Genomic DNA, 576716 nt, shown 5'->3' on the forward strand with positions numbered 1-576716 from the left:
AAGTGGATTTGCTATCAGGCTATTCAATACATAACCAACATAATGCTTCCTTGTGTGTCCCTCTAGGGCCATAAGCTCACACGCTTGAGAAAACCAGGCCTAAACAGAGAAAAACATCATCTGTAGTTTTTACGGAAATGTAAATTATTAACCACATAATTCTACTGGGAGTAGTACTCGTACTTCTTCAGAATTAAAAGCAGGAAGACTGCTAAAGTTTTGCTGAGTTATTTCTGGCCAGAAACACAACATTTTGAAGGTTGTAAGATCAATGTGTGTTGTGGGAAACTCCTGCCTAAAGGTTGTAGCTGTGATTCTTTTTCAGTGACATCCATACACTCCTGGCAGGATATGGCAGTGGCCAGCAGGCAGGGTAGCCCCTTCTTCTGCCCTTCCGCTCAGAGGTAGAGCATAAGATCAAAGGGGTATTTTAGCCAATTATGGTTAACGATTAGGTAACCTCTATCCTATCTGTTTCTCTCATAACATACTATGTAATCATGCTAAGTCAATAAAAAAAGCCCTCAGGGCGTTGCCAGTAGGCTCCGCTGGCTCGGACATCCACTGTCAACTCCTTTGTTCTCTCTCTCCAAGGCAATTAGCCTTTCTTTTGTTCCGTGATCACCACGTTTGGTGCCTGAACAGGGACATCGCCTGAGACAATCAAAGCAGCTCACCTTGCTTGGCATGGGCTCCAGACATATCCTCATATCCTTTTTTGGATCCCGGTGAGTATTAGTACAAGATGGGAAACACTCTCACACCTCTTCAAATTCAACGTAAAAAGGATCTGATTTACTTGCTCCATAAAGAAGGCCATCATGGTGTATCTGCCTTGGTAGAGGATTTATTGACATATATAGATACTCAGTGTCCGTGGTATCCAGAAGAGGGCAGCCTTAATCTTTCAGATTGGAATAAAATTGGGAATAAAATGCACAAAAACCCTGTTGCTCCAGTTAAAATCCTCCATACATGGCATCTTTGCTGGGATGTGATTTCAAAGATTGTGAACCCTTTGTTAACCCAGTCCTTAGCTAACCTTCCAACAGCCCCTCAGATTTTGCCACCCTCTAAGCCACCAGATTTCCATGAAAACAGAAACAACCCTCCTTCCTATGAAGCTCTTCCAATGGCTCCTTCTCCCCTTTCTCCTCCCCCCTCTTTCTCCCCCTCCTCGTTCAGCAGTGCAGCAAATGTTATATGATGACATGGGCCAAGGAAGCCTGGAGGATGTTGCTGCTGCTCTCTCCCTTACGTCTGTTTGTCCTGTGGTTCATAAGAATCAGGAACAGCATGTCCACAAAATTATTCCCCTTGCCACATTTAAAGAGCTGAAAAAAAGTGTAGCTGAAAACAGACTCCATATCAGTTTTACTCTTGGGCTGGTTGATGGGCTACAAGAAACTGGAAATCTTATTCCAGCTCACTGGAAAGTTTTGGTTAAAGCAATGCTCATTCCTGCTCAATAGGTATTGTTTATGCAAGAGTGGAAAGATGCCACTGCTATTCTAGCCACAAAACAATATTGCAGATATGCTAAATGGAGATTGATTCTTTGTCACCATTGCACAGCAGATTACCATCCCTAACAGGGGATTGGCACAAGTGGCTGAAGGCAGCCTGGTTAAAAATCCCAGACAAAGGTACCCCTTTAGGGTCTTTTGCTAACCTCCGACAAGGTCCTACAGAGGACTATATGTCTTTCATTAACAAATCGCAAAGAGTGATTGAGCGGTAGGTGGAGAATACTGAGGCTGCTGATATTTTGATGAAACAGCTGGCATTTGAAAATGCTAACATGGATTGCAAAATGGCCCTTAAGGCTATTTACAACAAACCTGACACTGACATTGCTGCCATATTAAAATTGTGTCAGAATATCGGGACAGAAATTCACAAGACACAGCTTTTGGCCACAGCCATGGCTGCCCCACCCAAGATTGTAAATTTATTTATTTATTTATTTATTTATTTATTTATTTATTTATTTATTTATTTATTTATTTATTTATTTTTTTATTTATTTATTGCCACCATCACCCTCAGGGCTAGCATTAATAATATTTTAAATTTCATTCAGTCCATTTTCTCTCCAAAACTTCATTGTTTCTTCCCTCTGTGTATACCCCTTCCCTCTTTGAAATACATATTCCAAAAATACACTCCATATATTCTTAAAATCATTATTTTTGATAGGCCTCTTCTTATTTTCATATCACATGTCAATTTATCATTAATTGCCATATCCCATAGTTCTCTATACCATTCCTCTAAATTGAGTTGGTTATCATTTTTCCAGTTTCTTGCAAAAATTAACCTTGCTGCTGTAATCATTATTACTATTAATTCTTTATTTTCTTTCAACAATTGATTTTTCTTAACCAAATTCAATAAAGCCAATGATGGGGATATTTGAATAATCTAGTTATTTCCCTTATTTCTTCAAAAATTTACTTCCATTTTTGCTTTCTTATTTCACATAACCACTACATATGTATATACGTCCCCTTCTCTTTTTTACACCTCCAGCATAGAGATGATACATTTTTGTTTATTATACAGTGGTGCCTCACATAGCGAGGTTAATCCGTTCTGGATTAACCTTCGCTATAGCGAAACATTGCTGAACGGATCAAAAAACCCCATTGGAACGCATTAAACATCGTTTAATTTGTTCCAAATGGGCCGAAAACTCACAGTTCAGCGATGCTTCCTATGGCCGGCAGCCATTTTTGCACCCTCATTAAGCAAGGGGAGGGCGCGAAAACGCTGCGCGCAGTCATTTCGGGGCTTCCGGCGGCCATTTTGTCCGCCTAACAGCTGATCGTCGGGGCTTCGTTTTGCGAAGATCGGTAAGCGAAATGCTTGCCGATCTTCACAAAGCGAGTTTCGCGCTATCTGAACAACATTGAGCGATCGCATTAGCGATCCCAAAAAAGGGATCGCTATGCGATTTCGTCGTTGTACGGTGCGCTCGTTAAGCGAGGCACCACTGTATTTAGTTTTACTGCCTTTAGATACCACCTCCATATTACCTTATAACAATTTTCTTTTATTTACAGACATGTTCTTCATAATTCTTTGAGCCTACATTTTATCCCAGTCTTCTCCTATTACTTCTTTATCCAAATCATATTGCCACTGTGTTTTTAATCTTTGTGTATCCTGTTTGGTCTGAATTAATAATTTATATATTTGACTTACAGTTCCCTTTGTCTTTTCCTCTAATTTTGATCTTTTTTCAATAATCTCTTCAACTTTTGTCATTTTTCTACTTTCCCTTCCTTAGTATTCCCTGTTCACCTTTCTATTTGAATCATATCAAACCAAGAAATCCCCTCTACTCTCAAAATCTCTTTTATATTTCCTTTATTTCTCATCTTCTCCATCCAATCTTTTATCCTATTTATCCCTTTATTTTTTAATATATTCTTAAAAGGGGTTTAAAAAAGATTTTCTGGAAAATTCTTTAAATCCACCACCTGGGATAAAGGAGAGATTGGTGGGTTCAATACACCTCTAAACATTTTCCAATTTTCCAACATATTTTTAAGGAAAGGGTTAGTAATCTTTTTAATCTCTTCTCCATTTTTTTCTTTAAACAATATACTTTCAGTTGTTTCTTCCTTACGCTGCATTTCTATTTCTGTCCAAATTCAATTTTTATTACCTTCAATAATATCTGGGATATGTCTGAGCTGATTTGCTCTATAATATAATTTTAAATTGGGTAATCCAAGACCTCACTTTTTGTGTTACATACCATAATTTCTTATTACTCCTCACTCATTTATTTCCATTGCAATAACAATTTATCATTATCTGCCATTCTTTCAGTTGTTTTTCTGTAATCTTTATAGGAAGCATCCAAAATATAAAATTTAATTTAGAAATAATTTTCATTTTGCATAATGCCACTCTACCAAACCAAGAATTCTTTAATTTCTGATAATCATTTATCCTTCCAGTTATCTCTTTTTTCAATCTATCCAGATTTATTTTAATTATATCCTGTAAGTTCCAAGTAATATTAATCCCTAAATATTTAATAACATTCCCCATTCTACCTTCAAATATTGTTTTCATTCTTCTTTTCTCCTCATCCGAGTGGTTTAACAATAAACATTCTGACTTTCCCCAATTTACTTTTAATCCTATTATACCCTCAAATTCCTCCAAATGTAATTTAACCCCTTCTGTTGTTTCTACTCACTCCTTACATTCTGCTTATTCCCTTTTCCATTTGACCAAACTCTGGGAGGCAGTGGAAGACAGGAGGGCCTGGCGTGCTCTGGTCCATGGGGTCATGAAGAGCCAGACATGATTTAACAACAACAAAAATTCCATTTTCTGTCTGAGGTCGGGATCTTTTGAAAAAGATTGATGCAAAATCGCAGACAATTTTATACAGTAATATAGGCCTCTATGCAATCTGACACAGCCTTGCCATTAACGTGGCTCCCTGGACCACCTGTCTAGGTTGATCAATGGCCACTGTGTAAAGAAAAGCCCCATGCAGTGGAGGCCTTAGTTAAGGAGCAATTAGATCAAGGACATGTAGAGTATTCCACCAGTCCATGGAATACCCCCATTTTCATCATCAAAAAGAAATCTGGGAAGTGGCATTTGCTACACGACCTTTGGGAAGTTAACAAGCGCATTCAACCTATGGGCCCTTTACAATGTGGCTTACCTAACCCAAATCTGATACCCCAACACTATCAGCTAATGGTATTAGATCTCAAGGACTGTTTTTTCACCACTCCTTTGGCACCACAAGACAGGGACAAATTTGCCTTTACAGTCCCTGTGTACAGCAATTCCCAACCTACTCAAAGATATCAGTGCAAAGTCTTGCCTCAGGAAATGTTGAATTCTCTGACTTTATGTCAACATTTTCTGGATCTAGCCCTTCAGCAATTTCTCTTGGAACATCCTGAATTGCTTGTATACCATTACATGGACAACATTTTGGTGGCTGGGCAGTCACTCCGCACTAATATCTCTGATTCTCTAGCTAACTGCTTAGAGAAAAAAGGCCTTCACATAGCTCCAGAAAAGATACAAACCACACCTCCATTTCTTTACCTAGGGCACAAACTGTTGCAAACTACATCTTCTCCATTCTTACCAGAACTAAAAACTCCCATCTCAATTTACATTAGTGCAGTTGCAACAGTTCCTCGGGCATTTAAACTGGGCTCGTCCATTTTTGTGCCTTCCTATTCATGAATTGCAGCCTTTGTTTAACACACTCCGGGGATATCAGTCTCCTGCTGACTCCATACCCATCACCAAGGCTATGAAACATGCCATACATCAAATTAATGCAGCCTTGCAATGTACTATGGTCAACCGCATTCCTTCTCTTGATCCCTTGCAGCTGGTTACGTTGAACACTCCACAATTGTCTACTGGGTTGTTGTATAGCCCAAAGTCTGACAAGGCCATTTCTGTAGCAGAATGGCTTTATTTATCTAACACTCCTCCCTGAAATATTTACTCCACTCTAAATGTGATTACAGACTTTGTAATCAAAGGATGCCATCGCACCAAACAACTCACAGGTTGGGATCTTCTCTGTTGATACTTACCTATTTCCAGAGCTGACCATGATCACTTAATGTCTACGTCAATAACTTATCAAATTTCTTTTGCAGACTATGTTGGCAACATACATTTTAATCCACCTAAAGACCCTCGCTTAACATTCATTCAGCAAGTACCCCTTTGCTTTTCCTCTCCTTTCATTGCTACACCTCTCCCTGTTTTTACTGATGATGTGCCTACTAGAGATATAATTGTTACATACAGCACTGATGTTACCTGTCTGTCATGGGTTTGGAGGGAAAGTTCCATCCTATGGGGAGTGGAAGGCGGGACATCAGGAGGAGGGGCTGTACTGTATATATATGTGGAGCGTGTGTGGAGAAGAAAAGAGAAGCTGGAGGAAAAGCTGAGAGAAGAAGCTTGAGTGGGAGTCTGTGTGTCAGACAGGGTACTACTGTGTGTCAGTCAGTACCAACCTGATAGGTTCAGGGTCTGTGCTTCAAGTTAAGTGTTCTGTGTGAACCAAACTGTGTGTATGTATGAGTGAGACTAAGCCACGTTACTGTATCTTATTCACCTGATCATTTTATTTTCCCTGTGTGTTGTTTTAAATAAACCTTATTCTTTTATTTGTTGAAAATCCATCCCTGGTCTGTGTGACTTCTTATAGGGAATGGTTGGTGGCAGCTTAGTGAAACTGTGGCATATCCCAGTAGGTCTGGGTTTGTCACATTGATTGGTGTCCAGCGTGTGGGATACGACTGGTCCAGTTGTCCAGTGGTACAGCAAAGCCTTGGCAAGTGTGCCCAGAGCAAGGGGGGTCTAGTCAGGGACAATCTGAGGGCGCGTAGGTAATCTTCTAGGTGTACCTCACGGGGAGGTGCGCTAGTGGAAGAACGTGCCAACTGGGGACTAGATTAGGGAGCTCTGAGGCAGCCTGTTTTGGCGGGAAAAAAGCTGAGGCAAAACTGTGTAGTAGCAGTGATCTAGCCTGCCTGCTGAGAGGCCTAGCAGAGGGGGGTAGACTCTGGCTCGCAACTGTTGCAAGTCAGTGCTGAAGAACAGCAGTAATCTATAGAAAGCTGGTTCTGAGGCAAAAGAAAAAAAAAGTGGTCGCTTTATTTTGAGGCTTGACTTTTGAAAGCAGCCTGTGCTGGGGGGGGGGATTATGCCCTTGACTCGAAGCCAAATGGCAGAAATGGGTGAAGTGAGGGAACCCCAGGTGGACCAAGGTTCTGAGGATGAATTTGGCTCAGTGCAGGATGAGAGCACGGGAGAACAGAACCCAGAACTCAGGAAAATGCTCATAGCCCAACAGCATGAACTGAGGATGAGACGATTGGAAATGGAAAAGGAAGAGAAACAGGAAAGGGAAAGGGAGAGGCAAAGACAATTTGAATTGGAATTGCAGAGAGAGAAAATGGCGTTTGAGTTAAGAAAATTGGAACTGATGAATCAGAACAATAATAACAATAGGGATTCTGAGGGAGGCCAATTGTCTAAAGCTGACCTGAAGAAATTCCCTGTGTACCACAAGGGAGATTGTCCTGAGGTGTTCTTTTCCCTAGTGGAAAGAGCGTTTGTGGACTTCTCAGTAAGGGAAACTGAGAAGATGACCATCATGCGATCTTTAATCAGTGGCAGCCTTGCAGAAGTCTATGCAGAGATGCCAGAGGAACTGATGAAAGATTTTGCAGAGTTTAAAAAACTGGTGTTTGCCAGACATGGGATAAATGCGGAACAGCTGAGGCAAAGATTCAGGTCAATCACCAAGAAACCAGAGCAGACTTTTACCCAAGTGGGGGCCCAATTGGTGAGGCTGCTAGAGAAATGGCTATCTCAGGAGGGGACAGAGACCTTTCAGCAGCTCAAAGACTTGATAGCGCTGGAACAGTTCTATTCAGTCCTGCATGGGGAACTGAAATTCCAGGTGAGGGAAAGGAAACCGAAATCTGTGGCAGAAGCAGCCGAGATCGCAGATTTTATTTCCCAAATAAGAAAGCCCTTAGGTGAGGGGAAATCTGTAGGTAAACCCAAAGAAACCTACAGCAAGTACTCTCAGGGACCAGGGAAAAGCCAGCAAGGGGGAGGGGCCCATGGTGAAGGGAAGCCCTCAGACATGAAACCAAGACCTCAGATTTTGGAGGGAAAACCAAAACAAGATGAGAAAGACTCAAAATATAGCAGAAAATGTTATTTCTGTCAGGGAAAGGGCCATCTAATCTCAGAGTGTGAGAAATTAAAGCAGCTAAAAGGAATTGTGCCTCAGGATTCGAGTGGAACCAAGCCAAAAGCTGTGTTCTGTGTCCAGAAAGAGCAAAGCTCCTTGTCACTGAGGGAGCCTGTTGCCATGGCTACTCAATCTGGAACAGTTACATCTGCTGATCAGGCTGAGGAAAATGGTCCTCTTGTGGAGGTCAAGCGCTGCTTGCTCGTGAGAACAGATTCTCAGTTGTTTGAAACCGCAGGGGTGGACGTAGGAATACTTGACCATCAGTATAGGGGGCTGAGGGACACTTGTTCCCAGGTGACCCTGTGCCATCCAGATATTATTCCTAGGGAGTATGTAATCCCAAATGAGAGCATAAAGGTGGCAGGGATTGAGGGGCAGGTGATCTCACTGCCAGTAGCGGAGGTACCTGTGAACTTTCAAGGCTGGAGGGGAGTTTGGCGGCTAGCGATTTCATCGACTCTGCCAGCAGCCGTGCTCGTGGGAAATGACCTGGCTGAACATGTGAAACGGGTGCTAGTGATTACACGTTCACAAGCCACCACGGGGACAGTTCAGGGGGGTACTGATGAGCCAGAGACGGAAGCAGAGGGGAGTTCAGAAGCTGTGGTGGAAACCTTAACCACAGACAGCCGATTTGGCCAAGAGCAAAAGGCAGACACCACTCTCCAAAAGTGTTTTGAACAGGTGACTGACGCCCAGCTAACACCTGAAACCCCAGTGAGATTTCTAGAGAAAAAGGGGATTTTGTATAGAGAGACCCTGAGGAATATCTCAAAAGGGGGAGATGGGATCCGAAGTCAGCTAGTGGTACCTGAAAAGTATCGCCCCATGATCTTACAAAGGGGGCACTCTGACATGTTTGCTGCACACTTAGGGGTGAACAAAACACAGCAGAGAATCACACAGAATTTTTACTGGCCTGACATAGGGAAGCAGATCAAAGAGTTCTGTAAACAATGCGATGTGTGTCAAAGGCAGGGGAACAGCCGCGACAGGACCAAAGCAAAGTTGTGCCCTTTGCCTGTGATTGACACACCGTTCAAATGCATAGGGGTGGATATTGTGGGACCTTTGCCCAAGGCCACAAAGAGGGGGAACAGGTTCATTCTCACCATTGTGGACCATGCCACGAGGTACCCTGAAGCCATTCCCTTGACTAACATTGAAACTAACACAGTGGCAGATGCCTTGGTGGGGTATATGTCCAGGATGGGATTTGCCTCAGAAATAATCACAGATTTGGGCACATCGTTCACATCGAAGCTCATGAAACGGTTGTGGCAAATCTGTGGAATTAAACACAAGGAAACCACTGCCTATCACCCTGAAAGTAATGGGTTAACTGAGAAGTTCAATGGGACTCTAATGCGCATGATTAGGGCTTACTTGGCAGAGAATCCAAACAATTGGGACCAGAAGCTGCAATCCCTTTTGTTTGCTTATCGATCAGTGCCACAAGCCAGTACCGGGTTCAGTCCGTTTGAACTTTTATTTGGGAGAAGGGTGAAAGGGCCCCTTGATTTGATCAAACAAAATTGGGAGCAGATCACCCAGGATGACCCACAAGACGTTGTGACATACATAGACACCTTGCTGAATGACCTAAAGAGAAACCTAGAGCTAGCAGCAGAGACCCTGCAAGCTCAAAAGGTCAGAAAGAAAGCTTGGGATGACCAGGAAGGCAGGGAGAGGCACTTTAATCCAGGGGAGGAAGTGCTTTGGCCTAGGCTCTGCAAAGAGAACAAACTGCAGCTGGGTAGCCCAGAAATAAAATACTTGGGTCACATAGTAGGGGGAGGAGTGATCAAACCCCTAGAGGCCAAGATAGAAGCAGTTCGTGATTGGCCTAGACCCAACACCAAGAAAAAGGTCAAATCATTTCTTGGGTTGGTGGGCTACTACAGAAAGTTCATCCCGAGGTTTAGCGAGATTGCGGCTCCGCTGACCGATCTGACGAGGAAGAAGGCTGATGACCGCATCCCGTGGGCCAGCGACTGTGAGGAGGCGTTCCGGAGGTTGAAGGAGGCGCTCATCAACTATCCAGTGCTGCGTGCTCCAGACTTCGACCGGGAGTTCATCATCTACACCGATGCGTCTAACAGCGGGGTAGGAGCAGTTCTTTGCCAGGAGGATGAGAATGGTAACCAGCATCCAGTGTCCTACCTGAGTAGGAAACTCCAGAAAGGTGAGAGACATTTGGCAACTGTGGAGAAGGAGTGCCTGGCCATAGTCTACGTGATCCAGAAGGCCAAGCCTTACATCTGGGGAAGACATTTTATTCTGTGCACTGACCATTCACCACTGCAATGGTTAAAGACAATGAAAACCCACAATAGTAAACTTATGAGGTGGGCTTTAAATCTGCAAGACTATGACTTTGAAGTGAAGGTGGTCAGAGGGTCAGTGAACTGTGTTGCTGACGCCTTGTCAAGAAGACCTGAAGAATGAAGACGGCGAAAGAAACATGGACTATGTATATATTTTGATGACAAAAAGTCAAATGTGTCTGTTTATTAAACATGTTGGTTTGTATGAATAACGGTAACTTGATGTATTGTTAATGGTAAATGTTTAAATGCCTAATAGAGTGTAAGTATAAGTAAGTATTGTATGGTATTGTATAACTGTTTTTGTATGTTTTAACCAGGTTGTTTTTTGGAGAAAAGCACGTTAGCTTTCCCCCTACAAAACAACTTATAAAGAGGGGAGGTGTTACATACAGCACTGATGTTACCTGTCTGTCATGGTTTTGGAGGGAAAGTTCCATCCTATGGGGAGTGGAAGGCGGGACATCAGGAGGAGGGGCTGTACTGTATATATATGTGGAGCGTGTGTGGAGAAGAAAAGAGAAGCTCGAGGAAAAGCTGAGAGAAGAAGCTTGAGTGGGAGTCTGTGTGTCAGACAGGGTACTACTGTGTGTCAGTCAGTACCAACCTGATAGGTTCAGGTGTCTGTATGGTTAGCCAGAACTGATAGGTTCAGGGTCTGTGCTTCAAGTTAAGTGTTCTGTGTGAACCAAACTGTGTGTATGTATGAGTGAGACTAAGCCACGTTACTGTATCTTATTCACCTGATCATTTTATTTTCCCTGTGTGTTGTTTTAAATAAACCTTATTCTTTTATTTGTTGAAAATCCATCCCTGGTCTGTGTGACTTCTTATAGGGAATGGTTGGTGGCAGCTTAGTGAAACTGTGGCATATCCCAGTAGGTCTGGGTTTGTCACAATAATCACCTTTCAGCAAGCTTCCGGAACCTGGAAAACCTTCTTTACTTCTACTCAGACCTCTGTCCAGTGCACAGAACTTGTTGCTGTCATCCTTTCCAATGTTTCAAGATCAACCTTTAAATCTCATTGTCGACACTCAATATGTATTTGACCTCTCACTCATCTGTCACATGCCTATCTTTCTCCTGCTCTTGACTTTTCCTTACTTTCCCTGTTTTTGACTTTAAAGAACCTCCTCGCTATCAGATCACAACTTTTTTTGCAGCTCACATCCGATCTCATACTGGATTTCAAGATGCTATCTCAGAGGGAAATCATCGTGCAGACTCTGCTCTTCGTTCTTTGTGTCCCTTCTTTTCCAATCCTATTGACAGCCATTCCTTTTTTCATCAGAGTGCTAAACAACTCCATAAGCAATTTTCTATTCCGCTTTCTCAAGCTCGAGACATTGTCTCCTCCTGCTCTTCCTGTTCCATGTCTCCTATTTCCTTTCCTTTTGATGCTGTTAATCTACGAGGAACAGCTGCCAATCAGATCTGGCAAATGGATGTCACTCATATCCCCACTCTTGCTCCTCTTTCTTATGTTCATCTAACTATTGATACTTATTCAGGATACATCTGGGCTACCTCTCTTTGTGGCAAGACCTCTCACCATGTCATGCAACATTGTTTAGGTACATTTACAATTATGAGCCAGCCGAAAGCCTTAAAAACAGACAATGGCCCTGCCTATACCTCTCACGCCTTTACCACTTTCTGCAAAGAATGAGACATTCGACTTTCCCATGGTATTCCTTATAACTGCACAGCACAGGCTATTGTAGAACGAGCACACTGCTCTTTTAAATTTCTCCTTTCAAAACAAACAAAAAACTGAGGGATTAAGCCCCAAGATGTTCCAGATGTCATATCAAGAGCATTATTCACATTAAATCATTTAACTGTACCTGCAGGTCAGCATAAGTTGTCGTAAAGAAATCCCCATGGAATGGCTGCAAGTGACTTATAAGCAACCTCTTGACCCTCAATGGGAGGGTCCAGCCCCTTTACGAACATGGGGCCACGGTTATGCTGCTGTGCTTACTCCCACAGGTCCCTTGTGGATCCCAACTCAGTGTGTGAGGCCGTATCATGGGAAGAATGAGTTGGCATCGCAAGCTGCAGAACCCCATTCTGGAGTTCAATCCAGCGATGGCTCCAGAGTGGGACCAGATGACTGTGTGTTGCCGAAAGTGCCCGGCCTGACCTGAAGGCACTCAGCCCAACATTACGTGGGGGATGTTAAAGATGCTGAATGTTGATGCAAAAAGAACTCTAAGTCAGCAGCAGATCCCAGAAACTCCTGAAACCTTTCTAGCACTCATTATCTTGCAGCTGAATGCCAACTCCGTGATGCTGTTGTGTTCTGTTCTCATTTATGGAATTATTCTCCTCATACTTCTTATAAGTTCCTGTTGCTTTATTCAATGTATACCAACCTTCTTTTCCATTACAGCTACCTGTTTCAAAGCTTCGCCTTCTGGCCTTCGCTGAAAAGACTTATATGTAGTTCGCAAATATATGAAAGAATATGTGCCTTTGCTTTACAAACAAAAAAGGGGGAAATGTGGAAACTCCTGCCTAAAGGTTGTAGCTGTGGTTCTGTTTCAGTGGCGTGTATATACTCCTGGCAGGATACGGCAGTGGCCAGCAGGCAGGGTAGCCTCTTCTTCTGCCCTTCTACTTAGAGGTAGAGCATAAGATCAAAGGTTTATTTTAGCCAATTATGGTTAACAATTAGGTAACCTCTATCCTATCTGTTTGTCTAATAACATACTATGTAATCATACATACTATGCTATGTATAAAAAGAGCCCTCAGGGCGTTGCCAGTAGGCTCCGCTGGCTTGGACATCCACTGTCAACTCCTTTGTTCTCTCTCTCCAAGGCAATTAGCCTTTCCTTTGTTCCGTGATCACCACAGTGTATCTTCTCTTATCCATAGAAAATTATAATAATCGTGTGCCCTTAAGTCAGTTCTGATTAATGACAGCCTTTTTCAGGGTTCTCTAAGTATCACGTACTTAGAAGTAGTTTACTAGTCTTGTTTTCTGAGGGTGCCCTGGGACTGTGCAGCTTGCCTGAGGCTACACAGGTTGGCTCTTCTGGAGATGTATGGAAAGGAATTTAATTCCCAACCTCTGGCTCCACAACCAGATACCTAACTCAATGAGCCATCTACCCACAGGGAAGGGGATCTGATTCTGAGGAGAGTTTAAAATAAAGTTGCAGTGACAGATTGAGACATAAACCCCTACTTAGGTGTCCACATTTCAAAAAAAAACTGGGTGAGCACCTGTAACTTAATGGTACTAGTTAATACATCTTCCTTTCTTTCTACCTTTTATTTTGAAATTCTCAGATTGTAGGTCAGAAGATCTTAACAAAGAGATTATAGCCTTCCATGGGGAGACAGACCTGTAGCAGCATAAGACAGGACAATTTTTTAGAATCATTAAAAGCACAAGGCAAAAACCATATGAAGTTAGTCAAAGGCCATGCCAGCTGGCAGATTCTGGGAGCTGCTAGTACAACCAGTAACTTTTCCAAGTTCTGAGGTAAATTTATATTCACTCAAACTACCATCCAATTTGTTTAGCATTGTCTATTTTAGACCAGCTCTCCGTGAGATCTCAAGCAGAAGTCTCACTTTAAGATGCTGTTAAGTAAGAGTGTCATAAACTACAACAAGGGCTTTTCCATGTTTTCTGCCCAAGCAAATTAAGTTCAGTATTTCTAATATGTCAGTGGACCTGGTCTTAATATCTTGTTTTACTAATTTTGCTGGATTTTTGCTCAATCACTATCCTGTATATGTTACTTTCATCAGATTCTCACAATATGCATTACCACATTTGTTATTGTACAGTGTTTAATATTCTGAGCCACTCTGGAAGTTATTGTTCAACTGAGGAATGTCATGGAAATACGCTGATAAATGTTTTCTGATCCCATTCAATGTGTGGTTCATGATCAGGTATGAGACCCCTAAATGATGAATAAAGCCCTAATGCTGCTTTCAGTTTCTCCCAGGTTTTCCTCATTAACACTATTACTATTTGACTGGTTACAGGAAGTTGTAATGTCACCGTTGACCTCATGATCCTTGATTTGATGTGACCAGCCAAGCAATTCATCCAGGAAGAAGCTGCTGAAGAAGACGGTGATCCCAAAAAAGTTACGGGGGAAAGTGTGTACTCAGACCAGGAAAAGGGTTTTCATAAAATATTTGTATCCGGTAGAAATTGCTACTTTCAGCTTGAATACTGGAGCTGGAAAAAAATTGAATCAACTCTTCATCCCCCCCCCCCTTTGCTAGAGGCGATACCAAATCTTCTAAATCAGTTTTTGATACTTTCAAAAGGTAAAGCAAAGCAAAAAGCGTGCTGCTTATATACCGCCCCATAGTGGTTCAAGCACTCTCTGGACGGTTTACAAGTTAATTATGCAGGCTACACATTGCCCCTCCCCCCCAGCGGGCTGGGTACTCATTTTACCGACCTTGGAAGGATAGACGGCTGAGTCAACCTTGAGCCGGCTACCTGGAATTGAACCCCAGGTCATGAGCACAGTTTTGGCTGCAGTACAGCTGTTTAACCACTGCGCCACCAGGCTTTTGTTCTTGTTCATCTGTATATTGTAAAATGCTATTTTTTTAACTTACCCACATCCACATTTTTCATAATAAAAACCTTTATATAAGCAATCACAAGAGGGATGTCTCAGCTATCTGAGACAGAAACAAACTTTAATGGTCCCTGGGGGTTTAAGTCAATTTTTCATTGCTGTATTGGTACTGTTATTGGATCATCTGGAAATATAAAAACAGAATAGAATCCAGAAAACATGAAGTCTAGTCCATAAGGTCAACTACTCATTCAAAACAATAGTATTAAAATGAACATTAAAACCTTTACATCAATTTGATTTCAGTGGGATTCAGATCTTTTGAAAAATCAGTGCTGGGTGCAAAACATGAGGAGATCCCAAGTGATATCTCTGGAGCATCCCTGCACATCTTTTGGGGGGCAGGGTGTTTATTAAATCAATGTCCTCTGCTACCCATTTGTTACCTACTTGACTATATGTTCTAAAGTTTTATTTCTGCAAGCCACCACCAGTGTGGCCAATAGTGATGGGTTTGGGGAGTTCTAGCCTGGCAGGCCAAAAGCTCTTCATTGGCACACAGAGACCAGAAACATCTATGGTTGCTAGCTGGCCATCTCTGGGCTACAGAATCTTCAAAATGGGCCACTGGCTTACTTGCATGAAGGTCCCTTCTGGTCTGCAGAAGACCTATCCTGGAATGGATTGATTCCTTTCTCTGCCCTGTCCAGACAGGAGGAGTGAACTTAACAATCATGCTCCACAAACTCCTCCCAACATTCCTTCCTCATCCTAGACAAAGAAAGGAGTTTAGCAAGAAAGTTAGTGGAAGGTGCCGATGAATGAAGGCAATGATGAACTCAACCACCGGTTGGGAGGATCTGGATGTCTCCTTCTCCGCAGACCAGAAAGGACTTCCACAAAGGTAAGCCAATATCCTATTCTCAGTCTGTGAGAAGGAAGCATCCAGGAATGGGACCCACCCAAGCAAGTTATAGGACTATTAGGAGGCAGGCAGCTGACTCTTCAATCAAAAGCTATTTGTTGAAGGGTATGTCTCCCAAAGGCAGAGGCTGGTGATGCATATTTGTCAATCTTTAAGAGTCTTATGAATGTGGAAGGGTGAGCCCGTGTAGCCACACTGCAAACCTTTTCCAATGGCAAGAAGGTTGCAGAAGTAGCTACCACCACCCTTGTGGAATGGGCAGTGATGTGATCAGGCTTAGGGAGGTGAGAGACCTCATATGCTAGAAATATGCAACCCTTAATCCACTTGGTGAAAACAGAAGGGGAGACCTTTCTTCTCAAAGAGGTAGGAAAGAAAATGAAGATGCATCCTGAAGCAGGTAGTTCTTTAAATATAAATCTTGACCTCCCTTTCTAACATCAAGTCTATGTCACTCCTTTTCCAAGGAGTGACTGAAAGAAGGAGGTACAATCTCCTGAGACCTATGAAAGAAGGGTCAATTATAGTGTCAGGAGTAATGAAGCATAAGTGTTTATCAATAGAAAAAGGACTGAGATCAGAAAATTTACAAGCTGAAGTAATAGCAACAAGCAACAACCTTGAGGGAAAGAAGCTGAAGAGAGACAAAACATAAGGATTCAGGGGATGGGTTAGTGAGGGCCTTATAAACTTCATGGAAAGCTGTGTATAACAGGTGGTCAAATTATGCATGCTGCTAAAAAAATTATTCAGGTGTGGGTGAGCTGATAGTGGCTTCCTATCTTCTCTTTTTAAAAGATGAGAGAGAGATAATGCTTGTGTGCATAGGTACTATTCAGGCCATCCTGGAGGAATTCTAATACTGTACAGTAATTCTGTGCTACCTGTTGTAGAATGGGAACAGTGCTTCCTATGATACCAGTGGAGGAATATCTGCCAAGTAGCTTTCAGCCCACAGCTCCCTACACAGATGCATAGGAAATGCAACGGATCTGCAGTACCAGGTATAAATAAATACTGGACAGAGGGGTGAAATTATGTTCAGAAGTTATTTCATATTTATCAGATTTATGCCCTGTGAGCCAGTTTAGCAAGGGATGCTGCTGATTTACCCACTGAAAGGGCAGATCCATGATGTCCTCAATGCAAGTAATGCATTAAAGATGACTTGAGTTTACTTTTCAAATGCTGAAACTCTCCCCAGTCTTTGAGACATCTTAGCCTTTCCCTACTTACGAGAGCAAAACTACATGATTTAAAAAAACAAAAACAGATTCCTCAGCATTCAGTCTCGGAGTATTCTCACGATCAATAATAAACCTGCCTAGCAGAGAGCGCCTCACCCCTTTTCAAAATGATTTGACTCAGGAACCCCGTAAGTGATCTTGCGATCAGCTTCCTTCCGATCAGTGATCAGCTTCCTCCTCCCTCTCCGACTGACTGCTGACAGCCTCCGACTTTAGGAATTCGTTTAGGAGCCGTTCATTCATCCCTCTTCTGTTTCTAGAACGCAATAGCCCGTGGCTGATGTTCTCCTGCCACATGGCGGTGCTTCGTGTGCCAGCTCTTTGGTGGTGCTTTCTACAGGCTGCGTACCAAAGAAGAAGCAAAGCACCAGACCTTGACAACGATGCCTTTTCTTGCAGGGCGCAGTATTTCAGATGCCGAGAGAGAGAGATCTTGATGACGTTTCTATCCCTTCTCAGTCATGAGAAGGGCCGTCCCCCAAAAGGTTTCGCGGCCAGAGGCGCCGACATCACCCTCTTCCCTCCCACATCAAGGTTCACAGTATCCAAAGCCTGGTGACTTTATTTAGGAAGCCGAGGTGTTATTTCAAAAGAAATAAAATTAAAAATCGCACAGGCTTTCTCCCAGGCAGTTAGAAAGCAAAACACTTTAATGGTAAATTAAATCATCAGGCATTTGCTTTCCTTCCGAGGCGCGCAAAATCTGTGCCTACGGTGGTCTTTTCGCCTAACGAGAGGGCATGCTCATTAGCTGCGCTACAGGAGTTCGGTTTCGTTTACATCGGAAAGACGTCGAAGGCAAGCAAGTAAACAAAAAAGGCGAAGGAAATGCGAGGGGGGCCCCTTCCACCCCGCGGTATAATTAGCGCGCAATTATTTACTTCGCATACCCGGGCAAAGGTTACAACTGTGGAGCATCTTTTCCCTCTTCCGTCCCTCACCCCGATTTCTACATTGCGCAAGCGCTGAACTCCCGCGATGTCCGTCCCCCCCCTTTCTTCGGCGATTTCGTATTTCGTCTTGGTTCGGCGCCCCCCCCACGCCCCATTTTGTCCCCAACCCGTTTCTTCTTTCCTTTCCTCAAACGCAGGGTCGATTCTCGCACCAGCCCCGCTTTGGTCGAGCCGCCAACCTCGGATTAGCCGCTTGGGAAGAAACTCTCCGGCCCCAATTCCAAGCTGCTAAAGCCTCTAGATAAAACCCAGTGTGGTGTAGTGGATAATGCGAGAGAGACCAGGGTTCGAATCCTCCGTTCAGCCATGAAAACTCACTGGGGGACTGGAACGGGTGAAACCACTCCCGAAATACCTCAGTTATCTTGAGAGCCCTGTTTGCGTCGCTCTAACACGGTTCCGATTTGACAGCCTTCAATCATCTGAAACTGAGGAGCTGGTTTAGAGTATACTGTACTTCGGTTTAAGGGGCCCTCTAGAGCAGCCGCGCGCTTTCCTTCCATCGTGGCCTTTTGCATAGCACTTGTTCTTTTTCAAAAATACACGTCACATTTCCCTGTTATTTATTTATTTATTGATGCAGGCATGGCGGAGCAATGAGGCAGCCGACGGTGGCAAGAGTGCGTTTCCATTGCCGACGGGGGGGGGGGGGGGCTGGGATGGTGCAAGCGCGCATGTGAAAGAGAGTGCGCGTCTCTCCGAAATACGATGTGGGGATGAGGCGCCCAAGAACCCGCCTTCGGTCCTTTTGGGGAGAAAGGCGGGATACAAATATCTTTTTAGTAAATTAATTGCGTGTGGCGTAAGGTTTAACTGGGGGGGGGGACATGAGGGGAATGGCTTGCTCTTTTCATCCGCTGAGGAGGAAATGCGGAGAGAAACGGGTCCTTGTCAGCGGGGGTGGGGTGACGCGCGGAGGAGACCTGAGGGATTTCGCGCCCTTTTCTCCCCCTCCCCCGTCTCCAGTCGCGTCTTCTGAGGCGGCCTTCACCCTAAGGAGGGAAAGGGAGGGAGCCCCCGATTCGCCTCCTTTCCGCGCCAAGGCGAGCCGCTTCCCTGGTGTGGCTGAGGGGAGCCGGGGACACGGGAAGGGCGCCGGCGAAGCCAACTCGGACGAAATAGGAAAAAATAATATTAATCGAAATAACCAGCACTAGGCATCCAGCGCCTATACCCTCGGCGTGGGCCCCCCGTAGCGGTGTGTCAGGACTGGGGCTGTTCCCTGCCTCCGAAGGAGGGGGAAAGGGAATCCCTCTTTCTTGGGTCTCTAAAACTACGGCGGTGTTGGCAAACTTAAGCCGGAAAAAAGCAGGGGCTCTCTTCCACACCGCGGGCGCCTCCCCCCGCCTGAATCCCCCGCCGCTTCAAGGACGAGCTCGCCAAGACAGGCCTTCGCGCTCCACACAGAAAGGGCTCTCTGGCAAAGAGTCGAGGCAGGGGAATGGCAGCGGCTGCGGCACGTCCCGTCTTCAGGGGGAGGTTAGGGTCCTCTTTCCTGAATGGATGCTTCTTGTCGCCGCCGCTTGACACCGGGCGAGGAAGCGCTGCACGTGGGCTCGGAACCGGGCAGACGCGTGTCCCCCTCGCTCGAAGAACCCAGGCGCGCTCGCGTGGTGCGTCACCCTCCGTGCCAGGGCCGGCGAGACACCTAGAGAGGCACGATCGGGCAGGACGTGGCCAGAGGCAGAGCAGCGAGCATTCGCCCCGCCACTTCCAGAAGCCCTCCAGGACAGACGGAGGTCTCAGAGGTCCAAGCATGCACGCGGGCAGTTCCGCGTGCCCATGCGGTGTGTGTGGGGGAACTGCATAAGGGGGGGGGGCGCAACAAGACAGCGATAAATGCCACCTCCGGCGCCACGCAACTCGCGCGCACACCCCGCTCCCCTCGACACACGCAGCCATTGCCCAGGCGTGCCGACCGCGCGCAACTTTTCCCCTGCCCGCCCGCGCGCCTGGCTGGGTATCCGAGGCAAATAGCGCTGCCCGGGGCCGTTCTGCCTCGGCTTGGCCCCAGCAAACGGGGCAATGGCGGCGGCGGCAAAACGAAATGCACTCGATCCCAAGAAGGTATGCAAGCTGCCCCCTCCCCGGAGACCCAGGGCCACCCCTTCCGCGGCCGATCTAGCCGGTTCTCGCTATGGATCCGGCGGCGCGGGGGAAGAACGGAGGGTTACCTGGCGAGGAGAAGCCGTTGCCGGCTAGCACCCATTTCCTTGCCCTCTTCCCCCCCCCACAGTCCCCCATCTTCTCGAAAGGGTGCTTCCTTCCTCTTCTGCCTGCGGGATGATCCGCTTCGTCTCGCCAGGGTGGGACGGGGACTGCTGCCGCTGCTGCTTTTCAGCCCTCCCCCTTACCGCGGAGAGCGAGAGCTTGGCCGGAGCATCAGCGTCCTTTCCGCTCTTCCTCCCTCCCCCCCCCCACGGCCCCTCCACCCAGACGCCGTTGCCTCCGCCGCCACCTCCCTCCTCCTCCGCCTCCTCCCTTTGCTTCCCAATCCATCCCATCCCATCCCCTCCCTCCCTCGCTGCGCCCTGCATCCCGCTCGTCCAATCAGGGCCGGCGCTGCCTGCGCCACGTGACTCCGGAGGGCTGAAGGGACCTGCTGCTTTCCCAACGCCAGAGGGATGCAGGCGGCAGAGTAGGAGAGGAGGCAGCGGCGGCGGCGGCTTGGCTGCGGAGCGCCTGGACTCGCTTTCCAGCAAGCCAACCCAGCCCGACCCCTTATGGCAGCGGCTGCTCCAGCTTCCTGGTTCTCTCCACCTCCTCCTCTTTCTTCCTCCTCCTCCTCCTCCTCCTGCCCCTCCTCGGCCATCCCTGCTCCTGCCGCTCCCCGGGCTGGGCCAGGCGGCCCCTGGATCGTCTCGCTGCTCAAACTCCCAGGATCCGCGCCCCCCGCCGCAGCGCCATGCCAGGACCTGGGTGCTTCCTCTTAGGCGGCTGCTGGCTGGGGCCCCCGGGATGCTAAGCCGGCCAGCCCCTGCCGCTCGCCACCCGCCTCCTCCGCCCGAGCCCTGATCCGCCTCGAGGAGTTGTCCCTCTCGCCGCCGCCGCCGCCGCCGCCGCCGCTGCTGCAGAGTTTGAGTTGAGAAGTCATGGTGTTGTGGGAAGCCTCCCCACCTCGGCAGTGCAGCAGCGGCAGCGGCAGCTGGACCCTGGGCGATTGCTTTTGCTGGTTGCTCCTGACCGTGATGTTCCTCATCCTCGCCCGACCGGTGAAACTTGCAGCTTTCCCTACCTCCTTAAGTGACTGCCAAACGCCGACCGGTTGGAATTGCTCCGGTAAGCTTCCGCCAGCCCAGCCCAGCCCAGCCGATCTGCTGCTGCTGCTGGGGAAGGATCGGTGCCGCCGGCAGGGTCCAGCCAGCCGTGTCTAAACGGAGGCGCTTCGGAAGAAGAGAAAGAGAGAGAAAAGAGAGCCGGGGAGAGGTGGGGTGGGGTCCAGCCATCTCTGGAGAAGTGCTCACCTCTCCAAGGGAAAAGGCCAGGGTGCGCTGCAGGCGCAGGGACGGCGCGGGAGAAGTCTGCGTCGCTTCCTCGGTCCTTTCGCGGCCCTTCCTCGCCCCGTTTCAGTTGCTCCTGCTCGCGATGGGCTTTAGACGGTGATCTCTGTCGGTTGGCGTAGTCTGCTTTGGGGTGCTAGGGATCAGGGAATTGGCCGAAGGGCACATCTTTATGGCTGCGGTGATGCTCTAATAAACTATGAAAAGTTAAGAGCCGGAGGAGAGGGAGACAAGAGAAGGCGATCGATCACGTTGGGACTGTCGGAGATGTGCTGATATCTTTCAAGAAAGCTGGGTCTCCTTTCCAAGAAGCAGCAAGTTTGGCAACCGGGAAAGCTGAGCCCCCAGCCACACCTCTCCCCTAATACACAGATCTTTCTTTTCTTAAAAAGCTACTCAGTTGTCTGAATGTCCTCTCTTCCTTGCTGGCTTGCCTTAACTTTTGGAAACCTTATTCTTTTGGAGAGAACTCAGATTGAAGTGTTTATTCCCAAAACTCAATCTGAGTGTGGATTCGGGAGGGGAGGGGGGGGGAGAGAGATTCTCTTCTTCCCCATAAGCTCTTCTTCCTTCTTCTCCTTCTTTGGGAGGTTGTTATTAAACAGGCTTCCTTTATTTATCCGGGCAGTTTCAGCTCCGTTTGAAATGGGTTGCCAGATGCCATCTGAGTGAAATGTACTAATTGAATAAAGAAGAGGCTGTAGGGAGTTATTGCCTCTCTCCATCACTTGCCTTTTCCTAGGACCAGCCTCGTCCTCAGTAGGTTAATTGCAGTTTTGTATCAGCTGTGTTTACCAGTTGTACAGGGCTTCCCCCCACAGTCGTGCTTTGCCAGTGCTTGTGGGAGTAGCTTTTCTTCCAAACCAACATCCCCACGTCTCTTAATTAAAGAAACACTTGAGGGTGTATATCTATCTATCTATCCGTTGAAAGATTTCCAAATGCACTTGCAGGGTTTTTTTTTTTTTTTTTTTGGTGCAGCTTGTGTTTCACATGAATCACACTGTCTTTAACTCTTTAAGAGACTCTTAGATGGTATACTTCTCCATGCGGAATGTAGGGGGGGATATGCCCTTATTATAGATCAAAGCCTGCAGATTCCTCACATGTATGGTTTGTGTGTGGCTATTTTAATTAGTCAAATCTGAATGCAAATCAGTGGGGAATCCATTACGTCCTCATCTCCCAAATCTCACTAGCCTTTGCAGCAAATATAGTATTTAGCCCAGCTCTATCTCTCTCCTGGATGTTAAAACTGTTCCAGAAAGATGTATAAAAAGAGTGCCATGCCTTTTAACACAGGTATCGCTATCGCAATAGGTGAGTTGTTAGGTGTAAAAAGTCACTTTTACTCTATGTGTGATGCTTTCCTTCCTGAGATATATCCAAGAACACAAGCATCTTAATAAACTGATATCCTGATGGGTTTGGATCCCAAAGATGGCTGTTTTGCTTCATACAGTGCTGCTTCCGACCTTACTTCACTCTCTCAGAACAGGATGGCAACTAGCTGAGGTTTAAAATTTGAGCTGGCATCTGTGAGGTGAATTTTCAGCCAGATCTCTTAGCCTGCCTGTCAAAACTGGAAGGAAGGAGCCAGTTTCTTTCTGCAGCTCTGTGAAGAACCTGGCACCCCCTCCTATTAACCTGGAGGTGATCAATCTTCATTGGAATCAGACAGCCTATCACAAAAAGCACACCACCGGTTTATCTTTGTTATTAGGGTTTTTTTTTCCCCCTGTTATATCGTGGCCCAGAGAAATTCCCACTCCCCCACCACATTTGGTGAGAAGATGTAGCCAGAAGGGAACAGAGGGGAAATGGTATTTTCTGACAATCCTACGCTTGATTTTGAAGAAATTGAACCTACTTTTATGGGTGTGTGCGTGGAGAAGAGGCAGCTAGAGTCACAAGGACTGCAAACTCCTTGGAAAACATGGGCAAGAAGAAGACAAAGTGGGAATGAGAGACAACATACGTAGATTGCATGCTGTTTTTTCTACAAGGTTAGGTGTCTGCCACGTACATTAGAAAGCAATTGCTCTGCATAATTTCTCTTGCCAGACCAATGCTGACAGACATTTCTCTCTCTCTCTCTCTCTCTCTCTCTCTCTCTCTTTCTTTATGTTTGAGGTTACGATGACAGAGAAAATGATCTCTTTCTCTGTGACACCAATACCTGTAAATTTGATGGGGAGTGCTTAAGGATCGGAGACACCGTGACTTGCGTCTGTCAGTTCAAGGTAAGAAGATTGATCTCTCCTTCCTTAATTCGCTAATGAGAATACAAATCAGGGATCTCCTTTTACAACCCATCACTGGGCAATTTATTTCTGTGCATGCAGAGAAGTCAGAGTGAAAACCTGGCAGCGAAATCTAAAGAGCTGGCAAGACAGCCAACTGGTGTCAAGAAGATAGAAGATGCTCTGGGAAAATGTAGATGCTGTTCTTCCAAGTGCCTCTTTGAGGTCTGCGGCTTCAAGCGATGCACGCTTGGCTTAGTGGCTGCATGGCCTTTTAAAAATCAGAATTTCTGCTCCTTTTGACATTCACCCAGTTCCATAGGTCCTGCTTCCTATATTCAAGAGGTCACTGGTATCACTGCAGGAAGGTTGGTTTCTTACAGATTGCTTTTCTCTGTTGAAGACAGATTGAGACAGTGGTTTGTTGTTTATGAGATAATCTTGCTTCCTTCCTAGGAGGGCATTCCCAGCTCAAGACCAATCCCAATCCATGTCTGAATACAGTATGACCTCTGTTAATTTTAAGGGTGGAACCTACATTATCTATAACGAAGCCTCCAGAAATCTTAACAAGGCTTGGAATCACTAAAAGGAACATGTCAAAATGCTTTGGTTTAATTGACTTGAGGATGATGCTGTGTATATATTTGGAGGTAAACATGACTTGGAGCAACATTCCAACATTATTTTGAATCCTTAAGCCCTTAAAATAACTCACACCCACAAGCTCAACTAAATAAGAAGTAGCTTCTGCTGGAGGCAATGGAATTTATATCCAAGTAACGGTTAGAGTTTGAGATGCTAAGGGAATATTAACAGAGGAGAAATCATGTCACGGTGACTCAACATACTAGTTAAGAATTTATTTTCTTGTAGTAAGGAATGCAATTTTAGTTTGCTTAGGTATTCAGAAAATGTTCTTGCATATTTCGATGTGTATTGCATCTGTATTAGAAGGAGCTGGGCACTTTCCAGTACTGTAGGTCCACTATGGTAAACATGTAGGCTAATTTTATGGTTTGGCTCATTATATGAGAACCATCTCCCATTCATTACTGTTATTGTAACTCAAAGAAACATTATAGCATTTAGCATAATAAGTATTCCTTTAAGAATGTATGACAGTTTATGGACAGTGTTCAATCAGTCTTTAAATTAGGGATCAAGATTATATAAACTTTATTTATTTATTTCATTTATATCCCGCCTATCTGGTCAAATGTGACCTTCTTACTGAACCTCATTCTGCCTGATCCATTGCATGAATGCACACATGCATGAACAGACAGGTATACTGAAATGTCACCATATGCAACATTTTTTTGTCCAAAGTTGAGGGAACATAGTAGACCGCATTTGTCTAACCAGAAAATCTGAGTTACTCGGAAGCTTCTTCTCCCAGAGAGACTGATTTAATACCCTGTTCTTGTATCCTTGTGTCAGAGGTAAAAGCAGCAACTTCAGTGCCATCAGCAAGGAAATTAAAGCAGGCCCAGAATGCTCTTACTTTCTTCTGCTTGCTTCCAGCTTGGCTTCCCAATTAGTTTAAAGTTAGGGAACATAGGAGGACGGAACAGAGACTTTTTATAGCAGAGAAATTGTTCCTCAAAGAATAAGAGTAGTTGGCACGAATAAAAAGACTATTTTACCTTACATTCTAGGGATCCAAAAACAAGAGATCTAAAAATATACTAAGTTTAAAAAAAGAACCTCAGTAGTAACAAATTAGCTCAATGCAAATGCAAAATGCCTTGGCATCATGGCACAGAATCAAGTGAATATTTCTGAAATTCAAGATATCTGTTGTATCCGAATACTATGCTTGTTTTCTAACAACAACAACAAGTGCCATATCCTCTGCCTTGGAGTCATTCCCTCCCAAACTGGAGAAGTTACTGGTTTGGACAACAGCTTTCAGAATTCTTCACCCAGCAGGGCCACTGTCAACGTTGGTTGTGGTACTTGGGAAGGGGCAGCCCTAAAGCATTAACCTTCTCTGTCTCTGCTTAATCCTGGAGGGAGATGCTGCCCATGGTTAGCCACCAGTTAAGCAAAAACAAAAGTATTCCAGGGTGGGCTTTCTAGGTGGCATGGAACAGCCGGTTTGTGCCCATTAAAACCATAGAGTGACCGGCAGGAACCTATTGGTTGAGGGTTGGAGTGGTTGCTGCTAAGAGGGGCAGGACAAGCTGCTTTTAAGAGGCACTACTGGAGGGGTGGGTTCTGCGGTCAGCAACTCTACAGCTAAACATTGTCATGAGCAGGGGTTTTTTGGGGGGATGCGTGTCGGGAAGAATAGGATAATGACAGGAAGCACTGTTAGTGCATGTGTTTGTGCTCATGCATATATGTTTGTGCTTTTGTGCACACACACACACACACAAACACACACACAAAAGCACACATATATGAATGATGAAGATCCAGTGTACTTTTGTAAAGGATTCAGGTACCCATCAGACAAAACTGGCCTCTGTAAATGTCACAATAGGTGCATCTGCAGTACGGAACCTGGGAAATGGACTTTTAAAAAGTATAGTTCCCAGAATTTCCTAAAAGGTAGCCCAGTGGCTAGGAGGTTCTGCTTTTGTAGTCCAAAACAGGACCACATTTCTGAGCTCTGCAGAATGCATCTGGAGTGCCCACAAAGGTGAAATCAGTTCTGCACAACCTGTGACCAACAAGATGGATCTGGCACCATTGCCTGCAAGATCTCAACACCTCCATGCTCCCTACCCTTGCATCCCAAAGAGGTACCAACATCTCAGGGGTTTTGCTGAGCCCTTCATGGTCCGACAGACATGCATTGCAGGGGCATCCACCTTGGCAGATACAACAAATGTGCTGATCTATTCTCCCCCCCCCCACTGGGGCCAGGATCAGCACCCATTACTCCAGCCTAGTTGCCAGCCTTCACCAGTGATGTCTCCCCCAACCCCCACTGTAAGGATGGAAAACATTGGGCCCAAGACTTTTAGTAGGGTCAGGCTACTGGTTCTCACTGCCATTTAAAACTCCCACGGTAATATTTTCATTTCCCATACTGCCATTCTACTTTGTCAGTGCAGCTTTACTCAAGAGTATTGTGGAGAGGTTCAATGGTAGATAGAGCCCACTTCCATGCTTTTGGTACTTGGAGCACTACGGCCATTGATGTAAGAAAAGGACTTCTGGGTAGTACTTTGCCTGCCCCCCCCCCCAATCTGAAACTGACCATGTCCCCCTTGCAGTGCAGTGATTTTCAGCACATGCCAAGGCACATGCTTTGAATGTGGCCCTTCCGATGTTGTTAGATCACAGCTCCCATCAACTCCAGCCCATGCCCTCCCTAGTGAGGAATGATGGGAGCTGCAGTCCAACAATATATGGAAGGCTTGATTTTTGGAAACGTGGAGCTGAAGGAGAGCCTGTGGATACGCTGGACTACCATAAGGACAAACAAGTAGGTCTTAGATCAAATTAAGCCTGGACTATCTCTGGAATGCAAAAATGTTGATACTAAAGCAGTGCTACTTTGAGTATACTGTATCATGATAAAACAGGATTCTCTGGAAAGGACAATAGTGCTGGGAAAGGTGGAAGGCAGCAGGAAAAGAGGAAGACCAAATACGAGAAGGAAGCCACAGGATTTTTAGAAGAGCTAACAGGCCAGGTGAAGAGGGGACATTCTGAAGATCGTTCATTCATAGGATCACCACAAGTTGAAAGTGACTTGACAGGACATAATAACAATAATGAGCTAGTTGCTCACATTTCTCTCCCAATAACCTCTGTAGCCTTGCATGCCTGTTTAGAAGAACACGGGGCTTAGATGCACAGGTCCATGCAGAGTACATACAGATTCGCCCAAACTCTGCATAGGCCAGATAAAACAAGGGAGAAATTTTCAGCCCATGTGAAGTGAGAAGCAGTCCGCATCACAAGCTGAAATACAGAACCATTGCCTCCTTTCTTTCTATTGAATCAAGTCACACAATCATTGTGACAGAGATTTAGACCTTTCAATGTTCTTCAGCTATTAACTTCCATCATCCCTGGCTGTGGCTGGTAAGGACTGATGAAGTCCAACAACATCTCAGTGGCCACTTGTACCTTCCCTGATATTATGATAACAAGGTTACCAACTGGTTAGAAGAAAATGGTTCAGATCTGTGTTGGCAACATGGGACCTGCAAGGGGGGAAAAAAACGCTCAAAGCTTCTTACAGCATGCAGATAGTCAGTATTCTTTGTTAATGCTTGCAGATTAAGCTGTTCCCAAAAAGTGAGGAGTAAGGGTTAATTGTTCTTGTTGTTGTATAGTCGTTAAGTCATGTCCGACTCTTCGTGACCCCATGGACTAGAGCATGCCAGGCCCTCCTGTCTTCCAATGCCTCCCGGAGTTTGGTCAAAGTCATGTTGGTAGCTTCGATAACACTGTCCATCTGTTTCACGAATCAGTTGTTCCATATCCAGTTGCTTCCTGTCCCACATATACTGCAGATTTCTCAGGAGACAGATAAGATGGTCAGACACACATTTCTTTCAGAACTTGCCATAGTTTGTTTGAACTCCAAGGCCAAACATACCTGTTGTTCCTTTTATCTCTTGACTCCCTACTTTAGCATTCCAGTCCCCTATAATGACAAGAACATCTTTCTTTGGTGTCAGTTCTAGAAGGTGTTGTAAGTCTTCATAAAATTGGTCAATTTCAGCCTCTTCGGCATCACTGGTTGGTGCATAAACCTGGATTACTGTGGTGTTGAAAGGTCTGCCTTTCATATTGAAATCATTCTATCATTTTTGAGATTGTATCCCAGTACAGCTTTTCCCACTATGAGGGCTATTCCATTTCTTCTACAGGCTTCTTGCCCACAAAAGTAGATATGATAATCATCTGAATTGAATTCTCCCATTCCCGTCCATTTTAGTTCACTGACGCCCAGGATGTCAATGTTTATTCTTGCCATCTCCTGTTTGACCACCTCCAGCTTCCCAAGGTTCATAGATCTTACATTCCACGTTCCTATGCAGTATTTTTCTTTGCAGCATCGGACTTTCCTTTCACTTCCAGGCACGTCCACAGCTGAGCGTCCTTTCGGCTTTGGCCCAACCACTTCATTAGCTCTGGAGCTACTTGTGCTTGTCCTCCGCTCTTCCTCAGTAGCATGTTGGATGCCTTCTGACCTGAGGGGCCCATCTTCCAGCCTCATATCTTTTAGCCTTTTGTTTCTGTTCATTGAGTTTTCTTGGCAAAGATACTGGAGTGGCTTGCCAATGCCTGCTCCAGGTGGAACGCGTTTAGTCAGAACTCTCCACTATGACCTGTCCATCTTGGGTGTCCCTGCACAGCATAGCCCATAGCTTCTCTGAATTACTCAAGCCACGACAAGGCAGCAATCCATGAAGGGGTAAGGGTTAATGGAAAAATTAAAAAACAAACGGTTTGGAATATAAACATTGGCTTCTCTATGGGCGATCTTTGCAAAACGGGTGTTTTCAAGACTGAAACTTCACAAGACAATGATTCTAACAGCTGATTGGTGCTTCACAAAATGGCTTCCCTATGGGCGATTTTCGCTGGACAACTATTTTCCCCATTGGAACGCATTAAACGGGTTTCAATGCATTCCAATGGGGAAATGCTTTTCACTGGACGATGTTTTCACAAGACAATGATTTCAATGGAACAGATTAACATTGTCTAGTGAGGCACCACTGTATTTCAGTTTTGGGTTTGGCAGTCCTCTAAGTGGAGGATGCCTTCAGATGGAGAGTTGTCCTCCCTAAGAAAGACACATGATTATCCTTCTTTTTTCTCTTGTTTCAACAGTGAGGCCCTCTCTTCTTCAAAATTAACAGTTAACTTTATAAGGTGTAATTATTTAGGCAGTTTGCAACTGGCCCCGAATTTGCAATTTGAATATTTTATTTATTTTTATTTATTTATTTGTGTTGATGCTGCCACTGCTGGCTGTTTGGCATTGCCAGATTCATACACTGACCTTAGCAGCCATCCATCACAATAAGTGCATAACCTCTTTTATCCTTGGTATGTAATCTGACAGCCAGAAAAATTACAGAAGTTAATGTCTAGTGAAGGATCTGTGACTCCAGTTCAAGCCATAGCATCAGATGGTTTCAAGGGTAGACAACCAGGATTTTTTTTAAGCACCATATTTTAGGCTTCTTACAACTAGGGCAGGGAAATAAGGTCCTATTGGTCCTTCACAGCTGGCTGGATAGCTCAGTGCTTTAAGTATCTGGTTGTGGAGCCAGAGGCTCGGAGTTCAATTCCCCACGGTGTGTCCTGGGAGAAGAGCCAGCCTACGTGGCCTTGGGCAAGTTGCACAATCCCAGGATGCCCCCAGAATAAGGAAATGGCTAACCACTGATTGATTGATTGATTGATTGATTGATTGATTGATTGATTGATTGATTGATTGATTGATTGATTGATTGATTGATTGGATTTTTACCCCACCCCTCTAGACAACGTCTACTCGGGGCAGCTTATATACTTCTGTATATCCTCTACCTGGAAAACGCTGAAGAGGGTCACTGTAAATCAGAATTAACTTGACAACACATGATTGATGGATGATTGATTGGTCCTCCACAGTTTTGGAATCTGCACACTGGAAACATGTTAGTAGGACTTCTGATGAATCATATTCATAGAGCTGAATGAAGGTGAAACTAGATGATTTGTTGGTTATAGGTGTTGCAGAGGTGCTGCTCCCTGTGATGGATGACAACTTTTTGGCATAGAACGTGATCTTCCTTGTCCATGCATCTTGCATTTAGTGTGTTTTCTGTTGTAACTAATCTCAGGAAGGTAAATAAAGGCCTTAATTTGTGAGTCTGAATCCTGAGGCAATCCCTGTAAATGTGGGAGGGAAAGTGGGTTGATCACATCTCCCTTGATTCTAGTTTGATCCTAATACATGTGTTAGTTTAGATCAGATTGAAAATTGTTTTTATTTATAACCCATCAGGTTATATTTTTTGGAATTTTGAGTCCCCTTTTTTATAATATATCCACCCGTGTACATATGAATTTCTCCTACAAATATATCTCACGAAGGGAACTCCAGTTGATGACAGTTTTTGTCACAGAAGCATCACTCGTAGTCAACATGCTGCAAGACCATTATGTTGCAATGAATGTTCGTAGCTCCTTCCCTGAGGACCTCCCCAGTAACTTTAAAGAAAAAGTACAGAGTGTGGCTTTATACAAGTTTGGCCACAAGAGGTCTGATAAAATCTGAGCCTACATCGGGGCAGCCAAATTCATTTTGCTACCTGAAGTGAATACAAGTTGGTACAGAAGTTCTTTCTACCAACATCTCCATGTCACTCGCTATTGCCCGAGGCATCTGCTCCATTGCCCAACTCCGTGGCAGACCTGGCCCTGGCCCGGCATACTATCTAGAGCAGAGGCCCCCAACCTCAGCGGACCGGCTGAGCTTCTGAGGAAGGTGGGGCGCCCCTGCGGAGTGCGTACGGGCACGCTCTCTCTCGGGTGCATGTGCAAAGTAGCAGGGGAGTACTCCAGCGCCGGCATGAGCACTCCCCCCTTTGCGCATGCACGGGAGCGCCTGCACACGCACCCACCCACCCCTTTGCACAGGCGCGCGGGTGCATGCATGAAGGGGTGGGGGAGCGCTCACGCCAGCGCTGGCACGCACCCATGTGCGCAAAGCAACTGTGGGGAGGGGAGTGCGTGCACGGTGTTGGAGGTCTGTCTCCGTGGCCCGGTTCAGCTCAGGTCACAGACCATCACAGGGGTTGAAAACCAGGGGTTGAAAACCTCTGATCTAGAGGGGGTTGACAGAAGTAGCTAAGTCTAAAGTAGGTGGGTTGGGAGTAACTGTAATTGAAAATGATATTTAGCTTTATGATGTATATTTTAGTTTTATTTCAAGTGTTGTTATACTGTATACCCTTAGGAAGAGGCAGGGGAAATGGAAGTAAGTGAGTAAATAGAATTGCTTTTTTGAATGTTCCCTCAAGTAAATGTTGGAGGCTTTGGGTGCAGCAGGGAAAGAACAGGCAACGCCTGAAGCAGCGTTTCCTCTGCATGTAGAAAGGCACTTCTTGCCTGTAAAGCCTACAGAGAGAGGGCATAATCAACACAAGTAAAAAGCAAAGCAAAACAAACAAAACCCTATTGATTCAAGAGGCAAATTCAGATCAGACTGCTTGACGAGCTCTAAATGCTTGAACAAGTTCCGATCCCTTCCAGGAGGGGCCTTTATCCCATGAAACTCATTTTTACTATTCGGTAATTCTGCAAACAGATAGACCACCAGACACCCACTGAGTCCTTACGGTAAGGGAGTTGACTATCTCTACAGAGCACTCATTACACATCTGCTTCAAGAAGAACAGACGCTAACTGCTACTTCTGTCAGAGAACAGTCCTCTCTGCTCATCAGAGCATTAATTCTTGGTAATGTTTCCTTCCTTTCAGACCTTGCCATCGATAGAATGGTTTCTGGATTCTAAAGCAGGCTTCTTGCATGTCAGAAGTAAAGTGAAGATCAGTTATAAGTAAGTTAGGCCTGCAGAATCCCACCAGCTGCTATCTAGAATAGGTGACAAGACTTGGTTGTGTACATTCCTCTGTCATGAATAGGTGGCCCTTAATAATGGCTGTTTTTATTGAGCTCGTCCTAGATAGGTGTTGGCTGGATGACTCAGTGTTTTAGGTATCTGCCAGTGGAGCCAGAGGTTGGAAGTTCGATTTCCCCCACAGTGTGCCTCCTGGGAGAAGAGCCAGCCTGGGTGGCCTTGGGCAAGCTGCAGAGTCCCAGGGCACCCCCAGAAGAAGGGAATGGAAAACCACTTCTATATAGTAAAACCCTGGAAAGGGTCGCCGTAAGTCAGAATCAACTCAAATATTATTATTACTAGGACAGGCACATGGCTGATAGTTGCTGATACGTATGTTTCAACAAAGAATAAATGTGTAGTAAAAGGGAAACAGGGCTGCCATATCTCAGAATTTTTAAATCCTTCTCTTCTTTCGACCTCAGCACCCAGCCTTTGCCCCTAGTTAGCCTAGCGAATGATAATTCTGGCTGGAAGATTTCTAGAAGTGGTTGCCCAGGAAAGTAACCCTTTCAAGCTCTGCTCGCAAAAGATTCCTATACCTACTGTAGGTAAGTGTTTGGGGCTGGAGCCCAGTGTATCTGTATCTGTATGCCTGACGATGGAACGTACTGTTCTGATTTGTCCAAGAGCAGAGCCCCCAGTAAAAGCTGCGTGTGAGAGCTATGCAGTGTGTCTGAGAGAAAATGGCTTGGCCCTTTTCTTCTATCAGGCAGTTCTCCTGCAAGCCAAATTCTGGTGATAACAGTGATTTTCAAGTTCATTTTCATTCCTGAATCCAAACCCCACTATATATTTATAGGGATGATGTGAAATGAAATTAGGGGAAATCAGTGCAGGAGGCCATGAAGCAAGAGGGCTTCTATTTTCGTTGATCCAGTATGTGATGTGAGCATCTTGCATTTGTTAAAATAACTGATGGCCAATAAGATTGGATTTCAAGCATCATTTGAGCTGTTTACTATTTCTTATGGCTTTACAGCACGGCATGGAAAATTTCAGCTATAACAACGACAATTTCATCAGCATTTGGCATTTTCCTTCCTCCTGTCTCTCTTGCTTGAATCATCAAGATTTTTTTTTTAAAAAAAATCAGCTATGAGGAATCAACCTAGACTTTTAAATTTGAGCTATAGGCCTTTTGTGTTTGAAATTAAGCTCCATACAATTCCCATTAGTTCACGATAACATTTATGTGCACAGATCAGACACTTGATTGCGGATGAGAAAAACACAAATAAGCAGAGACCCTGATTCCAGTGAGAATGGGAGGGAGCTGTTTTCAATTCTGTAAGATTATTTGAGAGTTGCTCTGGCAGAATTTTGTGATATGAATTCTTTCAGAATTCTGGATATTTTAAGAGTAGTGCTGAGTTTCCTTGAGGTAGTGTCTTCCCAGTCAAAATTAGGATTACAAAATGCCCTGTACCTTCTATGTGCTTCAGTAGCTTAGTTCTCATTCTATGCTGCAAAGCTCAACACATTCTCTCTCTCTCTTTCTCTCTGTGTGTGTGTGTGTGTGTGTTTAAACAGGAATTATACATTTCTAAAATATTATCAAATTCAATTTTAAGTGGCCAGTGTAATGCAAATATACCCCTCTCCTAACCATTTTCCCTCATTACAACCCATATTATGGTGGTAGAAGTCTTGGCATGTGGGACTTGTTGTTTTTATTTCCCATAATTCCCATGGGAATGCATTGTATTAATACATAGTATCTTTACCTGGCAAATTATGGAAATAAAAATGGAACCCACTAGCTGCTTGGTTTTTCCTCTGCCTTCCGAAAAATACCTGAAATGTCGCCATCCCCACTCCTTTGGACAGCTGCAAATTATGTGGGAAAATAATAAAGAACATTTGAGGTCATCTCCAAGCATTACAGTGTGACTCTTTCATGAAGACCATATAAACGCCACCACCTTCTATGCTGCTGTGGGTCCATGATTCTTTGTTTGTTGTGTACCCTGGTTGCTTGCAAAATGGCTTCTACAGCAGATTGTTCTGTTTCTCACCATCTGAGAATATGTCTGATAGTACCTTTGTCCTTCCCAAGGTAGAGGCATTCATACTCATGAAGAGCGTGTTTGATGGCTGAACTATAGGGGTGTATCTTTTCACCTAAAATGGTGGCATTATAGATGAGGAGGAGATACTGTAGGATTTGTTCCCTGTCACATTGAACCAAGGAGCATTTAGGTCTTAACTGACACCAGGGGATATTCTTGGGGAACTTGCATTTGACTGCACTGACAGGTAGTTGTGAGAGGCTGCCTTTCACTTACAAACAGTAGTACATTCTTGATAAATTGTGCCACTTCCTATTTGAATAAAGAATAGGAAGCCAGTGCATTTTTTTTTGATGTGTCTCTGATCAAGATTTGGTCCTGCATGCTTGAAGGCATATCGGATCCCTACAGACTGTGCTAATTGTGTTGGCAAATTCTGCCAATTTGCCCTCCAGCTCTGCTGGAACCTTTGCTTAGACTCTGGATGAAGTCTGGCACCTCATTTTTCAGATATATATTTAGTTTTGCAGTGTGTCCATCAAATTGGGATGCAGACAAAATCCCAACAGGTTCTTAAATCTTCTGGGAGAATGGGATGCACATTGGATTTTCAGATTATTCAAAGGAGTATAGGTTAAGGTGCAGTAAGACTCTCACTGAGGTGCCTCAAACAAGTTTACAGTGGTGCCTCGCATAGCAATGATAATCTGTGCAGCAAAAATCACTGCAAAGAGATTTCATCGCTAGGCGAAAATAAAAAGCCCATAGGAATGCATTTAAACCCCTTCAATGCGTTCCTATGGGCTTAAAACTCACCTTAAAGCGAAAATCCTCCATACGGCAGCCATTTTCGCTGCCCAGTAAGCGAGGAATCCATCCCAGAACACAGTGGGCGGCCATTTTTTCCAGTGGCCATTTTGGAACCGCCGATCAGCTGTAGAAAAAACATTGCTATGCGGAAATCGGTAACCAAAACAGGGTACCGATCATCGCAAAGCAATTTTTTCCTGTAGGGAACATCACAATGCGATTGCAAAAGCGATTGCAAAATCTTCTTCGCTAAGTGGTTTTGTCGTTAAACGGGGTGCCCGTTAAGCAAGGCACCACTGTACTTGTTTGGTTTGTATCCCTAAGTCCCCTAGGATGATCCCTGGCTACGCTGGCTTGGGTCTTCTGAGAATGTTAGTCCAAAATGTAAATTTCCCATCTCTTCTTCTCACTGAGATCAGGAACAGTCACAAAATATCCAAGAAATATAGTGTCATGTGGTTTCCTTTCTACCTTGTTTTCAATCCACACTTGGCAGTGCTGTGGCTCACTAGGAGTCACACTTTGTCTGGACCTGAACTGAGTATTTCTTTTTTCCAGGCAGTTCCTCTGAATCCTTTATTTTCTACCAGTTCCAAAATGTCACCACTAAATGTATTTGATTTAGATTCCACCTTTCCTCCAACCATCTCGAAGCAGTGAAGGCAGCTCTTTCCCCCAACTCCCCACACATTGTGTTCTCACTACAGTTCTGTAAGATAAAGTGGGCTCAGAATGAATGGCCCAAGGTCAGCCAGTGAGCTTCATGGCCATGTCTGGTTTTGAACTTGGGCCTCCTCAGTCTACAACACACTACACTCCTATTCAGCCTGCTGGTTGACACTGTGAATATACCTAGAGAGGAGGACCTAGCTCCACTGCTTAATTGTGGCATTCATCATGGTTTTGGTACTGGGTCTAAAAAGGAAATGGATCCTGACACAGTATAGGTTCTACATATAAGCAAGAAGCCAATTTTTCCAGGATTCTTGCATATGTGTAGAGGCTGTATATGAGCAAAGGCATCTCCTCTTCAGAACCAACCTTGAAACCATGAAGAATGCAGTAAGAAAAGAGCTGGTCTTAGTTCCATCCTTCTCTAAGTGTGTTTCCAATGACAGGAAGTAGAGCACCTAAATACAGTGGGATCTCTACTTAAGAACTTAATCCGTATTGGAAGGTGGTTCTCAAATTGAAAAGTTCTTATGTTGAATCTGCATTTCCCATAGGAATGCATTGAAAACCATTTAATCCGTATCTGCTCTTTTCCGTCCATAGAAACTACAGTGGAACCTCTACTTAAGAACTTAATCCATTTTGGAATGGTGTTCTTAAGTTGAAATGTTCTTAAGTTGAAGCAAAATTTCCCATAGGAATGGACTGAAAACCAATTAATCCGTTCTGGCTGTTTTTTTGTTATGTAGAGGTGCGTTCGTACATTGAGGCATTAGTTCCCATAGGAACTAATGCAAAGCTGGTTAATACGTACTCTACCACTAGGGGGAGAATTTTTTTTTAACCTAAGATGACCTACGGTTAAAAAAAGAGCAGGAAAGGTTTTTTTTTTCCTGTTCTTATCTTGGATTTCTGTTCTCAAGTAGAAGCAAAATTTAGCAAATGGAGCTGTTCTTAAGTTGGATTGTTCTTAAGTAGAGACGTTCTTAAGTAGAGACCCCACTGTAGATCTTAACTCTAGGTTATGGGGCTTTATTGGACCTCTTCCCACCACCCTGTCCCCCAACCTCCAGAGCCTTTTCAAAAATTCCTGTTGTCCTCCTATTACAAAAAGTGCCCATGGGCGGAAGATGTACAAACCTTGCTCCTCAGCAGAATTGGAATCCCATCAGACCATTTCTGCTGGGAAACAAGCCACGTTTTCTCCACTCATTGATTCGAGAAAGGCGCACTGTGATTTTTGCACTGGTGATGGTGGAAGCATGAATGAGGACTTAAGCTGGGATATTCTGGGAGCTATAATCCAAATAAACTAAAACAAAATATATTTTTTTCTGAGCTTTGCTGTGAATTACCTGTTGCTCATCTCTGCTCTAAAGCACGTTGGTGTATACAAACAGATATAGGGTTGGCTCATGGAGCACTATTGGCTTGGCCAAAAGAGACTTCAGAGGCTTTGAGGCAAGTTTCATAGATGTGAATATTGGAGGAGTGCTTGTGAAAATCCAAACAGGTGCCCATGGTGTGAATCATATAGTAGGCAATGTGACTTGTGGGAAACGTTTTATATCTTCGCCACATATAAAGGTTGCTGTGCTCCAGTAGTTTTCCAGGTTTTATCCCTCTGTGGAACCAATCAAGATAATCTTTCTGACTGTCTACATGTTAATCAGCATACTGTTCATTCCCATTTGAAGCATGTTTGAAGTTTGCCATCTTCGCAGATTTCAATTTCGTCTGGTGCATGCGTCATGTGCATTAGCATATCATGAGACATCTCAATATAGAAGAGCTAATTGGCAGGGTGACTTCCTTCTCAGTTTTACTAGGTTTTAAACAGAGGTGATCATTTGTAAATAATAATCTTGATCATTACATTTGTTCTAATTAAACAATGAGGCATATCAGGAGTACAGTAATCATGAGATAATCACATCCCTGGCATAATTATCAGGTACAGGGCACAGCCAAGTATTTCTAATGCCGCAGAGTGTGATTATCTTGTGATAACGACACCCTGTAGGTTGCCTGATTTTCATTACAAATGGAATTATTTTTATTGAAATGAACAAGGGGTGGCAGTGGGGGCAGCTGTCCTTTTCTTCTGAGGGAGGTAGCAAAGACGGATGGTTGTACAATTCTTAGCAGGAGGTTCAGGTGGGCTGATAGTGTGTGGATTAATCGCTGACTGCAGGTGCACTGTTGTTCTCATCCACGAGGCCGAGCCATGATATGAATAGCTACAGCCTTAATCTGGCTGTCTTTGTGCAGAGTTCTTTTTTAAAAGAAGAAGAATATGATGATGATCATATCAGCTGTATTGAATGGCAGTACCAGGGATGAGAACAGCTGGGGTGAAATACCTTTGAGGAATTCCAACTTTTTGTGAGCATGGATTATTGGTGCAGTCATTTGCCATCTGTAATATCCATGCCCCTTGTGTTTTTAAGAAGCACACGATCCTTCAGGCTTCCAAGTTCAACCTCAAAATCTACAGGCTTCAGTTCTTTGTCTGTAAAGGGTCCGTCCAGACCATCAGGTCATACCTTGTGTGGAATCAGCAATGCACCCCCTACAGTGTTTCCTAGACAAAACTACCGGTGTGTGTAAATTTGTAAGGGGTGTATCTGAGCACCATGAGATGTAGTCAGGGGTGTAGTGGGGAGATGAAGTAATTTGAATGAGCCGAGGTCATTCATTTCATAATGTGGTGAGTGACACCAAAATGAAAATATAATGTTTGTTGATTCAACGTGATGTTATGGGATTGAGGGCATGGCGTGTTTTCTGCCAACTATTTTCCAGTATACATTATTTTTAAAAAAATTGAAGAACCCATCCAGAATCCCTGCAGAATAATCCTAATCATTTCTGTGGAGAAATTTTTCTACGTATTACATTTCAGCCCATGACTTTCACTTTCAGAATACTGCCATGTATAATTTAACAGTGCCTTGGAAACAGACTAATGATGTGATCTTAGGCATGTCTGCTGTGATTCAGTAGAACATACTCCCAGGAAAATGTGAGTCAGATGGCACCTTGTTGTTGTTTAGTTGTTAAGTCGTGTCCAACTCTTTGCGACCCCATGGACCAGAGCACGCCAGGCCCTCCTGTCTTCCACTGCCTCCCGGAGTTTGGTCAAATTAATGTCGGTAGCTTGTATGACACTGTCCATCCATCTCGTCCTCTGTCATCCCCTTCTCCTCTTGCCTTCACACTTCCCAACATTAGGGTCTTCTCCAGGGAGTCTTCTCATGAGATGGCCAAAGTATTGAAGCCTCAGCTTCAGGATCTGTCCTTCCAGTGAACACTCAGGTTTGATTTCCTTTAGAATGGATAGGTTGTTCTCCTTGCACCACAATTCAAAAGCATCAATTCTTTGGCGGTCAACTTTCTTTATGGTCCAGCTCTCACTTCCATACATCGCTACTGGAAAAACCATAGCTTTGACTATGCGGACCTTTGTCGGCAAGGTGATGTGTCTGGTTTTTAACATGCTCTCTAGGTTTGTCATCGCTTTCCTCCCAAGAAACAGGCGTCTTTTGATTTTGTGGCTGCTGTCACCATCTGCAGTGATCATGGAGCCCAAGAAAGTCAAATCTGTCACTGCCCCCAGTTAAATAAGCAGGGACACAATATACAGCCTTGTCGTACTCCTTTCCCAATTTTGAACCAGTCAGTTGTTCCATATCCAGTTCTAACTGTTGCTTCCTGTCCCATATATAGATTTCTCAGGAGATACATAAGGTGGTCAGGAACTTCCATGTCTTTAAGAACTTGTCATAGTTTGTTGTGGTCAACACAGTCAAAGGCTTTTGCGTAGCCAATGAAGCAGAAGTAGATGTTTTTCTGGAACTCTCTGATTTTCTCCATAATCCAGCTCATGTTAGCAATTTGGTCTCTAGTTCCTCTGCCCCTTCAAAATCCAGCTTGTACTTCTGGGAGTTCTCGGTCCACATACTGCAGAACCCTACCTTGCAGGATTTTGAGCATAACCTTGCTAGCGTGTGAAATGAATGCAATTGTACGGTAGTTGGAGCATTCTTCGGCACTGCCCTTCTTTGGGATTGGGATGTAGAGTGATCTTTTCCAATCCTCTGGCCACTGCTGAGTTTTCCAAACTTGGTGGCATATTGAGTGTACAACCTTAACAGCATCATCTTTTAAGATTTTAAATAGTTCAACTGGAATGCCATTACCTCCACTGGTCTTGTTGTTAGCCATACTTTCTAAGGCCCACTTGACTTCAACCTCTTCTGGATGTCTTCTGCTTCTGTGAGGTCCCTACTATTTTGTCCTTTATCGTGTCCATCTTGTGGAGTCGCCTGTTGTGTTGTTGGAAAAGAGTGTTTGTGATGACCAGCTTGTTCTCTTGACAAAACGCTATTAGCCTTTGCCCTGCTTCATTTGGAACTCCAAGGCCAAACTTACCTGTTCTTCCTTTTATCTCTTGACTCCCTGTTTTAGCATTTGAGTCCCCTAGAATGAGAAGAACATCTTTATTTCCTGTCAGTTCTAGAAGGTGCTGTAAGTCTTCATAGAATTGGTCAATTTCAGCCTCTTCCGCATCAGTGGTTGGTGCATAAACTTGGATTACTGTGATGCTGAAAGTTCTGCCTTTCGTATTGAAATCATTGTATTATTTTTGAGATTGTATCCCATTACAGCTTTTCCCACTCTTTTGTTGAGGGCTACTCCATTTCTTCTTTGGGGTTCTTGCCCACAACAGTAGATATAATTGTGTAAATTGAATTCACCCATTCCCGTCCATTTTAGTTCACTGAAACCAAGATGTCAGTGTTTATTCTTGCCATCTCATGTTTGACCACACCCAGCTTCCCAAGGTTCATAGATCTTACATTCCAGGTTCCTATGCAGTATTTTTCTTTGCAGCATTGGACTTTCCTTTCACTTCCAGCATGTTGGATGCCTTCCGACCTGAGGGGCTCATCTTCCAGCGTCATATCTTTTAGCCTTTTGTTTCTGTCCATGGAGTTTTCTTGGCAAAGATACTGGAGTGGCCTGCCAGTTCCTGTTCCAGGTGGATCGCATTTTGTCAGAACTCTTCACTATGATCTATCCATCTTGGGTGTCCCCGCACGGCATAGCCCATAGCTTCTCTGAATTACTCAAGCCTCTCTGCCACGACAAGGCAGCAATCTGTGAAGGGGAGATGGCACCTTAAAACTCCCTAAATCTTTAAAACTCAGACCACCAGCTTGAAGATGCAGCCCTTGGAAGCTCAAGGCAAAAAACATTCATTCATTTCCAAGGTGGTTTATATGGCTTTTTTTGTTCTGCTGGAACAGGCTAGCTCAACTGCTGCCTCTGAATATTCTTGAAGATAAACCTCTGTGTAAGGGGAAAAGTATACAGTATATCTGAAAGCAACTACTCATTTCAATATGGAAGACCTGTTTCCCCCCTTTTAACACCAGCCTCACATATTCTACTTCCACATCTTTCTACCACATATCATTTCTGCATCGTCAACAACTCCTACTGTTTGGGTTCATTGTGCAGAGCTACGTTGCTTCCTATGTAAATACAGCTACATGAATGTAAACTTTCAGTAACAAAACTGACTTCATCCAAACTTTGCTTAGCTTTATTAGCCTTTGTTTACCTTAGTAAGTTGTGGGTCTGAGAAAGTAGTTCAGAAACCGTGTTGTAATCCCAAATCAACTAAATATGAAGTAAATCCTTCCAGAAAGACATTTCCATCTCTTTATTTGAAACTTTTTCCAGGAGTCTCACAATCAGCATTTCCCTCAGAAAAGTTCTGTGCTGTTCTTCTCGCTCTTATTCCTCTTTTTCTTGGAGTGCCCCCCCCATCCTATCTCCGAAAAGCCTTTTGAAGATACCATGGAGATGGATTCCTCCTCCCCCAGATGAATAGTATTTCTGTGTCAAGTTTTCAGAGTCCATGGCACCTTAAAACTTAGCAAATGTATTATAGCTAGCAGCTTTTAATCTTTGTGTACGAGAGAGTATTTTGCTTTTTCCATCCCTCCATCGATTCCTATGGCTCTCTTGGTTTCTATGTACTATTTTCAGACAGTTGTATGATAAAGACCTAAGCTGTCTGTAGTCAGGTTAAACTTTCTCAAAACTGCAGCATTTACCCAGGAGTTGGGATGGAATAGAACATTTTACCTCAGAAATTTTGGGACTTGTCGGACTGTCCATGGCTTCACATTTTGATGAACCACACCAAATGGTGGTAGCAAGTTGTTTTCTTGTAGAACAGTTGAATTGGAAAATTAAAGTTCCGACTTCTCCAAGACTGGACACATAAAAAATAAATAAGAATTTGGGAATGTAGAAATCCCATGGTACAAGGAGCAATACCCCATCAAGACATCCTAGGAAAATCCCAAGAAAATCAGGACTATTGGAAGGGGATGGCAATGGGACTATTACTCCATTTGCTACCTTCTTTCCTTGGCATTCATAAGGCAGAAATTAATGTCCAAATCAGGCCAAAATCTAATGAATGTCCTAGATGTGGTACTTGTCCCGAAGAAGCAAGAGTTTCCTCAGCATTTTATGATGTGGTCCATCTGCATGGTACCTCTAAGTCCAGGGGAGTGGCAGAAAGAACATACAGTTTATGGGCCAGATAAGCCCTACTTCACATCTCTGTGGTCTCCACCATCTGTTCCTGCTGCAAGAGCAAAGTTCTGCAGTGACTTTTCAAAAGAAGGTGTGTGAGAGTCCATAGCTCCTTTTCATGCCAAACTGTACTCTCAGAAGTGACAATTGGCTTGTGCACACTACCCATGTATCTTGTTTTCTTTTTAGAAGGGAATGGCAAGGGCTTTTGCTGCTGCCATACTTCTGTAATATGCTGGTGTAACTGCAAATTCAGCAGCATGCTGACAACAGAAGGTGGCCACTGTGGATTCAGGAGGCCTAAAATGGTCCCCCTGCCTTTGGGAATTGCCCACCTGTGCTTTTCTTTGTGGTGCCAAAGATTATCTTCAGCAGAGTTCAGAGGGAAATGTGGTAGATAGAGGTCTGTATTCCATGAAAGCTCATTCCATAATAAAATAATTAGACTTCAGTCTGCCACAGGACTCTATGTTATAACAGAAACAAAAACAAGAATATATTTTTGGATGCAGATTGCATGCATTTCTTTTTGGATATGCCTGCTTAACCAATGTTTAACCTTTCACTAGCAACAATCTGTTACTGAGTCTTATCAGCTATATAATCAAAGTTACTGCAAAACATCATGATACAAGAATTTAGCTAACCTTTCCCTGTGCATTTAAATAATATTGCCAGAGTTTGGTATGTACTTGTTCCATGTGCTTACAAGTGCCCTGCTATCAAGCAGTAGGGGGTTCCCCTCAAAGCTTTGTGATTGAGCAATCTGACTTGTAAATGAAGCTTGTATTTACCTCCTGATGACCAATCCTAAAACAAAGCATTCTGATTTGCCAAATATAGAGGTGAGAAAGTGTATGTAAAGACACACACTTTTATTTTACTAATAAAGGAAGCTTTGCTTCTAAATATAGAGCTGACTCTCTCATGTACAGTAGTTTGATCCCCAGACTCCAGTTGTGTAACAAGCATAAAGTAAGACATACAAGTGCATTAAAGCTTTCTGTACTGAAGACAAACAGTTCTTCAGTGTCTTTTAGGAATTCTGAAGTAGTGGACTACAAGCAGCGACACCATGGGAGAAACGATGACACAGAGTAGCTTCCTTTTCTTGAGAGTGGTAGACACAGCTGCCCTTTTGAAATATGGTCACTCTGTTGGTGGCAGCCATTTTTGATGTCTCAGTGTGGGTGTATGTGTGGGCGCTTGTGTGGGTGCAAACACACACACACACACACACACACACACACATGCTTGAGTGAAGCTAATTCACAGTTTAATTTCATTCTTGTGCAAATATTTACCGTATGAACTCTATGCTTCACATAGATCCTTTCCTGGGTTTAGTAACAGTGCTTTGGTTTCTTGCTTTCTTTTGCTCATTAGTGTAACAGCGACTACGTGCCTGTGTGCGGCTCCAATGGGGATACCTACCAAAATGAATGCTACTTGAGACAGGCCGCCTGCAAACAGCAAAGTGAAATACTTGTGGCGTCAGAAGGATCCTGTGCCACTGGTAGGTACAGCAGACTTCATGTTGTATATTGTCTAGAGCAAAATCCAAGATGCTCTCTTCCTCCCTCCCTCCCTCTATGTATCTGTGTCTGTCTGCATTCTGTTGCTGCCAAATCCATTGCAAATCAACAGTGGAAAGTTTGGTGCTTCTTTAGTGACCATTGCTAGAGCATGTTGTTGCTGGTGGCGGCTTAGCAGAATCTTTTATAATCTGGGGAATGCTTGTGGTATGTTAAAATCTTGGTCTTAACTATTGGTCTTTTATTCATAATTAAAAGCGGCAGAATCCTGCATATCTAGCTGTGCGGGTGAGTGCCCCTAATAGAGTATGCAGTTCTTACTCTTGTATCTAGCCAGATGGATAAGGAAGAAGGATAATTAATTTGGGAGTATTCACATGCACACGCGCACATACACAGCCGAATAAATAAAAATTATTGGTTGTGATTTGAAGTGGACTAAGGGAGACAATAGAACAAATTGCCTGTTCTTCTAGTACACAAGCTGTTTTTTTTTAAAAAAAAATACAGCTCCTAGTGTCCCACAGTTGGCATGGCCACTAATACTGAGTTATAGACCTGACATAAGTTATACAATAGTCTTATGGGGGACTATAGGACAAAGAGCAGATGTTGTAAGTCAGTGTATCAATGTATGTACTATGCTAAATAACATGCCTGAAACGGTTGAGAATATGGTTGGGTTCTATAAGTGTCTTCTTCCCTAGCCCTGTTAAGGACAGCATGCATCTGTGCCTTAGGTTGCACTTACATGTCCTGTTAGATGACTTGAGCTCTTACCGTTTTGTGGCGTGCCAGTGTGCATGGTGTCTGGAGAGAGATTGGGAAGGAGGGAGGGGTGAAAAATAGTAACCTTAGTGTTCATTTCCCTTACAAGGGGAAAACATAGATATATCTGCATGAAGGAAGATAATCTCATTTGTAATAATAGCAGCACAGAGTTGCCAGACAAGTCTTTCTGTAGTTCGTGATGGTATTAGAGTAGTAATGTATCCCACTCTTCAGGGGAGAGTATTCTACTGTATTCGGAATGGTGTTGGAGAAGAGTCTTCTATTTGAAGGCATTCTCTGCCCATTCAGTTTTAAAATAAGCCCATTCAGTTTTAAAATAAGCTATAACAAGGGAAAGTAGAAGCTTTGAAGTTGGCCATCCATGCTTATCAGCTCCTGGGCTGTAGACTGACTGGTAAACTGGTCACAATCTTTCACATTATGGTGAGCCATATTGTATTTCTGCATAAAGTAATTATTTCTTAACTTGCATGCCTACATATACATACACACACCTGTTATGCAAATACTAGTCATCTTTTCTTCCTTTGGGAGATGCCTATGTGAATCTTCTAGAAAATAGCTTTTTTTTTAAAAAAAAAAGCACGTCCCATTTAGTCATCTAAAAGCAAACACAATTGTTTTAAAATCTTAGTTTGCTGACTGAGTCACTGGGTTGCTGAAAGCGCAAACCACAACTTGCAGTTGGACAGAACAGTGGCATGAACGTTTTAGATGAAGATTTAAAAAGAAAATCAGAATGATGATGGAAGTTTGCAAACTGAGTTGGATTAACTGGATCTGACTGTGGATAAATTGAACACTGAAAGTCAGAATCCCAAACAGAATGCCAGTGTTGTATTTTGCAAGATCTCCTTTTGCTGTCTTTAACCACTTGTGACACTGCAGAGAACATTTGTGAACTGAACCTCTGCAGAAACAAAGCTTTGATCCATGAAGCTTGTCTTCTTTCCTTTACTTTCCTTAAAGTGTGTGCGTGCGTGTTTGTGTGAGTGCAGGGTTTTTTGTTTTTGTTTTGTTTTTAAGTTTAAAAAACACACTTTTTCAGATGAGATGTCCTTTTACGCACCCTTAAAATTCATTTTCAAGTTTAGCTGCAGGGCTTCTTAACAAAGTGCCTGTGCTAACTAGTCATTTGTGCATACAATATTAAACTGTTCTTTGCCCAGAATTTTTGGTATTATGAGTTTTAATAATATCCCTTTAACAGGAACAACTTTGAGGATTTTTGTATCTTTCCTTGGTAATTCAGTCCCTCTCTTCTTGCATTTTCAAAGTTCCTTAGCAAGAGATGCCAAAATTAACACCTCTTAAGTTCCAGGTCTGTGTTCCAAACTAGGTGGCCATGTGTCCTTTCCCCACAGAAGACTGTCCTCTGTTTGAAAGGCTGCCAGGAAACAACCCATCTTTTTTTGGAAAAGCATTTCCAAAGGGTCTATCCAGTCCAAGTCCAATTTAAAGATAAAACGCCATGAAAAAAGGAGAAGTCCAATTTGCCCATCAGTTCCTAAAGCCCTCTGTAAGTGAGCAGTTTAGTTCAAAGGTTGGGCATCTTACTTTTTTGGACTACAACTCCCAGAATTCCTCAGCCACTGAGGCCACATGGGCTAGGGAATTCTGGGAAGTGTAGTCCAAAAAAAGTAAAAGTTCTGGTGCTCTGGTTTAGACCTCTGGCAGGAATGATCTGGCCCTTGCCAGTAGCAGTGTTAGCCTAAGATGCTTCAGGCAAGGCACCTTTCATCTCTCAGTGACTTTACTCTCTCCCTGCCATCATCCCCTGCTGCCGCTGTTGCTCCTTGTCTTCTTCCGGACTTCCTCCTTTTTCTATTATTTGTTAGCTTGGCAGGCAGAAAGACAGTGGACAAGAAGGCAGTGATCTCTTGTGTTGCTCTGTCTCCTCACCTCTGTTGTCAGCCCCAGAGCAAGGCATAGGTGAACAAGGAGGCTGCAATGGTGAAGCTACCCAAAGATTGCCGTGAGTGGCCCCTGCTTGCCGTTTATACCTTTGGCAAACGTATGACCGTGTCTGCATTTGTCACAGGCCCTACCCGATATCCTGCTGGGCAGAATTTAAGAGTTTGTCCTTAGTTTTCCAAGATGGAAACTTTTAAGGAATATAAGGGAAGAAGTGAATGGTTAAGCTTGAGCAGTAGCATGTTGATGGTCACACAGGTGGCTGACAAGCCCAATACAAGCTTGGCAGAGACATAAACCGTGGGGGCAAGGTACCCCGTATTTTTCGCTCCATAAGATGCACCTCTCCATAAATTTTTAGGCGAAGAAAACAGGAAAAAATAATCTGGGAATTTCGCTCCATAAGACGCATACACTTTTTCCCCAATGTTTTTTTTGGGGGGGAAAAAGTGCGTCTTATGGTGTGAAAAATACGGTAGTTAGTTGGTCCTGTGCTTGTTGGTCTGTTGAGAAGTTACATTTTTGCTTTCTTACTTCTGTCTTCCTTTGTGCATCTTCAATTCCTTCTCTTTCAAATTGTTTAGGATCATTTTTCCCCAGGCACTCTGGTTTTAAGTGAGAGAAAGAGAAGGTAAAGCAGTTAGATGGCTGGGGGGCCGGGTAGCTCTTCCTCCTTTTAACTCTGGTCTCATCCATCATTGGTATATTAACATTGCCTAGACTCAGGACATCTGCCAAAATATAAGGGAGTCAATATGCTTTTCTGGGTCTCCAGATGAGGAGGCAAATTACAAGCAGGTCTGGTGGAAGATGGAATTAGATTGTAAGGAGTGAGATAGCTTTAAGTCCTGAGCACCCTTCTCCATCCATTCTCCATTGGTACCTGGACTAAACGGTTCCATGTCAAGCTCTTTATATGTATGTTGCTCATGCATAAGGTAGGCACAGAAAAAACCTGTAAGGAAGGGAAAGGAACTGGGGAGAAAGCTGGTGGATGCATGCATTTGGTCTCATTGTAACATTTTGGAGCACTGCAGGGAGAGAGCCCTAGCATTATAACTTGTGAATCTTGCTTGTAATTCTTCAGAGGAAGGGGTGATATGCCAGCAGGGCTTTCAGATCAGAAGCATCACATTTTCTGAAATTTCAGGGACAAAACTTGCAGACCCACCAAAAAACTCACCAAGTTGAACATAGTTTGCTAGCAATGTATTGTGGCCAGCAGATGTCCAATCACCACCCTGGTCCCCCCCCGGTCCCCAAAAGAGGTGGCAAAATGGCCTTTGAGTGGTTCACACAAGGGCTAGAGGTCTGCTTTAAAAACACTTTCTAAGCGGTGACCCTTGACAAGATGTATCTAGGAACAAGACTACACTAATCCAGCTCAGAAGTATTTTGGCCAAAAATGTTTCATGCCCTCTAGTGGCCATCAGATTTTAATGACAACATGTTTTGTGCTGGAGGAGAGCATGAGAATACTTGATTCCACCCCACCCCCCTGCACAAGAATTAGCGCTTCACACCTTAAAGGGTGTAAGGTGCATCTCTGAGCAAAAACAATAGAGTTTGGAAGCCCCAGGTAGTATAATGGCTGTATTTAGGGCTCGGGTGGCTTGCCTATGTGGCCTTCAGGCTACACATTGTCCATGCCTGTGTTGTAGCCTCAGTAGATGGGGCGTGGCATTAGTAAAGCCTGATTTCATCATGGTCATAGAAATGATGTGGCCATGAATCCTGCTCAGTGCAGGATCTACTAGATCCAGAAAAATGGCGATCCTATACATGCTGGAGAATTTTTATATACAGAGCTATGGGTAGCTACTGGCCGTGACACCTATCTTCACCTTGTTTCTGAATATTTTTTATTTATTTATTTATTTATTTATTTATTTATTTATTTATTTATTTATTTATTTATTTATTTATTTATTTATTTATTTATAGATCGCCCATCTAGCCAATCAGTACTCGGGGTGCTGTACAACAAAAATATGAATTATATAATTGCTATAGACAGTAAAAAGTAGCGCAAACAAAAAAAAACCCAAGGAGGACTGGCAGCAATTCCCGTAACAGATATCTGTTGCTGGAATAAAGTTCTCAGCCAGACCTTGGAGTTGAGGTCTGGCTGAGAAAAGTGGGGGAAATGCCCCTTGTTACCCCCTCCTGCTTCCAGAACAAAGATTTTTTTAAAAAAAATGTTTATAAGGGTGTGCAGCCCATCTGTGCTGTCCAAGCAACCCTATTTAACCTGTTTCAGCCCTCCCCGAAACAGCTAGTGTAGATCAAGCCCTACGTTTCCATAGCACAGCAGGGATTTGAACCCAAGTCACCTGAGCCCTAATCTGGGGACACGCTCCACTGTATTACACCGGCATTTGCATCAGATGGTACATTTAGACAGCTTTGCAGTGCATTTGGAGTATGGGACTGTATGGACTGGAGTGCCTTCGTATACGTATTTTTAATCTCTGTGAATCTCCTTGGTGGTCTGATTTTGGATGTGTAAACAAATGGTGGATTAAAATGTATCACAAGAGTTCCGTTGATGAAACAGTCTAGAGATTTAGAACCTGGCTGTCTTCACTGCTGCAGTGGAACATGGGGGTGGAAGTCTCAAGAATGTGCCGTGTCCGCCTTATAAAGCTTACCTCATGACTGGGGTAAAAAGAAGAGGGCAGCCCAGCAAATATTGTATTTTGAATGTTGTTGTGAGGTGAGACCATGCTGCCACTCCGAGTGCTGTAAAATAGAAAATTAGAAGTAGCAGCACCCTCCGCATCTTGATGTGTCTTAAAAGGTACATTTCAGCAACAGAAAGGGAGTTTGCATGAAATATTAAAGATAGATCTCTATAATTTACACAGGAATGAACATCAAAAGCAGAGTTTGTGAAAATCCATTTAACTAAGCAGGATGTACTATACATGCATGTACTATACAGACTATACTGATGGATACGTATTGATTTCCCTCCCTCTTCCTCTTTTACAGATGCAGGCTCTGGATCTGGGGATGGAGGTAGGAATGCTTACATTTATAATCTTCTCTCTGCTCCTCTACAAAAGAGATGCACTCATATACTAGACTTGTTGAAATCCCCTGTCAGATTACAGTGACTTGGCTAAATCATTCTGTTGTTAAACACACCCTGCCCCCTCGTATTGTTACTTATTAAGAGTTTTCTTCATAAAGTGACAGCTTGCCTGTGGGTCAAACTGCAGTTGTGTGATTTTTAAAAGAATTTTGTTTTCTAGAGAAATTTGGAAAGTTGTTTTTACTCCTGAAAGGATTTGGTATTATTCATGAATCAACCAGGACTCTATCTCCATCTGCTGTTACAAACACTCTTCTGTCTTTAGTGACTTGTTTAGTTTCTTATTCCATTCTGCATGAATCTGTAATGATTTGTGGGGGGGGGGGGGAATCCAGCCAACAGGTCTGTCTCAATGATTTGTGGGCATGAGTTGGAATTCACACTGAAGGTAAAGATGAAAGATGGATGCTTTTCTGGCGGCAATACCAGGCGTATTCATTTTGTGGCATTTGCAAGTTGGTTGGTTCTTTTCGGCTTTTCTGTACGCAATAAGCACACTCCATCCCAAAGTAAGCGCTTAAAGGCTGCTGTCTTAGGTCTGGTTATACAGGAGTAGACCTATCAGATGCATGAAGATTATTTTCTGAGTAGACTTGTACAGGATCAGGCTGTATATCCCATTCTTTCCAACAGAAATGCATCAGTCTTTCACTGAAATGCATGAGGTTCATGTGGAATTCCTATAGAAATGTATGGGACTTAAAAGTGTTCTTCTTAGGTTGATTGTACCCAGAGTGTTTGCATTCGCTTTGTAACAGCACAGTAGTACTTGATTGATGCCATTCTAGCAGATGGTATGCTTAGTATTCAAGAAAGCAGAGCTTTTACCCCGTCTCTAGCTGCTGTTTAAATGATACTGTTCCTCACCGTTGAGTGGGCCAGGCCACTATTCATTCTTTTAGAGCTATTTTTATAAGTGATATACATATCAGATTCGCAGTGCGTTCTCCCCGATAATTTTTGACATGGAATGCAGTGTGAAGAGCTATGGGTGTGTCCAGTTAAGACCTTGCCATTTAGATCTGAAAGTTAATCAGATGAATTTTGTATTAGATAAATAAGTGCAGTGTATTCTGTTTCATGGAGACAATATTACATCCGGTGTTAATGTGTTAATTTTAATCTGTTATTTCTGGTTCAGTTGTACGTAAGTGCAGCTTGAGCCAGCTGCAGGATTCCACCACCTGCATTTTAGGCATAGGTACTATCTTGGAACCTAGGACAAATTTGCTTACTACCAGGTCAGATCATTGGTCCATCTAACTCGGTATGGTCTACACTCACTGACCAGCTGTGACTCCTCAGGATATTTGTCGGGAAAAGGGTATCTTTTCCCAGCCCTGATTTGAGTACCAGGAGAAGAGCCACCCTATGTATCTTTGGGTAAGCTACACAATCCCAGTGCACCACCAGAAGAAAGGACTGGGAAACCACTTTTGTATACCTAGAAAACTCTGGAACAAGTTGCCATATGCCAGAAAGGACTTAATGGGCATGTAAAAAATTAAATCTGGATATTGATTGAGTCTGGGCTATCTGCCCACATAGCATGTGCTCTCTCTCTCTCTCGCTCTCTCTCTCTCTTTACTTATCAGTCTATATGCTCCCTTTCTCCCCATAGGGAACTCAAGGTGGCTAAACATCATTCAATTACAGTTAAAACACCATAATGTACAACATTAAAAACAAGTCAAATACACAACAATAGTAAAAACCATAATTAAAAAAAACTTTTAAAAACATTTTTGAAATCCCTAAGCAGCATTCCTAAGATTCTCACTTACCACTTTGCAGAAGCTTGGGGAAAGCTGATTTTGAGATTATATGTGTGTCCTTTGAGCAGGGAAACTAGGGTGAGTGTAAGGTACGTAGAACACAATCCAGTCTGTAACAGGGGACTCTTGTCTGTATGTAGCCTATGCCAGATTCAGTCTTTGCTTTGTCTGGGGAAAGTAAAAGTTGCCTCTCTTATGTCTCCAGTTAAGTAATCAAGCTAGTGCAAACTAACATCAAGATGGAAGCAGACATCAGGCATGGCCATGGGATATAGATCAAAATGCAGTGATTTTGTGAAAAGGGGCTGGATGGCTCCTCAGAGAGACATGAACATCTCCAGCACAAAGAACAGATTAGCACCTATTAGAGTTAGGAAATGAAACACTTTCTCATATACGGTCTGTAAAACTGAACTTCAGTCTAGCTATAACCTTCCTACTAACTATTGTCCTTGTGTCACTCTGCTAAGCCAGCTGGTGGATCTTCACTGTTTCTACAGTACTGGATGGAGCTAAACAGATGGATCATCTTATAGATCAAGCTGGTGCTTGGATAGAGCTAGCACTGCTTTACCAAAGCTATAAAATGCTCGACTCATTGCTTATTTAAGATGTTCGTTGGAAGCTGTCGGTTTAATACAATCAAATTTACTTTGGTAAAGCATATGTATTATGGGTCAGACTGTGGGATCTGTTTGTCTTGGTATCTTATCTGTTCCAGTGCTGGTATTAAGTCAAACATGGAAGTAATCCATTAGAAATAGGGAATAAATTCCCTTTTTCAGTAACAAAAATATATCTTAAGTTACATTATGATTATACTGTAATATGAAAAAAAACTTCAATTAACAAGGTGTGGTGATGATACACTTGATCTTAACCAAAAGGCAGAGAAGCAATAGTGGCTGTAAGTTTTTATATACATACATACATATTTACAGGTGTACAGCTTCATTAAATGGTAGAAAAGGAATACCACATGAATCAAACACTGATTTGTGCTCTGCCACATTCAGAGATTTTAAAAACTGGAAGTTTCCATTTTAGTTACTTATGGAAAATAAAAGTGTTATTTTAAATTTTAACTTTTTAAAAATTATAAGTTTAGAAATTATAATGCTAACCAAATAATATGTCTGGGCTTTGGAACAGTAACTAAATATTTACTTTTAAAAGTAACTTGATGAGCTCTGGATATTTAACACAAGTAGTTATAAATCCAGTCGTTTGTTTCTAATAGTTAGAAATTTAAACTAGGATACATAGTTCATTAGATGTCCAGGCATGTTGTACCGTGCTTTGTCCAGTATTTCCATGGTTTAATTTTTGGATGTTGTGAAAAATCATTTCCCTTTCTATCGAATTAGTGATTATTGGTATTGACCAGATGGCCTGTTTGGTTTTCCGTGTCAATTAGCAGTGTCTGTTGAAAATCAGACTTTCTACTATGAAATTGTACAGCAAAGAGTTTTATTTTGAGGACGGTCAGATGTTTTCTTTGCTTGGAATTCCATCTACTGTACCTTACAGATATTCCACTACACACTTGCATGCATGAACGCACATACAATTTGGCATCTTTCTGGAATTTCATCCAGAAAATGTAGATCTAACCTCAGACTTTATACCTTAAAGTGGGACACAGTGGTGTTATTCCTTATGCGCAGTGCAAACACTTGCAAATTGCTTTTTGTTTAAGAGGGATACAGGATGTTGCAACTCCCCTGAAGGCACAAACTTTTGTGAGAAGAGCAAATGGAATTTGGTATGGTAGACACAGAGTCTTGTGAGATTGCCACGTGGGAGTATGTCAGCTTGCCATGAAAGCATGTTGTCTTGAGAACATGGCCTGCTGATTTATTTAAACTTACATAAACAGAGATAGGCAGAATGTTCTGGGGATTTTACAAAGGGACTCTGCACATTTGAACCTGATGTTTCAGGGTGGAATGGATTTCAGCTTGCAGTCTTTGAGAAGACTTTTCTGCTGGATCAGATTGCTTTATCTGGGTTGGGTTGACTTTTTATACATGTGCTTAATAGTGTAGCTTCCCTGTATGAACCACTCTGAATATCACTTTTTCCCCCTTTTCTCAAAGGTTATGTGTTGCTGATGACACAGAGTAGGAATTATGATGATGTAGACATTACTGTTGTTTACTGAGGATGTTGCATACTGACTGTCCCTACATAGAAAATCAAATTGGTCAAAATGCCTCCCACCACTATCACTGTTCTATACTGTAACAGTATTCTATTCTTTTCCTCTGCATTGTTCACACCCTTAGATTTCAGACTGAGCAAGAGGGTTCCTCAGTTTTCCCCCCATTCATCATCTTTTGGTTTAGTTACAAAACTTTTCCATGTGTATGCATTTATAGTTTTGTTTTTATTTTTCATGCAGATTCTTCCAGGGCTTCCAAAGGAAACGAATGACTTGGAGCAGTATCCAATATTTTGGGAGTGGGGTGCAGGTGGGGGGGGGTCTGGTGACTCAGCCTCATTATCCAAATAGCCTCATTCATCCCAACTGTCTGGCAGGCATTAAAAAAAGATCGTCAGATAAACAGGACAGTTATTAACATAGGGTTGCTCTGACATAAGGTACATGGGAGACAAATAATGCAATTTGGTATAACTGGGAGATCCGGATAACTGAATTATTGATGGGAGGGGAGCGTGTCGCTGTGCCAGAATACAACACACTTGGCATCTTTCCCCTTCTTTGATAGGCTCCAGGACAAAAATACATTCCAAAGAAAAGCAACAATAATACATTAAGACCAAAGATTGCCAGGAGATGGAGAGGCAACATCTGCTCGTGTCTGTATCCTGTCTGCTAGCGTGTTGTAGCCAAGGTAGCCAGGCTGGCTTTGTTTGTCAGAGGAAGAAAGAGAAGTCCTCGTGCACTGAGGCAAACCCAGGAATTCCTTTTTTCCCCACCAGAGTTTTCCTCCTTTTGCTTTCTGATACTGGCTGAGAATCGGAACGATGCTGGCAATAACTGAGGAGTGCTGTCAAAAAGGGTGTGCTTCTCTTCTGTCTTCAGTCATGAGGGAGCACATTTTTTGGGGGGGGGATATGGCTCTGTCTAATCTTTCTCTTGCAGCTAGTTTTCTCCTCATGAAACGTGCATCCAAAGCTGGGGTGGGCACGCTCTGAAGATCCAAGGGACAAGGATGTGTTCCAGGACACATCAGGCCCACAGAACAAACCTGGAAGTGGCCAGAAGTCCACATCTAATTTTGTGAACCCAACTCTTTTGTGGTGGACGAGAAACAAGGCCTGGTGGATTTGATGGAGTCCATGAATGTGTGGGGCCCACAAAAGGTCTATGGGGGCATTGCCTGCAGTTTGTATACCAGAGTACTATAGCACATAATAAGTACATCCTGTCAAGTCAATTCCAACTCATGGCGATGTTTGCCATGGTCTCTTAAGCCTAAAATATTCAGAAGTGGGTTTCCCTTCCCTTCTTCTGGAGGATGCCCTGGGATTGTGCAGCTTGTCCAAGGCTACACAGGGGGTGGATCTTCTTCCAGAAGGCAGAGATGGGAATTGAACATGCTCCCTCCCACTGAGCCATCCATCCAGCCCACAGAACTTCCACTCCGGATTTAAGAAATGACAGATATGGATGATTGGGGGGGGGAGAGAGAGGAGGAATGGTTTCCTTCATTTCTACCTGCTGCTTGCCCTGCTGGACAATGAGAGTTAGGCAGTCCACCCTTCAAAGTAGCACCCTGTCGTCCTTGAGAATGGAATGGTAGGCCAGGACTGGAGGATGGTGCCTAGTCTCTGTGCAGCCCATCTTCTAGTCTCCCATTTGCCCACCCAGTTCTTTGTAATTCTGTACTTTCACCAGGAGAGAAACAGAGAGATTGAGGAACACACACACACACACACACACACACACACACACACACACACACACACACACACACACACACACACACACACACATACACACACACACACACACACACACACACACACACACACACACACAAAAGCAAGGGAAGATCCTGTTTATATTGGCTTCTGCCGGAATCATTGCATAAAGTGGCAGCTAAAATTAATGCATTAAGACAATACAGGAAATGAAGGCTAACTTATCAATATTGTTCCTTAAAATATAGTGGGAACAAAGCCGGCCATTCTCCCTAGATAATGAATGCCAAGCTCAAAGAGCACAGCAACTAAAAGCATGATTTCCAAACAATTTCAGATGAAAAGCACTGGCTGATAAAAGACAAGTAGAACAGGACCTCAGGGACTGACTAGGCAGCTTGTAGGAAAGTAGATCTATGCAGTAGGCAGGATCAAGTCATTCCATCCCCTTTTAAGGTCTACAAAGCTGCCCGGCTTGTATATAAAAATCCATGATTGAATAGACAACCAGTGCAGTTCCAGGTGCAGGAGCACATTAATGTGCCAAAAGGGGTAGGGAAAAAAATAATCCTTGTCATTTAAAACACTCTCACAGCTTCCTCCTCTAGCAGGTAGAAAGCTATGTAATAAAAAAACATAATTTTTGATGCCATTAAAGCAAGTGCTGGGCGGGGGGGGGGGGAGCACAAAATGATGGAGGGAGCAGGATGCTTTCTTTGGCCTTTTTTAGAGGAGTTCACCAGTGGAGTTATGATCCAGTCTGGGCACTAATAAATTTGTCAGCAATATTAAAACATCAGACTGGAGCCTGAAAATACAGTGTAATCAAATTGGGCTTCCCTGAACAGTTTTTTTTAAAAATGGCCAATCCCCTGCACCAGTTCGGATGCAAAAATTGAGAGGGTTGGATTTGAAGGGCTCACTTGTGAGGAGACAAAGCAAAATGAAAGGCAAGAACAGACCAGCAATCAGAGAAGTTCAGTTTTGATGCTATGGCCTTTTTGTGGATTTTACCTATGATTTCTGTTTCCTATCAAGTTCTTTTTTCATTGTGGCTTCCAACCAAGTTGCAACACTTTAGCAGGTTGTAGTTTTATATATATATATATATAATTTTCATTTTAAATGCATTCTTCCACAACCTGCATCTTTGCACATTTTACCTATTGTATGGCTTTTCCTGCATGAACTAAAGCATTTTATGCACATTTTTCAGTCACTTAAACTTTTAGACATTCACCTTTAGAAGTGTGCACCGTATTATGCACATATTCTTCCCCAAGGACACTCAGTAAGCTTCACAGATGTGCAGACACCCTAGGTGAAGTGCCGTTCTCCTTGGAAGGGATCTCAGAAATGTGGGGGGAAAAAGTGAATTCTGCCAAGACTGTTGCTTATGATGAAATTCATTTCCATCCATAATGCAGAAGGAGTTATGTGGATCCGCAAACTGGGCTGTAATGTTGAGGGAAAGGAGGAATTAGTGTTCATATCCCTGCTCAGCCATGAAGCCCATCAGTGTCCTTTGGGAAAGTCCTTTCTTCTCAGTCCACTGAATGCATAGTATTATTTGTGCTATAAACCAGTGGGTCTCCAACTGGTGTCCCTAGTTTTTCTTGGACTGCAATTCCCCAAAAGCTTTCACCACTTGCTGTGCTGGCCAGGATTTCTGGGCGTTGCAGTCCAAAAATAACTGGTAACCCAAGTTTGTGAACCCCCCACTATAAATGGATCACACAAGGGAGGTATCCAGTGGTATGACTCTGCTGGTACAAAGCTTCAGCTGCTTTTGCAAAGCCATTTTCATCTTTATGTGAGTTTTGGCAGGCAGTCCTTTGGGTCTGCTCATGCACGCAGTCACACAAGCAGGCACACAAGCTGTTGTTACTATTATGTCAGTTCCCTTGTAGTTTCTAATGGTGTTAGTTCTCCTGCTATCATTTGCACAACCATGAGCAGAACACTTCCAACTTTTACACCTTTTACACCTTTTCCCATTGCATTTTTAGTGCTAGAAATGACTGGTAGATTTTTGTTTGTTTGTTTCGTCACAGATGCCAAAGTAAGTTGACTAGCATAAGATGCATTGCCCTTGACTTTGGGCAGGAGATTCTGGGCCGTAGCTGTTCTGCTTGGGCATCAAAACAGTTTGGACTCGTTTCATAGGAAGCTTTCGAAACGGACCTGTCTGCTAGCTGCACCCCTGAAGAGAGGTATTTCTTCCCTTAAAACAGTCATACTTTGATGGAGGGGAAAGGAAGACAATGCTGGACTGTCCTTTGATAAGTAGACCCTATGTCATAACAGTGCTAACTCTTGACCCTTAGGGTGCCAAGCTCTACTCTTTTTCTGTTTCTGGAGATAACAGTAGACCAAATGACGGGACTAATGAATGAGCAGCAAAAGAAATGGGAGAAATTGTTCCTCGCTCTGAGGAACTTTGTTTAAAGCTCTGAATGGTTTCCCTGGGGTCAGGTTTCTGCTTCTGGATGACAGATGAGCAAATGCTTTGACTTGGCATTTTCAGAGCTAATTTCAATGGGGAATCATTGCTGTTGCCTAAATCTTATTTCCGCTGGACGTGGTGGTTATAATTGGACTGGTGTGGCTGGTGAGAGCTGAACTCCCTAGAAGTCGTGTAGATGCAGGGAATGAAGATCAGGGTGCTATCTTTGATAACAGCAACATGCCTCCATGTGCACCAAGAGTACCCAGATATTCTTCCCAAGCCAAATGATAGACTTTGGCATCTAATCCATGGCATTTTAAAGCAGGGAGAGAGAATTTATCCCTCCCTGACACTGGCGTTACTGTGTAATAGATGCTTCTTTTCATTTTGGAGAATTTGTTGTGTTTTATTAATGGAGGGGAAATGTGAATTACAAAATCCAGTTAGTTCCTGGGGCACATTGAAGGCAAGATTGGAGGCAATCAACTGTTGCCTTAAAAATGGCAAGAAGTGGAGAAAACGTTCAGATACCGTGCTGTCATCTGAGGGGCAGTGGAACTCTGTGAGGAATTCCCATGAGAGGTGTGATCACATGGGGATATAGATCATACTTTAGATTACTTGTACAACTATTTTCCCCAATGATCACATGACGAGCAGGGAAATGTGCTCCAGCCTGGCCCCAGTCCATTCCCAAGGTGGGGCTTTTTGATCCAACAATAGGGGTTCTACTCTTGGGGGGGGATGGGCTGATTCCCCAGCAGACAGAAGGATTGCTTCGGAGGAGTTTACATTTTCCATTAAGCAACCCTAGCTGATGTGTTCAGATGTGCACTACTGCAGCCATCTCATTGCACCATCAGTCTTAGATGGGAGCTGTAAGAAGCATGTCCCCTCTTCAGCTTTGCTTTCATTCTCCATTGTGTTGTATTGTATCAGAGTTGGGGGCAAACTTAGAAATAGTTGTTAGTTACTGGACTACAGCTCCCATCATCCCCCAAGGTAGTTGTTACAGATAGACAGATTTAATCCATTTTGGTTATGTTTCTAGGAAGAGCACATATTTTGTACAGCTAATGACTCTTCAAAGAAACTACCCTCAAACACACACACCCCAAACACTGCTGACTCCATCTTTCATCACAGCAGGGATAGTTTTCAAGAATGCTCTGTTCTTGTCAAAATCCATTTCCTCCACTGCTGCAAGGGTTGCATCTTAGTTCAGAAGGAGAAGGGGAGCTGAGTGAAAAAAACAGATTACTGTATTTTTTGCACCATAAGACTCACTTTTTTCCCACAAAACAGGGGGGTGGAAAGTCTGTGCATCTTATAGAGCGAAGAAAACAGATTATATTTTCCTGTTTTCTTCTCCTAAAAAATCGGTGCGTCTTATGGAAAGGTGCGTCTTATAGAGCGAAAAATACGGTATATTGTAGTTCCTGGTATCAGAAAGTCCTGGGGATTCTACCCTGAAAAACCTGGCTCTCCTACTCCTCTGATTGCAACAGTGTTAAAAGCGGATGCAAATAGGATGCAAAGGCCCCAGGGATTTTCAGTGGGGCTACAGGCAGCCCCATTGAATCCACGCAGCTTACTTATGTGTAGACTTGCATAGACCCATTGGATCAGTGAATCTCTTCTAGCTGGGACTAACAGTTGCAGCCAGTGCTAAAAGTTATAATTTAAAAACACAACAAAAATAAATTAAATTGTTGAATTTAAAAAGCACAGTCATTTTAAATATATATATATATATATATACACATGAGGAGAAGACCCACTTTTTTCAGCAGTTATACAGCTATTGAAAGCTGTTAAAAAAAAAGAACAGCCTTTACAGACAGATGGAAAGACAACAAGGGAGAAGCCCAGTCTTGGGTGAGAAGTTCCAGAGTTTGGAGCAGCAAGATGTAGTTAGAAGCGTTTGGGGTGCAGGGGAATTGTTCTGAGTTTCCATCCTGCTTTACCTATTTCTTTTCCAAAATGGAATTTGTATCCATTTCTTCTTTTTAATTATGCCGTAGGTACACAACAGACTGCCATCCTGTGGCTTAGTGTAGAAAGTCACAACTAGAGTAGGGCCATGGAATTGGTGGAGATTGAGTGAGTCAACTTCTCCATGAATTCCATTGATTCCACACAGCTACTCTAGCTGTGACTTACTGTGGTAAGCAACAAGAATCCAGCCATTGTGAAATTGTATGACTTTAACCCTGAAAGACCCTTTTCATTCAGCTCTTGAAAAAGAGAGGTAGTGTTTTATCCGTGCATTTTTAAACATAGACTTACTTTCTGGACAGTAACAAGGTATCCTGTGAATAGAGAGCTGAATGAGTATACAGCACTTTAAATAGAAAGATGTGCAGTTAATTAAAGCAGAGGTCTGGCCTCTGTTTTTCTTAGATCCTGCCCTCTGTTGTACCAAGCAGCAGGAATTAACCCTGCCCTGAGGTTGAGTATTCGGGTGCTGTGACGGCACTGCATTGCTGTTACTCATATCTGTTCCATATTTTCCCCTACCTTTACTCTTTAGAAAAGAATGGAAAAACACATAAACTGCTGTCTTGACCCAAATACAGTGGTACCTGCCTTGATGCTATTTCGGGGTGAATAAATGTTAAATTCAGCAAGGCTGTTTTCTTTTCTGCTCCTAAAGAAGATAAATAAAAATATTTTTTTGCTTTATTGCATGCTTGATTGATAGGCAGGGCTACCAAGAGCACAATGAACATTGCTGTAAACACCTTCTGAGCAATAGCACTTGAGCCAAAATGCTCAATAAAAGCCCAAGCGTATGTTGATTTGAATGGAGCTGTGTATAAATGTCTTCCTAACAGATAATGGCTTCACAACTGACGTGAAAATAATGGGAAAGGACTAATGCAGTGAAGGGACACAATTTTATTTAAGGGTTCTTTGCCTCCCCACAATTTTGAAGAGAGCGGCTATTGTAAACCACGGGGTGATCTGTCACAGGTCCATGGAAGGCTAATGATTCCTGGATGTAGCATTGCATCCGGCATTTGACAGATGAAAATAGGGAGACTTAAATATTTGTAAAAATGTATTGTTGTGCTAAGGATCACTGCCTCAGGTCTTCCTTCCAACTCTCTCACCCCCCCCCGACTTCACCCCCATAACAAATGGCATTCAATCATCCCAAGACTATGTGTTAGCTGCATTTGCTACATTCTGTGTTAGCCACATTTGTGACATGCCAGACTGTGTGTTAAATCAGCCGTATGTAAAACTTAAGCATAATAGAGAATTCAGGGTCCGATTGATACAGAATGCCTGAAACAACACTTACCATTTGGGTTAGGCACACTGGAGAATTTCAGCTGGTTCATATTTTTAAGTGAAGTGACCTAATTTGAACAACCTGAACTAATGCATAGATCAAAATACAGTGATCTTTCAAAGTCCACATTTTTCAAAGTTTTGTGAAGCAGCTCTTGTCTTCAGAATGAAGTCCAGAAGTGCCTGTTTTGTTAAGATGCTATAGCCATGTATGTTGGGGAAAGATATGTAGAGACATGTCTATAATGGAGGGAAATGTGCGCACAGTCAGTATATTGGGTAAGTTATACCGTATTTTTTTGCTCCATAAGATGTACTTCCCCCCCCCCAAAAAAGTGGGGGGAAGTCTGTGAGTCTTATGGAGCAAAGGCCGCGATTTTGCCCCCACTGGCCCCGTGGGGGGGCGGAGCATCGCAAGAGTCCAAGTGAGCCTTCCAGGACCCTTGCGACGGTCCCCCACCTCACCCCCATGGGGCCAGCGGGGGTGAAATCGTGACCTTTCAGGTGGGGGTAGCGTCGCAAGGGTCCTGGAAGGCTCACTCAGACCCTTGCGACGCTCCCCCCACGGGGCCAGTTTCCAGGTGGGGGGAGCATTGCAAAGGTCTGAGTGAGCCTTCCAGGACCCTTGTGACGCTCCCCCCACCCCCATGGAGCCAGCACAGGCAAAATCTCCACCTTCTGGGACTCTTTTGAGGCTCTGACCCCCGGGGGGAGGGTGAGTCTCTAAAGGGTCCTGGAACACACGCTAGGACCCTTTGGAGGCTCACCCTGCCCCCCCGCAGGCCCAGAGGGGGCAAAATCGCCACCTTCTGGGACACTTTTGAGGCTTGGGAAGCTTCAGAAGAGTCCCAGAAGGTGGCGATTTCACCCCCTCTGGCCTCCGGAGGGGGCTGGGTGAGCCTCCAAAGGGTCCTAGGGTGTGTTCCATAAGACGGACGGACATCTCCATAAGTCTCACCAATTTTTAGGAGAAGAAAACATTATTATTTTTCCTGTTTTCTTCTCCTAAAAATTTTATGCGTGTTATGGAGAGGTGCGTCTTATGGAGCGAAAAATATGGTAATGTATATGGAAATCGGTGTGAATTAATAATGCAAAATAAGGTGGAAATTTAACTGCACAAATGTATACCTCAATACATGTGGCCACTTGTGGCAATATACTATTGCATTCTACTCCACTGATATGGAATAGAAATGCACTGATTTATACGTCCTTAATCTGGATAGGCAATTAAAGAGATGATGAAATAGGAGTTGGTACATACTAGTAGTTTGTATCATATGTAGCCTGCATACTTAAATTGTAAACCACTCAGAGAATGTTTTAAGCATTATGGGGTGGTATATAAACAGCACGCCTTTTGTGTCCATGTTCATACATTCACATGCATGTGTATTAAAGTCAAGATGAGCCTCATAATGGCTATGTTCTTAACAAATTTGTAGATTCACATTGTTCTTCTCCAACACTATGTTTAATTTTTAAAATATAACCTAAGGCAGAAATGAATAGATTCTTCCCTTCACATCCTGGACTTTAAGTGCTTAGCTCTTAAAGTCTGGGTTTGAATCCATATGCATTCAGCTATGTTTATGGTGCTAAATTCTGTTGCCATGTTTGCTTGACTGTTTCCACGAAAAGGTAGCCCTCAAGGTGGTTTACAAACTTTTTAAAAGGATAAAAACGCAAAATCACATTTGACTAAGAAGAATAAATAAGAAAAACGTATCATCTAGCCCCATGATAAAACCATTAAAATCTCTTAAAATTTCTCTGGTAAGCTCTTCATTTTTAATATATCCATGGGAAGAGGTAACAGCATGCTTCTTTCCATGCTGGGAGCAGCTTTTCCTATTGAATTAGGCCAGTGCAGATGGTCAAGAATTTCATTCCATTCATTTATGAGTAGAACTGGCAAAAATATTTTTCATGAAATGGATGGAAAGGATTGAGAGGAATTTTTTTAACTGATCATGGAAAAGGGAAAGTGACATTTGCCTATTTCTGCTGTAAATATATAGAGAGGCTTGGAGAGTTTTCTCTTTGCAAATTGTGATAAGAATGTACCTTGCTCTGCACCTGGTGTACTGATTGGCAGATTGTGACTGACATATGCTCTGGTTTTCCCATTTCCCATTAGCTAGTTTAATACTAATGCATTCCTTTCAAAACAATTACTCAATACAGCTTTAGTCTCAAAATCTGCATTGAAATGCACCTTGAAAATTCCTTTTTAAATAGTTTAAATGCGTATTTCAGTGCAGTTTTTGTGCACAGATGGTGGGGAGGGGGAAGGAGTATTGTGGATTAATATGGGATCAAAACATAGACCAGAGATTGACTGATTGCCCCTCCCTATAAATATAAAATGTTCTGGTTCATTTACGGGCATCCCATAAGTGCATATCTTTCTGTAGCCCTGGGGAGGCATAGTTGCCTAGGGTTTTGCTAAGGAAGCTTGCACTGCTCTCCTTAGGACTTCATTGTTAGGCTGTTTTTAACACTCAGATCAATAGCGTTCTGATTTTCTGTGCCCTTTTCTTAAAATACTTTCTCAATGTATAGGATTCCTTTCCCTCTGTGAAAAACCCCAGAGTTCTAAAAGTATTAGTAAAACGAGACTAGTCAAAAATTCTTTTTAAAAGTTCCTATGTTCTTTCAGGGATGACTTGTATTCTCCTGTACAATGTTTGAACAAATTCTTAAAGGTTGCTCTACAAAATATAGATGTGATTGGCCTTTTCTCCCGTGAAAATTCCAAAAGAGCTATCTGTGTCAGGGAACTGTTGACTTCAGAGTAGTTTATTGATGTATCCAGTTATTTAATGCATTAGGTAGGCAACCAATGCCAGATAAATTTTTAAGCTAGGACATTAGCCATTTGTTGAGATCTACTGTTGTTGATGGGTATCTTGTTGAATTCAATGTCTTGTTGAAATACAGATTTTGAAGAAGACATGAAATACATATTGAGATGATTAGCTGAATATGAAAGAGCCTAGAATAAAGGATGGTACAAGGTGGAGGTCCCATTTTCAGACCCATAGAGATTTTGGCAAATCTTCTACGAATTCTATGAGGGCACATGTTTTTACATTTAATTTTTAAGACTAAGCAGGGTTCTTCGGATTCCATCATACGCTGCCCACAACACTGGAAGAGAAATTATTTAAATTGGGCTTGTCACGAAGTGCTGTTCTGGCAATGGGACATACAAAAGCAAAATAAGAATTACACCAGTGTATTACAGATAATGAGCTACAACATCATGTAAGTGCAGCTACTTTCTTTTCTGAATATAGAAACGTAGATCAGTCTTTTTCACCTGCAAGCCGTCTGAATATTTTAACCATCCCAAAATGTAGGAAAGCATTTACACTAGCAAAGTTTAATGTTTTACCAATCAATTCTATTGAAAGGCAGATACAAGAATGTTCTTTATGCTGCACACTTATGCCCTTGTGTAGCTGGTGTGGTGGAGATGGCAGGGCATGTACTGTTGTATTGTTGCTTTTATAGTGGTTTCCTTAACATTTTTATTCATCCAATCTTGCAAAGCATTCCTGAAAGAGATGAAACCAGTACCCATTGGTAACTATTACAATTGCCACCTTTTACACCAGTGGCATTAGTGTGCCAGCAAAAAAATGATACCATAATTTTCTTTTAATAATGATAATCTTATGAAGTTTCTATTTCTAAGAGTTCATCATACACAATGTCTATTTAATTTCCATTTGGTAATTCCCATTGTTGTGTAGTTTTGTTACTGGTTTTTGTCTGATCTCTTGATCAGAATAAAGGAATTGAATTGAAATTGGCCACAACAAAAAGTCTGTCCTTTTTTTTCTGCAGTGTGCTGGAAACCACTGACTGGTTCTCCTGCTAGAACCGCTTTACTGGCTACCAGTCTTGTTTCTGGGCCCATTTCAAAGTGATGACTATGAGCTATAAACTCCTACACGGTTTGGGTCCGGGCTGTTTGAAAGACTGTATATCCGTATATGAGCCTTCTAGCCTTCTCAGATCATAAGATCTTTAGAGGATTCCCTTCTCTCAATCTTGTCTCTTCCACTGGTGTATGTATGAATGCAAATCTTTTCTCTGGTTAGTCCCAGGTTGTGATCAAACTCCCTGGTGAAACTAGGTTGGGCCCTCTGTTTTATCTTCCTGGCAACAGGTGAAGACTATTTGTTTAGACAAAGCTTTAACTAATAGGAACACTTTTTCATCCTGTGTGCTGGCCATTGTTTTTATTTGATGTGTTTTAAGGGGTTTTTTAAAATAATTTTAACAAGTTGTTTTAATACTTCTCTTTAATGCCTTTTTAGTGCCACAATAACATGGTTGACTTTGGATACTAAGCTTCTGGACATGAGGGAGTTCTATCTGCTGCTTGACCTTGAACAGCACAGTATCTTGGCTGAGCCTTGGTCACATCTTCCTGTGCTTTTTTCCTCAGGAGGGAAGTCTAGCAAGGGAGGGGAAACAGACCAGGACCCGCCAGCCATAGTCATATGACTATAGGTGCCTGTACGTGAACACCGCAGCCATGTCGGTAGGGCCAGCTGATCCATTATTTCAGCTTTACCAAAATCTCCTGTCCTGTCTTGTTCTCTTCCGCTGGGACCTTCCAATGCCAAGGCTGCCTTGGGGTCAGAAGCACATGGGCACATTATACTGTTGCACTCTAGAGGAAAATAACAGACTGAGATATGCTCTCCTATTCCAATAGAAAACGTAATCAAAATAGGAGAAAGCTTTGCTCGTTTATCTTGGAAGTCATGACATAGCACTATCTGCTGCTCTAATCCTTTTACGCAAATGGTAGAGAGGTATGACTGATGTGCTGTTGTTTTGACCAGATCAGCAACAACTTTTTTTCTTCTTCCCTTTTCCTTTCTCAAGAATGAATTGCTGAGCATGAAAACATTCTCCTACCGCCATCTTTGCGTGAATCTGCTGACCCCTCAATTAGCTCCTCAGATCTGCCAACATTTAAGCACTTGGAATCTGACTGAAACCAAAAAGCCATGTCTTGTGCAAATCTCCCTAAGGGCTGGAGGCCCTGGTGCTTTGGCGGGGTGCATGCATGAACACACGTGGGGCATCCGTATGATTTGCAGAACAAAGTATAACTCAGCTGCAGTCTGAAAATCCAGGAAGAAAGAATGCAGTTTGTCTTTGAAGTTGGTCCAGTGGTAGATTTTTATATGTAGGCACTCGTATTGGTGGTCCCTAAGAAGAGTTTAAAAATGCAGGAGCTCTTTTGATCTCTATTAATGAACCATTCCTAGCAGTTTTCGCCTTTCCTTGAAGAACTTATTTTGCAAAGTTAATGCATCTTAATTTGTCCATGAAGAACCACCTCAAAATCACAACAGTTACAGCAGCAATAGCTCACAACATCCTACAGACCGAAATCCTTGGAACTGCTTGGAAATATCAAGAGCATAAGAAGAAACCTTCTGGATCAGACCAAAGGATTCCCAAGTCCAGCATTTTGTTCCACAGTGGCCGGCCAGATGACTATAGGAAGCTCACAAGCAGGACATAAGGGCAACAGCACCCTCCTACTTGTGTGTCCCAGCTGAGTAATATACAGTTGGCATGACTAGTAATAGTCATTCATCGGTTCACCCCCATGAATTTGTCTGCTCCAACTGTAAAGATGTTCAGGTTGGTGGCCCTCACTACCTCTTGGTGTAGTGAATTCCATAGCATGACTGTGGCCAAACTCCTGTTTGTGGTATGTGCCGTTGCTCTTTTCCTCATGCTTGTGCAACAAGTGTATTCCCTACTCACTTACGCAAGTGGAAACCCTTCTAGAAACAAGAGGGTTATCTTTGGCTGATGCAACTGCAAACTGGAGATTTGCACTGAGCATTACATGTGCAGAAGCATTACACTCCTACTTAGTAGTGTTCTCCCCGTGCATGTAATTGTTAAGACAAAGCTCAGTTAACCTTTACACAATTGCAAAACATTCTGGATTTGACTGGAGAAAGAGCAACAGACCCACAGAGAGGTGGGGAGGAGAGGAGCACAAAGACCGCACATGGGGGAAGGCATATGCCTCACCATCTCTTGTGGTAAAACAGATCTATAAACACCTTGGCAAATGTTCTTTTGCAACAGAACTTCTCTCTCAAATTAATCTGTTGCACGAGGCTGCTGCAATTTGGATCTCAGCAGCAAGAATAAATTAAGCCAGAAAAGGGAGCTGTGGGGGAGGGGGGGGAAGCAGTCTAGACAGAAACAGCCATTTGCCAGAGACAGCCATCAGAGACTTGGTGTAAGGTTGGGCTCGTGACTAGCCAAATTAATTCTTTTTCCCCCTACAATGCCTTTTCCTTATTGGTGTGTGTGTGTGTGTGTGTGTGTGTGTGTGTGTGTGTGTGTGTGTGTGTGTGTGTGTGTGTGTGTGTGTGTGAGAGAGAGAGAGAGAGAGAGAGAGAGAGAGAGAGAGAGAGCCTCCCTTTCCATTATACAGGAGCCTGCTGGACCCGCTGTTATGTTTTACTTCAGGACTGGACAGCAATTCGGATTACATTTTTCTCCTCAGACAGACAGACAAAGCTTTTTCACAGAGCGTGGGGAAAGTTTCTTTTGGGGGGAGCTGCAGCTTCTATCCAGTGGGTGTGTTAGCTGAAGGATTCTGGGAATTACAGTACAGCAGAAAAACAGAAATATCCTCAAACAGTGCTCGATCTGTTCCCCATCCATTAGGATCCAGTTACCTTTGTACACATGTCATGTGATCTGACTAAGATACCAGTTGATGGGTCTGCCATGGCAATGCAGAAATTGGGAAAGTTGCCTTTTATCTTGAGAGAAGCTTCACTTTTCACAAAGAGTAAACAAACAAACAAACAAACTCTGTTGTGTCTGTTGCCCATCCCTCTGCATCTGCTGCCCAAGCCGTCGGCTTCCCTAAGCCAGGCTCAAACCCTTTGCAATTTCGAATTTCCTAGACTGCCTTGTGGGGAATTCTGGATTCTTTCCTTCAAAACCTGCACCTCCACGGAACTGTTGCTCTAATCCCAGATTCACCACACAGTTTACCTGCAATGTAACGGAGGATTTGCCTGCAGTGCCAAGAGCTCCAGAGACTGCTCTTCAGTTAATGGAGTGTAGGTGGCAGTGTCAAAAGAGAGAGGAGGAAATGGGAGGATAAAATGCAAGTTAACCTGAAAGGACTTGGAAAGGCTGAGTTCTGCTGTGGATTGAATTCGCTTCAACAATAAGATTGATTCCTAATATGTGGGACTCAAGGGAGCAGGAGAAGCTCATCTTTTGGGGGTGGGGGAGGGCTGGGCCTAACAGTGTCTATTGTGAAAAGTCTGGATTAAAACTCCTTCCATTTAAGATTCTGGCTGTAATGTGTCAGGCCGTCCCAAAGCTTTTGCAGCTGGAATAGTAATAGCATTTTGTAAAACAATGCTTTTTTTTCATGTCAGGCAAGGAGTATCTTAGATGGAAAGCAGAAGAGGCTCCACAAGAGAGCCATTCTCCTTTCTCTGGAAAGAAGGCAACGGATTTGAGAAGGGCAGATCTGCCAATTTCATTTCTCTTTCATTAGAATTTGTCTAAACCTTGGGTTCTTTTCATGCCAAATGCAAACAGATTTGGAGATTTGAGCAAGTTCATCCAAAACAATGGAACCCAAATTCTCCCCTATCCTCACCAGCCAAATTCAGGGTAGACACAGTTTGTTCCTAGTGTAGGAGGGATCATATTACATCAAATAACATCAACTATGGGTCCTGATGGCAATTTTAATTGTATTTTAATCATTTTATCTTTTATTGTATTTTAATTGAATTTTAATTGTTGTAAGCCACCCAGAGACCTTTGGGTAGAGTGGGCGGCATATAAGTCAAATAAATAAATAAATAAATAAATAAATAAATAAATAAATAAATAAATAAATAAAAACAAGAGACTTCTTGTTGGGGAAAAAGGATCTGGCAACCCTAACATAACAGGTGGGGGGTTGACAAGTCTTTGGATCTGCATCCCAAGTCCAAGTCTGAGTCTTTGGTACCAATATCCATGTCTCAAGCCCCAAGTCCCTGTTAAAAACAAGCTTTTTTTTCTCAGAAAAAAAGGGAAAGGTGGTTGGGTTTCGAGTTATGAGTCAAGTCTTGCATCCTTTAAAAAAAAAAGAGTCGAGACTTAGTTGAGACACCAGTGCAACTTGAGTCCTACTCACCAGTGAGTCCCAAGTCCCCATCCCTGCGAACAGAGGTGATCTCCCAGAGAGACTAGTCCAATTTTTTTTGCTGCTGTGTTCTCCAAACCTTCGGCTTGGACTGATGAATCTGTCAGTGCCATTTCCTCCCATAGTCCGTTGTTTCCAGTTCTCAAGTTCTCTTCATATGCCTAGAACTGGGGATTTGGGCAAATTCTTAGAAAGAAGCAAGCTGAAATGAAATTCACGTTGGCGCCTAAAACAGATCATTTGTAAAATGAGAAGGGAATGCCAAAACCTTCCCTTGGTTGCACATCTTAGTTTCCTTGCCACAGAGCAATTATATAGAGACAACGGCTCTTCTTTCAATACCGGGTCTTGCATATAAACCTCACCCCTCCTGATCAGGTTTATCCGCAAGTTCAGAGAACAGCTTCAAATGTCTTCCTTGTTGGCATTCCTTAGTTCAGGCAAAGTTCTTGCACAGACTCATTGGCTCTGAAATTCTGCCTCTCCCCACCTCACGCCATCCCGCTTTAACCCAACCAGTACATGACATTAACAAAAATGTACATCACAATGAATGGAGGCAGTTTAAAAATTGGCTTTGATGCAGCATCTGCTTAGAAAGGCCTTAGGGATATGAGACAGAGGCAAACTGCTTACTGTGTGAGAAATCGGCCGGGCACCGTGCAATATTGCTGTGGTGTTAGAAGTCAGGGAAGCGCCAGAGCCTGGATGTGAATCAAATTGTTGTGCTGGTAATTAGAAAACAATAAGGCTACATGCAATTGAACCAAGAAGTATTAAAAGTTGGGCGGTAATTCTCTGGAATGCTGACTGGAAAAGAAATAAACGGAAGGAAGGAAACAGGAATGCATTGTTATCTCTCCTTATTACAGAGGTCTGCTTAAGTGCCTGCGTGTCACTTAGGTCCACTTAACCTTTTTTGGAAGCACAGAATATTGAAGAAAAGCATAGTGGTACACAGTGTTAGGTACAGTGATGTGTCTGTTTCAAGCAGCAGATTTGGTGTGTCATTTAAAAAAAAAAAAAAGCAGCACAATGTTAATTATTATGTCTGTATTCACTGCCAAGATTGGGGAAGGTTGTCTTATGGACCAAATCACTTGCTTGGGTTTGGGGGACTGGGCGTGTTGACTTGGTTGGCGAAGGGCTGTCATTGACTGTTCTAACTCTGGCAGGAAATAGGTTTTCTTGGGCCAGCCCTGGTTTTGCTGCTTCATTTTTCCTTTTTTGGGACAAAGAATGTAAGGAGATACGTGCCACCTTATGTACTGGTCTGTTACCCCAGTTATAGTGCTCGAATATGCCACCTGGAGTGTTGCTTTGAATCTATGCTTTGTGACCTGCCCTGCAAGACTGTTCTCTTCGTTGCTCTTGAGTGGGGTTACTTGAAGCATTTTTGGCAAATGGGCTGGAAATTGGGGTGTTAAAAAAAGCAAACAGAAAACTTTTTTTCCTGGAGGTGCCCAAGCATCCCTGGATTTTAGTGAGGGGAATTTAACAGCTGTTCTCTGTTTTGTTTGTTTGTTTTGGCCATGGCCATAAAAGCAACATGAAAGAAATATATGCCATATCAGGGCTGTATAAGTCACATAATGAACCTTATAAGGTAATGTGTGAAGATTTGTTTCCAATCTGTGACCCCTTTCAAATGTGCCAGGGCCCCCTGGGGGGGTATATGGACCCTATTGAGAATGGTTAACTAGATCACATGTGAAATAACCTGACAATGCCCCCCTTTGACTGTCCAGCCTGATCAACCAACCTCTAGGTCAGTGGTTCCCAAATATATTGGACTCACAGTGTCCAATATATTTAGCAGTGGCAGAGGTCACAGAGAAGGAGGAGAGGCAAGAGCAGGAAGCAAAGAAACCCAAAGGAGCCCGAACAGGAGCCAGAAGAGCAGCAGCAGCAGCACCATTGCTGGCTCAGCCAAAAAAAAAACAAAAAAAAAAAAAACCAGGGAGTTATGGGATGCCAAGAGAGCACTATGGCCCACATGTTGGGAATCCTTGTTCTGGGTGGAAGGCTACAGATCTCTTTTTGCAGTTTCACCATCTGTTAGCAGTGAGGGAACAGCAGTCTAGTTGGGAAAGGGACCAAAGCTGAAAAGTCTAGCCTCCCCATCTTGCTTCTAATTGCAGGAGGAAAACATCTAGCTAGTGAGATTGGTGGGAGAAGAGTAGACATAAGCACCTCCCCTGTGACACAGGTGGACGTTGGAGGAGGAGCAGGGATGAGGGGGTGTATGCATGTGTTGTGTGAATAGATGGATGTGCGCACATAACCCTGCCCAGCCGAACACTAGCTATGTCACCACAAGCCCACCCCATTCATATCGTCCTCAGAAGGGTTACCCTAACACACACACACACCTCAAAAGGTTTGCCTACCACATATCAAAATGAAATGGGAATCAAAGCGCTGTCAAAGTTCAGAAAACAATTGGCTTTGGTTGACAAAATGAGTATTGAAAGTCAACTGTATGTTTTTTCCATTTTTGGGTTGACTTTTTGAGTCATTTGTTTCCCACTTAAATCTGTCCTTCACCCTTGCTCTGGGGGGGAGTTCAAAGCTTTTTAGTCATTTTAGTTCTCATTGTGTCCTTGCTGTGCTTCTGCATTGGCTGAAGTGGGAAGAAAGGAAACTTAACAAATGTATGCCAAGCCAACATCGGTTATTATTAATAATGTCGCTGGAGAGCTGGAAGTTATTGCTTTGCTGGATAGGGGAGTGTTTTTGGGAAGATATGGGCTAAAATCAGTAGTACTAGACAACTGTATTTTGGTTTTTCAGGGCCAATGCTTTTTCCCTCCCACAATGGAGGTTCATCAAAGATATTTGCTTCCACAATCAGGAAGAATATGTCTGCTTTCCAGTAAGCCATGACTTTAAATGTTGTTCATTCACATAAATGCATAAAAATCAATCTTGCACATGTATAGCACAATTTCTGTTGTAGCACACAAAAACAAAAAAGGTCATGATTTACATCTCTAGTTATGTCCAATTTGGCTTCAAATGAATTAGTCAATGTTATAAACACTACACTCATCTCATTCAGCCATTCCATGCTATAGATAACTGAAATACATAACAGTTACTCTCTCACTTTTTCTTTTTCCTTTCTCTTCAAATATATGTTCTTAGAACAGGCAAATCCAAGAGCATTCTGAAATCCAAAGGAAAAAAGCTCAGATGATTTAAAACCTGAGTAAGTTGTTGGCAGTCGTGATGAGACAAAAATCCAAAAGGGAATTCCAACTTAGGGAGAGAGGGGGTAACATCTTAGAGAGTAACAAGTGGTACTTATATTTTTAATGAATACTAGTTATGCAAGGGTAGAGGAAAAAATTATAAATACACACTATTATTTAAATATTCTGATTCTCTGATGTAGGAATCACACAGTACCTTAGAAAAAGACCTTTAAGTTGAGCAAATAATAGTAAACACCATCCATAGGATACTGATGAAACTAAAATAATAAATTACATAGAACAGAGAAATCTGAATAGGCAGACTTCTGCCTCTGTATCTTCTCACTATCCTGAAAAGTGGGGGGGGGGGGGCTGTAACTGCCCTCAGAGGTTGCTCATAATGTTCATCCAAAAGCCATGTGCCCATGGATCCTGGTTTATCAAGGAAACCTTCTGTGTGGAGGTGTTCTCTTTGTCCATTGATGTCAAAACCATGGCATTACAACAAGAACAGGCAGTATATTTTTCCGGGGGTAAACCTATTTACCCCCGAACCAGTCTTTGGTTGCAGCTATGTTTAGAGGGACGTTGATGACAAGGATGACATCCCTCTTAATTAAAAAACACTCCACTACCCCATTCTGCTTGCCTTCTAAGCCAGTCCTTCCTCTTTACTGGACCAAGTGGTGGGCGGTCTGTTGGGTTTTCTGATGGGAATCCTTGTACGCATTGTGTATGTAGATTGTTCTAGGAAAGCTTTGTAGGTCAGATACCTCCTTAGCGTATTCTCTCAGCCCCCAATAGGTGCCTTAATTCTCCAGTGCCATGTTCATTTGCCAGTCCTTATCTCTTTCACAGCACCAATAACATACCTTTGAAGAGAGCTGAAAAAAAAAAGGAGTGGAAGTTTTGAGAATCATTCATAGAATAAGCGGAAGTGTTTATGTGATTATCCCGGTCTCCTCCAATGTGAAAGGACACAGAGCCATGAGAATCTAGGTGCACTGCAGACGATATGTTTTAAAATAATTAGAGAGAAAATACCATGTGGTGTGTGTGTGTGTGTGTTCTTGTTCTCTGCTCGCACTCTCTAGATCAGTCTCAGGGACAAACACTTTTTCCCTGGGTTTTCATTTATTACAAAGCTTGCAGAATGTGACCTAAGATGACAGCGAGACCAAAAAAAAATGAAAGCATGTCCAAGCATATGAACAACAAGCACTGTGACGTTTAGTTTCAGCTCAGTCCTTTTGAAAGCAGGCTCGTGGTCCCTGTGGGTTGATCTTTTTATACCCCTCCCTCTTCTATGTTTCTCTGTTTTCTCACAGTTTAAGCCATGAATTATCTATGGGCATGGGACAAGGTAGCCAATCTGTAACCCCTAAATCACTGGATCAGAGACAAATTTCTGCCAAAGGGACCTTTGCACCTTATTCCATTCCTTTCGAGAGGATAATTTGTAGGCGCCCAATGTTGTCCTTTGTCATAATAAGGCCCAATCGGCAAACCTATGTGGCAGGGCATTCTGGTACCAAATATGTGGCTCATTTTGCGGCAACTAATATTAGAAGCAGAAAGTGTTGCTGTCGAACTCGTAAAAACAAGAACTACACACACACAATACATGCAGAATGAAAATGACTAGAATTTACATGGTAAACATGATTTTGAGAGCTTACATAGCTAACCCTTTTAAGCTTCCTTTGTGATTAATGGCTTCCAGTTTATTTTAGAATCAATTTGGAAATTGTTCACCCTAAATAACCTCAGGGGTTAATACTTTTTTGAAGGAATGTGGAGAGAAAGGTGATAAGCCAGTCGCTCAGGATAATCATAAATATGATTCATAACCTGTTGTTAAATATATAATGACAGGACCATACAATTCAGAGATTTTATCCTTCTGCCCTTTTCATGTTGAATGCTGAATGTAGAAATGTGCAGAATTTTGCCCCAGTTTGGGTCTACTGTTCTTCTCTTGTGTTGTTTCTGCCCTGCATTGTTCTTTTTCTATCTCTTGGCTACTTACATTGGAATTGCTCGTTAATTCCAGAAATGATTCCCATGCAACCGAGGAAGTGGATTGTGATCCATAGAATCTTATGTGAAAATAAATTTGTTAGCCTTAAAGATGTTATAAGACTATTCCTCATCCTCCTCTTCTTCCTCTTTTCTTTCTCTTCCTCCGCCTCCTAGTTTTTAAATATATTTTAATAATACTAAGAACAGAAAAAGGAAAGCAGAAGATAGCAGGAAAAGCACACAATCAAAATAGATATACTGTACAATAGCAAAATCTAGTTATAAAAATATGTGCATCAGCTTCTCTGAAAGAGTTATTTCGGTTTTCAAATGCCTAGAAATATATTCATATAAAATCATCTACATGGTTTTCCCTCCTCAAGAGAGCCTGTCCCGGAATATGACCAGAGCAAATGTTTAGATGACTGGCAGAGGAGTGGCAGTGCCAGAAATCAGATAATTTACTCAGATGTTTGTTAAAATGTTGTGGCGTCCAGTATATCCTAAATGTAATTTTTTTACTGACTAAATCACAGTACAGCTTTTAAAATCAATAGTATGAGATTTGCAATATGAATACATGTCAATATAACAATAATAGCTGGGACCAGGTGTTCCAGCTCCAGATTTGCGGCTTGGGGTGGAGAATGCTTTGTTTTGTTTTTGAAATAGTATTCTTCCTATTCAGAATTGCCTGTCTTGAAATTTCACAAGATTATGAAAGTAAAGAGTGGAATGTGTGAACCGCACATTCAGAAAGAAGAAAAATTGAGATAAAAGCACTCGTACCCCTCTTGCACTCTAAATACATTCTTCTTGCTCTCCACGGCACTCAAAATATGCGTACAGTATTTCAGTGTGTACTCTTGTTCACACACATGAATTAAAATAAAGGGAAAAAAATGTGAAGAAGCAGAATGCTGTGGCCAAAAAGTAGAAATAAAATCATAGTGATATTTAGAGAACGTAGTCTGATATAATGACAAATAGCTGGTGAACTGGAGTTTTTCCAGGACCAGAAGCTAGTCATTTGAAATGAAAAGAATTAGGGGAGAAATTCAGAAGGAGAGAATTTCATAAGCAGGCCTAGTTAAATATGTGGTAAGGATGGTGTTTGCTGTTAGAGTACAAATGTAGTTTTATTTTAGGAATGAAGCTCTTGGACATGAGCCTTGGATTTCCAGCAAATTAATTCCTTTTGTCGAGAGGGTGAGGCATGGCTCTGGATCACTTCCGCTATTGGTTTCAATTTTTTGCGTACATGACATTTGATTTCATCATAGAATAAGGTCAGAGAACCTACATAATTCTTGATGCGGCAAACATTTTGTCTGTCAAATGTAACAGACTGGTGTGTAGACGTAGGTCTTTTTCCCCTACTCAGGTTTTCAGACAATATATGTCAACTGTAAGGGAGCTGGTGAGGTGAAACTAGATAAGCATAAGACCTAATCAAATAGAAGTAAGTGTCAACAGCAATTGAAGTATGTGTCAACAGCAGAATGATTCCCCCGGGATTTGTTACATTTCATTTTATTAATATCAGAAGAGCCACCTTCTCTTTTCCCAAGAATTTTAATATTCTCAGGTTACACTACTGCAATTGATGGGAATTGTTTCCATCTGTAGAACTTATGATTTCATATACGCATACCAGTGGTGCCTCATATAACGAGCGCCCCGTTTAACGACGAATCTGCATAGCGATGCAGATTGTGCGATCGCAGAAGCGACCGCATTGTGATGTTTCCTATGGGGAAATATCGCTTTGTGATGTTTCCCCATAGTCCCCATTTCCCCCCAGCTGACCGGCGGGCGCTCTGAAACCAGCGCCGCCCAGCTGGGGGGAGGAGGCTTCGGCGCGACCGCTCCAAAGCAAGCGCCGCCCAGCTGGGGGGAAAAGGTTTCGGCGCGACTGCTGTGGAGGCTTCCCCGGCGGCTGCTCCGAAGCCAGCGCCACCCAGCTGGGGGCAGAAGGCTTCAGTGCGACTGCGGTGGAGGCTTCCCCGGTGGCCGCTCCAAAGCCAGTGCCGCCCAGCTGGGGGCAAATGGCCGCCCGCATCATTTTCGCGCCCTGCCCTCGCTTACCAAGGTGGCGAAAATGGCGGCCGGATGGGGGATTCTCCACTTACCAATGAGTTTTTCCCCAATAGGAACGCATTAAATGGACTTTAATGCGTTCCTATGGGTTTTTCCCCCCTGCATAGCAAAGAATCCAGATAGCGACGTTAATCCTGGAACGGATTAATGTCGCTATGCGGGGCACTACTTATCTCCATACTCTCCTTCATGCTGACATCACATGTTACTCGTAAAAAGAGCTCTGCATTTTTCACAGTGTAAATGCAAATCATAATCCTACATTGTGCATGTTACATGGTTTCATCAGAGCCTCACATACATACCTGTGAGTTTACATGGCTGAGTGGGGATTTGAACCCAACTCTCCTGTGTCTTAATATGATATTCTATCCTACACCACACTGGATTTAATATATTTCTATATTGCATGCATGGTATTTGCCACAGTGGGTTTCACTGTGCATCATGCACCCTATACAAAAGTTTAGATTTAATTGTAAATGATGATATAATGCTTATCTGATCCATGGGTAAAAGTGCACACAATCTTGTGGAATCTTCAGGATTGCTGGGAGGGGAGAGTTAATGCTCCATTTTAGTATCTTTCAAAATAGATAAAACAATTTGCAATGACAGAATATGTAAATTAACAAGTAGGCTTCAAGAAAATGAATTAGAATTATCCAGACTAGTTACAAAGGTTTCCTTTGATAATGTGTAGAACAGAATATGTATGCCACCCCTGAATCTGTTAATATCCAATAATATTTACAAATCTGCTGCCTTTTTCAGATATATCTCTCTAACTGCAAATATTTAAGTGTTTTAGTTGGAAGGAGGAAATCAGGTACTGACTGTATTCCAATTGTTATTTTTCAAAAGGCTGTGAGGCATGGTGTGTCCTAGGAATGGGAACAATAGACTTCATCGAATTCAGCAAAACTCCACAAAAGTAGCCACTTCTCACCTCCATGACTCACAACTCACTGCAAAAAAAGTATATTGCCTTGAGAATCTGTAGATATGCAAGGCTTATAATGTATAGTATTTCAGAGAAATAAAATATATATAAAATTCTACAGGCCTACAATGGAGGCAGGTTACTTGAATACAATTGTACAGATGCACAGAAGCATTCTTTAGTCAGTGGGAAAAATGTATAAATAATTGTGCAGCTTAGGCCCTGGTGACACAAGGGAAATGTTCTCTAGTTTTTCCGATGCTTTCCATACCTCTGTTGTACTGATTCATGGTCACATGGTATGTATACTTGGGTGAATGTCGCAGCAACTTTTTGCAGTACCAATTTATTTCCATCTGTTTTAATCATTCTGGATGGCTACAACATAGTACTGATTTATTTTCTCTTTTGCTTCAAAGGCCAATTCAGCCTCTTAATTTATACGTGTTTTTTTTAAATGAGCTTCTCTTTCCCACCTGGACTGTCCATTTCTCTCTGCTTCCTCCTGATGCCCAGTTTTTGGAGTTTCTGTCAGGCCCACCAGGGAGTGAGGGGTGAGGGCAGATGGCCGACTAGGAATGCCCAGAGTGCCCCCTCATATTATTATGCATATGAAAATATCTCTGTCCTTTTACCCGAACTGAGGAATCTGTGGCTCTCCCAATGCTGTTGGTTTCTAATTCTCATCAGCCCTAGCTATCCTAGCCAATGGTGAAGCAAGATGGGAATGGATCTGTGAAGATTCTCAGTCATCCAAGTGAGGTTATCTGGAGGTTGAGTCATGGCAACTGGACTGCTTTCTTATTAGGTTCAAACGTTTCACTACTCATCCAAGTTGCTTATTCAGGAGAGTTGCTAGGAGACCCTTGATGTATGCTCCACATTGGTTTCACTTCCCACCAGGAGGAAGTGAACTCTCCTGAGACTGAAGAAGCTACTTGGGTGAGTGGTGAAACGTTTCAAGGTTTCCATAACTCAACTTCCAGACAAGATGGAAATGGTGCACCATCAGCCTCTGGAGAGGCAACGGTCTCCCACCTCTTCAGACTGTTGTTGTTCATTTTCTAGAAAGGTCTCTCAATCATAGAATCATAGAATCCTTGAGTTAGAAGAGACCTATAAGGCACCATGTCCAACTGCCTGTTGCCTAAATTTCTCTTAAATGCCTCCAGTGTTGGAGCACTCACCGTCTTTAAAGGTAATTCCATTGCCTTACTGATCTAACAATTAGGAAGTTTTCCCTGATACTCAACTGAAATTTGGCTTCCTGTAACTTGAGCCCATTGTTGTGCATCTTGCACTCGGATTATTGAGGACCGATCCTGACCCTGGTATGTATGACAGCCTTTCAAATATTTGAAAAGTACCTTACAGGATTTGGACACTATACTTCTGTTAAGGCATCCTAAAATAGCATTTGCCTTTTTTTGCAGCCACATCACACTGGTGGTTTATATTCAGCTTGGGATCTACAGCCATTCCATGATCCTTCTCTCTTTTAGTATTACTGAACCAAGTATCCCTCATCTTATAATGTTGCACCATTAAATATAACTGTTAGGGAAACAATGGAAGAACAATGATCTTAATGACTGTGTAGTACTTCCCTGATTGCTTTTGTAATCAAGCACAATTGCATACATTTTAACAGAATATGAAATGCATGCAGTGAAGCATTCTAGAATGGTGGATTTCATGTTTTTGAGACAATGGCCCCTGACGACACTGTTAAACAAAACCTTCAATCCATAGTGGCAGAGTACTCTTATTCCAGAAACAAAAACAATTAACACTTCATAAATATTCTTAGGAACTGTTTGGGAGTAGTGTGATTCACATAATTGCTGACAAAGACATGTTCATTAAGAAAAGCACATTATTGGTAAAGATACCCTCATTGTGCCTTGGTATCATGATAAGCCATGGGAGAAAAGCCAGCATGTGCGACCCTGGACAAGCTGCACAGATGCCTTCAGAACAAGGGAATTGTAAACCACTTTTGAGCACTCACTCTCTACCTGGAAAACACTGAAAAGTGTCGCCATAAGTTAGAATTGACTTGACAGCACATGGTTATTGTTATAGAAGGATGTGAGAGGAGCAGGACTTTGGAAAGCAGAAGTTTGAAGTATTTTATCACCTCTGCAAATCTGAAGTGTTGAGCACTTGGGCATGTCTTCACAGTTCTTCCCTTTTAAGAAGAAAGTTTTGCACCTTTGGTGTTGATTAACATTACGCTGATTTGCTAACAAGGCAATGCAAAATCTGTTATAAAAGAACACATTAGCTTTGTGGATCTGGCAGAAATTATACTGATAATAAATATGAATATGCATCAGAAGTAGCCTAGGAGAAGTTCCCTATATAATTGCTCAGTTGACTTATCCAGAAAATCAAAACAGCATTTACAGGACAAGAAAATAAGGGATGACATCGTAGTTCACATACACAGAGGCACACATGCTTCCCAAAAGGAGGTTAGAGGGAACTCTTACTCAAATTATTTTTCCAGCAAGACTCTCAGAAAATTACAATTGATTTGAGTCTTGGACCAGAGATATTGGTGGATGTGAGCTGTGGTACTTGTGGAACTAGATGCCAAAGAATTTTTTAGTAGTGACAGTGCTTTTGTCTGCTTCCCCTCTCATAGTCCCCCACCAGTCCCCTCTGAATTTAGCTGAAATCCTCACTGTAGTTCAGAAAGTGCATATTCTACAAACATCCTTCTCCATGAATTATGCTTGCATAAGATTGATAATATCACCTGGGACCGATAGATTGTGATAATTACAGAGTTCCTGCTTTGATCCTGGGTTTTACCCAATTCCTTTGTAGTCAGTCTCATGAGTTCGGCAAGCCCTGGAAGCAGGAACTCTTTAATCAGTGGCAATCATGTTCCCTCCAGTGACATTATTTGGCAGGGGGAGACTGCTGATAATTAAAGAGTTCCTGCATCCATGAGCAAAGCAGGGATTTTAAAATTATCAGCAGTTTCCGCCTGCCACTGGGGTCATTACTCTTACACAGGCATAATTTGCAAAACAGTATTTTGGCAAGTTCATTGTTGTGAGCTATCTCTTTGTAATGCAAAATTATGTGGGATGGCTTTGTTTTGAATGAGTTATTAGACCCATTAGATTTACCGAATATCTGTTCCAGTACAACAGGCTGTAACAGATTTCTTGATATGGATCAATATAGTTCCTACATTTAGGGAATTTCCTTAGGACTTTTTGTATGAGACTCGTCATGATTCAAATTCCCAAATCAGCCCTTTATGAAATTCTGTGACAATACTGAAGAGGACTGATACAAAGTGTAATCTGTTTAAGTCCACTGTGGATTCAGCTGAAAGCAGATTCCTGAACGGACCTTTAAGATGTATTAAAGAAAAGAAAAAACAATATCCCTTGTTGTCACCACCTGTTTCATCCTGCTTCTGGGAAGAAGTTTTCTTTTAAAAAAAAAAAGATAAATGACATCAAGAATGCCTTATTAGTGTCTGAAACAATTGCATTTCCTCTGCACCTCCAGTGTTCTGAAGTGGCTTTCTTCCTAAGCCATTTCACAATATTGGAAATTCCAGACCAAATACGGTTGTTTGAGGTGTGTGTGCCATTTGGATCAGAGGGTCACACCAAATGACATACTGGAGTTCTCTGTGACCTCGAGCAACCCTATTTAGAGTAACCCAGCCCACTCCAATTGAGCCCGTACATAGAATCCCTTACTCAGGTCTTGAAGATCTCCAAAGGATGTGCAAAATAATGTGACTGGATAAAAGAGAAAGAAAGTATAGATAGCATGATATAAAAAGTTGGGGAAATTACAGTGGTGCCTCGCACAACGATTGCTTCATACAACGATGAATTCACACAGCGATGGGTTTTTTTGAGGAATTTCCCCCATCGTTTAACGATGTTCTCTATGGGGGAATTTCACTTAACGATGTCCCTTTTTGCTCATTTAAAAGTGTCTTAAAATGTTTGAAACCTGTTTTGAATGCTTGGATTCCATAGTGCACCTTGTGAAACATGTGCAAACTTAATTTGGTTTTTTTCTGAGTCTTCATTAACTTTTGGTGATTTTTTTATTTTCCCCATTTAAATCAATTGGATGGACAGTTCAATGCATTTAAATAAGGAAAACAAAAAATCACCAAAAATTAAGGACGACTCAGAACAACACCAAATTAAGTTTGCATAGGGTTCAGGAGGTTCAATGCATTCCAATGAAAGAAAATTCAAAAAATCACCAAAAATTAAGGACGACTCAGAACAACAACAAATTAAGTTTGCATAGGGTTCAGGAGGTGGGCTAACGATTACAAGCATTTAAAACCTGTTCCAAACATTGTAAGACACTTTTAAATGAGCAAAAACGGACTTCACAAAGCCATTGAAATGTATTGAGTCGGCTTCAATACATTCCAGTGGAGGAAACATTGTGTCACTCAACGATGTTTCCTATGGGTTTTTTCACTTAAAGACGGCAATCCGTTCCAATTGGAACGGATTAACCGGTTTTCAATGCATTCCTATGGGAAATGGTGTTTCACAGAACGATGTTTCACACAACGTTGATTTTTTTGGAACCAATTAACATCGTTGTGTGAGACACCACTGTATATGGATGTTAGCAAATTAATCTGTGCAGGGTTTCCCCCTCTTAAGAACATCCACATCATATTTAAAATATAACTACTTGGAATTTATTATTTGGAAATCTGTCTTCTTACACTGTAGTTGTAGCTAATTTAGTTTAAAGGTTGATTTTAATTGCCAAATTGATAGTTTACTAGGTTTCATGAGTGAATTCCGACTCAACTGAATCGGGGAAAAGGTAGAAAATATTTAGTTCATTTATTGTCTGCCAAGCTGCACACAACTGCCATTTGTTTCCAGAACTGGGAAAAATATAGTCTAGTCCAAACATATTGCTGTTAATATTTAAATTTTAGTCTGCAACCGAGGGCAAGATTTCATAAATCTGCAGAATCAGAACAATACCTTTTGAGCCCCACATTGCTCATTTGATGGAAGGAACAGGAGAAGAGGAGTAATAATAATGTTGTGAAGACATACGTATGTTGATAGAAGGAGGTTTGTGTTCTGTCTCTTCGTGCAACTGCAATGCATCATTTCCACATTTTCAGAAATCCCATGTGCTTCCTCTGCAGGGTTAGATTTCAGAGTAACCTATACTAGAGCTGTTCAACTGGTGGATTGTGACCAACATCTATCAGTTCAATTATGTGTCTATGCCATAACTTTCCTCGTGACGTTTTATAGTATAAACACATAGACAAGCACACGGGGGGGGGGGGGGGAGATGTTTAAACTATATGCAATTCTGCCCTAAATGTATCTTTTTCCATATTTCACCCAAATTAGACAGAGTCTGGGAAAATTACTTTTTCTACAACTCCCAGAAATCCCCCAATATTGGCAAGCTCCTATAATCCTCCAGCCATCATGATCACTGTGGTGGTGGTGGGGAGCTATCATCCAAAAAAGGAACATTCCCAGCATCCGCCCATGGATGACCACCTCTCCTTAACCCAGGAGCCTTGGGGCACAGTGGTTAAATTGCAGTACTGCACTCAAGACTCTGTTCATGACCTCAATTCAATCCCAGAAGATTCCAAAAACTGGCAGAGGGTTGACTCAGCCTCCCACCGTTATGAGGTTGGTAAATTGAGGGGGAAGGTGGGTAGCTTGCATAATTAAATTGTAACCTTCCCAGAGAGAGCTTTAAGCGCTAGGATGCAGTATATCACAGGACACTTTTAACCTGAGATTTTAATCTCCATATTCCAGAAGTAGAAAAGTGAAAGTGAAAGTGAGAGAGAATGTTTTCACATGAGCTGGTTCAAATGGCATTCTTCCTCCTAGGGAGTTACACTCAGATTCTGAGAGCAGGGCCGGAATGGCAAGCCATTTTGGTGGCTCAACACCAAAGCCAGCTAAACCGTTTCCAGGACCCTTTGGAGAAAGCCATGCCAGTTAAAACTGTTATAAAGACAAAATGATTGTGCGCTATGTGTATAGTCAAGGAAGGAAGGCAGAAAATGAGTAAATAAATGAATGAAAATGGAAAGGAGATGTACAATAAAAATTTAGAAGCAGAGACGGTAAAAGATTTTGTTTATTCTGAATTTATATGTGAATTTCTGGACCTAGTGTATGGGTCAGGACACAATTCTCCCTTCTTTTTCTTTACTTCTTTGACTTTTGCAACATAGTTATCCACTCAAAAGATGCAACAAAAAGAAAAAAATGGAAACAAGGTTTTTTTAAAGGGGTCATTATAAATAATACATATTTTCATGCAATTTTATATTTTTTTTAAATCACAGATTGGTAGGAAAACAGAAGCTGATACAGTTATGAATGAGAACTCCTGAAGCTTGTAAATAGTCCAGTCCAAACATCCCATATAAGAACTAGACCACGTGTTCCATACCAATTGTGAAAAAGTTGTATTCAGATGACAGTTACAGACCTAACAAGAGTGTGTTCTTTCTGTCTCTGCATCTCTCACCCTTTCTTTTTGTACTTTTCTGCTGCATTAGGACTGCTAGGTAGTTCAGTGGTTTAGGCTCAGAGGCTGGGAGTTCCATTTTACCCTCTGTGCTGCCTTGGCAGGGGGTGGAGTTGATGGTCCATCCACAGTGTCCCTTCCAACTCTGCAATTCAAAGATTGTTATTTGTTTTTAAAACTTCAGTCTTCATCTTGTAATAATAAAGTAAAGCTTCTGGGCTACACAGTTCTGCCTTGTTTCGCCTTCTAAAAACCACTCATCCCTGAATCACTTCACATTTTTGCAGCTGCAAGACGTTTCTCCTTTGGTGTAGAGATGAGATGTGCTTTCATTTTCCTACAGCTACTTGTGCCTTGCACGGAGGTTTCTTCTCAGCATTAAAGTAACAGTGTTCATGGCAGTTGTATTGAAGAACTCCATGTTGACCAAGAGTGTTGCAAAGATGGCCTTGGGCCGAATTGGAGACGGCATACGTCTTACAGTGGGGAAAACCAGGCAGGGAGTTAAGGTCATCAGGAGAGGCCTTTCTCTCCATCCCACCACCTTCACAGGCACGCTTGGTGGGGACCAACTTACCCTCTTAATTTTCAGCCCCACTGGGTGGGTCTCCGCCTCTCTCTGTCTCTCTCTTGCATCTGCCCCCCACCCAGTGCACTGGGTTCCATCATGACCGGAACCTTACGTGATCGCTGCATAGAGGGAAGTGGAGTCATGCAACCTTGTTGGCAGCAAAGGACAGGACCTTCTCTGTTGCTGTTCCCAAAATTTCATACTCCTTCCCACGGAAAAGCCAGACTGGGCCTATCTTTGCTGTCCTTCCGCAAGCAGAGAAAGACCTTCAAACAGGCTTTTCTTTAGTGACTGGCAGTCTAAGAGAGTTTTTTAAATAGATGTTTTGCATTTTTGTTGCATTTAAATTTGTTTTAGTAAGGCTTTTACCTAACTTTTCTAATACAGTGTTCATTTACTTCTTTTTTAATCTTTGGATAATTTACTCTCTTTAGCTCTTTACACTGTGTTTTTAATGCTAAAAACTGCCTTGGATCCTTTTTTAGGAGAAAGGTGGGGAGGAACTACTTTAAATAACAAACAAACAAACCATAAGAGTGAGTGATGAAATTTCTACAATTTCAGATTTCTAGGCAAAAACAATCCTTTCAGGAAATTGGGCTGACTGCTTAGGGTTTGGAGGTTTCTTTTAACAAAATTGTTGTTTGTTATGCATTTCAATAGCCACAGTTAAAACAATCCATATTTTCCCTGCACTCATATTTCTTCCCACTTTGCTATATGATCCCAGCCAATCAAAGATCACAGAGGGAATGTGTGACATCATACAAATGCTCAATGATTGATTGCATGTTGGTGCCAAGTTAAAACATGCCTGTTCATCAGAGTCTTTGGGGTTTAAGGATCTCAGCTTCTGTAGGTGGTAGAGTTCTTTGTAATGCAAGTAAGTTTTAATTGCTTGGATTGGTTTATATGTTTCAAATTGTTTTAAATAATTGTATCTGTTTAAAACTGTTTCAGTTGTTTAATTATGTTGTTATTATTGTAACCCACTCTCTGATCTTGCAATATAAAATTGACTATAAATAAAATAAAACAAAGCTAATTCTGAACAATGGCAGTGGTTCTTGGATCAGTAATGCCCTCACTCTGGATGAGCCAAACTTACACCCTCTCTAGCAGTCAGTCTGTGAATGATGGCAAAATGAGAGGACGATTTTGCTGCTGCTATCAACTAAATTCTGTGTGGGAAGTTGCTAGTGTACAAGACAGCTAAGACAGAGATAGTAGTATATCCCCTAAGGTCTGCCAATACAATACTGAGGGATGAAAGTAGTTATCATCTCCCAGGTAGCATATGCAAAATGCAAGCTTTTGTATCTACCGTCAGAAGTAACTGCATTAATGGACCTGATTTTCCAGCATCATGCATAGATTTAAAATTTAATCACAGTTCCCTATCTTTTTGGTAAGAGCTCTGATAAATCTCAGAGAGACTGCCCAGAGGAGATAGCGCTCACATCTGACTGTCATCTCTTATAATCACAGAGCAGTATTTATGGTCAATATGGAAGCGAAGGTAGAGAGCTCCAACTGTATTAAAGCACAGACACATGAATGCAAACTTTTTTTTGCCTGGTGACATATATAGCCACGTGAAAAAGAAAATACATCATCTTTGAATTCTATGGTTTTACTTATCAGGTCATAATAAAAATCATCTGGTCCTTAGCAAGTCTGAAAATTAGTTAAATCCAACCTCAGATGCACAACAACACATGGCAGATGTATTACATCATGCCATGATTTATTTTACAAAAATAAACCAAAATGGAGAAGCCATGTGTGAAAAAGTAAGTACACCTTGTGATTCAATAGCTGGTAGAATCACCTTCAGCAGCAATAACTTGAAGTTACTGTTTTCTGTATGACTTTAACAGTCTCTCACATCGTTGTGGAGGAATTTTGGCCCTCTCTTCTTTACATCATTGCTTCAGTTCATTTAAGTTTGTGGGCATTTGTTTATGCACAGCTCTCTTAAGGTCCCACCACAACATCTAACTTAGGTTGAGGTCAGGACTTTGACTGGGCTGTTGCAACATCTGGATTCTTTTCTCTCTTTTTTTAGCCATTTTGTTCTAGATGTGCTGGTGTGCTTGGAATCATTGTCCTGTTGCATGACCCAGTTTCATCCAAGCTTTATCTATCAGACAGATGGCCTCACATTTGACTCTAAAATACTTTGGTATACAGAGGAGTTAATGGTCAACTCCATGACTACAAGGTACCGAGATCCTGCAACTGCAAAACAAGCCCAAATCATCACCCCTCCACCACCATGCTTGACATGAGAGATTTGTGCTGATCTGCTGTGTTTGGTTTTTGCTAAATGTGGGGCTGTGCATTATGATCAAACATCTCCACTTTGGTCTCGTCTGGCCAAAGGACATTGTTCCAGAAGTCTTGTGGTTTGTCCAGATGCAACTTGGTAAACCTAAGTCATGTTGCAATGTTCTGTTCTGTTTTTTTTTTTTTTTTGTTTTTAGAGAGAAGAGGCTTTCTCCTGGCACCCCTTCCAAACAAAGCATAGTTGTTCAGCCTTTTTCTAATTGTATTGTCATGAACCTTAGCATTTAACATGCCAACTGGGGCCTGTAGAGTCCGAGATGTAACTCTTGGGTCTTTTGCAGTTTCTCTGTGGATTGCATGGTCTGACCTTGGGATGAATTTGCTTGGATGTCCACTCCTGGGAAGTTTGGCAACTGTTTTGAATGTTTTCCACTGTGAATAATCTTCACTGTTGAATGATGGACTTTAAATTGTGTGGACATGGCCTTATAAACCTTCCCAGATGGATGGGCAGCAACAATCACTTCTCTATGATAATTGCTGATGTGTTTCGTCCTTGGTATTGTGTTAACACACACCTGAATGCTCTAGACCAACAACTGCTAGAACCTCAGCTTTTATAGAGGTAGTCATACTTGCTGATGGTTAACAGCAGCTGGCTTCTTAGCCTCTTAATTCCTATTGAAGCAGTAAGGGTGTACTTACTTTTTCACACATGGCTTCCCCTTTTTGACAATATTTTTGTAAAATAAATCATGACACAATATAATATGTTTGCCATGTGTTGTTGTTCATCTGAGGTTATATTTACCAAATTTTCAGACCTGCTAAGGACTAGATGATTTTTATTATGTCCTGATACATAAAACCATAGAATTCAAAGAGAGTGTGCTTTCTTTTTCACATGACTGTATATCTCCTCTTATTCTTATGAAGGCTATATTCAATACAGTCATAATTCTTCAGTTGAAAATATATCTATAATTCATTGACAGCTAGCACAGCAGATATGATATCTGTCCATGAGCAATGAAGATCCTGCCTGGCCTTCCTCAGAGGTGATTAATAACTGAACTATCCAATATTTGGTCTGTAAACAGAACGAGGCTTCAGTGGAAGGAAAATAGTTTGTGGATGGATGCATCTTTCCATGCAGAGTTTTTAAAAATATCAGTATTGAAAGTTCTTGAGTATGTCTCTAGCTGTATTCCGCAAACATAGGTGTCCTTCTCATCTGGAGGACCACTAAGGTTTTGGAGCTTGTATCCAAAAATAGGATATATTCTTCCTAGCCAAACGGTTAGTACATTTTGCATTGTCTCTGCAAGAGCTTGGGAAGTTTACTTTTCTGGATGACAACTTTCAGAATTTTTCACCTTGAAAGAATTTGGGAGTTGTGATCCTAAATATCAGCTTTTCAAACTTGGTTTCATCATGTGATCTTTTCCACACTCTTAGCCTTGAAGATCATATCCTAACCAGCCATTCTTATTCTAGATGTTCCTGCAGTAGCTGTTTATTTGTTCACCTAATGGTTAAATTACTTACTTTGAGCCAAGATGTACTGAATCTATCTATCTATCTATCTATCTATCTATCTATCTATCTATCTATCTATCTATCTATCTATCTATCTATCTATCTATCTATCTATCTATCTATCTATCTATCTATCTATCTATCTATCTATTTGGCTTCTGTACTGCCCAGTTAGTGTAAAGCACTATTCTGGGTGGTTAACAATCAATAAGGTCAAACAGTAACAATAAATCAAACAATATAATGTTGATAAAATACGATTTAAATCAGTCAGATGTATCGTACTTCTAAGGGGATGTTTGTAGGATTCTGGTCTTCAGATTCCCAAAGAACCTCTCAGGAAAACTGATCTCAGGCCAAGCTTGACTATCTTTGGGAATGTTACTGTTCCTTTTGTTTTTTTTTTTCCCCTTGAAAGGAGGCAAAGTAAAATATGGGCTTGGAAACAGCAATTAACAGCTTTACTTGAATGCAGAAAATCAAAGACTTGAACAGGTATGATGCCTTCATAGGTCATCATAATATTCTGTAACTCGCTTCTCGTTGATGTCTTGCATTAGATCAGTCTGAGGGCAAATTGCTTTCCTAATTAGACTGCTATCTTCTTGAATTGCTTAAAAGTTTAAAGTATAAGAAAAGTTTCTTTCTCTCTCCTGCCCTCCCATTTTCTTCCATTGAGAACTCATTATCTTTTCATTCTCTTTGAAGGAACAATCTGCAACTTGAAAGGTTGTACAATTTTCTATCATTAGAACTTGATCCAAGAAAGCTACCATGGTTTATCTATATTTCTATTAACTTTTGGATCAACATGGGAGCAACCACTGCTCACCCTCCACATGTTTGATCTTTCTGCTCTCATTTTCAGCTCCACCCACCCACCCAACATAACTTTCTGGGGTATCATACATTCTCTCCTATCATTAATTCAGAACCAGAAGGTTTCCTCTAACCAGTCTTCCCTGTATCATCATCATTTTGTGTTAAACCTATCTTTGAAATGCCGTTCTAAGCTCACTGGCTTGGATCCACTTGTTCTGGTAAAACAGCTGATTTCCTCCACCATTGCCTACCCTGGCTACAACACTAAATAATTCTTGGATTATCCTTGAACCTCTGGAAGCAGAGGAGTCTTTGGGAAAGGGAATTGGCAAGCCCACTTGGCATAATGAGGTGCACCTTCCAGTTGTACTGTGGATCTTCGAATTTTGGGGCAAATGAATGTCTACTACTAGCACATTGCACAATCTGTGCATGTATATTGAATATGACATGCAGGGAATATAAATTTTCTTTGTTAAGTTACAGTGAGTTGTGTGAGTTAAGTAAATAATAATAATACAATTAATAATGCATCTGGATGTGATTTGGTACCATTGAAAACAAATTCTGCTTGCCAACGGCAAGATGCTTTTCTGTCCCTAATCACATTTACCCACTGCAGCCTCCTCTATGTCCTCTCCAGCTGCTCTGGAAAATTTGTGACCTTGAAGTGCTTTCAGCTATTGAATACAACCATTCATATTTCTAAGCTTTAGGATTGGGAAACATCTGGCTTGCAGACCAGATATGCCTTCCACATCCTCTCCAACTGATGGTCCCTGCTCCCCAAATGACCCTTGCTCTTCAATTAGGTTTTCAAAAATCTCCCATTAACTACCGAAGAAGGGTTTTACACATGTAACAACAACAGATATAAGTGTATTAGCTTAACGAAGAGAGGACTGAGGGGAGACATGATAGCAGCCTTCCAATATTTGAAGGGTTGCCACGGGGAAGAGGGCATTGATTTATTCTCCATTGTGCCTGAGGGTAGGACAAGAGCCAATGGGTGGAAACCCATCAGAGGGAGATCCAACCTGGAAATAAGGAGGAATTTCCTGACGATGCGAACCATTAAGCAATGAAACAGCTTGCCTCCCCATGTTGTGGGTGCCCCCATCACTGGAGGTTTGGCCACACATTAGCACTGAAACAAACTTTGATTTCTTTGGGACTTGGAAGCTTTGAGCAGAGAAGTACCTAACCACATTTTTTCCCCTTATGCTGTTCAGAGCACATCTCTTATCACAGCAATGTCTGCTTGAAAGTCTTTAGGCATCCCTACCCCATTTAAAATTAGCATTTTTCAGCTGATAAGCACCTATGAGGGGGGCAGAAGAAGGAGTAAGGGAGGGACTGTAGTAATGCTGATGTTAAACCCGCTGCCAGCCTTTCTTTCATTAGAGGTGAACTTGTACTATAAATGAAATGTATGACGAGAGAAACCATAATTACAGTGCCACATTAATGTGCCTTAACTATGGTGAAGTTGACATTAAATATACATTATCAGCATTATGAGGTTCTTTCGGATTTTTATTAGCAAAAGTGAGGAGGAGTTATTTCTGTGAGATCATGAGTTACAAAGCTCTAGATTATGTGTGAGGCCTTTTATTGGTCTTTTTTTTTTTTGCAGCACCCCCCCCCCCAAAAAAAAACCCCAACAAGACACACTCCAGGAATATTTTAACATTCAGTCCCTTGTGAAACAGGGAGCCTGTGACAAGCAAATTCAAAACAGTGTTTTCCTGCAAGAGCTTATCTGAGAGAAAGCCCCATTGAACTCAATAAGATTTACCTCCCAGTAGACCTGTACAATCTTGGTGGGGATGTGTATTTGAGGCAGAGTGAGAGCAAGAAATGTGACAATTGATCCACAAGCTAGAATTGGCAAAATTATCAGTTTGTCTGTCATGATTTCCCCATCAGAAAATCCTGGATTTTAAAGGAGAGGATAAGTCCTCCCACAGTCTTTTTTATTGTTGTTATTCAGTCCCCTTTGGAAGTTGTAGTTCAAAAAAGCTACCTTTATAAATTCTACATCTGTTGCAGAGTGTTGAATTTCTGGTAAAATGTTGTTTTTGCTACACAGTAGAAGGACCAGAGGTCCACAGAAAGAATAGCTTCAGATTCTTCAGAGTCCACCCCTTTCTCATTAACTGATACTTGAAGTCTCAGTAACTCACTATGGGACATTTGTAGCAGAAAGAAATTACAGACTTTTATACAGACTGCTTTCTTTTTTGCATACGTACTAGCAATCAGCTGAACAGATCAGCAGCAACAAACAACTGCCACCAACCAACAAAAGAGGGGAATAGAATTCTCAGCAGACTTGGACTTTCAAATCTTGGAAGGAACAACTGGATCGTACTGGATAGATAGGCAGTCACCCTAGCCTAGAAAAGACCTTTCCATCACTTAAACCAGTGGTCCCCAACCTTGGGCCTCCAGATGTTCTTGGACTACAACTCCCAGAAGCCTTCACCACCACCTCTGCTGGCCAGGATTTCTGGGAGTTAAAGTCCAAGAACATCTGGAGGCCCAAGGTTGGGGACCACTGACTTAAACCACAGCATGTTAGGTTGGAAATAAAACTGGAACAATATCTGCATACATCCTAGAAAGAACGGGTGCTTTTCAGGAGGAAAATACAAGAGGGTGAAAAGGTTGAAAATGGTCATGAGGGGCCAGACATACTTTTGTACTGTAAAATCATGAAGTGGCAACATTTGATTTAAACTCTGCTTTCATCAAAACACCCTCAGGCAAGATTATTAGAAACAAATACACTGTAGTCTTAAATGCCGGAAACATTTATTTTTCTGGAGAACTGTGATGTGAATTATCCCAGCCAATTAGGGAGGGCATGCTGAATATAATGATATCCTACCCTCCAGAGCTCGTTTTTAAGGGCTCTGAGATAAATCTCCATTAGCAGCATCCATTGGGCTGATGGACAGACTCTCTTGGATTAGTGGCCTGATGGATGCATACGCTTTCTGGCTCAGCAGTATTAGTTTGGATCCAGACTAAGGGCATGGTCACACTGTTGGATTAAATCAGGAGATGGCTCAATTTTTTGAGAAATTGCTATAGCATCACGTGGTTTTGTGTCAGTGTGTGCGTTCTCAAGAAAATTAGCTTTCTCCAACTGCCAGGAACTGCATAGCAATAGATTAATGCAGCGCTAAAACAGAAATGGATTTGGGGGGGGGGGGAAGGAAAAGTTTTGAACTGCAGGGTACCCTGCAGTCCAAAACCTGTTCTACTTGACACCCATTTCAGCAACCCCCACAGACACGCACAGACACTATTTACTCCAACACGAACAATCACACATGCCAAAACAAGTCCAAAACAATCCACAACCATGTACACAATCAGAATTGATTTAAAATAAACAACCCCCTCATAGGTATTTTTTTTAAATCCTCTTTCCATCCCCAAACACTATGCTTAGCTGTATTTCGTTGTGACATGCCCTTTGCGTGTCCCCAGATTATTTCTCTAATCTAAGGCCCGCGCCATGTTCCCTTTCACGCTGCCACCAGTTGATCTCTGTCAACAATATTTATTTAGACAGATTGAGGTCCATACTGCGTGTAAATTTTAACAAAACAGGTTTATTGGATACAATTCACATAAACAGTTTCCTAAAAGACTTTAAAATATTCAGTAGATTTGCAGTAACTTATTCCACATTTAACTCTCTCTAAGTTCCACACTCTCAACTGCCTCCCTTAACTCTTCACTGACTAACTCTCCTCTCTGACTCTCTAACTGACTTTGTACTTCAGACTCCCCTGACTATCTAACTACTCTTATCTGTATGCAAATACCCTCATACATATGCAAAGACAGGGTGATCCTTGCATTCTTGTGCATGTAGTTGGATATTTTTAAATCGATCTGAAGCATGGTAAACCCAATGCAAAAAACAGGAGTAATACAACATGTAGTCAAGAGAAATACACAAATTAAGACAGCCTTGTGAAACATATGCACTGAACACAGGAAAAATATCAATTGTTTTCCTATCCTCTAAACAGTTTGTTAATTATTTTTTTAAAAAAAATTAAATGCTTTTTTTTATTCATGTGAAATGAGAAAAGCGTGGAATGAGAAAAGCGATTTAAGTACATGGGGAAGTGAACGTATGCACTTTATCTCAGACTATGAAAATGGTTCTATTTGTTTGTAGTGTCCTTCAGACATCATTTCTAGAGTAGGATGCATTGGCTGTGACAGGGCCAGCCCAACCGCTTGACAGAGTGAAGCACCTTAGACAAGTGGTGGATTCTGCGAGATGATGGAAAGCAACACCTGATAGTCCTGTGGCCCTGTGCTTGCCTAAACTAGCATGCTGCCTACCAATAACAACAATCTTAGAGCTGCAGTGCTGGAAGGGACTCTATGGATCTTTGAGTCCAGTCCCTGTCAAGGAGGCCCAGTGGGGAATAGAACTCCCTACCTCTTTCTACATGTTCAGATGTGTAAACCATTGAGGTATCCAACAGTTCTTTAATAATCTTAGACCTGCAGAGCTGGAAGGGACCCGGTGGATCATTGAGTCCAGCCCCTGTCAAGGAGGCGCAATAGGGGAATCAAACTCCCAACTTCTGGCCCCGCAGCCAGACACCTAAACCATTGAGCTATTCAGGTGGTAGAGGACACTGTTCTACTCCCATTGTTGAAGTCCCTCCTGGCCTTTGAACATGGAATTAAGGGTGAAGTTGCTCACTTTTCCAAATCAGGCAGTAACATCTCTTTGATTGTTCCTTATGGAAATATTGGATCCTTGGGCATGGCTGAAACACGGTTTCTTATGCTGTGCTCTTTAGACGTGGCCTGGCCACCCATCTTAGTGACGAGGAAGACAGATCAATCTACTGCTGGCTGCCAAAAACAAAAGTTTGCTGTCTTTATCCTGACTCCTTGATTTGTTCCTTGCAGTTTCATACCCGGACCAAGAGCACATCTGGACATTACAAACACTGATTGTGTGTTGCAGGAGCCTTTCCCATCTCCTGCGATTTGCAAATTAGGTTATTTTGTTTTGTGATTGGTTTTCAGGTCATAAGCACCTCTTCTTTTCTGACTGTGATTTCCCAGACATGACAGATTGCCTCAGTCATATCTGTTGAACCTCCACATGGCTGCAGAACCAGTGGTGGCTTACCTGTCATGCATCGTTGATCCTTAGATGCTCGTGGTTTGGAGAACAAGATGAGGAGGAGGGGAAGTGAGAAACAGCAGCATTGGAGGAGGGGGGAATATATATCTCTACACCGTTACTAGCTTTTTCTTCTCAGTTAGGTGAGGACAAAGGGGTGGAAGTAGATCTCTAAACATTTCTCCTGTCTGAAGGATGCATGCCGCTCCCAGAGGAAATGTACATAATAGCTTTGTGTTTATTTCATGTACTGCATGAAATAACCTTATGTGCTTTATTAGAAATCTGTACCCTGACAGAAGATGAGGATATTGTGGAGTAGAGTTGCTATCACCACCACTTAGGAGCAGGTTTGAGGTAATTTAAATGCCATTATGTGGGCTGAGCTCCTTGATGTATTGGTCAAGCCAAATATAGCAGCTCCCATTTGTCAGACTGCAACTGAAAAGCCTAGTAGGCTTGAAAGGTTGATTTAGTACTAATCAGCCGATATGTACAGTTTGTATCAAGTCTGTCATTGCAAGGACACTGCTGTGAGGTAAAAAGCAGTCGATCTGAGAGCACACTCACATTGGGGAGGCTGGCAGAACTCCATATAAAAAGCTGCAGTTACACCCTACTCTTCATGGAGGTCTTGTAAAACATTTATCTATTGAACCGGAGGGTAGCTGTTGTTGCTAGTGTGATGCAAAGAAATTATTCTTTACAGTGATGGGGGGGGGAGGGAGAGAAAGAGCAGTTTCAAGATAAAATTTAGCTATCATCTATTGATTTTAAAGGATTCACATCCAAGCAGATAGATTTAGGATATGATTCTCAGTATGTAAGAAAGGGTACACAGGCTCTTGGACTAAGCAGAATATAAGGCTTGGATCCTTGCCAATTCATTAGACAGAGCAGAAATCTGTGCTCATTCCCTCATGCCTAGTCATTGGCAGCCACTGCGAGTGATGCCTGCCTGGTCTGAATGGGTCGTCTGAGATGTAACTGCACAGAGAGTGTTGGGAGCCCAGTAGTTCTGCACAGACAGTAAGCATCGTGGGGCTCCTCCCATGCAAGGGAGGAGATCAGGGCCTTGCCCGCTAGCCTCACACTTCTTGTTCATCAAGCATGGTGTGTGTGTGTGTGTGTGTGTGTGTGTGTGTGTGTGTGTAGATCTATGGAAGATCTATCTATCAAACGAAAACTAACAAAAAAAAAACCCCACAAGAAACAGAAGTGGCAAATGTCCAGACATTTACTGTTTGTTCTTGCTTTTCTTAATGGCCCTTAACAATTTATGGCATCTGTAGGAACAAACTGGGGCCCCCCAATCCCACTGAAATCAATTATCCATGCCATATTACATAGAGGTTTTTCATCCAAATATTCACATCAGCCTGCTCCTGATTATCTTTTACATTCAGATCATATCAGTTGGACAATACTCGTTGCATTCAAATCAAGCTTAAGTTTGTGTTAGTTATTTACTTTGTCATGTATTTTAATTTGCCTGTATAAACCACTAGTTATTTTATTATGTGTATTTTTTTTTCCTTCCAGAGAGGTAAATATGTGACATTATTAGCCTCACATATCAAAATAACCTGACTAGCCTTGAGTGCTCTACCCCTTGAATACGAGACATTTGCTGTCTCTGCTCTTCAGGCAGCAAACTATATTGGGAGGGTCCTCCTTCTGCACGAAAAGCATGTAGAAGGGACACTGTTTGTCAGAAAGTGTAACAAATTAGCAGAACAAAAATATCAGAACTGGAGAAAGGGAAAAGGTCATTTGCCCTGATACATCCCTCTGTTGCCCAAAGATCTAATTACCTCTAGAATTACCTCAGTGACTTTCCGTCAAAGTCTGTCACTCTTAGATTATCCCACATACCTTACCATGTCAGTTTAAGGAGCTTTCTAAAGATTTCACACACAAACACTTATTCCAATAATTAAAAATAAATAACGCCTGCAGCTCTGATCTTCATCCTTTCACCAATGCTTCTGTTGTGGAGGAGGGACACATTTTAAGAGCCATCCCTACCTTCCTTTGTTTTCACATTACAGTGGTGCCTCACTTTATGATTGCCCTGCATTACAACGAATCCGCTTTACGATGATCTTTTTAGACCAAAACAATGGTCTAAATGGGGGAATTTTGCTTTGCGATGATCGGTTCCCTGCTTCGGGAACCGATTCTTTGCAAAACGATGTTTTTCTAAGAGCTGATCGGTGGTTTCAAAATGGCCACCGGGTAATTAAAATGGCTCCCCGCTGTGTTTAGGGATGGATTCCTCGCTATACAGGCAGCGAAAATGGCCACTGGACGGTGAGTTTTTACCCCATCGGAACACATTGAACTGGTTTCAATGTGTTTCAATGGGAATTTTTATTTCGCTTTACGATGTTTTCACTTAACGACGATTTTCCTGGAACGGATTATCGTCATTAAGCGAGACACCACTGTATCTCTTATTTAGTTGGAGGGCCCACGGGCAAACTTTCTCTTTGATTTTGTCTTTTCGTACAGGTTAGGTTATTTTACAGTCCAAATCTATGCATGTCTTCTCGAGGCTAAATCCATCCAGTGGAGCTTCTTCTTAGGCGGATAGGATTGCAGGCTTAAGGAATTTTCAGAATCCAAAGTACAACCTGCACTGACTATAGTGGGACATATTTATGTGTGCATAGATAGGATTGGATTGTGAAGCAATGATCCACATAAGTAAATGGCAAAATTGCTAACAATAGCAATATGGAGTATTAGTAGTATAGTGGTGCGTCGACTTATGGCCACAGTCTGTTCCAGAAGATGGTTGTAAGTCGAATCAGCATTTCCCCTTGAAATGCATTGAAACCCGATTAATCCGTTCTGGCTGTTTTTGGTTGTATGTAGAGGCGCCAGTTGCAAGTCGAAGCATTCATTTCCATAGGAACTAATGCAGAAGCAGTTAATCCATCCTCTACCACTAGTGGGAGAATTTTTCTTCTTTTAACCTAAGATGACTTAGGTTAATAAAAGGGCAGGAAAGGAGGGAGGGAGGGAACAATGGGGGAAAAGAGGAAAGAAAGAAAGTCATCACTGGGGTACACAGACCCCTTAGACAAAGGTTTGTGCTGTTAAGCACAAAAAGAGAGAAGACAGAGAGAGAGAGAGAGAGAGAAGACAATGAGGTGGAGAGTTTGGAGTCTAAAATACCTTTTAAACAAAACACCTTTTAAACCAAACACCTTTTAAACCAAACACCATTTAAACCAAACCAAACACCTTTTAAACAAAACACATTTTAAACCCACCCACCAACACCTTTTAAAACAAAAAAGAGATCACTTAGCTTTCAGTGTCTTCTGAAGGATATCACAGTGACTTCTGGCTGGAGGACAGGCAGGTGGGTGCTGAGATGGTCATCACTGCGAGGTAGAGCTCCCCTCCTTCGGGTCATCTCCTCCAAGGGTTCCCTGTTGCTCCCTCTTGGCTGCAGACTCCATCCTGGTGAAAAATTTGTCCAATTTTGACTGCTTCATCCTGCGCTGCAGAACCTTTCTGAAATGGCTGACCACGTTGTCATTCAGCATGTCCATAACTCTTCCTGTCACAATCCTGTTTCGGTGGTGCTTCTCAAAGTAGTCCTAGCACTCATTCCATTTCTTGCAGATGGATCATATCTCCTCACTGCTAACCTGCCCTGCCTCTTCCTCTTCCTCAGTGGAAAGCTCCTCCACAAGAGCCTTCTGCTGCTCGGTTTGCAGTTCTGCAAGTTCTTCTGTGGTTAATTCCTCTTCGTGGTCTTCAACCAGCTCCTTCACATCCTCTTCGTTGACATCCAGACCCATGTCTTCACCCGTGGAGATGATGTCTCTCAACATCTGTGAATCAATTCCCTCAGTGCCATTGTCTGTGGCACAATCTGGCCACAGTTTCCTCCAGGCTGAGTTCAAGGTCCGAGTTGTGACATCTTGCCAGGCCTTGGCCTGTCCTGTGGAGGGAAGGAAAAACACTATTATCAATAGTAGATTTCTCAACTTGGAAAATATCCTCCAGTTAAAAAGAAGTAATGGATGCACCTTCATTATTTATTTATTTGCCTTTGAAGGAAATCTATTTTTGTCAAAAAAAATACATATTATTTTCGTTCTTAAGTCAAATAATCATCCTTTCACATTTGTTTTCTCGTATGATAGCTCTCACAGAGACTTTGGGCCAGATGCAGCTGTCAGGTCCAATTAGAAAAGATCTATTTAAATCAATGGGGCTTGTGTACGCATTGACTTACGAAAGCCCCATTGATTCCATGGATCTGCTCTAGCTAAGGATTAACAATCAGTTGTATTATTTTGCCGTTCTTCCTGAACTTGTCTTTGCAGTTTGAGGAGCTGAGATTACTCTGGGATTTCCAATAAACTCTATAATGAAGCAGCAGCCTGTCCCTTGTAGTGGAGTTGATGGGTTGGGGCACCTGTGGTTTACTGGCATCCCAAGAGCCAGCAGTGGCTACTCATGCTTAAATGTGGAAATGCGCACAAGAGACGGATCAGTGTGGAAAATCTGCTCTCACTCCTGATTACCTTCTTGGTTATTTTGGGGTGGGTGGGTAGAGCTGTTTCTTTTTGATCGAGTGATTTCCATCTACACAGCTTACAATAAATCAGAGAACGACAGAAAACAATTGCCAGGATGGCCCCGTCTTTGCTGTCCTTACACAAACAGGCAAAGACTTTCCTCTTCAGACAAGTTGTCCCTTAACTGCAAGAGCCTCATGGCACAGTGGTTAAACATCAGTACTGTAGTCAACACTCTGCTCACTACCTGAATTCAGTCCTGGGCTGAGAGAGAGAAAGAGAGAGAGAGAGAGGCAGACAGGCAGGAACAGGATTCTAGAAGCAAGTTAATCCTGAGTTGTGTATTCATACAATCAATGCTAAACATCCTGCTTTCCATTTTACTCAGTCCTGATTGTTCTTTCCTATGCATTGCGACCGACCACTGAACTGTGCTTTTCCTGAGCCATGGATGTTCCACTGTGAAACCCTAAGCATTGCCCATGCCTAAACGTCCTGAAATACTCATAATAACAAGCAAGAGATTGGTTGCTGATCTTTTCATAAACATGCTTTTAATCAACACCACCTTTCCCTCCTCTCCTCGTTGCATGAGATTTCACAGAGGACTTTCTCTGATGTTGCCAAGCTCCTTAAAAGATTGCACACTTCTCAGACGGTGAAATGGTGCCGTGGGTGAATGCTGTATCAACGATTTCACCCTGAAGGACAGTGGTCGTGGGTCAAAATGCAAACTGTGGCAGCTTGCACAGAGGTAGAGCACAAGGCTGGGCCATGTTATCATAAGGCTGAGTGCACTTTGCTGTTCCAGGCACTCTGCCTATGTTCTCTCAAAGGAACAGAGGAAACTACCTTGTACTGGGTCAGGCCATTGATCCATTTGGCTCAGGAGTATCAACGCTGACTAGCAGGGATTCTTCAGGATTTCAGTCAGAAGGCCTTTGAAGCCCTAGCAAGAGATGCTAGGGATAGAACCAGGGATCCTCCATCTACATAAAGGAGAGGGAGTGTAGTTTGGTACATCTTCCACCAAACTACACTCCTTCTCCTTAAGAGGCTGCCATGCTGTTGGCCAATCTTATAATAATAACTATACAAGCTGCCAAGTTACTTCCAATTTATGGTGACCCTTTCTAAGGTTTCTTAAGTACTCAGAGGAGGTTTCCCCTTCTCTTCTTCTGGGAGCACCCTGGGACTGTGCATGCTGCCCAAGGCTACACTTCTCTGGAGAGGCACAGTGAAGAATCAAACTCCCAACTACTGGCTCCACAGCTAGTTAACCAGTTTACATAGTTACACAGCTAGCTGTGGGCCCTTAAAGCTTAATCTTATATGCAGTGGTTGGAAGTGGATCTCTGCCCCCCTGAGAGTCTTCTAAACTGGAGATGACGGTGATTGAACTTAGAGCCTTCTTTATTCAGAACAGATGTTCTGCCACTGAGCCTGCACCCTTCCACTGCCTCCCTCCCGGCAGAAATTCCCCTCGTTCTGCAACCTTTCCAACCAATTTGTAAAATAGACAATGTAGTGTTATAGTTTTCAAAAAGAGAATCTTTAGAACCCACTGTGTACCCCAGCATTTACTTTGGATTACAATGACAAAAAAAAAAAATACATCATGGCCTTTGTTCCTTGGCTAGTGGCAGAGACCATCTCTAACCCAAATTGCAGGTGGAGATGAGCTGGGACTAAATAGCAGTGGCTTGCCCAGCTAAGGCTAGAGATTGGAAAACTGACTGCTGGTACTTTAGCTCCTGGGAGTTGTAGTTCTGGGTTAAAAAATTCAGGAGCTGTAGTTCAAGCTCTCTCACAAACTGAGGAAATAAGAGAGAGAGAGAGAGAGAGAGAGAGAGAGAGAGAGAGAGAGAGAGATGGGTGTGCGGCTACAGACTGAGGCACCCAAGGTGAAAGAAAAACGAGGGAGTAGAAAAGGCTGCTGAAAGAGGGAAGTAATTGGGAAGGTGCCTTTGAGGAGAGTGTGGTTCCTCACGCATGTCCCGTTGGCAATAGCACACAAAGGCAATCACTATACAAAACAGCATTGATACGATTTCTGTCAAGAGAAGCTTGACTGCATTCTCAGGTTAAGGGCAGGAGGTACATCCATTAAGTGCTGAGCCAAGAGAAGCTGGTTGGGGTGGCAGTGAATGGAGAGGAGAACGTGGCCAAAGGGGTTCAGCTGAGGGTGCTAAGAAGGTAGGGGAGGACAGAAACACATATTCCTCCAGTTTCTTTTTCTTTCTTTCTTTTTCTTTCTTTTTCTTTCTTTTTCTTTATTTTTTCTTTTCTTTTCTTTTTCCATAACCTCCTCTTGTTTCTTTTTCTTTTTATCTTCATGGAACTCCTTTTGCTTTCTCAAGCCCTCTGTGCATTCCTCGTGATGTAGGCTTTAATGCATGTGGCATTTTTTCTACCTTCCACTGTCTGCTTCTGGCACCTCATAATGGAGTAGCTGGTATCGTTGAATGTCACAACCTTTTTCACTCCAGGTTAATCTTAACCTCCATAGCTGATGAGCAAAGAATACAACATTTTGGTATCAGAGAGAAGCACAGTTCTTTGCACTTTAATGCCGGCTTAGTTAATTTATACTCCCTGAACAAATGTGCCAAGTTATTTTTTTAATAGGGTCTTGATTTTGCCATCACAACCTGCATGCAAAAATCTGAATATTAGGAAGTATGTATCAAATTGTGTATATTAATGAAAAGAAAATACAAAATATATTACAATAGGGAAAGTGCTTGCAAAATGTGTATATTTGCTAAAACTGCATATGGAAATGCAGGAGGAAAATGTGTGCAAAAATGCACATATATTTTCATGCAGGCAAAAATCATAAACCGATCCAGAAGCAGGATGCAGCAAGTTTAAGGCTGAAAAATGGAAGGAAGGAAGGAGGGAAGGAAGGAAGGAAGGAAGGAAGGAAGGAAGGAAGGAAGGAAGGAAGGAAGGAAGGAAGGAAGGAAGGAAGGAAGGAAGGAAGGAAGGAAGGAAGGAAGGAAGGAAGGAAGGAAGGAAGGGGAATTGAACAAACTCGACCTTGGTGGATTCATTCATCCGTCCCCAAAATGTGTGACAATTGAATATGAGTTTTGGAGCAAGCACTGGGATAGCAAATTGTGAAGGAGATTGAAGGTAAAAAGTATCTAGAAGCAAAGAGCCATAATAGCTGCTGTAGCTAGTATTGACACACCATTTCCTGACCTTCAGACATTCATCCAGCTTTCTTTTGCTTTCTGAGCCTTTACTGATGGGAGCCTAGCACAGTCTACAGGTACTCTCTGCACTCATGAAAGAGCTAGATCCTTGGTTTCAAAAACAAATAAGCTAAGCATTTCAGAATACTGACTACAACAGAGTTTGAACATAGGACTGCGGGAGGAAGTCTTTGATTACCAAAAATAGCCACCGCTGCATGACCTTACCAGCAGAGGGAAATTTTTGGTAATTAAAGACTTCTGCCTTTCATTCTGTGTCTCCCACAACTTTCATGCAATTTGTAGTGGACAAAGCCACAGGCAAGAAGGGGAAATCTCCAATTATGGAAAATCTCCCAAAGCCAGTGACATTTGTAACTTAATACAAGATGATTTCTGCCTATGAATGTATGGAATTCAAATATCCCAGTACGTATGTCAGTGAGCTGCATGTGCACAGGAATTATGTGAAGGAGTACAGCATTTCAGGTAATGTCTCTCCAGATTAAAACTCCCTGCATATAGGAAAGTAGCATATCAAGGAGAAGGGTCTTCAGGCGAGCCTTCTCCCTGGTCATGTTACTTTTTTTATGTGTAGGGTATTTCCCTGAAAAGGAGACCAGATGAAATCCCCTGCCTGCATCATGAAAGCCCTGTAGTCCCAGACAGGTTCTATCACCTGGCATATCAGGAGGTGTAGATGAGTCAGCGAAGAGGAACACAGCTATGGCTACCTTTGTAGGAACCGTCCGGTGTTTCAGTTTGGAAAATTAAAAACAGGAAGGAAGTAGGAAATGTGAAAGGAACATCTCATCTGGCCTGTATAAAATCCTGTGGGAGCGAGTTGTCATTGTTTTGCTTTTTCTCTCGGCCGTAGGCAATTGTCCAGAGAGCTGATTGTGAAATAATAAAATGCTGGAGGATGAAAGGAAGGAAGGGGGATGATATACGGATGACTTAGCTCATCTCTCTTGGTTATATGCATCTTGCTCTTGCAGGATCGTATTGCTCTCAAAATGGAAATCACATGCTTCTGCCTGTTTTAGACCTGATTTTGTAAATGTTTTCACTGAGTACAGAGCTCCTTTTATTCTCCTCACAAGAACTCAACCCTCTCTGCTGCATCAGAGGGGAAAAAAATGCTTTCCCCCCCATCTGCAATGGAGATGATATGTAGAATTGAAAGCTGCAGCCTTAGTGCAGGGCTACTTGCTTTGATCCCTCCATAGTGGTGAGTAGAAGACCTGCTCTTATGGCAAAGTACCAAGGCAACCACACTTCAGCTTTGACAGAGCTCAGAAATTGTCCTTGTGTAAAGGGATTTAATGGATTTCTTTAATGCACCTGCGGTGTTCGACCGCAGCGCTCACAGGAATGGTGTTTGCCTGTTTTTGCTGTTGTTTCTTTTCCTTCTCATCGTTGACCAGACTGTGAATGAGTGGCTTTTAAACACTGCAGTCAAAGGCTGAATACTGCCCCGGTGTCTCACTGGGGCCATGAACATACACGCCAAGCCAGGCATCGAGAGGATTGTAGATAGCAGTAGCGGTGGTGCCAGCTGATATTTTGTTAGCACATTGTTCCCTGGATTAGCAGTGGTGATGCCTGAGTAGGAAAAGGAGGGGAAAAAAAATAAAAGGTTGTCTTAGAGACTGAAAGGAAGGTGGAATGCTAAAAACACAAGGATGTTCCTAGTGAGAGATAAACAGCACTATGTGAGGAGCTGTTTTGTCTTGTGTTTCCCCCAAAAGTTTCAGATTTGCTGGGTTGTATTTGTGAACACTAAGTAATTCAGGGCTGTCTCCACATAAAAGCTTGTGGGGCTTAATTTTCTTAGGGAGATTCCAGCTACTTTTATCATCCATATCTTGAATGTTCTGCCTTTATTTTTATTTTTTAAATATGTCTTTTCAGTAGGACCCCCATATCCACAGCAGATTGGTTCCAACTTTCCCAGGCACATTCTGAAAACCATGGCTAATAGTGAACTCTATGTATAGCAAGGTAAAAGGAAAAAAAAAAAACCAGAAAAAAATATTTCCACATGCTTTTCCAGAAGTGGCCATTAGAGGATCTTCATAGCACAGTCTCTGGCTCTCTCTAGTGGCCACTTCTGGTAATACACATGAAAACAGTTTTTTCTGGATTTTATTTTTCTTTTAATGTTTTTAGTATTTTCAGACTGTGGATAAATGAAACTGCAAATACAGTACTGATCCCGTGGATATGCGGGCTCCACTGTACATATATTTGCTTATTGGAAATACAAAGAAAAATGTACAGACACCCATTTTCCTGGTGACATGACAATATATAGGTGAATGTGTTCCTTCTCTCCAGTGTTTTGTTCCATGAGCCCCAAGGTACATATTTTTGGAATTGTATGGAAAATTTGGTTTTCAATGATTTAAATACATCATTCTAAACATTTTAGACTGTGGCTGCCCAAAAATTGCCAAACTGTAGCTCTCATCATCTGTCACTATTAGCTATGCTAACTCAGAATGTTGGGAGCTGTAATTCATTAGCATCTGGAGGGGTACAGTTGCTTACTCCTATTTTAGGCAATATTCATATATATAACCCCATTGAGACTTGGCTGGCTTGTTTGTCAGATCATGTTTCCGTTCAATGTCTCCCACAATACACTGACAATGTCACATTTCCAGCTTCCACCTACATTCCAGAGCTTAGAAAGCTTTTGTTTCAAGTTACCTTTTTCATTTCTGCCTCTTGTTACAATGTCTAGATCCATGATTATACCGTTAAAAAGTCAGCTTGTGTTATCGTTTCCATCACTTTCCTCTTTTTGTTTAAAGAAAAGGGCTTAGGAGTAATAAGAATGCATGAAACCTGAAACAGTGCTTGCAAAAAAAAAAAAAACCCTAACAATGCTTTAAAATGTCCTTAGTTTAAAGGCAACTTCATAAAAATAATTCAAAAATATGAATTGTTGCACAATAAAGTAGTTTCAGTCCTCACTAAACTGTCTTTGCAATGTTTTAATACCCTTATTAGCTACAACTGTTGTTAGTTAGAGGTAATTGTGACTTGTAAGTTACTATTTTGGCCACCTATACAACCTCATGCACAGTGACAGATTTATGGGCTTCTTGTAGCAGCAAAACTGAACACAGTAGGAGAGGAGTGAAAATACTTGCCCAAAATCACATCAAAAGATTTCTGAAGGCAGAAGAAACATCCACTCTAGGGAAGGATGTGGTTATTTCCAGGCCGCACCAACTTCACGCAGGCTTATCCATTCATCCGTTCTATCCCATTTCTGTGTTTATCCTCAGTCTTTGAAAACTTCTGCATGAAAAATTGTATTTAATTTGTGTTTCTGAACATACCCTCTCACAAAATATGTACCTCACATTTTGATGGTGTATGTTGTCTTCAGTTAAGGTCCATTCTTCAGCCAAGAACATTTCTGAATGAATTCACATAAATGGCAGAAAATAACATGCTGAAATGCACAGGCAGCTTATAATTCAGGATGATTCAAAATGCAGACCAAATAACATCTTTAAGCGTCCCCATTAAAATCTGAGTCCTACACGTGTGCTGTGGTCCCATAACTGCATATCTTTTCAGAAATACTACAGTGCCCGAAGGATCAAGTACTTGACTTCCACTGGATGTATAGACAAATTCACATTTCTACAGAGTACCAACCTTTGCCTTTTAATTTGGCACCTTCTTTCTAAAGAAGACCTTTGGGTAGTGTGGGTGGCATATAAGTTAAATAAATAAATAAATAGTAAATAAAGGAGCCAATGCACAAAGGATCTAACCAGGGTTTATCCTGGCTCAGTTTCAGAGTTATGTGCAACACAGCACTCACAAAATAATGCATAATGGGTGTCCTTGAGCCTACCCTTTTATTTCAGCCTGACCTGTCTTTAGAGAGTAGATCTGAGGATCAGAGTGGAAGAGAAAAGCTATCTGCACCCTAAACCCACTGGGAGAATGGTGAGAGATAACAAGGAAATAAATAAATATATCAGGAAATGTAATAGTGATATGAATACTGTATAGCAATTTTTAAAAATAAATTTGTACAATTCAAAATGCTCAGATAAGCAGAATTCTTTTTGCATTGCACCTTTAAAAATGGCAATGTAGGCAATATTTTATGATCTTTTTACAGGCCCTCCTTAAAAGGGGGGTAATGCGTGAATGATGATGAATAATGCAGTCCTGTGAATGTCTGTGGGAAGCAGTGAGCAAAATGACAGTGTTTAGCAATCCCCGTGACAAAGAGCTTCATGGGAGATGAATGAGTAGTATAATTTTTGACTCTTTTTTCCCCTAGAGCAGTGGTACTATACCAGGCTTTTTTTTTTACTGACACAGTGCAATTGTGACAGAAAAGGCCTGATTCTCTTGCGTTTGTTTACAGACATTAAGCCAGTAGATGTCACTCTAGAACAGGCATCCTTGGTGTTCATTTGACCACAACTAAAGTAAATTGTATATGCTGCCTTCGCTTGCATAGAAAACATCTGTTGAACATCTCCAGCAACAGCGTTGCTCCTTTGTCTTCACCCCAGTATTTGGATTATGCAAATCCAGGCCTGCTTTGAATATTGTGACTAATATGATGAAGAGATGCAGCAAAAGAAAGCGATGGGATCGTTGCTGGTGGCGAAATATTATTAGAATGATTGTGACCTAATCTTGTGCTTCTCCACTTTGTAACAAATCCAACTGGACGTGATGGTTCCCAAAACAAATGACAACGGAGACAGCCATGTGGTCCTTTCCACAATCCGAATGTCGAAGAAGTTATAACTTTATTTCAACCAGTACAAATCAAGCATACAGTGCAAGCTTTCGTGAATAAAATTTACTTCATCGGACATAAGAGTAGAAAAATTATAATTGAATGACCCCAAATGGTCATGATGGAGGTCTGGTAGACATATTGCTTGAGGTGAGCCGAGAGCTGTGTTTAAATGCTTCATCGCTGATGCCTTGTGATTAGAATTTTCCACTCACCCTGCAGGATAGTTGGTGGTCCCTGAATGTACCCCTTCCTCACAGTCATATTGCGTGTTTTGGAAATCAAGTTTCCTTTTTGGCTGCAGGGGAAGGGGAGAAAGGCCTTATAGAGATCCAGCCATCCTCATCCTAAAGGCAGGACAAATTTTGGTTAACTCACCACGTACTAAATAGCCAATCAAAGCCAAATTAATTCCAAATTATTATGTTGCTTGGTGTGTTTTGCAGGTACAGTAGATGTTATTCTCGTTTGCAGCCCAGCTTGATTGCTGTACAAAGTGCATCAGTCCAAGTAGGGTCCTTTGTGTTGCTGGGGCAGCTTTTCTAGGTATCCTCAAAAGTTCCAAAAATGTGATGGTATTTAACTTCCTAGAAAATGTACATAGAACTGCAGCTAAATTGTGGAATACCTGGTTTAAGCACAACTACAGCTGGTGTCCGTTTGTTTTTGCTTTTCACTAGACCACAATAGTAATACATTCTAAGCTTATGTCTTTTATATTCATTTTATTCATGTCTTGTGATCATAACCTTTGTATATTTGGCGTTTACTTACCAGTTATATTTATCTGCTGCCTTTGTTCCGTTGAGCTCAAGAGGCAGTGTGCATGGTTTTTATCCTCTTCCACTTGATGTGTACAACACTGCTGTGAAATAGATCAGTCTGAGAGAGACACCAAAAGTCATCCAGGAGTTTTAGGGCTCATGCCCTTTTATGTCATTCAGAAAAGGGTTCATGTGAATGTGTGACAAGGGGAAGGGAAGTAGCCCCACCACTTTCTCTGCCATTCTCTTCGGGTGAAGAATGCCAGATGGAAGGAGACCTTCTGGCTTTTCAGGGTCTGAAAGCATATGGGCATTCTTTGTGAGTAGAAGGATTTTCCTCTGTGTTTTCCTTGTGAAGTGAATGACTAGGAAAGGAGGTTGAGGCTATCACCCTCCCTCCTCCCTTGTTAAGGTTGATCTTTTTATTAATGCCTTCATCTGGATATGAAACAGAATCTCCCAAGTCTTCGTCCTAAACTCTTTCCACTGAACCAAACTCCCTAGTGGTGGGAACGATGGGGGGGGGGGCAGTGTCATTTGTGAAAGCTGGTAAATGTTAGAAGTGTGAAGATCCATACCAATTGTGGGTCCAATTAACAGGTAAAGATGTCCTGTCATGCAGTGTTGTATACTAGTGCTCTTTCCCCTGAAGGATTAGCAGCCATTCTGTTAAGGTACTCCAAAGTGTCCATACATGTAGACAAACTAGGAGCATAACCATTGACATGGGACACGTGAACAAAAATATCTGCTTCTTTCTCCACTACTAATGGCTACAGTTATCTGCATATTCAATCCAGACATTTATTTTTCATACAATCAGGGACTTCCCACCTGTTTCTCCTTAGCCAATAAATGTTTTGTGTTTACGAAGGTACATACCCTGCATTTACTACCCTCAACACAAATTTAGTAAGTAAACAACATGAAAAATTAAAAGGATGCAAACCAGGTGTGTGTGTGTTTTATCTGTATGTTGAGAAAAACAAGCTGGTGACTTGGAATCATGTGTCATTCTACATATTACAGTCTTAGTCATCTCTTCTGCAGTAATATGGTGTGATGACAAGTGCCATGGAAATACATTTTGAGCATTGGTTGCTGAACGTATCAGCTTAGATGGTTCCCACTGGACAATCAGCTGGTAATGATTCGTTGCAAACTTCAAGCCCGCATTAGAGATCTGTACCTGATAGGTTAAGGATTTATTTGGCAGAGACAGATCATTAATTCGGATTGTGTCTGGATAACCAACAACGTGGAAGTCTCCACTGTGCAATGATAAATCACGCTCCCTGGGATCTTTGAGCTTCTGATCTCCCTCAGGGGTTGTGAATGTCTCTTCTTAATTTATCTCCTGAATCAGGTCAGATCTTGTTCTCTTCAGCAGAGGTCCGCTCAATCTCCCTGGTCTGACTCCAGGCCAACACCTGGCTTCCACTGTGACTGGGAAAACGTCCTTGTTGTGGACCATCGGTCATGTTCCCTCTGGGACAATGGATAATAAAGGGACTTTCTTCTCCATGCCTTGACTATTCATTGCTTTTACCATTTCTTCACTATCAACTCCAGTGCCTGCTGAATCCAAGAAAAGCAGTTCTATTAAATCCCATGACATACACTCAGTTCTACATACGCTTACTTCTACCTACTTACTAGTTCAGCTTCTAGGAGGGCTGAATTTTGTGGGCTGAGTTAGATGATGATTCAAGAAGACATTCTGCTGCCAGCAGTTACAGTTCAACTACCACCATGACATATCCTTAACATATACAGACTTGCTTGACCATCTTGGTGGTTGGGTTCAAGGCAAGGCTGAATTGAATTGGCATCATGAGTACACCTGTAGCACAGGCTTGGTCTAGCTTGACATTTCCTCTGTCTCTTTGTTAGGAACCGTCCCGTCCCCCCTCATGATTTATACAAATCAAATATTCTTTTTTTTTTCTCCTTTCCTTTTATTTGCCCAGTGTTGTCCAAAACCTATGCCCATGTTAGGAGTATAAAGTACTCTGTCCATTGATAGGATCCCAAGTGAGCCTGGTGACCTCGGGAACAATGAGAGAGATATCTGATTCCTTTAAGAATTCTCACTTCCAGTACAAAACTAAGACACTAAATATGTAGGTTTCCCCTACTGTAGTTTCTGAATTTGTGCAACATATACTTTGCATGAAATCCCCGCTCCTCCTCAAATCTATCTTTCCTTTGGCAAAGAGACATAGAGTGCACGCATACAAATACACACACACACACACACACACACACACACACACACACACACACACACACACACACACACACACACACACACACGGGCTGACTGATCAAAGGCTTCCCTCTTAATCTTCAGTGTGATATGGGAGTCAGAATTTCAACATATTTTATTAGTAACCACTCTATAGTGGGCACAGTTTTCTAGTGGAAAGGCAGGATAGAAATGTAATAAGGAAATAATAATAACAGTAATCATCATCATCTAGTGCTGCTTCTACTATTGCTGCTGCTGTTAGTACTACAACTGACAACACTATTATCTGTTCTCGATCGTCCCAGAGTGCAGGACACGCAACAATGGGCTCCAGTTAAAGGAAGCCAGATTTTGGTTGAATATCAGGAAAAACATCCTAACTGTTAGAGCAGTACGACAGTGGAACCAGTGACCTTGGGAGGTGGTGAGTGCTCCAACACTGGAAGCATTCAAGAAAAACTTAGATAATCACCTGGCAGATAAGCTTTGATTGTATTCCTGCATTGAGCAGGGGGTTGGACTTGATGGCCTTGTAGGCCACTTCCAACTCCACTTTTCTATGATTCTCACTGCTACTGTTGCTACTGGCCAACCTGTAAGAGCTAGCTAAGTTCTATGAGTGGCATATTATAAAAGGTGCCAATGAGGTGACCATGTTGGTCTATTAGAAAACCATCTATATGGCAACAGTAACTGTAGCCAAGTAAAAGTTACACATTTAGGCTTTTGATCAGCCATGATGATGATACTGTTGTAGCAGTTGTACATTTTCAGAGTTAGGTGGCCTCCTGGGTGATTTTTCTCATGCACATAGTTGTGTCTTCATGACTTCTGGAACCCAGGAATCCCGGTTAGTGCTAGAGAGAAATCTGAAGGTGCTAGAGATGCTGTGGCCCGTATTTATGAAGGTAAGTCAAGGAAAAAAGAGGTTTCTGCATTGCCCAGTCCCAGAATATTTGCTCCTTAAATGTGCCATTTACATTCCTTAAATGGCACAACATTAGAGAATGCGAAGAATCAGAGAATGCTTTTCCTTAGGAGAGCAAAGACCAGGCTTCCCAAATTTCATGCAACCTCTGCATGTTGGATTTTAGTTTCCACTATCCCTAACCATAGCCAGTCACATGAAGTGAAGTGCTATTGATTTGCGTGGGAAGGAGATGGAAATGGTAGCTAAACTGACCAAAATGTCTGTAGATCAATGAAGTCATATAATGAGTCATCATGCTTATGTGATGACGATAATCGTTCTCATTCTCATCTTAATCATCATCATCATCATCATCATCATCATCATCATCATCATCATCATCTTGCAAACTTTCAGTTCCAGTCATAGCAAATTAATTCACATGGGATGCTTAGCATTTGAACTTTTTCTGTGTCCATTCCATGTGCTAAGCTGTGACATTTACTTGTATTTATACATCAGAGCACTAGGAGTAGCTGGAAGTCATGGACAGTAGAGGTCTTTAGACAACATTAAAAGGGTTGTCTGTGCATAAAATTTCAACGCAAACCGCCAAGTAAAAACTCCTTTAGATCTGAGTTCACCATTGTGCTGTGGACAAAGCATCTTTGTTGTTCTCTTGCTTTTGATTGGTCTCCAGTGATGCTGAAATTCCCTTCTATAAGAATATCTTAAAACAGGCTATATTCATTCTAAAATATGAAGCGTGGAGCGGGAACACACAGCTGCATAGTTAGTAATCCAGAAATTATGCACACAATATCTAGCAAAATGCATTTTAAATGTTGCCTAGAGTTGATCAGACAGATGCTTCAGGCATAAGAGTCAATATTTACCCAGTAGGATTTATAACTTTTTGTTTGGACAATACATCTGAGCATTTGGGGTCTATCCCCGCTGTTATAACTTCTTGAGAGGGCAGCAATGATCTCCTGCTAGCAACGCAAAGCAACATTCTATAAGTCAATCCTATAAAAAATGGGGGCAAACCAAACAAAAAATAATAATAACTTTTTAGAACTGTCTTGTGCAATGCTGATGGGTGCTGCTTTAAATCAACACCAAATTTTGAATGCTATAGCAAACAGTCTTCTTTAGCTCTGTGCCAAATTTGGGGAAGTATGCACAAAGGGTTTTCAAGTTATGATTTTTTAAAAAAAAAAAAAAGTAGAACTGTTTTAACTCCTCCCTGCATTCAGAAATAGGTAACCCCAAATGACTCCAGATCTAAAATATATCACATAAATGGGAAAGACCAATCTTGCTTCTTTTGAAAGAAAATTGTAGCCACCTTCTTTTTTGAATTTGGAAAGAATTCAGGCTTCAGGGGCTGAAATAGAAATCCCAAAAAGCCCTTTGAATGGGAAAAACAACATTTTTTCATAACGCTGAGAATACATGGTACAAGCTTGCCAGCAACAGCTTCACAAAATGATACATTATATACATTCATGGGCAGGGGAAGGAGATATTTGGAGAGCTGCAGGGCAAGTAAAGGTCACAGAAACAGAGTGAAATGTCAGGTTTTCTTCAAAAAGTGAAAATAAAGACCCAGGCTTTCTTTAAAGAAAGTAGTGGAGTGACAGTCCTTCAGAAAAGACATTTTGCCATATATCTTCAGGGAATTAGCATACAGTTTTGTAAGACATATTCAGAGTATTTTCGCTTCCTTTGGAATAAGAGGTAGCAATTTGGTTTTGTTCTAGCACTTTCAGTAAATATTCTCTCAGGATTTTTGTGACCAAACAGCTTTCTCACAAATTTGACATCCTTTTTTCTGCTGGCAACATGGACAGATGCTTGCCCTAACCCTAGGGAGTGAAGGGTTTCTTCAGGCAGCAGATATCAATAGGTAACAAGGTTTTAGAGGAGAAAACTACAAACTCCATGATCTGCCTGTGTTCCCCAAGCTAGCCTGGTGCCTTCACATGTGGAAGAAAGATTCAATTTCTTCAATAATATCTGGGTTTATTTGAAATGATAATTTGAAAGGATTATATGTCTTAAACCAGGAGTCTCCAAACTACGGCCTACAGGTGACATCCCGCCCACCTTGCCTTTTATATCTGGCCTGGGCATAGGAAGAGGAGGGAAGGGGGACCCAAGTGATCCCCCACCCCCATTGTCTTTGCAAAGACAGAGGGGCTGGGGGATCACTTGGGTCCCCCTTCCCTCCTTCGGACCTCAAAAATGTGTAAAATATATGATGTGGCCCTCATACTGAAAAGTTTGGAGACCCCTGTCTTAAACAATGAGCAAGAAAAGCCAGTAATTGAATAAACAAGTCAAAGCTGCAGAAGACTCAAACAGTTCAGTCCTGTTCACATGTCAGAAGTAACTCCCATTCATCTGAATGACTCTCAGTCTACTTGGTGTGTTGGGTAAACAAGTTGCAGTTAGTCAAGACAGAAGGGAATTACATCATCAACTGGAATTTCAGTGCTGGATTGTCTAAGACATCATGGAAAAACTGCTTTGAATTGCAGGGTGACATACATTAAGAAAGGAAATCAGTAAAATAAATGCAGTCAAGATGCATGTGACAGAGACAGCATAGTCCTTACTCATGTCTCTTCAGAAATAAATCCCATTTTATTCTGTAAGGGGGGTGGGGAAGATGTGAAGGGGAAAAAAAAGGAAAAACACCTTCTTGTGTCCCCCAGTCTTCTGTTGCAGATTGTAGCCTGAGAGCTGTATTTTGTAAAGTAAAAAATGAAAATGTTGAAGATACCATGAAGGCTTGGAGTTCACTGTGCTTAAGGGAGATGGTGATGTTGACAAGCACACGGATTGATTGAAATGAAGGTGGCATGAGATTGAAAAGTATTCGTTCTGGATATAAAGTGTTTGACGTGCAATGTCCAAGTACTAGACAGGCTGTTTAAAGCACAGAAGTGGTTGTACGAAGAAAGTTGTTGTAGATAGAGACAAGTACGTCTCTAGTATCTATGTATAGTGGCTAATGACAAAATAGAAGTTGTTGAGTGCATACGTATACACACACAGAGAGAGAGAAAGAGTATGTTGGGAGAAGCCTAGTGTAATCTAAGGTCATGATGAAATACATTGGTGCCTTGCATAGCGATCGCTTCGTTTAACAAAGAAATCACTTTGCGACAATGTTTTTGCGATTGCAAAAACTATTGCTTTGCGATGTTCCCTATGGGGAAAATTCGCTTTGCGATGATCGCAGGGAAGCGATCATCGCAAAGCCCCCAATTTCGCACAGCTGATCGGCGGATCCAAAATGGCTGCCCACTGTGTTGCCTCGCTTTAGAGGCACTGAAAATGGCCGCCTCTATGGATGATTTTCGCTTAAGGTTAGTTTGTAAGCCCATAGGAATGCATTAATGGTGTTTTAATGCATTTCAATGGGCTTTTTAATATCGCTTAGCGATGAAATCGTTTAGCAGCGATTTTTGCTGCACGGATTAACATCGCTAAGTGAGGCACCACTGTACAGTGGAGAACAAGAAGAGGAGAGGTGCTAAGCAGGGATGGAAAACCTGCAAAGGTATAGAAGTACAAAAACAAAACTCCAAAAAATGTCATCCCTGGAGTGTGGGCAGGTGCATTCATTCTCCTCAATTCCAGACCCTCTCTTTTTTTCTCCTTCCTTCCTTCCTTCCTAAAGGGAGAGCTCATGAAAAAGCATCCTTGTTTTTTTTCTCACTGGCAATTTCAAAAAATAACAAAAATGAAACACAAGGGGGCAGAAATGCTGAGGTGACTCAAAATGTGGCATATTTGCATGTAGAGGAAGAGAGGCAGAGAGTGCTCACCTAAAAGCCATAAGGTGCCTTTTAGAGCAATTCCTTTAAAAAATAATAATAATAATTAAGTTGGAGAGTGCTGTGGGACTAGGGGTAATGAGGGCCTTTGTTTGGGCTCCTGGGAGCACTGTGCGTGGCCCACATGCTACATGCTCTCTACAGGTGGTGCGAAATAACAAAAATATGCCTTGATTTCACTAGTGCTGGCCTCTTGTGAATAAATATTCTGTTTTTGCGGATACATGTGCTACTGTCCTGGTTTAAGTATTAGTGCTTAGTGTGGGTGAAAGAGATTTTGTGGTTCCTTAAAAGTCTAATCTATTTAGTATGGCATAAGCGGTTTTGGATTAGACCTCACTTCATCAAATGAAGCCTATGCAAGCTTATGGAGGGCTTTCCCCACACACACACATTCTAAATTCATTCACCCCTTTTTATCAGTGTCATGGTATTAGCTTCTTGGGTTGGAGTGCCTGGCTTTAATGCTGGGACTTCCCGTCCTTACTGTGGCTCCCAGGAGAGCGGCCAACCACATGGCTGGTGGAGTCCCTTGCTCTGGCTTCATGCAGCCTTGGTAACGCTAAACAGTCCTGGAGCAGGACCAAAAAAGGGAGTTTGTTACCCACTTCTGATGGGTTTGTTCTTGGAAGACTCTGAAAGGATCAACATAAGCATATAATTATTAGGACTGTTATTAATTAATTAATTAATTCATTAATTCATTAATTAATTAATTCATTCATTCATTCATTCATTCATTCATTTTGTGGTGTTGCTCCTGCTGCTATAGAGCATTCCTCTGGAAGGTGAAGTCTAGTTCTCCCATCAGTGTTAAATGTGATCTCAGAGGTAGTTATGGGTGCGAAGAGCTTGTTTTTGCTCAGCTAGATCAGCCCCTGGCTCCATGACACTGGCGAACAAAGCAGCCCATCACTGTGTTCTCTTGCGAGCCATGTGTGTGAAAGAATCTGATTCATCCTGGCATGTGTGTGTGTGTGTGTGTGTGTGTGTGTGTGTGTGTGTGTGTGTGTGTGTGTGTGTGAGAGAGAGAGAGAGAGAGAGAGAGAGAGAGAGAGAGAGAGAGAACAGTGGAGGATAACCTTTAATGCTGTTGTACTCAGCCTCCATGTGCATGAAAGCTCCACTATTAAAATAAGCAGTGCTGAGAGGGTGCTTCAAGAGGTGGCTTCACTCATGCCATTTCTCCATTAATCCTCTTTTAATTAATATTCATAGAAAAACAACAATTTATGGCCCTTGGTGGGACCAGCCTGCCGTTCATACAGGTACCAACAGTTTGCACCTATTTGCACTTGTGCACCATTTACATTTTTGAAAGCTGTGCATTCATTATGGTTAAAATCTGCATGGTGGGCTTGTAACAAGCATTAAGTTAAAACTGGTAAAATTATACTTCTCCCATTATTTACAATGCTTATCTTTAAAAAAACAACAACAACTGAAAGTAAATGTGCCATTAAGGTTCTAAGACTATTGCTTTTAAGAGTATTTGCATTTCTATGTACACAAAATGGCTTGTTTACCCTTAATTTTATGTATTCATTTCCCCAGATAGCTTTCTTCCCTGACTTTTGTGAGTGGCTCTGAGCTGTAACTAACAATCTCCCTTAAGTAGATGGCCAGAGAGAGAAAGAGAGAGAGATCAACCTTTCCTTTCTCCTCATCATAAGGATCAAATAAATGTTTGTCCTATGACCATTGCGTTGATCAAATGAAAGGCCTGTCATGACTCAGTATTGCTAGGTTACCATTGTTAAGCTGCTAATGTCTTTGGCAGGGGAAGCAGGCCATGCCCTTTGCAATTGGTCAATATCTTTATTAAAGAGATACATTTAATTCTGGAGTGCTTCAGTGCAATCCTTGAAGAGTAGTGAGAGCAGATTACAGGCATGTGAAACTAGTGACATTCCTGTCCCCTTTTCATCCTTACTTATAGTGAAATATGCTTGGCTGTTGGCCTTCAGGTTTGTCACTGTGATTGCAGAGACACTAAAGCAACGTCATGTGCGCCTTATATTTTCTAAATCAGTCGATCCAAGAAGCAAACAAACGTTGCCAGAAGTGCCTGTCTGTTCTTAAAGAAGAGGAGGAGGAGGAGGAGGAGGAAATAAAAATAATGGCTGAAAAGGCCATTTCTAGGCTGAAGGAAATCCACAGAATTTGCTGGTGGCACAAGTCACCCCCCTCAAGTTCCCTGAGGTTTCCCACCCCATATTTTAAGGTATAGCAAGGTTCTTACTTATTTTTGCTGCAGTCCTTTTGGAAATGGGGGGATAATTTACCATAAAGCATCTGCTGTCTTTAGCATTTCCTAGGAAAATAAATCTACAGTGGTGCCTCGCTTAACGATTTTAATTGGTTCCAAAAATTTATCGCTAAGTGAAAACATTGCTAAGCGAAATGTGGTTTCCCATGGAAATGCATTGAAAACTGGATAATCTGTTCCAATAGGAATGAATTGCCATCCTTAAGCGAAAATCACCATAGGAAACATCGCTAAGCGAAACACAGTTCCCCAATTGAAATGCATTGAAACCTATTCAGTGCATCTCAATGGGGGGAAAAATTCAACAACAAATTTAAAAAGAGTCAGAACAAAGTCAAATTTAGTTAACAAAGGGTTTATTAAGTGCACTTTATGATTTCAAACATTTTAAACAGTAAACTTTAACTTTATAACATTTACAAACAGCAAACATGAGGCTGTTTAAACCATCGTTAAACGAAACAGGGGACCAAAAAAATTAATCGTTATGCAAAGCATGGTCCCAACATTGCTAAGCGAAAATCGCCCATAGGGACCATCATTAAATGGAGCGCAAAAACGCTCCGAAAAAGTCATCGCTAAGCGAATTCATCGTTAAACGAAGCGCTCCTTAAGCGAGGCACCACTGTATTTTGGTTTTAGGGATATAAGTAAGAACATGGGGTTCGAGGCAAGAAGAGCAATGAATGCCTAAGAGATTTCTCCTCAGACTGTGTTTCTTCTACAGCCTGATGCAGGACACAAAAGAAAAGGTTAATGGAGAACCCTAAGAAATGGAACTTCCATAGAGTGGGTCAGCTCTTTGGTCCATAGTGGCCACCAGTATGAACTTGAACTGGCAGCAACTTTCTGGGATCTATGGCAAAACCAGAACTTTGTCCTACTTTCTAAAGTCCTTATGAAGTTTAAGGAATGGGGGGTGGTGCTGGATCTGCTACAGCATCTTGCATGCCCAGCAGATGCCCTACCACTCACATGCCTCAGTTACTCCTATCTGATCATACAACTACATACATGAGAGCATTAAATCTTAAACTGGGGGTCCTTTAAAAGCCTGCCTAGGTTTTACAATAATCAAATTCCATGGGTTCGAGCCTGGTTTGATCATTCATGGCAGCTTCTATTAAAGGCACAGAGGCAGCCCCTGTTGCCCCTCCTTCACATTCCCAGAGGGCTTCAATTTCCAGTACTAAACCCCTGGACACAGGCAGTCTGCTTGGGGCCCCAGCTGACTTCAGTGAGGACTGCTGAAATTCCAGGTCTAGGGAAGCAAGCAGGAAGGATGAGTCCTGATCCTCCCTTCTAGGGAGGGCAGAATCTGAAGCAGAATCTATGTTGTGAATTGTGGCGAAAGGCAAATTCTAGAGGTTTTCCTTTTTTAAAAAAAAGATTGCTGGCATCAACAAAATTGGACAGTGTGAACTGGCCCACTGTACAATTTCCCCAGCCTGTCTCCCCCTATTTCTAATTTCATTCATGACATGGGGAAGAGGTGCCTATGTAACATATAGGGAGGGCAATATCTGTTGCATATGTTAGTTGATTAAAATGCTCTGTGTACTCTGTGGATTAAACCCATAACTGCCAGAGCAACTACCCTGTACAGATTGATGGCTGCTGTGCCAAAAATGAACGCACATAAAATTGTCATCTTCTGAGATGAGATTGTAAACTAGACAGTCTGGGATTCCTTGAAAGCTCAGAAAGGGAGCTTTGGAAAAAAAATAGCACAAAACATTAATTCAAAAATGAAGGTTGGAGGAGGGAAGGGGAAACTTGTCAACATGCAAAGAATGGTTCTTGTTTTGTATTGATGTGGTAGGAGATGATTTCCATATGGCTTTCTCTGGCTTTCTGTTGTTGATTGTGAAGTCAGAAAGCATTTCACTAAAGTATAATTCTATCCCACCTCCTGCAAAAAAAAAATAATAATAATAAATCCCTAGCATATGATTAACTGCAGTGATACCTTTCGAGCTGTTTCACAGTTTGGAGGAAAGTATTGTGCATACTAAGAAAGATGAAAGGTTTGGGTTTATGAATCAAAAGGTTTAATTTTGCATAAAACAAACTGGATCTTGGATGTCCCATGGAAGTTTTCAAGATGCTATCAGACCCAGCCACATTCCTCCCCCACCCCCCAATAAGTTTGTCTTAAGAGGGAAAACTTTACAGTTTGCCCTCATAAACAAAGGTTTAAGGAAGAATCTAATCACTAACCTCTTACTTTATCACTAAGGATACATTGCATTACTCTTACATCAATAAAGATATATTAACCTCTTGCATTACTTACATCAATAAGGATGCATCACTTACATTAATACTAATTACATTACATTACTTTTACATTAATAAGGATACTCACCATTATTTTTACAATCACCATTCACACCTCTTAGTTCTCCAGTACCCAAGCAAACTCTGCACTTTAATCATATTCCATAACTATTACACAAACAGAACAGTTAATACAATACTGTATTACAAACTTTTATCCACCTGTTAATCATTTGGCCTTCGAGACAAGGCATCAGCAACCACATTCTGGGTCCCTTTTACGCTGCAAATTTCAAAGTCAAAGTCTTGCAGAATCAGCATTCGTCTTGCAAGTTTGTTGCTATTGGATTTCATAGTACATAGCCACACTAAAGGGGAATGGTCGGTGCAGAGGACAAATTTCCTTCCCCAAATGTAGGGCTTTAGCTTTTGCAGCATCCATATGATAGCTAGGCACGCCCTCTCAATGGCGGACAAATGTCTCTCACCAAGTTGGAGTTTCCTGCTGATAAAAGTCACTGGGTGTAGACTCCCACTTTTGTCTGCCTATCACCGCATGGTTCCCAGTCCCACCTTCGACATGTCTGGGCAGATAATGAACTCACAGTCGAAGTCCAGTGCAACAAGGACAGGTCCCAAAGTCCATGCCCTCTTCAGATGATCGAATGCCGCCTGGCACTCTGATGTCCACTGGATGTCCTCAGCTCGCCTCTTTCGGGTGAAGCCTGCTTTCCTTTCGATTAGTGGCTTCATTTTCTCAACTGTGAGATGGGTAGGCAGTTTCTTCCACTCCTCCAGAATAGCTATGGCTGCGTTCTTCTTTGAAATATTTTTGCACTTGCCTTTACCCTCACCCATAAACTTGCCCACAGGTACTTTTGTCACAAAGCTCTTCAAATGAGGGGGACCACTTTCCCAAATCACCTCAAAATTAACAGGCAAGCTTCTTTTAAGTGCCATCTCAAACACTTGACTCATTTCAGACTCATTGAGATTTTCATCATCTGGTTCTCTCTCATTAATCTCTGGTTTCTCAGGCAGGGGCTCACCTTGCAGGATTTTCAGTACTTTTGCAGATGCATGTGGAGCCTTCCCAATACTAGTCTCCTCAGCTATCCAGTGCTGTCACAACAAATCCACAGGTCCTGACCATGCCAACTGCAGTTCACTCCTCTTTATGGGCCTCAGCATCAGTACCTCGTCCTTGGGACAGAATGTTCTTTCCAGGGCCTCTTTATCGTGCCAGCTTTTCTTCTTTTCTTGAACATCCCTCAATCGCTGCTCTGCTATCTCTAAGGACTTCTGCAGACCCATGTGTTGGAAAGGGGTCAAGATCCCTGGCAAGGGGCATGGCTTAGCCTTTGCTTTGTCATTTCCATTACCTCATTTTTGGCAAGTCTCACAGCTTTGACAATATTGTTTAACTTGCTTCCCCATCCCTGGCCAATCAGAGTTCTGTGCCACTCTTTGTTTGGTATGAGAGATGCCCATGTGTGCCCCAAATACATCCCTGTGTGCCTTTTTTATAATCTTTTATCTGTATTTAGCTGTTTGTGGGGTCCTCCCCCCCCCATGAAGAACCATTAAAACCTCTCTATATAATAAATCTTTTTCCACACAATACCTCTCTGGGTGTTCGGGGGGGGGGGGGTGTCAGTGGAATGGGATTCTCATTAACTTCTCCAAAGCACTCATTTAAGGTAATATCTTCCTTCTGCTCCTTACTAAAGGAGGAACTATTAGGATTTCTCATTAGCACCAAATCTGCTGTCTCTCTCTTTTCAGGATGTTTACCAAAAGTGGGTGTTTCAACAAGACATTCAGCGCTTCCCTCAGAGGCTTCAATCTGCCTCCCCTGAGAGCGGGTTACTATTAAAACACTCTGCACCTTGTAGGATTTTCAGCTTGGCTAGATCTCGACCTTTGAATTTGAGGATTCCCATTTTCCTCAGCACTCTGGAGCTCAACTTGTGCCTCCATAACTGACTTTTTACTTCTTTTGGGCAGGAATACAATTTCTTATTAACCTGGAGTGGTTCTTTTCCCTCACAAAAGCCAATAGTACAAGCCCTTTTTCTCTCTTTCAGTGCCTTTCCTTGTAACTAGGTTGCGCTTTTCCAAACAGCGTGCCCCAGCCACTCCCAAGCTCACAACCCTTGCCACAATATGTGTGGGCGATTCTTGTCTCCAGACACAAGAACAACTTCTGCTTAGTTTTTATTATGCCCTCAGATCTATCCTGACCTAGGCGTCCACTCTGTCCGCTGCTGCTCTTTACCCTCAGAGCTCCAGATTTTGAGCTAGCCACTAGGTCTTGTAAATCCTGAGGTTAAAAAAATGGTTTCTCTTGAGTAGGTATTTTCCCTCTCTTAGGATTCCCCAGATCTGGGTCCAGAAACCCCAAAACTAAGTCTTCACCAAGACTCTAACAGGTAACCACTTCTTACCACAGAACCTAACCCCCTCCAGCTAGGAATACCTTTCAACTCAAGCCCATTCAACTTTTCACTGGATTGCTTCTGACCCCAGGGTTGTGCCACCAATTGTCACAATCCCCACATGGCCCCTGATTGTTTCACCAAACTAGGAGCTCACACTATTTGCCCCTCAGCTGCCACCAGTTGAGTTCATTAACTATAGCTATTATTAATAACCGAGGTACAGGCCGTATGTTATTTTAAAAGAACCAAATAGAAATTGTTTATTGTTACAGATGTTGATAGAATAAGCGATGTTGTTAACTCTTAAACAAGCATTCCCCTTTACCCCTCTCAACCACCACTCTCACCACTATTCATGACCTGGGCAGACACCACACCCCTGAACAGGGAACACTCTAACCTGACTACGCTTGGCAAGAGGTATGCAGGATTACTGGGTGTCTGGGAGAGAATTACTCAGGATCCCTGTTCTCATCAGAGATGAGAGGATCTGAAAACTGCGTTCAGGTGCCCAAAGCTGTAGCTTGAAATTTTGGCACCCAAGCTTTGCTACCCAGAAGAATGAAGGAATAGAAAGGAATGCATGACAGCCCTCCTGCTTCTGTGCTAAGCCCACTTGCTTTATGTTTATTTCTGTCCACGGAGGAGCTGCTGTAGGAAGCATACACGCTTGGGCTGGGTACCCTTCTAAATACCTTACTCTTAAGATCTCGGTTGTGTACTTCCAGCAGCAAATTGTTTCACTCCCTAGACTTAAGCCCCGAGTAAAAAGCCCTGATCACCCCAGCCTAGTTACAGCTCAGCCGTGGCCAAACAATCATTTTAGCAGCGTGACTGAGCTTTGCATTCTCTCCACTCCATTCTCTCCTACTGCATGAATGGACTGTGTCCCTCACTTCCTGGTCTTCACTTCTGTTATCTGTGAAAAACTGGATTGGGAAAACTATGTTTACAGCAAATTACATATTTTCCCCTCAGCCAGCATTGCTCATAGTAGCTTTTCCAAGGGCACATTGTTTGTTTGTTTGCTTTTGCTTGTTTGTTTGTTTGTCCATCTATCAATCCATCCATCCATTTAATTTATTTGATTTACATATTGCCCCATTAGTTCAAGCAATACTTTGGGAGGTATACAGGTTAAAACTAATAACCCCACTAAATCCCACATAACAAAATACATTCATGATTTGTGGAACTATAATTTGGCTACAGTAGACTCTGCAAACTCCTTTAAAATACCGTATTGGATCAGGCTCATAGTGAAATGAAAACTTAAGAAGAGCCTTGGTGAACCAGGCCCATCCCTTTCAGCATTATTACTCGCCACCTGACCAGCCAGTGAGCTATTAGAGCCCATAAGAATCAGTGCCCCGACTTCTTGCTTGTCTCATGTACCATGAAGTCTTGTGATAAGTAAAGAATATAAATAACCTAATAATAGAAATAAAGCCATGAGGGCAATAGCATCTACCCACTTATGTTCCCCAGCAGATGATTATTCAGAGGCTTACAATCTGTGATACTAGTGGGCATCTATATAGCTATTATGCCTAGTTATTGTTAACCAAGAAAAAAAGGGGTGCATGAATGGGTTTGCAGAGACCCAAAGCCTAGTCACAAGTAACCAGACCACAATTTGTCAGTCACATTTGGACTTGGCCTTCAGCACTTCTTTAGAAAGCTGACTGTGGTGATAGGGAGAACAGGCAAAGGCAAATATAATGTACGTAGACAGCTCAACAATACACCTTTCAGCTCTGGGTGAGCTGCAACTGAAATGACCATTTGCGCATTTATCAGTTCACTCATAAATGCATGCATACGCCACACTCACAACTTTTTAAAATATTGCTAATGCTATAAGGAGACAGTTTTAGGTATTTAATGTGTTTTTATTAATTGCTCAGAAGTTTGTCATTTTATTTTAAGTTAGTGTTCATAAAGTACTAGAAAAGGCTGGATTGGAATTTGTTAAATTATATATGTAATTTACACACACACACACACACACACACACACACACACACACACACACACACACACACTCCCGTTGTGCAGAAACCAACAGTCTTAGGGTGCAACTACATGGAAGAAGGAAATGCTATGGGAGCGAGATGGGCTGATGTACTTTCTGTTTCTGTTGAACACATGATGTTAAAACTAATGCGAATCAGCCTGGAGTCCCCACACGCACACCAGTAATCCAGCATTTCCTCCACCTCTGGGGCTTCTACTTTTTAAAAAATGGATCCATTTGTATAAGATGATGTGATCTCTTGCATCAGTGCAGCAAAGTGTGTGCTAATGGTTGGCACGATACTGCAGTGGCAAGGTGTGGGCAAATATCCAGCCTGGGAGGTGGGATCTTTACAAAGAATATGGTTTCTTTTCTTTAAAAATGAAACCATTTTTGTACCAGTGCTGTTGTAGGACACTGACACATCAAGGGAGGGAGGGAAGGAAGGAGGAATGAAGAAAGGGAGAAACAAGGGAGAGAGGGAGGGAGGGAGGGAGGGAGGGATGAAAGAAGGAAGGATAAGAGAAGGAAAAAAGAAATCGCCACACAATCCTTGCTTACATTTTATTAAGTAGTTTCCCTGTAATTGCATGTCCTCTAGGGCTACAAGCTACAAACAACATCAGCAACAACTTAGAACTGCAGAGCTGGAAGGGACCCTATGGACTATTGAGTCCAGTCCCTATCAAGGAAGCACAGTGGGAATCAAATTCCCAACCTTTGGCTCCACAGCTACTGACCTATCCAGCAAGCAAGACTGTCAGTCATTCCTTCTCTCTCACTGTGTGGCTAATTAATGTGAACAGACCCAAGGAAATTCAATTTTTTTGTGCAACTTCACAGTGAGTGAATTTGCATTTCCCTTGGCTCTCTAACCACACTTTTAGTGTCCATAATGTCTGTGGGACTCTTTTTTTTTACTTCAGCTTTCCCTCCCAAACCCATATTTGGCTTCTGTGCCTATGTCAAGGGATTTGCCACCTCTGAAGTATGTTTTCCTTTTCCCTTCCTTTGCTTTCTATCTTTTTTTAAAAAAAAGGAAGAATGAAAAGTATATCTACTTTTCATTCTTCAAAGTAACTACTTGATATACTTTTGATTAATATTGATAACATGTTTGAGATTCTCAGTTCAGATTATGGACGAGATCTTTAAATATGTCTTCACAGCATTGTCTGCATACTTAAGCACTTCCACCTATTTTAGGTCTGCAAGCAAATCAGCAATTTCCCAGAGGAAGAGAGAGAAAAGGAAATTGAGTTTAAAAAAAAAAGGACTGAGAAAGTGACCTCTGAAGAAATTGTGTGAAATGGATAATATCACATGAAGTAGTAGATGAAGGAATATTTCTAACCCAATAATGATTAGAGGACTATGTTTTAAAGATAACTCTTCTGGTTTGATGAAATGAGTTCCTTGATCAGAATCTCATGACGGATGCATATTTATGTTCATCTGCAACTGGCATAATACAAAGGGCACATTTGCTATTCTGCTGTACGCCTTTTCAGGGAGGAGTGAGAGAGTTGAGTGCAGGACTTGTAAATTGGCTGAATTTATAGCAAAGCAGCAAGGATCACAGATGGGGAATTTTGTTTTGACTTTTGCATGGATTGCAGAATGTGAATCATTGATCACCACAGGATGTGGAGGACGACATGAAACCAGAACAAGACGCATGGCTCTGTAGATGCGGGAAGATTCTTTTCTGTGACCTCAGGCAAAATTCAAAGCACGGTCTCCTCTAAAAGGGATCTTGTACTGCAAGGAGTGCTGATTTCTTGTAAGGAATCTATTAACACATGGCTAGTTTTTTTTAAAAAAAAAAATCCTATCATTGTTTTAGCAAAAGTAGGGCTGTTAACCTTGGTGATTTGGCCACCCTCCAGTTTGTATAATTAGATTAGACCCAGCTCAGTTTCTGCTGCCATTTGTACAACTGATTTTTAAGTGCTAGGCAGCAGAAGTAGTTGGCTATAGGTAGAGTAAGAGACATATATAAGAAAGAGAGAGAGAGAAGACAAAGATGAATGTAGACCGGATTAATTGAGGTTTCCTTAGTCATATTCTCTCTTTCAGAATAACTTCTAGGACACTAAAGAACTAAATACCAATGATGATGATAAAATTCTATTATAAAATTCTATTATTATCAGCAGCTCCACTGACTGCCGATTAGCTTCCAGGCACAATTCAAACTGCTGGTTTTAACTTATAAAGCCCTTAATGGCCTGGGTCTGAGCTATCTTAAAGATTGTATCTCTCATTATGAGCCTTCTTAGGCAATAAGATCATCAGGGGAGGCCTTTCTCTTAGTCCCCATCACCCTCACGGGTACATCTGATGGGGGCACAGGAGAGAGGGCCTTCCCTGTTTTTTTCTCCCAGACTGTAGAACCCCCTCCCACAGGGGGCCAGACTGGTCCCATCTTTGCTGTCCTTCTGCAAGCAGCTGAAAACCTTTCTCTTTAGGCAAGCATTCCATCAGTAACTAACTCATTGTTTTCAACTTCAAATATTGTCTTTCAACCTTGTAAGCGCCTTTGGGTCCTTCTCTGGGAAGAAAGGTGGTATAAAAATATTTTAATTAACAGCACATAATTATAATAGAGCTGAGCAAAACTGGCCTGAAACTCATGCGACCCTTTGGCCAAGCTGAAATATTTAAATGACTGGTAAATGTGGAAGATGATATTTTTGCAGAAATTCTCTCTTGCATACAGCAGTTAGATGGAAAGCCATTTCTTTGGATTTTATGGTCTCAGCCAAAGTAGCCTTTTCACAACTCTCAAGACATACTGTGAGAAGAAATTTAACACATCTGGAAATCTGCACATTTTTGAGGCTTGGCATGTGTTTTGGCAAACTAAAGTGTACACAAAATAATGCACACATTTTATGAATGTGAACAATTAAAATACATATAACCAGGGGGAAATGTACACAAAATTAGGTGACTTGTGCAAATAAATACTCACATTAGGACAACAGGCTAAAAATGCTTGTAAATTTCAATGCAGAAGGAAAGCATAAACTCTTGCGATATGATATGAAGCAAGGATGGAAAGAAAATTCCAGGGAGACTGGCAAAAACGTCAGGAAGAACAACCTTCAGAACATGGCCAAAGAGCCCGAAAAACCCACAACAACCATTCTAGGGAGACTTAGAGAAACCCAGCAAAATTGAAACAGAGACTTTTGTGTCCCTAATAGCAGTGGAAAGTGTAGGAGCTGTGTTTTCCTTTACTTGTTCTAGAGAAGCTACTGAAAGGTGGGTGGGTGGATGTTGTTTACAGCACCTAAACTGCTTCTGAATAGGTAACTAGAAGCCATTTGTACTTTACAAAATCTTAGAAGAAGTAGGAAATGGTGCTTCGTAATTTTAAATGTTCTAAAGTAGTAAAAGAGATAGAGTCAAGTCACCAGATTTAAGTTCAGCTTGACTGCAGCTCCCGGGACTCAAATCCCCATCCCTGACCATCACACACCGACACATAGGGAGGAAAGCTCAGGAGCGTTTTGCAACATTGCTCTCTTTTCCAAGAGAGTGGAGGAAAGACGGTTCTTAAACATTTTTTTTTAAGAAGGGGGAAAGAGTGAAGAAATTCAGCTCAACTCTATCTTGTATTGCACGCGTTCAACTTGTTCCACCTACATTATATCAGCAACCTTTTCAGCAGCCCTGAATGGTACAGTTAGTATTAGTATCAGCATACTGCAGATGTAGAAGGAGGGAGCTAAAAGGTATTTAAATTTGGTGGCTTGCCCAAGAATGATCAACCGTGTCTTCTCTGATTGTTGGCAACTGATTGCTATTCTAACCAGAGAAAAGCTGCTAGGTGCATGGGGACGTTCTTTTTTCTTTTTTAGCTCCAAAGTGTTTCCATGTTCAAAACTGTACCCTTCTTTGCAATTAAAGGTGGGCATGAATTGAAAAAATGAATTGCAAAGTTCATTAAAATTAATCAGTTCTTATTTGTACGAATCAATGGCCCAATGAATACGAATCAATGAATTTTTTAGTGATTTTTGATTCATCAATTTATTGGGCTATAAACTCCCCAAACACCTAGGGACATCAGAATTGCAGAATGAGCAATTTATCATCTAATACCCACAAATTTCTTGACCATTCTCAGAATTACTAACTTCTAAATTAATTTCTAAACTTCCATTACAGCTTCAGTTATACAGACTTATGTTTTATAAAACAGGTGTCCCACCCTGTAGAAGTGATCTGAATACTGTCAAGTTGGCTCTTGCATGACATCCTGTGCTTCTACTCTGTGATGTGCCGAATAACCGCATAATTTTTTTTCTAATCTTTGAGCTGTGTTTGTCAACCCTTTCCAGACTGGATCTGTATATTTTGTAGTCTTATGTCAAGACATTATGAGAAGCTCGTGTTCCTGTCTTTAGTAAATCCCACAAAACTATGTTCAGATCTTGGGATCAAATGGAAACTTTGGCATAAGATTTTCATGGGCCCATTGTGCGATTAGTTTTTCCAGGTGGCTATCCCAAAGAGGAATCACTGGCTCTGCATAAAATTCAAAAAGGATGAACTACTGTATCATTGTTGCTGTTCTTGTAATATAATTTCACCCTGTATGTACATTACTAAGCCTTCACAGTTTACAGTATTTTTCTGTATAGAAAACTATACTGGCTTAAAAGACATAAACTGCATTTTTTTTCATTAGCAATTTCAGATAAGGATAATAATTGGTGGAAGAAACATCAATAATTTAAGATCATTAAGTGTAAGGATGTGTCACTGGAGACCAAGACCAAGATCATCCACACTCTTGTATTTCTGATCACCACGTATGGGTGTCAGACCTGGACAGTAAAGAAAGCTGACAGGAAAATATGTACTTATTCAAAATGGAGTGCTAGAGAAGGGCTTTGTGGAGACCCTAGATTGCCAGAAAGACAAGCAAGTAGATAAAATCAGGCCTGAACTATCTCTGGAGGCAAAAATGTTGAAACTGAAGCTGTCCTACTTTGGGCACATCATGAGAAAGCAAGATTCTCTGGAAAAGACATTAATGCTGGGAAGGGTTGAAGGCAGACGGAAAAGATGATAAAATACAAGATGGATCAACTGCCTCAAGGAAATCACAGGCTTGAGTTTGCAAGAACTGACAGGGTTGCTGAATACAAGACATTTTGGAGATTGCTCATTCATAGGGTTGCCGTAAGGTGGAGGTGACTTCATGACACATAACAATAGCAGCAAAAGCAGCAGCCATTGCTGCCCCCACAACCAAGTCTCATATTGTGAACCTGGCTCTCACTGAACCTGCTCTGGTTTATAGTCTGCAGTTTAAAGGAGCTATCCATGGTGCTGTATCTAATTGGGGGACAAAGTTCAGAACCTAGAATTGTGTGTATAAAATTCAAGCTAAAAATCAGAGTCAACTCAGACACCTACCAGCCATGTGGCTGGAGCGAACAGCCTGCAGTGGTGTATGCATCTGAGTTTTATTCAAACTTTAATTAATATAATATGATGACTCCACTATTCTCAGGACCAATATGAAAACAGTTCTTTTTTTCCATAGTTAACAAAGTGATAAAATTTAAGCCACATGAATTATTTACTGTATTATGCCACCAATTCTCTCGAGCTGTAAGAGTTGTAGGTCATAAATCGGATTCATTTTTGTAAGCACTGTAATTAACTTTGGTTCTTATCTTTCCCTTCTTGAGAGGTTTTTTATTATTATTATTATTATTCCTACAACATGGATAAAAATAACATTAAAAACTGCTTGCATAAACAGGACCCTAAAGGGAGCAGTATAGCTATTTGAAATAGTGATATTCAAGATTCCTCCATACACATATATGTGATTTGGGAGGTAAATCAAGTGCCATTATATATTTTTTTTTCACAGTTCAGTTTTTTCTGGCCTTTCCATTGATGCTCTCTTTGACAAGAGAAACAAGATCAATCCAAATTGACTCTGATTTCACAGGAAAAATGTATAGCAATTGCTGATTACCATCAGGATTTGTTATGAGATTTGCCCAGAGCTTGTAAATAACTAGTTACGAATCACAAATCACTTGTATGTAATTCCTCTTTGTCGGTACTAAAGTGCAACTTGGTTACAGTATGACTGTAACATGACCAGAGAAAAGATTCTGGAACAAGATTTGCTCCTTTTCCCTTGTTAATTCACTAGAGTGGTCCTGACCCGACCAGATAGGTGGGATATAAATTTAAAAAAATAATAAAATAAAATAAAATAAAATAAAATAAAATAAAATAAAATAAAATAAAATAAAATAAAATAAATAAATAAATAAATAAATAAATAAATAAATAAATAAATAAATAAATAAATAAATAAATAAATAAATAGATAGATAGATAGATAGATAGATAGATAGATAGATAGGTGCAAAGATTTGTAGCTTTGCTACCTAGGTGTGCTTTACATCACAGATCAGTGGCAAACAGATAGTAACTATTTGAACTATATTTTTATTTAAGCAACAGAAAGTAACTTACCTTTGAGAAGAAAGGAACTTTTTAAAAAGAGAATATAGCTAGAATAACGCTTGTTTTGGACTGCTTTAAACTGTCACTAATTACTTCTTAAAAGTAGATTTCCAGGTTTTGAATTTGCACTGTGGATCTTTACCAGCAGCCTTGGTTAAATATAATTTTCCCTGCTCCTTTTATGTGTTTCTGATGGCTGTATTAGAGGACTAAAAGAGGGGTTTGTCCCCCCCCCTCTCTGTTGTGAAGGTCAAAGACCTCTATGCAAACTACAGCTACGGTTATCTTGCAACTGGGCAGAAAGCCAGTTTTAAACAACAGAGATTCTGTATATTTACTCATGACACCGGAGCCAATGTGTGGTTCTTGAAAGTATCATGCATAGACCTTCTAAATACAAGGAAGACATCCAGTAGAAGAGAGTCAAATTTACTAAAACTCCTTTTCTAGCAATTGTTTTCCTCTCCCTCCCTCTCTCCCTCCCTCCGTCCTTCTCTCTCTCTCTCTCTCTCTCTCTCTCTCTCTCAGATTCATTACCACAGTAAAAGAGAGTTCTTTGAGCTTGTCCAGGCTGATGCAAATGCATTTGTAACTATAAATGGATGAGCTTCCTTAAACTCAGTTCAGATTAGGACCAGACAGACTGGAGCATGGTCAGAGAGAGCTGCTGTAAAGATACGCTGTTGTCTTCTAGCTGCTGCTAAGAACAGACCCTTAAGAACTAAATTATAGTGTTTGCTTTAGGAAGAAACACAATCGAAACCTACAGCCTTTAACTACAACCCACTGACTGAACAGTTGAATAAACAGGAGTTGGTTCTTCTGCCTTTAGAAAGCAAATGGCCTTTCCAATGAATCAGAAGTCTTATTCTTCTCCCCTTTTGAGCCATGCCATCTTGTTAATGTATTCTTCTAACTACTGTTTTAATTGTAATTTTTGATTTCATATATTTTATATTGTTCTGTTTTATTTTGTAAGCTGCCCCGAGTAGACGTAGTCTAGAGGGGCGGGGTATGTATAAATAAATAAATAAATAAATAAATAAATAAATAAATAAATAAATAAATAAATAAATAAATAAATAAATAAATAAATAAATTGGCCACAATATTATGGCATGTACTTTACTGCAGAAGAATGTCCTCTTCCTTCCAAGGTCTAAAGACACTTGTAATTGCCACCCTTATATGAAACACAAGTCCTTGGCTAGCTGCTCTGGCGCATCTTGCATGGGTCACTGTGTCTTCTCCACCTTCTTTAGATGCCTGTGACACTAGAGCCTTGACCATTGAGCAATCCAGGCTTCCTAGGAGCCACAGATGTCACCAGGTGCCCGGGGAAAACTACACATTATAGTGTTTAATTTTAGGTGCAGATTAGGGCAGCGGGGAGGGAGATGAGAAGTAGGAAAGGGAGGAAGGAAGAAAAACCCGTCATTCCCTCATTCTGTTTTTTTAGCTTTGCCATTCTGCTGCCTCTAGAGTAGCCATGCCATCTGACAGTGGAACAACATCTCATTGCATGGGTGTGATGGATTTCAAATCTAAGCCACAGAAGAACTTCAGGGTCCATAATGGTCATCTTAGTTTTTAAAGAAGAATTTCAGAGAAGATCTGGAAGGCTCATAATGATCATCTTGTTTGTAACTACAAGTCCAGAGTTGGTATACCAAACCAATGTCTCTGCAGCAGGTCTGTACTGTTTTTCCTCCCACAGAAAACCCAAGTGATGAGATAATAGATGAAAAGAATGCTCTTAAACTCATGATAACCGTGCTGTTATCATAGATCCAGAAGGCTTGCATGGCCAGAGCTTCAGCACTGAATAAACCACAAAGTAATATTGGGGGTCTTCACTGGTTACTGTCATAGCCTCGGTGACTGCTGAGTGAACAGCAACTGTGATTTGTTCCTACCAAGAAAGAGCCTCCATTTTGTAGGCTACTGTAACGGACAGACATAACATCACATGTCCGTCACAGCTGGGCAGTGAGTCATCAGCCTATGGTGTGACAGAGGGTGGAACTGAAGGGGAGGAGCTAGTATAAAAAGGGGGGTGAAGAGTGTGTTGGAGAGATTAGAGATGAGAGTCTGAGCTGAGAGTTTAAAGTGATTAGTAGTTAGAGTGAGTGAGGGAATCTGTCAGTGGTGAAATAGTCTGTGTGAGTCAGTGTTTATTAACTGTGATTGATTACCTGATTCTTTACCAGTGATTTACTATTTTTATTTTTGTAATCAATAAACCAGTTTTTGTTTTTAAAAGATATACTTGTCCTTTTATGATTATATTTAAGGATAAGTTGGTGGCAGCAGAGGTTTTTGAAGTGAAGTAGCAACCACTCTGTGAAGTGTGAGGGTGGCTGTTACAGCTACCAATGATTAAATCTTCCGATTCAATGTATGGTGGCATCTCCTAGTCATGCTGGTCACCAATTCTCATGACAAGCTTCGTGTGGTGGCTGTGACAGTCCAACTGACACTGAACCTCTGCATTAGGAATTGGAGGGCCATTGCTAAGGAGACAGATGAATCTTAGCCAGAGAATTTCTTTGGCTTGACTAAGACTGCTCATGTAATAATCATTCAGATATGTTAAGGGTGAGCGGCCAAAATTAATAACCCTGTGTTCTCTAAGGTTGTGCTTTATCATGAGGGTCTCCTGTTCAACGTGGTCTGATCACCCCTCTTGTGTGTTTCGGTTAACAAAATGACCCTATAAATAATTTTGTGTACTGGTTAATAATTAATGGCAGATTAAATTCACAACCATACAATAGTCCTCGTTGTGTTTTGTGACTCCTAGTAAATGAACAATGTCAAAAATGCCTACTGGGTTTTGTATATATTTTAAAAACCATCCTTGCCTCACACTAAACAAAGTCAACCTTTATTTGTGCCTCCCCGCCCCAAACGTCCCATTAATATACCCTCTGTTTAAATATGTAAAGCAAAGACCGGCAATTAAAAGATGCAAGCACAAAGAAAGGAGAAAAATGAAGTACAAAGGGACGCGTTTCAGCTTTAATGAAATTCATTCCCATCTTAATTCAGATACGAAATTATTTTGACAGCTGGAGAGTAAAGTTTGCTCCCGTGAGACAGTCTTGCTCTGTTTGGGATTTAAATGGAGCACAAAAGTCTCAGTAAAGAAAGAAGAGTATAAAAAGAAGCTAAGTGAACTTTAAATGAGGATATTCAACTCAGTCGGGCTCTCTCTGTCTCTCTCCCAAACTTTTAAAATGGCAGCCCTTCCAGGCTGTGTTGTTGAGGATAGCGTACTACTATGTTCTTCTGGTGAAATGGCTACATCTCCACTTCATTAATCTTTCTTTCCCTATGTGTACAAATAGTCTAGGCTGTATGTGTGTGTTTTAACCCCATTTTGCAAACTTTAGAGGTACCTAATGGTTGTTGTGGGTTTTCCGGGCTCTTTGGCCATGTTCTGAAGGTTGTTCTTCCTGACGTTTCGCCAGTCGCTGTGGCCGGCATCTTCAGAAGACTGGAGTAGGAACTCTGCCCATGCTCTGTTGGTGTTTGTTGGATAGTATTTATAGCTCTGCGTATGGCTTTTTGTCTTTTTTTCAGGAGATAGGGCGATTAGCATATTTTTGTTTTGAGGAGGGAGGAGGGAGAGGGAAAAGGGGAGAGATTATCTGTCACTGTGGTTGATGGGTGTCATTAGCTGGTCTTTTTTGTTGTGAACACGGCCAAAGAGCCCCAAAAACCCACAACAACCATTAGATCCCCCCCTGAAAGCCTTCGTGAATACATTTAGAGGTGCCTCCCTCCCTGAGCTCATCAGTGAAGTTCAGAAGAAAAGTAGGTTCATAAGCCATTGTGAAAGGAATTCAAAGTAGGAATCAAAACAGTAAATCACAGAAGCCCAAAAGCTGGTGTGACTTAAGAGAGAGTCAATCTATGTGTGGATTTGTTTAACTCCGTATTATTTTACTCACTTTAGTGGATACGAGAGTTGACACAAGCTATGTAGCCTGTGCCTCTACGGCAGCATGACAGCAATACTGCACAGTTGGAAATAATTAATATTGGCTGTAATATTAAATGAAACAATTGCAGGGGGTTTTCAAGAAAAGGAAGGTCAACACAACTTGCATTACTCTTCTGAGAAAAGTAATAGACAATGTGACAGAGGTCTCAAATTCTCAGATTCGACTTGCAGTTATATAAAAATGCCTTCACAAAGCAATATTTCACAGCTTCATATTTTCTGTCATCATTCTTCAGATAATCCATCACAGTCTTGCTGTGCTAACAGCATGGTGTAGGCGTAGGCGCCAAAGTAGGTGTCCAAACCAAACCAAAAGGGGATTTTACTGACAATTATCTAGAGTTAACAATGGCCAGAATGTCTATTCAAGAAACAATACATAATAGTTAAGAAATCATGGAAAAATGCAGAGAGAACTGAGGTCTGGGATGAAGGTACTGTATTAAGAACTACATTCCCATCTAACTAACACCCTCTGCCTCCGTCTTGTTGGCCTTCCATCTGTCAGTGGAAAGAATTCCCACCACCCTTCCAGCAGTTGCCTCCTGCTTCCTTCCGTGTGCCCTTTCCACTTTTTTATTTTTCCTTTCCATACTGCAGCTCAAGGGAGAGCATGGGAAGTCACAGTTAGAGAAGGCCCATTTGAATTGATGGAACATATGCAGCCGATGACTCACCAAATCCTCGCTGATTCAATGGGCTGACTCCACTGCAATTGATTGCACAAGGCAAAGGGATGTTGGCCACTGTTTAACTTCTGTCCAAGACGGTGTTTGCCATATAATGATTGGATGTGCATTTTGGCACCTTTTTGTGTTGAAAAATGTTTGGCTCAAAAGATCTGCGTTTTGTGCATGATGGCAAACCTAAAGGGGGAAAAGGACATAATATTGTTGCACCTTGAAAACTAGCAGATGTATTTCAGTGTTAGTTTTCATGGATCAAAACCTACTTTCTCAGACATCTCCACAGAAGCTCATGCTGAAACATATCTGTTAGTCTTTAAGGTGCTAAAATATTTTGCCCTTTGGGTATCTCTCTCTCTCTCTCTCTCTCTCTCTCTCTCTCTCTCATCTTTTCTTTTTCTTTTTCCTTGTTACCTTTCCCCCACCTTTAATTTTGCAAACATCATGAAACTAACATGGCTGACTCTTGGGAGACTGTATATTATGCAGAATAGTTTGTATCTTATGCAGAAGAAACCTTGCCTTTGGAGTAGTCAACTTTCCATTTTGTACAAAGCATAATGTTTTAATATAAAAAACAAGTTTTTTACACAATGCCCAGGGTCTTGGTTGGTTTTTTTTTTTCAAAGTTTATTGCTTAAAAAAATACAACCATTTACACTGGCTTTTTTCAGCAGCATGTCAAGACACCTTTTTTAAACTGAGGATCAGGGGGGAAAGTGCAAATATTCGTTATGACTTTCCCCATAACAACTAGGTTTTTGCTGTAAATGTCAGATGATAGGGCTTAGCTGCTTCTTTTTACGGAGTGTCTTAGGAGAAAGATCTAGTATTAATCCAGTGGTTCCCAACCTTGGTTCCCCAGATGTTCTTGGACTACATCTCCCGGAAATCTTGTCTAGCACAGCTAATGATGAAGGCTTCTGGGGGTTTTAGTCCAAGAACATCTGGGGACCCCAATTCGAGAACTACAGCATTGCTTCAAAAATGCGAGCTGTATTGCACGCCATAATTATATGGCTTAAAATTTCACACACACACACACACACACACACACACACACACACACACACACACACACACACACACACACACACACGTGTGTGTGTGTGTGTGTGTGTGTGTGTGTGTGTGTGAAATTTTAATATATATTTTATATTATATATATATATTATATATTATATTTTATATTATATATATATAAAACCAGGGATCCAACCAGGATTTTTTTTTTCCTTTAAAAAAACCCCTCAAACTTTCAATTTTCTTTGTTCAATCCTGAAAACAAGGTCTTGTTGTTGTATACAAGTTCTATACTTAATTTCAGCATTTTGCAGTACTGGTCCAAAATTAAATTGAACTTCTTGGTTTTTTATAATTTTCCATTCTGACTCACAATGTATTACTGGTAAATTCTTATTTTGCACTTTCACATCTGTATCTAGTTGTTCTATATATTTTTCAGTAGTTGATTGTAGTTAGTAAATTTTATCTGCAAAGAATCATCTTCTGGTCTTGCTTGGATATTTATTCATTCTGTTTTTGATCAGAAAGACACATTTGTTGATCAATATGCCAAAGCTTTTTCCCCCTAGTTTTTTGCTGACAATTTGACAAACACAAGAACATTATTCAAGAACTGACAGAATTAGAGTCATTACTTTTTAAGAATCAGATATATAATGGGATTTGTTTTTATTTTAGGCAAGGGGGGGGGGGGACAGATGGCTTTATTAAATATCCAAATTACATAGACAAAGCAAAACAGATGTCTAGAATCTACCCTCAAAGCCTGAGATCTAATCACAAAGATAAATTTGGAGAATACTTTTGGAAAGTATTTTAAAAGGTCATACAAGAGTCATTACAACTTTGCTTTTCCTAAATGAAATATAAATGCTGGGCAACTTCTACAAACATATAGGGAAATCAATGAATTTACTGATCTATCAGCAGCAACTAAGTAGATATCAACTACTGAATCCCCTACTCATCTCTTTTAAACCACCCTACACAGTTGATTTAAACAATCAGATACTGAAAAACGAGCCAAATAGTCTCAGTTGAAGAAGGGGGTGTGTGGCTTCATAAAAAACAGGTAACTAATATTTCAAAACGAGAGTGCAAGTGGCCCTAACCATTGATGTTGCACTCAGATACATTAATGGTTACAACATGGATTAGGATTAGGGAGTTAAAATATCAGCGTGGACCACTTGAAATCGTTCTCAGCTGCCTGAAATTTCAAACTTGGTTCCATGCAATTTAGGATTATGTTACATGGAAAGCCATAGGGTTGTTTTCAGTGATGGCATTCCAGACGCAGATGTCTCTCTGTTTGTAGGATATCATTTGATCAAATGGAAGCCTCATCCAATGGACGGGGTGGGTGATTTTGATTCCTTCCTGCCTCTTCAGCTATCCACACCATCTCCCACGCTTTCCCAGAACAGCTCTTCGTAGGCCTTTTTCCCCCCCAGGGCTGAAGAGGAAAAAACATTGCCTTTTTATTAGGAGAGGTGTCCTCTACGTGAAAAGCCCTTCAGCAAACACAATGATGCAATTAGATACAACCCGCTGTGTTATAAAGATATTCAGCTTTGTGGTTTGGCTGCCTCTGCAGTATTGTTTTTCAAACATCTACAGAAAGAGCCCTATTCCAGCTGATGCTGAAAGCTAGGACTGTGTTTCGTTCCTCCAATCATGACATAACACGGCCACTCATCATGAAGCCCATGATATTCTGCAGTTCGCCTGTCAGTTTTCAGTACAATTAAAACAGCAAACAAAATTGATTGTATCTCTGCAGAAAAACTCACATGGAACCATTTTTGCACTGTATCCCATCAGCCCCTTGTTTGGGGAGTGATGGTGTCAATGCTGGCATGACTCTGGGGACGTTCTCCTGATTTTCTGGTTGTCTACTCTTTCCAGATTGCCACCTGTGGTCTGCAGGCATCCCTCATCTCCCGGCTGTTGTTGGCCTGCCTCCTTCACTGGCAGGGAGCAATTGTGTTTCATGGTAGTGTTCATGCAGAGGACAACAGGACTCCACTACCAGCGCCTGTCCCTACAACCATCCCACAGTGGCTACCAGATTTGGCAATTATAGACACAGGACCAAACAAGGGATTATGTCATGCTCACAGTGAATTTAATACCCCAGGTTGTGCTGACTTGATGATAGAACACTGAACCTCTCCCATGTAATCTACCCTTGCTTGCTTGCTTGCTTGCTTGCTTGCTTGCTTGCTTGCTTGCTTGCTTGCTTGCTTGCTTGCTTGCTTGCTTGCTTGCTTGCTTGCTTGCTTGCTTGCTTGCTTGCTTGCTTGCTTGTTCAGAATGAAAGGCAGTGGCATCACAAGAGAGGGTGCAGTGGATGAAAGCCATGTGAAGATTACTGGTGTTCTGTGCCAATGCATGGGTGTTGTTGTTTTAGGCAGACACATAAGTCCCCCATGCTCCTTTGGAGTGCCCTAAAGCTGGAATTTGGAGGGTGCATGCACAGATACCTCCCTTGTCTACCCCTTCCTTCCCTCCCATGTGCAGCTGATCTTTGATCCTGCACTTAAGAACTGCCTCCTCACCAGCAAGAAAGTTAACTCAACCCTACTCCAAGTTTTTAGCCTTCTGGAATACCAGCAGGACCCTAAACACTTCTAATGTGGGCATGCTACTGTTATGGAAAACCCTGCTGTCCTGGGGGGTTTTGTGGCTCAGAAAATTGTGCAAGCCGGGGAGACAAGTGAGGAATCACTTCTCAACTCACTCTCACTCTGTGTTTTCTTTCCGACAGTGCCCTAGCTCCAACCATTTGTGACACTGCCCTATTAAAAGTCTGCTCATGCCCTCTTAAGGAACCTAACCTGCCTGCATGAATACCAAACACACCTCTCCCCACACCGCTTCATTTATTTAAAATATGTATACCCCTTTCTCCTCAAAAAGACCCAAGGCAGCTTGCAGTATTAAAACAGTATTAAAAACTATAAAAAATTACAATATTAAAAACAATTAAACTGATATAATATTACTGCCACTAGGTAAAAGCAGTTCTAAAAGCACATTTACAACAAAAACAAAAAGATAACAGCCCTATCTTTTGTTTAAAAAAAAAAAACCAGCTTTTAAGCAGCCTGTCACTGAGAGAAACCCTGCCTGAAGAGAAAAGGCCTTTGCTTGCGGCAAGTCTGTGAGAAAACAGTACATTGAAAAGGATAGAGACCCCCGACACCCACACCCCCAAGTCAAGCCACATGGACACTTCCCCCTTCCGTCATCAGTGTACTCTTCATGGGAAAACAGAAGGATCAGCCAAAAAGATAAAAAGGATGGGACAAGAGGAGAGGGGGGTTTGCTCCATACAGACCCATGGGTAGGTATTCCCAGAAGAAACCAGAAGACAAGGCAAGATCTTCCATGGAATGGCAATTGTGTGACAGTGTGTGATTGGTGGTGGGACATCGGAAGGCATACCACTTGGACAAGTATTGTAAATTAAATCCATTAGGCAAAGAAAGATAGTGCAATCAAGTGGACTAAGGAGATGGCATGGATTCCCTTATCGTGCATTGTTGCCATTTCATCATCATCATCTTCGACCTGCAGAGCTGGAAGGGACCCTATGGATCATCATATCTAGCTGCAGTCAAGGAAGCACAGCAGGGAATTGAACTCCCAACCTCTGACTCCACAGCCAGATGCCTCAACCGCTGAGCTATTTGAATCTCTGCTTTGATTCCTGATCATGCCTACTACTCAAAGCTCACTCCGTCTGGCCTTCTTTTCCAGTTCAAGGAACCAGATTTTAATACAGAGTCACAACTACAAAGCTAGGTGCTAGTAAGCTTTCCAGGGACATCTCTGTTGAATCCAGTCTCAGGCTGACCATCTGTGCTGGATTGGCCATCTAGCACCCACTCCTCTAATATCCTTGATTAAGAGACCTTAATAGACCTGATGATTAAGAGAAACCATTCCAGAATGCGATAAGAGATCCCTCCAGCCTAGAAGATCTATCTCTATCCCAAGCACTATTTTCCCCATGAAACTTCACAGCCCCCTTTGTTTTTAAGGAGGTAGAAACATCTGGCCTCCGAAATGAATTGCTGCGATTAATTAAACTGGCTATTTTGAAAGCATAGCTAACAATCCATTGCTGTACCAGAGTTAAAGATGTCAAGTCACCCTTAGAAGATCAGGTTACCGCTCAATAAATAAAATCTTCCTGGCACACATAATAGCACCCTAATATGTTGTTGTTGTTTTTGTACATGACCCTATGCATCATTGCAGCCTCTACAAATCACTTCTTTTTTTCTGTAGAAACTCTGTTCTCCAATTTAAGCCAATTATAGTGACAGTGACCAAACATTCTCATGACTTGTCTACCCTTATTGGATGTGACAGACGGCTGTGTGTGGATCTCTGATTCATCGTTTTGAGCATCCCTCCTGATAGGACTACGTGATTACTGGACAAATGAACTGCAACTGTAGCCTGGGCTTAACAGCTCACAAAGGATAGACTGCAATGTCTCCACATCCTCAGCAAAGAATTGTGAATAACATTTGAGAAGCAACACTATGGTTCCATACTGTGGTTGTGTGGTAGCTGGGATGTGAACAGGGCTGTGAACAATCAGCTTAGCTTCGTGGAAAAACCAGGGACAGTCATCTCACAGGGAGAGGAAAATAGGAAGAGATGAACAAGTTCTCTGTCCTTGGACTTTTAAAGAATTAAGTGTCATTCATGTTATAGGTCCACTACTCATTGATGCAGGAGTGAAGGGTTGCTTTACAGATTTCACACAACTAGAACCAGGCTATGGCTTCTTACTGCCTGAGACAAAGGCAAAAGGGAGCAAGAGTCTATGAACAGAAGCTGATTAAGCACATGCATGAAGCTTACTGGGCAAAGCAAAGTGTGCTGTTTATATACTTCCCCATTCAATTTACAGACCATGGAAGAATGGAAGGCTGAGTCAACCTTCAGCCAACTACCTGAATCCACTGAGATCGAATGCAAAACTCTGTGAGCAGAGTTTTGACTGCAGTACTGCAGTTCAACCACTGCGCTTACTTCAACTTGGGCAACAGAACAGTATCTCCATCCTCCCTGAGGGCTGAGACCTGGCTTGGAACATGCAGGTCAAGCAATGTGTCATGCAGCTTTGTCCTACAGCCTCTCTGCCACTCTTTGTCCTAAGACCAGCGTCTATCACTCGAGGCCAGTTTGCCTAATGGTAGGGCCGGCCCTGCACAACACATCTGATTTCTATATGCCCTCAGATGTAGGACTGTTTTCACATAGTCTATCCACATGTTTGTCAGGGAGTCATCATGTTACAAGAAATCATACAGCACACAGGAACACATACAGCAACACAGCATCCCTTGTGTTTTTTTCATGTTCTTTGCATTTCCTCACTCTTTTTTGCTTTATTTTGTGAAAGAAAGATGGATCAACCTAAAATTAGCTCATTATTTATGCCATTGCACATCCTTTATGAAAGTGGTAGATTACCCTGCGGGTATAGTCGTCTGTTTTTATTAATTGTACTTTAAAAGCAAATTTAGTTGATTTCATTTTGGTCATACATTATAAAAATTACAGCAGATTACTTTCTGATTAAGAACACAATGATTACCTTAAAGTACCCACACATGTGACATCATAAAGCGTGTAATTGAGTTAAGATACCAATAGCAGGTGGTGGGGAAAAATATTAATGATCAAAGGGAGGGGAAGTGCTTTGAAATTTTATCCACCTCTCTATTCATCTGATTGCTCAGTGCCATTAACTGTGAAAATGAACGTTCTCAAAGAGTGGAATGAGCTCCCACATAAGGCAATCACTTATCATTATTCCCGTTTAGTGTGAGACTGCCAAGTAATGCTGCAATCTGTTTTTGGTCCCCTTGTGCCCAGATCTATGATGACAGGGGTAAGGATGCTAGGTTGTTGTTGTTGTTTTTAAGGACCACCCCCATCATTGGATGTTTTCTAAGTGAGTATGGTGCTATTCACTTTCATGTATTGGCACGCTGTTTGGGCAGGAAGGAGCAGAGGGGGCAATCTCTCAACACGTTAAATCTTATTCCTTGGTACTGGAAATTCAAAGGAAGGTTGAATGAATTTGTCACCCTCTGGATATTATGGGAGGGCAACTTCTACCACACCAAGACAGGAAAGCCAGTGTGCTGGGGAAGGAGAATGGTAGAAGTTGCCTGGCCATGATTTAAGGCAGTGGTCCCCAACCTTGGGCCTCCAGATGTTCTTGGACTTCAACTCCCAGAAATCCTGGCCAACAGAGGTGGTGGTGAAAGCTTCTGGCAGTTGTAGTCTAAGAACATCTGGAGGCCCAAGGTTGGGGACCACTGATTTAAGGAATGCAGGAGAATCTTGCTTTTCTTTTTGAATAGAGATGGTCACGAACCACTGGTTCATTTTTCAGCCGAACAGGTGTTCAATGCTTCCTAGCCCCACCTCCTCCAGCAGGTTCCCACTCAGAGGTGGTACCCTGGCTTTCCTCCCCTTCCTCCTTTGGGCACCGCCTCTGAATGGGTGCCTGCTGGAGGAGGCGGGGCAGGGAAGCGCCAAACATCTGTTTGGCCAAAAAAAAAAGAAGAAGAACCAGCACAAACTGCCGAATTGGTGGTTCGTGCCAATCTCTATTTCTAAATCTTTCAGTTTAGCTATTACAAATAGGTGCTTCATCAGATAGGGAAACAGAGACAGAATTGATTATTAAGAAAGACAAAATCTCATATTTTGGGTACATGATTTGTCATGGCAAATATAATATATTGCATTATATCATTGGAGAGAAGTTTGAGGGTAAATGGAAAAGAGGTAGAAGAAATATCTCTTAGATGAGTAGAATCAGAGACTGACAGCTACTGTGGTGCCTCGACTTAACGAACGTCCCTACTTATGACCATTTCGAGTTACGACCAGCTCTGGCCGCAAAATTTTGCTTCTTGTTGTGACCGGAGCTTTCACTTACGAACAGAAAAAGGCAAGGGAAAAAGGCAGGAAATTCAAATTGCTAATTGTAGGTGGCAACAAGGCTGCTTCTTTATAGCTCTTTTGCCCCAGCAGTTAGAGACTTGGGACTGCCTCCTTCCACTTCTGTGTGTGTGTGTGTGTGTGTTTGTAGGGAGGCTTCGGGCTGCCTGGTAAGGTAAGGTGCTGATTCTGCTTTTTAAAAACTGTTCTTGGTGTTTTTGCGGTGTGGTTTTGAGCTGGGGGGGGTTATGTTTCTGTGCTGTGATATGTCTTGGGGGGGTTGTTTGGTGTTTTTTCCCCATTTCCAATGGGTCTTGGGGGGGTTGTTGCTTTTGGAGTGTTTTTCCCCATTTCCGATGGGTCTTGGTGGGTTGTTTGTTTTTTGGTTTTTTCCCCCCATTTCCAATGGGTCTTGGGGGTTTGTTTGCTTTTGGGGGGGTTTTAATGCCATTTCCAATGAGTCTTGGGGGATTTGGTTGCTTTGGGTTTTTTTCCCATTTCTGATGGGTCCTGCATGCCTCCCTTGCTTTTTCCTTTGTTTTCTTTGCATTTCCGACCTGCCCCCTTTGTTCTGTGCATTTCCTATCTGCTCTGTTTGTTTTCTGTGCATTTTCAATGGGTCTTGCACATGTGATTGCTTTTCTTCCTCCCCCCCCCCCTTTGGCCCGAAGGGATTAATTGCATTTCAATACATTCCTATGGGAAATGGTGCTTTGACTTACAACCATTTCGAGTTACGTCCATTTTCTGAAACAGATTATGGTCGTAAGTCGAGGCACCACTGTAATTTACAAAACGAGAGATAAGGGGAGATAAGCCATGATGGTACCCAACCTCAGCAGTGTACATATCTCAAGTGGATGATATTGGTATCTTAACTGTAAAGAAGGAGGTATAACTGTGGATTAGTATTTTAGTGTTGACATTTTCCTGGCTGGACATCCTCGCTATGTGAATTTTTCAGAAGCAATGTGTCTATAAAATTACAGAAGTAGGAGGGAGCTGTGTATGCTTGACTTGAAGACTTCCCAAAGTCCTCTGGTCAGTTACTTTTAGATCAAGGTCACACTACCCTAGACAACTCGTAGTCTGATCCAGTCAGTCATAATTTTCTAAGGGTAGGTTTCTGTGAATCCTTGTCTGTTGGGTTAGTCTCTATGTTGTGTTCTCTCCTACGCAATTGCAAGAGTGTCTCTGCATATATAACTTCATCACCCCTCTCCCCGCTAGGTTGACCGCATGCTAAAATCTGGTTTTGGATGACTTTTGAGTTCCAGCCCTCTCCTTTGCTCAGCTGTCTTGTCATGAAATTCCTGCTGACCAGAGGTGGGTACAGATGCTAGTGAAGCTCAGTGAGGTGGCTGCTACGAGCACAAAAGCTTCAGAAGGGTTCACCTGAAAGAAGACAAGCATTGTAAATCCCAAACTTTTTTCTCTCTGTCAGATTTAAAATCTTTATCCCGATTCTTCCCACCCAACCGTCTCTAGCCTCTGGAAATAATGACTCACAAGTTTCCCCATTCTAAGGGTTTCAAATAAGAACGTTTCACAGTCCCAAGCCAAAAGCCCCTGTGTGAGGTGAGGTCTGAATCCGCAATTTGGAAGCTGCTTGTGCCCCAGTGGTCCTCAGTGGAGTGGATTCTTTGTTTTTAATCTGCCTCATTCACTGTAATGTTGGCTCTGCATCTTTGACCAGTAGGACGCTGAGAAGAACTCAAAATTCAATGTGTTTTTCTTAAATGTGATATTCAAAATGGCTTATTCCCAAGTAAATGCCCTAGCTTAGAGAGGCCAGAACCACTCGTGTTAGGTAGAGAATCTTGTCATAGAGGACTCTCTTGCCTTAAGAGTCCTTAATAGAGTGAGGAGTAGATCCTATGCTCCCTCCCCCCCGCGTATGCATGATTTTATACATTCAGCTTGTCTACCTCGGCTGTTTCCAGTAGCCAAGGGAAATCTCTCCTGGTCAGATGAAGCTACCGTTTGGCAGTCAGGGAGGCAGAGGCTTCTGAGTGGTCCTTGTCAGGTTGCAAGGTCTCTGGCCACCAGCTGGAGTCTCAGGGAACCACCATGTTTCAGTTGTCCAGTGGGAGAGATGCATCAGAGGTCAAGTTCAGCTGAAGGAAAAGGAGATTTAGTTTTTATGTATGAAAATATTATAAAGCCTATGCACTCGTCTCCATGTGTCCTCAGCTTCCACCAGTGCTCTGCCTGAAGCTATTTATTTGTGTTATGTACACAAGGGGAGGGGGATGGAGAGAATGAGAGAGAGAGAGAAAGATGATGATGATGATGATGATGATGATGATGATGATGATGATGATGATGATGATGATGATGATGATGATGATGATGCATATGTACTGTTTGGTGTGCCCTGCGCTATTTGAAGCAAAGCTGGGAGTGAAGTGTCAGGATATTGACTCATGTGGCTTCCTGTTGAACCAAGCCCTGGCTGCTGCAGCAGATGGTCTGGAGGAAAAACTTCCTCGTGGGCTGTCACCAGACCTTCTGTGAGGTCCAGTGACAGCACAGCATCAGAAAACCTCTCCAAGTGTCATAGCTTACACAAAGGGATGTAAGCCCTGACAGTGATGGCGGTCACTGTTGCGTTTGTTCAGCACATTTTGGTGACTGCTAAAAGATGTTCTTTCTCCTAACTACAAGATGCCATGTTATCTGATTAATTAGATTTCATGCAGGTTGTTGGCCCAGTTACCTAGATTCCCCCAACATCCCCCAACATTCTAGTTTTAGCTTCCTCCAGTCACAAGCCTTGTGGAGCTGATGTCAGCTGTTCCTGAACAAACCAACTGGAACACACCTCCTTAGAGGTAGAGTCTGTAGGTTTGGATTCAACAGAGATTCAAAATATCCAATGTTCTGAGCCCAGAGGCTGAATCCTCAAAGTTTTCTTAATTTGAGAGTTAGAAAATTGGGGAGGGGGTGTCTTATAAATGGGGGCATGTTATAAATGGAAAAATATGTTAAGTCTGTGTCTGTATGTTTGGCTTAGCTTAGAAACAGCTCTGCCTGTACCCAGACAATCTGATGCATGCTACAAGTGGCTTACCCTTCTTTTACCTTGGCACTTGCAAACTCCTAGACTGTGAGTGGGGATCTGTGAATTACCAGTTATGGGTGGTGCTTCAAAACTTGGGATTTGCACTTGAAAGCTCTGTTAAGGTACTGTGAAGTCTTAGCATAGGGTTTTGTGTGAAAGGGGCAGTTTTGGATTTGCCAGAGGGGGAGTGTCAACTGGAACTGCAGAGATGGATGGGACTGTTTGGATTATCAACTCCAGCCCCTGTCAAGGAGGTATAGTGGAGAATTGAACTTCCAGCCTCAGGTTTCACAGCCGGATACCTAAACCACTGAGCTAGGAATAAGGAGAAAGAGTTATGCAGGTGTAGTGGGGTTCACACAACAAAACTACTGCAAAAAATGTAAGAATATGCCAGATTTCAGAGGTGGTAGTTAACACTGCTAACCTGGGTGACCATGTTCACAGAAGAAGGCAGAACTCTCCTTTTTCCCTCCTCAATTTTCCAGTGCACAAAACCAGTTATCATTCAAAACAGCTATACTTTCCAAAGTCCTTGTTTTTATTTGTATTTAATAGCCTGCTGAGGATGGGGCTAAACCTAATTCTATTTGGAGTGGCCTTGGGTTGCTGTAATTAAAATGCTGATATTTTAATTTATGGAGGTAGAATACAAAGGAAGATGCCTAGTGTGGCATAGTGGATAGATTGATGGATCAGAAAACAGGAGGCCTTGGTTCAAATTCCTGCTGGTAAATCTACTCCTTAAATATCTAACTTACCTTAAACACCCTCTTTGAGTCGCTATATACCAGTTTTGACGATGGTGCACAACAGCAACAAATACTGTACAAAGCAAACTGCATACTGAAACAATACATTGTTGGATATCCGTCGTGATTTTTGTGAACTAAAGCTCTGAAGTGCTTTCGTTCAGCCTGGCTAAAATTAAAAATAAAGAATGCCATTCATTCAGTAATGAAATTAATGTGCTCTTTTTTTTTGGTGGGACACAAAAGATCCACCCCCCCTTTTTTTATTTCCAAATATGTTATGTTCCTCCTTAAATCTTCCTTGATTCACAGTGTTAAGGAAATCCCTACCTTGGTGGCCTTTGTAGTTAAGAGCTAACCCTACTTGTTGCCATGAAGACCCAAAGAAGATTTTCTTCTTCATGTTTCCGTCTGTTAGCAGTGGGAAATTCAGAGTGGAGATGGCAAGGCGGGTCTCGTCAAAAAGGAGTTTTGACTTTAAGCAAAAGCTCACAACATATTACTGCATTTTAATTTCTGAAAGCCAAACTCGGTACCTAGCATTCTTGGTAATGAAATGCAAATAAGTGCCAGGTGTGGAAAAGGAAGGGCATAGCTGAATGTATTAAGCAATGACTGATGGAAATCATTACTTTGAATCTGGCAACTTGATCTGGAGACTTGTAGATAAAGGAAACTGGGTTTTTAAAAGGAACCTCCAAGAGTCTGAGGAATACAGAGTATTTCAGTAGGGCTATTGTTGTTGCTGCCGCTGTTGTTCTTGAGAAAATTCTAATGTTGAGCTTCTGAGTCTCTAAATAAGGTCACTGTGTTGCCTTTATGTTTTCTATATTATCTTTGGCTTTCATTTTGGCAGATCCCCCTATTCCCTGTTTATGCAACATGACACAGCAGTGCCAGGTTTGTAATGTCAATTCTTTTCAGCTTTCTAATGCCTTTATCTACAGAGAGCTGCTTGCTGCTTGAATAGGAAGAAAGCTCCATCCAAATCAGTCTGCTCCCCCCCCCCTCTACTTCCCAAACCATCAAAATTGCTTGTTAATTTCCTGCCTTCCCTTGTTATGAGCATTTCTACTGACTACAATAAAAAAAGAATAGCGAAGAACTCTCTTTGTCTCTTAAGATTCCATGCATATTAGATAGCATTAGAAAGAGAGTGCCAGAGATTCCAGGGGTGGGGTATAAGATGTAGTCCGAGAAAATCCCTGCTGGGAAGTGAGTTGTTGGCTTTGTAAATGCATCTAAAATACAATCAGTGTTGCCAGATAACTATAATCAGAAAATTAAGGGAAATTCTGGAGCTCCAGTATCTTGTTACATGGAATAATATCAGCCAAACCTCTGGAAGGCAGAATATGATAGTTGCTTAAAACTCCAGCAGTTAGAGGTAACTTGACAGCACCCAACAACAATGACTTAACCAAGGGTTTAAATTTGTTTTGACATATTTAACTCATCAACAATGGCTTGGATCATGCCTTAGTTGCTTAGGAGTTTGAGGCTATATTCACACAGTCTGACAAACTTATTATTTAGCCAGTAGCTCCCAGAATTCTCACCCAACTTGGCCCCAGGATATGCTGATGAGGAGGTGGAAGATTCTGGGAGTTGTAGTCCCAAAAGATTACTTTTAAAATCTCTGCTTATTCACGAGTTCAGATACTTACCTGAATGACCAAACCTGGTGGAAGAGAACAGACATTGTGCTGTGTCTGGGGACAGATAAACCGTTCTCTTTATTTGTGCTAGCTTTATGTGCATTTTTTTTAAAGCGCTTTTGTTTTCACATTCAGTTTTCCTTAATGTGATTTTGCAGCCAAGCTTCCTTAATGTACACCTATTTATATGCAACTTCATTTGTCAAGAATTGCAGCGTTCAAAGGTGTACGCATTCTGAAGGATAACCATGTTCCAATGTGAAGTGCAAATTAGATCAGTCCTCTTTAAAATGCAGACCTGACAGAATTCTTCCCCATACCTAACTGTATCACTAAAACAGTACGTTATGTGGACCTTTAAGGCCATGAGGGTCCCCTGTATTTGGCCCAGTGACGACACTCTGCCTTCTCTTTGGAGGGGAAGAATTAAGTGATATGTGGTGTGCATAGGTGGTCTTCCTTGGGAAGTCTACAAGCCAAGGTAGCAAGCATAGTGGCTTGTGTGGTAGACTGTTACTGGGAAGGCTCCATTTCAGTCATGGAACTCAACTGGGTGGGTGACCTTAGATTGGTTATTGTATCTTGATCCCATACATATACGGGCTTGTGGCTGGGAGGAGGCCACATACGAAGCGCAGCAGTGCCAGGGCCAATGGGCGGATTACTTATTGCATAAGCAAAATGAGGCTATGGGAGATGAGAAGCCTGAAGTCCTGTGCTTCTTCTTGAATGGCAGAGAGATCATTAGACATGGGTTTCAATGGCGCCATGAAGAACAATGGCTACCTCAGTGTCATGAGAGTGGACTTCCACGAATACAACACAAATTCAGCTTTATTAGCATGTATTTCAGAGGGCAAGTGGGGGGCCCCACAAGGAGCAGGTGGCATCTGTTCTGACACCAGTTACACTGGCAGATGAATAACACTGAATACAACCCTAAGAACTGAGGGCACTAAGCAAAGGAATTTATTGCACAGATAAATCTCTCAAGAGACCCTGAGGATGGAAAATCGCTGAAAATCTAGGTGCCTGAATCTTTCCCGGTCATGTGACATAGCCCTCGCCTGCTACTTTTGATCTGTTACATCCAGTGGAAATGGGTTTGATTCTTTAAAAAAATATTGTAACTGTTATTCCATCATTTTTATTCAGTCATAAAACATGTGAATATATTGCTCTGCATGTACAGTAGCTTATTTTATTCTGATAGAGGTGGGAAAGAGGCTGTTTAAAATTTCACCCAGATGCCTGCCTAATTGATTGTGCTTGTTAGATTTTTATTTCATGGTAGCAAACAGTTCTCCTGAGAATGGTGTTCGTATTCCAGGGCACAGAATAACAACAATCTCCTCTCAGTTTGAGCATCAATGTTCACTATGGGTTCTATTTTTGTAAATGTTGCTTTTCCCAAAGAGACTGTAGTCAGCACAAAGATAAAGAAATGATGTTCTCCCCAGTAGAAACCTAATAAAATCCGCTTTTGTGCGTTTGTGTTCCTCTTCATCTCATTTTTCCTAGTGAATGTTAAGAAGGAGGATTTGGTTTTAGAGGAGTGTGTGTGTGTGTGTGTGTGTGTGTGTGTGTGTGTGTGTGTGTGTGTGTGTGTGTGTGTGTGTGTGTGTGTGTTGTGTGTGTGTGTGTGTGTGTGTGTGTTTAATGAACCCTCTGGTATCAGGTTCCTTTCATCAAAGGCAGAAAATAGTGACTGCTAAATATAACCCTTATATCCAGTACTTTGAAAGGCTCATACTAGATGCCCCCTGATGCATTTCCCAACCCCTTGGGCCATATCATATGATCAATTTTAGTGTTCTGGCCTGACCTAATTATTATCAATGCTAATGAAGGGAAAGAGAGGAAAGCCTGTCTTTGGAGGTTAATAAGCCATCCAGAAAATTAGATTAGCATGATCAATCCTGAATTATTATGGTTTCACATATGATTAGATTACCTGGAAAGGTGTTTCTTTGTAAGAGATAGAAGAAATAAATGAATTTCATCAAACAAATTAGCCTTACAGATTTCCTCAGTTGGTTTTATAGCCTGTCATTTCATCAGATGTTCAAACAGAAAGGTTTTTACAAAACCTTAAGCAATGCCTACCATCTGGGAAGAATGCATCCCATGCATGCCTTGCTAAGATAATTTGGAGGCAGAAAGGGCCCCTTAATCTCATTCAGAAATGGGGCTGGTTTAGGATGCAGGCCCAAAGGTAAATGTCTGATTCTCCTGTTGGAATGGTCAAAGTTTTTTCTACTGGTGGGTGCCTGCTAGCTAATAACAGAATGCTATCTGCTGGTTAGCCATTCATAAGCAAGGAGATGTGAATCAGTATGAATCAAATAGCTGAAAGGCTCATTTAGATTCTTAAGTGGATTGGCTAAAGCCTCCAATTGGCATGTTTGTCTTTAGTCTTCTAGGCAGGATCTGCCTCCAGTTGCAATCTATTACCCATTTCAACATCTGTCGCTTTTGATCGCTTATATTCCAGCACTGTAGTGTAACTGGGACATGTTGATTTTGATTAAAGCAGTTGGCTTAAAACACTGTCTGTGTCAGTAACTGAACTAAATGAGTGGTACTGTGGAAAGAAAGAAAAAAAAAACCAGAAGCCTAACTACTGTTTATTTGGGTTGGCAGCATTTACTCTGTGCTTTGCCATATCTCCACTCTGCTATATGAGTTGGTTAATTACTGCTCTGGAAACATAATATGATTGGAGGGGTCCACTCCAGAGGTGGAGATAGACATGTGCATATCTATGCAAAGTTTCCCACAATGAATAGACTGAGTGGGTTTCTAGCTCAGCAAAATATGTGCATGAAGTCTTTGATTCTCATATAGACAGACACAAAATCTTTATTGCATAATCAGCAATATTAAAATAGGATCAATACATCAACTTAATATATCAATAATATCATACCATTTATCGATAAATATACAATGAAGTAAAATAATACTATTTATACATAAAAATTAAACTATAAAATATAATTCATTATTTAAACCAATTTAACTGGGGACCTCAAATAAGTAGAATAATAAAATCTTTAAATATATATCATTTGACTTAAGATCTCTGGGATTATATTCATACCTCTAAATCTTTATGACGAATTACACCAATATTATCCAAATACTTAGCTCAACATATTGTGGCTTTGATAGCAAATATTGCAATTCTAACATATAATTTGGCTGTTTGAAATAAATAATTCACTTTATCTGAGTTGCTCCTATTTTTTACTTCGTTTAAAAATAGATTGTAAGTATTTTTCTTTTATATCCGTTTATAAAGGGCATTCAAGGACGTAATAAGCTAGGTCCTCAAAGTCTGGGTTCCTACATACACAAAATCTGTCTTCTTTTGGGATACCCTTGTTCTCATATATTTTATTTAAGCTATCTGTCAAAAGCAGGATCAGAATCTTTGCTAAGGATTTGCCCAATGTGCCTCTTGGGGCAGGTTGGCATAGATAGCAGTAGACCACAACCTACTTGTATGCCATGGTTCCAGCGGAAGTGTCATCCAGCAATGAAAAGATCCAAGAACCAGCAGATCAATGAGCCGGAGGGTCTGTGACTCTAGATCCTCACTAGAGGTGGGGGTATATCCCCGCACAGGTGGCGTTAACGAGGGTCCAGCCCCATGGGGCCGGATGGTTCACTCACCAATCCGCCACGGATGGAGTGATTCACAGTGCACGATTGGCTCGCCACTCCTGGCAGGAGGTGGGAGGACAAGCCTCACTGCAAGGTCGAAGAGTAGCGAGCAGTTTGCGGGCTACAGAGCCATTCGTAGAATCGTGCCATCCACATCTGCCACGGATCGGAGAGTTGACCGTCTGGACCTATGGGGCTGGACCCTAGTTAACACCACTTGTGTGGGGGTATTCATATACGAATATGAATACCCACATCTCCAACACAGATACAGAAGGTTACATTCTCAGGGTCTAGAATCATGTTGCATGAGTTGGAAGAAGAGGTTGGGCCTTTCTCAGCCCTCAGGAGCTACAAAGTTTGAAGATAACAGGTATGAATCTGCCTGGGGAAGCATATAGCTACAAGAGAGGACCTCTTGAGAGTAGAGGGTTCACTCAAATGAATTGCCCTCTTCCGAGGGAGGCTTAATGTTGAAATGCCTGCACCAAGCTCTGGGTGACGATCAGGCTACTCATCCATGAAAAATCCAGTCCTAGGCAAGCCAAGCTGCTAGAAACAATTTCTATAGGACGTCCGAGGCTTGTCAGCTGATCTTTACTACTGTGACTCTTGTTGCAATTGCTCAACTGGTACTGGACCTTGAACTGTGTTTTGTTTTGGCAGTGGGTCTGTGCTCACCTGTTCTGTGCTTCACCAAGCTGATTCCTTGACTACAGGCTGCTTGGCCACTGGTGTCTATTGGAGCTTAGACCGACTTGGTCCCTTCTAAGGTGGGACTATTTGACATAGGATTGACTCTGATCTTGCTGCTAGATTAAACCTCTCTAGACTGGCTGTTGGTGTGTTTCTCTTTGTATTTGCCCTTGGCCAGGATTAATGTTGCTGCTAGGGTCACCCTGATATGTGACAGGCAGAACATTGGTATTTTGTACTAAATTGTCAAGGATTTCTGACTCCACCAGCAACAAAAGTCTTCCTGCATCTAAATAAATTGACCAGAATCACTGCTCTGTAGTAATTTAGATGTGGATTTCTAATTCCATTCTCAGCCAATGGCCCATGGGGTGAAGCAGATAAATGGATCTGCCCTTTAAGCCACCATTTGTCATCTGCTTTTATCTTTCTTCCTCCCAGCACTATTTTACTCACAATCTCCAGTTACTGGACCTTGGTGTTTCAGTAGTTTTTTTAAAAAATGATACTAAAACTTACAATACAGGAGTGTGCCTCTGCCAGCTGTAGCATCTTAAGTCAATGAGGATGAAAGTAAGATCAGCAGGATACATATACAGTCCAGAATCCAAAGACATAGCTCCAGGTCACATTGTTTCTGCTAGAATTAGTTCCCCTCTGCCATCAACCCTTCCTGCGCCCTAAAGGCCTGATCCAGAGAGCTGGGAAACTCTCTGCAACAGGTATATTTTGGTGCCACACAACAGTGGAGAAAGCCCCAATTCTGCTGCTGTTGGACAGCAATGTATTCTGGATCTTGACTATACTATTATTTTGTTGTGGAAATTGAAATGTACCGTATTTTTTGCTCCATAAGACGCACCTCTCCATAAGACGCACCAAATTTTTAGGAGAAGAAAACAGGAAAAAAATAATCTGCTTTCTTCTCCTAAAAATTGGTGAGCCTTATGGAGAGGTCCGTATTATGGAACACCTTCTGGGACTCTTCTGAAGCTTCCCAAACCTCAAAAGAGTCCCAGAAGGTGGCGATTTCGCCCCCTCTGGCCTCCGGGGGGGGGGGCTGGGTGAGCCTCCAAAGGGTCCTAGAATGTGTTCCAAGACCCTTTAGAGACTCACCCTCCCCCCCGGGGGGTCAGAGGGGTCAAAATCACCACCTTCTGAGACTCTTTTGAGGCTTGGGAAGCTTCAGAAGAATCACAGAAGGTGACGATTTCGCCCCCTCTGACCCCCATGGGGGCAGGGTGAGTTTCTAAAGGATCCTAGGGTGTTTTCCAGGACCCTTTAGAGACTCACCCTCCCCCCGGGGGTCAGGGGGCGAAATCGCTATCTTCTGGGACTCTTCTGAGGCGTCCCAAGCCTCAAAAGAGTCCCAGAAGCTGACGATTTTGCCTGCGCTGGCCCCGTGGGGGGTGGGGGAGCGGTGCAAGGGTCCTGGAAGGCTCACTCGGACCCTTGTGATGCTCCCCCCACCCCCCCATGGGGCCAGCAGGGGTGAAATCACCAGCTTCTAGGACCTTTTCTGAGGCTTGAAAGGCTCAGAAAAGGTCCTAGAAGCTGGTGATTTTGTCCATGCTGGCCCCATGGGGGGTAGGGGGAGCGGCGCAAGGGTCCTGGAAGGCTCACTCGGACCCTTGCGACGCTCCCTCCCACGGGGCCAGCGGGGGCGAAATCGCCACCTTCGCTCCATTAGACACACAGACTCCCACACACACACATTTTGTGGCGGAAGTGCGTCTTATTGAGCAAAAAATACGGTAGTTTGTAGTGTATATTCTGGTACTTCAAACAGGAGGTGTCTAGCATCTTCAAACTGAATATTTTTAAAGTTAACAACACACATCATAGAGAGACCATGATCAAACTTGGAAGCACGTGAGTGTTGGAAAAACATGATTCAGAGATACTTTCACATCTGAGAAGTCAGGTTTGAAAGGAGTCCTAGAGACCGATCACAAAACAAAGTAGGCTAATTTACAAAGCACTGGGGGTAAGAAAAGCCTCTCCTTTTTACCAAGATACTTCCAGCAGTTTAGGAATCCCCCTCCCAATAACACATTATCTGTACTATCTCTTTTTCCCCCTACATGCTGCCAATTGAATAAAGTATCAGCACATACAAACTGGGTTGCAGCTGGCCAGTGTTCTTTGCCATGTGAACTGCATCAGCATCATAGGCCAGCTGAGCCCAAAGGCCAGCCAAGACAGGAGCTAATATTATTACAGTGTGAGAGGCTCAATAATTTCAACAGACATTGGTTGGCTAAGGAGGAAAGGTTCACTTAGTGGATGCAAATAATGACAAGCAGGAAGAGGCAGTTATTGAAGTTGCTTAACTTCCTTTCACCTCTTTCCTGTGGTGCTAGCATGGGGGCTAAGTCCATCTGTGCTCTGGAGTGGTAACTATGCTCCATCTCCATCCCCTCCCAAATAATTAAAGTATCAGGCAACTTTAGCATTCTCAATGCTTTTGAATTATTACCATGTGGCTTGTATTCCTTCTGTATATACCAAATACTCCAAGTGTCTTCCTCTCAAACAAAGGACCCTAACTTCTCATAATTCATTGAACTGGGGAAGTGGGCACAGTGATGTTAGCATGGGTTTCTCAACTCACCACTAATAGGTTTCTGCCTCTCCCAGTAGGCTGTAACACTAAGAACCAATCCAGCGCTGAAAGAGTGAAGCCCCATCAGCTTTTGCATAGGATTGTCCATCACATAGGTGGCAACCATGGTTATGACAACACAATTTCCACTTGTGCAACAAGGTCTGTGATTCCTTCATACTCAAGTTCTAAGAAGGGCTCTTTGATCTCCGTTTGCCTTTTAAAGCTCTTCCCGATCTCCCTTTTCGCTCCTGTAAAAGTGTCTTACAATATTTGGAAGCTGTTTTAAATGCTTGCACTGATTGGCCCACCTCCTGAACCCTATGCAAACTGATTTTGGTGTTGTTCTGACACTTCGTTAATTTATGATGATTTTTTGTTTTCTCCATTGGAAACCATTAGACAGACCATTCAATGGTTTTCAAAGGAGAAAATTCAAAAAATTACCATAAATTAACGAAGTGTCAGAACAACACCAAAATCAGTTTGCATAGGTTTTAGGAGGTGGGCTAACCATTGCAAGCATTTAAAACAGCTTCCAAACATTGTAAGACACTTTTACAGGAACGAAAAAGAGACATCGTTGTGTGAAAATCCCCCATAGGAAACATTGCTGTGTGAGGCGGCAAATTTAACAGAAAAAGGCATCATTGTGTGAATTCATCGTTGTGTGAGGCACCCGTTGTGCAAGGCACCACTGTATAACCGAAATTCCTTGCCCATTTTATCATCGTCTCCTTTACCCTCTCATCCTCCAGTTCATATTCCAGTAAGTATGTATACATTTTCTTTATTATTTTCTCATCAGTGTGGATCCACAGTTTATCTACCTGGACTTCACCCTCAAAAAAGCCCAAATTTCTATCTTTCCTATATCTTGATTCTAATTTATTCAATGACCACCAATCTGTTGCCACCCCTAGTTCCTCTAATTCTTGCTTACTTTTTATATTTTGTTCTCTGTTAAGTAATTCTTTGTAGTTTAACAACATCCCTTTCTGATTCAACACTTTCAACGTAATGGCTTCTATAGGGGCTACCCATAATGGAATTTTCTTGTAGGTTTGTGCTTGAAATTTATGCCACACTAGACACAATGCTTTCCTTACAATATGTTCCGTAAAGTGTGATTGTTCCTTATATTTCCCATACCACACATATGCATGCCAGCCCATGCTTAAGTCATGCCCTTCTAGTTTCAGTAATCTTTGGTTTACCAGCGTTATCCATTCTTTTATCCATGTCATAGCACACGCCTTATAATATAATAACCAGTTTGGTAGTCCTACACTTCCCCTTTCTTTCAGATCCTGTAATAGTTTAAGTTTTATTCTTGGTTTTTTAGTCTTCCATACAAATTTTGTTGTCAGGCGATCCAGTTCTTTGAAGTATTTAAAATTTAATAATATTCGTAAATTTTGAAAGAGAAATAAAAGTTTAGGCAAGGTCATCATTTTTATCGTTGCAGTTCTTCCCATCAGTGATAGTTGTAGCTTACTCCATTCTTCCCGGTTTTTCTGAATTTTCTTCTGTATTCTGAGATAGTTCTTTTTCATTAAGTTGCTGGGTTTTTGGTGATGATGACTCCCAAATATTTGTTTTTTTGTACTACAAAATTAATTTCCCTCATCAGTTTTCCAACTTCTTCTTTCTTTATGTTTTTAATCATAACTTTTGTTTTTTGATAATTAATTTGGAGACCTGCCACCTTTGGCGGATAGCCCGGTTGCGGCCCTGTCTTGATGTGAGGGCCCTCACTACTTTGGTACTTTGGTGCATGCGCTCGTAATCTCGAGATTAGACCACTATAATGTGCTCTACGTGGGGCTACCTTTGAGGTTGATGCGGAAACTCCAGGTGGTGCAGAACGCGGCGGCCAGACTCCTTACTGGAGTGAGAAAATACCATCACATCTCCCCTATTCTGGCCGCGCTGCATTGGCTGCCCATCCGGTTCCGCGTCGACTTCAAAGTTTTGATGCTTACTTATAAAACCCTAAGCGGTTGGGGGCCTCGATACTTGGCGGAACGCTTACTCCCACCCAGATCTACCCGTGTCACCCGAGCGAGTCAGGAGGTGAGGCTGAGGAGCCTGATGCCGAGGGAGGCCCGGAAGGAAAAAACAAGAAACCGGGCCTTCTCGGTGGTGGCTCCTCGCCTCTGGAACAACCTGCCTCCAGAGATTCACGCGGCTCCCTCGCTGGGTATTTTTAAGAAACAACTGAAAACATGGATGTTTAGACAGGCCTTCCCTCCCAGTTAATCCCTGACCTCTCTCTCACTTTCTTTACTATGTTTTCCCTTTCCATCTTATAGAATTTTAATCATGTACAAATTGCTTTTAATTATATATTGGTTTTGTCTTTTGTGTTTTGTGCTGTAAGCTGCCTAGAGTGGTCAATATGACCAAATAGGCGGGGTATAAATTAAATAAATAAATAAATAAATAAATAAATAAATAAATAAATAAATAAATAAATAAATAAATAAATAAATAAATAAATTGACCATAATCTTCTATGATTCTCAATACTTCCTCTAGGTCTCCCTGAGGATTTTCAAGTATTATTACCAGATCATCTGCATAAGCTTGTACCTTGAATTCTTCGCCTCTAATTTTTAGTCCTTTAACTCTTTCATTGGCTCTTATCTGCCTATTTAGGATTTCCAGAGTTAATAGAAATAGAAGCGGGCTAGCGGATAACCCTGTCTTGTGCCTTGTTCAATCGATAGACTCTCCGTTAAATTCCCATTGACCTTAATCCTGGCTTCCTGCTTTGAGTATATTGCTTTAATTATTTGTAGAAATTTTCTTTCCATTCCCATTTTCCTTAGTTGTAGCATCATAAATTTCCAGTTGACATTATTGAAGGCTTTCTCTGCGTCTAAAAAGATTAGCACCATCTGATTTTCTGGATGTAATTCATAATATTCTAAAATGTCTATAATTGTCCTTATGTTTGATGACAATTTCCTTTTGGGGAGGAAACCTGTTTGGTCTTTATGTATTATTTCTCCCAATATTTCCTTTAGTCTTGAGGCCCAGATGGTTGTGAAGATCTTATAATCAACATTTAGTAGAGAGATTGGTCTGTAATTCTTGATTTTGTTCTTTTCGGTCCCCTCTTTATGTATTATGTGCCTCTTTCCATGTATTTGGTATTACCCCCTTAGACTCGATATCTTTGGTTAACTTCTTAAATTGAGGAGTTAAGATTTCTTCAAACGCCTTATAGTATTCAGCTGGTAATCCATCTGGTCCAGGGGATTTCCCACTTTTCTGTTTTTTCCAAGCCTTTTGAATCTCCTCCATTGTAATTGATTTGTTTAATTTCTCAAGTTGTTGGGAGTCAAGCTTCCATTTTGGAGATTTGTTGAGATACTCCATTTGCTTCTCCTGCTCTACTTCTCTTTTCTTATAGAGGCCAGCATAAAATTTTACTATTTCTTTTTCGATCTCCTTTTGCATATAGTTTTCCTTCTCTTGCTTATCCAATATTTCCATAATTCTTGTTTTCTCTCTCTCTCTCTTTTTTTATTCTGTATGTTAACCATCTTCCTGGCTTATTTGCATTCTCAAAGAAGTTCTGTCTCGCAATTTTTTTTCTCCATCTCTTCTTGTTCTAACAGATTAATTTTATGCTGTAAAATAGTTATCTTATTCAATAGACTCTTGTTAGTTGGGGATTTATTTAGTTCCGTTTCCTCCCTTTTTAAGGACATGATCAAGGTATGATATTGTTTGCTCCTCTCCTTTTTCCTTTGTATATTATATTCTATTGCCCAACCATGAAAAAAAAGCTTTCTCAGCATCCCATATCACCGTCATCTCTGTGTCCTGGGGTTTATTTGTTTGGAAGAAGAATTCTAATTCCTTTCTAATTTTATTCAAAAATTGTTCTTCTCTCAATAAATAGCTGTTCAACTTCCATGAGCCTCTTCTTGCTGTTTGTCCTAAGCTCATCCATATTGGATTGTGATCTGCATATGTATTTGGTAGAATATCAATTTCATTCACTTGATAAATGAGTTCCGCTGAGATCCAGCAGTTATCTATTCTTGACCAAGAGTTGTGTCGATTTAAATAAAATGTGTAGTCTTTTCTTTTCGGATTTCTGGTTCTCCATATGTCAATTAGACTTAATTCTTCTGCCATTTCCAAAAATACTTTGGGTACCAGATTCCTTGTTCTTTTCCTCCCATTTCCATTACCCGTAGATGTATCCTTTTCTTTATTCACTACTGCATTAAAGTCACCTACGATGCATATTTTCTGTTCTGCCTTCAAAGTTAATTGATTCTTCAGATGAAAATAAAATTTATGCTGAGATTTGTTTGGTGCATATATATTCACCAATAGTATCTCTTCTCCCTCCTAGGAGATTTCCGCCATCAGTAGTCTCCCATCTTCTGAGGTGAAGACCAGTTTTGGGTTTAGATTTTTCTTAATATACATTGCTACTCCTCTCTTCTTCTGTTGATTTGAAGCTATAAAAGTTCCCCCTAGTCTAGGCATTACTAGCAATTTTTTGTCCTTTTCTTTTATGTGAGTTTCTTGAATAAAAATGATGTCCACCTTCACTTTAACAAGTTTGTTAAATATTTTCTTTCTCTTTTGAGGTGAGTTTAGCCCTTTAACATTCACTGAGAAAAACTTAATTTGTTCCGCCATCTGCGCGTTTCTTACTACCCATTTTATCTCTCTGTTCCTTGCTTCTAGTTCTCCTTGCTAGTGGAGACATCTTTAGTTTTTCTTCTCCTACTTGTTTTCCTTCTTCTCCTTGTTCTTCTTCTGATTCTTCAGTCATCCACTGTAATTCTTCTTCAGTCAGCTTCAGTTTTTGTTTCATTTCTATTAAGAAGTTTCTGGCTTTCATTTTACTATTCAGGTTGTATCTTCTGGTCTCCCACGTCAGATATACTCCTTCTGGTACCTGCCATGAAAAGGGGATTTTCCTGTTGATTAAAATTTTAGTGATGAAATGGTATTCTTGTCTCTTTTTTTTTCGCATGCTCCAAGGCACCTGTTTCAAAACATTTATTTTTGTTCCTTTTATCATCAGGTCTTTCTCTGTGTTAGCTTTAAGAATCTTTTCTTTTACTATTCTTCTCACAAATTTTATGTGGATTTCCTTTGGAAGTTTATTTTGTCTCGTATAAGTATTTCCCTGTCGAAAAAGATTTTCAATCGAATTTTCTATCTCCTGTTTGGTCATTCCGATTTATTAGGCCAGTTCTCCAGAAATTAATGTTATTAATTCCTGCGGGGTCTCTCCCGGCATCTCTTCCACATTCTGAATCTTCAAAAAATAAGAGGCTTTCTCCATCTCTAATGTAAGAAGACATGACTGCATCTCATCCTTTTCTGTTTTGATGTCCTCTATGTCCTGTTCGGCCTTATCCAATCTACGTTCAACCTTTCCCACTGCCTGGTTAAAAGAGACTAACTTTTCATCAACGCCTTTGATCTTTTCATCAATGCCTTCAGTTGCCACTCTTACATCCTGGATCTGATCCAAAAATTGTTTGATGATATTAGATTGCAATTCCTACACTGTGCTTTTAAAAGGATCTGGGTTCATTAATTTAGCTGCCCCTGAAGTGGCGTAACCTGGCGAATCTTCCTTCTTTGTTGACGCCATGTTGTTTCCTTTCAGCTTTAGCTCCCCCTTTTTTTCTTTCTTTTCTTTTTTTTAGAAAGGAAAAATAGAAAAGAGGGGGGAAAAAGTAAAAAAAAGATCCTCCTTTCTTGTTCCTGGCAAAAGAACCCTTTCCACCCTCTCAGGACTGTACCACAGCACAGGCAAAATTATTCAAACATAAACCAAATACATCAACCACAGTGCAGTATACAGCTCTGATGTAGTTTCCCAGCCAGTAAATAGAGGTCCATAGTTACTCATAAAAAGTGATGGTTATTCTAGGAAATTTCAGATTGTTTGGGAACTTTATTGTCTCTTTATGAATTACTTTGTTAAGTATTTTTCCTTTTTTCATTTTTTTGCAAGCCCTGGGGTTGGTTCCCTCTGTAGCTCCATTTTAGCTACAGTTCTGTAGGCACTGTAGGCACATTTAGTATAGAAGGAGTTACATCTTCCACCATCTGTCACATCACTCTCATCGTCGTTTAGTCGTTTAGTCGTGTCCGACTCTTCGTGACCCCATGGACCAGAGCACGCCAGGCCCTTCTATCTTCCACTGCCTCCCGGAGTTGTGTCAAATTCATGCTGGTTGCTTCGCAGACACTGTCCAGCCATCTCATCCTCTGTCGTCCCCTTCTCCTCTTGCCGTCACACTTTCCTAACATCAAGGTTTTTTCCAAGGAGTCTTCTCATGAGATGGCCAAAGTACTGGAGCCTCAGCTTCAGGATCTGTCCTTCCAGTGAGCACTGCAGAATTGATAGGTTTGTTCTCCTTGCAGTCCAGGGGATTCTCAAGAGCCTCCTCCAGCACCACAATTCAAAGGCATCAATTCTTTGGCGGTCTGCATTCTTTATGGTCCAGCTCTCACTTCCATACATCACGACAGGAAAAACCATAGCTTTGACTATTCGGACTTTTGTTGGCAAGGTGATGTCTCTGCTTTTTAAGATGCTGTCAAGATTTGTCATCGCTTTCCTCCCAAGAAGCAGGCGTCTTTTAATTTCGTGGCTGCTGTCTCCATCTGCAGTGATCATGGAGCCCAGGAAAATAAAATTTGCCACTGCCTCCATATCTTCCCCTTCTATTTCCCAGGAGGTGATGGGACCAGTGGCCATGATCTTAGTTTTTTTTATGTTGAGTTTCAGACCATTTTTTGCACTCTCCTCTTTCACTCTCATTAAAGGTTCTTTAATTCCTCCTCACTTTCTGCCATCAGAGTGGTATCATCTGCATATCGGAGGTTGTTGATATTTCTTCCGGCAATCTTAATTCCGGCTTGGGATTCCTCCAGTCCAGCCTTCCGCATGATGTATTCTGCATATAAGTTAAATAAGCTGGGGAACAATATACAGCCTTGTCGTACTCCTTTCCCAATTTTGAACCAATCAGTTGTTCCATATCCCGTTCTAACTGTTGCTTCCTGTCCCACGTATAGGTTTTTCAGGAGATAGATAAGGTGGTCAGGCACTCCCATTTCTTTAAGGACTTGCCATAGTTTGCTGTGGTCCACACAGTCAAAGGCTTTTGCATAGTCAATCAAGCAGAAGTAGATATTTTTCTGGAACTCTCTGGCTTTTTCCATAATCCAGCGCAAATTAGCAATTTGGTATCTAGATGAGAATCATTCAATACATATCTCTAAGGGGGGCATCTTTAAACAAGAGAGCAATTACCCACCTTTGCTTTGAAATCAAAGCAGGGTAGACCACGGTTTTAACATGTGTCAGAGTAGGGAAAGAAGCAAGCAAGCCAAGCTATGAGGGCAAAGGTACCCAGTCCTGAAAAGTGCATTTTAAAAATATCTGGTTTCTGAGTCTTGAAAAAATTTACTATACATTTTGCAGCTCTTCTTCTCCATCTTACTGTAAGAACCAGAATCTTGACAGATAGTTTTTTTTAACAAAACCAGTGGAATTCCACTACAATTCTGAACATTGTCCTGGGAGCAACTCTTTTAGTTTATTCACCCAAGAAAAAATTGACTTTGTATTTTCAAGTTGTTGTTTAGTCGTTAAGTCATGTCCGACTCTTTGTGACCCCATGGACCAGAGCACGCCAGGCCCTCCTGTCTTGCACTGCCTCCCGGAGTTTGGTCAAATTCATCTTGGTAGCTCCAGTGACACTGTCCTTCCATCCCATCCTCTGTCATCCCCTTCTCCTCTTGCCTTCACACTTTCCCAACATCAAGGTCTTTTCCAGGGAGTCTTCTCTTCTCATGAGATGGCCAAAGTATTGGAGCCTCGGCTTCAGGATCTGTCCTTCCAGTAAGCACTCAGGGTTGATTTCCTTCTGAATGGATAGGTTTGATCTCCTTGCAGTACAGGGGACTCTCAAGAGTCTCCTCCAGCACCACAATTCAAAAGCATAAATTCTTCAACAGTCAGGCTTCTTTATGGTCCAGCATTTGACTTTCCTTGCACTTCCACGTACGTCGACAGCTGAGCTTCATTAGCTCTGGAGCTACTTGTACTTGCCCTCCACTCTTCCTCAGTAGCATGTTGGATGCCTTCCGACCTGAGGGGCTCATCTTCCAGCATTATATCTTTTAGCCTTTTGTTTCTGATCATGGGGCATTCTTGGCAAAGATACTGGAGTGGCTTGCCAGTTCCTGCTCCAGGTGGATCACATTTAGTCAGAACTCTCCACTATGGCCTGTCCGTCTTGGGTGTCCCTGCACGGCATAGCCCATAGCTTCTCTGAATTACTCAAGTCCCTTTGCCACAATAAGGCAGCAATCCATGAAGGGGATTTTCAAGTAGTAACATCCTATTTTTCAGCTGGCAATCCCTGATCACCCTGTGTGGTAGGTCTGGCAAAACTTAAAAGGCCTCTCCATAATCATCTAGGATATGCCAAGATGGAGTACATTACAATGACTGAATTCTTAATTATTGTTAGGGTGCCATAATGGAACACTGTTGTAGAAGGATACAGAAACCACATTGTTGAAGCCAGTTGTCAGAGTACTGCAGCTGCCAGGAGACAGAACAATAATTAGATGGGAAGTCCTCAAACAGTTGGCCTTGCAAACATAGTATTGGTAGGTCAAAAAAGGCAAATATTTGTTATGGGTGTTTTTTGGGGGGTGTTTTGTTTTGTCTTTGTTTTTTGCAGAGGTACGTTATGTAGCGGGCACACTGAAGCCTCTAACAACTCAGGCCTCCAGTATGTGCTCACTCCTCTTCTCAAGTAGCTGCCACCGGGTATTGCTGATCCAATACCAAATATTCACTGACACTTGTATTTACTTTAAAACTTAAACTTGTTTATTTGATTACATAAAAGAAATAAGTAAATCACAAGCAGATAATCAATTTCTTTCAATCACTGAACTTTCTAATACACAGACTCTGCTCTCACTGACTCATTAACACACTGCCTTCTCACTCAGATCTCTACACTCTCTCTCATTTCTCCTCTCACAATCACCCACATACCTCATACACCCTTATTTATATCCCAGCTCCTCCCCCTTTAGCACCACCTTCCGTCCCCTCATTGGCTGCTGTTCCACTGCTCAGCTGTGACGGACAGGTGAGGGCATGGCTGAACGCTACACTTCCCCCAAGTGGTGAAAGGCAATATTGTCATAGCACATTCCTTTCTTCACTCCTGTATCTTGTATTTTGCACGTTTTGTTTTGTAATTAGTCATTGGAAGGCAGTTCGAAGCTCAATGTGCAAATCTGGTTGCTCCGGAATGTGTCTCACAGGAAACTGTGTTGTGGGAGGGAAAACAGGTAAATTGTGATGGATGCTTGATTCGCTTTATGTCTAGTTTGACCTTGTGCTTAGACAATTATGGTAGTGTGCTGGAATTTTGCCATGGAAAAGCAGTATCTACTAGTCTCTAGTCCATTATGAATGGCACTCATGATGCCACCCCCTCTGAAAAACTATTATTATAACCTCAGCACTTCTCTGGAACTTTGCCTTACAGCATCCCTATCTCAAGCATTAAATCCAGCTCCCACTGACATATCTGAGGGTGTGTCAGTTTGATTAAGTCTACTACCATTTGCTCAAATTAATTGGGCTAGCACTGTTGGAGTATTGCCAGTTGTAATATACAAGGAGCCCATTTTCAAAAGCTGATGAAGTGGGGAGCACACATATACATCTCTGCAGAAACAGAGTTTAGGCCAATAATATCTTAATAGGTTGAATGCCACCCCTTTCTTCCGCAAGTTGACTTTTAATCAGAAGTCACAGTGGCCTTTTCAGATTAGCTGATCTCTTGATTTGGGTTTCCTAGATGGTATAAATGGGCCCAGTGCATTATCTTCTTCCATAGTGTGCCTACAAGATAGATTTGATGTCTTTGAGCAAAGACATGAAATTGCTATAGGCTTGCACTCTTATAGCCTGCCATCTATTTGATTTATATGATAAGTGATCTCGGATGACCCTCCAAGGTACTGAACCATTAGAGAGTTATGTTGTGCAGTGACAAGAAATCTTTACAGATACCTAAATCTTCTTTCTTTCTTTCTTTCTTTCTTTCTTTCTTTCTTTCTTTCTTTCTTTCTTTCTTTCTTTCTTTCTTTCTTTCTTTCTTTCTTTCTTTCTTTTTCTTTCTTTTCAAAGAGAGTTTTATCAGTTACAGAACAAGGTACATTTTAATGTAGGAGGCTAGCTATTTTGGCTAGCCCTGGTAATATTAAGTAAGCTAAACAGATATAAATCTGAAGCATCCTGACAAAGACTTTAAAACCGACAGTCTCTCTGAGCACAAGTCAGATTTCTGTTTGACTGTGAGTTTTCCCTTGTTAAGTTCTCTGAAGGTTGAATGACTCTGCGGCAAGAGTACAAATTCAAGGTTTCTGCTGTTTAATCCCTTTCACCAGATAGGAGGCTAAACAAGTGCCTTTTCCATCTCCCAGCCTGAATAATGACATACCTGCAGGAGCTGGAGAGCTCGCTCTCCTTGGGTTTCAAAATGAATTCAAAAGCATCAAGCACTTCGTTCTGCTTTCTTGCCATTGTGCTCTGTGCCATGCTTCCCACTGATCCATGAAGTGCCCTCCTGTCCATGTTTACTCAGGACTCAGCAAAAGCCAGAATAAAATGGGCTGAAGTGAGCATTTTATAACAAAAATTGATGCCCAAAGCTTTGGGATATGATGGACAAACAAGTTATCCAAACAATATTTTGGAATTCAGACCAATCAGATGTTCTTCTCTTAATAATTTATAAATTAAGTACATGTGGTCAAGTAAATTCCTACCCTGGTGACCCTTTCCATGGTTTTCTAAGTAGAGAGTACTCAGTAATGGCTTACCATACCCTTCCTCTGGGGGTGCTCTTGAAATGTCTGGCTTGCCCATGGCTACATAAGCTGGCTTTTCTCTCAGGAGGCATACTGGGCAATTAAATTCCTGATCCCTAACTCTACATCCAGGTACTCCAACTTGCTATGCTCTCCAGCCAACCTTATCACTTAACATGCCAAAGCCATCCAGAACAATTGAGAATGGGTGGGAGCAGTAACTTCTAAGTTCACTAAACCAACAAAATGCATCAGTCACACAAAACTAGAGCAGATAAATCCAACATGCCGCGGAACATTGAAAGGAACCACATTCCTGTACATATTCTGTGCCAAGTTTGCATATTCTGGAAAATGGCCCTGGATGCAACTTCCAAATAGGACCAAGAAACCAAACTCACTAGTCACATGTGCTTAGTGGGGACTGATGTACCACCCTACAAAACAGCCATAGGAACCCCTAGAGCCCATTTGCCCCTCAGATCCACATTCCAAAAAACAGCCTGGAACAGCAATTTCTAAGTAGGACAAACCAAGCATATTCACCACAATGAACAAAAACATCTATGTGGACATATCCCAAGAAATACTCTGGCTCACATTTCCATGTTTGAAAAAAAAATGGCATAAGAGGCCATAATAACCAAATTCACTAGTTGTACATGACCAGATGGAAGAGATATTAAAAGTTACAGAATGTCCAAAGGAGCCACATTCTGTTACATGTTCTAGATCAAAGTATTCCAGAAAACTCAAATGCCAACTTCTAAGCACGCCAAATGGGCCAAAATTCAGCAGTTACTCATAGCTAGAAGGACAGTTAGCAGCAGAATTCCCACATGAACTACATTCTATTACACATTCCAGCCAAATTCACCATTCATACGTAACTAGATGGAAGGTATATAAAAAGCTACATAATATCAACAAAAATCAATTTACATTGCATTACATTTTTATACTGAACCATCGAGTGGCCTTGCTCACCACTCTGGGTGATTTCCAGCAGTAAAATAAATATACAAAAAACAACCAAATCTCACCCATCCCAAAATATATAAAATAAGATCAATCTATATAACAAAACAACAGATAAATTGAATGAATCAACATTAGAGATGGGCATAAACCACTGGTTGGGTGGTTCATGCAGATTTTTTATTGGCCAAACTGGTGTTCAGCAGTTCCCAGCCCCGCCTTCTCCACCAGGTGCCCACTTAGGGGCAGTGTCCCAACTTCCCTGCCATGCCTCTGCAGGGTTTTGGGCATGATGCTTTGCTAACCCGCAGAAGCTTCTGTGCTGCAAGGTCAGAAGACCAGCATTTGTAAGATTGAATCCACGCGATGGAGTGAGCTCCCGTCACTTGTCCCAGCTCCTGCCAACCTATGTTTTGCTAATCCTACCATCACATTCCATGGCATTTCTCAGGTCCCCCTTTCATGTTCAACAGGCTTGACTTTCTTTAGCATCTGAACAAATGATACCCCAGGAAGGAATGGGTTAGGAAGGAAGGAATGGTGGCCACTGCTTCTTCAGGACATCACCCTGACCATGGGGAGGGGGGATGTTTGCTGTTCTGAAAGATAACCCGTCCATAAATAAAAAGCCAGTCGTAGTTAAATTAGTACAGTACCTGCTTCTGTACTGAAATCCTAATCACTCCCACTACTCTGTAGGTTGTCTGGGGCTGCTAGGAATTGTAATGCAAAACAGCTGGAGGGTGCCTATTTGTGAACTCTGATGTTGGCCAGTGATTTAAAGGTCAAGATTTAATAGATGGGAACAAATGTGGACACACGGTGTGAATTGTTTTAAAGAATGTAACCTCTGCTGTTTCCATTTGTTTATTTTAGTGCCATCTGTATACATGGCACTGTGTAGAACGAGGCAAGAGACGGAACGTTCCAAAATCTAAAGAAATGTTGGGGTGGGCATGGAAGAAAAAAGGATTAAAAAACAGGAACAGCCCCGCCATTAGGCGCAGCAAGGGCAGCCAACATTCATATTGTTCTTGTTATATTTTTACCACCAGAGATAGGAGGTGGTGCGTAATGGCTACCTGTGGCCTGCCAGAATAATCTGCCTGCTTGTGTCGGGTGGCTGTGTGTGAGGCCCTTTGCTGCTCTGTCTCAGGAAGCAAAATGGCTTGCCTTGAATTAGAGAGAAAGAAGAATAACAGGGGACAAAGTGGACCACATGCAATACTCTTGTATTTAAACTATAAACTATTTCTGATTTTAGTCCCAGGTGGGGAGGAGTTATTGAAATTAATGGGACTGAAGTAAGATTTGATTTACAAGCCCTTTTCAATGGGTCAGTTTTGGCTGGCACCAAAATTGAATTTAGGCTTATATATAAACCAAAGCGTTGCTTTGTTGTTGCTGTTCAAAGACATTGTTTTCAGTGTTCTCCCAATAATTTTTTCCCCTCTGCATTTCTAAAGTAATTGGCGGTGTCCCAAAATTTAAAACCTAGAAATACAGAGAGAGGAAGAGCAACCTAATTCAGGCTTTGCCACAGAAAGCAGAACTGGCCAGCCGGCCGTGGGTCAATCAGATGGTGCCGTGAGCAAAGATTAGAAACATGGCTTCTTTTGGGGGCTGCAGTTTTCGGAATTCCTGGGAAGAAAATTCTGGAAGTCGCAACCCAAAAAATCATGTTTCTATGTGTGTTGCGGCAGCCAGTGCTGTAGAACAGAGCAGGTGCTTTCACAGAGCAGCTGGTGGGAAGAAACAGCTCCTGCTAGCTCAGCCACACAGGACCCCCTAGAATAATGAGGTTTGTACATTCATCTTGTATTAATTTCAGAGGATAGCTCGAGGGCCCAGGAAAATTCAGAGCAGTTTTTCATACATGGAAGAAGTTGGGAACAGCAGCCCCCAACACACACACACACACACACACACACACACACACACACACACACACACACACACAAACACACACACACACACAGAGAGAGAGAGAGAGAGAGAGAGCATTAAAGAATTAGGCCACGTGTATGTACACACTTACTTTGAATAAGTACCATTGCACTCACTGGGAATTACATCTGAGCAGAGATATATTGATTTGTTGTGCTAATTCCCAGAACATAAGGTGATTATGTTGTTGGATGGTGCCTTCTTACATAATAATAATGACTACATGCCATCCAATTGAGTCCAAGAGTCATCCTTCTCAGGGTTCTCTCGGTAGAGAAGACTCGCACGTGGTTTCCCATTCCCTTCTTCTGGGGTTGCTCTGGGACTGTGCAGCTTGCCCAAGGCTACCCGGGCTGACTCTTCTCCTTAGAAATACAATGGAATTTAACTCCAAATCTCCAGCTCCTTAAGATAACCTGACTGGGCTATTCAACCAGCATTCTCTTGCATGCTTAGCTAGAAAGTAAAATCCCAAGTAAATGTGTTTTGAATTGCAGCCCAACCTTTTACAAAAAAACTGGGGTATTTGAAACGTTTCAAGCATGGCGGTGGGGACAAGCAGAGAGCGCCAGCTCTGGAATCCGATTCCCATTCTGGCCAATGGAGGCTTTTCATTCAAACGACAGACATGGGAAATTCAAAATCTGATTTAAGCGTCACTTGTGGAAATGGCCAGAGTGTCTGTTAATTTGTGGCATAATGAGGCCACATTAATGTTTACAGCTGCTGCATATGCTCTTGAAAGTCCCTTTGTAAGTAAGCTATTCCCCTTTAAAACAGAATTAAAGCAAGAGCAGATACATAAATGTTCCCAATGCACCACTTGGCTATTTTCTCTTGTGCATTTTATGAGATGCAGCTCTCGGCAAATTTAAATGAACTTTTCCTGTTTTTTTAAACCGGCAACTGCGAAGAATCATCAAATACTGGCACTGTTTACACATAAATGTGAGAAGTTGGCATAACTCAGTACAATTTCCTGCATGGCACGGTAGTGGAAATGTAGATTTTGCTGTCCGTGAAACACCTCCGTGGAGGCAAAACCTTGTTTTATGTGTGAAAATCATTGTCACCCAGTTGGAGATGTGTGTTGGTGAATATGAGACTGGACTTGCAAAGAAGGGCAAGAGAAAATGAACCTCTAAGCAGACGTAATTCTTATTTGTTTAGAAATCATTAGAATGATGTTTTGGTTTGTGAGTTTCACATCTTCCACAGCACAGTTCTGTGCCTGCTGGGCTTTTCATACCTACCGCCTAGATACTGGAGCAGCCGGAGTTCTTCCACCACCTGGCGAGGATGAAGAGGCACTGCCATACACATTGCATTATCCTTACCACTGACTGACGGCCTCCCTTCTTCCCTTGTCCACCCATCTGCTCTCTCACTCAAACATGCAGATAGACATTTTTTCTAGCAGTAAAATTTTCCCAGTTTAAGACAGGAGATGATATTGTCAGAAGACTAGGGAAAAATTAGAAGTCCATGTTGTCTCCCAAACAAAGCAAATGCAAGAGCAGGTGATACCTTTATTAGACCACTTTAAAAAAAAATCAAGCAAACAGCTTTGGATGATTATTCCTCTTCCCCAGGCAGTGCACCTAGATCCTGTAGATGGCTCAGAAAAATGATATACTGGAGTCCCAAAGTTCATGGCTTTTGTTCATGCCAGCTCTGTCCATTTATAAAGCACAGGGTGGGCAGGTTCCCGTTGACATTTTTAGTCCAGTCGTGTCTGACTCTAGGGGGCGGTGCTCATCCCATTTTCAAGCCGTAGACCCAGCGTTTGTCCAAAGACAGTTTCCATTGTCACGTGGCCAGCGTGACTAGGGAACACCATTTTACCTTCCCACTGAGGTGGTATCTATTTATCTACTCAGATTTACATGCTTTCAAACTGTTAGGTTGGTGAGGAGCTGGGACAAAGCGACGGGAGCTCAATCTGTCATGTGGATTCGATCTTACGACTGCTGGTCTTCTGACCTTGCAGCACAGAGGCTTCTGTGGTTTAGCCTGCAGCACCACCAAGTCCCAGGGTGGGCAAAGGGCACGTTGGGCAAAGGTTGGCATGAGATCCACCTCCCACTTCTCAAACTCAAACACATTATACAGTGGTGCCTCGCTTAGCGAGTGCTTCGCTATGCGATGAATTCGCATAGCGAGGGGGTCCGGGCCATCGCTGGAGCGTTCGCTCAGCGATGGCCCCTATGGCGATTTTTCGCTTTGCGATGATCGCTAAGCGATTCGCTTAGCGATCTTCGCAGAACGCAGTGGGGGAGAACAGCTGATCGGCGGTTCCAAAATGGCCGCCGGAAGGTCCGCGCCGCATTTTCGCGCCCTGCCCTCGCTTACCGAGGGCGCGAAAATGGCGGCGCTATGGAGAAACATCGCTTAACGTGAGTTTTCAAGCCATAGGAACGCATTGAACAAAGTTCAATGCGTTTCTATGGCTTTTTTATACCCGTTTAGCGATGTTTTCGCATAGCGAAGGTTAATCCGGAACGGATTAACCTCGCTATGCGAGGCACCACTGTATTCCATCATCCCCTTTCTGCATGGTTCAAACCTATGCACCAGTTAAATTGAGTTCTTTCCCAAACTAGCTAATTGGCAACTTCTGCAAGAACACTTAATCAGATATCACAGGTGCAGCGGCGCAGCATGGTGGGGGCCCAATTTTAGGGGTCACAAACTTTGGACACCCCACCCTACATTTATTTAGCTCTGTTTGGGGTCGTGGGACAAAGTCGCCCCTTCTCACCTGGGAGGTTTCAGTGCTGCTGAGTCTGCTTTGACGTCAACCTCAGAGCTCGCGGGGTGGCAGACCCTGCCCTGAGAGTGGGGAGAGGTGCTAGAAACAAAGCTAGGCAGCAGTAACTTTAGCCACGCGCCTGCTGTGAAGCCTGGGCAAAAAAAGAAACCCCTTTCTGGTTGCCAGACGCTCGCACGGCAGCAGGACTTTCATGGTGAACTGCCTAGTGTGAGGAGAGAGGAGACCCTCTTCCAGAAAATCTGGATTCCAAAAGGCGTGAAGGCAGGCCCCTTCCCTCAAATAGAAAGATGCCACTTGGCCGTGCTTTTGCACCACCGTTTTCCAAGGCCAGGGACCTCTACCTCCAAGGGATGAGAACTCAAAAAGGGGCCAAATGATGGGGGAAAGTGGGTGGGTGAGGGAGAAAGGCTGCATCCTCCACCTGCCCCCCTCCCGTCCTCTTGGGCATGTGGCATGGGGGTCTCATTCTTCAAGCTGCCAGCCAAAGAGGGAAGGGTTTGTGTTGGAGCCAAAGAGTGACATTCACTTGGCGTTTCCGCAATGAGGCGGCTGGGAGCGGAAGGAGTGCTGGTGCTGGAAACTCTTCAAGGGGGAAGGAGGGGCAGAGGCGGGCGAGGAGTGGTGTTGCCGCCTGCCCTGTCTGTTGCCAGGCCACAGGACTCCACCTCTCAGCCCCACCCAAAGGTGAGCTTTCCACTGGCCACGAACAAGGGAGAGAGAGAACCGGCCAGCCAGATGCAGCTGTGCTCCTCTCAAGAGAGGCAGCCAAGCTCTGGGGCTGTGTGACCCCCACCAAAAAAAGGGCACTGCCTCGCCTCCCTTCCCCTTTCAGCCGCCTCCTTCCCTTTCGGCTTCTACTCCCCCCCCCCCAGCAGCTTTGCCGGGCTCCTTTGCAGCCGGACACCGTTATTAGTTCAGTGACTCTTTGCCTTATTCAGCTGATTCTAGTTTCTCTCCCTTTGTCTGGTGAGCTTATAAACTTTCCCAGGTTCATTTTTATTTATTTATGTCAATATCAGGAAGCTTGCTTCAGGAAGGAGGAGGAGGAGGGGAGCAAGTAGAAGACGCAGAAGGAAAAAAGTCGAGTCCCATTGAGAGGGCCTGCCTTTACTTTCCTCCAGTTCATGTGCTGACTCTGCATCACAGAGCCAGCACAGGACCCCATCCCACTATACGTACCTTGCCCCGGTTGCTGGCCATTCATGCTACACAACTGGATATGGTAGTCCAGGGCAACAAAATGACGGTGATCCCCATTCTAGCAGCAGTTGTACCTATGAACTTTGGCCAGTGCAGAAGGATGGGAATGCAATGAGTTATTTATTTATTTTAATTTACTAGAAGTCCTATATGACATATTCAGGACAGAAAGCGCTTGAGGTTTCGGAAGTAACATGCAGTTGGAAGAGAAACAGACAAGCAAAGGGGAAACATTCCATTCCACTTTCCTTCTTCCCCCTCCCTCTTTTTCCCCATCTCTGTCCTGACAAAGGATCGCAACTCCACTCTACTGTGTGTGCTCTGGAAGTGAAGCCTCTCTTGATACCAATGGAAACTTTGTTCTCAAATGCAAAGAAGACCTTTGGATGCTTTTGGAGCACCATAGATGCTGCCTGAGATGACTATAAACTGATGCCTGAATCTTGCCCTAAGAGTCCTACAGAACTTTATAGACTTCCGATGAGAAATCGGAAGCCCGTGCCCATTACAGCTGGCATTTATTGTATTTTAAATGGGTTAATCCCAGTGTGATTCAGAGAATATTTTGCACCTTGTTCATTTCTCTCGTCTGATCTATTTTCCCCATGCAAGACAGGTAATTCAATGTCCAAAAAAGTCTCCTGTTTCCCTTTCTTTTATTTACTACGCATATGCAAGCAGATATAAATGTGTTATACTGCTGGGTGTTGAATATCCCAAATCTTAACTGGAAAAAGTTAATACAATGTTATGGTAATGTGATTATAAAAACTTAATGAACTAAATGAGAAATAGAAATAACTACCCGGACAAAACTTTAAAATGCTCTATCAGAAATGAATATGGTGTCTCAAAATGAAATAATAAAGCCGTATCTAAAGTGTTACAAAATACATCACTAAAAAGTGTTACAGAGGCATATTTTCTAAGTTATAAAAGTTTAACCCTTAACCCTGTGACACCCGTACCCCGGGTCGAGAGGTGATGTTGGGAGTGCCGTCCCACCCTAGAGCCTCCGTGGGCACACAGACAGCTCCCAAACCTTTCCCACCCCGGATGTTACATCAGGCCGTGGACACTATGGACTTAGAACGGGGCCTGAAGGGGTTAAATATATCAACCCAGACTCCTCAGGTTTGGGCGGGAAGAGCTTGGAAGGAGCCAGAGGAGGGAGCTGTGGGGGAGGTCAGTAGGAGGAGAGACACGGAGGAAGAAGGATGGGAATGGGTGTCCATCCAAGACCCTTGGACGGGCAAGTGGGAACAGGTGCGCCTCACTAAGAGAGAGGCAGAAGAGAAGAGAAGGAGGGAGATGACAGTTAGACCTTCTTATTGGGGAGAAAGAGAGACGAGAGAGTGGCGGCGAAAGCTGGTTGAGGAGAAGAGGCGAGTAGAGAAAGAGAGGGAAGAGAAGAAGCTATGGCATCTCGAAGAACTGAAGAAACTGGGTTATTACCAGGACCCTGGGATGCTGACGGGACAGAGAACCACGTACCCTGGGGAGCTACAGGGTATGAGGAGACAACCCCGTTACTGATCTCTGATCCAGAAGACTTCGCTCCCGAGGAACCCACCCGGGTTCAGGCCGGTCCATGGGCGGCGAGGTCAAGCAACCCGTTCAATGAAGACTGGGTGCCCCTGTATGAGCCGTTGCTCACACAGGAGAAGTTTGTCCCTAAGTTGGTGGACCTTTCCATTCCCTTGCCCAAGTTAATAAACGAAGAAAAGTTTGGTTTAAAAACGTCTTCTGTTTTATTTGGTTCGGGGGAGGCGAAGACTAGCGGACCCTCACAAAGTCACATCTGTGAAAAGTGTCTTAACAAACTACGTAATTAAAAGACTAGGCTAGAGTATAAAAAATTATAAAATTACATCAGCATGAAAAAAATCTTACCGCTTCTCCAGCAGTGTTTTCTCCCCCTCTATTGGTATTTTTCCTGGCATCCTTTGCTTCTTGTCCTGGCTCTCTTTTTTTCTGCAAGACTTGGAGGGTCAAAAGCTTAGAGATCCAGGAATAATTTTTCAATTGGAAATTGTATTATTCCTGCCCTTTCTATAATTATAAGGGCTTTGTAACTTGACATCTGACAAAACCTGGAAAACCAGAACACTATAATTTTAAAGAATGCAAATTATAAAAGCTGCATCCTTCATTTAAGTTTGGTTAAAACAAGTTCAACTGGCAAAATCATTATGATACAGCAGCCTTGCTTACCTGGAGCTTGCTAATTGTTTTAAAGTAATTATGGTGAACTATTGTTCAAGCCTCAACTTTAAAAGCACTTCCCTTTTCAGAGCTGGTTCTTTGAAAACCCTTTTATTGTTTTCACACTCTGTTCATGCAAACAGTAACATCTTGACACACGTGCCTCTTCCATCTTAGGAGACCTCTCCCCTTTTTAAAAAAGCATGTGATCATCTATATATGGATGGTGACATCTTAAAAAATACATGTGTTCATTTGGTGTTTACCCCAGTCAGAATGGACCATGAGATTCTGAGAACTATAATCCCAAAAACTGACATTTTATGCCTTCCCCATACCAAAACCAACAACAACACAATTTCAAATGGAATATATTAAAGCAGGAAGTGAAAGTTTTAGAACAGTTTTGTGCCCCCACAAGCTTCCTTGTTACTAGACTAGAATGGTTGCCTGTTCTTGATCACACTCCGGTTCCGGTAACAACTGAGCGACAGACTCCTGTGAGATTTTGGGGGCTCCTGTGCCAGAATTGTGTAATCGGGGTCAAATGTCAGCCAGGCCTCTCCTGTGAGGTATGAATCGGCCTTCAGCACTTCGTCAACTTGAAAAGAATGCATGTTACATAACTTTAGGGCTCTTGCATGCCTATCCCTTTGCTCTTATGTCGCTCAGACCCCATGTGAGGCTTTGCATCTAAGAAACTCTTGATATTATAATATCCAGTTGTATATCAGTGCTCTCCATGCTGAGGCCTTGATTGAAAGCTCTCTGATATCAATGATCCTGTTTCAACTCACATCAGTAGCTTTTAATAGGGGCAATGGAGACCGTTGTTAATTTCTTTTTGTGTAAGCTTTGCTTGGGATAGGCAATTTCGCTTTGGCTGAACAGGAAGGCTGTGAGCAGGCAGATGCATCGAGCTGTGTCACACACACACACACACACACACACACGGCATTTACGGGCTGATGCCATTGTAATTTTTTTTCTTTTCATCTCCCCTCTTAATGTTATTTTGGGTCTTTGCCAAAAACCTGAGAGGAGAGTTGCTCCTACATGGAACCCTTGTTTCACACCCATTCATTTTTCTCACTTTGTGGCTTTCAGCTGAGCAAAGGCTTTCTGGGAGGGTGGCTGAGGGAGGGAAGATGTCTCAATTAGAGACCCAAATCGCTGTGAGCTTCTCTCTGGCCCTCGGTCTTTGTGCTTGTAGGAGATTTTTATTCACTTTGCAAAAAAGCACCAGTGTTTAGTCTCAGGCATTTTGCAAGCGCCACCAGACTCTCCACATGTTTTCTTAGCAGCTTCTCACTTTCACCTCTGTCCTTCTGACTGAATGCTCTCTGCAGTGATAATCTGAAACCACACATTAATGGGATCTCTCTGTGTGGCATGTTTTTCCTTTAGAGGTTTTTAAATGGTAGCTCCAAACATCCAATCCGCCTTCAACACTTCCCTTCCCTCACCTTCAGGATTTTTATCGGGGTCACATCCCTTCTTTAACCATTGTAGACAGACAGAATGAAGTGATGTTGCAAATACATCATATATATCTTTAGCTCAACGTAAGCCCAAATTTGAGGCTTTCCAAAGATCCATCAAATTTGGGCTCAAGTTGAAATAAAGATACATCCATCTACTCAAGGAATTGTCCCTCTTCTGCCCAAATGTTCTGCCTACACAAGTTTAAAATGCATCATCCAAGCCCAGGCTATGTGTTCTGTAGTCCTGTCAAGACAAAGAGAATCAATAGGTTGCCTACATGGGTAATGATACCTCAGCTATCATTGCTCTGGCAGAGTTTTAATCTTAGATCTGCAGAGCAGGAAGGGACCCTCTGGATCATGGAGTCCAGCCCCGGCCAAGGAGGCCCAGTGGGGGGAATCCAACTCCTAACCTTTGGCTCCACAGCCAGAAACTTAAACCATTGAACTAGCCAGTCCCCCCTGCAGCTTTCTGCATGCTACTATACACCGGAAAGTTCCTCTTGACAGCCATGCCCATTCTGGCCATCAGATGACAACCTCCTTCTATAATTTTAGCAGAACCAGAGCTTGGAAAAGTTTTGTTTCTTTTTTTTGTTTGACTTCCAGCCCCAAAAACACCAACCAACCTGGTTTTCATCTTACTTTCTTTTAAACAAACAAGAGGTGAGTGGAGGCTAGTGACTTTGATTTGGAGGGTAGGGATCAGCACCTCGGATAGTTCCTGTTAAGTTCAGACTAAATCCTGAAGTAGACCAGTAGAGTCATCAGCCTCGGTTGAGTTGAATGTTTGGACTGTTATTTATTCTGTTTTTACCCATTGGTCTGAAGATGGTGCACATCCCCACTTCACTTTGCAAGTGGCTACTGAAATGAAAGGACTAGTTGTTGGTTTCTAAGAGAAATGAAGGTTCTTTCTCCACCATGCCCACTTTCTATGCAAAAGATAAGCCTTCCAGAGATGCTGAGAGCTATGAATATAAGTTGAATTGCCTGTTCTTGTTTTTTAGAATGTGCTCCGTCAATGGCAAAAGGATGCCGCCTCTCACTATAGGCAGATCCATAAAGTCTGAAGAGGGGGAGGGGAGCAGAACAATCCTTTGAAATTTTAAATATATTTGTGAAGGGAAAGACCAACCTCGGCAGGTCTTTCTGGTGGAGCCGACTCTCTTGAAAACCTCAAAGAGGATACAGACCAGCCCTCGTGCTTCCCTAGGTCGAAAGCAAGACCAGGGTACCGACACCTTGAACTTAGAGGAAACCCCCCCCCAAAGGGGGTGGTATCCTGTGTGGTGGATACCAGTGACTTGGAAGAGACATTTAAAGGGTTAATGGCTGCTGAGCCAAATAAGGAAGATTTGGAGGGAAAGGAGAAGGTGGAGTTAAAGGAGGAAGAAGGGGGGTTGGGGGATATAACCGTGGGCAGGGGATATATCCCTGGTGGATGGGAAATGGTGTGGATCGAAGATCCTTGGACCGGATGCTGGGAACAGGTCCGTGTGCCCAAGGAGGAGGCAGAGCAGAGGCGTAGGAGAGGTCTAATGCAGAGGCCCTCCTATTGGGGAGAGACGGAAGCTAAAGCCTGGCGTAAAAAGCTGCGAGAGGCAAAGGAGGCAAGTGAAAGGGAAAGGGCGGCCAAACAAGCATGGCATGTAGAAGAATTGAGGAAGATGGGCTGTTACCTGGTCCCTGGAGTGCCTCGCCAGGCGAAGGAGACCCCTCATGGGGGTGGATGGGAGACGAAGAAACCCTCCCTTTATTGAATCTCTTTTTGCAAGGTTATGACAACCCCGAGTTGGGGGAGGTCCTCGTTGGACCTTGGGAACTTGAACCTGTTGCAACGGTTATGAACAATACTGAAGTACCCTTACCTGAGTTGGACTCAGTGCAAGAGACTAAGCAACCACCGCCTGTTAATGTTGACCTTCCAGTTGTTAAGGTTAATAAATCACAGTTAAAACCAGAACCAAAAGCGTCGACTCCTTTTTGGAACCCCTGGGAAGCCCCAAAGACTGAACCCTCACATATTAGAAAGTGGTTTTCAGGAGGACTGGAAGGTTCAGAGAAGGCCTAACTTTACAAAAAAATGAAAACAAAATGGAGCTTGTTTACTAGAACCCATATAGTCTGGTAGGTTTACAAAGGCATAATTACTGAGTTCTGTAATGCTATCCCCTTACATGAAGTTTACTACTTTAGGGATTTGTTAATTATGCCTTGCAACCTGACTGCGAAGGGCAGTTGTTTCAACTGACCACAGCCTAGATCTGTGCATTAAGATCTTCTGCTGGGGCCTCCCTTTAGTTGTGTGGTATGTATGTGTCAAGACGGGACAGAATTCCCTTGACTGTTGCACCCTGGCTGTGTACAGACAATCCTACAGATACTCAGATGGCTTTCCCATTGCAGTGCCTGTCTGAAATGTTTTTGTTCACCCAAGCATTTTAACTTACGAATGTTTTTCATGATTAATGGTTCTAATTGTTTGGTTCTTGGATGTGATGTTGATATTTGGTGTTCTGTTTTGCCTCAGGACTTTAGCAGAAGAGGAGACCTGGCTTTTTAAATCTAAAAAAAGTTTGATGAAAAACTGAAAAAAATAGACCCAGTCCAAACTCAGCAGTAGGATGAGTCAGATTGAGAGAGCAACATCTCAGTCTTACTGTTTCCTCTCTGGCGACCACAAGGCTTAGAAAAAGGCAATACAAGGATCAGCAGGTAGAGGCCTCGGGACCAAATCTGGGCCCTGATGGGAGTTGAGAGAAGATATTTCTAGAACGACCCATGCTGCTTCCTTTAAAGTAGCCGACTTATGAAACAGTTCTTTTGCCTGACCAGTTGGGTCAAAATAGGCAAGTTGTTGCACTTCAGGAGCCAGAGCAGTGTGTTCAAGTACAGAATTCCACACGTGTATACACACCTGCTTGGGAAAAGGCCTGGAAGCCAGTGCTGAAGGAAGGAAAAACCTACCATTGCCTTCCTTCTCCCCCTTCCCCTCGTCCCGTTTTCCTACTTTCCAGCTGCAGCTGGTTCCCCAGTGGTGTGCCATTTGAAGGCCTGGAACTGATCATATGATCAACTGGTTTTGATCTGACAATTTCACCCTGAGGGAAACTTAATATTGTCTTTCTAATGGACCCTATATCAGGATGTGCACGTCCTGGATTTTTGTTTTAAGTACTGGAAGACTTCCAAAATTGCTTTGGGGATGGACTGCAGATCCTTTTTCAATTCAGACCAATTGCGAAACCACTGTCCCTTGCTCTGCGCCAGCCTCACCCTCGAACCCTTTCCCTCCAGATGTGTCAGGTTATATTTCCCATTGTTCCCAGCCAGTATTGGGAACTATGAAAGTTAGCTCTGCCGGCCTTGCCATGTACAAGTATGGTCAGTTTTCTCTGTGACTGGGATGTTCTTATGATTGTGGAACAATAAGCTAACCTCTTTTTCTCTCTTGTTGTCTGTCTTTTTTTCATAGGCAGTGAAGGTTCTGGAGAAACCATTCAGAAGGAAACATCCACCTGTGACATTTGTCAGTTTGGAGCAGAGTGTGATGAAGATGCAGAGGATGTTTGGTACATATACAGTATAGATAATTTAATATATTTTTGTTTGTGTTGGAAAACATGACTTTGGTGTAATAGGATACCCAGGCACACCCAGGTTACATTACAATGGCAATCTTGCAGTGGGGAAGGGAGGGAAAAACTGCTTTTTACCCCCCATGGCAAGGGATCCTTCTAAGGTGTGCAGCTGCATGCGCCTACATACCTCCGTCTCCCTCTGCACAGCCCCTTTGGTTTTGATTATGACAGAGCCATGCATACATGCAGGGGAGAAGGCATGCATGTGAGAGGTGGAGCCCTGCCCAGTGGGGCTGAAAATTAGAGGGCACATTGCCCATGCTCAGAAACTGGCTGGATAAATCAGTGGTTTAGGTATTTGGCTGTGGAACCAGAAGTTTGTAGTTCAGTTCCCCCCTCTGTGCTCCTGAAATAAGAGCCAGCCTGAGTAGCCTTGGGCAAGCTGCATAGTCCCAGGGCACCCTAGGATGAAGTGAATGGTCAACCACTTCTGAGTACTCTCTACCTGGAAAACCGTGAATTGACTTCACAGCATGTGATTATTAAAAGTTCAGGAATCATTAGGCTTTTCACAGGTAGAAATGCTAGGTGGCTATCATGAAGGAGAGACTGTCGATATTACATGTTGAAGGAAATGGTTTGTGTGAACCCACCCTTAGCAAATTAGACACTGAAGACCAGCGAGACTTTTGGTGCTTCCAGATTGAGAATATCTTGTGGTCAAGCAGGCATGAAACTTATGAATAAATTATAAATATGGAAACACAGAGAAAAAGATTTCATGTAAATGCAGCTTAGTTATCATATTTATTAGCATGCAACCCTGTCCTCTTTCTAACATTAAGTTATATATACAGTATATGTGTGTGGACATATATAGAGAGATTACTGAGTTGCCTTTATCTGACTGCAACCTTACGGAGTCAAAGTAGAGCAGACCCATTTCATCCTGTTCAGCGGTGACTTCGGGGCCATCCCACCCACCTGGCCTTCCCATCCGCAGTCTCTGCCAGCCTAGGGGCAGAAGCGTGCCTACTGCTTAGCAGCTCTTGTTGATCAACAGCATATGTTCAAGGCAAAAGTTTACAGAGCTCAAAAAGAAGCAGCTTTTATGATTGCCTGAATACCTTCTGAGAGTCATCAGATGTATGCATTGGGGTGAGCTTTAGGTAACCAAAGCCAAGTGGGAGAGGTGGGCTTTTTCTTTTAACGATCAAACAAATGAGATTACAGGGGGTAAAGTATCTTTGGTTAAAGTAGGTATATCAGAACCCATTTTCAAGGTGTTCCATACTAGGTGAACAGTGTGTTTGCCAACAGAAAGAACTTACGGTTATAGAAGAACTTTAAAATGATAGGGTAGTGCTGATGGAGGTAGGTGGGTGGATGAGTGGGTGGATGTATCTTAGGAAGCACACCCAGAACTGTACATTCTTCTGGACATTATTGTGATGTTCAAACTTTGCCTAAAGGGAAAAAAACAGTTTGCTCTATGCTAGCGCTTAAACCCCTTACAGCAGGAAATTTATGCTGATTTCTGATTCCACTCCTTTGAAGCATCCAAGGTTCTTACAAGCTGCATAACTCTGGGAGGTGAAGTCTTCCTTCTTTATCGGCAAGTCAGCTTTTCTGCGGGGAGAGTTCTTGGCATGCAGTCCTAGGCATGCCGGCTCAGAAATAAATGCCATTGAGTTCATTTAACTTGCCCATTTCCAAGGGAGCAGGGAAGGTTAATTTCTAGGGAAGATGCTCTGAAACTACATAGTAAGGCAGCAAATCTGATTTGAGCGCTACGACTGCTAAAACACCCATTTGAAGTCAAGAAATTTGATCAATTTCTGCTTTCCAATTGTACATTTTGTATACTTTTTTTTGCTGTAGATGTTTCCCCTACAAATTTTTAATCTTTGAAACTAACTGTTTATTTCCTGTGGAAGCAAGGAAATTATAGATCTAAGCAGTTAAGGTGTGTTTGGTAACTTTGCTTTAAATACATGTCAGAATTTCAATACACTTCAAGATCTGACCATGAAAACAGCCATCTCCCCACCCCTGCCACCACAAAGATTTACAAAGCAGCTTGTTTAGCTAAAACAGTGTTTAAAGGGTTTTTTTTTTAAAGTGCTAGGGTTCAAGGCAAAATCCCAGATACATAAAAATAGGTGCCATTCTATTCTTGCGTCTGTAAGCAGCCAGCTCTCCTAAGAGAATGTTGGGGCTCGGAATAGAGAGGTTCCAGAGTCCAGTGTACCTCTATTTAAGTTGAGAAGAGTCCTTTTCTCAACTAGGCTGTCACACCTGCCACTCTTTTCCCAAGTCTATTCCCATTTAACAATTAACTGAGAAAACCAAAGATAAAACCATGAGTCTCAGAGTCTGCCAAGACCAGCAAAACTCAGGTAGTTAATTGGACTCAGCAGTATATTTGTGGCCTAAATAGAATTAAGTAATTAAGCAGGTGGTCTGCTCAAAAGACCAAACATAAGTTTTAAAGTATTATTGTTTTATTAGAAAAATTAAGTATTTGAGATATTCAGTTTGTTGCAAAGCATAGCATTCCATATCCATATCCATCTGCTAAGATAGTTAGAAATCTAGCAAATCCCAGCTATAAAATTTTTCTTCTCTTCTTATCTGTTATAATTTATCTTGTTCTCTTGCCATCTTGGAGAAAAATTTTCTTTCTTTTCTAATTATGTTAATTATGTTATATATATGCTTGTTTTATATGTTATGTTGTAAGCCGCCTAGAGTGTTCGCGACGAACAGATAGGCGGGGTATAAATGGAATAAATAAATAAAAATAAAATAATAAACTACTAGCTAGAAAGGTGGGTAAGGCTGAGCCCCCCTTTCTCTATTCTCTGCTATGAACTACATCCTAGCAATAGCAATGGGAACTCCATAGTCCATTTAAAAATCCATAATCCAAGGTAAAATCCAAAAATCAAAAAGGGTTTCAAAAAGGTTTCCCTCTGTCTGCCAGCATCCTGTCATTTTCTTCACAAGCTGGAACATCCTCCTTCTTCACTCTCCACTGACGTCAACCAATCAGGGCGAAGGACTGCTCATCTCTCTCCACCTCCTTGTCTCATGGGATTGCAGGTGTTGTTGACATTCTTCCTCGATGTTATGTCTTTGGTCCTTATCATCTCTGGCCAAGGCTGCTACATGGAAAATTCCAACTAGCTCTAAGAAAAAAAATCAGCTTCTCGAAGCATCTAGTTACATGTCACACAGACTAGGATGGATTCCTTCTACACCATTCCATGACTACAAATCCCATTTAGAAATTACATTCTAGCTTCAATAACCTAAACCATGATAGTGTCCTCATGCTGTCTTCTCTCTTAAGGACTGTAAAGCCACTGGTTCAATGTTGGATTCTCCAGTGTGCCAGCCTGCATAGCCTTGGACAAGCTGTACAGTCCCAGGAGCATGGTAGATGTCCTCTGAGTACTGTATACCTAGGGAACCCTGGAAATAATCACCCTAAGTTAAAACTGACTGGATAGCACACAGTTATTATTAAGGATTACGATCAAACTCTTAGGGAATACTCTGGAGAAGAAGCTGCATCTAGAACAGAATGCATTGCTCTTGTTACTGACTGTGGTTCTTGATCATGCCCATATTACAACTGCGCTAATAAAAATGCAGGACAAGTTCAATGGGATGGCCGTGTACCCAAAACGTTGTTCAACACAGAGCCAGGTTACCTTATGGAGCATTTCCCCTATGCCAGCACAGGCCATTTCAGTCTTCAAGGGAGACACAGGTGTGCCTGCTGGGGTCTGCACATACCCACTTGCTGGCAACATGAAGATAGGCCTTTTTTGTGGAATGATATCTCTGCTGTGCTAGGTCAGAATTCTACACGTTTAGGTATTTATTGATTGGTGGTTTTAAAAATTATTTTGTTTTTACTTTGGCTCACTCTGGACATTCGTGAGTCAAAATATTGGCTCAAAGTAATACTGTTCTACTGGGTTTTTAAACTTTATACAGTATATTTATTTGTTTATGTGGTACACACACAATGAGCATAAACCCCTCAATTTCTCTCATGAGTCTGAAGTCCTGGCAGGAGGGGGAAACTGTTCTATTAGACCTTATGAGCCTGGGAGCTGCTTTCCTGTGATCTGGTCCTTGACCAGCTTGGCCATTTTCACATCACCAAGGAGGAGTACAAAAGTGACACTGGCTTGCATAATATTTATTGGGCTGATTTATACATATGGAGAGCCAGTGTGGTGTAATGGTATGAGTGTTGCCACCAGCTCCTGCCCCCGCTGCTGGCACCAACAGCTGCAGAGTGCCCTGGGCAAGAACTTCATTGACTCCAGGTTGCTAGTGTAACCGGAGATAGTCTTCATTTATTCCCCAAGCCACTCCCTCCTCCATTTTCCTCAGGTTCCTCCCAGCAGATTAGTGTCCTCCCTCCTCCATGCTTTCCAGGTGCCTGGGAGCTGACAGCTTCTCTGGGCTCCCAAGGGCTGTGGGGCAAGTACAGATGCTCTAGGCAGGGCAGTGGTGGTGACTCCCTCAGGAGTGGATCGAATGTCAGACTAGGACTCAGGAGGCCTGGGTTCAGATTCCCCACTTGGCCAAGGAAACTCACCTTGGGGTGGCCATGGCAAACTGACTCCTTGAATATCTCAGGCACTTCTAAAACCCCATCTATGGATGCAAAATCGAGAATGATTGTAATAATTTAAATAGAACCTACCACAGTGACCGTCTGCTTTGTGTGACTCTCCTGTGGATGGGCTGCTTCAACATCTCTGTCTCCACCTTTGGTTCTTCCTCTTTAAGCAAGGCCTGGACTAAATAGCTCTTGAAAAGCCCCACAGAAGGCTTGGCATCTGGCAGCCCAGAACTGACCTCCTTAAAGATGGGACATGTAGGCACCCTAGATCTTGCATGGCTTTTCAGTTAGGCCATGTGGCCTTCTCCCAGCTCCTGGTATGACAGAGTGAAAGAGAATGATGCCAAGAAGCCTTGCATCCACCCTGGAAGGGCACAGGCTCTTGCTCTAGCTACCACAGTGACAAATCACTCAGAGAATACTGAAATAGGGTGGTCGTGGGTCCTGTTTTTACAGAAGACAAGGCTCCCTTCTAAGGACTGTCCAAGACCTTTGATGTTGCATGTCCACAGCTGCATCAGATAGGGATCAGTCCTCTCTTTGGCAGTGTCCTCTCTTTGAAGCGTTGCCCGGTCCAAGGCTTGCTTAAAGATAAGGAGTAGTACGGAGAGAGATCAGGGACCCTCAAGTTCCCCATCCACTGCTGCACCTATGCAGTGGACTCAGCAGCCACGCAGGTTAGCAAGTCGGTCTTCCCCACTCAGGAGAAGTAATTCTGTATAAGTGATAAAGAACGCTTCTAATTCTGTACCTTCACTTATGCCTTTGGATGCAAATCAACATCCTCTGTCGCCCTCTCTTTTTCTGCCGTATCTCCTCCCTTTGGAGGGCCGATGCTGCACAGGAATGTCGGTCGCTGTTTGCCTCCCCCTTCTGGGATGCTGGGGGAGGAAGAGGACCCAGGTGCACCAGCAGATGTAGCTGGGCTGCTAACAACTTTAATGATTTGAAAGAACAATTAATGCTATTCTACGTGGCTACAGCCTGTGCTTTTTCAGTTCTCTTGTCTCTGTTCAAACTCTTCTCTGTTGTTTCTGCCAAATCCCACTCAGCGAAATTAATACTCGCTGTTGTCACTATTATTTATAATCGTCTTACTTACATACAATTTGCTGAGGAAATTGTTCGGAGTGTGGGAGTCAGATAATCATGTTCAGAGGGTGGACCCAAACAGGAGCATACCCGAGAAGTTGTTCAAGGGAAGAAGGAAGACTATTGTAGACAGAGAGAGAGAGAGAGAGAGATTGTTGATTCTTGCTTGGGCTTGTACAGTCAGCTGGGGCCAGTCCTGAAAGAGAGTAGCAGAAGGATGAAATAAGATCCTCTCCCATTCAGCTTCCAAGTGAATTGAGCCCTCTGCATGCGCTCCAGTCAGGACAGAGGCCCATGTGATCTCCAGCCACCTCACTTGAGAGGAAACAAATCATATGAAGCTGTATCTGCATATTCAGGGGTGGAGGGCCGTGGTGTACTGCAAGAGGAGCTTGCCATCTGGGACTTATGGGTTACTTGCTTGCTTGCTTGTTTACTTATCTTATGTACCGCTCCAATTAGTGAAACCCACTACTCTGGGTAGTTTGCAGAAGAGACTGGCATATCTCTCACCCTACCCCATACATCACCCACATGCAAATCCAGACAACATGGCAGTGACCAACTCATTAAAAAAAAAAACAGCCTAAATTAAAAAAATTAAAAGTTCACAACATTAGGAGATATATTCTCCGAGGCTTCTTTATCATTTCTGTCTTTAATAATTTCTTGAAGGTCAGGAGGGGCGGAGCCTGGCACACCTCAGACGAATGTTTATTCCACAGAGGAGGGGGCACCACCTAGAAGGCCTGATTTCTCATTGTTGTCTTTTTGGCCTCCAGTCAGGAGTCACCTTTGCCTCAGAGCAGCATTGCGGGGAGGATGGTTTAGAGATTCCCAACAATAAAATACAGTATTGCCATGTGCTACCCCTGATGAAATGCAAAGTAGCTGGAAGAAAAACTTCATCTTGAACGAGCAACTAAGATTTATTTGCTTTGCAATAGAGCAGTTGCTTGTGAGGTGAAAGCCCCAAGGGATACTACACCACTGGGGAGGCTATCGTTTGTACTGGAAGTAATCTGGACGGTGCAGATGAGGAGTTCATGTCCCCTCGTCCCCTAGCAGAATGTGTGGATGGGATTGCTGTGGCAAGATGTATGGGCTGTTCCTTTCCTTTGGTGTTTCAGAAGTGCCTTAGCTGTATTTTTGGACAGGAGGATGTTCTGCCCTGCTCATAAGTAATTGAAATAAATGACAGCTAGGAAGATTGGGTTGCTTTGATTCTACCACCACCACCACCACACCTGGCATCTATATAACTTCTCTGGAGGGAATCAAACAAAAATGGTAATGCATGAAGGATTATGAAGGTTGTTCTGGTACCTTTTTGGTACCAGATCTGGTATTTTTTTTTCATGAAAGTGCCTGTGTTGGCCAACTTGGGCTTGTTGATATGAACTGTATTAAATGCTTAGCTGCACTGCTTTGAAGAAGCTGCATCTACCCTGATCCATTAATGGAAGTGGTAACTCCATGTAGCACAGCATTAGAACATTTACTTCTTAGAAATGCAAATGTAAACACAGACACCCCCTGCACAAACACACATGCACACACATGCATGTGATCTGGCATTCCATTAGTGAGCATCCGTCGTCACTCGGTGAAAAACAAAGACTGTTCAGTTTAAAGTCTTTAACGTCTTGCTTCTTTTAATCTGCAAAAGCTCCTTGTCTGTAAGAGGATCATATATTACTGGCATTATTCCCACATTTAATGCATTTTGCCCCAGTGTGGGCTTCATGAATATTTGAAGCAGGCCGGTGGCTGTGCCCATTTATTAAGCACTAAATTGCAGTCTATTGGTAAATCAGGCATTCTCTGTTGCTTGATTCCTAAGCTGGCTAAGAAAACAATTGACTTGGGATGACAGAGGGCAATGCATTGTAACACCCGGATGAAGAAAGGAAAGGGAAACATAAGGTTTTGAGCAAGGAAATGTATTTCAGAGGTCATGCCCAGGCTCTTGTATTTCCTGACCCACTTTCTCATCTTAGCACTGTCAGGAAGCCACATAAATACAAAATATATAAAATATTTAAAGATATAAAAAGAATATACAGTATACTATAATATATAAAGATATAAAAAGGCAATATAAAAAGAAATGCCCTCTCATCATATAAACTGGCCCAGTGTCAATGCATGACTGGATCAAAAACCATATCCAGAATCCAGAATTGTGTTACAGGTTAGCAAAACAATAATCCATTGGTGCCCTGGACTGTATGTAACCCATAAAGATAGCAGAGGTGAACAAACCAAAGATAGCAAATTAAGAAGTTATTTTCTTTGAAGGAAATGTAAGACTGTGAGTTTATAGGTTATATCAAATGAAGACTGAAATTTTAGAAAAAAGAACTCCTTAAAATGCATCTTGATCAAAAACCTGTATCCACTTACACACCTAGTAGTTGTTGTACAATTCATTAATATTTAAAAAAAGCAGAAGCCAGAATCATGTAGTTACACCTGCTTGCACAACTCATTTGGCATAAATCTCATGGACAAATAGTTACAAGCTAAGGAGTCACTCTAGGCGTTTGCTTGTTGAGTTGTATCACAAAGTGTTGGCACCAAATATTTACACTGACTTCTTGCAGCTAAAATTGACACTCAGTTATGCTGGCGTAAATATATAATAGGATTCCAGCCAGCAGGTCTAAGCCTTGCAAAAAAGAAGACAAGTTGTGAGGCATAAAATCTGCAGCTACACAATAACTGTATTGGACCAACCACATCCTGGTGAGCTTTTGAATTCCCCAGGATGCTTCTGCAGGGTAGTCAGTGACCAAAATGCCATTGCTTAATTATACTTGCCAGAGACAAATGGCATAATTTGTAGGGACTTCTCACTGGCAGTTAATGACTCCCTGCTGGTATTTTCAGGCATGTACCAACCAAGTGCCAACCAAGCGGCCTGGAATGTACTCAAAATTCCTCGAGGGGACCCATTCATTGCCAACCAGAATCGTCTAAAAGTTATGTTATTTGCCTTCCCCAGGCATAATTAAGCCACAGGACTGTTACAGTTCCTAAAGAAGTGTATCCTTCCTCTACAAGAATCACTGGAAAGGCCATTGAGCAGAATTTGGCAGTTTCCTGTGCTGAATAACAAGCAGGGGAAGGAGAGCAAAAAGAGACTCAGGTCCAGTTTTTATGAAAATCTGTGAAAACTCTGTCCTATAGGGGAGTATCTTACTGAGAATTTTGGCACAAGGCTCTCTGTGTCACACAAAATTTTTGTGAGGAATCATCACACCTCTAGTTTGAAGTCCTGTAAAACACAAAAAATACAACCCTTTACCTATTTTTTCTGTGATTTGATAAGATTGTTTCTTTGGCTACTATATCTGGAAAATATAGTCTGATTGTCACCTGTTTTGATGAAGCAGGGAGAGTGACAGTCATTTGTTGACTGTCCATGGGATAGTCAGAAGCACAAAGGTTCAAATGTTCGCACCGGGATTCTGATTTGGACCCAGCTCCAGGAAGGTAACAGAATCCATTCAAATGGAATTGAAACGTTTTCTGAATTGCCAAAGTACAGAGCAGTGATTGGTGCCCATCCCTACTCTATAGTTGTAGAACAGCATTTAATTCTTTAAAGACAACTGGCAAAGTTAGGTGCAACCTAATTGATTCAGGCATGTAGGTTTCTAGGCTTTGCAGCCCTCTGTGAGGAGCCTGTGTTTGAATAAGTAGCTCTTGAATCCTTCACATCCAGACAGTATTACAGTGGGGTCTTGACTTGAGAACTTAATCCGTATTGGAAGGCGGTTCTCAAGTCAAAAAGTTCTCAGGTCAAATCTGCATTTCCCATAGGAATGCATTGAAAACCATTTGATCCGTATCTGCTCTTTTCCGTCCATAGAAACTAATGGGAAGCTGCTATTCCGCCTTCGACCACTAGAGGGGGATATTTTGTTTCTTTTTTTCTTAGGTCAAGAAAGATTCAGGGAAGGCAGGGAAAATACAGTCCAGGCAGTACAGTACCAGGCAGTCCGAAGACTGTCTCCCAATCCACTCTCTAAACGCTGGGAGGAGTGAGGAAGCAGACAAGCACCCTTTTCACTGGCCAACAATTAACTGAAAGTTCAAATTTTGCACTTTCCCTGCCTCCCACGTGGTTTTTTTCAGTTCTTAACTCAAATCTAAGTACTTAAGTCAAGTCAATATTTTCCTATGAGAGTGGTTCTTAAGTCAAAATGTTCTTAACTCGAGCCGTTCTTAAGTCAAGACCCCACTGTACTATGGAATCATGCAGTAGGATTGCAGTGTTTGAATCAGACTGACAAAAGAACACTATCCACTGCCCTTTGACCTGATATTTCCTCTCTAACTAGAGGTGTATATTATATGCAAATTCTGCTGGTTTGACAAGTCAGCCCCCCCATCAGTACATTCAAATTGAATTCCCTGGCAAATAAGCTCCATTACTGTATAAGGGTATAGAAATGTGTACAAATCATACGGCCGTCAGCACCAACTAGCCCTAAAATCAATATTGCTCAAGTCATCGATATTGATCTTTATAATGGCCAAACATGTCCAAAAATAAAACAAGGAAAACATACGTAAGAAAGTGAGGCTTTGCGTTGCCAGCTTCTCAGTTCCCATGGCAGTCAGGTCATTTGCATAGTCATATATCTGCCCTTTTACACTCACCTTGACGTAAGCGCACTAAGAGCTAGCTTGAAAGCCATATACACTATCTAGGTTATTGGCCGCTGGATGTTCAACAGTATATATATGACCTACTTGCACTGGATTACGGAAAATCCAGAGATAGCAGCAATCAGTTGTGTCTTGCGATCTCTATAGCTCTAATTGCATGGATAAAAATCCCTTCAAGTCCCTTCTTACATGACTGGCTCAGGAAAGAAATTGATAGCTATGGTACATTAGTTTCTATTTGACATTTCCCTGAAACCCCAAATACCTTTAGCTGTACGTAAGAAACAGACATTCATTTTGTTTGCTGAGCTATTGTTTGTTTGCTGAATGTGCCAACTGGACTCCAGTTGGCACATTTGAGTTTCCTTCCACCCTCAACAAGAGATGACCCTGATGAGACAAACGCATCAGTACCACCATTGGTACCTTAATTAAAGATTTTGACATCCAGGGCAAACAGTCCAAACACACACACACACACACGCGCACATGTGCGCGCGCACACACACACACACACACACACACACACACACACACACACACACACACACACACACACACACACACACACACACACACACATACTTTGTACTTTAGGCAGTGAAAATAAGACAAGGAGTCATGCCAGCATCTCCCCTCCTTAACAGGGGAACAGCAGCACTATCGGAGCTAACAAAGCAAAGCAAATGTGTCTTTAATAGGTATATTGATAAACATATTATTCTACTATATCCCATATTTTTCCATATATAAGATGATACTTCTTCCTAAAATAGCTGGAGGGTCGTCTCATACATGGAAGTAAGCAGAAAAAGCGCCACTCGCGGGCTCCCTTTGGGCAGGTGACAAGGCGGCAGCGTGAGCTTGAGGTGAACCCTGGCACTGGGGAAGGTGATCAGGTGGCCGCAGCTGAAGTCAGTGGGCAGCTGCGAGGGGCGGCCAAGCACGGCTGCTCCTTTGCCTCCACCTATTGCTGCCACTGCCACCTGATCGCCTCCTCCAGCACCACTGCTGGGGCTCACCTCAAGTTCACATTGCCGCCTTGGTGCCTGTCCGAAGGGAGCCTGTGAGTGGCACTGGAGGAGGCGATTGGGCAGCGGCGGCAGGAGGTGGAGGTGAAGGCGAAGGAGCAGCTGTGCTCGGCTGCCCCTCACAGCTGCCCATTGACAGGAGGAGGCCGCCTGATCGCCTCCTCTAGCACCACTGCCAGGGCTCCCTTCAGGCAGGCGACAAGGCATGGTCGTGAGCTTGACGTGAACCCCGGCAGTGGTGCTGGAGGAGGCAATTGGGTGGCGGCAGGAGGCAGAGGAGCATCTGCACTCAGCTGTCCCTCGCAGCTGCCCATTAACTGGGCAGCCTATCCAACCCAGAGTTCTGGTCTACTTAGCTCTGGGTAGACTTGCCCTTACTCTATTGCTATCTTTTCCTATGGTGCTAGACCGGGCTGCTGGGACAATCTTGGGCAGTGAGGAGAGGGATAAAGCCCCAATCCCCCACACATTAGTTATGGCCCTGTTAGAATATAAATGGCATGATGCTGTGGCCAAACGGCTGTAATGTTTTTCATGAGTTGAAACAACAGGACCAGAGAGATCATGTGAGGATCTCTGTGGAGCACAGTAAGCATAAGTCACTCTGAGTGGACATCATAGTTCAGAACAGACAGAGCTGTGGTGAGTAACATGGTGAAGGTAAGACCAATTTCCTGTAACATGTTATGGGGTAGGAGTAAAAAGAGCACAACATTAGTTGTATTAGATAGTGGCTGATGTCCTGCTGGATGGGTTCTGCTTGTGCAAGAGGAATGCTGTCGTCAGCAGTGTCCCGTTCCAGCTGACTAAAGGCCTCCCTTTGCCATTTCAAGGTGCTCAGGTCTTCATTGCATTGTGTGAAAGCTGGGTGCACCCCTTTAATCACTGCTGATGTTGTCATTCCCATTGCAAAAGAAGATTTCAGCCAGTGTAGTAACTACTGTAGTAGCATTGTTAATTTTTGGTATAATAAATTATCTTTATTATGTTACTTCTAAACATTGGGTGGGTCATTATTAGAGATTTGTAGCCATTTTTTCTATTTCTTAAGATTTAAAAAAAACAATTAAAATTACATGTGTTGGCAATGCATTTCTAATGCATTATCCACAAAGTAACAAATAACACATACTTTTAATAGCCAGTCTCTTAAAATAGCACGTCAAGCCCTGAGGATAGGGGCACATTTAAATGTTTGGCAAGGGACATTCAGGAAATGGATTGTTAGGATATAAGCTCAGACCTTAATCACTGTCTGTGGACCACCCTTCCAAACAGTGGCACCACCTCAGAATGGAGTATCAATGATGTAGTACAGCTGCTTGGGGGAGCTGCACCATGTATGTATCCATATATAGAAATCCCTGCAGTTTCTACAACTTCAAGCAAACTGATCTGATCCACACTCTTTAGATTAATGTGCTAATTGGAACCAGTTATGCAACTTCACAATGTATTAACTCCAAGCTGTATACCTTTGGTAGTTGAGATGGAGGAAGGACAAAGAATTAAACTCGAGGGCATAAGGATTCTTGCTCTTTGCCCAGTGGAAGGGAGGTGGAAAGGACCACATGCATTCTAGCAGTGGGTAGATCATGATCAGAGCAATGTAAGTCCCTGAGCTTGGTTTCTGGGATCGTAGGACAGAGTTCCAGTAAGATGAATGGCCAGAAAGAAAATAACATGCATTGGGTGAAATCCGGCAGTAAGTGGTGGCTAAAGCAGGCCCACTGTATCAGTGGAACTTCCTGAAGAGTTGACTCACCAAATCTCCACTGGGCCTTCCCTCATTGTTACCTGCTACTGGATTTCAGCTATTATCTGGCTGTGGTAGTTCAAAAATTGGATACTTCCCATCCCTGGATTGTAGAGCTTCAGAGATGCTCTACATTCACTCTGCAAATACAGGAGTGTATTTGCACAGGAACATCCATGTGATACATGTCTCCTTCCCAGCATATCAACACACTGTGATATATTGGTTCTTGAAAGCTAGAGTAGCGGTAGCTTATACAGAGAGACCGGGGGGGGGGCGGGGGGAACCCTCTGCAGTGACTCAGACAAGAGGAAGATGTTCACTTCTGAGTTCAGAACTGTGTCTAAGACCTTGAAAGTATTTTTTCCCCTCTCACACCCTTTTCTGGAGGACTTTTCTCCTGATCAAACCTACCAGTCACCCTGGAGGAAGCTTTCAGATCAGTCTCTAAGTCCCAGAGGTATGTCTCTCATACATCTTTACTCCAGATGCACATCTACCCTCTGAGAGGTAAAGATCACAACAGATAGTGAAAGTAGAGGGAACCAAGATAGCAACCCTAAGCGCATTTACAAGTCTGTGATTTCTATTACTAAGGTTCACCAGGACATCACGATGAACACTGGAAGGTTCAATTTGTTTCTAGTATGTATGAAGCCAATTAACCTGCATGTATGTATTTTGATTTTCTTATATGATTTTTACTAGTTTTCTTTTAATTGTCTCTATTATGCTTGGATGGTTTTGACTGAAGAACAGTTTATAAATTAATAGTGACAATAGTTTTGCATTCTGAAAGCCCAAAACATTTTACTTTTTTTTAATAGGAGGAGAAATTATGTCTTATTATATACTAGTAGCATTGCTATAGTTATAATCAGGAGCAGAGTACGGAAAATTTACTCTCCTAGACTATAACTCACAAAATCTCCCACTCAGCATTTCTAATGGCCTTGCTGGGTCAGAAATTCTGAGATCTGTAATTTAAAAATAAGGAATTTTCACATGATCTGATCAAGAAGTTTGGTTTTTTTTTTCTAAAGAAAAGATCATAAATGATCTTACATTGCATTTTAACAGTTTAGCCTTGAATACATCTAAGAGTAGGTTTTGGACTCTTGCTGAATCGTTCTGCCTTTTCCCTCTTCCTCTCTCTCTCACTCTCCCACACATTTTCTAAAATGTTCTTGGTACCTAATCATTATGAATAATCTGCTAAATTGGGCAAAGTCAAAAGGAAGCAATTTAAATGTCCTTATACTAATGTAAGACATCTGGATGACAAAACATCGGAATTTGAATGATCTCCCCCCCCCCCAGGATAAAAGGAAACAGGTATCATAATAGAAACCTCGTATACCAGAAACCCTATCTGAAATTGCATCTATTGATAGGGATGCACTGGGTACAAAAGGTTAATGGCAAATGAGTCAGAGTAGATGTGTCTGTTAGCAGAGGACTCACTGGTGATAAAATAAAGAAGGATGGGGTGGATGAAGAAGGATGTGTATGGGCAGAGGTGACCTTTGGAAAGAAGAAAGGCAAAGAACAGCCATTGTGGGAATAACGGAAGTTTGCTATGCTTGTGTAGTGGGAGAGTTAGCATAAGGAAGTATATAATTCAGAAATTATGCCTCCCCATGGACCAGACACCATCAGGGTGTACAGCATCCAGATGGCTTCTAGGGCCATCATCGGCTTTCTGCTGAAGCCTGATGGCACTTTCCCATTCAACTTTGACAAGGGACACAGGGCTGCATGCTGGATAGGCCTAAATAGAATCATTAGGCGGTCCAGAATGCAACTTGGTGTGATTCTCATATTTAAATAGCCTACGGATCTCAGATAACCCTATTTGGTCCTCAGCAGCCTTTGCCAATATTGTGAAGTGGCTTAATAAGACAGCCACTGCAGGATAAATTAATCACTTCTGAATTGGGTAGGCTGTCCACCAGACCTTGAAAAGCAAAGCAAACAGACACTTCAGGGAGGAAACATTCCATTTAAAGTGATGGAATGAATATTTACTGCAAATGCATATTTGCAATTTTTAAAAAAAAACTTCCTCATCCTTCTCCCTCCCCTGGAGAAGGAACTGATTTGCCAGTATCTAGAAGTGGCTGTTTTATTAAGCCCCTTCACGATAATGGGAAAAGGCTCCCTTTCAGTCTGTTTCCAGCAGCCGTACACACTAGAATGGACCAAACCAGGGCGAGTCGACTTGCACCAAAAGAGCAGAGCCCCCCTTGCCCTTTCCCGTTCCCAGGCAGGGTTGGGGAAGGAGACATCAAATGCTCTCAGTCAGCACTGGTAGAGACCTGACCTTGCACCTCAACCTGTGCTTACAGTTGCCAGCTGAGAAGGGTCCCCTTGGTTCCCGGCGCAGCCTTGAAGAGCTGCAGGATGGGAGGGGGAATTATTTAAAGCCATAAAATCACCACTATCCATCCCAGCCCTGTCACTGCCCTGTGCTTAAACAGATAAGTTATCCTCTGCTAGGAAGGTTAATATGCTGAGTGCTGATATATAGAGGTTTTTCGTTTTCTGCAGCAAATCCCAAGTGGCAACCAACCTGTGACCGCAGTGCATAGTCCCTGTGTGAGGAAATGAGACACAATTCCTGTAGCCGGAGAGAGAAATAAGTCTTTCCGGAACCCAAAATTTCCTTGGTGTGCAGGATGAACAGGAATACCTACTAAGCAACACTTCTGTTTCGTTATTTCTCTATGCAGTTATTAAGCAGAAGAGGTTAATACTCTCCAGTTCATAAATCTATTTTGCTTTTAATCTGGCAATTGGAAATATGCTTTTAGATTTTAAATGCTTAAAATAATACGATAGTGTTTTGCCCTGCTTTGTACATTCCGCTTACTTCCCGATAATAAGAATCCTATGCCTGATATTTGCTTTTTAAGTTTTGTTCTGTGTTGTTTTAAACTCAAAGTGAAAGCGGAAGAATAGGAATGCCAATAGAACTCAGCAAAAACGATTATGTTATTATATAACTCCATCTTTGAAAGACCTTTCCTTGCATGCTTGGGAAAGTATGCATAGAAGATAATATGATAATGCACATCAACTATTAATGTGCATTGACACCTAATCTTCCATGTATATCAGAGCATTACAGCATGAAAGAATGAGCCTATGGACTTTGAAGTGAGCTTTCTTTCTCTTTTTTCCCCAATCCTTTACCATTTTCTCTCCTTTTGGAAAAAAAAAACTATCTATCTGAAGAGGCCCTCCCATGCATATGTATCCAATCGGCATATGCATTTAGCTAGAGTCATGATCTAGTAGTAAAAGGAGCATTGCCTTGATGACGACCTATTTAGCTGCAATAAAAAAGCTGATTGGCTTAATGCACAATCAAGAAAGGAGTGACATTTATTGCTTCAGTTTTATGGTGTTGTGAACTGAGCAAGCTTTTCCTCCTCAGAGTGCCTTGAGGGGCCACAGGATCACAAGCAATGTGTCTTATTTATACCCTTTTCAATTTCCCTCCTAGCATTTTAGCAATAAATAGATTGTCTTGGTTTTTGAATTTTATGTAAGTATGTTTAAGGAAGCAAGGATGTCAGGGTGTAGGTCAGAAATCTGCATGCTTGCTAAATAGATCAATAGATAGTAGCTCCATATTTAAAAAAAATAAGCTGCCCCTCCATTCTAGACATGGATGAAGGCTTTATTTATTTTTTTCCTTTTTGGTAAGAGCATTCCAGAATTCATAAATCGATTCATAAATTGGATGGAAAGAAGTCCAACTGCTGGAGAAACCAACCCTAGAAGAGTCACCTATCCAAGAAGAGGGCTCAGCCTTCAGAGTCTTGTTTTGAAACCCTTGTGTATCCAGCTGTGTGTATTCATCTCTCTATATTCATCCATCTCTATTCTGACAGGTTCCTCAGCAGTAAAAGCTAAATGGCAGGCAGGTATCCTGTGGTCCTCCAAGACAGGTGATAATTCCATCAGTTTCATGGTTTTTCTGTACAAATTTTTCAACATTTCCAAATTCCTTCATAAATTCACCGGAAGGACACTGAGATTAAAACACACAGAGACATGTACTGGAGAAAAGGAAACTGACAGGTTCATTCACCCTTACCTCTCTTCAAATTTCAGTTATCTCCAATAGCTAATGGGAATCTATCTGTATTTGTCTTGTCCTTTCCGAAGATTTTATTGAATACTATGCACATCAGCACCTGAAGCAGGAATAAAAATGCCACTGCTGCCACTTCTCTCACTGCCCAAAGCCGTGACAACCAGGGGTTCTTGGGACTAGGCATTATGCATGCAGATGGTCAAGAAATGGTTGTGCCATAAAGTTAGCGAGATAGCGGCCACAACCGGGCAGCAGTGGCGAGGTGATGGAGAATGAAAGCTGGTGGCAAGTTTGTCGCTACACCCCCCCCCCCATGCTCTCCACCCTGGTGAACAGCAGGCTGGCTTTGGTGGGCACTAAAATTCAGTGGGCTATTGTATATAAGAATCAGTGAGTGCAAGAGTTGGCAGTAGAGGTAAAGCAGAAGAAAGGCCCACAGTTAGAAGGCCCTCCCTCATTTCACTGTGGTTGTTGTTGTTTAGTTATTAAGTCTTGTCTGACTCTTCGTGACCCCACGGACCAGAGCACACCATGCCCTCCTATCTTCCACTGCCTCCCGGAGCTGGGTCAAATTCATGTTGGTCGCTTGAATGACACTGTCCAAGCATCTCGTCCTCTGTTGTCCCCTTCTCTTCTTGCCCTCACACTTTCCTAACATCAAGGTCTTTTCCAGGGAGTCTTCTCTTCTCATGAGATGGCCAAAGTATTGAAACCTCAGCTTCAGGATCTGTCCTTCCAGCGAGCACTCAGGGTTGATTTCCTTCAGAATGGATAGGTTTGTTCTCTTTGCAGTCCAGGGGACTCTCAAGAGTCTCCTCCAGCACCACAATTCAAAAGCATCAATTCTTCGGCATTCAGCCTTCTTTATGGTCCTGCTCTCACTTCCATACATCACTACTGGAAAAACCATAGCTTTGACTATGCGGACCTTTGTTGGCAAGGTATTGTCTCTGCTTTTTAAGATGCTGTCGAGGTTTGCCATCTCTTTCCTCCCAAGAAGCAGGTGTCTTTTAATTTTGTGGCTGCTGTCACCATCTGCAGTGATCATGGAGCCCAAGAAAGTAAAATCTGTCACTACAAAACCATAGCTTTGACAGTGAGGAAATGGAAATTACCCGCCTGCCCCTCTTTCCATCCTCCAAGCTGCTGCTCGTGTTCAGTAAGACCCAAAGGGCAGGGCTTGCCCCCACTCCACTCCACAGATGTCTCCATCATATGCCTGCCTGGTTTCTCTGTCCTACCAGAGAACACTCAAGGGATGCACCCACTTTCATATATGTCGGTGACCCACAACATCTTGCTCTTCTGGGGCTTTCTGTTTTCTACAACAGTCTTTCCAAAATTGTCCCAAGGGATGGGCCATTTGTGGAATGTAGGCCAACACATCTAGAGAGGCTTAGGTTGGAGAACACTGCTCCATAATGTGTCTGAGAAGCCAGAACCACATTTTTTTTTTAAGAAATCCTTACACACTGACTCTTTTGGAAAGCATTGGGCTCCATAAAGACCAGGGCCCTAAGGAACTTGCAGTTCTGGAGCCAGGCAGAGCATTATGTTTTCATTCATTTATTTGTGCATCAAACCAGAGAAGTGCAGCTGTGGCCTTCTAGAGGTTTTTGGCCTGCAGCTCCAGCCAACATAGCTAATGGCTGAGGGATTACGTAAGGTGCCATTCAAAAGTATTGAAAAGCGGACAGAACATGGTACAACATTTAAAAGAGAAACATGCAATACCAATTCATGGAGTACTTATATTTCTTACACTATTGAAAACCTTCTTTTTTCCCCCCTTGCCCTGCATGTGAACCTTGGATTCGGTAGCAATCACACGAACTCAGTAAATATTTTCTATTCTTCTGATGGGGCAGCAGTGTTTTCCTGCCATGTGATGTAAAAATGGAAGCAGAAATAAAAAGAAAGCATAGGTTGGATCCAGGATCTGCCTTCTGCTGATGAGAGGGCTCTGCTGATAGAAAGTGTGCCCACCCTGTTTTTGATGTGCATTGGCTGCCTGTTGGGCTTCTCCTGTCCCCGCGGCTCAGCCAGTACAGTGGGGGCCTCAGTCTTTTGACGCAATACCTTCAGGGAGCTTGACAGGCAGTCCTGGGGAGGAAGGGGTGAACAAGACCTGTTTCATCAGCCCTGCTGCATGCGGCATCTGGACCCCACCTGGTGTCTCCACAGTGAAGCAGCAGGTATAAAGAAATAACAGCACATGTCGATCACAACAACAATAAAAGTCGACAAATTATTACTCTGGACAGATCTGATCAAATTAATAGGATCCTTAGCATACATCTGCTGAGACAGGATAATAACTATGTTGCAGCATTTGTCTACAGCTCTCCTTCAGTGTGACATTGGTTGTTTATGATCCCTGTCATACTCATATCCATGCATGATTTCTCCATTAGCCAGTTTAACTCACTTTTAAAAAGTAGCCAGTTATAATCTGCTGTGCTGGCTATCTTGATTTCCTTCATCCTTCCTGAGTTGGGATTGCACAGAAAGCATGCAAGACCCTAAAGAAAGGGGTCCTCCCACTGGGAAAAGTGCCCTACCACGACTTTATGGCACTGTGTGAGAGTCCTTTACACACATTGGCTACTAAATTGCATGGGACAAAAAGCGAGAGAAGGCCTAAACAGAGAAGGAAAAGATACTAATTTTATTCTTTTCTTTTTTTTAAGGTGTGTTAGGCACCTGTCAAGGATTGCTTACATTCAGCCCCAGTGCAATAAGGTAGCTGTATGGGACATGCGGCCCGCCCTTTATCTCAGTGAGGGGGAGGAGGCCGTCGGAATAACCAGTGTTAAAGCAAGATAGACCTGATAGACTGGTCAATTTCTGTAAATATGCTCAGATTGAGGAGAAAATGTAATCTTATCCTTATGGCAAAAGGGCTTGGGCCAACCCCACTGAAGACGTTTGATGATGGCTACTGCAGAATATGAAAGAGTGTTCTGTAGGTATGTCCCACTCACTGGCCTCTTCAGTACTATCCTTCAAACATCAGGCAAAGTACGCTTCTGGTATTAAATTTCATATAGTGTATTGTCTCAATTTAGATTTGTTTTGCTTGCCTACTCCGTGTTATTTACAATTGTAACCAAAATTATTCAATCTCCATTGAATATCAGGTTTATTGTCAAAGTGTACAGGCTTTCAGCTGTTCGCAATGAACAAATTAAACAAAAGCAATTGAAATAATTCAACAAGTGAATGCTTCAAGTGGTTCCCCCAAATTCAACTGAAAATGCATTTTTAATGAATTCTGTAGTCTCAAAAATTGTGCAACCCCTAGAATAGAACCCCTCACAGCAGCACAAAATATGCAAAACAAGTGTTGTCTCACACATACCTCGTACAACTAATCAAGGGCATCATTAGTTGCACCAGGTATGCTTGGGACACATGGAATACCTGAACTGGCTAGGGGTTTGATGAGTGTCATATTTGACTGCATATTAGAAATATAGCTAAGTCAAAAGAATGGTCCAAAAAGTTAAGAGAAGCGATCATTGCCATTCACAAGCAAGGAACAGGATACAAAAAGATAGCAAAGGCACTAAATGTTCCTGGAAACACTGTTGGAAGCATAGTTCACAGGTTTGAAGTCAAAGGAACGGTGGTTACACTACCTGGATGGAGCAGAAAAAGGAAGCTATCAATGACTGCAACCAGATTTCTGAGAAAACAGGTTGAGAAAAACCCTCGAGTGACTGCAAAAGCCCTGCAGCCAGACTTGGTGGCAACAAGCACTGAGGCTTCAGTTTGCACAGTAAGGCGCGTACTAAATGCAGAAGGTTTCCACGCCCGAACTCCCAGACGTACACCTCTACTGTCCCAAGAGCACAAGAAAAGTTGGTTCCAATATGCCCCAAATCATATAAATAAGCCACAGAAGGTTGGGGTTCTGTTCTGCGGAGCAATGAATAAAAACTCACACTTTTCAGCCCGATGGATCATCAGTATCTCTGGAGGAAGAAGAGTGAAGCATATTATGAAAATAACACTCTGCCTACAGTTTAAGCATGATGGCGGCTCAGTGATGCTCTGGGGCTGCTTTGCACCCTCTGGCACTGGACACCTGCAGCATGTGGAAGGCAAGCTGGACTCACTGAAGCATCACTAAATCCTAGGAGAAAACGTGATGCCATCTGTGAGGAAGCTGAAGCTTGGGTGTCCTTGGACCTTACAGCAGAACAATGATCCCAAGCATACCTCACGTTCTATCAAGGCTTGGTTGCAGAAGAAGTCCTGGAAGATTCTACAGGGGTCATCACAGTCACCTGACTCAAACCCTATAGAAAATCTCTGGTGGGATTTGAAGATGGCGGTTGCATCATGCAAACCCCAGAATATTCGTGAACTGGAGACCGTTGGTCATGAGGGATGGGCTAAGATTACTCAGGAACACTGCTAGAAGCTGCATCTCATTTGCAGCAGGTCATAACAGCAAAAGGGTGTCCTACTAAGTACTAAAGATACTTGCTTTGAAGGGGTTAAATCATTTTGAGACAGCAGAATTCATTAGAAGTTGCATTTTCTTTTGAATTTGGGGAAACCACTTGAAGCATTCGTTGTGTTGCGCTGTTCCAATTGTTTTTGTTTGATTTGTTCATTGCAAACAGCTGAAAGCCTGTAAATTTTAACAATAAACCTGATTTGCAATGGTAGTTGAATCATTTTGATTATACCTGTAATGTTAAGCTTACACTGAATTCTTTAATTGTTGCACAATGATGTAATAAACTGTCAAAATATCTGTAATTAAAAAATACCGTATTTTTCGCTCCATAAGACGCACCTTTCCATAAGACGCACCAATTTTTTAGGAGAAGAAAACAGGAAAATATAATCTGTTTTCTTCGCTCCATAAGACGCACAGACTTTCCACCCTCCTGTTTTGTGGGGGAAAAGTGCATCTTATGGTGCGAAAAATACGGTACTCTATAGATACTACGTAACAGAGGTCTATCCTCTGTCACTATATAACCAGGGGTGAGCCATTTGTTTTTGGTCTCTGTCCAGAAACTGTCCAGAGCTTCCTGGGAGACCTAGGCCTTTGTGGGAGGTGTAGTCTTGCAGCCCATTAAGCACTATAGATGGCACCTCCAAAACAGTACTACATCTCTCACAAAGACCTACACCGAGAGAGAGACCTAGGCCCACAGAGCTTTTGAATCTAACCTGTGTAAAAGGTTACACAAGACCACTCCAGCTTAGAGTCTGAGGCTAGATAAGGGCATATACATAAGCTAAGAAGGAAATAAGCTTTCTGGCCTGCTCTCAAACCTGCGTGCAAGCTAGATGATGCCTCCGCTGTCAATGCTTGACATTGGCTTGCTCAGTATACCTTACATCTCAGCTGAAATGTCTCAGGTTTTGCTTAAAATATTCTTTCTGGCATCTCCCTGTAAAAGAAGGCCATTCTGCAGAATATTCACTTCTTTTTAAAATCATGGTGTGCCCATGTGTATGGTAGTGGTCATGATCTCCCCCAGAGTGCTCCGGAGCAGGACCACTGTATGGATGTGGGTGCCAGAGTAGTGTGTCTGTTGGTGTTGTAATTTAGAGGAGCAGTAGAAGGACCCCCCCCCAAAAAAAGAAAAATTACAGAAAAAGTGAGTTGTGGTACCACTAGCGTTGATGGTCAGCCTCACTCCAAAGAAACTGGTACACGACTGCTCACGCCCCACCCTGTGGGAGATGGCTACTATCTGCCTGCCGGCAAAAAGGGTGGAGAATTTGGGGAAGCCATTCCTCCCTCATTCTAGCTTGCCAGTTCTGATGGCCTGGGGAACGGAAAGGAGATTCAGCCACATACTGGGTAGCCCTGGGTCAGTTGTGATACAGTGGACCCTCTACTTACGGAATTAATCCGTATTGGAATAGTGGCTGCAAGTCGAAAAGTCTGTAGGTCGAATCTCCATTGACCTACAATGCACTGATAACCGATTAATCCCATAACCGGCAGTTTTTATTCTATTTTTGTTCCATTTTGTTTTTTTTCTGGTCTGTAAGTCGATTCTCTGGCTGCAAGTCGAATCTAAATTTTGCAGCCAGAGAAGTCTGTAACTCGAAAAGTCTGTAAGTTGAGGGTCCACTGTATATATTCAGAGTTAGGCTGTTAAAAACACTGGAACAATCAATGCAGAAAATAAAAAGACACAACACCAACACAAGCATATAGGCTGCAGTTTAAGCTTTTGGCACTTCCCAGCTTTGTAGAAAAATAGATGGTTGCACCTACTTAGCAAAACTCGTAGTTATTCCACTTTTTCAGCCCTCTAAATTGGAGCCATTTTTAAAAGAAAAATGGGACATTTATTTTGCCCTTAAGGTGGTGTAGCATGCAAGTTAATACAGTGTGGAGGGTCTCCTGGGACAGGTGTGAGCTAGATGAAGGTTATATTATAATTGAACTGAAAGAAGGAAAGGGTTAGAGCTGGATACAGAGTATGAAAGGGACTGCAAGGAATTTTAAGAAGAGCGTTAGGGTGGGGGAGTGTGATAAGTAGGTCTGGAGCTTCGGACTTGTCTGGTGGTGCCTTTGCTCATCCTGAAAATCACAGACAAAGGCTTGTTGGCTCACAACAAATACCAAAACTCTGTACTGAGGTGGTTCTTTCATGGACTAAATGTGCACAGGCACACAAAAATGGTCAGGCTTTCAGGAACATGCATACATAGATGTGGGTGGGTGGGTGTCTTTTTTTTTTTTATTCTTCACAATTGTCCATAAGAAGGACCCAAGGTGGCTTACATCATTAAAAGACAATAGCTCAATAGCTCTGTGGAGCCAGAGGTTGGGAGTTCAATTCCCCACTGTGCTGTATTCAGTGATCCATAGAGTCCCTTGCAGTTCAAAGGTTGTTGTTGTTGTTGTTGTTGTTGTTGTTGTTGTTGTTGTTGTTGTTGTTGTTGTTGTTTTATATTTAAAGCCAACAAATGGTAAATTACAAATACTAAAAAGGATCAAATATATCCTGATGTAAGAAATGGTACACAAAAGCAATACCAAAAACACATTCGAAGCAGCAAGGCACAGCCATTAGTTTAAAAACCAGGCAGCCAGTCACTCAGGGAAAGCTTGCCTGAAGGGAAAAGTCTTCATTTGCTTGCAGAAGGATAGCAAAGATGGGGGTCAGTTTGGCTTCCTGTGGGAGGGAGTTCCAGAGTCTGGGAGCAGCCACTGAGAAGGCCCTCTCCTGTGTCTGTACCAAATGAAGATGGTAGGACTGAGAGAAAGGCCTCTCCTTATGATTTTAACACCTGAGAAGGCTCATTAAGGGAGATGTGGTCCTTGAGATAGCTCAGACCCCAGCCGGTTAAGCATTTATAGGTTGAAACCGTTATTTGTGTCCGGAAACAGAGTGGCAGCCAGGGGAGCTGCTGTAAACAGGAGGGTGATTCCTGTGACCAGCCCAAGTTAACACCGTCCTTCCCTTCATTAATCAGCTTGGGTCCCCTTACTGAGAGAAAAGCAGCCTAAAAAATACACAAATAAATAAAAAGACGTAAATCAAGACAATATGCTAAAAGAAAGAGGGGTAGTGGTGTGGGAAAGGGCTGGTCTTTAATCCTTTGTGTCTGCATGTTGCCTTGGATTGCCATGGAGGAGTTAGGGTGCAGACAAAGTAATGGCTCTCATCAGGAGGGAAAAAATAACTGGACGAGAATGGGTCAAAAAGGACTGAGTGGAAGCTCACAAGCCTGTGCAAGACAGACACGGTGAGGCCATACAGAGCAGCAGAATCCATGAAATGAAAATGAGGGAAAATACCAACAAATGGGGTGAAACAGGAGACTGAAACACTATAGGGGTAATAGTAGGGATAAATCCCAGACGTTCATTGTTTTGTTCCAGCAGATGCCAGTAGCAGAGGGTGGTTGTTTTTCAGTGCCATCATCAGTTAGATTGGGCTGAGAGAGAGTGCCTGGCCCAAGGTCACCACCCAATGTAAGCCGCCCCGAGTAGACATGGTCTAGAGGGGTGGGGTAAAAATCCAATAAATAAATAAATAAATACATGTGTTTTGTGGCTCAGTGGAGATCAGATCCTGTCTCCACAAATCCCAATCCATTGCTAACAGCTACACTACACTGACTCTATGCAAATGCTCACTGATTCCCACAACATTATTCTAATTATATCATAAAAAGGGAGTTTTTCTAATATGCCCATAGGGAGGTATTATGGGCATTTACAGGCGTATAGGTGCAACAAATTACCTCAGAGTCATGATTAGAGATGGGCACGAACCAGAGAAACAAGGAATTGGTGGTTCATGGTTACCCACAAACTACAAACCACTCCAAGCTTCAGAAAAACAAACTGGTAAGCATGTGTTCTCCAAAGGTTTCACGGCCGGGATCCGATGGTTGTTGTGGGGTTTTCGGGCTGTTTGGCCATGTTCTTGAGGTTTTTCTTCCTAACATTTCACCAGTCTTTGTGGCCGGCATCTTCAAAGGACAGGAGCTAGAATTCTGTCTGTGTTCTGGTGTTGTGTGTGGGATTATCGTGTACTTGTAGCTGTGGAATCAGGATTCTTTTCAGGAGATTGGGTGTTTCCTGTGATCAAGATGTTTTTTGTTATGGGTGTTTTGTTGTAGTAAGGGGAGGATGATCTGTCACTGTGATTGATGGGCGTCGTTGGCTAGTCTTTTGTGTGCAGTGATCACCGGTCCTTATGGCTGGGTAGTGTTCACTGATCTTTTTGCAGGCTGTCTGTTGTTGAAGTGTGCTGGTGTTTGTGGATTTCAATGGCTTCCCTGTGTAGTGTAACATAATGATTGCTGGTGTTGTCCAGTACTTCAGTGTCTTGAAATAGGATTTCATGTCCAGCTTGTTTCAGGGCGTGTTCAGCTATTGCACATGCACCATCTATCAGCTGATTCCTGGGAGTATGTGCAGAGACAGCGGCCCAGTTCCTGGAAGGGAAATCAGGCCAGCTGTTGCTGTGCATGTACCGACCTATCAGGTGATAGGTGTGTTCATGTGCAGAGACAGCTGGCCTGAGCAGGCCTGGCTCCTGGAAGGAAAGTCAGGCCACTGTCTCTGAAGATGGTGGTGGCAGTGGCAAAAGAGGAGGAGGAAGAGGAGGCAGGACCAGATAGGGAGGTGACAGGGGCAACAGAAAGGGATGGGCAGGCATCTGTTTTGCCAAAGCAAAATGAAGTGCCAAGTGGAAAAAAGTTCAGTGCTTCGCTTTATTTCAGAAAAACGGGGTTGCAAAAAACAAACTATGAACCAGTCTGGTTCATGTTTTTTTCCATTTCGTAGTTCTGTTTATGCCCATCTCTAGTCATGATCCTAAGCACATGTTCTTGGAAGTCAAGGTCTCCTAAATTCATAAGGACTTCCAGGTAAATATTTTCCATTCTTGCCTGTGAATATCAGGGGCACAGCAGCTGCACAATTCTGATCCCCAGCCTCCTCTCTCTCTCTCTCTCTCTCTCTCTCTCAATCCCTCTCTCCCACACCTGCCCTCTCTGTTATGCTTAGTTTTGTATGCAATGCAGGGCAGCAGTAAATGCATTCTCCTCTTTAGTGCATTTGAGCTTGACATATGTCCAGTAAAGAGCATTTTCAGCCACTGTGATTTTTTAAAACAAAATAGTAGTAGTAGTAATAACACACTACCTGATTATTCCAAGCGTCTTTATGTTATGAGGCTTTGGGGTCCTTGAAATCACTTTCATTATGTACTACATAATAATAAAATGCTCTGCGCAGTGCCCAGATAATTCCTTGCATGGTCTGTGTGATTTCTAATTGTTTGAATAACAGCACATGATTGAAATGCCATGCATAAGCCCAGCTGCACCCTCCGGGAATCAGGCTTTTCTCCTCTTGCTCTTAGGAAAGGCAAACATTTGCGCAGCGAGAAATAGGTAAAACATCCCAGGGAACGACTCCAAAAAATACAGCACATCAAGCTGCTTAACATCAGAAAGCTCAAAGGAGGGAATGAAAGACAAGAAGAATAAACTACAATATTTTAAAAAGATATATCAGATTTATTATTTGAAAAGTTGCTCTGTTACTAAGCCTATCTGGGTATGAACTCATTAGGACTTGCGTCTGAGTACAGAGGTGAAGGATTGTCCTGTTCGCCCTCCTTAGTTAAAGAAAGGTGGCCTTAGGGTATATGTTCTTCATTGCACTGGTGCTAGCTTATACAGGTATATACAAATACACATATTTGCACATATATAGAGGATTTGAGCTTGTGTGCTTTGTTGGAATTAGCAAGGTATGAAAGATCTAAAACTGCAGGTCAGGGCATTCGACACACAGCCTATAATAGTCTGACAGATGAACCAAAGATCCAGCCCAGTCACTGGCGGTTTCCTCTCTCATCCTCAGTCAGCACCAGGCTCTAGGTCAGCGCACTGTCTGTGCATCTTGGCTGCTTTCTCTTCCATGAATTGATACAAAACCAAAGGGGACATTGATGTCCACCTTTGCAACGTGGGGAGAGAGAAAGGGCGTTTGAATCTTCACTTTTGAAGTGCCTGGAAGCAAAACCAACAGATGCATTAACCACCACTTCTGCAGCATGCAAAGATAAAAGCAAAGGAGGCAATAATTTTAGTTTTTGCACTGTGGGCAATCCACGTGTGTTTGCTTTGTCTATAGTGAGCCCGAGACATTGGCAATGAAGGACAAAGTGGAAGGAAGAATGTCTGTTGAGGAATCCTTGCCGTTCTTTTGCAGCTAAGGGATACAAATCTTTTTTTTTAAATTTCCCAGCTGAGAATGAAAAAATTGGACATTTTTCTCCCCACTGGATGAAATTTCAAGATTTGTTTTGCAATTTTCATATTTCAGCACTCAGAAACCTTGTATTTTCGGCAGGAAACCTTATGCTTAAAGGCTCTTGTGTTTGCTGCTGAATAGATGGGTCTTTTAAAGAAGACAATCAGCATGGATTGGGTACCAAATTTTTTTTTTTTTTTGCAAGTTCTTTGGCTCCCCACAAAAATGCTGGTCTTTTCCCTCATGTGTAGGGACAAAAAATCTTACAGCGATTATGCTTTTTCTAAAGAGGTTGTCTTGTGCCCTAACACCATTTTTGTTTTGTCCCAAATTGAAAACAAGAACGTATACGATTAGTCATTACATCATTACTGTACATGCTGTTGAGGAAGGGCTTACAGAACTCATACAGTGGCCAAAACTCTGTTGATTTCATTCTGATGCATTCAAAAATTCAGCAAAGTGTGTGCTTTGCATCTATACATTCACATACCAACCCATACACTCACAGCTTTTACAGCTTTTCATCTTACAGAAACATATATAAACAGAATGCAAATCTAAGCAACAGTTTGGCATCTTATTTTTGGTTCTATTCAGAAGGGGAACACAGTGACCCAAATTAGCATCACTAGATTTCAAAGCAAAAATGACAGCCTCCTTGGCCTGTTCCAGTCAACCATATGCCAGCTGGCCTTGCTGCCAGATTGCCTTCATAGTGGATTTCTCTCCAATTTTGAACAATGTCATGAAGCAAGCAGGCACAGAGTTTCTGACATTGGTCATTTCATGGCAGACTTTCAGGGAGCGGTGTCTGAAATTAAAGTACCCAAAAAGATAGCATATAGCCATTAACATACGAATAGAAGTGGTACTAAGTAGAATTGTAGCAATAGGATCTTTTGTGTTGTTAGTTAGTTAGTTAGTTTGTTTGTTGCATCAAGAGAAAGAACATTAAGGGCTTACTTAGTTACTTATGTACCGTCAATTCAGAACAGACTTACTGTATAGTGATTTTAATAGTGCATTCAAGGTAAAGGAGACATATAAAGACTGGTTTTACCAGTTCCAGGTGGCTGGTTAGCTCAGTAGTTTAGGTACAGTGGTGCCTCGCTTGACGATGTTAATTCATTCCAGCGAAATCGCTGTAGAGCGAAAACATTATCAAACAAAATTAAAACCCCCATTGAAACACATTGAAAACCATTCAGTGCGTTCCAATGGGCTGAATACCTGCTCATCCAGCGAAGATCCTCCATACGGCAGCCATTTTCGGTGCCTGTAAAATGAGGAATCCATCCGAGAAAACAGTGGGGGGCCATTTTCTACAGCCGGCGGCCATTTTGAAACCCGAGGATCAGCTGTTTGCTGATCATTGTAAAGCGAAAATCGGTTCCCGAAGCAGGGAACCGATCATCGTTAAATGAAAAAAAAACATTTAAACCATTGTTTTGCAATCGCAAAAGCAATCGCAAAAACCTAATCGTACAGCGATTTCCTCGTTAAGCGAGGCACCACTGTATCTGGCTGTGGCTGTGGCGCCAGAGAATGGGAGTTTGAACCCTTACTGTGCCCCCAGAGAGAAAAGCCAGCCTGTGTGCTGTTGGGCAAGCTGCACAGTCCCAAGGCACTATCCCCACAGAAGAGGGGAATGGTAAACCACTTCTGAGTGTTCTCGATCTGCAAAACTCTTTTAAAAAGTTACAAGAAGTCAGAATTGACCTTATTGCACATGATGATGATGATGATGATGATGATGATGATGATGATGATGATGATGATGGTGGTGGTGGTGGTGGTGGTGGTGGTGGTGGAGGTGGTGGTGATGATGATGATGATGATGATGATGATGATTTACCAATTTCCCTTTCCCAGTGAGTTTCCATGGCCAAGTGGGGGTTCAAACTCTGGTCTCCAGAGTCCAAGTCTGTCACTCTGTCCACTATACCACACTGGCTACCATTCCTAACTCAGGCTTTATAAGGGAATCAAGGTTTGTAGCTTTATTTGGTTGATTGTTTTTTGAGATTGTTTTCTAGTTTTTTGTGTGCAAAAGCAAACACAAGCAAGAGGAAACAATGGTAGCTCTGATTTCTGTGTATGCAAGCGTATGTTGCTGCTGAATCCACCCCCGTTTCTTGCTGGATCCAAGATTGTTATGATATTTGGTTCAACTCTATTTTCGCATCCATTGACTTACTGCAGGACAATGCAAACCCACCTATTGCGATATGTTAGGGGCAAATAAAAGACCTGGATTCTTTCACTCTGGAGGTTTTAAGACCTTCGGGACGCCTTCATCGCTCTGAGTGTGGAATGGCCAATGAGAAGAGGTGTGATTAAGTACTTTCTCTCAGGCCTTAGAAAAGGAATTGATTTGGTTAGTTGGTTACATTCTTATCCCATCTTTTTTCCAGTGACTTCAAGATCATGTATGTGGTTTTAACAGGAGTGGTCTCCCTTAGAGCAACGCTTCAGGGTATCATTTAAGCCTAGCCCAAACAAATAGAAGTGCTACAGCTAGCCCCTGAAGTTCTGGCTTGCACACAAATTGGGACTGGACTGGAGTGCATTTCCCTGTGCATCATGTGATTGCCAGGAAATAGATCGCACCAGACTGCTCCACAAGTGGTCGAAATGGCTATCCATTTTCCTGTGTGATCACAATAGAGTGGGACAAGATCACCCAACAGATAGAACCCTGTCATTACCATGTAGCATAAAACTGAAATCACATACATGCTGTGCACAATCTTACCAGCTGTCCTTTGTATGCTTGGACATGTCTGGGTTGCACTGTGAGTTGTGCGCTTGGTTGCATAGAATTACTATATAGAAAAGTGAAGTTGGAAGGGGCCTACAAGGCCATCAAATCCAACCCCCTGCTCAATGCAGGAGTACAATCAAAACATATCTGCCAGGTGATTATCTGAGTTTTTCTTGGATGCCTTCAGTGTTGGAGCACTCACCACCTCCCGAGGTAATTGGTTCCACTGTCATACTGCTCTAACAGGAAGTTTTTTCTGATATTCAGCCAAAATCTGGCTTCCTTTAACTTGAGCCCATTGTTGCATGCCCCGAACTCTGGGATGATAGACAACAGATCCTGCCCCTCATCTGTATAATAGCCTTTCAAATATTTGAAAAGTGCTGTCATATCACCCCTCAGTCTTCTTTTCTCAAGGCTAAACAGACCCAGTTCTTTCAGCCTTTCCTCATAAGGCTTAGCTATTCCGCCCAATTTGGTATCATCTGCAAATTTGACCAGTATCCCTGCATTCCCTCATTCAAGTCATTAATAAAAATATTGACGAGCACCGGGCTACCCCATTAGTTACCTCCTCCCAGTTAGAGAAGAACCCATTAATCATCACCCTCTGTGGTTGTGTAGCCAATTGTGTATCCACCTGACACTTGATCTATCCAGCCCACACCTAGTTAGCTTGCTAATCAGGATACCGTGGGGCACTTTGTCAAAAGCTTTGCTGAAGTCAAGATATACTACGTCTACAGCATTCCCTCTGTCTATCGGGGAGGTTACCTGATCAAAAAACAAGATCAAATTAGTTTGGCAGGATTTGTTCTTGATAAATGTGTGCTGGCTTCTAGTTATCAGTACATGGTTTTCTACGTGCTTGCACAATGACCGCTTAACGATCTGTTCCAGAATTTTGCCTGGGATTGATGTCAGGCTGACTGGCCTGTAGTTCCCAAATTCTTCTTATTTCCCTTTTTGAAGATAGGGACAACATAGGCCAACTCCAATCCTCTGGCACCTCACCCGTTTCCCATGATTTCAAGAAAACAATGGATAGCGGTTCTGAGAGTTCTTCAGCCAGTTCCTTCAGTATTCTCGGATGCAGTTCATCCGGCCCTGGAGATCTGAACTCATTCAAGGTGGTACGGTATTCCTTGACTATTTATCTATCTCCAGCTACAATCCTGCAATTCGGTTGGATGTTCATAGTCTGTCTTACAGGAAAAGACTGAACTAAAATAGGAATTGAGCACCTCTGCCTTTTCTTTGTCCTCTGCTTCCTTTTTTCCATCTCCATTGCAGAGCTGTGCCCCTATGTTTTTTGTGTGTCTTTTGCTACTCATCTGAAGAATCCTTTTTTATTGCTTTTAGTGTCTCTAGCTAACCTCAGCTCATTCTCAGCTTTTGCCCTCCTAATGCCATCCCTGCAGTTCCTTGCTACTTGTCTGTACTCATACTTGGTGGCCTGGCCTTCTTTTCATTTCCTGTATATGTCTTTTTTGGTTTTTAAGTCCTCCCTAAGCTTTTTGTGAAGCCATACTGGCCTTTTTTGCCACCTCCCACTTTTTTTTTCTTGTTGGAATTGTTTGTAGTTGTGCCTTTAGAATTTCTTTTTTTAGAAGCTCCCACCCTTCTTGGACTCCTTTTCTTGTTAGGATCTCCTGCCATGGGACCTTACTTATCCTTGTTCTGAGATTATTAAAATTGGCTTTTTAAAAATCCAGCAGACGTGAGTGGCTACCCTCTGCTTTCATTTCCGTTGAAATCAAGAATTCTAGAAAGACATGGTCACTCTCACCTAGAGTTCCCCTTACTGCCACTTCCCCCCACCAAGACATCTTTGTTGGTCAGAATCAAGTCAAGGATAGCAAATCCTCTAGTTTATTTCTCCACTTTTTGTAGGAGAAAATTATCAACCACACAAGCCAGGAATTTCTTGCAAGAGCCATACTTGGCAGAATTTGCCTCCCAACATATATCTGGATAATTAAAATCTCCCATCACTACTACATTGTGTCTCTTTGAAACCCCTGCAATTTGTTTTTCAAAAGTTTCATCCGCTTGCTCTCTTTGATTGGGTGGTCGGTAGTAGACTCCAACTACCAAGTTCTTTTTGTTGTTTGCCCCAACTAGATTGATCCAGATGCTCTCAATGGGACAGCCACTCTCCTCCTCCTTTATTTCTGTGCAGGAATGTGTATTTTTGACATAAACTGCGACTCCACCTCCCTTTTTATTCTCTCGGTTCTTTTTGATCCATTTATATCCCTCAATTGCTGTATTCCAGTCATGGGAGTCATCTCACCAAGTTTCAGTTATTCCTATCAAATCATAGTTACTCTCCTGAATTAAAATTTCCAGTTCTTCTTGTTTGTTTCCCATACTCCTGGCATTCGTATACAGATACCGGAGGGTGTGTGATTTGGGGTTTGTTTGTGTTTGTACATTTTTATGAATATTATGATTATGATTATTATGTTTATTGTTATGTTTATTACTGTGATTATTATTGTTAATGTTGTTATTGTTACCCTTTTGATCAGTTTGGTCTATTCCTCTTATTGTGTGTAAGGTTTCATCTCCCCTTAACTCTGTGCTTGCGTCTCCCTCCCCCTTCCAATTGAGTTCAAAGCCCTCCTGATGAAGTTCTTCATGCTGTGGGCAAACACATTGTTCCCAGTCCTTGTTAGATGCAAGCCGTCTCTTGCTAGCAGTCCTTCTTCCAGGAAGCTTAGCCCGTGGTCTCAAAAACCAAATCCTTCACATTGACAACACTTTCATAGCCAGTCATTCACCCAGAGGATCTTCCTTTCTCTTTCGATTCGTCTTCCAAGCACCAGTAAGATGGAATGGAATCATGAGAGAAGAAACTCACCTTTCTCCCAATAGATGGATTCTTGGGCTCAGGATTCATTGCTTAGAAGCAACAAGAACTTTGATCCCCCAAGTCTGTGTCCCACCCTCTGACCAATACACCACACCAGTTGTCATATAAATATGTCTTTAACCAGCAAATGGCTATATTTATATTGTATGTGCTGCAGTAGCTTTTATGCGGGCCAGCGTTGATAGTGTGATTGTAGCTGTTTTTACTTTGTTGTCATCTGCCTTGCATTTTGGAGCTGGGAAGCAGAAATGTTTTTAAAATCATGTGGAGTATGGGTCAAGTATGTCATGTGAATAGACCTCTGACTTGCCCCGCAGAGGTTTTCTGCATATCTAGAGATAAATAGTTGGTGTGTGTTTGTAATACACGAATTATCAGAGAGAGATAAGCAAAATCAATGGGTGGATTCATTTCCATAATACTTCACTTGCTGTTTTCTCACAGATTTGCTTTTGCCTCATCAAAGCTATAGCACAAGAGCCTTGTTTGTCATGCACCTAGAAATCATCTAGTCATTCTGATTAAGCCTTGATTACTATATTGCTGAAACGGAGGACCCAGCATTAATTCCGGAGTGCTGTTCTATTCAGAATTGTAAAGAAGAATTCCATCTTATCATCTTATGCCATGCTAGTGATTATTCTGTGCTCCTATGCAATTATCTGTGAATTACAAATAGGACAATTTCCCATTCTTTATCAACAGACATTCACTCTTCTATATATATATATTTCCTTTTAAGCACCCTTCCTCAACAAAGCCTTGCAGGGACAATCTTCTCTAGCCATCCATGCTTTATAACATCTCATCTTCCCATTCTCCCTGTTTTATGCAGAGAGAGAATAACTCTCAATAAATAGCAAGATTTGGTTTATGGAGTGGGAGAAAGCAGAACAGACTGTGATTCGGGCCACATGTTTTCATTGCTTAAGAGGAGATTGAGACAACGGAGAGGGCCATTGCCTCGAAAAGATTCATCTATACCAGCTTCCCTGCCGTTGTTGAGGAGTGCTTTCAGACTCTGAACAAACGTCGCCACAATCTTGAAAACCAAGCATTTTCACTTCAGGCTATTACATTAAGGCTAGTATGCTTTTGATTACAGTGGTGCCTCGCACAACGAGCGCCCCGTAGAGCGATGAATTCGCTCTACGGGGACGTTTTTTCAATCGCTAATGCGATCGCAGAGCGACGCCCCCAGTGGGCGAAAATCGCAGAGCGAAGGTCGGTAAGCGGTTTGCTTACCGACCTTCGCTTTGCGACCCGCCGATCAGCTGTTTCGCGGCTACAAAATGGCCGCCGGAAGCCCCAAAATGGCCACGCGCAGCGTTTTCGCACCCTCGTAAAGCGAGGGGAGGGCACAAAAATGGCTGCCGGCCATAGAGGAACATCGCTGAATGGTGAGTAAATCAGCTGATTGGAACGCATCAAACTAAGTTTAATGCATTCCAATGGCTTTTTTCTTTCCGTACAGCGATGTTTCACACAGCGAGGGATAATCCGGAACGGATTAACCCTCACTGTGCGAGGCACCACTGTATAGGCAAAGCAGAAGGGCAATCACACCGGTTTTCTCTTCACCTGCTCACTTTAGCAGACTTCCCGACACACAACAAATTGCATGACCAATCTCACACCAGTGCAAGAATGCACACAGGCCAGGGAGCCTGCCAGTGGAGGAGGACATTTACATAGTTCAGTTCTTTAAAAAAACTACAGTTTGTGAACATGGGCTATTGTGCTTCCATATCTATGAGAGAAAACACCAAGAAATTGCCCAATACTGCTATACAATATCTTGCCAGCAGGAAAAAAGATGCCAAACTTTACATAGCAAAGGGCAGCTTGAATGTTAACAACACCCATGTTAGCAGTCAAGATGGTCTACAGGGAGCCCCCTTATGCTTACTACCATCCAAAAAGAGACACTAAGCACAGGAAAAATCCTATTTCCATCACTTAACCCAGAGGTCGTCAGCCCCCGGTCCACAGCCCAGTGCCAGTCCATGGCCTGAGCCGGACAGGGCCACAAAGATAGACCTCCTGCCCCCCGCATGCACTCCCCTTCCCACAGCTGCTTTGCGCGCATGCCAATGCCGGCATGAGTGCTCCCCACCCCTTCATGCATGCGCCCAAGCGCCCGCACGAAGGGGTGGGTGAGTGCGCGGGCGGGCAGGTGTGCAGGTGCCCCTGTCCATGCGCAAAGGGGTGGGGGAGCACTCACGCCGGTGCTGGCTGGCATGCGCTCCCCCACCGCTTCGCGCATGCTCCCAAGAGCACGCACGTACCTGCATGCACCTGCAGGGGGCACCTTCCTTGGAGGCTCAGCTGGTCCGCGGTCTCAAAAGAGTTGGGGACTGCTGACTTAATCACTTCTCACCCAAACACAAAGCAATTGTCAGGGTTGTTTTTTGACGTGTTCTTGTGACGTTTGCCCCTTTGTGGCCCCTGTTTCTCTTACAAACACAGAGTACATATAGGCAAACCAAACAAAACTCCTTTTTACTCGCTGCCACCAGTTGAATTCTTTATCAACGTACTTTGCTTAGGAAAGACAAAAGTCCATTCAGTTCTCACTTTTTCTTAAAACAGGTTTATTGATTACAAATGTTTCATTAATAATCCATAAGTATTTTATTCAGGTTCATAAATCATCTATATCAATCTTCTATATTAAATCGCAGGTAACTATACACTCCTCAGACTAACTATTACTCAGATCTCCCACTTATCCCTCTCTCGCTCTCCATCTCTAACTCTCATCCTTACTGTAAAACTAACTCCTCCTCTCTGGCTCCGCCTTTTAACATCTCTAGTGGCCCCACCTCTCAACCATATCAGCATAAAACATGAATAATGCATGAATTACTTAACATAATAAGGGTGAATGCCACATACCTCCCCTCTTAAATATGTTTGTTTGGGAGGGGAAACACGTTTTCCCTCCTAAACAAACAGGCACAATTGCATGACTCTCTACTTACCATCTGGCACAATTCTGTAAGCAATACCACATTTACTCTAACAATCACTATATCTTTTTACACTAAACATTCCACTACAATTCAATAATATACTTAACCTTATCATTTACACTTACTACATTTAACATATTCAACCTTACAGAGATATATCACAATTAGGAAACTTTTACATAGGTTATTAACAAATAAATCAACAGTCCATTCCAGTTTATTTTAAAAGTCCTTGCATCCTTCATGTTTCAGTCCATCAATATTGAATTTCTCATCCCTATACACAAACAAAACATTTATTATAACATTACCAATCTTGTTTATCCCCCTCCATCAGTCATTTGGTTTTCGGGGAATGATCTGAGTCTCTTTTGCAAAGTCCAAGTTTGCCGAGTCCAAGTCTTTCACCTTCCCATTATAGTAAGGTGCGCCATGGACTGGTCCGGTTGTTACTGCCTCTTCTAGCTGGACACACATCTGCTGGCACTCAGGGGTCCCTCTGATAATCACTGGCTCCTTCTTCCACGTTCTCTTCTGTCGACTGGAGGTCATCGGGCCCTCTGATGTCCACTGAACGTCCTCTGCTGGCCATTTTATAGTGAAGCCTGCTTCCTTTCTGGCTCGTGGCTTCACCTTCTCAGCTGGGGAAAGGGTAGGCAGTTCCCTCTCCTCCTCCCGAACATCTCTGGATGCGGCCCTCTTTAAGAAGTAAGGACTTACACCTTCCTCATCACTCACACATCAGTTCAATAAGGGTGAACGCCACAGTTCTCAAGGTACCTATTGCGTGGAAAATATGGATGATCATTAAGTGTCATGCTGAAACCCCTGCTTTGGGGAGGAGGGCAGTTGACCAGGGCTTATACATCCAGATGATCAGTCACAGTCATGAGTGAACTGGCCCTTGAACTGATTGCAGATATTTATAGCCTTTGACTTTGCATTTCAGGTCTTGGTTTTGCCGATTCAGAGGATGGAGGTCTTTTTTCTCATGTGTGTGGGGGGGGGGTAGGAAAAGAGGAAGCTCTGACATGAGATAGGTTGACTCAATAAAGGAAGTCAGAGCTGTTACTTTTCAGTATCTATATTTAAAATACAGTGGTGCCCCGCTAGACGCTCACCCCGCATGACGTCGAAATCGCTTGATGATGATATTTTTGCGATCGCAATAAACAATGGTTCCAATGGGGAAATCCACTTTACATTGATTAGGAGCCTGCTTCGCGAACCATTTGTTCGCAAAACGATGTTTTTTTTGGCTCCGCAAAATGGCTTCCCTCCCTTCTCAAAATGGCTGCTTTCTCGTTCCGCAAAATGGCTTCCCTCCGCAAAATGGATTCCTTCCCTTCTCAAAATGGCTGCTTTCTGGACTGAAGCTTCACATTACAGCGATTATTAACAGCTGATCGGCGGTTCTCTATGGGCAATCTTCACTGGACGATGAGCTATTTCCCCCATTGGAGCGCATTGACCGGTTTTCAATGCATTCCAATGGGGATTTTTATTTTGCTTGACGATGATTTCACTTAACAGCAATTTTGCTGGAACACATTATCATCGTCAAGCACGGCACCACTCTCTCTATATATATTCTTTATATGTCTCCTTTCTTACAACCAGACACATAATACTCTTGCGAGCATGATTATGATAAGCCTGTTTGGCCAGAAGGGAGTTAAAAGGTTTTTAAAAAACCCTGTAAGTCAGCTAATTGGGTCCTGATTGACAGGGTCAAGAGTTCAGATTGGCCCTGAAGTGGAGCTGATTTCCCTTTTGAAAGTGTATGTGAGGAGACTGTTTGGTCTCAGAAATTCTGAGATAACATTTGCTGAAATATATCTCTCCCCCACCCACAAACATACAGTATTTCATTGTTGGAAAGTACATACCAAACATTCTCACTTGTAACATATGAGCTGATTTTCCTTTTTTGAAAGGCCTTTTTCGAGGACCAGTATTTCAGTCTCTGCAGCTTGGATTGTTTCTAAATTTTAAAAAAGTGGTTAGGGCCAAACATTCTCTTTCAAGATAAGCAACAACAGTCCCTTCCATTGGTATGAGCTATTTTAAATCTGGAGACATTTGAAGTCATCTATTTCTGAATGGGGGTAAAATAGTTTTAATTTTAAAAATCATAACATGAAAACCCTTGGGCCAAACTTTCCCAAATTTGGCATGGAAAAAGAGCAAAGTTTCAAAATTATAATGTTTTGTTTCAGCTGCCCCCATTTTTAGAATTAATCTGTAAAACGTTGATTTGCTCTCCCAACACAGTATCATTGCTCCACTCTTGTGCAACAGTAATGGCTCTTCCTCTCTGCAGTTAAACAATAGATATAACTACTAGGGCTGAGCTGGGATGGAGTTGTTCTGGAATCAGATTTTATAAATGTTTTCAAATATTCATTTAATTCCCATCCAAAATGTGGATGAAACCCTTGAACAAAGATGGAGATGGGAAAAGGGAAAGGGGGGAAGTTGGTGATGAGAAGTGACAGTGTCAACCGGGGTGATGACCCACTGAACGTCTGGCATGGGAGACCCCATGCCAATTGTCAGGGACTAACAATCTGCTCAGCAGTCTATTTATTTAAATGCCTGGCTCCAGGGCACAATATCGTTCTCTGTGATTAAGGCAGTATTTCGGTGTGGTGGGAGGGAAAAGAAAGGGGATGATACTTTGCTTCGTGCCTCTGACAACAGGTTGGGACACCTTGTACAAAGTGAAAAACAACTGTGGAATTTGAGGCAGTTTTTATGCTGAAATTGGAACAGAAAAAAATAAGGTTACTTCTGGGAGATGAAAACACGCCTTTTAAAGTTTCTTCCCTTCTACAAAGGAATATAATGGTTGGCCATGTTGCCTTAGCAACAAAACACTTCATCTCAGCTTCCTCCATCCTAGCACCATTTTGAATGCCTTGAACTATAGCGCCTCCCAGTGTCCTCTAGCCCAAGGTACCGGGGAGGGTAGCATTTTAGAGAAGGTACAGTTGTTCAGCCTGTGCAAATAAGTGTTGAAGCAACCTATTTTGTGTTCTCATGTCATGGTTTCTTGGCCCGGAGGAAAGCAGTGACAGCTTTTATAGGTTCTTCTTCATTTAGTACATCTTCCATAGCAGTACAGAAATGAAGTAGATCTCATGATAAATCTCTAACTGGCTGTCACATGGTGATAAAATAATCAAATGATCGTGTTGCTTAAAGAGTGAGGCATGTCACAATGCCTTCGGGACCAGGAAACTGTTATCTTGGCACAACCACAAACAGATTAACTCTTGTTTGCCCAAGTCTTTATTCCATAGTATGATTTTTTAAAATCTTTTTTCCCCAAAGAGAAGGGGGAAAAAAACCCTTGAAGTTTCATTCATCTATGTATAATAGTTTCCCCATCCTAGGCTGGAGAGAGCTCATTCCCCTCCCAAAGGAAAATGATAACTCAAACAATTTGCATTCAAGGACAGTTAGAATTCTGCCCTGGGTACAGTTCTGAGGAATTTGTTTTGAACTTGGAAGCTCCCAAAGCACCAGAATAATTTTGAATAACTCCAGATAATGGGATAGCTGTCTGTCGGCTCTTAAACAGAGCACATGTGCAAAGGACTCCAGTGTATCGCTCTGGCCAATGAAGCCTTCACTGTTCCTGGAGAACTGGGCCTAGAGCAGCCTATGGGAACCCCTGGTGCATATTCTTCCTTACTGCTCATATCTAGAAGCATCTCAGACTTTGAGTAACCCAACAGTGTTATCCGTAAGGTCAGTGACACACCAGATAAATATCCTGAGATTTGACAAGACCTAATTATGAGAGATTCAAAAAATAACCGGTCTCACTGGAAAAATCTCTTCTGGTATTGGTTGTTGTGGGGTTTTCGGGCTCTTTGGCCGTGTTCTGAAGGTCGTTCTTCTTAACATTTCGCCAGTCTCTGTGGCCGGCATCTCCAGAGCACAGGTTGCTATCCTCTGAAGATGCCGGCCACAGAGACTGGCAAAACGTTAGGAAGAACGACCTTCAGAGCACGGCCAAAGAGCCCGAAAAACCCAGAGCAAACATTAGATCCCGGCCGTGAAAGCCTTCACGAATATGTTCTGGTATTGTTCTAGAAATAAATCAAGTTGCCCTGGCCATCATTCCCCATGTCATGTTTAAAAGTTTGAAATCCTTTAATTCAGATTTTTAGAAGCAACCATGACATTTGGGCTGTAACCCAGAGGACAGTTTCACAGTGTTTAAGATCTTAGCATCATCATTGCTGTTTCCTTCTTTGTGATCTTATTTAGTATTTGTGCAATCCTGAATGATATGGCAAATGCATTTGCTATGCATACCCCCATGTTGTATCCGTGGCTCCCACCACAGAGTGTAAATTGTGAATTACCTTATTCTAATTTATGCATCTTTAAGCACCCAGGTGGCTTTGTAGGAACCCTGAGGCGTTGATTGTGCCACGTAACGTGACTGCACACAGCAAATATGCTTGCTATAGAGACACATCGAGCTGCTCTCACATAGGTCATAAGGAAAATGTCATTGACTTTAAGTGCAGCTTAAGCTGATTCAGCAGTTTAGTAATGGTCACCCAAAGACCAGATCACATGACAAATGTTGAATAACGGCATACTGTCTCTCTATTCATTTTCTGGTGGCTCTGTGTAGGATGTAAAAGAGAGTCCTTATATGAATGTTAGTTTCACTGAAAGCCTATGGAAACTTGGTTTGCAAGGATCTGTTTTGTTTTGCTTCATTCCCCACTTTTCCACCCAAAAAAGAAAATTTTACTCACAGAATTTTCTTCCAGAAATCCAGTTTATTATTTGAACTGCTACAAGCCTACATTCCATAATTTTACTCCCCAAAGGTGCAAACTGATAGTATTACGACCGGCTGTTTCTATTCTTTAATTTGTTGTCATTTATACCTCAGAATGAACTTCATAAATTATACAGGATAGGCTGTGCAGTGACGTAAATATTGCTGCTGATTTAGCGTTTCTTGGCATTTTAATTATTTTTTGCAGCCTTCAATAGATTAAGAATAAACACATAGAAAAGACACACACTAATGTCTGAGATTTACTTCTTTAAATGTTTTTAAACTATTTTTGTTTAGCAATTTTAAAAAAGCTGAGATGTAGTTTCTTGAAAGTGTGCAGAGCTATAAAGGCAAATAGAGAGGAAGACAAGGGAATAGGCACTCTCTGGTTTGCTCTACTCAGATGCTCCCTCAAGGGACTGGTTAGAAGAAATGGGGATGGGGCCCTAGTGACCCACCAAGGTCCTGGTGGAGACCCAGTCCCACTTGAAGCCCTGTTCACCTCCCTGAAACCATGTGTTTTGGACGCAGACAGTGCCATTTGCCGGTGGAGAAAGTACGGCATCTCTTCCTCTATTGCCAGGTTGCTTTCTTTCCTCTGTGCAGGGAAGAAAACCCACAAGTGAGATACAAGGGAAGAGAATGAAACCTTGCAGTAAAATTGCTTCCCGACTTCTGGCTTTTAGGACTTTGGAGCTCTGCTACCTGTCCTTGGACAAATGTGTAAATCCAGGGCTTTTTGTGCATTTCTGGGGCAACAACAGGCCTCGTCCAAGAACCTGGGCAGGGTACTACCTCATTTTGAATCTGACATTTATGGGGATGCAAATGTAAAAATAAAAAAGACACCATAGATGGGAAAGGGAAACAAGACCTTAAAAGGAAGCCAAAGGAAGGGACTGATAGCTTCATACACAAATGCCCCAGTGAAGTACAGACAACTCGTGAACACTCCAGTTGCTTAGAATCTCTCAGGCAGATTATCAGGCTGTAGCAGCAGCTCTTTGCATTTTGTTTTGCTTTTTAGCTGCAGTGAAAGAGAAAGATGTGTGTCCGTGTAGCATTTGCATTCTCCAATTTTTGTCTTCAAATCTGCATTTCTGTTCTCAAATTTTCTTCCTTTTCGCCCTCTGTTTCTGTTGTTACACTACTAAGACTGTGCATGTATGTGCAGATTAATGCTGGCATTTTTTGTATGGATTCAGAGTGGCTCATTTTAAGATGCTAGGATCTTTCTCCCCCACTCACCCCCTACAGACTAGAGACGTTAACATTTCCCAAAAAATCCCTTTTTTCCAGGAAAACTTGAAATTTTCAGAAATTTTCAATCTCTACTATAGACATTTTTGGGATTATCTTTTCTTGTCGGTAAATCAGAGTCATTACCAAGTACATAATAATTGTTTCCTGCTTCTCTTTTTCTTGTGTCCTTTAAGGCTGGGGGTGGGCAAATGATGCTGACAGAAATATTTCTGACATGACTACCCCATCCCCTGAAAATCTATCCTGTTATAATCCTGTTATAATTAGTATACATTTAGGTTTCGCTTACCTCAGCATAAGATTAGTCGAAAAGGTCATCTGGTTTGTGTATCTCATTGTGACAAAACTATTGAAATGAAAAAATGTATTTGTTGTTGTTTAGTCGTTTAGTAGTGTCCGACTCTTTGTGACCCCATGGACCAGAGCACGCCAGGCCCTACTGTCTTCCATTGCCTCCCAGAGTTGTGTCAAATTAATGTTGGTTCCTTCGATGACACTGTCCAACCATCTCATCCTCTGTCGTCCCCTTCTCCTCTTGCCTTCACATTTTACAAACATCAGGGTCTTTTCCAGGGAGTCTTCTCTTCTCATGAGATCGCCAAAGCATTGAAGCCTCAACTTTAAGATCTGTCCTTCCAGTGAGCACTCAGGGTTGAGTTCCTTCAGAATGGATAGGTTTGTTCTCTTTGCAGTCCAGGGGACTCTCAAGAGTCTCCTCCAGCACCACAATTCAAAAGCATAAATTCTTCAGGAGTCAGCCTTCTTTACGGTCCAGCTCTCACTTCCATACATCACTACAGGAAAAACCATAGCTTTGACTATGCAGACCATTGTCGGCAAGGTGATGTCTCTGCTTTTTAAGATGCTGTTGCGGCTTGTCATCGCTTTCCTCCCAAGAAGCAGGCGTCTTTTAATTTCGGGGCTGCTGTCACCATCTGCAGTGATCATGGAGCCCAAGAAAGTAAAATCTGTCACTGCCTCCATGTCTTACCCTTCTATTTGCCAGGAGGTGATGGGACCAGTGGCCATGATCTTAGTTTTTTGATGTTGAGCTTCAGACCATATTTTGCGCTCTCCTCTTTCACACTCATTAAGAAGTTCTTTAATTCCTCCTCACTTTCTGCCATCTAGTATATGTGTGGCTAAAGGAAAGTGTTTATTTACAAGATGTATTTGCACACTGACCTGCAGTCAATAAGAATGCAAAGAATTTTGTGAAATTACTCATTCTTAGTGATACAGCTCGTTGAGAAATCACTAACTCCTATGAGAGGTCTCACCTCCAGGGTGAGAATGACACAAGAAGCACTTTTTCCCCCATGGAGGTTTCCGCAATTTATGTACAATGTCTCTCCACAAAACCTTTCCCTTTCTGGAACCTAGAGAGCAAATACAAAAGGTTGGCTGATTGATCCGGGGGGAAAAAAATACAGCTGATCCAATACTTCTGTTTTGGGAAAGTCCATGCAACAAGGTGGCACTATCATTTCTGACAATTTGCACAAAAATCATTCTTGCAAGATCTCTCATTGCTCCTGAATGAAAACATTTCATGGTTACAGAACTCAGGAAGAGGAAAAAGGATGTTTCTTGTCTTGTGACAGTAGAGCAAGATGAACAGGGATTTACATCCTTAGCAGCCAGATGACTTTACAGGCAATTCAAACTAAGATACAAACAGTAGTTAAGAACATACAGTAATAAAACATGGACAATAAGCAAATCCATAAAATGAATTTTAAAATTAGCAAAATAATGCAAAACAATGTAGATGAGTAATTCTAAGGAAAATGGATTGAAATGACTCAGGACATTGTATTTAAAGGGGTGAGGAAACAAAAGAAAAAAATCTGCATAGTGTCGAAAATATAGTGACGAGAGGAGATTTGCTATGGAAAGAGTTCCATACCTGGAGTGGCACCACCAAAAAGTACCTCTAACCAGTATATTATTGGAAATAAAGTCCGTGTTCACAGCTGAGCCTTGCAGTTGGTACAACACATTTTTGTATTTTTATTATTTTCTGGATTACAGTCCTATACAGATATGTGAGTGGATCCAGCCCAGGAGTTTCCACTGTCTTTCTGTCACATTGTAATTGCAAATCCATGGCAAAGTGTCAAGCATTTTCTTTTAACTTTCCCATTTTACTGTTTTAATAACACTGGGAAAGCATCCTAGGGCTTTGGTTTATTATACATCTGTGGGTTTGGAGTTTTATTTTCACATTTGCCTTTTTTCCCCCCCTATCTTTTCAGGTGCGTATGTAACATTGACTGTTCTCAAACCAACTTCAATCCTCTCTGTGCCTCCGATGGGAAATCGTATGATAATGCATGTCAGATCAAAGAAGCATCATGCCAGAAACAGGAGAAAATTGAAGTCATGTCTTTGGGTCGATGTCAAGGTAATGCTCCTCGTAAAGCTGACTCCAAAGAGTGCTCTCCATTTTTGTTTTGCTTTATTTCTTTATGCATGTGGAAGGATGGGTTGGACTGGGGTTGATTTTCTTCTTACACTGCAGATGTATTTCCAATATATTTGGTGCACAAAGGTGGGGGGGGAGTTATTTACTGTGATCACAGCAGAGCTCAGAATGGTAACTTTTCTGGACTACAGTTTCCAGGCTGCTATAGCCAGCATGGCCAGTGGGCCATATGGGGATTCTGGGAATTATAGTCCAAGGTTCCAAGTTCAGGGTGATAGTCCAGTATACAGTTATTCTACACACTCTTGTAGTAGAATAACTACAACTGAATCTAGCACATTTCAGCAAAAAGCTGTGCTTGTCAGTGACTGCGATGTTTCTGTATGCTGGCCTAGTCTTTCACTGTGGCCGTGACATATGTAAAGCTTTTGAGTTCTAAGGGGCTGTTGATATCTATTGATGAACCTTACAAAGACAATTTCACAAAACGAGTCTCTTCTTAATCACAGTTATATAACCAAAATAATCCCCAGAATATCCCATTCAGGATGACCACTTGCTGTCTGAGGTATTCTGCGGATATGCTGAGGAGTGGATTCTGGGAGTTGTAGTCCAAAAAAGTTATTTTGCCCCATCTCTGCCTAGAACATGTTACTTTCCAAAACACTGAAGACATAGTGGTGTTCCGTTTGTGAAATAACACAAGTCCTAGTTTGCTTGTTCGTGGTATATGAATGTCACTTTGAAGATGAGGATTTTTCTGCCTCCTTTTTGGTTGTTCTTATATTTTTAAGTGTATATCTAAAGTGTATATTTAAGGAGGAAGAATTAGTAACAGTAAGTAATAATACTGTGTTGTTAGTATATTGATCTTTAAATAGGACACATTGAGTAATTAGTGGGGGGGTAAGTAAAAAAAAACCCATTTTACACTCTTAAATCAGAATCAGTCTGAGTGACTTTGTTTTGCCTGAGAACCGAGTCTCACCATTCTGTTACAACTTGAACAACAACAGATCTGCCTGTATCAGGCTGATTTGGTTCAGGATTCTGGAGTTGACTGAAACTGATGCACAGACCTAATTCAAACAAACAAGCAACTGTGTCTGCAGAGATTACTCTCCCAGTGACTGCAAGAGACATATCTGTGTTAACAAAGTGGAGTATTTCCCCTGAGAAACCCAAAATATTTATCCAAGCCAGTTATTTTCTGTGGCATGTCATACTCTGTCCTCCCCTGTCCTCCCCTGACCTCAGATGCACAAATGGCAAATTGTGTATTGAATGAGGCCCCTACCCCTTTTAAAATCTCCATGGATATATGTTAGTTTTGCATATTTGAGGCAAGTTTAATTGGCTGACACATTCAGCAAAGTACTCTTTGACTAGTACATAAAGGTTTTCAATGAAATATTTGGATTGATTTTTACAGAGAAGAGGCAAGGTTATATTACTAAGGGTATATTACTTTTCGAATTTCCCCATCTCTAATGGGGAAATTCGAAAAGGCCTTTCAAAGAGGGAAAAAAACCCAACCATTTTGTTATAAGTTAGCATGCCTTGTGCGAGGAAGGTTGTAGGGCAATGAAAGATCATGGAGACAGATTCAAAAAGCAGGTTTTCTTCAAAGAGTAAACAAAAAGCAAAACAAAAACAGGCTTGGTTTCAAGAAAGTAATGGAGTAACAATTCTTCAGAACCCAGGACATTCTGCCATCTATCTCCAGGGAATTAGCATACAATTTTGTAAGGCATATTCAATGTATTTCTGCATTACGAAAGTACAGAACAGTTGTACTTGTCCATGCTCTGATTGTGTTTAGTCAGCATTCTCTCAGGATTTCTGAGACCAGGCTTTTGACACAAGTCTTCAAAGGGAAAATCAGCTCTAAGTCTGCAACAATCAGAACTTTTGACCCTGTCATTCAGGACCCAACTAGCTGACTCCCAGGAGGAGAGCTTTTTAACTTCTTCCTGGACAAACATTAGTGCCAACAAAAGGATACTGTGTCTGGCTGTAAAAATATTTAAAAAGATAGTTTAAAAAAGAATAGAGAACAGATGTTCAGAAACTCACTTGTTTAAGCTGTGAAATTACTGTAAGGTATTTTTTTAATTTTATAACAACCAATAAAAAATAAAACAAGACACAACTAACCAAGAAAATTTTAATAACCCAAAACACAAAATGAACACAACAATACAAAAAAGTATTCCCTCCCACCAGGACCATCTGGAGCAAAAACCAATTTTTCCTTCATTCCAAAGCCTTATTCCCCTTCCATATCAGCACTAATTCTTGTGAAAGTACACCGCACTTCCCTTCATTTAACACATAATTCAAATTCTCCCTATATATCAATAAGGATATTTTTAGGTAACAATCTATTTTTAATTTTCATATTATGTGTTAATGCAGTGGTTCTTAACCTTTGTTACTCAGGTGTTTTTGAACTGCAACTCCCAGAAACCCCAGCCAGCACAGTTGGTGGTGAAGGCTTCTGGGAGTTGCAGTCCAAAACTCCTGAGTAACCCAAGGTTAAGAACCAGTGTGTTAATGTATTCTTAACAGTTTCTTTATACCATTCATCTAATAGAAAATCATGCTTGCCTTTCCAATTCTTTCCTAACATCAATTGTGCTGCTGTTAATAAATTTGAAATTAATTATTTCATTATTATTTATTATTATTATTCCATTGCTCATTATAAAATATGGATAAGAGAGCCATCTTAGGGCAAACCTCTATATTTAACTTAATTATTTTATTTATGTCCTTGATCGAACCTCCAGAATTTTAATGTATTCTCACATTCCCACCATATATGGAAATAAGTACCTACTTCCTGACATTGTCTCCAATATAAATTAGAATGTTTAGCATCTATGTGATTTAATTTCACCAAAGTTAAATACCATTTGCAGACTAATTTATAAAAATTGTCCTTTGATTGATTGATTGATTGATTGATTGATTGATTGATTGATTGATTGATTGATTGATTGATTGATTGATTGATTGATTGATTGATTGGATTTATACCCCTCACCATCTGGCAACCAGGCCACTCTATAGACATACACTTTAATATTCTTTTATCCCATATATTCTTCTACACCTCAATACTTATTTATTCTCCAAAATCATGTTCCCATAATGATTTAAGAGCATCTTGTTGGGTCTTATAATACATTGTAAATTCTACTTGTAATTAGAGAAGGGGGTATTCGTATGCAAATATCCCCACACAGCTGGACTTAACGAGGGGCTGGACTGTTCACTCACATGTCCAGTGGCAAGAGCAGCCCCACTCATCCTTCCAATAGTTCCCAGAGTGACACTCTCTTCCTGCTCGGCTGGCCACTCAGCAGCTGTGTAGGGAGACTTGTCCTCCCTCCCCCTGCCTGGAGTGGCTAGCTGAGAGGGAAGTGAGAAGCTCTCCAGGAGCAATTGGAAGGATGAGGGGGGCCACTGCTAGCAGATGCGTGAATGGACGGTCTGCCCCGAGGGGCCAGACCTTCGTTAAGGACAGCTGTGCGGGGATATTCATATTCATATACAAATATAAATGTCCCCATCTCTACTTGTAATCCTTTTCATTATCTTATTTTCATATACTTTCTCCTTCAGTACTAATATTTTATTTATTTATTTATTTATTTATTTATTTATTTATTTATTTATTTATTTATTTATTTATTTATTTATTTATTTATTTATTTATTTATTTATTTATTTATTTATTTATTTATTTAGTACGATTCCTGCATTTACCATTTCTTTCTACATTATCTTCAGTCCATTGCTCTAATTGGATAAGCTTAAACCAAGATATTATTTCCAATCCTAATACTAGTATTTGCTGTTTACAACCCATCTTTCCCAACCAGTCATTTAGCCTAATAACCTTTTTTTCTTTCTTAATAATTTCTCCAAATTCTGGCTCAGATTTCATGGAAATTCCCTAAATTCTATAACTGGATAAAATGGAGAAATTAATTGAATAGATATTTTTCCATATTTGCTTCAAATAAATAACTTGTTTTTGAAAAAAAGGGTTCTCAATTTTTAACAATACTTTTTATTATTTTGTTTGAAAAAAATATTCTCAAGGTGCCCCACCCCCCCATGCATGGAGCCCGCTCCCCCCAACCAGTCCGCGGCCCCAAAAAGGTTGTGGACCACTGCTGTAGACCATCTTGACTGCTACGATTAGTGTTGACAAATTCAGGCTGATGTTGGCATCCTTTTTCGTGCTGTCAACATGGGTACAATAGTGCGCAGCAATATCAGGCCATTTCCTGGTCTTTTGAAATTGTGGATACAGACATATAATATCCCACATTCATGAACCAGAGGTTTTTTGAATACTAATTGAACCTCTATCTGTCTGTCTGTCTCTGTCTCTATCTATCTATCTATCTATCTATCTATCTATCTATCTATCTATCTATCTATCTATCTATCTATCTATCTATCTATCTATCTATCTATCTATCTATCTATCTATCTATCTATCTATCTATCTATCTATCTATCTATCTATCTATCTATCTATCTATCTATCTTCTACCTGCCTTTTCTCCCTGTAGATGGATGTTTGGCATCTTACAAATAAAATGTATTACTGTCTTTCAGATAACACAACCACCACCACCAAGACAGAAGACGGACATTATGCAAGAACAGATTATGCAGGTAAGTTTCCAGTTAACGGCATTGCATAGAAAGAAATTCTCAAAAGGGCAAAGCACACTTACTTTGGCCATATTTACCCAGAAAAGAAAGAAAAAGAAAAGAAAGAAACTATAGATGGGTGCACAGTTGCATCTTTAATTCTCTAAATGTAGAAACTAAGGCTTATCTTGGGCAGGAATTCAAGCTTCAATCACTTTTGCCATTAACTGCAGCTTTTAATTGTGCGTAATGTTGCCATACTCCCCATTTAGCTGGATTTCCACTGGATATTGGGGATGCCAAATGCTTCTTCTTTGGACCATCATCTGGCCCAGATTCCAAGTCTTTTTTAAAGTCTTTCACCATCATCCAACTGGAAATACGTGGCAAAAAAAATGCAGTCAGTGCTTTGACCTATTATTTGTGAGAAAAGCATTTCTGTTCAATTAGCTGTAGTGAAACCATCCATGGTTTCACAGGCTTTCATAGAAATAAAAATCAAATAATTGCGTAAATGTCGCGGTGTTAAGAACACATTATCCTTTTGCAAACAGCAGAAAGCTGTTTTGGTGAGAGGATTACAACTGTCAGAATCCCTCAAGTACCAACTCCGGAATCCATCTTCCAGACTCATTCCACTAGCCAGCGTGGTATTTGTGAAGAATTTCATATTTCTAGGTTTTATTGTTCCAGAGATCTCTCAACACCAACACGTAGACAAGCTTTATGCTATATTTCTGATAACAACAGGCAACTGTTGCTAAAAAGGTTCAGTAAAAACCAGTCTCACTGATTTTTGAACCTGGATCTGATTGTTATTAAGCATTTTGGCTGTGGCGTTTTGTTCTGCTTTAATATATTTCCTGTTTGGCGATGGCATGAAAAAATATGTATTATGAGCAACTTTCCCAACGCTACATGGGACATTTTGTTTTTTAAGGGTGAATTCCTTAATTGCAGGATTCCCTCCCAGCTGCCTTCATTGAGCTTGCAAATGTTAAATTAATTTAATTCTATTTAAATACCTCAATTAATCAGTTAAAAGCCAGAATAATCAAAGTTTTGAAATCCATTAATCAGTTGACAGCGCTGCTTTTAAATCTGACACCTCTTTTCATCTTAACCAGGGAACTCCCCCTCCCTTCCATTTTTGCTAGTGCCAGTTTCTTGTGCACTCACATTAATCAACGCAGCATCCACAGTGTTTCAAATTTCATTTTTTTAAAAAAAAAGATCAGCATGCCATGAAGTTGAAACCAATAATTTCTTATAACTCGTTTCTGGTTCTTTGAGTCTTTCGACCTAGCTGGGATAGGCATTATAATGCGCTTGCATTTGGATGCAAAGTTAATGAGATATTTTAGAACAGATTATTTTTTTTAATGATAAATGGCTTTAATTTATTTGGGAACTCCAATAAAATCTAACCCCAGCTCAGGTTTAATATAACATTGAGAAATATAATATATATGTAAATGTTATTTAAAGTTGCATCAATTGTGGTTTGGTGAGGTGGGAGGCGGTTTCTTTATTTCAGTTTATTTTTATTTTTCAAATCTGCTTTACTGGAGGGATTAATTTGCAAGGAGTCCTTAATACTTGTGCAAATTTTCACAGCTTGACTTTAAAACTGAGAATGGGAATACTTGGAGCATAGTCATTTAAAACATGGTGATGGGAATATCAAGAATAGCTTCTGTTTGTGATTTCCTTTCTTTTGACAAACTGCAGCTCTCTGATGATGCAGAGCTGACTTTACCTTTAAAAACTTGATGTCTCAAATGACACAAGACATTTGTTGGCATGTTGCTAAGGCTCACTTATTAGGACTTTGTTAGCTCTCACAGACAACAAGGTCCCTCTCTTCTCTCTGAGTGCATGGTGACAATAAAGAACAGGAAATACCGTACTTCTCAATGCGCAAGCCATGTTATAAGAAGCATTTTCTCTGTTTAAAGGGCACTCGCTCTACTTATGTCTTTATTTCATTAAAAAAATGCAACACTTCATTTCATTGTTTAAAAAAACCTGGTTCACGATATTACTTTTTCTAAAAGCATACTGACAGTTCCAAATGTTAATGCACTGAGTTCAGAATTAATTGACCAGATCTGGTGAATGGTATCGGAGAGTGGAAACGTTTATAGTATCAAGTATAGGGCTGTTGGACTGAAAGAGGAATCTGATTATTTATAGGCATGATCCCAAACTGAAATTCTTGCAAGTGATACCCGTGTTACAAGGGGATGACTGGTCATGAACAGTGGTGAGCTGAGGGTTTGCTTCAGGACAATATTTGCCCCCTGCTCTCCCCCCCACCCCAAAATTCTTGTAGGAGAATTTTTAGGCCATCTTTGTTGTTGTTGTTGTTGTTGTTGTTGTTGTTGTTGTTGTTGTTGTTGTTATGTGCCATCAGGCTGCCTCCCAAATTATACCAGCCTATAACAGAGAGCTCTCCAAAATGCCCTGTCTTCAACAGCCATGCTCACCTCCTATAAACTGAAGCCTGTGGCTTCTTTTACTGAGTCCATCCATCTCATATTTGGTCTTACTCATTTTTCTGCCTTCCTAGCATTATTGTCTTTTCCAGAGATTCTCCTTCTCATAACACGCCCAAAATATGAAAGCATCAATTTCATCATTTTTGGCTCCAGAGATAGCTCAGGCTTCATTAGGGCCCACTTGTTCATCTTTCCGACAGTCCAAAGTATCTCCAAAGCCTCTTCCAGCATCACGTTTCAAACAAGCCAATTTTTCCTTGTCAGTTTTCTTTACTGTCCAACTTCCACACACATACTTGGTGACCGGGAATACGAGAGTGTGGATGACCTTGGTCTTGGTCTCCAGTGACACATCTTTACGTTTTATGATCTTTTTAAATTCCTTTGTTGCTGCCCTTCTGAATCCCAGTCCTCTTCTGAGTTCTTGGCTACAGTTTCCATTTAGATTGATGATGAAACCAAGGTATACAAAATCTTTAACAATTTCAATTTCTTCATTGTCGGCATTAAAGTTGTATAGTTCTTCTGTAGTCATGATTTTAGTCTTCTCACTGTTCAACTGCAGTCCTGCTTTGGCAGTTTCTGCTTTCAGTTTCATTAAAAGTCGTTTAAAGTCATTGCTGCTTTTGGCCAGGAAGATGGTGTCATCTGCATATCTTAAGTTATTGATGTTTCTTCCACCCATTTCCATTCCTTCTTAACCTGTAATTATAAGCCTGCTTTTTTTGGGGGGGGGGGTAATCGGTTTCCTCTTTGATACTTGCATAAAAGCTTTTAATTTTATCTTCTTCAGCATTGGTAGTTGGAACATAGACTTGAATGGCAGTGATGTAGATAGGTATTTCCACAGAGTCTAATTTATATTATTTAGTTAGATCTTGCATTATAGCCCCTAATTGCCCATTTCTTGCTTTACAGTATCTAGTTTACCTTGATTCATACTTCACAACTGTATGTTGTGTACTTCTGTGCATGTCAGCTGCTAGACATCCTTTCGGCTTTAGTCTAGCTTCATCATTAATGATAGAGCAATTTGTCCTTTTCCTTTGCTTTTCCCTAGAACAGACCTGGGCAAAGTGCGGCCCGAGGGCCACATACGGCCTGCGAGCCACTCCTGTCTGGCCCGCTGGTCATTGCTCCAGTCAAGCACTTGTTCAAGCCCAAGACAGACTGGATTTCTCTCACTGAACAAGTTGAACATCAAAACCATTTATCGCTTTTTGTCTAATGTTGATCAGTTGCTTATCTTTAACATACCGCAAAAAACCTCTTTAGTATTTGTGAAGATTAACAAGCTTAAACTAAAAACAATCATAGCATCATTTTATTTTTAAGCAAAGTTGGTCCAGCCCCCAAACACAGTTCAGATTTTTATGTGGCCCCCTATAGAAATTAATTGCTCACCCCTGCCCTAGAAGGTGATTGAGTGCTTTCCAACCTGAGAGTCTAATCTCCCTGCACTATATCTTGTTTCATTTTGGACTGTCTCATTATCTAATTTTCATAGTAAGGAAAGTTCGGTGAGGGTTTACCATTTCCTCCTTCTGTGCAGTGCTAACAAAAGTTAACTTGATTCTTCCACCAGTATCGCCTTCAGCTGCTGCTGATTCCCAGTACTTGCCTTGAAGGATGTGGATGCATCTTAGTCCGGTTTCTCAGTTATGAATATTCTTACTTGAGTGATCCTGTTAGGAATCCAGGCTCATAATGGAGTCTGACGGCATTGCTCTTGGCTTCACTAACACACTTAACCCCCTCTTGCCATGTTAAGATGTGGATTCAAGAAGGGTTGCGCAGACACCCAAAGGCTAGGGGTGATGTGCTATAGTGATGTCTCAGGAAGAGGTGTGTCAGAAGACCTGCCCCTCTGTTTGAGTAGTCCTGATAGAGAGCTTATTTATTCATTGGTTGGGTGGCACTGAGCTTAGAGATATTGGTCATATCAGTTAAAACTCACCAAATCCCATAGCCATTGGGACATGTGGGATTCAGAGAATTGTAGTCCAAAAAAAGTAACTTTCCCAAAATGTTGCTTCTTTTTTTTTTACTTGTCCTTTTTCTTTATACTTCTTTATACCACAGGGGTGGTTTCTAGGTGACCCTTTTGCTCTGCAATCACACTGTCTTCATGGACATTTACAGGAGGCTTCAGTGGCATTGAGTTCATGGCTCTCCCAAATTTCCTGACAGTTTTCTTACCAGGAGAAAAAAGGCTGTGGGGGGGGGAGAGAGAGAGAGGGAGGGAGGGAGGGAGGGAGGGAGGGAGGGAGAATGAGAGGAGGGGAGAGAGAGAGAATAGCTGCATAGCACTTTGTAGCAGGGCGCCATAGCACTCATTCTGCTATGTTTCTTTGTAGTACTGGTCTACTGTCATTCCCAGTGGCGAGGGGGGAAAGTTGGTGGGAATGACTGTCTCTAGACATGCATTTTTCACACAGAAAGATAACCCCAAATCCGTGCCTTTTTGTGTGTGACAAAAAAGAATATGAAACTCTGAGGTGGAAACAAGGTAGAACAAAATTCAGTGTGAAATATGGGAGCCTAAGATAAGCTGAGCTTGACAGATATGCCATTCCCTAACTTGTAGCTCCACAGAGAGAGAGAGAGAGAGAGAGAGAGAGAGAGAGAGAGAGAGAGAGAGAATGCATGTACACCCATGCAGGTGCAAGTTTGGAGAACATCAACTGAGAATTGGAACAAAATTAAATCCCAGTAAACTTGGAGGAGGGCGCCGGCAATTAACCATGCCTCCAACTTCCTTTACTGCCTTCATGGAATAATTCTCTGTGGGAAACTTAAGTTAATGGAATCTAAATTTTTTATCAACTAACAATAAAACCAGGGTTCAAGGGAAGTTCACACCTTGGTTTGGGGAACATTTACAACATTCTACATTTAGCTTTCATCTTATCTGCAGGCTTGTCTTGATGCTATTTAGAGATTATTTCATGAACCCTGCCTGTGCCTTCTCAACTCACTAGCCATTAACGCCATTCATTTTGCTGATTACTGTTGGGGGGGGGGAGACTGTTTTCTCTTTGGTAGCATCCCTAAACTAATTCTTTTAAAATTACCTTACAAAAAGAGAACCCTTTGTTTATTTTGCCCGATTTTGAAAACAACCAAGGAGTCTTTGGAGGTTTAACTGACATATATCAGGTTTTGAAACTTTGAGTAATGTGAGTTACATTAACCAAGAGGGAAAGCATGTAGGAATAATTTGTACTCTTTGAAGTACAGAATGTCTCCTCAGTAGTCTCCTTCTTTCTCAAAGCATACAAATCTGTGTCATACATTGTTATCAGCATCAGTCCTCAAGAATCTATGGGAACCCAGAATCTCAAAATATCATTGCAATCCTATGTGCAGGCGTCTGGAAGTAAGGCCGAGTGGCCAAGCAGGTCTTAGGCCACACTAAATGTGCATATAATTGAAGAGTGTGTAAATAAGAACGTAGTGCCTGAGACAGCTACTCCTTCCGCCTAACCATAGAGCCCGTGCTCAATCAAACCTGCTGCTTGACTGCATTTGGGGGGAAAGGAGAGGCCTTGGGCCTCTACATCTAAGTGATCTTCCATAAAACTGCTGGATAGCTCAATGGTCCTGGCATCTGGGTTGAGAGTTCAGCCCTGCACTCTGCCTTCCTGAAATAGGGGCTAGACTCGATCCACGAGTCCCTTCCAGCGCTGCCGTTCTAAAGTGGTGGTGGTGGTTTTTATTAAAATCCAAATACTAACACATGGGGGGGGGGGGGGGAATGGCGAGTTCTGTTTCATATTCACATCTATAATGCTCCTTGAAATAATATTTAGATTTATGCTTCCTGTTGATATACAAGCTTTGCTGAGGTATTCTAAAACAATAATCCTACTCAGACATTCATCTGAACCCATGAAGAGCTAAAACTACACACACAGAGAACAGCAGCCAGAATCATTCTGATTTAGGTGTAGTTTGCACAGTTTGGACAAATTATGCAATTTTGTGCCAAAAAGGGGGGCAATGTTACATTAAGTTTGGCCTATTTTGTGCAAAAAGAGGCATTCTTTTTCCTAATCAAACAACCTTCTCACCAAGGTGAGGAAACACCTCACCAATCTCTCTGAAAAGAAGAAGGTTGCAATTCCTGCTTGCCTGCAAAGCTGAGACAAGAATGACTTACATCTCCAGAATGCAGAACGATGTCCTTTTTGGAAACAGAAGTGAGGGGTGAGGCTAACATATACCCCCTTTCCACATACTGAATAAAAACCATTTAGAATGCCTGAATAAGAATACATTCAGTCTAGCTGGTGGCGGAACAGAGTTCTAATTCCAGGACTGGAAAAAGCTCCTTCACGGCTCTGGCAGAGTCCTGTCTCTGTTCCTCTCCCAATGTCATGTCACTTTCCAGTGAGCAGATTGAAATGATCCAGAAAAAGTGGTGAGAAGAGCTGTGATTTTTTTTATTTTTACTGGTGCTGCTCACAGAGGGAGTCACTGGATGCAAGAAATTGCAAGGAAATGATCCGCCTCGGCTTTCCTCATGTTGACTAGGGATGTTGTCAGCTTGTCTGGAATGTGTCATGTCGGGGAGTGCTACTTTATCCGGTTGGCCAGGGACCATCCTGTGAGAAGCTTGATAAAAACCCTATTAGATTACTTAAAGCCTTTTTACAGACCACTGTGTTCCTTCTAAACCTCTCCTAATAAACCGCTAGAATCTGAAAAAGGGAGCCTGCCCTAGATTGTAATTTGTAATGTTGAAAAGTAGGTCGAATTGTTGAGCTTAAACTACCTGACAGTGTCCCTTTAAATTAAGGATTTTCAAAAAAATACATAATGGTGTCAACTTTTTTTCTGAGATACTGGAAAAGAACAAAGACCTGTATCTTTGCTCTAGGATCATTTTTCTCTTCATCCTTTTTTTAATGGATCAGGATCTCTCTCTCTCTCGATCTCTCTCTCTCTCTCTCTCTCTCTCTCTCTTCTGTGTCATTACTATGTGATAAATTTAACAGCACTGAGACCCCAGGCATGTATTTAAAAATGTATGGGAGAGTACTTGGGAATAACACTTTTTTTTAGAAACAAAATTTATTTATTTCTAAAGAATGAAAAGACAATTGACCATATTACAAATATAATAACACTTTTAGAAAATCTAGAGAATCATCATGAAGATCAAACAGCTAATCCTTAGCATCCTGCCTAGTGTGGAGGCTCTACTTGTGATATAGCCCAGAACTTAGAAAAGTTATTGGTTGGGTATTGTGGGAGTTGTCTGAAAAGTTTTTTTCCAGGTCTGCTGTTTGTGTGTGTGTTGTGTGGAGGAGACAAAGTATGACCCATGAACCACATACAGATCCCAAAATGCATCTCAGGGTCCCAGCCCCCGATGGCCAAGAGAGAAAAAAAAAGCTGAAAAGAATTAACAGTTAACACTGCCATTGCCCCAGAAACTTTGAGGCTTCCATGTATTCTTGAAGGCTTTCACAGCCAGGATCTGATTGTTGTTGTAGGTTTTTCGGGTTCTTTGGCTGTGTTCTTGATGTTTTTCTTCCGAACGTTTTGCCAGTCTCTGTGGCCGGCATCTTCAGAGGACAGGAGTCAGAACTCTGTCTGTGCTCCCGAAAAACCTACAACAACCATTTGAGTCTTCCATTTGCCATTTAAAGGTTGTTTCCTGCACCTCTGAGCCGAAAATTACTGTTGTTATTTTTTTAAGAAGCCAGGTATTTCTGAAAGAGACCCAGGGGCTAAGACAGACCTTGAATCACAAAGGAGGAAAGGATAGATATTTCTTGTCTTTGTGCAGCAAACCTTTTTTTCCGTCATGGGGAGCGGCAGGTCTGCGAGAGGATCCATGGGATCCTGCAAACCATCCTAAAATATATATTGTAATTAAGCATTTATATTTTATTATTTGTTTATTTAAAGTATTTTTGCCCTGCCTTTCTCCTTAGAAGGACCCAGGGTGGCTTACAACAATTAAAAGACAACATTTAAAAGCTAAAAACAGTGAGTATACAAATATTTTAAAAGAATTAAACAAGTATTATACTTAAAACGGTCAATAAAACCACATTTAAAAACAACAAAGCACAAGAATCCGTTCAAAAAGAGACTCCTCTTCCATTGAAAGACTTGGTGTATCACAGACATTTGTAGTACATATTAATAAATGACAAACAGCAGCAGCCGAATGAAAAGAATATTGTTTGGCTGCAAATTTGAGACAAACAGCTTTTGCTTTGTGGTGGCTTCCTGTATTTTTGTATGATTCCGTTCAAGCCTCATGTTTATTTTCTTTATTAATGCATTTAGATCTTGTTTTCTGTAGAGGCGGTTTATCCCTCATTTCCACTAACGAAAGGGCTCCATTCTCTGGAGTACAACCATAGAAATGAAAGCTGTTTGATTTGTCCGTAAGCACATGGCTGAAAATACACTGTACCTCAGCTAATAACTTTGATTGGCAGGAAATAAATAAACAGCAGGGGATGGGGGGGAAAGGCAAGCTCCGGCTTGTAGCACTCTTATTGGCATGAACAGGAGAATAAATAAAAGACTGGATTGAGCTATTAGCGTGTCACCAGGCTTTCTCAAAAACGTAACTCTCAGAAATGAATTAAGTGCCGACCCCCCTTCAGGGTTTGGAGTGGTGAGGAGGAGAAACATTTAGCAGTACACATATATTCTCCTTCTGCAATTTTCATCATGGGTTCAGGACATTTTGTTAAAACGGGTGACAAACTGTGACTCACAGGGTTTTCATATGTACATGCATGTGTAGATGTGCATTTATTCCCCTCGTGCTACCTTTTTTTACTTGTTTTCCCAAAATATCATGTAGCCATCATGTTACATTAGTGGCAGTTATGGATAAACACCGAAATTATATTTGCAGTGGAGGGGAAAGCTTTGTACAGGAATGCCCTGAGCCGGCCGAGATGAACCAGTTCTGCACATTTCTGCCCTCGTTTAAAACACATTGTGCATTATTTATATTTGTTTCTGCTTATTTGGAATTCATAAATCCTTGTTCCAGAGCAAATTAGAGGCTTTTTAATGCTCACTAATCCCTCTTGTCAGCCCTGCTGCATGTGCTCAGAACCAGAATTTCTGCCATGCTCAACAGGATAAATGAGCTTAAATAAGGTGCTGTACTGAGTCTAACATTTTCATAAAATGAGAAAAAAGTTTCCCTTCTTGTATATACCTTCGAATCACATAGGGTTTAATTGTGCCTATTTCATTTCTTCTCCATGTGTTTTCTTTTTAAAAATGGCAAGCTTTAAAAAATAAAAAATACAAACACTTCAGCATTATGAGGTCATTGCAAGTAAGCAGAAATCATGAAAGAAAAATTAATTCCAGTTAAGAATGAATGAATTTGTCCCATTCTGTTATTAAGCAGACAAAACCTATCCATGTTGTGTTAAAATATATCCCCAAATATTATTAGTGTTTTTTGTCATTGAATACAGTGGTGCCTCGACTTACAAACAACTTGACTTGCGACCAATTTGAGTTACAACCAGCTCCAGTCACAAAATTTTGCTTTGACTTGCGACCGGCACTTTGAGATACGACCGGAAAAAAGGGAGGGAATTTGAACTGTTTTCCCTCCTTTTGTTCTTCAGTTAACCGTTGGTCAGCAGAGATGCTTCTTTTCCCCATTGTTCCCTCCCTCCCTCCTTCCTGCCTTTTTTTTAACCTTAGAGGTCATCTTAGGTTAAAAAAAATCTCCCCCTTGTGGGTGGTTTTGTGGAACTAATGCTTTGAGATACAACCATCGCCTTGAGACACAACCAAAAAACAGCCGGAACAGATTAATTGTGTTTCAATGTATTCCTATGGGAAATGGTGCTTTGAGTTACAACCAACTTGAGTTACGACCATCATCCCAGAACGAATTAAGTTGGCAACTCAAGGCAACACTGTAAATGTCTTTTAGGAGACATACGTGTGAGAATGGGTAAGGAGGTCTCTTCTCCTGTCCGGTTGTGTATTTTAGGTTTTAGGCCACTTTGTCATGCAAAAGGATGAGGCTCAACATGGAAATTGAAGGGTCCTTGAGGCTATCTGATTTGGTTGAGGTAATTCACTCAAGTAAAGTCAATCAACCTATAGATGTCAAGAACTACTTTCACATCAAAAAGCATTAGTACTAATTGTGCACTTTATGATGTATTCAGCAGGCCATTGTGTAAGCAAAGCCTTCTCGCAATATTCAGTAATTGGAGCTGGGGGACCTTTTGATGCTAGGCATGGATGGGTTTTCTTAATGATTCTTTAATTCCAAAGCTTGAAGAAGATATATTTGAAGTACAGTCCCCAGCATCCTCTAACCCGCATGATCAGTGCTTTATTTGAATCCACAAAAATAGAACTGAGGTAAGAAAGAGCTAGGGGCCCTTATACAAAACACCTCATTACAACAGAGAGATAAAGAACATCTCATCTGACTAAAAGAAAGCGTTCGTGAAAGCTTTTGTGGTTTTACCTGCCTCTGCACACTTTTTGGACAGTTTGGGACGACATTTAAAGGAAAGCCTGCCTGAATAAAAGAAAAAGTCTTTGCCTGCTTGCACAAGGGCAGCAAAGATGGGGCTTCCTTGTGGGAGAGGGTTCCAGCGTCTCAGAGCAGCAAGAGAGAAGAGCTTCTCCTGATGGATTCGCAATACACCACTGCACTCCACCTTCCCTCTTCCCGGGTCTCGCCTGCTGCTACACAGAGAACCCTGGTGGGCAAAGCTGAGTGAGATCATCACCCCAAGCCTCATCCAATCAAGTCTCTGTAACACAAGCCAGGTCAGCCTGCTCATGCAGGATCACGACCTGGAAGGCTGTTGTTTTCCCATTCCCTGAACAGACATTTAGTTTCAGCACTTTCAACCCAGGGGGCCTGACACCAAGCCCATCCACGCTATTTAAATCTGGAGGCTTCTTAGGGGCAACCCACACCCTCTTGCCCTCACTTCTTACCTAATGTGGCACCTGCTGTCCCAACCCGTATCTCCCTCTGACCTGAGCAGTTCTCATAGCTGCTCCTTGACTCCCACAACTATTCCCCTTCCCATAAAAACACATCCCTCCACAAGCAGACAAAGACCCAAGTTCACCGTTCTCCCCCCCACCCCCGGTTGCATAAAGAGAGAGTTGGCTGGCGACAAAATCAGAATAAAATCTAATGGGAGAGGAGAGAAGTGATGATACTAAATGCAGGGGAGGAAAGAATACAAAAAAAAAAGTTGCAGAAAGGGCCCTCCTGAAAATCTGATATCCACATCTCTTGATACATGGTTCTTCTTGCAATGCAAAGTGCACACTTAGTACCACACTTTGCGTGGCTCAGAGACACACACCGAGGTGCTGCCTCGGGCAACTGGCTGCTGTGATACGCTTGCAGGAGGAGGAAGACCCACAAAGTCAGTCAGGAGCCCAGATGTTTTCAGCTTCCAACTCTTTTTCTTCCCCCCAGTTATGATTAAAAACAAAGATGGTTTTCAAAAGTTTTCCCCAAATTGTCATGTGGTTTTGTTTTGTTTTTTTAAGATTTTACCTGGGCTTTTCACTGGTATCCCATAGAGCCACCAACCAATTCTTTGCTGCCATATTTCAGCCTTATCTTAGCCAATTTATGAGCTTTTTGCTTTACCGAGTGTGCTTAACAGAGCCAAGGCTATATGTCCCATTTTGCACAGAGGAAGGTAATTGAAACATCCTTCTGCCCTTCGCTGGTCTACTGTGCTAAATCCAGTGCATACTGTTTGTCCAGGGGTCAGAGTGTGGTTTGTAGGGTTCCATTCCAAACCTGAGGGAATTTACAAATATGCCCAACGGTGTGCCATCAACAGCATTTAGAAAGGAAGTGGACTCATCCAGTAGAAGGCAAGAGTTGGCTTTTGGCTGGAACTTGTCAGCTGATATTTCCATTATTGAAAGCTGTTTATTCTGCTTAGAGCACTGTGTAGGAGTGAGTGGAGAAATACTTTAGAAACAAAATTTTCCATTTCTGGTCTCAGGACCTTCCCACCACCACCACTTTGGATACAGCAAGGCAGAATATATTCTGTCCCATCTGATCAACGCTATTAATTATCCAAACTGTGTAGCGCCTGCCATGAAGATTGGTTGTCTGATACACTTTGAGAAGGGTAGAAGGTTGTAGATGGAGGCTTTGCTGGAGATCACTAACATACCACAAATACAGGAAGACTTTTGGGCTGCTTAGCTTCAATGTTCTGCCTTCCGCGGTTTCAGGAGAAAGATTTAATGACGTTCCACAGGTGACATTTGTCTGCATAGTAGTGAAGAGTTAGAAACAGTTATTGTTGCACAGTTTTTATAGAAATGAAAGGAACCGATTTGGCCTTAATTATTAACATTACAAGCCGACCCAGGGGCTTAAATGTTCTCCCTCTTAATGCTAAAAAGAAACCCATGATTTGTGTGTTGCTGTCTAGTTTTCCACTGCTTTGCTGAGCTGATCTGTTTCCTCAAGTTCCCAAAGAGTATTTTTACATCATGAGGTCTTCCCATGGGCGTTCCAAGAAACAAAGACACCCCAGAGGCTGCCTGCAAAAGCACTTCTTTGAATGTTAAAAGATTTGTTTTAAGTTCAATGAACTTTAAAAAAACAACTAAGTCCTTAGAATTGTTTGGTTAGACAGCTAATTAAACCTCCTAATTTTTTGGAAACATTGATAAGTTTCATTTAGTTGTGTCATAAATATTTGTTTTAGATTTGGGTTCCTTGGTGGTTGGGTTTTTTTTCTCAACTGACTAGACTCTTAACAATGTATGTTCACCATCCTTGATGGAATGGGCGTTAGTTTGCTGAGAAAATATGAGACAGGTGTCACTTTACCGGAAAAAATACACATTACAAAGTTTATGTACATTGTATACTACTGTACAAAAGGGGCACTGAAAGTCTGTGTAGTACAAAATAGGTGTCGTATAGTGTGAGATCCCCAGTGTGGTGTAGTGGACAAAGTGATAGACTAGGACTCTAGGGAATAGGGTTCAAATCCCCACTTGGCTGTGGAAACTCACTGGAGGAGCAGAGCTGGTAAAACCTCTCCTTAAGTATCTTGCATACCTTGAAAGCCCTATATATTACAGTCACTATAAGTCAGTTTTGGCTTGACGCCACAGAACACACATAGTGTGAGAAAGAAGCCCTGGTTTTATATGGTGTGGAAGGAACGGGGAAGGTTGCCTATCCCTATGCTCAAGAGTTCCCAATCTGTGTGCTGTGGCTCCATGGGGTGCCACAAAATCCAGTCAGGAGTGCCACAGAAAAAGGGGCGGAACATAGAACTATGAACAGAAGAACTGTTCGTAGCTCTTCATCAAACAGGAACTGGAAATGGGAGCCGTGTGCCTGCCTCTCCTTTCTCCATCTCTGTGGTGCCTGGTGGAGGCACTTGCCGGGTGGCCTCGTGAGTTTCTGCATCCGGACCTGGAAGGAAGTGGGCCCTTGGGGATATTTGGGAGAAGGAGACGGGGATGGCTGGTGCATGTGTGTGTGTGTGTGTGTGTGTGTGGGTGTGGGTGTGGGTGTGTGTGTGTGTGTGTGTGTGTGTGTGTGTGTGTGTGTGTGTGTGTGTGTGTGTGTGTGTGTGTGTGTCAAGATCCTGCCCCTGGTGGCAGAGAGATCCCTGATGGCCCTTCTGAGCAAGGGGAGCCAAGGCCGATGGCCAGCAAATCAAGGGAGCCATGAGTCCAAAATGTTTGGGAACTATTGCCTATGCTGTATTCTTTCCAGCCAGGTGACCAGGTGTCCTGCTTTACAGAGGAGAACCCACTATCTGAAGATGTGTTAGAGGGGACTCCTCCATTTGAAGGTGTCCTCTATCTGAAAGGCTCTCTAATTCAAGTTTTCCTTAAAGATAAAGAACCATAAAGAGGGAGATCAGAAGCCTTGAAGGGGCTGATCCACACACTGGATGGCCAACTGCACAAGCAGACAGGTGACCTAGTCCCACTCTTTCCTGATATGCTGGGATGTGGCATATTTTTATTAAATAATACAGCTATTCATAATTCCTAAAAGGTGCATCTCTACACCTAAATTAACATGTATAAACAGTCCAGGGTGTGCTCTCTTCCATCCACTTTGAGGCGTACATTTCCTCTTTGGGGCTGACATTGAAATGTCCACTGCGAAAGGTAAACCAGGTGAAATGAATATCTGGTTGGAAACCAGGGCTCTTACAAAAGTACACCATGACCACCTCCAGCCAGGCATTTCTCTCTATGAAGTGGTCGGGAAAAATGGTAGCTTCAAATCTTGGGGAAGACCTAGATAAAGCCATGTACCTTGTTACCTTGTGATGCTGCTGGTTGATGAATGTACCCTAATCCCTAAAATTTTCCCATAAAAAGGAGTAGGGAAAAAATCAGTCACCTCTTTCATGGTAATAAAGCACGGTAGTAATATTGGTTTGTTATGTCCTGTCAAGTCACCCTCAATGTATGGCAACCCTATGAATGAACACTCTCCAAAATGTCCTGTCCTCAGCCACCCTGCTTAGCTCTTGTAGACTCAAGCCTGTGGTTTCTTTTCAGGAGTCAGACCATCTCTTATTAACTCCTCTTCTTTTCCTGCTGCCTTCCACCTTCCCCATCATTATTGTCTTTTCCAGAGAATTTTGCCTTCTCATTATGCACCCAAAGTAGAACAACTTCCGTTTCAGCCTTTCAGGCTTGATTTGATCTAGGACCCACTTGTTCATCTTTCTGGTTGTCCAGGATATCCACAAAGCTCTCCTCAAGCACTGCATTTCAGTTGAATCAATTTTTTCCCCTGTCAGCTTTCTTAACCGTCCAGTTCTCACATCCATACATGGTGAGTGGAAATACAATTGTGTGGATGGTCTTGGTCCTTCCTTTACACTTGATGATATTTTCTAGTTCCTTCATGGCTGCCCTTCCACGTCTCAGTCTTCTTGTGATTTCTTGACTGCAGTCTCCATTTGGATTGATGATTAAACCAAGATATACGAAATCTCTAACTATTTCAATGTCTTCATTGTCAACATTAAAGTTGTGTTCAGCTGCAGACCTACGCTGACACTTTCTTCTTTCACTATCTCTAAAAGCCGTTTCAAGTCATTGCTGCTTTCTGCCAATCAAATGGTGTCATCTGCATATCTTAAATTATGCCTTTTTCTTCCACCCATCTACACTCCTCCACCATCTGAATTTAGTCACACTTTCTGTATACTTTCTGCATATAGATTGAACAGATAAGGGGACAAACTGCTCCTTTGTCTGACACCTTTGCCTATAGAAAACCATTCTGTCTCTATTCTGTCCTAACAGTAGCTTCTTCTCCACAAGATAATTGTCCTGATGCATACAAATTATGCATCAGGAGAATTAAATGCTGAGGCACACCCATTTCTTTCAGAAATTGTTTCTCATGATCTACACCAGAGGTCCCCAACCCTCGGTCTGTGGCCCGGTGCCGGTCCGTGGCCTGAGCTGGACCGGGCTGCAGAGACAGACCTCTCCCCCACAAGCACTTCCCCCTCCATAGCTTCTTTGCGCATGTGCAAGAGAGAGTGCTCCCCCACCCCTTTGCGCATGTTATGAGTGCTCCCAGGCATCACACCACCTGTTGCGCATGCGCACAAGCACGAGAGCACCTGCACAAGCACCCTCCCACTCCTTCGTGCATGTGCATGAGCGCGGGGTGCCCCGCCTTCCCCAACCAGTCCGTGGGGTTTAAAATGTTGGGGACCTCTGATCTACACAGTTAAAGACTTTGTTGTAGATCATAAAGGACAGACTGATATATAGATCAGGATTGGTGGTAGGAGTCAATACACCACTACAGAAGTGAACCTAGGTGTCCAAGAGCTTTTGATACCCAAGACAGAAAATCCTCTGGGTGCCCAGGAGTTTTTTCCCCTCTTTAAGCACAGTAAAGCGAAGCAAAGCGTGCTGCTTATATACCCCCCATAGCGCTTCAAGCACTCTCTGGGCGGTTTACAAGTTAATTATGCAGGCTACACATAGCCTGGGTACTCATTTTACCGACCCCAGAAGTATAGAAGGCTGAGTCAACCTTGAGTCGCTACCTGGGATTGAACCCCAGGTCGTGAGCACAGTTTTGGCTGCAGTACAGCGGTTTAACCACTGTGCCACGAGAATTAGTTTTAAAAGTAAGAATTTGCTATCCTGACATAATACCCAGAATGAGCACCCAACTTCCTTTGCCTAATGGTAGACTCATCTTGCTTTTCATATTAGACTGTTCATGGTCAATGTTGTCAGAACCAATGTAGAACCAGAGGCCGAGACCTGGCTTTTGCATGTAGGAAAATATACTGTAACTGGGCTCTTAAGTGAACTGTAACAGTTATTCAGTGTTTTGGAATAAGTCACCTATTTTTTATGGTAAACTACTTAACGGGATGGGGAAAAAGTGACTCTCCAAATAAGCTTCTTGGGATATAAATGACACACATGAACATATATTTAGACTAAATGGGATAGGTGAATTTTCCATGCCATGGCACTGCGTTTCCAAAAGAGATCAGCACATTGAATTTAAATATAAGCATGTTATGACGAGAGTTATCAATTCTTGTCAGAGTTTCATAATGGAAACAATATATTTTCTGACTAGATTTGAAAAAGAGGAGGAGAATCCCTCTTGGCTTCCAATCTCTCTCTCTGTCTTTCACATCAACTGTGATTTAAAGCTATGTGTATTGTACATCGAAAATACCCTTTCCCAAGAAGGTTTCACTTAAAACTTTGTTTAATAATATAAATGTAAATCTTCCCAGCTAAAATGAGAATATAGTGGGGTCTCTACTTAAGAACGTCCCTACTTAAGAACAATTCCACTTAAGAACAGCTCCATTTGCTAAATTTTGCTTCTACTTGAGAACAAAAATCCAAGATAAGAACAGGAAAAAAAATTTCCTGCTCTTTTTTTAACCTTAGGTCATCTTAGGTTAAAAAAAGTTCTCCCCCTAGTGGTAGAGTACGTATAAACCAGCTTTGCATTAGTTCCTATGGGAACTAATGCTTCAATGTACGAACGCACCTCTACATAACAAAAAAACAGCCAGAACAGATTAATTGGTTTTCAGTCCATTGCTTCAAAATTAGCTTCGTCAGAAGTGCTTTTAACACTGTTCCCTGACCTAAGGGAAAAGAAAAAAGAAAAAAAAATCCCCCTCTAGTGGTAGAAGGCGGAATAGCAGCTTCCCATTAGTTTCTATGGACGTAAAAGAGCAGATACAGATTAAATGGTTTTCAATGCATTCCTATGGGAAATGCAGATTCTACATAAGAACTTTTCCACTTGAGAACCACCTTCCAATACAGATTAAGTTCTTAAGTAGAGACCCCACTGTAGATTAAAGAAGAATTGGGAAGGGGGGTAATAAGCTAAGACTGCATCCTTCGACTAGAAATGAAGCCTATGGAGGAAACTATGGTCAGTATCCACTGGCGTGCTTTCCCAGAGAACTCCTTCCATCCGCACAACTGGAAAGGTGGTGGTCCTTTTTATAGCCCCTTTCACAGCCCAGTTCTGGCTTTGCAGGGCTAGAAAAGCTCTACAGGGTCATTTTCTGAGTGGCATGGAGGTTTACAAGAGAGAGAGAAGATAATTCTATTATACTATTGTGATCATGATTGGGCAATAACACAGAAGTTTGGTTTGAGGCCCATCTTAATTTGTAATAAATAAACTGGTCAGCTAAGTTGCATTTTGACTGAGGCCTTTTGGGAGATAAATCCTGGATATGTTTGTCCTTACTATTGCTTCTGTACGCACAGATGTAGCGCTGTTATTTTCCATAAGTAGCCTTTAGTAGGCTGCTCTGTTTCAGACAGCATTGGTCATGCCTGCAAAGTATCCAGGGCTGGCCCTAACATTAGTGAGAGTGAGACAGCCACCTCAAGCAGCAAGTGTCCTGAAACACCAGAAAGCTATTAGTTACTTGCTTTATTATTACTGTAGTTTTTATTGCCAGTGAGTGGGAACAGTGTTTCTGCCTCATATGCCAAAATGATGTATCTGGCTTTAAGAGTGTGTGTATCTTTTCTTGGGTGGGTGGGGAACAGGAATCACATTTGCTGCTCCATTTCATTCATTCATTCATTCATTCATTCATTCATTCATTCATTCATTCATTCATTCATTCATTCATTCATTCATTCATTTTATTTATACTTCTTCCGCAAAGGGGATTCAAGGCAGCTTGCAAAACCTGAGGCAGCCAATTGCCTCAGGTTAGCCTAGATAGCATCATCTATTTTTCTAAAATGTTTTCTTAATGTTAGGCTCAATAAGAGGCTGACCATTTTTTTCTGTTCCTCGATTTTTTTTCGCCACCACAAGTGGTTTACTTTGCCTTGCTTTGCGTTTCTTTGTTGTGACCCTAGGAGCGTTGCTACGGAAGACTGTGATAAGTGTGATAAAATATGGCACAGCAGCATCTCTGTGATGTTTGCCTTGTCCAGTTAAAGGGCTTTCTGAAAGCAGGCTGCCATCACAGAGCTGCACAGCTGGAACAAGGTTGTGTGACAGACGCTGGCTACATGTTTCTGCCACTCAGGTGCTCCTACCTGGAGCTGTTTCTGCTCTCAGATACTAGTACCTGTATGAGTGGACCGAAGCCTCCTGTTCTCCATGGATGCAGCCTTTAGTTCTGTGCATTGTTTTGTTGCTATTTTCTGTGGATATGTGTTAATCTGGTGACTGGCACTAAAGATAATAGTTGACTTGCAGGCAAATGCAGTTCTAGGAAAGATTGTGAGCAGAGGCTTTTGTGCCTTGGATGGGTAGAAATCGGTGCCGCATGACAAAGTGACGACCCTAAGGAGACAATAAAGGCAGAGAGGTCGTGCACGGCAGTAACAAGACTCAATTTTCTGTATTAGAACAGTCAGCCAGTTCTTTGTCTGCAAGCATTTTACAGATCTATTAAGGCAACTACAACTGCTGCATTTGGTGAAGCAAAATCACATGCCAAAATCACATTCACTCTCATGTTAGACATTACTTGCATCCGTAAGGATATGTGCCTAGAGTCATCCGATCTGGCTTCTTTGTTTCATCATCTTCCCGTCAGCCTTTGAGTGTCTTCCCTTCCTTCCTTCCTTCCTTCCTTCCTTCCTTCCTTCCTTCCTTCCTTCCTTCCTTCCTTCCTTCCTTCCTTCCTTCCTTCCTTCCTTCATTCATTCATTCATTCATTCATTCATTCATTCCCCCATTTTCTTCTGACCATTTAAAATGGTCATTTACAGAAGGAATGATTGGTATCTGAAGAACATCAGTTTATGAAAAGGCCTCCTTTCTCATTGCTAACAATTTTCGTTGGGTTGGGAGTTTGGTTCCCCCACTGGGCCTCCTTGACAGGGGCTGGACTCTGTAGGGTCCCTTCCAGCTCTGCAGTTCTAAGATGATGACAATTTTAAAAGTTTTGCCAGTATCATGTTGAGGGGGAAAGATGTTGCACATATAACTTGAGTTTCAGACGTCATTCTGCTATTTCTTTTGCACAAGTGTCTACACAAATTCCTGAAGAATGAGATGTGAGACAACCACCTCACCAAATAGTGACCTCTTTGCCCAGTGTTGCACACATTGAAATCCCCGATAGGATACTGGCCGCCATCACACTTTCTAACTTGTTTTGGTTTTTTTTTTCTCTACCAGTTTTTATCTCTTTAAAATATGGTCACAACTAAAATAAGAAATCAGTGCCCACAGAAAATCATTATCTTCTGTACTGCAGGCATAGATTATAAAACATACTTTCCTTTTCATAATTACAAGTCTTCTAAGCACTGTCCAATTTGCTAAGAATTTAACTTCCAGAACAGCCACACAAAAGAGAGAACAATACAAACAGACAAACAGTCAAAACAACATTCTAAGCTTATCACCCTCTACTCAACAAAAGAGAACAGGATCTAAAGCAATTACACCAATAATATTGCTGCAATTAATGCTTTTATTCCAAACAATGCCATTTGAGATTTTGATTAGCGATGTAAAAATCAAGTGACACTAAATTTAAATTTTATTTGGGATACGTGCCAGGTGAGAGTCTGTGGGTGGATGCATATACTTAACAAAATTTTAAAATCAAAGGTGATCTTTGACTGAACACCAAACATAGCTCATGAATTATTGCATGTGTGAATTGCAAGCATGCACCCACTGTATCTTAAGGCCAGGCATGAATGCTTTACTGTGTGAATTCTGTATTTTCTCTCATATGTCGGAAGAAGTGGACTTGTCCACAAAAGCTCACATTAAACTGTAACAGTTAGTCTTTAAGGTGCTACAAGGTTTTTATTATTATTATTATTATTATTATTATTATTATTATTATTATTATTATTATTATTATTATTATTATTATTATTATTATTATTATTATTATTATTATTATTATTATTATTATTATTTCTTCTTTGGATTTTGTCTAATATTGATATTGTACAAAGACTCTGGCATTGCCAGAAAGAAAAGTTCCTAAGCTTTTGGATAGCATTTTCTGTAAAGATCTCTGCTGGCTACCATTCTCCACTACCTCTCCACCCCACAATGCCACACCACACTGCACCTAGGTTCAGGACATACATTGTGGACAGAATGAAGTCAAAGCAGCCAACACAGTCACTGCTATCACTTCTAGGAAAACTGCCGCCACCCACCAGCAACAACAACTAACAAGGTGGCCCCCTGACTAGAGAAAGGTGAGATACAAATAAAAGTAAATCAATGGTCAATCAGAGTTCCAGTTCAGTCATTCTGATTTCTTTTGTGCTGTTTGCCAATTTTGTTGGAAGTCCCGGAAATCAATATTTGATGTCCACCCAAGTACCCCCAGTCTTCAGAGGTCCACTTGTAACTTGCTCCTTTCACTGCGAAGGACCACAACAGGCATTTCATACTTTTTTTCAAAATTTTGGGGTTCTCCCGAGTGCCCTAACTCCGTTCCCCCACCTCCATGTGTGGCTGTTGTCCTTTTCGGCTATATGAGTGAAAACAGAATATGATACAGTACTCAAAGGATTGAATTGGAATTGGGCTTGACAAGTTGAGGGCGGGTGTCGTAATAGTGTGCTAAAGGGAGAATTCAACTGGTAGCTCTCTTGCTCCCTTTTAGGTACATAAGTGCTATTAACTTGCATTGCTAAATATAAGTCCTGTATTTACAAAGGTGGCTTATTTATAAATACAGTACGTAAATATCCATATTTTCTTTCCTTCTCGGTGCCAGCTCTTTCCTTTATTGCTTTGGCATTTGATAGCATATATTTTTATAACTGTGTTAGCTGCTCATCATGAGGGCCACTTTAAAAACATATTTTTGACAGACAATTTTAGATTCAACCTGGTAATTGTGTAGCAGCCCTTCATGAAGGCCAACATAGGTTCTCTATCAAGTTCATCAGTCAAAATGCTATATTCCCCACCACCACCCAGTCTTGGTTGATATGTAAATGCTCAAAGACCTCCTTGAGCTTCATCAAATCTTGCTTTCTGCCATAACAGGATATCCACAATTAATAGCATTCAGATTTATTTTGCTGCCGTAAGTAAAAAGACAGCACTTTGGTTGGCTTAAGGAACATTCCTGAAACCTTCCTTTCGTCCACGCTGTTTCTCAACCTGAACCTGCTGCTTGCTTTATTGATCCGTGCTCAGTCCTCTTATTAGCACGACAAACCTGCCTTTTCCTAAGCAATAGTGCTAATATTGATCAGGGAGCATATAGGCAATAAATGTATATTATGTCTGTATTTACATATAAAAACAAAATACATTCTCTGGTGAAGTTAACAATTTCTTCCTTCTCTGACCTACGCCCCACCCAGTATCAATGGAGTCTCTAGACAAAGTGTTCACTGGAGTACCCTGTTTCCCCCAAAATAAGACAGAGTCTTATATTAAATTTTGCTCCAAAAACGCATTAGGGCTTATTTTCAGGGGATGTTTTATATATTTTTTAATGTACAACAATCTACGTTTATTCAAATACAGTCCTGTCATCTTCTCTTTTTTTGCTGCACAATGGTGTAGAGCGGGGTTTCACTTAACTAGGGCTTATTTTGGGGGTAGGGCTTATATTACGAGCATCCTACAAAATCATACTAGGGCTTATTTTCAGATTAGATCTTATTCTAGGGGAAACAGGGTATTTCCACCCTGTTTTTCAGCTAGGAACCTGGCTTTACTCCCCACTACCTCTTCTCCATATGGACAGTGAGTTTAGTTTCTACTCTCTGATCACCCACCATTACTCTTGCTATTGTTCTTGTCTTTTTCATCATGAGTTACAGTAAGGTACATCCACAACATGGCCTCACTCTGTGAGTTTTACTCAGCATGGCCTACCATGGTGAGCTGAAACATAATATGTGCATGTCAGTTTTTTAAAGACCATCTCAAGTGCTGAAATTGAATGCCTATCATAAAAGTAGCAATGTGAAAACCTAATGGATTAATGAACGAGGAGGAGGAAGAGAGGGTAATGGTGGCTGCAGCAGTGGTGATAGCAGTAAACAGAAACATAACCTTTTGTCTATATAAATTTCCAGACTTTCCAACACACCCAGAAAAGTTTAGAACCAGAAGTAATCACACTCAGTTTATGCTCACTGAATTCAGTGAGAAAAGTTAGCTGTTAGTGGCTCTGTCTTAATCATGACTAAGTCTGGATCCAACCCAATGAAATGGGGGGGGGGGCTGTTCCCAGTAGGCAAGTATCAAAGGTAAAACTAGACTGTTGTATTAGAGACTCTATAATGATATATTATTGTACCACATTCATTATTATTAAAACTGATTTAAAAATAGATGTGTTCCTTCATGCTACCATTATTATTAAGAGGCCTGTGCATGGGATCTCTGAATGCTATTAAACTTTTTTCGGTTGGGTTTGCATCTTATTTGAATACCCATTTCTGTTGTCACCTGTGGTGTTGTCAGCTGAGGAGAAACTTTTTGTACAAGCTTTAAATTTCACTTTTGGTGAAGCCAGTTGGCAGCAGAATGTACAGAGAAATGTCACCAACTTTATCAAAACCTATGTGGCTCCTCATAAAGTCTTCAGGGACTTTACCTAAGAAGGAAGGTCAAGTTTTCTCTGGATTTTACTTTAGGCAAACCATGTACAGCACACAAGCCACACACAAAAAAAGAGGAAGTGCGCACACAGGCACACACACACCACACACAAAATCCTATGGCTACTTTACTGCCTCAGTCATGTCTCCTCCTCAAATAAATAAACAGAGAGGTGTTCTTCCTCAATGTTCTTCACCCAGAATGCCACACACTCACACCTAAGCCACAGGGAGGTACTACTGCCAGATGCCTACCACATTCCCCTTACTTTGTCAGTATCCTAAAGCTGTCTCCAGACATGGAAATGGGGTTAATCCATCTTCCTGCAGCCTCCTGCCCTACACTTCTTAACAACCTCTTCTAGATAGCTAGAAAACCCACTGGATCAGATTTTGGTACCATCAAAGGCCACGGTGGAATGGAGTAAAATAAGCCCAGCTGATACACTTGTACTGAATTAGACTTAAGACTTAGAAATGTATATAGGTAACTAGACTTACCATTTTCTCCTAAGAGGTATAAATACTATTTGAAGTGGCATAAAATCTTCAAATATAGTTTTTGAACATCACAGTTACTTCTCAGGGCAAGGTTTTGTATGGCAGCAATAGAAACATATGACAGTCAGAATCCTCTTGGCCGCCAGTGCGATCAGTACATTTTTTGCTACTGTTCTCGTCTCCCCAGTGGGGGGAAAGGGCATTCTCTTTGTGGGCCAAGCCACCTCTTCCCGTTCATCTAGCGCTCCTTTGTACCTTTGGGGTGACAGAGGTTCCTGCCGCATCTTCCCCCAGAGAGAAAGAAACCCAAGAAACCTCATTAATCATGCAAACCTTCTCCTGCAGCAGTGCCAGCAAAATGATCTTCCACACTCCCCACATCAATATTCCTGACACTCGTCTTAAAAGTTAGGTCATGCATATCCATCTGCCATTAAAGGAGTGTCAGCGAGCAAGCATCTTCTTGCTATTTTTAGGGTCATATCAAAAGAGTTCATCAACTTTCTGTCAGCTCAGCCAATTTGTCACATTTGATGCCATCTACCATCATCCTCTCTGGTCATCCTGTTCTTTCTAGCACCCACCTTCTCACTCCCCTGCCCCAACCACCACCATATTCTTTCTCTGAAACATGCTCCCCTTGTATATGAGAAATGGAAGATTATTTGATGTTTTGTTAGATTAAGAGATTCACTGGAACTTTTCCAAAATTAGATCTTCATGTTTGCTTCTGTGGTTTCTTTATCTTGAAATGTGTATTTTGCCTCACTCTTCAGGAAAACGGGGGCAGATTATTATTATTATTTTTAAGTATCAGCTTCAATACAGGTGGGAGGGGAACATTCCCTCTTCAGAAATGTACCTTGATGTAGCGACTTGTGTGCAATCTTAAACAAAAATCTGTTGCAGACTTTGATTGTCTGATGCATTTTTATTGAGGGAATAGATTTGCATGTCACGAGGATATGCTTCATTCATTCATCAAAATTAATAAAGTAGTTTTTGTCAACTGAATGTTCCAGAATTTGTTTATTTGGCACATATGACACTCAGAAATGGCAGAAATTGGCTAAGAGTACATAGATTTCAGATAACTGTGATATTCAGGTCTCATATTTGGCTTTCCATACTTAAATCAGGAGTTCTCTGTCTCATTCTGTCAGAACAAAATACAGTTTAGTACGGGAATGATACACAACAAATGCAAACAATTAGAAGATTCTTGGGCTTAAAAAATTTGTGCTTGTGTATGTGCAAGTGAACGTCTGCACTCTTGTGGTTAAAATTTAACTTCAGGATGTAAAGAGCTATCTTTTTCTCATCCGTATCTCCTTTGATTTCTCTCTCTTTTGGGGGGGATTTGATGCAGTAGTGTCACCACTAAAATGTATTCAATTTTCCAAAAAAAAGCCTTCCAGTTTCTGAATGTGTGATATTGTTCTTCTCTATCCATGATTCAAAATGCCAGGAAATGGTTTGATATTGCTGATGCTGCTGCCAAGTAAAAAAAAGATGCTAAGCTTTACATAGCAGAGGTCAGCCTAAATGTTGACAACAGTCAAGATGGTCTACAGGAAACCCTCTTATGCTCATTACAAAGCAACACCGCACAAGGGAAAATCCCAGAAGCTGACTCCTTTTTTCATCAGTTAACCACTTTTCACCCAAACGCAAAGCAATTGTCAGGGCTTTTTTTAAACAAGTGTCAATCCAAAGTCCAGTTACAAAGTTATAATATTTTGTTAGGACTGCCCCCATTTTTAGAATTGCTCCATAGAATGTTGATTTGCTCTGGGGCTCAATAACATCACTTCATTTTGTGCAGTGATAACATGGCTGTTTCTTGCTTCTCTTGTGTTCTCTTGGCTGGAAATGAGCAAATAAATTTGCCAGAAACAAGTCTGATGAGGCTGTGTGTATCCCTCACCCACCCAGTCATAGCAGTTTGCGTTTCCCCATTTGCAGATTTTTTTTTCCTGGAGATGCAGAAAAACATAAACACTGGCACAGGTGCCGAAAGGGATCCAGTCAGAATATCTCCTAAACGGCAGGGCAGGCACCAATCTGCATACTGTTATTTCAGCAGTTACTCTGTTGGGCAACAATTTACTCTCTACAAAGAATATGAAAATTTAATTCCAAAATAGAGAGATACACTTATACATTTAATGCTTGTGCATCCCCAGAATCATGTTTCCTTGCAGAATCGTGCAGTATTATACCTACAATGTTGACATTCTATGGCAGTGGTTCTCAACTTGGACAGACGTTCTTGGACTGAAACTCCCAGAAGCCTTCACCACTAGGTGTGCTGGCGAGGATTTCTGGGAGCTGTAGTCCGAAAACATCTCGGGACCCAAGGATAGGAACCACCGTTCTATGGCATTGGCACCTGAAGAGATTTAAACCATGTCTCTGTATTTCAGCCCCTTGCATGGACAAAAGTGTCCACAGGAATTTTGGAGAGATGGGGTCAAACAGCATGACATTTAAATACCTACAGACACAAAATGTAAATTCAAAATGATTAAGGTAGAATAATCGAAGGGACGTGGTGGCGCTGCGGGCTAAACCGCAGAAGCCTATGCTGCAGGGTCAGAAGACCAAGCAGTCGTAAGATCGAATCCACGCGACGGAGTGAGCTCCCGTCGCTTGTCCCAGCTCCCGCCAACCTAGCAGTTCAAAAGCATGCAAATGCAAGTAGATAAATAGGGACCACCTCGGTGGGAAGGTAACAGCGTTCCGTGTCTCAGTCGCACTGGCCATGTGACCACGGAAGATTGTCTTCGGACAAAACGCTGGCTCTATGGCTTGGAAACGGGGATGAGCACCGCCCCCTAGAGTCGAACATGACTGGACAAAAATTGTCAAGGGGAACCTTTACTTTTACCTTTTTAAGGTAGAATAATACATGAGGTGTCTTGAACCCAAATAAAATATTATGTTCTGTGAGAGACATGAGTGGGGGAAGGTTGCAAAGTCTATATGGAGGACCCAAGGTGAGCAACCACTAGTCCAGAGTCTGATGAGAAAAAAGCTTGTATCACCTATTTTACAGGGCCAATAAATCCACCCCAGAGTTTTGTCTCAGTTTCATATGATCTATCACAAGGTGCTGGACTCTATTTTGTAAACAGAGCATATAAAGTTCATACCAAGGCCTGGAGTGTGTTTACTGGCTCCATGAAATTAGAGTAAGCAGATTATACTGGTTACTAAAAGGTTATAAAATATGATATTCTTTTAACACTTAAAACATTCTCAGCTCACTAAAGCTCATTTCCATATCATCGTGTATTTTGCACAGTCATGGATATCTTAACTTGCAGTTCACTGTTCACAGAATGGGGAATTGAAATTTACTATGTTAGATCTCGCTTCACAAACCAATTATTAAACCAGAGTTTTTCTTCTCAGCTCTAAAAGAGAACGATCGTTTAAGCCAATGAGGATCAGCACAAAGAAGCCAGTGTACAGAGGAAGAGTAGGATCAGGAGAGAATGGCCCAGCGTTAGACTTATTGGAACAATGACATGCAAACTAACTTGTGTTCTTATTCCTCCCCTACTTCAGAAATATCAAACAAATTGGTTTTATGTCCATTATCTCCATTATGACTTTCTTAGCATTTTTAGAGGAATATTGGGAAACTAGAAGTGACATAATTGAAAGGAATGACTCCTTGAGCAGCTTCTTATCCTTTCCAAGGGTAAATATCTGATCTTAAATGATAAATCCTTCCAAATAAAATTGTAATAGTAATGATAAACCCCACTCTGTTAGCTATTAAAATGACTCTGATCCCTTAGGTATGCCATAGTCGCTCTACAACATGTCTCGGGGTTGATTTGGGATTTGTTTATGTTATGGACTATCCCTTTTCTGTAAAATTCTCAGATTGAGCCATCTGTGGTCTTTAGGGCATCAAAGATATAATCATTGACCAGGACGAGAAGATATTAGCCACCTCTGATCTCCATAAGTTCATTTTTAGAAATGTTTCTATGTTGTAACCTTTGAGCATGTTGTTCTTAGTGATGTTGATAATGGTAGAGCTCATGATTGCAATTATAATTGTTACTATTATTTTACGTAAGATTTTATATAAAAAAGTGTTGTTCCTGTCATGGTTATAATGGACATTGTGGCAGAATTAATCTGTTTACTCAAGAAATGGGGTGGGGAAGGGGCAAATGAGGGAAGAAACCTTCATATGCAAATGTATGGCATTTGAAAATGTCATATAGCTGCATCTACATATAAATAAGCTGTTTTCTGAATTCTGCATCAGCCAGGCTGTGTCAATACCAAAATTAGATAATGTGATACAAAAAGTGAAACCAGCAGGATATTGTTGGACAGAGTCACAGAACTTATTTCCTTAAATGAAAGTCACCTAACTCGGTTAGCTGCCACCGCCGCCGTGTGATTATACCAATAGCCAGGGACTTTTAAATTGTGTTCCGTTTGTGTTTTTACATGTGTAATGCCATTTACAAACTGCGGTCTCTGGGAATTATTCCTCTTTATGGCAGCGCCGTAGGAATCGATCTAGGGCTGCAAACGGAGGGTATGGATCAATTCTGACATTAATATTTTCCAGACATGAGAGAACTCTTGCAACCGATTCCCACCTTAAGACACAAAACACACGTGCATCTTTGTTCCCCAGATATTTAAGGGATGTTGTTCATTCCCAACAAACTTTGTATATTTCAGGGTGCTTACTAGAGTGCTTTACTACAAGGACCTGTTGGGAAATAGGTTGCAAGTATGGTACTTTAAAAAAAATAAAGACTTGTGCAATGTAATACATGGGCAGGTCAAAGCAAATCAGAATGAGAGCTTGAAATAATTTTGCTGTTCTTGTTGTTGTTGTAGTAGAATAGCTCCAGGGATCCTCTAATCAGCATGTTGGCTAGGGAATTCTGGAGAGTCATGTCCAAAATTCTCCCTGAACCGGAGGCAGCAAGGGAAACATTGCCCAAGTCCATCACCACCTCCCTTGCTGGCAGTGCCTTGGCCTCTCCTTTCGCATCCCCACACTTTTGCTACTCACCGCCCCCCTTCTCTGGGCACGTATTGCTTTTCTTCCTTCTTGCTTGGGCTTTTCCACCCTTTCTTCCTCCTCAGAACCACACCTCCAATACTTTCCCCACTCTCATCACCCCCCCCCCCCGGTGCCTCATCTGTCTCCCCTCCACACCTCTTTTGCTTCCCCCCCCCAAAAAAATCCCTGCACTACTTCTGTCCCCTCATTGTTTCCTGACAAGGCTGAAGGCTCACATTTTTATATATCTTTCCAGAACATCTCTGCAAAGAGCAGTACAAGTGAACAGGTTTCTGCAGAGTCACTACACTCTGAGGACCTCTTAGAACCGAACATTTTCTGTGGGTTGTCTCAAAGAAATTGCCCTTACCCAGGGCGTAGGTGATCTGCCCACCCTGCATGGCTTGTGAAGAATCCTTTGGGCTCAGCAGTTTAAAAACCTCTTACCTCCAGGGAGCAGCTGCAGTTTTCTTAAATGTCTAAGGACTTGGGGGGGGGCATATTCACCAAAACCTGAGGCAGCCGCCTCCTATTGGCCAATGGCAGGGCTGGCTCTAATTCTAAGAATGTATTTACAGTATTTACTTATTTTCCTTCTATTCTGCCTTTCTCCCCAGTAGACACCCACAGAAGCTTGCCAAAACATATATTAAAATCCACAAATAATTAAAAGGACACTCATTATAAATGTAAATGATGATGCACAAATCTTTTAAAACTGTAAAACAGATTTTGAAAGACCTCCCCATTCAGGGGTTCACAAGAAATATTTCCCAGCTCTGATCAGAATCTAGATCTCTGGGTGCTTCCCAGCAAAGGCCTCCCAGCTGCATAACAACAGAAGCACCGCCACAGATGCTGCCGTCTCATGCAGACCTACCTGCTTGACCTTGGCGCATCCTGCTGAGCCTCAGTGTTGCCCAGTTATCTGACAGGAGCTTATGCTAAAGGCTTGCTTCCATCAGACTTGTGACTTTAGAAACAAACTCTGTATTTCAGGGCTTCTTTTCCTGTAAAACATGGCCAAGTCTTGATATAACTCTGCTGGCTGGTTTTACAGGACAGCGTCAGAATCTGTGAGATATCGTTGTTCAGCTGGAGATTGGTTGGTATGCGGATCACCCAGTCCGTGATGCATGGGCTTCCTCCTCTGAGTCACCGTGTCCTGGCTGGTTCTGCCCCCTATTTTATTTTGCCACTTGCTTCTCATTGAAGGATTTCAGGGTTTCGTTTTTTTAAAAAAAAATGAAGACAATCTCAGGACCTGGAGATCTGCCTGCCATTTTGGGGGAATGAGGCAGAGACAGGAAACATTACTGTTTTCACTACAATTTCCAGAATCCCCCAGCCAAGGTCAGTGACCTTGCTGTCCAGACAACCTTGGGAGTTGTAATCAAAAATGTCACACATCCTGTCTCATAAATGATGGCAGAGGCTCTGGTCACATGAGGGAAATGTTCCCTAGTTATCCCCCAGTTAGATTTTGGCCCTCCCCCCCAGTCATATAACACACGGTATTTTCCCAGGCGGCAGAGTAAAGGTAAAGGTTCCCCTTGACATTTTTTTAGTCCAGTCGTGTCCGACTCTAGGGGGCGGTGCTCATCCCGTTTTCAAGCCATTGAGCCAGCGCTTGTCCAAAGACAGTTTTCCATTGCCACGTGGCCAGCGTGACTAGGGAACGCCATTTTACCATCCCACCGAGATGGTACCTATTTATCTACTCACATTTGCATGTTTTTGAACTGCTAGGTTGGTGAGGAGCTGGGACAAAGTGACAGGAGCTCACTCCATCGCGTGGATTCAATCTTACAACTGCTGGTCTTCAAAGGATTCTTTGGTTTAGCCCACAGCACCATCACGTCCCTACAGCCAGCAGTGTAACCACAGTTTATTTTCCACTCCCTTTGAGGGCTGTGTCATTATGTACCTCTGTTGGATCGGTGCCTTCCTTACCAGAATTGCCTGTGTGCATGGCCTGCCTCACCTCTTTTCAGAATCAAAGCCAGGAAGGTGGCCACCATTATTGTGGCACACATATATTTTTTGAAAAAATTCGCATCTAGTCCATCGGTATGTTGGTAGGTATGTGTCACAGAGCATTTTGAGTCATTGTTGCAGTACCAGCATTTCTACAAGCCACTTTTCACCAGTCATTGTGAGGAGACAATGGGAGAGAATTGTAGGGGGGGGGGAGGAAATGGCAGATGAAGGTGAAAGGCAGAGAGGATGGTGAGGGAAGTAAATGGACCAATGCAATTCTGCAGGAGCAGCCAGTGCAATGGAGGACATATCCCAAACAAAATCCCCAGGGCTGAATTGCTACTTGAAGCAAGAGAGAAAATAAGCCAGTACCATGGTGTAGCTGGTCATAATGATTCAAATATGAGCAAATAAAGCATTGCCGCTAAAGGTTATTAGGGCGTTTGCCCTGGTATATATACCACATGACCAAGAATCAGTAAAGCAGAGATACGGAAAGGATTAGAAGGTATTTCCCTCCTCTGTGCTGGGTCAGAGATAGCTTTTCTTTTTGAAGGGACTGGGTATCCCTCCCCACTGCTCTCCACCTCTCCTCCCTCTGATAGCTTGCTGTAGGGAACTACCTGGGTGGCACTGGAAGCATCCCCAGGACAACATTGGCCTCAGAAGGGCCAAGCGGCAACCCCATAAAAAAAGGTCATATGAGATTTCTAATACAACTCTCTAGCCAAAGCGAACCAAAATGTCGAGTCAAGTTCTCCTTGCCACTGGATTCCTAGCTGGAATTCCTTTTCTTTTTCTTTTTAAGTTAAAAAAAATCCATCAAAGACTGTAAAGCTGCTCTGACATAAAAAAAAGAAGAAGAAGCAGCTTTCATTTAAGTTCCTTCTGCTGATGCTGTTTGATGAAGCTCTGGCTTAAGGCCATTAAGCACATTACGTCAACCCTTTCATTTCCTTTGTTTGATTTCTGGACAGCAGGAAACTGATCACTCTCCCTTATGGTAAGTGATGCCACTGCCCTCCTCCTCCTCCTCCTCCTCCTCCTCCTCCTCCTCCTAAGAACAAGTGGAAACTAGGGATGGCAATCCTCCTTTGTATCATTCAAAGACAAAAAACAAGGAATGGCAACATTCACCTCCTTGTCAGTGAGAATAGCAAAACATTTGCCCCAGCTTTCAGCAGAGTCCTCTTCTTAGCAAAAACAATCTGTTACATACAGAAAAGCCAAATGTTTGCAGAAAATTGCGTCTTTTCTGCAAATAGTGCAATTCATGAATTGTGCAATTTGTTCAAAATTGGAATGATTGCTCCTTTTTTAAAAGAATTTGAAGCAGTAGATTGGTTGTTGGCATCTTCCCTAGCCATCAGCCAGCCTCCCTATGCTTGCTCTATGCATGTACGTGCTTTGGTTCCCAAAGGGAACAGAAGAGGAGGAAGAATATTAAAAACTTATAAAATTAGATACTTTGTTAGGAACTTGGAAAAGGAGCTTGGAAAAGTTACCCTTGGAGATAACAACTCCCAAAGTTCCACTAGCTGTACTTGGCTGTGGGATGTTGGGAGAGGTCCCCAAAAGCTTGACTGCTTGGCAGTGGGTGTGCATTACACAAATATTTGCAAAAGAGATATGCATTATCATTGGAGAAAAAATGGTGAAATGTGTGGAATCAGGAATATTTGGACATGTTTTGGTGGGGCAGAGGAAGACACCCCCAAGTTGTGCTCAACGGCGTAACAAATCATGCAAGTTTTCTCTGGCAATGTTGGGATTTAAATATGAGCACAAAGAAGGCAACAAAGGAAATTGACAGTTGAACCTCCAGTGATGGAAATTGACAGTTGAACCCCCAGAGCTCTCCTGGATAACATAACCACTGAGACAGTAGAAGGGCTTAGAGTGAGGTTACAGAGTTCTAGATATGCCTAAGCAGATGCTCAGTTCTAGATATCCCTAGATGCTTAGGCGTTCACATTTAACTGGGGTGAAGAATGGGTCCATCATCACTTCTAGGATAGCCATTGCCTTGTAACCATCCTATGCTTTTGCATTACACTTTCAAGATTGTGTGTTGGGGGGAACATGGATGAGTGAATAGGTTCCTGTGTAGGTTTGGATTGGATAGGTTGCTGTAGTGCTAGGGTTTATCTCTCTCCTTTCCATCTTTTCTTCTTCTTGATTCACCACAAAAAAATGCCATTGCCTGCTGCTCTTCCACTTTGTCAGCGGAAGTGAGGAGTACCATTTCTCGATTCAGATAAGCCTTTCTGTTCTTGTGAGGCAGAACGTTCATTTTCTTGTCACTAGGTATGAAATACTTTTGGAAATACTTTACTTAGGCATATTTCTAAAGGCTGGGCTACTGGCCCACACAGCACTGTCAAGCACTGCTGTCCATTTTGGCATTTAAAATGGCCTGACAAGTTATTCCTTTCTTGGTCCAAAATGCTGTTTTGGAGGTGTCTGTCCCTCATGGGTCAAGAGGTGTGTGACCACCATAAAACTAAGCACACTGAACCCTGCATTTAAGTGCCACCACACTTCCAGAATTGATGGCATTGTGTAGCACTTCCCATCCCACATGAGAGCATTTTGGTTTGCCCATTAATTCCCCCCCTCCCCGCTGCCCTTTTAATTCTGTCAGGAATATGCAAATACCCACATTAACCTAAGAAGAAATCCATTCAGTCAACCTCCAAAACAACTCAGAGCAGGTCATCCCCAATCTGTCCAACTGTTTGTACATAGATATTTGGATGAAGGTCAGGAGGTGCTAATCTACTCCTAATATGTAACCCTGACTTGTTTGGAAGGAAACCTCTTTACAGAGCGTGCAAGTGCACACCTTTTAATGAAATTAACACAACCCATCCTTTCAATTAGGGGCGGCAACCTTTAATTTTGGGGGGAGGGGGTTTGGCTCAAAAAGTCCTTCTCAGCCATCTAGTGAATGTGAGAAGTGATTTTGCCAAGTGTTGAGGGGTAAGTAACACCCATGGAGTCCCCTTCCACCCAAAAAAGTGTTTTTAATTTTTTTAAAAAATAATGTCCTCTAGGGCAGAAGTCCCAACCTTTTTGGAACCGCGGACCAGTTAGAGAGGCGGGGGGCAGCCCCGCGCTCGCAGATGGGCATGTTGTGCTTGCATGATGGTGCGTGAACGTGACACGCCCGCCGTGCATGGGGGAGCCAAGGTCCATCTCCGTGGCCAACCCTGGGAGGGAACTTTTTCACTTTTTTTTTTTTTTTTTTTTTGTAGCTAAGCTCATTTTTCAGTTAACAAAAAGCGACTATGTAATATGCAACTACTGCAATGTTGTTATTTTTTAAAAAAAATGCAAGTTAGCCTCCTTGGCCACAGTCTCTTAAGAGCAGAGCCCTGAGTCCACCAGCAAAACTGAAAAAAATGGGCCTGTTCACCACTGACCCAGGGAGTAATACAGAGAAATCTGGCCTCCTGTCTTAACATGGTTCCCTATCGCTACCCTCCTGCGGTCACATACTGCTTAATTGCCAGTAGTGTTGCCAATAATGCTGTTCCATCTTGAAATGAACAAAGGAGATCCCTTCCCACAGCATATAGCAAACCAGAACAACTGGCAGGCCCTCTCTCAAATATATAAGCCAAATGGAGGGAGAATGCAGAATGCTAGCAGTTACCATGTTTCTTTCTAATGGGTGAACTCTGAAGTTTTATACCAAGTCCTACTGAACTCTGTTAACTTCCTTCTAGCTAAGTGCAAGTAGGATTTGCCACCTCTGTGGGGGTGGTCATCCTTACTTCCAAATAATCAGTTTTGATCCTTTGACTCCATATGTGAATTCCCCCAGCTACTGTATGCAGAGGAGATCTAAATATAATAATAATAATAATAATAATAATAATAATAATAATAATAATAATAATAATAATAATAATAATAATAATAATAATAATAATAAAATTTATTGTCATTGTAAGTATATACACAGTATACCCATACAACGAAATTCACAGACACCCAGAGACCAGACACATGCACACACATAACATTCCCCAAACACTCCCCACCCACTAGAAGTCCCCCACTAAAAATACAAACATCTACACCTCAGGCCAAGTAACACAGTCCAACTAATTATTCGCTACTGGTGGTCTTTAAGCTCATTATTAATTGCAATTATAGCTCTGGGATAAAAACTATTGAGAAAACATGTGGTCCGAGTCTTAATTGTTCTACATCTTCTGCCAGACGGTAACAGTTCAAAAAAGTTATAAGCAGGATGGGAAGAGTCTCTCAGGATGCTGTGTGACTTCCTCAGACAGCGGGATGTGAAGATGTCATCCAGGGTTGGTAGCTGGAGCCCGATGATATTCTGGGCAATTTTAATGGTTCTCTGTAGAGCTTTTTTGTCCGCTACAGAGCTACTCCCAAACCATGCCAGAATGCCATAGGTTAGGACACTCTCAATGGTGCTACGGTAGTAGGACAGAAATAAATGCTGTGATAAATTTAACTTCCCGAGCATTCTCAGGAAATACAGCCTCTTTTGTGCCTTCTTTATTAGCATGTTGGCATTTATAGTCCATGAGAGGTCCTCTGAGATGTAAGTACCCAGAAATTTAAAACTACCAACTCTCTCCACTTCCTCACCGTTTATGTACAGTGGTAAATGTACATTTCTCTTCCTCCTAAAATCAATTATGAGTTCTTTAGTTTTTTTGATGTTAAGTGTGAGATGATTTTCTTTACAAGGTCTATGGGTCTCAATCCACACAGACGTCTGCTTTTATTTTGTACAAATTTTTGGTCTTCTAACAGTGATCCTGAAGCAGCTGCAGGACAGATGGATGGAAACGCTGGCAGAAACTGATGTGGTCTAGTTTGGGGTGGAGAAATCACAGCCCTCAGGCTGCAGCTTCACTCCCAAAGCCCCATGAAAGGCTCTGTGTTTTCTGAACCTCTGACTCAGGCCACTTTTTAAAAGGCAAAGCTGGATTCCCCAGTGTAAGAAAACAACAGGATGCAAATGATAGCATATGTAAACTACATGTGAACCAGCCAAGCAAGGCCATTCTAGCAGAACAAATTGTCCTTGGTTTCCATACTCTTCACTAGAGATGGAGATGGGCATGAATTTAAAAAGGAATCATCAAATTCATTCAAAAATTGCTAATTTGTTGATTTGTATTTTTTTAAACACATTTTAAGTTTGTTGATTCATTTGGCTATAAAACAGCACCAAGGCACCTAGAGATAACCAATATTGCAGGGACACTTCCTTTGACTCTTCTCTACAATCTCTCCAGGTTTGGTGAAAATTGGGTTTCAGATGTCAGAATTAAACACCTATAAAGAGTCCCCTATGCAGAAAGTTCCCCCCCAGGCACCTAGAGACACAAAAATCCGGAGCAGCTTCCCCCAACTCTCCTCTACAATCTCTCCAAGTTTGGTGAAGACTGGGTTTCTTCAAGACAGCTGCTAAAGGGCACTTTCCTGGGGGGACCCACTTTATGGGTGTATAACTTGGATGTCTGAAACCCAATATTCACCAAACATGGAGGTAGTTGCAGGAGAAACTTCTCTGCAACTTTGGTGTCTCTAGGTGCTTGTGTGGGTGGGGGTGTTTTATAGGTTTTGAAAGTTAAAAATAAATTGATTTATCAATTCATCTATCAGGGGAAAAATCATAAATGCATAATTCATGATTCATCAACCTTGACGAATCATGAATCAAAATGAATCACCATTTTAATTATTTGTGTCCATCTCTTCTCTTCACCTACCTGTCTGCCCCCTTCTGGATGTGTTGCACATTGTCAACATCGTTCTTAAAATGTGTCGCCCAGAAGTGTGCACAGCTCTTGTCAGGTGACCAGCATGACAGAGGGTGAAATTTATTAACCAAGGACCTTCCAAGTGTAAGATATGTTTAAGACAGGTAGAAATACAAGTGTCTATATAATTAATCCCTTGGTTTCAAATGGATTGCCTTAAAAACCAAATCATAGTTTTAATCAAGCTTATGTTCGAAGAAACAGATTTTGGATCACTGCCTCTGATAATGGTGGCATGCTAGAACCTGGAAGAAATTAATCTTGACTGAAGTATTTGGTTATTGACCTGATTTTTTCACATTTTATCTTTTCTGTGGAAACTGGCCCCAGATGGGAAAGGTTGTTGGTTTTCACCCAGTAAATCTGTAGAAAGAATTTCTAATAAATGCCACACATTTTAATAGACAATGGTGAACTGGGTGGACTGATTTTAGGAATGCCAACAAACACTGCCAATAATAGGAGGGATACTACATACCCACTGTTTAATGATAATTAACTTTTTCCTCACTTCTGCTCATTTACGTCCTGCTTACATGTTGCAGCTATCAAGCTCTGGGTATTCTAAAGTTGGTCCTACTTTTAACAGGTTATCACTCTGGATCAATCATTCCTCTCCACATCCTTATTAGTGTTATTTATCTCCCAAAGCCTTTGCAGTGGCATGGGGGGAGGCAGGGTCAAGAATCAGCCACCCTTCCTGGTAAACACAGTGATATATGACTTAGCACGCCTTACTATATACCACGGAGAAGGTTTTCAGGAAATCTGCAGCCACATGATAATCAGTAGTGTATATCAGCCTTCATCAGTAACTTTGCTTGCTTCCTTAAAGAATATCCTGGTCTTTAGCCAAAATAAAAGGTGGCGGGGGGGAAGCTCTCTGGGTAGATGACATTCATTACTAATTGCCTCAAAAGACATGGGCCGCAAGGAAAAGGACAGAGATGGGCTTGGAGGAGGCAAGAGGAATCATGATTCTGTTCTGGAGGGGAAAGTATCTGTTCTTGATCCAATAATATTGCATCTATTCTCTTTCTGGATTGGTATGTTCTTTGCTGGCCGGTTCCTCCTTGGCTTTCTTCCCCCGTTTCTCTCTGAACAGGATAGGGAATCATTTATCTGGCTCCTCTACCTTTCCCATGAGGGGAAGGGGAAAGAGCTGTGGACCAGATCCCCCCCGACTGCCAGTGTTGCCTGGGGGCTCAGTTACATTAAGATGCATTCCCCCTGCAGTCTGATGTCATCAGACTCATGAGATAATCCAGAGAAATCTGGCCCTCTGTCCCAACATGGTTCCATACCATGAGCCTTCTGTGGTTTTATACAGCTTAATTGCATATTCCCCTTAACATTATCCTAGCATATGGACCAGGATCATGCGGTGAGGTTGCCCAGTAGCCAGACAGAAAAGCATTAGGCCATAACAGTGATGATCCTATAACCCATTTCAGCCTTCGTACCATCATTGTTCACATAGTCCCACCCCAGTTTGTTTCCTCTATTCCTAACACATTGGACAAAGTTGTAGGATACAAAAGCTTGGTTTGCACAAGTTGGGGGTCATCAATTTGAACTCACACCTCTTTTCCCTGCCAAAGAACAGCGGCTTCACAGCTACAACAGCAGAGCTGTCACTCTTTTAACTTTCCTCTTCTTTGTTCGTGCTAGGAGGTCAACAGGCCAAGCATGAGGAAGAGGACATGATGTGTGGGCTTTTTCCCTTCCAAATCTAAACACGAGATAATTGCTAGTGTGTCAAAATGACACAACTCGGATAAGCTGCTTTCACGGCAAACCACATTTTCTTTCTCGGCTTGGAGGCTGCCATGCTAGTTCCACACAAATTAGGCTTGGGTGAGGAACCGAAAAAGCCCTGATACCCTTATTTCAATAAAGCTAAAATAATTCCTTCCTGTCTAATAAGGACATTGGGAAGGCTGGTATTTAAAGATGAGCTGTCAAGCACAACGCAACTGCAATTTGATTAATGTTGAAATTATGATCTGTAGTGTTGCTGTATGAATAATTACAAAAGGGTGGCAGGGAAATAAGAAAAGAATGACTTTCACTTTTAGCCCTGCTTTTTACAGATGTGTGAGGAACCGTGAAGGCCGAGCTTTCTGTTTAGCAGTCACTGTATGCATTTCCAACAAAATCTGGTTTTCTAAATAATCAGATTAGGTAAAGGGGGTTAGGGGAGTTGTCACGGCTTTCAGATGAAATAATAAAATTGGATGACGAAGGCCACAATCCCATGCACCCTGAGCAGGCAGTAAACTTCCTTGAAGTCAGTGGGGTCGACTCCTGATTAAACATAATAGGATTACGCGGTGAGATTATGGAAAGGGGAAATCCACTTTCATGCCCACCCAATTGGCAGTTTCCTTCCATTTTGAATTTGCCACCTGCCATGTGAGCTTCTTTCCCTTTGTTAATTTTCTTGTACATGTTGCTTGGCAAGAGAGAAGCCCATGCCCTCTTGTCTCATTCAGCAGTTAAATGTTAAGACAACAGCTCTGAGCAGTGTGTGCTGGTCAGCAGACCCTGCTGTTGATGGGAACCATATCTGGATGCTGGAGAGAGTGCTTCACAAGGATGTTCATGATTTACAGACTTCCAAGTGCAGCCATGCTGACAGTGTAGACCTATGACCGCCATCGTTTTGGGTATGGATTTATTTTACCTTAAGCTGCTCAGCTGAAAAGAGTCCCAGAGTTATTTCCACAGGGCTGTTCAAAACAAGATTGTCAGTTTATAACCTTGAACACCAGTGGGGAGCATGTGACTGATTCTCCAGCTTTTCTTGGACAGCCATTGCCATCAGTCCTCATCAGCTGAACCCACAGTGCAGATTCATAGGACCTGAAGTCCAACAGCAACATTTTCTGTCTCAGATTTAGAAAATTGTACCAGTAAATCTCCCCAGACAGGTGGCCAGCATGGTTGGTTTTGTCAGTCACTGCCTTCCAGAAGAAGGAAATTGGGGCAACTAGGAGCTTGAAGGAGGAGGTATCTCTGCTTCAGAAGATACCACCAAATCGAACCAAAGTGCTTTTGGGGGTATCAGAACCACCCCTAAGGCAAAAACAGGTCTCCCACAAAGCAGTCCAAAGCAGAGTGGGCTAATCTCAAAGCATCAGACCCTCTTGGTCACTTCAGAAGGTCTTGGGGACCACTATCCAGACCCTGAAGTGCTCCTTCCTGCAGAGGAGATGGTGAACATGTGGACCTCCAGATGTTTTTAGACTGTAAGTCAGTGGTCCCCAACCTTGGGCCTCCAGGTGTTCTTGGACTACATCTCCCAGAAGCCTTCACCACCACCTCTGCTGGCCAGGATTTCTGGGAGTTGAAGTCCAAGAACATCTGGAGGCCCAAGGTTGGGGACCACTGCTGTAAGTGGCATTTTCTTTCACTATAGGCTGCACTGGCTAGGACTGCTGGTTGCTACCATCCAGTAATATCTGAAGAACCCTATGTTCCCCATGCCTGCCCTGAGGATGGCTCTGGGGGAGACACTGTGATTTGACACCTGCCCCAGCAGACAGATTCTGAGAGCATTCTTTGGTCCTTCTGACAAAAAACCAGCAGGAGATGCTATAAAAGCACACCGTGGGTTTACTATCAAGGGGGGTGGGGGTGATGTGAAATACAATTAATGCATCCTCCTCCTTCTCCAAAACTAAAAATAAAAAATAAACCAACCTAGTCGGGGAGGCAGAAGTTCCAGTTCATCCAAGGGTCCATGGGGGGGGGGGGTCAGCTTTGCCCTGCCGTCCCTAGAAGGGATTTGCATGGTCTCTCTTCCTCACCCACCCCCATGCTATCTCTTTAATTTCCATGGATAAAACTGAAGCGGATGTCCTCCGCCAATTAAGGGAGTGGGTAGGTTGGCCAAAAGCATCTCTTTCCAAGGATCTTGTGGGTCCAGTTGAAAAACTTGCATTTTCACCGTGTGTGCCGCCTCTATTCTTAGTTAAGCTGAATCACTTATTTAAGAATCTGGGAATGCTCTGTCTGCAAATCTTACATGCCGAGACCCGGAGGCAGCAGCAGAATGCCATATTTTAAAAATATTTCTTCTTAGATCCTACTCCTTTTAAAATAAAATGTCTGCCTTGCCATCAAAGGGGTGGGGGGAGGCAAAACATCCAGGCGCTGTTTGTGAGGTAAATGTGTAACAGATCGAAGGAGATTTGTAATTTAAAACAAAGACCATTTGTTTATGGTTAATTATTAAATGATGGATGATTTAATTATTCATTTGATGAGTTAAAATACAGAGTATCTTCGTAGGTATTTTCAGGCTGAACAAATATCATACATAGTTTATTCCTGGGACATTGTATTTAGCTCTTCTGTAAGGCGGCCCATGTACAGAAATGGGTCTCTGCATAGTATATGGCTTCCCTTCCAGATTTGGTTTGTCTCTGCATGCAAAACAAAAACCAAAAAAAGCTATGTAGGAAGACTACCCGTAAAGAATGAATGTTCCAAGGGACAGATTATTATTCTTGCCTTCCCTGTTCAGACATTGTTTGTGAAAAATACTACCAGCCTCCCAAAGATGATGATCATTATCTTAGAACTGCAGGCCTGGAAGGGACCCTCACTGAGTCTGGCTCATTGAGTCTGGCCCCTGTCAGGGAGGCACAGTGGGGATTCGAACTCCCAACCTCTATGCCTAGACCACTGAATTTAAGCCTGCCTACAAAAGAACTTTGTAGTGGCACTCCTCATGCTGACTAGGCCCTCTTTCTTATTCCCACATGCCTAATTTTATGCATGACAAGGGACTGAGTTAGGTTTCCTTCTGACAAGCATAGTACATCAGGCAAAATCCAAAGGAGAAAGAAATAGTAGTAATACTATTAAAAAACTGAAATTAAATTCAAAAGATAAAAAAATGAAAAAACAACAACAAAAACATGGTGGCACTTTAAAGACTAGCTGTTATATTTTGATGTGAGCTTTCATGGATGAGTCCACTTCTTCAGACCTTTTGAGTGAAATGCAGTAAAATGTAATGTTCACAAGTAAAACATTCATGCCGGCTTTGAGAGTCAATGGTATATGGTTGCATCTCACATATGCAGTAATTTATGACCTGTGTTTGGTATTCGGTTGTTTTGAAGTCTGGTTTGTAAACATTCTTACAAGAGACAGAAAACCAAACACAAGGCAAGAGCAAAATGGGGGGGGGGGTAGGGAGGGGTGTTTGTGGTGCTGTAAAATGCTTTGGGTTTTGTCTGCTAATGCTTGCAGAGGCGAACACAGCTACCTCTTCTAAATCTACAACAATCATAGTATATAAGTGGACTCAAAGGAGGTATTTCCTCCTGAAATAATCTAGCCTAATGATTTTAATTATGCCCCCATTTGGGAAGCAATGCAGCCCTTTTTCCTTAAGTGTTATTAACATATGTCACTGCACATTTAAATTTCTGCAGTCTTCAGAGGCAGTTCCCACTGACTTTATTGCAGTAGCTTGATCCTGGGGTTAGCAGAGCACCTCTCATAGTACGGAATCATGTTGCCTTAATGATTCTGACTTATGATGACCCTTTCCAGGGTTTTCTAGGTGGTGACTACTCAGAAATGATTTACTCTTTCCTTCTTTTTTAGACGGTACAGCTTGTCCAAAGCTACACAGGCTGCCTCTGCTCCCAAGAGGCAGAGTAGGAAAACAAACTCACAAATTCTAGCGCCACAGCCCTGTTGCCTTGCACAGTCACCTACAGGGAGTCATGTAAGCACTACTGCCCATTCCCAAGCTGTCCACTGTGCGCCAGATCTTGCCATGGTCACACAAACAATCACACAGTTGGACATGTGCCCAGGAAACAGATAAAACCACATTCACCCATTGTCCTTTACACATGCAGTTCTTCTCAACAGGATTTTGCCTGTAGTGGCTAAGGGTATGAAGTGAGAGGGAGGCTGTCCCAGGTTAATTCAAGCGGATTCAAAAGTTTGTTATGGCAGCTAAATTGCTGTTGTCATTCATGCAGGATGATTAATTATCCTGGGCAGTTTTTTAGGGCAAGAATCCACATCACAGCTCCACTCATTACTGATCTCACCAGGATCACAGTTCACCAGTGCTCCTCTGTCATCAATGCCACTCTCATCTCCACCTCTATTTTGTTTAAAAAAATTACAAGTGACATAGCACTGTGTTAATATAACAGCTTGTGAAACTGCAGTGCTTATCTCATATAATGCTATCCTGAAAAGTATAATATATAAATTGAAGGCAGGGACAAGATCTTTTCATTTGACAAGAGTGTTCCCTTGTCAAAGTAACGGCCGACCATGCCCTGTGGAAACATGTGTCAGTACTGCTGGACATTCCCCTTCAACTGAGAGTCTCTTGTCTCTTTTCCAAACATTTCTTTAATTATTCTTTTCCAATATAACAATATGTCAGATAAGCACCACCATTTCACAGGCTGTTGTATCCATTCAGTGCCATGTCATTGGTCAAAATATTTTTTTTTTAAAGAGAACACCCCACCCACATGGTCACCCCAGGGCACACACCCCAGTGCTCCTTTGGACCCGCACAGGTGATTGCATATGCCAGGAACCAAGACAAAGTGATGGAAGCAGAATTGCTAGCAACAAACCCAAAAGAAAAGGAAAAAAGGGAAGAAAAAAACCCTAGCTCCAGCTGACTGAACAAAAAGCCATGAATGCCCATGAAAAAACAGACTGGGCTTTCTCCTGTTTAGCTATCCATCAGATGTAGTTGTGCCCTTGGTGTGAATCACTCTAGAATGCCTATAACCATCCCCCTATTTATTTATTTTATTTAATTATTTATTCGATTTATATCCCGCCCATCTGGTCTGGTCGACCACTCTAGGCGCTCAGAGGCAGCCGCTGCCCTCAAGCAGCAGATTTTGCAGTACCAGTGTATTTTTACCATCTATCCATAGCATGGATCCACATGAATTTTAATGTACACTCATCTCCAAATCATTGCCCATCTCCATTTCCTCGGTTGTGGCACTTTCGTGAGAGGTTGGACTGGAAGCTTCTTTGGATTGGCATATTTGCTCCCCACTTGTGCTCTGCAAGGAGCTGTCCATGGAGCGCTCATGGTGTTGGTGATGAAGACGAGGCTTGCCAGGTCTCAGAGAATGAGCTGCTGTGCCAGGAAATGGCTGGGCTCCCCTGAGTCTCCAGGCCAGGCAAACAGATGTGAGGAGCAGTGGTGGAAGGGAAGGAGCGAGTCTCATTTATTGTTACGGGGTGGCCATATTGTTTGGGTACCCAACTCCAACCCTCTCCGAATGGCACCAGGGCTCAATGGCTTCCTGTGTCTGTCCAACACGACACATAATATACTTGCTTAGGAGCTCAGACAGGGAACCCACAATGCCTAGGTCACTCCCTCACACACGCATGGAGAAATATTATGTTCCCAATTCCTGTGACATCACAGGGCCCCACACCATGACTTCACAAAGACCCACCCCAGGCATTGTTCCCCGGATATAATGAGGGGATGGGGAAGATAATCCCAAGACAGCCCCTGACAAACAAGATAACACTTAAAAACCATTCCAGAAAAATTCATTTATTGGTTTTGGGAAAGAGGCTAAATGGGTATCCTCAGCGGAGACAACGGCCTGGTTCAGCTCCAGAAGGACGCCTGCCTTCTGATCCCTCGCATCCCCCTGGGGAAGAGGAAGCTTCAAGCCCTGCAAGAGAAAGAGAGAGAGAAAAACAACTAAGAAGCGACCTTATCCACTGCCATCAACCGTCTTCAACCCAGGCGTATCCACTGACCAATGTTCTGGCAATTTCATCCCGAAGTTCTGCCTGCCAACGTCCACTGGCTTCCACCAGAAATATCCACCCGTTCATCTCTTCGCTTCTGAAGCCAGCCTCCACCAGCGCCCAAATGCTTGGGTCACACTCACGCCCTGGTGACATCCCCATGGAATGCCAGCCAGCCCATTCACACACACACATTCACACACACACCAGCCGCCACCCCGGCACACACACACCAGCCGCCCCCCCCGGCACACACACACCTTCACTCCACCAGCCATTCACACATGCACCTGGGCTTCCACCAAGCGTCCATGAGCTGGTTTCAGGAGGCTAAAGTCTTCCGGCTTCATCCGCCAATCTGTGCTGGCCTCTGCCTTGCAGCCTTAGCCAGCTTCCGCAGGAGATTCCACCAGCTTCTGTCTGCCAACATCCACCAACTTCTCCCCAGTCCATCGCCGACATCAGCCAGCTTCAAGCCACGGATCTCTGTTAGCCTCGAGCTGTTAACTCGCTGGCCCACTTAGCAAGTTCTTCTGTTTTCACGAGAGAACTTGCCTTGGGCAGAAGGGCTGGGTCCCCTGCAGCTGCTGCCACTCTCCCTACCGGATTGCCCTCTGGCCACTGGCCTCCCTTCTGGTCTCCTGCCCTGCCCAGCAAGCCCCTTTTATCTGCCAGCAGAGAGGTGGGGCCCCTGTGAGGTCACAAAGACCCATGTGAGTAGGGTTGGGTTCCCAAGGCTGCAGCAGCACCCTTGGGATTGGCTGAGTCCTGAAGATGATGTCAACAGCCCCTCTGATCATGTGATTTACTCACAAAAGCTTGCATTTTGCATGATTTTTTAAAAATATATATATTTTTAATTAGTGGCCTATAAATGCATCCCCTGTCACCAATCCCTCTGATTGTTAAATCTCCCCGTGTTGGCCTTCTGAGAGGATTCTAGGCTAGTGTTCCAAAAAGTTATCTTCCAGCATTTGCACCAAAAGGAACTTTCCTAAGCCCTGAGCTGGGAGGGAAGGGGGAATGAAAGTAATAAATGAATAAGAATGGGCACAGACACACAATGCAGCCTTTGACCCTTTGGGGTTTGTTTGTTTGTTTGTTTGTTTGTTTGTTTGTTTGTTTGTTTGTTTGTTTGTTTGTTTGTTTGTTTGTTTTGGGCCTCTTTTTGGGGAAAAAATTGGCCTCTTTTTGGTCAGGCTTTTGCCCATCAAAGCAAGAATACAGAAAGCTTCTCTGCGTGTCTACGGAGTCAGCAGCAAATTCAATGAATTTGAAAATGAAAGAACACAACTATGGCTCTCTCTCAAACTGAGAGAAATCAAGGCTTGAATTCATAGACACCTGAACCAGTATAGTTTTTTGGTCCATGGCCAAACTGCATCCCAGATGCTTTGCAAGGAGCTGCAGCCCTCAAGAATCATATTTTTGAATCTGCCAAACAGCTAATGAAGCAGATTCACATTCAGGGTCCAGACTTTGTCCACTTGCTTGTGTCAAGCAGAGGTTAGTCCTTAAAACTGACATTCAGGTACCCAGTTGTGCAACTGATTGCCTAGGTATTCGTGTCTTAGCCTAGGTGGAACACATGCTCATTGTGCATATAGTCGTACTAACGCCACTGCACATGTTTCAGTTCTCCTCCCAAATTCCGCTTCTCTCTCCATACAGATCAGTGAGAATGCCATTAATGATTTTCAGCTAGTAGACCTAAGAGACTATGAAATGCCCGATGTATCTCCATCATGCTTCACAAGAAGCTTCTCGTTTCCATCTGACTTCAGATACAGGACATTATTCTGGTCTCTTGTGCAGAATCCCTCCCCACTATCCACTCAGCCCTCCGTACATGACAGGTCACATCTAGTAACACACAATTATATCTGGCCTGGGGCCAACATTTATCGGAGTTGCTTGGATCTCATAATTTCACCGACATTTACCCCCCCAAAATTGCATGATGCTGAGCTTTCTGCATGTTCAAAATCATCTTCTGGTCTCGACACAAGAAAAACGGCCGATCCAATGAAGCAGTGCGTCTTCAGGGGGAGCTTCTAGCTTTACATGTAATAAGATACAGAAAAGGAGGCTTTGTGCCTCAACCGTTAAACAGCTGTAGAAGAGGCCCCTCCTCAGCTAAAGGGACACTAGATGTTTTTATGTCTGTCAGGACAGGTTTCTTCCTATCTGGGTTATAAGAGAATGCATTACAAAGGGCATTAATAAATCATGGACTGTTTCATTTCTGAGCCTGTCGGATAGCCACAGCAGAATATACTTATGGAAGGCTAGGATAAACTTCCTGTCACTGGATTATATGAAAGGCTTTACATCTTCCTTTTGGGTGCACATAGGTCTTGTGCCCTGTGGTGTGTTGGGTCCTGCATTGTCTGGAGCTGGAGGGTTGGAAGGAGAAGAGCCAGAGCTTGCGAATAACTAGCAATGAATGATTAATTACTTCTAAATATTTCCCCTCCCCCCCCTCCCTCAGTAAGAGACATGACTAGGTTACATGCAATGGTAACTTAGCAAGGGGTAGGTTAATATCTTTGGCTGTGTGACTGTAATTTTTGGTTACTTTCATAGTCATCCGACAAAGAAACACCACGTAGTTCAAGTGCTGGCTTCTCCTCTGCCTCTTGTTGTATCCCTGCACTCTGTGGTGGATGGTGAGCTAATAATGAGGTGAATGGAAGACGAGCATGTTGTAATTCAAAAATAAAAAACCTTAAAAATAACCATTTCAGTTATTTTGGGGAAATAGCAAAAGGTTTACTTTTCAAAAGTATAGTAATAATTTAACTACTGTGGGGTTAGGAATTATGACTGTAACTGATTTTTTTTTAAGTAACATTGTCCCTCTTCAGAATCTCTCTATCTTTCCTCCTGTAGCGAGAGAACTTTGCAAAACTTTGTTCAACTTTTATCCTTAATATTATATAACTTTGCCCATAGTTGTATGATGTGTTGACTGTTTTTATTGTTGGGCCACAAGGACCCACACACGGGGCTTTTGGACCACTTCTTGTTTGTTACTGACTTCTTGCTTTGCAACAAGATGGATGAATTAAACTTGTAGTAATGCAGTAGTATGAACATTTGAACATTGTCATGGGTTAGGTGATGATGGCTTTAAATAAACAAACATCCCAGCAAGAAGGGGTGCAATCCAGTCAGAGCAGCACACTTTTACACCTTGCTGGTCCTTTTGAGAGCAACTAAAAGATTGTTTTGATTCTGCAGTTAGAATTTTTGGGCGACTCAAAGGAGCTAGATTTAGGTGGGCCATTGCAAGGTACTGCAGGCATGTTTGCAAAGCTCCTGGCGCATCCTCTCTCATTCCCCACCACATCTATTCTGCTCCTATTTAAAAGAGTAACATTGTCTTCATATTTTCTTCTGGGCTTGAATTAAGACTTTCAGGTGACGGTTCTTTTCCATTTACTTAACACTGCATACCAGTATGTTGCGGTATCTGTTTCTTCATCTTCTGGTGCATTTAGAGTTTGATTTTCTTTTCACCTTCCAGAGAACGCAAACAAATTGGAAGAAAGCGCCAGGGGGATCTACATTCCGTGTCCTGAACATTATAATGGTTTCTGCATGCATGGCAAATGCGAGCACTCCGCTAATATGCTGGAACCATCTTGCAGGTAACATTTTCTCCAAACTGAGCAGCTGATGATAAACTGAATAGGCAGACTTGCTAATACATGTTATCTTGATGCTGCAAGGAAAAGAATAATTGCAGAGGCCCCATTTTGGATCTAAATTATGTACAGAGGCACATAATGTATACAGTAGGATTGTACTGAATTATGCAGCAGTATTAATCTGATTATGAAAGCATTCCTGCAAGGTCTGTCAATACCTGCCTTAAAAGGCACTACAGAACATAGGTTTGGCCTGTGGGTATTATCTGTTGATTTCAAGCACACGGCCAAGAGCCTGGGAAAATCTCACAGTGAACAAAAGTCAAGAAGGACGTCAACATCAATTTCTCCATGTGGCCAAATGGCTGAAGACAAAAGGGTTTGTATCGAGTGTGAAAAAGGTGAAGGTTGAAATAAGGTTGGCTTCAGGAAGAGACATCACATCACAAGTAATGGGGATGTGATATTTCCACACAATGGCAAGTAGGTTGCCGTTCGTTGCACTGCCAAATGTAAGCCAGCCTGGCCCTCTAGGCTGTCAGGAAATAATCTGTAAACTGGTTTAAGCCCCTCAGAAGAAGCAGGGTATATAAAGATCACAAATAAAAACTTAAATACATGTGTGCCTGTTGGGTGGAAGATACCCAAGGAAGTCTGGATTTCTTGCATATGTAAAAAGTGCAGTGGCCTTCAGGCAACAATTTGGAAGAGTACATAGATGTTTCAGCAAGCTAACCAGACCTCTCCCACCCTATATCACATCGTTCTTCTCTTTTTAATCCATCAAACAATCAAGGATACTGCTGCTCTAACCAAGGTGCAGAGTGCCTGTGTTTTTCACTCCTATCTGGACCATGAAGCTCAGTAAATGACACCACCTTCTTTGACGAAGAGGTGATCAGAGATGATCATCTGGTTGCTTAAATACAGATTAGCCCTAGTCACAATAAAACCAAATGTAAAGGAAAGGAGTGCATGGGTGAGGCGTGCAGAACCCTTCCCACCATCACCTCCTTCTTCACATTGTCTGTCAGCTGAATCATTATCAGAGCTTGCGTGTAGAGATAAGCACACAAGGTGGGTAGTAGGCTGTGGGTGGGAAAGAGTCATCCACCGCTCCCCCATGCCCTCTATTTCCCCCCCCCCCCGATACCACGGACCCTTCTATTTCTGGGAAATTGAGCACATCCAGGCTCATCACAAATCACCCATGTTTTGTGACGTTAGAACTAGGTTGTTGGTGGAGTCAATGTTGGCCGTTGTGTTATAAGTAGGCTCTGCCTCATCCTGGGCACTTTTGTCAGGAAAGATAGGAGACAGATCAAATGAATGAAGTACTTCAACTTAAGTCTACCACTGTCATGCCTGGTGTCAATGCAGGCAGCGTACTTTATAGAGGACAACAGCCCTCTGCTTAAAGGCATCCATGGTGCAAAGGGCTCTTCGGTCCAAATGTGACGTCAAGACTAACTGCAAGGCAAGAGACAGCAGGCACTGTGGAGCCCATTGCTAGTCCCAGCTAAGGCAGACCCTCTGAATTAATGGGCGTTATACTGGCGTGTATGGGTCTTATACACTGTGGAGCCAATTGCTAGTCCCATGCGTTCAACAGGCCAACCCTAGTTGAAACAACCAGTTTGACGTAGGCCTCCCCACATAGAGCAGCATCTGGACAGCAGATCGATCAGCAAACACACAGGTAATTTAAATAGACCTATAAGACCCAGTGAGTCTTCCCACTGGGATGAAAGTATTATATGTCTATTTAAATTACAGTAATTACTGGTAGATTTGACTGCTTTATATCTCTAAGTTAACCTATGCAGATTCTGCACAAATCTATGTTCTTTCTTGGTTCTGGGTGATTTATTTTTTTCTTTTTATGGCCATGCATTAGCAGCCACCCTGCTTGGCCCTAAAAGAAAAAGGTGGGCAGCAACTGACTAAAAAAAAAAGGCAGGAGGAGACTCCCCATGGCGTGACTATGTCATCTGGAGCTACAGCTGGCGAATGTGAACACAGACACATAGTATTGTATCCTCCTGGTGGTCAAATGTTGTATTGGAGGCATTGCACTAAAAAGGGCAATGATTAGGCCAGTATTCACTTGGAATTAAACAAACCTTCACAGCAGCTAGCAGCCTTACTTGCTATGCGGCTGAAACTCTGGGTCCTTTCAGTGCTTCTATGGGTACATTTTCCTTAATGGAGTTAATCATCTGACCTGTTTGTGTCGAAATGCTCTCTCTACCCAGAGAGGCAGCTGCTTTTGTGTCATTTCAGGAGTAGACAGACACACTTATTTTATATTGTCACATGCCTTTTAATTCAATCTGACCTGTTTGATCTCAGCCAGTACCTTTTCACTCGTTTTATTATGTTTTTAAAAGTTTGAAACCTCACGGGAAAAAGTCAGTTGAATAGGAAGATAGGAGACGTCCTCCAATAAATGAATAAATACAAGCATTTAATCTCAATTTTGAAATGGTAACTGTTGAACAATGAACAAGCTAAACCCTTTCAGCAAGGCTTTCCCTGTTAAATGTTCAGTTAAGCACATCTTAGAATATTATACTAAGTAAAGTAGCCAAAATGAAATGTATAAATAAAACAATTTAAAAAAAAAAAAACCAACCCTCTCCTTATCTCTGTCCAGTTATGAGATACCATTTATTGGCAGACTCCAGTTTGTTTCTCATGCAGAGCAGAAATGACCACTGCAAGCTATGGAGTGAATGTGCCTTTTTCCCATTCCAGATGTGATGCAGGCTACACTGGACAACACTGTGAAAAGAAGGACTATAGTGTTTTATATGTGGTTCCGGGACCAGTAAGATTTCAGTATGTCTTAATAGCAGCAGTGATTGGAACTATCCAGATTGCAATCATCTGCGTTGTAGTCCTCTGCATTACAAGGTGAGTAACACAGGCAGGTTTACACTTAGAGTCCTGTTGGAAAGAACCCACATCTCAAGTCCAGTTAAAATGATCTCGGGATATTCAGACTCTGAAAACCTACTGCTAGCTCGATTAAATAGGATTGTTGCATAGTTTTGAATTCCCTTTACCGCTACACAGAAGTACAGAGATCCACATAGAAGAATAGCTACAAGTTCCACAGATAGTCCACCCCTTTCCTATTATCTGGCACCTAAGGTTCCTACTAGCTCACTCCGTGACATATGAAAGAGAAATAATAAAAAACATTTCATTACTTACCGTTGTGAACAGGTCAACAGCAAACTGACAGACTGCTTCCAACAGACTAAAGAGAGAGAAAGGAACCACTCATCAGAGAGGTTGAGTTTTCTTTGAATTCAGAGGCAGGGAAGGAACAATTGGTTACTGCTGGATAGATTCAAAGTCACTCCAGCCTGGGAAAGTCACTCCCAGTCACTAAAACCACAGTCAGCATGCGGTGTTGTAAAAACTCCCAACAAGGACTGGAGTGAGTGGAATGCCAGAAGTCTTTTTTAGAAGGGAGTTTGAGTTCTGTCCATTCACAAATACTAGTAGCAACTTACATCCTTCAGTAGTTGGCCAACACAAGCAATAGTCATAATAACACTCTAAAAGACTAACAGGTTTTAAGAAACCCCCTTGGGGGGAGAAAACGTAATCAAAAAGTTCTACAATTTCTTTCCACTTCTTCAGGCTTCTCATCTTTTACAAGGTGATTCAGCTTTCTTGCAGTTATGACAATGTATGTCTTAAAACAAATCCCTTTCCTTTAAAAGGGTGAGAGGGAAAGAGAGGGAAACAGACATCAAGTTCCTATGGAAAGTTTTAAGAGCTCTAGTGTTATCTATGCATCCACAACTTGCTATGCTTAGAAAAGAAATGTGACATTTGGGCTGAGAGAAAAGTACAAAATAATTCATAAATCCTTTCCCAGCCTAAAGGCATAATAGAAGAATGTCTGCTGTAGCTTGGAGATGCTTGTTGAATCCACGTTGAGTTCATCAACTCTACCCTCAAGAGTAGATGCTCCCCTGCGAAAAGACAAATGCATTATATTAAAGTGGGTTTCTGGGAACATGAAGATAATTCAAGCAGGCAAAAATACAGTGTACATAAAAGGATGGAGATGGGAGAGTAATGGCTCAACAGAAAACTGGCACTACATCATGTTGTTCAAGCCATCTTCCAAGTGACTCCAGGTTGGTTGGCTTCAGGCCATAAAGCAACCTAGTAATTTGTGCACAGAGAAAATAGTGCAGTTTTACATGAATACTACTTATTCTGTGCATCTTTGAATGGATAAAGGGTGTGCAAGCCCTTTTCCTTGTATTCTAATTCTCTGTTTTGATGTAACCCCTCCAGTTAAAGCCAATGGCCCAAATCCTATAACATTCTGATACCATTATACGTAGTGCTCGCAAATGTTCTCCAATGAAGAAGCCGGCACAGCCATTTTGCTGTGGTGCACCAAATTGTGTAACCCAGCATGCCACCGCTAAGGCCCATGATGTCTGCATAGCATAAACATGGCTGGCTACAGCTTAAGTCCTTAACTGCTTGCCAGGTGAGCATAGGGTTGCCGTTGAACTCAGAAGAGGAATTCTAAGCAAAGGCCTTACTTGGGGCAAGTTATTAAGGGCAGAAAGAGAAAGGGGATGCAACTTGGTTATTGAAAACTACACTTGCACCTAGAGAAGCTGTCAAGGGAGGTTGCTTCTATTTTTGTTCTTCACTTTTCATAAGATACCCTGAAAGCTCTAAGTTGGGTGGGGGAACACTGTAAGTCAGACCTGGGCAAAATGCGGCCCTCCAGATGTTACTGAACTGCAGTTCCCAGCAATCCTAGCCCACACAGCCAATAGTGAGGATTGCTGGGAGTTGCAGTTCAGCAACATCTGGAGGGCCACATTTTGCCCAGGTCTGCTGTAAGTATATCCCTGAACGTTTTTCAAGCACTGAGTTCTGCAGGTGCACGTAGACATATATATGTATGTGTGTGTGCATGTTCACATGCAGGGCTCAGAACCTGAAAAAGTTTCTGTGCATGTGCGCATTCATGCATACACAGAGGCACATTTAAGCACATGTGTCCATGTATATACAATACATGTATGCATCACATTAACCAGTGTGAACTTTGGAAGCCATAGTGTCTTCTACTGCCTGCTGGTGTTCATTGCTCATAAGGCTCCGCAGCATAAACGAGAATAACTCCCCAGTCCCCTACTGTCGGTTTCCTCATCTTGCTGCAGCATCCCCACAATGCTGTGCCACACCCCGTTGTTACAGAGAGCCCCCCAAACCATGAAATAGCCATTTTGATAGAGGGAAGACCAAAAAAATACCACCCCATGATCAGTGATCTGTTCACAGGAATTAGAATGCATGGCATTGTAATCCTTTTCAATGAAGTCTCTTTCTAGATATTTCTAGACTATTTGATACTTCTGTTGTCTTGCTTTGCTGAAATACTCACATTTGCTTGGTTAGCTAAAAGAAATGCAGGTTTGCTCTACTGGACTAGGACAAGGGGCAACCTGGTTCTAATCTCCACCCCACAATAAAGCCGACTTAGTGTCCTTGGGCGAGGCATCGCCCATTGTCCCTAACCTACCTCACAAGGTGGTCATGAGGATGCAAATGGGATACACTGGCTTTAGAAAACATTGGCTATAAGTGTAATGGATAAAATCCATTCAGGTGCTGATCAGCAGGGAGAATCCCTTTTTTAGACATATGATGTTATAGAAACTGAAGGTAAACATCTTCCTCTCCTTCTAATGAAGAAAATGGCAATTAATATGTTTTCTTTCATTCGTGTGTTCCAGGCTGAAAGGAGACCTGGGGACACATTTGATGGTGTGTCCCCCGCCCTGTGCTTTTCCGTATGTTTTTTTGTCAACAATCCCAGATCCGTATTGCTTGTGGTTGATATTTAAATCAGGGCACAGAAATAACTTGGCTACCTGCAAGCCGTGTCCTGGGAGAGATGGTCTGACATTTTCAGATTCCCGAACGAGTCTTGGGTTTTGAGAGGGCAGGAGAGGTGGTTCCTTTTTACTAAGCTTTGTAGTTGTGCAGCCAAGGGAAAAAAACGAGTCGTACAGGCAGCCGTTGTCATTGTCAGCTGCCCTTCTGCGGCCTGCAACCCTTACCTTACCACCACTGTCCTTTAAGCAAAAGCAAATTTCATGCTCTCTTTTCCTGCCCTCTCTTCCCTGACCGCTTTTAGGAAATGTCCCAGGAGCAACCGAATTCACAGGCAGAAGCAAAACACAGGGCACTACGGTTCAGACAACACAACCAGAGCGTCAACCAGGTTAATTTAAAAAAGAGCGCATGTTTTCCACAATGGCAAAAGTAAACTGCAGAGAGCTTGGACTTTTATGGAATACAGTATTATAGACAAAAGATCTACACATGTTGCCTTGCATTTGTGGTAATCGACACCAATGGGGGGAAAAACATGTACTACAGCTATATTTGATTATGTATGGATATATTTGAAATAGTATACATTGTCTTGATGTTTTTTCTGTAATGTAAATAAACTATTTATATCACACAATATAGTTTTTTCTTTTTCATGTATTTGTTATATATAATAAATACTCAGTGATGAGAACAAAATATATATTTTTTTTCTTTCTTAAATTGGCTGTATCTGACAACTGTTATCTTCTGGCATGACAACTACTTGAGCAGTGTGAATTGTGGTCATACGTGCATCTGTTCGCTGCAGACACGGTGGCTGCATCCCAGGCCATAGTTAGCTTGCTTAAACCAAACAGAAGACAATGGGATTAAAACGGCCTAACTGTGCAGAACCACAGAACATACTAGAAGACTCTGGTATAACAGTCGCCTCCTTGCTCTTACTCTGCTTAAGAAATAATCATCATTTTATTACTTCGCTGCTCTGTGTAATTTATCAAAAGAAAAAAAGACCCAACACACACACACACAAAAACATATAAGCAATGGCCCAAATCCTATGAGATATTTACTATCATCCCAGAGCAATTGCAAACGTTGCTGCTAACCGGCTAGGTGCATGTTGGCCACATGGGTAATCACGCATCTGATTGCACAGCTGACGTCCGCCTGGTGCACATGTGGCACCTGGTCCATTAGCAACAGCAGCATCTCCCACAAGTCCTCTGGGTCACATGCAAGATTTGGGCCAATGCCATATTAAATGAAATGCCAAGAGGTACAAAGCAAAGACAGCTGACCTAAATCTAAGCAAAGAAAGATCCAATCTGATCTTCATGAGAAGGAAGTTGCAACCAGAGTTTTCCACTCTGTTCTGCAGACTGTATACCATGCGTTATGCATTCTGGGTTAAGTGCCCAGGTAGCAAAAACAGGAAGGTTCAACGTCAGCAGGACTTGATGTTTCAGTAGTAGTGTATGACTTTTGACTGGGTAGGCCCTAGCTTGGAGAAGGCTACACTTGAGCTCATGACACGGCGACCAAGTACACTTCGCCCTCCAGCAATGCTGGATCCCCATGTAGTTCAAAATCCGTGTATAACTTTTATGTCCCCAAAGTATAACTACAAAGCATAAGCAGTCGATTAACATACACACACATACACTTTCCCCAATCTGTGTTAGCTTCACAGCATGCCCTAGCACCGTCCCCAGCTGCCACGTGAAGCTGCCATGACAGGAGAGGGGGCCAGCTGGGCCACCACCATCAGACCAGGGGCCACCACATGGCAAACAACAGCACCCCAGGTAAGCCCAAGACCCACCTTTTTCAGGACTAGTTCTTAAAGCACATTCTTAAAATTACACAAAGCTTCAGTATTTTACTTTAACCTCTTCTGTCTTAATCAATACAGGTCACACTCTGACTAATCATTCCTTAAACCAGGGGTGGGCAATTAATTTCTATGGGGGGGGCCACATGAAAAATCTGAACTTGGGTGCCGAACCAACTTTACTTAAAAATAAAATGAAACAGTGATGTCATGATTGTTTTTATTTTAAACTTGTTAATCGTCACAAATACTAAAGAGGTTTTTGTGGTATGTTAAAGATAAGCAACTGATCAACTTTAGACAAAAATCTATAAATGGTTTTGATGTTCAAAACTGTCCGCGGGCCGGACAGGAGTGGCTTGCGGGCCATATGTGGCCCTCGGGCCGCACTTTGCCCTGGTCTGCCTTAAACACTCTCTCTGCCTCAAACCCAAACTATCTTCTCTCTTCTCTGTCTCTGACTGAACTGACTAGACTTAGACTCACCCCTCCCTCCTAGTTTCTCTGGCTCCGCCTCCCAACAGCTCCCATTGGTCCATGTATAAGCAAAACCATGCTCAGATCTGTGAAAATCAAGGGAGAAGTGTACCTTTCAAACTTCAACTCAAGGATAGAGATAATATGACGCACACACCCCAAATCTTGTTGGCCTAGATCTCCCATCATCCCTCAATATTAGCTATGCTGGCTAACCAGCAGCAGCAGGCAATCAATCAAACAGCTGAAAGGTTGCTTGTCATATCAAGTCACACCTTGAAGCAGTGCTAGACCTGATGGGAGTTGTGATGCAACAACATGTAAACACCCTCCCCACCCCCATATCCAAACATTTTTAATTCCCTAAATATCCTCTAAAAATGGTTCCCTTGCTTTTGAAATTCAACAGCAGATTATATAAGTAGGTGCAGCGTGTGAGTAGAAGTTAAACAGTCAAGGAAAATGAAAGCACACAGTCCTCGATATTGCATAAAAGGAACCTCTAGCCCTATTAACAAGAGTGACTGAAATGGCTTTTCGTTTATCGTGTTAAAATCATTAGCTAAGGAATGTTCACGGCAGAGCTGCTGTTTCCTCATAAATACATTGCTATAACTTGGTTCTCTGTCAGAGAAACTGTGCATGCCACAAAGAAAGCATCAGATGGCTTCGTGAACAATTAATAATTATTTTTTACTGCCATTGTTTGGGCAAGAGTGCCATGGAGATAAAACAGCACCACCTTCATTCAGGTTTCAGCAGGCCTGTGGCAATTCCAAGGTTGGAAAAGGTATTTAAAAAGTGTGAGGGGAGGGGAGGGAAAAAAACCCACCTCCTCTAAGTGTGGATCCCAAAGGGTCCAGTGGCCATGACTGAGAGAGGGTGTTCAGTGGCTACCTCATGCTGGCACACTGGGTGGGGATGGAGGTAAGATAGAAAACCAGGCATGGAGGCCAATGGGCTGGACTAGGCAGGAGTCTCTCCAGACAACCAGGAGCAGCAACAAACAGTCCTTGCTGCTGCTTGGTGTTGCAGGTTCCACTTGGTGACAATCTATTTCCATTAAGTTGAATAACCCTATGCCTCAAATTCGTCACTAACATTTCAGCAGAAAGCACCATTCAAGAAAGGTGGTGAAATCCATCCTCTCAGAGCCTTGTTTACCCTAGCAATTGGAATGGTTCTAAACCACTTGCAGCCATTGGTCCTCTGGGCCACTATTAGTCTGTCATTGTTTGTTGTTATGTCAAAACTTGAGTTTTTCAAAAAAATAAATTCTTGCAGCTTGATTGTGTGCCTCTTTCGTGGAAGTAAATCTACTCAGTTAAATGGGAAGAAACAAGCCACAGTGCAACTCAGGCCACACCACATTCCCTCGAAACTGAGGGCCTAGCAAGACCAAAACATTTAGAAATATTTCTGCAGAGATGTGAATTGTGCCCGTCGTGGCACATGGTTTTCCTCACCCAGGCATCGCTTAGGATGCTTCGTTTCATGACTGGTCACTGGAAAGTAAACATGGACATAACTTAAAAATCTGACTGCATAGTCCTGGAGGTGATCACATTATCTACTACTCACATTCTGAGAGGGAAAGTAGTCTAATCACAAGGAATAACACATTCTCCCTAGCCCCTAGTTTGACTCATTGCCTTCAATGGGATTTACTTCCAAATCAATGAAGTTATGAAACTGTAGTCATTGGGGATTTTCCCCACTACTAAACCACCAGCAAATCCCTAATTTCAAAACACTTCATAATAGCAAGTCTCCTGCCCACTTGTATTTAAATAAAAATCCAGTTTAAAAGGCTACCTGTGGCCAGGTGGTGCTTCCTTTGACAGGTCGAAGTGGCCCTTCTTGGTAAAAGTATACGTTAGCCTGGTTGCTCAAAAACAGAATGTGCAATTGTGATCTTTTAAAAAGTGCATTTATAGTCAGAGCGAGAAAGCAAGATGGTTAACAGGGTGTCTGATGTGGGATGAGAGGAGAGACCGCCTTTAATCATTTTGTTTTCAAAGAAACTGGAGAGACCTTTGAAGATCATTTTTTTTTTCCCCTGAGCTTTATCTTAACAAAATAAAAGGCTGAGAGGTTTCCTAGTCACCTTTCATACTGTCCCTAATCTTGAGGTTCAGCTAGGCATCTGCTTAACAGGGAGGTTTGAAGACACAGAACTTTTGGTGGGTTGACAGCAACTGTTTTTGAGTTGCGATGCACAAACACAAGACACTTTAGCCAAGTAACCTGTGACTTCCCATCACATTTTTTGGGGGGGGGGAAACACCCCTGTCTTTTCATGGGTTACGTTTTATTGAACTCAGGACTGACTTCCAAATAAACCTGCACAGGACTGGGCTACTAATTGGCAAGGCTATGAGGCCACCCTTCCTTGGGCGCCACTTCTAGACTCCTGCAGGACTTGTTTCTGAAGGAAATGAGTTGGAGCAGGACTTGTGATTCTGGCTAAAGAGAGGAGGGGTGTGTGGGTGTATGTCTTGTCTGTGCGCCAGCTTTAACTACACGCTGTTGCACAATTCAAGATCCGCAGTTTTCCCTCCTTTCCTAACAAGGAATGAGAAATTATTACTCTTTGCACTCCAGATTTTAAGCAATCTTGGGCCGAGGCGGGTGTAAGGCAGCCAGAAGAGAGCAGTGGAGAGGGAGCAGCTTGCTCCAACGGGATGCAATCAAGGCAACGTTCCCCTGGCAGATGCTGGCCAGCTCAGCAGCCGCATGCCCTTTGCCAACACCAATGCCAGACAGCAGCCCAGGGAATGTGGCGAAAGTTTCCACCTTCCATGAAAAGAAAAAACAGGAGAGCAGAAAGTTATGCTGGTGGCTTGTATGCTGATGCCTTAGTCCCTTGACTGCAAATAAATGGCATTGAATACAGTGGGCCATAATTCTAAGTGGGCACATAAGGGAATGGGTTTAACATAACTGCAACTACAAATAACTGCAGTGACACCATCACCTTCCAGAAAACACTTCCCGATCCCCAGGTTGGGAACCAGTGGGGAACCCTAACAGATGCAAAATTTCAGGTTTTTTCTTTGGCGTAAGTGAAGTCTGCTTACAGCATATATGAATCCCATAGTTCTGTTGTCTTAATTCCAGTAATAAGTTTGTCCACAAAAGATGTTTGAATCTCCATTAAAGAAGAAAGAGTCAAGGACAACTTCGTTAATCCAGAGAAGGCTGAAACAACACACATTGCCCCCTTACCTCGAAATAATGACGCGGGACAAGTATTATGAGATAAACATGAGCCAAACTTTATTAAATAATAATTATTGCCCTCTGTAAAAGGGGGGTCCTGCCATAGTGCGGAATTCAGGTTTAAGCACAGAGGTCTCAACGGACCCCTTACAAAACAAATGGGCGAGTCCCTAGCCCCAAGTTCTCGTGGTTGTGAAGACAGCGAGAATCCGGCCGGCCTAAATTTGACCAGCCCCGGACCTCAAGCCACCTTCTGTTTGTTGACTGTTGGTCCGAGTGTGGCCCCAGCACATCTCCCCCCCCCAAGCACTTTAATCACACAATCCGCAGTGCTGGGAGGTCAGATGAGCTATACATTACCTGTGATGGTGATCGGTCTCACTGAAATCTGTTCTATCTGCACTACCTGCCTGTGTGACCAAATATTTCCACCTCTCAAAATGCACCTGCTCCAGTGTGGGATAGACGAAAAATCCCTGCATCCAAAAGCCAATCAGGATACAGGTAAAAAAATTCCTATCCGGCCCTCGGAGGCGACCAGGTAAACTCACACTAGAAAAGAGGGTGGATGGGTGGCTTGACAGTAAGAAAGAGGATGGAGGAACACCAATTAAATTGCTCACTCGTTTCCCCCCCCCTCCTCCAGGGAGGCTCTTGTGAGACTCCAAGCGTCTCACATTATTCTGGGAAGGAGGCAAAGGGTACCTGCGCTGCTGAAGGTAAACTCAACAGCAGATTCACCATTTTAGTCCCTTTAATTCTGACACAAATATTCACTTCCAAACAGCCTTGTCCTGGATGCAAATATAATGTCAGGCAAGTGTTCCTGAAGTAAACACAAGGAAATACAATTACAATGTAAGATCCTACACTTGTCATCTCTTCTCCCTCCTTCTTCTCTGTCTTCTTAGTTCACACTAAAGCTTGCTTCACCTCACACACTCTCATTCTTACCCAAACATTCTGGCTGTGCTCCTCCATGCCTGGCTTGGGGCTTGTTCAGAAAATAACTACAGTGGGGTCTTGACTTGAGAACTTAATCCGTATTGGAAGGCGGTTCTCAAGTCAAAAAGTCTGTAAGTCAAGTCTCCATTGACCTACAGTGCATTGAAAACCGATTAATCCCGTAACAGGCCGTTTTTGTTCCATTTTGGTTTTTTTCTGGTCTTTAAGTCAAATCTCAGTCTGCAAGTCAAACCTAAATTTTGCGGCCAGAGAAGTCTGTAACTCAAAAAGTCTGTAAGTCAAGCCGTCTGTAAGTCAAGGGTCCACTGTATATATTTTATTTATTTAAAATATTTTCCCCCTGTCTTTCTCCAGAAAAAGGACCCATCATTAAAAGACAGTACAGTATTGAAAGCTAAAAACAGTAAGTACCCTGCGTACAAAATACTAAAAAAGATCAAGCAATACAACACACTAAAAAAAGGCGAACAAAGGCAACACCAAAAACACATTCAGAGCAGTGAGGCACACAACAAATCATTTGAAAAAAAAACCACTCAAGCAACTGGTCACTATAATGCTAGTAGGCATCCTTCACTCCCGAGAGACTATGGTAATGTGCTCTGAAAAGAGGTCTTGGAACAGCGTCTAGTGTGGCTGAGAAGGCCAATTCGAGAGTGACAATCACAGAGAAGTTCCTTGGTTGCTGGCTACCAGTGTAAGGGATCCTTATTGCGTGCTAAATTTTCCCTTCTCAACTGTTCTTCCTTGGCAAGATCTGTGGAATTCCTGCAATGGCAAGGACTGGGCATTATTACTGCTGGGTCTCTTCAAAGGCTACCATTTTATAATGCTACAACCCAGGAGCATCTTCCCCTGAAGATGTTCTGGAGCAAAGGCCAAACCCATTGCACGTGGGCTCCAGAAGAGTGGCTGAGAACCATGAAAACTGAGAAAGAGAAATGTCTCCCCCTGGAAGAGGTGGGGCTGATGTACTGTAAAGGAGCCTTCAGACCCCTTGATGACTTCTACTTTCTCCCAGTTAGATGTCACTTGAAATGGTGAGCTTTTTGAGCTTCAAAGGGGGCATTTTTGCATGTGTTTTCCCAGGGTGGTTTCATACATTTCGGATGCCTTTGTAAAGAACTTAGTCCAAAAACGCAGTGCTCATGAAACGAACCATCTTTTTTGAAGACTGCAAAGAGTCCTATGGAAGACTATTAAGTTTCATTAGGTTTCATTCACATGGAAGACTATTAAGTTTCATTAGGCGTGAGGTTTCATTGAGTGTAGCCTGCTTGTTCAGATGCTACCCAGGAAAGCTTCTGCCAAATAAAACGTGTTCGTTCTAAAGATGCCAAAAGGCTCTTTGCTGATTTTACTGCAATAAACCAGCTCCTTCCTTCAAAATATATATACAGTACTGTATATTCAATGATAAATGGCCTTCTATATATATATATATATTTGAAGGCCATTTGTCATTGCATGCCATTAATGAATGGCATGCAATGACAATAAGAATCATGTGTCCTCGAGTCCATTCTGACTTATGGTGATCCTTTCCAGCGTGTTCTATGCAGAGACTATTCAGAAGCAGTTTGAAAGTCCCTTCTTCTGGGCAGGGAAGGGGCTTGACATGGGACTGTGCAACTTGTCCAAGGCTCCCTCCCGGCATGCACAAAGAGGAATCCAATCCTCAACCTCTGGCTCCACAGTCAAGTAGACAAATCACAGAGCTATCCAGTTGGTTCCATGTAAGCATCTATATACTCAGAAATATAAATGCATCCACATATCTGGGTATGTATTTTTGAAGTATTGCTGAAAGATAGCCACAAAATAATAACATTTCTGCTGTCTTGTACTCAGGCAGCCATGGGGGTGGTGGTGCTGTTGTTAGTAAAAAAAACATGCAGATGTTCCTTTTAAAAAGCATGGAAAAAATGGAAAACTGTCTTGGTGGCCAATGGTCAAGAAACTGGGGAATTTAGCATCAATAGAGGAATATTTCAAGGGGATTCATTGTCACCACTGGCATTTAACATGTCACTAATCTCCATGTCAATAATTTTAAACAAAACTGGACCGGGTTACCATATTTCAGAACAAGCAGGAAAAATCAATAATCTGTTATATATGGACGATCTGTTAAACACAGTGCGAATACTGCATGTAGTGAAGATAGTCAAATGAAATATGGAATCGACAAATGTGCAGCGCTGTCTATACAATGTGGCATGATCCAAAAACTAGATGGAATAGAATTTTAAAATGATGATATTATAAAATCATTATCAAGAGATGAAAATTATAAATAGCTTGGAATACTAGAAGCAGATAATATCCTGCACACAACAGTTAAAGGACTAACAGAAAGATAATACAGCAACAGACTGTGGAAAATCTTAAAATCAAAATTAAATGGTGTAAATACAAGCAAAGCCATAAATGCATGGGCAGCTCCAGTAATTAGATATCCAGCTGGAATAATAGATTGGACCCAGAATAAATTAGAACTGGATAGAAAAACACAGAAACTGATGAACATGCATCACACTCTATATCCAAAAAGTAAGGTAGTCAGACTATATTTATGAAAAACTGGAAGTCATGGATTACTGCAAATACAGCAGGTAGTAGAGGTGGAAAAAAGAACCCTAAATGATTACAGTATATCAGTACAAGTAGAGAAAAATTATTTAAGGCAGTGAAAATGGAGAATATTTTGGAAACAACAGAAACAAAGGCTCAATATCAGAAACAACAATTTAAAAACAAACTAAATAGCTGGAAAAATAAACCACTACAGTACATGGACACTTGAGAAATATTGATGGAAAGCATGATCATAATTCAACATGGGCATAGCTAAAACTTTCATTAAGAAAGAAACCAAAGACTTGATTTTTGCTGCACAAGAACAAGCACTCCAAACCAATGTGAGGAAAGCTAAGATTCAAGTAATTAGTGCTAACAGCAAGTGTTGATTCTGCCAAGAAAAAGATAAAACTGTGTCACACCTCATCTGCGAATATCCAAAGATAGCACAAACCGATTACAAAATTAGACATGATAGAGTGGCAAAAGATAGAGTGCACTGGTATTTATGCAAAAAAATATAACTTGCCAGCCTCCAAGAACCCATGGGAACATCCGGTAGAGAAGGTGTCAGAAAATGATCCTGTGGGATTTCCAGATCCAAACTGATAGACACCTTGAACATAACACACCAGACATAGTAATGATAGAACAAAGAAATATCCAGATCATTTACACTATGTCGGAGTTGAAAATAAAGAATTGGAAAATCCAACAAAATAAAGAGACCTGGCAATTGAAATACCTCACTTGTGAAACACACTTCAGTGGTCCCCGTAGTCATTGAGGTTTTGAGAATATATCAAGAAATTTCACACAATATTATCAGCAGTAACTGATCTCAGGAGTAACACCACCAGAGCTTAAAAAAAGAGGGGGGCCAATACAGTGGTGCCTCAACTTACTAATGTCATGACATACGACCATTTCGAGTTGTGACCAGCTCTGGCCACAAAATTTTGCTTCGACTTGCAGCTGGAGCTTCGAGTTGCGACCAGAAAAAGGCAGGGGAAAAGGCGGGGAATTCAAATTTGCTGACTGTTGGTAGGCAAAGAGGTTGCTTCTTTGTAGTTCTTTCACCCCAACGGTTAGAGTATGTCAGAGGAGTCTTCGGACTGCCTGGAGCTGTTTTCTGCTCCTGAGTAAGTATTTACTTTGTTTTGCAGGTTGGGTTTGGGTTTCGGGGGTAGTTATGTTTCTGTGCTGTGATTTTTTTGTGTTTTGGTGTGTTGTTTTTCCCAGCCCCATTGCGTTCCAATGGGGCTGGCTGTGTGGGAAGGGTTGTTTTGTGGTTTTTTTCCCTACCCCATCGCGTTCTGATGGGGCTGGCTGTGTGAGGGGGCTTGTTTTGTATTGTTTTTCCCTGCCCCATTGCAATATTTCAGCCCTGACACGTTCTGACGGGGCTTGCATTGGTTTTTTGTTTTGTTTTGTTTTGTTTGTGTTCTGGTGTTTTTTTTTCCGGGCCTGACGCATTCCTATGGAGCTTGCAGTGTTTTTTGTTTGTTTGTTTGTTTTGGGTTTTTTTGTGTTTTGGGGTGTTTGTTTTTTTGGCCCCAGCGCATTCCTATGGGGCTTGTAGTGTTTCGTTTTGTTTTGTTTTGTATTTTTTTTTCTTCTGGAATGGATTAATTGCGTTCCAATGCATTCCTATGGGAAATGGTCCTTTGATTTACGACCATTTCGAGTTATGCCCATCTTCTGGAACGGATTATGATCGTAAGTCGAGGCACCACTGTATTAGGAACAGCATACATACTGCGCCAATATTTAACAGATATTTAGGTTTTAGGTCAAAACTTGTATCTCTTATATGATACCAGTCAGTGTTTTTTATAATTTTGATTGACCATGCATGGTATTTTTTAATCATCATCATCATCATGCTCACATGGGATTTTGTAATATTATACAAGTGGTATTAACTGGGGCTTATAAATAAAAACTAAGTAGGCTAGTACTTGGTTAGGAAGCCTGTGAGCAGACAATCCAAAGTTGAATGGAGCTTGAAGACCGACCTTTGCTTGTTATTATTTTTCTCCTGGTGCTGTGTCTGTGCGACCTTTTCTGGTGGTAGGTGAAGTCATTAAGTGCTTATGCAAATGAAATGAGAGAAGCAGTGGCAAAAATGAGGGAGAAGATGAGCTTTTCCTGCAGTTTAAAAATTAAAAAAAAAATTAAATGACCAACCCCAACAATTGCAAAGCCACCACATTTTATTTATTTATTTATTTATTTATTTAATTTATATCCCGCCTATCTAGTCTTGTTAGGACCACTCTAGGCAGCTAACAACATAACAGCGGAATGGATTCTATGATCAATGTGCTCTCTTTGGTCATATGCATATCTGGTTTCTTGAAACAGATATGCATAGTTGTCTGTATTTTGGATTGCTCTCTCTATCTCTCTCTATCTCTCTATCTATCTATCCTTTCCCAGCCACTTGCTCACCATTTAAGACCATACACACAGAGACAATTGGAAGAACAGAATGAAAAGAGAACATCCTCCACCTCCACACTGCACACACAAACACACAACCGGTGATGGTGTAATAAATGCCTCGCCTTTCCATCTGATTCTATCATAGAAGGAGCAGAATTGTTCCTTCTCAACTGTTGGCTTTTAAAATGCAAAGGAGCACCATCGGCTCAGTGCCCTGGGGTGTCCCCACAAACAAGATTTTACTGTCACAGATGGATAAGAGAGATGAAGGTGAAGAACTCCAGTCCTTTAATGTGACTTGAATCAGAGCTTCCTGATAGTACATTTTACATGTTTTATGTTTTCAAAAACGTTATAAAAAAGGATCCTTATGTTCTTTAGCTAATAAAAACGATGAGTGTTTACAGGACATCAGTTCTAGCAGCAAAAGACTATGAAGACTCTGCAAGACGTTACAGCAAATTATTTTTTAATTATTGTTGTTGTTACTGCTGAATGCCTCTCTTTTGCATGTTTGCAACTTTTATTCATAGTGTTACCAGTTCTCCTTCCTCAGTACAAGTGGCACCTCTTCTTAGGCCAGGAGGAATTTTACTGAACTAACTGAACCATGTATAATCTGTTTCATCAGCTCCTCGAATGATACATTGCTCTGAGAAAGAGGCAAAGTTACATGTGCTGGTGCCAGGAAATGACAATCACAGCCTCACCACCACCAAAATAACCTGTACACTGTGACAACATCACACAAGTGGCATAAGAACATCAGATGCAATGGGCACCATCAAGAATAGAGTTCAGAGCCCCTTAAACTCTTTGGTTTCAAGTGCTCTTAAATCTGTATTATATTCCTTTGAATATTTATCTCTTTGCGTTGAGTTGCCATCCCATAATTTAGAACCGTAACACCTACTACAAAAACAACCTATAGATAACAAAAACCATAGGGTAGTATATTAAAACAGTGCAAACAGAATATCATCATCCACTGAAACACTCTTGTACAAAAATGATATTCAAATAAATGTGATGTAAAACCAGTTTTTTTCCTAACTTCTAGTCATATTAGAGGATTTGCTTAAGAGAAAGTCTGCTGGAACACTCCAAAGATCTACCTAGACTTGCACACGGTTGCCAACACAGACCAGCTGGATACTTCTGGGTCATCATACACCCAGAGTATAAACAATTTTCCCTGTCACCACCACCCAAAATTGGCTCAGCTTCACAGAGCATGGTGTCTCTGGGGAACCAATTTCCAAGTAAAGGAACTTCCTCCAGGCCAAAGTGAGGCACTTACTTGTCTCAGCCGGCACATGATCAGGGTCCCTCCCAAGATCTTCATCAGACATTTAAATTTTGTGTTTTCCTCTGAGCTGCAAAAGTTGCCCCGAGAGCAAGTGGACAACTGATGCGTTCCGTGCCAACTTTGCGATTATGAGCTACATCTTTGGTATTAGGAAAATGCACACCATATTCAGAGAAACAGTTATATAATGGCTGCAACCTGAAGGTCTTGAGCAGTGTTATTCTGATTGAATAGTTCTTCCAATCAATTCATTATGAGTCAGAGTGAGCCCATTTTAGGGCTTTATACGTAAGCATTAGAACTTTGAAATCAACGCAGAACCGAACGGGCAGCCAGTGTAATGCGGGGAACAGTTGGAGGCAACAGGAAAAGAGTAATACAGTGGTGCCTCGCAAGACGAATTTAATTCATTCCGCAGTTAATGTTGTCTTGCGAAACGCGTTTTCCCATAGGAATGCATTGAAATCTAATTAATGCATTCCTATGGGCAAAGAAAGTCAGAACAAAGTCAAATTTGGTTGACAAATGGTTTATTAAGTGCTCTTTAAAGCCATACATATTGTGCAGATGATTTTTAAAAATTTCAATTAAAAAACTTTAACTTTTTAAACATCATAGAAAAACATTTAAAAATCATCAAACATGAAGCAGGGACAAAAAACAGAAAACATTCTTCTTGAGAAGCACGACCATAGGAATATTTGTTTTGCGAGTCATCAACCCCATTGGCAAAACCATTTGTCTTGCAAGGCACCACTGTACACGGCATTCAAGCAAGTTCTTTATATCACAGCAGTTCACAACAGCCTTGCAGAGCTTGGAAGACGCCTCTTTCTTGGATGACAGCCTGCCCATCCCATGTCTGGCAGGACTATAGGAGTTGCAGAGTTTCTTGTCCAAAACAGCAACTTCCCTGAGCTCTGTAATTTTGCCACCTTTTCCCACAAGACCTTTGTTAGACACTGGCAAATCCCTGGACTTTGGGATATTTCTGTTGGGTCACATCCAGCCCGCTCTCTAACACAGAAGAGACCATGGGAAAGATCTATAATGTGAAAAAAGTGACCTGGGGGTTGCATGGAGGCCAAAGATAAGTGAAAGGAACTGAGCTCCAAAGATATCATCATCTCTCAGCAAGCGGGGGAGGAGGGGCGGGCTTGGTCTTCTGAGTTTGGCCACGTTGCCTCCTGCCTTTGAGATGCACCCAGGGAAGGTCAGCCGTACTGCCATTTCTTGCAAATTCCTCCATTTAGTTTATTAAATACTATCTGTGGTGCCTGAAGCTCTATGCCATGTGCTGCCATCAAATGAAAGTGGTAATTATTAGAGTCATCATTACTAATAGCTGTTTTCATAGCCGCATATCCAGGATCCAGATGGCTTTCCCCTTCCCAGCCCTTGAGATGCTAAGGCTGGTCTATTATGAGAAGACATTACCTTGGCTATCGCCTTGTCCCAAATGTAGGCAGATGTATTCTATGCTTATTTTATTTTATTTTACTTCATTGAGAAGAGGGAGGGGTTAAGAAGAGAAAGAAATGAAATTGCTTGCAGTTCAATTAAAACAAATAAAGTATTCAACCAAAAGACAATAAAGCTTTAATTAAGGGGGCTACAATGAATCATTGTCTGGAACTGTGCAACTCTGTAAAATATTAAACCTTTTGAATTTCTGCAAAACAAATTAGAAGCATGAAGATATTGTTCCAAATGTTGATGCAGTGTTGAGAAATGCTGCATTAAGTGAAGACATTTGACTGTTGAGGGTCCCTAGGTTGAGCAGATTAAGTCCACGTGTTTCATTTGAATCGATGGGACTCAGGTTGCTTTACTACGCCTGCTCATGTGACCGCACAACTGAGAAAGTTGCTTCCAGAAATTAGGAAATGGTGAAGGACATGCTGAAGCCCTCCACAATGAGCAGTGGCAGGATGATTCTGTAGGACCCACAACAGTCTCCTTGCACAGCCATTACAAATGGCTCCAGCACCTCGATATACTCTTTTTGTCTCAACTTTCTGAGCTCAGCTTGGGAGCAGTGACTCAACCAAGCCCCCTTTTCCTGTCCTTGTCCTCTGTGGGCATGAAAAGGACAACAATGGACAATTCCCACAGCTGGATCCAGAGCTTAAAGCATTACTTTTTAAAAAACATTAATTGCTTATGGGTATTACATACAGTTCCAAATCCTGCTGGATTTTGCCCATTGTGTCTATGGGCCTAAATGCGTTCACTGATTTTATCTCTCTTTTTTTGTATTGTTATAAACCACTCTGAACTTTTTAAAAATAAGAAGCAGTACACAAATACCAATGCTGGTGATGATGTTGTTGTTGATGATGATGATGATGATGATGTTACAGTCACAATGTAAAACTGGTGAAGTTTTCCCATAAGTTACAATGGTAATGTAACATAGTTACAATCTCGCTATTCAAAAAAAAGTATTCATTACAATTAAATACAAAGAACTAGTTATTTATAATGAGTTACTGCTAAGCTTTGGCTAGATCACTATATTAAGCATCTGAGTGGAACAACGCCACTGCCGGGTTGAATTGGTTCACAGACTCATCTTTGATAATGCCAGTCTCATATTCGAAATCCAGAGCCAGGACTCCATCTATCTAGCAGAGCTGCCTAAGCTGAGCATGCCTGCCATCCTTTCCTGGATATATATATATATACACACATACAAGGCTGCATTCAGGGGGCGTGGAGATGCTGTGATCGGTCTTTTATTACATGAAAGAGTTCAACATGCACCATGGTAACTGATTGATCACAAGTGCATTTAGTTCTCAGTTGGGCACATTGTGACATTCCAAATTCTTTCATAAGGTGGGTTCAGCCTAGAGTGACTCATTAAAGGTCCCTCACTGTAAAATCATTCATGGCAGGAAAAAAAATTAACACAAGAAAGGGTTGGCTCACTCCCCACTCCTTAGTTTAGCCTTCCTTTTAGTTTTGCAGCCCTCAACATTTTCAGCAAGATCTTTTCATCAATGGGAGGAAACAAACAAATTAAAAATATATTCCTATGAGACAAATGTCAATCTGAATCAACTACTTAATCTGTGCGCAATTTTACTGAGAGATGCTTTTACAGTAGTTGGCTGGCAGAGATAGCCCGGCTTCCTTAGAAGAAAAACCCAGCTAGCAGAGAAAGACAATATATTTCCAGGTCATTCGTCCACCTGCCTCCACATTGTGGCGCTGCTCAGTTGGGTAGCCACGTGCACTAGCACCAAAAATGGGATTTGGAAGAGGGATTTGGAATTCAGAATTACAGTCCTTTGGAATTGGAATTTTTAAAATTTGGAAGTTCCAGATATCCAGAACTAGAATCAGTATGAATACTGATATACAAAATAGAAGCAATATAAATACCACAAAGTCAATATTTCCCCCTTTTAAAAACACACACAAACAGGCAAAACCTTTTTAAAAGGGTTTCTCTGGGTCCTCCTCTGACACCTTCCCCATGATTGTGCCAAACAGAAAGAGTGCCCACCAACAGCCAGCCATGCCGAGGTGTCAGGAAAGGACTGGAACGGACATTCTGGCCGAACCCTGAGCAATGGGGATGCCAGCAGGAAATGCCAGTGGCCATGGGGAAGCGGGAGGCGGATCAGCCCGGGGAGTGGATGGGCAAATGCCCTGGCAGGCAGGCTGGAGCCGCAGACTGCCGGTGGTGGGTGGGAACTGTGCCCGCAGCATGGGGCACGGCAGAGTTGAGGGAGGGAGGACAATCTTGGAGTAGCAGACGGAAGAAGGAAAGGGGCGGAAGGAGAGGATACCAGATTGAAACATGGCCTCCCTCGTCCTGTGAGCAGAGCGGGCCGTTCTCTCTTACTTCAAGGGGGGATTCTGGGAAGCCCAGCAATAGCAGGTTGGCCTTAACCAAGCGAAGTTTTTCTACCGAGCCAGGTTCCAGGCTGAGAGAACTCTGTCTCTCACTGGGCACACGAATTGGTGGGCAAGACTGGAGTCCCGCTGCCCCCTTGGCCAGAGGCACACACCCATGCCAAACATGCTCCTTCTCAGCCCAGGAAGCCTCTTTTGGCTTGCAGGGTTCCTGTATATACCCCTCTACCCCCTGCCTCTGCCATGTTCTTCCTCTGGGGTGGTGTCTCCTGAGGACAGGCCCCTGCCATGCCTGTCAAGACAGGGTCCCAGAAAGCATGCCCTGATGTTGCAGGGGTGAGGGGCTTGGACTCTAGAGAACAAGTGCTGGTGCTGCTGTTTGGTGTGCTATGTACATGGTTAGTTTCCCCCCCCCCCCCCGCCACCGCTGTCTGTGGCCCTTCAGTGCTAGACAAACCTTCACTAGCTGCAGGGGCTGTATGTGATGGGAAATTGGCTGGCATTGCCTTTCTCTCCTTGCTGTGTCTCCATTGCTTAATGTTCCCTGTGCATGCGGTGGGACCAAGAGAAAGGTCTCTCCTGATGATCTTAACACCTGGACAGGCATATAAAGGGAGACTCAGTCCTTGAGATAGCTCAGGCCCAAACCATTGAAAGCTTTAAAGGTTAAAACCAGCACTTTGAATTGTGTCCAAAAACAGATTGGCAGCGAGTGGAGCTGCTGTAACCGGGGGGGGGGGGGTGTTTGATGTCATGTGACCAGCTGCAACACTCTGACTGCGGTTTTGGACCTGCTGAGGTTTCCAAGCACTTTGCAAAGGGAGCCCCAACAAGAGGCTGTTACAACAGTTCGGCTGGGATATAACTAAGACATGTGTCACCATGGCCAGGACAGACTTGCCACCTTTCTGGACCACTCCATTATATTAGGTATGCGTGCGTCTTCCATGTCTTGCAAAACAGCCTGAGCTAAGAGTGTGCAGCATACACTCATCCATCCACCTGTTCATCTTCCCAGGCTGTAGGGCTGCCATCACGTTTGCACCATTGCGTGTGACGGGCAGGCCTTGCCTTTCTGTCGCTAGACTCCGCTGCCGCCGCCTGTCTCCCAGAGCTTCTTGAATGCTGTGAGCTGTGTGACTGCCCTCCATCACAGCCACATTCAAGAGGGCCCACCTGTATCCTGCCCTTATGTGTTGCCCTGTGCCTGAGGCCTGCACCTTCCACCAGTGTCCTGTCAGATGGACAGACAGACAGACAGACAGAAAGAGAGAGAGAAATTTTCCAACCTGGCTGCCCCAGGTGTCACTTGTCAAATGGAGTATTTCCAAATATGGACTGCTAGGGATTCCCCCCCCCCCATGTTTGACTGCATGCTCCTAACTGGGATGGCTAACGTGTCATCACCACTAATTCTGGCTGCTGGTGGGGCAAGTGCAGCTGGGAGGGGGTCAGAGGTGATTTCAGGGCCACCTGCTTGTGAAATAGTAAGTCCCTTCGGCCCCTTCCTCCATCAAGTCAGATGTATATGCACTTGAAGGGGAGTCCCCACCACCCACAGGGCTGCTTTGTACAGGAGAGATTTGCTGGGAATCCTTCCCGGAATATGATAGAGCCGTGTGGTTTGGAGATGAAAGGCAATGTCTGCTGCTCTTCACAAATCTCTTATTCAACTGCAAAAGCAGCAGCACTGCTGGCACCCAAGCTGACAGTGTCAGTCTGAGTGCCGACGCACATGGGGCATTATTCGGTGAATTCTGAGTATTTCTGAATCCGAATGCACACCCTTACACATGGGCTCCCTTGTACTGGCTGGGGACATCCTTTCAAACCACTAAGTGTTGTATTCCCACTCGGTGGAACTATAGCTGTAGCAGAACATCAATGTACTTAGACAATCAGCCGTGAAGGCTGGTGGTGACTCTAATTTCATCGGAGCAGTAAATCCATCCTGGGTTTTAGTTTCAACTTTAAAGGAAATGTCCAAAGCACTGAACTTAGACAACAGTGTCCAACAGTTTGAATACCTCCTGTAAAGTTCAGAGCACAACCCAGAGTGGATTCCCCAACCTTAGGAGAACAGAGATCACTAGAGGCAGCAAAAGTTACTTTTTTGGACTTCATATAGTCAGCACAGCTGTTGGCCTTTGGGGGGGGGGAAAGAACTGAAGTCCATAGAGAGGAATCTCTCTATGCTCCCCTGGAAACTGACTAGAGCTATGCCGTGTGTGACATGAATCATACCAACTCTGGAAGTAGAGGAACCCTTTAGCGCAGATATGGCCTAAAAGACAGAAAGCTGTCTATGCCTTGATTCGGAAGAAACCATCTGGATCCAATGGATACCCCTCTCGCCATGATGGTGCCTGAGGAGGTGGCGGGCAGCTCAGCAGCATTCCAGAAAAGGAAGAGATCAAGATGGAGAACTTGTTAAAGATAGGGAAGTACAGATCAGACAATTCAGCACAAAATGAGGGGTGCTTAAGCCATGGGTGCAGTGGGATATTTTGAGGTCTACGCATTTGCCACAACCCAAGCTGAGAAATGGTCCTTTGCTGGCATATAATCTCCAGGATATCCAGAGAGAGAGAGAGAGAGAGAGAGAGAGAGATATTATTCTAGGAGTAGTAGGTTTAAAAATGGGGGGGATCTTATATTTGATCAGAGAATCCCCAGTGTGTGTGTGCGCGCACACACACACACATATACAGAGAGAGAGAGCAATCCAAAATACAGACAACTATGCATATCTGTTTCAAGAAACCATTTCTCCCAGTTTTCAACCCCACAAGCACCAAGTCTCTCTCTCCTTTTTAACTTCCTTGGTCCTTTTGAACTCGATCACTGCACAATGTTTTACTGATCAAGAGGGAAAGTTCACAATACTACCCTGTTCTCAAAAAAAAAAAAATTCCATTCCATTTCCACCTCCACCCCATTCCCCAGCTGCCCTGAGGATTGAAGGTGCAGTCAGAGAGGATGATGCTGTGCCGACCGATGAGGTCAGCCATGCCACTAATCAAAAAGTCCAGCGCCCCAACCCAGTGACCCCACCTGGACCTAGTGGACTGCTGTGCTTCAAGGCTGACATGGGAGTAAGCCTCCTGAGACGTAGTGGGTCTAACTGGTGAGGAAACCACCTGAATAGCTGAATGTAAAACCCTTGATTTTTGTTGGGCTGCACCACGTTTTCCTCTGTGTTTTACTGCAGCCAGTGTGTCTCCCCCATCTAAGCTAATGTCAGGATATATTGAAAATTTGCAAGGGCATGCAATCAAAATCGCACTAGTCAATCAGACTCATCTCAAAATCATTTTCAGTTGTGTTCTGCCAATTCTCCATTCATTCGGGGTCTATTTATGATCATACCAATCATAGGGGAACTCATTTAGTGTTATAAAGATGACAGCTCAACTTCGGATGACATTCCAAAGTAATTCAGCATCAGTGTGCTATATAAAAAAAAGTCACAGGGTAGTACATTCATTCCTTCACCATTATGAAACAGCCTTGCTTTCTCCCTTTTCTTGGCGGGGGGGGGGGCCTCAATTCCCAGTGTTTATTTTGCTTAGACATTTATGAGGGTTTTAAAACGTAATGTTCTATTTGAAATTCTCCTTATGCTACATTAGCCCTGGTGACTTTGACAGCATCAAGATATGCAAATAAATGAGGGGGCTTAATGGCGATTTTTCATTTTGTTGCGGTCATTACAGTGTGGGAGACAAAGGCGGCTGCTTCAGCTTTTCACGTACCATCGCGAACTTATTGAACTAATATTTATGTTGGGAGCAGATGACACAGAAGCAAATATATATAAAATGCCATCTGTGCGTTATGTTCCACTCCCACTCCAGCTCTTTTCTCTTTTATGGCTATGATATATTTTCACCGCCAAAGTCATTTAGAAAGTAAAATCATACTGGGATTATTTAAAAACAAGGAGAGAGAGAAAGAGAGAGAGAGAGAGAGAGAGCGTCATTATGCTAAGCATTGAAGGACAGCATTAAATTTGGAAAAGTGTGGGTTTAAAATTCAGCCAAGGAATGAAATTATCCTGGTTGTGCTTGACGTGAAAATGTGGGTAAAAGAAAAGACCCTTTCCCCTGTAAATCAAGTGTGGGAGTGCTCTAAAAACTCACACGTAAACTGAGAGTGACGAAGGGATTAGAAGGAACAGGAAAGTTTATGGATACACACATTTATGCAAGCAATGGTTCTTCATTATATGGTTGTCCACTTGAAGAGTTAAGGTTTCGAGAGGGAGTCTTTTAGTATGACAGGCCAAGAACCAAGGAAAATGGTTGCTTGCTGCTTTGCCCTCCTCAGATTCGTGACTGAAAGCACTCTGGGGTCAACCAGGTTAGTCCATGTGATTTCCTGTCTGCCATTATGTGCTCTGTGTGATGTTGTATATTGTAGCATAATATATTTTACCTCTGGAGATCTCAGTATTCCATGGTGTATGCTTTGCATTAGCAGCGCCAGGGTTTCCAGTTGTGCAAATACATTATTATTGTTTAAATTGTCAGAGTTTTCGATGGCAGTATCCTGCACCATCTTCATCAGGGAAGGGAAAGGACAATTTAGATTAGGGTGGGCAACATTTAGCCTTCAGTGTCCATCTCGGCATCCCGCCACCTTCCCCAACTCTCTCAGGAGGGGCAAACTGAACCTCTTGAAAGCTTCCCAAAATGGTGGTTCATCTTTTTAAGAAAGCCACAGGCTCCTCCATGCACTTTTGAACACCCTTTTTTCATTTAAGGTCTCAGTCTTTCATGATGTACACTTTGCATAAACAGCTCACAGGTTTCCAGTCGTGTCAGTTGGTGGGCTTGGTGGCAGCTGGAATGCAGCAACTTTCTGGAAGGTCCAAGCTTTCCATGGCAATATCCTGTGTCATCTTTGTCAGGGAAGGCAAGATGTCAGCTCAAATAAATCTACCTTAAATACAAGGCACAATCAAAACTGGCTGGGTGGACATTCAGACCAAACTGGGGCAGATTCACATTAAAGAGCCCGTCCCCTACACTGGCCAGCATTGTATAAGGGCAACCTGCCAAGTCTATCCAGTTTACAAAACAAAGGCTTCCAGCAAGCTCACACTCTCTGTTGATGGAATATGGCTCAAGTTTTATCAAGAGAACCTCAGTAATAATTCTGTCCCAAAATTGACTGGTTTTGGCCAAGACATGTACCCCATTCCATAAGGTTGATGACCATATGTAATACAATGCTCAGCCAGTCAAGCTTTTTCAAGTTGTTGTGATCTAACATATCGTGAATGTTCTGATATTCTCACTGGACGATCTGTTGCTGGTACGTTATCCAATCTCTGATACAGGTTGTGGGGGGGGGTCCTTTCACTTCAGAAAAAAAACCTCAGCAACACTTCAGACAAAACCACTTCTGACAAAGCCCGGTAGCCCTGCCAGTTGGGGGATTCTAGGACTATGGATACACAAGTAATACAGTATTGTCATGCTCCGACAAAACCTACATGCTAATTTGGAGCAGGTTATTAGGCATTTGAACTTGTTCCGAAGTGAAATAAGTCACATCTAGAATACGAACACAAATATCCCCACACAGCTGCACCTAACGAGGGTCCAGCCCCCGGGACCGGACCATCCACTCACACATACTGCTATGGCATCAGTTCTGCTCATCTTTCCAATGGTGCCTGGAGATCCACTCTCTTCCTGCTCAGCTGGCCGCTCCAGGCAAGGGGCAGGAGGACAGGTCTCCCCACACAGCTGCCGAGTGGATGGTCCGGTCCCAGGGGCCGGACACTCATTGGGTCCAGCTGTGCAGAGATATTTGTATTCTTAAACGAATATAAATATCTCCATCTCTAGCCACATCCAAAGAACTGAGAAACAAAGGGCAAAATCTAGTCGTGGCACAGTGGTTAAAACGCTGTACTGCAGCTAAAACTGTGCTCACGACCTGGGGTTCAAATCCCAGGTAGCCGGCTCAAGGTTGACTCAGCCTTCCATCCTTCCGAGGTCGGTAAAATGAGTACCCAGCTTGCTGGGGGGGGGGGCAATGTGTAGCCTGTATAATTAAAATTGTAAACCGCCCGGAGAGTGCTTGTAGTGCTATGGGGCGGTATATAAGTCCAATAAATAAATAAATAAATAAATAAACTAATAAGTTGACTCATTAACTCAACGGGGCTTAGGTAAGTGTTGAATTAGCAAGGCCTATTTGTTCAATGGATCTGTTCGATTTGGGACTAACAACTGGATTTACCCCAAGGCAGGTTGTTCTTGAAGTTTGCAAGTCAGTTTTGAAAGCTGTTCTCACAGACATGCTTTCCTAGCAAGTCTTATCCTTTTTTTATTGCTAAAGAAATGAAGGTTCTCAGAAAAGCTTTCTTTAAATCAGGGGTTTTAAACTCAATTTACCTGGGGGCCGCTAGAGGCAGAGTCTGGGTGAGGCTGGGCCACATCCGATTCTCCGCCAAGCGGAGCAAGAGCCCAAGGAAGCCGCCCAGGAGTTTCCTTAGCCGGCAGACAGGCGGGTTGGCTGGCAGGCTACAGTTCTGGATGGAGGGTGCAAGAGGTGCTGTCTTGGGAGAGAGCGGCGAACGAGGCAAGGCTTTTTTTAACTCTTGACAGCAGAGGATGTGTGGGCACTTGGGGGGGCAGGCAAGGTGAGGGCCACAAACTATCATCTGGGGGGCCGCAAATGGCCCCTGGGCTGCATGTTTGAGACCCCTGCTTTAAATGGACAGTACAAGATGGAGGTAGCAGCTGCCGGAGCAGAGGAGTGCAATTTTGTGATGGGCAGATGTAGCATCTAACAAGAGAATAACTTTACGAAGGATCTCCAATCACAGTGTTTTGGGGGAGTAACCAATCAGAAGCTGCCCCATGAGTTGCAGCAACATGGGGCAGCTTCGGCAACATGGCTTCCCAAGGAAAAGCAGCGTTGAAAGATCTACTCGTATGAACTGGGCAGCTTTTTTTGCTTATGTGGGACCTTGTTCCAGTGCAGACTAGTCCTTTCCTAGAAACCAGTCACCTACATTCCAATGATTACATATGTTTTGTATCTCTACTGAGTGTTTGTTATTAGGGTAAGTCACTACAGACAGGACTTTGGGGGAAAAAATTGGACTGGAACTCCCAGTATTTGCCCAGAATTCTCCCAAAAAGAAACCTAGAAACTGTAGCTTAAAAACAAACAAACAAAACAGGCCACCACAGAACAACATTCAGTGCCTATATGCCAGCCTCCAATACTTTTTTTTCATTTCAAGAAGAAGGAAACTGTCCCACTGAGACAGAGGGAGCTGCAAGAGTTTATGGGTAGGTGGTTCTAAGAGGTACCCTCTAAACCCGTCCCATGAACTTTTGCAGCTCCCATGGAGTTTTTGCCACTTCTAGCTACCACTTGAGCAGTTATTTTCTTCTTGGAATAAAAAGAAATGACAAATTCCCATGTGTAGGTAATGAAAGCTACTACTTCTAGCCCGTACCTGTACCTCCCAGAACACTGACTAGGCAAATTCTGGAAGCTTCAGTCCAAAAGAAAATCTGAAAAAACCCATCACTATGAGTCAATTCCTTTCACCTCCACCCCAGTCTAGTTCCATTTGGATTACGTTAAGGCTTAAATATGTGTAGGATGCTGCAACTCTGGTTTGTAGGTTGATGTGTCTCTGAGAATGTGTCGGCTCTAATGGTCAATTTTTTTCCCATAGATATGCACCTCCAAGACAAAGTAAATTAGATGTTGAATGCACCTTCGCATTAAATGACCAAATATCGGTTTGTGGGTGGTGGTTGTTAATGCAAAGATCAGCTCCTAAGAGGTCAATACATAACTCGGCAGGCTGACTGAGAAGGAACTCTTGCCATTATGCACATGTTGGGGTACGTATGGGACACTGAAAAAGTGGTGATATTGATTTGGTGAATCCACTCTGGGTTCCAGTCTACACCTTGCAGGAGATCTCCAAGGTGCTGGGATCCCTATCTCCCAAAGAGGCTCAATGAATAGGATAGCTTCCAGACATTTCAGGCTAAAATCCAGAACGGATTCACTGCCTCAGCAAAACTGGAAGCATTTGGGCCTGTCAGAGCACTGCATTTATAGTCCTCTCATTCTGCTGCCAAGCCCAACCGGGGAGTGGGATTTGAACCCCTTCCTGCAGTTGCTCTGGCTCTGATGAAAAACCTGTTTGTATCACAAGGAAATTTCTCCTGGTGTCCCTCAGGGAGGGATGCTTGCCTCCAATGTCTAAGAAAGACTTCAGTGGCTAAAGAGCACCTTGAATGAAGCTGGTACTTAATATATACACAGCCGGGGCTACTACTTGCATTTTCTTTTGTTATCAACATTTTATTTAATTCTTATTATTTTATACATAGAGGAACAATTCCATTTTACCGGCTTCATCTCTCCCCTTCCCAGTTACCTCTCCTGTTTAACCCCTCTTTTACGTCCATTTGGCACATTCACACCAAGAGACACACACGCACACAGACCAACAACCTTGATAAATAAAATAAAATCTGAAGCCAAATGAAGGAGGAGGAAATGCAAACGGGTTTACTTTTTAAAATCTTTGCCTGCTGGGTGCCAAAGGCGTGTTGAAAAAGCAAGTCATTCATGCTGACAAATACTGTGGTTCTGATACTACGTGTCCTAAATAAAGCCTATTTAAACACATGTTGGGGATCAGAAAAGGCCCTATTCAAACCTTACAAATGTCATCATCATGAGCATACCTAAGAGTGGACTGCCTCGCCTCAGCCCTTCCATTACGATCTTCTTGGCACTTTTAGCCCCCAGTGTGAAGAGCGGAGGAGCTTGCTCGTGTGTAGATCCTACATCATGGAAAAAGTCCTGGAAAATATGGGTTTTCAGCGATGCATGAATATGGATTAAGAGACAGGTCAGGTACATGCAACAAGAAAAGCAAACAAAAAACCAAAGCAAGGAAGCCCCAGTACATCTTTCATCTTTTTTTTTTTTTTATCGACCTCTTCTTTTACCTCTCCTTTCCAGAGCCTCCCCAAAAAGGCAATCAACCCTATGAAAGGGCTTATTTTTCATTCATTTGCTCTCTCGATCTCGCCCTCATCCCTCCCTCCATTTTGTTTCACTGTGCCCAAGTTATAAATGCTGCAATTACTAGGGCAGATTGTCACCATGAATCATGCTGATCCTGTGCACACTGACTAAGAGGAAAGTCCAGTTTTTCTCAATACATTAAGAAATGAGCCCAATGGCATTCATTCCCAGGTAAGTGTCTGTAGGCTTGTAACCTGCATAACAAATAAAGTAAGCGTGGGATTGCCGCTCTAATTCCCTAACCCTAATGTTGAATTTTTGCAGCGTAAACACGCATGCATGCACATATGAAGAACACAGCCAAGGTTCAGTGAAAAAAAGAAATAATCAACTCACTCTTGGATAACTACCTGTGCCAATGGCTTCCTGCCAAGAGAGCCAGGTGCTGCTGTTGTCTGTTGAAAGAGAAATTAGCCAGCTAGCAAAAGTTACTTGAGTGTTTCTCTTGCGTTTAACCGTTGCTATACAGAACTATTCCAGAAAGCAGAGGAAATCCAAGGAATCGTTAACTTCTGACATTTCATAAATGTGGGCAGGATGTGTTCTCCTGAAAATTGGGCCACTTTCATGAGATTTTAGACCGAGATGCCCAGCAGACCTTGGAGAAGGTGAGAGAGAGAGCAGAGACCATATACTGCAGATAATGTTGCTTTTGGAATGAAGGAAGATGAGAGAAAGGCAGGAAGAGAGCAAGCTACATCTTCAACGTAATCCTTTTTATATATGCAACTTGTGAGGGAGTGCCACCCGTTCCCCCAAGGCCAGCGTGAACTGAAATCTCCAGCATGCGCAGTCCATGAGCCAGTCCTATCTAATCATGTGTTATTAGAAATGGAAACTTGGAACATTCGCCACATCCATAGGAAGAAGAGTCGTGCCAAGGAATCCTGCACCACAGCTATGCGTGTCATGTAGTCTCACTTGTAACATCTGCATGAACAGCTGGAAGGAGGAGGAGGAGGCCTTAGTGCAAGCTAATACAACTTTCAGAAATCCTGGCCAGCACAGCTAGTGGTGAAGGCTTCTGGAAGTTGTAGTCCAAGAACATCTGGGAACCCAAGGTTGGGAACAACTGTCCTAAGGCATCTAAGAGTTGAGCTGAGGGGGAGCATAACACATTTTATTTATTTATTTATTTATTTATTTATTCAATTTCTACCCCGCCCCTCTAGACAAGGTCTACTCGGGGCGGCTTACAAAAATTAAAACACATTAAAACAATATAGAAGAATAACTAACATAATGCAATTATTATAATTAATATTATCCAAGATGGCAACATTAAGAACCAGAAAAAGGGGGAAGGAACTTAGGTGACTGGGGGGAAGGCCTGTCTGAATAACCATGTTTTTAGTTGGTTTTTGAACACACCCAGCGAGGGTGCCAGCCGAATTTCAGTGGGAAGTGTGTTCCACAGCCGAGGGGCAACTGCCGAGAAGGCCCGGTTTCTTGTTTTCTCCTTCCGGGCCTCCCTCGGCGTCAGTCCCCTCAGCCGTCCCTGCTGGCTATGTCGGGTGACTCGGGTAGATCTGGGTGGGAGGAGGCGATCTGCCAAATTTTGCCCAATGAGATGGAAAGTGCTTTGGTAAGTAGAAGGTGGAGGGATGTGGAACAAAACACCAGTCAGATAGTAACAGATGTTCACATGTAGAGAAGGAAAAACAATGTGAAACTGCAAGGAGACACAGTAAACGCACTGTTTTTCACACCCCCTCCTGCTCTATTGTTGGGAGGCCCGTTTTGCCAACTATGAGTAGAGACGGGAAAGTGTCAGTTTGACATCCTCCCACATTTAAACATTGAGCATTTTGGTAAATTCTAATTCTAAAAAAAATGAATTAAACAAAATCCTTTTCACCACCACCCTGCTGCTAAATGCAGAGTGAACGCATCAGACTGAAGCAATCTCAAATCTGTCTGGAAAATGAACCAGAAAAACAATAACAAAATACAGTGGTGCCTTGCTTAGCGAGTGCTTCGCTATACGATGAATTCGCATAGCGAGGGGGTCCGGGCCATCGCTGGAGCGTTTGCTCAGCGATGGCCCCTATGGCGATTTTTCGCTTTGCGAAACTTCGCAGAACGAAGCGGGGGAGAACAGCTGATCGGCGGTTCCAAATGGCCGCCGGAAGGTCCACGCCGCATTTTCGCGCCCTGCCCTCGCTTACCGAGGGCGCGAAAATGGCGGCGCTATGGAGAAACATCGCTTAACGGTGAGTTTTCAAGCCATAGGAACACATTGAACAAAGTTCAATGCGTTTCTATGGCTTTTTTATTCCCGTTTAGCGATGTTTTCGCATAGCGAAGGTTAATCCGGAACGGATTAACCTCGCTATGCGAGGCACCACTGTATTAATTTCTGGTTATTCATCTTTTACTATTCAGTATTAATCTTGAACTATTTGGGGCATTTTAATTTGGAGTTATTTATTTCAAGTTAGTGTTAATGTTTATTTCCATTAAATTTTGAATTGAGTTTTGAGTTTAGGCAGCAGTTTTAACTGTTAAATAATGTTTTTGTTTTGTTTTATTTCATCTCAACATCCTTCTTTCATATTGAGAAATGAGCGTCTGTACCAGAACCTCATACAGTATTTCAGTCTACACAGAGATTGTGCAGTGATTCCTACGCAGAAGTACCGGTACTTCAAATACCGAAGCATGTGGAGCAGCTAAGGGTGCTTAGCTTTCAGGTTGTGAAAATTTTTCAATAATAATAATAATAATAAAGCCAGGAATTTGGTGACATTACTTCCAGACTTCTCAGACATCTCTTCTAATTAAAATAAAACCATCACAGGACTTCTGCAATGAAGATTATTATAGATTCCGAAGGTGATGAACATGTTTTCATTAAACAGAGAGAGAAAGGGAGAGACCCTTCAGGCATGGCATTTCATCTCAACCCTCTAATAACATTAATAAACTCTTTAATCTCTGCCATGTTTATGACTTAATAGGGATCCTTAAAGAGATGACAGGCTGGGACAAGCCGCCAGGTCCCTTCAATCTCTATTCAAGTAGCTTTTCCATTCATCTGGAGCAGAAAACTGCTCCACAGCCACCCTTATTTCCCTGTGTCAGATCTGGGAAATCTAGGCCACTGAATTCGGAAAAGCTGCCCCATATATTATCAACAATGGGGAGGACATTGGTTCCATTGCCTTCTCCTTTCTGAGGTAAATTTTTAGACTGCTTAACTGAAATGAAGACTAAGAGTCAAACTAGACATAAAGGAGAAAGCATATTCCCTATGATTAATCCATTTTCGCCTCCCACAGACTGTATCGTCATCGTTCAGTCATTCAGTTCGTGACCCCATGGACCAGAGCATGCCAGGCCCTCCTGTCTTCCACTGCCTCCCAGAGTTTGGTCAGATTCATGTAGGTTGCTTCGCTGACACTGTCCAACCATGTATGCAGACAGTATACATCTCAGCAAATTATACATCCAAGTTAAGCTGATATTTATTTGGCAGGACCAAATGCAAAACAAAGAGTGTAATCAGATGGCTGTTTGGTCCGCTGCAGGGCTAGGTTGTTTCACTCCTTTTCCCAGTGATCACATCATGTAATTTCTGGAGCGAACCAAATCATCTCCAAGGCATGGCTAACAGCATCTTTCTGAGCCCTATCAGGTGCGTCTACTTTTTTGGTGTGGGTAGGATCACTCTGGTTTGTTCAGTTTCCAGAACATGTGATCATTGGGAATGGACCAAAACTGAGCCAAGATTTTACCTGTGGGCAGTTTCTCGACTGTCCCTTCAGAAAAGAAAAAGAAAATATTTAAAAAGTAAGTGATGCAGGGCATTAGCAATGATCTGTTACAGTCTTTAAAAATTTCATTTCCTTTGCCTCTCTGCTAAGGAGAAGAGGAAGTGTTCAGTTTGCCAATAACCTCAAGTGGCTTGCTTATTAAGCCACATCACGATATCAGAAATTCAAACAGAAAAGAACCAGACCAAAGAGGGTTGCTTGAGCTCCAATATCCCATTTGGATGCACGGATTGCACCTCTAACTGACCCCAAGTTACCCTATTTAGCCCATACCAGCCCACTCCAACTGGACCCATGCAGACAAGCCCAAAACACAATAAATGCAAGACACCTGAATGAGGAAAGTCACATGCTGTGACAAACAGATCTCTTTTTCCACTTTGAGGAGCACCTCTGCAAAATAAAAAATAAAAAATGCATGATATTGTTTTCTTTGAACCAAAGTTTCTATAATCAGGTGGATACCTGTCGGAAGTAGACTATGTTTTTATATATACAGTGGTGCCTCGCTTAGCGATGTTAATGCATGCAGAAAAAATTGCTGCAAAGCGATAACATCGCTAAGCGAAATAAAAAAGCCCATAGAAACGCATTGAAACCCCTTCAATGCGTTCCTATGGGCTTAAAACTCACCTTAAAGTGAAGATCCTCCATAGCGCCGCCATTTTCGGTGCCTCTAAAGCGAGTAATCCATCCCTAAACACAGCGGGTGGCCATTTTGTTTACCCGGTGGCCATTTTGAAACCGCTGATCAGCTGGCCGAAAATGGGCGCTTTGCGATGATCGCTTCCTCGCGATCATCGCAAAGCGAAAATAGCCCATAGGGACCATTGCAAAGCGATTGCTTTTGCGATGGCAAAAAGTCCATCACAAAGCGATTTCTTCGCTAAGCGGAGCAATCGCTATGTGAGGCACCACTGTATAAAGGAGACTCATTCCAGCTAATATATATACAGTATATTATATATATTGGATGGGCTCTTCTACATCAGACTGGCTATGGAAGAAGACTCACCCCACTTCACACCTTTATTTATTTATTTATTTTTGTCATTCATTCAATTTCTGTACCGCCCATCTGGCCACAAGGCCACTCTGAGTGGTTCACAAAATAATAAACCAACAAAAAACAGTATTATTGGGCTCAGAGGTGGATTGCCCACTGCCTCCACACATGATGTACAGTCCACAGCTTCAAAAAGCTGTCTTTCTGGATTATGAATCCCAGAACCCCCTCAAAAGACTTCCCAGATGATTTGGGAAATTAGAATCCAAAAAGTGCTCTCTTTCCCAAGCTCTGATACAAAGGCAAGAAAGAATTAATCACCTTGTATGACAAAATGCCTGGAGAAGATTTTGAAAGGAAACCACACAGAGATCACATCAAATCAAAAGGAACGATATATTTCTGCATAAACTGAAATCCATTCTTTCATGTTTTGTACCTCACAATTACATTTGCAAGGCAAGTAGTTGTTTTTTTAGGAAAGGTGGGGGAGGGAATCAAAGTTCAGTTTGTTAATTTATTCAGAGCTGCCACTTTGGTCACAAAGATATTTTAGCTCTTAATACAAGTTAATTTAAAACCTTTTAAAGCATTTCCTGATAGACAACGGCAGAGCAATGTTGCACAGAAGCCTTTAAAAGTTTATTGACCTTAAATAATTTAAATCCATGCATTTGTAGATTAATTGCAAGCAAAAAGTGAAGATTACACTTCACAAATGCACCTTTATGAGCTTAGTACAGGATGCAACTATCCTTCTTTGTTACCTAGCAACAGCCATACCATCCCTTAGGAGGAAATCGGTCTAAACCGAAACGTATCATTCAGGATGCCTATATTCACTTCCTGCCCTACAATGCCACTAGTCCCTTATAACTAAGAGCTTCTCTTTCCCCAGACCCTCTGCATGTTTGCTGGGATTCTCAGGCCAGCAGCATTTGACTCCCGGGGATTTCCTGGCCAAATCCTGCGCTCTCGGGATGGGCCATGGTGATGTCACAAAGGAGGGAGCAAGCAGAGGGGAAGAGTCTGGGGATGTGTCCCTATTGGGAAAATTCAATCTCCCATGCTGCTTCTTCAACACAGAGGAACTGAACCCTTTTTGGTGCAATTAGACACAATCCTTTCTTGCCATCTGATCACACCCGTTGCGTGTTTTAAACACATCTCAGAGTCTCTAAGACCACCCCTCCCATCTTGTTGGTTGTTTTTGGTCAGCTGGATCCTCCATTACCTGCTCTCCAAAGTTAGACATGTGGAGATGTAACTCCACACTGTATATACTCACAGTTCATGGCTTTGTTCTTATATAAATACAAAGTCATGAACTATATACATAAGAATGTGTTCTTTGTTTTCTTTAGTGAAGAAGCATTCAATGATCAGAGCAGGGGTATATCTAGCCAGGCCTTATTTTACACTAAAAAGGGAATAGCCAAATTTCAGACCCTTCCAACAGCTCCATGAAGTTCCATGAGTCACAGTGCTGATGCTCCATTCCCTGCCTTACTCCAAATGATTCAGCAGGGCCAATGTTGGTATATCAAAAAGCCAAGAGCAAGGAGAAGAGAGTAGAAAGGGAGAGAGAGGGTGTGACCCCCTGATGCAAGCTGGGAATGTATGGTACTGGTACTCAAGCAGGACAGCCCCCTTGCACACAAATTATCTCCTCCTCAGTGAAACATTTCACATTTCAGCTGGCCACGAAATGTGGAGAAGTAGAGCAGTTCCTGAAGACTTTGCTGGCACCCTGGACTCTGGTGACCCTAAGCTGGAAGTCCATTTTCAAGGGTTCAAAATTATTCTTTTTTTTAAGCCTTAGAATTCTTTTTTTTTAAGCCTTAGACTAGAACCATGTGGAAATAACTGCTTATACACACACACACATGTACACACATGGATGACTGAATCGCTCAATGGTTTCCTCGTGGGAGAGGAGCCAGCCTGGGTGGCCTTGGGCAAGCTGCACAATCTCAGAGCTGCCCCTAGAAGAAGGGAGTGGTGAACAACTTCTTCGTATTCTCTAGCTGGAAAATCCTGAAAAAGGGCCACCATGGATGAGAATGGACTTGACAGCACATTATATATATTCATTGCATATATAGATTACATACTGTATATTCAGAATCCAGAACGTGCATGCAAGTTGGAACTGCTACTGCCTCAACAGTGCACTCTGGAGATTACAAAAAATAGCGCACACACACACACACACAAAAAAAAACACAGAGGGAGAGAGAATGAACTTCACAGCTCTGAAGCTTTAGATTAGAAAGAAAGAGAGAAAAGAATATTACATGAGGAATAGCCTTGAGCTTTCTGGGGGCCGTTTATTCTTTTTCAAGCCTGCGGTAGGCCCCACAGCCAAAAAGTTGTCATCTTTCATCTAATTCCCCACTCCTAGACCATGTGGGAGCCATTAGCCTTTCTAGTTACTCACACCTTCCCGGGTCTGCCCATTAACATGGCTGCTTCCTCCCTGTCGCTCTTTGGCTGCCAGGAAAGTATTGGAAGCGCTGCTCTTCTTCAACCATTACCAGTCGTCACCAGCCAGCTGCTTTCCCGCTTCCAACAAAATGGCAGGCAAATATGCTAACGAAATGCGTTAGCTCTCATTCTGACAGACAGCTCTGAGGAGGGAAGAAGCAGGGGGGCTATGGACTTTGTGCCGGTTCTGTCTCATCTGAATGCACAGCTAATTCCACAAAAGGCCGATGACAAGCACTCACACAATCAGGAGAAATGAAGATGCTCAGCCAATGGTGCAGAAAGCAGAACAGGCCAGGCCGCTGCCAGCAAACCTTGATTCAGCTCCTGGCTCTGATGGTCAGCTTGGCATATACAATTGCCGTGAGGGGAATTGGAACACCAGGCCACAGGGCAGCTCTTTGAAGTAATTATCCTCCATGACAACCCAAAACAAGATGAAAAGATTTCCGAGGGACGTGAGGCAGTGGATGAGCCTTGGATAAAGTTGGCATTCCTGAAGCATGAATTCAGTTGCCTCAATGGAGGTGTGCTGTGGCCGTAGGGGAGGAATAGAGGGCAGAGAGGGAGGGAACTGAGGTTTTAAAAAGAAGACACTTGCAACCAAATATATTAGACAGCAAGGATATCGTTAGGCGGATTTGTAACTCTGTTACAATTAAGCGTTCTTCAATATTCAAAGACAATGTTCTCAGGACCATTGATGTGTATTAGGGTTGCCAGAATGGCAGGCTGCCATCTTCTGAGATTTCAGGGCCAAAATCTAGGACTTTGCATCCCTGATGCATATATGTGTATACTTGTGCAGTTCTTTATTCAAATGCATATCATGTTTTGATGATGCTGGTTCCTCCCAAGGCAGGCTGTCAAAACAAAAGCAAGGCCACATTTAAAAAACAAAACAAAGCAAAAAAAAAAAAAACCTATGAATGCAGGGGAATGATGGGAAGAGTTGCATGCTGGGGGTGGGGGGAATGCCACGGTTTTCCCATAATCTCTCTGCTTTCTTGACCAGAAAGCTCATGAAACACCTTGCATGATCTGGGCGTCTAGTAAAAGTTTAACAGGGCAGTGCTGGGGTCTCTCTTTGGCATGAATGAATTCGGTGAAGCTTTTGTGTTGACCACAAGCATGCAGAAGAGCAAAGGGAGTGTATTTGTGGGAGCCTGGAAGCAGAAGTGGTGAGAAACTCAACAGAGACAAGATGGGAGTCAAGAGTGAAGCGGTTCAATGTGCTCTGGGTGGGATTTCCACTCTGCTTAAAAAGGAGCAGAGGGCTAGCACGAGGTATTTCTTAAGCCACCCTTGCAGTTACCAGCACAGAACTCCTTTCTAACAGCTTCAGCTAATGCAGCAGCTGCAGCCTTTCCTACAAAAGATGAACTTGGTGTCAGTCATCTGGCATTTGGTTGCTTCAAGGCTGGGTTGTTTTAATGCACTCTGTGTAGGGCTGCCTTAGAAGACCGTCTGGAAGCTTCAAGCAGTCCAAAATGCTACAGACAGATTTTTGTCTGGCACCCACAGGCTATAGCCTATTACTTCTACTGCCTTCTTTCTAGGCTCAGTATAAAGAGGTGGTTCTGTCCAGCTTAGAACCAGCTGAACTGCTTAAGTCCAGTTATCTTTGGGACCTTTTGATTCCCAACCAGGAATTAAATTCAGATTCACAGGCCATAGCTCTTTGTGCTATCTCAAAATGCTTGGTGGGTGAACCAGAGAAAGACAGGGGCTCTTCTGTGGTGGTGCCACCAGTCTGGAACGATCTCTGATCCAGTTCCACCAGGCTCTTTCTATATACAGTACTTCTTTTCCCAAAAATGAAATATATTACTATTCTCATAGGCTTTTAGTATGTAATAGTATTACTACATCTACTTCTAATGTGGCAGGGGGGTAGCAGTGTTAGTTCGTTGCAACAAAACCAACTACAAATTTTGTGAGAACCTAATGACAAGGGTGTGTCCAGACAGCAAAGAAAGTATTGGGTCTGATCTCATTTGAAAAGGTTACTACGTGATCTCTCTTAAAGTGACCTTTCTGTCCATCTGGGAATCACACCAGCCTGCCCACACTCCCCCAAAAAAGGTCCAGCTTCGGCTGAAAAACATAGGGGCATATTGAAGCCATCTGTCACGGAGCAGTTGTAGGATGATGCTCTGGCAGTTGGGGGCCTTCATTCATTCATTCATTCATTCATTCATTCATTCATTCATTCATTCATTTCCAGCTGGAATGAGCTGCTTGCACCTCAACAAAAAGCCAAGACAGCCCCTGCCTTCAGGATTAGAGTCTAAAATATGTGTGTCATCAAAGGAAAGGAGAATGAGGAGGGAGAAGGAAAACAAGAAACCCAGGCATATGTTATGAGATTCTTCAGCTTGGTGAAATGGAGGCTGGATAACAGAAAAAGAGAAAGCCTGAGGAAGCAGGCTTTTCAGGAAGGCTGATGGTTTTTCTTCGTTTCCTCTTCTACAGTCTGCATTGTATTCTCAAAAGGTGACTAGAAAGTATGAAGCTTAGAGTGACGACTGGTTGCACAAGGGTCTTTGGAGAGAGTTTTTACAAAACAGTCTATCATGTAAAGTAGAGGTGGGCACAGTCTTGTCCTCCAGATGTTACTGGGCTACAACTCCCAGTGTTCCTCAATAACATCAGTTAGAACTGATGGGAGTTGTACTCTAAGGATATCCGGAGAGCCATGCTTGGCTCAGCCCTAACATAAAGTGATATTGCAATGTTTATCATGCTATTCCAGCAAACCTCAGTCTTTACATATCGCTGGATTTGATGAAATGCACATGAAGTTACAATGCAGCTTCAGAAACCTGTTCAATCCAAACCTTCAGACCATCCTGCTCTATCAGCTCAAAGCCCCTGTTTCTTTTTGTCTTGTTTCATCATTCTGCAGTGAGGGGGCACAGTTAGCCAATGGCATGGCTTATTTGTTTGCTTATTTCAAGTTTACAAAAGGGAGCAGAAAGTTGGCATAAGACTGCTTTCTAGAATAGGGGTGGACAGAGGATATCTGAGTACCAATAAACCCTATCCCCTCTGATGATCAGGCACGCCATACAATCAATGGGGAAAAGTCAAGTGCAAGGATGACACAACTGGCTGGCCGAGAGGGGTTTTTCAAATAGATTGTTGTGCTTTATAGCTTTGAATGTGTTTTCGGTGTTCCTTATGGGTTTTTTTTTAGTATGGTATTTGTTTCATCCTATTTAGTATTTGATTATTCACCATTGTTAGCTTTAAATACTGTATTTTAATGATGTAAGCTGCCTTGGGCCCTTTTTAAGGAGAAAGGCAGGGTAGAAATATTTTAAATGAAATAAAATGAAATGAAATAAACAAACCACCTCATGTTCCATCGCCTGCACTGGGGGGTTCAGGCAGTAGTTACCACCAGTCCTACCGGGAGATATCGTAGATCAAATGTCAAACAATTAGCTCTGATAACATGCGCTTTTCCCCAGTTAGTGAAAGTCCTTTCCACAGCTTGGTGATAATTTTGTTTCAATCAGATTTTCGTAACAATTTAATGATCCAATATTCAAATTGGGGCAGGGGGAGGCGAAGAGAACTGGGGGGGGATGAGAAAGCAGCATTGACAGATTTTCCCATTTCTTCACCCCCATTTTACTTCTTTTATTATCAGTCATGGTTTTTTTCCTGTGTTTTCTTCACAGGATATTTCCCTTTTTTAAAAAATTAAGTAAACCAGATGACAAGGTAAGGAGCACAAAGGGACTGTCTTACCCGCTCGGCAGCAGGACTGTTGCCTTCCACGCTGAGCACCTACAGGCATCGCAAGTGACTACAGAGAAGTAGGCACCGAAAAATCCCAGCTAAAAGGGAGCTTTAGCCCCTAGCTTTGCCTAAATGGAGCCTGCCACTCACACCAGATTAAGCACTGAGGGTTTTGAGATGTGAACTATTAGGTTATGACTTTGGAAACAATTTCACTTAAGACTTCACATTTAGACAAGAGTCAAGAACCCCCAAGGGTAAAATGCCAGAGCTGATCTGTTTTAGTAGGTTGCCAGGGGACTCAGAAGAGTAAGTGGTTAAGCACTTATTAACACTATCTTTCATTTCATGTTCTTCTTTGCATCTGTAGAGCTTTCAAAAAAAAAAGCTGTTTTTTTTTTTTTAAAGTATTACTTGCTTCTGGTATTGTGAGCTGAAACCCAGTTCCCACTAGGGCTGGTCTAAAAATGCCCTCCACCCCACTTTTGAAAGTCCGTTCTCAACTGGCAAACGTGCATGTGTGAAAGGGACAGAATGTGGTTATTTTGGGAGAAGGCAGGAGAAATTTTATGAGCTGGATCGAGATTTAGGCATGCACCATTAGCTGTGGAGGTGGGCTGTGTGCCTCCGTGCCATGGCAGCTCCTTCTGCATGTTGAGCCGGCAGCCTCAAAGCGTTGCCTCTTAGCACCTCCCCAGTCCAAATGACCACAAGGGGATTGGGGAGTAAAGCCACCAGGGAGGCTTTCCTGATCTTCTGACTCTCTTAGCCCTCAGCTTCCTCTTCTACTTTCGTTAAGTTCAGAGACAGAGGCCGGGCATTCGATTCCCCACTGGGCCTCCTGACAGGGGGTGGACTCAATGAGTACGTACTTCCAGCTCTGCACTTCTAAGATGATTATTTCTTCCTCTTTTTCCGTCTCAGGTCACTTTCTGTTTCTTCCTCCTCATAACTTAAGAGAGGCAGCTTTTCTACAATGACTTGACAGATTTGCACACCTGACCTTCAAGGTCTTTTATAGCCGGGTCAAGGGCTCCTTCTCTTAGACTTTCTCTGTGTGGATTTTCTGAAACTATAAACACAAGCTTTCTCTATTTTTACCCAGTAACTGCTTTCCAGAGTAACACCATTTTAGTAGCAGTACAACAGATGTACTTCCTGCACAAAATGTAAAGCAGGCTTCACTGCCTAGCCTTGGGGAAAGCCTCACGTCTCAGTTTAAGCCACCTCACTGAGTCACTGTGAGTTACAGGGAAAGCCACGCCACCGTGAAGGCAGGGTAAAATGCAGATACATTGGGGGGGGGGGGGAACACAAGTGCTTGAATCCTGCCTTATTTATCTGAAGAAAGAGTGCACATTTGCATTCTTTCCCAAAGCAGGAAGAGGCTTTATTTTACCAATACACAGAATCGGAATATTTAGAGTGATATATGGACAACCCAATGGATTACCTGATGAACCACCGATATAAATATCCACAGGAAAATTCATGCTAGAGCAAGGGCAGCAGGTGGACCAAACAGAGGAGGAACATCACTCCAGTATTCCAGTAGACGCCTGTGTGCTGAATCCATAGGTCTCCGAATTTGCCAGCCCTCCTCCTCCCATTCTCCAGTTGATCACCTTGACTGCCTTAAATCCTCCCTCCTCTGCCCTATCATTTGTTTCCCTGGCAACAGGGCACCACCCATCGCATTACCCTCCCATTCGACCACTCCCACATCAAGTTCACGAGAGCAGGTTGCAACCAACATGTACGGACATCCCTTGGTTGCTTGTTGGGCTCCTGCGCATTTGATGGCTGACAGTTGAATGCATGAAACACCTTCTGTTCAAAAACATTGCTTTGGATGACATGAGAGTTTTATCTGTGAGGCCAGGATCTGAGAAGGACCATTCCCGCAAAACAAGCCATTAATGCCATCTTGTCTTGTCATTGAAATTATAAGCATGCATGTGTGAATGAGCCTCAAAATTCTTTGAATACACAAATAAATCAATAATAATTTGTCACATGGATCCACGAAGATGTCAGAGGGGTAAGAGGTATAATATCATAGATCAGAAGAATTACATGGACCAAAAGTTTGACACCATCTAAGTCCGCTTCTTCTGCACATTCTCCCAGCAGTGTGTTCAACGGAGTCTTCCTTTCTTATACGAATCAGGCAGAGTAGAAAGATCTGTCGCTATTCATAGATTTCTTGCCAGCCCCACATCCAGTGACAGCCGAGCCCCTTGTGAGGTGCAAAGCTTATGGACACTTTTAGGACTTTGCTTCCCGTCTGAAAACCAGAAGCATCAAAACCAAGGCCTGGCAATCTCCATGTGAGCAAAACTTAAAGATCCACTGTCTCAGGAGCTAGTTCCATACCAAAAGAAATCAATAGGAACTCCACCCCATTGACTTTAAAGACAGTGGTCATCCCAGGAGAGGAAAATTTCTGCATGGAGAAAATAAACAGGCTGCGCTAGCGGAAGCACATCAATTCAACCAAGGGTATTACCGACGCTGAAAAAGCAATGAGGAGGAAAAAATGAGCTAAAAGATCGCCTTGCTGATTTTGACATTTTAGGGGAGTAAGCCAAGAAACTATTTCCTGAAGCTGATTCCCTCCTATACATTTTCAGCAGCTTACAAAGGCTGCTGAATGTATGTTTAAAACATCCATGGTCTATTGCAGACCTTCTAAAATCCCTGGAACAGGCATTTCTTTTTTGCTGATGCAGATGTAGGAAATTCAGACTAAATCCTAAGTGAAACCCAGAAAAATAGATAAGCAGACTTAATCCTCCAGCCTATCAGACCCTTTGCTCTTGCAGGGTCTGTAGTTCAAGGCCCTCACATTGCCACCTAGGTCAGCAGTTTTGTCCCCCTTTATCTCAGTCCACCGCTGCTCCCGGGACAGAGGAAGGTGGGGCCAGGTGGGAAAACATTTGTATTTCCCTCAAAGCAGAGAGAATCTTAACAACAGCTCAGCCACCAACATTGGCAACAGAGGCAGAAGGGGCCTTTAGTGTCCCTGCATCTTCTATGGGTCTGTCCACAGTGTGAAATTTGGTGGGATCCAGATGGTGCTTAAATAATCCATATCTTCAGTGCAATTTATTTTGACTCTTGGTACCATCCGCAAAGGCCGAACAATCCCAATTTAAAAACAGAAAATTATACCTCGTTCAATAAGTCAGAGACAACTTGACTGTCCACAACAACTTCAGCATTTAAATATAAATAATACTGGCATCATAAATGTGTTATTCAGTTTAATATGTAATTCCCAGGTTATTCCCAAGTCTAGGTACCATGTTTAGAAGCTTTCCCCCTTCTTTCTTATTTAGCGCTAGAATAAGCCTTTTTTGGGGGGAACCACAGATGTGAACATCTAGGTAGCTATCTCCCTAGAGACACACTTTTGAGATATGACCCAAGAACAATACTTTTTTGAATCAACCACTACCAGCATCAATAAGACAATAATTACACACACAGTTTCTGATACAATTGGCCCAAGCAGCCAGACAAAAATCTAGAAGTTACCAAATTACCCCCCAAATGTTGTTGGATTCCATTTCACATCATTTCTCAGTAATTGGCTATGTTTGGTGAGCCTGGTGGCAGCTGGAATGCAGCAACATGTGAAAAGTAACAAGCTGCCCCCTGTGGCCTAGAGCAGTGGTCCCCAACCTTGGGCCTCCAGAGGTTCTGGAACTTCAGCTCCCAGAAGTCTTGGCCAGCAGAGGTGGTGGTGAAGGCTTCTGGGAGTTGTAGTCCAAGAACATCTGGAGGCCCAAGGTTGGGGACCACCGGCCTAGAGCACTGGTTCTTAACCTTTGTTACTCAGATGTTTTTGGACTGCAACTCCCAGAAGCCTTCACCATCAGCTCTGCTGGCTGGGGTTTCTGGGAGTTGCAGTTCAAAAACACCTGAGTAATAAAGGTTAAGAACCACTGGCCTAGAGCATGTTGAAACCTGCTTAATCATTCGGAAATTGTTTACAAAGCATCCATTCCCTACATCAAGTTTTTAAAAAAAAAGGAGAGGGAGGTGGAGATATGTCAATTGACAAAGTAGGGATCTCCATTCCATAGCAAAGGTCCAGGGCAATCTAGATTAGGGTGGGCAACATTTAGCCTCCAGTGTCCATCTCAGCATCCCACCGCCTTCCCCAACTCTCTCCTTTCTTTGCAAAAAAGGGGCAAACTGAACCTCTTGAAAGCTTCCCAAAATGGTGATTCATCTTTTTAAGAAAGCCACAGGCTCCTCCCTGCACTTTTGAACACCCTTTTTTTCATTTAAGGTCTCAGTCTTTCATGATGTACACTTTGCATAAACAGCTCACAGGTTTCCAGTCGTGTCAGTTGGTGGGCTTGGTGGCAGCTGGAATGCAGCAACTTTCTGCTTTCCATAGCAATATCCTGTGTCATCTTTGTCAGGGTAGGCAAGATGTCAGCTCAAATAAATCTACCTTAAATACAACAAGGCACAATCAAACCCGGCTGGGTGGACTTTCAGACCAAACCGGGGCAGATTCACATTAAAGAGCCCGTCCCCTACACTGGCCAGCATTGTATAAGGGCAACCTGCCAAGTCTATCCAGTTTACAAAACAAAGGCTTCCAGCAAGCATTAAAAGTAACACCATGATCTCTGTTGATGGAATGTGGCTCGAGTTTTATCAAGAGAACCTCAATAATAATTCTGTCCCAGAACTGACTACTGTACTTTTGGCCAATGCATGTTCCCCATTCCATTGTGGCTGATGATCATACTTAATGCAATGTTCAGCCAGTCCAGATGTTTCAGGCTGTTGTAATCTAATGTATCATGAATGTTCAGATATTCTCTCTGTAACAAATCTTCCAGTCTGCCCAATGTAATTTTTTTTTCAATTTCAAAATGGCTTCTAAGGCCACTTCCATCTTCCTTCCTTTCTGAGAGGCCTCTGTACTTCCCAAAAGGAACTAGGACATAAAATTGACCCCTGGAGCCCCCAACATTGTCCATCCTCACAGTCTAGATGGGGCTCTTGGTCTACTTTGAAACACCAGGATTGTTTGCAGCCCAAGAGGCTATTTACAATGTCATTATGAAATGGAAGGAGGAAGGAATAGCCCTTGTTAGTAGCTTTATTGCCTTGTGCATCATCTTTGCAACCCTCTCCATTTGGAACGCAGCCCACACAAGAACAAAAATAAATGAATGAATAAAAGGCAAAGTGTTGCAAAAATAAAAGTGGGGGGGGGGAATTAATGTAAACAGGCAGGCAGATGTTCACACCATTCCCTTGAATGAGAGCACGTTGATCTGGAAGGGATGTATATGCACTATCTTCGGACAAACGTGTGAAAACAAATGGAATTGGGGTGTGGGTGTGGGTGTGTGTACATTTCTAAGGTGACCTCAAAGATGGAGCAAAGTGCTCCAAAACAGCACACTCTTGTGTGTTAAAACCAGCATTCACACACTGTGATTAGAAGTGGAGAAAGAGAAATAAAAGCACAAGTGAGAAAGGGGACAAAGAATATGCCCTTTACTTTAGGAACGAGCCTTCATTGCCTTCTCTGAAATGATCTAATAATTGACTGAAAAATCAACCTCTGTCCTTTGGCTTTGGCGCCGCTCGCTTCAGATCCAGGGAAGAGGAGGAGGGGAGAGAAGGCACAGCAAGTGCAGAGAGGTATGCGGGGTGCTTTGCATTGCTGTGGCCACTTTAAAGACATTCATTCTTTTTTGCTTCCTGGTGGTAGCCTCAAGAAACTGGTGAAGACTTTCTCTTGGCATTTGGAGGAAAAGAGAGGAAAGGAAAAATAAAAGCAAGTTGAAGCTCCCGGTTCTGTCATGAGCTGCCGCCTTCAGTCCTGGTGGCATTATCCTGGTGGCTTTACAACTTATGTTTCCCCATTAATGGGAACAAGGTTTTCCTGGAGAATCAGAAATGCACAAATACTGGCAAAGACCGAGACAAGAATTTGCTCAGAGTTGGTCCAGTTTGGTCCAAAACAGTACAGTGTGGGTTGGGCACCAATCTCTGGATACAGATACATATACTGTATTTGGATACAATCAGTGGAACAACACACATGTATGATTGAGAATATTTGCCAGGGTGTGTGAAGTTTGCTGTTGATATCATGTCCATAGGATCCCCCAACTCTTTGCACAAGGGCCTAAGTTCATACTCCTGCATATGCACGAGCCCTCTTTCACATTACTAACTATTTCATTGCAGAGTTTTTGAATTTTGGTTAAAAATCTCTTGCTCTGCAGCAGAACTGCAGGAACTTACAAAGAATTAGCTTCAAGTCTCCCCAGAGTACAGTAGACCACCCCTTTGTTCTCATCAACTGGCACTTACAGTCTCAATAATTCACTAAGAGACGTCAGAAAAAGAGGGGGGGAAAGGGTTTCATTCATTCACAGTTGGGTAGATCAGACAGCATGCTGTACAAAAATTACAGGCTTCAACAGACTCATAGTCCACTTCCAGCAGACTCCTGCAGACTTCATTCACATAACTGGATTAACTGCTAACTGACAGCACACTAATTGCCAACAGACTGAAAAGAGATGGAAAAAGAGACACTTAAGAAGAGGGGTGAGGCTCTCTTTGACATCAGAGGCTAGATTGGTTGACACTCACCCCAGCCCAGAAAGGTCCCTTCCAGCCACATCTACTGAAGGGAGCATACAAGCTTGAAATAACTCCAACATACTCAGCATAATATAACATATTTAAATTAAAAATCAATTAAAATGACCAAGTATAACAATATAACCACAATTTCAGGAGCAATTTCATTAACCTCAAAATAATTGAAAAACTGATAACTAAGCTTGTTTCAAACATTTTATTTAGCAACGATATTTGTGTGTTAAACGATTTATTGGGACTATCATCAATATTACCTCGTACTTTCACAAGACTGATAAATGGACTCTCATAAAAAGTGCCTGTTCTTTTATTTTCCTTTCTGGCAGGCCAGAAATACTAGAGACAGCCCATGATCAGAAAGTCAGATTGAAATCATCTGTCATGTTTGGGTGCATGCAAAACAGCTTGCTTTCCCTTGTAATTGGTCTTTGGGACTAAAGCATGAGATTTCTTTGATGTCTGATTGCCCAACCTCAAAATCCTGCTTCTATTACCTCTTTGCAACCTTAGCATACTTTCTGTTCTATCTGCAGTCTCTCTGTAATGTCTGGTTCTAGTCTTATTCTCATATTGTGCCCATGATCCTGTTGGTTTGTTATGCCAGTATAACTGCAGTGGCGTAAACTGCAGTAACAAGTTGCTGCTCATTAACAAAATGTCATATGTCATGCTCACAGAACTGGCACACAAAGAAGGATACAAGCAACAACTTGCCCATTAATGCAAACCACAGCTGCTATTTCTACCATTGCACTGAATGCTGGCATAACTGAACAATAGGATTCAGTTACTATTACAGTTTGTAGAGTGTAATTCAGAAGTGAGTCAACATGATTTACAAAATAAAAGCGTAGTTTTTTGCTACCTCTTTTAAATACAGTGGGGTCTTGACTTGAGAACTTAATCCGTATTGGAAGGCGGTTCTCAAGTCAAAAAGTTCTCAGGTCAAATCTGCATTTCCCATAGGAATGCATTGAAAACCACTGGATACATAAATTCAGATATGCAGTGCTTGAATGGTCTATGTTTCCATTCCAGACTTCCATAAAACCAACTCAAGATCAGTCAAAAAAAAAGAAAGAAAGATGCTACCACCAACACAATGGAACCCATCAGAGAACCCTCAAGATCTGTTCGCACTTCTGATGCCCCCTAGAGGCAATAGTCATTTGTGCAGACATGGTTGCCCATTCCATCATATAAATATTTTAAAGAAAGAAAATAAATCATCTCTAAGAAGGAAGGCTGGATGACCTGATGTCATTAGGGCTTATTTTCAGGGGATTTTTTTTCATGTACAACAATCTATTTATTCATACACAATCATTACATCTTCTTCTAGTTACTGCACAATGGTGGAGGGTGGGGTTTCACTCAACTGGGGCTTATTTTGGGGGTAGGGCTTATATTACGAGCATCCTGAAAAATCATACTAGGTCTTATTTTCAGGTTAGGTCTTAATTTTGGGGAAACAGGGTACATACATACATACATACATACATACATACATACATACATACATACATACATACATACATACATACATACATACATACATACATACATACATACATACATACATACATACATACATACATACATACATACGATGGGAAATATTTTGTAGCAATGCCAAAATGCCCAGAGATAACATGTCACTCACATAGCTACACAGAGTACTTCGACAAAAGGGGAAAAGATGTAGTCAGAGTGGGTTGGCATTAGGGAAATGAGATGAACAGGACAGAGCAATGTCTAAAGAGGGACCATTACTTTGCACTCCGTATCTTGAGCTAGCAAATTCCACTCTCTGTTGAGCCCATGGCTAATAGAGTCACATGCCCTCCAACTCCAAAACGTCTTTGCATTTTGTGCTCTATGTAATAATATGCTGTTAGGGCACAGAGGTGAAAGAGCCCTCAGTGTGTGGGTGATAAATTGCTGTATCCATTAGACGTGTTTGTATACAAAGAGGAATTAAGTACTGTATATAGCTCAGTGGTTTAGGCATCTGGCTGTGGAGTCCGAGGTTGGGAGTTTGATTCCACCCACTCTACCTCCTTGACAGGGGCTGGACCTGATGATCCACAGGGTCTCTTCCAGCTCTGCAGTTCTAAGATGATGATGATGATGATGATGATTGTATAATTATTTTAACTGTATTGTTGTTGTTTTATTGTTGTAAGCCGCCTAGAGTAATCTTAATTGATTAAATAGGCGGGATATTAAATAAATAAATAAATAAATAAATAAATAAATAAATAAATAAATAAATAAAATGAGAAATTCTGCATTTGGACTTTTGCCATTCTTCTAGTGTTTTTGCATTTTTAGACCAGCTCTGAAGGTCAATATTCAGAAGTGTATTGTCTGTTCCCAAGACTATCCCTCAAGGCAAAAGCAAATGGAGAAACTTTGTTGACATTGTTCTATCAATAACCAGCACAAGAACAGGCACAACTGAAAAATTCTCATTTTTTTACAACTACAACTTCCAGAATCCCAGGAAATCGCAAAAGCTCTGTGAGCCAGAAATGCAACTCACTGTGCATATTTCTCATTATACAACTTGGAGCTTGAGAAGTTACTTTTAAAAGGACAATTTGTTCTGTTCCTCATTACAAAAAAAAACAAACCCTGATGTAACATGTAACTTAACTTTAAAAAAAAATGCTTTTCCATTTTTTAAAAAAAGTTTTTTAAAACTAGTAAAAGAATTGCATAAATCCTGGAAAGGCAAAAAGTTCTGCTCAGAAAGTCTCTAAAACACTCTCCCAAACAATAAACTCAAAACCATTGCTGTAAACACACACACAGTTTGTGTGGCATCATTCTCACTTGTTGTTTTGAAATGAAACACAGTTATGCCATTGCATCCTTCCCTCAAAGGAAAAGAAAGGAAAAGAAAGGAAAGGGAGTGCCTTACAGATATCTGTGTTACATGCAGCCTTCTCCTACTTCTAAGTTCTGTCCTAGCATGCCCACACATGGTATGCAAATTGCTAGACAAGTAGTGCTGTATTTGCCCCCATAACTGTTTATTCCCATGTTACATGTAGCACACGGAGACAGAAAGGCCTCTGTCCAGTAAGCCATGGGCACCTTGGACTTAATTCTCTCTTTCCAAGTTTCTGTCTGGGTGTTCTTACACAGCAAGAATAATCTGACTTAGCCCCTGGGAAATCATTTTCCTGGGTGAAAGTGCTTTAGCCAACCACACAGTAGACAGCAAAGAAGATGAGAGGAAATGAGAAATCAGCCTTGTTTACATCTTGTTAAGGTAGGTTTTCTGTAACCATCTAGATATGCAGGAAGCACATGGAAAACAAAGTTACCTAAACAAGTTGCAAAGAACTGCTAATGAGCATTTTCCTCCTCGGTTTTTTTTCTCTCCTTGGTGCCTTTTTTGAAAAAAAGGAAACAGAATGGGAAAAGAAGAAGAAAATAATCAATATGAAAGAAACTTTTATTATGGAGAGGGCCGATATTCTTGCTTTAAAAACAGAACAACAGCAATTTTAAAAAACAACAACCATGCTGTCTATTTAATTTAAGAATTGCTCCCTCTTTCATATTTGGCAATGGCATATGCTTTGTGCATGAGCACAAACAGTCACACCATCTGAACTGATGTGAATGCATTCACTGGTTAAAAAAAAATTAGAAGCCCAGTGGCAGAAGAAAAAACTATGGGGAAGGGGAGGAACTCCCTACTGAGTCATATTGGCTTGTACTTGTGCAGTCAACAGAAAAATAATGTCAACCTGAACATTCCAATCCTGGAGCACTTACATTATTTCTCAATGTAGTCACTTCCTGTACCTGGAAGACCGCTCCGAGGGGCATGGTTCACAGCAATTGTGAACGAATTGAGGCTCTGAGTTCTGAATTCTCCTTTCCTGAATCTGAAACTCTGATCCATGCTTTGATCACGAGGCCAAAGGAATGGCTGTCTGGACTTCAGCATTTCTTGGGAAACTGCGCTCAATGTGGCAGCAACACTACCTGGTTTGTTTTAACTTTGGAGACAGGAAGAAAATGAGCAAACAAAAAAAGGAAAGTGGAAAGAGTGTGTCTTAAGATTCAGGCCAGTGAAGTTTGGGCCAGAGAATGAGAGGGCTAGATATCCCGGACTACTGCCCTGCCTCCAAGGAGTGCAGGTGGGCCCAGCTACGTTATCAATAGAACATCATTTGAAAGTGACTTCAGTGTCATAGTTTCCCCTCAAAACAGGAAGAAAATCTGCCACCGGTCCACAGAGTTGCAACTTGGCGGGGGCAAATCTTTGTGAGACATTTTCATTTCACTATCATTTACACATAATCCCACAGTTACCAAAGCATTCAACATCAGACTCAATAAAGAACTACTCACTCATATGCAGTCTCTCTCTGGCTGTCTCTCTCTTTCACATAACACACACGCACCACACATTACATTTCCAAACAGCATGCACTGATGCTGCAGAGACTGATCCTCCCTGCAGGAACATGAGCCGCCTATTGTGTCGCTTGTACTGACTCACTGCCGCAGGCTCCACCATAAAGAGCTGAGAATACCCAGCCCTCCATTGTGCCGTGCACAGTTTCTCTAAGTAGCAGAACAGCTTCTGTGCCAGAACGCTGGTCTCTCTCTGTTCATGTGCCAGCAAAGAATCAAAGAGAAGTGTTTATGTCAATAGACCACAAGCTTTCTTTAGCTTAAGTCCAGGGAGAAGAGAGAGATAACAGAAATCGACATGTTTCGACACTCTTACAGCAGATTTTGGGTTAAAGAAGATACAACCAGATTTGCACAAATGTACGAGTGATCTCTGGGCTGATTGAATTGTGGAGTGAAAGACTGAGTGATGTAAATCCTTACCTCATTCCCATGCATGAAAACAAGAAGGCACAACACTTAACTTCTTACGTATGAGAGGGCAAGATATTGGTGGTTGGTCTCAATTAGTTTTTGCATTTGCAAAAAATGAAATTTGTGCATTGTACAATTGAGCAAAACCATCACATTTGCCTTCTTGTTGCATGGACTCACTTAATTTTATTTATTTAAACTATTTTTAACCTGCCTTTCTCCTTAAGGAGAACCAAAGTGGCTTACAACTATTAAAATATAATATTTTAGCTAATAAAAGTGATTATACAATGCTAAAAGGATCAATGAATACAATACCAAAAACATAAGCAACATCAAAACTCATTCCATGCAGTAAAGTACAACATTCAGTTGAAAAAAACTCCACTCAGCAGCCAGTCACTCAGGGAAAGGTTGCCTGAAGAGAAAAGTCTTTGCCTGCTTGCAAAAGGGAAGCAAAGATGGGGCCAGGCTGGCCTCCTGTGGGAGGGAGTTCCAGCGTCTGGGAGGAGGAAAAGCCCTCTCCTGTGTCCCCACCAAATGTGACTCTGAAAGTGGCAGGACTGAAAGGAAGACCTCTCCTGAAGATCTTTACACCTGAGCAGGCTCATAAAAGAAGATGCAGTCCTTGATATACCTTGGAACCAAGGGCTTTATAGGTTAGAGTCAACACTTTGAATTCTGCCTGTAAGTGGATCAGCAGTCAGTGGAGCTGCTGCAGCAGAAGGTTGTGTGACCCCCCTTTGTCCGACCCCAGTCAGCAATCTGGCTGCTGCATTTTGGACCCACCGAAGTTTCCAGAAATTTTCCATAGGCAGCCCTATCTAGAAGAATTGGATGGTTTGTTTGTCTCTTCAGTGGGTCTTGGCAACTTCTCCCACAATGCCTCATTCTGATTCTGATGAAGGTCAGTTACCTCAGAGCCAGGCATTTGAGAATCACAGCTCTCCAGTCTCCTCAGAAACAGATACTGGGTGGGTGAGCAGCTTGGTGAAACAGGAGAGCAAGACAGGTAAAGACTATCTGGATAAGCAGTTACGGCTCCTCTCTGAAGAGGTGAGGGCTGGTACACAATCTGCTGCCCCTCTTCCTCTGCCTGAGATGGGGGCTCCACCCTCCATTATGAACCAAGCTGCAGCCTCCAAATATAGGAATTGACCTCTGCGAAGCAAACAGGTGGACAGCCTAAGTGGACAGCACTGTAGTTGTCTTGTTACACTATAATATTAGCTGGTTTTAAAGCTCAGTATATTTAAAAATGACATATTTTGCAATATGTTACTTTAATTTTTTTAAATGAGGGATTTAAACATTAATTATATTTTTAATTAATGTTAAATGTTGTAATGACGTACTTTTGTTTTTGTTTTTTCAGTCCATGAGCTGCTATTCTTCTACATACAATTTGGACTTTTGCTGGTAGAATGCAGCAGCCTGCTAAGAAGTCGTCCGTCTGGAGAACTAGTATTAAGGAATGGGTAAAACATGCCCCTGTTCATTGCATTCTAGAAAATCATTTTATGGATATCCCAGGAGAATAAATACCCTAAATGTAAACACGGAGGCCTCCAGTACTGGCTTCTAGGCATGCAGGACTGATGGCAGTCTTTTCTAAGACCCAGTGAAGCAGGCAATATTCTCTTTGTAAGCATAGGCCAAGGAGGATTTTATATAAGAGAAACTGAACTGGGGTCAGACTCCATACAGCCCCTCTCTATAACAGTAAAGCAACATCTTTCTTTCTTTCTTTCTTTCAGATTATGACACCTCACACACACACAGGGCATCTGTGAACGAAGACAGAACAGACTTTGTCTCAAGCGCTGACAGTTCTGAAGGTTTTCTTCAGGCACAGTTTCTTCAGATATATTTTCTGACAGAGAGTTGGTTTTCTTGAAGTATGTAGGCGTGGGGGGGTTGTTTCCTTGTGAAACTTTTGTCGCAAAAGAGAACTTGAAGACGTTCACTCTCAAAAACTCAGAAAATATTACTCGGAGAGACAAGGCAATAGAAAAAGCATCAGGGCCTCACCCGTGTGGCATTAACCACATCCCTCTGAAAGGTGAGGTTTTTGCATCCAGAGAACTGACGAAGGCACTCTGAGAGGGCAAAAGTTAAAGCCAGAATTATATCACCCATTATATCATTTTAGACCTGCAGAGCTGGAAGGGACCCTATGGATCATGGAATCCAGCCCCTATCAAGGAGGCACAGTGGAGAATCAAACTCCCAGCCACTGGCTCCAGAGACCTAAACTGCTGAACTATACAGCAGTTATGAGGGTAAGATCTTCAAGAAACCACCTCCTTCTTCAGCCTTCAGCTCCCAGCATCTCCCAGCTACATGACCAATAGACATAGTGGCTAAGAGAGTCTGCAAGTTTCTGCCAAAAACAACAAATGTTGCCAAGATTTGTCAGCTTGCGATTGCAAAGCCTTAGAGGTGTTGCTGATGATCGCATCTACTGACAGAAATGGAATACATGTTGAAATCTTCTCCACATCCAAGTCAAGGCTCACGAGACTATGAATGAGAACATGTATGTATATTTTCATTTTGTGCCATTAGAGGAAACTGTTAGTCACCATATTGTTTTTCCATTCCACACACAAATGTGACTAAAAATGTGCAAATCGGAGATATATGCACAAGAATGCTTTACATGATGGGGGGAAATGCATTCGTGAAAGAAAATGCATTAAGATGCATACATTAGAAAAGCTCCCATCAAAACACACATGAATTTCCAAGCAGACCATAGGGGTGATGATGGGCAGAAGGCACTCATACAGTGACTAAGGGAGAGCAAAGGACAAGTACAAATAGCAACATCACTAGTAAAGCAGTTAGATTCAAACCAAAAAAGACATCTAGTGGCTGATGAGCACAGAAGCAAAAGGAAAGTAAGACACTTCATGATAAATACATTGGAACATGGAACATGAGAAGTATGAGCCACGGTAAACTGGAAACTCTAAAGTAAGAACGGAATTCTATATTTAAAAAAACACTAAAAGAACTGCATAGTTTTAATAAAATTTCTGGTGAACTGAAAACCCACATAAAGAATAGATTTGTATTACCAAACTCAGTCAACTGTGAACCAGAAGAACTGTGGATTGAAACCAAAAATATTATCCTGGAAGAATGCAAAAAGACAGTTCCATTGGCCAAAGAAAACCCTAGATAGATGACTGAAGAAAAACCTGAAATTGTTAAGGACAGCTGAGAAGCAAAAGCTAAAGGTGACAGAAAAAGGGTCAGAATTTTGAATGCAACTTTTCTGCAACCATCATATAGCAATAGAGAGAACTATTACAATAGTCAGTTGAAAGGAAGAAGAGAACAGAAAAAGAGGAAAGCAAGATATCTCTTCCAGAATGTTAAAGAAATCAAAGTGATATTTAAAACCAGATTATGGATGCTGAAAGACCAAAAAGGGAACATATATCTGACCAGGATAAAATAAAGAGAAGGTGGAAACAACAGATTGAAGTACTATGCCAAAGAAATGCAAGGATTATAGATTCCTCTGTAGTAGAGCCCTTTGATGAAGGACCTGTTTAGGACATGGTTTAGAACATGAAGTGTTTTCAAAGTGCTTGGAAGAAATAAATCACTACGGGTAGATGGGATACCACTAAAATTATTACAAGCTAGAGAGACTGAAGCTTTCCAAATCCTAACAAGAATATGCAACCAACTTTGAAAAACAAAAGCTTAAGCTAGCAAGACAAAAAGTTCTCCTGGTCATTCATAAAGCAGATCATGGAACAGGGATTTAATCCTGTGTTAGCTGGGGTTACTCTCCCCATGAAACCTCAGGTCTACAGTATGGGTGTACTCCTGAATTCATCCCTAAGTCTGGAAGCCCAAGAATCAGTAGTGGCAAGGAGTGCATTTGCATAGTTAAAATTCAATTAACTATGTGCCAGTTGCACCCATTCCTGGAAATGTCTGGTTATGGCTACAGTGACACATTCCTTTGTTGCATCTCATTTGGACTACTGTAACATATTCTACTTGAGGCTTCCTTTGAAGATGATTCAGAAACATCCCTGGTTCAAAATATAGGCAACTGGGGCTAGTTATAGGAACAAGATGGAAAGTTCTTGTTACAAGAGCTTCACTGGTGGCCAATCTATTTCTGGGTTCCATTCAAAGTGTTAGTTATAACCTATGAAGCCTTATATGTCTTGGGTCCAGGCTATTTGAAGGACTGTATTTTCCCATATAATCCCCCTGCCCTCTGTCTCTGAGATCTTCCAAGAGGGCTTTCTCTCAGCTCTGCCACCATCACAGGCACATTTGGTATGGACTCAAGAGAGGACATTTTCCATGGCTGGTCTCAGTCTGTGGAATTCCCTTACACCAAGGCTATGTTGACACACACACACACACCCTTACAGTCTTTCCACTGACAGATGAAAACTCTCCTTAGGTATCTGGCTACAGAGCCAGAGGTTGGGAGTTATATTCTCCACTGTGCCTCCTTGACAAGGGTTGGACTCGATAATCCCTTCCCGCTCTGCATTTCTAAGGCTATTATTATGATTCTGGCTTTTAATCTGTGAATGCCCTGGAGTTTTTAATAAGAGACGCAACATATTTTTACCACGCTGTTTTTCATCTGTTTTAATTGTTTTAAATTAGTAGTTTTTAAACATTATTTAGATTTAATTGTATTTTAATATTAATATCTTAATTTATTTTGATTTTTAATATGTATTGTTTTAGCTCTAATTCACCCAAGTCCCTTCACTGGTAGAAAAGTGATATTTAAATGTAGTAAACAAACAAGCAAACGAACAAAGCAACAGCCCACAGACTGGAAACATTCAATACACTTTCCACTCCCCGAGAAAGGAGATGCCAAGGAGTACAACAAATATAGGACATTAAATTAATTGAGCAAAATTATGCTCAAGGTGTTACAGTGATGAATGTATGGGATATGAAATGTCCAATGTTCAAGTTGGTTTCCAAGAAGAAGATACATTAGAGATTGTTGTAAAAATTGAAGGACTGTATGTTCCCATACAGTATGTTCCTCTGGCAGGTCCAACTTTTTGCAACCCCTGAAAGAGGAAGAGAAATATACTCCATGCACATGCAACTATAGAATATAATTAAGAGTCCGGTTTATTTAACCTACAGGTTAGGAGACAGATGAACAGGGGTGGCAACCAAAATCAATTCATCTCTCTGAGTCTAGTTTTCAGAGAGCTTACAAAGACTGATAGTCAAGGTACATGAAGTGTCAATCACAATGAGCACACTGTTTATTCTTGGGTTATCTTTACAAAGATGTTCCTGCTTGGTTTTGAAACCCCTCCTTTGTGTTTGTCCTGCTCATCATCAAGGCTAAATAAGCATTTTGACATTGTCTAATTGTTTATATTACATTATGTCTCTATATTTTCTCCTGGTGTCCCATGGTCACAACCTAGCCTTTGGAATGTCAGCTGTTCTTCTTATGTTGCCTTGTTTACTGACTAATTCACTCATGGTTATGAGGGCTGAAATCAACCAGCAGCCAGGGAATACTTAACTCAAGAATATAGCACATTTTTTAGCATGTGGAGGCATTTACGTTACAAAAGATGCAAAGTACTATTTAGTTAGACATGTAAGCCTATAAAATTCTGTAGCAAGATCATATTGCAAATATACCTTGGCTACTGGAGGTATCAAAGAATTTTAGAAGATCAGTCAATATTTTTATAGATTACAGCAAAACCTTTGGCTGTGTCGATCATGAGAAACTACGGGCTGTTCTCAAAGAAATGGGTGTGCCTCAATACTTGATTGTCCTGATGCATAACCTGTACTGTAGACAAGAAGCTACTGTTACAACACTATATGGAGAGACAAAACAGTTTCCTATCAGCAACAGTATCAGACAGGGTGTTATTTTATCCCCTTGTCTGTTCAATCTGTACAGAGAACATACCATATGGAAAGCAGCACTAGGAGGAGTGAAAACTGGTGGAGGAAACATCAATAAAATTTGCAGTTGACTCTATCATACTGGCAGAAAGCAGCAATGCTTGGAAACGACTTTTAGTGAAAGTAGAAAGTGCCAAAACAAGACTGCAGCTAGATATTAAGAAGACAAAAATCACGATTACAGAAGAACTACACAACTTTAATTCTGACAGAGAAGGATTTGAAATTGTTAAAGATTTTGTATACCTTGGTTAAGTCATCAATCCTAATGGAGACTGCAGCCAACATAAGAGAAGAATACTGATGTTTGGAAAGGCAACCTTGAAGATAGTAGAAAAGGTTATCAAGTATAAAGACCTGTCACTAGAGACCAAGACCAAGGCCAAGGCCATCAACTTGATTGTCTTTTTGATTACTATATATGGGTGTGAAAGCTGTACAGTGGAGAAAGCTGACAGGAATGAATGCAATATTTATTCCTTTGAAATATGGTGCTAAAGAAGAACTCAAAAGATAAACCAGTGGGTTCTAGGTCAAATCAAGCCCAACTTCATTTTACAGCAAAAATGACAAAACTGAAGCTCTCATACTTTGGTACATCATGAGAAGACAAAACTTTATGGAAAAGACAATAATGCTAGGAAAAGTTGAAGGCACCAAGGAAACAGGAAAACCAAATATGATAGAATTTTATCCTACTTCATTTAACTTTTGCTATTTTGTCATTGTTGCCACGGAGGGTTGTGGTAATCAATCACGTTATATTACAGTGGCAAATTGCAACTAATTAACAAGGTCCCATTACCAGTTACAAAGCACTTGTACAACCAGTCATGCAGCTGGCAGCGTGTTAATTAGCTGGCATCCATTGTGAATTTTGAAATTTCACTTACTTACTTACTTACTTACTTACTTACTTACTTACTTACTTACTTACTTACTTACTTACTTACTTACTTTTATTTATTTGTTTGTTTTTTGTTTGTTTGTTTGTTTTTACCCTGCTCCTCTCTTTGAAAAGGACTCAAGGCAGCTTACAACACAGAAATGACAGGATGTGTTCCTTTAAGTGAACAAGGGGTTAAATTTAATATTGGAGTAGAGAATGCAAAGTCATGTGTGTAACATCAAACCAATGGATGACTGATAGCATACAGGAGGGACAAGCTATGTAATTTTTGTTAACTATGTTCACCTACCATGTGTGCAGTGATAGGCTGCTCTGACTATATAAGCAAGTGTATGGGAGCAGCATTCTTGCCACTCAGTTGTGAGTCTTGTGGTCATTTGCTTTACTTGAATGTGAATTTAATGTTGCTCTGAGAAATCTACGCTAATGTGCATGTTGCCATGTATTTATGTCTAACCAAGCCTCATATATTATGATATAAGTTGTATCAGAACTCTCCATGCATTTTCTTACAGCTGTGTCCCTACTTTGCTAATGTAGGGGAGGATGTGAAGCAGCTAGATAAGAGGGTCTGTGTAACTTGTCGTTAGCTCCAATGTTTGTTTTTCCCAAACAGAGTGCTCTTACAAGCTTCATATCCAATCTAGCTCCAAGTTTTTGGAGAGGCAATAGCCATATAAAGCCTCTGCAGCTGGCCCCACGCCAACAAGAAAGATAATATTTAAAGTTGAAAACAATGAGTATACAACTGTGGTTAACAACATTAAAAGATGATATTTAAAACCAAGAACAATGAGTATAAATAGGTATCTTACATAATTAAAAGGCAATATTAAAGCTAAGACTAATCTATAGAAGTATATATATGCCATTCTGAGAAATGGAAAACACAAAAATGGAGAATGCATGTTGTACTAAGAATCCAGTCAAAGCAGTAATACATAACAATCCATCTAAAAAAATCTCATAAAGGTAAAAGTTCCCCCTGACATTTAGTCCAGTTATGTCCGACTCTAGAGGGCGTTGCTCATTCCCCATTTCCAAGCCGTAGAGCCAGCGTTTGTCTGTAGACAGTTTCTGTGGTCATGTGGCCAGCGCGACTAGACACGGAACACCATTACTTTCCCACCATAGTGGTACCTATTTATCTACTCGCATTTTTACATGCTTTCAAAGTGCTAGGTTGGTAGGAGCTGGGATAAGCAACAGGAGCTCACTCTGTCACGTGGATTCGATCTTACGACTGCTGGTCTTCTGCCCCTGCAGCACAGAGGCTTCTGCGGTTTAATCCGCAGCTCCACCACATACCTTTTCTCATACAGGTCGCTAATTACTAAGGGAAGGCTTGCCTGAAGAGAAAGGTCTTCACCTGCTTGTGGAAGGACAGCAAAGATGAGGCCAGCCTGGCTTCCAGTGGGAGGGAGTTCCAGAGTGTGTGTGCAGCGATAGAGAAGGCTCTGTCCCATGTCCCCACCCAATGCTCCTGTGAAAATGGTGGGGCTGAGAGGAAGGCCTCTCCTGATGATCTCAATATCTGAGACGGCTCACAGTGGGAGACACAGTCTTTGAGAATAGCTTGGACCCAGGCTATTTAGGACTCCATAGGTTAAAACCAGTACTTTGAACTGTGCCCAGAAATTGAGCAGCAACCAGTGGGGCTGTTGTAACAGGTGGGTTATGTGATCCCTGTAAGCAGCCCCAGTCAGCAATATGGCTGCTGCATTTTGGACCCACTGAAGTTTCTTGACACATTCCATCAGCCACCTCACGTAGAGGGAGTTACAGTAATCCAGCCAAGAAGTAACTAGGGTGTGTGTCACAGTGACTAGATCAGATCTCATCAGAAACCGACATAGCTGGTACACTAGTTTTAATTGTGCAAAGGCACTCCTGGCCACCACTGAAACCTGGGCATCCAGGCTCAGAGATGACTCCAGGAGGACCCCCCCCCAACCTGTACACCTGTTTTTTCAATGGGTGTGTAATCCCATCCAGTATTGACTGTATCCCTTTTTCTTGGACTGCCTTTCAACTGACCAGGAGCACCTCTGCCTTGTCTGGATTAAATTTCAGTTTATTCGCCCTCATCCAGTCCATTCCTGTTACCAAACACTGATTAGAACCGAAATTAGATGGGAAGGAGAGAGAAGAGTCGGGTGTCATCCATACACTGGTGACATCAAACCCCCAAACTCCGGATAATCTCTCCCAGCAGTTTCATGCAGATGTTAAAGAACACATGCCACGGTGAATTCCTGGCAGGATTCTGGCCAATGGGTGATAAGCAGAGAGTAGGTGTGCTGCAAAAGATGTTTCAAATGGGACGCTCAGCCCAGGTGGCACGTGCAGATGGATTCGATGTTTGCAGAAGTTGGAAGCAAAACCCTACAAATAGTCAGTACCTTTCAGTTAGTATCTTTTGCCAGTAACAAAGGGATAGCTAAGTTATGTTCTGCATGCCTATAACTTAATGAGGACTAAAATCATTCTTTCTGTGTCGTAAATCTAATTTTTCAATTGCTTTAATGCCTTCATAAAAGGTCAGAGGAGCCATGTATGAATTTCCAGCACATAGGCTATGGCTTGGAGCTGCCTTGGGTACTTTCCTGCATGCAGAGGCAACAACAACATGGTCTGGATGAGAGTGTGTCTGCTAGTTGTTGTTGTATATAGTGCCGGCAACTAAAATGAACTGATTTAGCTATTTTTGAGAAAATAGCTCACAATCCTACTTGCCAGCGATGGGGATTCAAGTCAGGGGACTCAGTCTCAAGTTGGTAATGGTAGCTTACTGCTTTTGAAACTTCTGGATTAACTAGCTTTAAAAAGTAATTGTCTAAATTCTGACCTGATCCTTTGTAGGCTGCATCACAAATCTTGTCTTCTTTGCTAATCCCTTTTCATGCCCTCCTATACCAGTCTTGGCATCTTTCCTAATCAGCAAGTACTAATTCAATGTTGCCATTAGTCCCACTAGAGATGCACAGTTATTGAATGATACAAGGATGAGTCTAAATACCAGCTTTTCAGCAATACTTACTCCACCAGGAGCAAGTATTGTTCGGAGCACCCCATGTCAGATTTATAACGCTTCGGTGTTCTTTACACTTGATGATGTCCTCCGATGTCAGCTTCAGGTTGCAAAACAGTGTTACACAATGTGACGGATGCCTTGAAATGGAAAAAAATGTCCATAGCCACTATCCACTGAATCAATTCCGGAATAACAGGCAGTAACAAAGAGGACATATTAAGATGCCAGCTGCTGAAAGTCAAGCTGAAACATGCCAAAGTTGCAGTGCTGATCAAGGTTCATGTTTTGTTTAATCACTTTTCCTTGCTGTCATCTTTGGTTAGATTAAATTTCCCCTCCCGTAGTCACTAGATGAAAATCCTGACATTCTGGTGTGGGTAAAGATTGGCGCTTAAAACAGGGGTTGGCGAAGTCCCAAAGGGCTATTTTTTCAATACTCAGATGCCCCAATAAAAAAAGATTCTGCAAAAAAAAAAAAAAAACACCCTTCTTGTTTTCTATTCCTAAAAATCTCCAGAAACAAGGATTTTGCAATGAAGAGGGGTACAGGGGCCCCCAAGACCCTAAGCGCACAAAAATGAAACCAGCATGGGCTTTTGGCAATATTTAATTTTGAACTCTTGTAAGTTTTGCCTTGAAGTAATCATATATGCTCTGAGGGATGCAGCCCTTATTATTTTACATTTTATCAGGAGCTGCTGCAGTGTAAAATCCACCTTAATTGCTCAGCAAGTTGCCAGTGAGTTGATTATTCATTCAAAGTAGTTTTTACCCTGATTTCCCATCAGCACGTTTATACAAAGCACCATACAGGCAACTAGCCAAATATTTATTTATTTATTTATTTATTTATTTATTCATTCATTCATTCATTCATTCATTCATTCATTCATTCATTCATTCATTCATTCATTGTAATTTTACCCCACCTATCTGGTCAGATGACCACTCTAGGCGGCTTCCAGCATGCATACGATACATAACAAAATATAAAAAATATATAAATATATAAAATATGACACCTCTGCCTATAGGCATGCGATCTGAAAGACACCGCACAAAAGGAAAAAGGGACAGGGAGGGAAGATGGAAAAAGCAAAGCAAGGCAGTCATTCTTTTCAGTCAAAGCATTCAGGGAATGCAGGAACCTAATGAAACTGGTTGCTAAACAGAGCTGATAAAGCAGCCTGCCTACCCTCTCTTCGATAGGTTGGTGGATGGCTGCATGGAGACAGCTGAGGGAGGCGTGAAACAGACCTGGTCTCCCAGAGAGCTGATGGAGGGAGCCTTGCTTTCTACCTCCGTTTGGTGCAGCCTCACAGAAGGGCTGCTGCTTCGCAAAAACCAAAGATCATGCAGAGAGTTCAGGCAGAGGCACCCGTTTCTCTTTCATATTCTCTTTGGGGCAAACTAGAGATTGAAAGGCAGGTGTGTTCCCTGTGATTAATCTGCCTTGCCCCCCCTCCTTTACAATAGGACTTCCTCAGAGAAACATAACCTCACAATCCTACTTGCCAGCGATGGGCATTCAAGTCAGGGGACTCACTCTCAAGTCGGACTTAAGTCGCACCAGTGGCTCAACTCAGAGTTGACTCAGGTTTTGGTGTTTTTTTCAATGGTAAAAGATAAATTCCCCTTGACAATTTTGTCCAGTCGTGTTCGACTCTAGGGGGCGGTGCTCATCTCCGTTTCCAACCCATAGAGCTAGCGTTTGTCCGAAGACAATTTTCCGTGGTCATGTGGCCAGCGTGACTAGACACGGAACACCATTTACCTTCCCACCGAGGTGGCACCAATTTATCTACTCGCATTTTTGCATTTTGCATGCTTTGGGACCGCTAGGTTTGTGGGAGGTGGGACAAGCAATGGGAGCTCACTCCGTCATGTGGATTTGATCTTATGACTGCATGTCTTCTCACCTTGCAGCACAGAGGTTTATGTGGTTTAACCCACATCCCTACAATGACTTGGACTCAACTCGTGACTCAGAACCCACCCCTCCCTTTTTTTTTCCTGGGGAAAATTTGTGTTTGATGGAATCTTGGACTTGGGGCTTGGGACCAAAGCAAAAGACTTGGACTTGGGACTCTGACCCAAAGACTTGCCGACATCTCTGCTACTTGCAAATTAAGCTTGTGTTTACCTTGCAAGGCCCAGTCACAATATAAATGCAAAAATACTGATGAGAAAAATTTATGTGCTGTGACAAAGAGATGTTGTTCAACACTTGGGGGAGTCCATCTGTAAAAAGAGCATATATGATTAAATCTGCCTTGACTTTGTAGCCTTGCAATTTCCCTGGGCCTGCTGTTACTTTCTGTCCCCTGTAAATGGTTGGCCTTTGGAGCAACCATTATTAAAATGCTGTTAATGTGATTTGGGGAGCTAAGTGCAAACCAATCAAGGCAGCAGACCCCCCCCCCAGCAAAAGAACAGACCAGAAGGCTAGCCAACATGTTCCTTCTACATTGTCAATTTTCTTGTTGTTTAGTTGTGTCTGACTCTTTGTCGCCCCATGGACCAGAGCACGCCAGGCCCTCCTGTCTTCCACCGCCTCCCGGAGTTTGGTCAAATTCATCTTGGTCGCTTCGGTGACACTGTCCAACCATCTCGTCCTCTATCGTCCCCTTCTCCTCTTGCCTTCACACTTTCCCAACATCAGGGTCTTTTCCAGGGAGTCTTCTCTTCTCATGAGATGGCCAAAGTATTGGAGCCTCAGCTCCAGGATCTGTCCTTCCAGTGAGCACTCAGGCTTGAGTTCCTTTAGAATTGATAGGTTTGTTCTCCTTGCAGTCCAGGGGACTCTCAAGAGCCTCCTCCAGCACCACAATTCAAAGGCATCAATTCTTTGGCGGTCAGCCTTCTTTATGGTCCAGCGCTCACTTCTATACATTGCTAACATTGTTAATAGACTTTATTTTTCAAGTCATCATTAGACACAGTTGATAATTTGAAAGAGGCTTTGTTTGTACTGTCTGCCTTTGCACCAGTCAAGCAGGTGATAAGAGATTAGATATAATCCAGGCAATGGAAACTGAATACAGACAAGATGGAGCTACCACGTATTCCAAGCTCCTGAGTAGAGACAGGCCCAGGTGACTTTGGTAGCCAGCAAGGCCAGCTCTCAATATTTGATGGTTTAGCAGCAGCAACAGTCTTTCTACACACAGATAGCTTAGTCACTGAGACCACTGTTCTGTCAGCCTGCAAACTGGACTACTGCAATGTGATCTATGTGGAGCTGCCCTTGATGATGGCCCAGAAGTAGCAAGGGGTGCAGAATGCAGCCGCCTGAATCCTGATGGGTAGCACCGGTAAAACTCAGAGTACTCTCATCCTGCAGTGGTTGCCAGTTTGCTTCCGAGCCCAATACAAGATGGAATTTTTCATATATAAGGCCTTATGCTTACATGCTTTCCATGGGCAATTCAAAGTGACTTGTCTTTCTATCCAGGGCTGACCCCATACAATTTGCTTCTTCAGACAAAGAAAACAACACTGCTGCCCTCCGAATTCCATATATAGAAGGCAACCAGACCAGCATCTGCAATTTCAATGCTAGTGATAGAACATCCCACTAGAAGGCAGAAGGAAAGCCACTGGGTGGGCATATTTTTATCCTTCAATATTTTCTCTTGGAAATATTGCTTTTTGCCAGTCTCATCTGCCTCACTCTGCCCAATATTAGGACTGGATGTCCTACTTTTGGAAATGGATGTAAGATAAGGTCATGTTTTGTCCCCAGAGTGAAACTGTGTGCTGTTCTCATGCTTTTCGTTTCAGGTGGTGGTGTATAGCAGCCTTGTAGGGCAGTGGTTAAACTGCAGTACCACCATTAAGACTCTGCTCACAACCTGAATTTGATCCTGACAGGCTCAGGTAGCTGGCTCGAAGTTGACTCAGCCTTTCACCCTTCCAAGGTCAATAAACTGAGTACCCAGCTTGCTGGAGGTGGGAGGGGGATGCATAATAAAATTTTAAATCACACAGAGAGTGATTTGAGCACTATGAAGCACTATATAAGCAGCACACTTCTTGTTGACAATGTCTTATTATAGCTTTATCAATCCTGACATTACCTCAACCAGAGCCAGAATTAGGTATTTTGCTGCTGCTGGCTTTTGTTGCCCTATTGGTTCAACTTGGGTCATGTGAGATTGATATGGGCAGGGAGAGGGAGAGGAATGGGAAGGAACATCCGGATCAGAGAGTCCAAGGGACCTTTTGGTTCTGCACTGCTCTTGCCTGCTTTGGGTCTCCTTCTGGCTGAGAAGGAGTGGCCAGCAGTGGTATAAATGCTGAGCATGAACCAGTTCACACCCTACCCTTCCAGTGGGAAATTTTTCCCCCATCAAAGCCTCGGCAGCCCCACCTTATTTATGGCTTTGACTCCACCCTAGAACCATAAAGTGAACACCGGGTTACAATTTTAAATAATAAATACTGTATAGTTAAACCCCACAGTGTCTTTTGCACGTCTCCCGTTGTCAAGCGCATTCTCTCTAGAGGGACGAGATTAGATTCCTCTTTTATATTTTTGTCATGGAGTTTTCATCTTATTTCATTTCTTTCTAAATGAAAAATGGGTTTTATTATTGCATCCTTCAAATGTGAGAGAAAATAAATGAGAAATATATATATTGTAGTGTTGTTTAGTTGTTAAGTCGTGTCTGACTCTTCATGACCCCATGGACCAGAGCACGCCAGGCCCTCCTATCTTCCACTGGTTGCTTCAATGACACTGTCCAACCATCTCATCCTCTGTCGTCCCCTTCTCCTCTTGCCTTCACATTTCCCCAACATCAGGGTCTTTTCCAGGGAGTATTCTCTTCTCATGAAATGGCCAAAGTTTTGGAGCCTTAGCTTCAGGATCTGTCCTTCCAGTGAGCACTCAGGGTTGATTTCCTTCAAAATGGGTAGGTTTTTTCTCCTTGCAGTCCAGGGGACTCTCCAGAGTCTCCTCCAGCACCACAATTTAAAACCATCAATTCTTCGGCGGTCAGCCTTCTTTATGGTCCAGCTCTCACTTCCATACATCGCTACTGGAAAAAACATAGCTTTGACTATGTGGAACTTTGTTGGCAAGGTGATGTCTCTGCTTTTTAAGATGCTGTTTAGGTTTGTCATCTCTCTCCTCCCAAGAAGAAGGCGTCTTTTGATTTTGTGGCTGCTGTCACCATCTGCAGTGATCATGGAGCCCAAGAAAGTAAAATCTGTCACTGCCTCCATATCTTCCCCTTTTATTTGCCAGGAGGTGATGGGACCAGTGACCATGATCTTAGTTTTTTTGATGTTGAGCTTCAGACCATTTTTGCTCTCTCGTCTTTCACCCTCATTAAGAGGTTCTTTAAGTCCTCCTCACTATCTGCCATCAGAGTGGTATCATCTGCATATCGGAGGTGGTTGATATTTCTTACGGCAATCTTAATTCCAGCTTGAGATTCCTCCAGTCCAGCCTTTCACATGATGTATTCTGCATATAAGTTAAATAAGACGGGGGACAATATACAGCCTTGTCATATTCCTTTCCAAATTTTGAACCAATCAGTTGTTCCATATCCAATTCTAACTGTTTCTTTCTGTCCCACATATAGGTTTCTCAGTAGATAGATAAGGTGGTCAGGCACTCCCATTTAAGGACTTGCCATAGTTTGTTGTGGTCCACAATGTCAAAGGCTTTTGCGTAGTCAATGAAGCAGAAGTAGATGTTTTTTCTGGAACTCTCTGGCTTTCTCCATAATCCAGTGCATGTTAGCAATTTAGTCTCTAGTTCCTCTGCCCCTTCGAAATCCAGCTTGTACTTCTGGGAGTTCTTAGTCCACATATTGCTGAAGCCTACCTTGGAGGATTTTGAGCATAACCTTGCTAGCGTGTGAAATGAGTGCAATTGTACGATAGTTGGAGCATTCTTTGGCACTGCCCTTCTTTGGGATTGGGATGTAGACTGATCTTTTCCAGTCCTCTGGCCACTGCTGAGTTTTCCATACTTGCTGGCTGGCATATTGAGTGTAAGCACCTTAACAATGTCATCTTTTAAGATTTTTAATAGTTCTACTGGAATGCCATCACCTCCACCGGCCTTGTTGTTTGCCATGCTTTCTAAAGGCCACTTGACTTCACTCTCTAGGATGTCTGTCTCAAGGTCAGCAACCACAAATCTGGGTTGTCCAGGGCATCCAGATCTTTCTGGTATCATTCCTCTGTGTATTATTAACACCTCTTCTTGATGTCTTCTGCTTCTGTAAGGTCCCTACTATTCTTGTCCTTTACCATGTCCATCCTTGCACAAAATGTTCCTTTAGTATCTCCAATTTTCTTGAACAGATCTCTGGTTTTTCCTTTTCTATTATTTTCCTCTATATCTTTGCACTTTTCATTTAAGAAGGTTCTCTTGTCTCTCCTTGCTATTCTATAGAAGTCAGCATTCAATTTTCTTTAACTTTCCCTATCTCCCTTGCATTTTGTTTCCCTTCTCTTCTCTGCTATTTGTAAGACCTCATTGGACAGCCACATTGCTTTCTTGCATTTCCTTGTCTTTGGGATGGTTTTTCTTGTTGCCTCCCGTACAATGTTACGAGCCTCTATCCAAAGTTCTTCAGGCACTCTGTCCACCAAATCTAGTTCCTTAAATCTGTTCTTCACTTCCACTGTGTACTCATAGGGGATGTGGTTTAGATTATACCTGACTAGCCCAGTGTTTTTTCCTACTGTCTTCAGTTTAAGCTTGAATTTTGCTATGAGAAGCTGATGATCAGAGCCACAATCAGCTCCAGGTCTTGTTTTTCCAGACTGTATAGAGCTTCTCCATCTTTGGCTGCAGAGAATATAGTCAATCTGATTTCGGTATTGCCCATCTGGTGATTTCCATGTATAGAGTCGCCTCTTGTGTTGTTGGAAAAGAGATTCTGTGATGACTAGCTTGTTCTCTTGACAAAACTCTATTAGCCTTTGCCCTGCTTCTTTTTGAGCTCTAAGGCCAAACTTACCTGTTTTTCCTTTTATCTCTTGACTCCCTACTTTAGCATTCCAGTCCCCTAGAATGAGAAGAACATCTTTCTTTGGTGTCAGTTCTTGAAGGTGTTGTAAATCTTCATAGAAAGGATCAGTTTCAGCCTCTTCAGCATTTGTGGTTGGTGCATAAACTTGGATTACTGTGATGTTGAAAGGTCGCCCTTGGATTAGTATTGAAATCATTCTATCATTTTTGAGATTATATCCCATTACAGCTTTTCCCACTCTTTTGTTGACTATGAGGGCGATTCCATTCCTTCTACGGGCTTCTTGCCCACAATAGTAGATATGATAATCTTCTGAATTGAATTCACCCATTCCCGTCCATTTTAGTTCACTGACGCCCATGATGTCAATGTTTATTCTTGCCATCTCCTGTTTGACCACATCCAGCTTACCAAGGTTCATAGATCTTGCATTCCAGGTTCCTATGCAGTATTTTTGCTTTCCAGCATTGGACTTTCCTTTCACTTCCAGGCATGTCCACAGCTGAGCGTCCTTTCGGCTTTGGCCCAACCACTTCATTAGCTCTGGAGCTACTTGTCCTTGTCCTCCGCTCTTCTTCAGTAACATGTTGGATGCCTTCCAACCTGAGGGTCCCATCTTCCAGCGTCATATCTTTTAGCCTTTAGTTTCTGTTCATGGAATTTTCTTCGCAAAGATACTGGAGTGGCTTGCCAGTTCCTGCTCCAGGTGGATCACATTTAGTCAGAACTCTCCACTATGACCTGTCCATTTTGGGTGTCCCTGCACGGTACAGCCCGTAGCTTCTCTGAATTACTCAAGCCCCTTTGCCATGACAAGGCAGCAATCCGTGAAGGGGAAAATATATACAGTGGTGCCCTGCATAACGAGCGATTCGTTTAACAACGAATCCGCATAGCAATGTGTTTTCTAATGGTAAAACATCGCTTTGCGATGATCGGCATTTCGCTTTCCGATTTTCGTATAGCGATTTTTAAACAGCTGATCGGCGGTTCCAAAATGGTCACCGGGTAAAGAAAATGGTTGCCCGCTGTGTTTTCGCACCCTTTCCTTGCTTACCGGGCAGTGAAAATGGTGGCCGCATGGAGGATTTCCGCAGAACGGTGAGTTTTTTTGCCCATAGGAACGCATTAAATGTGTTTTAATGCGTTCCTATGGTCTTTTTTTCCCCGCATAGCGATGAATCCACATAGCGACAATTTTTTCATCAGATTATCATCACTATGCGGGGCACTACTGTATGTATGGGGTTATTGGGGGGAAAGGGAAACAGTTTTTTAAAAAAAGGTCTCCAGTGCTATTCTGAATTATTATTATTTGGTATAAAGCAAAAGATAGTTCTCCTGTGGGCTGACTGCGTGATTTAGGCTGTCTGATAAAATAGAATTGCATTGCTTCTTTGAATATTAACACCTCAATATCAGGCTTACTGGAGAATGAAACTGTAGTTTCCCACCCTTTGAACAGCGCATATATTTCATGTCAAACAAGGCCTATCTCTTTTGTTTTAAAGTTTTCCATTTCCCCACAGTGGGGAGTCCTACTGTATTAGCGCTGTTTGTTCTTTTTTCAAAAGGTATCTTTTGCATAATGCAGCATGGCCAAGAAGACCGTATGGGTTTTATCATCTATCCGTTTTGCAATTCTGAATCATTTCCAAAGTCCATAGCATACGCACCAGATTGGTTCACGTTAGAGATGGGCATGGATCAGCTCATCCCAGTTTGTCCCAGTTCGTAAAGGAGGCAGCACAGGCGCTGCTAGTCCCCTTCCCCACCTCCTCCAGCTGATCTAGCCACTCACCAGGCCCAGCTTGCTTGCTTTTTTCCACCTCCTCGGCTGATCTCCCAGTCAGGAGCAAGAGCACAGACTTCTCTGCCCCACCCTTTTATCTGAGTGGGAGATTAGCCACGAGGGCTGGGCAGAGAAGCCTGAGCTGTTGACGGGACTGGAAGATCAGCCGAGGAGGTGCAGGAAGCTAGCATGCTGGGCCAGGTGAGTAGCTGATTCAGGCAGGGGAGGGAAGCAGCAGCACTGCTGCTGCCATCTACTGGGACAACCATTTCATGCCCATCTCTAGTTCACATCCTAAGGCCCACCTTTTGCATTGTATTTATTAGACAGAACACATTCAGCTTTTTAAATCCGTACACAATGTCTGGGAAATGGCAGGTGTAATGGACGGTATCAGTCCCTCTACTAGGGAGTTTTTGGAAAAAAGAGTAATGGGACGGTGAAAGGGAGAGTAAAGAGTGAACTGGCACACTAGAACCATTAACCTTCGGGAATATTAGACTGCCTGGAATCCCAAGCAGAAACATTACAAGAATATATAGTGAGAATACGCTACAGAGGCACATACTTTGCAGAGCTCTTTTTAATAGCTATTATTGCTATTCATTGGCCAGCTATGAATTAATCAGTTCACACATTTGCCAGATTCCTCAAGCCACAACAATGTAGTGTTGAGAGGGTCGGACGGGGACCAGGGAAATCCAGGCTCATGTGACTTTCAACTAGAGATGGGCATGAAGCAAAAACAAATCAGAAAATTCATCAAAATTGTTAATTTGTCGATTTGTGTTCATCAAAGGCAAGGACCCTGGCGAATACAAATGGACTATTTTTTTAGCTATTTTTGAGTCCTCGGTTTGTCTTTCTTGAGAGGCACCTCCTTCCCACTGCCCCATCACCTCACTGTCTTTTGCTGCTTCCCATTGCCTCCTACCCCATTGCTGCTGCCATCTTGAAAGACAGCCTGGCTGGCTTCTGCAGACCACCTGTCTCAGCTGAGAAGGGGGGTCAGCTAAGGCAGCCAGGCTTAAAAAAAAAAAGAGGCAGCTGCCAGTCTAACTAAAAAAAAAGAGGCGGGTGCATATGCAGAGGCAGCCCCCCACTGCCTCTAATTTTTTTTGCTTTAAAAGATTTTTTAATTAAAAACATTTTTAGAGGCACCCTGCGGCTGCCTCTGCATATGTGCCCCCCTCTCAGTTGAGCACATGGCTCTCAAAAAAGTTTTTTTTAAAAAAAAAAATGTGTAATTGTTTAAAAAAATCAGCTGAGAGGCAGATGCAGTGAGAGTCAGCCTGTGGGATCCAACCGGGCTGCCTTGCAAGATGGCCACAGCAGTGGAGGATGAGGAAGAAGCAGCAAAAACGTAGGGAGGCGATGGGGCTAGTGGGAAGGGGCTGGGAGGCAGAGGGTGTCTCTAGGTGCCTGGGAACCCCTTTATTGGGCTGACAAACCAACAAACCGATTCGTGATTTGTTGAGGAAAAATTGTAAATTCGTTGTTCGTCAACTTTGATGAACCACAAATCAACAAAAAACCGCTATTTTGCCAGTTTGTGCCCATCTCAACTTTCAACATTTAGAAGGGGGCAGAATCATACCTGTTAGTCCTACCTCACCAATTGCACATATTCATATACATCTTCTGCTTGGGTAAATCTCCTATGCATAACATGCACAGCCCCTGAGTATAAAATCAGATGAATGCATATAGGTTAGGGATGGGCCGGTCTGTCAGTTGCTGCTTCTCTCAAATTGAGATCAAACATTAAGGCAAATGCCTTTTTATCTCCTCTTCTAATATTATCCCTCCAGGTAGATGGATCTTTTAAAGCTGTATGCCTGGGATATCAGACATTCAAGCAAAGCTATGCTGTCTCCCAACTGGCCAGTTACAAAACAATAGCAAGTCAATTTGCTGTTGTCTTTTGAGACAAGCTCATGTTGGAATAAACAGACACTCTCTTATTCTAAAGCACACACTGCTTCTGGATATGGAATCTAGACAGAGTTTTATCTGGAAAAAAAAACTTAGTTTCCCTTTTTTTATAAACATCTGTTCTTTTCATACCAACATTTGATAATTTTTCTAACCCTAACCTAAAACTAATAATTCATCCTTCACATTGAGGATGAATTTTTTTTCTACATTCACATGAAAACGTGTATGCATGTTTGAGTGCATGTCTCCTAATAATGCACATTTATGTATTTGGTCTACTAAACACATACTTAAGAATCTGGTTGAATGAACAGAGGGATCATAACCTTGCAATGAAAGTCAGAACCAGACATCTCCCAGAACAGCTACCTTATAAAGAAAAATGTTAATATGCCACAAAAATACACATTGGGTTTGAGAATGTACATTGCACTCTGCTATGTGTTCCTGGCTGCTACACACTCATGGACTTTAACACAGGTTACTACTAAAAAGGAAAAGATAGAAGCACATGAAAAACCCATGAGAAAGATGGATAAGTTTTTGTACGTGATGCCTACCATTTCCCCCCGAAAATTATATTAATTTTTGCTCCAAAAATACATTAGGGTTTATTTTAAGGGGATGTTTTATATTTTTCATGTACAACAATCTACATTTATTCAAATACAGTCCTGTCACCTTCTTCTGGATGCTGCACAGGGGTGGAGGGCGGGGTTTCACTTAACTGGGGATTATTTTTGTGGTAGGGCTTATATTACAAGCATCCTGAAAAATCGTACTAGGGCTTATTTTCAGGGAAACAGGGTAACAGTCTCCATTTGGTTGCAGGAAAAGGAGAATCCGGCAGAAAAGGGAGAGGCAATGACCCCACTCCTCCCTGCATTTACACTGCCCACAGGTCCATCACAGAGAGATCTAACGCACAGTATTAGAGGAATCACATAGCCTTTTTATGTGAAGTAGGTCAGGTCCTTGTGCTTGGACCACTCCACATGCCCAGAAATGGCCAGCTATATGGAGAGTGGCTGGCTTCAGGGGTCCTCAGGACTGAGGCTATTGTGGCAAGGGGGGGGCTATCCCAAAATCGCCTTGGTCACCCATCTCACAATGCCTTGGCACTCAGGTCCCTGAAGGCAGGCCTTATCCCTATAGCCAGCCCGAATGCAGTTATGCAATGGAGACAGGCAGTGGGAGAAGCAAGGGGAGGAAGACCACCCACCTTCCTGCCCCTTCCTCTTCTTCCCTCTCCCTCTCCGCCAAGTGTTGCAGCAGGAAATGGAGGCCTTCTGGCTTGTGGAAGGCCCCATGCTTGTAAGTAGGATCCTGGACACTATTTTGAGGTGTCTGATTGTGCATTGCTTTGGGAACCCTGGTGAGCAAGAAAGGAATGAATACATCCTTCACATTATTCATTCAATTAATTAGTATTATAAGAGTCCAGTTCCTGGCCTTGCTAGAGTCTTGTTCAGCATTTTTCTGCTCCTTGCGCCTGTCAGCCCCCTTGCATTAGTTCTCTTCCAGCCTTGAGTGAACATCGGGGTAGCTGGCTGCAAAGACAATCGTTGAAGAAGTGACCTTGTCCTCTACCCGCCAGCATTCGTGGACACCGTGTGTGCCTGTTCTGTCTGAACTGACTTACAGTGACCCTAACAGGACTTTCAAGGGAAGTGAGATACCATACATTCACTGCATGGTATGCATGAATACCGTACACGGACTATACTATCAGTCTAGCAGCTTCCAGTCAGAGGTAAGTCCAAAGCTGAATCCCAGATTTCTCTCGTCAAGCTTTGTGGCTCTTTTTATTGTAGTGGTTTTCTTCCCCTGTGGGTCCTTGACAGGAGTGGCTCGGTAGTCTGAATATACACAGCCGAAACGTTTATGGGATTTTCATGGTGCCAAGAAGGCCCAGCCCACCTTGTTCATTTTAGTGGAACTTTACCTGCAAAGTTAATTCACCCGTACTTTCATTGCCAACTCTCAGACAAATGGAAGGGACAGCAGAGGCACCATTTATCTCTTCGTTGCTCTGGAGAGACTAACCTGCTGGTGAATGATGGCTTTTTCTCCCCACTCTGTACATGTGTATTTTTTTATCTCTCTTTTGTCTTAGCTATAGGCCCCTGACCTAAATATTTTTGAGAGAGAAAATTATTACGCCATGATCCGCCCTCTGCCCAAAGCCAGACATTAACCACCATGACGAATGGAGAAGCTTTTACTGTTGTTGTTGTTTATTTGGACTCCACACAGCTTCGATAAGTCACCTGAATATGACTTGGATGTACACCACATGTCTGCCTCCTGATTTTCTTACGGGCAGTAAGAGCTTTAAGCTCAAATACGATGGTGTCCTTGGTCCCCTCCTTTGACCCCTCCCACCCACCTACACTGCCATCAAGATGTGGCCTCAGAGAACTTCCCTGAAATCAAATTTGAGCTGAAAAGCATCCCCACACCTTGTCTCACATGTTGGTCCCCTGCAACCAAATCTGAGTCCATTCCCCATTGTACCAGGTACAACTTTTCAGAAAGAATAAATTTAAATGACAGATCATCCACCTCCCATCTAGTTCTGTTCTGAAAATAACCATGTTAAAGGTCTTACCCACACCCCTAGTGGGAAGCCCTGGAGTGGTGCCAACATGAAACCTGAACTAGGGCTAGGGCAGCCCCTCAGACATTCAGCCAAAGTTTTGTGCTGTTTGATGTTGACGATTTACTGCGGATAATCTATATAAACTCTGCTCTAATCCAGAAACCAAAAGCAAGCTTCATGTTGTACTCCTGATGAAATGTGTTGTTACAAATACTGTTGTTGCTTGCTATTGCCATAATCGTTATATTAGGACATCAGAGCATCAGAGGAACCAAGAGATTAGATGGAAATGTCACAGATTCAAAACATTATTGTTTTTTTTTCCCTTTACAAAAGTTCAAAACTGCCACCCTCGTCCCGAAACAAAGGCAGTATTTGAAAGTGAATGACAGATTGGTGGCGTTCTGTGTATTTCTGTCATCTGCGTAGTTCCTCCTACTAAAGATGAGATCAAAGGCAAAACAACATCATCTGAGATGCATTGTCACAATGTTGAGTAGAGAAACTGAGTCATCCCAGGGCAACAAAACTTGAGACATGTTCTGGCAGATAGAAGTTCTAGATGAGTAGCTGTACGTATCACTCCCCAGTCCTTTTTTTGTTGCCTCCTACTGGCTATAGGAGACCCAGCTGAGCCAGTGACCACAAGAGGGAAGGATGAAGGGCTGTGCCATCTCCAGTGGCCCAAGTTGTCCAGAGGGGTTAAGAGCAGCCCATCCGGTGATGCCTCCCATTAACCTTCACTGGCCAAGCTGGCTGGGAATTAGAGTTCAACACCTCCAGTGTGGGGGAAAGCTGCTGTGCAATGCTGTGTTCTTTTCTGTTAAGTCAACTTGGGGATCCTTCTAGATAAAAAAAGCAGGATCAAAATCTGATCAAATCGATCCACAAGGCAAGGGCAGGACATTTATGCTGTGATGGCTGTTTTCTCGTTAAACCTCTTTGTGTTGCTCTTTTGAACTTTCAGCATCAAAGGCCTCTTCTTTGAAGCTTTTAGGAGTCCACATCAAGGGCATTGCCTCAATATTTGGAAGAAAGGACCAGCAATTGTCAGGTCGCCAAGTTTACCACCTCAACAGTTATGTGAAGCACTTGGTGGATCATTAGCTGCACTAACAGCAAACCTTTTGAAAGGCGGTCCATGTTAATATTCCTGTACGGCAGGAAGGAGGAGAGGAACCTCTCGCGTGGGAGTCCTGATGTGACCTGGAGAAAGTCCTCATATAGCCCATCAGCTTTCTGCTCACCTTGTCTCTGAGTGGTATACAGCAAGTCACTCATCCAGGTATTTTGCCCAAAGTCTAACTAATTAAAAGGAAGATAATGTTGTTGTTGTTGTTGCTGCTGCTGCTGCTGCTATTACTAATCTTGCACTCTACGCCAGAGTGTATTCCAGTAAAATCAAAAAAACATGCAAAACATGCAAACACAACATTTAACAACATTTATATAATATATATCAATGTACCTCAACACAAAACACCTTGGAACAGGCATCCATCCAGGAAAAGTTCAACTACAAACAAATCAATTAAAGAGTTCAAATCAACACACACCAGTTGCTCTCCTCTTCCTACACTTGACCTTTTTGGCTCCAAGTTGAACTAATAGGTATTCAATCCTTGTCTAGATTTGTCCAACTCAGGTTCCATACCAGGTTCCAGAAGAAGAGGTTCTTCAGTTATGGAGTTAAATGGGAGAATGCCCCAAAGCCTGAGATTGGCCACCTGAGTCCAAGGGGGGCCAAACAAAGTCCAGAATCTGTGGACCAAGTCCTCTTAAGAGGCATATGCCATGCTACCAACTCCACTAAATAATTAGGGCTGGAAAAATGTAGGGCTTTAAACATCAAGACAAGGAATTTAAAATATGTCATTGACCTTACAGGCAGCCAATGCAATTCTCCATGATGACTGGAAACATGAGAATAATGTTGTAAATCTAAAGCCTCTTGCACTGCACTCTTCTGTACAAGAGTAAGAGGATAAAGAAGAAGGATGATCTGCAGAAAGGTTACTGTAGTAATCCAGGTGAGAAACCACCAAGGCATGATGAACAAGGAGCTCCTTGGTCAGGAAGAGATGAATCCATTGGACATTAGCAAGATGGAAATTACATACCTTGGCTCTTGCATCCACTAAATCAACAAGATCCATAGCCTCCAGGGATCCCCTGACAACCTTGGCAGAAGGGAGGAGGAACAGTTAAGGGAGGGGCAATGCAATCCAGATGGAAGACCAAGACTTCAGTCTTATCCATGTTCAGCTTCAAATGATGAAAGAACATCCATGATGAGATTCCTATAGACAGCTCATCAAGAAAGTCCAAAGCTCAGAAGAAGATGCCGGCTGACATGGCCTCCCCTTCACTTCCTGAGAATGGAGGCAAGATAACACTTCTGCCCTCTGTCTTCTCCCACACAGGATTAAAAGTGAAGTTTGAGATGGCAAGGACATCCACAACCCTAAGAATATCACCCACATTTACAAGAAGGTGAAAGGTGAAAGCAAGGAAAGGACAGCCAGGGAATTCCCGGGAGGTCCCTCCCTCTCTGTATGTCTCTTTTTCAGTAAATCAGAGGAAAATGCATACAGAGAAACCCTACAGGAACTAACACATGGATTCAATTGTCTGGGGTGGCAAAACAGCAGAACGTTGTGTATGTATTTTCCATGCTCACAGCCTTTGGAAGCAAATGTATGGTTAGTAGATGAATCTATAAACCCCTTACAATCATTTTTCCTTCCCCTTTTACTGTTCCTCAGACCCCCATCCTGTTATTTTACTTCTTACTCAGGGCCTCATAAATTATCGGTAATGCTCTCACATAAAACATTTATTAGCCCAAGCATCATGTGATTAAGTAAGCTGCAAATTTTCTGTCGATATAAATCTATGTGCATTGATTTCTCATGCAAACCGCCCCCGATTTGTATTCTGGGATCTACAGTACATGTTAATAGACAGTACCCCACAGTTAGTCTCCACCCGAGTAGACTCACTGACTGAGTGGGATCTATGTAGGCTTGACCTTACCCTTCAGCAATTGATGCCATGGGCCTGCCCTCCCCTTAAAACTAGCAATAAGACAGTGAATGACATATTCAAAGCTGGCCTTGTTTATTTGCTTCTCTTCATCTGAAAAAGAACACAGACACTCCTTGTTGTGCCTGTCACACCCAGCCTTCTGACATTATATGTACCTGGGCTGACGGCAACACCTGGCACAACCAGCACCCATCCAGATCCCTTAGCCATCAGCAGGGTGAGCTCCTCACCACCACTACAACCTATGCATTCCATTCATTTTATTTATACATTGCCTTCTTTCCAACAAAAGGACTCAAGGCAGTTGACAGAATATTTAAAAAATTAGCACGGTCAAAAATAAAAATGGCCAGAATCCTGTTGGTTAGCTTCGCGCACATAAGTGCCGTGGAGTAACTCATAGGGGTGAATTGCTGCCAATTAATAAGTTGCTGCTTATATTGCTTGATGCACACTAACTCCCACAACTGGTACAAAAAGTGGCAACATGTTCACTAGCAGATATTTACCACTGCATTCACGCTATTGCACTTACATGGGTGTAACAAAGAAAGGAATAGGATTTAGGCCAGTAAATTGCAATATAAGAAACCTGTCACAGATTAAAACAAGGACTGAATGCCAAGTAAAACGAATTAAAAGCACATAATGAAAGATTTAAAAGTACAACACATGCCATTAAAACCACCTCCTTGATGTTGCAAGTGGCCGGGTACAACATATCTTGTACTCAAGAAGATGCCCATCTGCATGGTGGACAAAGCTGCAAATTTGCCGGTCCAGGATAATACTCTGAATGGTGCCTGGAAATAGACCAGCAGGGAGTGGATCGTTCATGACAAGGGCTTTGGGCCCTCTTTATAACCAGTCTCCTTACCCACTGATGCGCATGAACTACTGGTGACCAAAACAAGGAGCAGCTGCTGTTCTCACATTTACCTGCCCTTTATCTCTGCCCTTCTGCGACACCTCAAATCTGTTGCCTAAGGCAGCCACTTCACTCTAACAGTAGGGCTGACCCCACAGAGACTGTCCTCTGCCACGCGTCTGTCTTTACCCACTCTACATTGGACTGGGCAACATGAATCCCATGGTCCACGTACTTCTCCTGGGCCCCTGATATGGTTTCCCAGCAGTCTAATAATCCACTGCATGCTATCAAGTCAACTCTGACTTATGCTGTCCCTTTCCAGGGTTTTTGAGGGTAGAGAGTATTCAGAACTAGTTTACCATTTGTTTCTTCTGAGGGTTTCCTGGGACTGTGCAGCTTCCCCAAGGTTACACAGGCTGGTTCTTCTCCTGACCTTGGACTCAACTCAGACAGGGACCCAGCCTACTAAGCTATCAAGCCTGCCCATGGTAACCCAACAACAGCATCGTTTTCTAGGCAGGGAGCACTCAGAAAAGGTTTAGCACTCCCTTCTTCTGGGGACATTCTGGGACTGTGCAGCTTGCCCAAGGCTGCACAGACTAGCTCTTCTGGGACATACCTCTCCATATAATTAAAATGGTTTTTAAAATGGATAAGTCATGGGTAAGTCATAAAGTCCCCTTGTGTCCTCTACAGCAGTGGTTCTTAACCTTGGGTTACTCAAGTGTTTTTGGTCTGCAACTCCCAGAAGCCTTCAGCACCAGCTATGCTGGCTGGGGTTTCTGGGAGTTGCAGTTCAAAAACACCTGAGTCACCCAAGGTTAAGAACCACTGCTCTACAGGATTCTGAGGGCATTTTACCATCTTTTAGAAAACGCCCAGCAATCCCCAAATTTGAAAAAAAAAAAATTAAAATATTGTTGGCCACTAGAGGGCAAAAGAGGGCTTTTCAATAAAATAAAAACAATTACTGTACAGTAATTCGTGGGGAGGTGCAGCACTCCAGGGCCCAGGAATTTGTACATGCTGCTCCTGGACCTCTAAAGCTGAAGCCACTCCTGCTCCACAAGCTTTATTTCTATAGGTGTTTTCACACTTGGTCAAAACACATTGGCATACAATGAATTAAGCGTGAAGTAGTCTCTTCAAAGCCCTGCTGCTTTTCAGTGGAAGCAGAAGTGAAGCAGAAGCATAATCCCTACATCTCTTCCCATGAAAATGCTCAGCTTGGGCAAGAGTTTGCCTTCTGGTGAGACCAAGAATATCAGAAATAGGGGCAACGAGAACACAGCAGGAGGCTTCGTGGGCTGAGAGGTTAGGGGTACGAGAGGTTAGATGATCAAGCAGCACAAAAACGGTCACCTTGTAAAGGAGACAGAGCAGAAAGATATGAGAGTGACAGCGGATAGGAGGAGGAAGCCATTAGCACCAAAGGGGCCATAAGGTGAGCCAGCAAAGTGAAAGGGACACATTCTCGACAAAGACATGGATCCAGGGGAACGGTCTAGAAGAGGCTTGGACTATAAGCTGACACCATGACGTTCTCTGGCCCAGCAGAAAGAAATCCCCCCCCCCCCCAGCCCTTCTCTGTTTTTTGGGAGCAGAGGAAAGTTGGCTGCGTCAGTCTGGAAATTACAGGCAGGCAAAGAAAGGAAACATTGCCAAGCTCTGACATGACTCTCTCTGGTCAAAGAGATGGATAGTATTTTAAAGGCTTTTTAAAACCTGTGGAGCAAAAGAACTCAATGTGGACAGGATGCGTAACCATTCACTTTCCCACTTTCAGTTCTCTTAAAAGAAGTTGAAATCATGGAATTAAGTGTCTACTTTCCTGTCTCTCTTTAAATTATGTTTCAGGCACTTTAAAACTGGAATGTTTGCATTTACTGTAAATGTTTTTAATATTTAGGTCTTACAGTTCTTAGTGTTTTGATATTTACATGTTCCATGTTGGGGGGGGGGTTATAATATGCCTCGAGCCTTAGTATTTTTGTTGTTGTTGTTAAATGAACCACAGTTGTTTCACAAGAAACCTCATGCATCCATGCACATGCACACACATTGCTATTTCTCACAACAATGTAAGGGCTGGACTAAAACGTCATGTTTTTCTTGACAGAGTATGGAATTTTGGGGGTTAAAATGCCTAACTATGCAGCAGGGGCCTACAGAGGAGAATTAATTTCAGGTCTCCCCAAAGTAGATCACCCCTTATTATTTGTGCTCATCAAGTGGCATTTATTATCTCGATAAATCACTCAGACACTTGGAAAGTAGGCCTTGGAAATAAAATATAAAATCTTTCATAACATTAGTCCAAACCTGTGGGTATATAAATTAAAATTACACCAGCAAACACCTGTGTGCAAGTCAGTAGGAGAAAAATAACTACAAGTAATTAGTTAAAAGGAATTTAATAACATGTAGTGAGTTACTAGTTGTACAACTACTTTTACTAGAATTTTCTTGCTATTTTCAAATGTTGCTTTTTAGTGGAATGTTTTCTTTTTCTCTACATATTTCAGGAGTATTGATGTCAAGTTATATACCATTCTTTGGCATATCTTAAGTGGCAAAGAGGAGGTGTAGGCTTCTGTTGAAAGCTAACATTGCACATTAGCCAGGAACTGTGGATGCATATGTTTAAATCAAACCAGCGAACACCTCTGTGCAAGTTGGTAGGAGAGGATAACTACAAGTAACTACTTAGACATAACTATATGTAGCAAATTCCTACTTACACAACGGATTTTTACAAGAATTTGTGAGGAACACCAGTTGTGGGACATAAAAGAGGAAAGGTATGAGGAAATAATTATGTTGTATGCCGCCCAGAGACCTTTGGGTAGTGTGGGCGACATATAAATTAAAAAAAAAAACAAATACACTTTCGTCTTCGTATGTATTTTGCCCTGTACTGCCAGTCTCCCATCCTAACCCACATTGGTTCATATTTGTGCTGCTTCTCCTACTCCTTTCCTCTTCCCTCAAAAGAGCAATCACCCCAACTCTGTGACGCATTAGTCGCCTTCGTGCACCCAGGTCAAAGAACACTCTGTAGGGTGGGCCATGCTCTCATCCCCTGAACATGGGCACACTGTTAAATGTTCATGTGCAGGGAAATTGCAAAGGGGAATCCTTTGCTGGCACCACAGGGTGAAGATCGCCCCCAAACACATGTGTGATAAATGGGCAGCATAAGCAATGCCAGGAATGCTGGGAATGGCCTACCAGAATAAGACTTCTCATGCAACCTTGCATGTGGAGCAGAGAAAATAAGGAATGTTCACTATTTGAAACATTACTGTTATCTGTTGGTTAACCTGATGTTTGGAAACATTCTTCCATGGGCCAGGGGGAAGAAAAAAAAAAAGACAACTTATACTCACTCAGGCTTCCATCTCTCATAAAAATATGCCCACTCCTTTCTTGGTTTGCATATTTGAAAATCTCTGCATATTTTTCACAGGTTTGGCAGGTTTGGCAGATCCAGCAAATTCCTTAAGAAGGGTATTTTTACAAGTTCTCAACATCTCTCTCTGATGGGCAGTTTTGCCTGAGACACAGAGTTTGTGGGCACCAGCATGAAGTGAGCAGATGTTTACATTTTAAAAACAAAATAACATACTAAACCCTTATTTTTAGGAAACAGCAACAATAAAAAGACTCCAATTCATTTCCATCTTCATTTTTCATTCATATAGATTACAATCCAGATCTTAGGACAGCTTGCAGTTTTGACCAAATAATAGAAATTGGAAGTAACTAATTGCAAACAAGCAGTTATTTGTAATTAAATATTTTGTGCAATAATTAAAGCATCACAAAGTTAAATCATTGTTACAGCTTAGGCTGTAACTACAATGACAAGCTGAATTAAAGCAGCCTATCTTATGGTTTGCAGCCTATCTGATTTGCAGCCTATCTTATGAGACTGCGGATTGATTCTGAGTCAGTGTCCACACCAGTGCCCCAGTGTGATCTGTATTTCAAGCACATAGTTCCTTCCTTCCTTCCTTCCTTCCTTCCTTCCTTCCTTCCTTCCTTCCTTCCTTCCTTCCTTCCTTCCTTCCTTCTATGGTTCACTGTCAAGCTGCATGGTTTTTGAAGGGCTACACAGCATTAGGGAAAAGACAGCAGCTTTCCAAAATTATTCATAACATACAAAGAAATATAGAAATGGAACAAATATAGTCTTCTGTATTTTGTAGGGGTTTCTATTTTGTAGCAGATTTCTTATTTTATTATTTTTTGTGTGCAGCACTGATGTGGTGCTAAACTAGTGTATTACTGTAATGATACACTCAGCACTACACTTGTTTATTCCAAGGAAACTGGGGGGGGGGATCAGAGATACTGTATTCGAGGGATAGATTGTGGGGGCAGATGTTCCCATGGACCCTAAACATCACACTGCAACTGCCTATGTCATCACACTCACACCCACAGATACACTTTCCATCCTTTTGAGAAGGAAACAATTGATCATGTGGGGGAAAGTCTATTCAAATCATTCCAACATTTTTTTTAAAAAAAGTAGAAGACCTCTGTGACAAAGGAAAAAAACTCTGCTTTGGGAGCAAAAACAACCATATTGATTTGAATTGGCCTTTGCCTCATGTAATCATTTTAAAAAATTGAATTCATCTATTTTATAACCAGAGCAAATTCCACTGTATTTGACCATGTACTAATATCTTTAATAAGGATGGTGCCCTTTCTTTCACAGTGCAACTGTAACTGGTTTTAGTTACTTCAACCGTTATGGGCAATGTGGCCTGACTACTTACATGTGTTTTGTAACATATGCCATCTGCTTGTAGCGTGTTGATGTGTGTTTCTCAAAGGAACACAATTATACTATTGCAGTTGCTATTTTTGTTACATTTAAATGACAGCAAAATAATAACTTTTAAATGGCAATAAATTACTTTTCTGCAACCCCATAGTTACTTTTAAAGTAACTTCACCAGCTCTGCCAAAAAAAAGTCATTCTGCAAATACGTCTCCTCTGTACTACTGTACCTCACAAAGCTGTATGGTTTGTTCACAAGAAGAGACTAATATCTGAATGGGTACCAATCTTGTATTTGCACATATGAGAATCCACCATTTGTTTTCACTCCAGATTATACTGTAAGGTGTGATGTTAGGACACTTCTCATTCACCAAACTTACACTCCATCACCAGGGAACAACTTTAATTGCATAGCCCTTTCTTTAAAACTGCCATTTCCCCACCCACAATCCAACCTTCCTGATGAGGAATTCTGGGGAATTCAAAAGCTTGCACACTCTTATGGCATAGCAGCTGGTCTCCGTTGGTGTCCATCAAAATACCACCAACATGAAAAATAACTACAGTAGGAGCCCCATATCCACTGGGGATTGGTTCCAAGCCCAATGCAGATACTGAAAACTAGATGATAGTGAACATGAGAGGGAGAAAGGGAGAGTGAGAGAGCATGGTAAAAGGGGGGAAATCAGAAAAAAAAATATTTTCACCTGCATTAGCATAACTAGCCAGTGAGGGGCACCAGAGACCACACTATGTAGTCTTCACTAGCAAAGTGTTCATAGCATAGTCTCTGGCTCCCTTTAGTGGCCAATTCTGGGAATATATGTGAAAATAGTTTTATTTTTTCTGGAGGGTTTACTTTTAATCTTAATATTTTCAGACCGTGGATCAGTGAATCAGTGGATGCTGATTCCATGGATAAGGGGGTCCTACTGGGTATGAAATGTACAGAAAGAGGGTGGGTGCATTCTCCTATCACTGTAAATCCCCAAACTGATGCTTTTGACCAGTTGAATCTCCTACGTCTGACACTGTAGAGCTGGAAGGGACCCTATGGATCATTGTTGTTTAGTCGTTCAGTCGCGTCCAATTCTTCGTGACCCCATGGACCAGAGCACGCCAGGCTCTCCTGTCTTTCACCGCCTCCTGGAGTTTGGTCAAATTCATGTTGGTTGCTTTGCAGACACTGTCCATCCATCTCATCCTCTGTCATCCCCTTCTCCTCTTGCCCTCACACTTTCCCAACATCAGGGTCTTTTCCAGGGAGTCTTCTCTTCTCATGAGGCGCAGTGGGGGGAATCAAGCTCCCAACCTCTGGCTCTGCCGCCAGAGACCTAAACCACTGAGATATTCAGCAGCTTCACATCATCCCCCCCCCCCACCCACCCAGTGTGCTTCACTCTGTCCCTTCTGGGTAGAGTGTGTATATTTTGTGATTCTCAGTAGCCTTTTATTTTATTTTATTTTTAATCCAGTGACTGTGTTAAAAAGAAAGCTTCTATATCAGGAGAGCTTCTATTTAAGGTTTGTACAGATTGCCCTGATATAGAAAACACATTGCGTAAAAAAACAAAATAAAAAACTGAAAACAAAACATTCCCATGGAGCTCTGATCAACTGGGCAGCAAAGACGATAAGCGTGATTGAGGTTTTCTTGTTTTCAGTGGTCCTAAGTAATACCTTTAAAATGTGGTTATCTCATTTGGCCAGTCTTGGATAGTAACTGGCTGAACTCCAGCTCTGAAAGGTTGCATAATGTTACAACTGTTTTCCCCGATTATGCTCTGGAAATAAAGGCCACCGTTTCTTCTTCTCAGGTGCCACGAATCCATTTAATGCAATTTATGATACTGAATTAATTTCCATGACATGGACAATTAATCTTGCAGCCAGGTTACCCAGCATCAGTCCAATATTGTTTTAAGACTTACCTTAACCTCCCAGATTAGCCAGGGGAGTGTACAGTGGAAGAGTTCAACACAGATCCATACTCATAAATAACTTTCCCCAGGCATCAACAAGAATATGTGGCACTCTGGGTGAATCATATTTTCCTAACATTGAGCAGAAAGAGAAACACAGACTTTGCATCTCATCTCTAGCTAAATTCAGCGGTATCTCCTGCCATCTACTGAAAGTGCAGAAGGAAGCGGACAAGCTATCATTCCTCCCCTCCTTTTTTTATAGCAACAGGATTAGTTCAGTGGTGATTAGATTTTGGTACAATACCGTAAACAACCTCATCAAGCAGAAATCCATTTGTTTTCTACTGTTCCAGCTGGCATCCAGTGGTAAATTTCTGCAAGTCACACTCAGTCAAGCAATACAGTGTGTGTACTTTATCCCTCCCCCTTCCCACAAAAAAACATAAACAATCCAAAACACCACAACAACCCAGTTTGAGAATTATGGGCTTCGGTATGATGATGCATAACTTAATGTGAGGTCCCTGTGCATACTTCCATGGAAGTAAACTCCATTGAGATCAGTGGCTGCATTACTCTTAGTCAAGGGTATCAGGGCAGAAATGCAGACAGAATACAACTTTCAAAAAGAAGGCTAGCCAGGAATAATAACACATAACTGCCCAGTCAGAGCTAATAGGAAGCTATTTTATTGCCTAATACAAAGGTATTGGACCATTTCCTATTTTGACATTGCTGATTTTCCTATTTTAACACTGATGATGTTTTCTAGATCAGGACAAAACCTACATAATCACCTGCCAGATATGCTTTGATTGTTTTCCTGCACTAAGCAGGGGGTTGGACTTGATGGCCTTGTAGGCCACTTCCAACCTTACTTTTCTATGATTCTGTGCTCCATTGGTAAAGTTATCTTAGTGGGAAGAAATTGGTAATTATAGCCTCTGCCCTTCTCGCCCCTCGTACTCCAATAACTTATGAGAAGAACTCCAAGGGTCTTGGGACAGTCAGGGATGGATTGGAAATGTAGCAGATAGATATACAAAAGCTTATGAAATAAAAACCACAGTAGTTAGTCCTATAGGTCAGTGGTCCCCAACCTTCGACTTCCACTCCCAGAAATCCTGGCCAGCAGAGGTGGTGGTGGAGGCTTCTGGGAGTTTGAGTCCAACAACATCTGGAGGCCCAAGGTTGGGGACCACTACTATAGATGCTACATGACTATTTCTTGCATAAATTATTACACAGTTTAATTTCACAACAAGATACCAACCTTTATGTTTTAAAATAGTATTCCTAACTGCTAGAGCAGTAAGACAGTGTAACCAATTACCTCGAGAGGTGGTGAATGTTCTAACACTGGAGGCATTCAAGTGAAATTTAGACAACCACCAGGCAGATATCCTTTGATTTGGATTCTGCCTTGAGCAGGGGGTTAGACTCGATGGCCTTAGAGGCCCCTTCCAACTTCATGTTTCTATGATTTAATGACCCGGCATCTCACTACGGATGGCAAGCTTGCTTAGGAGGCATAGGACAAAGCATAGGGTCCATAGAGCTCCTTATTCCTGCACCCGAGTGGCTGCCTCAGTTTGCCTAATGGTAGATCCCATCCTGAGACCAATCCTAGGCACATTTACCAGGAAATGGATCTCATCCAGTAAAACTCAATACTCCAAGTAGTGGGTAGGCATATGGCCATTGTGTGATCTACAACTCTAAGCATTGTTTACCAGAATCCTACTGAAATCAGTGGGACTGATTTCTGAGTCAGGATGTGAATCCCACAGCCTCTCGCTTTCAGAAAGAAGCAGAGCAGCAGGGGAAGGTGGAGCTATTTTATTCTTGCAGCAACATTTCTCTATCCAAGATTTTAATTTCTTGAGCAATCTCATGGGATTTCTTTGAAGTTTCATGGGCATTCTTCTGAAAGAAATGGCAAGTTCTGCGGCATTGTTGCAATTCCTATTCAGAAGGCAATTTTTCCTGTGCAGGATTCCCCTTAAGAAGGCAGAAGGAACACAAAGCTGTTCAGGATTGTTACTATACATGTCCAAAATGGCTTTTTCCCCCCAGCACAGGATTCACCTGCAAAGGGCAGAAAGTTACAATTACTGCAAAGAATGGCATTTTTCCTGGACAGGATTTATTTGGAAGGGGCAGAAGCACCAAGCTGCACATGATTGTTAGAATGCCTGCACAGAGTGGCATTTTTCCTGCGCAGAAAAGGCATTAGGCCGAACAGAATCTGGCAGTTTCCTATGCAAAACAGCAGTCCAAAACTGGGGGGAAGGAAAGCCAGGAAATCTTTGATATAGAGAGAAGTCTCAGCATGGTGAGACTCAGAAAAGCACTTGAAAAATACATTTTGCAAGCACCCGTCACATCTCTAATTCCAGTTATTTGTAGTAGATGCATGTCCAAACAGAATGTGGATGCTCACAAGGAATGATGATAGACACGAGGGTGTGACTACACTGTTGAATTAAATCAGGAGCTGGTTCTGTTTTTTTTTTAGAAATTGATATAATGTGACATTGTTTTATGTCTGTGTTCTCGTGGGAGCTGGCTTTCTCCAGTCTCCTCACACTTTTAATATTGAATTTTTTAATATGTAAGTTATATATTGGCATAGCGATAGATGGATATAGCGCTAAAACAGAGCTAATATAGGGGAAAGGGGAGAGTTCGGACTAGAGATGGGCACAAATCTTGGTAGTTTAAGAACTACTAGCGTAGAACTACATTAATGAGAGTTCTGTTTAAGGCTTGTAGGGCTGGCCTCAGATCTAAAATAATAATATTAAAATAAAAGATTGCCATGGACCCCTAAGCAATTGCGTGCAATAGCAGACTTTCATGTCCCCAGAGACACTTCATTCATAGATGCTTTTCAGAAGAAATTTTGTTTGCTATGGACATTTTACTGCATGGATATAGCGAGTTTAGTGCTAGAATCAAGAGCTGCATTTGAAAATTAGAGAGCTTTCCATTTTCTTACTTTTATTTATTGTTTATTTTGTTTATTTCTGTTTAAATATGCACCCTGCCATTGTTCATGCCACAGGATTTCAGGGCAGCATTTTACAGTTCAGTTTAACAGCCGACTTTCATCCTCGACTTTTTTCAAGCCATTGTTTCCTTCCGATAAAAATAACCTCTTGCTTATTTTCAAACACACTTCTGCCAAGCATGTTATTCAAAATCTGAACGATCGCAACTGAAAACAAATCAAAGCCTTTTATCTAAATGAAATTTTAAAACATTAGTTAAACATTTATCCAACTGGCTGGAGAGCTCGGTGAATTAGATATCTGGCTGTGGAGCCAGAGGTCGGAAATTCAATTCCCCCCCCCCCACTGTACCGCTTGGTAGAACCAGCCTGGGTGGCCTTGGGCAAGCTGCAGAGTCCCAGGGCTCCCCCCAGAGGAAGGGAATGGTAAAGCACCTGTCAGTATTCTCTATCTAGAAAACTCTGAGAATTCATGAGAATTGACTTGACAGTACATGGTTATTATTATTGCTAAACATCTATTCCATGGACCATGACTTTTACATCATCACATAATGCAGAGAATTTTTAAAAAGTCACAAAGGGAAGATAGTTGGTGCACTATCCTGATTTGCAGGGTGATGCAATAAATAATATACTAAGGAAATGATCAGTATAAATGTTTTTCTCTCTTCCTGAAATAATATAATACTGAATATGTTCTTTTCAATGTACACATGTCCTTCTGAGTTGGTTCAGAATCTTAGGAAACACAAAGTATAGGGAGAAAATTCTCAGGAAAGAAAAAGAGAGAAGAGGCACATAGGAGTTTTGGTTTTTTTTTTTTTGTTTTTTTTTTGTTTGTTTTTTTTTTTTTTTGAGGGGCTATTATATATCCTTTCCCCATGTGGTCTGCCTTCACTCTGGGATTCTGTCTGGACTCTGGAGGAATCGGTGTGTGTGTAGATCCGTAGCACATGAAGGTCCTGAAAGACAGAAGGAGGGAGAGTTCTAACACTGAAACCTCACTTGAGGAAAGGCAAAATGTAAATGTAACTAATAAACAAATAACCAATCCTGTAAAATTGCCCTAATATGGATATTCCACATTCAGTTGCACCCTCATTCATAGGCACACATTTGTGTCCAGCCACCATTATGCAAGCCATTGCAGCGGCTCTGTTTTGAGAAAGACTCTCCCGAGTCCATTTCTCCAGGGAAAGGGCTTTTCTAGGACAGATTTTATTATGAGGAGAAGGGAGGTCTTAGAACACACACACACACACACACACACACACACACACACACACACACACACACACACACACATGCAATGATGGTGAGAGCAGGAGCAGAGCAAACTCATGAATGTCTGCAGTGACACCTGGGGAAGGATGTGACCTACTCTCTTGGGGTCAAAGAACATTACTCGTTGTAAGCAATGACTCACATCCCATGCATCCTGATTTCTTTTTTTTTAAATACTATGAAATGATAAAACACTGGAGATGAGGTGAAAAAAGGAGATGCTGGTTTTGCAAACATGGTTGACAGCTGTGAAAAATGTTGTCAGTTTGGACAGTGATTTACTGGGGTCATCATAAAATGGGGATCAAAGTGCTCAACCATGAAGTTGTGTCAAGAGGAAAAGCCGCTGACTGGCTGCACAACATGACCTGGGCAGGAATCCCTGCCTTCGCTCTCCATTGACTTTGTTTCCTCTCAGAAACATTGCCAGATGGTCTGACATGATTGACTGCCTCATGCCATGAGGTGATGGGAAACAAACCCTAAATTATGAGGAGGAGGAATGGCCCTCAATCAGAAAAAAGTACAGGGAAAGGAAATGATGACTATTTGGAGAGACATGGATTAAAAAAAAACATAAATCACAATTTTTTTGCACAAAATGTTAATGCAAAGTCTTTCAGCAGTGTCCTACATGATGTTTATTTCTTATTTGTTTATTTATTTTATTTCTATCCTGCCTTTCTCCCAATATATATCACAACAAAAGAGACTATTAATACTAAATATTAAACCATAATTAAAATCCCACTTGGCCCTCTTATTTGCTTTAAAGGCAGGTTTCTATTGGCTTGCTTGAACATGTCATACATTTATTTGGTCATGACATATAACCCTGAGTTTTAAGGGTTTGGAAAAACCTTCCTAGTTAGGCAGCCTCCAGTCCTATGACCCATTTACAAGCCAATCCCTACTAGGGAGTAAAAGGGATCTATATTGCACAAGAAACAGGGCCAGGACTTCTTCACCCAATCGTTTCCTTGGGCAATCTGGGCCATACTGGTGAACTGGCAGCTGCAGGTCATTCTCTAAGGTGCTAAAGGAGGCAGAAAATGACTGGCATGGAACACAAGCACCAAGCGTTCGGGGAAAATAAGAGAGGAAGAAAGGATGAGAAGAAAGCTAAGAGGAAGGGGAAAAACTAAACCACATCCAAGTATCCATTGACAACTATAGAGAGATGTAAGGTGTACATCTTATTCCATCAAAGTTAGGGTTGGGGGATACAGCAGGATGGAATCAGGTCAGTAAGGGGTGCAGCCTGGAAAGAAGGGATATTTTGTGAATTGTAATCTTCCTGGGCTACCATTCTCTGCTGGATCACTGTTTTTATTATTATTATTATTATTATTATTATTATTATTATTATTATTATTATTATTATTATTATTATTATTATTATTATTATTATTATTATTATTATTATTATTATTAGTTAGGCATCCTTCAGTCTCAAAAGACTATGGTACCGTGCTCTGTATGGAGGACTTGGAACAGCGCCTAGTGTGGCTGAGGAGGCCGATTCGAGAGTGACAGTCTCTTCCACACTGAAGACAAATCCAATCTGTCCCCTGTCCAGCTCCCTGGTTTTGCTGCTTTTGTGACTTCCTCTTTGCCTCAGCCTGCTGGGCAAGGGTCTCTTCAAATTGGGAGAGGCCGTGATGCAATGCATGCCTCCAGGCTGAACGCTCAGATGTCAGGGTTTCCCATCTGTTGAGGTCCATTCCTAAGGCCTTCAGATCTCGCTTGCAGATATCCTTGTATCGCAGCTGTGGTCTCCCTCTGGGGCGATTTCCCTGCACTAATTCTCCATATAGGAGATCCTTTGGAATCCGACCATCAGCCATTCTCACAACGTGCCCAAGCCAGCGTAGACGTCGCTGTTTCAGTAATGTGTTCATGCTGAAAATTCCAGCTCGTTCTAGGACTACTCTGTTTGGAACTTTGTCCTGCCAGGTGATACCAAAAATCCGTCGGAGGCAACGCATATGGAAGGTGTTCAGCTTCCTCTCCTGCCGTGCACAAATGGTCCAGGGCTCACTACAGTACAGGAGTGTGCTTAGGACACAGGCTCTATAGACCTGGATCTTCGTATGTGTCGTCAGCTTCTTATTGAGCCATACTCTCTTTGTGAGTCTAGAGAACATGGTAGCTGCTTTGCCAATGCATTTATTCAGCTCGACATCCAGAGACAGGGTGTCAGAGATGGTTGAGCCCAGGTACACAAAGTCATGAACAACCTCCAATTCTTGTGTGGAGATGGTAATAGAGGGAGGTGAGTCCACACCCTGGCCCATGACTTGTGTTTTCTTCAGGCTGATTGTTAGTCCAAAGTCTTGGCAGGCCTTGCTGAATCGATTTATGAGTTGTTGGAGGTCTTCAGCAGAGTGGGCAACAATGGCTGCATCATCTGCGAAGAGGAAGTCCCGCATGCATTTCAGTTGGACTTTGGTCTTCGCTCTCAATCTAGAGAGATTAAAGAGCTTTCCATCTGATCTAGTCCGGAGATAGACAGCCTCGGTTGCAATTCCAAAGGCACGCTTCAGCATGACAGCAAAAAAGATCCCAAAAAGTGTTGGTGCGAGGACACAGCCCTGTTTCACTCCGCTTCGGATGTCAAAGGGGTCTGATGTTGAGCCGTCAAAAACTACAGTGCCTTTCATTCCCTCATGGAAGGATCTGATGATGTTAAGGAGACGGGGTGGACATCCAATCTTGGGAAGTATTTTAAAAAGGCCATCCCTGCTAACCAGATCAAATGCTTTTGTAAGGTCTATGAAGGCCACTAAGAGTGGCTGTTGTTGTTCCCTGCATTTCTCCTACAGCTGTCGGAGGGAGAATACCATGTCAGTGGTGGATCTATTAGCTCGGAATCCACACTGTGATTCTGGATAGACTCTGTCTGCAAGAACCTGGAGCCTCTTCAGCACAACACGGGCAAGCAGCTTCCCTACAACGCTAAGAAGAGAGATGCCACGGTAGTTATTGCAGTCACCCCTGTCGCTTTTGTTCTTGTACAATGTGAGGATGTTTGCGTCCTTCATGTCCTGTGGGACTCCACCTTCCCTCCAGCAGAGACAAAAGACTTCATACAGTTCGGTGGTGATGATCTCCTTACAGCACTTCAGCACCTCAGCAGGGATGTTATCCTTTCCAGGTGCCTTGCCGGAGGCGAGGGAATCCAAAGCCGCTTTTATTTCTGCTAAGGTTGGTTCACTGTCCAGCTCTTCCAAGACAGGCAGGCACTCAATGTTATTTAATGCTTCTTCGGTTACTACATTCTCTCTGGAATATAGCTCAGAGTAGTGCTGTACCCAGCGTTCCATCTGCTGTGCTCGGTCCTGGATGGGCACACCTGTAGCAGACTTCAAGGGAGCAGATTTCTTCTGCATTGGACCTAAGGCCTGCTTGATACCGTCATACATTCCTTTGATGTTACCTGTGTCCGCTGCTATCTGTATCTGGGAGCAGAGCTGGAGCCAATAATCATTGGAGCATCTTCTGGCAGCCTGTTGGACTTGGGTACGAGCAGCTCGAAGAGCTTGCAAGTTGTACTCGCTAGGACAGGCTTTGTATGCTGCTAGAGCTCTTCTCTTAGCCTCGATGACTGGCATTAACTCCTCTGAATGGGCTTTGAACCAGTCAGCCATCTTTTTGGTCTTCTTGCCAAAGGTGGACAAGGCGATGTTATAGACAGCGTTCTTGAAGTGTTCCCATCGTTCAGGTGCATTTACATTAGCCGGACCTGGGAGGGCTTCCTCGAGTGCTTGGGCGAATTCCTTCACTTTTCTTTGATCACGAGTCTTGCTGATGTCAATACGTGGTCTTCCTTCCTTTTTCGTGTGGTATACTGTCTTTGTTTGCAGTTTTACTCTACTACACACCAGGGAGTGATCAGTATCACAATCAGCACTCTGGTAACTGTGTGTGATCGTAATACTAGGGAGGCTAGAACGTCTAGTGAGGATCAGATCAAGCTGATGCCAATGCTTGGATCTTGGATGTCTCCAGGAAACTCTGTGTTGCAGCTTCGTATTAAAGAATGTGTTGCTGACACAGAGACCAAAATAACAGCAGAACTCCAGCAAGCGTTGGCCATTTTCATTCATCTTTCCAATGCCAAAACGGCCTAGACAGGTGGGCCAAGAATTGTGATCAGCACCAACTCTAGCGTTAAAGTCTCCAAGAATGAACAGTGCCTCTCTTTCGGGGACTTTTTTGATAGCAGCTGCCAGATCGTCATAGAATTTGTCTTTCACTTCTGGAGTGGATGACAGTGTTGGTGCATATGCGGTAATGAGGGTTACTGGTCCTGCTGATGAGTGGAGCTGCAGAGACAGGATTCTTTCACTCCCCACAGTAGGTGGAACAATGCACCTCAGAAGAGTATTTCTGACTGCAAAGCCAACACCATATTCCCTGGTCTCATTCGATGGTTTTCCCTGCCAGAAAAATTATTATTATTATTATTATTATTATTATTATTATTATTATTATTATTATTATTATTATTATTATTATTATTATTATTATTATTTCCCACATTAATGCCCCATAGAAAGTGCTGAAGAGGCAGGACCAGAGGAAGGGAGGAAAGAAGGTAAGCTTTGGGCTGGAATGCAAATCACACCATATCCCATATGAACAGTGAACTCCTGAACCAATGCACAGCCCCTGTGTAAGCATTGTCTGTGCTTTCAAACATAATATAGGCTGTGCATAAAATCCTGTGTAGTTGCACCCTAGGACAGAGAAATGGGCTAAAAAGGGCCACTTTGAAACCTGATGATGACATGAAACTTGGTCAGGACATGAAACCTGAAACTACCTGATTTTTATACATGGATGCAAGGATCATTCTTAAATGTTAGACCTCACTTGCAAGTGACCCTGTTTGGCCTGATCCAGCCCGGGATAACTGCACTGTCAAGTCACACCCTAAGACTACAACTACCACATGTGCTTAGGATTCTATTGTCTTTAACACACACAATTCTGCATCTGTGATTCTGTTTCCAGCACATTAGTAACCCATACTTTCTTGCAATCGATAAACAACCTGGACAATGCTGCTTTTGAACAAGACAAAAAGTATCCCTATTGAGAAAAGGGAGGAAGCTGCAGCAGATTTTACAATAATTAACACTTCTCAGGGCTGGTCTTCTAGGATGCTTGACGCCCCAACATTGGAGAGAGGCCCAAGCCATTCAGTTCCCATACGTCACCACCTTGATTGCAGTGCTGTCGTCGTGAAGCAAAACACTCTTGGCTGAAATGAAGGCAGGAAAAAGGTATTTATCATTCTCTCTAAGAGGGAAAAAAATACCCAAGGGGAATTAGCTGATGTACAACAAGGGACTGGAACAACAAAAAAGAAAAAGAATTCAGCAAAGAAGCTTCAACTTCTGGATGTTGGGGTAAATCTGTAGTAGGGTTGTTTCTTTGTCCACTTTTCTCCCATGAGCTCACAGTAGCCTACCCATCTCTGCTCCTCCACACGGTAGCCTCACAGGGTCCCTGTAAAGATGGTCAGGTTGTGAGAGAAACGGGCCAGGATCAGCCCATGCATGAGTGGATCCTGGAACCCAGCTAGTCAAAATTCCAATCCAAGCACCTAACAACTTTACTACACTGACCCTTATGCAACAGGGCAAGGGGGAGTGGCTCCCGAAATACTGTAAACTCTTGTGTGGCCTTGACATTCATGGAGGTGGATGGGCGCTTGATCAAGCCAGCCAGTCGAATGCTGACCACACCCCCTTAACAGACCTGAGGCTGATATCAAGCCTATGCAGAAGAAGAGTTGAACGCATCTATTGTTGATTTGTCTGTAACACAACTGACTTGGAAAATGTCAAACAAAGAGGAGAGGACTTTGCCAGGAGCCTCTCTGTGCACTTGCTCCTGCAGTCTTACAAATGACTGCCTAACATGAGGCTTAGGCAAAGAGAGCATCTTCAATTTTGCTACATTTCTCATTTTCCTGACTGTAAGATTGTTCTGGTCCACTTCCACATCCGCTTCTGAGAATGCACCCTCCCCATAATCTACTCATGGTCTCATTTTACTGTGCATTTTTAACACATGGTTTTTATTCACTGAAACATGTCAGTGGGCTCTCCTCCCTAACTGGTACATTTTGAGTAGCCCTTTTTTTAATATACAAATTTTTTGTGTGTTGCATACTATATCACAACATCCTAAAAAGCGTACATTTCACCTGGTTAATGCATTCCAGTTCACAAACCACTTGGGAATAGGGAATTGGGCAGATTGAACAGAACGATGTTTCTCTCATTCCTCCTCAACACGTCCCTTTAAAAATGAGTAAGTGGCTTCCTTTTTGTCTTTGCTATCCCCCCCCCCCATTTTAAAAGTTTGAACTGCAAACCCCTCAGGGCAAAGGTGGTTGGTTTCTTAAAGTTACTTTGTAAAGAGCCATGTCTAGACATGGCATTCCATATACTATAAACAAATCAATAAACTGAGTAAAATACAGAGGCAACCCGAGTCTCAAACATTATTTCTTCGGAAGCAAACTTACCTATCAGACAGGTCACCTTGATTAGTGACCCACCAAGCCAAATCCAGGTGAACAGCCATCTATGGTGGCCTACCCACATCTTAAGGAACTTGTGTTGACATATGCCTGGAATAGTCATTTCAGCAGGATCGTTAGACCCTTGGCAAAGTATTATAGAGAATGGATGGGACACATTCCTCTTACTTGGTGAACTGATAAGACTTGCAGGATGATTGTAAACCTTGGATGGCAAAGATGCTGCCTTCCAGATGTTGTTGGATTACAAGTTTCATTGGTTTTTACCCAGAACTTGGGTAAAACTACTCTTAGGCTAGCACAGTTGTTCCCAAATTTAGCTGCCCAGATATTCTTGGACTGCAACTCCCAGGAGCCTTTACCACTAGATCTGCTGCTCAGGATTTCTGGGAACTGCAGTCCAAAAGCATTTGGGGACCCAAGGTTGGGAACCACTGGACAAGCTAGCATTGCTATTGACTATGCTTGCTAGGGGGTTCCGGGAGGCAGAGGCACAAATTCCCAACACACAAATGCGGCTTCATAGTAACATTGGCAAGGGCGGAGAGAAGCAGATCTGAACAGCCACACCTTCTCCACCCCGACAGAAAGGCTGCCTCAAATGTCTTTGCACTTGGGCAAAAGGGAACCATAAAATGCCATTAAGATCGATGGGCCCTAACAACTTGTCATCATGGTGTGGGGCGGATGGCGTTGGTTTTTCTTCAGACCTTCTGCTCACACAAAGCGTTGCATGCAGCCCCAAAGTTCTCCGCACTTTCTCAGGTCATCAAGGGAGATGGCAGGAGATCAGCAGGAGATCTGCCAGAAACGACAGGATTTGGCCTCAGGTTTGGAATCTTCCAAGGCAACGTTTTCCTGACCTCTACTCTCCACACCTCCCCTCCCTTTTTTCCCCTCCAAACCCACATACACAGCTCTCCGATCGGATGGCGGTATTGTTTCAGAGCTTGAAACAGGTCCAATGTTTGGCCTTCATTTCCCAACGGCTCAGGAAACATTCTGTTCTCACATTCTAATGGCTGTTCTCTAATGAGCGCATGAAAATAACAAGCCGCCTAAAAAAAAAAAACTAAAGCAATTTTGTTCCTGAGGAAAGTGGGGGAGTCTGTGGAAAGAAATGATTAAAAGCCAAGGCCTCTATTTCTGATTTCCACGTGGAATGACAGGAGGTTTCCAAAGCTCACCTCTGGAAAGGGCAAATGCTGAAGTTTGGTTCTGCAGTGCTGAGATTCGTTTTTAATTATGTGCATGTGGTACAGAGCTCAAGGAATGCCAGAGGCACACACACACACACACACCTGCTCTAGGTAGAAAGTAGAAAAAGTCCCCATTAAATAGGAAGATTCTTTTTCAAACCCTGCCACTCCTGGAGTCACTTTTTTTAAAAAAAATCCACCGTTACTTTTGTCTTCAGTCGCAAGTTAATCTGGCAGGATGCTTCTCTCCAAAGCTTGGAAAGTTACTTTTTGGCTGTGATTTCCAGGGTCTCCTGCCGCCCATGCTGGCTAGGTTCCCCTGCTGATTTTTCCAGGTCCATGTGGCTAGTCTTAAAGCTATAAGAGGTGAGCAAGGCCCAATAAGTTTTTTTCTCTCTCTCTCCCTGGTCCATCGGTGCACCACTGGAAAAAGGAAATGGGTTTGCATAAAATTTCGTCTACTAATTTGTATGTACAGAGGCCAATTTATGAACTATTTCTGTCATTTAAACAGAACTGCAGCCCATTTTAATTCAGCTGTGACCTGTGCTTTCAGCCAGAGCTTGGGGCAGTTGGTTGCCTGCTTGCTCTCTTGAATATAAACCTTTACTCTTTAGCCATACTGGCTACAGAATTCCAGGGATTTTCCAAGAAGGTGAGGGAGAGAGAGAGAACAACTTTTCCAAGTTTTGGCTTCATAGTGAGCTAATTAGAAAAGTGATTTTTAATCTTTGGACCTCTAGACATGTCCCAGAATCCTAGACCACTGGACCAAAGCCTAGGTCTTCTGGGAATCAACGCTCAAAATTTCTTCGGAGAGCCAAAGTTTGAGAACCACCATCTTAAGAGGATAACCAACCACTGTAGGGGGAGCTCATTCTGATTTAAAACTAGCAGAGTTTATTTGAATTAATCACTGGATGTACATGCGTGCACATGCACAGCCATGTAGGGGCGTATGCGTGTGTCTAATTCAACACAGGCATCCATTGACAAGCATGGTTGTTACACACCAGACAGAAACATCAATGGGGGTTATTTGCCTATCACTGTACACACAAAGAAGCTCTTGAAGAAAAAAAACAGCAGGGTAGCATTTGGCTGAAATCCAGTATTAACATGCAGCTAGAGTAAGCCCATTGAACCAGTGGGGATTTGGTGGGTCAACACTTATGCAAGTTCCATTGATTCAGTGAGAGAGGCATCTTAACACTGGATTTCAGCCCCTGAGTTTTGACGCCAGGTTTGGTGATGTGTTCAGGGCAAAATGGATGTTGCTCTTCTACTTAACATTCAAGTTGCAAGATCAAAACCTAGAGAATGTGTTGCCTGAAATTAGATATTCTCTGCATTGCTCTGAACAGGGAGGTTCTTAAATTTAGGGGATCCTATTTAATCAGGAAACAAGCAGCCACTTTGCTGTGTTCATTTGGAAAAAAATCTGTGCACTCGGATGACAAGGATGAATAAAGATAAGGAAATGTGAATAAAAATGAGGTCAGTTAGTACTAATCTCTGGCTAACCCTTGTCTTCTGCACTGGAAAAAAGATATGGAAGTTCTTACTTCCCTTCCTAGAATGATACAATGAAGAATCAACATTGAATGCGAGGTCACTGTACCAAGTGCCAGAGTTCCATTGTTTTCTGTTCAAACATGCCTTTGTGTCATGTAGAGGAAACCATAATTTCTATGGTGATAGTTTGCTTACATAAATAGCATTCCACAATCAAAGAACTCATCTGTAATACGTTTCTGAGGCATGTTAAGCATGTCTCCAAGAATGTGGAACAATTACTTCAACTCCCACATTCCACAAGGCAGGCCAATTTCTCACTATGGTGGTTGGTGGATTCTGGGAACTGTAGTCCAAAAATTACCTTTTTCTTCTTGCACATAACTGCAGTTAGCTAGCTAGACTCTGCATCAATTTGTACACAGGGTTGAGTATAATACACACACACACACACACACACACACACACCCCAAAACATTTCAGGGACGCTATTGTCTTCTGGTTAATTTTAGAAGTAGCTCCTTATTGGGCAGAGTATATGGAGATTGCTACTTTAAAAACCTCCAACTAGGTAGCAGGGGGAAAAAATTCCAGAAAGGAGCCTACAGAGCAGGTTAGTATAACTACAAGTCTCCTTCAAATATGCCAGCCCTTATTGTATAGTTAGTTTCAGTCAGATTTACCTCAGTTTACCTTAACTGGCATAACAGTTTTGATATATTCAGTCAGATACCCTGCCGTTTAGGAGAACAAAACTGTTTCTCTTTTACTTACAAAAATCTTCATGTCAGAATAAAAACAAAAGCATATCAACTTGTTACATAGTAAAATATCTTAACTGGTTAAGTTCATTGTTTACTTCATTAACTGACTGGTTACATAAATACTCAGAACATTGCCTAACAGACTCAGACCCCTGACATTGCTAAACAGACATAGAATCCTGACTGAGGCAGGACAAAGAATATGAAGTGCAGGGGGAAACAACTGGCTATTCCTAGTGATTGGCATTCACACAAAATCCCGCCCATCATATTAAAGGCATTATTTATTTATTTATTTATTTATTTATTTATTTATTTATTTATTTATTTATTTATTTATTTATTTATTTAACTTATATGCCGCCCACTCTACCCAAAGGTCTATGGGTGGCTTACAACAATTAAAATTCAATTAAAATACAATAAATGTGCAGGTTGCTATCCCAACACCTCTTACTTTAAGAAAGTCATAGATAAACTGCAACTGTTTAAAAGGAGGGCAACAAAGTGGTTCAGCAGTAAAGGAAGTTACATACATAAGTAAAGGTTGAAGGAAACAAGCATGTTTGGCTTGGAGAAGAGAAGACTGATAGCACTATTCCCATACCTGCATGGAGACATGTGTTCTGTGCTATTTTCCCAGAGGCCAGGACTTGCTCTAGCAGGCTTACCGCAGAGGAAAGCAGATTTCAGTGGAACATACAGAGAAACTTCCTCATGATGACCCATGGCTTGACAAAGGAATTATTTGCTTTGTCAAATGGTAGGCTCTCCTTCACTCAAGGCCTTCAGGCATAGGTTGGGTAACCATCCTTTACAGATACTTTTAGCCCTGGGACTTTACGGGGTTGAAGAAGGATTCAGTGGTCAACAAAGTCTAGAGCAGATAGAAGAAGGAGGGATGCTGCCAACTGGAGCTGCTGCCAACTGGAGCTGATGGAGCAGAGGGTAGGGTCAACAGAAGCAGAGTCTACTTCAGGGATGGCGAACCCATGGCACACGTGCCACAGCTGGCACGCAAAGCCCTCTCTGTGGGCACGCAAGCCATAAGTTGCTATCGACAAATACTTACCTCTGATCCTGGATTTCGGGAAGAACTCTTGAGAAGGGAGGGAGAGCCAAGACAGCAATGGCTGCCGCTGCCACAAACACACACACACACACACATTTGGATGCCAGGCATGGAAAGACGTGGCTCCTGCCACCTGCGCCTTTAAGGATTGCACCCAGAGGCAGAGCACCGGGCAGGTGCTGGAGGTTGTGTGGCCGGAGAAGTGGGACTCTTCACGATGGTCGTGGTTGGTTTTGTCTGTGTTGCAGTTTGGGCACTCGGGCTCAAAAAGGTTCACCATCACTGCCCGACTCCATCTGGTTTGCTCCCCAACCTCCTCCCTTGAATGACACATAGAAGCCTTGTGCCCTCACCTCTGCTGGGTGGGAAGGTGGATAGAAAACTAGAGAAATGTGGAGAGGAATCTTTAGGAGTCGGGTGAGAGATGCCCACCTGCCCAAACAGTAGGACCACACCCTCCATGAGATGGTTTTTCATGTTTTGTTATTTAAAGAGACCAGAAGCAAGGTCAGCAAATGTACAAGTCCTACACTAAAATTCATAGGCAGATACAATACTATCAGATGGATCTCAAGCTTGAGTCCAGAACATAGCCATTCCTATTTTGGATGTATCTGTACAGGATTCTTCTCACTTATCCCAGTTCAGTCAAAGATGTTACAGTTGCTTAGGCATATTTGGGGGCAGTGGCTGAAGTCTCAGATGATCATTATGTTTCTCTGGGTCTCCAGAAAAGGATAAGAAATCTCAGGATGAGCAGCACTGGTGGAGAAGAAAAAAATTATTATGTGTGTGGGAGGGGTGTGCCGTTAAACCCCGTGTGCCCACCCCTAGCCATTCCCAGCTAACGCCAAGGCTGAGTGGCTCAGTGTGCTAAGAAATCAGTACCGTGTTTCCCCGAAAATAAGATAGGGTCTTATATTAATTTTTGCTCCAAAAACGCATTAGGGCTTATTTTCAGGGGATGTTTTATTTTTTTTTTCATGTACAACAACCTACATTTATTCAAATACAGTCATGTCATCTTCTTCTGGTTGCTGCACAAGGATGGAGGGTGTAGTTTCACTTAACTGGGGCTTATTTTTTGGGTAGGGCTTATATTACGAGCAACCTGAAAAATCATACAAGGGCTTATTCTAAGGTTAGGTCTTATTTTTGAGGAAACAGGGTATGTGTGCTGTGCTTACCTCCCTCCCAATACTAGTCAGCCTTGTCTTGTACATCATATTGTAAATATTCCCAGATCTTAGATTTGATTCTGAAATCTCAGGGAATGAGAAGCTGCTGACTTGGAAACCCTAGAGCAGCAGCAGCGAACCTTTTTGGGCCTGAGTGCCCAAACTGGGAGGGGGGGAAACCGAAACCCAACAGGCAGCGGGCCATGGTGGTGGTGGCAGAACCAGAAGTGGTGGTGGAAGGGGGAAACCTGGGCACGGAGGTGCCTCGAGACCCCACCCCGGATCCACCCCCAGCGCCAGCTGCTCCAGACCCTGGCCCGCCGCCTGCGAAGCGCCAGCACCGTGGTTGCAGCCTCCTCCTCAGGTTTGGCTGCAGGGGGAAGGAGCAATCTGACAACGTATTTATTTATTTATTTATTTATTTATTTATTTATTTATTTATTTATTTATTTATTTAATATGCCACCCACTCTACCCAAAGGTCTCTGGGCGGCTTACAACAATTAAAATGCTATAAAAATACAATAAAAAGATAAAAAAAAAACAATTAAAACAGATACTCTAAAAATTGCCATCAGGACCCACAGTTGATTTTATTTCAATTAAAAGCCTTCTGGAACAGGAAGGTTTTGACCTGGCACCAAAATGTCATCAGCGTCAGGCACCAGACGAATCTCAGTCGGGAGGGCATTCCATAGTCTGCGGGCAGCTGCCGAAAAGGCCCTTTGTCTACAAACCGTCCCTCTTACCTCCTTAAGGGACGGCTCTTTCAAAAGGGCCCCCTGGCTAGATCTTAACTGTCGGGTAGACTCATATGGAAGGAGGCGGTCCTCCAGGTATCCAGGGCCCAAGCCGTTTAGGGCTTTATATGTCAAATCAAGCATTTTGAATTGGGCCCGGGCAGCAACTGATAACTAATGTAATTTAATCAGAATTGGTTTGATGTGTCCCCTAGTGGCCCCACCACTCACCAGCCGCGCAGCTCAATCCTGGTCCAGTTGCAGTTGCCAGACTGTCTTCAAAGGCAGCCCCATGTAGAGCGCATTGCAGTAATCTATACGAGATGTTACCAGTGCGTGTGTAACTGTCATGAGACTCCGCTCGTCCAGGTAGGGCCGTAGCTGGTACAATTTCCGCAGTTGAAGGAAGGCGCCCCTGGCCACTGAATCCACTTGGGCTTCCAGAACTTATGGCTCACGTGCCCGCAGAAAGGGCTCTGCATGCCAGCTGTGGCACATGTGCCATAGCGCCGCCATCGCTGCCCTAGAGGATGCACAAAAGCACTATGTGCCACAATAACAGTCAAGGCAGGGTCCTGCCGGATGCAAGCATTTTCTCTCCTCCAGTTGGCTGTCTTTCACATGCCTGGGCATGTACTGGTTGTGAAAGCAAGGGCACAGCTGGCCACACAACCAGTTCTACAAAAGGCAGCCTACCTACAGCTGCCTGACTGCTGTTGTGTGAATGGTTCTTGGTCCTCGGGCTTTAAGCCGCCACCACTTGCTACGTACGACCACAATCAGACCCACATCAACACGTCCCTTGCTCAAGATTATCCTCCGGCATCCCATGACTCTGTCATAATCAGGGCTGGAAGAAAGGAAGACGCCATTTCTCAGAGAAAGGAGCCCTTCAGTCAATAATTTATCCAGCTAACAAAGAAGGCATGTTCTCTCCCTGCCATAAAAACAGCAATTGGTGAAAACTCCTTTGTGAAGAAAACCGATCCCTCCAGGGTCCACAGGGGGAATCGCCTAAAGGTGGTTTATGCCTTCTAACCTACCACCTGCCCTATGGGCAACTGCAAAACAAGCATAAGAATCCCACCCAGAACTAGATTCTTATGCAGAAATCTGACAAAACAAGCAGAGCAGCTCTTTCGATCTGGGTAAACGTACCTGAGAGCCTAAAGGGTTAGAGTTCAGCCTTCAAACTTTGCTTCCACAAAACAGACAACCAAATTCCTAGGATGGTAAGGCTCAGTGAAGTGAATCAATTAGAATTCTTTTCACAGATGATTTTTTTAAGAAGACGCCCTACCATGAATAAGACAGCAAGTTTTATTTGAGAAAATGTAGTTTTTAACAAAATATATACTAAAAATAGCTGCTGGAAACTGACATCATCATCATCATCATCACCATGTAATCTTTCAAATACAGAGAAGTGGTGCCAATCAAGATTTTCATTGCACCCACTACTTCCTAAAATTATCATTTCCAGACTCTGAATAGGAATCCTAGCAATAAATAAATAAATAAATAAATAAATAAATAAATAAATAAATAAATAAATAAATGAATGAATGAATGAATGAATGAATGAATGAATGAATGAATGAATGAATGAATACTAGCAAGTAGTATCAACAAGATATAATTTGATCACATAAAAAATTACCAACCGCATCCCAATCAAATTCACAAGAAACTAGATATGAGGAAGAGGTAGGAAGTAAGAGGTTGCTTCACCAACTGTCTTGAGAGCATTTCTAATCAAATGGTCCCCCCCACACATTTTGAATAAATATATAACACAAAACAAGAAAGGACTTTTTTATATTCTTTCATATTTGCCCATTACATAAATGCAGACCAAATGCTTAAAGGTTTGTCCCCTGATCCTCAATCTGGATCCTGCCTAAGAACGAGAAAATGGGTCAGTTTTACTTTCTCTGCATTCAGGTTTTTAAATTTCAGGTGCTTTCTATCTCAAATGGGCAAACATGTAAAATTATTCAAAAACTAATTAACATGAAATTCATCCCCAAAATCAACAGGTACATTTATGGCGTGTTGTATTTGCTTGGCATACAGGTTTCATTCATTCATTCATTCATTCATTCATTCATTCATTCATTCAATTTTTATATAACCTCACAGTAAAGAGGCACTCTCTTGGAGGTGTGCAAACCACCAGGATAACATATAAAGGCAAAGAGCATCTCAGGGGGGAAAAGGTGGCAACTCCAGTTCAGAAGTAACATAAGGCTTCAAACCTAGACTTTTCAACATTAAGCAATCAAAGCCCTGGCCTGGATATACAGAGATGCCAGTTTAGTTTTCCTCATATTAAAATTATGTATTTATAAATAAATCTGGTAGACATCAAGGTATCACAATACTCTTTTCTAAATTTCTGTTCCATTTTTGTTAATACATGTTCTAACAGGCATATGTGGCTACCTCTTTCAAACCGTCTACATTTGTAAATTTTAATTTCCGGTTTTTTCCATTCTAAGTACAAAGACATTTGTACATTTTGCTAAATTCTTATTTAAAATGAAATGTAATTCCCAGTCCCTCTCTAATCATTATCCTATGCATGGTGTAACTGTAGCCTTCCAGCAGCTATGTAAAGTAATCCAGTGGATCATCAGGCTGTGAACAGAATCCAAAGTCTGAGCTCTTTTCCAGCACTCATATCACAGACACATACTCTGTTTCCCCGAAAATGAGACCTAACCTGAAAATAAGCCCTACTATGATTTTTCAGGATGCTCGTTATGTAAGCCCTACCCCAAAAATAAGCCTGTTAAGTGAAACCCTGACCTCCACCCTTGGGCAGCAACCAGAAGATGACATAACTGTAAAATAAAACATCCCCTGAAAATAAGCCCTAAAGCATTTTTGAAGCAAAAATTAATATAAGACATTGTCTTATTTTGGGGGAAACACAGTGCCTCAACAGCACATTATAAACAGAGAGATCTAGTGCTTACAATTAGTAGTCAACATTTTTCATTATCTCATGCCAGAAGGATGAAACAGCTGGACATGTGGGTTAGGATGCCCCCCCCCCCATTTTACAGCATCTTCAGAAGTTACAGACTATGATGACCAGTGTGTAAAAACCTAGCTGGTGCCCAGTCGGATATCTACAAACCTCCTTTCTTTCTTTCTTTCTTTCTTTCTTTCTTTCTTTCTTTCTTTCTTTTTCTTTCTTTTTCTTTCTTTCTTTCATTCTTTCTTTTTTTCTTTTTTCTTTTTTTACTTGCTTGCTTATTTACTTACTTAACTTACTTAGCTGGCTTATTTAGCCAGCTGCACTAACTGTTTCTATAAATCTGAAAAACAGCATTTGATGCTCATCAGGAGGATATAATGCCACTATGAATGACCTGGTGGCCTCTTTCACTGTGCGCAGGAATACAAGATGAAATTGTTGGTAGGAAAGGTTTAAAATCTAATTCAGTTAAGTTTATGATGGAAGGGGCATTTAAAAAAAAATTAAGGGCTTCCCATACTGTCATATTCAGTAGATGTGGTATATGGATCACTGAGAGCACAGTTTGGATTTTTAGAAAACCCACCTCATCCACAAGTTTTTCAACTTAAAACACTCCATTGTTTCCCTTTAAGAGCTGTCATACACCTTTCTTGTCAAGTGGTAGGGCATGCATCCTTTGTGGCTTGCTTATTGTCTGTCTGTCTGTCTGTCTGTTTGTTTGGCTTCTGTACCACCCATCTGGCTACAGGCCACTCTGGGCAGTTTACATATTAAGCATACATAGTTCAAAAACAATAAACATAATAGTATGAAGTCAAAATAAGGATAAAAAACTTTTTAAATAATAATAATTGAAATAATACAAAATAATATAAAGCAGGACAGCAGGACTGATAATATAAATGTTAGAACCAATCAATGTATTAAGGTGCTGTAAGGTCTGGGAAGGCCTGTCAAAAAAGCCATGTTTTTAATAGTTGGTTGTTGCGGATTTTTCGGGCTCTTTGGCCGTGTTCTGAAGGTTGTTCTTCCTAACGTTTCGCCAGTCTCTGTGGCCGGCATCTTCAGAGGACAGCACTCCCAAGCCAACTACACCGGAGCACAGAGTGCTGTCCTCTGAAGATGCTGGCCACAGAGACTGGCGAAACGTTAGGAAGAACAACCTTCAGAACACGGCCTAAGAGCCCGAAAAATCCACGACAACCATTAGATCCCGGCCGTGAAAGCCTTTGCGAATACATTTTTAATAGTTGCTTAAAAATTCCCAGTGAAGGGGCCAGGCAGATTTCGGATTATTCCAGAGCTGAGGAGTGACCACCAAGAAGGCCCAGTTTCTGCTTCTCTCTTTCCAGGCCTCTCTTGGGGTCAATACTCTCAACCGTCCAGCATGGGAAGATCGTATGGGATGAGCAGATCTCACAGGGAGAAGGCATTCTGTCAGGTATCAAGCCCTAAACTGTTTAGGGCTTTATAAGTTAACACCATCACCTTGAAAGTGGGACGGAAATAGACAGGTAACCAGTGGAGGGCAGCCAGAGTGGGTGATGTATGTTGATGTCTCCTTAGCCCACTCAATAATCTGGCCGCTGTGCTCTGGACCTGCTGAAGTTTCCGTAGCAGCCTCATGGGCAGCCCCACACAAGAGACCATTATGAACCAGTGCATGAACTAGCATGGCGAGGGACCCAGTGTCAAGGTAGGAACGCAGTTGGGCAATCTGCCTTAGATGGAAATAGGCGGAGTGGACCACAGACCCTATCTGAGGCTCCACTGATAGCGCTGGGTCCCAAGATGAAAACATCCAGGCTGAGAACCACATTCTTAGCAGAGAGAGCACCTCCCCCCAATGGAGAGGGAGGCACCCAGTCCGCAGACACTAGGGTGCCCCACCTGCAGGATCTCCATCTTGCCCAGGTTCAGCCTCAGTCTACTAACCCTCACCCACCCCAGCACGGCATCTAGGCAGCGCTCAAGAGACAAGACAGTATCCAATGCAGAAGGATGGGAGGAGAGATAGAGCTCGGTGTCATCTGCATATTGGTGACACAAAGCTCCAGAACTCCTGATGACCTCCCCCAGGGACCTGATATAGATATTAAACAGCATTGGTGAGATGATTGCCCACAGATTGACTCCACAATTAAAAGTCCAAGGGGCGGACATCATATCACCAAGCTGTACTCCCTGAGGACAAGGTCAGGCCACCGATGCCCAATCCAGAGAGCCACTCCAGGAGGATACCGTGATCGATTATATCAAAGGCCGCTGATAGGTCGAGGAGGACCAACAAGGGCATTTTGCCCCTGTCAGTCTCCTTCCCTTATTGTTTAGCCTATTTAGCTGGGAGACAGCAGCCTCCAGCAGCCTTAGCTTCCAAGACAGGGTGAGAGAATGAGGGGACAGGAAGGGGTGGGTGAGCGGGGAGGAAGAAAATTGAATGGCACCGACAGAGAGCAAGGAGCAACGTAAATAAATGATCATTTCACGTCTCCTGTTCCTCCACAGAGGATCAAGGGAAGTGCTTAATTGATGGGTTATCAGGCTTCGAGGTGTCATTTGCTGTTAGGATGGGAGAAGCATGCCAAATGGCACATCACAGACCCTTTGAAGCCTGATCCACCCAAAACCCAAAACAGCCAGTCTGGAGAGGCCGTAAGATGATGCTAAATTTCCATTCAGATTAGTTCATTACAATTAAGTCATTACATGGGAAAGGATTCAGAGGTGGATCCACAAGCAGTACAGAAGCACCTCTTGGGATTCTCATCTCCCTGACATGGGCTGAATACATGAACAAAGCCTTAAACCACACTGCCCTGATCCAATGACAAATTCCAAGTCATTTTTTCCCAGTTTACTCACAGATCTTCTGCATGAATTATTGCTGAATGGAACACAATTCTAAAATCAGGGGCACTCCAAACAAAAAAAATCATAACTTTGAAACTGGATCAGCACCAAATTGTGTATATATGTAGCAGACAATCTGCGCTTGCTCTTTGCCATATTTTGGGGTGTTTGGGCAAAAGGTTTTCAAGTACTGTAATGAATTTTTTTAAAGAGTAAAACTGTTTTACACCGCCACTCCAGCCCCGTGAGGATGCCAGCAACTTTTTTTGTCTGCAGATTTAAAACAGATCAAATATTGTACATTGAAAAGACCAAGCTACCCTATCTTGAAAAAGAGTGGTTAGTCTTGGTCCCTTTTTAAAAAAATTTGGAAGGAATCTAAGTTTCAGGGGGTAAAATACTGATAGTAGTGAGCAGAAGAGGGTATCCTGTAGACCAGTGGTCCCCAAACTTTTTGGGACCATGAACCGGTTGGTGGGTGCGTGCTCCATGCGCGGGGGGGCGGCGGCACAGACAGGTGTGATAAGGTGAGGTGGATAGCCAGTGAAGGCTTCCTCAGGAAGAACTGTTTATTTCATTTCATTTATTTAAAATACTTTTACTCAGCCTTTCTCCATCTGCAACCTTATCTGGTGTTTCCTCAGCAAGATAAGGTAACACGAACCAGCTTAAATTCCAATTTATTAGGGCATACTTTGAAAAATGTATTACCCTCCCATACCCACCCCATCATTGGAATGCTTCCTGTCGTATCCATCCAAAGGCGCTTATTCTGTTTTTTGTTTCCTTAGGGTGCTTCCAGAGGAAGTGGTTATTCACCCCATCACCCATTCTCCTTCACTGTAATTCACTGTAATCCAGGAGCGCTTTACGTGGCATCGTTCTCTACCTGTGACACTTTCCCCCTGCTTCTCCCACCTTTTTTATTTACTTGGGGAAAGTCTAGTAAGCAGAAAAAATGCAACCTGTGGGGGTGCTCGCCCCCAACGATAAAACTGAGCACCTCCACTCAGTCCACAAGCTGCTACTGCGGTGTGCGTAGGAGACACACACACACAAACATCATGGTGCTTCCAAATTAGAGTACCTTCTAATTGCTACTGCAGGGAGCTCTCTAGGTGGAACTGTCTTCTGCGTTTGGGGTGGTAAGGAGAAAAAAAAGAAAAAGAAAAAAAGTAGTAAGACAATCTGTGGAAACTGACATCATAGGCGGGATATAAATAAAATAAAATAAAATAAAATAAAATAAAATAAAATAAAATAAATAAATAAATAAATAAATAAATAAATAAATAAATAAATAAATAATCTTGGAGCCCCATGAAATTTTGCAACTAAGGCAGGACAGTTGCACCATGAAAGCCTCCCTTGGGAGCACCCACAGTGATGGGGCTAAATTCTATACGTAGGCAAAGAGGGAAAACTGCCTGGAGGCACAGATTTTGGGTTTCATGAAAGAACAGGCAGGCTGCACTTTGCTGTTGTTGTATTTTTATGTGTGGTGCCTCCATGCATATATGCTACCATGGAACCTGACTTGGGCACACAGGTGGGACACTGTTAGCTGCTTCACCTCAGGCAGCCCAAGGACTTGAGCCACTCCTGTCAAGTTCCTGTCCTCTCTGGATTCTTGAAGGCTGTAAAGACCCCCGATCCTACGTTTAAAAAAGCGCAAAAAGCACCCACAACCCTCTAAATATTTTCCTGCACAATAGAAATATGATGTTCTCAAGCTGTGGTTGTTTTTCCCCAGCTATTTCCTTGCTGTCGTCCAGGACAAACGCAAAACTGTTCTTTCCATTAAAGTAATTTAAAACACGGGGGGAGGGGGGAGAGAGGAAGAAACTTTGTGAGGGAAGACCCGCCAATTTAAAAGTTTACAGCCGCTTTCAGCCACTGGGCGCCAGAGCGGGCCTTCCCTCGGCCTGCGAGTGTTGTGTTTTTTGTGCGTGCGTGCGTGTGCCTGTTGGTGTGAGTGTGTTGGTGTTTTCCCCGCCCTTGCCCATGAAGTCATGAGGGAAATATGACATTCCTCTCACAAAGCAAAGAGGGCGAGGGAGGAAGAGGAGGGGGAAAAAGTTAAGCTCGCAGGGGAGAGCCTCGCCTTCCTCCTTGGAGGTGACGGGCGGATCGGAAAGCAAAGCGGGGGCGGCTACAGCGACTCTCCCTCCCGTCTTCGCCGGCCGCCCGGGTGGGCGCAGGCACTCTTTCGGGGAAGGCCACTTCGAGAGCGGGCCGATCCCGGCGCAACAAACCAAGAAGTGAGCGATCGCGGTGCGCCCGGCCCCGCTTCCTCGGCATCGGCCATGGGGGAGGACGGGGTGCAAGCGGAGAGGAGCAGCGCGTACGCCTCAGCCGGCGTCGACGGGCCTGTGGAGCCCAGCAGCAGCCCCAGCCCGGTCCCTTCGGGCAGCCGGAGCCCCAGCCTGCAGCAGCAGCCGCAGCCGCCCTCGGCGGCACCCGGGGGGGAGGCGATGCGGGACAGCTCGCAGCAGGTGAACGCCATCACGGTGCTGACCCTGCTGGACAAGCTGGTCCACATGCTGGACTCGGTGCAGGACAAGCAGCAGAAGATGGAGCAGCGGCAGATCGAGCTGGAGGGCTCGGTGAAAGGCATCCAGAGCGACCTGAGCAAGCTGTGCAAGAACCACACCTCCACCTCCAACGCGGTGGCCAAGCTGCTGGAGAAGTCGCGCAAGGTCAGCGCCCACACGCGCGAGGTGCGCGACCGCATGGACCGCCAGTGCGCGCAGGTCAAGCGCCTCGAGCAGAACCACGCGCAGCTCCTGCGCCGCAACCACTTCAAGGTGCTCATCTTCCAGGTCAGTGGCCGCGCAGCGAGGAGGGGGGGCGAGGGATGGGCGGAGGGGGCAGAGCGAGGACTCGTCGTCCCCCCTCCGAGAGAGAGAGAGAGAGAGAGAGAGAGAGAGAGAGAGATGGGCACCTTGCGCCTGGCGGAACCCTATCCAAATAAGCGCCCATCTCCACTCTCTCTGGACTATGAAGGCTGCTTGCTCCACGTGGTTGTTGCGAGGGGGGAAAGGGAGAGGGGGTACAGCCTGGGAAAAGTGGGGTGAAGGCCCCATCATCGCCCACCTCGGTTGGGGGAGTCTGGAAGTTGGAGTCCAAACAAAGCAAAATTTACAAGTGCGAAGTTGGATGGAAATCGGAACGGCCACTCTCATTATAGGCCACGAAATCCTGTTCTTCTCTGGAGCTGCGCCTATAGATCTCATTTATTGCTCACTGGTCTCATTCACAATCTGCTACCTCCACCCTCCCACATTCAGTCTCTTGTCTCCCTAACACTCACACACACTCATGGTAAACAGAAGGGAAATCAGGACTGGCTGGGAGTCACCATCCTAGATGTCATCCTACCAGATGTGAGCTGAGCTTATTCAGAGCATGCTCAGAGGCACAGTTCTGCTCATTGATTCAAGTGTTCTGGAGTTGAGCTCAGATGTGTTTAAAAAAGGGGAGGGGGAGAGATGAACGTGCTCTGTGTTCCTGCAAGCGCGATCATACATGTCCAATTTTCAGTGCCTAAAAAACATTTCGTTGGTTGCCACCAGATTGAGATAGGTATGAATCATCATAACTCTCAGCTCCAAAATTCCATTAAGTAAACAGAGGCCACATTGATGTGCTCTGGAAAAAAAAATCTGTTAACTGCTGGCACTGTGACTCAAGCTAACCAGAGGTTGGCATCCTACCTATTTTCTTTGCAACAAACGGTTGCTTCTGTTCCCTCAAGTTGTATAGTCATTGATCTAGGGCTAAGGCATTGGCTTATCCTCTGGTCCTATGTATGTTTACTCAGAAGGAAATCCCACTGAATTCAGGCGTGCCTGTTCTCAGATACGCTCCGCTTTGCAGCTGTAAATATTCAACGATGAACTTGTCAGTTGTATAAAGAGTGCATTGAGCTTTCAATTCATGATGGCGTTTAACTAGGTAGTTAAATTTGTGTAGGCCTTTTTTTAAAAAAAAAACACACCATGAATTTGTATGGTTTCCTGTCTGCAAATAAATTTTACATGGCTCCTCCCTCCAGAGAAATCTAGGAACATATTTGGACAAACTTTCCTCCAATGGTAGATGGTTCTGACTTGGAAAGTAAGTCCCCTAAAAAGTCACTGAAGTTTTGTTCCTTATCAGATCTTAAATCAAAGCAGTGGCTTGAACTTCACCATCTCCTCTTCTTCATCTGGCATTAGTGTGGATAATGTATTTATGTATTTTGCTTAAAACACAGTTGCCACACACACACCCCTTAAGCCGTCGTAAGATGTAGTCTGAAAAATGAAGTTGTACTTTGCTCTCCTCCTGAGCAAATCATTCTAACCTCCTCTTTTTCCTCGTAAGGGTTGTTTTAAAATGGCTTTGCTGCTTGAATCTGCTTTAAGCACTTCTGTTTACTCTGCAGCTATCCCTGTCTGCTGATAAAGCCTCCGTCTCCATTGTGTGCTTACTTACCCGAGATCAGAGCTCTCATTTCCTGGACGACTGTCTATAATTCATTGTTAAATATATTATACCGTGGCCCAGGCAGCACCCGTAAGATTTGATTAGTGGGTCAGTGAAATGAATGCAGTGGTTCCCTTCCAAGGATCATCTTTCTCCCCGAGTTATCACAGCTTCTTCTTCAGTAATACCTTAGTTGATACATAGGTATTCTTACTTTCAGAGGTTAGCCACTATTCGTCACTTGCAGCAGAAGCAATAATAAAGTGTCCTTTAGCATTTTAAAATGAACATAGTTATGAAAGCATAATAAAATCGTATGCTACAACAAATTTTTCAGACAGTAAGATGCCTGCCACAAAGCCCATAGTGACTGGGTTTTGGTTTTTTTTGTTTTTTTGTTAAATGTAGCCTAATCCTATGCATGTTTACTTAGAAGTAAGTTCCATGAGCCTTTGTTCCAATCCCAAATATTTTTCTACTGGGTGCAGTGCTAGCTTCACAGAAACCCAGATCTTGTAGCAATGTTTACTCTCTTCAGCTGAATATAAATAGCTCTGTGAGTTCTGGATTCAGTCGTAAAAACGGACCTTCTGAAATTCCATCAGTTCATTTTCCCACTCTTTCATCATCAGAACTTCACGGACACAACTTCACAACTTCACCAGGAGGCAGACGTTAGGCCTGATTAAGCCTCCTGCCCTTCCCCACAGCCTCCAGAAGGGCAGGAGGAGTGAGTACATTAGCCTTCTTTCATCTAAGCAAAGAAGCCAAAGAGCATCCTTAAAAGGAAAGCCAGCCCTTGCCTATGTGTGATCGAAGGTCACCCACGCTGCATTTTAATCACATTCTTATGGGCAGAACACCACTGAAATAGCCATGGCATTCCGGGATACGTATAGAGTGTATATATGAATGGTATTCCAACCTAGTTTGTGTGGCAAATTCTCTGAATGGGGGTGTGGGTTTTTTTTTAAAGAAATGTAAGCACGTTAGGTCTCATCTGAGTTACCTTCCCCCCCACCCCATCGTCCCACCTTGTGCTAGTTGGTGTTACGTGGTGCCCGGATGAGCATGGATGTTGCTGGAGCTTCTGCTTGCACATATCCTTAAAGCCCAACTTTTTTTTTCTTTTAACGAGATCAGCCCCTTTTCAAAAAAGTGGTCCAAAGAAAGCAGCTTCAAGAATGAGCTTCTCTCCAGGATTTTTGCTTTCTAGTCGGCCGTGTTGTTTCAGGAGATCAGTGCTAAAGTGAAAGCTTCTGCGTTGAAAAGTTGTTGTTGCTTGGACTCTCCTCCCTATACAAAGTGAATTTTTTAAAAATGAAAAATTCTGCCGGAGGTTGTGTTTTTTTTGAAACCCGGAAAGCCAGGGGCTTGTCACTCTTCATAATCACTGCTAAGCCTTGTGCTATCTGGGTGGCATGAAAAATGCCAATATCATCAGTACACAATCAGGTCCTTACAGGGCAACAAATCCTCCATCTCGCTGGACCCATGTTCTGGTTCAGCAAAAACAGAAACAAAAGTAGAACAGAAACAAAAGTGTTATGGAACCTTATGAATTTATTTTAGCATGGGCATTTCTGTATTACCATCAACTATCAGAGTCTGTGGAAATGGACTGCAATCCATGAAAACTCAAACGGAATTAAATTATTAGTCTTACATCTTATAACAATGCTGTGGTTTTGTTTTTGTTCCTGATTCATTGTTCATGAAAACTTTGTTCAAGTGAACAGCTTCCCCTTGATTCTAGGTTGTATTTTTGTGTTTTGACGCAGCACCGGAATACTCCTAGAAGCAGTTCAGATAGGTATACAGCTACTTCGGAAATTCTTTGTATGAGCAAGTGTTACTAGACTTAAGATCTGGAATTTGAGATACTTCTCATTGTTTGCCAAAACAAGAACTGTAATGACCTATGATTCTGTAACATGTACATAAAACGTATTTCAGAATACATTGCTTAGGGCCTCTGATATACGTAGCTTGGAAGACGGTAGGGAAGATCCCATTTTGAGAATGACGGAGACATCAAAATAGAGGATATATAAAATAGCTCAGTGAGTTAGGTATCTGACTGCAGTGGCTGGGGTTTTTGATTCCACACTGTGCATCACAGGAGAACAGCCAGCCTGTTTAGCCTTGGGCAAGCTGTCCAGCACCAGAGCACCCCAAGAAGAAGGGAATGGGAAAGGATACCTATAAAATTCACCATAAGTTGGAATTGACTTCATAGCATGTTGTTGTTAAAATACAATTGCCCTTGGATTAAATTTTTGCGTGAGAAAAGCTTTCAGAAAAGAATGTATCCCAATGCAAGGGCAACTTGTAACCAGAGCAAGGGTACGCGTCCCCGCCCCCAAATTTCAGGGTGAGGCACACAAAGGTCAAGACAAGAGGATACATCTATAATGTTTCTCATAGAGATGCTTCCCACCAATTTTATCTACATCATAGTGCTGTGACATGCCTTAGGCTGAAAGATACTGTTGTAAAGTTCTTCTCTGAGCTGTATGGCTCTGTGGGGATTTGAGCTCATCGGTCCTAGTCCAGATTTCTAGCGACTGGAATATCATGACAGGTCCTCATCCTGCCAGTAACAGTGTTGGTCCAAGCCATTTTGATGCCACAGTGGAGGACAAGACAATGCAGTGCCACCCTGATTCTGTGGCTCCAGAGTGGCCACCGAGCATTACTTCAACACTGGCAACGGGACAGGTGTCCCACCACTGTACCTGAGAGTAGATGGTTCACAGGGAGCGAGTCACATGACACCTGCCGCCCACTCTTGCAATATCCTGCTATGACTGCTGTCCACTTACTGCTCTGCATGCACCTGTTTGCCATCTCCCCCAACAAGTTCTGCAATGTAGGGGTGATGGCGGTGGCTGCACCAATTCAACCATGAGTCATATGAACAGAGCAACAGATGCACATACATCATGCCTTCCCAAACAACACTGTCTTTGTGCCATGTTGGAAAACAACAGTGAGGCAAGAGCACTAGCCAGGCCAGTAGTGAGCGAATGAGCAGGAAAGCAGATGGCATATCATCACTGCTCCACCCAAGAGGATAGACGTTGCTAAGGGGGAGAGAGAGAGAGAGAGAGAGAGAGAGAGAGCTCAGTGGGAATGGTTGGGCAGCATGTCCATCATCTCCCTCCTCAGTTGGCAGATCTCACTGTGCAAAAGGTGATCTGTGGTATTGTCCATGTGATGTGCTGGTTAGAGCCTTCAGAGATTCTGGTTCAAATTTCCACTGAGCCGTGGAATGGAAGGATAAAGTAGGCAATACATTTACCATTTTCTGCAGTCATGTGATCCCCTAAGTGATCAATATGTCTCTTGCTCCTGGAGAGTTTTAGTAAAAGCAGTTCACCTTTTCTTTTTTCTTCTCTTGTTCTGGGAGGATTTTCTTCTGCTGCTGCTATGGAGTTGGGAGGCAAGGGAGTCCAATGGGTCCAAGCCATGGGAACTCCACTTCATCTGTTCCTGCCTTAGTGTCTAGCATTGCTGTAACTCGGGCAGGGTAACTGAGGATTTGACACAAGGTACCAAAATTAAAAAGGCTCTAAAATATACTGCTAGAAAGGCACAAAACAGCCTCTTCATATTTGCTTCTGGAAGAGGATGAACCTGCCCTGAGTGTGTATACCATCTCCAACTGTTCCTCACTGAGCAAAAAGACGCACCAAACTGGGGGGCTCAGCATGGAACCAGTATGGCTCTCATGCTTTCAGACACAGGCATTTCTTTACGTTCCCCTGTCCTCTCCCTAAATCTGCTAAGCTCACATGACCCAGGCTTAACCAGTTGGACAGCAAAGCCCTGAGTGCCAAACTGGCCAATTTGATTCCCACTGAGTGATTTTAGCTAGTCACTTTCTCTTAGCCTGAACTCAGGTGTGGGACAGACTCGGCAGGAGGAGAGCCATGTATAGGTGCCTTCAGCTCATGGCAGGGAAGCTGAGTATTTACAGTGGTGCCTCGCTTAACGACGATAATCCATTCCAGGAAAATCACCGTTAAGCGAAAACATCGTAAAGCGAAAATAAAAACCCAATTGAAAGGCACGTTCAGTGCGTTCCAATGGGGTAAAAGCTCACCATCCAGCGAAGATCCTCCATACGGCGGCCATTTTCGCTGCCTGTATAGCCAGGAATCCGTCCCTAAATACAGCGGGGAGCCATTTTAATCACCCATTGGCCATTTTGAAACCGCCGATCAGCTGTTAAAAAAAATGTCATTTTGCGAAGAATCGGTTCCCGAAGCAGGGAACCGATCATCGCAAAGTGAAATTCACCCATTCAGACCATTATTTTGCCATCGCAATTGCGATCACAAAAAGATCGTTGTTAAGTGGTTTTGTCGTAATGCAGGGCAATCATAAAGCGAGGCACCACTGTATATTGATGGGGTTTTTCTTGGGCTCATTTGGTATCATCTATAGCTTCTCAGGTGAATCTAGAGTGGCCTAGGAGGAAATAGAGCTGCTGCCAAGCTCATAGAAAAAGCCACTTACCCACAGGTCTGTGCAACACTAGGGATTGCCAGCTGGGCCAGGGACAGAATGTGCAGGATGTTTCCTTTTGAAAAATCATCAGCAGTTGCTGAAAAGCACTGAGAGGAAAATGCTCAGCCACACCCAGATTGGATGATTACTGTTTTCCAAGGCAAAAAAAAAGTGCTGTAAAAACTGTTCTGAAAAGAGCAAAACAACAAACATTAAAAGGTTAAAACATAAGGGATTAAACGTCAAATGGACAGTCCAGAAGGGAAAGGGAAGCCACTTTTTCAAAAAGACAGTGGGAGAAAGCTTTTTCTTCGATGGGCTGTCTCTCAAGGATAAACCGTGGGAACAAAAATTGCACTCAGTCGCATCGGGCTTCCAGCGATAAGCAGCTTGGTTGCTCCAGCGAACGCTAGTCCCGTAGTAGTAAATTTAAACCCCTGAGAAGAGGGAGGGTTTCTTGCTGCCTTATTTTCTTACCCGTGCGAAACGTCACCCACTTTGGCCCATGACCAGAACAATTGCAGCTTCGGAGAAAAAAAAAACAGAACAAAATCAAGGCCATTGCCACTGCATTGGAGGAGCACTCACAGCAAGGAAGGGCCAGAGGAAGGCTGGAGCCCTATGAACACCTACCATAGGAGCAGAAATGTGTGGCCCTCACTGTGAAAAGTTTGGAGACCCCTCCCCAGGCATGATGTATCAACATACCTCAAACTAGTGATTGTGAAATCACTGCTTGGGGCGGGGGACTAGGTTAAAATAGTTTACAGCTAAACGTTTGTGCATCCTAAATATATCCATTTTGGATATGTTTATTATATTTATAAACATGAACACCCACTTGTTACAGTAATGTTTATTTAGCCATTATATCCAGCCATTCAACTCAAGAAATTCCCAAATCAGCTCATGTACAGTTAAGAAAGCAAGGCAGTCCTGCCTAGGCTTACAATTTAGAAGGCATAGCACAGAAAAGGAAAGGAAGAGGAGAGGAATCATCGCAGTTAGTTACGTTTTCTATGACCAGCTGGAATGGGAAGTGTTCCATTTCAGAGTCCTGACAGCCTATGGACCAAGAGGAGGGGAGGGTCACTCCAGGATAAAGGAGAGAGATTCCCTCTCTCCCCACTTTGACTACTGCCAGCCCATGTTTCAGAGTGAAGAGGAGTCCAAGATTGCTCCACAGTGGACTGGATAGATTAGTCCTGCTTCCCAGCCGGGTGACAGTAGTAAACACAACCAGAAGATGTTGATCTTTCAACGAAGTTGGTGGACTAGGCCTGCTTTCACTCTCCTCCTGCAGCATTATAATGAAATATGTTGAAACTTGAAAGCCTTCCAAGGAATATATTAATCAGTATTTGCATTACTAGGTTTGTATGATGTTTTTGTGATTACCACACACAAAGATGGCCCAGACATGAAGATTCACAGTGCCCATGATGTTATTACTACATTTCTGCTGTGCTTTGGAGCAGCCATTCTCAATGGGGTCATTTTGGTCCTCTGGGGGGGGGTCATTTTGGTCCTGTGGGGGGGGGTCATTTTGGTCCTCTGGCACATTTGAAGGGGGCCACAGACTGGAAACAGTTCTTCACACACCACATTGTAAGGTTTGTTGTGCAATGTATATAATCTTGATTCGGCCTGTATTTCTTTCTTATTGTGTTTATGGCCATGCCCCCTCCCAAAAAAAGATGGACAACCATCTGTCATATTTGCTTTGATTGGGGTTCCTGCATTGAGTAGGGCATTGGACTCAATGGCCTTCTAGGCCCCTTCCAGTTCAATTATTCTGTGAATCTATGGATCTTAAGGTTGAGAATGGCTGCTTTAGAGTGTTTAAAATACTTTCTGTAGATCTTTTATGTTATCTTTACAACAGGCCTGTAAGCTTATCAAGTGTCATCGTCTCTTTTTCAGCAGAGCAAGGGAACTAAGGTTCATTTTGAGAAAGAACGCCTTTGCCTAAGATTACTTAGTAAGTTCATAAAACACTCAAGAATTGGAAGTTTGGAGTTTCATATATGCTTTTTGTCAGAAAAAGGACCTGTTTGCCATACAGCTGGCAAGAATGAAAATGCAGTGGGCTCTGTCATGTACAGGTGTAAGAAATAAGAAAAGGACTGAAATGTTCAGATTCATGAGTGAGACGTTCCACCTCTCCTCTCCCTTCTTTGCGGACATGCAGGATGCCAATCAGCCCAACGTTATCAAAAGCATGGGCACTGAAAGAAATGTTTGTATTGTATCCACCCTCCTCCTGCCGAGCGGATGATGTTCCATTTTCTACATCAGTGCTCACACACAAGACCCATTCATTGCTGCTTTTGCTAGAACATAATCACATGGATACACATTTTCCAGATCAGGATAGCTAGAGGGACAAGTCTCTTTGAACGAGCCTGAGCATCAATTTCTTCTAGGATGCATGGCTTGTAAAGTAGATACGTATATAGACTCTCCTGTAAAGCACATGTCACAATTATGCGCTTCCAAGAATCAATGTGTGCCGTGAAATGTAGAAATGTGAGACACTGTCAGGGGGCCATTAGATCCTTGTATGTTGTTCACTATGTGGTGCAGATGTCAGGGGAGGGGGACTTTTAGCCCTTCAGAAGTTTGGATTACAGATCTCAAAACCCCTTCCCATCATCCACATGTGGTTCTGGGAATTTCAGGTCCAAAGCATGAGCAATGAGGCAAAATATCCGCACTCCGAGTTTGTGTGTGTGTGTGTGCGTGTGTGTTCTGTGTGTATGTGTCTGTGTGTGTGTGTGTCTCTGTGTGTGTGTGTGTCTCTGTGTGTGTGTGTGTCTGTGTGTGTGTGTGTCTGTGTGTGTGTGTGTCTATGTGTGTGTGTCTCTGTGTGTGTGTGTGTGTCTGTGTGTGTGTGTGTGTGTGTGTCTCTGTGTGTGTGTCTCTGTGTGTGTGTGTCTGTGTGTGTGTGTGTGTGTGTGTGCTGTGTTGTCAAGTCCCAACCAACTCATTGAGCAACCTTAATGGGGCTTTCAAGATAAGAGAGATATTTAAGGAGTGGTTTTACCAGTTCTACTCCCCCAGTGAGTTTCCATGACCAAGTGGGGATTTAACCCGTGTTCTCCAAAGTCCTAGTCTGTCAGTCTAGGAATCCACAGAGGGAGAACATCTCCAGTGCTTGCCATGCTGGCTTGGGTATTCAACAGCTAGTGGTCAAAAGATAAATAAACAAATGAATACCCTTTTCAAGCTGTGCGTCTCTTTCATTGCTTAGAGCAACATGCATAGTGTGTGGGGGGGGGGTCCCTTGGGCACAGGTTAGATTGAAAGGTATTGGCTGGCCCCACATCAGTTCTGTGCCTGAGCTGGGATTTGGATCAAAGAATCCCAGAGTTCAGAAGCACATAGTAGTGCAGGAAATCTGGAATTAGAGCATCTTTAAAAGGTCTTGAACTGGTTGGAAAGCTCAGTGGTTTCAGTTGGGAGTTTCATTCCCCCACAGTGTGCCTTCGGGGAGAACAGGCAGCTTGTGTGGCCTTGAGCAAGCTGCACAGTCCCAGGGCACCCCCAGAAGAAGGGAATAGTTAAGCCCTTGCAAGCATCCTGTACCTGGAAAACCTTTAAAAAGGTCTCCATAAGTCAGAACTGTCTTGAGTGCACATGATGATGATGATGATGATGATGATGAAGAAGAAGAAGAAGAAGAAGAAGAAGAAGAAGAAGAAGAAGAAGAAGAAGAAGAAGAAGTAGTAGTAGTAGTCTTGGACCCACCTCTTCCCAGCCCATCACTTTTCCCACCATACCCTATCAGCTCTATGAACCCGAAGCTCAGGCTTGTCAACAGTTATTTGCCTTGTTGACTGTGATCTGGAAGTCTGGTCTTCAGGTGGCAATGCAGCAAAGTATTTGTAGGCAGGAAAAGTAGTTGTTTTCTATCCTTTCAGGATGTTGTTGTATCACAAATGACTGATAAAAGTAGTGATGGGTTAATAGGAATATTGTTTGCAAGGGTATCCATATAAATCCTTTCTGCAGTATTGCCATACCCTCTTCAAACAAGTATCCCAAATTAGGATCCATGTTTTACAGTACTGACTGGAGAAGAGATGTGCGGCCAATAACCTAATTTCAAAATTGCCCCCTGCAAGGGATGAGTTCACATGTTTCCTAAGAGTGATCCATTTCTCCATTTTTCCCTTAGCAACTCATTGAATCAATTTTTTTTGGGGGGGGGGGAGAGTGGATGACCCTACCCATGGCTGTCATGGAACCCTTATCAGAAACATGGTTGATTTAGAACAGTGGTTCCCAACCTTGGGTAATCCAGGTGTTCTTGGACTGCAGCTCCCAGAAGCCTTCACCACCAGCGGTGCTGGCTGGGATTTCTGGGAATTGCAGTCCAAGAACAGCTGAGTTAGCCACGGTTGGGAACATTGACTTAGAAACAGGGGTCTCAAACATGCGGCCTGGGGGCCATTTGCGGCCCCCCCAGATGATAGTTTGTGGCCCTCGCCTTGCCTGCCCCCCCAAAGCGCCCACACATCCTCTGCTGTCAAGAGTAAAAAAAAGCCTTGCCTCGCTCGCCGGCTCTCTCCCAAGACAGCACCTCTTGCACCCTCCATCCAGAACTGCAGCCTGCCAGCCAGCCCACCTGTCTTGTCAGCTAAGGAAACTCCTGGGCGGCTTCCTTGGGCTCTTGCTCCGCTTGGCGGAAAATCTGATGCGGCCCAGCCTCACCCAGACTCTGTCTCTAGCGGCCCCCAGGTAAATTGAGTTTAAAACCCCTGACTTAGAATAAATGGGCAGCATTGCACCTCTCTGCTCTAAATGGTTACATAAGAGTATCTGCCTAAAATTTTGACTCCATGGCTTTAGCTTGCCAGTTCAAGCATTTGCTGGTTGAAGTGAGCCTGCTGCCTGTTTAGAAATACCAGCTTCTCTTGATGAAACGGCAGCCTCAACATCTGAGGACCCATCTTGGCCCATTCATCAGTGCAGCTCTGTTTTTTTTTTTTTTTAAGAGTGCTTGTAGAACCCAACTTGCTTTTTTTTAAATAGGATCAACAGTATGCATTCCATCCCCTTTTTTAGCAGTGGTCTGGATTATATAAAATCTAAATTTAAACCGAGTATACACAGCATCCCACTTGGTTGCAGAAAAGCTGCAGGTTTTAAGAGGAGGTGAAAGCTGTTTGACTTCACCGTGGGGTGTGTGTGTGTGTGAGTGAGTGAGTGAGTGAGAGAGAGAGAGAGAGAGAGAGAATCTTTTCATTAAATATCTCCTGCACCACTAGATGATAACGCTTTAAATAAATTGAGCGAGTCTGGATGGAAAACATTTGGCCAAGTTCACTTGCAAACCTCCTGTCTTTTCCCTCTGGGAGGAAAAGACCCCACCTTCTCATTGTTTGCCTTCGCCCTGCGCAGTTCTCAGTACTGTATAATAGAAGCCAAAGAGGAAGAGATCCTTGCACGCTCAGGGGTTCTGCGTTCCATTTTTCAGTCCTTTGTTTTAAGATAAAAGCTTCCAGTATTAAAGAGGCTGTATTAAAATAGATGTTCTGCGTAAACAAAGAAGTCTTGGGTAAACAGCCCAACCCTAGCCATCTCGGCTTGGAGGCCCCACGGTGTTCCAAGAAAGTTCAGTTCCATGTCAAGCGTATGTCAGATTGTTTGCAGCCAACATTTTATAGGACTAGAATTGGAAAGTCTGAGAAAGAGATAGATTAATTACACCATTTTGCCCTGTTTTCATGTCATGACAAGCCATGGTATAGTTGTCAAAATCCAGGTTCTGGTATCCAAACCCATCTCTGTGAACAAACCATAGGCCAGGAATATCCTGCTCAATATGTCTACCTTGTCCTGTGATTTGACGAGGTGCCGGTCACGTTCCTGGCTGCACCAAGCTTGTTACCACAGCAGCTTGTCCAACTGGAGCTTCTGTGTATATGCATAGCATTGAATAGGATACTGGTTGTGACTTGTTAACCAGCCACAAATATATGCTAAACTTCCAATTTATTGGACATAAGACTCATCATCTATCTATCTATCTATCTGTCTATCTATCTGTCTATCTATCTATCTATCTGTCTATCTATCTGTCTATCTATCTATCTATCTATCTATCTATCTATCTATCTATCTATCTATCTATCTATCTATCTATCTATCTATCTATCTATCTATCTATCTGTCTGTCTGTCTGTCTATCTGTCTGTCTATCTATCTGTCTGTCTATCTATCTGTCTGTCTGTCTATCTATCTATCTATCTATCTATCTATCTATCTATCTATCTGTCTGTCTGTCTGTCTGTCTGTCTGTCTGTCTGTCTGTCTGTCTGTCTATCTGTCTGTCTATCTATCTATCTATCTATCTATCTATCTATCTATCTATCTATCTATCTATCTATCTATCTATCTATCTATCTATCTATCTATCTATCTATCTATCTATCTATCTATCATTCCCCCTGGGTCTGCTTTAGTGCAGTTAATTTTGTTAAGCAACAGGATTGTGGCCAGCATATTTAGGGAAAACTGAGCTCTCTGCCCTTCCATTCCTACATTGCATGTAGATAAGGGCCCTTGACCAGTATTATTATTATTTTTACCACCAACTTCTGTTCCTGCTGAACTTGCAATTCTTTAGAAAAAAAATCAATGATAAAGCATAACTGAAGAAAAAAGAGTGGTGGGATAATTTATTATTTAAAAGATTTATATGCCACCTTTCTCCTAGAGCAGCGATGGCGAACCTCAGGCATATGTGCCATAGCTGGCATGCAGAGCCTTCTCTGTGGGCACGCGGGCCATAAGTCACCATCGAGAAATACTTACTCATCGTCTGTTCCTGGATTTCAGCACTCCCCTCCATTGGTGCAGTGGTCTAGCAGAGGGGTGGAACGGCAGCCATTCTAGCCCCATGGAGGATTGGAGGACCAGTAAGCATTTCTGTTAATACCACTCCTAGGGGGGAAAAACAACAAGCATTTAACACTTGTAGTGCAGGGGCAGTTGTTTTTAAATAAGCTGGTTTTGTGTTGCAATTTGGGCACTCAGGCTCAAAAAGGTTGGCCATCACTGTCCTAGAGGATCCAGTGTGGCTTACAAAGTTTAGAAGCGCATATTAAATTATTATAATATTTTAAAAGGATTAAACAAATACATTAAATCTCATAGTCTTAAAGAAGATTAAGAACACAAATAAAACCGGAGGGGGGGGAATGAATCTCTTTTTAAAAATCCCCCAAATAAGACAAGGATCAGAAGCTATGGACAGAAACAAGAAACCGTGACAGATGCATACATTATTTCATGTTTACCAACAGAACCCTCTGAAAGGACCCAGTTTAATAGTAACGATCGTTCCACACAAACGCTTCTGCTCTTCAAGCCTAGAAATTTTCATCAGCAGAGGATTTATTTTATTTTATTTTATGCCTTCGATTTGAAGTCCTGCACAAAACTATATGGAATAGCCCAGACTGAATGAATGGAGTATGAAATGATGGCACATATATATGTCTCTCTTGGGATTTTGACTCTTACTGTTGTTCCAGATCACTCAGAAATATGCCAGAGAGGGGCCATGAGGGCAGGAAAAGGGTTAGGCTTAAAGTTAACAGATGACATGGAATTGGAAAAATGCAATTGAAGGCATATAGTATTACTCTAAAAGAGTGGGCGGATTCTGTTAGCTTCAGATTACAGTCATTTTGTGAGAGAATGGGGAAGAATGTTAATAAGAGGTTCTTAGTAGATCTTCTCATCATGAATTTGTCATTCTCAGCTATCCTCTGGTAGATAACACAGACCCCTTTTAGTGAAGTGGGAAAGTGTGAATAAAAGACAATTCAGTTTATGGGGAGTATTTGTTCCCTAATAGGTGCACGATGATGAGAAACTTAGAGAAATCTAGAGATGAAGGGGAAATAAAAGTTTCTCCTTGTCACTTACTGACATGTACAGTGGTATCTTGACTTGAGAACATCCCTACATAAGAACGATTAGAGATAAGAACGGCTCCATTCGCAAAAAGTTGTTTTGACTTGAGGATGGAGCCTCGATTTAAGAACCAAAAAAAGGAAAAAAAACTTTCCTGTCCTTTTTTTGACCTAAATTCACCTAAAATCAAAAAAAGAAAAAAAATTTAAAAATCACCCCTTAGTGGTAGATACAGATTAACCGGCTGTGCATTAGTTCCTATGGGAACTAATGCTTTGATTTAAGAACAGCGCCTCGACTTAAGAACGAAAAACAGCAGATACGGATTAAATGGTTTTCAATGCATTCCTATGGGAAATGGTGCTTCAACTTAAGAACGTTTCGACTTAAGAACACAGCCCCAATACAGATTAAGTTCTTAAGTCAAGGTACCACTGTACAGGTTACATGTACCCTGTGGGAGCTCTTCACTTGAAAGCTGGTCATTTGTACTAAACTTACGCCAGTGGAAAACACAGAACTACCAACCAGCTGCTACAGAGACCTTCTGTGGGTTTCCGCAACGGGATGGTGGAAGTCCCAGACAAAAGTGAATTGTGTTTCCTAAGGAGCTAGTTTATATGAGATTAGGAAAGAAGAAAGCTGTGTTACCTCGAGAGCTGAATAGTTGAGTCGTACCAACATGGGACCAACACAAAGTCTTTTACAGTCTAAGCTGAAGAGGAATTTGATGGTACCTTTTCCACTGCGTGTCCAAAAGCTCAAGTGAACCTCAGTGCTGGTGAGCAGAAGGTTTAGATGGTACCAGGTAGAATGAAACCCTGTACAGTATTTATCTTCCAACAGAAGTGAACGAGGCAGGGTGGGAATCAGAAGGAACAGTCATCGCACCTGTCAGCTAGCGTTGTCGCTTTGCCCTGCCTAAGCCAGGCTGGCCTTAGCAACAACCATCCAAACCTTAAGTGCATCTGTAACCTCTGGAGCAAAAGATTCTAGCTATCTGGAGTTCCTGTTCCACTCACCAGGATCTTAGGGCCAATTTGTCCAAGATGTCAGGTGTTCAGAACTGGACTCACAATTCTAGGTGAGGTCTGAGCATGTATGAGGGAGTCATTGTCTGGAGATATGATTGGATCGGATTTGTAACTCCCAGACTTCGAGTCCTCATCCAAGGAAGTGACCTTTTTTGAGCTCTAATTTACTCATACATGGTCCAAATTCACCCAGAATATTGAGTCTAGTTCTGGCCACCACACTTCATGCAGGATATCAAGAAGCTGGAGTGTGTCCAAAACAGGAAGATCAAGACTCTTTGAGGAACAGTGGAAGGAATTGTATACATTTAACCTAGAGAAGAGCAAGGGGGTGATAATCTTAAAAGATCTGATGGGCTGTTTAAGAGTTCCAAAAAAATAATAGGGGCAAAATTGGGTGGTAAGCGTTGTTCATCAGTAGAACAACCGATCCTAGAAGGTGGTGGACACTTCTCCATGAGACTTTTTAAACAGAGGTTGGGGTAGCTATGAGTCGAATAAACTATGGAATTCCATTATGGTTGGCATAATGACCCTTGGCATCCCTTTGAGCTTCCCAACTCCACATTTCTGAAGTTCTACATGGCTGCTGCATCATTTTAGGTTTGCCCTGTTTGCCATATCCCTTGGGCAAATTTTTCCTACACCAGAATAACAACTGGCCTCCACATGCTGTACACCAAGAAGCTGGTGTGTGGATGAGCATTTCCCATGTACTTTATGTTGCATACATCGACCTTCTATATATAATCAGTCTAAAGACTCCACCAAACTGATAGGAGTGGCTTACATATTCAGTCCTGGAAGCTGCGTGACATTCGCTACCAAGCATATCCGTGTCCAGGCAACAGACTGACCGTACATACCCAAGGAGAGATTATAGATATTGCTACAATGTTCTATGCTTATTTTTCTTTTCACTCACTAAAGGTCTTTCAAGACAAAATCCTTCTCATTGATCTCTCTTACATGAGTTTAATAAAAATACCTATTCAATTGTTTAGGCCACCTCTAAAAAATAGGAAGTGAAAAGTATTTTTCACAGGATAAAAAGCAAAATGCACAGAGAGAGAGAGAGAGAGAGAGAGTCACACACACAACCAACAGAGCTTTGTTTTGGTTCAGTAGCATATAGTCAGTTTTCATAGTTGCTATGACAAACAAACAGGCATATTTTCTCCTGCCCCAACAATATTAACCTCTGATTTAGTAGAAGACAAAGAATTTATGTATACATAGAGTGAGGTTCCAGTTTAAGTTCTTGGGTTACAGAAAAAGAATGAGAGAAATTAAATGCAACACTGCACGTTCCTCACGGAGCCCTTGCTGAATGTTTACCGAGTAACAAATAGATCTGAAAAGAAGTACATGTTATTTCAACCTTCTGCTGGGTTAGAGTGACCTCGGATATGAAATTGAAAGAGAGAATTCTCACCCTTTTGATTCATGCTTCTGATAGCTAAGAGGATTCATGTGCTGATTGATACCCTGTTTCCCCGAAAATAAGACCTAACCTGAAAATAAGCCCTAGTATGATTTTTCAGGATGCTCGTAATATAAGCCCTGCCACAAAAATAAGCCCTAGTTATGTGGAAGCCCGCCGTCCACCATTGTGGAGCAACCAGAAGATGACATGATTGTCTTTGAATAAACGTAGATTGTACATGAAAAAAATAAAGCATCCCCTGAAAATAAGCCTTAATGCATTTTTGGAGCAAAAATTAATATAAGACCCTCTCTTATTTTGGGGGCAATATGGTATGTATGGGTGCATATTTTAAAAAATCACTGTAATGTGGGAAATACGGTATTTCTCATGATAGAGGGCCAGATTGTGTGACTTGTGCTGCTCAGTCTGGTGTGGCCAAGGTGTTCACAGGTAATGCACAACCCCCGGGGCTGTGCTTCCCTGTGTGTTTCTTCTGATGGGTCTTTTTTTTTAATGGGCTTAAACCCGGCAGTCCTATACAGTATAGAAAATTTCTTCAAATAGAAGACTGTCGTCTCATACCGTGTTTCCCCAAAAATAAGACGGGGTCTTATATAAATTTTTGCTCCAAAAATGCATTGGGGCTTATTTTCAGGGGATGTTTTATTTTATTTTTCCATGTACAACAATCTACATTTATTCAAATACAGTCATGTCATCTTCTGGTTGCTACACAATGGTGGAGGGCGGGGTGTCACTTAACTGGGCCTTATTTTGGGGATAGGGCTTATATTACGAGCATCCTGAAAAATCATAGTAGGGCTTATTTTCAGGTTAAGTCTTACCTGAAAACAGGGAAAACAGGGTAGCTTTTCAAACACCAGGTGTTCCTCTGCACAGTACCCAATTTTTCATTCATTACAGTTATTTATATCTTGCCTTTTAAATATGCAAGTCCTTCTAGGGTGGCTAATAGGTAATGCAGAAGAACATTAATGACAATGATCTTAGAGCTACAGAGCTGGAAGAGACCCTCCAGAGATCATGGAGTCCAGCCCCTGTCAAGGACGCACAGATGGGGGGAATAGAACTCCCAGCCTCTGGCTCTGCAGCCAGAGACCTAAACCACCAAGCTTAATACAATAGGGTAAACAATATTAGAAAAATAGTTTCTTGGAGCAGGTAGCTGAAGGCATAGATGGCGTAAGCATGGCAGCATACTCCAAAAAATGGAAAATTGGAACCACATGCTGCCTCTGGTTGGGGGCTGGTGGGGTACAGTATAACTATAGCAAAGGTTGCTGTGTGCTGCCTCCTCCTCCCCTCTAAAATCTGTTCCCAGGGGAATTCATAATGAAGTTCCTGACTAGGAGGGGAACCCAGGACGGAGGTAGGAGCCTGTAGTAGTCTCTGCCCCCCACCAGCGACGTCAGAAGTACTGTTTGGAGCTGGATGGGAAGGGCCCCTTGGCCACCCTATAAACTAGCGATACAGGAGTCAATACAGAGAGAGACACTTCTGGAAGTAAAAGCTTTGGGCTGATGGTTGCTGTTTGCAGAATTTTGACTGAGTTTGCAAAGCTCCGGGTCTGATGAGTGCCTGGATTGTCGAATATTCTGACCACCTCTAAAACAGAGCTTGAACAAGTTAATTCTTGGACTACAGACCACAAAGGGGATTCTGGGGGGTGATGATCCCACTCAGGTAACATTTCCAAGCTCTGCACGGAGCCTCCAAAGCAGGGCAAGGTGGAAAATAATAAATATTTGGGGTTGTGCACTATAAATTCTGCTCCTGCTTAATTGCTCCAAAAGGCTCATGTCTGTTTGAGAAAGGTGTTTTTTTTTAATGTATGGTTTCCTTTCTCATAAAAATACATGTTTAATTTCTCAAAGTCTTTGCTTCTCACTCCCCCCACCTCTTTTAGATTTAGTGTCCCATATCTGCTTGGCTCCTGGTTCTTTCTAATAGGGCTGCAGAAGTTGGTATAAATGCAGGCGGCGCAGAAGACTTAACAAAACACAGAAATGACTGTTTGCAAAGCCTGATTAAGCTTTGGCTTTGTTCCTGTCTGTTTTGTTGGAACCACATGACCTGCATGATTTTTTGCTTGCTTGGGTTCAGAATAAACGTCATCCTGCTGGTCGTACACCAGCGAGATTCAGCAAGTGCCTGTGTGTCCATCCAAAATGGGGACAGACTGTCAGATTTTTTTTTAATATAAACAATGTGCTGTTTAATAGCATGCGGGACAAAAAAAATCCATTAAATGAGTTAAAGGGCCCACGAATTGGCATTCACTCCCATCCCAGCGAAGGCAGTTAGTAAATATTTGATCGCAAAATGAAAAGAGCGAGAAAGGGGATGCGGCTGGCTGGGAAATTTAATAGTTTTGATTGCATGTTGTGCTGCTGGTCCTGGAATAAAAAGAGGTTAACACAACCACCAGATGTTCAAAAATCTAAACCGAATTGCGTTACAACGTTAAAGATGCATCAGGTCATAATGGCCTTTTTGAAGAAACTGATGAAGCAGCTTATGAGAACATCAGAAGTGATGCCACAGTAAACAAATTCAGAAACGCTATCCCAGACTTTACACAGATGCACAACATCTCAGAGTGGGAAGCAGCACTTCACCAACAGATCAGCCTTCCACATTCAGAGGATTTTTTAAGCGGGAGGTGTTATCAAAGCAGTGATCCGCAAGTATATTATGAGGTGGTACAGTAATTTTAGAGGGCTGTAGTACAGAAGAAAGGCTTTTTCTCCATTTCTTGGGGTCCCCACTCCCATTCTAAAACCAATGCACTTATTGAAATTCACTTCTAGTACAGGATTTGGGGGGGGGGATTCAAATGTGGAACTATTCTCTTTCAGTGTGTGGGGGGGGGGGTTTAAAAGAAGAAGAGATGTGTGGGGATGGAGATGAGTGAAACTAAGTCAGTGGTTCCCAACCTTAATGTTCATGGACTACAACTCCCAGAAATCCTGCCAGCATAACTAGTGGTAAAGACCTCTGAGAGTTTTAGTCCAAGAACTTTTGGGGACCCAAGGTTGGGAATCCCTGGTCTAAGTAAAATTTAAGGATGCTCACAACAGCCAGAATCTTCTTGCCTCACTACACAAATGATATATGAAAAACTCAGTAGACAACCGATAATTACTATGGTAGCCTTTCAGTTCATCTCAAAAATTACACCACTTGTGCTACAAGAGTATAACTAGGTGAGAGAATTTGCACTGATATAAATTAGGGTGCTGCAGAACGTGTATTACATACATCTTTTAAAGACTTTTACATATATTCCTAGATGCAGAAGTGACCGACATTTCCAAAGCCAAATAAATAAATGTGGCCAAATGAAATATTTGATTATAGTCTAAATAATGGTAATTTGTTGCCCTTGATTGATTGAATGAATGATTGATTGATCTATTGATTGATCGATTATCATCTTGTCAGTTGTTGAGATCTTGCTTGTCACATGCAGATCAAGAAGTGGATATTAGTGAAGGAAAGTAATTGGAGTGTGACAAAACGGCAACTACCTAGACTAAGGTTGCAGATTAAGGCTGCAATCCTGTACTTGTTTACCAGGGGGATAGCCCAGTGAGTTAGGTATCTTGACTGTAGCATCAGTGGTCAGGGTCCAATTCCCCACTGGGCCTCCTCAGAGGAGACCCAACCTATACAGCTTTGAACAGGCTGTATAATTCCAGAGAATCCATAGAAAGAAGAAATGGTAAACTACTTCTGAATACTTTATACCTAGAAAAGACAGGAAATATTTACCACACACATCTACTTGACAGTGTATAATTATACCTATCAATTATTATTAAGTCCCATTACTCTAGAAGCCTTTCTTTAGAGCTGGTTAGTGTAACAATGTCCTGTTAGTCTACAAGGCGTGGAGATGGAACTTCCCATCCAGCAAAACACAACATAAAACATAAAATGTTTCAGTGCTTTGATTTCATGAGCTCTCAAGAAAAGCAGTAAGTTGCAGGTTTTTCAGCTTCTTAAATATTTCAGAATACTCCTCCAAAGTTGCCTTGGATACTCGCTGGCAGTCATACCCAGCTCAGGAATGAATCTGAAAAAAAAAGGCATAAAATACTATCTTTAATAGTTCAATCAGTGGGATAATTTGGGATAATTTCTTGGGATAATTTCTAAAATTGTTATAATATTATTATCATTACTGTATAATATATATATTATATAATATATCATTTTATAATTTCTAAATTTCTTGGGATAATTTCTAACTTGGCATAATTTCTAAAAATCAGTTTTGAACTTTAGTGTATATACCTATATACCAAATATGTGTCTTGTTTTATGTATGGCATGTACACAAGTTTCATCTTTCCCCTTTAATATAATTATGAGACCCTCCTTGGTTATATTTCAAGGGAAATTACAAGTATTTATGCAAAATGTGCCTTTCATTATTACACTGAGTTAGAGAAGAATGTTGACTTATCTAAACTGGTCCGTCTAGCTCAGTATTAGCTTCACTGCCTGGCAGCAGCCCTTCATGATTTCAGGAAGGAGTCTTTCCAAGACCTATCTGGAAAAATGCCGGGTTTTAAACCTGGGACCTTCTGCTTGCAAAATACATTTCATTCCACTGCATTGTGGTCCTTTTGGGTGACGGTATGTTAGAAAACAGAGCATGGCTTTAGAAACAGTTAGTGTCCTCCATTGGACATGAACAATGTAAGACCTTCTTGAGTCCTTGGGTCTCCAGCATCCTTCAGCAATTTCTGTACATTATGGTGTGGTACAGTACTGGTAAGAGTGTTAAGTTCATTGTATAGTTAGCTCTGCATAAATTGATAAACAGCACCTATAGCCCAGGCATTCAGAAAAAAAATTATTTGAAAGTGTGAGTAAGGAGAGGATTCTAGTCCCCCCCTCCCCCTCCATGGTCACTGTCTCTCCAGGGAGATGAGAGCTTCTGAAGGGGAAAGCTGCTGCTATGCATGGAGAGTCTTGACAGGCGATCAGGGATTCTGAAACCTCAGGATTTCTGACTGTGTAGACAGACTCCACAGGTGGCAAACTGTCTCCTCTTCAGACATTCCCTCATCTCTGTAGAGATGGTGACAGGCACAGAATCCAACTAGAACGCTCTCTTCTTCTTTGTGGCCTCTGTGAATGCAGACATATGGGTATTGTCTGCGCCTGCGTTGACGTTCTCAGAAGATTCTAGAACTAAAAGTAACAATTTTATGGTGTGATTCCCCCACGAGGCACATGCTCCTCAAACCCACAATTCCTCTCAGTTCCTTTTTTCCTGCCGAGCTGTACAGTTCTCTAGAAAGACTGAGCTGCCTTAAACACCTTTTTGCGACTATTTCCTCTCCTGGTTGATCTTTTCCTATTCTTTAATTACTCAATTAGCTACTTGCCCTTCATAGATGGTGAGAGGCACAGAATCAAACTAGAACTCTCTATTTCTCTCCCTCCACACTTTCAAATTAAACCACTTTTGAATGTCTGGATAGGACTCACATGTGCATGTTTTATGTGTGAGGCCCAGATTTAGATTCAGCCTGGCATCTCAAGCACAAGAGTGGAAAGTGACTCCTCAGAGAAGCCTGAGCAACTGAACCCCAACCCAACAACACGGATAAAGGCATCAATTAGATCACCATATTGCAGAGATGCTTGGGGCTTCTCTGAAGCTTACGTCGATTCTTCAGTGAAAAAATAAGCAGTGGTAGATAAAGTTTGCTAAAAGTACACACCTCCAAGTCATCGGAGGGGTGAAAGCAAAGCTTAGGGGAACACATTGCAGTAATCTGAGGGAGGTCTGTAAACCAGAATACAGTACTGAGAAATTTCCCACAATGCACTGGAATTTCATGGTAGAGTTGGCAGAGTTTCCTCACAGAAACACTGATGCGGAGTCAGGTACTTGGAAGGTTAAGAAGAAAAGAAATCCCTGGGGCTACCTGAACCACTATGTGTGAATTAATCTGAAGGCGTTCCTCTCTTCTGAAGGGAGAATCGAGCTGTACTTATTACACCTGAACAGGCTAAAGGAACGCATGTACAAGAGGAGGCATAGTGTTGCAAATGCTGATGCCACCACTCAACACGGTTGGGTGTGCTTGCCTCACTCGCTGAGTCTCTCGTGTCCTCCTTGTGTTGAGCAGTGTTCCATTTGTGTTCTTTGGAACACAGGAGTAAGTTGTGGCGTGGCTGTCAGCCCTGCTTTATCAGAGTTCCTGATTTTGCAGGGTGTTGCTTTGTATTTTCAAGGAACGTGGATAGGAGGCTTCTTTAGACTTCCACAGTCAAGATGAGGAAGTCAGGAACATAAAGTCCAGGGAACACTGGCACCCACACTGCAGACATACATACTGTAGTCCTTTCTGTGTCCTGTGTGGGCTGGTTGCCTTAAATCATGGATCAGGAATCTGTGGTCTTCCTTAGGTGTTCAGTTACAATCAGCCTGTGGTGAGGCACGGTGGCTATTTCTAATTCAACAGCCTCTGGAGTCCCAGGTTCCCCACCCCTGTTTCAAGCATTCCCCCCCCCCCAAAATATATCATTTCTTGGAACAGACAGTGGGAAACAAGCCTCATACTTCTCTGGGAAAGTTAACAGGTATCTCTTTGATTCTGAACATTGCTCCCTTGAACATCCTGAACCAAAGCACCAGGAGGATCATAACAGTGTAACTTTTATCTTTGATTTTTTTTCTGTGCCAGCATTTTCATTGAGGCAAGCAGGATTTCTGTAAAAAGCTGAAAGATGGCTCCTGCAGTACATTCAGACCCTCATCCCTGGCCAGCCTTGCCAAATAACTTTTCCTCCGAGAAACCTCCTTGGCAAAGAGACCACACTCTCCATTCACTGACACGCAAAAGCTACCTTGTTTCTGCAGTGTTTTGCAAGCCGTTTCACACTGGAAGAGCACTGAAAACTATCACAGTATTTCGCTTGGCATGCCTCCCCTCCCTCACCATCCTGTGTCTAAAGATACTTCTCCTAATTCTTTTTCTTAGCTGTGTGAAGGCAAGTTTGTCTCATCAGCGTTATCTGCTGCAGAGTGGCAAACAGAACCGAGTACATTGAGATGAACTAAATCTGCTAGAATATGCCAGTACCACAGACAGCAATGGGAGGGACTTAGAAACACTGCCAAAATTGCTAGATTTTTCTAGGCCTGAAAGCTATGCAAGCATCTCGTCCACTTCATTTCAGACTGCCGGGACACACCCTGTGGAACTGTGATGTTTTTCAAAGGAAGGAAGGAATTGCTGCCTTCTTAATTTGGAGGGGATTTTCTCCTGGAATGTTGGCTTTTCTTGCTGTTTCCGGGCTGCAAATGTTACTCATTGCATTGCATTCCACGACAGCCAAAAGTGGCTGCTATTTCTTGTCGAGCTTGCTGATGCAACGTTCTTTCTTCATCACTTTTGTACATAGTAGTTCCATCTAGAGCTTCATTTGCCCATACGGCAGCTTCTTCTGCCCATGCAGTCCCTTTCTTGAGTGTTTTGAGTCTATTTCAGGGGGTTTGGTTGTTCCAACATTTCTAGCCCTGGATAAGAACCAAATGGCTTGTTCAGGCATTCAAAAATCATACCACTTCAGACAACGTGTGTGTGTGTGTGTGTGTGTGTGTGTGTGTGTGTGTGTGTGTGTGTGTGTGTGTGTGTGTGTGTGTGTGAGAGAGAGAGAGAGAGAGAGAGAGAGAGAGAGAGAGAGAGACTTCTCTTCCATATTTATTTATTTATTTATTTATTTATTTATTTATTTATTTATTTATTTATTAGATTTTTACCCCGCCCCTCTAGACAATGTCTGCTCGGGGCGGCTTACGTAGATAAAAACACATTAATACATTAACACATTAATATAACTTATATAAAAATACAATTATAAGAATTAATTCCAAAACAACACGTTTCCAAGATGGCATAACAAAAAAAAAGTAGCACACTAAGGAAAATGCTAAGCTAGGCTAAAGAAAGGATTTTAGCTCCTTGAATACTCAAGGCAGCATAGCAAGTAACAAAACGACTGGAGTATTTGGGGAACTGTAACTTTTTTAAAGTTAATTTTCTTTCTCTAAGCTCGAGCTGTTCTCTCTAGAATAAGAAGCTATTATACCAGTACTCAGTTGCATGGTTTCTCTGGGTGTGTTCTTAATGGCTAGCTCTGGCTTCCAAGGGTGTTCTAGATGTAAAATACTCTGAAGTGATTTACCATTCTCTTCTTCTGGGGGTGTTCTGGGACCATGTAGTTTGTCCAAGGTCACATAGGCTGGCTGTTTTCCCGGGCGTCATAATGTGGAAGCAGACTCTAGACCACTGGCTCAAGTTGCTAAGTTATCCAGCTAGCCTAGAGCTGATTTAATCATCCTTTTGCTTCATGGCACTGTGGGTCTGTAATCCTTGGGCAAAGGTGGAAGAACACAGGGAAACTTTGTCTCAGCATTGTGATTGAACCACCCTTCTCTGGAGCCTTCAGACCAAAACGGTAGTTAAATTGGCATTTCATTTGTAATGTATCCATGCCCCTACAGTTTGGTAGGCTGTTCTCTTCCCCATTTATTTCTGGTCCTTTGCTTGCTCATGGCTCCCACCTTAAAGACCCATAAATGTTCAGTGCTCCCATTCATCATCCCTTATTTTTACCCACCTTCTCCTCTCCAGTCTTTGGTATAACCGTTCAGGTATCTTAAGGCTGTATCCTGCCTCTGTGTAGCACATGCCTCAGTGTTGGCACTAAAAGAAATACTGTACCAACAGCTGGAGCTTCAAAATTATTTTGTTTATATATTCTAAGATCTTCTAGATAAGTAGAGCAGTTATCAATATCAGTAATAGCTCCTTACCTAGAAAAATTGGATGAATGAACCCAAATGTTGTCTGCAGAGTGAAAGAAAGAACTAGTGCTTAGAAAAGTTGCTTTAGTACTACAACTCCCAGCAAGACCTCTATCAACATGGCCACTGGCCCTAATGACTGGACGCTTCTGGGAGTTTTATTTCAAAACCATAATGTCTCTAAATTCAAAAAGAAAGAAAGAAAACTAGTTGGTCTATGGAGATGAATGCATACCAATCAAAACCTATCTTATCCTGTTTGGGATTGTGGCCGACAAAATGCCTTTGTGAAGTCCACAAGAAATGTCTGAGGACACCATCTTGCCTGTTGGGGACTGTTTGGGACATGTTTCCAACATGCAGAAGGTGCCCTGGCAAATCCAGAGGGTGACGGTGATTACAGCAAGTTACTTACATTTTACATAAAAGTATGCTCAGAATTCTCTCTCTCTCTCTCTCTCTCTCTCTCTCTCGCTCTCTCTCTCTCTCTCTCTCTCTCTCTCGCTCTCTCTCTCTCTCTCTCTCTCTCTCTCTCTCTCTCTCGGTATTGTAAAGACAGCCGTATTAAGATGGGGGTGCAACCAGTGTCTGTTTTATATTCATCTTGGAAGCCAGTTCAAACAAAACCAAATTAAACTTCATGTCAGTGTGTCTTAAGAAACATATGCCTAGTTAAACTTTTTCTTCTTTTTTAAAACTTTAAATATTTATCCATATTATTTAGAAGTGGCGACAAATACAAGATTTAAAACACACATGCACCATTGCTCTAACCTTTCACAATTTATCAAAAGTATACTAATCTTTACCAACAACACAGACAGAATGAGACTGTGCAGAAGTTAGAATACTTTCTTTCGAAGAGCTTTGTCCCACCTTTGTTTTCTCTACAAACACCCCCCCCACACACACACACACACACACACACACAGAGAGAGAGAGAGAGAGAGAGAGAGAGAGAGAGAGAGAGAGAGAGAGAGAGAGAGAGAGACCAAAAAAAAACCCATTTCAGAGAGTATGGCTTTCTTTATTTTAGGCCTCTAGGCAGCTTTCATTGGTGAGTCATTTTTTCCATAATTGTTTCGCCCAAATCCAAAGGGAAACCATGATCAGGGATGTTGAATTTCCCCAGTGATTGCCTCTATCTGTTCAGTTTGCTATTTAAAGGGTATCCAAAAACTTGGAATCAGGTCCTAATGTAAGGAGTTGCTATGAAATTACTGAACACAGGCTAGGGACGACACAGTCTCAAGGAGGCCTATATTTCTTCTGCCAATCTCTGCCAATATTTATCAGTCCTTTCCCTTCCCCACCACCCCATATACGTGATGCAGTAGATAAAGCATCACATCTTGTCCAGTATTTCTGCAAGGGTGTTTTGAGATTCTATGAACTTTGTCCTTCGGTGGCCATAATGAATAGAAGCTTAAGCCTTTTATAGTTACAATGGGGCTGATGTCCCTAGATCATTTTGCTCTTCTTTTCTCTCTCCCTCTCTTGAAAGCACAAGGAGAAAAACAAAAAAGACACACAAAAATACGTACATCAGGGTGGACAATGCCTACTTTTTGTTTCAAGTGTGAGGGAAGGAACAGAAATGCCTGTGTGTCCCAAGGCCAGCTCTCCTGCCCGGAGGACAGCCCACCCTCTTGGCTGAGCTGTTGCTCTTTCTGAAGTCCCGACTTTGCGGGATGCATTTTAATTATTGGAAGCAGAGTGGTTATGTTTCAACAGACCTGTCTAAAAACTTACTCTGGCAGCGTTTTAAGAACTCCTGATTTTTAAAAATTTAAATTCTTTCGCTAACTGCTCCTTACAATCAGCTCAACTGCGATTCAACAACCTCGTTTTCCCACCCAACCCTTCTGAACTTCCTATGGCTTCCCTAATGATAATGACTATGTGTCGTCATGTCAAGTCCAACCCCTGGCCATATTTTCCAGGATTTTCGAGGCATGAAGTGCTCAGAAGGGGTTTGCCCTTCCCTCTTTCTCTTGGATCCTGGGACCATGCATTTTGCAAGGGCTCAAAGGCTGGCTCTTCTCCCAAGAGGAACACAGCCCCTGGCTCCACAACCGCTTAGTTATCTGAATATATATGGACTGAATATATATGTAAAAACACTTGCTGTTTTGTTTTCGGGTTTTTTTCCCCCAATATGTAAGGTTGTATGATAGATGGAGATGTGCCCACTGTAGTTAGCCTTACTTCATTCCTTTACATTCTGAGTTTCAACCCCAGTATCTCCAGGCAGGGCTTGGAAAAATTCTAAACTGCCCAGTTACTGTAGTGTAGCTTTTCACCACTGTGGGTTGTCAGGTGTTGTCAGGTAGACAGCTCCCATCACTCCCAGCCAGAATGACCGATAGGCAGGACAAATGAGAGTTGCACGCCCAAGTTGGTAAGCAACTGGTATAGGTAATAGGGGACTGGGTGGACTGGTACAAAGCAAATTCACATGGTCAAGTAATTCGTTCTGGAGCCAAGAGTCAAGCCATCTTGGATTCTATAGCCAGGTGAACAAACATAAGGAGACTCCCCTTAATCATGAAGGACATCTACTGAATTGAAGCTGAAGTATTGTAGGTCCAAACAATGTTCTCTTGCAAAGAATCTTAACACTTCCTGTGTAAAAATTTCAACATTTTGTTTGTTGAGGATTACACATTTATATAGAAGCTGTATACCACTACCACCTCACTTAGTTTTTTTTCTGGCATGCTTTGGATTGTAACTGTGATAAAGATGCATGAATCCTCCAGTGGAAGATGAAACAGCCCTTGTAGTTTCTCAAGTGATAAAGAGTTCAAGCTAATGAAGGCATAGTATTTATCATTTGTTTAACAATGGTTTGATGCTGGTTTCAGACACTGGAGTAAGCTGAACCCCAGTCATAACTACGGTTAATGTCTTAGCTAACATACACTTAATCCAGCAGTGGGAAGGTAGAGGTGAAGGGGAAATGGGAAGTGATTCTGAATCTTGTTCTTAACTGTATGAAGAAATCAGCAGAACAGATATCTGCACTAGTTCTCCAGTGCGAATGTGAATGGCAGTAAATTAACAATAACTGTTGCTGACAGCTCATAACTCATTAGTCTTGGGCTGCAGAACAGAGCAATTCCATAGGAAGTAAGTGATTGTTATTCGTTAAATCTACTGTGACAACAACAACAATTGACTTCCTTTACCTCATTACTCCAAGGAAAAATATTGATGTTTTTCACGTCTGTGCTTTGTTTGTTATCTCTATGCCATGTGAACTCTGAAATAAACACGTCATCTCTTTGCAGGAAGAAAACGAGATCCCTGCCAGTGTGTTTGTGAAGGAGCCTGTTCCCAGTATTACCGATGGGAAGGAAGCACCGGTTGACGAGAACAAAACTTTGGAGGAAACTATGCACACTGTGGAGCTGTCCTCAGAGGATGAAGAACCTCACGATGAAGCTGCAAACGATAGCCTGGATGAGAAAATAGAGGAGTCAAGAGCTGAGAAGATCAAGAGGTCAAGCCTCAAGAAGGTAGATAGCCTGAAGAAAGCCTTTTCCCGCCAAAATATTGAGAAGAAGATGAACAAGTTTGGCACCAAGATTGTATCTGCTGAAAGGAGAGAGAAGATTAAAAAGTCTCTCACCCCGAACCACCAGAAGTCTTCCTCCTCAAAAAGTTCCTCTTTCAAGGTCTCTCCCCTGACGTTCAACGTGAAGAAAGTTCGTGATGGAGACACCTCCATGGAAACAGATGAAAAGCCAACAGAAGCTACGGGCAGCGAACACACCGCCAATGATGAAGAGACCTCTTTCACTGAGATTCATGCAGACCTGGTCCTTCCCAGTTCTCCAGTTGAAGAGGGAAAAGCTGTAGCCGACTCCCTGGAAAAAGAAACAGGAAGTGAAGAAGAAGTGGCAGTCAACAACAATATTGAGCTTGCAATTGTTGAAGAAGGTGATGACTACAGGGCTGATGACCACAAGGCTTCACTAGAAACCAGGCAGCCGCTTTACGATGAAAGGAACCAATCGACCGGCGGGGAAGTGGAGCAGTCAGATGAAGAATCAAGCCAAGCTGCTGTCCTCCACGTAGACCAAACTGCATAAATCATCTGAGCCTTTTGTGTTTCTAAGCACAAATGATCTTTTTTCCAGTTACACCAACAAGCCTGTTACACAACAAACCTGGGGTGGTAGCAAGATAAACAAAGACTGATGCCCTGGCCACTTAAGAGTAGTCTGCTGGCATTTCATAAGCAACGTCTGTCTCTTTCTTCCACCATTCATCCCTCTCAATTCCTTTGCCCCTTCCTCCTACTACTGAGAGTTGCTGCACCTATTTGTAAGAGGAAGGCGTTTTAAGGATCCATTGGAAGTTAACAAGGGGGTGGGGGTAGTTACTTTGCATATTTTATGGATTTCATCTTCATATACCTCCACCACCACCCAAAGGAACCTTGAGAACAATCGTTTGATGAGGATGCTAAGAGTTCTGAAAAATACATCCCCACCCCAACAAGAAGCTCTGCTTCTAAGATCCCATGCAAAAAAAAGGAGGACTGACCAACTATATGATCTCACCTTACACCAATGCAAGGCAATCCCAGGTACTGTGTTTATTCAGATACATTCCTCATATTTTTCTGAAGAATGCTGTTCAAGAGGAATCAAAGATGGGGGAACAACTCTCCTTTGGGGAAGAAAAAAAAAGACATTTAGCTGAAGCCCACTTTTGCCTGCTGACCCCAACAGATGATCTGATCTAGAGAGAACAAACTTGGAATCTCACCCATAGCCTCCTTGTGATTTAAATAATGGTTCTGCTGCTTGCTGCTTTTGAAATGCCAATCCATGGGCTATAATCGGTGTGCTTTTTTCCTCTGCAGGGGTTTATTTTTGTTGTTTTAGTTGTTTTCCTTTCTACAGAATGCTTCCCCTCCTGCTATTGATACGATGAAGCCCTCACAATGTGATCTGCTTCCTGAGGTGTCACCCCTGGGCCAGTGACCTGGAGTATGTCATACTGAATCACTGAAAACCAGACCTTAACCCCAGCAGGGGATCACTACTTGAGGAGGCATTTATTTAAAAGAAAATTCTTTTTGCCATGTAAATTGATGTGGCAAAGAAGGAGGAGGCTGAACCATATGGAGAAGTAATACAATGGCTGAGTCTTAGATGGTTTACTTTACTTGAGGTTACTGGATTGTCAGCTCACTCGGGACCATGTTGATCATATTTTGGGCTTCATTACCACCTTATACTATATCATTGGGCCCTCCTCCATTCTTTTCCAGAGGAGATTTGGTTTGGTTTGTCTTTCAGAAAAGGCTCTAGCCTTACTAGAACTGCAGTGCAATCCCGTAGCATGACAGCTGAGAAGTAAGTCTCACTGAGTTTCGTAGGGCTTCTTTCCAGGTAAATGGATTGCAGCCTTAGTGAATTAATGAAGAACTGAAAACCCTGGAAAGGGTCACCATAAGTCAGGATTGACTTGACGGCACATGATTATTATTATTAATTAATTGATTGGGTGTAGTATATTGAGGACCAGTTAGAATCAAGGCCTTCTTCACATGCACTCCATAATAATGGTGAAATGATGGCTTGGTGTGGTTGTGCATGTATGATAAGATACACATCTGCTTGTACACATGAGAATCTGCAAGAGCAAGCCGTTGTGGTCCTCCAGATGTTCCAAGACTGCAGGATGCAACATAGCTTGCTATTGGGCGTGCTGGCTCAGGCTGATGGGAGCTGCAGTCCAACATCTGGAGGACTGCATGTTGCCCACCCTCTGCTCTAGGGTTTGAAGTCTGAACTTTAGGATGGCTAGAGAAGGTGATCTAGGGCGTCGTGGCCTTCCAGTTCTTATTGGTCTCCAGCCCAGTGGTCAAGGAGATTTGGGAGTTGTGGTTTAGCATCCAGAGGGCTACAGCTTCTCATAAATTTTCTTGGGGAACATACAGTGGGAGGAAGTTCTCCCAGTGCGTATCTGCGTTACTTAGGAATTTTTCCAATTGAGTGAAAAGGTGCCACTCTGGGAATGCTTGTCTCATGTGAATATTGTACTGTATCGTATTCAGCTCATGTTGCCACTTTTCCACAGGGGAACGGTTGTGGACAGTAATGTTGGACCTAGTGGTAAGTGTGAGATGAGGGAGGCTTTTGATCAAGAAAACAAGTTGGCCGTGTGTATAAACTTAGCACAGTCTACATACCCTTTGTAGTTTAGTTTGCCTTTTTTTGTTTCTAGTGTACTGGTTCAATAATTAATGTATATACACATATATATTTTATTTTGCTCTATTTTAAGAGAAAACAGTTTTTAAAAAAAAATGCTGTTTGCTTAGTAAAAACAACTATGTTTCAAATGGCATGAGGGAGATATACATATTATAATCTAATCTAAGCAAGTAATAGAAAGAATAATCAAACAGATTTGTATACGCACCCTACTATTGTATTTAAAAGTGCAATCCGCAAAACTGCTTGAAATATAGCAATATAAACGAATACAACTAAAGAGAATATACAATAAAATTACAGGAGGGAGTTGAATAGTGACATTTTATCAAACAAATTAATGCAGATTTAAATAATAAAGGTAAACTCTTTTGGAAAGATACATTGCCATTCGACACCTATCCAACATTACAAAGGATATATATACAATTACTTTTCAATATATCCTTTGTAATGTTGGATAGGTGTCGAATGGCAATGTATCTTTCCAAAAGATTTTACCTTTATTATTTAAGTCTGCATTAATTTGTTTGGTAATATATATATATATTAGAGAAGATGGCCCCAATCTGTCTTAAAGTACTGTAATGTGAACCTTAAGCCTATGAGTTTTATGAGACCTGAGTGAACATGACTGATGATATTGGTAAATATAGAATGCTGAAAAATATTGGAGAATATGCATGAACCTGTATGGATGTGGCAAATGCACATCAACATGAAGTAACCTTGGTGAATGCTGACAATATCCATGGCAGGATAGGCCAGGGAATTTGGAGAATGACCATACTATTCACCAGATGTGTGGGGGATAGTTATTTGCTTACAATTTTTCCCCACATTCTGAACATTCAGAGAGATTGGTAGGTTTTATGTTCAGATAGACAATATTATAAGTGGGCAGAATGTTTTTCCTTTTTCCAGCTAGTGAGATCAGAATATGGTCATCAATGCTGTATCTTTTTTTAAAAGTTGTATGCTTTGAATTATAAATTATAATGAGCATGACCTACCGATGGTTTCTGTGCTCACCCGATGTGAAATCTGCTCGGGCACAGCTTTCGTCCCCTTTTGCAGGGCTTTGGACTGAGGTGTTGTTCCCAGTGGACAGTGTGGGGTCTTGCATCCCCATTCCTTTTGCATCGTGAAATGCATATGGGACTTTGCAATGATATAGCATTCATATTTTTCTGGAAATATCACACTTCTCAACCAAAATCTGGATGACTTCAGAGGCTAGATCATACTTCTCCATTTAATTTTGTTTGGATTGTTTATTCCACTTAATTACACATGTAAACCAGCAGCAAACTTAAGTGCCTTACAATCTTATTCTATTTGTATCTTCTTTATTCCTCCTTGTAACACTGATAAATCAGCTTTTTACATAATATTGCACTAAAGCCATCCTTTTGCTCCAACTATATAGAACCACAATTTAAGAAAGTATTCTAAGAAAATCTATCTGAGGCAGGGAAGTGGTGAACTTCATACAGGCACTTTTCCTGTCACTGGATGTTGGGTCAGAGTTGTTTTCTAAGCAAGACTATGGACCGCTAAACTTCTTCTACAACCTACATTATAATAAGAGAGTTAACAGCCAGTAGAAATAACTGCGATATAATCCACACATGCATCTTATTTTTTCATTTAACAGCAAATGCCTGTTACTAACTCCAAATGTGATCAAGTAAATAAAAATCAGATTGAATTAAGTGATGTTTGTCTGGACAGACTTCTTGCAGAAGTTGGCAAGGAAACCTTTCAGTGTGTAAACAGAAACAGAACACACAACAAAATAAAAGTGGCACCTTTCAGGCTTAACATATTTATTGTAGAGAGCGCTTTCAAGGCTTATAGTTGACTACTACTTCAGACATAATGTGGATGGCACTCCCCAAAAGCCCAGAGAAAAATAAATTTGTAAGCTGTAAATGTGCCGTAATTAAACATCCAATAAACAAACAAAAAATAAACCCTAAAGGGTCATCAACACAAAACACACACACACACACAAAGAATGTACCCCAGCCCACCCTAGTAACAGAAGCATTTTACTTTCATGGAGCCTCAGTCCCCTTCCAAAATTATAGATTCCTTTGACCCTTCTCTTTCACCAGCTCAAAGTCAATAAACATTCCCCATATGTCTAAAAATACAGAGCTCTCCTATTCTTACCCTCTTTTTTTGTTTCTGAATTGTGTGGAAGTTTATCAGTAATTCCTATATCCCAAAATCCCCTGTATCATTCCCTTAACAAAATATTACATACTGTTTTCCAATTCTTTGGTGATAAGTAATCTCACTGCTGCTAACAGATTGGTCACTAATTCTCTAACTGCCCAATTTTACTTTGGTTCTCTTTCTGGTTTTGCTGAAACCAAATAGCTCGGCTACCTCTCCGAAAATATTGATGGGATAATAAGCCCAAAGAAGATGTAATATCCTTGAATTTAACTTGCGGATTAAAGATCGCAGACAGAATAGAATTCGTAGTGGAGGGGCTGATGACAAAAACACAGCAGAACTGGAAGTGAGAGCATTACCCACAGCTGGCCTGTGATGCAGCAGAATTCTAAATTTTTTTAATGAGCACCCTCTTCTCCCTGTAGCACAACCTGCTTAAAATGTTGGTGTGCCTCATCCAAAATATCTTACTAATGCAAATAGCCACATCAATGGAGGGGTCCCTTGAAGACCACTGAAGGACTCAGGAAAAGATTCTCTCCCTCCTCATCCTGGAGCATTTTCAGGACCATTCTCTCGTCTGAGGCTAAGTGCATTTTTAAAATAACTGTTTTAAATACAAAGAATTGTGTTTTAATGTCACATTCATTTTAGGCTTTTGTCTAACCATGGAGACTCATGTGCTGAAACAGACCTCCACTTGCACCGCTTGTACATGCACATTTGCACACACCCCTGGTAGCTTTTCCTACAAGGATGTCCAAAGCACTTACTTGTCTGGCAAACACTGGGGGGGGGGGGAGAGGCCACTTGGTCAACAGCACCTGAGGAAATGGCAAGACGGGAACAAATTTGTACCCTCTCATTTCTACTCTAGCTGCTAGGCTTCTTTAAAAAAATCTCTCCTCAAAGCCTTTTCTTTCCAGGGGAAACAAAACCATGAATCGGGAAAACCGGTATGGTTAGTGTTACATGAGAGCCCCGGAGACCCCCTCAGGCGCTAAACTGACTGACCCTCAGCCACTTGTCAGTCTAACCTTCCTCACAGGGCTCTTGTGTGGATGAAATGGGAGTTGAGAACGACCATGTGCTCTCTTTAAGTTCCTTAAAGAAAGGAAATTAAGAATGGGGTTCTATTGCTGTAGCTGCTGTTCACTCCTAATGGCACACCCTGAGAGACACCCTTGGGCTTGTGTTCCATCTATCTCTGCTCCTTTTTGTCTGCTTAAAGGAGGGGGGGAAACCCATTAAAGTTACTCTTACAGAATCAGAACACCACTTGCGGATGTTAACACTCGCCCAGCACCTTGCCCGCTCCAGCGCCTTTGATTATTCTTCATGTGTTTATATTGTGTTGACTTTTAAAATGGTATCTTAAAGAGATCTACAGGTGGAACCACAAACAGAAATGGATTGAAGAGGACAGTCTGTTTCCTCGCCCAGATACACTTGTGTCGTCCGGAGTGCCACATAGTCTTTAGAAAGCTGAGTTTTACTGACAGGTCAAAGCATGTATGTTTAACCTTCATGGGATAGCTGTCAACTTCCAGCAGCCCTTTGAGCACTTGCCCAGGCATTGAAAATCATGTGTGCATTTCACTCTCAGCCATGCCTGTATTTCTTTTAAGTCCCTACAAGTTTCAAACCAAACAATGTTACAATGAGAGAAATGCTACTCGGTGGGCCTATTTTCTGTGGCTTTTCCTAGATTCTTGAAATGAAAAATGGGCTCTGGATTTCAAGAGTACCTATATGATATTAAAATTAATTTACAGTACTATAAATTAAAAAGGGTTCTGTTGCAGTCAAACGACAAGAATCATCAGGTGCTTCCAGACTGAAAAATAAAAAATAAAATTGAAACAGCAAAGTGGAATTAACAATAAAAATGTCCTGAGCTTTCTAAGTGGCCACCCAGCACCATATCTCTCCAGTCCCACAGAATCTGGCTTCTGAGTGCAGCATCTGTGTCCCAAAGTATTAATAAAACCATCTACATTCAGATTGGGAGGTACAGGTGTCGATACCAAAGCTACATACTCTTCAATCTCCTATCCCGTAGCCTCCCAGCCTGACATTTCCCAGTTACAGACAACATAGTGAGAATTGGATTATACATTTCAGATAAATTGCCTGAGTCTCCAGGTCACTCCAAATCACAAATGTAGTTTGGGGAGGATTTCTATTTGATATCATGTGCTCCAGAAGTGACCCATTTTGATTCAGACATCTCCTGAAATCTTTCCAAACCAGCCCCCATTACCCCTCCTTGTGCTGTACTTTTCATTAAAAAAAAAAAAATGAATGGATAGAAAAGACCAGTCAAGCGTTCAACTCGTAACATTCAGCCACAGAATACAGTCCAGAAAAAAGGCTCTACTGCTTGTTTCCACTGTATGAACAGGTATTGTATCAAAAGCATTTTAGTGTGGGAACATCTGTACACCTTTTCTTCTGCTTTGTAACAAATTGCTCCTTAGAACAGTTGTACTGGCATGTGACTCCTTTCTCTCTCTCTCTCTGTCACTTACTCACTTTCTGCCTTGGACAATAAAAAGGATCTCTTGCCATCCAGGAAAGAATGATAAGGAATACCCAATCAATACCATACGTCTGGGTGGCCATTCACATGCTTTTCCCATTCCTCCCCCCCCCCAAAAAAAAGCAGCAGAGGACATGGATTTGCATCTCATTACATATGTTAGTTGCTCTTGTAGATGCGCGTTGAGAAATAATGGCTATAATTTGAACACATACGCAATACATTTCGCCATTCCTGGGAGGACCATACGCACCAACTTCTGTGTCTCCGACCCTGTCCAGTCTTGCTGGCTGATCACTCATTACTGATGAGTAACATTAAGTTCTCCTGACTTTGATCCTTCAGCTTTAAACTAGACTTGTTCTGGGCAGCCCTTCGAACTGAGAATGCCTTTCAACGGGGGGGGGGACTGTCATTTCTGAAATGGCCCCATGGCCACATTACATGTGGGAGAAGAAGGAGAACCCTGGCAGCCCACGGTGGAAGCAGGGAGGGGAAAATCATCTGCAACCTTGGATGGGGTGGGAGACTTCCTTGGTTTGGATCACGGGCGGACTCTGAGTAGAAGCAATGGCCTGGTCGTGAACTGAACTATGTTATTCCAGCTGCTTTGGAGTTTCTTGTAGACTGAAATGCATCAGCATGATAAAAGGAAGATGGCTTTGGGGTTTTCCGCATATCCAGCCATCCTTTCTCTTGTGGCTTTTGCACCAGAATCAAAGCCCAGGCAGAACTGGTGCCTCCTTTTTTTAAAATAAACCAGTCCTAAATATACTGGGAGGAAGGGGAAATGCTGATAAAATTATTCTGCATAAGATCATACAGCTTCTTTTGAAACAGACATTTCACTGTTGGAAGAAAGGTGGAGGAAAAGGGAACAGGGCAGAGGCCAGAAAGGAAAGAGTTGCTAAAGACCTGTGCAAATGAACTTTATCAGCCCTTACAACATGGTGATAAAAGGCATGCTTGCATTTTATTTTATTTTATTTTGCAAGTGGAAGGCAAATTATGACAACATATGTTACGGGCAAGGCTACAGCTATTATAAGTCATGCCCAAGGGGGTGTAACGGGTACAGTTGAAAGTGGAGGAACACAACTATAGAACACATATGAGTTATTTTATAGGCCACATGTGCTCAAAGTGAGGAGTGAACACGTTGGAATCGGTGGCAGAGCCTCCGGTAACTCTTGTCGCTTTTCCTTTAACTATAAGGCGATGTAAAAGCACGTCTAGTCCCCAGCCTGGTATGTGGTGTTGCGATCCGGCCAAGCACCCAGGACAGGCCAAGCCACACTACACTTTCCTAATCTTTTTATGTTCAGTTCATCAGCACAAAGAAAAAGCTTCAGTTTTGTCAGCAAAGCCCAGCTGACACTGCGGCGGAAACGCAAGCTTTATCCTCAGCTGTCTCTAGCTTGTCTGGCGACATTTCAGACTCAATTCTTATCCCTAGGGCTTTTTGTAATGGCGATTAAGTTACAAAGAAGGAAGGAAATTGGTTTGTTGTTTAAAAATTTTTTATTCAAGGAGGTCATTGAAATAATACGAGGTGCTGGGCTCCAAACTCTCTTCTGCTCCTCCTCCTAGTTGACCTTCTGAAGGCATCTGGGTGGATCAGATAAGAAACAGCACGGTGGACTTGATGGGCAGTGGTCTGATCTAGCACAGGTCTTAAGCATTTTACCTGCAGCCATGTAGACATAATTACTGACCAAAATCCTCTTCATGCAAATTTACTTGGTGGAAGCTAATTTGATTTAAATTAGTTTAAAACTTCCTATTTTAGGTTCCGAGGCTCCTTGGGGTTTCCTTTTGCCCTGGAGAAGCCTTTGTGAGCCTCTGGATGGAGAAAAGGAATCTCTAATACCCCCAAATCACCACCGAGTTGCTGCCAGGAGTCTCAATCCTGGAGGTGGAAACCCAGCGCCAAATTTTGATGCTTAAAGATTCCCTCTGCTCCCTGAGCCCCAAAGCTCCCAAAGGCTTCCTCAGGGGAAGATGGAGGCCTAGGGAGCCTCACAGCATAAAAGGCAGATATTTTTGTGTTCTGTGCCACAAAGTCCGAACCGATTTATAGCGACTTTAATAGGGCTTTCAAGGCAAGTGAGGTATTTAAGGAGCGGTTTGACCTGCTCCCCCAGTGAGTTTCCATGACTTATAGCAGAAATTTGAACCGTGTTCTCCACAGTCCTAGTCCAACACTCCATCCACTACACCAGGGGTCCCTAACCTTTCTCACCCCACGGACTGGCTGGGGAAGGCGGGGCACCCCGCACTCATGCACGAAACAAGCTCACATATGCTCTCACGTGAGAATGACCGCAGAGACGCAAGCGACACTAACACAGGCGCACGCATCAGCTCTGCAGGGGTGAGTGTGTGCGGGGGGTGGGGCAGAGGTCTGTCTCCACAGCCCAGTCCGGCTCAGGCCACGGACTGGCACCGGGCCGTGGACCAGGGGTTGGAGACCTCTGCACTACACCACACTGAGAATCCTAAAGGCAGGGATAGGGGTTTAAATTAATTAAATTTCAATTTTACCAGCAGAAGCTGATGTCATCATAAGCTTCCACCACATAAATTTACACCAACAAAATTTTGCTCCCTGGGTCAGACACAAGGCCGTCCCAAATGATTTTGTTGCTTCACTCATGAAGAATAAGATGGGAGGACACCCCCCCTCATCCCACATGCCAAAGTCCATTAGATTAGGAACTGACTCATATTCATAATGGTATTGAGGTGTACAGAGTACCTCTGAACCTTCAAGTCCTAGCTTAAGGGGCACAGAACAGGTCCCTTGGCTCATACAGTGGCCCTCCCGATGGGGCTTTGCTCCAGGGCATCAAAATTTAGATGGTACCCAAATCTAGATGTAAATCTACAGTGAATGTTACAAAAATAAATGACACTTGTTAGTTAGTTACTCACTTTCCTTTAAAAAAACATACATTTTCTTTTGGGAGGGGCACCACATCCTCCTCCTTCATTTCTGGAGGGGAGGTTCATACCCATCCCTTAGGGCAGAGTGGGTGGGAGAGACCCTGCCACTGTCCCTGATAACACAATTGCTACTTGTGGCTCTGGAGGAAGTGCCTCGTAATCCACAAAAGCTCATGCTGAAATAAATCCGCTAGTCTTAATATGCCACATTTTTGCTGAAACTAATACTCAGGAAAATGGGATCCAGTGTGAATCTCTCTTATCAGAAATACTATATTTTTCTCTGGGTGGTTTCCGCCACTCATTCCTACTCACCAGAAGTCAAGTTACAGAGTGAGTTCAAATATGTTTTTTCCTCAGGACTAGTTGCGTTTCTGGTGGCACAGAGTTAGAAGTAAACATACTCTCAGCAAATTTGTATCAGCTTGCCACCAACCTCGAGTAGGAGATAGGCAGGACTGCTGGATCGCTCAAAGGTTTAGGCAGAGGTTGGGAGTTCAATTCCCCTACTGTGCCTCCTTGACAGAGGATGGACTCCATGATCTCTGGAGGGTCCCTTCCAGCTCTGCTTTTTTAAGATTATGTGAACACACATCTTCTAAGATCACATTCCTTCTCACTTCTGGTCTCTGGCTTCCCATGCCACACCCTGTGTTTCCCCATTCTTGCTGTTGCTACTCTTAACTGTTGTCTTCCAAAGGGAGAGAGGCCTATAACACAGACAGCAGGCAAGGCGGGCCTCAAGAAGTGAACTGGGCCTCCTGTGGAAACCCTGAACTCACGTACAAAAAACCCTGCTCCCCTTTTTGACCAACCCACTTGTCCACTTTCCTTCCACTCCCACCCGAGGGTGTGCACCAGCTTCAGATAAGGGAACCGCCTGCCTTAAAGCACTGCATACTTTCGGCCTTGCTGATTTAAAACATTCCGTTCCTCCTGCACACTTGGGTTGGCCAGCCTCACAAGATACATTCTGCTGTTGATCCAAAGTTAGCTTGGTTTGGGGCTAAAGTAAAGTTCGGCTATTTATCTTTGGTTCAAATCAAGGATTAATAATCTGCATGACGGTTGGCACAGACTTCCATTTCCATAGCAACGCTCCAGGGAACATAAACTATGAGTCACCATTTCTCTCTCTCCAGAATACATTCCCCCCCCCCCCCAATTATGATCAGCCTGGAGATTTCAAAATATATTCCCTGATACACAGTTTTTCCCTTTCACAAGTTTTGATTCAGCCTCGGCATACCAGAGAACATGAGAGAGACCTAATAAAGGTTGCTTTGCATTTGGGAGGGGCAGGGAACTTAATTTAGGCATCAGACCCCCACCCCACCCCACCCCCTGCCAAGCATCATGGCTGAGAGCTACAGGCTGAGCCAAGAATGTTCCCAGCCTAATAAGGCTACCCCAAGGGCTAATTCATATGAGCCCTGCAGGAAACCTCATTAGGTTGTAACAGGTCCCTGATGGCTTCTCTATGGCTGTAGAAAAACTCCTTTCAGAAATGATGAGAATTTATCCACTGATACCTTCCTTGGAAACAGTGCCTGTTCAGACCTCTAACTAGCTCTGCTCCTTAGGGTTGAGTGCATGTTATGAGGGCTACTTGCCAAGCACAGAAAAACTTATTGGTAACTTTCTGCCGCTGATTAGCAAGCATAATGGCTAAGATTTACAGTGGTAGGATACATTAGTGGATGGGACCCATATCTTCTGGAGTTCAGTGGTTGAGTTGCCCTGAAGCCAAAATGGCACACAGCAGACGACTTAATTTACCAAGATGTCCTGTGTTTCCAGTTCAGCTTCTGTGAGGCAAGGGGAAATGGATAGTTCAGCTGGGATTAAAATCTCAAACAAATTTTAACCACCCTACACTCTTTCTCTTTTAGAACATCAACACCATTCCATCCTGTTTCTCTTTCATGCCCATCTTAAGAATCTTGAGAGAGAGACAGAGAGAGAGAGAGAGAGAAGCAGTGTGGTGACTATTTTGAGAGATGCCAAAAAATGTATTCACATTCGCACATTCACAGTTAGTCCATCTCGTTGAGCTTGTCTACATGGAGTGGGCTGGAGCAAGCTAAGCAGGGTTGCTAGTGGTCGAGTTCAGGTCAGTATGCCATTTGGTGCATGCCTCTCATCCAGGTGACATGTCCATCTCAAACAACCTCATCTGGTCCAGCTTCTTCCTCTTTGAATATTCCATATCAGGAAGTGGCTTAAGAAGGGAACTTAAATGCTTCCTCTGCTCCTCCATGGCAGTAAAAAAACAACACCATATTAAGACATAGCTAGTATACCACATACTTACTTTTTTTAAAGGAGCATTGAAAACCTCCTCCCAGAGTCAGCACTCAACCAAATTCACTGCCAACTGGAATTTGGCAGTGGATTTGGCTGCAGGCAGGTTCCAGGAAGAAGTTTTCATTAATATATATATAAGTGATGCAGCACATGATACAGTATTTTTTAAAAAAAATTCTGTCCCCCTCCATGGAGGAGCAGAGAAAGTATTTAATTCCCCAATACTGTCTTCTTAAGCCACTTCATGATATGGAAAATTCAAAGAAGTAGGCAAATTGAGAAGGCTCACTTTGGTTAATTTCCAGTTATCACGTAGATGTCAGTGACGTCTACGTTGGCATGGGCATGTCGTGAGAATGGCTGATGGTCGGATTCCAAAAGATCTCCTGTATGGAGAATTAGTGAAGGGAAGCCGCCCCCGAGGGAGACCACAGCTGCGATACAAAGATATCTGCAAGCGGGATCTGAAGGCCTTGAGAATGGACCTCAGCAGATGGGAAACCTTGACATCTGAGCGTTCAGCCTGCAGGCAGGCGGTACAACATGGCCTCTCCCAATTTGAAGAGATACTTGTCCAGCAGGCTGAGGCAAAGAGCCAGTCCTGAAACCAGCAAAATCAGGGAGCTGGACAGGGGACAGATTGTATTTGTCTTCAGTGTGGAAGGGATTGTAACTCTTGTATCAGCCTTCTCAGCCACACTAGATGTTGTTCCAACACCTCTATTCAGAGCACATTACCATAATCTCTCGAGACTGAAGGACGCCTACAAGTGATCACACACGTTGGAAAATAACCAAAACAGTGATCCTCGTTTCGTTTAGTCGTGTCCGACTCTTTGTGACCTCATGGACCAGAGCATGCCAGGCCCTCCTGTCTTCCACTGCCTCCCGGAGTTGGGTCAGATTCATTTTGGTTGCTTCGGTGACACTGTCCAGCCATCTCATCCTCTGAGATGAGGATGTGCACTTACCTTGGAGTGCAGTGATCCTACCCACACCAAAAAAAGTTTTAAAAAAACTGACAGCAACCCAGAAACACTCTGAGATCCTACTGGTTTGCTGTAGCAAAGATATTGTCTGATTGCCAGGTCATCCGTAGAACATACCAAACAGCAGCAGACTAAATGCCCATGTGCGCTCTCTCTCTCGCTCTCTCGCTCTCTCCAGCCTGCAGTAATCTAGTCATTGTAGCGTACAGCCCAGAAGACAGAACAAAAAGCATGTGCACTTAGCTTGGAGTGCAGTGGCTCAGATAGCTTTCTGATGGATGCCACTCTAGCTGCTGCACTCTGTAACCAATCCTCCAAGGTCACATGTGGCAAACATCCCATTTTTGACTATGCAAAGAATGTGCTCTGTCTCTGACCTATAGCCTTTCCCCAGAAATTCTTCTCTAGGCAACCCAACAGCTCAGTTTTGCAATTTTTTCCCAAATCAAATGGACATTCCTAGAAGCTGATGAGACTGATCCCATGCTTGGTGAGAGATGGCTCCCCTGCACACAACTGGTAAGGCTTCAGCCAGATAAGACAACCCTTCTTCTTCCGCAGGGCTCGCTTGTCCAGCCCGTCCACAGGACAGTGGCAGATGGCAGCAGGGGCAGTGGACAGGGAGCATGGTGGCAGTGGGAGCAGAGACAGATTTGAGGGTCAAAGAGGCCCACAACTACCACCACTTCTGCCAAAATGCACTCCCTAACTACCTCCTTCCAGTTGCCTGCCAGGCAAGCAAGCCTTGAGGAGGATGAAGCTACTGAAGCTGATTGCCTGGGCAAAAACACCGTTGCTGGGTGGCCAGTGATGGCTGGCTAGTGTAGTTCCTGCCCAGAGGGGTGGCCAGCTAGTGGCTGTATTTTTGCCACATTGAAACGTGTTTGTGATAGGAGCATTTTTGCTCTGGATTGCAGATAAACATCAGTAAAAGGTACTGTGGGTTCTCTGCAACATTTCATTCCAGCCTGGGAACTGAGATCCAGGATCTCTGGAGGGCCAACATTTAAGAACCTTTGCACGACTAGAACACTTCAGTTTTGTCATCAACTTCCTTAGCCTTGGGCCTTTTGTTGCACATTTAGGGATAATTCCACACTGGCCTCTTTAGCTCTAGTGGAAGGTCACATGAACTGCAGTGCTTGAAAAAAGAAAATGTGAATTAATTCACAGAAGCAGTTGCACCGACAGCACCCATCTCTGTTTGTCACCCATTATTACATTCTTAGAACCATCAAGAGAACAGGTAAGAAGAAGAGAGGAAACCATGCAGGAAAACATAAGGGTTTTCTCACCTCTTAAGAAAAAATTACTCCTCGCTCCGTATGTCTATGGATCAATTGGTAGTGTGGTGATAGAGATTTATCGACTCCACATCCTGGTTTATTTGTTGTGAGCACCAGAGAGTAATCAGAATCAAAGCAGAGGACGGTCTGTCTTCTCTGAGATCATTCTGAGCCAGATTGATTCTCTCAGCCTGAACTCAAAGGCTCTCCAGATTTACAAAAGTACGTAACCGTGTCTCTGGTGGTGACTGTCTTTCAGGACTTGCAGGCATTAGGCCACAAACTGGAGACCCTCTCTCAGCCACTAGATATTGCCTGATGGACCTGCAGTTCCCATCAGCCCTCAACAACATAGCCAATGAGGAAGAATGCTAGGCGTTACAGTCAAACACCTGGAGAGCTGCATATTTCTGACACTTGTGTTAGGGCACCCAAGTTTATCCTCCACTCAGTGGTTTAGGTATCTAGCTGAGGAGCTAGAGGTTGGGAGTTCAATTCCCTTCCTGGGAGAAGAGCCAGCCTGGGTGGCCTTGGGCCAGCTGCAGAGTCCCAGGGCACTCCCAGGAGAAGGGGATGGGAAACCACTTCTGAGTACTCCCTACCTGGAAAGCCCTGGAAAGCACCACACTACCAGTTGCCATGTCAGAATTGACTAGACTGCACATGATTATCATGATATTATTATATTAGCAGGATACACAAAATTGCGCCAAGAGCTCTCCATGGTGTTTGCTTTGGTCACATTCCAAATCATTTCACTACCAAAATAAAGGGCAGAACTGGGACATCTAGGACTCCTTGTGATCCAATAAAATGGCTTTTTAAAACAAACAAACAAATCTCTCTTGGTGACAGTTTATAGCACAGTGATACGTGGCTGACATATTGGATGACCCAAATGCTTTCCTTCAGAACATGATGTTTACTTTGGGAATAATGCTTTATCCCAGCATTAGATTACATATTAAATGGAGTCAATGAGTCGTGGCAACAATCAGGGGTGGGGGTGGGCAACTTAGAATTTATATCTTGACTATAACTCCCAGAATCCTTCAGGAAGCATGGCCAGTCCCTATGCTGCCAGGGTGGCTATACCAAAAATAGCTTTTTCCAAGCTATGAATGAGGATGTTGGTCTTCCGCTCGAGCAACCCAGGGTTGAGTCCTTCAGTTATGAAGCTTACTGGCATGTTCTTTGCAGGAAGAAGCTCCTGAGTTCAATCCCAGGCATCACCAGATAAAAGGGATTAATTCCCAGGTCAAAAAATAGACTTTTAACTGAAACCCCGAGGAACTGCTTACTTGAGCAGAGAAGCCTGATCGAGTCTAAGGAAGCTTCCTATAGCCCTGTCTTCATGACATAATAATGATTACATCCCGCCACGTGAAATCCGATTTATGGTGAGCCGTTTCAGGGTTTTCTGGGTATTTCGTACTCTGAAGCAATTTATGAGGCCCTTCTACTGGGGGGTGCTCTGAGATGCTTCGGTTTGCCCAAGTCTACACAGGCTGCCGCTTCTCCTGGGAGGCATGAGTGGCACTGTGATTAAACTGCAGTACTGCAGTCAAGCTTCTGCCCACGACCTGAGTTTGTTCCCAACATGTTTAGGTAGCCAGCTAAATGCTGACTCAGTTAGTAAAATGAGTGTCCAGCTCAGCAGGGGGGGGAGAGGCAACTAATTATGTTGTAAAGTTCCCAGAGAGTGCTCTAGCACTATGGGTCAGTATATACGTTGAAGTATCAACACGATAGGGAATTGAACTCCCAACCTCTGGTACCCAGTACGCTGAACTGTCCACCCAGTTACTCTCCCAGCATAAAATTTCTTAAATATAACTTGTCAGTTTGAGCCACTTAATGAAGGAGATGTATGTAAATAAACTGCCAAGGAAATTCAATCTCTTCTCCACCTCTGGTGGCAGGAATTTTGATGTGGACCAGTGGCTGTATTGTGATGTGTATGCATTCAAGAGTGCCCTTGATATTACGGGGAAATATCAGTTTGTTGTCTTGAAATGCTGCTTTTCTTTAAGAGCTGGGGCTCTAGGCATCTTGAAAAACTGTTAAAAATCAATAAAAAATTAAAATGCAATAGACTTACAAACATTTAAACAGGATTAAACTTATCAGAATATTTACATTAACAGTAAAATACCTTAATTTTGAAATGCTAAGTTAAAAACACAAATAATTTATTTTTCCGAAAGAGCTCCCACATGTTGCATAATAAAATCTTACAGTCTGAAGCACTTAATTTCCAAAGGGCTGCCAGAATGAAAAAGGGATTTGCCTGCCGCCTAAAGATAGCAAGGAGGGAAGAAACCCAGCATCTCTTGGCAAGGAGCTCCAGGCCTTGGGCAAATCCACCAAGAAGACCCTCAGATAAAAGATGCGGCTGAAGCTGTCGGGTCTGAAGGCAACGTTCAAAGTCTTGCAGCTTACCCTGAATGAAAGAAGACTTTGTCACAACGTGTGTTGTCAGTTTCATCCTATCTAGCAAAGGCCAGTTCTTTGGACCTGGCTTTAGATGATGGAGATGCTGAGGTAAAAGTGAAAAGGGGCTTTTCTGTATCGTGATTAGCCAGTCTCGTCTCCTGTGTGGATTACAAAGGAGGAGCAGAGTGCCTAATCCCAGGAGGGATGTGTTGTATTAAGTTCTCCTCATTTCAAGTAACCGGTTTTGAACCAACTCAAAAGCAGCAACAGTGACTCACTGTGCCAGGCCTGTTGAGATGTTGAATTCAGTGAGACTTTTCTCCTGGATAAATTGCAAAGGATTACAGTCTTGTGTAGATTGTCCTACATCAAACATTGAGCCAACGGAACTCTTAAACTGCAGAACTTTTCAGTGTGGGAATTACCTCACATCCATGTTCTTATTTATTCCCAGAGCCACCCTGACAGTTAGATAAGAACAAAAGAGTTGCTGCTGACACAGGCAGGGATGCAAATAGCACACTCTTCGTACTGCTGTCCGAGTCATGCAGCCACATTCGGGGTTGGAGTGGCACCCAATTACTGTGGGTTTTTCCAAATTAATCAGCTCCATCTTTCTTAACAGGAATACGAATTGAATCATTGCATGGAACGGTATCGGAGGAAAACCAGTGTCAGGCCTACATGTGTGAGAGAGATGAGAGGAGAAAAAGGGATACCAGGCTGCTAAAGGCGGTTCAGAGTTCATCATGGTGAACAATCCTAAGCAAAAATAGGAGCTTGAGCCTTTCTAGCGTTCAAGCTTCCAAGCCAGCTGATGCTATGATGCAGGTTATGAAAAAGGCACAAGCAGCTATTTATTAGGTGTATTGTAAGATAATTCACACACACACACACACACACACACACACACACACACACACACACACACACACACACACACACACACACACACCCCATCCCTCCCTTCCTCCCTCCCTCCCTTCATTCATTCATTCTGCCTTATTAGACTTTTCTAATTTGATGAAACCTTAAAATAGTAAATAGAATCATAGGATCATGGAGATAGAAGGGGCCTATAATGTCATCAAGTCCAACCCAAAGTCCCTCAATGCAGGAATACAAATCAAAGCAGATCTGACAGATGATTGTCCAATTCCTCTTGAATGCCTCTGCCATAATGGGTCCCATTCTCATACTGCTCTATCAGTTAGGACATATATAGAGAGAGAGATAATATCCTGTTTCCCTTTAAAGAAGACCTAACCTGAAAATAAGCCCTAGTATGATTTTTCAGGATGCTTGTAATATAAGCCCTACCCCCAAACAAGCCCTAGTTAAGTGAAACCCTGCCCTCCACCACTGTGCAGCAACCAGAAGATGATGACATGACCGTCTTTGAATAAATGTAGATGGTTGTACATGAAAAAATAAAACACCCCCTGAAAATAAGCCCCAATGTGTTTTTGGAGCAAAAATTAATACAAGACCCTGTCTTATTTTCAGCGAAACATGGTATGTATGTATGTATGTATGTATGTATGTATGTATGTATGTATGTATGTATGTATGTATGTATGTATGTATGTATGTATGTATGTATGTATGTATGTGTATGCATCACACCTGCACATGAGCTGTGACAAGCATTTTTCTATTTCTGGAAAATCTCTCTAGTTCGTAAAGAACAACTGCAACAGCTAAGGTCTACTCTAGAGCAACAGGAGACAATAATTTCACCATACCCTGGCTGTATTTGCTTGAGATAGGAATTGAAACTATCCTGTCAAGTATCCCTGTGCTTGAAAACTGTTCCATGTGATATCTCACATATATTTTTGGTAGAACTTCCCTCTATGTTGTCAAGTTATCTGCATGAATCTGCCAGAAGTGAAAAACCAATGCATGGAAAATACCCATTTGTAGCTATTTTCATCCATTTATTTATTCACGAGATTCTGAAGTCCCAAGTATTATGAATCCAGGCCACTTTATCATGAGAAACTAAACAGATACCAAAGTATTTTTAACAATAAAATAAAATAATGTAGCTAAATGGTATGAAATTTCTCTATTATTTATGAATTTATGTGTTGCATCTTTAGTAGAAAGGAATAATGCACTGAATCCTATTGCTAGTCTCAGTTAGCAGTGACTCAGTGGGACTTTGGTAAGTCAACACATAACACCAGATCCCATGATCTGATGACTCTTTGCTAGCTGGGACCAATCATTGTACTTAGCCCAATGTATACTAAAAAGAAATAGCACAACATCACTTTTAATTTAATGTGGTATCTCTAAAGACAAGCAAATAATAACAGTCCTACAAAATTTAATTTCAAATTCAACTGTTTAATGGATGGGGCTGTAGAAAAGAACAAAGGGAAGAAGAATGCGGGGGGGGGGGGTGAGAAACAAAGGCAGGAGCCACTTCCAAACCAGACCTTAAATATCACCTGGAAGCTCCAGAAGGGTGAACCTCATCACTGATGGGCAGAGTGGGAAGACACCTGCAAGGGCAGGTATCTACCATGTCCTTTTCCCCCCCCCACACACACCACCCCAGCTACTCTGAGCACTGTAGCTAAGCTCAAAGGAAATGGGAAAGCCTGAGGAGAATGGCAGACAAGATCTTTGGTAATTAAGAACCCCCAGTGCATAAAACCTGCATAAAACCTTGTCTCCTTGTCTCCCATTCCTATGCTCAGTTCTCCTGCTACTGATGTGTCCTTTACATCTCCCGCACTTGCCATCTGAGCAGCTCAACTGCCTCAACATGAGGTGGCTCACAAGCAAGATCTTGGCTTAGCGCTCCCCCAACTTGTGGCCTAGAGATCCACCACACCTTGATTCCCAACACGTGTTCAACACATAGGAGAGTATAATTATTATTATTATTTAAATTGGAAGAGCTGTCAGATGACAGTCCTTTATTTGAAGGTTTCCTGAAATTGGACAGATCCTCTGTCCTCATTCAATTTTTTTAAAAAATTAAAAATCTTTAAAAGGGACTAAATTTGTTCATCAGCGATCAGCAAGCTGAGCAGGTGTGCAAATCGCCTTCTTCCAGCCTTTTCTACGATGGGGCTGAGATGTACTGGTTTTTTAAAAATATATATATATAGTAATTATTTTTAAATGTGCAGTGCACCTATACATATAAATCAGTGTGTAGAAATGCTGTCTTTTCTTTTCTTTTCTCAAGAGGCTGAGCAGCTATGCTAGCCATCCACGGGCTGTTACTCTTTTTTTTAAAGGCTACCTATGAAATAAAAAGCTGAGTTCCTCTTATAAATTTGCTATAACTTCAGCCAAGAGACGCGATGCATTTAACTGAAAAGACGGGGCACGCCTGCTAGAGCAATTTCTTCCCAACTCCCTCTGGAATTTCTGCACTTTCACATATTTATTCAGAAACATTTTGTGTTCAGGCTTCCTTCACATTTCTGTTTTTAGTTTGCTTTTATGGCCCCGTGGGACTGCTACACAATTGTTCACTTTGTAAAAAGAAGAAGAAGTTCTTATATATATATATACTATATATACTGTATATAATTGGTAGTCTGGGATTAAATGGGAGATTTAGCCTTTTTTAGGAAGGGTCTAAGAAGCTGCTCTAAAATGAGTAAGAACATTCATATATCCAGACCAACGTTAGGTTCTGAAGGCAACCCTCCAGGAATTTTTGGGGGAACGTTTTCCCAATCATGACACCCAGCATCCATTAACATTTCAAGTTCAAGTAAGGAAGCCAAAGACTTGAGTCAAGGAACATGATAGAGTGGTGCCCCCCTTAACGATTACCCGCTCCACGACGAAATCGCTTCACAACGATGTTTTTGCGGTCGCTTTTGCGATCACAAAACAATGTTTAAATAGGAAAAAACCATTTGACAAAGATCGGTTCCCTGCTTTAGGAAACGATTTTTCGCTTAACGACAATCAGAAACAGCCAATTGTCGGGTTTCAAAATGGCTCCCCGCTGTGTTAAGGATGGATTCCTCGCATTACAGGCACCAGAAAATGGTCGCCCTATGGAGGATCTTCGCTAGACGGTGAGGTATTTCGCCCATTAGAACTCATTAACCGGTTTTTAATGCATTCTAATGGGTTTTTTAACTTTCACTTGACAACGATTTTGTTGTACAGCTATTTTGCTGGAACGGATTATCATCATCAAGCGAGGCACCACTGTATATGCAAAGTGTGTGTGTTATCCGTGAACTATAAAATGTGTTGTTGGTTTTTCCAGTGGTTCCATTTCTGAAGTAAGCAGGTTAGGATAAGCTTGATGGCTGGAACAGCTAAGATTTCAGCTTCCCAATGAGAAATGTTAAGAATTTAAGGATGTACAGTTTTCCTCTGCTTAGGTTTTGCAACTTCATAAGTTGCAAAGAAGTTTGTATTTGTTTTGGGACGTAAGCACAGGATACATTTGCAACACAGCAGCTTTGAACAGCGTCTTTAGGACGAGAACATTTCCATCCCCTTCAAACCGCAAAGCTGTTGTCTCATCCGTTGTTGTTCTGAGAGACCTCCCTCAGTTGTAACTCCACTTCAACTGTGAAAATAGGTACTGTACCCTATTTCCCCCAAAATAAGACCTAACCTGATAATAAGCTCTAGTATGGTTTTTCAGGATGTTCATAATATAAGCCCTACCCCAAAAATAAACCCCAGTTTAGTGAAACCCCACCCTCCACCATTGTGCAACCAGAAGAAGATGACATGATTGTCCTTGAATAAATGTAGATCATTGTAAATGAGAAAAGATAAAACATCCCCTGAAAATAAGCCCTAATGCTTTTTTTGGACCAAAATTTAATATAAGACCTGTCTTATTTTAGGGGAAACACGGTAGATAGATTTTTCCTAGCCTTGACCGAGAATTCACCTGCTAGTATATAGATCTACGTTGCTGATGGAATTCAAGAAAACATTTCAGTGAAAGAAATACAAGAAGTAAATCAGATGGCTATCACGGTGAAGCCTTCTCTGTGTCAGCACATTAACTATGGATGCTCTCCCCAGAGAGATTTCACCTGGAACCTTCCTGGTTGCCTTTCATCATTGGCAAACATTTTTTTCCCCGGACATTTCGCACCAAAACATTCTCTCAGGCACTGTTCTAAGTTAATTTTGTAGTTATCAGAGCTTTCTAGTTTAACAGTGGTAAGGAGGAAAACTATATTTACATTTAGTTACCAAGGGAATTTGATGGAAGACTGCTTTAAAACAACTGAAATAAATGAAAGCATGAACAAAGAAACGAATGAATCAATTAATAATTGAATGCCTTATTAAAGTGTTAGTGAAGAATCTAAACGTAAGGGTGGGCCTCTTGTATATAAACGGCAGTTGCCGAAACAGATCCTCTGAAACATGAATAATGTTAATGAAAGAGTAGTACATGAAGTTTTGTGTTTCTTCCATATTCCCCACTTTCATGTAAGTGTTCGGTATCCTTTCACCCTTTGTCTGTCAAAACAACTGAAAAAAATTTCACATAATAGTTTTGCAAGGCCTGCTCTCAGCAGCAAACCCTAACATCCACCGGGGGGGAGTGAGAATTTTGAATCTGTGAAAGGGCCTGGAACCCAATGGGGAGTGCGGTTTGCTTCAGTTTTCCTCGTGGAATTCTATGTGCTGAGCGCCTAGTGCCCTCCATCTTGTATTGTTGCCTGCCTGCTGTGTCTCCATCTTGGATTCCCTCCTTTTTTGCTTTAATTTGGGGGGATTCTCCCTACATTTCTTTGGATTAGTTTTGCTGTTGGCAGCTAGCCTGCTGGTTCCAGCATGCCTTTCTGGGATTTTTATTTTTTAAAAAAAATCTTTCTCCCTTTTGCAGGGGATGGTAAGGGCTTCCCTTTCTTGGATAATTTTTGCCACTCACTGTCTGGTCTGCCTGCTCGACTAAAAGAAGGGAACAGAAGGCATAGGGAGAAGCGAAATGTCCCCATATTCTAGTAGTTTTGAGTTGGGATGGGCTTTGGCTGTATTTTTTCCTGTATTTTTTTTAGTGGGGTGGTTTTAAAAAACAACAACAACACACACATACATTGTATTGCTATTTTTGGTTGTTTTCCCTGTTTGCTTTATTTTTAAAAAAGTTATTTGGTTAATTTACTGAGCATTCTGTTATACAGTATATGTATATTTTGGTGGGTTTTGCAGGGGAGCTGTTTTGTTTGCTTCTTTGGGGTGGGTAGCCATGGGAAGTGGACTTTGTGATTATGACAATGTGGCAATGTGGATTTCTGCATAGATCCAATGATGATCTTCCTTTTTTATGTGTTGTTGCTTGGTTCTCTGTCGCCTTGCCTCTTCTTTTTTGACGTAGTTTTTAAGGGTGTTTTAGGCTTTAGGATTGCCAGAAAACACAAATAAATGGGAAACCAGGATGAAGCTTTCCCTTTCATGTAAACCTAAAGGACTGCTACATGAAAAATGGGAAAATAAAATTGGCATCCTCTGAAAAACCTGAAACAAAAGAAATACGAAGATTTTCACCACGCACATCCCTATGTAAGTGGTGAAATGCATCAGATCACAAATGCATCAGATCACTTATAAAATGAGCCAGGCATGTGAAACATTTCACTTCAAATGGCAAGGGTCCTGAATTATGCACGATGGTGCTTTCAGTTTACCACAGGTTTTCAAATATTACAAATATGGTATCAATTTTTCCCCTTAAACAATGATTCCTCACACTAATAAAAGCCTGGAGCACTTCTGATTTACAGATAACAGAGGCTGACAGAGTGACGTTTGGCCATGTGGAGATATAAGATTGTAGATCTCCCAGGTCTGCAGTAAACACATAGGCCCAGGCTGTTTTGTAGAAGTGTGTGGGATTACATCAAGACAGAATGTGGCTCAGTTACAAAGGGCATTTATCCTTGCCTTTCTTGTCTCTGTGATCTCACAGGTAGGTTAAGACATTTCTGCTCCTTGGGTGGTCCAACCCCATAGAAAGGGAGAGAGAGCAGAAGGTGTGGCTTTGTTACCGGCAGGCTTCTCCATCCCACAAGGCAGGGTGTATTTAGGGTGGTTTGTCCTCTTGCAGGAGGCCCCCCAAGCGGCTGTGTGAAAAGGCTTGCACTAGCAATCCCTGCTCACCAGGAGGAATGTCAAATCAAACCCAAGCCAAAAACAAAAGAAGAGTTTTATTACCGCATCTTGATAAACTGGATCCTTGATCATTGTTTTAGAATTAATTTAATGTATTTGTTTTCCTCCTGTGAGCTCCAATTGGCATTCATGGTCCTCCTGCTCTTCCCCAATTTCCACAACGTGAGGTCAGGCATGAGGTCACCTCATAAGCTTCATGATGAAGTGAAGATTTGGACCCAAGTCTCCCAAATTCTAGTCCAGCTCTCTAACCATGACACCCCATGGGCTGCAAATCCACCTAGCCTATGGGAGATGCCATCTACTATGGTACATCACAAATGGGGAGGCATCAAGCAGGGGTCCCCAACGCTCGGTCCATGGCTCAGTGCCCGTCCATGGCCTTGGCCGGAAAGGGCAGCGGAGACAGATCTCCAGCCCCCCACACATATTCCCCCCCTGCACGCCCACCCACGCTGCTCCTTCGGGCATGCATGCATTTGTGCATGCGTGTGACTGCTCCCCACCCCTTTGTGCATGTGTGCAAGTGCGAGGGGTGCCCCTCCACGCACAGACCCCACCCACCCCCAAACTGGTCCTCATTGTCAAAACGGTTGTGGATCACTGGTGTCAAGTATGTGGCCTGTCCAGGCTGTTGCCATCTATGAGATTTGCACAACCTGCTCTGGGGCTGGGAAAGAGCAAAACTACGCAGAACTTAGCAAGGCCAGTTCTGTGGTCTGGGAGCTTAAGGAGGAAGACTCTGTAGTAGCCAAAGTCTAGAACCCATCCTTTGCCTACGGAAGAGCCCAGATCCTTTTTCTGGCATCCTTAGTTACAAAAAGACTGTGTGAGAAGAGTGACAAGAAGTGCTGTCATACCTGAGGCCCACATATGTGTTGTGTTCCCACAGAGGCCAACCGTGTGGCTGTGGGAAGCCCACAAAGAAGAGATGGGTGCCATGTCCCTCTCTCACTTGAGTTATCGGCCACTTTGTACTGAGAGGTATATTGCCTCTGACCATGGAGGCAAATACAGGAGGACTACAGTATCCGTGGAGGATGAGTTCCAAGCTTTCCCTTGAGGATGCTGAAAAAAAAATGAAACTACTGTAGTGGGCACTGTACATAACATGAGATCTCTATCTCCCTCTAGTGGCCAATTCTGGCAAATACATCCTGAAAATAAGTATAAATACGTATTTCTGGAGTTTTTAATTTAATATTTTCAGGCAACGGATAAGTGAATCAGTGGATATTGATCCCATGGATGGGGAGATCCTACTAGGTAGCTATCATCAGCTAACAACAGAGCTGTCACTAGGGGCAGGGTGATTGAGACTTTGACGCAAGGTGGTAAAATTTAGAAGGTGCAAAAAACTGCTGTTGGCAGAGCATGAATCCACCTGTTGGCATTTACATCTTTTGGCATTTACAGCAAACCCGCCTGCTTGGAGCCTGCCGTAGCTCTTTGTTAGGTGGAGGGGCACGGAAGAAAACAAGGGGGCTCTGTACAAAACCAGTATGGGCTGCCATAAGCTCAGTCCACGCGTTTCTCCCTCTGTCCTCTACCGGCATGCACCAATCCATATGGCACCCAACGCTCATGTGCCAGAACTGGCTTGGATTTAAATAAATAAATAAATAAATAATGAATGAATGAATGAATGAATGAATGAATGAATGAATGAATGAATGAATGAATGAATGAATGTGCTGCTATTCATCTCCAAAAAGTGGCCTGAGAAAGGTGGGTCTCAAACTTATCAAGGGCCCTGTTGGTGGCGGTGTGGTGACTCTTGGCCTGGTGGCAGTAGGCCAGCTACTTCCCTCTCCTGGCATGGTGGCTTAATGTGGTGGCTGAGGAGGGTGTTGGGGCATGCTGGGAGGCTGATGTAGGTTGGAGGAGGTCACCACAGCACACTGCTCCCTGAGGGTTGGGGGTGGAGGAGAGATCACACCTCCATTTTCTCCTTCTGATTGAGGCTTTAGTTATGTCTCTAGTGGCATTAGAGTTATACATGGATTCTGAACTACACAGGGGTCTGGCGCTCCTGACCCCAGCCTTGCTGAAGGGAGACGTGTCATAGCCTTTGCAGTCATGAAGATTAGGCAGGAAGTAGGGAGGGGTAAATGGTGTGTAGATAATATTAGGCTAGCCAGACTCATGGTCCAACCTCTTACGTATATGGCAGATCCTAAGAATGTAACAATCGGCACCAAGAGAATGTGGAAACATTATTTTGTGCCCCACCTCACAGAACTTCTCAACCATCATGTTGATGCTGATGGGGGGGGGAGGGGGCTTCTGGGAGTCACCGTCCAAAAAAAGTAACTTATCCAAGCTCTGAAAAGGAACAGCATGCAAACTGAGAACTGGAGCCCCAAACAATCTCACACACACACCCCCCAGCCCTGTAGCTTTTAAGATCCAGGTTGCAATTGCGCCAACGAGGCGCTCTGGCTTCCCTTCCCTGGAGCTCTCCGTTGGCCCCAAAACCTCACATCTCTCTCTTCTCTAGCAAAGCTGAAGAAGGTCAGGTTTCTCATCCTTCATCAGAGAAGGCTTTTGCTCTTGAGAAGACAGGGAGAAGGAGGAGGAGGAAGCAGCGCTGCAGTTGCTTCATCGTATTTTCAAAGAGGAAGATAGAACATACTACCGAACTCAAAATGTCTGTTCCAGGGAAACATTTGTCTTTTGAACAAAGAATATACTGTACCAAACAGGGCTGTAATAACATAAAGGATTGTCCTCAAGATGTTTTGCTATATGAGGTGAAGAATAAGATGGCGCTTCCCCAACCTCAATTCCAGTCCATAATTAAAAACTGAAGCGGAGTGACACTTAAACTTTACTTCAGTCCTCCTGGCCATACTTCTTCATCCTCCATCACACCTGGAGGGCCCTAAGTAGCTTAGTGGGAAGGATGGGGAAAGCTGTCGGTTTTGCACTCTCATATTCTACTTTTAAAAGGGGGGGGGGACCCTCAAAGTTCTTTCCAGCCTGAATATAGAATTTGCAAATGTTGGCATTTTTAAAAAGTAAGATGAAACTTTTTTTTTTACCTAGTTAAATTTGGTAGCTGTTCTTAACATGGAAAAGACCACATTGTACCCACCCACCTCTTCCACATAGCTGTTAAAAATTAGGAGCCTTTCGGGAAAAGAGGTGGCAACTCTAATTCGGCACAGCATGGTTGAAAATATAAAGTTCCCAAGACAGAGTTTTAAAGAATAGGCACTCAAAGACATAAGTCTGCATGGCTTTATTGCTCAGGTTCGGTTTTGCGAAAGAAAGAAAGAAAGAAAGAAAGAAAGAAAGAAAGAAAGAAAGAAAGAAAGAAAGAAAGAAAGAAAGAAAGAAAGAAAGAAAGAAAGAAAGAAAGAAAGAAAGAAAGAAAGAAAGAAAGAAAGAGTAAGTAAGTACATAAGTAAGGTAAAGGTTCCCATTGACATTTTTAGCCCAGTCATGTCCGACTCTAGGGGGCGGTGCTCATCCCATTTTTCAAGCCGTAGAGCCAGCGCTTGTCCGAAGACAGTTTCCATTGCCACGTGGCCAGCGTGACTAGGGAACGCTGTTTTACCTTCCCACCGAGATGGTATCTATTTGTCTACTCACATTTACATGCTTTCGAACTGCTAGGTTGGCAAGGAGCTGGGACAAGCGATGGGAGCTCACTCCGTCACATGGATTCAATCTTATGACTGCTGGTCTTCTGACCCTGCGGCACAGGCTTCTGCGGTTTAGCCCGCAGCACCGCCACGTTCCTCTACATAAGTAGATTGCAGTCAAGGTGAGAAGATTCAGTGCAGATGTGGGCTGCACCTCTGGCCCTTCCACCCTCTGCTGCCTAATGCAGTCATCCCCACTCTGTCAAGTGGCAGGGCCGGTCCCTTTTGACCGAAGACTCATTAAACAAGCTGACTTTGGCTGCACACTTGAGCTACAAGAGCAGTTGGCATTTTTATCCAAAAGCCTTGTGAAAATATGTGTTGCAGCAGCTCATCTGGTAATAACACAAGGTTAGAAATATGGTCAAGTTTACTCATTATCTATGTGATTAAAAAAAAAAAGATTCCATTTATAGCCGTTGTGGAAAAAATTGCCTGACAATAATAATTGAATGGACAAGAGGAAAGTCAAGCCAGACCCATTGTACTCAAGCTGGTAACCACCACTTGTGCAGTGTGTTAATCATGAAAATACAGATACTGTGATTCAGAAAATTATAGAGTAGAATGACAGCGTTAATTGTAATATGAAAAGGAATGGCTAATTGGTATACCTGAGGTATTCTCTCGATCTTACCAATAAGACAGTAGGAGGTTATAAGAATTTAGGTTCACTTTGTTCTTAGCTATTGTGTTATTTAAAAAGATGGGGGGGGGCTTTGTATTTGTATGTATGAATAGGAAGCCTGCTGACACAAGTGGCCAGCCTGATTAACACCCACCCCCAGAACTCTCCGGACCACTTACCGTGCATGGCTGGCATCATCTTCAGCATCCCAACTGCGACAGCAGTCGGACCGCTGCAGCCCCACCTCCCTGCTTGCCTGTCCGCTCTGGCAAGAGGGATGGGAGGACAGATCACCCTGCTCAGTCGCAGAGTGGCCAGGTAAGCAGAGAGGTGGGGCTGTGGCAGCCAAGCTACTGCCGCAATTGGGGCCCTAAAGATGATGCCAGCTGCGCTCACACTTGCCTGGTAAGTGGTCCGGTGAGTTCTGGGGGTGGGTGTTAATCGGGCAGGCCAACTGTGCTGGTGGGCTTCAGATTCATAGTTCAGTCTCTAATAACTACGTTGAGGTGCGGGGGATGGAGAGAGATTTATTTATGAACTATGATGTTGAACAGTATCCCGTTCAACATTTACATGTGTGGAACGCCAACTGTGGAATCTGCTATGGGCATCGGAGAAGATGCCAGCTGCGTGTCCAGGTGAACATGTCTGGATTCTCATGAAATCACAGTGAGAACTTCTGCCGCGGGAGTTACGTGTGCACAGAAATATTGAACAGGATACTGAGCTTAATAAAGGGATTTTTAAAGCAGACTTAACAGGTTCCTGTACACTAAACAGTGTCTATATAAATACCATATTTTCCCATGTATACAACCCCCCCAATGTATAAGACGACCCCTTAATTTGTCCCTTGTGGGAGGCGGAGGAGCAGTCAATAGGCAGCTGCGAGGGGCGGCCCAGCGCGGCTGCTCCTCTACCTCCCTCTCCTCCTGCTTCTGCTATCTCCGCCGCCCAGTCGTCTTCTCCAGTGTGACTGCCGAGGCTCACCTCCAGCTCACATTGCCATCTTGTCCCCTGCCTGAAGGGAGCCCACAAGTGGCACTGGAGGAGGCGATCTTGCAGCGGAGGCACTCAATAGGCAGCAGCGAGCGACAGCCGAGCACAGCTGCTCTTTTACCTCCATCTCCGCCTGCTGCTGCAGGTGCCTCTGCTGCCAGATCGCTTCCTCCAGTGCCACTCATGGTCTCCCTTCAGGCAGGGGACAAGGTGGCGACGTGAGCTGGAGGTGAGCCCTGGCAGTCGCACTGGAGGAGGTGATTGGACAGCGGTGGCAGCAGTCAATGTGCAACTGTGAGAGGCGGCCGAGCGCGGCTGCTCCTTTGCCTCCACCTCCTTCCATGTATAAAACAACCCTCAATTTTTCCTCTAATGGTTTTAGGAAAAAGTGTTGTTTTATACATGGAAAAATACAGTAATAATCATGTGCTGACTTAGGGTGCCCCTTTTCAGATCTTCCAGCTAGAAAATACTCAGAAGAGGTTGACCCTTCCCTTCTTCTAGGGGCACCCTGGGATTGTACAGCTTGCCCAAGGGCACACCGGCCAGCTATACTCACAGGAGGCACAGCGGCAGAATTGAACCCCCAACCTCTCTCTCAACAGCCAGACATGTAAAGCACTGAACTCTATGCACAGGTAAATACAGCCTTCCAAAGCATCCTGCAGCACTCTTGCTTTCTTTTTATTTTATAGAGTTTACGTTAAAATCTTTGCTAGCCTCTTCTACAACATAGTGGTCCTTGCTTCCTTCCAGTTAAGTGTGTTTAGTAACAAGACAGCTGAAGCTCTGTTTTGTTTCTATAATCATGAAACAGATACTAATGAGTTTTAAAATGCAAAACTGCCAATTTTCAAAGCCGTTCTTTTTCTTTATGAAGGTTATCAAACAAGTGCTTTGTTGGAGTTTGGCTTTTTGCATCTAGGAATCATTTAACAGTGGTGGAGAAGAATGGGGTACAGGAACATAAACATAAGGTTATTATTGTAACGGCTGGATATCTCAGTGGTTTGGGTGTCTGACTGCAGAGCCAGAGGTTGGGAGTTTGATTCCCCCCATCTGTGCCTCCTTGACAGGGGCTGGACTGGATGATCCATAGGGTCCCTTTCCAGCTCTGCAGTTCAAAGATTAGGATTCATCTTAACCGCCATGACTGAAATTAATACATATTGACTGAAATCTTGTTCCATAAATTACACCACGTAAGACCAATGGCTTCAACAGCTGTGGCAACTTTTCAGAACTAAAACATTTCTGATTTCTCCACAGAAGGTCTTGAAGCTCCCGTGGAATCTGTTCTGTTGTCCAGAAGCTGCCAGGGGCCACAGAGTGAGAGTGTCAAGGTTTGAAACCTTGGCTACTTAAAGAGTGTTAAAATGATGATGGGGAAGGCGGGAAAAACATGCTTTGAAAATGAGACTGTTTTCGATACATTTTGACTTTGACTTTTGGAAGTCATGTTGTTCATACGGAACATAAAAGCAAGGTAGACAAATAGAGCTTATTGTATTAGACAAGCTGTTGTTGCCTGGGATTACTGCAACAAGGAAAAGACTTATATTTTGATACTCAGATTAATTTCAATAGGATTGTGATTGGTTTCAATCATCGAGGGAGACATTGGGAATGTTTCATTTCTCTGAGATTGTATGGTTGGTGGTGACATCGTCTGCCTTACACCACATCCCTTACCGCAACAGGATTTTAGCCAGAGGACTCTAAAAGTAACCTTTCACATACGTAAACACAATGGGATGGGCAACTTCAGATGCAAGTTTTGTCTCATTAAGATACCTCACGGCCTGTATTTCCACTGTCAAAATGTAGTAGTAATGGAGTGAGGGCATTTAAATCATGCATCTTCAGTGCTTTCATTACCTTGTAAAAGTTCACTGCCTGTGTTGCTACGAGCCATTAGAACAACCATCTGTTTGCTCTAAACAACATTTTGCTCATTATCTGCCAAATGTGGGTAGCAACACACTACAATACATCCCAAGAAGAAACGAAATGGTGCAAGCTCTTTCCCGTTATATGGGCTTTCTCCAGGTGTTGCTGGAATTTGGTGGTGCCGTTACCCCAGCAATGTGGTGGTTCTGGTTCTCAGGGGTCCTTGGAAGCCCAGACGTGGCCCAGGTGCCACGTGCTGCCCGCATGATTTTCACCTCTGCTGGATCCGTGGACATCTGGCCCAATTGCTGGATACCTGGCCCCACAATATACATTCACAAGCAGCTGTCCGAAACCTCCCGGAGTACAAGCTTTCAGAGCCTAGAGCAGAAGCACAGAGATGTGGTGTCATCTGCTTTCCGAGCGGCCACCGCATGGGATCATTCACTGCGGCAAGTCCAGGCAGAGAGCTGATGCATCCAAAGCTGATCTCACCCGCTGCCAATGTTGAGAATGCAAGAAACAATATATGGGCAAGACCTGCTGTAATTCCTCTCATTTGGGGGGAAACAACGGCGGCAAGTCAGCTCTCGTGAAAGGATCAGCCAGTGGCCAGACAGTGAGAAGCAAAGCCCATCAGATAGGAAAAGGCATCCTGGCTTAAAAAAACGTGTCGGGGCCTGAACCCTTCTGGGCTCAAAAGGCTTTTCTGTGCTCAGCAGGCCTTTCATCCCGGAGGCAGCCAGCCGAGCAGCAGGTGCTCCCCAAGCGCCAGATGAGCATGTGTGAAAAGAATATTTCAGAAAACGACTTCAGATCAGTGTGCTCTGGGCCGGCTAGAGTGCTTTGCCCACCCAGATGTTTTTTTCCCCCTCCATCTGCGTGATATGCCTTTTGGCTAGTAGTTTTTCACCTCCAAATAGTTTTGATTTCAAGGGCCAGAAGCCCCAGCCAGCCATAGTCAGGGATTCTGGGGCTTGTTGTCGAAAACATCTGGGAGGCCAAAGGTCCGAAAACGGCCGGTTTAGACAACACTTGTCCTAGACTTCTTGTGAGAAATCTGAGGCCACAGGCATTTCCATTTTTAGAGGGATCTCGTTAGATCTTTACAGAGCCATGCCTACTGAGTTCCAGCGATGACCCATGTCACACCGATCAGTGGTTCCCAACCTTGGGTGCCCCAGATGTTTTCAGACTACAACTCCCAGAAATCCTGCCAGCGGGGAAGACTTCTGGGAGGGTTTGTCCAAAAACATCTCAGGACCCAAGGCTGGAAGACAGATGGAAGGACAGGGATTAGACCACGAGTCCATCTTGGTCAGCCTCCGTTTTCCAGGAGCAGCGAGTCAGGTGCTTCCAAAAAGGCCACAGGCAGTGCATAAAGGTAACGCCTGCCCCCATCTGCTCCCCCCACAACTCGGCAACAATAATGGCAGGGCCAGTATCCTGTTGCTTGTCCCACCTCGGGTTTACCCACTGAATCAACCACAAAATGAGTCATCACTTATGTAAATCCCATTGAGCCTATGGGTCTCCTCTAAGTGAAAACTCACAATAGCAAATTGGCCCTTGGATGTAGAAGTGCAAAAAGGACCTGGAACAAAACATTGCAGCGTAAGAGCGTTTGGGAGACTCCATCCCATTCCTTCTCCCCCTAGTGCTCAGACTTTGTGACCAGCAAACACGCCAGGGCTTCCGAGCCTTTTTTGCTGGGGTCCTTCCCTTCCCCAACCAAACTTTTCCCTAAGGATTCTTGTTCCCCAAACATGCCCAGTCCTGCTTACCTGGACGGTGCTGCTTTAGCTTCAGAAGCCCTGGCACTTGGAAAGCGGAGGTGGCTGATAGCATATAGGAAACTGCCTGCAGGTGCCACCCCTGCCAAACCCTACGCGGTGATCCAAGGGCAGTCTTTTAAACTGTTATTTCTTGGTTTAATTGCCCTTTCTAACTACTCAGGGCTGCCAGGAAGCAAAACATTTTGCGATGCAGGTGGAAAAGAGATTGGGGGCGGGGGGGGGGGGAAATCTGTTTGCCTATCATGACATATCATTCCTTGCCAGGAAATTGTAGGCCCTGACAGTATAGCTAAACCTGCATCAAAATGACTGCAAACATAAAATATGGGCTGAATTTATAGGAAACAGATACATTATTTTTTAAAAAAAAAATGACTTGTGAAACTAATCTAGCAAGCTGGATAGCTCAGTAAGTTGATGCCCTTAGCCACTTGCTAGGCAACGGTAGTCTTGCTGTCCTTTGTTAGGCTGGATAAAGGATGCCTCACCACGAACGACTGTGTCCGGGAAGCCCTGCAGCAAAAAAATGAGGCTCATAAGGCTCCGCCTTGTGCAGGTGAATGAAAGGAAGGTTTCTCCAGATATTGGTCGGTAGGCTGGAACTCCCAGAATTCTACCCAGGTAATTAGTGGAGAATTTGGGTAGTTGATGTCCAAAACTGGAATGAATGGCATGCCCCTCTCTGTGACTAATTCCAGGGCTCTTTCAGACAGAGCACTTCTTGTTATAGGTAATACCTGGTTTTCTATCTGTTTCATTTCTATGCTGTATTCTTCCTGATGAGGGGACATTGAAGAAATAGGTAATTTCCCCATCATTCCTCTTGTCACACTTAGTACAGTGACTTGGCCCCCACCTTTTCTTCCCTCCTGAAAGCAGGGTTTATTTTTAGTATTGCCTTGTTCCAATGGGTGGAGTTTATTGCTATGGTGTTTCCCCCTTTAACACTGCTGGAGGCTTTCAATCAGCACTCAAGCAAACAGATTCTAGAATAGCAGTTACAACACAGAAATTGTGTTCTTAATTAGTGGTTTTAAAAGATTTCTTAAAGATTTTCTCAAGAGAGATCGGTTTCTTAAAAAGAAAAAAAAGTCATTTAAAAGGGAAATGTAAGTGTGAACTCTATGCTTGTTCATGAACAAACAAGAGAAATGGTGTGGTTGACCAGACCAGATGGGCGGGATATAAATCAACTAACTAACTAACTGGATGGATGGATGGATGGATGGATGGATGGATGGATGGATGGATGGATGGATGGATGGATGGATGGATGGATGGATGGATGGATGGATGGATGGATGGATGGATGGATGGATGGATGGATGGATGGATGAAGAATTTTCCCTTCACCTGGAAAATCCCTCTGGGTGATTTGCAACAATTGCCAAGGGATTCTTATGCCCAGTTATTTAACAGTAGCAATAACATAAATGTACAATCTTCACACCAAACCAAATTAGCTTATTGAACAAAGCTAGTGGAGAGGGGGTTGTATTTGGGGGCAAACGACTGTGAATTTTGCTTTTAATATAAAAACAAATTAATTAGCTGATAACATTATCAAAGGTACCCTATTTGTTAACTTTGAGCATTTCTTCTGCCGCCACCTTCTTAAAAATCTAGTTTTGATTGGTGGATCTCACAATTTTAGTAAAACAGTGAAGCAGATCCCACAAGCCTGAAGTATTGCAGAGTTCTGAATTTCTGGTAACATTATTTTGCTACACAGTAGAAGTACAAAGGCTGGAAGGAACAATTGCTTAATGCTGGAGAGACTGATAGTCACCCCAGCCCAGTCACTCAAACCACAGACAGTATGTGAGGTTCTCACAATTCCAACATGAAGTCTCTCTGCACACCTAGAGTGATTAACCAGATCCACCAGTTATTTTTACCTAATGGACAAGATGGCAAAGGTCTCTAATACACTCCACTCTCGCAGACTGGATTGGCCAATGAAAAGCATAATTAATGGCATCCAATACCAAAATTAAATCCAAGAGATTCTATTGTGCTTTAAATCCAGTAGATGAGAAAATCTCTGGCAAAAAAAGAAAATTAAAAAGGGATAAATAAGGAATAAGCTGGAAATCTGAGGATGAGGCAAAGAAGTGCTCCATATTGAAACTAGCTGGTTTTAATACTATTTATTGATTGATTTATCTTATATATATCATCCAACAGTGCAATGTGCACTGCCACACATAAATACAAATAATCCAATAATTTAAAAACCAATTGACTCACAAGTAAACAACACAATACAAAGCAATACAATACAGTAAAACGCAACATAGCTCACCAAAAGTAACATAAATCAGGTGTAAAACACAGGTCATCAGAAGGAGGGCATTAATAAAAGGCAGCTTTAGATAGTTCCGTTTTTAGAAGGTTTTTTTAAAAAAAATCTGTTGCACTTGTGAAAAGCAAACAATAGTCTTTGCAGAGACACTCTTGACATGTGTGAGGCTTCAAACAGGTACTTGTGTATTCTTCTTCCTCCCACAGAGCAAAGACTCGCAGCTCTGAGAATAGCCGTCAAGCGGCGGACCTGTGCGCCACACACTCACTTCCCACTCCTGCTGCTATAAACAGACTCAGCGTCTTTCTCAGTAAATGTCAAAGGGAGCAAAGTCTACCAACGTGGCGGAAGCCGAGGGGGGGGAATGTCACAAGGGCATTTTCTGCCCTCCGTGGGTCTCATTGTCCTGACTGGAAACTTGTCCCTCTGCCCCTTTAATACCAGTACCCAAATTGAGAGAAACACAAAATGGCCGGGCAGCATCTTTCTTCTGATGGTATGTCTTCAAGGACAACAAAGCCCATATTGTCCAGCTAAATAGATACAGCTCATCTGCAGTGGCTGCTTAGCCAGTTTTATTCAGTGGGGCCATGGAGAAGTGTGTGAATGTTTATCCATGGGATAGAATGAAAGGAAGTTGCAGCCCTGGGCTTGCAGGAGCTGAGCAAGGGCTGTTCGAAACAGGAGATTCTGGAGGTCACCCATTCGTAGGGCCGCCGTGGGTCAGAAGCCATTGGAGGGCACGTAAGGACAGCAAATAAGAGTTTTAGGAAATTCAAAGCCATCTCACAGTCAATCCTTGGGTCTGTCAGGTAAGTTTCTATTCTTCAGGTTGACAGTATGGGCCAAAGCTGGGAGAAAAGAATGTAAGAGAAGCCCTCCTGAATCAGGGCCGGCCCTACCATTAGGCAAGTTAAGGCAAAGCAAATACCGTGTTTCCCCGAAAATAAGACAGGGTTTTATATCATTTTTGCTCCAAAAAACACAGTAGGGCTTATTTTCAGGGGATGTTTTATTTGTTTCATGTAAAGCAATCTACATTTATTCAAATACAGTCATGTCATCATCTTCTGGTTGCTGCACAATGGTAGAGGGCGGGGTTTCACTTAACTGGGGTTTATTTTGGGGGGAGGGTTTACATTATGAGCATCCTGAAAAATCATACTAGGGCTTATTTTCAAGGTTAGGGTTTATTTTCAGGGAAACAGGGTATATAAATGTGCATGACTCTATATGCCAGGCTTGCCGTGGGGATGGTGCTAAGTGATACAGGAGTCTCCTATGCATGATATTTGGCAGCATAGTAGCAGACCCCAGGCGTGCAGAATCAAAATACCAGGGTGTCTTGTTCAGCGGGGATGATGGGGTCCTCTCCCCTGACAGCATCTTCAGAGTTGCCAACATCAAGGAAGGATGTTCCAGGCAACAGCATGCTATCGTGAGAGATCCCTGTTGCATACAAAGTAAATGGGGTGATTGGTCGTGAGGGAGTCATGAAGCCTCACTGTGCTTGCAAAATACCTGCTCTTGGTGGAGATCAAAAGTCCTAGAACTGGGTGGTTGACACAGGTCGACAGCTGCCTGCGTTTTTGAACCTCCCTGAGGAATGTGGCTGTGGGTGCAGTTCCAAGGAGCACCTATTTGCCACTAGTACGAGGCAGCCCATTCATACACACACAAGGTCCCATTTAAGGCTTCCATTATGAAGTAAAGTGCAAATAAATGAATGAACCCCCCCCCCCGGTCTCTCCTGTTCATAGACAATTGAATCTTTGAGCTTTTTTTTTAATTTAAAAAAAAAAAAACTCACACCTTGGACTGAGTAGGTGCTACCATGAACCTTTTCCCTGGAGGAGTGCTCATCTTTTCAGACATGCCTGCTAACGTTTGTTTGCACTCCTGAAACAAAGGGCATGCATGTGTGAACGGACTTACTGCCCTCTGTCTGGCCCAAAGAATGAGGGGAGCTTTCTGTTTCCAGCCGGCATGTTCTTTTGCTTAATCCCTCATCAGGTAGGCAACAAAAACAACCCTGCATGATGCCGTCATATTAATAATAATGCCCATTCTGTGCCCTCAAGTCAATTCTGATTTACAGTGACCCCTTTTCAGGATTTTCTAAGTAGAGGAGTCCTCAGAAGCGATTTCCCTTTCTCTTCTTCTGGGAGGGCGCCCTGGGACGGTGCCGCTTGCCCAAGGCCACCCAGGCTGGCTCTTCTCCCAGGAGGCACACTCTGGGGGGAATTGAACTCCCAACCTCTGTGCAGACAGAGACCTAAAACCACTTGGGCTATCCAGCGGGATGCTGTCCTGTTAACCCAAGTGATCTGGCCACAATGCGATGGGGGTCTTTGTTGGCACAGCCAACCTTAAGGTAGCTGCTGGAGATGGGTGGCAGGAGCCACGCCCCGCGGGCGGGCCAGACTCCCCTGCCCGGAGGGGATCCCGTGGGCCTGTCACCTCTAATGGCTTGTCTTGAAGGAACTCGTCTTGATCCTTACTGGTGCCACGTCAGGCTCATAAAACTGGAAGGCCTGCTTCTCTGACAGGGAGATTCCCTGAAGGCATGGAGAACACGGCGCGTATTGAAGCAGACAGTTAATTTGTAGCTGTAAAGAAATAATGATATCATCATAAAAACAGCTCTAAAAATCAGATTCCACTCAGACTGGTGAAACCCACCGGGTGTCTATCCATACGGTCGCTGACAAGGGCGCTTTAGCATACAAGCCAACGGGCTCTGAGCAGCTCCTCTTGTGGGACAATACTGCCACCTGGTGGGTGCAAAAGAAACGCTCAGGCTTCTTTTTGCAGAGCGGGAGTGTTCCCATTTGGAGCCGAGTTACTCTGGGGGTCGTTGCCGGAGGGTTCTGCCAGGCGGCCCCTTGCTCACCCCCCACCATCCCCCGATCCTCCTTTCTTAACCCTTAATGACTGAGGCTGGCAGTTGTTTCTGGAACACCCATGCAAACACCAGCAAGTAATAGCCGCCACATCTTCTTCCTGAAGAGACTGGCTGTAGGAAGTCGAAAGGTGGGCTAGGGGGCCATGGGACAAAGACGACTGAGGCTCCCCAGTTTGTGCCTGCATGTCAAACAAGAAACAAGACATGGGGCAAAGGGGCAAGTTGCCCTCTGCGCCTGCGGTCTGTGCTTATTTCCTCTCCTTTTGGTCTAGTTCCTATCAACCGTCCTCTGCCTCTCCAAAGCCTCACGGCCTATGCTCTCAGAACCCCAGGCCCATGTTTGTAAACCTACAGACCGGTAAATACATTTCCCCATCTCTCTTGTTTGCCACCAGGCCCTCTCCACCTCGCACAGCACCTTATCCACCTACCCCTCAATCGCTTTACTTCTGCAAGCCTCTGAGGGAAAAGTGGAAGTAGGGGAGCGGGGAGGAATATTCTCAAAGCATCTGATGGAGATAGGAAGAAAAACTCCTCTTTCCTTTCCTCTTCCATTCCTGGAACAAGGGGAGACCTCAAGGATAAGCCATGCCTTGCAGGATGGACAAAAAGCTATAGAAAATCTCAGAGGCTGTCAATGTTCTGACCACAACAGGGCAAGACGTCATGTGGATGGTGGGGAAAAGGGCTGATATCATCGGGAGGGAGGGAGGTAACTCACTCCTAAACTACAGTTGTAAACTTTAGTAGACTCTGACCATTTTGCTGCCTTACAAAGACAAGGGAATGCCACCACCCCCTCAACATTCAAGCCCAGGGTACCTGATACCCTAAGCTTCACATACAATCTTGACATCTATAACACACCTCCCGCCGCACCCTTTGGCAATGAAAAATACGATCGCAACCAACGACGTAATGATCTGCCCTCTTTCCTAACACCCAAAATCCCTTGGCTGAGACACCCACATTATTCTGCTTAACGCTTGGACCGGCCTGCTCAGACCTCATTTCATGGTATGCTGGAAGCGACTGAGAAGAGAAGCAAGCAGAGATGGGCAGACATGAGTACCAGCCTGGTATGGATGCTCCAGGGTCTCAGTGGGTTCACCGACATACTTTCACCTACCTTCTCTGCCATCTCTTCACTCACCCAAGTGACACTGCACCCGAAGAGATGTTTCTGCCTGCACCCAGCCCCTCCATGTGGGCAAAAGCCATGGGAAATTTGGGTCCCGCGTGCAAGGTTCTCCAGACTGGTGTTTGCGTGGGCAAAATGATGGTGGAGCCGACTAGGATGAGCAGTCAAGTCTCGGCTTTTTTACTCACTCAACGTGTTATGCCTGAACAGGGCTTTGGACTGGGGAAATCCAGGCTCAGACCTTCAGCTGTCCATGAAGCTCACTGGCTGACCTCATGCCAGCTTCTTACTGGTTTCCTTCAAATGTTTCTTGCTGGACTAAAATAGGGTGCGGAGCTGTCTTTGTGGTCATTTTTTTCTGCTTCATCTGTCGTCTAGCTCTAAGCCCCCTATATCGTAATATATTTACTAGCCTTTGAGGTCCCACAAAACTCTCTGTTGTTTTTACTGCCTTATCAAATTATTGTGACTCTGGACAGGTAAGACTGATACAAGTACAGCCCGGACCTCCTGGAATAAAGAATGAGATGCAATTAAATGAAATAGACTAATGACAGGTGGATGTACGAATCTGGCTTTTGCCCAGTTTTCTATTACTCTCACAACATGCTTGTTCTGCTCCATGCTTGTGCTGCATTGTCAACACATTTGTCTTAATGTGCAGAGTTTTGTATGTACATTTCCTGTTGTGTATACTTTCTGCAGGTCCCCTCTGTAAAATGCTTTTTTGGGGGGATGCAATTGTATCTAATCGTCTACTTCTCGGCACTCTTTCTCTCCATATGTGTACCTTTTTGTACATTTTTGAGTCACACGCTGGATTACGAAACTGAAAAAATGGGATTTTGTGTCACAAAAGCCTTTTGATTTGCTTTGACGTTCTGCAGGACTGGAATTTACAAAATAGGTGGACCTGATAAATATCCCTTCCATGCTTCAACTGAGCTAAACTAAACTATGTTTAGGATGAGCCCAGGAAAGGATATAATTCCTGAGCCAGAAAATAACGCCAATCCAATGTTTACATCAGTTCCTTAGTTTCCAAGAGCAGCTATAAGTTTTCAGAGCCAGAACCTTGCCCAAAATATGAATTTTGTCACTTCCTCAGTCTTCCACCGATTGCGAACAAGTCTCACACTTTTTTCTCATTTCAGGAACTTAAAGCGGATGGCTCAGGAGAGGCACTAGGGAGAGCTTTTGATTGTGAATTCCAAAGGTCGTGTGCAGGCAGATGAAAGGTAAACCTTATGCAACTCTTGAACAACATATTTGGGATGCAAACCAGATGCCTAGTTCTGAAGATTTTTACATGCACACCTTTGCTTTCAAGATGCTGCTCCTACCCACCATTCAGGGCGCCTAGACCCCTATCCAAGCTTTTGGGAAAGGCTTAATTTGAAAACGGGGAGAAAGTTCTAGCCCTGCATTCTTGCCTGTCCTTTTTCTATAGGAAGGAGGACTGTCTGAAGAGGAAGCACTCAGTTGCACATGAAACCTCTCCATATGATCAAGAATAGAGATGGGGATGAACCATGGTTCAGAAGTTTGTGCCAGTTCGTACATGTGGGGCCACAGATGCCGCATGTTCCTTTCCCCCCCCACCTCCCCAGCTGGACCCCCCACTCACCAGCTGGCGCACACACTCCTCTCCTACTCCTCTGCAGCTTCTCAACCAATCTCCGGCAGGAGCACGGGCTTCCCTGCCCCGCCTCCTTGGCTCATCATCCACTCAGACAAGGAGGCGGGACAGGCAGACCTGTGCTCCTGCCAGGGACTGGTTGAACAGCCAGAGAGGAGGAGGAGAATGTGCTCCAACTGGGCCAGGGAGGCAGGGGAAAGGAACAAACTGGCATGTACCTCCGAACCGAGGTTCGTGCCCATCTCTAATGAAGAACCCGGATTCTTCTGAGTCTCCAATCACATGGGAAGGTATCATGTGAAGCAGAAGCTTTCCTCTTTAGAGAGCCCTGCTCACGCTGGAGACAGGGACGAGTAGCAGTCAGGGTTAGAACTCTCTTCCTTCTCGTGCTTTCAGTTTAGCCCTTTTTTAAACGCCTGAAGAGGGCTCATTTACTTCCATGAAATTCCTTGGGTTTTATCAAGGAATTTTGTGGAAAAAAATTTACTATGCACACGGTTACATGCCCCAAGGGGCTGATTAGAAATTACACTACAATTCAATCCATGTTGACTGAGAAATAAACGTGAAATTCAATGGTATTCACTTCCAAATTGTGGACATCTTACGCATTACGTAGATATTATAGACACCATCCTACCTCAGACCATCTGACTTTGGAAGCTAAGCAAAGCCAGGCCCTTAAGGTCAGTATCTGGATGGGAGACTGCCAGGGAATACGAGGGGTCTTGAGGTGAAGCCAGGAAACAATGGCCTCTGAAATTCTGGAGCCTTCCTGGGTCTAGTCAGAGCCGACTAGTTAGCTGGACAGGCCAATGATCAGGCTCAGTAAAAGACTGCTTGCTGTGTTGCTATGGACTAGACGCCTGCAAAAGGAACACATGGGTGCAATGAACAATGTATTTACGAACATATTCATCCTACAAGTAATGATAACTAGGGAAGAAGGTACTCATTGTAGTGTGGTGGATAGTGGGATGAACTAAGATCCTGAAGACCAAGGTCTGCATCCCCATGTGGCCATGGAAACTCATTGGGAGAGTGGAACTGGTAAAAATGTGAACACCTGAGCAGTTACAGCATGAACTTCTCTCACCTGGGTTGGCAGGATGTTTAAGAACTGATGGAGAGCTCAGGGGTTGGGCCTCTCTGGCTACAGAGCCAGAGGTTGGGAGTTCGATTCCCCCCCCCCATCTATGCCTCCTTGAGAGGGGCTGGACTCGATGACCCCTCAGGGTCCCTTCCAGCTCTGCAGTTCAAAGGTTGTTATTATTATTATCATTATTGAAGAATGGAATTCCTTTGAAAACTGATTTCATAAATGAGAAAAGGCTGCCTCAATCACCCCTCTGCAACATCAACATGCTTTCCCTCCTAATTATGGCCTGACACGGCTCTCACATGCACAAACTCGCTCTCTCAAAAACAGAAAAAAGCTACTCTGGTTTGGTTTCTTTTTCTTTTTTTTCTCCTCTGTTCAGCCCGGCTGGTACATGGTGGCTACATTTCAAATTGTGTATGCAACTGGGCAAGATTCAGAAGGCACAATGGTACGCGTTGTGTTTGCAGTCGAGCCATTAATTCTGTGGATTTTTTGAAGGATGTGCACCAAAGAGAGCAAGATTACGAAGACTCCCCTACTTGCACCACTAGAAAGACACAGGTAGGTGTAACATTTTCTAACTGGGGGAAGACTTTTCGGAGTTATAATCCAGATAATTTCTTACTGCAATTTTATACAAGGATGTATTTCTGAAGAAATCTCAGCAAAAAGCTGCTTTTGCTGCATTTTATCTGGACCACGTATTCTATGGCATATTTGTGCACATCAGTATTCTGGCTAAGGAGGACACCATGAGCATTTAATGCACCCTCTGCCCAGCCCAGGGGCTACAGAATTTCACCCACGGCCTCCATGTGTCACATCAAATTGATTTTTGCTGACCTACCAACCATCTCTCGGGGGAAATGGCTCTGAAACTTTGTCCTTACAATGCTTTGAGAACTAGCTCAGATACCTTTCTTTCTTTCTTTTCTTTGACATCGGCAACCCAAGCAGACAACATTGCCAGTCCCTTTCATCCTGCCAAAAGGACAATCCCATCATCCCCACCCTGGATGGAGAGGATGGGAACTGTTGTCTGCTGCCTTTGGTTTGCGTCAAAAGATGCCAATGCCCTTTCTCCCCATAACAGGAAGGGGTCACTGAAACCACAAAGAGGGCAATGCAATTGTTGTGACCAGTAACCAAGTAACCAGACAAAGCAGCCTGAGCCTCTGCAGGATTCAAAATGGAAAATCAAACCCCAACTATGTTTTTGCAGCTGCAGATGGACATTGGAAGGAACCAGCATAGGGTCAATAAAATCTGATTGTCTCTCAGTTGCTTGATCCAAAAACAGCCACAGGCAAGAAGGCGTACTTGGGCGAGATTACCTTCTCATGTTAGTGAAGAAAAAAATGCCCAGCTAGCCAACTAAAGTAGCCGTTTTCCCCAACCTGGTGTCCTCCAGATGTGCTGGACTACATTTCACATCATCCCCTATGACCATGATAATGTTACCTAGAATTATGGGTATTGTAGTTTAACGGAGTATGGAAGTAATTTGTTGCAAAGCGTGGCTGAAATCCCGTTGCCATAATGTACCGTACATAAGACTGGTGACATCATCAGCAGTGGCAATTTTTTTAAAACTAAAATTTTCTGACATTTCTCCCAAAGTTCCCGAGGCGCCCATGTAATTTCTTTCATCATTCAGAACCAATGGGAGCCATGGGACATAACGGGAAGTCTTTAATTTACCAAAAATACATGGCCAGCTAGATGACATACAGTAATCATCTTTACATGGCATAGGTTACAGCAACAGGACGGCAGCCCATAAATCACTTGCTCTTTTCTTCTAATAACAAAAACAATAATTAAGTTACATTGAAGATTATAACTAAAGATCACTCCTTTTGAGTTTTAACATTTAGTTACCTTTACTGTTACATTTACAGACCTGGAATGTACTCTTGATGTCAGCCTACTTCAATGTGCTACAGGATCAAGGCTGCATTCTCTTAAAAAGTGGTGCTTATGCTTGCTCATTTCCTTAGGAGTCTTTTTCACATCTGCATAAACATTACAGATCTTTGTGTTCTGCTGTTTTTCACAGTTTCTTCTGCACAGAAGTAGATAGGAAAAGAGGTAATTTGGAGAATACTCTGTCAATGTGACATCTCTGCAATTAACTTACCTGCACAATAAAATGCACAGGGTCTCCACGAGTAAATTGCCTGAACAGAATATGTGTAAATTACAAAAGAAAATAAAATGTTTTGCAGTTCTAGGTATTTTACTCAACAGTAAGGCTTTACAACAACTGATTCTTCTTATTAACTTTCCAAGCTTCATCATCTGCGTTTTGGCTGTCAGCTCCCAGAATTCTCCCATGCTGACAGTCATCAAAAATGATGATGATGCTCCACATTCTTATCCCAGATCGGGGGATGTTATTGTGACCACATCTTTCAAAGGCTGTTTTTTTTATATAAGGAACACCTTGCATTATCATGAAAATGTTTTATCCCCAGGAGGGAAGATTAATTATTCCCAGTCGTGGGGGGCTGGGATGATTGCAGCCTCTCTGTTTTAATATCGCTGCAGAATCATTTCACATTCCCCTCCACCCACTACCCCAAATGTAAAAACGATTCTCAAGCTAAACTTGGATATAACATTTCTATTCAATTTAGGACCAGCTAGTAGGACCATGAAGGCTAGCAAGGACCACCTTGGGGGAAATTTCTTCCAATTAGCGGTAATGGGATGATTAGTCTTTGCAGTTTCCCTTCACTGCAGCGACTGTCAAAAGCTCTTCTTCTGTACAATATTAAATGTGTGTGATGGCCTCCTGTCCTTTTAAAAAACATATACTGTATCTTACATCCATCCCTTGAGATATAATGCAGTCTGAGAGGTACCTGAGATACTCAGAGATACTCAGAGTTAGAATGTTTTTCTTCCTTTGATACTGAATTCACATCCTGAAGATGACTCCAGTACAGTACATTGATGTTGCCTTCTTTTTCTCCTCCTCCTCCTTTTTCTTCTCCTCCTCCTTCTCCTCCTTTTCCTCCTCCTCCTCCTCCTCCTTCCTCCTCCTCCTTCCTCTTCCTCCTCCTCCTCCTCCTGGCACATTTGTTGCTAAATCTGAGGGCTGGAACAGCAAGAATGACCCTTTCCAGCATCTGTTCTAGAGCACTGGTTCTTAACCTTGGGTTACTCAGGAGTTTTGGACTGCAACTCCCAGAAGCCTTCACCACCAGCTGTCCTGACTGGGGTTTCTGGGAGTTGCAGTTCAAAAGCATCCGAGTAACAAAGGTTAAGAACCACTGGTCTAGAGAGTCTTCGGGGCTGACATTTGTCAAAGAGCCGAGATCAGCAAAAACAAAAACAAAAACAAAAAAACCCTCATTACCATCAGTGCCACCTCTATCGTGTTGCAGAGGGAGCAAAGATACAGCAGGCAGCGTGCCCCTCTCCTCCTTCATGCATGCCATCTTGGCAATCCTCTCCCCTGTGATGAGGGGGCAGCTTGCTGTCAGATTATTTATATAATATATAAATGCAGTTAGTTAATAAAAATAAAATTAAAGCACAAAATAAGTTCACATATTGAAACAAAATCAACAGCTTAATTTTTAACTTAATTAAATTTATAAACACATTGCAAAGAAAAAATAGAACACCCAACTGGTACAAGACCATTCTCCACAAAATAGTTTGTCGAAGACCTGCTTGAGTAAAAAGGAATCCAGCCTGGTCTCCCTTGGAAGTCGACAGCCAAGCAGGCTGCCATTACAATAGCACCCCTGTATCTGCAGGGGAACGTCTCCAATCTCCCCACCCATGCTGAAAAACATAGATTATAACAAACACTATTCTAATAGTAAACACTATACAGTACATAGCATGGTCTCCAGCTCCCTCTAGTGGCCAGATTTATATTTCTAGGTTACTTTTAATATTTTCAGACTGTGGATAAGTGAATCAGTGGACACTGATCCTACGGATATGAAGATCCTACTTTATATTAGATTAGCATGAGTCCAGCAAATGGATGTCTAAATGGATCAAAAGGACAATTCTTTTTTTTCCCCAAACCAACCAAAGTTATCTGCCCTCTCATTCATCTAAATTTCCCTTTTTTTAAAAAAAAATGCTTGTCTTCCCTTCTCATCATTGGAAAATCTTTAAAAGACTGGCCCCATGTTTCCCACCCCCAGGCCAATCTCCAAAGCATCTCTAAAGGAAGAAGGGGAAAGAGCAAGCCCACATCAAAGCATTTTAGAGTGCCATCACAGCTAAATGTAGGAGAAACTACAGGCCATCAAATGAATTATGAAATCCATGTTGAGGTGATACTTTCTTCAGCCAACTTTTTAAAGTACAATATCCCCTACAAGCTTTCAACATTTGTTAAAGCCACAAGGCTACAAAATTGGGGGATGAAGAGAGACTCCATGTTAGAGGTGTGCAGTCTTCATGCTGTTTTGTGACTATAGGGAAGGGGGTTGCAGGCATTTTAGCAGGATCCGTTTAGTTTTAAACTCACCCTGAATCGCCCTTGAGTTTTGTTGGAACAAAAAAAAAAGCCCTATAAAGCAACAAACTTTCCATCTCCGTGTTCAGAATGCAGTGACTCCCTTGTCACCCAAAGCTGCCTTGACCAAGTGCAAGGTGCACAGCCTTCTTCTAAGAACAGAGCACAGAGAGGCTTAGGCAGCCTCTGTGCAGTCACGGCTAGAGATTATTTTAAATTAATGGCTCAGGTAAAGCAAACCAATAAAAGTCAACATGGGTGGCTTTGCCTTGTGTTGGCTTGCAATGAGTGAAAACGGACATTTTGGCAACAGGAGGAAAGGTAGGGATCGTAAGGGTGGCTGGAGCAAGATAGAGGAAGCAGGAGCTATTTGGCAGGAGCCTTTAGGGACCCTGCCACATGAAAACAGAGGAAAAAGAGAAATAAAGGAGTAATTAACAGCAGGCACAAAGGGCCAGGTTGGTGGAACCTGATCCAGTGGTGGGGGTTGTGGACTTTTGAGGGCAGTGGTTGCGTCCGGTCCCCTTCTTTCTCTTGTTACTTGCAAGGTCTCTTCCTTACCACTTATGCACACCTGTTTGTGCAGGACTTAGGAAAGCGATCTCTATGAAGAAGGTTCTGTTTTTAATATGTAACTCCCAGAGCCCCCCACCCAGCATGGCTGCTGGCCAGGTGGGCCTGGAGGCTTCTGGAAGATGTCATCCAAAGAGATAATCGTTCCAGGCCCTCTGTTTGTGTCATACGTGAGAGGCAATCATGTTCTCTGGTCTCCTGAGGTAGCAAGTCAGAACACTACAGAGACTATATATTGAGGGGAATGAGCTCTTCTGCTCCTGGAAACCTCCAGGAGTGGTGGATTTTGCTGCAGGCCATGCCAGTGAGGGAGGTGGGTCCCCAGTGCACCTCCAGCCCCTTCAAATTCAAAAGTCAAAACCAGAAAGGGTTCTTCAGACCCCTCCAGTTCCTTTTCTCCCCCTGGCTAACCAAAGCTGTCTGCCCTTCCATCTAAATTTCCCTTTTATAAAAACACTCCCCTTCTCATCTTTGGGAAATCTTTAATAAATCTTTTAAACCCGTTTAGGATCTTGTCTGCTAGAGTTTCCCTGAGTGTTGCTTTGAATACGAATCAAAAGCTTCTGACTGGGAAGCTCTCACTGGATATTAGCTTCAAAAAGGAAGCACTAAAATGCTGAATTCCACTCCCTGGGACAAAGGCGCTACTAAAACTCAAGCAGGCTTTCAGGGGGCACACAATGGGAAAGAAAGAGGCAGGAAAAAGTCACTGGACCAAAGCAGACAAGAAGAAGTCCCAAGGATGGCAGAAAAAATAGCAACAAAGACAGTGCAACCCCAAGTACATTAAGAAGAAAAATGCTGTGTCTTGAAACAGTCTTGTATCTTCTCAAAAGTTTACACATGTTGCGGCTTTTTGCTTGGCCTAATAAAGGTTATCAGATCAATACAGATTTGGGAACATGTTTTGTGCCGATTTGGCCATGGGTTAGAAAGCAGATCGTTTTTCTGCTTACAGATATGTGGAAGTTCTTAGAAGCCGGTACCAGATAACAAATTTTGCCTGAAATTCTCTGCATTCAGAACAGCAGAAGACAAACAGGCCTAACACACAGGGCCGGCGGTAATTGCTCCAGGAAAGATGCACAACACTTTGCCAATCAGTCCAGGGAGTGAAAATAGGCTTATTTGCTCAATATGAAATGCTTTGCAGTCATTCATAATTACCTCTTAATACAAAGCAATTTTACGATTTAAAAGAATCCCTTAATTTCTAAAGAGGCCTGGCGGTACACCAGCAATCAACAAACATCTTGGCAGCCGTTCAGATTGCGTCCGTCAACAATTCCTCTAATTCCATCTCATTATCGTGTTTACAAGCACACACACTGGAAATCAGGTTCGTTTCGAAGAAAAGGATGATCAAATCAAATGCACCGCCATGTCGAGAGCTGGCACTCTTGTGGATGCTTCCTTGCAGAGACAGGTGGAGAAACGTGGTGTTTACTTTTCTAAGCCTTTTTGTCCCCATAATTCAGTGCCAAGGGAAAAATATTCCAAGTCCTTCGGCTTGTTCTTAGTGTTCTTTTTACCTCTTAGCAGAAGTCACCTTACAAAGTAAAGGTTAAAACCCATTTAATCCTCTACCCACTGGGCTGCTCTTTCTGTTTTTCTCCCCCTTTGAACCTTCTGCTCCCCTTCAACTGTTTCGGAGTTCCTTCAGCCCTCCGCTCTGCCCCTTCTCCTCTGGCCTCTCTCCCTCTCCCTCACCAGGCAGACCTTCTCACTGTGATCTGCTTGGTTGTTTGCTTGCTTGTTTTACATGCTGTTTTTTTTCTCCCGGAATTTGGACCTGAGGCTTACAATACAGTTTATAGAATAGGAAATAAAAGCACCACCAAAACAGAATAAAATCAAACATCAAAATAGAATAACATTTGTTATATTATTAAAAAGCAAATGAAATTACAACTCCAAAATCTCTGGATTAAAATGCAAGTTTTCCTTTGAAAAAACACAGAAGCTTTGGACACAAAGCATTCTATGCCCTTAAAATACCGGATTTTCCACTGATGCTATCAATATTTTTCCCACCATTTATATGATGGTTCCCTTATTTCGCTTTGTCCAATGAGTTCTTCCCCTGAAAGATAACGTCTCCCAGCAGTTTCATGTAGATCTTAGCGGTTGTCTGGAGTTTGGGGGTTCGGTGTCACCAGTCTGCCCATGACATCCAACTCTCTCTCTCTCTCTCTCTCTCTCTCTCTCTCTCTCTCTCTCTCTCTATCTATCTATCTATCTATCTATCTATCTATCTATCTATCTATCTATCTATCTTAGTCTGCCCACGACATCCAACTCTCTCTCTCTCTCTCTCTCTCTCTCTCTCTCTATCTGTCTGTCTGTCTGTCTGTCTGTCCGTCCGTCCGTCCGTCCGTCCGTCCGTCTCGCTCTCTCTCGCTCTCGCTCTCTCTCCTTGCCATCTAACTCTGAGGAAGCCATTTCGGCTCTAGGTCAGTGTCTGGTGTCAGTAATGGACTGGATGAGGGCAAATACATGGAAACTTAATCCAGAAAAGACAGAGGTGCTCCTGGGCCATTGAAAGGCAAATTAAGCCACAGAGATGCAGCCTGTGCTGGGTGCGGTTACACTCCCTCTGAAAACACAGATGCACAGATTGGTCTCTGAGCCTGTGTGCCCAGGTTTCGGTGGTGGCCAGGAGTGTATTTGTACAATTATAATTAGCTCACCAGTTCTAGGACAGGTCAGATCTGGCCACTGTGACACATGCCTTAGTTATATCCTGGCTGGATTACTGTAATGCACTCTGTGCGGGGCTACCCCTAGAAAGTGCTTCAGAAACTTCAACAGGCCCAAAATGTGGCAGCCAAATTGTTAACTGGGGCTGGTCACAGGGATCACATAACCCTCCTGTTACAACAGCCCCACTGGTTGCCGATCAGTTTCCGGGCATAATTTAAAGTGCTGGTTCTCTAACCTATAAAACCCAAACTGGTTTGGGTCCAGTGTATCTCAAAGACCACATCTCCTTTATGAGCCTGCCCAGATGTGAAGATCGTTAGGAGAGGCCTTCCTCTCAGTCCCACCACTCTCACTGGTGCACTTGGTGGGGACACGGAAGAGGGCCTTCTCTGTCGCTACTCCCAGACTGTGGAACTCCCTCCCACAAGAAGCCAAGATGGCCCCATCTTTGTTGTCCTTCCACAAGCAGACAGAGGCCTTTCTCTTCAGGCAAGCTTTCCCTTATTGACTGGCTGGCTGGGGTTTTTTTAACACATGGTTTGAATGTGTTTTTGGTGTTGCTTTTGTTTAATGTCTTTCAGTGTGGTATTTTGTTTGATCCTTTTTAGTAATTGCAAACTTACTGTTTTTTAGCTTTAAATGTTGTCTTTCAATAACGTAAGCCACCTTGGGTCCTTTCTAAAGAGAAATACTGTAAAGGTTTTTTTAAAAAAGTTAAATACAATTTTAAAAATGAAGGTCCACCGTGAGTAGGGTTGCCAGATGTCAGGCAAAAGCAGGACATGAGGAGACATGTCCTCCTTTTTAGCCTAATGTTCTCCATCAGGCAGGCACAGATAAAAACCTCAAAATGTCAGGCTTTTGTATATTTTATGTTATAATTTTGGATGGGAGGGGGAGAGGTGGAAGGACGCACCCTCCCCCTGTCATTTCCCACCCCCACCTGCCCGCCCCCCTGTTACCTGCCACTGGTGCCAGAGCACAGTCCTTGCCCCCTCCTGCCACCACCCCGGCTGCTCAGCAATCCCCCATGCCCACCCAGCCCACGTGGAGCCCAGAAAGGCAGCATGAGTGGAGCGCCGCCCGCCGAGCCAGGCAGGAGCAAGCAGCGCCTGAGCGCATCGATGGGAAGGCGAGTGCCCAGACTGTGTGCGTTCAAGGTCCCTTTTGGGGACTCCAACTCCCAAATTCCCCAGCCTTGAACTTATGACCCTCGGGGGAGGGGAGGCTGCCTCGTTTGGCTTTGCCCAGCGCCACTTTTCCCCTGCCTGCACTGGAACCTTGTTTGGGCATCCAGATTAGCAAGCCTGCCTCTGAGCCTGTGTAGAGTGCAAGCGGCCAGGGTATCCCACAGCCAGGCTGAAGTATGTTCGGGTAAAATTGGCTGTTTAATTTTTTTTTTTTTTTGGTATTTTGAAAAAAAGCTTCCATTGAATTTATTTTTATTTTTTAACATCATTGTTTCTTGTTCGGTTCACTAAGAGACATTTATTGGCAGCTACTGTAATAAAATTGTATTGATTGCGGGTTTAATCCGGAACAATTCAAATCAAACATTTAATACGTCCTCCTCTGTCCTCTTTTTTGTCTTTCTATGTCCTCCTTTTGGTACCCATGTATCTGGCAACCCCTAACCATGAGTGACTCCCTCAGTATATGCCAATATGTAATAATTTAAGAAAGTTACACAAATGTTAACTTTCTGGCTAACTGTTCTGGAAACAAATATGTGTTCGATCAGGGGTCCCCAACCCCCCGGTCTATGGCCTGAGGCTAGTCTGCTTGCACGCCCGCTCCTTCATGCATGCACACGAGTGTGCACGCACCCGTGTGAGCGCACACCCGCTCCTTCACACATGCACGTGAGCACGGAGGGGTGCCCTCCCATCCCCAACCGGTCCGTGGAGTTAAAAATGTTGGGGACCACTGTGTTAGATCATTTAACATCCTAATATAAGTGGGGTGTAATCCTTTGTTGAAACATATTTAGTGGTGTGGAGCCTCCTGGCTGTTCCGAGGCCAGCTCTACCATTGGGCGGCTGTCTCAGGTGGCAATTTTCGTGTCCCATGAACGGGCAGCCAGTTATTCGTTATTTGATTTCTTACTATTGTATGTTTACTGTCAGGGGTGTCAGCAGGTATGCCAGCTACATTTTTTTCCTTGGGAAGAGGGATTTGGCCACAATAACCAATCAAATCTCAAGATCTAGCTTGTTGATCAACGATAGCAGGGCATGGTCTACAAAGATCTCTTTCATACCACCTTCTGCTCTCCAGAGCAGTGGTCCCCAACCTTGGGCGTCCAGATGTTCTTGGACTACAACTCCCAGAAGCCTTCACCACCACCTCTACTGGCCAGAATTTCTGGGAGTTGAAGTCGAAGAACATATGGAAGCCCAAGGTTGGGGACCACTGCTCTAGAGAATTCACCATTTGTCTCCTATTGCAAAGCCGTCGTCTCCTTGCTGCCGAGAGGCAACAGCAGAGCCCAGCAGGATGTACCAACACTTGCTCAGATTTCATTTTTATTAATCCTCTCTAATTAATCAAGGATGAGAGTGGCTGAAAATACCAGCCTTCAGAGTCAAAGATAAATTAACTTCAGTGTGAGTCATCAGTTTAGCCCATAGATTTCCACTGTCCAGAGGAACGACAAAAAGCAGAAAAACAAATGAAAGCTAGCTCAAGGCTGGTTTTATCACAGGGCCTAAGAGATTGTTTGGTTGCTGTTGCTTACATAATTTGCCATGTAACATTTATCAAAGGCCCTAAAAGTACTTAATTGCCATTAGCATTAACATTTGAGGGGATTTTCCTTACTTGAACTTGCTAATTTTCCATCATTTTGAAAACAAATAGGCTCATCAGAGAAAGCTTGCTCCCATTGAGTTGAAGGGAATTTGCCCATGTTGGTTTAAGTTTCAACTGCCAACTCGGCCCAATTCTGTACATAAAATGGAGGCAGTGCGATTTTTCCCCCCTGGGCCTAAAAGCAACGAAATTTCTTGAGCCAGCCTTGGACTCACAGACTGCTCTTCCAGGCAGTAACAAAGATAAAAGTGTCTAACACAAAACCATAAGACCTATATACCAGCTCAGGTCTTGAGTCAACGAATTCTGAACGCTGTAACATGGCAGAAGCTCAATTTAATAAGAACATCTCAGTATGTATCGGTCACCTTTTACTAGAAGTCAAAAGGTGCTTGTTTATTTACACCCTGACAAATACAGGCATAAAGCCTGATAACAGACATCAAGCAAATATATTTACTTCCATTCTCAAGTGCAGAAGAAAATGCAACTTGATTTTTACACACCCGGCAACATTAATAAATTGTTTAGGAAGGAGGCATCTTTCATCTCAGCTTATAACACAGTGAGACCATTTCAAAATAGGATTCTTTGAGTGCTTTAAGACACCAAAATGGTGGGTTTGCAGCCCTTCTCCGCTTCTCCGTTTTGCGCTGTTTACTCTAAGTATATACACAGCACTTATTCCACTAAGCCCAAGAAGAAAATTATGACCCTGGCCAAGTTTTTCCTCTCCTCCTAAGCATAGATCAAAATCATTTCTGCAGTGCACTGACAGACTTGGGGTGAAATGTACTGCCGGTAGAAATAATAAACCGTTGTTTAAGACACTGAAAGAGAAATTGCTGCCGACACGTATGCCATATTAGGTACCGTAGTTTCTAGGAGGAAAGGGAAATTATGTATGTAGCCTTCTTGGAGAAGAGCTGCCATAGTGAAGTATTGACACTCCCTTTTCCTTCGTATCCATGCGGCAGGACATTTTATACCAGGCCATAAAAGGAAGAAACTGCATTTTTCATTATCACACAGAAACTAACTAAATCCCAGTAACTCACCAGCAGCAGCTTCCATTTCTGTTTGTAATGTATATTGGAGTGGTGGGGGAGGATAAATAAATTACCAACTGGGCACAAGTTGGATCCCAGCTAGAGATCTCACATAAACATTCCTTCTGGATATTCTTGAAATATATTGAATCTTTTTCTCTCCCTGCTCTGCCCGCCCAAAAAAACCCTATTCAACATGATGCACTGACCACACCCTAAATGAGCATGTGGGAATGGTCTGAAATTGAATAGAGGGCGAAGGTGTGTGTGTGAAACAATGGGATGAAAATGAACTGGGTGGAGTCACACCAGCAAACATGGGCAAAAATGGAAGGCAATAAGGGTCAAGGCAAAAATTGCTGAATACCTCAGGGGTTTAGGCATCTGGCCATGGAGCCAGAGGTTGGGAATTCAATTCCCCCCCAACTGCGCCTCCTTAAGAAGGGGTTGGCTCAGTGATCTGTAGGGTCCCTTCCAACTATGCAGTTCTAGGATGAGGATGAGGATGATAAGGGAACAAATGAAACACATGCAGACTAGATGTACTAGTAAGTCAAGAAACAGGCAACAATGGGGGGTCCTCCCACGCGTGGGCCCCAAAACCCATGTGATCCATTTGAAAACACTGAAATGAGCTATGACTAGCAACCTAATATTTATGCCCTTAGTTGAGAAAGAGGGAACAAGCTGAAACTTGGGAAACAGGCGTTATAGACATGCTTTGGCTAACTCAACAACAAATGCCCAATGTAGTACATCTAATTCCACAGAATCTGAAAACTCTTTTGCTGTCACGCATGATATGCTTGTTTCCTTTAAGGCAGCTTTTGGAACATCTGCGAAAGCACCTAATTACCTGCTCGCTCTCTCTCTCTCTCTCTCTCTCTCTCTCTCTTGCTCTCTCTCTCTCTCTCTCTCTCTCTCTCTCTCACACACACACACACACACACACACACACACACACACACCACCCAAATCTTAGCACTTGCAATGTGGAAAATTACATTCTCATCTATCGTTCCAAATTTCTCATTAAAATAAGCCCAAGCTTACCTATAGCAACATTAATGAATTCTAATCCACTGATTGCTCAGGGTTCCATTAATTAGCATTAATCCAATGATTACCCGGTGTTACATCCAGCAACTTAATGAAAGGGCTGAGAAGAGCTGGCCTCTGTGCCTGCTTGCGGTACTGCTTGGCTTCTCGCTTATTTTCTTTTGCAAGGTAGGGGAGCAACAAGAGTCAATCCTTGTCCATTATGATTTGAAATGTTCTCCCCGCAAGAAAATAAGTTTTTTTTTCTCCCCCTTTGGATGGGAAGGATAGAAGGCACCAGTTGCCCAATTAAGGGAAACATATAATATAAATCATGCCATTTGCTCTCATTTTTCTTGATGCCAGTCCGCTGGCATCAAGGAAAATGAGAGCAAATGGCATGAAAGAAAGGGCAGATGAAGCAGAGGACAGGAGAAGTTCACTCCCTAGAAGGGGAAGAATATCAAAGGAAGTAAGAAGAACACAGGATAACGTCAGAGACAGAGAGTCTGGGTCAAACTATATATTATAGAGAGCACAGTATTAGAAGAGAGAACTCCTTAAGTGCTGAAAGCATCTGATTGTCACAGCAGGAGCTTTTCTGCACATTATCCTACTTTCTGTGACTGATCTTTGATAGGTAAACATGGGCTTCCTTTGCAAGCCTAGCTTCTCAAACATGAACCTTTGCTGAAGTCCTGTTCCTGGGACCTCTTGAGACTCTAAAGCAGCAGCCTTGGGACAATCTCAGTCGGAAGCCGTTGGAACCCCAGATAGTCAGACAATGCCATTTGGCACAGTAATGGATTGTGCGCCCACACGTTGCCAGCTGCAGAGGGAATACTATCTGCTAGAAAGGAAACAAGCTTTTGAATTTGTTATAAAATGGTTATGCTTTTAACCTGGTCTCTCCAGTGGTTGCTCGCAAATGTTCGGCGGTGCTGGGGCTGAGGGGGGAGCATGCTAGTTTTAATTAAGAGTTCAATTAAAAGTTGACCCTTTCTATAACCAAGGTACTGCAGACAGCACATAAGGAGAGAGAGAGTGTGAGAGAGCAATTAATACTGCTACATAAATGCTTTATTTAAATGTATTGTTTCCGCTCTCATTATTAGGAGGGTTGCTCTTTTGTGCTGAGAGCTCTGTTTTTATTAGATGTTAATCAGTGTTCAAGTTAGATTAGCTTTGGGCTAATTATGCTGAATTCCTCCTCGTACAGCATTGGCTTCCTATTACTCTTTTTCTTGGCTCGAAAGCCCTGCAGAGAAACATCCAAGAGCAAAAACGCATGGCATTTTCCACAGATGCTTGAACAATGGCTTTAATTCGCATGAGTTGCAAGGAAAACGTGTTGAGACCCCCAGGCTGGCCCGAGACATTTGCTCCTAGAGTCAAAGTGCAATATGGTACCCTCTCCTGTCCCGTGTCCAAAAGCCAACTTGACTGGGCAGATTGATCTTACATTAGGAATCCGGCAATATCCTGCACCGTGCCTGAATGCAGCAGGCTAGCATCATGGATGATGGGTTGTGAGGAAGGCTGTCCAACATACAGCTCTCATTCCTCACAAGTTACCAGCTGTATCAGTTTGCAAGGCGAACCCTGCTAGACACAAGGATTATCCTCATTCTCAGAGGACTTGCCCTTTAAATCTTTCTTTAAGAGAAGCAATTGCGTGTGTGTGTGTGGGGGGGTGAGTCTTAAAGGTCCTGGTGACCCCCTTGTTCTAGAGGCTGAATGAGATATGTTGTGTTTGGGGGCATGTAGACCCCTTTGATGCCTTCAGTGTTGAACTCATGGGGTTTCAGGCGGCCAGGGGCACAGCATTTATTGAATAGTTACATTTTCAGAAATAAGTGCTGCTTTAAATAATTGCTAGATGTTCTACCAGGTGAGCGTGTTCTTATGCACACACTAATAGCTTTCTTCTAGGAAAAATAAAAGTTTATTTATTTATTTATTTATTTATTTATTTATTTATTTATTTATTTATTTATTTATTTATTTATTTATTTATTTATTGTATTTATACCCTGCCTATCTAGTCATTTCGATCACTCTAGGCGGCTAAAAAGTTCCCTCCCTCATCTAGGTTTAGATTAATTTGATTTGTTTATACATCTGGGGTGTTTCGGGTTTTATCGCTGCTTCACACTACTGCAAATTCCCTCCATGCCTGAAATGTGGACCTGGGTGTGGAAGAATAAAGCTTCCACCTTCCTTTTTTTTTTTTTTTTTTTTTTTTTTTTTTTTACTACTTAGAGAGAGGGAAATCACATGACTGCTCTTGATCATTCATCTTTTAAAGTGGCTAAGGACTGTTCTGTTACAAATGACACAAAATTCGCTCCCAAATAGCCAAAGATTAAATGCAATGCTACTCTAGAAAGGCCAACTAATTTTGCAGGAGACCTAATAACAATTGCCCAGTTTGACTGGAACAAAATGTCCATCTTTACTGGTCACTCAAAAGCTCAGGAACTGGGCTTTCTCCCCCTCTCCCACCCCACACAATTGTCGGTCCTTGCCACCCCCTCTTTAGAGGAAGAAATGGTGAATTATTCCCTAGGTAGGAGAGTCTTACCGTGAGGCACCATAAAAATACCCACTCTTTATTGCTGTACTTCATCAAACCGCATTCTAAACTGCAATCAGACAAGAACTGCATTTTCCCTTTTGCGTGCTCAGGCTGATTAGCTTAAATTAAACCTCACGCCAATCAAGCTGGAAAAAAGGAAGGGCAAATGCTTCCCTCATGCACAACAGAGGTTTTTCAATAAATGAAGGGGAAAGAATTAAAAATAGCTGGTGCAAACTCCTATGCAACCTGGTAACCATTCAACACCTCTGAATCTTGCAGGCTGCTCCGTCTTCTTTCTGTGGTTCTATGCCTATAGAGAAGGATGGCGCTTTCAGATTTGCTTAAAAACTCTGCATGGTTCATTTCAGCCAGAGTAGGCCAAGGCAAAACCGAGAATGTGCTGTCGTTCTTGTGTAAAGGCAAAATTGCCATTAGCATTCTTCTAACGTTATTAGTTAAAAGGATAAAGTTCCTATTAAAGCACAAAAGGAACATGTTAAGTGTCCAGATACAGATCGATTTAACCCAACTGTCCTAGCCTTCATAAGCAATGAGAAGGGATGTGATGTGGGAAGTACAATCCAGCAGGTTCTCTTGTACAAAATCGAACGATTAGTTCAAATAAGCTAAGAACTGGCCTTCCAGATGTCTCAATTGGGATGTTGTGATCTACAACATCTGGAGGGCCTGTACTGAGCTAGGTAAACCAATGATCCAGCTTGCTCTAAGGGAACTAGTGGTGCCCCCACTAAAAGGAGAGGGGGACTTGGGGTGCTCCAGATATAGAACTGCTTAGAAAATGAAGGTGCCGGAGGAAGGTTCTCTACCATTAGTCTAGCACTCTCTATATTTTCCCAATAAAGAGAAAGGTCTTGAAGCTTGAACTACTACTAGTAGATACCTCCAATAGCACAACATCTGAAGAAGCAAAGGGCAGGTTCATCACCCTTCAACAATGTTGGGGCCCCAAACTCCCCTGTAATTCAAAATCCATGTATAACTTTTACACCCCAAAAAACTCGAAAGCATAGTGTTCTCTCTCTCTCTCTCTCTCTCTCTCTCTCTCTCTCTCTCTCTCTCACACACACACACACACACACACACACACACACACACACACACACAGAGAGAGAGAGAGAGAGAATTGTCTCCCATAGAGTTCACAATCCTTTCCACACAGCACTATGTGTAATGAGCCTTAAAGGTCCTCGTGACCCCCTGATCTACGGGCTGCATAAGAAACGTGTGTAGGCGGAAGTAGACCCCTTTGAAACCTTCAGTGTTGAACTCAAGGGGTTCTGGCTTGCCAGGGGCACAGCATTTATTTATTTGAAGATTTGGTTGCTTAAAGGTAAAGGTTCCCCTTGACAATTTTTGTCCAGTCGTGTTCGACTCTAGAGGGCAGTGCTCATCCCCATTTCCAAGCCATAGAGCCAGCGTTTTGTCTGAAGACAATCTTCCATGGTCACATGGCCAGTGCGACTTAGACACGGAATGCTGTTACCTTCCCACCGAGGTGGTCCCTATTTATCTACTCGCATTTGCATGCTTTCGAACCGCTAGGTTGGCGAGGAGCTGGGACAAGCGACGGGCGCTCACTCTGTCACGTGGATTCGATCTTACGACTGCTTGGTCTTCTGACCCTGCAGCATAGGCTTCTGCGGTTTATCCCACAGCGCCACCACATCCCTGATTTGGTTGGTTAGTGGGTTAAAAAAAACATGAATAACCAAAACCATGCCGTTCAGACCCATGCAGTTCCAGGGGGGGAGTGTATATGGTGAAAGGATACCTATCACTTTCATGGGACCATTTCTGTTCTGCCCATGTGAAAACCTTTACATGCATCATTGAAAAAGCAGATTTTGTGTCAGGCCCCTATATAATCTTCACACATAGGAACTAGAACAAGCACTCTGTATTGGGGCGGGGGAATATGTCATTTCCACATGTCTCAATAGGAGTTTAATTGCAAGTACATCAACACAAAATTAAAAAGCTGATTTCAATTGGCAAATACAATTAAAAGCAGTCTTTTATCTCCAATCTTCTCCAAAATTATCTATTAGTGTCTAGTAATTTGCATATAGCTGGTTGGATAGCTCTGTGAGTTAGGTTTCTGGGTGTGGAGCTTTATAGCACACAATTATTATTAATTTCCATATGTGTTACAATGTTGGGAGAGACATGCATGCTCAGTATCCTTAATTTTCCTTTTTGGAACTGAATATACAGGGTTCTGTATCCAACTTCTTAAATTAGAGTTTGGAAGTCATTATAATTAATTCTCTCTCTCTCTTTTGCAGTAACTAAGACAAAACTAGGTTATATTATGAGAATGCCATTGCTTTTGCAGTGTAACTAGTTTCAGTTACTTTTATAGTTACAAGAGGCGTATGGCCTTACTACTTAGGACCAATGTCCCTTTCAATGTTAACTGTTTTGCTCACTTGTGAACAAGAAAACAATGTAACTCTTTTAAAATGTGACGATAACGGTGGTTTTTACGGGGCCTTGGAATATAAGTGTCTTTTATATATATTTTCCCAATATATTTTTCAAATGTAACTCGCCAAGCCCCCTCCCCACCTACTCCGTGATATACGTACACGGCTTTATGACACAGCCAGCTCTCAGAACTTTTAGTCGTTTTTAGAAATACTCTCGTTAAATAATGTAATATGCTATGGATAAATATATACCATCATCACAGACTGTTATACTTTAGTTTGCAATATTCAGAGCTGTGGTAATGTGAAACACTCCTGAGGATTACTAAAGAACTCAACGCCTACCTCAGAGTCTTTCCAAATTCTTTTTTTTTTAAATGAGTAATGAGAGTCTCCTATCTATATTATGCTTAAAACTGCCTCTGTTTTCTTCGGCTGTTAGAACAATGTGTCTCCAAGTGAAATAATGCACCCCCCGGGAATCATTACAGGCATTTAGCCCTGCTTACTACTTGGATGTGGAGCTATTCAAAGTAAAGAAAGAACAGCAAAATTAATTTCACTTAGCGAGCTTTAAAAGTGAACAAAGGATACATCCACACCATCTATTTAAAATGTGTTGAACAGTCATCCACCCTTCCTGCATTCATAACAACTCCACTGCTGACAAAAATGAGGGACAGCTAATCAAAAAAAAAAAAATCTCAGTACATCTCCAAACTCAAATGGCCGGGGCACTTTTATGCTTCAGACTTAGAGACGTCCTGCTACTCCTCTAATACTCTGTGTCAACACAGAGCATGCCCTGCACCTGCCGCTATCTTAGGCCACAGCTATACATTCAGAGAGGGCCAAATTTGCTTCACAGATCCCTGGCTCTTTTCTACACTGGCCAAGGCTGAAGTCCAAAACATCGAAAGCAAGGGTTCCCAACCTTGGGCAACCCAGGTGTTCTTGGACTGCAATCTCCAGAAGCCTTCAGCACCAGTTGTTTCTGGGAGTTGCAGTCCAAGAACATCTGGGTTGCCCAAGGTTGGGAACCACTGATCTATGGGGCAACAGGTTAAGAACCATTGCTTTAAAGACAGTCATGGAAGGTAAAATAAAGTTAAGTTTAAACCAACACTTCTGTTGTGATAGACCCACTTTTCCTGCATATAGACACCGAATGCGGTATTGAGCCGGTCTGAAAGAACTACCGTCAGATCACTGTAACATGGGGCTCCTGGTCTATGATATTTATGTCTTAGCAAGAACTCAGCAGATTCTGATTCACCTCTTCTAGACCTGTTGTGCTCAGCCAAATGACAATCAGACAAACCATCCCATATTTTATTTTTCATGCTGAAGGGTTTGTCAGTGAAGCTGAGCGCAATGCCATCCGGAGGTCAGACTCCATTATGAGCCTGGACTCCTAACGAGGTCACCCAGGGCAGAATAGTCACAGCTGAGACACCAGACTAAGATGCACCTGCATTCTTCATGGGTAACCACCACATCATCCAAAGAGAGTGGATAGCTCCAGTGGTGATGACACAGTGTGGCAGATAGTGGGCGGCAGCAGAAGCAGAAGCAGAAGGTGACACTTGCGGAGGAGGCAACAGCAGTAGCAATCAAGCCAGCTTTTGTTAGTACTGCATAGAAGGTGGCAGTGATAAACCATTGCTGTACTCTTGAAAGTAGAAGGCAACAGTAAGGCACTACTGAAGTTTTCATTCCTTGAAAATCCTATGGTGAGGCAGTCCAAAACGATACAAGAGACAGTAGTGGAAGATGAGAGTCCCAGATCAGAAAGCTGCTGGAGAAGAATAAATGACAGGTATGAATAGCACCATCACTAATAATGCGACTAAATTAAATCCAGAAAGACGTCCAATAGCTGACAATCACAGGGGTGAAAAGGAAGTCCAATGCTGCACAATACATACAATTGGAACATGGAACACAAGAAGTATAAATCAACGAAAACTGGAAACTGTAAAACAAGAAATGGAATGTATTAACATTGCAGTGCTTGGTGTCAGTGAACGAAAGTGGATTGGAATAGGGCATTTTCAGTCAAACAGCTACAAAGTGTACTTCTCTGGAAGTGATAAACCCGAAAGAAACAGAGTGTACTGTTTCTAGTACTGTACTGAGGCAATATGTAACACAGGCAATTAGGGACTATCATTCAAGATCTGGTCAAATACTATCAGACAGCCTTTGACTGTGTGCATCATAAGAAACTATGGGTTGTTCTGGAAAAAAAGAAAAACAATGAAAATGAGACTTTCTTACATTGGGCATATCATGAGAAGGCAAGATCCTCTGGAAAAGATAATTCTGGGAAAAGTTGAAGACAGCTGGAAAAGAGGAAGACAAAATATGAGATGGGCTGACTTGCCATAAATAGGAGGCAATAGAAGAAACCCCAATAATAATAAAAAGAAAAGAACTGATTTCCCAGCTGTACAGATGTCTTGTCAGGGCACACACACACATCCTGGAAAGCCAAAGCCAAATTTTAAAAGTAGCCAGTCCATAGGGCTTTCTGAATGTTGGTACTGACAAACATGAAGTAGAGGTTTGCATTAAAAATAAAAAAGAAGAAGAAGACATTGCTTCAATATAGTTTGGGAAATCTGGTTCGGGTATGGAAACCAAGTCCGCCTTAACTGCCTGTATAAATTGTCACATAACAATACCTGTCACTTAAGTTCTTAATTAATAGACAGAGAAAACGTATCTCATTTTTTCCTTATTTCTCAAGGGGCATACCTGTTTCTAACTACATGCCCCCAAACACCTGAAAGATCCTTTCTTACCACAGACCAGCATACTTTCCACAGGTAAAACCACCTGGGACACCTGCGGAACCAGCCCTACCACTAGACGAAATGAGGAAAGCGCCTGAGAGAGCGGGCAGAAACCCTGAACTCTCTCTCTCTCTCTCTCTCTCTCTCTCTCTCTCTCTCTCTCTCTCTCTCTCTGTGTGTGTGTGTGTGTGTGTGTGTGTGTGTGTGTGTGTGTGTGTGTGTGTGTGTGTGTGTGTGTGTGAGAGAGAGAGAGAGAGAGAGAGAGAGAGAGAGAGAGAGAGATACAATCTACATTTCAGTTTCACCATGTGTGTGTGTGTGTGTGTGTGTGTGTGTGTGTGTGTGTGTGTGTGTGTGTGTGTGTGTGTGTGTGTGTGTGTGAGAGAGAGAGAGAGAGAGAGAGAGAGAGAGAGAGAGAGAGAGAGATACAATCTACATTTCAGTTTCACCAAAACTCTACGCTCTCAGGTGTTGTGCAGGATGGTATCCCGTCACCACCGCGAATGGGTGGGGTGGGGTGGGGGAAGCACCTCAGAACAGCAAAGCACTTGGGGTGTCCCCCCCCCTCCAGTTAGTGTATGCTCAGCTTGTCCTTCAGTAATCCCTAAAGAGCCAGCCGTGGGCCTGGCAGGGGCTTGCCGTTTTCCTTCTTTTAAAGCAAGGTTGGACCATCCCTGGAGGTTCAGCAGCCACAGAACCCACACACACCCCCAGGTCTCCCTGGATGTTGGAGGGCGGGCGGCCATCTGCCGCCCTTCCAACTACAGTACGTACTATTCATTTTCTTACCTGGGGTGGAAAAAATATCCCCTTTGTGCCCTCTAGTGGCTGCAAGCAGAAATTTCTTCAATTTATTTGTTTGTTTGACTGATTTTTGGCCATCTCTGTACTCAAAAGAGTTTTCTATTTGGGGAGTGAAAAGCCTCACCTAGCCTGAAACTGCTGGGAGTGAGAAAAATAAGGCAAATTTTCCCCCACCCCAGCTATAAAGAGGTGGTTTGAGATCCAGGGGGCCATAGGAAAAGTTTAATAGTCCATAAGCACGCTAATAAAAAGAGCCATCAACAGAAGCTGCTATTATTATTGCTATTAATGTTATTATTATTATTATGCAGTTGAGCACAAAATATGCAATTAAAAATATGCAACTGAAAAGTGATTGATGTGCAGCTGGGGAAAACAGAAAATTAGACAGGTGATGCACAATGGTTTGTTAAGAGATTCAATGACAGGCGATGTCATGTAACACAATTTTCAACTGCACCATTTTGGGACCACCTGGATGCTTTTAAAAAGAAAATCAACAGCCTTGCACTCATTGCCCAAGTGTTCAACTCTTGGACCAGAAAAGGGCAAACTGTGGTCCTGAAAGTGTTTTGGCAGTTCCCTTGTGGCGCATGACCCCAAAACAATATCCTTGCATTCACGGAGGTGGGGGAAGAAGCAGGAAGACAACAAAGGCTGTTGCCTCAGTGTGTGTGTGCGCACACGTGTGTGTGTGTGTGAGAGAGAGGCAGTGTCCAAAGGAGAAGGAGTCACCAGTGTCAAAGATTGCTGAAAAGAGGACTGAAAAAACTGACATTTAAGGATCTCTGATCCTATTCCTCTGAAGTCTCCAAGCTTGGAAACCAACCTCAGAGTGAAAGAGGCTAGGGGGAAGTTTGGCTTTGTTAGGCAAGGAGGTTGTTAAGCCTGGGCACCCATCTCCGCTGTTTCACAGCTGGCTTGATTAATCATCAGTTGAGCAACCCTGGATGACGCCTTCTTTTGACCACAAGTGCTGTGGACTGTGAACCCACTACAAATCACACACATACACAAACACCAGAAAAACATGCTACTCTAGTCTACCCAGAAATCCTTTTTATTTTAATTTGTTACTAAGTCACTATTGTCTCCTCCTACAAGGTTTTTCTTTAATCTTGTTGGAAGGGGAATATTTATGTACAGTATGGCCACCACCACCCCATACCTGCTGGGGATTGGTTCTGTGGTTACTGAAAACCATGGATAATGGTGAACACTATATATATACATGGGATGATTAACGAGGGGGGGAAAGTAATTCTTTCATGCATTCCCAGAACTGGCCACTAGAGAGCACCAGAGACCATACTATGTATTCTTCACTAACTTGTATACATAGCAGTCTCTGGCTCCTTCTAGTGGCTGGTTCCAATAATGCAGGTGAAAATATTTTTCTGGATTTTTTTTTCTTTTAATATTTTCAAACTGTAGATAAGTGAACCAGTTAGTACTGATCCCATGGATAAGGGGGTCCTACTGTTTTTATATGCCACCTTTTCCCCCATAGGGGGAACAAGGCAGCTCACAACTACGATAAACAAAGTTGTCAAAGGAGTGACTGGTAGAATGGAGACAGATGCACCCCCATGTAAATGTTGTGCATCAGATGGAACTGCAATTTCCATTGTAGGAAAAGTAACAAAACAAGCATGTTGCACATGCAGCTCATGGACCTACAACTTTTTCCTGAAACCTTTCATTACAACGGTTTCTTTTTCTATTTCTCTCAAATGTTCCACTTGCCTTTTTCAGTCCAGAGCACAAGGCCAATTCCTTCCTTAACCACTGCTATTTCATACTGAAAGGGGGCAGATCTTCAGGTTAAACACAGACTGAGATACAAGGTGGTACTGCAACCCTCTGATAACATTCATCCAATCCCATGCAGGCTAACCCCACTAGAGGGAGCATTCAGACAAACACTCCATGACACCTGTCCTCTGATTAATAGTCAGCATAGTCACTATATCATACAGCAAGCGCCTCCCAGCTGGTGCGACTCTTGTTCTCGCGTGACAAAAGCATTTACCCCATGGCTATACCAACTATAGTGTAAATTTCCACATACTAGCTTCAGATTCCCAGATTCCTGGAAATCTCTCCACAATTAGGACTGGAATGGACAAATTTGTTTGCATGCTTTTTCTGTTTGTATTTTTAAATGTTAGCAGACAGGACTGCAATCCTCACGACAGGGCTGTACGTGTTTGCATGTGAGCCCCTAGAAAGCTCCTTCCCATACAAGCCAGCCAGCCGGGGTGGAGGAAGGCTGTTGCCTTGCGTTAAAAAGCAAGGTGGGCAACACTGCTGACGCCACACCTGCAGCAGCAGCAGAGCAAGAGCAAATTCTAGCAGGCTTGCTTCTACTATTCACAGGGGTTGAAACAGATTGGCTTCACTGGCATTTTACAAGGTGGTGAATGAGGAAAAAGGGCCCCTTTGTAATAAGGCTCCCCCAAGCACCCAGTCAGCATGGCCAGGGGCAGCCTTGAGGGCCGAAAGACGCTCGAGTGCCAACAGCGAAAGAAAACAACTTTTCTAAGCTTCTATTGCGACTGTGCTCCTACGTGGCCAGAAGAGGGAGGATGCGAGATAACAAAACCTAAACATGTCCCAGTTAAGGATGATCCTCTAGAACTGGCATAGATCACATTAGCTAAAGAACAAGGTGAAGGTGCCTTTGATATCATGTGTGACCTTGTTAGGTCCTCCAATTTGTGTTGCCAGAATAGATGTACGGGCAGAGTTGGCATTTCGGTCTGTGGCAGGGTTTAGTCCCCATTTGTGTTGCTGTTTTGTGGTCCATTGTGTTTGTTTGCTTGAGGTTGAGTGTTTGCCTGTAGGCAAGCAAGAGCTCCTGTTCAGTGAGCCACACTAATGGGAAGGTATGTAAATTAAATAAAAATACATTAGCAATGTTGCAACCATCTCACATGACAGGTATTTCTGCCTTAGTGGAATATGAAGTGTTAATGTTAAGACTTGTGACCACAGAGCCACCCCCTTTTAAGATGATATTACTTTTAAGGGCAGGATGACTTCTCAGTGAACAGTGACAGCATGCAAGTGAGGCTTGAGTTAATTCACCTTTAACTCTTAACTGGCAAGACTCTTGTCTCATCCATGAGATTTCTGAAGCTGCAAAGACAAGCTGTCAGTTACATTTTTCTTCTGAAACCACACAGTACTCTTGAGACTACAGGCCATGTCCCAAAACTATTCCTGGGACCTACAGAAAAAAGAACTACAACTGAACACACAATTCTGCCTGTAGAGCAAGATGTATCCATCAGGAGATGATCCTTCTGGGTTGCCTTATTCCAAGTTCTCCTGGCTTCATACAGATATCTGCCCTTTTAAGAAAATAAAGACATGATTAATCAAGTGGCATTAAAAACAATTTAGCATTAACCATCCAGAAGCATTGCTGACCAAAGATTATACACCCATTCCTTGTTCCTCTGTGAATAACTCTCTCTAGAAAGAGCACAGTATTACTAGACCCTCTCTTCTTGACATCCATTTACAGGTGATGTAGACTTCACAGGGTTGGATACAACCAAGCAGAACCCTAAGCATCAAAAAATTGTGTGTGTGCCAAGCCCTTGCATTACCTAACACCATTTAAGAGTTTAACAGTTAGGGTGCTACATATTTAAATGTGTAGATGGGTCATATTCTGGATTACAGCACAGAACACTCACCAGACAGGTTAGATGCCTTTCATCCTTCTTGGCCTTGAGACAAACACAAGCCAGCATCCAGTTTGGGAGGTGCTGGTGCCAGGCAGAGCTACTATTGGCCCGGAGCAGCAGAGGGAGTAATTAGCAAGGCACCCTCTTGTCTCATTTCCTCTCTTGGTGCTACATCCCTCCTAGGAATCCTGAAACACTCATACTACAGTATTTGGCCAATTGCCGTCAAGGAGTGCCAGGTTGTTCCAGACCCAAGAGATAAATAGGTTTGTTTTAGTAACCCTCTAAAAACTAGGTGTGCTTTCAGGCTCAACAGCTGTAGGACTGTTTCACCACTTTGTCTTTCGCACCACAGAAAACTTGAACCCAATTACTGAGGGTAATTCAAGGAAAGATGACGGTAAACGGTTGTGATTTTGGTGTGTTGTTTGCGTATTTCTGCTTATGGGAAGGCAGGCCACACAATACCATGAGCAACATCAAAATCTGCCTGTAAGGGCATTGGATTGAGCACTGTAACGCCTAGAGAGGTGATTCTCCACACTTTCCAGGATTTCACCTCCTAAAAGCTGAAGGCCACTTGGCCAACACTGAGGAGTTCTCAGAGCTTAAGTCCAACATATGGGGCGGGGGGGAGGTGTTTCACAGGTTAGGAGCCAGATAATGGCCTAGATAAAATACCTAAGTGAACTTAGCATGCAAAACTTCCAGCTTTGGCTACAAAACAGTGAAGTTATTATGAGGGCCAAAAAAACCCTTCTCAAATGTATCAGAGGAAAGCCAACTCCCAGCATTTTCATACCAGAAAAAGTGAAGCATGGCCTGTCCACTATGGTTGGGGTGTAGCTTCAGTACTCACCACCAACCAAAAAACTGGTGGCCGACTGCTTGCCCGTCAGTTCAGGAGCAAGCAGGCAGTTTCTTCTACCTGACTGTCAAGAGGTTTTGGAACAGCAAACTTGCAATTGCCCCCACTTACCAATGCACTGGGAATTTGGCAGGAACGGGCTACAGGCTGCGTGAAGGTCCGTACGCACAGCATTTGATTATATAGATTGCCTAAGAGCACCAGGTGCAGCAGCTGTACAAGAAACACTGTTAAAAACACCTTGCTGCGCTTGTCCTCTGCAATAACTCAAAATACCCACCCACCTTCCTCAATCAGCAACAGACACCGGTCTACATCTTATCATTTTAAACACTGGCATCGTTTTTTTCATTGCAGATAAAACGTCTCTTGTTCTCTTTTCAATCGATTCCTATTATTACAGATTTACACCAAGTCTTAAAATCTTCCCATTCACAAGATGTGTTTTTCTGTAAAATTAATAAAGGTGGATGGCGAAAACTCTAGCAAGGCTCACAGCTCCAAGAATACAGCTGTATAGTAATAAACATCTCATCTCTCTCTCTCTCTTCTTAGAAATAAGCTGGTGGCAGCATCTGTTTCGAGGAAGGTACTGTGATTCAGAGAACCATACCTTCTTGGAAACATGGATAAGGAGGTCGACTGAGCAAAACGTTAAGATTTCTCATTTCTTGACATGGTTAGTGCAACTTTTATTTATGAGGTCCGCTTTAAAAAGAAAGAGAAGGCAGGGGACCAGTATTTTACAGCATTTAAACAGATTCTAAATTGTAACCCCCCAAAAACAGAATGGAGAAATACACTGAGGATACTTGACAACATAAACGAAAAATGGCGCTCGTTTCCAGAGGCCACCAGAATTATTATTTTTTTCTCTTCTTCTCTCAAATCCAGTTGCTTGGAAACCGTTTGTGTTGACCGGTAACCAGGCTGCTTTTCTAGAAATCAAGGAATTCAAAACGACAAACTTTTATTCGTGTTGAACAGGCACTTGAGAACTCAGCTGGAAACTCTCAAGGGTGTATGTGTATGTGTGTGTTAGCACTCACTTTCATACCTATGTTTTATGTGCGGCTGTTCACTTAAATACATTCTACGAGAATGTGTACCATCGACAGGACCAAGTGGCAGGGAGTTTCCTGGACTGCAAATGAAGACATGGGATGAGCCTACACTGGAGAACTAAATAATAAGAATACTTCTTCACAAAAACAAAATGTGCATGTCAGGAGGATTTCAACCCCGATTTCAAACTAATCATGCTAATTTCCTGTATTTAAGGATCCTCTTGCCCCCCAATCAAGTTTACTACCGCAGCTAGGATCCTGCAGCTCTGGAAGCCTTCAACATCTTCAGGACACCGTAAGAAACTGCAGGTGTATGTCAAGAAATGTCTGGCTGAATCTCTGCAAAACTTTCCATACTGTCAAATCCTGCAGGGGTTATTAGCTTCTATACTCTAGACCAGTGGTTCTTAACCTTTGTTACTCGGATGCTTTTGAACTGCAACTCCCAGAAACCCCAGCCAGCACAGCTGGTGGTGAAGGCTTCTGGGAGTTGCAGTCCAAAAACATCTGAGTAGCAAAGGTTAAGAACCAGTGCTCTAGACTGAAAACAGAAAAGGAAGTTGTTTGGCATACAGCAGGAACGCCTATTATGGTTCTCGGGAGAAGGGCAAAAGAAGAATGGCCATCTCCAGTGGAACTCGGCCACCAAGCCCACCACCACCACAACAGGGAGGGAGGGAGGGAGGGAGGGAGGGAGGGAGGGAGGGAAGAAGGATAGAAGGACTGTTTTCTATGACATCCCTGGACAGCTGGTCTGCACTTGTCCTCAGGCCGTTTTAATGGAACCCTGACTGGTTAGATGGAATGCGCTTCCTGTGTTTCGTCCGCAAAATCCCCCTAATCATAAGGGAGAATTAGCTTCAGAACAGACACGGAACATCTTAAGGCGGTATTAATTCAAACCAAAATAAAAATAAGCATCCAGCAAAGTAGGTGAGTTTGTTTTGGAAACCGACATCTCGTATTCGGTGATGAACAAAATTTCCAACAATGATTTCCCCCTATTTTAAGACATATTCCTCTTGGGAGTAACGCAGTTACCAGCAGCTTCCGTAGCACTGAATTTACGAGTCGAGGCGGAGGGAGCCCAAGAGAGAATGTGCCCTTCTCTCGTGACAAACAGAAGGCTGAAAACCAGAAGAAAGGGTAAACCCTTTTTCACAGTTAACCACAAATAAAAGTGCAGGAAGTGTTCAAGTTGGGCACAAGGTTTAGACGGACACAGTGTGGCGTTTTTGGCTTGGTCATCTTTTTGAGGCTCTGCGTGGGTCCCTCCCGTTACTTATCGTTCCTGGAGGGGGGCGAGCATTGCTAGATGGCACGGGAGGGGGAGGGGCAGGCCCCCGCCCGCTCACCCTCCCAGTACCTGCATAGGAGGGGGGGGCATGGTTATATGCCGTTGAGAATCCACTCAGCTCAGGTCCCGTTGGCAACCCATTTCCTACAAAACAAACGAGAAAAAGAAATGCATCAGGCACGCTTGGACTAGGCTTATGCTTTCAAGCCAGCTGCTCGCATCCAGAGAACATTTAGCACAAGGTTGATGCAAAAGCCAGGACAGAATCTGCAGGGACGATGCGGTCCCAAGGGGCAGCTTCTGTTTCAAACAACACATGTGAGGGAAACCAAAGGGCGTGGGGGAAGACAAGTTGTTACGTGCTCCAGTAGCTTAGCAGCATCTCCTCAGAGCCCTGCTGAAACCCAGGGACCAAAAATGCACTCAAGATGGAAATAAAAACAGGCACGGCACCCACTGCCTATCCGTCGTGCAAGCACAGGCTGCAATGCCCAATCATGCATTACCTGCTAATTAATGCTTTAAAGGCATACAAGGGGACTTCAACTCCAGCATCTCCACCACCACCACCCTGGGGGATGACCGTACCACGGTGCTGCTCTGGATTGGATCGGAGAGTTCTCTAATAAAAACAAATCTTGACACTACCAGAAACAGGTGCCTGGAATGCCACAATCGTTTGTGACCCTCAGCTTACAGCCACACGGCTACAGGCAAAGCGTGCCGATCTGGGGTATGAAGGATGGGGATTGGTAGGTCCACACAGAAGAGGAACGACAGGAGGAAAACGGCATCAATAGACAGGAAGACGAGGCAGAACGAAAGGACGAGATGCGCTGGGAAGGCTAAGAGGGCAAAGCATGAGAAGTGCCACCGGCACGGAGGTCTGGGGCAGGGAGTGGGTGCAGTGCCGTTTTCAACCAGCCCAGCAGGCACCAATGTGTACCAATAGGAATAGATGCTATTCGCAGATCGTTGTGACAAAACCCAACAAGAGGGAGAGTCGAAGAATCTTCTGGTGCTGTCCTGTCAAACTAACATGGCCTTTAGGTGGCCCCATGAGCAGGGACCAAGCCTAAAGCACAGCTGCCATTATCATAGCTTGTACCATTCTCTCTCCCGAAGCACAAGGCTGCAGCAGGGGCATTTTCCTCTTGGCTTGTTTCAGAAGAAATGAGGTGGCCTAAGTGTGCTTCTGGGGTTGCAGGCGGCCCCTGAAGCTATTTTTTGTCCCACCAAGCAATGTTCCCTCTAACTTTCATCCCCACTCGCCCCTCTGCGTGCAGGGGCAGAGTTTCATCCAAAATCTCGAAATGAACAGGTATCAATCCCAACTGCTCCGCGGCCCTGACGGGAGCTCAGCGCGTCCACGCCCACGTTAGAGGGAACGTTTCCCCCAACCCTTTGCCCCTCCTTTTCCCCTCAAAGACATGTGAATGGCAGCTTAAGTTTGTCTCTGGGACTGACAACAGCTCACCGTATAAATAGGTCAGAGGCCCATGTACTCCCAAAACAGCCATTTTCCAAGACTAGAAGCAGGACTCTTCCAGAAACTAGACCCTGAAGATTCTCAGTCTTCTAGGTGAGGTTATCTGGAAGTTGAGTCATGGCAAGTGGACTTCTTTCTTCGTTAAGTTGAAATATTTTTGCTACTTGACCAAGACTGAAGAAGCTACCTGGAGGAGTAGCCAAACGTTTCAGCCTAACAAGAAAGAAGTCCAGTTGCCATGACTCAACTTCCAGATAGACCCTTACAGCTTCACTTTTGGGGGGGGGGGCATCTCTGTGATCTCCAGAGGATCCCAGGGCAGAAAACTCGCCTCCAGGTCTGCTAGTACTGTCCCATTCCGGCAGTAGAAGAAAGTTTACCATTCTTCAGATGTAATGAATAACTTGCAGTTGGTGTGACCCAAAACGTAAGACACTTCCAACAGCTTCTAGGGCCTCCATAGGAGAAAAGGGAAACACCCACAACAGCGATCAAACGTGTTAAACCATGAAAGCATAACAGCAGACGATCCCTTTTCAACACCAACCAGGGCACAGAGTGTAGCTAATCTTCCTGCTCTGTTTGCACCTTGAGGGCACACATGCTGTGGAGATTTGCTGGGTAGGAATGCTATTTGGCTTCCTCCCACACTTCCTGTTTGGCTCGATGCTAGAAGATCACACTCCTGAGTGGGAAGGAGCGGGGAAAAAGCAGGCAGGACGTGATATCCCACGGAGTGAAGCAGCAGCTGCAGTGGGCCCAAGGGTGCAAGGTTTGCCCTCCAAAAAACGCTTGTCCAACAGGAAGGGACGTAGTATGCAGGGTCCCTGTTTCACAACCGCTTGTCCCTTTCCGGAAGGGAGATAAAACCAGGGTTTCTAACTGTAATTCTGGTTTCAACTACCGTAGGCCCAACCAAGACGAATGAGACCCGTTAGTCACAAGCAACAAGAACTTCAATGGGCCTACTCTAGTTGGAACAAACACTGGATTTAGCCCCCTGGTTTTTTTATCTTAACTTGCCAAATCTGCACCAGTTTAAACTTAAAAAAAACCCCTAAAAATGGACAAACCATCCACTTTATGTACAACTTGGAATGCCACATTCAACACCCTACCCACCCCAAAAATATTTGGAAAAAAAAACTCATTCTTCCAGTAACCTACAGCGTATTAAAAAAAAGAATAGAATTGGGAGTGTGAGGCAGGAGAAGGCCCAAACACAGCAGGATTGCATTCCATGTCCTTCACAAAGCACAAGGTGGACAACTTTTTAAATTATTTTATGTTTTGTGGGGGGGAGGGGGCTGGGGGCCTCTAAGATGCCACATTTGGGCCCTGGAGTCCTACATTTAGTCCACAGATCATACCATGCACACCTCAGAATAGACGAAGCAGCATGGTGTTCCCTCCATTTGCATTTCCAAAAAAAACCCAGTCTCCCCACCCCCGCATTCACTCTCACACATTTATTTACTTACCGGTTGGCCCAAAAGTACAAGTACCCATATTAGTTGACGGAAGGGTGTTATTACTCTGCTCACCCTGTGCCTTTAAAAAGAAGTGTAAGAGAGACAAAAATTAAGACAACCAACTAGCCGACTCCATGGCACAAAAAAGAAAGAGAAAAGAAATATGGGGGTTTCAGAGGTGGCCATAGCCACAAGAGACACCAACAGAAGCCTCAGCTCTCAGCTCTTTTCTGTAAACAGACATCTCCTCCAAAGAATGAACAAAACTCACTCCTCATAAAAGCCACACTGCAAGAATGGTCAGCAGTATGGTGAGGAGACCTAAGACCGTCCACAGACGACTAGGACCCGGTCACAGACTGTATGAGAGTCGTTTCCCCACATCTGGAAGGCCACAAGTTTCCCCATCTTGGATAATCCCTGCTTCAAGATGCCAGACGTTTGGCTAAAATGGGCACATGACTGACATACCGCTTTGTTGGACTGCCCAAGATGCTCAGAGTTGGGTTCGCTGAAGTTAGGCACCTCTGAGTACACCATGCAGAACCTGTGAAAGAAAGAAAAAAAGGCATCATGACAAACCAATGTCTTTTGTGAAGTCTTACCTCTGCGCTCCTCACCCTGTACCCAGAAACAACGCATTTGTTTCATTTCCAAAGGTGATCAAGGATGCTTTTCAGCCTTGCCCCCCCAAGGAGTATGTCTGTATGAAACATCTCATTGGATCACATGACTGAGGCCCCAAGACATGAACAGCACAACCCTAAGTGTGTTTACTGAGAAGCCCTACCCATTCCAATGGGGCTCATTTCCAAGTACGTTAAGTTCTCTTGCTAGCACCTTCACAGCGCTGCAGTCAGTAGATGCCCCTGCTTAGGGATCCAGCCAAAAATAAAGGTTGACAGCCTTGGGTGCAAGTTCCACTGAATGAAGAGAGTTGTCCTCCTTTCAGATAAATACCTCTAGGTTCATAGAGAAGTCAACAGCACGGAGCACGGCTACCGCTTGCTTCTTCCACCTCATGTCCCCACTTGCCAACCTACCCTGGCAGATCTCCCTGCAAAGAGGTGCTGGACTGAGCCAGTTAAACACATCTTTACACAAAATGCCAGGGCTGCATAAAAACCCAAGAGACTTCCTGGGCAGGCAGTTCTTCTTTAGAGGGAAGGTTTTCAGAGTAAACCTGCAGGGGGTTTACACTGCATTACACTGCAGAGCATTCTGCAGGGGGAGAGAGCCTAGACAGCCGTGTTCAGAATCAATGCAAAGTATGGCATGGAAAAAGTGAAGCCGTGGTGTCAGGACCTTGGAGGGCAGCCAGACTTGCTGCTCTTGGTGTCCCAACAGTTGAGACAGTCTGTTGTATGTATGTATACTTTTATTACCTGATGTTAGCCACCTAGAGTGGTCCTGAGTTGGCTAGATAGGCGGGATATTAATTAATTAATTAATTAATTAATTAAATAGTCACACCCTCCCCGTGTTTCCAGCCATGAGAAAACTAGACCCAAGACTGGTGTCTGTTAAGTCAGTGGTCCCCAACCTTGGGCCTCCAGATGTTCTTGGACAACTCCCAGAAGCCTTCACATAACCTCTGCTGGCCAGGACCTCTGGGAGTTGAAGTCCAAGAACATCTTGAGGACCAAGGCTGGGTGTTAAGTGACATCTAACTGAGTAGAAACATGCTCCGTGTCAAAATAACAAATCCACCGAAATGAAAACAAAACCAACCATGCCTCTCTAAGGATTCTTCTGAAAGCAACCCTGCCCTCAACCGCTATCAGTAAAGCACAATGACAGAGTTCCAGCTAACGCAAAACTATCCTCTTTGCGGCAAAAACCATTTCCCATGAGGATTAGAAACTTGAATTTAAAATAAATAAATAAACGTGAGGTATTGCAGGACATAACGGATGCTGTGAATAACTGAAGTCTATATTTTGCACAGGAGCCATGCAAAACCCCAAAGGGCATCTTGAAATGTTTTGTTTTTCTGCAGCTTAGAGGAGTTTCTGTGACATTCCCTTCACCTTTTTGGGTGGTTCACACGTGCATGATCTTGGCTTGGTTATGGCGAATGTAACTGGCAGCTGAACAACTGCACCTGATGACAACATGAAGGAATACGTATGTCCCACACAGTGCTATTTATATGATAGTCCATCCATGGACCTATCAAGTTACCCGATGAGGCATTTGCCACTGGGCACCCTTGAGTGTGAGACTAAGCTCCTGGAGTGACCCTTTTCATTATACAGATATACCCAGTTGTCCGCTTTTAAGATTTTATTACAAGTCTCAATACCAAGTCTAGTCATAGCTGATCTGAACGCTAGTGATGCCAAGACACAGTGTTGACCACGCAATCTTTCACTGCCCTTCTCTTCTAGATCTCGGGGACAGCTTTTACTTGTCCTGCCCACGGTCCTGGCGGAAGAGCTATTTTATTTCTATCTTTCTGTCATCCCATGAATTGGGACTCAAGGGAGGCGACGATTACTGAGTACAAAGGGGAGGAGGGAAGTCTTCAGAAACTTAAAACATCACTTAAAAACACAAGACCCACCAACAGAACAAGCCACAACACTCACCAAGTTAGAAGTCCCTCCCTCAGTGAGGAATTCAGTTCTATAGGCTCGCCAGAATAAAAATGTTTTTACCTACCAGCGGAAAGACAACCAAGGGACCCCCCCCCAAGCCCAATCCTCCCCTCTGGAGCGAGTGCTGGAGTTTGGGAACAGCCCCCCCCCAAATGACCTCTTTCACATCCCCAAAAGAGTGCCGCCTCTAAGGCAATGCAAGCAAAGGAACCACCTCTCTGAAGGCCTCAAAGCCTGGACAGGCCTGAGTCGTAGTCCAAAACATCTGGAGGATGGCAATTTGGGGAAAGGCAGCCTTACAGTTTGGAACAGGTATGGGGGGGGGACCTCTGGCCTTCTCCCAGATGTTACGGACTTCACCTCCCAGAAGCCCTGGCCTAACATGGCTGACGGCAAGGGGTGATGGGAGGAGCAGGTCGATGCATCTGAAGGGCGAAAGGATCCCCAACCCCTAGCAGAGACCAGTCTTGTTGTTAACATCACCCCCACCACCACCATCATCATCATCATTCCGCAGGAAACTCTGCCAAGTGGAGGGGGAAATTTACCTTTACACCCCCCTAGGGAGGCTGGCTCCTCCAAGACATGCTGGAGCTCATGACCAGAGTAGCAAGGCGGAAGCTCGCACTGGGGCTGCCTCTACCGTGCCTGGCCTGTGGATAAATAGAGGACTTCAGTTTTCAGTGCTGCAAGTCCTTGGAAACCACAATGCGTTAACCCAACATAGACCACTTGCACGGCAAAACTTACCTGGCTCAACAACTCTAGGTTAAGGCAAGGAAGGCCATGTCAGAGGGGGACGCCCCCCCCCAAGTGGGGGATTGCAGGACCAACCAGGCTGTCTTTTATAAGCCATCGCAAACGGGATCTCAAAACATTTACTTTCATTTGAGCAAAAAAGAAAGCCAAATGTCCAGAACATGGATCTCTGGCAGAGCACTTTACTAAGGCTGCAAAGACAGTAACAAGGGGGGGCGGCAAGGTGGGTGGGAATAAATGGTGTTTCTGTAAGGCCTGTGGGCAATGAGGCTTCAGACTTACTTCTCCAATTTGCAAAGGGCAAAACCTTCAAGCAAACATAACCGAGTCCGTACAGCACGAGATACTCACTCCCCGATTTTCTGAAGCTCTCCTCCCCTTCCAGTGTAAAGCGTAAGACATCCTTTCCACAGAGACGCATACCTAATCAAGAGAGCACCAGCAATGTTAGAAACACTGGATGGAAAAAGGAACTCCCGTGCGAGGGACAGGAGAAACAAAAGTTAGTTAACCACATCTTCATCGGCCCCAACTTTAAAAACGCAGAGTTAAAAACATGATCCATGGGAATCAATGGACAGAAGCCAGCCAGGTGCTGCCGTAGCAACACCCAAGCACCACGGCACGAGACACAGACACTGTCCCTTGAAGCCAAGGGCTTTCTGTTGTGCCAGAACATCCTGGATCCTCAGCTGGACCCCAGATCCTTCCACAAGTTTCACAAATGTTCTATGCACATACAACTGTTTGAGTGGAAGGAACGAGCCAGATTCTGACACTTTGAAATGCTCACCACCTCTAGATAGATCGTGGCCCAATGCATCTGGGCAGACAGATTTTTTTTCCTATTTGTGAGGTTGATTCTAAAGCACAGTTGCTTTCCCAGTGTTACACAACTCTCTGGCTCTCTTCACCAGTATCTCATTATGTGCTACTGCAGCTACTCTGATCTGCTGAATTTACGGAAGTGACAATCAAGGTTCTCGGACAGCTGCATCAGTATGAACTCAAAGAAACTTGAGGTCTTCAAACAGTAGTACACTTCCGTTCCCATCAGCCCCAGCAAGGCTGGCCTGCATACGAGAGATAACATCTGGAAATTGATTTCCCACTCCTGTTCTAGCAACCCATTCCATCTGCTTTGCCACCAAGATATATATAAAAAAGGTAAAAGTAAAGGTAAAGGTTCCCCTTGACAATTTTTGTCCAGTCGTGTTCGACCCTAGGGGGGCGGTGCTCATCCCCGTTTCCAAGCCATAGAGCCAGCGTTCTGTCCGAAGACAATCTTCCGTGGTTACATGGCCAGTGCGACTTAGACACGGAACACTGTTACCTTCCCACCGAAGTGGTCCCTATTTATCTACTCGCATTTGCATGCTTTCGAACCGCTAGGTTGGCGGGAGCTGGGACAAGCAACGGGCGCTCACTCCGTCGCGTGGATTCGATCTTACGACTGCTGGTCTTCTGCAGGGTGCATTTCATTTAAATCAAATTTATTCAAACCATACCTTAAATTGCCATTTAAGTCCTCCCAAAACTGATTTTTTTAAATGATTTAAATTTTAAAAAAATTGATTTGAGTTGTGTATTAAATCAATTTGATTTAAATAAATCATTGATTTTTATCCACCCTGAAAGCAAGGAAGCAACTTTTCAGATAGTGAAAAGTCTGGCTGTGTTTCTGACAGAAACGTTTACCACCAATCCATGCCAACATACTAAGCAAACCCCAAAGATGAGAATGTAAAAGGTCGAATCCAGCTAAGATTTCTCATGCTTAGATTCCACTTCCGCTGAGCCTTCAGCTGCAACAAAATAGCACCACTGACTCCAATAGTATTTCAATATAAACTTTAGCTGAGTTGAGATCATTAAATAAAAGCCAAGATTTTTCTTTTAATAAAACACCGAAGGTGGTAGTGCAGTGCTATGTACCACCACCCACCACACCAACAAGCATCCTTCGACTGATCTCTCATTTCCTGTCACATACACATACCCCAAACCAGATGAAACCAGACATGGGGAGGTACGCTAGTGCTGGGATGCAGAAATAAAAAGGCTTCACTGCAAACTCAACAAAATATATTGTTTGAAAGAATGACCTAACCTCACAACCAACCATGTGAGAGTACAGATTTTTGTCTTCTGAAACTAAGAACTTATTTCCTATTTAAGACATTTTTAACCAGAAAACTGAGGAAGAGTCATTGTGTGGCATCCAGCTGATCCCAACTGGTAGCAACCTTTTCCAAGGTTTTCCAGGTAGAGAGTACTAAGAAGTGGTTCGCCATTCCCTTCTTCTAGGAGAGACCTGGAACTGTGCAGCTTGCCCATGACCACCCAGGCTGGTTCTACTCCCAGAAGGCACAGATGGAGGGAATCAACCTTTGGCTCTGCAGCCAGAGACCTAAAACGCTAGGCTATCCAGCCCAGCAGAAAAAGGAATAGGTACATACCATATTTTTCGCTCCATAAGACGCACCAAATTTTTAGAAGTAGAAAACAGGAAAAAAATAATGTTTTCTTTTCCTAAAAATTGGTGAGCCTTATGGAGAGGTCCATCTTATGGAACACACCCTAGGACCCTTTGGAGGCTCACCCAGCCCCCCCGGGGGTCAGAGGGGGCGAAATCGCCACCTTCTGGGACTCTTCTGAAGCTTCCCAAGCCTCAAAAGAGTCCCAGAAGGTGGCGATTTCGCCCCCTCTAACCCCGGGGGGGAAGGGTGAGTCTCTAAAGGCTCCTAGGCTGTGTTCCAGGACCCTTTAGAGACTCACCCTCCCCCCCTCAGGGGTCAGAGGGGTTGAAATCGCTACCTTCTGGGACTCTTCTGAGGCTTCCCAAGCCTCAAAAGAGTCCCAGAAGCTGGCGATTTTGCCCGCGCTGGACCCGTGTGGGGGTGGGGGGAGTGTCACAAGGGTCCGAGTGAGCCTTCCCGGACCCTTGTGACGCTCCCCCCACCTGGAAGCTGGCAATTTCACCCGTGCTGGCCCCGTGGGGGGTGGTGGGAGCGGTGCAAGGGTCCGGGAAGGCTCACTCGGACCACTGCGACGTTCCCCCCCCACGGAGCCAGCAGGGGCGAAATCGCCGCCTTCCCTCCATAAGACGCACAGGCTTCCCCCCACATTTGGGGGGGGGGGAGTGCATCTTATGGAGCAAAAAATACGGTATTTCTCTAACTGCAAAGGAAACAAGTAAAGTATGCCTGTGCATCTTATCTAGTCTGTTCTGGCAGCCCAACAGCAATCCTTCAGCTTGCCCTTTTGCCACCCACCCCGCCAAAAAAACGGTGAACGACAACTCTCAAGAGTTGCGATTTGCCTTCTATAGGGCCCCAGATGCACTATTTCACATCCCAAATATTCATGTTTCCAAACTAGACTGTGAACCTCTACCCACTTCCTGTTTTTGAAGTTTTCTAGCAGTCATTCCAGGTGGGAACACAACACTGGCCTTGAACTTGCCAGAGGGCCATACCCCAAGTTAAAAGGAGTAATTAAATGATGCACAGTATAGCGCAGGTGGGAGGTTGACACTTAACTGTAATTTACTGTACTTTTAAAAGCCTGTCCACAACAGACTGGCATCCCTCCTATCAACTTCATATCTCAGTTGAGTCCTTGAAGCTCATCCTCCCAACAAAAACAACCCCCACCCTTTCTTTCCAAGTGCACCGATCCATGAGACTGAAAAGGCTACCACCACCACGACACCCTCTCCCTCTAGGTTTCCAAGGTTTTCACACCTAGACAGATGGCACCAATGTTGCAAGTTCAGATTTCCATGTCCAAACAACTTAGCCATCGATTCTGCAACGCCACTGCCAGTCACTCATTCATTCGGCCGCAAATGGAAAGGTGACCTTAACGCTACGTGTTAACACTGTGCCAAGTTGTAACCTGAGAAACATACAACTTATCGCAGGGTGACATCCTGCTACAAACGCATGGCAGTTTAAGCGTTCCGGATGGCTGAGTAAGCAGCCATGACGGTCGTTCACCCTAAAGTCCAAATGTATACTCTTCTTGTTACACTGGGGACAATTTACTTGTGTGACCTACATTTGCAACTGAGTATTCTTCCAAGTGGCTCAGGGGGGGAGAAACATGTCGGGGATAACCCCACTTTGTCCCATCCATCCTTCCTGTGAGACTGGCCTGGACGATAGATGGAAAGATGAGAGCAACCTCACCCAAAGAGTTTCAGAGCCAAGCAGAGGTCTGAAGACATGTCAAATCAGATCACTTCCACCACCACTCAGGACCCCAATCTTCCTTAACTTGATGTCTTCCAAGTAAATTAGACTAATCATCCCTCAGCCTGAATCACCCAGGGAGTCTGTCATGATGACCGAATCAAAACAGAAAAGGCTCTGCAATTCAACAGCAGCTTACTTATAGATCCTGTTCCCTCTGGGGCATGTCACAGGCACTGCTGCTAGGGATGGTATGGTGTCAAGGTCTAACTTCAACTTCATTATCAAGGTCACAGCCTTCTGCTTTCCAGTTGTAGAATGGTTACAAACATTACATTCCACACAGCACACGTTAAAGCCCTTGGGTAAACCAGGGGTTCTCGGACTCAAACTCCCAGAAGCCTCCACCACTGGCTGTGCTGGCCAGGATTTCTGGGAGTTGTAGGCCAGGAACATCTGGGTTGGCCAAGGTTGGGAAGCACTGTTTTCAAGGAAAGATTTTCAATGTGAAGCAGTGACAAACCCCGAAACACCCCAGATGTGCAAACAAACAAAAGGAATCTAGACCTAGATGAGGGAGAGAACTTTTATTTTTCCTAGAAGAAAGCTGTTGGCTGTGCTTAAGAACACACTTACCAGGTAAAGAACATGTAGCAATTATTTAAAGCAGCACCTGTTTCTGAAAATGTTTCTGACCACATTTTTGCTGTGAGGCATGGCTGCTAGGGATAGCGTGGTTGATGTTTACCACTTCCAACTTAATTAACAATCAAACATTTAGCATTTTTAGTGCTTTTGATTATTTTAATCACTTCATACACGTTCTTTCTGTAACCCTTACACCCCCTTGCAACACTACACTATACTGCAAAAAAAAAAAACCACTCTGGGTAAAGGATGTGATGGTGGCGTATCAAAGGGGACCTAAAAATTCTTTAGTATAAAATCTTGAACGAGAGCCAATATAGAACTGACTGGAGAGCTCAGTGGTTTACGCCTCTGGCTGTGGAGCAAGAATTTGGGAGTTTGATTCCCCCCATTGTGCCTCCTTGACCGGGACTGGACTCCATAACCCACAGCGTCCCTCCCAGCTCTGCAGTTCTAAGATGACGATATTTACTATACTTTACCCCATTTTATTTATTTATTTATTTATTTAGCAAAAATACAGATAGGAATCTTTCTCTCAAAAATGCAGCAGAAAGACTTACCTGCTATTTGCTGGAATTAACTGAGAAGGCAGGTAATGTGGACGCAAATAACTATAATTTAAGTGCCCATTTTTAATTACATTTCAAGAACAATGTAACAGCAAAATCCCTTTGATCTGCTGACGTTGCTGCAGACTCCATTTGTTTCTTGTGCTTCTCTCCCTTCTAAAGTGAGCCAGTCTCTCTTCCTTGTGGCTTGAAGGTAGCTCAAGGAAAGAGGCCAAAATAACCCACTGCCGCATGTTAAAACCCACATTGCACAGTGGCTCCTCAACCCCTTAATGTATCGGGTTTCAAAGACATTTACAACATATAGGCGTACATAGCTTTTCACAGCCTGTGGAAGGAAGCCAGGATGCTACACTTATCCGGTAAAGGACATGGCGGTTGTGGATTCAGCTTCACAGATCCTTTTCCTCCAGGCAAGAACAAAAGAAGCTGGGGGAGAGCAGACCTCAAGCTGTTAACCGTGTAACCAGGCACTGACTCGAGTGTAAACATGCCATGTGTTGTCATACACGTAGTCAAGCAGGACAGTGTGCTTGGAAGGAACACCACCTGTGGACCCCAGTGCCAGTAGATGTCAATTTATTTTATTATGTATTTTATTGCCAGCAGGTTGGGGGTTTGATTCCCCCATGGCACCCCCTGGGAGAAGAGCCCCCTTGGGCAGTCTTGGGCAGGCTACACAAATACAGGATGCCCCTAGAAGGAAGGAATGGCAAACCACTCCTGAGCATCCCCTAGCTGGAAAACCATGAAAAGGGTCACTGTAAGCCAGAAGTGACCTGACAGCACCAACATCATCAGCATTACTAAGAACGGTAGTCCAAAGCCTCTGGAAAGCCGAACAGAGTACTCAAAAGTGGTTTCCTATTTCGTTATCCTAGAGACCCTATGGGGCTGTGCAGTTTGCCCAAGGATAGGCAGGCTGGCTCTTCTACCTGGGAGGCAGAGTAGGGGGAAATCAAATTCCCAATCTCTGGCTCTGCCGCCACAGACCTAACTGACTAGGCTATTCAAACAGGAGAATCCAAACACCTCCTGCTAAACCAAATTAGCACGAGCACATTTATGGGAGGAAAAGGTTTCAATAGGGCCTCCTCCTTTACATAATGTGCTGCAGCCTTCTTTCTGTGATCTAAACATGAGCCTTCAAAATGGATTACCTCCTGGGGCACTCAGGGATGGGGAACAACCCAGTCTCCCGCTTCCTACCAGTACAAAACAGCCCGTAGCGTGCCCAGTCTTTCTAAATGGGGAACTATAAAAAGAACACACACCATACAGGAAAAGTGGGTGGTTCGTGGCTTCCTTGAAGAAAAAAGAAACCAGCAGGTCTTAAAAGAGATGAGTCAGTAACTACTATGGTCAAGGAAGGAGGCCGCACTGCACATCAAGCCCGACGTGATGGCACCAGAGCCGTTTGTTTAAACCTGGATCTGTCCTCATCGCATACAAAGCAGTGGGACTGTGTGCGCGTATACCTGTATTAAAGACAGGAAGGGTCATGGGAGAGCCCAGCGAGAGGGGGAGAACCTTCCCAAGATTTGCCCCCTCTCCATCCCAGCTCAGTGGCACGCTCCAGACGCAAGCGCAGAGAGGCAAGGCTGGATAAGGAGGATTCTGTCTCCCATTGGCCTTACGCATCCGAGCTTCGCTCACAGGGGCAATGCAGAAGGGTCTGGGTTCAGAATCTGGGCTCTCCAATTAAAAGGGTCAGAGAACCTCCGAGTTTCTGCTAAAACAGGTAATAATGGGGTCAGATGGACCTGGCAGTGAAACGATCTATTCAGTGGTACAAGTGCCCATCATGACAACTTCTTTAGCCCTTGTCCCTAAGGAAAATCCAAAACTGCAGGCCACTGCGCTGGCCAGATCCTCAGGGTGTAGGTGGGGTGGGTGTGCAGATATATACAGATAACAACCTGTGGTGAGGACTGCACTGAAGCTCAGTGTGAACAAGGGAGGGCAGATGACATCACCATGACCATCCAGGACGAGGCAAAGGCCTGATGACGTCGCCCCCCCCCCGGCCTCCCAATCCTTGGACCCCACGTTCTGCTATGTTGCGGGTCCTACACTTGTGAAGGGGGCAGATCCAGGTTTACGCCAAACAGGGCGGCCTCCTCTGCATCGGGTTTGGCCCCATGCCAGCATTCAAAAAGCCTGCCTGCTTCCAGTCGCCCTCCTTTCTTGCACGAGGTGCTGTTGCACAAGAGAAGACTGAAGCTGAGTCAGACCCAACCCTCCCTTTTCAGTGGAAGTGAAAGAAGAAGAAAAAAAAGGGGGGAAGGAAGCGTTCGTAAGAACACTCTCAAAAAGAGAAACTAAGTCTGCTCTCGGGGCCTCTGCCACCCTCAGCTGAAACCAGCCGCCCAACCCCTCTGCCCCCTGCGTGACGTACCCTTTGGTCAATCGGATGATATCGCCCGGCTGAATGAGACTGCCCAGTTCATCCCACACCGAGATGGTGATGCTGCCGGTCTTGTCGGCAACCTTGCATGACCTCACCTCATGCCCATCTTTGGTTTTGGTAACGCGCCCTGCAAGGAAACATTGGAAGAGAGACAGCGAGAGAAACAGGGGAAAAAAGCCGAGTTATACAGTTATTAATGCTGCCAGCATTGGTTTGCTCAGCCACAAAAGCATCCCGGGAATAAACAGCTAGGAAAATAATGATCAGAACTTTGTGTAAAAGTGAAGTAAATGTGGGGGGGGGGGGGGGTGGCAGGTGCAAAAAAGGAGGGGCAGCCCAAAAGAAAAAGGGTATCTTGTAAGTTAGACACACACACACATATATATGTATTTTCCAGGGGTGAGGGGGGACCTAATTATGGGTAGCAGAGGAAGCAAAGGTGAGGTTCAGTAGGGACAGCGATTCCCAAGCTTTCCCTGGAAGTGACCACGTGTCAGTCTCTCTCTCTCTCTCTCACACACACACACACACACACACACTCACATGCACACGAAACTCCTGAGCAAAGAAGTGGGAGGGGGAGAACTAAGGCGGGTGGGGGAAAGGGCGGACGGGAAAACTAGAGGGAGGGAGTCAAATCAAAAGGCGGCGGTTCCAAGAGATCTCTTTCTCTCTCCCCCCCCAGCCCGCCCCCCCCCCGGCCACTTACCGATTTCCAGCACAATAAAGACGACATTTAAGTTTTTCAGTCCGGGCTTTATGTCTTTTATGAAGACGTAGGTTTCATTTGCCAGGCTCATGCTGCCGGCTTGCTCACGTGGAGGAGGACCCGGGTGCTGCTCGCCAGGGGAGGACAAAGCATCCCTTGGCGGAACAGGACCCCCCCGGGAAAGCCTGGGGGAGCAGAGGGGGGCCGAGAAGAAGGGGGTGGGCACCGAGAAAGAGAGAGGGGAGGCTTTCGACCAGTTTCTCCAATGGAGAGACTGGACCGAATTAGACGATCAGGGTGCAAAATGTTCGGGAGGATCTGGGCCAAGGGAAGGCACCTATGACTCCCCCTTCCAAGCGTGATCGCCTCTTCGAACGGTCGAGCAGGATCGGTGCTGGCAAACCTCCTAAAACTGGGAAGGCAAAAAAAGGGGAAAAAAAAAAGGAGTGTGGGGGGGGGGCACAGGGACCGAAAAGACGCGGGCTGTGGCTGGCTGGCTTCGGGGGCTGCCGCCCCTACTGGCAAGATAAGGGGCAAGCGCCTCCGCTGGGCTTCCTTCTCTTCCCCCCCTGCACTCGCCCTTCCAAAGACCCGAGCTCGGCCTTCCTTTCTTATTCTTATAATAATTATTATTTTACAACGACCAACGTGCGTTCCTCCTCGGCTTCCCCTTGCACCCCTTCGTTCGTGGCCCCCACTTTTTTTTTTGTACAGAACTACACAGCACCACTCCACCCGCACTCAACGATGCCCCGCCGTCTAAACCAAGCATGTGCTGCGCTCGCCTTTTATACCCAGTCGGACGGATCCATTCGGTCCGCTCGGCAAGGGGAGGCGGAAAGTCGAACGGGAGACGCGGCGCCGGCGGGAATCCCAAGACCCCGCAGCAAGCCCTATCGGCTGGTGCCGCAATGTCCCGGGGCTACTCCCAGTCGCTTCGGCGCTTTTCGACCCGCAGCAGCGGAATACAAGGTGAAGAGGGTTGTCCCCCCCTCCAGAACAATGGGACCGTCCATGGAACGCGGAGACACCGGAATGGAACGGAATGTGGCAAAGTGCCCCGTGAGAAGCGCTGATTGGCTGACAGCGGCTCTTTTGTCCTCTGACCTAGAATATTTACTCTCGCTCGCCGCTTCCCCCTCCCGCCCGCCCTGTTTCCTTTTCTGCTTTGACTCGCCTGGGGAGGCAGCTCGTGCGTGTGTCTCGCCGGAGGACAATACTGCCGACTCATCATCATTATCATCATCATCCGGGAAGAGTCACAGCAGGGCGGTCTGCGGCGTTGAAGGCGCGGAGGGTTCCCTGATGGCTCCTTCTCTCTTTTTCTCCCCCCACCCATCCACCCACCCAGGGGTCGGGACGAAGGCGATTCTCTCGTCCCTATTCTGCCGAAGAAGGGTGCCCCCGAAAACACCTCCCTAAGAAAGGCCCGCCGGGATTTTTAGCGCTTCGATTGCAAAGAGTTGGCTTGGATAACGCTCTGGATGGAGGTGGTCTGGAAGCAGACTACGGAGGCAAGAAAAAGTGCGTTGCTGTGATCTAAGAGAGGGGAAATCAATCGCTGAGCACTTCGGCTTCCGATGGCCATAAAAATCATTGTTGCCATTTTCCATGCATTCAGTCTTTTGCCCTTCTGGCTTCCCCTAATATTTATCCTAGGAACCCTTCTGGGTTTTTTCCCCTAATATTCCAAAGCCAAACTATCTGCTGCGCAGTGGGGTGGGGAACGAAGCCATGAACTCCTGATACTGTACTGGGAAACTCGATCTTATTTAGTAGTAGTAGTAGTCGCCATCATCTTAGAACTGCACATCTGGTAGGGATCCTCGAGAGATCATGGAGTCCAGCCCCTGTCAAGGAGGCCCAGTTGGGGGGAATCGAACTCCCAACCCTGGCTCCACAGCCAGATGCCTGAACCCCTGGACTATCTAGCAGTTTACTTGCAGTCTAATGAAGAGCCGTGAGCGGCACCCCCATTTGGGAGGTAAGGAGATCCAGTCCTCCTAGAGACCAAAATGTACAAAGCCAGATTGCCATTCCCAAGCTCGGGCTGAGCCGTCAGCAGGAACTGAGACGGGACTTAACATAGTAGGTAGGATAGGGAGGCAACTGCCTTCCGACATGGAAAGAATGGTAGAAACCAGTTGTGACTCTCCAGCCCAGTAGCTTCCTCCACACCCAGGCACCATATCTGCCTGTAGGAGAGACCAGAAATGACTCTCTCCCACCTGCAAGTATTGTGGTCTGTAATTGGGGAGCCATCAGGGACTTGCTGACTGATTTAAGGTGCAAGAGCAGAACTATTATGTGTTGGAAGCACAGTTAGATGATGATGATGATAATAATAATAATAATAATAATAATAATAATAATAATAATAAATACAGACTTTACTATACTTTTACTTTACTTTTATTGGACTTATATCCCCCCCCCCGACAAAGTCTACTTGGGGCAGCTTACATGAATAAGTCAGAAAGTTCGAAGCCAACCAGTAAACCAAATCCTACCTTACCCACATGCTGCTTTTAAGGAAGCACTGGCCTTTGGTTTTTTAACTGGGGGTTCAGTTGCGCTTCTTTCTCTGAAGAAGCCTTTCAGTAGAGCTGGGAAACCTTTGTGTTTTTGGGAGAACTTCCTCTATTGCTCTTCCCCAGCTGAGCATACTGAATAAGGCTGATAGAAGTTCTGGAGGGCCACATGGTTCCTGCTCCCATTGCCTTTCAGGTTCCGAAAATGGAAGTGCCTTGAGACTTCCCCTCAAACCAGATGCCTTCCAGGTCTGCCTGAGTGCATCTCCCATCATCCAAAGCAGCCACACTGGCTGGGGAGAGTGGAAGCTGTAGACAGAGATGTCTGGAAGATGCTGGGATTGGGAAAGGCTTTATTTATTTATTTAATTTTATTTATTTATTTATTTTTACCCCATCCCTCTAGACAATGTCTACTCGGGGTGGCTTACATAGATAAAAACACATCAATATAACATGTATAAAATCATTTAAAAAATACAAAAACAACTTAATTGACTGGAGGGAAGGCCTACTTGAATAGCCAAGTTTTTAACTGGCTTTTGAAGACACCCAGCGAGGGGGCCAGTCAGGTTGTGAGAGTGTTCCACAGCTGAGGGGCCACCGCCAAGAAGGCCCGGTTTCTTGTTTTTTCCTTCCGGGCCTCCCTTGGCGTCAGGCCCCTCAGCCGTTCCTGCTGGCTATATCGGGTGATCCGGGTAGATCTGGGTGGGAGAAGACGGTCTGCCAAATACTGAGGTCAGCAAAGGTCTGGTCTAGATGGCCAGCAAAGCTTTCTTTTGATGAGGTCTGCATGCCTTTTTGATTGGAGAGGGCAGCTAGCTTCCTTCAGAGAACGGCAGTCCCTTGGAGAGAAGGACTTGACAGTTCATCAGGTTTAGGGTTGCTTTCATGCTAGTTTCGTTTAGCATAAATGCCATTGACTCAGTTACCGCTTCCTAGGAATCCAGCAAATAGTGCTCTGAAAAGATCATATTCCAATTCATTTCAGTGTTTCCAAGCTGGGTGTGTGTGTGTAAGTAAACTGTGCACCTTACATCACAATTGTAGTCCCTTCGGGTGTCCCCTGATGTAACGCCCATTGTTGCCATGAGGACAAAGAGGAGCCCTGCTGAATTGGGAAGAACTGCTGTAGTGAAAAGGAAGTTGGAGAGAGGTTGAACCATTTCTGCCCATTTGTGGACACCGCATAGCTAGGAGGAAGCCCCACTGTACTCAAAGGCCTCTGGGTTGACAGGTCTAGAATTACACAAGGCAGACTCCTAATTCTGTGATGGGTGTTTTGGATGAAATTACAATTGACTCAAAAAAATAGATAAACACCCAACCCCCAAAACTTTTTAGGGGCTCCTTGGACTCAGTCTTGCGCCTTCAGGCCTAGGTCTAGCTGTCCCTAGAGGTGCTTTTGCCCGTAGAAGAGTGGTGCTCAAATTATGGAGGCTAAGAAAACCCACAAGCTGCCATCTGCTGAACCTGTACCACACTTTGTCTACTGAACATAAACACATTTCCTGTTGCTGGTTCAAGCAAGATTGGAGTTGTTGACTCTGTGGGATTTACCTCCATGTTGGCTTGCCATTCAGCAGTCTAGTCATTGTGTCTACTGTCTAGTTGAGACTAGTGATAAGTACTCGGATCACAGAAGATACAGGGGGCAGCACCCCCCCTTGTTGTTTAAGCAATGGCATTGGTGGCATTCATCACTACCAGAGAAAGGAGACCCAGTCATTGTTGTATGTGCCTTAGTTACAGAAAGGCTGGATCACTGCCCTGTGCTATTGGTGGGTTTCTCTTGTCCTCAACATCAGCTGCCCATGAGTGGCCAGCCAATGACTCCCTTGAACACTGGGCTTTTCAGTTCCGAATAGGTACCCAAGACCACTTTCTGTCCAATTCCCCTTTCTCCCTCCTGCCCTCTTAGGCACCTGGCTAGCTATCTTTATTGGCTAAAGAACCTCTTCTCTCACATCTAGTGGCTAGGGCACCCCCATTGTGCAGAGCATAGGGACACTGAGCTCATGTACTCAAGACAGCATTATATAGTTGTCTACTTTCACATTTGAGTTCAGCTGGCTGAATAGCACAGTGATTTACGTAAGTATCTAGCTGCAGAACTGAAGTTGGGAGTTCAATTCCCCATTGTTCCATCCTGTGTAACCATGGGTGAGCTGCGCAATCCCAAAGTACCCCCAAAAGAAGGGAAGAGTAAACCACTTCTGAATATTGTCTACCTAGAAGACCCTGGAAAGGGTCACAATAAGTTGGAATCAACTTCACAGCACACAGTTATCATAATGGGCGAAGACCCCTTGAGTATGTTAAAGGTGCCATCTGATAGTGATCTTCCTCTGCCCCACTGACCCTGTCGTCTTGCTTTCTACCATCAAAATGGCTTCAGACAACCTAGCAGACTCTCCAAAAACCTGTAAAGGGCAGTCACTATAGGAAAAGGGAGGAGGGGCACAAAGTCCGGTCTAAAAACGTTCAAGAATAGCAGGAAGAAAGAACAAACAAAAAAGCAAGATTTGAAGTGGGAGGCCAGATAAAATCAACACGGAGGAGCCAGTGAGCCACAAGAGAGAGTAGGGGCTTTTATCAGAATGGCTCATCAGATGAATCTAGAAGCTGTGCTTTCTTATTTTTTGATCATGAATCCTATTGCCCTTCCTCTCCTGAGTTTCAGATCACACTGATCTGAAACTCTGCCGTTCACACAACCGCACCTCAGCAGCTGAAGTGTGGGGCTGTTACATGTTCTGGTTCTTTTGCAGATGAGGGAAGTTGTGTGGGCAGATACTGCCAGACATGTGAAGGCCTGGCAGGAAAATTCAGGGATGGGGGTGGGCGGGGGACTTTTGACACTCTTTCCTCAGGTGGGTGGGGAAAGTGTTGTCTTCTGGGCCTTTACGTTTCTATTTCCCGCCAATACCCTTGAAAAGGTCTGCCTTTGGAGTTATTCTCCCCCCCCCCATAAGTTTTGCTGTCATGCAGCTCATCTTCGTGAAACTGTCCATTCACAACACTGCCTACAATGTGAGGAGGCTGAGACAGGTGAAAGCTGCTTACGTCAACTCTACTATCACGCTGTCCGATTGCTCATAATGATCAGGTATCCAGAGGCGCACATCTCTGGTTTAGTCAGCTGCTACACCGAGATAAACTCCATGGCATAAGCCGAGTGGGTTGGAAAGCAGGAGGCACCTTTCGAACACAATGCATGCATTTGGTTTTTCCCGGTTTCTAACAGGGCCCAATACTAATACTGTACTGTAATCCAGGACTCTACGTATACAAGGGGACCCATTGTGCTGAGTATAGAAACATCTTTCTGAGCCAATTGGTAATTTTTCTCTTTCATAGCCAAGGAAGGAGAAGCTCTGCATGTACTTGCAAGCATTTGTTTAAAATATAGATGCATTCTCAGATCTGTGAACAACTGTTTCTGAATTAGAATATTATACAAGGGGTGGAACCCTGTGAGATCAAGGAGCCATCTCATTTTGAAAGCCTGTGTACAAAGACATCTATACACACAAACTTGCCCAGTGTGAACTTCCACACTCAGTGCATGGTTACGGATAGGAGCAGCAATATCTGTGTGATATCCTCTCCTCTCAAGATTGTAGAGCACTCTTAAGGAACAAGGAGCAGTAGAATGAGGGTCAGTTGTCCTCCAGCATCTACGTCAATCATGAAAAAAATAAGCAGACTATTCTATGAATCCAAAACTCCTGTCCTCTTAAACCCTAGGATGAGTTGGACCAACTGTCAAGTCAGATTTATATCACACTGGTGAGTTGACTCGACTCGGGGGGGGGTGGTTTCCCAATGACTCGGACTCAACTCCTGATTCAGAAACCAACCATCCTCCCTTTTTTCCGGGAGGAAAAAGTTCATTTGTAATAGGGACTCAAGAGTTGGGATTCGGGACTTGGACTCAAAGACTTGCCAACATCTCTGCCTAAAGCTTCTCTCATGTTATACTTGCAGTGAACAGCCTCAAAAGTGAACACTGTGCGCTTAATTTCCTAATCTGAACAAAGTACTTGTCTATAGTTACATTTTACCCAATTTGATAATTAAAATAACTGGGAAAAGGAGAATATTATCATGCTGTAAAAATACACACACACCAGGGATCTTAAAATTCAAGTATTATTTAAACAGTGGTGTTACCTCATGAGCTCTTATCATCTAATCCATATCCTTCACCAGCGCTTGAAATGGAGTACAATTAGAAGAAAACCTTTGGGGAAAAGTAGTACTTGTTTCTGGGAAAACATTTTAAATTCATTTTTACGTATGACTTAGGGGAAATATTTATACATTTATGCAGCATGATCTTCTAAAGCAAAGATGAGCTGTGATGTGCCCAAATGTACCATTTCAGCATCTTAGGGGAGATACTCCTTATTATGGAGGGTTAGATAGTGACCCATGAATTTTTGTACTATAAAAGATGAAGGGGAGCATCTGTTTATGAAGATGTCTCATCAGAAAAACCAAAGAATTTCCAGTATGAGACCTTCCCTAACAGATGCGGTTAAATATTTTACTTCTACCTGGAAAAGTTTGACCTTGAGCCCTCGTTTTTGTTTGGTCGGGGCAATTATTTTGCTGAGAGAAAAACAGTCTGCTTATTAAAGACATCAGAACTGTAGTGCTAGCATATTGGAACATGAAACATATCCATCCTTTCAACTTCCTTTCAAATTGACATCCTGTTTACATAATCTAAACGGTTAGAACTCCTGAGAATACTATGTTCTTGGCGCAAATCAGTTCTGTCTTTTATTTTTAATCGTTTAGAATTGTCCTTCAACACATTTCAAAGGAGAACAAAATTCTAAAGGAAGTTGTGAAGCTCCCAAAAGGTCAGAGGAGGAAAACTTCAGAGCAGGTGAGGACTCATTCTCCCTGCAGTGGTTGCCTTCTGTGTGGGACTGTGCTCCTTCGGATGGCAAGTGAGGCTTCACACACACAAACGGAAACAGCTAGGTCAGTGAGAAGATCCCACACCTGTTCCAGCTGCCCCTTGAGGTGTCCAAGTTATTCTTCCTAGCTGTGGTCCTTACCTGCAAGCCACTCGTGATTATGTGCAAGGAGACATAATACATGACACTGCACTCATACTTCACAATAGCTGTGTGAGTAGTGATGACTTCGAAGCCAGGGCCTTGGTAGGCACATGATGGGGAGTGAAGGTCTAGAGATGTCAATCACAATGGGTTAAAGCACTGAGTCTCAGAAAACGAAAGGCCTTTTTAGCCTTACCAGGTCATCATGTCAAGGGCTTCCAGAGGACACAAACTTCTGAGTGACCTGGGTTACAAACTGGGCCAAACCCTGGGAGAAGGCAGCTATTCTAAGGTGAGAGTGGCCACTTCTGCCAAATACAAGGGCCCTCTGGCCATCAAAATGGTGGATCGGCGCCGAGCCCCTCGGGATTTTGTGGAGAAGTTTCTGCCACGAGAGCTCTCCATCCTGCGCGGGATTCGGCACCCGCACATCGTCCGAGTCTACGAGTTCATAGAAGTCTGCAATGGGACACTCTACATCGTGATGGAAGCAGCCTCCACGGATCTGCTGCAAATGGTCCAGCAGGTGGGGAAGCTGCCCTGCACTCCCGAGGCCCGGGACATCTTTGCCCAGGTGGTGGGTGCTGTGCGCTACCTCCACGACAGGCACCTGGTGCATCGGGACCTCAAGTGTGAAAATGTGTTGCTCACCTCGGATGGCCGCCGAGCAAAGCTGACCGACTTCGGTTTTGGCAAGGAGTCCCGCGGGTATCCCGAACTGAGTACCACCTACTGTGGGTCAGCTGCCTACGCGTCCCCAGAGGTCCTGATGGGCATTCCCTATGATCCCAAAAAGTATGACATATGGAGCTTGGGTGTAATGCTGTATGTGATGATTACTGGCTGCATGCCCTTTGATGACACCCATATCCACAACATGCCCTGTCGCCAGAAAAAAGGAGTCCTATTCCCAGAAGATCTACCCTCCGCTTCGGAGCCCTGCAAAGCTCTCGTTACACAGCTGCTCCAGTTCAGTCCCGAATCTCGACCCTGTGCAGGCCAAGTGTCCAAGAACAGTTGGCTGAAAGGGGAAACATAAAGGGGGCAGGGTGAGGGTCCTGCCACTCCTGGGGATGGTGCCAGATCGGAGCTGCTTCAAGAGGGAGAGACGGCACGAACAGAACAACAGAAATGTATACGTAGTTGCCAAAAAGAGGTTTCTGGGATGTTGACCAATGGGGAGGAAGTGGGCAAATTGCTTCAAGGAAAAAGTAAAGAAAACAATTCCAGTGTAAGTTCCTCCAGAATTATGGGACTTGCTTCCAAACATATGTATTTACAATTGGGGTGCCAATGAGATCTTTAAAACCCTCTTTCCTGCATCAGTTGTCATTTTGTTTACGGTTGTACTTCTCATTTGTTTGAATCATCATCATCTTAGAACTGCAGAGCTGGAAGGGATCTTATGGATCATGGAGTCCAGCTCCTGTCAAAGAGGTGTTGGGGGGGGGGGGATCGAACTCCCAACCTCTGACTCCACAGCCAGATGCCTAAATTACTGAGCTATTCAGTACTGTAGTCCTATGCACAATTCAAGAGAAAGAGGGAGAGAGAAGGCCAGTGCACACCCATGCTTAAGGAGAAGGCTGCCAAACAGGCAGAAGCAGATCATCCTATATTAAGGAAAGGTGTGTCCCAGACCCCCTGCAATACTGCGAGGATTCTCATGTGCAGTATCAGTTTAGGCAGGTTGCTGTCCGTGTTAGAAGCAGCACAGGGACCCAGCTGTGCACTCTGCTTCTAGCACGGTGTCCCTTTATTTATGCAGTCCGAGGCCATCATGCCCAGGCTGAGAAAGTGTGGAGAAGATCTATGTACAGATCTGTCCTCCATCAGTGCACAGTCAATCTGTGGAACTCACTGCCACTAGGGGTAGTACTGTAAAGATGTCTATTTTTGTAAACCTCCAGCCTTTGGGAAAGGCAGTAGTGAGGGAGATTTGTCTGCATGGTTTCAAAAAGGGTGAAATAAATTCATGGAGGTTAAGGCCAGTCATGGCTCTTATTCGGGAGGGCTGTAAATCGAGGGCAATATCCCTCTCTCTTTCAGTTGTTGGAGAATGCAGGACAGAGGGTGCTGGGCTAGTAGATATCCCATAGGCAACTGGTTGGCTTGGTGTGACCAGAATGTAGGACCTGGAAGACTCTGCATGACGGTTATTATGCTTGTAGCTATTACCTGTTCTGCCTATAGAGCAAAAGCTTTTGATTAAGGCTATACACATCAAATTACAGTGAGTAAAAGTGCAAATTTTTTTTGTTTCATCATATTTAAAACACAGTGTTGGGTTTAAAACACAGAATGGGGTTTGTTTTGTTTTGCTAAAATCTTGGGGAGCAAGCTATCCTAAATTCAACATATTTGAAATGCGTGTTATGTCAGAAAATATATTTGCACTGTGTGTGTGTGTGTGTGTGTGTGTGTGTGTGTGTGTGTGTGTGTGTGTGTGTGTGTGTGTGTGTGTGTGTGTGTGTGTGTGTGTGTGTGTTAAGAGGAAAAAAACCATGCATTCACATGAATGCCCTTGCCTCCCCCAGCGGACAGTCTGGTTTGACACAAAAGCTAAATCCGAATAACACAGGTGATGACCCTGATGGGGTCTCTTTATCTGGCCTCAGAAGTCTGCAAGGAGCTGAGGGTAGTTCCGCCAAGACTCCAAGACAAGTTAGGTCCCCAGAGATACCCTTCTGCGTATCTTCACACATTGTTCAAGGGAAGTGTATGCGTCTTGTGTTTCCAAAAGGGAAAAGAGCCAAAGAGAGATTATTTTTCCATCTGCATTTTAAACCTCAGTGACTTATTGATTTATTATGCAATGTCTAATTTAGAGCTGATTAAGATTGTTTTGAGAGTGTTCAAGATGAAGGTTATTGACAAAATGAATGGCAAAATGAAGAGTATGATTCTATCCCCAAATCCCTGAGCAATCCTATCATTCCCCTTAGGTTGAAGATCAGTCCCCTTCCCACCCATTATATGGGGACAGGATATTGGAGGGATTGCTACAAGATTGGAGCTGCACCTGAGATAAACCCCTGTTTAATCCGGTTAGTTCTTTGACATGAGGGTATGAACTTGGCATTTCAATCTAACTTCTCTGTATGGAGGACAAGGCACATTGTGGCTAGTTGTTGTGCATGCTGATGGGGAAGAGTGAGGATACAATCCTAACAGAGTCTCCAACATGTCTAAATCTATGCCAGGTTCTTGTTGGTGAGAGTGATGGTTGACAGAGAGTTCAATTTTGATTCCTTTTCTCTTCTGCCAAATTTTCAATGCTGCATGGGCTCCCTTAGAAGGTGGTGACTTTTCCTTTATGGAGGCCTTTGCACAGTAGCTGGATGGTAATGTATCTGGATGCTTTGCCTATGGATTCCAACTCTACCTTAAAGTTCCTTTAACAACCTTTGCACTGCAGAGCTGGAGGGGACCCTATGGATCATCAAGTCCAGCCCCTCTCAAGGAGACAAAGTGGGGAAATGAACTCCCACTGGTGGCTCTGCAACCAGAGACCTAAGCCACTGAACTATCCCATTATATAATTCCACAAGTTCAACTTTTAATGGGGGGGGGGGGAACTCATTGCAAGCAACAAGAATTACAATAGTGAAGTGAACTTCTTTTCATGTTAGACTCAAAGGGCACCAGATCTAGGTCCAGGCAGCACATGGAAAACTCTGCCCAGTGACTGCCTTCTGCTTCCCAATGGTAGGGCTGGCTCTGTATCTAATACTCCTGCACTGTTAATTGACCTTAGTGCTGGGTCTAAATTCCGCCCATTTCTTCAGACATAGTGCTATATACAGTATTGGGCCAAATGTCCTGCAGACAATTTTGCAATTCTGAGAGAGCAAAAAAGACTATCTCTGGCCCTAGTCTGTACGATTGTATTTCCATACAACTGTGCTGTTCCAAAGCCATGCATCTAAAATTTAGATCCCTGGGCTCCTACAACCTACACAGTGTTTCAGTTATACAGCCCACTGCTTACTTGCATACTCATGCTGTTTTTCTGTATTTGCCATTAACAGTTACCCACACATGTAAAAGGAAAGAAGGGATGGGGGTCTCTATTCCCTGAATATTTTTTGGTTGAGGATAAACACCAACACTTTTTCCTCATAAGCTTCAGGGTGGCCAGCCTTGCATTTGTCTCCACTCCATCTTCCATCTTCCTTGGCAACATGTTGTTGAAGAGGGGTGATGGAAACGGTCACCTGACCTTGTTGTCCTAGCATTTTTCTGGTTCCATGCTGATGGAACGGGAGACTGGAAAACATTAAGGTAATTGTGACGTTCACCACGTGGTCCCTGCTTGTTTCACCAAACAAAGAGCTCACGCTAGGTATCCCACCATCTGACACCAATTGTGACGTGCCTCTCACGTGTCCCCCCCCCGGTTGTTTCACTAGCCTGAGGCCCACGATACTTTCTCTCCTTACTGCTGCCACCAGTTGACCTTTGTCAACACCCTGCAGTTAGAAAAACTGAGGTCCCAGCTGAATATGAAGTTGAACAAAACAGGTTTATTGGTTACAGTTTGCCTAAACAGGTTCCTTGCAGACTTCAATGTATTCATTAGATCAGTAATAACTTGTTTCCGTCTTAACTCTCTTAGCTCTCTATAAGTTCCACACTCTTCACTCCTAACTATGCCACCCTCTCTAACTACCACAAACTCTTCCTACTCTCCTCTCTGACTGTCCCTGACTGAATTCTTCAGACTCTGCCTCCCTTCTAGTTTCTCTGGCTCAGCCTCTCAGCAGCTCCCATTGGTACGTGCAAATAATCTCCTACATGAGTCAGAGCAGGGTGATCGCCACAGTGATCAATAGGATAATATCACATGATTTCCACCACCCCCCCAAGCCACCTATTATTGGGGCACTCCAGGGGTGGCAAGAAAAGAGTCAATCATATTCACAATACACTGGGACTTATCACCATGGATCTTAGAGTACTTATAATGCGGAACACATTTTTATTGCTGGTTCGTTCTGGGCCTTGAATCCTACAGAAGGGGCAAAGGGAAGGAAAGACAGAACAACGTGACGCTCTCCCGTGGCAGTGTTCTCCCTGCTGCCCTCTCAATGATGTCCTCTGGGTGGTCCCTGGGAAGGATGCTACATGGACCAAAGTGGATGCAAGATAGGTTTGAGGTGGGATGAGGATTCCAGATATTACCGGATCATCACTCCCAGCAGCCTTAGCAGACACAGCGGTGAGAGATTATAGGAACTGTAGTCCAATATTTAGAAGACCAGGCATTTCTGTTTCCTCATTTAGGTAACAACAGATGGCATGGCCTAAAGCAGTTTTTCTCCAACATGGTGCCCTCCATATGTTTTGGTCTTTACCATTTACATAATCCCTGGCAGCTTGCCATGCTTGCGGATGGGGAGTGGCATCCAAACGCCGCTGAAGGGTACCAGACAGGAGAGGCTGGTTTACAAGGCTGACCTTGTGCCCGCCAAACATAGGTGGTGACTTTATTGGCCATTTTCCCTGCAGTTTGCATTTAATGAGGCAAGGATGAAATCAAATTAAAAACCAGTGATTACATGACATAAAGCTCGGTGTGGGGAAGCCTGGAGGGAAAAATCACCTTTTTCTTTTATTCATCTTGCAGAGGTGCTTTAATTGTGCTCCAGTTTGCTGGCATGGCTTTTCTCCCCTTTCTGTCCCATGTGACCCCTTGATCCAATGCAAAAGGGGTGCTTATGGGGGGGGTGTCCCTCGGCCTGTTGTCTCCAAAAAGAGCTTCCTTGAAAAACACTTCCAATTTAGCACGGATTCAGACAAGTGCTGTGCTACCTCATTTAAAAAAAAAAGAGGCCAAAGGAAGGGTCCGAGAGGAAATTGCCAGCTGGCATCTCATCCGATCAATGGTCGCTTCCACTGTCAGAATGCCATGCAAACACACTGATGGCTTTCTCCTGCAGCACAATAATTGTTTGTCATCCAGACAACAACAGCAATTTCACCCACAGAGACTGTCGGGGACCTGATTTGAAAAACTGTGGACCAAAGCAGAACCAAGCCCATTTCCCCTGTGGTGTAGTAAGCGCCACCCATAGTTTTTTAGCACCTCTTCCAGAAGGGGTTCGGGAGTGGAGCAATGTGGTAAGTCCCCTTGGGTGCTCCAGGAAGGCCCTTTGATCTCACCTACCTTCTCCCAAGACCCACCAGAGACAACCAGGCCTGAGAAAGCGGAGGGCTTGTGGCATGGAGCGAGTCCCCTCGACTGCTGGCCACCACATTCAAGCCACCCCCCAAAGGCCCACCTCAGCCATCAGGACAGTCCACCCCAACCCCGACTCAAGAAGAGGAGCTGGAGTGTCACCTACAGGAGGAGTCGGCCAGCCCTCCTGGACTAGCTAGGGCTCACCTGTGCCCGCTTTCACTGTGAGGCGTGGGCTGGTGAGAGCACGCTGAGGACCCTCGGCGGCTCCTCAGGCTGCGTTTGTGCCCTGCCTCACTGAGAGTAACTGGAGGCCCTGAGGTTATGGGACCTTTTGGAGGTCTAGTGACAGGAACTTAGTCCCCCAACAGACAGATGGACAGGGAGGGGGGGTGTTATTGTTGATATCTGTGCTGTCCTCTCTATCCAAAGATGAATAAAAATGAGTGGGTTTTTTTTCAGCCTTTCAGCCTGGAGCCCATGGATATACAGCGTTTGCCTGCCACCCTGACAGAAGCAGCCAAGGAGATTTATCTCTCTGTCTTGACACTCTGACCTCTGCTTCCTCCTGCAGCTCCTGTTAGACTGGTATTCTAAGGAATCTATCGGTCTTATTTCTTTTCCTGTTTCTCTAAAGCAAAGCAAAGTGTGCTGCTTATATACCACCCCGTAACACTTAAAACCTTCTCTGGGTGCTTTACAGTTTAGTAATGCAGACTACACATTGCTCCTTCCCCGTCCTGTGGGTACTGAATTTACCACCTTCAGAAGGATTGGAAGGCTGAGTCAACCTCAAGCTGGCTACCTGAGCCCATTGGGATTGAACTCAGGTCATGAGCAGAGGGTTGACTGCAGGGCTGCAGTGTAACCGCTCAGGCATGCCGTTGCTCCTCTCCTACATGCCTTCTGCAATGTCTGTTTGGGTAGAGTTTAGGCTTTTCTATTTGGCATGTAACTAAACAAAGGTTACTTGTTTGTTTGTAACTGCTTCTCCTACTTCCGTCTGGGTCTGTTGTGGGACTGACTGTTCACATGCCTGCACAGCACCTATTTTGCTATAGAGAGAGAGAGACCTTTATATTTTTCTTTTCTCTTACCTTGTGAACATTTGCAACATAATGGATGGACCGAATGTTGGGCTTTAACACGGGAGACTTTACTCAGCCATGAAATTCACTGGCACTTTAGGCCTAACCTTTCTTACAGGGCTGTTTGGATTATAAAATGACATTTCCTGTCTATGCCACCCTGAGAGGAAACATTGCATAAAATATGCCCCTTTATCTTTATAATAACTTTATGAGGTAGATCAAGCTCTCAGGCTAAGAAGGGAAATTACAAGCACAATTTCACCCAGTGACTTGCAGAGCTCAGTGAGGACTTCAACCCGCATCTCAGAAGTTCCAGCTCAACACTCTTACCATCATTGGAATTACTATCAGGGAGGGAGCCAATGTGGACTTAGAAAAGAGCCAGGTAGTTAACCCCAGTGAGACTTTGGCTTCCTGTATTTCTTTACCAGAGACAAACAGGAAGACGTAAGTCTCACACCACTGATGATTCATAGGGACAAGCCTTTGGAGTACTTAACTAGGGTTGTGACCCATTTTGATGCTATCTCTTGAAATAATATTTGTATCGGGAGTCTGTGATTTGAACCTTTGATTTCTAACCACAACAAATGGTTTCCTGATGTTGAAATCACACCACAGCATCTTTTATATTTTCATAGAATAGTTAATCAGAGTTTATTGTTACATGCCAATAACATGTACCATATTTTTCCATGTATAAGACTATACTTCTGTCTAAAATCTTTGCCCTAAAAAATGAGGGTCATCTTACACACAGGTTGTAAGCCAAGGAGAGAAAAAACAAGTGGAGGGGAAAGCAGGGCTCAAAGTGATCCTGCAGGGCTTTGATTCCTGCTTTCCCTTCCACTTGCTAAGCCTTAGCAAAAGGAAAGCAGGGATCAAAGCGCTGCAGGATGGCTTTGATCCTTGCTTTCCCCTCTGCTTACTAAGTCCCATAGGGCTTAGCAAGTGTAGGGGGAAAGGATCAAAGCAATCCCATGGCTGTATAAGGGGGAAAGGGGTCAAAATGATCATGCAGTTGCCGGATTGCTTTGATCCCTTTCCCTCTCCTTTTGCTAAGCCCTGCAGGGCTTAGCATGAAGGGAGAAAGCAGGGATCAAAGCGATCCTGCAGTGCTTTGATCCCTTTCCCCCTACACTTCCTAAGCCCCACTTAGATTTCTTAATTTTGGGTTAGAAAAGTGGGGGGCATCTTATACATTGGGGGCATCTTATACTCGGAAAAATACAGTAAGTCAGAACCAACTTATAGCAACCCTAATAGGGCTTTCAAGGTAAGTGAGCTATTTAAGGAGTGTTTTTAACATTTCCAGCTGGCTGACTAGCTCAGTGATTTGGATATCTAGCTGTGGAGTTAGCGGTTGGGAGTTTGATTGCCCTCTATGGTTCCTGTGAGTAGAGCCAACCTGTGTGGCCTTGAGAAAGCTGCACTCCCCACACAAGAAGGGAATGGTAAACCACTTCGTTTTATTCTCTACCTAGAAAACCCTGGAAAGGGTTTCCCTACATCAGAATCGACTTGATGGCATGCAGTTATTATTTTCCAGTTCCACATCCCCAGTGAGTTTCCATGGCTGAATAGGGATTTGAACCCAAGTCTCCTGAGTCTTAGTCTCTCTCAATCCAATATTACACCACACTGGATATACAGACCTTATTAAAAATTTGAAAAGAAAGTCAGTTACTTCTGTGGCTAATTTTTCTCCTGACAGATCTAGCTCGTATCATAGCTGTTGTCCTATTTTACCTGTTCTTCTGTCTTCCGTGTTTACTTGCTAAAGGTCAAAGAATTGGGGCAAAATCAAGTAAGCTGTTTATCCACACTAGACACACTCTACCTCCATGGATTGGATTTAGTCAGGTTGTGAATTCAACTGCAGAACTTGGAAAAGTTCCTCTCCTTTTTTGACAGAAGTCCCTGGAATCCCTCTGTCAATACAGCCATGGGCCACACTGATTGGGGAATTCTGGGATTTGTATCCAAAAGGGTAAACTTTTCCATCTTTGCTCAACCACCAAACCCAAATACCAACAAGGTTTGTGCATCTGGGGGGCTATTTAAAGCCTCTTCTTCCCGATTTCCTCACACACACCTAACAGAATTTACAGCAACGAAAAAGGGCAAGGGCAGTCCAGAATTCAGAAAAAGTCATTTTTTCAGACTTCAACTCCCAGAACCCCTGACCCAGAAGGCCTATGCATTTTCTATGTCTTCCATTCACAAGAGAGACATCAATTATATACTGTATTGGACTAACAAGGCTCAGTCTTGGATCCAGAAAACCCATGAAGGCAGCATCAAGGAAATAGCAACTATCCGGATTCCTTTATTTTTTTCCCTAGCCAGGCTTCTGGGCCCATAACAGCTTCATGACAGGCAGAGATCCAGCAGGTCAAGACTTCCTCACCACTCCGTTGTCAGTCTAAGAAAGGTTACACCTGTTGAAATTGAGCCTACCATGCCAAAATTAAATATAGTTAATGTATCACAAAAAAACATTCTGTCAAAATGACAGCTGTTAAGCTGTCATTTTCTTCATTAAACATCAACCTGTGTCAGGCCCATTTTAATTTTAGCCAAGTGAAAATATGGGGAAATCATGGAATTGGCTGAACCTCAAATGTGGCCTTTTTTCAGGGATAATCTCTTGTGATACACATCTGAAATAGGCAGCTTGATAATTTCCAGGACTGGTAATTAAACCAGCTCCAGCTATGTAAAGATGGTTCATTGTGATAAAAGGAAGGCAAGCAGAACTGCATGTTATGGAGTAACATAACAAGCTTACCTTCTTGTGACATAAGCAGAGGCTGCCATGGCAGCAGGCTCATTCAGAGGACCTACACCTAAGTGTTTATTAGGCTCTGCAAGCCATTTTCCATTCAAATCAGATTGCACAATTATAGACAGGAATTGCTAAGCCATCATTGGGGAGAGAGGGGAAAATCTTTTTAGCAAGAAATCATGACAATTATACAACCAGAACACAAAAAAGCTGAACAACCACTTTATGGCCAGATTACCTTTCTGGTTTTCATGCATAAATTGTGATGTCTCTACCTGTAAGATCAAAGACTGCCACACAAATATAGCTGTTGGCAAAGTCCAAATATTGTTTAATTTCATGTCAGCAAAAAAAAAAAAATTGCTCTTCACAGTCCTTTTTATTCACATCCTGTTCTCGCAATTCATTTACTTTTTAGTCAGGTATCCATCAAAAACTCCAAAGGGGAAAAAATATAACTTCATTGACACAGGTTTTGTTAAAGAACATTGCAATGGAAGACATTAGAAAGGAGCAGAAGATTTAACATGAAATCAAAACAAAATGACAGAAGTACAATGTTCAGTATTTTATAAGGGATTTGAGGGAAAAGGGCAAACAAAGTACACCTTAAAGGTTAAAATGTTTTCTTTGGCACACGCTCCCTGGACGTCATCAAGTACGTAATAGACTCTTTGTTGATTTTGTTGCAATAGTCCTACGTGGCTCCTTCTCCCACTCACAGCATCCAGGACATTTGTAGAAAGAATTCCCTCTCCATCAGGATCAGATGTCTCAGTCCTTCGGAATCACATTTTCGCACAGGAATATCGTTATCTGTGATGTGATCTGTTTCTAAAGTTTTAAAATGCATTCACAGAGTAGAATGCAAACTTCTGAGGTAGACATTCTTTGAGGTAATGCAATCTTTTAACTTTTGGGAAGATTCATATCTTTTCTCCATCAATAATACATTTTTCTGTGAGGACAACACTGCCAGAGGCACGGATTCTTTCAACCATTTCAATCAGATGATTCACCAACTGCTACCACGGCAGCCTGTGATCTTATCCCGTTCAGTAGCCATGAGCCCAGTTGATGTTCAGGAAGATGAAGGACATGTTCAAAACTAGGCATGTTCAGCCTGTCCTAAGGGCAACCCAGTTCCAAAAACAGTCTCAAGAGTGTCTCTTATGACTGAGTGTCCAAATGCAGCTCATGTGACTCAATATAATGAAGCAAGCAACCTAATTGCTGAGCTCTGGCCTGGTGGTTGATGATATCCATCCAAGCTTCCTTTTGCCTGCAGGGTGATCACACCTCTTCTGGGAGAATCTGCAGGAATAAAGACCAGTGCCATTCACATGGCTGCTCCCTCACTCTAGCTGTGATCTCCCTAAAGATACAGGACTTGGGTTACAATGAATACGGATGGAAGCATTGGCACCAGATAGACATTTTTTTTGTGATTTCCATGAATTACAAGTATTCTAAATAAGTGTTTCATTAGAGAAGATGGTTAAGTTGTAATAGTAGATCAATTAACTTTTGTCAACTGGTATGGAGGAACACTTTTTTAAAAGTTAATATATTTAGGGCTTTAAAAGTAAGGATGGGCAAATGTCAGCCTTCTATATGTTGCTGGAGTGGGAAGACAACAAGTTGTTGCACTGCAACACCCATCAACCATCAGCAATGGTTGTGCTGGCTAATGTTGGAGTATAAGGGGATTGTTGCATCCACCCTCGTGCCCCTTGCTTGACCGTCAAGCCTCAGAGCACACAAAGGCAAACACTTTCTTCTTTTACACTTGCTGCCACCAGGTGATCTCTAAATCACCATTACTTCAGAAAGATTCAGGTCCACACTTCCAGTTCTTTTAAATAAAAGTTTGGTTTACAGAGATTCATAAATATCTTCAGTAGCTAATCACATCTAAATTTCCCAAACTACACACTCTATTACTCTGTCTGGCTTTTCTCTCCTGCCTGACTCTTACATTTCTCTAACTGACTCCCTCTCTCTCCCAGTCTGACTTCTGACTCCGCCACTTATAGCATCTCTCTTGGCTCCGCCTCTCAGCAATATGAATATTCATAAACCAATACATAATACAACAAGAACCATAGATCTAATGAATGGAGAATGCTACAGGGATATACAGTACATTCCCCAACCCTGAGATACTTGAAGGAAACCAAAACAGTGTTGCTTTATTATTGCATAGCTGTGGACTGTACACATTTTCACAGCTGAAGAGGAGATTCTCTCAACATCATTTTGCCCTGTAAACCCAGAACATGAAGGCTGAAATCCTGCCCCACTTACTTAGCAGTAAGCCCTGATGCATTTAGTACAACTTACTTCTATGTAAGTAATCATACCTAAGTTGACAGAAAGGATAGAGCGGCAATGCAATGTGTATCTTCTAGAGATAGTTAATCTCCTTTTAACACAATGCAATTGGCTTCTAAAAATCAATCTGCACAGAACTATGTAGCTTGAAAAACTCCTAACACTCTAAATTTATTTATTTATTTATTTATTTATTTATTTATTTATTTATTTATTTATTTATTTATACAATAAATATGCAATATAAATATACAATAAACAACTTAAAAGATATCCTCTGTGAGATTTTGGCTTCTGATTAGGGCAGAGTTGGTTTCTTCTGAACAAGAGATAAGCAGTGCCATCTACAGCTTAAAAATGTACTAAAGTTTATTTGCCTGCCTTAGGTCTGCTAGGGGATATTTGACAGTGACAGATTTGTGGACCTAATTTAAAATCCATAGAAGAGCAATCCCTTTGTTAGACCAATCAAACAGTTGCACAATAACAAGCAAGCTTTCAAATGCTCTGAAACTGTTTATTGCAGCCGAGAAGTAGTTACTAAAATTAGTTATTCATAATTAACTCCCTTCTCCAGTAATAAATATATAACTAAACTGCAAGACTTAAAGAAGGATAACATCATCCATCATCAATGTAACTGTAACCTTCTAGTATCTGGTGCCAATGCTACTTAACGTTTATGAATACAGGAGTGTAATCTTGTTAAATTGTAAAGGGAAAATATCATATGGTTGAAATGCTGCCTTTTTGTGGGTGTTGAAGATAGAAGGTTGTTTTCAGCCACAAACTAGCAACTTTGAATATTTGTGTGTATATGCTTTTAAAGCAACTAAGAGGGTGACCACATAGATAAAAAAAATATGGGAAATACTATGGGTTTGTAGAGGGCTGGTTCACATTTTTCCCATTGATCACACAACAAAAAGGGAAATGCAGATCAGCCTGGAATCCTCCCCTCATTCCGTAGTTTTTCTCCTCTGTGCCCAGGCTTCTTTTTTAAAAAAGGATCTATTTGCATCAGTTCCAATGTGTGATCACTTAAACCAATGCAGAAAAGGGAGAACAAGCTGCATGCACACACATACACAAAATACTGTAGTGCTTTAGCACTTCAAGCTCCTTTCCCCTCTCCTTTTGCCTCACAAAGAAGAACAAGTTGCACACCATGAAGCTACCAAAATGAGGAAATTGAGGGAGGGAAGCCTTCTTACAGCTTGTTTGGGCAGTTCCTTTTAACTATGCCCCCTGCAGGACTTTAACAGAGCTGCAAACAAACAGGAAGCAAGGTTTTTCTCCTGTCTTCCTGTGTAGCTGCTATGTGGTCAGACTCGAATTCCTTGGTGTGATATTACATCAAGTGAATTTGCACTTCCCTCGCTATGTAGTCAACCCCTAACTACAAATATTTATTTTAGTTACTCCTGGCACATGGGTAATGAAGTTGTTTTTGAAAGATTATATATTCTGTGTTAACTAACTACTTCTTTGGGCCTCAAATTCTAACATAACAATTTATTTTTTAAAAAAGGAATCTTCCAAGTTTCTCTCTTTATCAAGAGAGATAAAGAATGAATGTTGACAATGCAGGGAGAGCGAAGAGCTGGATGGTGTTAAGCCATGAAATCTGCATTTGGTTACAGTCTTGAGATGAACAGTGAACAATCTGAGGTACCCTAACAAAGCTATTTAAATATATTTATTTATTTAAAATATTTCTATCCTGCCTTTCTCCCCGAAAGGACCAAAGCTATTCCTTTTCTATAATATATTTTGGATTTGTTTTTAATGGGCCGTCATCTTCAGAGGACAGGAGTAGCACTCTGTGCTCTGGTGCAGTTTTGTTGACACAACAAAAACACACTGGTCACCATAATCACCCATCTCCTGAAAAGGACAAAAGCTGATCGAACAGCTATAAATACTCAACTCCCAAACAAACTGCACCAGAGCACAGAGTGCTACTCCTGTCCTCTGAAGATGCCGACCACAGAGACTGGCAAAACATTCGGAAGAACAACCTTCAGAACACAGCCAAAGGGCCCGAAAAACCCACAACAACCATTAGATCCCGGCCATGAAAGCCTTCGTGAATACAGAGGAGAAAGAATTTAGCTGTTTGGAAGCAAGATCCTAAACTGCAGGAATAAGATTTTAAACCACCTGAAGTGAGGAATTCATTCTCTGACAGCACATTCCCTCCAACTACTAGGTGAAACTGAAATCTGAAGTATTTTTTTACTTTGAATTACCTATGAACTAAACTTAGCACATCACCAAAAATCAACCTCCAAGCTTGTTAACATAAGAGCTCCTTATTCTTGCTGCCTAGGAAACCTGTGTTTTTTCTCAGGATGGAGACAGGTTGAGGTAATAGCTAGATTTTTATTTTTTTTTTCAAGATGAGGGAGTAAGCCATTTCCCCCCCTTCATCTCCACTGTTGTAGGTGCAACCTGAAACTTCCTAAACCAATCCTTACCTTTGGCACCTCCTCCCACATCCCATCTTTAGACCATGACTAAATGCGGAGGGCACAGCTTAAACCTTAGCCAATATTTTGTTGTCCCTGGTTGTTGCTTTTAATCACCTTCCCCCCTCCCTCTTGCTTTGTTTACCACCTAGCTAGATGAAGAGTGAGAGGACTTGAAAACATGTACACTGTTCGGTGACATGTTAATTAGCCTGGTAAGGACATTGTCCTAAGATGAATGTGGCCTTTCCCCCCTACCCACAGGAGCCAGCATGGAGGTGATCGTTGCTTTTTGTGAACCATCATCTAGTATAAGAACAATGAGTCTTATGGAACCTGTTAAATTAACATTTGTAGATTATGAGCTTCTTCCTCATGAAGAAAAGGGTGTTGATCTATGAAGGCTCATGATAAAACAAAGTGTCTAATGATTCATACTGTTGTGCTTTCAAGGATAAACTGGTTTGTGATTCACTTGCCTTGTGGAAGTACAGGCCTGGTCATCTGTGGATGGAGGATTCGGAAGCCATAACAGCATTAGGGTTTAACATGAAACGTTACCTTCTGCCACCCATGAATTGCTTTGCGTCATTTTCTGTGGGTGCATGTGCGACCCCAACTTCCCACTTCTCCATGACTTGCATTCAGAAAGAGATTTGTTTTCCCTTGCCTCAAGTATTTATAATTATATTTGATTGCCAAGAATGGGAGAATGGCTGCCTACAATTTTAAATCTAAGAACATGGATTGATTCTGGCTAAATATCCAGCTCTCCTTTATGCTGTCCTTTAACAGCTGCAGAATCAACCATCTGAAAACACCCCTCCTTCCTCCCAAAACTATGGAAAAGTAGCAATAGGAAAAGTTTCATCCACCAAACATCTGGCTCTCTTGTAACTATTGTAGTTATATTAGCTCTGATACCAACTTTATTTGTACATAACATATATATGTTTTAATATTTTAAGAGAGTTATTCTGCCAGACTGTTTTAACATTCATGGCAGAGCTGTGAAAATTTCTTTAAAATGATTACAGCTTTAACTGTGAGCTTCCAAGAAGTTGTTCATTATTTTTAGAGTTGCAACTGTTTGAAAGCAATTCATTCAAAAGCAATGGAAAAGAGCCAATGTGGTATGGTATCGTGGTTTGCTTCATGGACCAGATTAGGAAATCCCCACACAACCACAGAACTCACTGGTTACTTGAACCAGTCACACTCCCTCAACCTCACTTTCTGCACAGGGTTGTTTTTGACGAGAAAGTGGCCAAGGAGGCTTGGGAACATCCCTTGACGTAACTGAAGGCAAATGGGCTATAAATGTAACAAATAAATTAAGCCGCTATTATTTAGTTTTTAGGTGTTTTTAAAATAAGCATACATCTCAAGAAGCATACAAGCTGCTGCTTATTGATATAAAATGCACCCAAGTCATGAGGGCCACACATCACTTGCAACTGTAGAAGTAATTATATTGTAAAAGGGGTGATGTTATCCCTTGTTAAATTACAATAACTCTAAATTATTTCTTAGCGATCGCATCAAGAGATTAATGGCAAGCAATGCATTATCTGTAACTGGTTATTTCCAAGCTCTGAGTCAGTGTGCCCACACTATAGTGCCCTATCTGTGCCTTTAACATCAGCTTGTTCTGTCGAAGTCCCACGACAGCAGTGTTTTTACAACATGCCAAAATCTTCACCTGCACATCTCCACGGATCAAGCAGCAGATCAAGCAGCGAGCAAAGGAGCAGGGGACTGGGCAGGCCAGTTCTTTCGGACAGTTAGGAACTTCCCATTTACAATTTAAATTTTCTCCTTGGTCAGTCCAAACCAATTGCACTTGCATAATTTTTTATGGAACAAACATTTCCCCCCATTTAGCTCATTTCAATTTGTTACTGGCTGGTTCCTCTTTAATCTGGATTGCATATGCCACCATCAAATAGGGTTGGACCATAAAGCTCATGTATTAGAAAACAGAACAAAGTTGTGCATCACATTTATTCCGTCCTTATCTATTTGATCCACCAATCATTCAAATATTTGCTTTCCCCTATAACCCGAATGGAAAATTTCCCATGACTGTATTTTCTTTTCTATCTGATTATAAAACAGAGAGCAGCTCCTCCCACCCCATCTACGGCTGCAAGAAAAGAAATGCCCTATACCTCTCAATCCCTCCTCTTGCGTTGTTCACTTACTGTTAAAAGTCTGTTAAAAGCTGTTTTTAATTAAACAAAGAGTACAGGTGGTTCAAGGATAAGTGCCTGATCAGTTTCCTTAATTAAAAAAGTATATATTCTACAGTAGCAGGTGAACTGATTGAGGATGATATTGTTAAGGCAGATTCCTGTGGCTATAAAATCATCCTCTTACATGGACAGGAGAGGTAAATTAGAAAGAAACACTATAACGAACCAGAACTTTAGAATGTCATTTATTTGGACTCCAGCTCCCAGAATCCTGCAGTTGTTACTTGTCTGGGGGTTCCTGGGAACTGTAGTTCAAAAGGATAAGTTCCCCAAACATATAAATATCAGCTTCCCCATCAACAAATTAAAAAATAATTGTTCAAATTTTTAATCCCACTTGCTTTGCAGGGGAGGGGAAGAGGGGAAAGAACAATATTAAAGCAATAAAACACAATAAACAGTCTTCAAGCAATAAATAAAACACATATAATAAAACCGATAAAACAATCAGCAGAAAAAAACAGATACATCACAGAAATCCAGTAATATTCACCAAACAGCCTTCAAAGCCAAAGTTAACTTATCTTTGCTTAGTACACTAAGGAATGAAGCATTTCTTCCCATGACAGGGAGATACGTGTTTTAGCAATCCAAATTAAGCCCAGCACCCAAACACAAAGCACAGTAAATGCAAGCGTGTAGGTGAGGAAAAGCAGGTGCTATGATACACAGATGTCTTTTCCTCCTTGAGGGAGCACCTCTTCTAAAAACGTGTTAGATGTATTGTCTGGTCTTACTCTCAGATTACAAAAAGAAACAGAGTTGAGTGTAATCCACCATAACTGTTTTATTTTGCATTTGTATTCCAATCAGTTGAAAGTGGATTACAAGGCTTTTCTCCTCTCCATTTTATCCCAACAAGAAGACTGAGAGCATGCATGATTAGCACTCATTGGCCACTGAGTTTCTTGCCCTTCTGGGGATTTGAACCACAACACTCTAGCCACTACACCTTAATGAGTGTTGATGGTGGGATCTCATTCCATAACCTCTGATGCATATTCTGTTAAACCTTTTAATTTTCAGGCCAAACCATCAGTGAAAGAGCTATAATTATAATATTTGAAGCTTGGAGGGACCATTGTTGACTTGTCTTCCTCGCCCACAGTGCTCCATCTGATGGCTACTAGCATGTGAGCTCCAGCAAAACGCTTAGCTGATGTGACTGTCACCTGAAAAGAACCCACTTCTGGGAAACGGAAGCACAAGCAGGATAGAACCCAGAGACCCTGGACATGCCCAGAAGGATTTTGTAAAACATTTTTATGTTTGAACGTCACCCAGTGACAAATTACTTTTGAAAGAGATCTCAGGTTCAAAAGAAGTTAACCATGCAGCATCTAGAGACAGAGATAGCATTATACTTCGAGGAACACAAGCCCAAATCTGCCTGAAACTAGTTTTGTGGTTGCTTGTTTCTTTTGCAGGCTTTCTTTTCTGCTGAAATGCTGAAGAATGAGACTGAACTAAAAAGTTTGCTCAAATAATGTCCTCAAAGTAGTTTCCACTTCTAGCAGAAATGAGCTCCTTTTTTACTGGAGTCGTGGCTTGTTGAAACACCACTTCAGCTGCTATTCTGCTTCTAAATAGAAAGTCTGTGGAACATATTGTGAGGCTGGACAAGGAAGCCATTTTGGCAGACATTTATCTGGACTTTCTCCAGTCCACACAAGCAGGACTCGAGGCAGACCAGACACAGTTGCCCCTCTGGGAAGCTGTGGGCATGTCTAAGCACATATCAGTATTTGAACAGTGTGCCTAGAAAAATGTGCACATGTCAATTAAGGTGCACAAAAATAGCACCTGCCCTCTGTGGTCTACGGGTGCGTGTGGAATATGTGCAATCAGTGCATACAGTTGGAAACGTGATATGGGTTTGCAAAAAAGCAAAAGAGAACAAAATGAAACTCAAACTGAATGGACTTTGTCCTCTTTAAAAATGACAGAAAGGAGTAGCATGCACAGGATGTGGCAACAGGAAAAAAAGGAGCCCTCAGGTGCAGACTTGACAGGTGTGTACCTTCCCAGTGGCATGTGCCCTAATCCCTAGGTAGGAGCAGTTCTAGTGGTTGCACATACTCAGATTTGATTTCCATCAGAGTGTGCTGATAGAATTTATTTAAAAAACAGAGAAGATGAGTTCCTCTTTTTAGAGACGTTCATCCTCAGTGGAGACAAACCACTTAAACCTTACAAACACCAGAGCCGCTGTTCCACAGCAGATCCCCTGAGAGGCATCCTAGATGCTTTTAAGCGCAGTTTTCTATTCCCTCCGGGCATGTCTCACTCTGTGGCTGCCTCCCATCCTCAAGCATTTTGCTGGCCATTCTGTATCTGTTTATTAATTTATGAAAAAGTACTCCATAAATTACAAGGTTACATGACAAGGGTATATCAACAGTAAAACATGCCGCATACACTATAAACAATAAGTACTTTGGCTTTTTGTTACAGAGGACTACCTAAAGAACCTCTCTAACCTGGACAGAAAAATTAATAAACAGATAATTCCATGGAATAATTCCAGCTCAACAATAACATCTCCTCCTCCCTGAGAAGCTATTGTTTGTTCTGACCCAGCCAAATTGTTCAACGTCTAGTAAGGCTCATGAAGTTCTTCATTTCCTTCTTTTCCAATCAATGCAACAACAGTAACAAAAAAAGAAACTATTAATAATGCCTATTGTCACAATTATCCATGTCAGACGGGCCCACACTAACCACTTAGCTACCCAGCCCTGATTATCCTGATGTGGGTAAAATCCAAGAGGGCCAAATGTGCTGATGGCTGAGAGAAAGGTCCCTTTCCCAGGATCCTCCCAACACCTTAGTCCACTCTGACTAAGCAATACAGTACTTCTAGGGAGTTATTGAAAACCCTCAAGTACTTGGACTCATACCAATCCTGCAAGGTAGGATGCCAAAATACCCACAAAACACAGAGGCTCCTGGTAGGTGGTCAAGGCAAGCCTGGTTTTAGTACCAACAACCCTCTTACTCCGCAAGAATCAAACAATTGTAAAAAAATGTATACTGTATTCTATTAAAGATGTTTTTTTAAAAAGTCCAAAAGAACAAAGATTCAATAGTTTCAACAGTTAGAGAAACAGTCAAAAAGCTGTGGAGCAAAGAAGCAAACAAAAATATGAGGCAAGAGTAATTACAGAGCAATCCCAAAAGAAAATAAGAAAGCGAGGAAACCTATTCTTATACAGTACTTGCATCCAAACATAGCTTCGGCATAGTCTCAGAGCATGTACAAAGTGCAAGTCTTGTAGGAGGCAGCAGATGAGCATAGCACTGTCCTAAGAGATAACTAGATGAAGCAAAGTAACTTATATCCTGGTTGTTGTGGGTTTTTCGGGATAACTTACATCCTCATTTTTATACCAGTTCCAATTTCCAGACTCTTCCAGAAGATCTTCCAATTAGGCATCAAATTTCCCAGATTTTTTTCAAAGACAGTAACTTCTTTCCCTTTCCTCTAACTCAGTTGAAACCATTCTGATTATTAATTCAGTATCAAGGAGTAATCTTGTCTCAAAATTTTGCGAAGCACTTGCTGTCGATCTCTGTCAGAAAGAAATTTTCTTTCTGACAGAGATCGACTACAAGTGCTTCTGCCTATCAGTTCCTAGTGGGCATCCTACCCCCATGTCTCTTGGTCCTCTTATCCTAGCCACAAACTACAAAGCTTAATTTTCCAGAAGAGCAATGGAGTCAGTGATCCCTCCTTTTCCCAATCTCTCGACACCTGTAGACTATAAACTGAAGATAGACACCAGGTGGAGAGACTTGCTACGAGCAGCCCATCAATTTTGTTTTTAATGTATTTTTCCTCAACAGATTATGGAAGTATAAATTAGGTTCTCTCTCCACCCAGCTCTACTTTATCTTACAGTATAATGCAATCAAATTCAACTGTGCTCTAAACTCTCCTTGGCAAATTGTTTCCTTTAGAATTATTGTTCAGCACACCCTCGCCTCAATTCCCATGATCTGTGCCTTCCTCATTATTGCAAAGCTTAGTATCTGAAAAAAGTACTTTAGCTTTAACAGCTTTACATGGGCACACACTTATTCACACACACTACTTATACCTCTCAGTATTTGAATATGATAACAAACTTCAGGCTCCAGTCTGCCTCCAATTGAATACCTTGCAGGCCTGTTGTGTGTGGAAATGATGGATTGTGTTTAATGCCCTTTTCCAGCAGTCTACAGAGATATATGTGATAACAGAGTGTCATTTCTGAACTTTAATCATTGTTTATTTTATTTATTTCTTTATTTACAAGATTTTTTAGCCGTTCCGTTACCAGTGGTCTCTGAGCGGCATACAACAATATTAAAACTTTACAAGCATTAAAACCATTAAAAATAGGTAGTATTATAATAATATCCTTTATTAAAAACAATAATTAAAACATTAATATTAATAAATCCTGCTGCTCATATGGCCAGCTAAAGAATACTATTTAATTAAAATGGTGGCTAAACAGAAAGGTCTTTGTCTGGTGCTGAAAAACCAAAAATGTTGGAGCCAGGCAGATCTCTATAGGGAGGGCATTCCAAAGTTGGGGGGCAACAGCTGAGAAAGCCCTGTTTCAACATGCCATCCCCCTCACCTCTTTCAGGGATAGCACCTTCAGAAGGGCCTCCTGGCCTGATCTTAGAGGACGGGCAGGCTCGTATGGAAGAAGGCTGTCCTTTAGGTAATCAGGTCCTAAGCCTTTTAGGGCTTTATATGTCAAAGTAAGCACTTTGAATTGAGCCCAAGGTCAGACCCAGGTCAAGGAGCACCCCCAAACTGCAGACCCTATCCTAGGGGAAGTGCAACCTTATCTAAGGCAGGGAAATGGCCCTGTAACCTATCTGGTGGAGCACCTACCAGCAGCACTTCCGATTTGTCTGGATTGAGCCTCACTTTATTGACCCTCATCCAGTCCATTATCGAGTCCAGGCATGCATTCAAAATGGCAGCTGTCACACCTGGATTGGTAGAAAATGAGAGGTAGAGCTGACTCCTCAGCCCAAATCTCCTAATGACCTCCCCCAGCGGTTTCTTGTAGTTATTGAATAGGAGGAACCCCATGCCGCAACCGCCATGGATCAGAGCTACTGTCCCCCAGCACCACCTTCTGAACTCGATCAGCCAAGTTAGGAGTGGAACCATCGTAAAACGGTGCCTCCCATTCCCATCCCAGACAATCTGTCCAGAAGGACACCATGGTTGACGGTGTCGAAAGCCACTGAGAGGTCCAAGAGAATCAACAGGGATGCATTCCCCCTGTCTTTCTCCCGACAAAGGTCATCAAATGGGGTGACCAAGGCAGTCTCCATCCCATAACCCAGCCTGAAACCCGATTGTAATGGATCTAGATAATCCTTTTCATCCAGGAGAGCCTGGAACTGCTCAGCCACCACACGTCTCAACACCTTGCCCAGAAAAGGGAGGTTCGCTACTCATCAGAAGTTGATCACTAGACCTGGGTCCAGATTAGGTTTTTTTTAGGATTGGGTGAATCACTGCCTCCTTTAATGGGGCGAGGACCACTCCCTCTCTTAACGAGGAGTTGATGACCTCCAGGATCCAGGTACGAACTCCCCTGGCAGATTCCTTTATTAGCCATGATGGACAAGGGTCGAGTTGCGTAGTGGTGGCACAAAACAATCCAAGCACCCTGTCCACATCCTTGGGTCGTAACAACTGAAACTCATCCAATAAATTATGACATAATTTTTATTTCAATTATTTCAATCAGTTCAATTTTTATTTCAATTATTTCAATCACTGGTCTTCTGTTTGTTTGTCCCATGTGCTAATTATTTTTTGCCATCAGGGAGGACTGGGATTGATGGCTTAGTACAGTATCAACACCATTTATTGTTAAGCAGTTTTTCGCATGACCCACAATGCTTTGCCTGAGTGAGAGAGGTAAGGAACACATCTCTATGGATTTTCAAAGCCCCCAACAGAAAAACAAAGCTATTCTCAAAAGCTCAGCTTCCACCTGTAATCCCCACTGTGTGTATTCAAGATTTTTGATATTGCTTGTTCAATTTCATATTCATATGAAAATGGAATTCTGGGAAGCTGACCCCGGAAGTTGCCAGGAAGAGAGACCAGCAGGGAGCCCTAAGGAAACCATTCCGGGCTGTTTGAAGTGATGGAAATGTGTCAGACTGGAAAGATGGAGGGGAGATAGCATAGGGCAGCAATGGCGAACCTATGGCACGCGTGCCACAGCTGGCACTACGGAGCCCTTTCTGCCGGCACATAGAGCCACACGTCGTCCGTTCCCTCACACACACACACGCAGCCAAACCTAAGGAGGTGGCTGCAGCCGGTGCTGGCATTTTGGTAGGCAGATCTGGAGCAATTGGTGCTGGCAGCGGAGGGGTCTTGAGGCACCTCTGTGCCAGCATTCCCCCTTCCCCCACCACTTCCGGCTCTGGGTCCTCTGCCCACTGTTTTTTTCCCCCCAGTTTGGGCACGTGAGCCCAAAAAGGTTTGCCACCACTGATCTAGGGGCTTCCAGTCGATTGATTCTGAGCTAGAGCAGGATCTGGAGGCAGAGTTTTGTTCCCCAGGCTCACTGGAGTTGCCTACCCTGAGTAAATGGACCCCATTCCATTAGAAAAGAAGCCCTCCACTTGTGCAACCTGCTGTTTTCAGGCACCGCTGGTGTGTGTGCTATTAAAATGTTCTCTCCCTAGCCATGCAGTTGTTTTAAAGCACAGGAAGATTTCCAAATGAAGTCTATACATATTATTTTTCAAAGACCAGTCACAAAACAAAGGCAAGTTAACTTGCAGAACACAGAATGAGGCAAGGACATGCTAACACAATCAGATGACTTGTATAATTTCAGGGAGTGACCTTTCCTATAAAATTGCTGACCTCTGTCGTCCACTTTGGATCCAAGATTCTCTCTCTCTCTCTCTCTCTCTCTCTCTCTTTCTCTCTCTCTCTCTCTCTCTCTCTCTCTCTCTCTCTCTGTGTGTGTGTGTGTGTGTGTGTGTGTGTGTGTGTGTGTGTAAAAAGTAGCGAAAGATATGACAGACTGTCTATCTGAAGGCCTTCGAGGACAATTCTCAGAAGCTGAAATAGTAAGAAGACTGAAACATTTTGTCACATCTAAAGTCTCATTTTATTTTCTGTTTCATTCTTCTCATTTTTTCAGGCATTTCATGGACAACAAAACACTGCAACTGAAGTCCTGTAGCCTAATAGTTTAAGTTGCAACTAGACTAGGCACATTGAAACATTTGGTATTTGGTGAATCAACTTCTCTTTCAGTTCCATTGATTCAATGGGCCTACTCTAGTTATGGCTTATTCCTCTAAGCAACAGGATTTTGGCCTACTGTATGTCTTTCTCTAAAACAGTATAACACTGGGGCATTTGTTGTCCCTCAGGGTTCTCTAGCCATGCCAGTATGTTAAGTTCAACCCCTCAAGGTGAATAGTGCATCCCCAAGGATGAAAAGAATCAGCAGATATCTATTGCTGATACTATTTCTTTGTAGAATTCTGCCTGATATAGACACCTTTGGCTGCTGTTATTTCATTTCCTGCCTAATAATTCTTTGTTTATTCCCTTTTTATTTGCTATCTCACTGACACTGCAAACTAAACCTTCTCCTCCCATTAGGACCTGGAGAGATTGGTCAGCCCATTTCCTTCTCTGTGATCTGCCCCTCCCTTACAGAACTCAACTCTGTCACTTCTTTTTCTAAATGAAGTTTTCTTTGCATCCCCTTTTTCATTCCCTCCCCATGCTACCTAAAAGTGTGGGAGACATTTTTCAGAATGCCCTGAAGGGGATGGGAGCGTTTAACCCTGTCACCCTGTCCCAACATCTGGGAAGGGTGAGCAAGCTATGAATGTCCTTCGCCTCCGGATGCCGGCAAGCAGGATTGCTTTCTGCTTGCAACTGCTGAGGCACAGCAGTGGCAAAGGGGTGCTGTAAAATTGCCCACGTGAGGAAATAACCTGAGGAAGGTTTAAAAACTTGATGATGAAAAGGCCAAAGAAGAAGGTCCATTCAGAGGAACTTGGCAAGGTTCTTCCCTGCTGCTCTGCTCTTCAGTGGTTATTAGCAGAACTGAGCAGGAAGTGGCTTGTTCTTTCTGCTGGGGCCGGCCCAGTGTCACGTTTCCACCCCCCCCTCGGTTGTTTCACCAATCAAAGGCACAAGCTACGTTTCGTAAATAAACAACATTGTTTATTATTAATCACAGAGGTCTGGGCAATGTGTCACCTTAAAAAGAACCAAATAGATGTTGTTACAGGTGATGAAGGTACAATCAGTGTCTTTAACTCTTAACCAAACATCCCACTTCATCCACCCTCAACCGTCCACTCCCCCTCTATCCACTCCAAACTCCATAACTCCGATCTCTCAATCCTTCAAAATTCTTCTCTAATCTCTTCCTCCTGCTGCAGAGAATCTTATACAGCAGTGGTCTCCAACCTTGGGACTCCAGATGTTCTTGGACTTCAACTCCCAGAAATCCTGATCAGCAGAGGTGGTGGTGAAGGCTTCTGGGAGTTGTAGTCCAAGAACATCTGGAGGCCCAAGGTTGGGGACCACTGTTATACAGTACCTCGTGATGACTCCGCCTCTCTCATTGGTCCATGCAGATAGCATATGAATATTCGTGACCTGCGTGGATGCCACACTCAGTGAGAGGCAACAGTCTGCAGAGGAATCAGGCCAGAGCGCTCTTGTGGATGCTGGGTTTCTGGATGGTTCCTGCTGTGCTCAGTGGTACCGAGCAGCCCAGTGTCCGAGGACTGCACAATGGCTAGGACAAATATTTTTATTGTGAAGGCTTTTCTTTCCTTTGACTCACTTGGGGCAGTTGAGAGGTCTGAACCCTTCCCCGTTATCACACTTCAATTAAGGCTGAGGGGGAAATAGCTTCTGGTAACTCCTCCCCTGGGTCTTTTCAGGTCAGGAAACCGGGCACTCAGGGAAGGCTCCTTGGGCCATTGTGGTTGGGTCAAAACATTTAATCAAGGGAAATGCTAAAAGGCCCCAAGAACAATGGAAGCCTCTTCAGTTGAGGAAATAAAATTACAAATGTATCCGATAACATTACAGCTGTCCACTGAAAGCTAGGAAGGGATACTGCTTTTTGACTTTTAGAAACTGGAAGATAATTTGTGGCATTGAACTAGTTTTGCTTTTTTCCTAAAGGTGGACATAACAGTGCCCTCCCTCACATTAGATATAAGGCTTCGAGGTACAGCTGTAGGATAGGCACCTGCAATAGAGAGAAAATATTATCTATATTGAACCCCCTGAAAATATCACATTAGGGGAAGGTGCTCAACCTTGAAAGGGCTTAGCCAACATTTCTCAGAAAACATGTCTCTGAGAAACATCAGGTATTTCTTATTATTATTCCATATAAATAAAAGGTAACTTTCCAGAATAAATACCAGGGAAATCATATTCCCTTATAAACTGCTAGATAGCTCAGTGGTTTAGGTATCTGGCTGCACAGCCAGAAATCAGGAGTTCAATCCCCGCCCCCCACTGTGCCTCCTTGACGGGGGGCTGGACTCCATGACCCCAGGGGTTCCTTCCAGCTCTGCAACTCTAAGATGGTGGTGGTGGTGGTGGAGGCTCAAAAATACCAGGCACAGTCAGTTGAAATTATAAAAACATTGACTGGTATTACACAACAGATACAAGTTTTAACCAAAAACCTAAGTATCTGTTAAATATCAACATAGCGTACATGCTGTTCCTAATATTGCTGTTTTTTTTTTGTTTGTTTTTTTGTAGCTCTGATGGTGTGATTTCTGAGATCTGCAACTGCTTATAATACTGTGTGAAATTTCTTGATATTGTTCCCAAAGCCCCAATGACTTACGGGGACCACTGAAGTGTGTTTCATCCACAAATGAGGTATTTCGATTGCCAGATCTCTGTATTTTGTTATTTTTTCTATTTATTATCATGATCATCATTATTAATATTAATATTAATATAGGTAACTTTCCAAACCTCTACATAATATTACAATTGTATATGAGTACAGTACACTGACAGCTAAGAAGGGATCACTGCAAATGAGATGGTAACATGCGTTGATGGCAATTAATCTTGATAAAACTTTGTAGTGGTTCTGTATGCGTAAGTATACGTATAAAGAGCCTGTAGGAAGAGTCTGCATGAAAAGAGTCTGTAGGAAGAGTGAGAAAATACAGTTTCCAGGAGATGGGATCCATTCTGCTGTCACAGTCAGCACCTTGAGGTAATTCAAACTTGTCAATACCATTGAAAGGCCTACCGTTAGTTAAAAGAAGTTTTTAAAATGTCTGTTCGCCTATTCAAACTAGTATTTGTAACAGCTTTAAGTCCACCTCACATCTCTTGCAATCTTATGGTGAACCGCAGGCGAATCTAATTTTAGCTGCCTTGTGGCAGTTTTCAGGGAAAGTGCCAGTGAGCTAGTTCTATGTAGTAAATGCTAAGCTAATATTTGTCACACTGCATCTGTCAACAAATATACCAAATGATATGTTTGTCAGTTGTTTTTATCTGGTATGACTGGGATCCGATTTTAAAGATATTTCTCTAAGAGTTCAAAAACTCGCCCATCTGTTTTATCTCATACTAAAATTTTGAATGGTGTTTTCCACTAAGCTGTATTTCACAGCTCTAAAGAAAGCCAGACTAGTCTGTGTTGATAAATGTTATTGTTATTAGGCTGCCTCAAAAAGTAACTAAATAAACAGCTAGAACAATTATAGGGGTTAAAGAAAAATTGCCCTAAAACTTTCCTTAAAATGTAGTACTTTTAAATTTGCAGCGTGAAAATACTGTTTACTACAGGTGTTCTAAAAACTATAAAGCAGTTCAGCAAGCAAGATCATTGAAAAATAACATTTTTTTTTGCAACCTCCTATTTCATTTTGCTACACAAGAGATATGAAAATAGTAAACAATGACATCCGATGGGTAGTTGGTGTAAATAGAGATATTACATGCTTACTGGCAAATGTGATGACCGGTGATTTATATCCTTCTGCTTTTAGGCAGAAGTGGTGCTCTCATGCACTTAATGTAAACAAAAGTGCCACTTTTAAGCAACAGTCACTACTGTTTCATGACAAATCAATTAAACAAAAGTTAGACTATAAATAAACCATGTTTTCTTACACTTGAATTAGCGAGAAGATATCTTACGCTTGAATCACCTGTGAGAGATATCCAAGACCACAGATAAGGAAGTGACTCCAGAATCTCAACAGTGATATTTCCTTTTTAAACTGTAATAGTCTGGGTGAGCATTGTTTATAAATGTTTTTCTATGTGTCTTAATATGCTTAAAGGCTCAAAAATGCTTTTCATTTTGTATTTTCTCTTTTTAAAAAATGTTGATATTGCTACATGTATTTTTAAGAATGCTGTTACAGATTTTGAAATTTATAATGTTTTAGTTTTTTAATTAAGTGTTTTAGAGATGTATTTTCTGCCCTTTTGGACTACAGGCTCCTATATTTTTAAGAATGATGTAACTTAAAATATTCTTTCTCCTATTTGTTTCTATTTTGTTCCTATATTTTGAAGTACTTGTTTACAACTCAAGTTTTAGTACCTGCCTCTTTTTACAAGTTGCAAGGATGGATTTTAAGTGATGTGCCTACAATTTTTTATAACTGTAAGGATGTTTTTTCCAATATGAGATTATATGCCTGTGAATTCTCAAAAGTACATGTTTTTATTTCTATTGGATTTCACATTATGCTTATGGAACCTAGAAGCTATGTTGAAATAAAACCTAGAAGCTATTGGAATTGCCTGGAATTATTCCAATGAAGAAAATACTTGTGCTTAAGATACCCCGATGAATTTTGAAATACTTGACGTCAATTACTTGATTTCATTCTATACTTAACCCTTTCCTGGGATGTCAGCTATGGAGAACCTAGAAAACATTTGTCAGCTATAACCACATATAGGTTTCTGTGCTTTGCCCCATAAGCCTGCCTTTAGGTTGACTTGTAAGGGAGACGGTACAAAGTGCCCCAAAGGGGGTCATGACAGGAAAAAAAATTAAAATCTAATTGATGGAAGTTCATTTCTAGCACCCATGTTTTAGACTTCTTTTAGTTTCATGATACTAAATGAGATTTCCTGCCCCTCCACCATAGCTTATTGCATAGCTCACTCATGCAGAGGCTAATGAGCAACCAAGATTACCTTGGCCAAGCAAGCACTCAGCTTAACTACCCCAAAGACCAGTCCTGAGTAGGTTGCCTACTTACTTTAAAACACTGATCCTATTGATTGATTGATTGATTGATTGATTGATTGATTCATTCATTCATTCAACTACTGTGCCACCTCATAAGTGCAAGGCCCTACTCTTATTTCTGTTCTTACTCCCAAGAAGGGACTCAAGGTGGTTTGCAAATGAAAGAAAGAAACAATGAACATCACAGCAAAGTTGAATATTAAAAATCTATTAAACAGAGTAATATTAAAAACTATGAATTAAAAATGGTAAAAAGATGGTAACAAACAGAACAGTAACATAAATGTCACCAGGGATCTAAATCCCACAATGAATTTAGCCGAGTAGAAAATACACTCCCTACTGCCTCAAACATATGGGAATCAGCAGAAACAGCACCTAAAATCCTGTGCATACTGAACATTTGTTCAGCCTCCTTGCACCCAAGATGTTGTATTCCAATTATTTGATTTCATGCAGGACTGAAACAGAGCCAACAGAGTCAAAACAGGACAAAACACGTGGTAACCACGAGGAGATGATGCCTGAATGGAAGTCTTATGCAGGCATTTCTCCAAACTGCACAGGAGAGTGTAAAGTTGCATGCACAAGCCTCATCCTAATACTGTATTTCTGTCTCTTACTGGATTCACTCTTGATCTCTGCAAGATCACAGTAAAATCTGTAGGGATATTTTACGCACTGTGACACAGGAGGCAAGTCGGGGTCACCGCAAAGAGACAGAAAGTGGAGGGAAATGTGGACCCCAGATGACTCCGGAGGAAACCCCAGAGGAGTCCCTACCCGAGGCTGAAGAGGAGGGACTAGCCCAAGACATGAGGGGGATGGGAGTTAGGGAAGAGCAGTTGAAAGAGGCAGGAAAAGGAAGCAGAGAGAGGGAGGAGATAGAAGCAAGGGAAGGAGAGGTGGTAGGACAGAGAGAGAGAGAGACAATGCCTCCAGGCTGGGAATGGATCTGGATGCAAGATCTGTGGACCCAAAAGTGGGAGAGATTGAGAGTGCCCAGAGAAGAAGCAAATCATAGGAGAAGGCCAGTGATTCCCCCACCAGCACCACCACCATCTTATTGGGAAGAAACTGAAGCTAGAGAGTGGAGAAAGAAGAGAAGAGAGAAGGTAGAGAAGGAGAGGGGTAAGAGGAGTGAATGGCAAGTTCAGGAGATGCGGGAGATGGAGGAGTGGAGAAGGTCTGGGAAACCTTGGAACCAGGGAGGGGCCCCAAGTGGGAAGATTTCCTTGGAGACGTGGCCATGCCCGTTGCCTGGGCAAGGTGGGCACGGCGTTAAAGGCATGGACACCTCCAAACTTCCACGACCCTGGAATTCCAGTTACGGCAAAACCTTCATTGTAAAAGAATGGAAGCCCCTTTCCAGCCTGTTTGAGGAAGGAGACAGAGACTTTACGCCAGTTCAGGATAATGGTTTATTTGTTAATGCAAAAATAAATGTTGCACAGGTATCAATGCAAACGTTGTCTGGTGAAGTTATTGGTGAAAGGGAAGAACTCCAGCCTCAAAGTACTGAACCTTCCCACGCACAGTGAGCTAAATATGCTAAAAAGCCTCTCCAAGATTAGAAACCCTGTCTTATTGCCCCGAACTCATGAAACTCTCGGGTAGAGTTTGGGGATCTGGCACGTGCAGGTCGCTGGGAGTAAAGGCGTGCATGTGTGTACAAGGTATTTCCACACAATCTGGAGTAACACCCGATATATTTGCTTACTTCCAAGTAAAGCAAAAGAAGAACAGACATTGTCTATGCTTCCTCATTCAAAGTAATCTTTCCAGCACTAATCTGGAATGTTCCAGTACTCAAAGAAGTAGAGAGAGTATGTAACGTACAGTATTGCATTGCATTTTAAGGGGAAGAGGCAGCTTCCTTTGAAAAGAGCACCTCAGGACAGGAAGGCCTCTGTAAACTGGGAGAGGCCAATCCAGGCTAATCAAGTCCCTCCTATTTGTTCTGTAGAAGGAATTTCCAATATTGTCTCGGAATGTAATAGCAAATGGTTTTTAACTCTGAAAAGAAATTGACCTTCAGAACATGGAGATTGTTTTCTGTTGTTTTAAGCAGTGAGTGCTAATTATGGCATCTGGAACTAGGAAAGCGCACAATGTATCATTAGTATCTCTGAGTCTGCTCTTGGACTTCTCATGATTAAAACAACCTTTCTGATAATTTTTTTATCTTCATACCTGATCTGCTGGGCAAGACTGGATCTCTCTCTCTCTCTCTCTCTCTCTCTCTCTCTCTCTCTCTCTCTCTCTCTCGCTCTGTGTGTGTGTGTGTGTGTGTGTGTGTGTGTGTGTGTGTGTGTGTTTTCCCTGTATGGATTATGACCCATGTTTACAGTTCACACCACACATTTAGAGCAGACAAGATGTGCAAACATTTCACAATGCAAGGGGCATGGTGTCATTAGGATCTTTAGCATAATGCTGCTGGATTTCCAATTTTGCAGTTAGGGCTTGGATTTGGCTACTGTGCAGTCAACCAAGTTTGAGAACTAAACTGTCATTTGATGAATGAAAACTTTGAGCACTGGATTAAAACCCACTGATAATGTGTTATCTACCATTTCTATTGACATTACACAATATACGGAGAAGAATGTACCTTTTCCTGTGTTCCAATGCAGCTAATAATAACATGCCCCCTTTATTGTGATTTTTAGATATATATTCTCCTCACACTGTATGGTGACCACGTCCAGTCATTCAAGGGCTTCTGGGCTGTTGCACAGATGCCACATCTACATACTGTACATACATATTGTTTCATATACAGTACCTCTTTCTGGATCTGGCATTCATTCATTCATTTTCCACGCATTCATTTATTCCAAGCATTTATGGTGCCTAAAAGCAATATCATTCAAATAAAATAGTCAGTGTGATGCAGTGATTAGAACTACTGGGCTAGATCTTGGAAGATTTTAGTTCACATCCCTGCTTGACTATAAAGCCCACTGCTGGCTTGTCCACATGGGCTCATTTGGAGGTGGCTGGTGCAGATTAAATAGAGTCACATAAAGTCAGGTAGAGATCTAGTATGCTATTTGGTGTGATCCTTGCATCCAAATGACGTACTCACCTCAAATGATTCTGTTTGGTCCATCTGCTTGTTGAAAACAACAAAAACAAACCCCCTCCTTTCCCCCTGCTCTCTCTTCCCACTTTCAGGAGGAGATTCCCAATTAATTATTTTTTCCTAAGTGATGCAGTGCATTAACACTGTCCTAATATAGTTTAAAAACAAAACTTCTACTTCCTCTGTCCCTTCACGAAGCAGAAAAAAGGTTTAACTTCCCAATATCATGAAGTGGCTAAGCTGTCTTCTTAAGCTACTTAACAATAAGGGGAAATCAAAAGAGAAAGGCAAATTGACAGCTGAAAGCTCACTTTGGTTCATTTCTAGCAACCACATGTGCTAGAAGCAAACCAAAACAGAACAATCCTATCCATACAAAAAACCCAAACAAACAGAAGCCCCTGACAGGGAGCCTGAAAGGTGCAGATAGGAACACTCTGGGGACAGGCTGGTTTGCACTACCAAGTATAACATGAGATTGCAGGAGAAGAGTGAGCCAGCCCATCGCAACAGCAGACCAAGCAGCAGAACATATGCCCATCTGATCATACCTGGAGTGACTTTCAGCTGGTCATGATGACCACCTTGATTTCATTGCAGGACAAGTGGGATATAACTGTAACAGATAAATACATAGTACATACAAATTAAAAAAAACAGAAAATACAATAAATACAAATAAATACAAATAAAGCACTTGATCAATTACAATCCCTTGAGCAACAACCTAACTTAAATGCTGAACATCTATCTGAATAAAAGTGTTTCTCTCTTCTGACAGAAGGATCACTTGGCAGGGAGGGAGTTCCACAATCTGGGAACAGGCAAGGGGGGAATCCTGTTGTACAATATCCTGTGAAATATTCCCCTAGGGGTACCAGGACTGGGGAAAGTGCCTTCCCCCAAAGATCTACACAGGATGTAGGTTTGTATGGAAGAATATGGGCTTTCCAATAATTCTGATTCATGTAGGGTTTCACAGGTCAGAATCACCTGGTGACGGGCCAGTAATCAGTGAAGCTGTTGTATAAAGGCAGTTACACACAACCTCTAACCACAATCAGTCAATAGTCTGGTCATGGTATTCTGGATGAGCTGACATTTCCAAATAGAACAGCAGTTGGAACTTGTAAAGTATGTTACAACAGTCCACATTCACAATAATCTGGGGGGGGGGAGTATTTACTGTGGGTTACCTGCAAGCAGGCACAAGATCGGTTGTAACACACGTCCAAGTTGCAACATTTTGCTTTTTTCTCAATCTATTGTGAGTGGGCGTGCACACTGCTGCCGTGGACATACCAGCTGATCGGCAGGTGCATGCGCATGGTTCCCAGAAGGGAAGTCCAGCCACTATCTCTCAAGATGGCAGCGGCAGAGGAAGAGTAGGAGGCAGAAGGACCAGGTAAGGAGGCAGCAGAGGCAGTGGGAACGGAGCAGGGGAAATGAACCAGGAAATTCATTAAAATTATAAGTTTGTGCTTCGGGCCAGTTCAGGTTTGCCGAGTTTGATGAACCCAAACCAATGAACCAGTGATTTTTAACGAACTTCCTGATTTGTTTTTAGGTTCATGCCCATCTCTGTTCCCAATCTGATAATAGACATTGTCAAGGGAGTGTGACTGTCCAGGAGTATTTCTGCTTTGTCAGGATTAAGCTTCAACTTTTTTCTTTGTCTCCATTCACTCTTTAGCGGACATTAAACAACAGTTCAGTACAAGATCAACCTCCTTGCATTTAGGCAGAAAGGAGAGAGAGTTGAGTACCACAAAGCCAACTTCCAACACTAAACCCCAGAACTCCAGCTGACGTCTCCCTGCAGTTTCATGGTATGTGAAATAGCACAAGGAAGAAAATGGGAGAGGAAGGAGAAGGTTACAAGCCGGTTTGAGGCAGGCACCCCCCAGCACCATCTTCTGAACTTGCCCCGCTCAGAAAGACAGGAGCTATTGTGAAACAATGGTTCCAAGCTCCCGACTAGACCAACAAGTCAGATGGATACCAAAGTCGATGACCTCCAAAGCTGCGGAGAAGTCCAGCAAAATGAATGACGGCACATTCCTGCCATTCTCAGCACAGATCATCTGCCGCGGTGATGACCCTCCACAAATGTGACCAAAACTTTCTAAAAGCAGCTGGACATGGAGCTAGGTCATTGCCTCATGGAGGAGCCCCTGGAGCACAGAGACACCACAGCATGCTATATAGCACTTCGGCGTTCTATTGCTATCTGGATATGTTCCTTTTTTCAAGCCAACAGTTGAATATTTCTTGTACAGCATGTGTATTAATGTGATACTGGGAAGCCTGGAAGTATTTCCATGTTGTGGGGGCAAGAAACATGGCAAAATCAAAAGCCTAAGGATGTGAAAATCTTTCAGCTTCCACTATATTAGGTGTCTTTTTCCCCAGGGAAATTTGCAAATATTTTGGTATAAATTTTTCCTAATGTTAAAATTAAATTAAATTAATTAAATGTTTCTTTTGACTAAAGCATGCCTGTGAGCATTTTTTCAAAATATATTTGTTTTAGGTGATGCATATTGTTTGCATTTTATTCAAAAGAGAGAGGGCTAAATTGATGCTCATGATTTCTTCCCAACAACAGAGGGAAACTAAAGGATAATAGTAAATGCTGGGGAAGAAAATCCCTTTCCAGAATCTAATAATATTAATTCACTTTCCATTCCTACACTAGGCTCTGTCTTTTAAGTTGTATTGGTTGTACAAAGTCTGCATTCAGCTTGCATGGTACTGTCACAAATACAAACGTTTATGACGTCATCCAAAGTTCATCTGCATCAATTAGTTCATGACCCAATCGCTGCGCTACTATAAGCAATTTAGGATCATTTTACTTACCACATTTGAAAAATGGCATGATCTTGAATTGACAGATGCTTGCAAGAGGCACTGTGTAAAATGAGGTAAGGTATTTACTGCCTCGGCATGTGGGAAAAACTAGTTTTTACCACACCAAAGAGTAAACCAAACCTATTTTAAGCAATAAGGCAAAAGCTTCAGAATTCTTTCCCCTAAGAAGCAGGTTCACCCCCTGCCCCCCTCCCGAGACTCAGGACATGGTTACATGTCCAAAAAAAAGCCTGTTTTTAAAATCAGGTTATGTTTGAAATTGATTTTAAAAATCCCAACTACATGATAGACAGGGAAACAAATTTTTTTTATTTTTTTTGCTCAGGAAGCATATTTTTGGGGGGTTATAAAGTACAGTATTTTATGGTTGTTCTGGGTTTTTCAGGCTCTTTGGCCGTGTTCTGAAGGTTGTTCTTCCTGACGTTTCGCCAGTCTCTGTGGCAGGCATCTTCAGAGGACAGCAACCTGTACAGACTGGCGAAACATCAGGAAGAACAACCTTCAGAACACGGCCAAAGAGCCCAAAAAACCCAGAACAACTATTAGATCCCGGCCATGAAAGCCTTCACGAATATACGGTATTTTACTTGGCCACAGGAGGGTTGTTCATTTTAAACCACTTGTGAGATCAATTTATTTTGATTGTTTTGGGCATACGTGAGTGCCTCTGTTGGTGTAAGTTGCATCTGTGGGGTTTGCCAAGTAATGGATGTCAGTGTCACGGTTTCTGGCTGCAGGGAAATCTTGCACTCTGATCAGAGAGAGAAAGGTTGGGTGGGGGAAAGTGCTCCCTCCTCCATAAGCCTAGAAACTGCCAATCTTGCCAATTTTTCTCTTCAGTTTATATTTGCCATTCAGTGGTGTACTTTCTCTCTGGCCAGCCCTGGCTATTGATTCTGTAGCTCCCTCAACTTCTGTAGCTGCCCTCCCCGTGTGCGAGGTGCGTGTGTGTTTGTGTTTGTGTGTGTGTGAGGCTTCAGGGAAGACTTGCAGTCAGATCTGGATTTTTTTTCTATCTGTAATATTGATCAAGTGCTATCCCAGTTTGAAAGAAATAAAACAAATATTAAAAATAATACCACAGCAGCCAGCATGAAGATGAGCAGGTGCAGGGCAAAGCCTCAAATGCAACAATTCTAAAAGCCCATGTAGCCCCCTCAAGTGACAGACAACACCATTTAAAAACAGATTAAATCTTCCCAAGACTGATTTTTAAAACTACGTGACTACCATGTGACTTTAAACCAACTTTTCAAAAACCTGATTCATCTGCCAATTCATTTTCTTAGTGCAATTTCGCCCTGGGAGAGAGAGATGGGTATTAGGGATTTTATTTTGGTCTGGTTGGTCATGTTGTGCCAAATTCTAGACTATCTCTAATTTTCTCTTCTCCACAGTCATGACATATCGATGGCCAACAATAAGGTTTCATTCATTCCCAAGCTACCTGAAGGAAAGAGGCTCAGGAATAAGAAGGAGTGTGGATTATTACTTCCAGTTGAGTGTGATGCACAACAGCAGACTTTAATCTGATCTGTGCATTTCTTGAAAGGCTAAAGCTGCAAAAAGTAAGATATATGCTTTTATTATAATGTGTGAGCTGACACTGTGTTTTAAGGCTTTTTCCCCCAGCCACCAGTTTTCTCTCATTGTACAAGTGACCATGCTTGGCGGGGTGGAAGCTGGCACCTAGGAAACTAAAGAGCTGCATTTCATTTTGCTTTTAAATTTTGCATTGCTTTAATAAGTCACAGCGTAGATTCTACATACAGAAAAGTTTGCAAAGAATTCCTAAACTAACCAATAGTAATCGAAAAAGTAAAGAGTTTGGCTTTATTAAGCTCAGTTGTCTTCCAGTTTAACTCTTGAGATATGATACCAAGACTTTTTTCTGTTAGAGATCAGCTCTCTTCTCATTGACCAGCATTTTCCAGGGTAAAGGAAAGGACTGATTAACCCAATCTGTTTTATGATGCCCTCCTCACAGATAAAAGCTGACATCTCCTCTGCTTACTTGGCTTCATTACGCTCTTCTCAAGGGTGACATTTCTATGCTTCGATGTGAAATCAGATTTTGTATTTACATTTTCCAAAGAAGTAAATCATGTTAGTTAGGTCTCCCCCCCCCCCCGCCACCCTCCCTTGGCTGAATGGCATCACAGATTATATGTGATCTTTCACTTGACCTCACAGAGGAATGATGGAAAAGAATGTTTCAGTTATTTACAGAGCGTAACCTTGGCAACCAACCAGCAGCTACTGGACGTTTCGCATAAAAGCACGGCCAGGTTGATGTGTAAAACTATTGCATGCATTTCCAAATATTGGTCTTTGAGACCAACCTTACTCTTTAGCACAGACAAACATGTAGCCAACTCTCTTTCTCACCAGGCTTTCGCATTCCTATGCCAGCAGACCTCACGCTGATCATGCTACATTGCTTACCTTGAACAGCATCTCGTTCTCTTCTTTCTGAAACTCTGCAGGCCTGTTCTTGTAAAGAATTGGGATAGCACAAGCATGTTTCCTCAGATCTTTCCAAGAGGGTATCCGGGTTAGTCCATTGCTGCCACCAGGGCCATAGACACGATCGCGCCTCAACGCCCTCTCCGTCGTAGAGCTCAGCCAGCACCCTGGTTTAACCGGGACCTCCGAGCACTGAAGCGTATGAGGAGAAGGCTAGAGCGTAGATGGAGGAAGAACCCGACGGATTATAACTGGATAGCTGTTAGAGTCGCAACTAACCTATACCTGAATAAGGTGAAGGCTGCATATCGATCTTTCTTCGCTAACCGGATAAGCGAAGCGTCAAATCAGCAGGCGGAATTATTCCGTATAGTTCGTGACCTATCCGGAACTGGTTCGGGTGATAGGCCTCCCTCTAGTTTCTCACCTGACCAGTTTGCAGCCTTTTTAAAATCTAAAGTGGAGGCCACCCGCCGGGAGCTCTCTCCTTTTTTGAATACAGTGAGTCAAGCAGAGATGTCCAGTGCTCCGTCTTGCCCAGTAACTTTTGACACCTTTCAGCCTGTCACGCCTGATTCTGTAGTCAAGGTGCTTGACCGCTGTCGAGCCACCACCTCCTCCCTTGACCCTTGCCCAGCCTGGCTAATCAAAGCGGCCAGGCCGAAAACAACGGAATGGGCCACAGCAATAATAAATGAGTCTTTCCTTGAGGGCAGGTTTCCATCTGCCCTCAAAGAGACACTCATTAGGCCCATTAGAAAGAAACTTACTATGGCGGCGGACGAGATTGGCAATTATAGGCCCGTTGCCAATGTTCCTTTCATGAGCAAAGTGGTCGAGAGGGTGGTCGCTGATTAGCTTCAGGCCCACTTGGATGAGACAGATGCCCTGGATCCATTCCAGTCGGGCTTCAGGCCGCGCCACGGTACAGAAACGGCATTGGTTGCCCTGTACGATGACCTGTTGAGGGAAGCTGACAGGGGCAAAGTGTCTCTGTTGGTCCTCCTCGACATCTCGGCAGCCTTTGATACCGTTGACCACGGTATCCTCCTGGGGAGGCTCTCCAAGTTAGGAATTGGTGGCTTGGCGTTAGCCTGGCTCCGTTCCTTCCTGGAGGACCGTCCCCAGAGAGTGCAGCTTGGGGAGAGTGTCTCGGCCCCGTGGAGTCTCAATTGTGGGGTTCCACAGGGGTCGATCATCTCCCCAATGCTGTTTAACATCTATATGAGGCCACTGGGTGGGGTCATCACGGGGTGTAGAGCCTCGTGTCATCAGTATGCTGATGATACTCAGCTTTACATCTCCTTTTCACCAACTGCAGGTGATGCTGTCCTGTCCCTCCAGCGCTGCCTGGGGGCCATACAGCAATGGATGCAGGAGAACAGGCTGAGGCTGAACCCGGACAAGACGGAAGTTCTGAGAGTGGGCGCCCTTGGGGTTGGTGGCCTGGGTGGCTCTCTCACATTTGGGGGGGGTGACCCTGGCTGCTAAGAATGGGGTTCGCAGCCTGGGGTACACCTGGACCCGACGCTCACCATGGAAACGCAAGTGGTGTCGGTAGTTCGCACCGCCTTTTTCCACCTTTGGCAGATTGCCCGGCTGCAACCCTACCTTGACATGGGGGCACTCACTACCTTGGTACATGCGCTCGTAATCTCAAGACTAGACCACTGTAACATGCTCTACGTGGGGCTACCTTTGAGGCTGATGCAGAAACTTCAGGTGGTGCAGAATGCAGCAGCCAGACTCCTTACTGGAGTGAGAAAACAGCAACATATTTCTCCTGTTCTGGCCAAACTGCACTGGCTTCAAAGTTCTAATGCTTACCTATCTAAACAGTTTAGGACCTCGATATTTGGCGGAGCGCCTGCTCCCACCAAGATCTACTTGGATCACCCGTACGAGTCAGGAGGTGAGGCTGAGGAGCCTGACGCCGAGGGAGGCCCAGAGGGAAAAGACACGAATCCGGGCCTTCTCGGCGGTGGCTCCTTGCCTTTGGAACAACCTTCCTCCGGAAATTCGCGAGGCCCCAACGCTGGGTACTTTCAAATGCCAACTGAAAACATGTACATCCAGGCCTTCCCTCCTGTCAACTACTGATTTCTTTGCTTTGCTGTTTATTATTTATTTATTCCTGCACTATTTGTTATTGTATGCTAATGTTTTTATGTTTTTTTAAAATTGTTTTTGATATTCTGGGTAGAGTGGGCGGCATATAAATTAAATAAATAAATAAATAAATAAATTCTGTAAGCCGCCCAGAGTGGTAGAATATACCAGATGTGCGGGATATATATCGAACAAATAAAATAAAATAAAATAAAAAAATAATAAAAGGCATCTGAAGAAGTAGGTGGCAGTCCACAAAAGCTTGTTCATTTTTTATGTGCCACAAGACATTTCACTGATGTGCCTACATCCATGAGTCCCTAAGTCAGAGGTCGCCAACATGCAGTCCTCCAGATGTTGTTGGACAACAATTTCCCTCAGCCCTAATCACAATACCTGTGACGTGTCCTGGGAATTCCTATTGAGTAATATTTGGGAGGGCGGGCACAATTTCCCCATCTCTGCTTTACAGTTCTCCTTGCCAAACAAGCCCACTTAAATTCCTACACATATACAGGTGTCCCCCCCCCACTTTAGTGATAATTCTGAGGCACCAAGTTGACTCTGCCTTAGGGTGCCCTTTCCCCATATTTCCTAGGTCCAAAATGACTTACCGTTCGCCTTTTCTGGGGGTGCTCTGGAACGGGGGAACTTTCCCAAAGCCAAATAGTTTGGCTCTTTTCCCAGAAGGCACAGTGGAGAAATCAAACTCCTGACCCCAGGCTCTGCAGCTAGATCATCCAGTCTACTGAGTTCTCCAGCTGGCACCTTCTGCTTTAAGCCTCTGCAGTACTTTAAAAGGAGTTGGGGATCACTCAGTATTTACTTAGCTTCTATGAGAGGTCCAGCAGGCACATCTACTCTTTCCTCTCCCCACTGAAGGCCAGTCAGATCGAAGGGCAGAGGATAGGGGTGGGGGTTCTTATAGGGAATATATAACCGGTCTTGCTGTTTGACTCCTCACCCATCCCGGAACTGTGGGACATGTCACAGTCATTGGTACCATGACCTTCTCCCAGGACTTTTTTTTTTAAAAAAAACCCTCCCCTCTTGTTTACATCATAATAGAAACTTTTTTTGCACATGAAGTGAGGTTTGTTTTGTTTTTTCCAGTGTAAAACATGCAACCTGTTTCATATGTAAGCAGAGCAAAACCACAATGTTCGTTACTATGGTCACCTCACTAATGTCTGCCTTGCTGGAAGGGTGGCACCATTTTTGTTCAGAGAAAATCAACATCCTGCAGCAAAAGAGCAATGGCTTACTATTTTAGAAATTTAGAAGGAAGCCATAGATTAGTGGTAGCTGGAGCCTAATACCATTTATTCTTTTATTTTATGTAAAATATTTTTACCTTGTCTTTCTCCTTAAAAAAAGATCCAAGGCAGCTTATATCATTAAACATGTCCCACACTGATGGTTTTTGTAGGTTTTTTGGGCTGTTAGAAAAACCTTCCTAACATTTTGCCAGTCTCTGTGGCTGGCATCGTCAGTGTCCTCTGAAGATGCCGGCCACAGACTCTGGAGAAACGTTAGGAAGAAAAACCTTCAGAACATGGCAAAACAGCCCGAAAAACCTACAACAACCATTGGATCATGGCCGTGAAAGGCTTTGAGAATACATGCCCCACACGCTTGACATTTATAAAATTTATCTCCTGTGTGGACTCTTCTCATGATTCAGAAACTGTGAGCTCAAAGAAAAACATTCCCACACTCCTCACATTTGTATGATTTCTCTACTGTATGGACTCTCTTATGACTCCCAAGCTGTGAATTCAGAGCAAAACATTATCCACTGGTTGGATAGCTCAGTGGTTTAGGTATGCCAGAGGTTCCTCCCATGGTGCCTCCTTGAGAGGGGCAGGACTCGATGATCCCTTGAGGGTCCCTTCCAGCTCTGTAGGTCTAAGGTTATTTAAGAACTGCTGGATAGCTCAGTGGTTTAGGTCTCTGGATGAGGAGCCAGAGGTCAGGAGTTCAATTACTAACTGGGCCTCCTGGGAGTAGAGCCAGCCTGTATGGTCTTTGGCAAACTGTATATTTCCAGAACCAGCCCCGGGAAGAAGGGAATGCTAAACCAGTTCTGAGTACTGTATACCTAGAAAACCCTGGAAAGAGTCAGGATTGACTTGATGGCCTATGGTTATTATTATTACCTAACTAAGAGCTCCCAAATCCAAAACTGGTATGCCCAATAGATTCTGTTTGGGTAAGGTACAGTGGTGCCCCGCTTAGCAATGTTAATTCATTCCAAAAAAATCACTGCTAAGTGATTTCATCGCTAAGCAAAATGCGGTTTCCCACTGAAATGCATTGAAAACCGGATAATCCGTTCCAATAGGAACGAATTGCCGTCCTTAAGCGAAAATCGCCATAGGAAACATTGCTAAGCGAAACGCGGTTCCCCAATTGAAATGCATTGAAACCTATTCAATGCGTCTCAATGGGGGGAAAAATACAACAATAAATTTAAAAAGAGTCAGAACAAAGTCAAATTTGGTTAACAAAGGGTTTATTAAGTGCACTTTATGATTTCAAACATTTTAAACAGTAAACTTTAACTTTATAAATAACAGGAAAATATTTAAAAACAGCAAACGGGACCCAAAATTTAATCGCTATGCGAAGCATGGTCCCAACCATCGTTAAGCGAAAATCGCCCATAGGGACCATCGTTAAACAAAGCGCAAAAACGCTTTGGAAGAGTCACTGCTAAGCGATTTCGTTGTTAAATGGAGCAATCGCTAAGCGAGGCACCACTGTATACCCAAAATGTCCTGGGACGCAGTGTGCAGCAAAAGAACCAACATAAGGTGATGTTCTATAAACAGGCAGTAATTAACAGTAACATTGCTGGAGAAATTTGAGAGTTGTCATGCAAAAACCTGATTTTTTTTTTCTTGCTCTGATGTTCACTGTAAATATAAATGGGGTGAAGGTAATAACTTGCTAATCAAAAAAGGGGAGGGGAAAAATGAACATCACAATAAAGCTATCAAACGTGAAAGTCACACCTTGAAAAAAAAAGAGGCTTTCTTTCTTTTTATAAAAGCAAGGTCACCCAGATCCTCCAGGGGTTTGCCTCTCTGTCTCAAAGCTATACTTTCACTGGCTTTTTTTTTAATGTTTAGAAAAGGTTTCCTGGTGAGAATACAGAGGAATCATTACCAGCTTACACTTGTTTTTAGCAGCCGATATGGAACAGCCATGTCCAGTTGAAGGTCTTTACTCAACACTTCAGTCATTTTTCACACACTTTGACTGAAAATGAGGGAGAAGCAGTCAAGTGAGTGCACAGAGGCGGTCTCAAGGAAGCTATGGGGGAAATACAAAAGCATCCACTCCTTAAATTCAACTCTTAAAAGTATTTTTCCCCCTTGCTGCAGCAGTATAAGCCATTTATATTTGCAACAGACATGTTATGTTTGGGAGCACCCTCCCAGCTTCCTCTTGTAGGTGTGTTTGCTTTCTACTCAGCTTGTCTTACAAACAGAAGTTATAAAGAAAATGCTAAATGCTTATTCAGAGCTTTCAGAGTTGGGAAAACCCCTGCAAGGTAGAATCAAGACTTATTCTATGCAGCAGCAGATGTCAATAGTTTCCTAGTTACTGTATAAACAAAGCAGGTCAAGGAGAGAACACATTGTGTCCATGCTATCTTTGCAATATTGGGGCAACGTCTCTCCCCCCCCCAAAGTGTCGATGGCAGAAGTCTCAGTGGGTTGGACATGCATAATCTGAAGGGGTAGGGAATGGTTCTCAGACTCACAAATATTGTCCAGCCGTACTTTAAGAATTCCATCTTAATCCAATGCCAATTGAGTGGTGTAGTTCCTCTGGGTTTAATCCTGACTCTGATCCATAGCCTCAAAATAGATTCCACAACATGAGTAGCCCATTTAAAGTTCAGACTAAAATCTGGAGAAGACTCACTGCCCCCAATGACGTCAGAACCACCAGCCTTTGCTGACATGCAGGAAATGACTGGAATTGCACTTGTCCATTTGTGTTCCCCAGCAACTGGTATTGCAGAGGAATTCTGCCTCTAATACAGAAGGTAGTATACAGCAGCGGTTCCCAGCCTTGGGTAACCTAGATGTTCTTCGACTGCAGTTCCCAGAACTCTTCACAGCCAGCTGTGCTGGCTGGGGTTTCTGGGAGTTACAGTCCAAGAACATCTGGGTTACCCAAGGATGGGAACCATCAATGACTAGCAGATAAAAAGTGTTACCCACCTATGGTTTGGGAATATGTTTAGGGTACCTTTTAAAATTTTTCCTCCAATTACTTGCCCTACTCAGTGTCAGATATTCTTAAAATGTCTGGTGGCCTATCCCTTAATGTTTGTTTTGTTTTTCAGTGCCAAGAAAGAATTGGCCATTTTAAAGACAGTAATAGGGTAACATACACTGGGTAAGTCAGTGAGTTAGCTATCTGGCTTCAGGCTTAAGGGCTGGGAGTTCAATTCCCCACTGTGCCTCTCAGGAAAAGAACCACCATGTGTAACCCTCGGCAAGCTGCACAGTCCCAGATTGCCCCCAGAAAAAGGCAGTAGCAGACCACTTCTGAATACCCAGTACTGTACCTTAAAAATCCTGGAAAGGATTGCCATAAGTCAGAATCAACTTGATAGGTATAATTGGCATAGGTATAATCAATGCATTGACATAGGTATAATCAATGGCTGCTTCCTACCCAAGCGTTTCTCTTTACATGTCATCAAATAGTGATGAAAAATCAAATAGGTGAAACAGAACAGGCAACTGAGACAGTACACCAGACAGGAATAGAACAAGAGCAGTGTGTTATTAAAACACCCTAAATAGATATAACTTTACATTTTATAAAAAGCATGTTGCCACTTATCGTTTACAGTCCTCATTTTCTGACAGAACACATCTTACTGTCCTAATGCGTTTAATTATATCAGTATTGTTGTTGTGATGTGAATTTCACCTCCGACCTTTGACGACCCTACAAATTGTTATCATTGTTATGTGCCATCGAAGTTCATCAGATGTATGGTGACTCAAACAGAGTTTTCCAGTTAAGTATTTAAGGAGCAGTTTAACCAGTGCTTCCTCACAGTGAGTTTCCACAATAGAGCAGGGATTTGAACTCAGGTCTCCTCTATATCACTCTGTCTACTGCACTACCATGGCTCTCCCTTAAGAATCGGTGACCTCCAAAAACTCCTATCACAAACAGCCCTGTTTGAGTCTTACGGACTTCCTTCACAATTGTCAGCGGTTACTTTTTCAGTTACTGTATTAAAGAGGGTGTTGTTTGCAAGTGTGTTCAATTACATACATTTCAACACCAGGTGGCAGGAAAGGAACGGAGAAAAGAAAGGCACTGTTGCTAAGCCCTTCAAACAGAGTTCTGGTTCATTTTTAAACTTCAACTCCATAGCAAAATCTCAGTAAAACACGTGCTCATCATAACAGCTTGACCAAATGTTCCTGTATTCTAAAATTACGAATGAAAACTGTAGGACCAATGAAATATCTGCTGCTTCACTATGCAAGATGTTACCATCAAGATTATAGCCACTGGTTGTTGTGGGTTTTTCGGACTCTTTGGCCATGTTCTGAAGTTATTTCAAAACACGGCCAAAGAGCCCGAAAAACCCACAACAACCATTAGATCCCGGCCATGAAAGCCTTCGCAAATATTATAGCCACTGCTCATCACAATGTACTGCCTTTTAATGACATACAGTACTTGACCCATCAGGTATTTGCCACACAAAATCGTGAGGGGAGTGCAGACTTGAGCTTTGATCAGACAGGTATGACAGGCAAAGGTTCTCTGAGTTCTATTATCACTATGATCACAGATGACTATGAAGGCTTTGCCTTGACCAGGCAAGTGTGCATCCACATCTGAAAGTACATGGAAATGCATTTTGCTCACTCATGGGTCTTGTTACTCTTCCCTGACCAGCTTCTCCCCTTTCTGTACTGTTTACGACCCTTGTCTACCATTTTCTTACTCTGTTCATACCTCATGGCATTGTAGTGTAAACTGTTAGAAGCAGAGACCTGCCCTTTCAGGTTTATGAAACCTGGTTTCCCAGAAGTCTGCATCAGTGCCATATATCTTGATTGATAGTCTCTTTGCCAACTGGGGTGTTGTGGGAGTTCAAGAAACGAAAGTTCCTCTTCTCCAACACTGACGATCATGGTAAGCATCTCCATCATTATATTACTGTTTCTCCCTGTTCCCTTTTTATTGCCATTCTACTTCTCCAAATGGCAATCTCTATCTCTCTCTCTCTCCTCTCTCCTCTCCCCCCCCTCTCTCACCAACTCCCTCTGTGTATTACTCCTTCCAGTGATTTTCAACACTTCCATTGTTATGAATTTCTTCAGCAGACCATGTCAAATCTTGCCCCAAAGCCCCAAGAAATGACCTGGATGTTGCTTTTGCAACAACACTGGGATGCAACTGCAAAGCTGGAAAAACGAACTACTTGGACAATGCTGAGAGTAGTTGCACACCAATGGTGCTTGGGTGCAGCATTGGGCTTTACTCCCATCACTGTTAAGTTTTGCAAACATCATTAAAAATTATGTGTTAGTTTCTCATCTGTCAAAGTGAGAAACAAACAACATAGCTGTTGCAGGAGAGAGAACAATAAAAGGCTGAACAACAGGTTTTCCTTGGTGTTGCTACTTCCTGGATTTGCTATTTTACTGAACTAAGGATGGCCAATAGGTGATGAATTGGGCCACAGCAACTGGGCACAGAATAATTGTGAACTGCATTGGTGGAAGGATTACCTGCACCAATGTAATCACAGATCTTCAAGACATAAGCCTCTTTGTATTCTTACACAAATGTCTATTTTGTTATTGCCTCAAAGCCAAGTCTATGATTATCAAGCCGTTTTTCCAAGAAGCTGGAAAATGAACAGTGTACTTCAAGATTTTATTTAACCTATCACGACATTTGATTGCTGGTGAAATTGCTAACAAACATGACACCCATGTTCCATTTTTAAATGGCTGGATTGTTCTTGACCTCTAACTTCTCACCACCCATTTATGAAGAAGCAAAATGGTTCTAGCCCTTTCTTCTTTTTAAAAAAAGTTCATGTTTTTCTGCTGAAAGACACCTCATACTTCAGCGATCAGTTAGTAAACCAACCTTGCTCAAAGGAAAGAAAAACCACATGACAACATGCAGTACCCAGTGATGTTTGATTAATCTGAACAGTGATTCTAAGTTGCTGAGGAATTTCCTGCTATGAGCTCCATCCATGGGGATGATCATGTTACAAAGTAGGTACTTACCTATTTTGCTCTGAAAGCAATATGCTTACTGTATATCCTTCTTCCCCAGAGTATGATTAGGATGGTGACCTAGTACAGACAATTTAAACATTCTGCTCAGTCACACAACATGCACAACCAAATTATATTTCAGCCTGAAGAAGGAAATACATTTCTGTCTCCGGAGCCTAAATGTAAGGTCAAACGAGCTTAAAGGACAATGAGCTTCAAGCAATAACATGATAGTAAGCTATGCCTGAATCAGAGGCAATTTTCTCTCCACTGTGTTTACGCAGAGACTGCCACTCAAGGACCTCAAAATACATTTGCTGAATTGCTAAGCCAGAGTTTCAGCCATTAAAAGAGAGAGAGAGAAAAAAAGAGAGAGAGAGGTTAAGGCAGCTAAGACGACCATGTTTTTCAAAGTAGAAAAGTGTTGATTCTACCCATTCTAAACCCCTAGGTATATATAAATAACGGTGCCAGGTTTGAATGTTGAATAGCTTTGAATGCCTGAATTGTGTATATGCAGGGGAAGAGGGCCAATGTGATTGGAAGCTGAATGATGGAATCTTATGTGCAGGGCTGAGTGTTGATTGGTTAGTGTGATCAGAATGTAGTAGGAAGGAGTCTGGTCTGGGTGTCAGTCAACAGAAGAGTCTGATTTAGAGTTTGGTCTCCTTATAGAGAGATAGAAGTGTGTTTTAGAGTCAGACTGCAATTCCATGGTTAAATGCAATGGGATTTACTGTGGGTTTTGCTGAGAGTGTAAAATGGATGAATTCTCTCTTTTTTCTTTGACTGATCACATGATACAGAGGCCACTTTGAATCAGACTGGCCCTTTTTTACTCCTGATATGGAGGACCTTTTTTCTCGGCTGTTGGGGGGGCTTCTAATTTTTTCAAGGCAGAATGATTCAATGGACTTTTCCCCAGATGATTTGTTGTTTCATTCTCTGAAAGAATAGGAGGACAAGATTGTGGATGGTCTTCGGTGTCATACTAACTTGGTATGATGTTTTGGACAACGGGAACACTGATCTCCACACTTTTTCTCCCTAGCCCCCCCCAAAGTATTTTTTTTTTAAAAAACAAACTGTCAAATTTAATACTAGATCACCATATCACTACATGGACATACTAGTTTAGCACTATATCACTTCTACCCAGAAAAAAGATATAAAATCAATATGAAATACAGTGGACCCTTGACTTAAGGAATTAATCCGTATTGGAACAGTGGCTGCAGGTCAAAAAGTCTGTAGGTCAAGTCTCCATTGACCTACAGTGCATTGAAAACTGATTAATCCCGTAACAGGCCGTTTTTGTTCCATTTTGGTTTTTTTTCTGGTCTGTAAGTCAATTCTCAGGCTGCAAGTTGAACCTAAATTTTGCGGCCAGAGAAGTCTGTAACTCAAAAAGTCTGTAAGTCAAGCCATCTGTAAGTCAAGGGTCCACTGTATCAACAATTCTAACAAACTACAGTGGATGGCTATGTATCTGTTTGCATGTTATGCAGAACTTGGGAAAACTGTCCCTTTTCCTTAGCACCATGCAACACTTTAAACAGCTGACTGACTTTAGAATGAACTGTGAAAGAGAGCTGGGGATCCACAGAGGGTGGAATCAAAGGAAGGAGAGTTGTGGCATGGATGAAACCACAGTAGATGGAGCCTGACAGAAGCCTATTTTGGCATTCGCATTATCCACTAGGAAAACTGGAGCATATTTGTACAACTCAAATAGATTAGGTAGGGCCTGGTCAAATTTGGACAACACTGAGTTGCTTTCATATCTTGAATGATGGTGGGGGACAATACACATTTATTAGGAAACAAAATGTAAAATCTGGCAGCCAAATTACCCAAAGAATTAGGATGTTCCTGCTAAGAACCATATCCAACTGCAAAATATTTGGGTTCTCATCAACTGAGATCAAAATGTCTAGGCCTCCCCATGCAGGAGTTCTAGTGTGCTGCTGGGTAAGAAATAAACAGCGTACCTGAGGGAAGAGGAGAAAGAACCCTAGAAGTTGCCCGGGTTTCTTTGACAAAGAGAATTTCAAGTTGGGAACAAAAGTCTTTAAAGTTCTTATCTTCCAATTTGGAAGGCCATCCTGCAACATTCTAGAATTTTGATAAGGCATTTGTTGGGACATGGAGAAGAAGTTCATCTTGACACATTCCAGGAATGCCATGAGTATAGCTGGCAGAGCTGATCTCTACAGATTTAGCTCCATTTTCCTTCCACCATTTTCCTTCGAACTGCATCATGTGGCTGTAAAGGTGACTGCTCTTGACATACAAGATCTAAGGCTAAGAGGTTGATGCAGTTTTGTGCTGCATGCCACAGCGCTAGGAGTAAAGTCATGACAGTAGCCTTATCTCTCAGCTTGAAAGTTACATTAACTTCAGTTATCACATTTTGTACTTTCTTTTAAGAAACACAAACGGTGTGAGATTCGCTTCTCTGGCAGACATAGGCTTAGCAAGTCCTACTGGGCAGACAGGGCTATCAAGTAGCAATGATCCCTATGATTCTATTACGGCTTGTTTACATGCCAAGTCAGCCTCTAATGAGAGTTCTGTAAAAGGGACCCTGTGACACTTGTTTTAGAGCTGACTAGAGAACCTTTGACTAGAATCAAGGGCATATTCTTTGAAGTCTATATACTGTTGCCGGTTGCAGAGAAAGCAAAATATATGTCCTGGAGGGTGGGAGTTGACTTAATCCTCCAGCATTTGAAGCAAGGGTAGGGTTCATGGCCTTCTTCGCTATTTTTAAAACGTTGGTCTTCTAGGTTTTTTAACAGAAGGCTACTCTCCCCTGAGAGTATAAAAACATACTGAGGATATATCAAATATCTGCAAAAAGATAATGACAGCCCTTGCTTAATGCCAAAGCTCCCTGGATGTTCCACTGAATATGGAATTATAATGTTAGCATACAAACTGGAATACAATCATTTTTCCCATCCTTACAGAAACCCATTTTACAAATGGGATCACTAAGAACTCAATTAGATGGGCATTTGCCCTGCTGTTTGGTCCACTGTGGGGACAGTTTGTGTCACTTTTTTTTCTGACAATCGCACAACATAATTGCTGGAGTGAATCAAACCATCTTCAGAGCAGTCCTACCCACAGCTTTTTAAGCCCCCTTTTTTTGAATGGATAAGATCACTCTGGTTTGATCTGTTTTCAGCATGTTTGATCACTGGGAACGAATCAAAAGCAAGCCTTCTTGGCTCTCAAACTTCATTCTGGTTTGATTTTCCAACATTTTAAAGTTACTTAATAAGCAAACCACTTCAGGATATTCTTCTGCTTCTCAGCAGAGAGACAAGGGAAGTGATTAAAAAAATAGACTCCAATAGATTATTGTTGATATGCTGCATCACTGAAAAAAATATATTTGTGTTCTTTTAAAAGAACTGCCAAAACTCAGTGGATTCAGTTGCAGGCAGTTTCTTGAATGCTCCTTTAAATATATATAGTTTTTTTCCTCTTTTAAAAAAAGTGATGCAGCACATCAGCAATAGTCTATTAGTCTTTTTTTAAATGCACTTCCCCTGCCCCTTCAATTTGTTGATATCCTGAAGTGGCTCTCTTATTAATCCACTTCACAATATCAGAAGGAGCCAGACCAAATAAAGTTGTTTCAGCTCCAATATGCCATTTAGATGTGAGGATCACACCTACCGGCATATGGTGTCTTCACCCAACCCTATGCAACTCTATTTCAATGGCATTAGCTTGCTCCAAAACAGCAAGCATAGACGAGCCCTCTATCTAGTAGTTTCATATACTTTAACAAAGGAATGGAGCTAACTGTAGGGCAAGATGATCTTTTGAGGCTATCTGAATAGCCTCAATAGCACTGACTGTTTTTACTATTGACAAAAAGAAAGGGAGACCATGAATATACTGAAGCTTTTATACAGGACCAAAGGCAGAACCTTACCAAAAAATAACAACACCAAGCCCATTAGATCACATTAATGAAAAGGTTGTAGTGTTTGCAGTTGAAACTAATGGGATCGAATAATGCTTAACTCTAAGTGGATTGTGCTTTGTCTACCTGTTTCAATATGAGTTTATTAACTGCTACTAAGATATTGAAAATAAAAGTATTATATACTTTGAAGTGGCCTACATGTGAGATCAAGAAATTCTGTGCTTACTTTTTATGCTTGTTCACCACCAAATGCTTCTGTACAACCTGTAAATGAAGTAAAACATGTATTCATCTTAAATGTATTAGAAGTATTGATTTACTGCTTCTCAGCTGATGATAATTCTAAAATAAATTATGATTTATACCGTGCTTGGCAAAATGTTGTATTATGTACAGTATATACTTCTTATTTTGTATTTTTGGTCTGGGTGGGATTTGTCTGTTCTTTGTATGTTTATTTTACTGTTGGAAACTGCCCAGGACAGCGGCAAGCCCACTAGATGGTGTGGTATAAAATATCATAAATAAATGAATAACAAATAAAATTTGAGCAAAGGGGTGGAAGCAGAACAGCTCATTTTTACCCTGTTAGGAATGGGTCGGATGATAAGGAAACAAAAAAAAAAATCCTGTTTCTCAGCTGTGAAGGCCTAGCAGTTTACTCTTGTCCTAAAAAGAAGAAATGTCTCATTTCTCCATCAGTCTAGATATTTTTCATTTCTCAAGTGAGTGGACTCCAGCTCAGAGACGTCCTCCTTCCACCCATGAAAATCGCATGCACATCATGCAGCCTCTCCATTAGAGAATGGGATGAGAAGTACATTGCAGAACCACATGAAAGAAACAGGACAATAATGAAAAGCTTGGCTTTACATGGATGCTGTCCCTCGGCTGGTTGATTCTTCAAAGCCACCTCTACATCGCCTTGATATATGCCTATTTTTAAATCTGTGCCTGCTGGGATAGCATGGATGGACTGGTAAAGATGGCTTTTATAGGAGAGAATGCTTATCCCTTTCCAGTTTTGTGTGTGTGTATGTGCGCACACACACACACACACATACCAAGCTGTTTTTCCATCAGCCAAGGTCACTTCCAGTTTTGTAGTATGCCTAGATACAAAACAATAAAAAGCTGGAGCTGGTGAAGCATTTTGCAAGGTTGAGTTGGCAGATGACTAAGCTCTCCCCCTCTACCTGCTAGTTCTGTATACACACTCTTGCCCTTTATTTACCTTATATAAAAATCATGTTTTCTGCAAAATGTATAGCTCCTGCTTTGATTTCAGGAAAATGTACACACAGACACCAAACTGTAGCCCCAAAGGCTCCTTCCCGCCACATTTCTGCAGAGAACAGAACAGAACACTCTCTCAGCCATTGTGTCAATGGTTTTTGTAAATACTGTAATGAAAGATTAGAGCTCAGCTGAGCTATGATAACTAAAGAACACATCCATGTTCAAAAGATGAATAATGTCAGTGCAAGGTTGCTCATTCTGTCACAGTGTTTTGGCTGCACTAGCGAAAGGGAGGAGTCTGGCAGTACAATAACAAGACATCATGAGGTTAGTCCAGTCCTTGGGGACTCTAGAATGAAACTCATTGAGTAGCTTCGGGGAGATCAATCCTTAGTAAAAACTAAACTGATTTTTAAAGTTTCAGATCTAGACATGGACACTTTGTATTTGTATCCCTGAGGATATGAATACGAAGCATGGCACCAGAAGTGCCATGGAGCTCCACCCCCTCCCCTAAGAATGGACCAGTCCACTCACTGGTTGCCACGGAGCGCATCTGCCCATCATTGTCAACACTGCGCCAATCATAGAAGTAACCCAGCTGGCGCTTCCCCGAATCCCTGAGCAACTGACCACTCCGGTGAGGAGGCGGGATGAAGAGTCTCCCTGCTCACCTGTTGAGCAATAGGCTATGAGGGAAGGTGGGGAAGCACCAAGCGAGCTAGTTCCAAGATTGGCGTGATGTCGATGATGGAAGTGCATGTTGAGCAGTGACCAGCGAGTGGACTGGCCAGTTCTGGGAAGGGAATGGATCTCTGTGGCACTTGTGGTGCCATGCGTCACATTCGCATCCTCACAAATACAAAGTGACCATGTCTATTCAAATCCATCCATGGCAATATCATGTCTTGCAGAACTAAACAGCAAGAGGTACCTTTTGTATCTTGGTGATGGCAAGACCCAGTGTGTTGTAGCAGTTAGGTTGTTAGTCTGGGATGTGGAGAGATCCAGCTTCAAATCACCTCAACCCTGGAAAATTCACTGGGTGACTTTGGACCAGTCACTCCCTCTCAAATTGACCTACCTCCCATTTTCACTTGAACTTTCCATGCCTCCACCTCCTCTCCAGGAGTGGTCCAGCTGGACCACAAGAGAAGGTAACCTGGAGAACATTTTCCTTGCTAATTGCCAACTATTCATTCTGTTCCCCTCCTCAGGTCTGTGTGTGGCTGTGCCGAGGAAGAACTCTGACCACCCCCTTGTTGAATACCTTTCTCTCACAGCCCATACTCTTGACCCCTTCCACTTTCTGGAATCAGAATACAGCCCCCTCAAGTGCTCCCACAGCACATACCTGCTTAGCCTTTGGAGTTATTCTACTCTGCATTGATAACTCCCTCATCCTGAAGCAAGTACAGTATGTTTTATTTAGTCAGTGATTTGCTTTATTCATCCACTGTGTGTCATTTATTAAGCTCTGCCATAACATTTGCTTTTCCTCTGTTGCAGTCTATGGGTATATTTTGATTCTGATGTATTCGTTAAAATTCCCCTTTCAAAATTGCTCTGCCCAGATGTACTACTTCCAGAGTTTAAAAATCCCTTATAAGAATGTATGCTCGGATCATGCATAAGGTCATACACATGTCCATACAGTATAACCAGTAACCCTTACTTGTAAGTTGTTACTTCCAAGTTTTGATCAAAACCACTGTCTTTGTGCACATACACATTCAGGAGCATCTCTGGTGCTGGAGCAAGAGGGAGAGAAGAATGTTTTAATGTCTTCAGGGGACCTGAATTCAGCTTAGTAAAGGGGAACCCTAACCTATCAAATTGAAAGGTAAAGGAAATTGCTCAAAGTGTCCAGATGTGCTTTTCCATGACAGTATTTACATAAGCTGGAAAATGTGTCCTCAAGATCATCTCAAGGCACCATGATTATCTACCTTTGGGTAGAGTGGGCGGCATATAAGTTAAATAAATAAATAAATAAATGAGTCACTATCCACACCTGGAATTAATAACCTGCCCACAAAATGGCTTCCATTCCTACTGTTGGCCATTGGCTAAATTTTCTGGTGTGCTGAAGCACACAGCGCTGGACTAGATTTTCTTTCTCAGCTTGACATTTGGGAAGTGAATTCCTATGCCTTTCTCTCTTGCACACTCCTTTTCCTCTGGTTTGGTTTTAATTACTGGCTTCAGTAAATTTAGCCTCTTGTTTCTTCCACGTCCCCACTCTCTCCTTACCAGCCTTTCCCCTCATTTCCCCTCATTCAGTGAAGCCAAGAGGTTGGATGGCTGCCTCTGCAGAAAGACAGTTATGACTAAACCACTTCAAATAGAAATGCTGGGACCTCACCAAGTGGAAAGACTCTGTGGGTCTGGCCCAGTGGAGGTTGGACAGGACAGGAGAAATCTTCTCCATCCAATGCAGATGGGAAGGGGGGGAAACCTATTAAATGCTGCCGCTTCTTAAGTGATTAGCGGTGTCGGGATGCTACACTGCCAAGAGAGCTGGCAGTGTGGAAGTGAGAATTGAGGGAAGATAAGTTACAGCAGCCTGAAAAGACACAAGACAAATCCTGATCAAAAAGCTTAGAGCCCGACCAGGTCAGAGAAAACCCAGAGAGTAGCTGTTTAATATCTATATGAGGCCGCTGGGTGAGGTCACCAGGGGGTGTGGGGCATCGTGCCATCAGTACGCTGATGACACTCAGCTCTACATCTCCTTTTCTTCAACCACAGTGGATGACATTCTGTCCCTTCAGCGCTGCTTGGAGGCTGTACTGCAGTGGAGGCAGGAAAATGGGCTGAGGCTGAACCCAGACAAGACGGAGGTCCTTAGGGTGGGTGGCCCCACCATCGGCAGTTTGGGAAACTCTCTCTCTTTGGGGGGGTGACTCTTATTGCAAAGAGTGAGGTTCGCAGCTTGGGGATACATCTGGATCTGGCGCTCACCATGGAAACTCAGGTGGCGTCAGTGGTCCATTCTGCATATTTCCATCTTTGGCAGATTGCCCAACTACATCCCTATCTTGATGTTGGGGCGCTCACCACTCTGGTCCACGCACTTGTAATCTCAAGATTAGACACTGTAATGCGCTCTACGTGGGCCTACCTTTGAGACTGATGCGGAAGCTCCAAATGGTGCAGAATGCGGCGGCCAGACTTCTCAGTGGAGTGAGGACACACCAACATATCACTCCCACCCTGACCGCCTTGCATTGGTTGCCCGTACGCTTCTGCGTTGATTTCAAAGTTTTAATGATCGCATACAAAGCCCTAAACAGTTTAGGACCTCAATACTTGGCAGAACGCTTTCTCCCACCTAGATCTACCTGTACCACTCGATCCAGTCAGGAGGGGCGACTGAGGAGCCTAAAGGCGAGGGAGGTCCGGAAAGAAAAAAGCAAGACACCGGGCCTTCTTGGCAGTGGCTCCTTCTCTTTGGAACAATATCCCTTCCGAGATCCATTTGGCCCCCTCGCTGGACATTTTTAAAAACCAGCTTAAGACCTGGTTATTCAGACAGGCCTTCCCTCCAGGCCCTACTTAATTTATTTTTCCTCCCATCTTGAACTATGGTTATCATTGTATTTTGCTGTAAAATTGTTATTATATATTAACTGTTTTTATCTTCCCTGTTATGAGCCGCCCAGAATAGACAATGTCTAGATGAGCAGCATATAAGTGCAATCAATCAATCAATCAATCAATCAATCAATCAATCAATCAATCAATCAATCAATCAATCAATCAATCAATCAATCAATCAATCAATCAATCAATCAATCAATGGAGCTGTAATGCTGCAAAGGACTACAACTGAGTCCATCTCTCTGCCAAAGCAGGAAATGCAGTAAGATCCATCATGTCAGATTTTGCAAATATCTTCCTTTTTTCTTTTCTCTTCTTTTTTTTACTATGAGTCCCATAAACCCCCAGGCAGCGTGCATTGTTATGAATTAATTGCTTCGCATACACTGTTTGCACAGAAACAGTGTAGGTGCCTCTGCAAAAGGATTTCCATGAGCAGATTTCAACTGTTTGCAAAAAAGACAATGTGTTCTGAACATTACAGTATTTACCCAGTTCTTCTATTTGCATTTCTATGAAAGTCTGTGAAACAGTAGATGGCTTCACTCGTTCATACAAAACCGCACGTTTCTCACCTATGATAGTTCAAAGCATTGATTGCATGTTTTGCATTGTATATTTTCAATTCTGTAAGGGTTAGAGACTTTTACTTACTTACTTACTTACTTACTTACTTACTTACTTACTTAATTACTTAATTACTTAATTACTTAATTACTTAATTACTTAATTACTTAATTACTTAATTACTTACTTAGTCCTTCACAAATGAAAGCTTGGAGTCCAGGCCCAGTGATGGTCCAAACGGGAAGCAGGTGGCTCCTCTAAAATCTGGGGGAAATCCACTGAAACAGGCAATATGGCAAGTCTATTCAAAGGAATCCTGTGTGTAACTTCTGGAGACAAATTGCAGACAAACCAAACCAGTCCTTGGGGTAAGGAAAGTTCCCGGTTCCAGAACTGGCTCAAACTTCTGTTTCAAGCCTCCTCGACGGCTACCTTGCTCTGCTGGAGAAAGCAAACCAACTGCCATGTTATCTTCTTCCTAGGGGTCACCACTAATACAATACCTCACACACCTCCACAAAAAATGGTTCTGCTTTTGAAACTGTTGCAAGGCCTCAATCCCTCCCTGGTCAGGGTGGAGACCACTCAAGACGTGAATCCTACAAACTTTTGGGAAATAAACAAGAGGAGAATAAAGAGGAAGGCCACAAGAACATTTACAAAGATGCTGCTGCTAATATTTACCTGCCCCAGAGGAGAAAGGGAATGAGCTGCCTTGGGTTCTTTTTAAGGAGAAAGGCAGGAGAATGAATGAATGAATGAATGAATGAATGAATGAATGAATGAATGAATGAATGAATGAATGAATGAATGAATACATACATACATACATACATACATACATACATACATACATACATACATACATACATACATACATACATACATACATACATACATACATACATACATACATACATACAAGCTGGTGTCTTACTGGCTTAGAGGGATCTGGAAGTTCCTGGGGTGGATCAGAAACCAGGCCCACCTTCTTCAGGGAACTTGCTCCATAAATGCGCATGGAGAGTCAAACCTGTTTCTACAAAGCAACCAGAGGTTGTATTTGTTCCCCTGCAGACAAAGGTAATGTTGGGGGAACTTAAGGTAAGCAAGCCTTGTTTGGAGGATAAACTCCAGATGATGGGCCACTTGGTCTTTTGTCAGAGCCGAGGAACGAAGGCAAGAGGTAGAGCCTGAGAACACAGTGGAACCAGACATGCCACGGTCGCTCAAGGGAAGGCCCATCACAACGTTTTCTGTTAACGCTTCTGCCTCAGAAGGTTCAGTGACCAGTCTGAGCTTTTCTAGAGTCTCAGAACACTTTGCTGTAGTGGAAGAAGCTTTTGATTGACTTTCTAGTGTCTCACAACATGAGGCAGCTGCAAGGGACTCCTACATGGGGTACGCTGCTTGATCTGGTGGTCATTTTGTGTGAATCTCCTATGGCACACAAAACACATCCAATCTGTGAACCTGATCCTTAGGAAGAAGGATGCTCTGCTTCAGAAAGCAAGGCCCTGCCTCCAAAGTCCAATCGGATCAGCCTATCTAGGCTGAATCTGGTTGCCTGTTCTCACCCAGTCTGTATATGGCAGGCACCGAATTTAAACCTTCCATAGCATAACCTGATTCTGATGCAGCAGAGAAACAGTAACAGCTAGATAGGTCAGTGGCTTAGGTTTCTGGCTGTGGAGCCAGAGGTTGGCAGTTTGATGGCCCACTGAGCCTCCTTGGCAGGGCTGGGCTCAATGATCCATAGGGTCTCTTCCAGCTCTGCAGTTCAGTTCTAAGGACACATTTCTACCAGCATGGTAACAGAAGAAAAAGCCACAATTTGAAAATTAAAATCAAATATTAGAAGAACGTTTCCAAGGCTCAAGCCCAACTTACCTAACCCTTGGAATAGCAAGAATCCACAGCAGCTTTGCAAATCTCTCTTTAGCAGCACCTCTCTCTAATGGATTGTGTACTGGAATGCAGCATAATTCTCCTATAGGTCCAAAGCCTCCTCTACCCTTCTAAGTTGGGCTCAGCATATACAGAGGCCTCATTCACTGATACAAAGGCATCATAATAAGCTATTGGTGCAGGACGTTTGAAGGCAAGCCTGGTGTGGTCTGTTACACTAAAATATAGCTGAAATTCCAACCCAGAATCCAGAAGGGGCAAGGGAAAAAAAAGACTCACATAACCAGTTGGAGGGAAGAGTTCTGCTATGCTCAGATTTTGGAGAAAAAGTGGACTTCCGTGCGTGCTGTCGGTGGCTGAGCAAAGCCAAGAGGAACAGGAGGAAAAACAGAATGCCTATGTCCGCGTACATCACTGCCTTGCCTTAATTGTGCTTAGAAGTGACATGAAAGGTCTCCTGTTACGTATGAAAGTTATTCCTCGGCACTTCTTTGTTTTGTGCATGTCCTCCAGGAGGCTGAAATGAAAGCTGTCAATGCCACAGCCTTGGCAACCCAGAACAGGGCTGACCCATGACACCTTTAGCACATCACAATACCTGGGCAGGCTGTATAATGCTCCTGCCCTTAGCACTCACTGGAAACATGGGAGGGGGTGAAGATCAACATCTACCCCACACAATGGGTTAGCACCTTCAATCCTAGCTTTCAAGTCAAAGTCCCGGTCCAACCCAGCAGAGCTCTCCAAGGCATCCTGCACCATGTCGAAGAGTTCTGGCGGGGACAGATGGCTGAGTGAGCTTGGCTACAAGCTGGGCCAAACCCTGGGTGAGGGGAGTTACTCCAAGGTACGAGTAGCCACCTCAACCAAATACAAAGGCCCACTTGCCATCAAAGTGGTAGACCGACGCCGGGCACCCCCTGACTTTGTACACAAGTTTCTCCCACGAGAGCTCTCAATCTTACGGGCCATTCGTCATCCCAACATAGTACGTGTCTTTGAGTTCATTGAAGTTTGCAACGGGAAACTTTACATTGTGATGGAGGCAGCTTCCACGGATCTGCTACAACTGGTGCAACAACTGGGGAAGCTCCCCTGCACCCCAGATGCCAGAGACATCTTTGCCCAAGTTGTGAGCGCAGTGCGCTACTTGCATGACCGGAATCTGGTACACCGGGACCTCAAGTGCGAGAACGTGTTGCTGACTGCCGAAGGCCACCGAGCAAAGCTGACCGACTTTGGCTTTGGCAGGGAGTCCCGTGGCTATCCAGACCTCAGCACTACTTACTGTGGATCTGCTGCTTACGCCTCTCCGGAGGTTTTGCTGGGCATTCCTTATGACCCCAAGAAGTATGATGTCTGGAGCCTGGGGGTAGTGCTTTATGTCATGGTTACGGGCTGCATGCCCTTTGATGACAGCCACATCCACACTATGCCTCGCCGCCAAAAGAAAGGAGTCTTCTACCCCGAAGGCCTCCCAGACTTGCCGGAACCTTGCAAATCTCTCATTGCCCAACTTCTTCAGTTCAGCCCAGCTTCCCGACCAGGAGTAGGGCAGGTGGCCAAAAACAGCTGGCTGAAAGGTGGCATCTTAAGCAAAGAAGCCTCTACCAGATAGCTCTGCTCCAGGAGTGATCGAGGTGTCTGGCAGATGAAGAAGAGATCTCTAAACAGTATTGACCAGGATGGAGCTAGAGAATGGTCTGGGGCCATGAAGAGACAGTACAGCCATGCTGCAGCATTCAGAGGCAAAGCCATTGACTGCCACGGAAAGAAGACTTCAAATAGGAAGCTGAAAAGAGACCAGATTGAAAGACTTTCATGACGGGCAGCCTGATGGGACACGTAGAACATGCAGGACTTCAGCCCAGGCCCAAATCAGCAACGCAGCAGCTTGTGACGGACAACAAGAGCTGTCACCACCTTTCCCAAGAACCTAAACTGGTCAGTGTGGAGGGAGGCGTAATTCATGCAAAGTGTTTCCCGAAGTCTAACGCACCAATAAACCTGGAAGCTCCTTTCTGTGCCTTTTGTCTGTTCCGGATCAGTTTCCGTTTCCCATTATTAGATCCATGTGACAACATCTCCTGTTCTATCCCGGGAGAACATACAGTACGTGCCTGAGTTTCTTTTGTTCGGAAAAGGTATGTTCTCTTTGAGAATCCTGTGAGACAGTGGCTACAGCGCAGTGGACTTGGGTGGGAGAATTTCAGCTACGAAGGTGACTGAGTGCCCAGAGGGAGGGGAATGTAGCTCAATACATTGCTTAGAATAAGCCCACCCTTTCCCCAGCAGTTACTGCAAGACGATCAGGGCATGGAGAGTTGCTTTTAAAAATGAACTCATTACAGTTATAATATAAGAGCCTAATAACATAGTTACCACATGGCTAGACAGGTCAGTGAGTTGGGTATCTGGCTGTGGAGCCAGAGTTTGGGAGTTCTGTTCTCCAGTGCATCTCATGGGAGCAGAGCCAAGCTGTGTAGCCTTGGGCAAACTGCAAAGTCCCGGAGAACCTCAGAAGAAAGGAAGAGCAAACTATTTCTGAGTCATCGCTCCCTAACAAAAACCTGGAAAGCATCACCATAAGACGCAATCTACCTGATGGCGCAATTCTCGTTATCAGTTTAACATAGTCACTACATTAGTTTAGGTTTTTTTTTAAAAAAAGCAGATCTTTGTATCCATGTTTTGTGAAAAATAATTTAAACAGTTAGGTCTAATCATGTTTACAAGCCAAACTAATATTACCGACGTACCCACGGAAAGCACTGGCCCACAATCTACAAAACAAATTCTAATTTTGGAGGCCCAGATCCATTTTTTTATAAAGTTTGTTTCTGAACAGGATTTTATGAAGATTAACACAGGTTGAAGTCTCCTGATAGAACAGTACCCCACTGGAAGACTGTAGTGTACAGTATGATGTCTAATCTTGGAACAACCAACCTTTAAAGTCTATCAGTTTATCAATATTATATGTATTGGAAGCCTTGTGTTATCACACATATGTGTATATACTACATTCATATTTTTGTATTCCCAGTGTGTTTTGTGTGTGTGTTTCATATGCACCTTGCACTGCACCTGCTCTCAGATAGACAATTAGGTATCTTTGTAAGACTTACTGTCTTTCTTTTACAAAATTATTCGGTATCTTTTTC

At 42.9% G+C, this 576716-nt stretch overlaps 5 protein-coding genes and 4 long non-coding RNA genes across 10 annotated transcripts; 6 read left to right on the forward strand and 3 right to left on the reverse strand.

Moving 5' to 3' along the window:
* The first annotated feature begins 20761 nt into the window (after positions 1–20761).
* Positions 20762–285362, forward strand: TMEFF2 (transmembrane protein with EGF like and two follistatin like domains 2). 2 transcript variants are annotated; one of them, XM_072979606.2, is made up of 10 exons: positions 20762–21084; positions 23439–23548; positions 43641–43770; positions 49490–49516; positions 180391–180487; positions 225531–225679; positions 230339–230398; positions 278648–278771; positions 281529–281687; positions 284965–285362. In XM_072979606.2, exons 1-10 carry the CDS (start codon positions 20898–20900, stop codon positions 285059–285061), a joined length of 1140 nt encoding a protein of 379 aa, XP_072835707.2. In that variant the 5' UTR covers positions 20762–20897; the 3' UTR covers positions 285062–285362. The 2 variants fall into 2 exon arrangements, with proteins under 2 accessions (XP_072835707.2, XP_078249502.1); XM_078393376.1 differs by lacking the exon at positions 20762–21084 and adding an exon at positions 22493–23311.
* Positions 285363–304459: 19097 nt separating this feature from the next.
* On the reverse strand, positions 304460–317816 carry LOC144589186 (uncharacterized). Its single transcript, XR_013545142.1, has 4 exons — positions 317679–317816; positions 310807–310851; positions 310111–310228; positions 304460–306313 (listed from the first exon to the last, which is right to left on the reverse strand). It is a non-coding gene; the product is annotated as an uncharacterized LOC144589186 (long non-coding RNA).
* A 74322-nt stretch (positions 317817–392138) lies between these two features.
* Positions 392139–423865, forward strand: CAVIN2 (caveolae associated protein 2). The gene is made up of 2 exons (XM_020810512.3): positions 392139–392836; positions 421542–423865. Exons 1-2 carry the CDS (start codon positions 392321–392323, stop codon positions 422343–422345), a joined length of 1320 nt encoding a protein of 439 aa, XP_020666171.3. The 5' UTR covers positions 392139–392320; the 3' UTR covers positions 422346–423865.
* A 34847-nt stretch (positions 423866–458712) lies between these two features.
* Positions 458713–470565, forward strand: LOC144589188 (uncharacterized). The gene is made up of 2 exons (XR_013545143.1): positions 458713–462866; positions 464749–470565. It is a non-coding gene; the product is annotated as an uncharacterized LOC144589188 (long non-coding RNA).
* Positions 470566–481567: 11002 nt separating this feature from the next.
* On the reverse strand, positions 481568–485147 carry LOC140701966 (uncharacterized). Its single transcript, XR_012080995.2, has 2 exons — positions 484344–485147; positions 481568–483861 (listed from the first exon to the last, which is right to left on the reverse strand). It is a non-coding gene; the product is annotated as an uncharacterized LOC140701966 (long non-coding RNA).
* A 5744-nt stretch (positions 485148–490891) lies between these two features.
* Positions 490892–508271, reverse strand: NABP1 (nucleic acid binding protein 1). Its single transcript, XM_020810521.3, has 6 exons — positions 507451–508271; positions 506730–506868; positions 499267–499338; positions 496028–496103; positions 495566–495635; positions 490892–492739 (listed from the first exon to the last, which is right to left on the reverse strand). The coding sequence occupies exons 1-6, from the start codon at positions 507539–507541 to the stop codon at positions 492543–492545; spliced, it is 645 nt and encodes a 214-aa protein (XP_020666180.1). The 5' UTR covers positions 507542–508271; the 3' UTR covers positions 490892–492542.
* A 2186-nt stretch (positions 508272–510457) lies between these two features.
* Positions 510458–517391, forward strand: LOC110088322 (testis-specific serine/threonine-protein kinase 6). Its single transcript, XM_078393398.1, has one exon. It carries the CDS (start codon positions 515265–515267, stop codon positions 516096–516098), a length of 834 nt encoding a protein of 277 aa, XP_078249524.1. The 5' UTR covers positions 510458–515264; the 3' UTR covers positions 516099–517391.
* A 31429-nt stretch (positions 517392–548820) lies between these two features.
* LOC140701968 (uncharacterized) lies at positions 548821–551352 on the forward strand. The gene is made up of 2 exons (XR_012080998.2): positions 548821–548953; positions 549242–551352. It is a non-coding gene; the product is annotated as an uncharacterized LOC140701968 (long non-coding RNA).
* An 11030-nt stretch (positions 551353–562382) lies between these two features.
* LOC110088315 (testis-specific serine/threonine-protein kinase 6) lies at positions 562383–575377 on the forward strand. Its single transcript, XM_078386890.1, has 3 exons — positions 562383–562522; positions 568692–575155; positions 575330–575377. Exons 2-3 carry the CDS (start codon positions 574313–574315, stop codon positions 575375–575377), a joined length of 891 nt encoding a protein of 296 aa, XP_078243016.1. The 5' UTR covers positions 562383–562522; positions 568692–574312.
* Positions 575378–576716: the final 1339 nt, after the last annotated feature.

The sequence above is a fragment of the Pogona vitticeps genome, chromosome 1 (genome assembly GCF_051106095.1).
Source record: "Pogona vitticeps strain Pit_001003342236 chromosome 1, PviZW2.1, whole genome shotgun sequence".
Lineage (NCBI taxonomy): Eukaryota > Metazoa > Chordata > Lepidosauria > Squamata > Agamidae > Pogona > Pogona vitticeps.

Excerpts from the sequence above, each read along its gene's own strand:
- CAVIN2 (XM_020810512.3), top strand. The coding sequence starts at position 392,321 with ATGGGGGAGGACGGGGTGCAAGCGGAGAGGAGCAGCGCGTACGCCTCA. Across the intron at positions 392,837-421,541 it reads TCAAGGTGCTCATCTTCCAG|GAAGAAAACGAGATCCCTGC; the intron begins GTCAGTGGCCGC and ends ATCTCTTTGCAG.
- NABP1 (XM_020810521.3), bottom strand. The coding sequence starts at position 507,541 with ATGAGCCTGGCAAATGAAACCTACGTCTTCATAAAAGACATAAAGCCC. Across the intron at positions 506,869-507,450 it reads CTTTATTGTGCTGGAAATCG|GGCGCGTTACCAAAACCAAA; the intron begins GTAAGTGGCCGG and ends GTTTCCTTGCAG. Across the intron at positions 492,740-495,565 it reads TTGTACTTTTGGGCCAACCG|GAAATGGGTTGCCAACGGGA; the intron begins GTAAGTAAATAA and ends TTTGTTTTGTAG.
- TMEFF2 (XM_072979606.2), top strand. The coding sequence starts at position 20,898 with ATGGTGTTGTGGGAAGCCTCCCCACCTCGGCAGTGCAGCAGCGGCAGC. Across the intron at positions 21,085-23,438 it reads GACCGGTTGGAATTGCTCCG|GTTACGATGACAGAGAAAAT; the intron begins GTAAGCTTCCGC and ends TTTATGTTTGAG. Across the intron at positions 23,549-43,640 it reads CTTGCGTCTGTCAGTTCAAG|TGTAACAGCGACTACGTGCC; the intron begins GTAAGAAGATTG and ends TTTGCTCATTAG.
- LOC110088322 (XM_078393398.1), top strand. The coding sequence starts at position 515,265 with ATGTCAAGGGCTTCCAGAGGACACAAACTTCTGAGTGACCTGGGTTAC.
- LOC110088315 (XM_078386890.1), top strand. The coding sequence starts at position 574,313 with ATGTCGAAGAGTTCTGGCGGGGACAGATGGCTGAGTGAGCTTGGCTAC. Across the intron at positions 575,156-575,329 it reads GTGGCATCTTAAGCAAAGAA|ACTTCAAATAGGAAGCTGAA; the intron begins GCCTCTACCAGA and ends CACGGAAAGAAG.